Raw genomic sequence first — 564,088 nt, forward strand, 5'->3', positions numbered from 1 at the left:
GCCAACATCAGCTTTCTGAGAAGGAGAGCAATAACCCTGAAAAGATTTTGCTTGCAAAGGAGAGAAGCACCTTCAGGTGTAATGATTTTTCAAATGAAGAAACCCCAGCCCAATCTAGAAGAGCTGAGGCAGCCCTCTCCCTGAACAGCCAAAATGCCCCTTTCTAGGAAATCCAGCAGATTTGGGCATGATTTCCTGGAGGATTCAGCCTCCCAGGAGAGCTGAAACTTCACCCAGACCTGCAGAGCTGTACCAGACAGAAATAAGAACACCTCCTGCATCAGACATTTGCCCTCTGTGTCCCTATGTGAGGCTCAGCAGCTCCAGGCAAGGGCACCACGCAGGACCCGACCCAGCACACGGCAGCAGGGCACAAATCCTGCTCAGCCCCCGAAGTGCTCATCGAAACGAGAATATCTTTTAAGAGCTGCTTTTCAAGCATCCACCGGCCGACCAGCTCCCTCTGCTGCTGCTTCTTCCGACCTGACCCAAAGCACCATTTCCAGAGATGCGAGGCCACCACGAGCAGCTGAGGAGTTCAGCCCAGCAGTTTTACAGCAGAGCACTGCCTTTGGGACTTAGGGGTCAGCTGCCTGCCCGCAGGATGCCTGCTGATATGCTAACATGCTATAGGATATTTTAAACATCTTAAAAATCTGTACATATCCCACATACCTGTGGGAGACCCACCACTGGTGGGGGCCAGGCAGGTCCTAGGGCATCACCAACAGCCTTTGGCTGCTGGCCTGGTCTGAGCCCCACTGTCCTTGTCAATAAGCTTTCCACTGACTTGGGAGGCTCTTGCTTCACTAGCCAGATTTCTTTTCTGACCTTTGCTTTCAAAGAATAAAAATAAAGTAAAGGGATGCCAAGACCAAGCAATTTTTTTTAATACATCCCCAAGCACAAGAAGAGCATTTGGCATCTCCCTCGCTGATGCATCCCTGCTCTCCCCTAGGCTCACATCCCTGGGCTCAAGCACAGTGAGAAGTCACCCCAGGTGACAACGTAACCTGTGCCCGTTGCAGGAGAAGCTATCACCTGCCATAGCAATGATAATCCTACAGCCACCACTATTCCCCACAAGACCCAAGACCCATGGCATGTTTATCAGGGTATGTGACACAGCAGGGAGGGGTGAAACAACCTCCACCTACAATTCACACCTGGGGAAACTGAGGTATGCATTAGCTTGGAGAAGCCTGTGGTTGCACAGAAAATCAGTATACAGAAGTGTGTGCCCCATACTTGAGGATGGAGCTGCCGTGGCAGAGTGCAAGGTGTGTTTAGAAGTGAGCAAGGGCAGGCCAGGAGGCCCCAGCTGGGGCAGACAGCCAGGAGTGGGGGCAGGGGATCATGCAAGGGCTTGAACTCAGCCCTTAATTTGTCTGCAGGGACCATCAGTGATGTTTCCAACCACCCGGCAGTCCTGCTGGTGAGGGAGAGCTGCAGGGTTTCCCACCCTCCAGCAACACAAGGGGCCACCAACTCGCTTCACCCACCTGACGTGGCCACATTCAGCTCCTCTCCTGCCTGTGTCTGGGCTGGACCCGATAAGTTGGGGCTGTTTGAAGCGGTGACCGGCAGCACAGCTTATCTCAGGAGTTTTCTTTTGATAGGGTGTCCGCCCTGAAAGGAAAATAGCCGGCATCCTGTTTTAGAGCCGCGCCGTGCCACTGCAGCTGGGCAGAGGGGTGAGAGCGGGACAGCAAAGCCCTGGCTCCGGGGCAGTGGAGAAATGTTGTACCCAACACGACCAGAAACCATCTCCCCGAGCCTCTGCAGCTGCCACCAGGTCCTGCATGTCCTGTGTTGTGTCTACCAGCTTCACACAGGTGTCTCAGAGCAGTGGGATAACACCTGTGCATAGGCCCCAATGTTTTTAGGGCCCTGAGGAGGTCCAACAGAGGTCCTGAGGACATCAGCACCACCCACAGCCACCTCCAGGGCCCATTTAATTCCTAACTGGTGGCCAAAGGCTATATTTTGGGCCACATTTGAAGCCACATCAGTTTGGGTGAGAGGAAAGCAGGAGAAGACGGGTAAGGAGACAACAGACCTGTCTGCACGCACACCATGAGGGTCCCTGGGGACTCTTCAGCTCGAGGAAATTTCTGCCAGGATGTTGGTTTCATCCCCAAGCAGCTAGAAGCCAGAATTACTTGCTGAGCTGATGAAACACCAGCAGGAGATGTGCGGTTGTGCTGAACAAGGAGTGCAGCCCCATGAGGGTAGGAGAGTGCACCCCCTCTGCAGGGCCACCTTCTCCTGCTCGCTGTCCTTCTGGCCAGCCCAGCAAACGGGCTGTGAAGATAGATCCCAAATTCCTCTGCTGGCACCCCATACAGGCGAACATCTGCTCTGCAGCTCAAAGAGCCCCTGCCTGTCCAGGTCTGCCAAACCTGGCCCCATCCATTAATAACAAGAAGGATTCACATGGCAAAGGCAGGTGGCTCCAGTAGCTGCATGCTGCAGGCACCACACACATTTCACCCTGCGTGGAATGAGATACAATGACTGGATGGATATTTCCATCCCTGATCCCTCCCTGCAGCCCCCACCTCCTCCTCTCTGTCCCCAGCTGGAGCACCACTCAGGTCAGTGACAGAAGACTTGCTTCAGAGGGTATTCAAGCTCCATTGGGGAAGATTCCTGCAGAGGACACTGAATGGGAAAGGAAGAATGCCTGCAGCACGGGCAAAACCACCAGGGACCTGCCTACAGGAAAGGTTCCTGGTCATGGGTAGGGCAAAAGACCCAGAGGAGCAGAGTCAGGGAGGTGAAGGAAAAGCAATGCCACCTCTTTGGTATTCCACAGCTGCAGCCAGGAGATGTAAGGAGGAGCCAATTTTAAGATGCTCCCTCATAGCCTGCCTGAGGCCTGTCAGCTGCTGGGTGCGACTGATCTCACCTGCAGCATGCAGCTACTGGCTTCTTTATCTTTTTCTTCCTCTGGAAACTGCTATGGCAGAGATTAATGCCGTGAAACACAAGTTCCTGCTCCACACCAGCGCTTGGAGAGCCACTGCGGGAAGAGAAAGGCATTGGTGAGCACACCCAGCCCCTGCTTGTTCCTGGATCTCGTCCTAGCTGCACTTCACCCCATTGATGTTTCAGCAAAGCCTGCCCGAAACGGCAGCAACAAGTCAGCATGGCTTATCTGCTGGCTCTGGAGGGGAACCATCTGGTGATGTCAGCCCAACAACCCTGGCAGTAGCTTGAGAGGTGCCATAAATCACCAACAATAAGTTAATCACTTGAGCTACTAGCTAAGGAGACAAGGAATACATTGCTCTAAAATGAAGCGAGTTTTGACAGTGACAAAATACGGTATTCCCCCTCGTTGCTTTCTGCTGTCGACAGGAGAGCAACCCTAAAAGGGGTTTGCTGTGAGATTGCTGCTCCCCTCCTGGCGATCTCCCCCATCACCAGCGGGGAGACTAAAGCAGCTCTTAATGTAACTCCAAAACAAAGATCTTGCGTCAGCAGGGTGTTTGGGAGGAAGACTTCGTAAAAAGAAAAAACCCACCTCCTCCTTGATAAGGTCGGCTGGCAGCCTCATGTCAACTTTCACCCAGGGATGTGGAAATGCCATAAACACAGCAGGATGCTGAGTCTCCCACTGCCCCGGCGCTCCTGTAGGCACGTGGAGCTCTCCCTCTTCCGAGGTAATACAATGGGAGGCTTCTTTTCCAAGTACATACTTGTATACACACCAAAATAAAAAAAATCCATTGAATTAGCCGTGCTTTCCTCCTCCTGCCTCACTGAGCTGACAAAGGGTTTGCCGCCTGGAAAGGTTTTTGAGAGTATTTTTGGAAACCACCAGATTTCACGCTGGAGAACTAAAGGGTTGCTTTGCTGTCACGCCAACACATGTAATGCTCTCCATCCACATAAAATGGATGGTATTTAAAAGACGTGTGGACGTGGTGCTTAGGGACATGGTTTAGTGGTAGATCTGGCAGTGCTAGGTTGGACTTGACAATCTTAGAGGTCTGTTGCAGCCTAAACGTTTCTATAATTCTAAAATGCACAGCAGTCCTTCTGCCCCCACCCCAAAACCTCAGCTATAAACTCCAAGAAACCATTGTCAATGAGCAGTGAGCCTTCCCCTCCCACCTCCCCACATCACACTGGATTTGAGGGACCTGCTCCATTTCCCCCCAGTCTCTTCTTTCAGAAGCTAAGGAGCCCTGATCTCTTAACCACTCCTCTCAGAAGGTTTTTGATATCTTCACGGGGATCTGAGATGGCTGTGAACCTGTAGAAGATCCACGTCCTCCTGGGCCAGCAAGCAGAGGACAGGCAGGACATCCCATATCACATCGAATAGCACTCATCCCTTAGGCAGCTGAAATGAGTCAAAAGAAAGCTTATCCAAGGCACCACGAGGGAGCTGCAGCCAACAGAGCCTAATTCCCCCCAAAAAAGCCAGAGATTCAGCAAGGCAGGGCAGGACACACATCTCATTCCCGGTGGTGGTGCTCTTACCAAGAAGGGTTTGGGTGGGATGGGTATCATCAGGTGAAACCAGAGGAAGGTGGGGGGGGGACATTGGGCACCAGATCATCTTGCAGGCAATGTGATTTTCCTCCACAGGCACACACAGCACTGAATTACTTCCCTATAGCTGCATGAGGAAACCTAGATGAATCCCTCATCACAAATCTCATCCTCTCCTAGAGATCGTGCTTTGAAAGCAAGCTAAAATCAAGGACCCCCTGGCTTGGTGTAGGAGGGCTGCTGCACCTCTCTGCAGGCAGCAAGCTCGCAAAAAGGGCAGCAGCAGACAGACAGATGGACAGGAGGACCTTGTCACTCCCACCTCCAAGCACCAGCCTGCAGAAAGCCAAAGAAAACCCATCACTGGGAGGACATTTATCCTCATTCTGAACTGTTTGTGAGTTTTTCCCATGTTTATCCCTGATTAGCAGCAGATGCGCAGAACGTGCCTGAAGTCAGAGCAGGAGGGGACCGGTGTTCCCTGTTCCCAGCTCTTGGCCGGAATCACGGTCAAGGGGGGTGAGTCTGAAATAAAAAGCTTTCATCGTGTGAACTTTCCAGAGGAAGCCAGTTTTCTCCTGGAAAGAACAGAAAGCGTGTGTGGCAGGAGCGAGAGGCTCCTCGGGGGCTGCCTGTGCAGGAAGGAAGATGGTTTGATTTATTCTAGGTGTGAAGCTGGGCCAGGGACGCTTGCCAGGTGTTTGTACAGGTTGTGCTTCATCACTGGGCTGCGTTGCTGGTGAAAACTTTGCTCTGGTTCCCAAACCCAGCCTCTTCACACCCACAGCCAGGAGGAGCGGGGACAGCCAGCAGCAAGTGCACAACCAAGCAGCCAAAACCCAGCGCCCAGCTCATCACGATGAGTTTCCCATGCAAGGAAGACCAAAAGCAGCACCTGCAGCGAGGCTGGGAGAACCCAGAGCTGCAGCAGCTCAAGGCATGGGGGTGACCAGCCTTTGTCACGGCCACAATGCAACAACTTCCCGCAGACGTGGCCAGTTCCCATCGGCTTTTGTGCCTCTGGGCAGCAGCGAATCGGGCCGGGGAGCAGCCTTCCCCCTCCGCAGGAACTGCAAGGTGCTGAGATAGCCTGGCAGCAGGCTTAAAACAAACAAAGGGAAATGCTTTTTCACACCACTCACGAATAGACGGGGGAAACTCGCTGCCAACAAGCCTGGCCACATTATGGCCACTGGAAGCAGTGGGAAACCAGGCGTTTTGTTCTGGCACCCAGCTGGCTCAATACTTGTGCTTCCCTGAATGCAAAGGGCTTTCCTTCCCCTCCCAGGGTGCAAAGACACAGCTTTTGCTGCTTTTTACTCTTCCCCTTCCCTTTCCAGCATCTTTTCGCACAGGTCTCAGAGGCAGGGACCCACTAGCATCGCCCCCTCCCTCCACTTGAGTTGCTTTCTCACCTCATCCTCTCTCTCCTGTGTGCTGTAAAGGAGAGGATGGAGAGTGTCATTCCCCACCTGCTTTCCTCAAACCCCTCTAAGTCTTCTTTGCACCCTATTTCTGATCTTCTGCCTCCCTCTCCCTTTAAGTTTCTTCCCCCCTTCCCAGCACCCACATCTATTCTGCGGAAGGCAATTCACCCAAGACCCAGCTCACATCTTCCCTGCTAGACCACCTTGTGCACATCCCCACCACGTCACCCAGGGCTGGTTCTCCTCTGCTCCTCCTGTGGCTTTCCTAGGGCCAGGAGACAGCACCATTTCTTATGTTTCAGATCCATTTGGGGTGCCTGAATTGATGTTCATTAAGAGTTTGGACAGAGCTAAGGTGCTGCAAAGCAGCATGTGCTGGTGCGGGGACTCTGAGCATGAGACCTTGGATTTGGAGGGCTGGAGGACACCACCAAGGGCAAACCAATTGCATCCCTGTGACCTGAAATCAGGGAGAGGAGCCTCTGGAGAAAACTATCCCCAGAACCACGCTCCTGTAGAGGACATACTGATTTATTCCAAAAGCAATACAGGTTTCTGCATGCCTCCTGCTGCTTGTTCTGTCACTCCAGCATTGCCTTCACCATCAATTCTGTTCACCATCACTGTTAAGAGGGAGGACCAAGGACAACACCCCGACCCCACTCATTGAAGGCATTCAAGCTCTACTTTGCCACTTTAGGCTGCACACCACTGCAGCCTTCAGCTCTTTGGCACCACATCCTCCCTTTTAGCCTCTTACCAGACCTTGTGCTTTCCCTGCTTTTTCCTCCCGACATCACCAAGAGGCAGCCACACACTCTACTCAAACAAAGTTTGAGTTGTACACCAGGATCTCGGCCTCAACAAAAAGAATCTTGCTCAAGCCAGGGGTAACATCACCTTAAAGGACATCCCAAGAGGTCAGAAGTGCAGAGCCAGGCTTCGAGAGGCGATGCAGACAGAGCAGGAGCCTCTTGACTTTGTTCCAGACCAAGCACGCCCCTTTCCTTGGGACGGGACCGACTTGCCAGGCATACACACAACATCCTGTATTTCCCTGACACCTGCACCCAGCAGGGCCCTCGGGGCAATTTGTGGGCAGTCTTCAGTTCTGAGTGTTCCTGGTTTCACAGCCCCAAATCCGACCTTTATTGTCATGAGAAGGATGTTGTGGTGAGCACTGTCACTTCCACTCACTGCTGGGAAACGGGCCTTGAACCAGCACTCGCATTCCCTGAAATATTAAGCCATCTATTGCTTTTTAGGACTTTTATCAACAATCCTTCCTTGGAAGGCCAGGGAGAGACCTGCCTTAACAGAAACATGGGCAACCAGACCCACCTGCTTGGATCCTAATGTCTCTTTCCAAGGCTTTTGTTCCAGGAGGACACGACCCTGAGTTTCACCCTGTTGAACAAGCAGGCTGCTTCGCCTTTCTGGAGGGCTTTTCTTACCCTTTTATCCTGAACTAGAAAACCAAGCTCATTGTGCTGCATTTCCTCTCAGCACCTCCAAACACATCACAAGAAGGAAACTTCTCACCTGGTGGGGTTACATCAGGTCCAACAAAAAGGTAACCCCACCAGGTGAGAAGTTTCATCAGGTCCAGCTCCATCACCTCATTCTGCACTACCCACCTTTCCAGAAGGATTACTGTTCGCACCTGAAGCCAGGTCCTAGAGGCACTGCAGTACCTGGTGGCTTCAGGACACTCGACTGGGACCTCCAGCCTATGCATTGGATGCTGCCTTATGTCACGGGACTGCTGGCAGTGCAGGCAAACCACACAGGAGAAGAGCTGCTGAAGAACCCATCCCAAAGGCCTCGTCATCGGGACAGGCAGCAACGAAGCTCCAGCTCCACGGGAAAGCACCTGGCAGCCCTCTCCTGCTCTGGAGGCCTCTCCCCAGAGAAGGGGGGAGATGAAAGCAGCCAGGTGCAAGGCAGGCAGCTGCAAAGGGCACCTGAGCCCGTCCTTGCATGCGCAGGGTGCCATGTTCCTGGAGTGGAGTCAGGGTGGTGCGACCTGCTCCAAAAGCACCCAGGTAACCACATACCTGCCTGGCTCATCAGTTGGGTCATCTTGGGTGACCTTCGGATGCCTACCGTGCTCCCAGGAGTCCTCACCACCCAGCGTGGGCTCTGATCCGTATAAGTGGGCACCTACACCAAGAAAAGGAGAGGCAGGAGGAGCTGGCTTTGGAAGTCAGTCAAGGAGCACCTCCCTTCTAATCGCAAGGCTGTGTTTTCCCAAGGAGATCTCATCATTATGAGAGATGACCTCTGTGAAGCCTCACGGGGGTCCCACACCCCACCTCACCCCCAAACCCGAGCTCCGCTTCCGACAGGATCTGCCTGAGCACGCAGCAATACGTGGCTTGGGGTGGCGGCTGGTGTTTTGTAGGAATTAACCTCAAACACAGGCACAAAGTCTGAAAGGAAAGAAAATGAAAGATTAAATATCAAAGCTAAACCCACTAGAAACAGAACCCCGAAGGGACAAAATCCCCAGCCTCAAAGTAGCTTACACATCTCAAGTTCCCGGTGGTTTGTTTTGTGGTGGTTTTTTTTTTTGTGTCTTTTTTTTTTTTTGACTAGCCTTAGCTAAATCCTGCCCAGCTTCTCTCCCAGACACAGCATTTCCAAAGCACATCGCTTCCTTCCTGCAAAAGCCTTGCCCCCACACTACTGATCCTTCACCACATCTACGAAGTGTGCTTTCCTCCAGGACCACCTTCCCCAGCAGCCCCCGACTACATCCCCATGGTGCATCTCCACTTTCTTCCCAGCATTGGTCTCAAATGGCTGGAGCCCCTGGGATCTCCCCCATCTGAAACACTCCCTTCTTCAACTTCCCAAACCCCTTGGATTGTCACTGGCTCACCCAAGCTCCGCCAGGAATGCCATCACCAAAGGGGTTTCCAAAAAACCATCACTCTACCCAGCACAAGTAGAGATAAGACTGAGACACCTCTGTACATTTCTCCAGCTCACCACTCTTGAGTTTCTTGTGGGTTTAGGGCCGAGCTTCCCCCCAGGTCTCCAGGAGACCTACACACAGCTCCTCCATCCTGACATATGTAGGGGTGAGCCTTGCTCTCCCCTCAACCCCATGCATCTGGGTTTGCCATCCTACAATCCCTTACCAGAGGCAGGATTCAGGTGGCACATTAAGACACCTAAATGTGCACATCTCGATGCTGGGCTGTGGCAGGAGAGGTGTCTCAAATGCCACCAGACATCTGTTTTCAGGCCACCAAAGACAATCTGGGTGTCAGCTCTCCCATGGCAGCCAGCAGGTTCTCCCTCAGATTTGCCGCTCAGGCACGGATCCTGTGCCAGCGCTGGGAACGAGCCACATCTCGTTTACCCAAACTGTCTGGATTACCGCTCATCCAACATCAACACTCCCCGCGCCAGGTGTGGGAACATCTCCCATCGCACCCAGGGGACTTCCCAGGTTCACTTCACAGGGAAAGCAGACACCCCAGGTTTAAGACGGGTTTTGCAGACTGGTGGGGGTAGGCAACGAAACCCCAGCGCGAGACGGATCTCATGCCATACACAGACCCCCCAGATCACACCAAGGCTCAGACACTCTGAGGACAGGACTCCCCCACAGAAACCCTTCACATCCCTAATCCCTTTAGGCTTCGCTGTGCCATGGCAAACCAAAGACAGAGCAACAGGTCTCCAAGAGCTCAGGGACCACTTGAATTGGTGTTTCTGAGGATCTTCCTCCTCATGGGAAGTTTCCAGTACCCTTTTTCAGGGCCTGAAAGGAACCAGAGAGAGGAGCGAGGAGTCCAAGTCTGTCTCCTGCCTTGGATCCCTGATTCAGGACTTACAAGGCAGATCCAGACCCAGCACCAAGACCTATTGTGGGCTTTGTGATGACTTTATAGCTCCTCTCCATCACAGATAAGAAACCCACAGACAGGAGAGAAAAAATGAAAGCCACCTGTCAAAATGCCTAAAAATGCTCCATCCGCCTAAAAAAAGGCGGCAGTCAGGTGACAATTAAGGAAGAAAATTTGGAGTAGCATCCCATGGCTTTCTCCCCCACTTCCAGAGCAGGCAGGGAGCCATCCAGAAGGGCAGCAGTTAAATGCCAGCCTGTATCCCTGAGAACATTGGGATTGTGACAGCTGCTCAGGCCAGGAGGATGTTACAGATGTGCTCTGGAATTAACACCCCACGTGCAGGTGTGGGCATCACTCGGCAGAGCCTTGCTCCATACCCAATGCAAAATCCACGTGCCCTGCCAGCACAGCTCATCCGAAGCAGATCATTTGGGGATTAAGTGGGCGTGCGTGCAGCAGGAAGACATGAGCAAGCAAGCAGGGGATAAAGGCACTGCCAGCGAGGAGAGCCCTGCAGCCTCCTCCCGCCTGGCGGGGAGATGCAAAGCTCACGCAAAAGGAATTGATAAGGAAAAAAGACCAATTGCATTTTAAAAACTCTAAAAAGAAATAAAAGAAATCCAACAAGACAGTTTGAGTTTGAAACTTGTGTCCCAACACCAAACATTGCTTGTAGCAGTGAGCCGGCTTTGTGCAAGGGGAAGCAGCACAGCTCTGCAGACAGCAGGAGACATGGCAGCCCCTGACTTCCACCTCATACCTTTCTTTTTACAACACAGGGAATTTCCAGAGATGAAGAGATCTCTGCGTTTTGTTTGGTAATTATCCCCTGCTAGCTGCTTCCCTTCATCTTTGGTTTTATTTTGACATATTCACTGTGCTCTTTTGATCTCCTACTTTGCAGTGACACCCCGGGTAATGATTTCCAGCGAAGGATTAAATATTTTGACATCTCCACAAGCAGCATCTGCTCTCACTCCTTCAGCCTCATATGATCCAGAACACTTTCCATGCTGGGACACCTGTGTCAGGTTTGTGTTTCACCTTCATTATGTTATTCATACCCAGTAACATCAGCATTAAGAGAAAATGAAGGTGCTGATGTCAAACTTTAACGTGATGGCAGCTGCCTCGATCAGGAGAGCTCCCCATCCTCACCCTGGGTCCCGGTGCGCAGAAGAGCTCATGCTCATCCCCACCAGACCTTGTTTTGCTCAATGCAAGGACAAAGCAGCTCTGGAACCAAATCTGAACCCTATAATAAGAAATTGGAGTCTGCAGCTCTCCTGGGGGTCAGGGGGCAGTGCCCTGCACGAGGCAGGGAAGGCTGCTTTCCTCGTTAGAGCCACTGCATGTGGTCAGCAAATAGTGCAGCCATCTCTGCTGCCAGGCTACTAAATCACCTCAACTAGGAGGAGGAGGAGGAAGGGATTGCTTGCTCACACGCTCTTTATTTCCTAGATGCCCACGCTGGCAGGGAAACCTGCGTCATGAGATCACACAGCGCCGCCAGCAACAGCAGGACTTCAAGCTCTGCCTGAAGAGGACAGCCAGCAGTCACCCAGGGCAGCAAGGAGTAAACAGAAATAAATCTAAATAACCTCTTTGGTGCACACAAAAATACAGAAAAGCACACATATGATGGGGAAAAATGAAGGAATGTGCTCTTCCAGATTGTGCCATCACACACCCAAAGAACAACACGAACGTTAGCATGGGCAACCTGACATCCCCCAGCTTTTGAGGTCTTGGCTGAACAACCCTTACTGCCTCAGGGCAATTTAGTGATATATAAAAAATATCCACAGTGATACTTGGCAGGGGAGAGGGGGGGAAGGTTTCTACAGGATTGGACTGTGGGACATGAGCTGATGCCAGCTAGTGACAGAGGTGGAGAGAAAACTCCCATGGATGAGGTATGTCAAAGCTTTCAGCAAGCGGGACAGCGCGATCAAGTGAAGCCATCCTTACTCATAGCTCCAAAAAGCATTTTGCATTGTAGACAAAAGTAGAGAGACCACCACACCCATCCTAAGAGCCAGTTACCAAACGGCCCTCAATCCCCAGGGTTTGCTGTCAACCCCATTACAGAAGTTTAACCCCCCCAGTGCTCATAACCAACAACCACAGCGTGAACAGCGTGCTGCTTTCAGGAGCTCAACCCCAAAATTCATTACAGGGCGGGCTTCCATGACAAGCCCTGAGCTGCAACCGGCGTCCTGGAAAACCCCAGGGCACCTGCAAGCTGTGCCAAGGCCGGCTGATGACAGGAACATGGCCCTGGTTCAGTTTCGGGTGGCAACCTGCCAAGGCACCGTGCTTCTGATCCCACCCCACAGGACAAGGAGCTCATCCTCTGGCCAGCCTCCCTCGGCTGCTCTCCCATTTCAGAACTCCGTGGGCCACACAGCTGTCGGCTGGTCATAGAGCAGGGCAAGCAGATGGACATTACCATTTGGGATGCAGAAGATAAAAAGCCTTAATAGGGTCTTGGGAAAGTGCAAGATCCAGACATGGCCAGGTCGGAGGGGTCTCAGCCCTAGAAAACAAGACACAGGGAGTCTGTCCCTTCCACTGCATCCCCAATTTCCCACACAACCAGCCCAAGCCAACCTTCAGCAGCCAGAGCATTGGGTCCCAGGGGAGGTAAGAAGACAACGTGCCACCACACAGATCCCTAGCACTGCTGGAAACATCCCCCCATAGTGAGAGGAGCAAGGCAACGACAGCATAACAAATGGCAGCAGTTGTGATGTGAGACGGGAAGAGAAAAGGTGTTGGAAGTGGACAGGTCTAGAGACCACACACATCTCACTGGGGGACCAGCTTGGAGTTCCAGCTGGAGACAGCCTTAGCAGGTTGGAATATCTCCATCCAGGTGCTCAGGCTTTTAGAGATGCCTTAGGTCTGCCTTCCCCCTTCACCAGTAAAGGTCTACTTTGTCCTAGCCAGCACCCCGTGGAAATCTAGGGTGCTCTCAGACATCTCAAACAGCAGCATGCCTACCTTGGGACATCCAGACTTGAACTGTTGATCCTTCCAACCATAAGCATCTCAGTCCAGGAGTTGAATCCCACACTTTGTTCCTGCACGCATGCTCAGAGATGCTAGCGTAAACAAGGACCGGGAGATGCTGCAGGAATCACTCTGTTGGTCACTCCGGCTTGGGGCATACATTCAGGAGACACAAACCAAACCTCAAAGCAGAAAGCAAGGAGCTGATGGACTAACTGAAGACCAGTACTCTTCTAAAAACACTTCAAACATGGTCTGAAGGCCCCAGGCTGAGTTTAAGTAGTGCTCCTGGGTCCATAGGTGGGGTGGAGGCCCCAGGTGGAGCTGCTCAGGGCCGTTAAGGCTTATTAGTGCCCTCGGAGCCCTGACACCAAGGATGTTTCAGATGACACAGATGCTTATCCGGGGACAGTTTAAGGGAGCAGGATTAAAACTATTTATGCAGCCACATGAGCTGAAAGTTTCAGTGAAAGCAATTCAGCTGTGAAGGCGATGCAAATCCCAAAAGGGCCAGCAGAATCAATTCATATTACAAATGCTTAAATATCTTGTCTTCAGATGTTGAAAACACACTCCTTCCTTTCTCTTGCTGTCCTCCCTTATTCTAGGGGTGGCTTTGTTTCAGGGTTGCCCCCTTCTAGCCCCAAGGCTGGCACAGCATCCGCTCAGTGAAGCATTTGAGACCCTCGGGCAAGCGGTGCCGTGGTGCTCCGGGAGATGCACGCAGACTGCAAGCCTGCGTCATCTTTCTATCACTCTTTGAAGTGTGGAAATCATCTGATTAGTGGGTAATGCAACTGGAAGTTAAGGAGCTTAGCAATCCTGACATTTATGTTCAAAAGGGCCTGGTTTTACTGCAGCCCAGCAGGGAAACTATTCCGCTGTGACGCCAACCGATTGCTTTGGGGACATTATCTCTCCTGAACATGAATACCCATGAGCAAACAAAAGCATGTGTCTGAAGGGGAAAGAGTCCCACCCAAGGAAGGAAGGCAGTCTTCTTTTTATGCCTTTACACTAAAAACCGATTCTAAATTCAGCTTTAGGAAAGGTCAGTTCCCATGCCAGCATCAGCGTGTCCACACAAAGGTTCACAGGTTGTGACCTTACCACCAAGGGACTGGTCAGTCCTTCAGAAGACCTTGGCCATACAAGACGGCAATGAAGACCTTATAATGAGCAGAAATCTCTTTACGGATTCACAAAGCGAATGCTGTGCCAGTGTGAGCTGCCCCAGAAGTCTGAGTTGTGTCTCCAAGGACACAAGCACTGGGAAGAGACAGAACCAACCCCAGCTCCTCCTCACCTAACCCTGTTTGGACCTGTAAGCTGGCAAACAATTATCTTAGGGACTTGGAAAGCCAATGAAAGACTGTGCAAGGAATGAAGCAGCATGTTCCCAGCTCACCTCTGGCCAGTCTGACTTCTGCCACCATCCACTGCTAAGAAGAGGTTATTTGAGGAGCAACATGACAGGTTTCTCCTAGGTTTCATGGCTAGGTTTCTCCCCTGGCATGGGTTAATGTTTTGCTCAGTCTTGCAGACTCCCATGGAGTAATTGGTAGATGTGTAGACCTGACCTGAAGCCCACTGGGGCACATGGGGTCTCTGGTTCCCATGGTCAGTGGATGGGATATAGAGGGAAGGAGGAAGCAGCTCCCTTTGGATGCTGGAGATGGTCCTCCAGGTCTTCTCTGCCAAAATGTGGAAAAGGTGGGAGCAGGACCCACCCCACAGAGACACAGCCAGCCCGTCTGAGCCACACCGCAGGCATATTCCCACTGTGTGCCTGCTGCCTGGCAGCGATACACACGACCCCCCCTGCAGCCCCGGCTCCAGCTAACGGTAATGTGAGCGGGGAATCCCTCTGCTTTCAGATCTCCTGCCCGCTGTTGCAAGCCCTGGGCGAAGCTGGCTCACTGCAGGCTGTGGAGCGCCTGCCAGCAGCCCAAGCAAACAGAAACAGCATCAGCCAGGGTTGCCCTTGGCAAACCCAGGCCCTGCAGTTCAGGATGTTTCTGTAAGCCCTGGCTCATGCGGGACCTGTGAAGAAGGAGCAACAGAAGGACCTGCGGTGCTTCTGCTAGAAGGGCTTTGTTTATGGAGGGGACTTTGGACCGACCTGGCTGACAGCCCACCAGGACCACAGATTGCTCCCTTGCCCCAGACAGAAATCAGGAAGGTAGCAAGAAGGTGGTCACTTTGGAGGGTGGGAGGGAGAGGAAGCCCTAACACAGAGAAGATAACCAAGAAGACGGCAAAACTTCCCTTCTTGTGAAGCCTCACCACCCCGCCTCTCTGATAACGTCTACAACCTGGACTGGAAATTGAGGGAAGGAAGGCTGCCCACCTCAAATTATCATGGTGCCCAGGCCCTGCCCTGCCCACGTGCTGGGGGGAAAACAAATTCAGCTCTCAGGTGCTAGAGGATCTAGCTAAGCAAGAACTTTGTGTGAAAGAAGACAATCAAAGAACAAGTAAATCAGGTGGTGCTGAGTACTTTGCAGCATGAGCTGATCCTAGCCTCTCTAATGACTGCATCTTGGCCAGTGGCTCTGTCCCACCAACTTTTTAGTGAAGGCTTCTACAGCACACAGTCACTGCAATCTGTCTGCTGACAGGAGGCTCCGTAGACTCCCCTGCTCTTCTTGCCTGAGATACAAACCCACGGTGAAAGCCATCATCGCAGATCAGGGTCACCACCCCACTGACACCCAGTTACTTGGCCCAGACTTTTGCATTTATCACAGCCACAAGCTTCCTTCCACTTTCTTCCCCTCTTTTCACAGACATCATTCTGAATTCAGGCTGTTCACCTCATCTCCAGCTGCAGCCACTGGTGGTGTGGACCTTAGCACATCTCACCTGCATATGTGGACACTTCAGGATGCTTGGCCAGCAAATATGGAATGACTTTGGCCATCAGGAGACGACTACCTACCCAATCCGGACTGCAGCCGGTAACATCCTTCTTGTTTTCAGAAGGCAATGCTGATGATCATGAGTAGCCAGACTCTACCTGAAGCAGCTCAGGGCATGGCTGAAGCTAGTATTTCACTGTGAGGGATGGGAAAATCCACTGGGACAGTAACTTCTGCAGGCAATACAGGACCAGGAAGATCATGCCCACAGCTTCATGGAGCTGGTTTTTTTGGTGCAATCTTTCAAAGCCTCTCTGCATCCCCTCCTTCGGAGCCTTCCTGGTCAACCCAGCCTAAATCTCCACGGATTTGGCTGCTGCCTCACAGATACTGAGCTGTGGGTGGCTGTGGGGTCCTGGATGCTTTTTTAGTGCCAGTGGCTCCAGCTGGTCTGCCTCTGCTCCAGAGAGCCGGTCAGGGTGGGAGTAGGAAAATAGCATAGGAAAAAGATGTGACTGCGGCTCTGTTTTGTAATCCGTGGGTGCTCTGTTTTTAATCTAGCTTGGGAAAGCCCCGAGGGATGTCTGTGCAAGGAAAATAAAGAGCGAGATCACTGAGTTGTCAAGGTCAACCAGCTCCGCGTGTTTCAAGAAAGGGCAGGACTCGCGGAGGGCCGGGCCACAGGCAAAGCTTTGTCCAGGCTGCAAGGAAAAAAGCAAGCCCAGGGCGGGCTCCCACGGACTGACAGCACAAACCACATTATTTCCATCGTGCTGTGGGTGAACCAAGGCCAGGCCAGCCCCTGCGAGCAGTCTGTGTCTGCCTCTGCCCACCAGATCAGGCCAGCAGGACTTTGGAGCCCAGCAAGGTGTGGAGCACCCAGAGGCACGTTTAAACATCAGCAAGGGGAAGATGGCAGAGCGTGGCCTTAAGCAAGACCCTGTTAACTACCAGCACAAGCGGGCTGAGAGTTGTATTGGTTTAGGGCTATGGTTCCCCTCGTGAAGAAATGTGCTCACACGGCCCTACCAGGCCAGACGTCAGCGTGCTCGTAGCAGGGTGGTGCTCCTGGTGGAGAAGTCATGTGGGCAACACATCCTTTGAAATACAATCGCTGTACAGACACTGCGGGGCTTTATTGATGTCTGGGGGATCTTACTGATGTGAATAAATACATGAAAGGAGGGTGCGGAGAGGCTGGAGCCAGTCTCTTGTCAGTGGTGCCCAGGGCAAGGCCCAGAGGCCTCAGCCTGGAGCCCTGGCAGCTCCCCCTGCCCCTCAGGGGGCACCACCAGCACCCAGGGACCCTGCCTGCCCTCACATTTTGGGATCCTGTGACCTCAGAGCCCACCCAAGGCCACAGCCTCCCCACTCCATATCCCAGCCATACCCTGACTTGCATCAGCCCCTTCTCCACCACACTATGCAAGTAAAGCCCCAAAGCACCCCAAACAGCCTCCACTCGGTCTCACATCAAGGGCTGGGACATTTCCCCCTGGCCCAGAGGGAGTTCTGGGGCCACCCTGGAGCTCTCTCAACCAAAACCCATTTCGTTTTACCCCTGCCCCAGCCCAGCCCCAAGCCAAGGACACAGCTGGGAAGCCGTGCACACACACCCACACCTCTGCAACCCTCCCCAGCCCACAGCCTCCAGGCTTCAGCACATCAGCAAGGCAGGGATACTCTGTTATCAAAAATTACAGAACATGTGGATGTGTGTCTCCACAGGACAAACTCGTTTACATTGCTTTTCCCAGCTCAGAGCAGTTGGGGAAGGTTTAGTGTTGTGCAAATATCTTGCTTTGCATCCTCCTAAAATGCAAGGTTATGAGGGGGTTGATGGGTTTTGGTTTCGTTTTGCTGTTTTATTCCGGATTTAAATGAGTCTTGTTGTGCTTGCAATAGCCACCACACCAATACTTAGGGGAGTTTTGCATGCCTGGGAGAAGGACTCAAAGCTCAGTCCTTCCTTTAGGACATGCAGACTGTTTCTTTCTCATATCAGGGTATTTACAGGGCTCCTTGTCCCCAGAATCCCTAAATCCCCACATAAACCCTTGGCAATGAGCGGGCCGGTCTCCTCCCCTGTTCCACAGGCATTTTTTTAACTTGTGCCAAGCTCCAAACACCTTTTCTCCTGGGTTCAAATGGAGATGGTGAGGAAGGCAAAGTGTTAAGAGAAGCAGGAGACCTCTGGGACCTCCCACCTACAGCTTGGAAGAAGAGGGAATGAGGGGGCTGAAATCAGACACTGGATCTTTCCATAATGAAATGCCCCAACGCTGCCAAGAGGGTTTTTTCCACTGTACCGCTACTATAGGGTTGATGACAGGAAAGCTAATTATATCAACATCCTGTTTACCCGGCAGCATGGAACCAGAGCCCAGATATACTTGGGCTGTGAGGGCATGCTCTGATGCAGTTGCATAAAAGAAAAATTCCAGCCATGCATCTGGGTCTTCTTCTTTTGCAGGTGACTGCTTCCACTGTCCCAAACTTTTGTTGGTTTGCCCAAAGAGAGACACTGGAAAGCAAATCCTGCAAAGTCTACCATATTCAGTTCCTGCTGAGAATGGCTCGCAGAGCTCTCTGCTCTTGTCAGTGCTCATGGGGTTTATTTAAATCCCTGCTGGTTCCTGCTAACCCCTGCACCAGGCCCCAGCCCCAAGCCTGCAGGGAGCTTCCCTGGGTACACCCCAACCAAGCAACACCCCTTTGGCACAAGAAGCAAAGAAAAGAGCAAAATCCACCCAGCAGGTCAAGGCACCTTGCCTCAGTTTCCCTCTTTGTCAGAGCTATATCCAGCACAGCGGTGTCTTTTTCCCATCACCTCCTTACTACACACTTTATGTTTCTGGCCAGCAGGCAGCTGGCTGTGCTGGCAGGCAACTTTCCAGATACGGTTCTCATTTCAGCCACGCCACCAGCCCCTCTGCTCACCTGCTGCCATCCTACTGGTTTTCATCATTTCTCATCTCATTTCTTCCGCCAAGCCTGAAACATCACGGGATAGCCAGAGGACAGCAGGGCTGGGGAAAAGAGGTGGCCACCAGAAAGAAGCCTTCTCCTCCTCCCTCCACTCCCCAGCATATTGCTACCATAATCTGCACCCAAACACCTTGAGTTCATGGGTTATGGATTTTTATGGTTAGGGATTATTTGTTATGGGTTATGGGATATAAGTTATAGGTTATGATGGGCATTCACCAGCATCAGAGCGAGTGATATTCTGTTGGCTCTTCTTTCCAGTATTAACATATCAGAGTACTTTTTAAATGTAAGCGATTCAAATAATTTGTATAGCCCTGGAGAAACCATCCAGGATCAGAAAGTGTCACCTTGTTCAACCTCTTATGCTGGCTCAGGAAACAGGTGGAGAAAGCAACTTCGCTTATCCTCTCCTGGCCAACAAGTCAGTGATGTGGCAGTGGTGGAGAGAAGCAGCTGAAAGGCACAGCTTCCTGAGCTAGAGCTAGAGCTGCCAGCAGGCAGGGGATTTGTCACCTGGATGCAGGCCAAGGAAAGTGCTCAGACCTGCCTCCAGATGTCGTGAGTTGACAGCACATTTCTACCTGAGCATTGTGCTGATGGAGCCCAGAGTGAGACAGACAAACAGACAGACAAACAGACAGACTCCAGCTTCTGGATCTGGACTTCCTCAGAGCTCCAGAGGGCCCACCAGAGTTTGGGGTTGGGTCCATCCTGTTGAAATTCAGTGGGAGAGAGGAGAGTCTCTGGCTGAGCCATGGTCTTTGTGGCTACCCTTCAACACCTTCAGCCTCTCCTTACAGATGTGGTCTAGACCCCCGACCTTCTTGGGGTAGCAAACTGAAGTTCCTGGACTGCTGGAGGTCCTGCTTTCCATGGCAAATCAAGCCAAGGTCCTGTCACTTCTTCATTATTAGCAGCTCTCCAGCATTTTTGGTGAGGGCTATGTCATTAACGCTGCGCCCCTAGTACTTTTCCAAAGTACAGTTATCTCCTGCCTCCTTCAGATCCTGCTGGAATTCCCAAGGGTTGTGCAGCAGCCAAAATATGGCACGTGGATGTGGGGCACAGCTACACGGTCAGGTGTCACCCATCAGATGGGCTGCCTCTCAGCAGCTAGGGTGGAATAATCACCTTTGCATTAACATGTAGGTATTATGAAGCTTAATGACTTGGCTTGCACAAGGTGCTCTGAAAAGAGCAGTTGAAGGAGCGCAGGTGGGCAAAGAGAAGTTCACGAGGGAACTTGGTGAACCCTCATGACCATTCATTCCCCAAAATGCAAGACCCAAGATCCACATCTCAGCCAAGTCTGAGTCAAGTAAGCCTGTTTTAGAGATTTTGTTTCTCTTGTCAAATGGAAAGCCAATCCTAATTAACCACTCTTGTTGCCAAACGTTCTTCCTTCATTCGCATCAGCTGCAAAATTGAAATGATGACGGGTTTTTCCAGGCCTCATTATGAATTAACAAGTCTACCCAGGTGTATTTATTATTTTGCAACACAGAAATAACTTTGTAAAAGAGCATGGCACGCTGTTTCAGCCTTCTCCCAAGCCCTTTTTCATCAAGGCCTTGTGAAGAGAAGGGAGAGGTCCCTGCTCAGGCCTTGAGATATGTGCCACCTCATGGGGTACCAAGGTACAATGAAGCAAGAACATGGATCACAAAGCTTGGCAGCTGCCCCACCAGGGACCCATGGACCACAGAGAAGCTCCAGGCACCATCTGCAAGGGGCTGGGTGATCTGACAGAGGACCAAAGAGCACCATCCAGAGACCCCGAGCTGAGACAGAGCTGTGGGTCAGTGCTTGCACGAGTGTCCTACATGAGTCACGGCACCCTGCAGTAACGAGCCACGGCTCAGATGGCCTTTTCCACTGAAAAATGTGTATTTAAGTGGTCAGAAGAATTTCTGAATTTGGCAAATCATTCTGGCCAGACGAAAAAAAAAAATACACAAAAGCGCGGGGTTTGTTTCAGAACAGTCAACATCTGCCACAGCTTTTTCACACCAGCAGTACTGAATCAAAACAGAGTTAAGGCTAGAAACAAAACCAAAATAACTCTTTTGTTTTGAGTCAGATTTCCTTTTTTTTTTTTTTTCAGACTCTGTTTTCGGGGGGGGGAGGGGGGGGTCTTCTGTTTATTTACCTCATTTGACTCAGCCCCGAATTCCCTTTGATTTTTCGGTGCAAGCTGCTGAAAGCAACACTCACTTATTTACACAGCTGCCTGCGTGCCCCATGGCTGTCCCTCTTGTTGGAGGACGTCGGGGCAGCCATTTAGGGTCAGGCCATAAGTGCTACAAGACACGTCCTTTGACAGAGGAGCAGGAGGTCCTCCAGTGTCCCCATCCAACCCTCAGCACCATACAAATAAAGGAGCATGGTGACCTCTCAGCACGCTCTCCTGCAGGTCCCTACGTGCCACAAAAGCCACCAGAAACAACGGCTATTCAACTAAAAGGAACAGCAAGGTTCACATCTGCAGAAGAAATAATAGGAGCAAATTAATGAAGAGTTTTGAGGGCAGTTGTAGCAGCAGGAACCTGGTTCCCTCTGACTGTGGTCTGATGGCTGCAGGTCTGGGACAGCACAAGCCCCATCTAGGATGTTGGTGGAAATGGAGGATGGGCAGCCCCAGGCCCCACACCCAAGAACAAAGAGGCTGGAACGAGTCCAGATTTCCCTCTTCCTTCCCCACTGCTCGATACGAGCGTGGTCCCATCCCACGGGACACAGCGTGATGAGGAAGAGCCCTCATCCTACAGTGAAGCGATGCCAACGTCAAGGTTAAAGCAGACCCTGCCTAAGGGAGCCCCCTGCCTCTTGGTTCGGGACCAAGGAAGCAAAAGGGCTGGAGGGTTTCTTGATGACAGCTCTGATTTGCAGCATCCGCCCCATCTCCACAAAGGTAATGGCAGGGGATTTTGAGGGTCGATGTTTTGGGGGTCAGTTCCAGAAAAAGAAACTTATGCCTCATTAAATTGTTAAAAGGTGCTGGATGAGTTGAGGCATCTCTTGGAAAAACGAGCTGGGCAATGGCATTGAGACTTCCCTCGTGTACCAGAGGTGCAAGCACATAGCTGAGCAGTCCCAGCATGAGATGCAATTTATTTTCGTGGATAAAGAGGAGATAACATGAAGAACCAGATGCTCTAGTTCGGGTCGCAGGCTGTGTACTCATCGCAGAGTCACAGAATATCCCAGGTTGGAAGGGACCCACAAGGTTCATCGAGTCCAACTCCTGCGTTCACACAGGACCACTCAAAAATCCGAGAGCTGAAGACAAAAAGTATTTTACAAACTTCTCTGGAACTGAAACGGATTTTCAGGAAGACGTAGAGTTTCAGGGCAGCTGCATACGGCCCTTCCTCCTTTTTTCCTGATCAAGCACTGCAGGAAGGAGCAGCCCTGCCGTGCCAGGAGGTTGCAACAGGCACACGGCCAATGGAGCTTGCTATCATCTGAGGACGAGATCTGCCCAGGGATAGAGCCCCATCCTTGGCAAACCCTGCTGTACGGTGATTGTAAGGACCATTCCTCCAGTCCCCTGGCTCTCAGGGCCCTCTCCAGTGCACAAGACACGAAACAGCTGCAGAAAACAGCTGGAAGCTTCCCTCTCCACCCAACAGGGGCAAAACATTTCTTCTCTCCTAATCTCATTCTTGCAAAACGCTGAAATATTTTAGCTGAAACTTTCCAAAAACATTTCAGCCTGGAGGCAGCCAGCCAGCCCGGATAAAAACGAGAGTCTGGCTGAGTTATCAGTAATTAAAGGCAAAGTCTTTTAATTGGAAACAAGGAGCAAACTGACAGTAGACACCCGCACTCCTTTCACACAGGCAGCGCCTCACTGGCCACTGAAATAAAGATGCCCTGGGGCAGTGAACAGGAGAGAGTTATGGGTGGGTGGAGGGATAGATGGGTGGGTGGGTGGGTGGGTGGAGAGATGGATGGGTGGATGGGTGGATGGGTGGATGGATGGATGGGTGGATGGGTGGATGGGTGGGTGGATGGATGGAGCATAGTGGTAAGAAGCTGGGAAACCCATTCCCTGCTCAGGATAAAGAGTAGGTTGTCCTTCACAACATCCAGATGAAGCCCTATGAGCACAACCACGGTCAGAGGAGGTCCTCCCAGCCTGCTCTCCAAGGACATCAGCCACACACCAGGCTGCCCTTCACAGCCGCCCCGCAGCCCACGATACAGCAGTTATCATCTCACTGGGAGAAGGGGTGGGGGTGCAAACTCAGTTCTCCACTGATGTCTGCAGGAGCTCTTGGTCTTCTCCAGACCATGAGCGGCTCCTCAGGCAGCACTGCTGGGCCGGGCGGGTGCCGGAGCCCTGGCACAGGCTGCCCAGAGCTTGGGGGGCTCCTCCTGGGGGAGCTTCAGCAGCCACCGGGACATGGGGCTGGGCACCCTGCTGGGGGGGCCCTGCTGGGGCCATGGGACACGGGGGGCCCTGCCTGCCGCAGCCACGCTGGGGTTCTGTGAAATTAATTCAACACCACACAAAGAAAGCTCTGCATGGATAGCTTTCTCCAAAGGCATAAAGCAGTCCTTTTTGCCCTGGGAAATGACCCACAAGCCCCCAGTTTGTGTTGAGACCACCAAAAGCATTGTGGGGACGTAGTCCCAAATTGCACAGACTGATTTGGGGTTCCCAGGCAGCTCGGGCATCGGACACACGTGGAAACCTCACTGCAGAGCTCTGGGCTTGCTCACACCAGAGCCAGTGCTCCAGAAAGAAATGCAGCCAGAGACTGTAATCCAGTGAAAGACAGCTGGAGGGTAGCAAATTCCCATCGTAACCACAAAGCGTCAGAATTGCAGATACAGCAAAAGCTGCGAACAATCTGAGAATCTGCTTTGGCCAAGAATATTTACATCCCACTTGGGATCAGCAGGACAGACCGACCAAAACACTCAGACCTCGGGGGCACCGACTGAGGAATTTTTGGATTGTTAGAGTGTCCCTTTGGGGCTTTTTTTTTTTTCTTTCTTTTGTCTGTCTTCTTGCTTTTAAACTATTAGGTCCTATCTTGTCGTCTGCCTCCTGCGGACCACTGATCAGACCAGACACTTGCCTTGCATAAAGATGCATCTGTGCCATAGTCTTGTGAACGCACACGCAAACACAAATCAGTGCAGTAAGGAAAAACAGTAGAGATCCCATTCAACAGCCAACATCATCTGTATCCCTGCTGTATTGTTCTTAATTAGTTTCTTTCAATAATTTTTCTATTAATTGATTTTATTGTTTTGGTTCCTAAGCTACCATTTTATGGAGCAGGATCACCTTGTGCAAGACACCATGCAATGAAAAGCAGTTTGTGGTGCAAAGAGGTAGGAATTCCACAGCTTTTTCAAGCTATATTCCAAATCTGCACCAAACATCAAAAACTGGGTGCGATTTCCAGCCTTTGCACTGTTGGGCAGGAGACTGGTAGAGAAATAGGGCCGGCATCCCAAAACCATATCTGACCACATGCATCTCCCACCAAGGAGCCAGCAGATGCAGTGACAGCCCGAGGCAGGAGCCAGCAGGGAGGCATGCTGAGTTTCCGTCCTTTTTTTGCCCAATTCCCATTTTTCTGGCCATCAGCACCCAACGGAAGCAGGGGGGTCTCTCTGCAGGGTGCATGCGGTGATGGGGAAACACCGCAGGTCATGCAGCAGCCCCGTTTGTCCGATCCACATGGACCTGAGCAAAGTATCACCAGTGGTTTCAAATACAGGCTTCCAAAGTTTTAACTACAGGTTTCCAAAGCTTTAAATACAGGTTTCCAAAGCCCCGGGGTAGTGCTGTGGGCGCCGAGCTGTTTGCAGGGAAGGGAAGCTGCTCCTGACCCCTGCTGCTGGTGGAGGAAGGGGGAATGGGAGCTCCCGTGGAGCTCCTACCAACCTCCATGTCCACCAGCCCTGCTGGGAACCGAGGGCCCCGCACAGCGCTTGTGGCTCCGGAGACATCCCCGCTGCTGTGCTTCTGGATGTAGCCACTAGAGGATGGCAATGTCCTAGGTCACCCGCCGCACGCTGGAAATCACCGAGATCCAGCTTTGGAAACACGAGATGGCCAAAAATGCTCCACCGGGATGCGCCGGAGCCATAGGGGGCATTTTGTGGTGCATGGGGCTGTGTGTGCAAAATCCCGAGGGTGACCCTGCCCCGTAGCTGAGCTCTGTCTCCCCAGGCAGGTAAGCTGAGGTACAGCTATGGACACCGATAATACGCCACCAGTTTTGTTCTGACCGCGGGAATTGGTCAAAGTGGAAGCCCGCCTGTGCCGAAAACGTGCTGTCTGAGGGACAGCGAGAGGAAATGTTCCTCCTGGTGAGGAAGCATAAAAATGAGTCAGTCTGAATGAGACGATCTCTATCACCTTTGAACAAGAACTGATCAGGACTAAAACAGCATCAGTTGCTTCAAAGTAAGATCACGGCTAAGGGTGCAATGAAGCTTGAAGCTAAATGTAGGGCATTCAGGGGCACGTGGCTGCATCGCCCTGCAGTGGCAGCAGAGAGGGTGACCCTAAATAAGTCACAGGCAACCCACCTCTCCTCTTACCTGGGGATTAATTCTGCCCAGAACTGCAAATATTTCACTCGGAGCAGAGTAGAAAATGGTCATTTCCTGGTGGGTTTGAGCAAAGCAACCAGCAACCCTCCTAAGACATTGGGAAGGACTGATTATCTCAATATTCGAATAGATCTCAGTGCAAACAGGCAACATTTGCTCACACGTGCCTTAGGGTGAAGAAGGGCAACCGCAGCCATGCCAACCTCTTCTCCCAGCGGGAGAGGCTTTGGCTTGCCTCTTTCCTCCCATCAAGAAGACAGAGCTGGGTACGCTGAGCCCCGTCCCAGCCTGGTGGACCTGCTGGGCTGGTCCCCGTGCACCCATGTCCCTCTTGGACTGGGGAGCCCCAAATGGGGCATGGTTTCCACATGTGGTCTTGTGGTGGTCCCAAGTCTTGCTCTGCAGAGCTGACCCCAGCTGGGTGCTGAGCCATCCTGTCCTGGACGTCTGCTGAACCTCAGGTGGGTCCTGTTGGCCCCTGTCTCCATCCCGCTGTTGGCCACGGGACCTAAGTCCAGCCCAGGAGAGCTTCCAGCTGCAACCAGCTGCCCACATCAGGGGATTACGAGAAAAAAGAAAAGGAATAAAGGCCCCCACGTCCCCCAGGACACCCCGCAGAACACACGGGGATGTGGCCCTTTGGCCATCTGCTCCGGCCGTTGGGTGCTGGAGGGGCACAGCAATACCTCGTCCTTCCCCAGCCCCGGGGGAGGGAGACCCGGCTGCACAGCACCTGCCAGCAGCGTCCCCGAAACGCTTTCCCTCTGCTAATTAAAGCCTCTGATGTACGTGTTTTAATGCCACGAGGTTGCATAACACCCAGGGGTGGCCAGGGCTTGCCGCTGCGCCAAGGGCAGCGGTGGAAACAGATCCCCCAAACCTTGGCTCCCCGCTCGCTACCTGGCACGGGCACTGGAGGGATGGAGAAGGAGCTGCTGGCTCTGGGGAAGAGGTCATCCTGCTCCAAAAAAAAAAGGTGCGGGGACAGCAGAAGCAGGACGGACCGGCACTGCTGATCCCACACCCTGCAGTGCCTTCAGTGGGGAACCTCAGCCTGGTCCCCGCTGGAGACAGGACACCGTCAGCCCCATATGGAGGGTGTCGCCGAGCATCCAGACCCTATACGAGGCCCTTTTCTCTCCGGTGGGGATTTCCGCGCGGTGGCTCAGCTTTCTGCACCCAAACAGAGCTATAAAAAGGCACAGCGAGACCTGCGGCTCATCCAGCACATTCCTCCCAGCGAGGAGAGTAGGTTTTCACGGGGGGACCGGGCTGAGGTTTCAGAGCCAGAGCCAAGCCCTGCTGAGTCAAAGCTCCCTCGCGCCTTGCCAGCTGGACGCGGTGCGCCCCGGGTTCGCGGGAAAGGCGCCCGGCCAAGAGGAGCACGAAGCATCGCCCAGGTCAAGTGCTCCTTGCCCGTGCACAAAACGGGGCATCGGCTACGTGAATGGAGGCAGGGGCCTCCTCCAGCCTTCTCTGGTGATCCTAAATAGCCCCAAAGACCTGCTATAGCCTGCTGACCCACGGGGAAGCCGCGGCTCTCCGTGGGGCTGGTGGGACAGCCGGTGAAGGGCAGCTCTTGGAGGACCCCAAGGAGGGTGGCCCTGCTGCAGCAGATGGATTTTGGGCAGCTGCTGAGCAAAGTTGCACAGCACAGCTGCCCAGCGCCAGCCTTGAAGTCTGAGGACACATCCCAGGGTTTCTGGGTCAACCCAGCCAGAAAGCCTCTCCCAGGGCCTCGGGACAGCTCTGTGTTGGGCTGCAGCTCCCCCAGCCCTGCTCCACAGAGGTATTACTCCTCTCCAAAGCTCAGCCCTTGAATATCCCAATCTTTTGGGAGCTGCAGTATGTTCTCCGGGGCCTCCTGCTCCCTCCTCTCCATGCAAAGGTCCCCTACACATTTCCTACGGGTCTAGAAGGAGCTGCTGCTCTTTTCCCCCTCTGTTCCCAAGGGCAACAAGGGACACAACTTCCCTCGGTGCCCAAACAAAATTACGAAGCCAGATGCCTCTGGGGAGAACAGGTCACCCCGGTGCGCTGTGCCTCAGTTTCTCCATCTATCACAAGAGGATTAGCGTGCTTCCAGGATGCCGTGAGGTCCATAAATAAACATGGCCAGGGCAGGACCCGAGCATCACGTAGGTGGGAACCCAGCACCGCCCAGGAAGAGAAAACACGGCCTTGCCTCCACAATTAGCAGGGTGACGGGCAGGGACGTCGACGGGGGTGGATGCGCTGGGTTCCCCTCCGCCCAGAAATGACTGCAGTCGCTGTGCCCGGCTCTTCCAGTCTTCCTGTTTATCCCGAGGGTGAACGCAGAGAGGTTTACGCAGTCCTGGTGCCACTCCTCCCCTACCAGACCTGCACGCTGGGGTGGGAGGAGAGGAGAAACCCCATCCTGGTACGACTCCCACTTTGCAAAGTGCTTCTGGGCTGGGATTTCTCCTGCTGGGGAGGGGTTTGCAGGAGGATTTCACGGTGGAGAGGAGAAAACCACCTTGTGCATCCCCTGCTTATGAAGCCCCACACTCACCCAAGAGGATTTTGGGGTACAGTCGGGCTCTTGATTTTCGTCTCACTTCCCCGTGCCCTGGAAGTCCCGTGTCACCTTGCTTGTGTGCAAGGGGGTGATGATGGTGCTGGGAGCTGCAAACTCCCATTGGGACATAATGGACATGAGGGAACGGCCTCAAGTTGCACCAGGGGAGGTTTAGATTGGACGTCCGGAAGACTTTCTTCATGGAAAGGGTGGTTTGGCATTGGAACGGGCTGCCTTGGGTTGTCCATGGCAGTGAAGCCCATCCCTGGAGAGCTGTGTGGAGACAGTGCTTAGGGACATGGTTTAGTGGTGGACTTGTAGTGCTAGGTGATGGTTGGACTTGGTGTCCTTAAGGGTCTTCTCCAGCCTAAAAGGTTCTGTGATTCTAGGGCAGACCCAGAAGCTCGGCTCAGATGGTGTGGTGACCACCCCATAATGCTGTTGCAGGTGCAATGCCATGTTTGCAGGATGTGTTGGCACCTAGATCCACAGAGGAGGCTCAGCAAGAGATGTCCCACGGGCAGGAGCCCCTCAGCCGGCTTGTCCCCAGCTCCCTCCTGGCACACCAGCAGCCAGAGCTGGACGATGCTCAGGGCAGGGAGCACATCTCCCTATGAACACAACCAAAATCCCCTAAAACCACAAGGAAACCAGCTCTGAGAAAGGCCCAGACACACCGCCCAGGGGAAGCGGAGCTGATCTGCAAACTCCTTGGAGGAGCAAGCGTTGGAGGAAGGCTTGGGGAAGCTTTTGGGTCATCCCTGCTGCAGATGGATCTGCCGGTGCCATCTGCTGCATTTCTTTATCTCCGCTCTCCCCACCAGGCTCAACCTGCTCGATGGGAAGCTCCCGGCGGAGCGCTCAGAGGTGTTTTCTTGTGTTCTGGTCTGTAAGAGCAGTGATGCTATCGGGAGTCTCCGCCCTGCCCGTACTTGCAGGAGGCAATGTGCACTCGCTAGGAAGGGTGGGGACTTTCCTCGCTCCCGACTTAAAGGCAGCTTCACAGGAGCAGCGTCTGTCTCCAATCAGCGCACAACGAGAGCAGACGTTTGATGACCGCTGCGCCAGATTTTTCAGGCGTGCAAGAGGGAAGTGAATTGGCCCCTCCGGCTGCGGGCCACTGGTAGCCATGAGAAGGGAGCTGGAGATGTCATTTCTTGCAGAGGCTCTGGGGGATTTATTTTCCCCTCTCTTTCTTTCTTTCTTTCTTTCTTTCTTTCTTTCTTTCTTTCTTTCTTTCTTTCTTTCTTTTTTTCTTTCTTTCTTTTTCTTTCTTTCTTTTTCTTTCTTTCTTTCTTTCTTTCTTTCTCTCTTCCTTCCTTCCTTCCTTCCTTTCTCTTTCTTTCTCTTTCTTTTTTTTTCTTTTTTCTTTTGTTCTTTCTCTTTCATTCTTTCTCTTTCTCTTTCTCTCTTTCTTTCTTTTCTCTCTTTCTTTCTTTCTTTCTTTCTTTCTTTCTTTCTTTCCTTCTTTCCTTCTTTCCTTCTTTCCTTCTTTCCTTCTTTCCTTCTTTCCTTCTTTCTTTCTTTCTTTCTTTCTTTCTTTCTTTCTTTTTCCTTCCTTCCTTCCTTCCTTCCTTCCTTCCTGCAGGTTAGCAATGCTGTGATCTGCTCCCCAAAGGAAGGTTGCCAAAGCAGCATTCCTGGTCCCAAAGCTGGTGTCCTCAGCTCCAAAAGCTGATGCAAGGGATCAAAACCACCCTGCTCACCCCAATGTTGCTGGATGTTTCTGATTCCTCCCAAACGCTGCCATCCCTTGCACATGGCAGCATCCCCATCTCCTATTGACCTGCCACGAGACAGGGGACATCCCGCACGCCTGCCTGCCTGCCTCCTGACTTATGTCCCCTGCCGCGAGCCAGGTGTCACCCCAACATCTCCACACACAAGTGCAGCTCCTCCGATTTTCACCCTCTGGGAAATCTTCCCCCATGCAAAGGTGTCCCCAGATTTACCCAGGAGACCCTCTCCCTGTGAATGCTGCTGCTAGGTTTTTCCCAGCCTAATTTTAAGACAATCCTCGCTGATTAAGAGTGGTTCCAAATTGAAATATCACAGCCAGGATCAGAGGGACAGCATTTAACACAGATGTTCTGAGCTCTCCATTCCAATCCCCCTGATCTGGTTACAAGATCCCTATTTCCACTCAATTTTTGTTCCAAAAAGAAAACTGTCCTCCAAACCCACGTGCGGTGATGAATTTTGGCCTCCACTCCACCTTATAGCTACATCGATGTTGGGGGATGCTGCAACTCCCAGTAAGGTTGGGATCACCTCCTGTTTCACACGTAGCAGCTGAAAATCCCTGAAATTGCTGAGTCTCGAGGGGATGCTGGTGAGATGGATGGGGTGGCAGAGCCTTCATGCTCCTGGACGCGATGTAGCTATTGCTAAAACCCAGCTGAAGCCCCGGCAGAGATTTTGGGAGAGGCAGTGCATGCATGTGGGACCGTCTGGGGCTGCGAAGGGCCGTTTGGACCCGTTCCTGCTTTGGAGCATTCCTGTCTCTTTACGGCTGATGTTCTCCAGATGTTTTGTATCGCGGCCTCATGTGGAAACCCGCTGGCCCGGGGCCAAATCCTGCTCAGCCCTCCACTCTACAGCCGGCAGAGAGGCGGAGGGTGATGTTAGCTCGCTGCGTGCATGGCATTTAGGATATTTAAAGCACATTTAATGCAACCCTGTGGCTGAACCACAGCTGCACAGAGCCGCGTACTCCGAGCTCTCACTTTTGCACATTTTTGCCTGGGGAAATGCGGTGCCTGTGATCACCCCCCTGTCTCCACGAGTCCATCAAGCGCTGTTAAACAGAAAGATACGGATACAACCTCTGGCTCAGGAAGTCCCGAAGCAGCAAATTGCCGGAAGCTGGGAAAATATAATGTGGAAAGCATTACCCTCGCTTGGCCCTCGCCTCGCATTCCTCCCGAGCAGCTCCTCGGGGTCCCAGCCAGCGGCCAGATGCTGGAGGAGACCAGCGGTGGCTCTGGGCCAGGAGGATCTCTTACCACCTTGCGTGCCTCTGTGTCCACTGCCCTTATTGCCGGGTTTTGGTGGATTTTGTTGAACGAGTGGAAATTGCAACCAAAGAGCAAGGCTGGGGTGGCCCCAGCAGCATCGATGCGGTGAGGCTGCATCAATCACCAGCTGCCTGCATATAATGCATATAATGTCTTGAATAAGCTGGTTTGACCTCCCTTTAGGGAACTTTCTCATGTAATATCTCTATATTTTCCACCCACGCTGCACCCACTATTCTGTCTGTCCCCTGCATCCATCCCTGTGCCAGATCCTGCACAGGGCACCGAGAGCTGCCTGGGTCTCACCACCCCAGCTGGTTCCTGTGCTGGGACCAGAGGGAAAAGATTTGGGTCTTTTTTGCAGGAAAGGAGGGGAGACAGAGCCCAAAGGCGTTAATGGGGTACGGGAAGATCTGACTGCATCACGGGAATTCCCAAGAACATCTCAGGCAATCTCCTGCATCACAGGAGTGAGCGGTCCCTGCTCCGGAAGAAGACACTTGAAACATTTTCCTGACGTCAGTGGGAGTAAAACACCCTTGGCAATTGCCTCTCCATCCTGCCCGACCCCACGGATTTCCCAGCATGGATGCAAGCACTGATTACCCAAATTCCCCCTTCCTATTTGAACTGGCTTCTTCCTGCAGCGGAGCGGAGCCCCACAGCTTGCTGAAGGAGAGGAAGAGCCTCAGGGCTGGGGTTACCACCCAGGAGGAATACCTGCTCCACTCGTTCAGCTGGACCTGACGTTCAGCATGAGGTGCCTGGGTGGGTGCGAGGAGGTGGGTCACCCGTGGGCAAGCCCCGTGGAAGCGGCGCTGTCCCCTGACTCACAAAGCCATGCATGAGTCAAAGCCCCGGGTAATCGCGCCCGGCTGCAAGGAGGAGAAGGAGTCTGCCCTGCTCCACCCCGCTCCACATCGGTCTGGCACGGAGCAGAATCAAAGTCCTGCTGATGCCACCAAGGGAGTGGAGAAGAGGTCAGAGGAAGCAGTCCCAATAATGCTTCCTCCTAGAAAAGCCTTCCCAGTATCCTTCCCAATATCCTTCCCAAGATCTTCCCAAGAAGACCCTGCTGGAGGTCTTCTGCATCCCACCTCAGAGGCAGAGATGGAGTGGGAACTCTCTAAACGTCTCATTTTTGCCAGTTTGTTGGCTGCGCTGCCTTCTGGATCAGACAGCAAAGCCACCTCACAGATCTTGAGTGAAAGGAGGGAGAAGGGGAGCCAAGGAGTAGAGGGGTAAATGGCTGTGCTGGAAGAAGGCATTACAAAGGGGCAAATGAGGGTGATTATTTCCAGCGAAGGAGCTGGAGGAGGACTCAGGGTGAAGGTGTCCAGGAGCTGGCAGCAATATGCCGTGTGTGCTGGGATCACAGAAGGCCTGCAGGAGCCCATCTCTTCCTCTGCCCACCAGGTCTCCTCTCTGCGGTACTTCTACAATCAGCCCGGAAAGGTTGGTGAGGATGAAAAAGTCCTCTTGACCAGGCAAAGACAAGATATGGGGACAGACGGTCCAGACAGGCTGTTTTTATGTCCTCTCTACCGCTGACACCCAGCAAGGTGACAAAAGCCCATTTCTGCTGGCAGACCCAAGCCCACACCACAACGTCTGCCACCAGCAGAGGGGCCGAGGGCTGAGATTTTGGCAGCATGGACCTCACCCGGCAACATGTTTTGGGAAGAAGCCTGAGGGAAACAGCCTCCTCCTCCACACCAGAGGCGGAATCTCAACCACAAGGTCAAACAGGAATCCTCCCATGAGAGCCGCTGGTGCTTTTCTTCTGCCCGATTTCATCTGGACCTCAGCCAAGCAGCTCGAGGAGCCCTGCAAAACCCCCCATGGGCTGTGTGGCACCGGGCATGGGCCAGCCTCCTGTGATGGCAAACACAGGGGGTCTGTCCCCACAGCCACCTCATGAATTTTTGTCCAAACAGGGGAAATTACACGTGTGGCACCCAAGAGCTGCTTAGGTTGGTGTTCACTGACAAATTCTGGGTTTTCCGCTCCGATGAGGGCCCGTGAGGCAGACCATGGCTTCCCTTGGGCTGTGCGGGTGGAGGTAGGCCTCACCCAGAGTGGGGAACCCAAAACTGCCACCGCCTGCAGGCAGGGCTGAAATTCAGCAGCAAAGAGCCTGTCCCTGTCCCTCGGCCCAGTCATGGTCCACCTGCGGCTACCCCAGAGGAGCAGGAGAACCTCGGGGGCTGCCACCACTCCGGCCTCCACCCGCTTCCTGGGGACACGCAGGTCCCATGGCTGCCCTGTCACCCCGTTTCTCTTGGGAAGACAACAAAACTGTGGTGGCACTCGTGGTCCAGCACCACCTGAACTCGTGCTGGGCCGGGAGGAGGGTTTTGCAGCTGGCTTGGTTCACTTGAGAAGAGCTTCCCAAGGAAACATGGGCTCCTTCTGCACTTGTGCAGCGAGCAAGAACGGAGGAGAGGAGGTGGTGGTGTCCACACCACAACCTGGCAGCCCTCCTGAGACCCCGGGTCTCACAAAGCAAAAACATCCTGGATAGGAAGCGAGAAGAAAGGAGAGCTTTCCACCTTCCCGAGGAGACAGACCCACCCTCCCTTATCACCCCATCTCTCTGCTGTAAGGTCCGGGCATGTAAGCCTGCTGGATTTCTTCTTCCTGCACTCAACGAGTAGGAAAAACTGGATCTTCTCATAAATAAAGTGCTGTGTTATTAGCGGGAGTGTAGGCAGCCCAAGGGTGTGCAAGGAGAAAGTGAACGCTGCAGCTTTCTCTGTAATTAGGGTGATGAATCGGAGCTCAGAAATGTGTCCTCGCTCCCCCAGATGTGCTGTTTCGGGTTTGCCATCTCACGAGCTTTGCACCGCCAGCCAAAGGGGAAACTGAGGCAGGGAGGAAGGTGTACGAAGGGGAGCTGCTTGCCATAGCCGGCAGCAGAGCCTGGCTGTAGGGCAGTCCCAAAGGCCACCCTGCAGCGAGCTGATGTCCAGAGGTCGAAGAAGGCCCTGAAGCTCCAGGCTTTGCCGAGGGAGGATCAGCAGAATCTGATCTACGGCTGCATTTGCTTTCCAAATTCACCCCATCCCTGCAGGGCCAGAGCTCCGCGGGCTCCTCGCCTGTAGCAGGAGCCCCAGCTGCAGGTACCTCCAGTGTGTTTGGGCACATCGCTCCGGTGCCAGGTGGGGATTCCCACAGCGGGAACGGGACTTCATGAGCTTCAAACATCCCAAAAATTGGCTCCTCATGTAATAGCTTAGGCACCAGCAGGTCAGGGCTGGGATTGTCCTCAAGGATGCTGCAGGTCGTAGAATCATAGACTCATTTAGGCTGGAAAAGAGCTTCAAGACCCCCAGAACAACCATCAGCCTGACCTGTGGAGTCCCATCACTAATCCATGTCCCTGAGCACCACGTCCACGTGTCTCCAGGGACAGAGACCCCACCACTTCCCTGGGCAGCCCGTTCCGGTGCTTTGACAGCCTCTCCATGAAGAAATCCCTCCTGATACCCAACCCAAACCACCCTGGCACAACTTGAGGCCATTGAGACCAACGGCTGAAGGACCTCCGTCCTCTAACTGCCCCTTGTTGGACACCCTCGCTGCCTTCCTCCGCTGGCAGGGGACAAGGAGGTGGTGTAGGACAGCAGAGCGGGTCCCATCCCAGGACTTTCCTCCCATCATCGTGTCATTGGAAAAGGACATCCAAAATCTGTGGCCGGGACCAGTTTCACCCCAACTCTTCCAAGGGGACAGGGAGGACATCGCTCGGAGCGTGCGTGCAAGATGAGGGATTAAGGAAAGCCAACGAGGGCCATTTTTGGTCTCCTCGCGAGGTGGAGATGAGGTTGGCCAGATAGGGCGCGGGAGGAGCCCCGAGCCAGGCAGCAGGGCCGGAGTTTCGGGTTGTGCAACGCCTCCACGGCTCGCCCGGGTGAGGTCACGGAGCAGGAGGCACCTCGGCCTCCTCCACGCTCCAGAGACAGCGCCCAGAGCGATGGCATTAAACCTGGTGCCACCTCCCTGCGGTCACGCAACGTGCCACCGGTGTCCCCGCTGCGGGCAGGCCAGCAGGTGGTGGGACAGCCCTGGGAGGGGTGGCATGTCCCCATTGTCCCCATTGTGCCCATTGTCCCCCCATCCCTCCCATCCCCATTATTCCCCCGTCCCCCTTGTCCCCGCTGTCCCCCTTGTCCCAATTAGCTCCCATGTCCCTATTGTCCATGTCCCCATTGTCCACCATGTTCCCATTGTCCCTCATCCCCATTGTCACCTGTCCCCATTGTCCCAAAAGTCTCCTCCATGTCCCCATTGTCCTCCATATCCCCCATGTCTCTATTGTCACCCTACATCCCCATTGTCCTCCATGTCCCCCATGTCCCCATTATGTCCCCATTGTTCCCATGTCCCTATTGTCCCCCATGTTCCCATTATGTCCCCAGTGTTCCCCATGTCCCTATTGAACCCCTAAGTCCCCATTATGTCCCCATTGTCCCCCATGTCCCCATTGTCCCCTTAAGTCCCCATTATGTCCCCATTGTCCCCCATGTCCTTATTGTCACCCTGTGTCCCAATTATGTCCCTATTGTCCTCCATGTCCCCCACGTCCCTATTGCACCCCATGTTCCCATTGTCCCCCATGTCCCCATTATGTCCCCATTGTCCCCCATGTCCTTATTGTCACCCTGTGTCCCAATTATGTCCCTATTGTCCTCCATGTCCCCCACGTCCCTATTGCACCCCATGTTCCCATTGTCCCCCATGTCCCCATTATGTCCCCATTGTCCCCCATGTCCTTATTGTCACCCTGTGTCCCAATTATGTCCCTATTGTCCTCCATGTCCCCCACGTCCCTATTGCACCCCATGTTCCCATTGTCCCCCATGTCCCCATTATGTCCCCATTGTCCCCCATGTCCTTATTGTCACCCTGTGTCCCAATTATGTCCCTATTGTCCTCCATGTCCCCCATGTCCCTATTGTCCCCCACGTTCCCATTGTCCCCCATGTCCCCATTATGTCCCCATTGTCCCCATGTCCCCACTGTCCCCAATATCCCCATAATGTCCCCATTGTCCCCCATGTCCCCATTGTCCCCATTGTCCCCATTACGTCCCCACTGCCCCCCTTCCCCTCTCCCCTCTCTCCCCCCCCTCCCTCTCCCCTCCCCGTGACGTCACACCGCCCCTCCCCACCCCGGGGAGCGGCGCGCAGGCGCAGTGCGGCGCAGCGAAGCTCGGCGGCCGTGCCCGGCGCCGGGCGGGGCGGGGCGGGGCGGGGCGGGGCGGGGCGGAGGGGGCGGGGCCGGCTCCATCCGGGTCCCTCCCCGCCGGCGGCAGAGCGGCCTCGGCGGGACGGCGGTGAGTGCGGGACGGGCCGGGCGGGGCGGGCTGAGGGGGGTGGGGGTGGGGTGGTCTCGGCCCTCACACGGGGCCGGCACCGGGACACGCACCGGGATGCCTCCCCCTGAGCGGCTGCACCGGGCAGGGATTCCCTGCTGCGCCGCTGTGGGGCAGGGGTCGCCCCACGGCAGCGTTATGGGGGGCTGAGCCCTCCCCGGTGCTGCTCTGTGGGGCAGGGGCACCCCTTCGGTACCGCTGTGGGGTGCTGAGCCCTTCCCATTCACTGCCCTGAGGGGCTGGGACCCCTTCTTCCACAACCTCTACGGGGCGGGGGGACCCCCCCCGTCCAGTACCCCTATGGGGCAAGAGCCCCCCTCCGTTATCCTTATGGGGCAGGGGGACCCCCCCTCCAGCATCCTTATGGGGTGCTGAGCCCTTCCCATTCACTGCACTGTGGGGCTGGGACCCCCTCCTCCAGCACCCCTATGGGGCACGGGGACCCCCCGTCCAGCACCCCTATGGGGCAAGGACACCACCCCCCCAGCATCCTTATGGGGCAGGGAGACCCCCCTCCAGCACCTTTGTGGGGTGCTGAACCCTTCCCATTCATTGCCCTGAGGGGCTGGGACCCCTTCTTCCACAACCTCTATGGGGCAGGGGGACCCCCCCCGTCCAGTACCCCTATGGGGCAAGGAGCCCCCCTCCATTATCCTTATGGGGCAGGGGGACCCCCCCCCTCCAGCACCGTTATGGGGTGCTGAGCCCTTCCTATTCACTGTCTTGAGGGGTTGGGACACCCCCCTCCAGCACCCCTATGGGGCAAGGACCCCCCTCCAGCACCCCTGTGGGGCACTGACCCCTTCCCATTCGCCACCCTGTGGGGCAGGGACCCCTTCTTATGGGACATGGACCCCCCTTCCGGCACCCGAATGGGGAAGGGACCCCCCTTCCGTCACCCCTATGGGGCAAGGACCCCCCTCCAGCACCCCTATGGGGCGCTGACCCCTTCCCATTCAGTGCCCTATGGGGCTGGGATCCCTCCCCTTGCACCGCTCCGTGGGGCAGGGACCCCCTCCAGCACCCCTATGGGGCAGGGCCCCCTCCCCGTGCACAACCCTATAGATCGGTGGGGCTTCCCCTCTTCGTATGCCCCCCTCCCGTTCCCTGCAGGGCGCTGCCTGTCCCTGCCACCCCCTACGCTGTCCCTTTTTGGGGTGACACGCTTGGCACCCCCGAGAAGGTCCCGACGTGGCCGGGGGGGGGGGGGGGGGGGAACGCGGCATCTCCGCCAGCCAGGCCTTGGCTAAAAAAAGCCCAAAAATGAAAAAAAAAAAAAAATGGGCTCGGGATGGAAGCGGGGCGGCGGGGCGGGCTGTTCCTGCCATGCAGGCACGTCCCGAGCCTGCAGCTTTTGGCAGGGGCCGCGTGCGGGTCCCACGGGGCTGCAAACTGTGTTTGGGGGGGGGGGGGAAATGCACCTCTTGGGTGGTTTTTTTGGTTTGTTTTGGTTTGTTTTGGTTTTGTGCGTGTTTGGGTTGGTTTTTTTTTTTGTCATTTTCTGGGGTTTGCGTTTTCTCGGAACTTCCTCGGGCTTGGTTTCAGCGCGGCCGTGCGCTGGACGAGAGCATCTCCCGGTCCCCCAAAAAAATCCCCTCGGTCACGGCGGGGGGTGGGGGGGGTGGGGGCTCTGCGGGACCGGCGGTGTCCCCGGGGATGCCATCGAGGGGGGGGGGGGGGCGGGTCCCGCCGCCACCCCACGTGCACCGAACAAAGCGCCGCGCGAGCGCGTGGATCGTTCCGTCGTGCTGCTTTTCTTTGTAATTCTGTATTCATTTTTTCTCCTTTTCTTCCCCCCCCCCCCCCCCCAGCCCCCCCTACCTTTGGCAGCAGGTTTGGGTTACGTATTGCTCTGGCACGCCGCTCCCCGCCTTTGATCTCCGGCTTCCTGCCGCCCGCGACGTGTTCGGCCGCACGCGAGCCCCGCTGGGCGCGCGGGGACGCCGGGCAGGGCGATGCGGGCACCCCGCTTCTCCCCGCTCGCCTCCCTTTTGTCCCCCCCCCCGGCGAACCTTTGGTGCCGCTCGTGCCGGGTGGGCGCCCGGGCGGACGAACCCGATTCGCACCCATCCGGGCCGTGGGAGCTCGAGCTGAGCTCAAAATATTAATTTTGGGGGGTTGGTGGTTTGTTTGTTTGTTTTTTTTTTCCCGTGGTTCGAGCCGCGGCCCCGCCGCGGTTGTCCCTCCCGGCGCCCCGCGAGCCAGGTAGCTGCTTTATCGACCAGAAACCCGTGGGAAGAAAAGGCTCCAAAAACCCGTCCCGATCTCAGGCGGCGCGGCGTCTCGCGCCTGCTCTGCTCTCCTCTCGCCTCCATTCCCTCGGACGCGTTTGGTCTCACGGCGAGGCCGTGGCCCGAGTTCATCTCAGTGTCGGTGGTTCCTTTCTTATGTATTTATTTATTTATTTGTTTGTTTTTCTTTACGCTGGGTGTAAACAGAGCTGCCTCGAGCACGTTAAGCAGCGGCGAGCAAATCGGGTTGTTTGCTCTGCTGCTTTATTCCTGCAGGCCGGGCTGCTCCAGCTGCTGCGCCTGGGGTGCTGGGCCATCTGCAGCGAAAAAGTCCACGCCAGTTTGGCCCGGAGCCCCGGGGGAAAAAAAAAATAACAAGCCTTTGCCTCGGATAACTCGGGGGGAGGAAGAGCGTAGCCCCTGACGGAAGAAACGCTCGGGGGCAACGTGGAAGGAACCCGAAACGCGCTAACGGGTGTATTTAAACATTAAAATAAAGAAAGAAAGGAAAGAAAAAGGGAACGCGCCGGGAGCGGCGGGCAGAGGTGCCTCGGTGCTGTCAGCGCGCTGCTGAGGGTGGCGAGGGGACCCGGCCCTGCTGCCCGGCCTCCGTCCCGGTCCCAGCAAGGATCCGCCCTCTGTGCCCTCCCTGAGCCCCTGAAGGCCCCCCTATTTTATTCCCCGCTCGGCGCTGCGAAGCTTTTCCCCGCTGTTCCCGGCCGACACCAGGCTTTGGGTGCCTTCGGTGCCGCCTGGCGCGGGGGCTGCGCCGGGCTGGGGGCGAGCCGAAGCTCTCCGTCAGCCGGGGATGGAGCAGGGGACGCGGGGGGAGCATCCCACGGGCGTTCGGCGACAACCGCGGGCGGGGGAAGGAGCTGGGGAGGCGCGGAGGCGCCGCGGGACCGCGAGGCGCTGATCCGAACGGCGGCCGGGGCGCTGGGCCGGGCAGCGCCGCAGCACCCAGCCCTCCTGCGGCGCGCCGGGGGCTCTCGTGCCGCCGCGTCCCCTCCCCGCTCGCCCCCCGGAAGAGAAGCTGGGCTGCGAGAGGCCTCCTGCCCCCCATCCCTCTGCTGCGGGGTGGAAGGAAGGGATCGGCGCGAGGTCCTCTCCTCGGCCACGCTCCCGCTGGCTGCCCCCCGGCTCTCCGCGGACCCTTCGGCCCGGCGCGGCGCGGATTTTCCCGGCGGCCGCTCAGCCTGCGCTGGCGGCGAGCCGCTGGCTGGGCTGCTGGACCCGAGAGGACCAAGGTTTTGCGCTCGGCTGCTTTGCGGCGTCCGAGGCCAGCGGGCGTTTCGGTTTCCTGCGGAGGCCGCTTCCCCCCCGGCCTTCGCCCCGGCTGGCGTGCGCGGCGCCTGCGAGCGGGGCAGCGCTTCTGCTGCTTCTTGTTTCCTGCAAGCCGTGCCTCGCGCCTGACGGCTCTGCCCCGTCGGACTTTGCCTCGGGAGCGGCCGCCCCGTGGCGTCGCGGCGGGGCCGGCTCGGCCCTCGCCCGGCTCGGGAGTTTCGGGGTGAGAAATCCAAGGCCGGAGATGACCCGCTTGGAAAAGCGCGCCTCTGTCGCTCGAGGAAAGGAAAGCAAACCCCCGGTGCGTGGCCGTCGCCTGCCGCGCCGCCAGCCGAGCAGGAATTAATTGGGTTGTTAATTGGAGGTGCGGGGAGCCTGGGCGTCACCTCCGCGGGGATGTGGCGGTACCTGAGTGCTCTCCGGGCCAGGAGCTGCGTGGGTGGGATGCTCAAAGCTGCTTTCTCCTCCCTTTTCACAGCGGTGATGCGGTGGTGTGGCGTGCGCCGAGTGCCCGCTGCCCCGTCTCGTGCGTCCGCAAGCTCGTATTAATTAACCAGCGTCTCGCAAACGGGACGTTGGCGGCGGGGAATGGCGGCCGTGGGAAGCAGCTGGCGAGAGCCGGCGAGGCGAGGCCAGCTCCGGAGGTTGGAGGTGCCCCCGCGGGCGCGCTGCCGCCTTTCTCCCGGCGAGGGGAGGGTCTCACGCCGGGAGGCTCGGCTGAAAACCTGAGCTGACCCAAAAAGGCGTCGGTTTAACCGAGGCGCTTACAGAGGGCGGGCAAGCCGCCGCGGTGGCGGTGCCGGCGTCCCCATCCACGCCTCGCCGTGCCCCAAACCCCGCGCCGGCACCCAGCGAGAGGCCGCCGCGGGCTTAAATTAGCTGGGAGCAGCTGGGGCGGCGCGGGCAGGGGCTGCGAGGGCTCGGGTTGCTCCTGCGCCGCCGCCGCGGCTAAAACTGGATCGAGGCCTCGGGAGAGGAGCGGGACGGGGGCTGCGCCCCGCAGGAGATGCGCCGAGGGAGCGAGGGGCGGCCTGGGGTGTTTCAGCATTACGGACGATTCCTCCCTCGGGCGGCTTAAAGGTCGCTGTTGGGGCTTTTTGGAGCCTTTTCGGTTTATTTTGCAGCTGTCGCTTATAAAATACCCGCAGCGAGCTCGCTGCGTCGAGGCCGGAGACCGGAGCTGGAAGGGCTCGTTCCTCTGCTCGCTTCAACTCGGGGCTGGGGGGGGGGGGCTGCAAGGAGAGGAGCACAACTTTTTTTTTTTTTCTTTTTTTTTTCTTCTTTTTTTTTTTTTTCTGCCTGGTTTTCATTCCCGCGGAGGATTTACGCCGCGCGGAGCCCCGGAGGGAACGGCGCCAGGTTCCCAAGCGGAGAGGGAAACCGAAAGCGCCGCGCCGACCTTGCCGCCTTATCGCTCCGGCCTCTCGGACCTAGCGGCTCGCTTCCCAGCTGGGGAGGGCCTTTGGGGAGAAAAAGAAAATAAAGAAGCGGGGCCGGGAGGCAGAGCCCGGCTCGTCCATCGACCCCTCTCCATCCCGGGGGGAATCCCAGCAGGTAAGAGGGCTGGGGAGCCCAGCAGCCCGTCCCAATTGATTTTGGGGAGCCCGGGCTCAGCCTGGCTGCTGCCAAGTGGGATGAATCCACCCGAGCATCCTCCCTTCCTCCCCCCCGGCCCCGAGCAGGCCCTTCCTGCCCGCAGCCTGCACGGAATTAAAGCGCTGGCGGAGCGTAAGGATCGAATTAAGCTCGCAGAGCTCTTTCGCAAACCAGCAAATATTTCTGCCTGCCTTTAAAAGGCTCATTTTTTCCATTGTTCCGCCTGAAACCCTCGCCGGGGCCCGGCTTCCCCCGGGGTGATTTCCTGGCGGATCGGTTAGTAACGCAGCTGCGTTTTGGGGCTTATTTATTTATTTATCCCTTTTGTGAGCTCCTCAGCTGAGCGGGGACGCGCGGCGCCAGAGCCGAACAAAAGCGAAGCCCCGCGAGCAGCTCGCTCTGCGCCGGCGCCCGGTGCCTGAAATAAAAGAAGGGGGGGTCCCGGTTGAAACTGTGGGTGAAACGCTTCGGCTTTCTTTGGGGTTTTTGGTTGTTTTGGTGGTTTTCTTTTGTTTTTTGGTTGTTGTTTTTTTTTTTTTCTTGGTTTTGGTGGGAGTTAAAAGTGGGAAGTTTGCTTTCTGTTCGCCAAAGGATCACTGAGTCCTTCTCCCTGCTCGCGAAGCCTCCCCCACGCTCTGATTTATTTCACCTCGTGATGCTTCTCTTGGATTTATTTCATTATGGTTCTCTTCCGTGCGAGCAGGTACGACCTGAGAGCGAACCTTCCCGAAGCAGGCGGCTGGTTTTTGTCACAAAAAAAAAGGCTGAGCCTTGCTTCGTTCCCCAGATCAAATCGGCTCTCCTCCCGGTGACCTGTGCTCGCTGCGGACCCACTCGCCCCTTCTCCTCGCCGCGCCCCGCTTTGGGGTGCATCTGCCTGAAAACTTCTTAGACCCACTCCCTCGCCGGTAACTCTAATCCCTTGCAATGAGATCAACGGATTAACGTCTTATAAAATTGGAGGATTAGCTTGAGCCATTTTTCCCCCCCGCCCCCCCCTTCCTTTCTGTGCAGCGTCACGTCACCGCCGCGCCGGAGTTTTAAAAGGGACCCGCTCGGAGATGGGGTGTAAGGAGCTGAATCAATTTGTGGGATTTTTGGCCAGGCAAGGAGTTTAAAGCAATATCTTAACCCTCCCCCTTGTTCTCCGCGGAGTTTTGTGCAGTGTCAGGGTTTTTTTTTCGGCGCGCCTGGCCTCGTCGGTCAGCGCTTAGGTTGGAGGTGCGTGGCTCGGATGATTCGCGGCTCCCGTTCAGGTAAGCGCGGAGCTGGCCTGAAAGGTTTCCTTGCAGGGGATCCGCAAAATCGCGTGTTGAGGTACCTCCACGAGCAGTTCCTGGAGGCAGCATGATCCCTGGAAATAGCGTTATTTCCAAAAATACCATTACTTAATAAGGTTGCTCCTCTGGAGTGATGGCGGGGGGGGCTTGGGCTGCGCGGGGTCTTCGTCGGGACGTGGCTTCCAACCCGATTGTCCCCAGCCCACGAGGAGAAACCCGTGCCCACCCCGGGGGGTTTTGTGACATCCCCGCTCGCGGCGCTGCCACCCGGCTCGGCCAGGAATGCCTGGCCGCAGCCCAGCGCGCCCTGAGACGCGCACAAAAAGGCCAGCTCGTAATTTCCACCGTGCTAACGAGGCCGCGGCGCTCTCGTCGAAACGCGCCGGCAGCCGCCGCGCCGTTCGCCCCGTGAGTTCAGGCGGGGTTTAAAAGCGAAGGCTGAGATGCTGAGGGGTGCCGAGGGGAGGATTCAGGGTCTCCCCTCTCGTTTTAAAGGACGTGGTGGGCTGCGATTCGACCTCCAGGCTCTCTCCAAGTGCCTTTAACTCGTAGTAAGAGCTTACGCAAGGGCTCCCGGGCGTCGTGCGCTCCCCTGACCTTTGGAGAGACACTCGATGCAGCCTGCGCGCTCGTTGCTAAGCCGGGTCGTTAGCGCCAGCAATATATTTTGCCTTCTAGTAGACGATTCAGCAGCCAGGAATCGGTAGAGATCTGACGGCGGGCTGCTGCGGGCCTGACGGTCTCGGGGCTGTTTTCGGCTCGGCTGCCCGAGGAGGCCCCGGTAGCCTTGAAGCAGGTTTGGTTTTGGTTTGTTTTCAACGAGTTCTGCATCAACGTCGCGGCCTTAGCCTGTGTTTTTGCTTATTCAGGGTGAAATTTCTGAGAAACTTAAGCCCTTAAAGCCCACAAGCGAGTGGGGAGTTGGGGTAGGCGATGCTCGAGATTGGCGCGTTGCCCGCCCGTCACCTCCCAGGTCCCAACAGCCCTCCCCTGAATTTTGCGGTCCCTTGACTTTCTCCGTCCCGCTAAGGTCAGGCCGTGACACGGGGAGAGCTTTCCGGCTGCAGAAAATGTCATTTTTTAAACCGTTTCTGTGCCAAACAGCTTGCCTGGCGTGAGCACCGCCGTGTCAGGAGGGGTCTCCTCTGCCAGCTCAAGTCTTCCCGGCAGCCCGAGGACTTTCTGGAGGAGGGAAGGAAGGAAGGAAGGAAAGCGCGCTCCTGAAAGTGTCCGCTCCTCACGTAAGTCAGGAAAATACGGATAACTGACCTCGTTAACACCTCCAGCTCTTTGAGATCAAGCCTCCTTTCTCCTCTTGGACGCAAAGCAGGAGAGGGACAGCAGCGCTCAGCATCCTTGGAGATGGAGAGAGAAGGGCCCACGTGTGTTGTTCCTACACGTTTCTCCATCGGGCACCCAGCTTGGCCAGGCACTCCGGGAGCAGAGAAGTGATTCTCCTGTCTCCTGCTGACCTCCGAGGCTTTTGCCCACCTTGCAAGGCCGTGGGAGTGAAGCAGTTTGTGCCCCCGGCTCTTTTTTTGCTGGGTTTCAAAGCGCTGCAAAGCCCCCGGTCGCTGTGAGCAGAGCAAAACGAGTGGGGGAAGAAATATTCCCCCAAACCCAGTGCTTTTGTTAAAAGCAGAGGAAGGGCAGGCCAACCACGGAGCTCCTTTTTTTCTGTAAGCGTTAGGAAAAATATCAGATGTCAGCGACGTGGTGGTGGGGTGAATTCCCAGCAGGCTGAGGTTTGGCTTTGGGGTTGCCTGGGTTTTCCTGAAGGGTTTTTAATGCTGTCAGCACCTTAAAACGCAGCCCTCGCAGAAACAGAGGGGCTTTTGGGGCGGCTCTTCCACGGGATTCGTTGCTGATTTCGGTTTTGGCGTCCAGCTTTTCGTTCTCCTGCATCAAGCTACCTGTTCGTCTTACGCTCCTTGTATATTTGGTAAAACCGAAGAGAAAGGATCCGCAGAGGGCACTCCCAAGGACCAAAATCCGGGGTCTGGGCTCGGAGAGAGCAGAAGGCGGCAGCATAAAGAGGAATTCTTCCCTCCCAGGCCTCACGCTGCTTTTCCACCGCGAGGCTTTGCGGCCATCTGGATCCCCTTGCAGATTATGCCCCCAAAAAAATCCATAACCTAGCAACCTCGTGCAGTTTAAACGAGAGCATTCTTCCCTCCCGCATCCCAAATTGCCCTTGGCTCGGCTCGCCGCCTTCCTCGGGCTGCCGCCAGCAGCTGCGCTCCCCATCCCCGGAGCGGGGTGCCTGCCTCCAGGAGCACTTTGCAGGGATTATTGATCCCTGCACTGTTTTTTTTTTCCATTCAAGGAGCTTAGGAAGCGGGGGCGAAGGGATTTCGGGAGGTCGTATCGCCCATCTGCTTGGCGATATAAGAGCGGAGAAGGCCGGTTGCTTTTTTTTTTGCTTTTGTTCAGCCTGCTGAGGGTGACTTGATCAAAGCATGATTTTTTTTCCCCCAAGAAGTGATATCTTGGGATGTCTTAGCATCCCCCAGCTCTGCTTGTCCGGATTGCAATTCCCTGGGTTATCCAGGCGTTTAGCACCGGGTTTGGCCTGGCAGGGCTTGCAAGGAGCCCGTTAATTGGGGGAAAACTCCGCAAATCGGGACTTTAGCACCTGATGGGATGCGGTAGGGGCTGGTGCTGTGGGGGCAGCGGCGTTGGGTCCCATGGGGGTCCCACGGGGACGCCGCATTTCGCAGCCAGGAGGATGGACGGGGTCGGGGCGGGAGGAGGCAGCGGCGCATCCTTTCCCTTCCCTCCGCGCTGTCGGGAGGAGAAGTGAGCTCAGCGGGTCGTGACATCGCAGCTGGGACGGAGCCACGTGCCAGGAAAAGGGGGAAAAACAAAAAAAAAAAACAACGCAGGGCCAAAGGGAAAAAATTCCCCCAGCATTATCTCATCGCCAAGAAGCCCGGCTAACCGCTAACCTCACTCGGGCAGCTTGCGGCCGCGGTTCGAAGCGAGCAGCGCCCGGCTCCGCTTCAGCCTCCTGAAGATGCTCTGGCAGCCACGGGTCCTGCGGCTGCTCCGCCAACTTCCTGCGGCTTTCCCGAAACTTGCTGCCTTGCCTGCAGTTCCCAGAAAAACTGCGCTGGGTGGGATGACCCCGTAGCTGCTTTCCAGCCCTCGTTCCTGCTGCTGCGATACACGGGGAGCCCGAGCGGCACGAACTCCAAGCTCCGCTCCCCGGCTGGCTTAAGCTGAATAAAAAAGCACCGGGGATTTTTTTTTTTTTTTCTTTTATTTATTTTACCTCTTTTTTTTTTTCGCCTGGATCTTGCAAAATCGGCCCTGAGCGAGCCTCTTGTTTGCCTTGCTGACGGCACTCGGCTCTAACCTCGCGCTGGGAACCGCGGCTGACCTAATTTCTGCGTCTCTCCGACAGCAGCGAGAACGTTTTTCCTTTTCGAGATGCACCTCGGGATGGCAGTGGCGGGGCTGCTTCTCCGCTAAACTGACCCTCGAGGATCCAGAATACTGCAGCGGTGCTGGTGGCACTGCCAGGTTGTTCCGTTGGTTCTTTTATTTTAAGACTTTTCGGCCTTTTTTGGCTGCTGATTGCTTCGCCGGGAGCCGCGCTTCCAGCTCGCTCTTTCCCCGCTGCGCCGCCAGCGGCCGAGGGGGTTAAATTTCTGTCTTTGGTGTCGTCCAGCCAGGGAGCGAAGCCAGGGAATTTTGGTTCCCGTTCAAAAAGCATCCGACTCCCTCTTGGAGGGAGGGGAAAGGGCTCAAAGGTCTGAACCGGGCAGCATCCTCCTGGGCAGGCTTTGCTGGAGACGCGCGGCGCGATGGACCGGTGGCCCAGAAGGTGCTGGGTTCGGCTGTGCTGGCACAGGCACATTCGGAGTGAGATAAATTACGCCAGGAGAGGTTTTAGGGCCTCTGCATGGGGGTTTGCAAACCCCGTCCCATGCACGTAGCTGCCCCTGGTCCCTGCACGGAGCATCCCACTGCCGTGGGGAGGAATTTTTAACTTCGCCTGTTCCCCGGGGAGAAGTCGGGTCCTTCTGCTCTCCAGACTCCTGCCGTTCCCCGTTCTGCTTTCCGTGGGCTCCGCCGGGTCTGGGGGGCCGGCACCGGCTTTTGTCACCCCCTTGGCAATGGCTCTGCTCGCTCCCATGTGCGGTGACCCCTTGGGTGCCCCGGTGGTGACTGCTCCGTGTTGGGGTTCACCAGAATTCGCCCATGTGTTGCTTCCCCCGCCGGGCTGCTCGTCCGAGTTGCTGCATCTCATTACTGGTTCCAAAGTGCTCGGAAAACCCTTATTTTCTTTTGGAAATTATCCCACTAGGCAGACACGTCGAGTAGCCTTTACGTCGGGGATTTATTGCAGGGAAGCAAACCCCGCTTCGCAGCCGACCCCGACGTCGGGAATTTCAGCGTTTCGCGTTCGAAGCCGCTCTCGGTTTAACTTCCAGCCGAGTTAATAACCAGGCTTTTGGTTCAACCCGTCCAAAACGCGTCGTGGGCTTGCGTAAAAGCCTTTGAAACTCGAGAGGCGGCTCGAAACCCTTCCCGCAGATAAAACATCTCGGCTTGGAGATCGGCCAAGGTCGCCGTTTGCTCTTGCCGAGATCGCTGCTTCCAGCGAGCCGGGGGAACCTGTGCAGCCCTCAGGTTTTTGGGGGGGGGGGGTGTTTCCAAACCCTATAGGTCCTGGAGGCGAGGCAGCAGGTTTGATTTGCCCGGCCCGTGGGGTGCTGCACCAGCTCCCAGCACCCCTTCATCCAGGGCAGCTCTGTCCCAGCGCCCCCGGTTTAGGGGCTCGGGGCCAGTTGCAGTTTGGGACGGGTTTGGGTTGGATTCGGATCCCCGGGAGGAAGTTGTTAGTCTCAAACCCGTCAAGTAAATCCCTCAGGAAAAAAAGTTTCATGGTTATGGCTTGTGGAAATTCCCAGGGGGAAGGCGATGGGGCACGTTCCTCAATTTCCCCTACGAACGAAGGGGTTTGGGGAAGCTTTTCCTTGCGCCTGCTGCCGGGAGCCAGCAGACGCGCCGCCGCCAGCCCCAAAACCAGCCCTTGGCTTGGGCTGAACAGAGCTGTGATGCTCAGCGCTTTTCTACAGCGGCGTAAATAAAATAACAACAACAAAAACACACTCGGGCAGCCCCTCGGAATGAGCGAAAACCGGAGGACCGTCGGGAAGCAGCACGGGCGAGGTCCCCGCGGCGCTCCCGGTGCCACCCCGTGCCCCGGTTTCTCGCCGCGCAGCAGGACAGTCGCCTCCTGGGGTCCTCCCTTGGAGGTCCCCCGATGAAAGCTGCGTGGAAGAGGTCGGCCGAGCTTGTTCAGCTCGTTAAGCGCTTGCCGTTGTTCTAATAAGGATTAATTTGGCTGCGCGGCTTCTTTGGGTTTGCCTTTAACCGCCCGACTTGTAATCAGCAGGGCGCAGTGAGCAGGGGGAGGGCTGCGGGACCTGCAGCGCTTCCTTTCCTGCCTCCCCCGCTCTTTAACCTCGCGGTAACCATAGCGTGGGTTTAATTAAAGCTGTTAATTAAATCCCCCGGGGACGGGGGGCGGACGCGGAGGCTGGGTCCTCCCCATCCCCGCAGCCGCGTGCGGACCCGCACCTCCTGCAGGGAGTTTCGGGGTTTCCTATGGGATCCCTCCCTGGGGAGAAGCCACGTCCCTGCGTACAGCCCTATCATAAGGACACCACGATGCCTTTTAATTTCCGCGAGCCGTCAGGGCGTTCGGCACACGTCCTCCGTGCCGCAGCCCGGGAAAATCCGACTTTTCACTCCTTCGCTTTCATCTAGGCGGCCGGGTTTGCGCTGAGGTGGCTTTTATCTGCTTCCCTCCCGCTGGCCCACGGGACTCTCAGCGGGACTCACCGGGGGACTTCCCCACTTTGGGGTCGCTTTGCTTTTTCCCCAGGTTTATCTTCCTCCGGCAGACTCATTTCTGCCGCGGCGGGCAGTCAGGCACCTTTTTATAACCCGGCCTCGAGGTCCTGCTGGGTGCAGGTCACGATTTCAGACCTTCAGCCAGCAGGGGGGTCTCCAACGCGGGGTCTGGGGACCCGCGGACACAGCAAAAAGGGTTTTCTTCTGCCTCGGAAAGCTCCTGGCCTTCCTTACAGCTCCTTTTTATTTCTCTTGGCTGCGCTCTCGTAAATCTGAAGCGAATTAAAACACAGTTCCTCCCCTACCACGCTCCCCAACCCCTCCCCCCAGAAAAATAAAATAAAATAAAACACAAACCAAAAGCTTGGCTCCTTAAAGTCATCCGATTTCAGTCTTCTGCAGGTTAACAGTTTCCTGGATCCTGGGCAGGCTAACTCTTTTTGCCTCGAACCGCTGGATTTTTCGCCGTAACGTTTCTCAGCTGTTGCAGAGGGACCACACGGTGGTTGGATGATCCTGGCACGGGTTCTCCTGCGCGTGCACCTCTGGGATCGTCCCGAGGACAATGAGCCCCTGCCGTAGGGTCGCGGCCGCCTCGGGCACGTCGTTTTGGGGCAAAATACCAGCCAGGAGGATGCGGCGGGCGGCACGGAGCTCGGGACCGCTCGTTTCCCTCGGGCTCTCAGGCAGCCGCGGTGGTTCGTAGCTGCGGTCTGGTGGAGCAGCTGGATGTGGCCGTCGGGAATTCGTGGCTGGAGGAGATTTCGAGGCCCGAAATCCGAGGCCCGAAATCCGAGGACCTGAGGACCAGCGCATCTCGGTGCACCGCAGCGTCGGCCGCTCCGGGAGCTGAAGCGAAGCCCCCAGACCTGGCTCAGTTAGGAGAGCATTGCGACTTGAAGGAGCTACGAAGGAAGAGGATCGGTCCTGTGCTGGTTGCTTTTGTTGTTTCTTCTCCGAGCTTGGTCCTGGATTGTCTTGGGTGCTCGCTCGGCTGACCGGAGGGATGCTTTGTGGGGCCGTTCAGCTCCTCTCCATGCCCTGGTAGCGAGATCCAGCACGCTGGGGTCTTCAGCTGCTCGTGTTTCTTCAGGCCTTGGCGGTTCCTCCTGCTTGCTCCTCAAACCTGCGTTCCCGTAGAGGATTTACCATCCTCAGAACCCCAAAAACACGCTGCTGGACCACGGTGGTCTCCGAGATGGGGACCTCGGCCGCTGTCATTCGTGATGGGAGGCCACGGGCGCTGCTCCCGGCTCGCAGAACCGCTCCCTCCCCGCATGGGGCAGCCAGCAAACCTGGAGAAATGCGGGACAGCCGAGGCAGCAGCCAGCACAAGGAGCCCCTGGATCAAAAAAAAAAAAGCAGAAGGAGGCTCACGGAGCGATACGGCGCGAGCACGACCGACGGGAGAGGCCCTGCACCGCCTGAAATCCCTTTGACCCAGCAAACGGTGCAGGGATTAAAACCCGAACCCAACCCCACGCAGCCACGCTAAGCTGCGCATTAACTGTGCCTGAGTCGGGAACAAAGGTTTGGGGGTGGTGTCGCCTTGGTTTTTTAATTATTTATTCGCAAAGCAAAAAACAAACAAAAAAAAAAAACCCACCTCGGTGGAGTTGAGCAAGCCTCTGTGCGTGCGGGCTCCCGGCTCCTGCAGCCTTCCCACTTGGGCTGGGCGCGTTGCTGAACACGTGCTCGGCTCTCCGGAGGCTTTAATCAAGCCCAGGCTTTACCAGAAATTGCCTCGAAAACTTGCAGCGGGCCGGGGGAGCCGAAAGCAGCGGCGGAGGGGAGCTTTGGGCAGCGGGGCTGCTGCCCTCGGCGAGGGGCAGGAGGTAACGCCGGGCTGGGAGGTGAGCCTCGCGTGCTGCAGAGGGGAAGAAATTCGCGCCAGAAACGCGTGAGGATGCGAGGTGGGTGCTGGAAGCTGCGGGCGAGGGGCTGGCTCTGCGCTTCGGGCTGTGTTTTCGTTTCGCTGGGGCTGCCGAGCTTGCTGCCGTCTCGTCGTTCTCGCTGCCTGCCCCGAACAGCGGGGCCTGATCCTGCGAGCGGGCGGTGTGTGGGATGGGAGAAGTGCTCCTGCACCAAGAAAACACCCGGTGGAGGTGGCAGGCTTAGAAAAAAGGGTCCGAAGGGGGAAAAGATGCGCAGGAGCATTTGCTGTTGGGTAGGGTTTCTTTGCTGAAGCTTCCCGGGCTTAAACCCGCTTTCTTTAGGTGCCGCAGCGCTGTGTCCCTGCGCTGATGGGGCCGTGACAGCAGCAGCCAGCAGCACGGATAATTTCAGGGATTATTTTCTTTCGGACACCGAATCCGTCCTTGCTGGGAGCCCAAACTCAGATTTGGGGCTTTTGGGGCTTTTTTTTGGGGGGGGGGGGGGGGGGGGGGGGGGGTTGTTTTCCCCGGCTATCCGCGGCCACCTCCCACGCTTTCACCCCGTCCTGCACAAAACCTGGAGCCGTGCGGCTCCTGCGCCGAAGAAAAAACCCCTGCTCCGGGGGGATTTTGTCATCCCTCCGTAATTTAATTCGCCAAAAGTGTGGGGGGGGGAGACTGCAGGTAGTTTCCCTGTTTGTTGTGAAACTTGCTTGCACGCCGCCTCCCGTGGGCAGTAACTGATGAAAGGAAAACAAGATTTTTTTTATTTTATTTTTTTTAAACTTCCTTCTCGGAGCTGGGGGCGGGGGAACTTTGTGCCGGGCCAGAGCTGCGTTCGCGCAAGGGTGAGCGGCTCGGGAGCTGTGAAGCAGAAAGGAATGATGGGGAGCAACAACAAATCGGTGCTTTTCGGCGATTGTCGTGATGTTTTGGGTGCGAGGAGGTTTATATGGCAAGGCCAGGACAGCGGGCTGCTCTTCCACCTGATTCCATAATGCGTCTGCTTAAAAAGTGCTCGTTTCGGGTTATTGTACAGCATCGGCGTCCCGCGTGCTGAATCATCACGCTAAACTCACGGGAGAGCTCGCACGCTGAAATCCTCGCCCCAGGGATCCGCACGTGAGGTTTTATCGGTCTCTGTCTGCGGGCTTTGTGCTGGTCCCGCGTTTGGGACGTGGACATCAGCACCCAGGGGCGCTGCGCCCTCCTCTTCCTCGCCTCCACCTTCCCCTCACCCAGCGTGTTGGGGGTAAAGCTGCGCAGACGGCGCTGGGAAACTCAAACAAGGCTCTTTTATGGCACCTGTAATTCCCGGCGGCTCTGCCATCTGCCGTGGCTGTGTCCTTGCCCTCCCCTCGGCTCCGATGCCAGCGTGGAAAGCTGTGCCTCGGATCCGGGGAGATCACCCTGAAGGAGCGGGGACTGGTGCTGGTGCTGGAGGGCAGAATTTCTGCTGAGTGAGGAAACCACGGGAGGGGAGAGGAGGAAGAACTTCCCCTTCCAGCATGCCTTCTGGCCGCTTTGGGGCATTTCAGTCTGATTAATTGGGGTTTCGGGTGCAGGGGGACGTTGGGATTGGGGTGGCTTGGATGCAAATCCCCACCTGGAGTTTAACTTAAAGGACTGCCTGCGTCGGCAGGAGGGGAAATAGCTGGGCGAGGAGCACGTGGAGGGAGAAGGGGAATCCCAGGCACGGTTTAGCCTGCCCTGCTTTGTTTTCGAGGCGTCCCTCCTCTCCTCCGTAGGGCATCCCGTGCCGACGGCCCTCGGATGGAGCCTCACGTCCTCCTTTTTTCTCCCTTTCTTCGCAGCCTACCCATGAGCTCGGATTTCCAGCATTACAGTTTCAGGATGCCGAACATCGGGTTCCAGAACCTGCCTCTCAACATATACATCGTGGTTTTCGGCACGGCCATCTTCGTCTTCATCCTCAGTTTACTCTTCTGCTGCTACCTGATCAGGTAAGAGCTGCCCCGGCTGTTTGCAGGAGGTGCCCCCGCACGACACCTCGCACCTTGCCTCTCCGCGAGGAGCTCCCCGCACCTCTGTCTGACAGCTGGATGCGACCCGCGGACTAGTTTATTAGGAAAAGAATTAGAAAAAAGAATTAAAACCAGAGAAGGGATTTGCTCAGCTGTTAGCATCGGACACAACATTCATCCCTCGCAGAGGAAACGGATGCAGAGCTCGCACGGTGCGGACCCAACACGTCTGGGAGCGAGCAGCTCCGAAGGGAATTGTGTTATCGGCTCCAAACCCAGCAGATATTTGTTTATGGGGGCACTTACACGGGCACAGAACACGGTTGCTCAGGCGGCCGTCTCAAACAGGACTTGAAAGCGGTGTTTTATGGTTCCTGCCCTCCGCTTAGCTTTTCACCACGTCTCGCTCTTTAATGACTAACTCGGGCGCCGCGTGCTTAGGAAATGTTTAATGCCTGCCCCCTTCGTTACCGGACCCAAATTGCTCGTTCAACAGCGCAGTCCGGGGATTAATGGTGCAGAGCTGATCTGTTAAGCTGGGCGGTGGGGACGAGGTTATTCCGCTTTGGGGCTTGCTTTAATTACTTCGTGGGCCAGAGGGGAGAGACTTGGGCCAAGAGCTGCGAGGCGAAGCTCCCAGTCTGCTTTTAACTGGGATGCCAACAGGAGGGGAGGCAAAGAAAAGGGCAGATGGCATTCAGAAGGGTGAGGGACGCGTTTTCCCCAGGTTGAGCTGAATCTATACGGCTTGCTTGCAAAATGAAGAGGTGTTTGGGCTTTCCGAGTATTTTCCGGGGCGTTGGGTCTCGCTGGGTGTGTTCTGCCCCAAAGAAGAAATAACAAGCAGTAACGTCTGGAGGATCAAGCCAGAAAACCTTTAAATTTAGAAGTTGGAGGCGTGTTGAGTAACTGCTGAAAGAAGCCAGCGAGGGAAGTGGCAAGCTCTCTGTCTCTTGCTGTCTTTAAATGAAGACAGAGTGCCTTTCGGGGAGAGACGTTTTGGCTGCCGCCCCCAGGAGTAACGCCGTGCTGGTTCCCGACCTCTGATAGACGGGAGCTTGGATTAGATCGTCTGATGATCCCTTCGGAGCGCCAGCCTCAGCTGAGACTCGATGAATCAAACCACCACCACCAGCACCAGCTCCGGGATTTGCAAAGGTGGATCCCCCGCACCCGGAGCAGCCCCAGATTTGGGGATTTAGCCGTGCCCTGGGCACCCCCCTCCTAGGAATTCGCCGCAGAGCTGCGCTCCCAGGCCTCACTTTGGGTTTAAAAGCTTGAGGTTCAGCGTGTAGATGGACGGGGGCGGCGAGGACCACGCACGGAGCATCCCAGCTGATTGCTCTGGGGCAGGATCTCCTCGCTGCTCCCCGCTTTGCTGGTTGATCAGGAGCACCGCTGGCACCTGCCAAGCAAAAACCCACCGGCCTGCGGCAGGAGGATCCGATACACAAAGCAAGATCCTGAGTTTATGCTGAGTTCCTCCCCCTCCTCAGCCGGCTGCTAAAGCCCTCCTGGATTACCCCACGCATTCCTGGCCCCTCCTGCGCTGAGATGTGTGCCTTTTAACAGAGGATCACATCTGGAGGCTGTGGAGGAGCGAGGAGTTCATTTAACAGTCGGGGAGATGCGGCGCGGGAGCATCCTCTGCAGCCCTCTTCGTGCGAGGCAGCCCGGCCGGGAGGCATCCCGAGCGTGGGAGAGCCAATATCTGGTGTATTTACCCCAATCTCAAAGCCGACAGCATGGAAGAAGGGATTGCTTGTGGGATCTGCCACCACCGTCCCCCCCGTAGCCTCTCATCTGGTGAGTCTCAAGTCGCTCACCAAATCCACGAGGCGCGGTGATCAGGTCGGGAGCTGGGTCTCCTTCCCCTTCTGACTTGCGCGGCGCTGCGTGGTCCCTCCTCCGGACGTGCCATCTGCCAGGAATTCCTCCGGAGTCGCGGCGCTTGACACGGGACGGATGAACCCCTGGCTCCAACGGGGAACCTCGCTTGCCAGATCCCGGGGTCACGTTACGGCAGCTGCTCTGGATCGGAGCGGGATCCATCCCGGCTGGGATCCTCTCCCTGCCCGCGGCCGAAGCCACACACCTAGGGGACGTGTGGCTTTCTTCTTTCCGCGAGGCAGAGGCTTCCCCCCGGGCTGGGAGAGCTTTTTTCCCCCCTCGTAGGTGGTCCCCGGCAGCCAGGCTTTGCTTTCCCCCATCTGCGTTTCATAAGCACTTTCCCAGCCTCGGGGCTGGGCCGGTTTCACCCCTCTTGCTCCATACCCGCGCCTCCGCTGCTGCCTGCTCCGCGCGCCCGCAGACCCCGGCCCCTCCTGGTTTCCCCCCCAGCTTTTGGGGCACGTTGAGCACCAGACAGCGATGGCTCCCCTCCAAACTGGGGGCTCCAGAGCTCCCTTACTGGAGCCCTGAACAACACTTGCTGAATCGAGGTGTGCTTTTTAATGCCAGCAGTGTTTTGGGGCTGTTTTCAAGCGAAAAAAGGCATAGGGATGTATTTTTGCACTGCTTTTACACCTTGCTGACGTGGTTCTGTGCTTTTTTCCCCGCTGCAGCCTGTAGGGAGCAGAGCTCGGTGTGAAGCGGCCAGGCTCTGGGAGAGCAAATATTGTTGGGGCAGAGAAGTGAAACTGCAGGCACGGGGGGGTTCCCCCCCCCGCCAAACCACACTCGAGGCTGGAGCCCGGCTGGGGAAAGCACTTCTGCGACCGCCCAAGCCCTGCGGGCGCGCTGACGTCCCTGCTGCAAACCCTCCGGCAGCTCTTCGGCCTCGGTGACTTCCCCCTCGAGTTTTTGGAGCACTTCTCTAAACGCCGTGCAGCGAGGGGCAGCGTTAGATGTGTGGCTTTCTTCTCGTGGGTTTATTTCGGAAGCACAGCCGGCTTCTTCGCCTGCACGATGGGCTGCTTAAAACGGGCTGCTGCTCCTTCTGCCGGGGAAAGATGTTTTATTAAGAAAAGTCTGAAAGGGAAACCTGCCACCACAACCTGGGCTCGTCGTGGGAAACCCTTTAACGGGGAGATCTTGCCCCGTCCTCGCTCAAGCAGGAGCAGAGCTTCCCCTGGCTTTTCGGCGCTCGTTGCTTGCAGAAGGATGCTGTGTCCGGCCTGGAGGTGCTGGCAGCAGGGGGGTTGGGCAGCGGGCCTATTTCTGCCGGCTGCTAATTCCCGTGGCAGCTTTCGTCGGCCTTAACGCCGCCGGTGATGCTTGCGCTGAAAATTAGGGAGTTCAGAAAAGGAAAGTTGTGGGAGTTTTGTGTGCTTCTGGACGGAAACGTCGTGGTTCCAGCTCCACAAAAAGTCCCAGCCCGGACTCGGCGGGCTGCGTTGTTTCACGTGGCTGTTCTCCTCTCTGAAATAAGAAAACTAAAACCGAAGCGATCAGATCGGGAGGGGAGGGAAATGAGGTGTGTTTGGGGTGTTAGGGTGATCCTGCTGTTTTGGCCTGCCCTCACTTCTCTCCCTCTCTTCGTTCCAGGCTCAGACATCAAGCACACAAAGAGCTTTACGCCTACAAGCAGGTGAGGTGACGAACAGGCTGCGGCTCCCCTCGTACCGAGAGCCAAACGCGCGTAAAGGCTGCGGGTTTGTTGGGATAATCACTCTTTCAGGTTGCCATTGAGCTTTTCTTTTCAGTGGGGTCTCTAGGTCTTTGAAGAGAGGTTGCTGACGCTCTGCCAAAGCCCTATCCCTGCTGATTTAGGGTTTTTTTTGCCGGCCGGGCCCCCCGAGAGCATCTCTCGCCTGCACACGGTGCTCTGCAGGTCTCAGCATTTTGGGGTCTGCTGCTGTCCGGCCTGGATGCTGCCCTGCAGGTGCTTGGGTGCTTCCCTCTAGGCGAGCCCAGAGGCAACAAGAGCAATCAGCAGGACAAAAAGAATAGAAATACTATTTATTTAAAGATAAAACACCCTGAAAGCAAGAGTTTAAGCTGGACGGTGAGAACCAGAGAGGCTTCCCCCAGCTGAAACCAAACACAGGTGCCAAGTCCCCGGAGCGTGGTCCCCGGGCGCTGGGGACGTCTCCACCCTCGGAGCACCTCCACTGGCGCGTCCCAAACCCTCGGCGACGTCGTGGTGGGAGCATCCAGCGCTCCTCCAGCAGCTGCAACGTGGGCTGGAGCCGGCTGTGGGGTCAGCGCAGCCCCATCCATCCCGGGGAAGGCGTCCAAGTCCCCGCGGCCAAGCCAGCTGCTTTCTGCAGCCACCCACGCGCAGGGGTTAAAATAAATGCTGGTTACCGCCGAAACATCCCATTTTCCCGTTTTCCCCAGGGTTTTGTAGCTTTTTCCACCTCTGACCTAGCATTCAGGCAGGAAACCTAAGGAGGTGGAGCCGGGCTGGATGGATGTTCCAGCACGTGGCTGTTCCTGGAGTGCAGCCCCCTCCGGGCGCTCAGCTCGGAGACCTCCTGGGGTTTGTCCTCGGATCTTTTTTTGTGCAAACGCTGCTTTCGCCCTGTCCACCCACAGGGGTGACACTGGATGCGTGCAGGCTGCAGGTGGGATACTGGAGGTTTCTGGCTCCCGGGGAGCGCCACGCGTACAGGCAGCTGTCACAGCACGGGCACGTTCGTGGTTCTGTATTTACTTATCATCATTGCTAGTAGTGTGCAGGACTGGCCCATTTTTTAGCACATTTCTAGAATTCAGGTTTAACTTTAAGCGGGCTCTTTCCGCTCGCGCTGTGCCCTGCAAAACCTCACCCCATCTCTGTGCTGGCGTCTGCTGCTTTGGCGCGGCACGCGGCCCCGGGCTGGTTCCCGAAAGCAGAGGATTTTCACTGCACTGGGAGGGTAAATGCAACAGAAAGGGGTTGTGCGTGGAAATTTGGATTTATGGGGAACTGAGTGGCTGTAGACACAGCAGAAGCCGTGTCCTGACCCTGTCTCTGTGCTGCAGGTTATTCTCAAGGAGAAGGTGAAGGAGCTGAACCTCCACGAGGTGAGTGTGTGCGGGGCTCTGCTTCCTGGGGCGCTGTCAGGAGAAGGGGAGCGCGCTGGGTTTGCATCCCTGCCCCTCGCAGGGTGGGTGACAGAGGCAGGCGAGCGGCGGCGCCGGCAGCTCCCCTCCGTCCCTTGTCACCTCCTGGCTGCGAGGACACGCGGTGCCAAAGGCTTGCGTGTGCCTGGCCGCGCAGCCACCAGCCTGCAGCCTCGCTGCACCTCCTTGTGCTCGCTCCCCGATGCTGCTCCTCGTCCGCGGCGAGTCCGGCCGCTCGCTAACGCAGCTGCCACGGGCACAGCTGCAGAGGGGCTGGGTCGAGCCAGCCCCAGCCTCCTCCCCGGGGGCCGTTGGCTTTTTATGCACCATTATTTTCATGCGTCATTAATTGTCGTACATCATCATTTTTAGGTACTATGGGTGGCATGCAGTTGTCCTTGTGCGTTTTCATGCATTGTTTTTATGCGTTTTCGTGTACTTTTATGCATTTTCATGCATTGTTCTTATGCATTTTCATGCACTTTTGTCTGTGTGCGTTTCCACGCATCATCATCTTTACGCAATTTTCCATGAGTTGTTGTTCCTCATGCAATTTTTTCCACGCGTGATTCTTTTTGTGCATTTTTTCGTGCATTGCTGTGTTTTTTATGCACCGTCATCCCTGCAGCAAGGAGCTGTGGCTGCAGGAGGCCAGCTGCGGGTTGCTTGGATGCGTTAGGAATTAAAAGCCCTGTTTGCATCCCAAAAAATGAGGGGTTCTTTGCAGATTGCAGCAGCCGGGGGGGTCCGAAATCACAAGAAGTGCTGGCTGCAGCAGTGCCCCCTGCCTGCATCGCTGCGTTTAATGAGCTAAGAGGATCCCCGGGTGGCTCTGCCCAGGGGAAACACCTCTCGAAGTAACGAGGTTTCCCTAATCCACCTTTTCCGACCTCACCCACCCGGTTTCAACCCGAAGCTTTAAAACACATTAGGCATTCACTCTCCCCGGCTTCCCGGGCTGCTCGACGGATTAATGTTCTTATTTACAGCCCGTATCGTGCGCCGAAGCTGAGCCGGGCTGGGCTCAGCTTTATTTATGACTCCAGCGCTGCCCACCACGCCTGTGCCATACAGCCTCTTCATGAGCTGCTGCCTTCCCTCCTCTGGCAGCAGGAGGGGGAGCGGGGTGCCCGTGCTCCTGCTCAGCAGCTCCCCGCTGCTCTTATTTCCCAGGCCAGCTGGAAATCCTGCTGGGGAGGATGCGGGAGAGCGGAGCAGCTCGAAGCACCGCGCTCTGCCCGGGGGTTTGGGGAAGGCTGGGAGGGTTTTGCTCAGGCTCCTTCCGAAATATCCCATTTTGGGCAAAAAAATGGGATATTGGGGGTTTGCAGCAGCAGCTGCCAGGGCTCGCCGGGAGGTAAAATCCCCGCTGGGCTCCTCAGCGCCTGCCCAGCTCCGTTTTTTTTTTCCCTTTTTCCCATGACGCCGCCTCTCCGAGGGCTTCGCAGGCTCCAAAAGGTGCTTGGTCCTCGCTGCAAACCCACCAGGCTCTGCAAAGAAAGCTGGGGGGGGGTCGGAGGTTTCCACGGGCAGCGCCTCCCCGCAGCCTCCTGCGATGTTTGTGGATAAAGCAGGCGGGGAGGCGCTGCCCGGCCCAGAGGCTGCCAAGCCCAGCAATTAGAGCCCGGATTAAAGGCAGATTGGGCTTTAAACTTATTTTGATTGCTGTTTAAATGAACGTATCAGATTAATGACCGCAGGAGCTGGAGGATTTACCTCCGGGAGGGCTGCAGCCCTGGGGCTGTGCAAAGCTGCGCTAAGCCAGGCTCTGTCCCGCGGCCAAGCCAAGCCCTGCCCAGCACCGCTGCTCGTGGCGGAGCTCAGACAGGAGCCAAATTCCCCTTTTTTTTCCCCAACCGAAGGCAGTGGTGAGGTGAGCGCTGGGGAGAGGACAAAAACCTGCACCAGGAGCCAGGAAACGCTTACAGGGAGTTTTTTGGGGGGAGCATTTCCCCCGGTTTAGAGACACGCGTGTATTTTTTGCGTTCGAAAGCGCTGACCGTGTCGGCGACCTGCTCGTCTTTCAGATCTGCGCCGTCTGCTTGGAGGAGTTCAAGCCCAAGGACGAGCTGGGGATCTGTCCGTGCAAACATGCCTTCCACAGAAAGTAAGTGTGGGACGATGTAAAAGAAATTAAGAGCCAGGGACTGGGGCCGGGTTCTTTGCACGCCTCTGGTCCGAGGCACGAAGTGATGGATGGCCCCTGAATTACGCAGGCGGTGCTGCATAGCCTGTCCCGGGCTTTAGAGAATAAACAACTGACACCTCCCCTTTAATCAGCTTTTATTTACGGCATTGAGCGGTGCTGGTTACCAAACCAACAGCTCCTTGGCTCCAGGACCGGTGCCAGGCCGTTCTCCCAAGCCGCCTGGGAGCCTGGAAAGCCGAGCGCGGCCCCAAATCCACCTGCGTCTGCAGCTCCTGGGTGGCTGCCGGGCTCCCCCTGCGCTGAGCAGGGAGGCGCGGGATGGAAAAGCCCCTGCCTGGGGCGCTGCGATTTTCGAAGGCGTTGCAAGAGGCAGCGAAGCGGAGGCGCCGGCGCGGCAGAGCCTGAGCCAAGCCTCGGCGGCTGGGGAGGGAGAGGAGTCGCTCGCAGCCTCCGCGGCACGGCACCAGGGGTGCCAAAGCCAAAAATGCTCATTCGGGTGGATTCACGGTTCTCTTAAATTCCTACACAAAGCCTTGGGGATGGCCGCAGACGAGCCGAGCTCGCTGTGGTGCTCCTTTCCGCCTTGCTGCGGTGAGGGAGGACGGAGGAGAACCGAAAAGCCTCCCGTTTTGCCTGCTCCCCGCAGCGTTGCATCTTCAGCACGCTGCTGTAGGGTTTTCTCCCCCCTCCAGCAAGGGGGAAGGAAGGCAGCGTCAGGAAAAGCCCCTTAGCAGATGTCTCCGAGCGATTGGAGCCGCAAGGGTCCAGCGTAACGCTTCGGTTACGTTCGTTTGTATTTTGTAAGGACATTTTTGTCTGTACAAAGGCACCGAGACGGTGAATGGATTGCGCTGGTGATGCTGCGGGGAGGTGGAGACGGCTCAGCCCCATCACAGCACGGGTGGCACTAACTGCGGGGGCTTTTCCCTTGTTTTTTTTTTCCCCCCTCTCCCCCCCCCCAGGTGCCTCATCAAATGGCTGGAGGTGCGGAAAGTGTGCCCGCTCTGCAACATGCCGGTGCTGCAGCTGGCCCAGCTGCACAGCAAGCAGGACCCCGGCCCCCCCCAGGGCCCCCTCCCGGGCGCGGAGAACCTCGTATAGCTCCGCGCCCGCACGGACTTGCCCCGGCGCTGGGGTGGGGGGGTGGGGGGGTGGGGGGGGGGAACCCCGAGCACCCGGAGACGACAACCAAAGCACTACGGCACCAGCACGGAGCCAGGGCCGGGGACGGACGGACGGACGGACGGACGGGGAGCTGAGAGCACTTTAGGAGGGAGCGCGTCCCCCCCCCTCATCCCGCGCTGGTCCTCAGAATGAGGTTTTTTTTGTTTGTTTGTTTTTCACCCCCCCTCCCCGGGGTCCCGGGGCTGGGGCAGAGGGGGAGCGCCTCGCCTCGATGCCCGTCCCGCACGCGTGTTCCCCCCCCCCCCGGAGCATCGCAGCCCACATCCACCGCGGGTTCGGTGGCATCCGAGGGGGGGGGGGATTTATTTCTTTTTCCCCTCGGGGGGGGGGGGGGGGAGGGTTACGTGGGTGCAGCCCCGCCTCGGTGCCGCGTTTCGCGCTCTCTCTGCCCCCCCCCCCCCCGGGGGCTTCGCGCCGGGATCCCCAAAGGGCTGAGCGGGGCAGGGAGCCGTGTCCCCCCCCCCCGGGTCGGGGCCCCGCTGCGCTCCGGTTCCCGCAGCGGCGCGCGATGGGCTACCTCAGGGCTTCCTAAAACCCCTGCCAGGGCCGAGCCCCCGGTGTCACCGCCTCCAGCCCTCCGCACGGGCTTGGTGGAGCCGGGGCTGGGGGGGGGGGGGCGGGGGGGGCACAAAAATCCTGCCCTCTCCGCCCGCTCTCAGCCCCAGGGGGGGCTCGGGGTCTCCGGGTGCAGCCGGACGCGGTGCCAAAATCCCCCAACCCAAGCGGCCCGCGGGGCGCAAGCTGCTTGGGGGCGGGGGGGGGGGGGGGGCACAACGCCCCCCCCCCCCCCCCCTTTGCCTTTCGGGGCGAACCCGGGCACCCCCTGGGCACCCGTCCCCCTTCTCCTTGCAGCTCTCGGTCCCTTTTGGGGGTGTTGGGGGGGGGGGGGGGCTCTCAGTATTACCCGGTGCCACAGCAGCGGCGCGGGGCTGGGCGCGCGTTTTCCTCCCCCCCCCCGTGTAAATACCGCGCGCCTCCCCCAGCCTGTTTATGGAGCGTGGAGCCTCATAGACGTGTTTGTACACTACGAATTCTGCAGCAGAATATTTTTTAAAACGTTCGCTGTTTTTTGTTGTTGTTGTTGTTGTTGTTGTTGGGTTTTTTTTGTTTGTTTTTGTTTTTGTAAGCTCTATTTTTGTATATTTAATTGCTATTTTAAAATTCTAACGCGTCCTTTTTGCTAATCACACTATTCTTAAGGAAAACGAGAAAAACAACAAAAAAAAAAAAAACAAACGGTTTTTGCATGTGATTTGACTTGAAATGTAAATAAAAGCAGGTTTTGGAAGCGGGGCTGTGGTTGTGGGGGGGTTGGGAAGTGGCACCTGGGGGGGGGGGGGCTGGAGCTGAGCCCAGCCCCAGCCTCGCACCCAGAGGGATTTTAGCTGCGTTTCGTGGGATTTGGTTTGTTTTGGGGCCATCGGTCCCCAGTGTGACTTCAGGGACGGAGCAAAGGGCCGGGTCCCCGCGCCCCCAGCCCCGGGGGAGCCCCCCCCTGCTTTCCGCAGCCCCCCCCCCCCCCCCGGGGGCAGCCAGGGGTCCCCAGCACTGCAGGAGGTGGTGCAGGGGCCTCGGGTCCTGCCGCCCCATCCCGTCCCCGGCCAGCGCAAAAGGCTGCTGCCCCCTGGTGCTGGCAGCCCCGCCTGGGCGCTGGGCGGAGGGAGGAGTAATTAAGGATTGCCGGCAGTTAATTTTAATAAGCTTCTGCCATCGGCTCAACGCCGAGGGCCTCGCTGCGCTCGTTTCCCCTGCGCGTTCCCGGCGCCTGCTCTGCAGCTGGGAAGAGGAGCGCGAGCCGCCAAGGGGAGTTTCGCGTATACAGGAACAACTGAAACGTTTTATTCCAGGAAACAAACGAGCGGTTTCACAAACGAACGCCCGCAGCACACGCAGCGGGGCGTTTGGCGCGAGCCGTCAGAGCGCGCGGCTGCAGGATCCGCCACAAAGCCACGGGCGGCCTCAGGGGCCGGGGTTTGGCACCTCGACGCGTGCCAGGGCAGGATCTCGTGTCACAGAGGGCTGTGGGGGCACCGCAGAGGTTCCTCCCCTCTCCGCAGCTTCCACCCGCGTCCCCGAATCATTTCCAGGTGGCTTCTGCCTTCCCTCGGCTCCCCAGGGCTGCTACTGGAGCCATCAGCCCCCTTCCACGTCTTGCAGGGATTCCCCTCCGCAGCCGGAGGTGCCCTGCCCGCACCCAAGGGGGCTCTGGAAAAGCCCCGGGGCCGATTCTGCCTGCCGAGCCCCCCCCAGGCCTTACTTCCCGGGGCTAAAAGCAGGCTCTGGGCACGGGCACGCTTCAGGAAGCCCATTTTTCTTCCTTTCCTCCCCACCCCTTTTTTTCTTTAATTCTGGGACGTGCTCTGGAAGGTCCGGGCCCCTCGGGCTTCGAAGACACCTTGCTTCACGCCTCGTGCTGCCCGGCGCGCTGCTCCCAGCGCAGCTGACACGACGGCCTTTAGAGGAGCCTCACACAGGATCTAATCTAGGAAAGAACACAGCTGAAAGGACCATTTCTTCCCTTCTCAGCCCCAAACGAGAGGCAGGTGCCGCGCAATGAGCCCAGCCAGCTGCAGAGTGCTGGGGCTGCAGCGAGAGCTCAAGGGACGGACGCGATTTCGCGGTGCAGCCCCGGTGCCTCCGCTGCACGTTCCTCCGGCCCCCGGTCACCCGACCGCACGGCTGCCCGGTGCTGTGCCTCCCCCTCGAGATGTCCATCGGGACCAGAGAGCTGAAAATCAACGTCTCTGAGAAGAAACCGCGCCTTCAGGAGATGTGGTCGGTGAGGATGTCGGGCATTCGGGGCAACAGGAGCCCTCACCCGGCTCCCGGACGGAGGCTGTGCGCTTTTAGCGGTTACGGAGCTGGGGAGCCAAAGCAGGAGGCAGCAGAGAACAGGCCGAAGCTGCGCCTCCGTTTTTAACTGCCACCAGCGAGGCAAGGTGCTGAGGGCCCTCCAGAAAAGCAGCTTGTTCACGCTGCCCGCCTCGGGTTGTACCGAGACAAGTAAAGCTAGCAGCGCGGAAAGGAGAACGCTACCAACGCCCTTCTCACTAGAGATCCTGCTCCTTTTAGAGCCGAACATCCAAGACTGGGAAGGATTTCTAAAAAAAAAAAAAAAAAAGGCAAGACAAAGCAGAGGCACGAGGAAGGAGGCTCAACGTACAGGCCGTGTGCATGCAGCTGGTCTGTTTTAAACTGTTGGCCACTACCAGCGCCTCTGTTCTTTGGAGAGATCGTTTATTCGGTACGCAGCAAGCTACCTCCAAATTCCCAGCCTGGAAGTGCCGAACCTTTAGAGGCTCCAAGCTGCAGCGAGCCACTTCACAGGCTGCGCGAGCCACTTCACAGGCTGCAGCGAGCCACTTCACAGGCTGCACGAGCCACTTCACAGGCTGCACGCAAGACTGCATGGACGGAGAACACGGGGAGAAGAACAACTTGTGTGAGGGAAGAACAGCTTTCCCCCCAGACTACAGCAGTTCAGCAATTAATGAGCATAAAACGGAGCGTTACAGAGAAGACCCCAAGTGTATGACTGAAAGAAAAGTAATCTTTGGTATAGTTATATGCAGCCAAGTCTTACAACGGAGGCAGGAAAGGAAAAAGAAACCTACTTCACCTTCACGTTTGCTTTTAGCACACCTCAAGGTCACAGGCTGACAGACGCTCCTGACGCGATGCCAACGCTACGACGTGTCCCCAGGGGGGCTGCGGTCTGCACAAAGTGTCACAGGCTGCAAGCGGAACCGACCTCAGCACATTCAGGTACCCAGGGCACGGGACTTTCGCCTTCCCTTCCGGCTCTAATAATCCCTACACAAAGGTAAGAAGCTGCGCTAGCAGAAAGAAGCCCTACTGACAGACAGGCCGCTGCGTGGTCCGGAGGGGACAGGAGTGGTCCTCACGGGTTTTACACGCCAGCGCTGTGCTGATGGGCCTGCCCCTGTACGCAGGATTGATAGCGTAACGAGAACTGTTTGCAAAGAGGCAGGCAGCAGTCCTTTCCCCCTCTGACAGGATCACGCAGCCAGCTTAACGAGTCACCGAACGCCCGCTTTGAAGCTGAACGTGGGCATCGAGACCCAGGGAGCGCCCCGACTTCGTAGGGCCAACGTCCGGAGGCTGCACGGCGTCAGGCTGAATCCAGGAGTTCCAGAAGAGCACCGACGGCACCAAAATAACCCTGCAAGCAAAAAAGGAGCATCCATTAGCAACTCAGACCTGGGCGTGCACCTGATACGAGAGGAAGAGTAACAGGAATAAATATTGAACGTACAGCGCAATTTTAAAAACTTGTAAGGGGTGCTGGAAGAAATAACTAGACGTAGGTACATTAGGAAGTAGATCCTGATTCTGTTTGCTACGTAGGACAGCGGAGCTGCAGGGAACCACGTGTAGCGTCAGTGATGGAAATGGTCTTAGAAGCACTAACGTTCACGAGCAAGCACGAGCCTGGCAGTAAACCATTCTTATCGTAGTTACCAGAGCAACCTGCGTGTTTGCTGGGACCCCGCAGCAGGGGTGGCCAGAGGAACAAGGCGGCTGGAACCTGCCGCACAACGCTCAGCACCGCCGCTACAAACCCCACAGGACTGCCCCCAGAGCGCTCAAGGACCTGAGTTTTGGTAAGAGAAAATAAAGCTGAAGTGTCGTCTCACCTCGTGTTCCAAGAAGAGAGCTTTTAGCTGTCCCTTCGACCAGTAGTCCAAGGCGTACGCCAGAAGCCTCATGGAGATCGTATTGATCCGCAGGAAGTTGCCAACAAAAACCACTCGATTGATGTTCTGCAAGTACGAAGGAAAAAGATGGGAACGCTAAGCCTGAATTTTTCATTTTCTGAAAGCCCCACCTTAGAGTTAGAAGAAAAAAAAGTTAAGAGTGCCTTTTAACAAGGCCACGTGTAGCTTTTCAAATCCATTTTCCAGTGGGACTTGATGCAAACCAACCAGCTGGAAGCAGACCAAAAGTCACTGGCTCACACTGAATTCCCCATTAAATCCAGAGAAACTTCACATCGCCCCAAAAGCCTGCTCCTGGCAGCTAAGGAGCAGAACTGCCTTGGCGGGTAGGGACAGGAGCCACAGACAGCAGAGTTAGGGTGCATGTGCAGCTCTCTGAATTTAGAATTTTAAACCTGGACCCAGGAGAGGCTGTCCGCAGGCCAGAAATGACACCAGGTCAGCCTGGGCTCTTGCAGCAGGCAAGAGACAGCCCGAAAGAGCAACGCAAGATCAAAAAGGGCGCGTTGGAAGGGTCAAACTGCACGGGGAAGGGCCAGGGAAGAGAGAAAAAACAAAGTGACCGTGCTGAAAGGGCTGAGCCGGATCCGCGGAGCGTTACCAACAGGAACGTTTCCAGTAAAGAGCGGTGCCAGCCGAGGCATTCTACGACGGGCTCTTTTTCAGACTCTTCTGCACCACCCAGAAAACCACAGGTGTAACTCCAGCTTCTCTAGCTTAGGGATTTCACCAGAATCGTTGGGGTTTTGTTATCAGATCCCTTAACTGCTTAGCAGCACTGTTCGGCGCGTGCCACCTCTTCTCTTCCCCCACCTCTGGCCTTTGACTCCTCACGGGGAAAGCTGAAGAGCTTTCAACCTGAAAAGAGTATCTAGAACCTCATAACCAGCACAATTCTGAATGAAAGGACAAGACTGACCCAGTTCAGATTCAAAGCAGATTTTCAGCCAGCCTTTTCACTCACAGAATGGTTCTCCGGAGCCAAGTGATGAGGGGGAACATTCCTGTCCTCCAACAGAGAGGTAACCTTCAGCTCCCCCGCTTACTGAGGAATCAGGAACACCTCCTGCCTGCTCCTTCACTCACGTCCTTCTTTGGATCTCCCTTCCATCCCCACATTCATCAACGCTTTGCCCTACCTAACCATTCGGCATCTTCTCCTCGTTACCCTACGGGCTGGCAAAGCGAGGAACCTGTTGGTGTTTTGTGGGCACGACTATTTGTGAGAGACCCTGCACCGTTTCAGCGGTAAGCGAGGATTAATAGGGTTTGCCGACAGCGAGTGAGGAGTATGCTCCCAGCCAAGTGAAGAGCCTGTCTCTGTTCTTTCATAGCCCTGTACAATGCTGCTTGACATGAATGCAACAAGGCAGCACTGTAAAGAAGCTGAAAGCACAAAGATACGGTGACGGCCGCGGAAGTGGTGGTGCTTGAGCGAGGAAACGGGGTAAAAATAACCCAGGGAACCCAAAGTACGCAGGCGGGCAAGCACAAAATTCACTTAAGAATCCAAAGGGAGCGGATTACATCTTCCTGAACATCCAGAAACACAGGAACGAACGCACCTACTGAAGTGTACGCAGGGAAAGAGGCACGGCACAGCAGCAGCACGGAAGCGATGCTTCAGAGGGGAAGCAATGAGATGGGTTTTCCCAAAATACCTCATTGAGGGCGCACATCCGTGCGATGGAGCCGATGTTGTTAGTGATGGTTATCAGGGTGGCCTTCGCGAGGTCCTCCTTGCTGACAGATTCCCGCTTCTCCTTGCTCATCATGTTCCCAAAACTGCAAAGGAAGGCTCAGGGTTAAAGGCCCGGCTGCATCAGAACTCCAGAAGAGAAGGGGAATCGCTAAGGTAACTAACACGGTTCATTTGGAAGCATTTCTGACTTTAAAAAGCAGCACAGTCAGTCATTTAGGTCTGGCGTAACACGAGCAGGAGGAGCGGTGGCTCACCTAAGACACGCAAGTCCAGTTTTTCATCATTGCAGAACTTTCTGCATTAGAAAAAAAAAAAAACAAACCCACCACCAAGCCATTACCTGGACGCCACGGCCCAGCCCGGCAATCCAAAGCGCTCGTAGTCTCCGCCGTAGATGTCCCGCACCAGTTTGTCCACTTTGGTGCTGTCCCCGTGGGATGCCATCTCCAGGGCTTCTTCGAAGGTGGAGCAACCGGTGAGAAGGCAGCAGAGACCGAAAAAGGTTCCCCCTCCGAGACTGCGACGTAAAGCAGAACGAAAGTCACCCACCTGGCTTCTGAAGGGGCACGGGAGGAGAGGGCTCGTGCAATCTGCCCCGTCCCTCCTGCTGCCGCTCTCTTTGGCGGGAGTAATCCCAAAAGAGGAGCTCTTCTCTTTAAACCCGCTCCTTTTCAGCAACCCGCAGCCTGTAAGGAGTCCCATGCCCTCGCAGCCTTCTGCAGAGGGCACGTTACTAAACAAGAAGTTCGTTTTCCCGTTATACAAATAGCCACCTTCTTCCCAGCGCTCTGAGAAGTTGATCCCAAAATAAATACTGGTCCTGAGGGGTTCGTGGAGGAGTATTAAGGGACAGCCATGCAAAACTCTGGAAAAAACTGCGTCCTGCGCACGTTACTGTGCGAACATGCCATTAAACATGTCTGAGAGGAGTAAGATCTGTGCTGCGGGGTTTTTCTTATTATTATTATTGCTCATTTTCAAGAGATTTGGGAAAGCTTAAAGCCACGGAGCTCTCCGGCTTCGCTGGCACCACGAGTCACATCTCCAAGAACAGCAGCTGCAGCAGTCCAGCAATGGCTGGGGAATTACGGTCGTTCCAGCATCCCTTCGCCAAAATAAGGTACCTTGCATGAAAATCTCTGCTGCTGTGACCAGAGCTAACCGTGGTCACGAGCAGGTTTGGGTCAGTACCAAAACGTGGGATCTCTGCTAAATAAAAGGGGTTAATTCCTGCAGCAGGGCAGCTGAAGAAACAGCTTCCAAGGACACAAGTTGCAGCAGGGAGACTAAAACACGAAATTCGGATTCCCTCTTCCAGGAGGGATCTTTATCGGCAGAGACACGGGGCTGCAGGAGAAGCTGGAGGCTGACATTCAACTCACCACCCTCTACGCAGCTCGGCCCTGAAAACGCCACCTGCAACGCAGAAAAACGCTGCAGAGCCTGAAATAAGGCTCCCTTCCCCCTTCCCAGCGCTCACCTGGTGCCCGTTACCCGTTTGTAGTTCTCTTTTGAGTAGACGGCCAAAATGCTGACCCCTGAGCCGATGTTCACCAGGAGGAGAGGATAGGGGTTCTCCAGGTTGAACGGGAGCTTCTGGCACCGCTCAGCGTCGGTCGGGTTTTCGAAGTAGTAGCACTCCGAGCGGCCGTTGAACCCGACCGAGTCGATGTACAGAACTCCTTTAATAAGGCAGTCGAGTTCATCGAGCTTGCGGAGCTGAAGGTCACCCATCTGGCGGAGGGGAAAGAAAAAAGAAATAGAATATTCAAGAAGTAGCGAGGGGCGTGAAATGTTTATGCTCAGGGCTAGAAAAACGCGTTCACTGCCGAATTCAGTTATCCCCACAACTCCTCGTGGTGGCAGAGAAAGAAGCACGCAGGACAGGAGGGCTGCGTGCCCCCCACCACGGGCTGCTCACTACCCTGGTGTGAAGCACGTGTACGTGAAGGAGGGGGGAAACAAGTAATTTGAGCCAGATTTGGAAGCCAAGAGAACCCCATCGACTTCCCAGGGGCTCAGGACTCTGAGGGACCGGCAGGAAAAGGAAAAAAAAAAATGAAAAGGGGCTTAACTGCTCAAAAAATAAATGAAAAAGAGAGTTCTGAGGTTGCTTTCCCCTTATGTCACTGCCTGGAGTGCACAAAACCCCTCTTTGGTACGTTTTTCAAGGCTTGGTTGAACGAAGCATTTAGCACACGCGTGCTTCACCCCTAACTAAGACTCCACCTTACAAGGAAGCCACACGATGATGTCAACCCCCCCCTCCTGACCTCCTTTCGGTTAATTCCCCACCTAACTGGGCTGAACCTCGACCAGCCGAGTACCGCGTGTTAGACGCGAAAGCACACGAGCTAGGGAACGATACGAAAAAAAATGAAGCATGTGAACAGCCAGCAGCGAGGAAACACCACTGAGACGGGCACAATCACAGCCTAATAACACAGAGCAAGTCTTGTAAGAGCACACGGCGCGGCGGTCAGCGAGTCGTTTCGGAGCCGCGGGAGGGCTGCATGCACTTTCAGGGAAGAACGGGTCCTGATTTAGGGACGTGAACGTGACTGCGCGCGCTGTCTCCCGAGCTACGTTTGATCTGAGTTAGGTGCGCCCTTCCGAAGCTGCTTTAGAGGAGTTGAGAGTCTGCGGGGAAAGGCTGGGAGCATTCCTAGCTCGAAGCTTAAACAGAGTTTCACTAGCAGATCCTAAGTGTGTATAGAAGCCAAAAATGCCTACTGTGCGAAAGTCCTGCTCAAATTTGTACGCTCCACCTCCCGTGGCACATAAGGTAGTATGGAGGCTCGAGAAGTGCTTTTCGCTTCCCATTTGAATAAAAGCAGGCATGTCATGAGTAGGAAAGCGTATAAAGTGCAGATTGCCTTTACGTCCACACAGGGTAAGGTCCTTTAGCTCTAGGTGCACATCCCGAATGCCTGTGGATCCGTAGGCGACGTTGGAGGTCAGGTACTTTCGGATGCTTTTGAGATTTTCCACTTCTTCCTTCTCCTCCTCGGCGGTGATGTCCTTCGGTTCAAAATACACCAGTTTGACCAAGGTGCCTCCGATGTCCAGGCCAAACCAAGGAAAGACTGGAGAGGGGAGAAAAAAAAAAAAAGAAACGGGATATGTAATGCCAAACTGTCAGCAAAATACTCACAGACCGAACCGATCCGTGCCACCCTCTGAGCACTCCAAAACACAGCCCCATTCGAGCTATCCAGATCAGTGGAAAATAAAAATAGCGTGCTCTTTCTTTGACGGAACGTGGCTGTGGGCGCTCAGACCCCTCAGCTACCTCCTCCTTCGAGGCACCTGGTGCTCAGGAGCCCCCCAAAACCTCCCGTGCAATCCTCCGAATACCCGCAGCACCGCCACAAAGCGCCCCGAAGACACGGCCCCGGTCGGGCAGCAGCCGCGCACCGGCCGGGTGCCGCTCCGATTTTAATCCCCAGCCATTTCTTCATCCATAAAGCCCTGAGCCAGAGCCCGGGATAACACCAGCGCTGCTACATCAAAGCGACGCACGGACGGTAACTAATTACAGCACGTAACGCCGAGGTAGACAAGGCATCTAAGACGCCCCAGGGAGACAAAAACAAATGTCTAATTGGATTATTTTATTAGTCAAATTCCGCCCCCCCCCACCCCGCGGTGCAAAATATGCACTGGTGGCAGGCCCAGCGCCGTTTACAGCTGCATTAGATAATGAGCTTCTTGGAGAAGATCAAGAGAAAGCCCCGATCAGATGGAATCTGCGATTAGAGCGGGGAACTGGAAGGGATTAATGCTGCTATTAATGAGCTGAAGGCTAGGCGGGAGCTACCGAGACCCGAGGGATCCTGAGCGAAGAGAAAAGCGCAGCCGCGTGCTTGTGGCAGCAGGACGAAACCCTCACTGCTCTGTAAAAGAAAACAAAACCCTCGCTGTTCTGTAAAAAGAGGTGAAAGGAGACGCAAGGCCTATTTTGGGAAGCGCGGCCAACTCCCGGTCACCCTCGCTTTCTGCTGCGTTTACTTCAAACAAGAGCAGGCACAGAAATAACCGCTCGTGAAGGAGGGAGGAACCCGGACCGCCGTCCGACGGGGAGAGACGGCGGGAGCGGCCCGAGGGCTCCCTGCACAGCGCTTTCCAGTCGTGCTCTCCTTGGATGACCTGCAGCACGCACAGCTCCGGCAGTTTCGGGACGAGGAGCCCAGCGAGTTTTCTTAACGCTCACCAAAGGACTTCCAGAAAGCTGCTGGTGGACCTCCTTCTTCATCCTGCACCACAGCTGTGCCTTCGGGGCGTGAGATTTCTATCCCCCTGCGTTAAGAAGCCCGCAACAGGCTCACAAAGCTCTGAACCGGTGGGACACCAAGTGTGGAGCGGAGCCTCTCCGTGGTGGGCTCCCTGAAGGTGTGACGTCCCTGCCAGCCCCGAGCAGACGGCCCGAGCCAGCCACGGGGACAGCCCTGAAGGCAGCCCAGGGGGTAATTAACTCAAACCCAACGATTCCTCGTCGCAGATCTCTCCTTACAGGCCTCCCACCGCAGGTCAGGATCCATTTTCACGCCTCCTTCCCTCACCTGTGCAGCGAAGCCAGGCGAGAGCGCCCCAATGGCCACGGGCGGCCGCACCCAGACTGTGTTTTTCGGAAGGGCGCAGGCAAGAGCAGGAATTTGGGAATTCGTCCCCGCGGCACAGAGAGCCGCGCTTTTTCTTACAAGTCAGCCACGCGACCGTGCCCGGCAGCAGCCGTCCTTCCCCATACCAGAAAAAAAAAAACAAGGGGAGAACCAGAAAAACCCAAGGGGAGGACGCTCTCCTGGCCGGACACCACCACCAGCTGCTGTTTCTCCTCAAATACCCATTTCTCCAGCATCTACCGCAGTCAGAGCCGGCTTTCCAGGCCCAATTTCGGATCTGCAGGCTCTGCTCTCGCGCGGCACCTTCCGGGAAGCAGTTTGCCTCTCCGTGGTATGTAAAAGGCAGGAAATCCGCTTCCCAAAGCAGGAGCTGCTCTCCTAAGGGCCTGCGAGCCCGTTCCTTGGAGCAGCTCTGCTGCATTTTCAGCACCGACAGCCGCCAGCACCGCTGCCAGACCCGGGGGAAAGCTTCAAAATAAAAATAAAACAAAAACGCCGCGGAACTGTGCGTGAAAAGGAGCGGGGGCGCGAACAAGGCGCAGCACAGCGGGCACACGACCTGGCCTCCCCGGCACGACAGCCTGCTAAAGCAGGTGCGGAGCGTCTTCACGGCGATTTCCTTCCAAAAAACCCAAATCCTTCACCTTTTGGCCCGATGAAGGTTCTCCTCCCTTAGCACAGGCGCTGCACGAAGCAGCCTGTAGGGACGTTTGCAGACGCACGGTTCACGGGCGGCTTTCTGTCCCCAAAGCAAACATTTTTTCCAGCGGGCAGACCTCTGGATCCGGTCCGTGAGCCAAGTGGGGAGCTCCCAGCCCCCCAGCCACAGCTGGAGGACGCTGTGCGGCCCCGCGGCAGGAGCTGAAACCCTCCCTTCTCTGCCCCCCGTCCTCAAACCCCTGCTGGAGTCGGGCTGTGAGCCGCCGGGGGCAGGGAAAGGGAAGGCCTTTGTCTGGTGTGTAAATCACCTTAAAAATCCGGTGCTGTGTAAATAAAAACCCTCCTCAGACCGACTTCCTTCTACCAGGTTCGGGTTGTGAGAGCTGCGGAGTGTCGGGATGAAAGAGGCGATAAATCAAGGTCTCCGTGGTGGGTTTCTTCACGTGACAAGCGGGATTGCAGAGTGATCCTTCGTTAGGGGGCAATTAGATGAAAAGCTAAAAGGATTTGCCTGTGGAGCACCGAAGACCGACGATTTAGCCGAGCGCACAACAACAAAAAAACCAGTCAACGTTGTATTTTAATAGCGTTGTGCTGCTATGGAAATGGTAGAGCTGGGGGAAAAGGGGGAAAAAAACCCCAGCATTCAACGTGAAGCGCCGCTAATCTCACAGCTCCGAAAAGGGGAGTTCACATTTCATACGCCATTCCAAGACAGGAAAAGGCATTTAAAAAAAAAAAAAAAATCAAAGCTTACATTTTGTGTTGCAAAGGAGCTGCCAAGGCCGAGCTTTATGGCTTCTTATTTGGAAGAAGACGCTAAAACTTCCAAAGCCAACGTTCTGCTGCTCCTCGCTGCCCGGGCATCGCCGGTTTCGTGCCCAGCACAGGGAGCCACAGGGCCCAGCTCTCCTTCCCTGTGCACGCCCGGCCGTGCCTCTTGCCCTTCCTCTTCCTCCCAGCCCAGCCTGCAGGCGCAGACCTCACGGAAGACTCCAACAACTCCAGAAGGGAACTCCTCCTTTGGCAGGAACCGCCCAAGAGCAAAGCAGAGGGGTTTAATCCCTTAATGCACGGCTCCACCTACGCCCACCCTCATTTTCGAGCTCTCCTTCGCAGCCGACGGCTCCGTACGGAGCAATCGCACGGCTCCCAGCGGGATCTCTGCGGCGATCTCGTTAGCTGCAGCCACACCAGACTCACCCCCCAAGCTGGTTTTCCCGCATCTCAATGGCAAAGCCGATCCCCGCTGCTCACTGCATCCCGCTGCTGCGCTCCGCTGCCAGCCCGTCAGTTCCTCGGCAAGCAGAAAACCCCACAGTAACCTCAGTGACTTCACGTGGGCTTTACAGCCCTCGCCAGCTACAGGACGGCTCCTGCAACCTCCCCCGATCTGGAGCGGAGGAAAGGGAGAGGAAAAGCCTTCTGGAGGAAGGCTCTGCACCGGGCGAGCGCTCTGGAACTGCTTTTTGGGCGTTGTTTTTTTTTTTTTTTTTTTTGGCTAGAACGGTGTGGTTGGCAAATGACAAAGTCCCTTTTTTCCAGCAGCCAAAAAAGCCTTTAGCACTGAGGAGAAAGACCACTGAGAGCACCGCACGACGCGGGCACTGCAGCGGCTCGGCGACGCCACGCACGGTAGTTCTGCTTCCTGCTTTCAGGCCGGGCAGCCCCGGCCTCGGGCTCTGTCGGTGGCGTCCTTCAGGCAGCCGCGTCCTTCAGGCAGCCGCGTCACGGTGCTGCTGCCTCCTCCTGCGGGCACCCCCGGGCACCTGCAGGCACCCAGCCCCGCGCCACGCGTGGCTGAAAGCGGCCACGGCTGCTGCCAAAACCGGGGCTGCCGCCTGCTCCGTGCCCAGCCCGGGTACTGGGGCTCGGGGGCCGGCTTGCGGCCGGCTTGTCACAATGTCCCTGCCAAGCCGTGGGGCTTCTCCCCTCCCCTGCTCCCCAGGGGAACCAGGCACCGCTTCAGCCCTCGCTGCCTGGCTCTGGGCTGCTGTCCCCTGCGTCCCCTTGTCCCGTATCCCCCCCACTCCTTCTGTCCTCCCGTCCCCTGCCCTCTATGTCCCCTCCCGTCCCCTGTGTCTCCCCCTGTCCTTCTGTCCCCCCATCCTTCTGTCCCCCGCCTGTGTCCCCCTGTCCTTCTGTCCCCCTGCCCCGTGTCCCCCTGTCCTTCTGTCCCCCTGCCCCGTGTCCCCCTGTCCCCTGCCTGTGTCCCCCTGTCCTTCTGTCCCCCTGCCCCCTTATCCCCCGTCCTTCTGTCCCCCTGTGCCCCCCCCCGCCCAGCCCCGCAGCCCCACCACCCCCATTACGCCCCCCATACAGCGCCTCCCCCCAGCCCCCTTCCCTTAGCCACGCCCCCAACCCCGCCCCCTCCACCCCAGCCCCACCCACCACCACTAACCCCGCCCACTCCCCCAAGCCCCGCCCACTCCCCCCACAGCCTCCCACCCGCTCCGGCGGCCCCGCCCCTCCCCTTAAGCCACGCCCCTCCCTTTAACCCCGCCCCTTCCTCTAGGCCACTCCCCTCCCTTTAGGCCCCGCCTCCTCCTCTAGGCCCCGCCCCCGTCCCCCTGAGGCGCACTCACGCGGCCGGTTCTTGCGGACCGAGTCCCGCCGCTGCCTCCCGCTAGGCCCGGCCGCCGCCGCCGCCGCGGAGCTGTCAGCGCCCGCCGCGCCTCCGCCACCGCCGCCGCCGCCGCTCCAGCGCCTCGGGGGCCCGGCGTCCGCCCCCCGCCTCCGGGCCTTGTCCTCCGCGCCGCCGCCGTTGCGCAGCGGCTCCATCCGCAGCGCGGCCCGGCCCCATGGGCCGCCCGTCCCGCCGCGCCCCGCCGCTCCCCTCAGCCGCCGCCGCAGCCGCCGCCCGCAGCGCGCCTGCGCCGAGCGGCCCCGGCCCTTCCTCCCCCCCCCGTCTGCGGGCCCGGCCGCGCTCGCTCCTGCCCCGAGGGAAGGGGGCGGGAGGAGCCGTGAGGCGACGGCCAATCGGCTGCCGCCGCAGAGCGGAGCGACGGGAGGGTTGGCCAATGAGAGGAGAGGGTTGGGAGGCGGCGGGGTGGCGGGCCCGCCCGCCGCGCTCTGACAAGATCGGGGAGCCAATAGGAGGAGAGAGCGCGGGGAGGGGAGGGGCGGGGGATGGGAGACGGCGTTGGCCTATGGAGTCCCTTCGGCAGGAGAATGACACGGCCGCTGTCCAATGGCGTGAGGCGGCTGCCCGGTGGGGGCGGGAGAAAACGGATGATTGACAGCCGGGTGTAACCATGGCAACGCAGACGGGGGCGGAGGGGAAGACTGCAGTAGGCCCGGCTGGGCTGGGCCGCGCGAGGGGGGGGGGGGCTGTTTTGCATACGATTTGCATATGCAAATAGCGAGGCCTCTGCCCCCCGGCTGCCTTCTAAGTCACGATATAACCGCAATATGTCACGACATGCATCCTTACCCATCCCTAGGGCCGTCCCGGGAGGGGGGCAGCAGGAAATGGGGGCGCTCCCACAGGGGTGCGGGTCTGGACTGAAGGGTAAGTGGTAATTAGTAAGCGCTAATGAGGGGGCAACGGGTGCCTGGCGCACCTAGGGCACGGCCTGGCGTCACTGCAGCCCTGCGGCGTGCCCTGCCCCGAGCTGCGCCCCGCTGGCCTCACCTCAGCGCCCTTAATTCGATACCGAAGAGATTAAGTGACCGAGAGTCCAGAAAATAAATCAAAGGTATTTGGACCACAGCTGCGGCGGGAATTTGCCCAGTTCTGCAATTCCCGAACTCCCCAGGCGAAGGGAGCGGGGTCGGTTGGGGGTCGGGTCTCCTCCCGGGTAAAGGCAGGAAGCGCGCCGTGGGGCTGGTGCCAGTAGGGCAGAGCACGACGTCCCTAAGGAGAAATAAGCCTTTTATTTAAACGTTGCCTCCGCCTGGTTAAAAGCCTGCCTGTTTTCATCGCCGAGCTCCGGCCGTGTGTGACGCGCCCGGGACGGCAGTCGGGTGCTCCGGCTGGGGACGGAGGAAGCGAGGAGAGGTGAGTGGGCAGAGCTCAGCCCCAAAAGGGCTGTTTCCAGCCACGCTGCCTGAAAGCTTCCCAATTCTCCCCAAAAGACGTCCGCGCCCACCCCCAGGACCCCCCTGCCAGCGCAGCTTGGGCCGGAGCCGCGCGCAGCGGCGCTTTCGATGACGTTGGTGCGATTTCGATGACCGTCCTCTGCAGGCCGGGCCCGGGCTGCTCAGCCCGTGGGGAGCCACCGCCGCTGGTCCCGGCACAGAGCTGAACCCAGGGTGCCCGGCGGGGCTCGGTTTGCTGATCCTGCGACCCGATACGAGCAGAAAGCCCGGGTCGCGGAGGCGGAAGCGCAAGCGGAGCCCCGTGCCCGGTGCGTACGGCCCGCCGAGCGCGCATCTGCTCACGGCGTCCACCTCAGACAAAAGTCCAAAGGCGGCCAACTCCCGGCAACAGAGACACTCGAAGCTGCTTGTGGCAAAAGTTGTAGGTAATTAACGTTCAACTCTCTTAATTAAAAGCACCTCTCTTCTCAAGCGGGCTGAGAAAGCCGAATGAACTGGAGCAACCCCCCCCCCCCCCCGGCCCCGACCCCAAAAAAAGCAGCAGGCCGGGTGTTTGGATCCTTCTTCGTGGCCTCGGTGGTTCTGCGGGCCGGTAAACCCGATTTAATTCTCTGTTCAACCCCTCCGTGAAAACCACTTGGTGTCCTTCCTTGCTCTCCAGAAGCTGGGATTCTCCCCGCCGTTACAAACACACGACACCTCAAAAGCTTGGCGAAGTGGCAACCGGTTTTATTACGTACTTCCAAATACGCCTTGTTCTCTTTTAGAGGATTTGCAGGACGCGATCCCCTCCCGCAGGTTCACCCGCTGAGGGCGCCCCTGAAGTGCTGCGTTACAAGGGTGAGAGCAAGGGCGCACCAACCGCCGAGAAAACCGCGTGCTTTTCTCGGGTCTGAGGCGGTGAAATAACCCAGCCGCTCCCCAGGAGCGATTCGACGTGGCAATACCAAGTGAACGAGCCGTCGCTCCGAAGTACCGGGGGAACGGGGGAAGGATTCTGCAGCCGGGGAAAGCGTCCGCAGAGGAGAGAGCCTTGGTCCGGGTGCTGCTGCCTCGGGATCTCCCAAAGGCCGCAGAAGGCTGTGGAGAAGGCGCGTGCCCCCTCGCTCCCGCAGGCCGAGCTTTCAGCTGGAGTCCGCAGCGCAGCGCTCCCGCGCGCTGCTTCACAGCACGTTACGGATGCGTTTCCTGACGCCTCCTGCTCTAGTTCTGAGCAACACGTTCAGGAGGAAGCAGGAGGCTTTAGCGAAGTGAAGGGATTTGGGAAGATTTCCCCGTCCGCTGTGAATTAAAAGTACGCCTGAGCGCTAAAAGCTGGAGCTTTCGGGGGGAGGCCGCGGGTCCGTGCGAAGTGCTCGCGGCCAAAATTACTTCAGGCTGAGCGAAATGTCTTACTGGGCGCTGCGGGCGGGGAATCCCGGGTTCTTCCCCCTGCTCGTGGGGAGCTTTGGGAACTCACCACCTTCTCTTCAGCCGGCGAGAACAGCCCCGGCATCCCCCGGCCCAGCAGGGACGTAAAGTGCGTTCAAAAAGCCCTCTCCCCTCCGCCGAGAGAGAAAACACCGGGCGCTGAGCGGGGAACGGCTCGCGTCCACCCTCCAAATGGGCCCCGCCGGACCGAAATCGACACCTCGCTGTTCCGTTTATTTATCGCCCGTCGTTTTAGGAAGGCACTTTGTGCATTTCGGGGCAAAGGGCGAGCGCTAGCAGCTGTCGGCCCTGCGAGCCCGGGCAGAAATCCCCCAGCCCCCCGGTGCTGGGGCAGGCCCAGCTGCGAGTCGCAGAGGGGGCGTCCAGCGATGCTCCGCGTTGTGCCTCCCTCCCACGGGCTGAGGCAATAAACCACCCGTAAGGCAATAAACCACACGGAGGGCGGCGCTCGGGGGAAGGGGCTCAAAATTTGGGGACACGGGACGAGGCAGAGGCAGACAAGTGCCTCCCGAAGCCGCTGGTATCTGAAAGCGCAACTCGTGAGCACCGTGCTCAGGGCAGCTCCCACCGAGCACCCCAGTGGCTCTCGCAACCCCCCGGGGATCCCGTTTTGGGACATCGCCGCGGTTCCTCAGAGGGAGAGGGGTCCTCTGAGGAGCCGCTGGAGAAAGCAGGCGCTGCTTCCCCCCCCCCAGGAGCAGCCCTTCGTCCCGCCGCGGGGCTCACCCACCCTCCCCGCGACGGCCGGGCCCCATTTCGGGAACCCGAGCTCAGGAGCAGGGGCCCCAAGGGGAAAGTTACCCGGAAACGTACCGCGGAATTTAGTTGGGTTTGGGGTTTCGGCTCATTCGGAAGCCTTGCAGCCCGACCCCCGCGCGCTCCAAGCTGCTCCGTGGGGGCAGTAAGGAAATTAGGGACCCGAATTTGGAATTGGACCTTTGGGAGAACCCCGGGCATCCTGACCACCAGCTAGCACAGGGGTCGGTCCCGGTTGCGTCCCAGCCCTGGTGCAAGCTTCCTGCCCACTGCGCCAGGAACGTGGGAACGACGCCCGCCCTGCCAGGCCCAAAAATACAGCCTGAAGATGAAAAAACGTGCCCGAAGCCTCTCTGCCCCTGGATGGGGAAAGAAGAAACAAGGCCGGGCCTTGGGAAAGCAGCAGGGGGGTAGGGAGGTCTCCTTGGGCGTCAGCGCTGCGTGAAGCGACCCCAAATCCCGTGCCATCCCGACCCGCAGGACCAGGGGAGGACGTTTCGAAGCGCTGAGGCAGGACGACAGCCCCCGGGAGAGGGGGCAGCTCGCACTGCTCTCTCGGCAGGGCGGGGACCTTTCTGGGACCGAACGTGGAGAAGATGTGGAGAATTTCCAGCAATTCCCCCCCCCGACTTCGGGCTCGAGGGATCGCCCCCGAGCGACACCCTCCCCGCGGGCGCGGGAGGAGAAGGCGGCGGGCGGGAAGGTCGTTGGGGGACGGGGGAGCAGAGCAAAACCCAACGGCGTCACGCGACCGAGGCCTCTTCCAGCGAAACCTTCCGGGAGGAGATTTAACAGCGGTCCCTCCTACCGTCCCTCGGGGTTCAAACGTGCCAGACGGATTCCTGCCAGGGAAGAGGAACCTCCCGCGCGGCGGCCGCGGCACCCCCTTTTCTCTCCGCTCCGCTATTTCTGCAGCCGGGCGTACACCAGGAACGCCACGGCGGAGATGAGCGCGATGCCCACAGCCGGGACGAGGTAGGGCAGGGACGGCCCGGGGCTGTCCCCGGGGCTGGGGACGCTGCCGGGCGCAGCGCCGCGGCCTCCGCTCGAGGCAGAAGCCGGGGGGCTGCCCAAGGGAGCGCCTCCGTCCTGGCCGTCGTTGCTTGCCTGCGGCAGGGCGCTGGGGCCGTGAGCCACGCGGATCTCGGCGGTTCTCCAGCTCGGGGGGGACGAGGAGCGCGCCCCCCCCGCTTCTTCTCCGCGGGACGCTGCGGGAGCTGAGGGGCGGCGTCCCGGGGCGGATCCCTCGTGTGCTCCTCCGGGAGCTGAGCTGTCGGTGCTCAGCAGGAGCGGGTCGCTGCTCAAGCCGAGGTGATCGGTGGCCTCGGAAGCGGCGCCGCCCGGGGGCCTGGCAGCTGCCTGCGGGCTATCCCCCGCCACGGAGAGGAGGACGCCCGGCTTGCTGAGCTCCACGTCCTCCTCCGGGACGGTGGGAGAGGCCCAGATGCTTGTGGCAGGACTCCCCCGGGAGGACGTCGTCCTCCCAGCTGCGCCCACGGAGCTTCCCCCGACTGCTGGGCCCTGGAGAGGGGCCGCCGAGGCCGGGAGCACCTTTGGGAGACAACGAGAGGGGGAAGAGAGCGGGGCAGGGAGGTGCCGAGGCTCGGGGGAGCCTTTGGGGTTTGGGGGCGATGCAGGAAGGAAGAGGAGACGAGCAGGGGCTGGGATGAGAGGGGTGGAGATGGCCCCTGGACCGGCCTGGAAGCCCGCGGCCTGGCTGCCAAGTCACAGTGGGGAATCAGGAGTCAGAGACCAACAAATCTCGGCTCCCTTCCTCCTCCCGGCGTTTGGGAAGCCAGCGCAAACTCCAAAGCTGACAAAGCGTGAGACAGCCAGGGCTCCGAGAGCCAAGGGTCCAGCCAGTCCTTGTCCCCCACGTCCCCGGGGGACCCGCTCGAGCCCTCAGCCCCACAAAGTCAGCGGGGGACATCCCAGGCAGGTTGGGGTCAGGCTGGGACCGCCGTCGGGGCTACGTGTGTATCGCAACACCCAGCGGGCGAGGCAGCTCCTGCACACATGCCCTAAAATACAGCTCCGGGACAGGAAGAGGAATACAGCAGGGAAAAAGCCCCGAGTAAACTCGCCCCCGGCTCAAAAAGTCTTTATGCTGCAGCAAAAAAAAGGGTCCCAGCCGGGGGAGATGGCAAGGACCTGAGGGAAACGCAGGAGGCAGTGAAAGGTCACCTACTTTCTCCTCTGCTGGCACGGAGGGGGTGCTGCTGGCTGCCTTCCCCGCAGGCAGCGCTTCCTCTGGCACGGGAAGCTTCCAGGAGACGTCGCGGGACGGGGAAGCGTCTCTGGGGGCGGCGAGCGGGGGGGTTGTTTCCACCCGAGTGGCTGATGGGGAGAGAACGAAACGCCGCGTTAACCCGGAGACCTCAGCGAGTCTCTGGGAGAGGCTCGCCGCCAGCTGCGGAAGGAAACTCACCTCCCTCTTCGCGCTCTCGCAGCATCCCCACCCGCTTCTGCTCCGCATCAAACTGCTGCTGTACCAGGAGGGGGCTGCGCGCATCCACGAAGCCGCTCGGAGGCCCTCGGCGCTCGGGGAGCTCAGCCTGCTTCTCCTGCCTCCCCTGCGAGCCGCGGGGCTGCGGCACCCCCCAGCCTGGGGGCTCTGCCAACCCCGCGGGCAACTCGGTGGAGACGTAGACGTCTTCCTGGGGCTCGTTCCTGGGCTGCCCCGCGCCACGAGCGGTGACCGGGTCCCTCAGCGGGACGGCCGTGCCCAGCCCCGAGCCCGGCGCGGCGCGGCGCAGGTGCTTGGCGTTCCCGAAGCACCCGTTGTCCACGCACACCGGGTAGCGCTGGCTCAGCCACTCCCGGCCCTGCTCGGGGGGAGCAGCCGATGGCAAAACCACGCCGGCAGCCCCCGGGGGCCCCGCTGCCGCCTGCTGAGCCTCCGCGGGGCACGGGAGCGGCCCCTGCGCGCTGTGCCCATCGCTCGCTCCGGCGCAGGCCGTGCTCACCGGCCGCAGCGGTGGCTGGGGACTCTTTTGTTCCAGGGGCTGGAAGAAAAGGAGCTGTTAAATCGCCGTGCGGCCCCATTTCAGCCTGGCAGAGGACGCACGGGGCCACCGGGGCGCCTCACGGTCACACGGGGCCCAGGGCAGCAGGAGGGAGCACGGACCAAGAGCGAACCCTGCCCTCGCACGGCTACAGGGCTGTGTGCAGGCCAAAAGGGGGCAGCTTGCTGCTTCTCACCAGCAGAAGCTGCATTCTACCCCAAATTGTGCGTGGAAATGGCACAGAAGGTGCCTGACCCCCTGCTTCTCCGTGGGCGAAGCTGCCAGGCGCAGCGAGCACACAGCAGACCGGCAACGAGAGCGTGCTTGGGGCACCCAAACCACTGAAACCCCGCTCCAAAAGGGATCTTCGCAGCCCTGTCCCGCTCACCTTCTCCTGCACAGGGGCCCTGGCGTCCAGGTCGGTGCTGGGAACGTCCGTGCTTGCAGCTGAGCTCCCGGCTGGGCTCGCAGTGGTGGCAGCAGCGCGCTGGAGAGGCGGATGGCCACCGGTGGGCGAGGTGCAGCGGGGCGGATCGGCCAGCGGGGCGTCCGCAGCGGGCTTTGGGCCCGAAAATGGCAGCTGGGCACTGATGGGCTGGGCATCAGGAGGGAAGGAGGCCACACGAGGATTTGGAGCAGCTGGTGGAGCTGAGGCTCTTGGAGGAGCTGGGGAGGTGCAGGTAAAAGCTGAGGCAGCGCAGGAAAGCCGAGGAGGCAGAGGATGGGTGTGGGGCTGAGGCGGCCCTTCTCGCGCCCATGCTCCGTCCCCACATCGGCCAAACCTGCAGCACCCCTTAATTCCTCTTTCCACCTCCCCTTACGACAAGGGTAACAAGACACCCAGCCCACTGCCAACCCGAGCAGCTTCGAATAAGGGACCCTGGGGACCTCCTCCCGTCCCCAGGCATGCCACCGGGGCAAGGCCCCCTGGTGAGGCCACTTACAGGTTTGGTAGAGGTCATAGACCTGCTGCAGCTCTTCGGCCAGGTGCCCCGCGTTGTTCTGGTGCAGCGCGTTGATCAGGTCGCTCACCCAGCCCCGGCGGCACTTCACGTGCTGATAAAATTTGTAGGCGGTTGCACTGCTGCCCCGCACCTCCCCTCGGGTATGAAGTTCATCCTGAACAAAGCACACCAAGAGGCACGGCGTGCCTTAGAAGGCGAATCGCAGAACCACAGAACGGTTTGGGTTGGAAGAGGAACCTCAGAGCCCCCCCTGCCCCCAGCCCAGGCTGCCCCCAGCCCCACCCAGCCTGGCCTTGGGCACTGCCAGGGACGGGGCAGCCACAGCTCCTCGGGGCAGCCGGGGGCCAGGGCCTCACCACCCTCATAGTGAAGAATTTCTGCCTTAAAGCTGACCTAAATCTGCTCTCTTTTGGTTTAAAGCTGTTACCCCTTGTCCTATCACTGCCCCCCGACACAGAGTCCCTCCCCAGCTCTCCTGCAGCCCCCTTTAGGTACGGGCAGGCCGCTGTGAGGTCTCCCCGGGGGCTTCTCTTCCCCAGACCCAACACTGCCATCTCTCAGCCTGGCCCCACAACAGAGCTGCTCCAGCCCCTGAGCACCCCCGCGGCCTCCTCAGGCCCTGCTCCAGCAGCTCCACTTCCCTGTGCTGGGCCCAGAGCCGAGCACAGCACTGAAGGGGAGGCCCCAAAACAGCAGAGCAGAAGGGGTCAACCCCCTCCCTCGCCCTGCTGGACAAAAATAAACAGAAATAAAGCTGCTGTACAGCGCCCGTGCTATAAAACCAGGCGAGGGGCCCCGTGGGGCCGTGTCGCGGCCTGGCAGGGCTGAGGAAAACAGAAAGTTACCCTGTCCGCTTCGGTGAGGCAGCTGAGGGAATCGACCAGCGACGCCACGTGGATGTTCTTGAACTTGTCCATGTTCCTCAGGATGTGGCCGTACACCTTGTCCTCCGCAAAGCCCATCCTGGCTCGGCACCTGAGGAGAGAGGGAGGCCGAGGGGAGCAGGGCCGCTGGTGACGCCCGCTGGGGCTGTAGGGCCGGGCTGTAAGGGGCACCAAGAGGCAGCTCCTGGGCACGGAAGCAGCAGGGGGAGGAGCCCTGTGAGGGAAGCCCAGCTCAGCCTGGCCTCCAGGACCCGCTGCGGGGGGATTTGGGGCCGGGAAAACGCGTTTGTTACCTCAAAACCCCCCTGCCCCGCTCCCCGGCCCGCCACCGCCGCCGCGTCCCCAGCCGGCCGCTAAGCCCGCCCACTTTCCCCCTCTCGCGCCGCTCATTGGTCGCATCGCCCGTCCGTCGAGGGAAGGGCGGGCGCTGATAGGCGGAGCGCTGTGAGGGGGCCGGGGGCCGCCCCACGGGCTCAAGCCGCGGGGCCGGGCCCGATCGTGGGCCTGGGGGGAGCTGGGGTTGGGGGGGCGGGGGCAGCCGGGCCTTGTCCCCTCGTCCTGTGCCCGCAGCCCCGGGGGGATGTGGCGGCAGCTTCCCGGCCTCGGCTCGGGCTGGGCAAAACACTTCATGTTCTACATTTTGTCCACATTTGGACTGTAGTTTACCTCACAATGGAGGGAAAACGCTTCATTTTCCACATTTTGGGTTCAATTTGGGCTGTAGTTTACCTCACGGGGGAGGGAAAACGCTTCATTTTCCACATTTCGTCCACATTTGGACTGTAGTTTACCTCACAATGGAGGGAAAACACTTCATTTTCCACATTTTGGTTTCAATTTGGGCTGTAGTTTGCCTCACGGTGGAGGGAAAACACTTCATGTTCCACATTTTGTCCACATCTGGGCTGTAGTTTGCCTCACGGTGGAGGGAAAACACTTCATTTTCCACATTTTGGGTTCACATCAGGGCTGAAGTTTGGCTCATGGTGACAGCAAAACGTTTCATTTTCCCCCTTTTGGGTCCAAATTTGGGCTGAAGTTTGGCTCACAGTGGAGGGAAAACACTTCATTTTTCACGTTTTGGGTCCACATCTGGACTGAAGTTTGGCTCACAGAGGAAGCAAAACGTTTCATTTTCCCCAGTTTGGGTCCAAATTTGGGCTGTAGTTTGCCTCACGGTGGAGGGAAAACACTTCGTTTTCTACGTTTTGGGCTCACATCAGGGCTGAAGTTTGGCTCACAGAGAAAGTAAAACATTTCGTTTTCCCCATTTGGGGTCCAAATTTGGGCTGAAGTTTGGCTCACGGTGGAGGGAGAACGCTTCATTTTCCACCTTTGGGTCCACATCTGGATTGTAGTTTGGCTCACAGTGGGGGCAAAATGCTTAATTTTCCACATTTTGGTTCCACATTTGGGCTGAAGTTTGGCTCAAGGTACATGCAAAACACTTCATTTTCCACATTTGGGGCCCACGTTTGGGCTGAAGCTTGGCTCACGGTGGAGGCAACCACCCCGGTGCCTGCCAGGCTCAGGCTTAGCCCGGTTTCAACACCCACAGCGTGCGCGTGGTCAGCGCTAAGTAGCTAAAACCCCAAAATCTCACCACCGTACCATCGCCCAGGCAAACCCTGCCTCCTTCAGCCGGCTGCGTTCTGCGTGATAACGCCAGAAATAACAACAGAGACGGCACCCGGGCCAAAACCACAGCACCCCACGTCACTTGGTGGGGCAGGGGCCGGGGGCAGAAACCCGCGGGGAGGAGGCTGAACGTCTCCCCCGGCACAGGGCACGCTGCAGCCCACGGGCACGGGTGGAAAAGCTCTGGTCCTGCCAGCAATAAGGGTTTGCCTACGGTAGGGTTAAGGTGTCTACAAACCGGTGATCCCTAAGGGCTTTTTTTTGTAGGGTCTCCGTGGGTTTATATCAATAAGATAAGGAAGAAGGGTTTGGCTTTGAGGTGGTGTTTTCATGGCAGCGACCCCGAGTCCAGGCCGGCGTTTTTTCCACAAAGCCCATCTCCAAACAGTGCCTTGAACTGGTGGAGGCTAGGAGGGGTTTCTTCAGTCAGCAGCACGGCATCTCCAGGTAAGATTCAGGCTTTAACTTCACACGTTTCTCTTCCTTACCGCTAGCTTCCTTTCTCATTTAATATCCTTAGCATAATAAATTTCATAGTGTCATCAGGTATACATTTCTGGCGTTCTTCTTGCCCTGAACGGTTCTTCTCCACAATAAATAAGTCTCCCTCTATGTCTGTTCTCCTGAGAGGCTTTGCGAGCCTGAAGCCTTTATTCTGGGGACCAAAAGTCGGATGTATTTGCACAAGGAGGTGGGAGGCTCGTTCCCGAGCAGCCCTGCATGCACATTTCGTCCCAGCGCTGCAGCGATCGCTGCCAGCAGTTTTTGGGGAAGAGCTGAAGCTGCATTTCTTCATGCAGGGCTGCATCTGCTGTGTTGCCTGGTTCCCTCATGAAGCAGCTGCTCCTGCTGCCTTTTTTCCCCTCAGTTTCAGTCTTTCCCAGAGGGGGGACCATCCCGAGGAAAAACGAAGCCGCTCTTTTTGCCCCCAAAGCGGCGATGCTGAGCGAGGAGGTAGGTGATAGCTGGCATCACCCCGGCCCCACCAGGAGGCCGGTGCCAGCAGATGGCAGCAGCATTTTGGGAATCTCCCCGCGCTGTGGCACACATCCCAGGGGCAGGGGAGGGGAGCGGAGGCAGCAGCAGGGGCGCATCCAGCCACCCCAACGAGCAGGTGGTCCTGGAGGAGGGTGCTCAGCCCCGCTTGGGGCCCAGACTCAAATCCAGGTTTAAAACGGATTGAAAAACATTGCGGATGGAGAGGGCAGAGCATGGCACACCCTGCTTCGGTCAGGTTTGCCTCTTTTTGCATCTAAATAAAGGCAAACGCTTAGCAACAATCATTTATTTGTACCGCAAGCAGCTCACGGGGTTAGCACTGAGCTCGGGTGGCGGCGGTGGTTTGTGTCACAGCCTGGTGGCTGCAGGCACCCTGTGGTTTCTTGCCCACCCAGCGATACCCGTGGTGCTGCCGTAGGGGTGCAGCCGCATCCTCAGAGGGGCGGTGGTCTCAGCGTGCCTCCAGGTGCCCTGCAACGACCCAGAATTTGGGATTTTTATCGTCAGAAATGCGATTTTTCTTGCAGTTTCAGTGGTAGCGAGCGGTGACCGAACAACTTGGGAGCGCCCCAAGGATTCCCAAACCGTAAGGCAAGAGGAAGCCGCAGGTTTTATTTCGCTCGAAGCTTGTTCTGGTTTGGTTGGGCGCCCATTGTGGCGAAGCTGCACTCGGGGCTGGGCTGAGGCAGCGAAACAACCAGGCTGCGTACCGCAGACCGTACGGTTTGGTCTCACCAGAATGCAGCAGCTGGAAGGGTCGGAGCTTTTTAAATGACGTGCTGGGCTGGAATTATCGTGTTTTTATCGTGCATTTGACGTGCCGGTGGGAAGGGAGGCGATCCGAGTTGGGGCAACCCAAGGGATGCGATGAGAGCTGGGGCAACCCCAAGCACAAATACAGGCTTTTGGGGGGGGAGAGTGGGTTGGGAGCAGCCCTGAGGGCTTGGGGTTGTGGGTTGGTGAGAAACCCCAAGTGAGGCAGCAGCGTGCGGTCGCAGCCCGGCAGCCGGCCGTGTCCTGGGCTGCGTCAAAGGCGGCGTGGTGGCAGGGCGAGGGAGGGGATCGTCCCCCTCTGCTGCTCTCAGGGGGCTGAGCGCCTCAGCTGGGGAGGGTGCCCGTTGTCGGGGGGGCAGTGATAGGGCAAGGGGAATGGGTTTAAGCTGAAAAAGGGCGGATTTGGGTTAAACGTCAGGAAGAAATGCTTCAGGTTGAGGGCGGTGAGGCCCTGCCCAGGCCGCCCCGAGGAGCTGTGGCTGCCCCATCCCTGGCAGTGCCCACGGCCGGGCCGGCCGGGGCCGGGGGACACGGGGCCGCAATTAGGCGGAATTAACCCCCACTGATCCCCAGCGGAGTGGGGCGGGGGGGGGGGGGGAGGCGCCCCGCAGCCAGCGCGCCACTTCCGTCTTAGCCCCGCCCCCAACCCCGCCCCCTTTCCCCTAGCCCCGCCCACAACCCCGCCCACAACCCCTTAGCCCCGCCCACCGCCGCCGGCCCCGCCCCTCGCGCAGCGCGCCCCGCCTGCGGCCGCACCATGGCGGCGGCGGCACCGGCAGCGGGCGGGCGGCGGCGGGGGCGCCGCTGAGGGCCGGAGCCCTCCCCCCCCCCCCCACGAGGAGGCGGCGGCGGCTCCAGCTCCGTCCCCGGCCTCGGCCCTTCCCCCCCCCCGTCCGAGCCCCGGAGTCCCCCGGAGCCGCCCTCCGCCCCCCCCCCCAGCGGCGTGTCAATGGTCGCGGCCGCCGCGGCCTCGCACCGGAGCCGTTGGGCGGCGGCGGGAGGCAGCGGGGGCGGCGGAGAGCGGGAGGAGCCCGGGGGAGCCCCGCGGGGAACCGGGGGGGAGCCCGGGGGGAGCCCGCCCGGCTCCGCCGCCCGCAGCTGAGAGGTAAGGGGGGGGGCGAGGGGGGGGCGTTCGGCGCCGGGGGGGTGGAGGCCGGAGGCCTCCTGCAAATCTTCCTCCTCCTCCTCTTCCTTCTTCCTAATCCTCTTCCTCCTCCTCCTCCTCCTCTTCTTTCTCCTCTTCCTCCTCTTCCTCCTTCCTAACCCTCCCCCTCTTCTTCCTCCTCTTCCTCGTCTTCCCCCTCCTCCTCTTTCTCCTCCTCTCCCCCCAGGTCTTCCCTCTTCTTCCGAGTCTTCCTCGTCTTCACCCCCCTCCTCTTCCTAGTCTTCCTCCTTTTCCTCCCCTTCTTCCTAGTTTTCCTTCTTTTCCTCCCCCTCTTCCTAGTTTTCCTTCTTTTCCTCCCCCTCTTCCTAGTTTTCCTTCTTTTCCTCCCCCTCTTCCTAATTTTCCTTCTTTTCCTCCCCCTCTTCCTAATTTTCCTTCTTTTCCTCCCCCTCTTCCTAATTTTCCTCCTTTTCCTCCCCCTCTTCCTAATCTTCCTCCTTTTCCTCCCCTTCCTTCTTCTCTTCTCCCTCCTCTCCCTCCTCTTCCTGCTTTTCTTACTCCTCTCTCCCCCTCTTCTTCCTAACCTTCCTTCTCCACCTCCTCCTCTTCCCAGTATTCCTCCCCATCACCATCTCCCTCCTCGTAGTCTTCCTCATCTTCGTCATCTTCCTCCTCCGCTTCTTCCTTCCTCCTCCTCTTCCTCCTCCTCCTCTTCCCGATATTCCTCCTCCTCATCTCCCTCCTTCTGTTCTTCCTAGTCTTCCTCACCGCCTTCCTCCTCCTCTCCTTCCTTCCTCATCTTCCTTCGCCTCCTCTCCTTCCTCATCTTCCTCCTCCTCTTCCTCTTCACCTTCCTTCTCTTCCCCCTCCTCCTTTCCCTCCGCCCCCCATACCTGCACGGGGTTTTTCCGCGTCGACCAGCCCCGAACCCCCCCCCAACGGGCGTTTCCCCACGGACGGGGGAGCCCCGGGACGGGATTTGGGCTGGGGTCACCCCTACGGGCGCCCCGCACGTGGGCACCGTGGTGTGGGGCTGGGGCCCCTTCCCTCCTCCATCCCCCGTCAGATGCTGCAGGACGGGTGCCCAAACGCTGCACCCCCGCGCCGTGACGGCTCCCCCCCCGATATCGGGGGCGTAAAACTTGACGGGGCCGGCGTGCGCGGGTCCCGCGGCAGCCGAGGGCCGCACCGCGGGCGCTGCCCCGCTCTCGTCCTCGGCCCCGTTCGCTCGTTTCTCAGCGAGGATGGAAAACGCGACAGGAAGGAAGGGAGGCTTTTTTTTTTTTTTTCTCTTTTTTCTTTTTTTTTTTTTTTTCCTTCTTCTTTCCTCCTGCTAAATATGGAGTGACGTTAAAACCCCAAAGAGCGTCGCGGAAAGGCATCCCAGCCCGCGCCCGGCGGCGGAGGGAGGAGGGAAGATGATGTTTGCTGGCTTCTTTGGCTGCGAGGTTCCAGCTGGGGAGTTTCGCAAGGAGCAACGGGGTCCGTGCCGAGAGCCTCAGGAATTTCGCTTCGGTCGCTCGCGGAACGCTCTCCCAGATTCGTCATCCCTTCTCTCTGCGCCGGCGGAGAGCTCGCAGGACGCGGCGGGGATACGGGGGGCTCTGGTTTCCCTTCCGCGCGGGGGCTTCGAGAAAAGACGGGGAGTTTTGTTGGGGAGAGCCTCGGCGAGAGAAACCCGGCCTCGCCGCCTTCCCCCTCCGCGGGGCTTCGCGGGGAGGCTTCGCGGGGCGGTTCTGCCCGATTTCTGTAAAAATGGTTTATAAAAATCGCCGGGCGGCGCGGAAATCCGATGTCTCCGGCTTCTGGGGGCGTTGCCGCCCTGGCGTTGCTCCGGCCGTGCTGTTTTCGGGCTAAGGGGACGCACGGCTCCGCTCCTCCGAAGCGTCACCCCCAAATAGCCGGTGCCGCTTTGCGCTGGGCCGGGGCCAACGCCGACACCCTCAGGGTAGAGCCTTCCCAAGCGCCTCCCTCCCCGCCCCCTGGAGCCGGCGGCCAACGTCTGCTCCCAAGCTCTTTGTGCTCGGGGTGTCGGAGCTCGGCGGCGGGACCGAGGGGGCGGCAAATGGCCCGCGGCGCTCGGCTCGGGTCTGCCAGAACCGTGCCGGCTGCTACCCGCGCGCCGCGGGGTGGCTGCATCTCGCTCGCCCGCGTGCACCTTGCGCCTGGCCGAACGGTGCGGTTTCTGCTCTCGTTCCCGCCCCGAGTTTCTTCCCCTTAAACTACGCCCAGCGCCCCGTCGTTCCTGCCGCGGCGGAAGCCGTTTAGATGGGACCAGGTAGGCGAAGCAGCTCGGAAGCCTGCGGCCAGGAAGGCGCGCGGGAGGTAGGAAACGTCCGTGTCCGCGGGGCTGATTCATCCCGCTGCTCTTAACTCCTTCCCTGCTGATGCCGGGCTGCTTTTAGGGCCGTCGGGCGTTTCGCTGCCAGCCCCTCCGGGTACCAGGATTTCCTCCCGATTCGCTCGCAGAACGCTGCCGCTTTTGTGCCGGGGGGCTGTGCCTCGTGCTTAGGGGCGGGAAGGGGGTCGGGTGGTTGGGGCGGTCGGTGCCCGAGTCGGGTACCTGCAGCATCCTCAGCTGCGTGAGGAGGGGTTAATATTTAATATTAATATTTCATACACGGGGCGTGCGCCGTGGTGCTTCATCGGTGCATGCAGGGATTAGGGGGAGATTTCCCGATAAGTGAGCGCTTCCCTGAGTGTCCAGGGCGATTTCTTGCGCCTTCCCCGGGAACAGCTGGTCCTCGGCGTGGCTAAAGGACCTTCCTCTTTCTCCAGCAGCTGTAAGTGCGTCGATCAGCTTCGTTCCTGACCAGTTTCCTTTCGTTAAACCCATGAAGACGCTGGAAGCCCTCTTCTCGGACACAGCAAGCACCGTGCTGCGTGCATCCGCGCAGCCGTCAGGCCCGAGGCGGCTCAGCCTCAACTTTCTCTGGCCGACTCCTTTAGGAGACCTTGAATTTCACCCACGCATCCACCCTGGTCCGGGAAGCTGCGGCGAATGTCTCTGTAGCTCTATCCCATATTCTCTAGTGGGATTTTTTGAGGCAGGGGAGGCGAGATGAGAGGCGGAGGTCTCCTCGCGACTTCGGTCAGGCCGCCGGGGCCGGAGGGTGAGCTGTCCGGGGGGCAGAAGTAGGTATTTGGGGGCAGAAGTAGGTATTTGGGGGCAGAAGTAGGTATTTGGGGGCAGAAGTAGGTATTTGGGGGCAGAAGTAGGTATTTGGGGGCAGAAGTAGGTATTTGGGGACAGAGCGTGGCTGGTAGTGGGTCTCAGCGAGCGTCGCGCTGCTGGGAGCGTGGAGGCGGCGGTGCTAAACCCAACGGCGGGCGACACGACTCCAAATCCCCGAGCCTGGCCGCGCGCCTGCTCGCTGGGGCGCGCGGCGTTTATGTTGTGAGAGCTGGCGGGGAACGAAGGAGCCGCGGCGTCGAGCGGGAGGCGACTCGGGAAAAGCCTCGTGCCTGCTCGCCCCTCTCTCTCCCCGCCCCGAATCGCCGCTCGCCCGGCTGAGAGCGTCGGCGGCGGTCGCACGTCGGCGAGCGAAAGTTTGAAGCGGCTTGAGTGCGGGCCGCGTTTTGACGTCGTGGTCGCGTAGGAAGTGCCGGCGGCTACTGCGACAAGCGTCGAGGTCAGCGGGCTGTTAGGGAGGGAGCAGGGGCCGCTCTCGTACAGAGCGCGGGGGGAACGCCCCCCCCCCCCCCCCCCTTGAATCCACGCGCGGGCAGATCGCTTCCTCAGGCGGCGAGCCCTCTTTGTTCCAGAATAATTTGTTGGCCTAATTTCTTCCTGTCGAAGCAGCTCCGCTTGGCGCGCGGGGTAATTAATGGTAATTTGGGCCTGGGATGGGAAACCAGAGGTCCGCAGCTTGAGAAGCGCGGACGAGAGCGTAACCTCCGCCTCTCCTGCGTGAGTCAGGTCCCGCCGCGCCGCCTCTCCTAAAGCGAAATGAGAACCCGTGCGCGAGACCAGGGGCAGGCGTTACGGGTAGGAGGGGGCAGGAGCTCTGGGGGGGGGCGGGGGGGGGTCACCGATTTGGCAAGCCCTCTGCTGCTGCAGGGAGCCAAGGACACGCGTGGAGAGGGGGAACGAACCACCGAGGTGATGTGAAAAGCTTTTTCCGAGCCGGTGCGGCGTGTCGGTGCGTTCCCGGCGCCCCAGCCAAGTGCTCGAGGCGTTTTGAGCGCTGTAACGAGGCTTTCTGCCTCCTGCCCTGCAGCCTCGCTCAGGCCGTGGCTCTTCTGGGAAGACATCCCCCTTGTCCCCTTTCCCTCGGTGAAGGGAAGCCAGGCTCCTTCCCCCCACCCTCCCGAATCCGTGCGTGTTTGAAGGAGGGGCGCAGCCGTCCTGCCTGGCGTCCGCCACGCTGCGCGTGGAGCACGAGGTGAGTTACGCCACGGAGGCGCTGCAGGCACCCGGGCTCACCCCCGTCACCTCGCAGCCGTCCTCCTCCTCCTTCATCCCCTCGTTTTGGTCTCTTTTGGAGAGGCTGGAACTGGGGAAGCTGGCCTGGAAAGCCCGGCAGGCGTGAGGCATGCTGCAGCCGAGCCGTTTCTGAGTGTCCGCGCGCCCCGCTGCTGGGAGCCTCGGTGATGGGTGCCGAGGATATGGGCAGGTGAGGAGCTTGGAGGCCCGTGTTCGTAACTTGGGGGCTCTGAAACGCTTTGACGCTGGAATATAAATCAATAAAAGCCTGTCGGAGGCCCGGTCGGAGAGGTCCCGGGGAGCTGTAGCCGCATACCAGTGTTAAAAACAGAGTTTGACGTGTTCGAGCTTGTCGGCTCTGCGTGTCCGCGTTAAGTAAGAGGTGACAGGAAGCCTCGGCTCAGGTACGAGCAGCGAGTCAATCAGCGCCCGAGCGCGCCGCGGCTCGGCGTGCCTCCCCTTTGGATGACTGCCTGCCCCTATCGCGCCTGGTGTTTCGAAACGAGCTCTGCGAGCTGGGTCTGTTCGGATGATTTAAAGCCCAGGGGTTTAGCTCAGCCCGGGCTCCACCCCGGCGGCGGTGACCTTGCCCGGGGCTGCGGAGAGCGGCTGAGGTTCCCTGGGGTGCGCGGCTCGGCTGCCGGAGGTAGGAGGTCGGCGGGGGCCGTGCTCAGGTGCTCGCCTTCACCGGGCTCTTGTGCGAGGAGCTGGGGGGGTTCTGACCACAGGGCACCCCCGCACTGGTCCCAGCCACCCTCTTTTCTCCTTTCTTTGCTTTTTCACAGCACGCAGCGTGCCGAGCGCACGCGGTCTCGTCCTTACCTTTGGCAGAGCAGCGGGTGACGTGAATGGGATGGACGGGGAGCCACGGAGGTGGCTCTGGGGCTTTTTGGAGTGCCGCTGCCTTTGGGAACGCTGATATTGGCTGCGGTTAAGTGATTTAGGCAGTGGCGAGCTGCGGGACGTGCAAACTGACGGAGGGATCCTCCTTTATCTCTGGGCTTGCATGGGGTCCGTCCCTTGCTCGAGACCCTGCCTGTCCAGAGTCAGCGCCTTGATTGTTACCCTGGGACTTCCAAACGCTTCATTCACAAATCGCAGCTGGCCGAGGGGTGCTGCGACATAATTTACTAACACAAACCAGCAATAGTCCGTGTCGGAGGGCTTTCTGCAGCCAGGAAACCTGTTCCTGGCCCCGACGCGCGTTACGCCAGCTCAAGGTCCCGCTATTAATCGCAGCGATGGCTTGCGCCCAGTTGGGCACCTCTTGCTTCACCCTCTGAAGCAGCAATCTCGTCCTCGGGGGCTTTCGGATAAGCACTAACGCGGTAACTGATGATGTGACCCAAAGAGAGGTCTCGGCACATCTGCGGAAGGTTTTCTGTTTACTCGTCCTTCTAAATAAAAAAAAAAAAGGAAGGGAAAGGGGGCACCTGCAGAAGCGCGCCGCGGGGTGGTCAGCGCGAGCTGGGAAGATCCGAGAGTCGCCGTGCCGCTTCCTGGCGGGGAGGAAGAAAACGTGGGGGTGAGAGCGGCAGCTCGGGCTGGAGGAGCGCTGCCGGAGCGGGAAGGGGGCTGGAGGAAGGAGCAACGTGCCTCGGCGGCGAAGGAGGTTAGGGGAGGAAAAGCCAGGAGTGAAACTCAGGTGGGGCGGCTGGCGGCGAGGCAGGAGGGACGGGCAGCACGGCGGCCTTCGGAGCTTCTGAGCGGCGGATCTCAGCCCCCAAGGAAGGAAATCTGCTGAGTAAGAGCAGAGCTATGAAGAACGGGATCTGCTTCTGAAAAAATAAAAATTAAAAAAAAAAAAAGGAAAAGCATTTTAGTGGTTTCGAGGGATTCCAGCGGCGCTCTGGGAAAGGGGCAGCCTTTTGTTCCAGGCACCGCGCGCAGCGTGGGGATGTTCTGGCATCAAACCTGCGGCTCCTGAGGGTCCAGCCTGTTTCCCGTGGCGGCGGAGGGAGGCAGGACAGCGGGCAAAATTCCCCTTGCCGCTTTACCATTTGCATAATATTCTTACCGTGCCAGCAGATAATCATCTCCGTTTTGTTCCAAAAGCGAAGCACTGATGGATGTGCTGGGGAAGCTGGAAAATAAACGGATCCGCTCGGATTTTCAGGCGTTGCTTAACGCTCGGTGAAGTGGGTGAGTGGATCCATCGGAACCTCTCCGTTTCACTGTTTTGCAAACCGGCTGCTCCGCGGCACAAAGCCTCAGCCTCCCAGCCCGCTGTCAGCTGCGTGTGCACGTGTTTTGGTAGTCTCTAAGCAGAAATACAGACCGAGGTCTCCCCCCGTCCCTCTGCGTTGCTGGGTCAGCAGGGCACTGCTTTCCGGTCTGCCCGCAGCGGCACAAAAGCTGCAGCTCCGCGTCTCCTAGAAGACGCTAGTGCCACATATGCCGGGCCTGAATGATGAGTGAGGGATGAATAGAAATGAGTTGGAAATGAATAATAAATTGGAGAGCACGGATAATCCTCAAGATTTTCTCTTGAGGAGACTTTAAACCTATTTAGTTACAGACAGAGAGATGTTTTTAATCCCGGCCGCCGTGTAGAATTTGCATTTTCATTCAGATGGCAGGTCGGGAACGAGGCAGGGTCTTTGACCCCATGGCAGGGGCTTGTTTTCAGATACCCTGGTAGCTGGAAAACTGGGGCTGAGCTTTAGATTAGAGGTTGCGTTATTTTCTAAGGTTATATAGGAATACATGGAAGAGAAATGGGAAGGCCGTTTTCAGGATCAGCAGGGTTTTACTTTGCAGTTTTCTGGACGGTTTTCCTGCTCTTTGGTCCTGCTTCGTTCAGCCCTTCAAAATCTTTCTACAGGGCAGTGGATTTGTGTATTCCTGCTTCTTTTTCTCCACATCGTTCTGACCTTTGGAGGTATCGTCTGTAGATTGCTGCGTGATGTCTGAATTTGCATTTTAGCTCTCTGCTGGACTCCGGCAGTCTGCACAGGTTGGCAAAGTCTTCTCGGGCAGGCTGTACATGTTTACTGTGGGGATATGGAAGAGCCTCTTACGTAGCACTACCTTTTTTATAACAATCTTTAACCAACTCATCTAGCATCGTTTTCATTCCTGGCCTCATCTACAGTGCTTAGGTAATATATTTTTTTTTTTCTTTGACTGCAGCAGGGAGCTGGGGGGTGAGAGCTCCGACCCAGCCCCTCGTGGGCACTTTGGGGCAGTTTGAGGTGAAATCTCTGCTCTCTGTGGAGATCAGTGAGAAAGGATGAGCTTGAGTTCGATGTACATCTTACGGCATGCTTAAAGGAGGTGTGGGATGGGCGGCCTGCAGCCTCGTTTGTCTACACAACGTAGTCTTTAAGAGCATCCCCCCCTCTCTGTCTCCTTTCTGGTGCGTCGAGGAAGCCTTTCTGGTGGTTCTCCATCACCTCCCCGCTGAGACCCCGGGGAGGCTGAGGGCTTGGTGGCTGCTCGAGCATTTTCCACCTTGGTTCCAGGAGCGTATTAAGGTGGGAAGGTGACAGAAACGGGTGGTGATCCCGCAGGGGCTCCTTGCCAGCGTTAGCAGCCGGCCAGGTCTCAGCAAAGTGTTGTTGACAGCAGGCCCGATGGTGCTTCGTGTGGTCGTGGCTTACCTGTGTGACAGAGGGTTCGCTCTTTGCCTTCCTTCAGGCTTGCTAAGCCGACTTCAGAGCTGGCACAGAGGTAGCTGTCGTTTTGCTGAATATCCTGGGGGGTGTTTGGGTTTACGTAACTTCCATATGGAGCCCTCCGCACGTGGGAAGTCAGGGAGAAACTACGAAAAACTGGGGGCCGCTCCGAAAGGATACGCCTCAGCCCGACCGTGCCTGTTTGTGGCAAGGCAAAAAGGAACCTGGGGAGCCTTCTGCTCCCGTGTTCTCCCTCCTAGCTCGACGGGCAGGGTGGGACGAGTGGCCTGGACTCAGCTGCTCCGTCACCCGGTGCTGCCATGGGGAGAGGGCAGGCCTGGGAGCAGCGCGCGGGCCGTGGCTCCTCCACGCAGGCCTTGCGGCTCCCTGCCGTCGTTCCCTCCGAGCCCCCCCTTTCCAAAAGCCCTTTATTCCCTCGTGTGTGACCACAGCAGCTCTGCCCAGCGGGGGCTGGCGTTGCAGGCTGGTCTTTTAAGCTCGTCCGGAGCTGCTTGGCCTGCCTTGATCTCGTTGAGGCCTTGGTCAGTTCCCAGCTAGTCAGACATCCCCGTGAGGGGCTCGGCTGAGTACGTACAAGCAGTCGTAGGCCTGATATTACCGGGTTGCCACTGCCTTTACTAATTACACAGCATCAGTTGCCCCCTCGGCGGGGCGTCTGGAAACATCCCTTTTCATTTTCCTCTCCAGACCAAGTGGAGCGAAGCCCAGAAGCCCAGCCCTCCCCCCACCACAACACCCTTTTGAACTGTAGGGCTGAGAAACTTAATTTTTTTTTTTTCCCCCTCTGAAAGCTGCTTAGACTGGTGGATGGAGAACAAACGAGTGTACGCACACAGGCATGGCAGAAGTGGAAACTTGTGACAGGGGAAAATGCTTCGGGGATGAGGCAGAGAGGGCTGGTGAGGGCCGACTGAGTGCAGGGCTGGGCTGGAAACTCCAGCCGGGCTTCCTGGGCCACGAAGCTCCTCAGCATCCCAGCCCAGGGATTGCCCTGTTCCATGTTTTTTTTTTTTTTTAAGAGTTCCTGCAAGATCACACAGCTCTGGCTGGTTTTAGGAAGCAAGAGGCTTTGCAGTTGCTCAGTCCTTGCTTCGTTTCTTCCTTACGGTGGGAAGAGGTGGCACAGCGAGCGGGGCAAGGGCTTTTCCATTGCCCCGTGGCAGGCCGAAAGACCGAAGCTGTGCTTTAATCGGTTCAAACTGGCACTGCTGGGCCCCAAAAGAATTCCTCCCCGTGCTGCCTGCGGTCTGGGTTGCTTGGGTGTGAGCCGGGTGTGGAGGGCAAGTTCAAACCTATTGATGGTTCGGCTCGCTTTGGGAGAGAATCCTTAAAATCACGTTTTAAGGACTCCTCACTGTGCTTCTCAGTGCAGCTTCTTAAACGGTTACTGACACAGGGAGGGTGCTGTGCGTACCGGGAGTTTCATTTTTCAGTGCCTCAGAGGTTAAGAAACGTGATGCAGAACAGAGATTTAAGGGGACTGGTGCCTGGAGCCCTGCCTGCCCAAAATGCCACCCACTTGCATCGGGGATGCATTGCTGGCCAGCCGAGCTGGCCTCTTTATGCTCGGTATTGAATTTTTCTTGCTCTGCTGCTTTGTGAAGGCGATGCAGTTTCAGAAATGCAAGTAATTAATGAAGAGCATGGGCGTTAGCCCAGTACCCAGCTTTCAGAGCGATGTGGAGATTTGTTGGTGAGGCACGGGGAAAGGACCGGGCTTTCCGAGGCAGCCCCGGCTCCGTGCTCCAGCTGGCTTTGCAAACTGCGTTCTGGAAAGCTCCTTGTGGGAAGGAGCGCTTCTATTCTGCCTGTTCCAGTAAAACTGTTGATCGAGCTTTGTCTTTAACAGGACCGGCCTGCTGGCGCAGGGCTTTCGCAGGGAGATTAGCCTGCCCCTGTGACGAATTGCAGCTCGTCTCCTTTGGGATGCGTTGCCTCTGCCTGCAGCGAGCAGCCTCCCAAGTGAGAGCCCAGCGCTCAGGGTTCAATCCTTCCTCTCCCTGCAGCTCGAGGCTGAGGTAGGGCGGAATAAAAGACAAAAACCTCTTCTCGGGTCTGATCCCCTGCAGCCTGGAGTGTTCCAGCTTCTTTATCTCCCTGCTCCAGCACGGATCCGCAGCGTGGCAAAGCCTCCCAGCCAGGCAAGATGTGTTTTGAGCTGTGGCAGCACTCAGGGGTTTTGCTCGTGTCCTCTGATCCCAAGGACCGGCTGCCTTTTGCCGCTGGGTTCCGGGTTATGCTGGCAGCCTGCCGGACCCGGCGTGTCTCCAGAATGAGAAACAGGCTGGGGGATTGTTTTGTGAGAGGGGCAGGCTGTTTCCCCCGAGATCTTGTGAGGGTGCGGCAGTCGGCAGCCCCCTCCAAACCCCACAGGTTCTGTCCTGGTCCCCTTGGGAAAAGGGTGGCAAGAGGAGCGAGGAGCAGATGCTGCGCTGTGCTGTGTCATTTTGCTGCCCGGCTTTCAGCTGTGATTCAGCTGTGATGATGCGTTTCTGTGCACCAGGATTAGGAATTAAGGGGTAATGTGTTGTTTTTATTAAGGTGGAAGTACCGAAGTGGCTATAGGGTTGAAGCCTTGTTTAGGGGGTTGAATAAGAGCACTGCAGGCATCAGGGATAAACTGCCTTTCTGCCGCCCTCCGCGGTTACAGCCTCTGCTCTGGGAGGAATCAGAGTTCTCCTACTGGTTTCGCTCTATTTTTATTTATTTTTTATTTATTTTATTAAGTCTATTTCACAAGAGAGCGAGGCTGCATCAAGCCTTGGGAGGCCACGTGGCCTCGGACAGCTGCTGTGACACAAAGCGGTCGTTCGGACTTGGGCTGCCGACTTGCACCTCTGTTCCCCGAGAGCTGTCCCATCAATGCCTTCCGTCAGAGGTATGCCAGTATTTCACATCCCCCTCAAATGAGTCTTTCTGGGACCTTTTGTAGCTCTTCAGTGTTCTTCAGCCGGTTCTCGTGTGTATCCGACGGCCCCAATTTATCTGTGGTCGTCTGATGTGCCCCCAAGCGACCCCGTCAGCCTGTAGCGTTGGGTGTTACGTTAGAGTCAATTTTCTCGTTGCTGGTAGCTTTGCTTCCTCTGTTTTTGGAAGCTGGGAGCTAATTTTGATTCCAAGTGGTCAGAACATTGAATAAAATGCTCCAAAGCTTAGGAAGAATTCAAACTACGTTCTCAAAGTCACTCCTGTGGTGGATCTGACCCCAAATCCTGGCTCTGGGCTCTGTCCCAGTTGCAGAGGCGTTGGGCACAAGTCAGAGGCCTGGGGAAAATCGGGATGGAGCGGCATGGAGGAGAGGAACTGGATGTTTGCAGTACCTAAACCCATTCTTACTAATGAAAGAGCAGCTTTAAATACATTCCTGAGCACAGGTTTGGGCTGTCCTGTTGTGGACCTAGCTCAGAAATTCATGTTTTTTGGATTATCTCCTTGCCACTTTGCCCCAGCTGCCAAACCATCCCTAAGCCACTCCGTCACAGGTTACGGATCCACTCGCTCTGTCTTGAAGTCCAAGACTGCAAATGGGACTGCTGAAGGTATTGAGCTTGTGCAGGTATACGTCGTGGAGACAGCAAAAATAACCATTTCAGAAGCGCTATTTCAGAAAAATCTGCTTGTTTCTGATACACGATTTTTTTTCTGAAGAGCACGATGGTGCTGAACTTCTCAGAAGTTGGGCTTATTTCGGACCCTGGCTCTGTGTAGTACAGCTCCGAGGCTTTGGTGCAGTTTTTCTTTCAGATATCCTTGCGAGCTCGCCCCTCCGATCGGTGCAGGCTGGAGCAGAGGGGATGCTGCGGCCGCAGACCCCGGCACAGATGCTGTCAGGAGGTCTGTCTGTCTGTCTGTCCGTCCCGTGGGAAGCCTTGAGCCAGGAAGGGCAGCCCAGCCAGGTCGCTCCACGGTCTCGTGGCAGATCTGTCCTGCAGTTCGGGGCCGAGAAGCCGTTTTCATCCATTTTCCCCTCTGTTGGGTTCTCCAGCGCCTGCCCTCAGCCAAGAGCCCAGAGGTGGCCTTGGCAGAAGGTGCTTACAGGCAGGGTTTGGCAGTACCCCCACGGCCCTTTTTTACCCATCCTCCTCGGCTTTTGAGAGCCTATTCCATAAATCGTCCCTGTTCACAGATAGCACGCTCGTGTCAAGCACTTGCCCACTTAATTCTTCCGTTTGCGGCTTTTCTTTCCTCTGGGCAGGGTTGTTTCTTAGCAGCTTAAGCGCACGGATGGCTGCTGGTTAAGTCTTTCCTGGCTTCAGACAGACAAATTGAAACTCCTTCGTATTCCCTTCTTCTCTGAGCTCTCCTCCCTGAGCTTCCCTGCCCTTTACCATCCTGCTCTTTATCGACGCCTGCCTTGGGTGCAGGCTCCTTGAGCCCAGGTTGGGGCTGAAGTGAGCCTGGGAGGCCAGAGCGGCCTGCTCCCCATCTAGGAGGGGAGAGATGCAAAATGAAAAATGAGTTTGGGCTTCCCTGCTCGTTCAAGTGCTGGCTATTGAAATCCTCTAAGCCTGAAGGCTCTCACTTGGAGAACGTGCGTAATGTCTGACGATGCCGGCTGCTTCCCACTCGAGCCGCCTAATGCTTGGGATGAAAGGGAGATGCTTATTCTGAAGTGGGGCTCGTTCAGTTCCATTTATGTAATGGGCAGCTGAAAAAGCAACACTTCTGCTTTTTTTCCTAGCAGAAAACATCCTGCGGAGGATTCAGTGTTAATAAGAAGACGCTAAGCCGTGTCATCTCTGAAAGTCGGGCGTAGCTGATTTCGGTGGTTTGCTCCTGTCCTGTGAGCTCCCTTTTTTCTTGCTGCCAGCTGTGCAGCGAGACTTTTGTACTTCCTATTTGTATTTTCTGTTAGTAACTGAGGGTAAAGCCCTGTCTCATACGCGTTAGGTGTTTTTCTCTTTTAAAAATGGAAAAGGCACTTGGTGGGGTTCATTGGTGCTTGGAGGAGGAGGCCGTGCTATCGCCCCAGCATCAAAAGGGAATTAAGGTGTGAAGAGCTGGTTAGTTGTCACGTAGCAGGGGTGAGCCGATGTAAGGGTTCGGCGTTCTTGGTGGTTTGGTTTTTTTTTTTTTGAAAGCTTATTTCTCAGTTCCCTCTTTCCTGCGCATGTCGGACCACATCTGACATGGGCTGAGCCGTTCCAGGCAGGGGTGGCTGGGGGACTGCCTGGGCATGGGGCGGTGGAGAAGGGAACTTGCTCCTGGTTTCATCCATTTGTCTTTAACGTCTGATGCGGGGGACCCCGAGTAACCCACAGCAGAGCTTGTGACTCCGACGGGTGCCCTGACCGCCTGACTTTCCGTCCTTTTGGTAGGACGAGATGAAAATGTGGAAACCAGCTGTGACCCGGCGATGCTATCTTGTTTAACTATCTGTATCCAGATGTTTCCAGCTTGTAGCGCTAATTCCCACTTACGGTTATCCAAGAACTAAATCTTGCGAGATGCTTACTGCCTTCGTGTCTGGGAAGGGGAGTTGAAGCTCCCTTAATTTTAGCCCCGTGTGCCGTTACTTTACCCAAGCAAACATCTCTCACGTTCACTCGGGCAAGGCTTTCCGCATCCACAAGGACGCATGAGCTGACATCTAAAAATGTCCTTCCTGTCACAAAGGCTTTTCATCGCTAACTGGACGAGAAGACTGAAAAGCAAGAGGAATAAGACTATTCTAAAAGCCATGAGTAATTCGGGGTAAGTACTTCGCGAGGGCCTTGCATCATGTCCTTTTTTGAAGGCAGCTTTCTCGAAGGGATGCTCTTCCCTAGCGGTTGCCCATGCCTTCCTGCAAATTTTATTGGCATGTGAACACCGAGCTCTGAAGGACGTGTATTAATTTCTCTAACTCCATTTGAAAAGCAAGCTGTTCTTGCAGCCTCTCACAGATTCTGTATGACTGGGAGATGCTGTAATCAGGCTGCGCCGATAATTGCATTTTTAATGGGAAAGACAGAACAGTCTAAAGTTCCCCTCCTTGACTCTGTGGGGACTGAAGGTAGTTAAAAAAAAAAAAAAAAACAACAACAACAACAAAACAAGACAAAACACCCAGCATTGCTTTTGACATTTGAAATCGGTCTGGGCAAAGCATTAGGAAACAACGTACTCTAGGGGACGAGATGATCTAATACATCTGACTTTAAAGAAACAAGCTCCTGTGGAAACTTTTTTTCCGTGCCTATTCCAAAGCGCTGGCTGCTGCCCGGATTCCCCCCGTACCGTCCTGGTGTAGCCAGAGAGCCTGGTTAAATTTCTGTGCCTCTTACTTTGTTCTTGTATCTGCGTTAGCTCCGTTCCTAAATAACCCGGAAGAAAGGAAGAAAGAAGAAAAGCTGCTGGTAGCATTCTGCAAGTCTGCTGCCTGTGTCCAGTCTACTGCTCCGGCCACGATTTCCCACAGGAAATTTCCCCGGTGGCTCAGGGAGGGATTTTTCCGCGCTTGCAGGATCCTCCCCGCTCCTCTCTCCTCTCTGTGGCCAGGCCCCGGGTGGGATTGAGCCCAAGGGGGCTTGGCATTGCAGGTGGCTCGTTTGCGTCCCAATTGCATCGAATTCCTGGAGGTTTCCCTTTATTAAAGGTTTGGCTTTCCCCGTTCGGCTCATTTCTTTCTTGTATGTAATCCTAGGTGTGGCTCGGACTTTCCCAAGAGGATGTTTCTCACTCGGTCCCATTCTTTATCCCTCGCGCTACGTAAAGAGGGTAATAGACTGTATTTTCAAGGGCTGATTCCTGCTGGTTTGTTCGTGAGCAGGTGCCAGCAGCAGTTAGGGGCATGCATTAAGTAATAGAGGAGACGCTTGCGTGGAATTGACTGCATCCTCTCTGCCTCTTGAGGCTTTAACCTCGTTGAAAAATTGCAATTTTCGTGAAATCCACCCGGAGCAATGAAACCCTGCATCCTCCTGACCTGGAAAAAAAAAAATAAAAATGAACGGCCATCTCTAGCAGATGGAGTTGTGTTGGTATTTGTGTTTTGTTTTTTTTTCTTAGCTGGGGTAAGTGAGTCAGCCTGTCTTGCTGTAGGGCGGTGAGCACACCAGGACTATCAGCAGCGTGCGATCAATGGCTTCCTGTTGTTCTGGAGGCTTGTAAACGACCAGAGAAATTGCCCTTGCCTCTGTCCTAGTGCCAGTTAAGTGGGTCTCTCCAGCATCCTACACTATGGAGAAAGAGGGAGAAGTGCTCTGCTAGGCTGTGTCGGTTTGAGAGGGGCAAATTTTCTGTTCCCTGTAGTCTTTGCAGGCCGTCCCCAGTTGCCGAGTCTCAAGACTTCTCCCAGCTCTGAGACTTTGGGAGAAATCCTTTTCAGAAGCCGAAATGGGATGCAACCATCTTCCAGCTCTTCCCATTTCCCGGAAGGATTATGAGTGGCACTTCTCTTGTAAAACCCTGCCGTTTTAACGAACTCGCTTGTGTTTTTCGTGGCACGCTTAGATCTCAGCACGCTTGCTGTAGTCACGACACGAGGCTGACTGCACCTCCTGCTGACCCCTTCCCTTTTCCCTTTCCTTTCAAGCTGCAGAAGCAGCTTGCCCGGCTCGCTGCGGACTCTCCGCGTGCTCCTCCATCTCCCCCGTCCCGTCCGTGGCTCTGCCATGGTCCTGCACAGCAATGGAGAGGTCCCACAACCTCGGTTTTAGTCCTCACCTTTTATTCATTTTTTTATTTTTTTCGACGCTTTTAGAGACAGTGTGTGTGTTTGTGAGAGTGTCTGGATGCTTCATGTCGTAGGGACGCTGCGGTACGGGTCTTCCCTGCCTTTCATTTCCAAGAGGAGGACCAGAAACACGCGGAGATGATAGATGCCCGGCTCTAAACCTGAACTTCGGGTATCCTGACTCCAGCCGCTGGCCTCAGGGAGCTCCGGCTGGTCACTCCGCGGATAAATCTTCATAAATCATCGTTCAGCACTTCATTTGGGTTGATTGCCACGTCGCTTAAAGCGCGACAGGGTAAATAACGTTAGCATTTATGGGGCTGTGGCTTTACAGGAAGATCAGCGCCCATCTAAAGCCAGGGCGAGTGGCCGATAGTGAAGAATTAGGGCAAATTCATACCGAACTCCTACGTTTGTAGGGTTTTTTGTAAGGCCTCAGTGTCCTGGGCCCATCCTTTGCATCCTGGACGTTCCTGTCTTTTGTTGTTCGTCCCTTCTGCCTCCGAGGAGAACATAAGGAGGTGTGGTGATGCTATAGGGGAGCATATGTGCCCGGGTGCTGAAGGCACGCCTTCGGCTTGTCAGCACGCAGCGAGATCCGTATGGAAAAAGGTGCTCGTGGATATGGGAACCATCCGGGCTGAAGGCAAAGCAGATGGGACGCACAGACTGAACGAGCCTGTTGAGTTTGTGCTTTATTAATGAGACGTGTTATCGGGAGTCATCTGTATTTTTCTTTCTTTTTTTTTTTTTTTTCTCTTTCCAAACCAGTTCTGCTGCTTCTCTGCCCGCGGAGCGCTAACGAGGAGCGCGGTTTGAACCTGGGAGGTTTGCAGGGCACTGCTTGTTGGTGTCGGTGCGTGTTAACGCCGGGAAACCCGCGCTGAGAGCCCCGACCGTCACCTTCTGGGGCTGCTGGCACCGTCTCGGTAGCGTGCCGTCAGCGATGCGAACGCCTCCGTGCGATGGGGCGAGCTGTGCAGGCTGCCCTAGGGTGTTGTGTTCGTGTGGGTGGTGGCTGGATAAACTCGTGGAAGGGTCCCGTGGCCAAAAGGAGTCTGTGCTGGAGACTGGGAGGTATTTGGGGGTGAAGATGGTGCGTGACGGGGGTGCTCTGCCCCTGCTTCCTAGGCCTGCTGCTGCTGGCTGCTGATCCCAGCGTGGCTGAGGCGGGCAGGGCCCCCCGTGTCCCCCCCAGCCCCACGTCCCGGCGGCTGCTGAAGCTCCCCCAGGAGGAGCCCCCCAAGCTCTGGGCAGCCTGTGCCAGGGCTCCGGCACCCGCCCGGCCCAGCAGTGCTGCCTGAGGGGCAGGGGGAGCCACCGGGGCTCCGGGCTGGGCCCGCGGCCTCTGGGCCTGGCCCTGGGCACCGCCGAGCAGAGCCTGGCTCCGGCCTCTCCGCACCTCCCTGCGGGGCTTGGCGGACACGGACGGGATCCCCCTGCCCTCCTCGTCCCCAGGCCGAGCAGCCCCGGCTCTCTCGGCCTCTCCTCGCGGGTGACAAGGAAGAGATGCTCGGGTGAGGGACGCCAACACCGAAGGGCTGCGCTGGATCAGCTGCTTGCGGTGCTGAGCCCCTGCGGGCAGGGGAGCCCAGCGGAGGCAGGACGGCGATCCCTGTGCTTGCCCAGGTTAGCCCTCGACTAAGCGGGGGGAAATGGCTGTTGGCGATTAGTGTCAGCACGCTGACGCTGCCCAGATCCCCTCCGACAGCAGGACAAGACGATGCCTGCGTCCGGGCTCTTCCCTCGCGCGCGCACACAGCCTGTGTTATCCCTGAAGTCCTTTTCCCAGGCGCGCCTCTGTGCGTGCACAGCGTCTGCCCCGTTAATGGGGGTGCTGGTGGCTTATGGCAGCGAGTTAACGGAGGCCCTGGGTGCGGGGATGCTTCCTGCTGCCGCGTCCTTTTTTTCTAGAGCCACGCGTACACCTCAGGTACCTCGCTGCTGCCGAAGGGACGTGGGGCTCAGTTACCTGCCCTGCCCGGAGCCTGCGAGGGTTAAATCCCAAATAATCCTTCGGGATTGCTTTCAGGCACGGGCTCCGCTTTCCTTAACCCCCCTGCCTCTTTACAAGCTTCATCCTCAGCCAGAAAAAAGTCGGGGTCCTGTGCTTCCTCCTCGGCTCGTGTCAAATTTTACCAGTTTTGCCTCCAACACCAGTTTGCAGGCGGGTTCCTCCACCTGAAAGCAAGCAGCCCCGCTGCTAGGGGGAGGGAAAAAAAAAAACAAACCTCCGGAACACTTATCTGCAGCGGTCCGAAGCTGCAGATAACATTGAGTCACCGCCGAAAGCCTCAGAGCAAAACAGATGTGGAGTTCCTAGTGGCTAAGTATTAAAGGTACGAGATGAGCAACGTGTGCCTAGTTTTAACCAAAGCGTTTAATTTGTGGTTGGCAACTTGGACAAAGCGGAAGCAAGCAAGGTGCCAGGCAAAAATGGGCCTCTGTTCGGGCTTACAATTACCCACGTGTTTTCATTACAACTTTCCCATTTTTTTCCCCTTTTTATTTAAAGTAGGTCTTTCCGGCTTGACTCATTCTCGCTGTAATTGGAACCTTTACTCCTGGGTGGGAAGACAATTATTTTGCAGGGCCTTAGACTGGCAGTAGGGGAGCGGGGTTTTGTCGCTGCCTCTCATGCCGCTGTTTGACAAGTCGCTTCTCTAGGAGTGTCTTGGGGCTGGGGGTTGTGGTCCTGGTCCTCAAAGGTAAGGGAGCCGGACTAATGGCTCCATAAATGTATGGGTTTTATAAATTAGGAGAAGGATGGTGAATCTGGGTGCGGCTGTCATGCAGCAGAGCAGCTGTTAGCCTCTGGTTGCAGGGCAGTTTTTGAAGACCCGTATTCTTTACCATAAATGAATTAAGCTAAGATCAAGCTGGGATCCCAAGAACCTTTGCTCTTTGAGCGGCCAACGCTGGCACCTCCTTGAGATGCTCCTGGTCGAGGTGTTGGGTTCCTGCTCCTCTGGACATCGGCCGAAACCTGCGGCTCTCTCCGGCTGTTTGAGCACAGGCTCTGCATCCTGCCCTGCTGCCCAAATCACACCGCACACCTCGTATTGCTTGCACGTGACCGGGAGGGCAGGAATTGTGTCCCCATCCCTTTTTTCACCCTTTTTTTCAGACATCGATGGGGACCCAAGGAGAGCACCGGCCGAGCCCCTGAGCCAGGCTCTTAGTCTCGCATCCCACTTCGGGGAAGAGGAGGAGACGCCGAAGCTTGTTTGGCGCCTTCTCTCACTTAATTCCTGCATTTAATTGTTCTTGATTGGGCTCTTAAGAATCTCTCTGTCAAAATCGGGAAGCTAAAAATTAAAATAATGGTTGTGGTGATGGGAGCAGAGGAGAGGCCGTCGGGCTCCGAGCCTGCATGCAGCACGCCAGGGGAACGAGCTGGGTCTGATCCGATCCCCTGGGACGCGCTGGCCTCCGAGGGCTGCTTTTGCTCCCTGCTTCTGTCCGTGAGTAATCCTGTGCTGGAAGCCACCGGCGACTTGGGACGGTGAGGGTAGGCTCTGGAGAAAATGATAGGTATTTGTCATCCCTGTAGCCGTGCCTTTTTTTTGCGTGGTGTTCATCTACAGCAGGCTCCTTGGTGATGAGCTTGCCTGTGCGATACCACGTTTCGTGGGGACCTACAAGGATTTTTCTGTCCTGCGTGCCCTCGCCCCGCGATTTCAATCACTGCCATAATCAAGCAGAAGACCAGGTAGGCAGATGTGAGGTTTTCCAGCTTTTTGGAGCCAAGAAGCTGAGTACAGGTAGGGTTTGGGAAGGTTTCGGGGGTCTCAGAGATCTGGGGGTGGGTTCAGCCTTCTGTAGGGGGATGTGTGCGTATAAACGGAGCGAGATTTCACAACCTATAGCGCCTGTGTGTTGGATGCAGCGCTGTATAAACACGAAATGCCTGGGTAGCTGTTCTCTCGCTGTTTTGGATTGACTTGTGTCTTTATGCTGTGTGTTTTCCCCCGCTTGCTTCCTTCTTTCACCTTCCCAGATGTCTCCTCGGAGCAAACTTCCGTCACTTTTATTGTTCTGCTCCTTTTCTTTCTGGGGTTAATGTATTTTTTTTTTTCGAAGCGTGGTTTCCTAGAGCTCTGCAAAATGCTGTCTCCCTGCTGGGTTTTGAAATATTTGTCGTAAAAGGCAGGGGAGGGAGTCCTAATTCAGGTGCATCTCGTTATCTTTTCATTCTTTAATTACCTTTTCTTTAAGAACCGACTGAAGCTACAACTGAAGGACGCCAATTTCTAGCTGCCGTTGTGAGTGCAGGGTTAGTTTTTAAACAAAGCTGCTTCAGAACGGCGTTTTTATGCTTTTTTTTTGTTTAATCTTCAGGGGGAGGGAAGGTGCAGAGCGGCTCGCATTAGCAGCAGCGAGCCGTCGCCCACAACCCGCAGCCTGCGCTCCCATCTACCACCCAAACCCAAACAAAACGCAGCCTGGCGCAGAGGCAGGAAGCCTTTGGGCTGTAATTGCCGGTGGATCTCTGCTTTCCTGACTTTGGTTTCCCCCAGCAGAGCGGGTGGGTTTGTTACGAGGTCTCGCCCTGCTCTAACTTGACGTTTTGTGGCGGCCCTGGGAGTTTCTAAAACCTCCTCTGCGAGAGGCTCCCGAGCGCGGACGGAGCTGCCTCCGGGCTCCCTTTGCTTGGCCTCGAGCCTCCGCTTCCAGATCCCTGCCCCGATCCCTCGCCCGCTGGCTGGGCTGGGGTTAGAGCGTCCTGCTGCTTCCCCAGACCAGTTTGACCTGGTCGGACCGGGACGCCGGTCTCTCCCATCACCTGCACGAGGCGGCCAGCTGCATCCGAAACCCTCGCTCGTATCAGAGCCTGGCTTTGGGCAGCTTCTTGGCTTTGGAGGCTGGAGAAATCAAACCTCGAATATTACCCAAGAAAACAGGGGAAAACTTGAGGCTCTCGAAGCCAGCCCCGCACCGTGGCTGAGCTCTCCCCGTGAAGTCGTCGTGGCTCTGCCCGCTGCCGTTCTCTCTCCTTTCTCGTTCGTTTACCCAGCCCTAATTGGGCTGTGATTTACCGTCGGCTCTTCGGGGAGATGTGTCTGCGGCGCTGTAAGGGGGTGATAAAACTGCAGCTGCCGAGCTGCCGTGTGGCAGCATTGCCCGTTGGAAATGGAGCCTCGGGGCTGGGAGGTACCTGAAGGTTGCGTGGGGAGGGAGCGTTGATGGATGGACCCCCAGCTGTAACCGGGGAGAAAAAAACTGCCTGTCGTAGAGGCGAGGAGCTGGTTTATCTGCTGAAGGTGCTGAGCCGGTCAGCCAGCACGTGCCTGCGTGGACACACGTGAAGAATTTGGGCACTGGTGATCCCGGGCAGGGTGCACGCTGTACGGTACATAAATTCCTTAAGTGCCGATCCGTTCTCCGTAATTGCTTTAAATGAATCTCGCACAGAGGTGCAAAGGATGATCGTGTTTGATCGGGAACAAGCTGCAGATAAAGCCCTCGGGGCGTACGGGGCCGATAAGCATTTATCAGCCCCCGTCCCAGCGCCGCCATCGCAGCACCGAGGGGGGGCTGGCGGTGCCTTTTGCACCCACGTGTTTAATTCAGGAGCAGCCCCGTGATCGGTGCCTGCCGTCCTGGGGCCCCGGCACCAGCCTCCTTTCTCCTCCGGCTTTGGTGTGGACAGCAGGGGAGCCGCTGCGGGGCTGGCACTTGGTGTGGGGGCCGAGCCCCAGCAGCCGTCGGGGTGACGGGATTTGGGAGCGGCGAGATGGGAAGGGATTGCTCTGTGCGGGGTGCTGCGAGCGGGTGATTTACGCTGCAGGCAGTCCCTCTGAAGTCGATGAGATTCGGAAAGCGTGTAAATCAGCACAGGATTGGGCATTTTCCTAGAAAAACGGGGAGTATTTCATTTTGCTTGCATATAAATTGCTTGTAATAAGTCTGCGTAGACACAATTGGTCCTTCTAATCGCACGGCCGCCCCTCGCGCTCCCAAAGTTTCTTCCCCCATATTTTAAATCCCCAGAAAAAGAAATTGCACGGGGAATGTCCGCGGATGCTGCCGGGCTGGGGAGCGTGGCCCCAGCCCGCGGGAGCCGCGGTGTCGCCGCGGCAAGGAGCTGGTCTCATTTTCACCCTCTCTCATTTGGAGGCTCCGAGGTAATTAGAGGGAGCCTGCCGTGCTGCACGGCCAGGCCGGGAGCTGCCGCTGCCGTCAGCAAGCCGGGGCGCCTTGGAGGGGAATGCAAAGCAGCGGGGTGGGCGGCCGGGGACGAGGGAGCAGATGCTCTGCTGCTTCCTGCCTGCGTCTGCAGAACGTGTCCCTTGCAACTTAAAAAAAAAATAAATGCAAAGAATTGATCTATCGAATGCAGATGGAGAAGCTGCTGTTGCAATACGTCGGATTGGAGCGGGGATATCGAGCGTCCAGCTCCGTGCTGCTGGAAGGGACGGCTGTGGGCACGTCCCGTCCTGGGCATGCTCGGGGTTTTGCTGTCTGTAGGTGCTGGACGTGGAGCCCCCTGCACGAAGAGCCGTGTTTGGGGCTCGCCTGGGCTGCTACGGCTGGGGTTGGGGGTTAAATTTTACCGGGATGTTCTCGCAGCGAGGGCGGTTTTGGCTTTTTTGGGCTAGACTGACTTGATCAAAATGCCTCTTGCGTTGGGGAGTGGGGAAGGCGTGGCGAGCTGTGGTTGAAAATGAAATCTGAAACTGGGAAGAGCACTAGAGAGAAGCTGGCTCTGTGTGCGTATACATACGTATACGTACCTTTCAATATATGTATGTACATGCTTATAAAACTGCTTAACTGAGAAGATCGCCGGGTCCCATTGACCTCGTTGCCAAGGGAATAATTCGCCCGTCCCTCCAGCAGCTTGACGCAATAGCTGTTGTTTTCCTTGCCTCCTCACTACCATACCCACAGCTCCAGAAGAGCCACCTCAGCTCCCTCAGATGGCCCAGGCGATACATACCTGATTCGCCCTCGGAGCGATTTCCGCGAGCCGAGCGGAGCTTTGAAGGCACCTTGTTGCTCATCAGGCCTGCAGACGGAAGGAAAAAGGTCCGCCTCCTTTCTCCCCCGATGCTGGCCGACCAGAGGGTACCACTCCTGCCCGCAAACCTTGTCTGGAAGAGAGAGAATAAGGTCGTGTTTCAGGTAGCACTCCGGATTCGGATGCGAAATCCGGCGTGGCTGGAGATCTTCCCAGCTGTAGGACAGGCGATGCGTGGTCCTCGTTGTCCTGTCTGTAAAGCAACAGCACAAAGCTGTGTTTAGTTAGGCGAGCAGGCAGCCTTAGGCTTGTCCGAGCTGTGGTCTTCAGCTCTCCTCTACCCTCTGTGGCTTCGGCAGGCTGATGTGCCTCTGGATGAGCTTGTGGAGCTCCGTGCGTTCGATTCACGCGTAGGTGGGCAGTCAGCTTCGTGGGACGGTCCCCATCGTTCCCAACCCAGCTCCGGCAGTCGGGGCAATAAAATAAAATAAAATGAAGAATAAAACGGCCGATCCGTGGGAGCTGCCTTCCTCGGCTGGGCACGAGCCGGTAACGGGGTGTTTCTCTCTTGCAGGGCGCCTCGGGAATAATCATCGGCCTTCCTGAGGATCGGCCCCGTGCCGGTGCGATACCCAGCGGGAGAGCTTTGGCCGTCTGCTGGGGAGGCGAGCAGCTGGAGGAGCGTCCCTTTTAAGGTACGGCAGCCACGTTAACGGGGTGCTTTTGGGGTCCCCAGCCTTCGGAGACACATCAGCCTTCGGAGGTTTACGAGCTGACGGGTTCACAGCTCTGAGCCGTAGAGCATCCGCACGGCTCCGTCTCCCCCGTGTTTGAGCTGAAGGAGCGGGGTTGTCCTTTACTGAATGAAGCTGTCGGTTGTGAAGCTCGTAGCTCGCGCTGCAAGATGGGCGGAGTTTGGCGTCGACGTTTGCGCTGTTTTGGAAAGGGTTTTTCTTAAGGCTTTGCTTCTTTGATCATACAAAGTAGCGTCAAGTGGAAATACGCCGGTCTCTGCTATTACCCGGGCACAGATGGGTGCGTAATTCTAGCATCAGGGGGTTAGTTAAGGAGGAGGAAAGAGGGGGAAAAAAAAATCCTTTTGATGCAGAGGAGGTCGTGGAGTATGAAGGAAGGTTACGGAGTACGGAGCAACGTTACGCAGCGTGGTGGCGAGTTAAAAACCGACAGCCGGCAGGGAGGTGGTGGGCAGTTGTTCTGAATGGAGCTCTTCCCATGGTCTGACTCGAGGAGAAGTTTGAGAAATGGTATTTAAAAAAAAAAAATCTGCCTGCAAGGTTGCTTGTTGGGTATTTGACCCCAGCCGTAATGGGTTTGGTGCTAGGATTGTGCTTCTGGAGTAGCAAATTGAGACGTGTGTGTGAAACCTGGTGATTTTTACTAACAGGGTCCTTTCTTAAAGCATTTTTTGTTGCCGTGGCTTTCACGTATGTAGGCTCACGCTGTCTGGAGATGAAGTTTGTATATGTGGTTTGGTATTTCCTTAAAACTTTCACATAGGTTCCTGTTGACGCTGCAAGCTTCACAAACTTGACCAATTTATGGTTTCGTGCAGAAATTCTTTGAATTCTTTTGCAAGCCTTGTGTGATAACCTCTGTTCCAAACTGAAGTGACTTGCAGCTTTCATGGGTGACTAAATGCTTCCCTTTGAATCTGCGTGGTACTCAGCAACGCGTTCCAGGTCTGTTAGAGTGTGTGTGTTTGTACTCAGCGGAATTTCGTGCTGTGTCTTGCTACGTGTATTTTTTAGTCTGCTTGGCTCCCTTTCTGATTTGGGGAAAAAGCTTATTGAGGTTAACAGCTGAAATAATCCTGCTGGCTTACTGAGAAGTGGCCAGCTCTCCTAGAAGAATGGCTTTGCTTCGTGGTGCATGTTTTCCCCAAAAGTGAACCCAGGAAAGGATTAAGTTCAATGAGACTAAAGTGAGAGGTAAGGAAGAAAATTGCCTGCAATACTCACCCTTAACAGCCTCAGATGTGTTTTGATACTTGTTTTTTTGAATGTATAAAATCTATAAAACCCTTTTTAGAGAAGCGAGAGCCTGAGGATGGTCAAGTGTCTATCAAAGCACTACGGGTTGTATCATAACCCAGTGACCGTGCGCTCTACTACCTGCTCTCAGGCAGCAGCTTTCTCAGAAGACGTGCTCTGGATGTGCGTATCGAGGCCTCTTGGTGGTTTGGGGGTGGAAATTGGAAAGGCAGCTGGGCTCACACAGGGAGGAGACGTTTTGGGAAGGGCTGCGTGGTTAGGCTGGCCAGCACAAAGTCTCAGAGAAATAACTGGTGTGGGAGGTTTGTGGCGAAGCCAGGCACGGATGTGATGTTGGCTGGAGCTGAGCAGCGTGGAGCCGTCAGTTGTCCGACGGTGCTTTCCGTCCTTGGTGAGAACCTTCTGAAGGAGACACAAGGCAAGTTGCTGGCTCTTTTTGTCAGCCCTTCCAGCACTGCCACGTTTATTCCAGCTCAGATTTACCGTGGGCTGTGAAGCTGGCAGCCCAGGCAGTGTGCGTTTGCAGAGTGCAGGTAAGATTTCAGAGTTTGGATGTGAAACCGAAGAGGTTCTGTGTTGGAAACCTTGGGGTCCCGGATATCTTCGTGCTCCCTTCCTCTGGAAGCTCCTCGTTAGAGACCTTGGTGCTCTCGTGGTTCCTGAAGCAGCAGTGCCCTTCTGCCCTCACAGCATCAGGAGCAGTGCCCCTCACCTCCTGTCCCCGGCCGTGGCTCCCATGGCAGGTGTTGCTGGAGCTGCTGTCTCCATCAGAGCTGCATTTCCCTGGTGGGCGAGCTACTGGAGAGGAGAAGAACAGGGTTAAAAAGTATTGCATGAAGAGTGCAATAATAAATATGATCCTTTGATCAAAGTCAGGGTGGTGGTAGTAGGGCACAGGTGGGATCCCTCGTCTCCTGCCTGGGGTGGTAGCATTCACTCCGTGCCTCTGAGGCTTGCTTGCTTTTCTAAAATAATTGCTTTCCCGATCCCAACGGCTTTGTAAGAAGGGTAGGAGGGAAATGCTGGCGCATAAGCGAGCATTGTTCGGGGCTTTGCTCCGTGCCGTGGTGCCGCTCTCCTGCTCCGGGACGGGCTCTTCGCCTCCCCGAGCCTGGGGCCACCAGGCTTACATAAACAGTTGTGTTTAGAGAAATCTAGCGCATTGTTCAAAAACACTGTGGTATTTCAGTGTTGTGCTAGCGTAAAGGATGTGGCAGGGAGGCAGCTTCGTAGGAAATTGAGCTTTCAGAATCGGCGGAGAAGGCGAGCTGCGGGTCGGAAGCTGCGTTTTAGGAGTGGTGCCAGCAGACGTTTCTTGGAAACCCTTCCGCGTGTAGCAGGGCTGGAGGTCTTGATTTGAACTCTAGATGATAAACCACTGAGGTTTTGGCAGGGCAGCGTGTTTGGATGCCTTGTTCTTGGCCTTTCTTGTTCGGTATATAGGTGAAAGCCCTGCCTGGGCTGGCTCAGAAACTTCCGTCCGAGTTCGCAGCAAACAATTTTCCACTGAATAAGGAAGTTTTTTTGTGAGTGAAACGTCTCTGGTTTTTTGGATGGAATTCTCCAGCCCTTTGGCAACACCCGGTCTATTTTTCTGAATCAGACCTACCCTCTAGGGGCATAGTTTTTCTTACAGCTGTTGTTCTTCTGTGTCTGTGCTCTCTGACGAGTAGTCTGGCTGCACACTTTCTTGGCGCATACGAGAGAACAGTCGTGTGGGTCACCTGCCTGTCTGTATCTCTTGTGACCTTCATTTGAATAGAATTTTTTTTAATTTTATATTTCTGGTAAATCTCTTATTTTGGGTAGAGAGCAGGGAATGGATATGTAATATCTCGACTACATCTAGCATTGACTTTTTTTTCCCTTCAGCAGGAATCCTTCAGCACTGTTGAAATGAAAGTAACACTGATCATTACTATTTGTCTTTAAATTCCCCCCAAAATATCCTCAATTCCCAGTCATGTAGAGGTTTAGAAGCTTGCAACGTGACAAGATGCGGAGGTAGCAGGGGGAACTCGCTTGTGGCTGCACCTGGAGGCGAGTTACTTGCTTGCACCTTGGGGCACACGATCATGTAGACATCAGCGATGTCCAGAGGCCTGGTTTTGGCTGCCCCAAAAGCTGGGGGAATATTAGAAGAATTAATGGAAAAGGGACAAATGGCAAGTAGCTTTCAGCCTGGGTAAGACTTTTCTTGGTCCCTTTTTTTTTTTTTTTTAAAGATCCCCCACGACTTCTCAGAATCCCGTCCTTCAGTTTATCAGGAAACCTTAAAATTTACGTGGAGAAGGGAATAAAAAAAATTTATTTCCTTACTGCAAGGGCTGTTTTAGCATCTTTGTTTGAAACCCCCGTGGGAGCAGTTTGTCAAAACACCTTGGGGAATGCGGAGAGCTGAGCCTAGCTGAGCTTGGTTTGAGCTCACCTGTATCAGCAAGAAGCAATGGGAGCAGAAATCTTTTTTTTTCAGTGACTGCACGGGCTAAGGAGGGAAATTTCCCGAAGGTTAGGCGTCCTCACTAACTTCTGCTCTCCAAGGAGGCCCTGAGAAAAGCAGTTGTGCTGGGAAGCTGGTAAGTGCAGACAAGTACGTGCACGCACTGGCACGCATACCCACGTAGACATGCACAGTGCTTTCCCAAATAGCCTACAACCTGAGAAAACGGAGATAAAATCAGAAGACAACCGACGTTAATTATGCTTTCAAGGCAATTGGAAATTGGTGGAAAAATGCTGGGTTTGAAATCCTGTGGGTTTTGTGTCCTCCCACCGAGGTTTCTCCCTGCAGCCCTGGCAGTGCAATTTGGTGCTGAGCGTGGGGAGGAAGGCTTGGTGGCTGCGGCCGCTGGTGTCTCTGTGGGGTCTGTCACCTCGTGTTGGGTCAGATGATGACAGCTTTTGGGTTATGGATTACACAGATGCTGCCACCAAAACACAGTTATCATCTTCTTGTGTCAAATTCCTCCTTACACCACTAGGCTGCTCGCTGGATGTGTGCTTTCGGGGTGGAGGAAGCCTCCCCTTGCTCTTTAAACTTCACGACGCAAATTTGGATTCAATATAGGTTTGGCTTTAGATTAAAAAGCAACAAGAAATTGTTTTGAAATATGACCGAACTTCTTCCACCCACACGCTTTTCCCTTTCTTTCCATTCACACAAAATCTGCCCTGCATTTTGTGTTTTGGACAATGGGGAGACGGCTAGCCTAACTTTGCACTCTGAACGAGCTTCTCAAAAGAGCCGTCAGAAGACTCGTAGAATCATTAAGGTTGGAAAAGACCTTCAAGATCATCTGATCCAACCAAGACGGTGCGTCCTGAGAAGTCTTGGATGTCCCTGTGCTTCACGGAGGAATAGGGATGTGACTGAACTCTTCCAAATGCCAGATATTGGACACCCAGGGTTTACAGGTGAGCTGGTGTGGAGTAGCTGAATTAGAAATCCATCGTGATGGGTCAATGCCTTGCTTGCTGCGGTGTGAACTTGAGAAACAAAAGGAACAGCCATGTGTAAAGAACCCAAGTCTTCGGGGAGATCACAAAATACGGACGTAAGAAGCTCTACGGGACAGTTGTTCTTGCCATGCCCTTCTGTGCTAGTGTGATCTGAGGCCAGGAGCTGGCTTCATAATTTTTCCTGCAGACACGTTGTAATGAAGTACCCCGCTTTGGTTGAACGCGTTGTTACGTGAAATTGTACCGCGCATTTTCTGTTACTTGATGTCAGCATTCATTCAGGATTGTACTTACCAGTAGAAGCACGTGGTACTGTTCAGAAGGTAACACATGCTTGGTTTTTTATCCCTTAAGCTGGAAGATCATCCTTCAAAGAATCATGAATAAAACAAGACAGTGCCTCATAACAGATATTAAGGGAAAAATTTTTTAAAAAGTCTGCTTTGGTATAGTTTTTCCCTCTGGCATCTTCGCTCGGGTTCTGCAATCAGTAATGCTGAGGAGGTTTTGTGGAAAGATGCAGGAGTTGATACGACTTCCCCAAGGGTGAGAACTTCAAGAGCTGGGACACGAACGCTAATCTCGTTAATTCCGGCTCAACACTTCACCATGAGATAATTATTCTGTTTGATTAATCCACTCCATGCCTCAAAAGCCATAATGCTCCGTATGCATTGAGGAATCCTACTGCAAGTCCACATTTGAGCATCTAGGAGCCGTCTGCTACCTGTTACCTTTCTGCTTGAACTAAACTTGAGTACACGTGTGTGTGCCGTAGCCTTGGCTGGCCTTATTCTCATCTGATCATCGGGGCTGAAAAGTTCTGTGCGTTGGTCATTCTTCATCATTTTCACATAGAGAGTAAATGGGGAATATAAAAATGGTGAGTAAAATGTTGTGTTCTTGCAGCTTACTCCCCTGAGGATACAAGAGTGGGAAGAGCGCGTAGCCAGCGTTTATCAGCCCGCTGTCCCAAGTAGCCTTCAGAACAATTGGGCAATTGCAGCCACACTTGAGAAACCTCAAAATCTTCAAATCTTGCAAGTGCCATGAGAACTGAGCAGCACAGAGGTTGGGTGGAGAGCTCATCATGCTTCCCAGGCTCGATGGAAGGTCTGCAGTGTAAGCTTACTGCTTACCTGCCACCAGGGAAGCACAGAATCACTCAGGCTGGAAAAGACCTAATCCAGCCTTAACGTAACCTTAACAAATCCACGTTTGGATTGTGTAGGATGAAACCAACTTCCCATCTGAGGTCATGGTGCTACCCGAGCTGTGTGTGTGATACTGGACAGTCGTTTTGCCCCTCTTACCCTATTGTACCTATCATGGCTTCATCTCTGCTCGCACGTGCTGCCCCTTTTCCAGGCAGTAGCAGATTTACTGACAGTCGCTCACAAATCCAAAACGGTGAGTAAATGCTGTCAGCGCCCCGCGGCTGGAGACCCCGGAGTATCTAATGCATCACATTGCAAGCTGTGAAATTGAAAATTCAGCGCAACTTTAATGCTTTCGCATCGTAAGCGGCAGAACTAATGCAGCTCAGCATACTAATGAGGGAGGTATTTATCGGAAAGTGCAGAGCCGGTAGGGAATAGCCAGTGCTCAGCGTTGCCCTTGGAACCTTTCTGGGAGGCTCATCTCGCCCTCGGACTGCGTGTTGCAAGCAGTGGAAGGAGCATTGCCAGCGGCACAGCCTCCAGAGGGAATCCCGCTTCAGGAGAAAAAACACAACTTGATGACTTTCAGGGAAATGGCCCAGAAAATAAAATCCCGTGTATAATTTATAAAAGATCTTAAGTACAGAAAGAGGAGCGGCTGATGTAGGACTGATTGTTCTTCCTGGGCAGAAAGTGGAGATGAAATTGAGAAGAGACCCAAGCTAGTGGTTTACCTCTGGGATAAGAGAGATGCTACCAGCTTACGTTAGCACTTAAGGGGATGCAAAAACATTGCTAGTTCTGTTTTGGAGAACCCCTTCCTTCTTCAGTCCTGCTTATTAGAGTCACTGTCATCCATTAGCTTTAATTGGAAAATGTCAATCTCAATGAACGTGTCATTTTTAACTTTCTCTACAATTGGTAGAAAAGCGTTTAGAGCTAAGAAAGCGTTTAGGGCTAAAAGCTGGTATTAGAGTTTACCTGGAAATACTGACTGGAGAAGGCTTCGTTGAGATGCAAGATGTTTTTTTTTCAATCCTGCCTTTAAAAAACATGGGATTTTTCAGTTTTTGCATCACTAGGCAGGCACCTTCTGGGAGGGAGGTGTCATTTACACTTCTTGTTTGTCATCCGGGTGGTTTAAATTCTCTACCTAGAAAGAAAGGGGGTTATTTGGGAGAATGTTGCTTATGAGGCCAGCTGTCACGGGTGCTTTGTCCATGGCATTTTCCCCTCCCATCTGAGAGGGTGTGGTGGTTTCTGGGGCTGGAATAATTCAGCACCGGCTCCAGGAGGCCGTCCAGGTTGGGAATGGCAAACACAGAATCACAGAATTGTAGGGGTTGGAAGGGACCTCAAGAGACCATCAGGTCCAACCCCCCTGCCAAAGCAGTTCCCTAGAGCAGGTTGCCCAGGTAGGCGTCCAGACGGGCCTTGAATATCTCCAGAGAAGGAGACCCCACAACCCCCCTGGGCAGCCTGTCCCAGTGCTCCTTCACCCTCACTGTGAAGAAGTTCTTTCTCATGTTGGTGTGGAACTTCCTGGGCTCCATTTTGTGGCCATTGCCCCTTGTCCTGTCCCTACAAACCACTGGAAAGAGGTTGGCCAAATCCCTCTGTCTCCCACACCTCAGGTATTTATACACATTGATAAGATCCTCTCTGTCTTTTCTTCTCAAGGCTGAACAGACCCAGGTCTCTCAGCCTTTCCTCATAGGGAAGATGCTCCAGGCCCCGTATCAGCTTTGTGGCCCTCTGCTGGACTCTTTCCAGGAGTTCCCTGTCTTTTCTGTACCGGGGAGCCCAGAACTGGACACAGTACTCCAGGTGAGGCCTGACCAGGGCAGAGTAGAGGGGGAGGATCACCTCCCTTGACCTGCTGGCCATGCTCCTTTTAATGCACGCCAGGATCCCGTAGGCCTTCTTGGCCACCAGGGCACACTGCTGGCTCATGGCCAACCTGTTGTCCACCAGGACCCCCAGGTCCTTAAACCTCTGGCTTGCGCGTGATAGAACAGCCAAATTCCTTGTATCTGAAATGGGCTTTTCTGTCTGAACAGAGGCTTGGATGGAGGGCCTCCAACAGGGAGGAAGGCTTTAGTTTAGATACTCGTAGTTGAGCAATGTGCCTCTAAAAGCCAGCACACACACATTCTGCTGTAATTGCTTCACGTCTCCCCATCTAGCTTAATTTGTTTCCACCGAGAACGTGAAATTCCTGCCGGACGGCATCGTGCTGGATCCGGAGCAGAGCGTTGACACGACGTTGATGGGGAACATGAAGGATTGGAAGAGCCCGATGGGGAAATTACAGCAAACGAGGCCTGTTGGCAAGCAGCTCCCAGATCCGAATCCTCCGTGGCACAATGCTCTACAATTATAGCAGCTTTCCCGGGTCAGGAAATAAATGCTGTGACTGCTGTATTCCTGTGTGAGATATTTATGACACACAATGTTATCTTTGTAATTGTTACGTATGCTTTTATGTAGTGCAATTAGGGTGGGACTGAGGTTAATGCTAATGTTAATCGTTTTCATGTTCCTAATTTAGCCTCTGAATGCCTTCGTTCGGTAGGGAGTGAGTAACAAAAATTATTCATGCTATTGTACTGCTGTCACATCTGTGGTGCAGGGAGATGGCTACTGCACAGCCCGAATCACCCAAGTCTTGGATTTGTTTGCTGAAAATCTCTTTCACTTGAGCTTTGGGGCTCGTGCCATGCTGGGAAGTCCTCTGGGGCTTAACAGATGGACGTGCTCTGAAACCAAACCCCAGGGTTTGGGGAATGTCTGTCTGGATGGACTTCAACCCAGCTGAGACATAGAAAACTATTTATGATGTACTTGTTTGGAGAAACTCACCTCTGATGTGATCGTGACTTTGCTTCACCTGAAAGTGCTCTTTTCTGAAATGTAAATTATCCTGGAGTTTCTTGGAAGTGTCTGGAAATGAGTGCAAAGTCCATGGGTATATGGCTATAGGGCTCTTTTTTTTTTCCCCCATGAACTTCTATAAGTTGGAATGTGTCTGAGTACGTTGCTTTTTTTTTTTTTTTTTTTTAGAAAATACCGAACTCAAAAAATCCTCAAATACCAGAAAATACTCAAAAATATCAAGATTTTTAAATATCTAGATATACTTTTGTTTCATGACTACTCCTAAGATAGTTTTGCTCACCAAAGTTAGGGAGAGAGGAATGCCATGCTTCCTAAGCACTGGTTAGGATACGCAGCTCAATGGGAAATGAAGAAGGTGGGAGACTGGGTTATTTTATTTATTCTGCTGTGGCTGAAGGTGAGGAATTGCTGCGGTCTCAGGGACTGGGTCCATGCTGCTGCTGCTCATGGATCTCGTGGGGCTGTTCTGCTGCAGCTTTTTTGGGAGGTAGGAGTTAGGTTACTGGAGTCTTCGACCTCCTAACGTCTTGAAATGCATCTTCTTGCACCAATTTAAAGTTAAAATTACATCCAGGACCAGTTGTTTTTCTATAAACTGAAATTTTACAACCATCTTCTTGAGTGTTAGCAGTAGAAAGGCACGCAGCCATTTTGCAGAGGATCAAACTTTGCTGTTTTTTTAATGATGTGCTCCGTTCACAAATAAACAGCTTGTTTGCTGAAGACCTTTTGCTTTTCCTACAGCCCGACCCAAAAGGCTGCGCTCAGGAAGCACCAGAGGGTTGGCTCAATTGTGAAAGAAAAAGCTTCTGAGCTCGCTCTTCGTTGTGTACTTGCTCACTTCTGGCCTCCAAGTCTTTCACAAAGCTGAGAAGCATCCCATGGGGCTGGAGCTGTCCCGGGGTGGTGGATTGAATGACTTAAGTATCTTTTTTTGGTCCGATTTGTGACTGTAGCTTTAATTTATTGCCTCCTCTGTAAGCCACAGATATGTTAGTCATTTGCAATTACATGGTAGGAAAAAAAAAAAAAAGAGCTGTATTTGGATTTTTAATTCATTCTTTCTCTTCGCCTTGGCGTTTGTTGCAGTGAAAGCTTTTCATGAGGCTTGTGGAGAGAGCCGGGCTGCAATAGCTGCTCACGCAGATGCAACGTTGCAAGCCCAAGGAAGGATAAGAAGGGGTTTTGTGCCTTTATAGAGACTAATTAATGCAACTTTCACCCAAGTCAATTTTATAGGTTGAATATTTTGAAGTTGTAGCTTCTTTAATCCTAGCTACCCTCCTCCTAGTTTATTTTTTAAACCTGAAGGGTAGCCTACAGGAGCTGAGCTTCCGCTTCTCTTTCAAAGAGGCAGGGGTCATCATCCGAAGCTGAGGGCATCGTCTGGAGCCAGGGGCATCCCCCTGCCGTCCCTAGCCCCGGAGGTGATGCTGGCAGCTGGGCTTGGTGTGCATACGGGGATCACCACGTACCTCAGCGCAGCAAAAAGCTTGCTTGCTTAGCATTTAACACAACCTTAAAGCGCTGACACTGGGATTTCCATCCACGTGCAGCAGTTTCTCTCTTTTACTTAACCGGATCTAGTAAATTAAATGCTCGTTTTCAGAGGGGGGAGAAAACTGTGGTACAAATCCGGTTCGGGATTTCGATGACAAAATACTTTCACCAAATTCAGTGGGGTTTTGTGTTGGGATGGAACCCGTCAGTCTCTCCGAAGGGCAGTAAGCTGAGCGTTGCCTGGGTTGTTTCTGTATCAAACGTGTGAAGGTTATTTGGTGTTCACAGGAAGTGCAATCTTCTGTTTACCCAAAAGCTTTATTTTTGTAGAGCTCTGTTGTTCCATAGGTTGGTGCTGCCAACAGCAGTTTGACTCGGTGATGGTTTCGGGCAGATGCGATGCCAGCCTCTGCTGGAGAAGGTGGCTCATCTGCGGTGCGGTGGAGGCGTAGGCTCGCTGTGTGTAGTGGCTCGGCTACGAAATAGTGGAAAAAATGAGGTTGTTCGTGAATTTTTTATTATTTTTTAAAAAAAAACATAGTCCTCTGATTGCTTCTATAGTTACTTTCCATCTGTGTGAAAATAACGCATGCCAACATCAACCGCGGCGGAAACGGGAAAGGTACAATGGGAGAAAGTGAAGGTTTCTCTTGGTCAGTACTCCATCAGCTTAATAATATTTTGATTAGGGAAAGCACTGCACTGTGCCCCAGGGAGGCATGGATTTCCTTTCTGCCCCCTCGAGTTGTTGGGGGAAGACTGACCACGGTGTGGCTTCAACACCCTCCCGTTTGCCCTGTGCAAACTCATCCTGCTCCGATTGCACAGAGCACGGGGGCAGCACAAGAAATGCGTTTTTCTGCCCCCCAGGGACGTGGGAATCATTTTATTTTGTTTTTAAAGACAAATCACATCTTCCAACATCTCGTCAGACTTCAGGACCGAAACGCGCCGGTCTCTTGGCAGCGCCGGGTTTCCAGTAGGTACATAGTTAATCACCACGGTGCAGCTAAAGGGAAAGCCTTTGCTCATAAAATGAGAGTGGGAAATAAATCAAGTTTTGCATAAATCTCTTGATTTATGCCACAGCATGGTGGTGGCGCTGGAAAAATCCATGCGGACCTCAAAGGTAATGGGAACAGGAGCACACAGCAGTACTGGGTTATAGTTAAATAAAGTTTGCCTATTTTTTTCCCAGTTAGGGAAAAATTGAGTGTGAAGTAGTAATGGTAGAGTCTACGCACCTATATGGAGCAAGCCTTTAATGTGTTTCACCAAATATTTTCGTGGTGGATTGAGATTGCAGAGATGAATGATGGAGCTTGACAAACGCCCCCGGGTTCCCGTGCGAGGGGTGGCAAACTGGATTTCTGGGCTGCAGCCGTGGGGGAGTGATGGGGAGGATGGAGCGATAAATCCAGGCTTGCTGCTCGGACGTTTGCTCGTGGTAAACAGCCCGGCGAGATGCGCGGCAGCGGCTGGGAACGCCGCTGAGAGCGGCGTAAATCTCCCCGAGTCGGTTCAAGTCAAACCCCCCGTGCTTAAAAGCCATCCTGTGGGCAGAAGGGAGGTGGAGATGCCAAAATTTGGGAGGAGCTTTGGTGCACGGCGCTGGAAAGCTGCTTTCCTGCGCGGGAGCCCGAATGGATGGGTTCTGTAGGCACTTGAGGTTCGGGTCATGCGGGAGCGCCGTCCTTCCTATTGCTAATTGTGTTCCCTCCTCGCCGGGCCATATTTATTATTTCACTCGGGTTATAACTTCCTCGTCGGCGCACGGGGGTGTGGGAGGGGGGGGGGGGAAGGAAATGACACTTGCTTTCTTTGCAGGATGGTTGGAAGATCCCCAGATTAAAGGCCGGGTGTTAGCGGAGGCGATAGGAATAAGCGCGTTTCGGCTGAAATTCCTGCAGGTACGGCGGGGTAACCTGAAACCTGGCATTCGGGGTGCGGCGCAGGAGCGCTCCGGAAGATTGCAACCCGGCCAGTTTTGCTTTGTAACGTAACGCACCGTGGAAAAGAGCCCGGCGGTTTATTTATTTATTTTTTTTTAAAACCTTTTTTATTTATTTATCTTTTTTTTTTTTTTTTTTTTTAGCTGCAGCAGGGCGGCACCGGGCGCTCCCCAGCCCTTGTTCCTGCAGGGGAACGCGCGCTGGGAGCTGGAGGTAAAGGCGCTTTGTTTGCTCAGTCGCAGAGCCCCGGTTCCCTTCACCCGGTCGCAATCGAGCAGGAAACGGGCTGCCTGTTCCCTGGGCCAGCCCGCTTTTCTCGACAGCGCTCTGGCACCAGCTCCCTCCTCGCCGGGTCCCGCTGGGAAGGGCTCCAGCTCCGCCGCCCCTGCGCCTCTCCCCGCATTTCTCCTACACGACACCGAGCCGGAGCCGTCGGTCGCCCACCTGGCTCTGCCTGTTGCCCCTTCACCTTTTTCTCCGTTCTCCCCAAATTAAAAACAAGCAACCAACCGACCCTTGCCTGCTTGTTTGTGTTTTTTTTTTTCAATATTCTTATATAAAAGGTGGCCGGCACACCCACCAGCTTCCGTTTCGGTTTTGCCCGGCTCGGCGCTGCTGTGCTCGGGGTGCCTCGAATCAAGCGTTCTGTGCCGGGACGTGGCAGCGGCAGGCTTTCCCTGCCGACATGACCAGACTCTCAATGTGACATTCAGAGCTTTAAAACGCTGCAAACAGCTTTCCGACAATAGCTGGTGTTGTTCAAAGAGCGGCATAAATAATCAAGAGGGTTTTGTTGTGTTTTTTTTTTTTTTCTCCTTGCGAGGAGAAGAAAATCTCCCCGGCCTTGCCTGCGAGGCAGCAGTCTGTTTGCATTTACAGGGCTGTGAAAGTGTTGTTTCGAGGGGAATCTGAGGCAAAGGGTGAAATCAGAAGGAAGGGACTGTCGTTATCTGGAAGGTTTTCAGCATCTGGGTGCGGGGATGTCTCGTAGAGGACGGAACCTCTGTTCTCTTGTATGCGCTTTTTTTTTTTTTTTTGCAGTGAGTTGCTCAGAATAAAATAGTTCATCGTCCAAATTTTTGTGCAGTTCCGGCATCACAGGCTGGCTTTAGGGCATAAGCTGTAACTGACGATCAGACACCTGGGAAGGCAGGGTCACTGGGTAGCTCAGGAGGTTAGCTGAAACCTCTGGAGGTCTCTGCTCCAGCCTCCTGCCCAAAGCAGGGCCGTGTTGCTCAGGGCTTTGTCCGTGTGGCTCTTGAAAACCTCCAAGGCTGGAGATTTCACAGCCTCGCTGGGCAACGCGATGCCCTGCTTGACTGACCTCATGGTGGTAAAGTTTCTCTCCGTAGTTTGAACATCTCTCGCTTCATCTCACATCCGTTCTCTCGTGTCCTCCTACCACACAGTCTGATGCAGAGCCTGGCTTCTCCTTGACCTCCTTGGAGGTGCAGGAAAGCTGCTCAGTTCCCAGCCTGGTGCTGGGGAAGAAGGGACAAACGTATCTTGGTGCAGCCAGCAGGCACCAGATGTTTCTCCTCGTCATCTTTCCATGCATCTGTGGTCCTTCCTGCCTCCGATATGTTCATAGATCAAAAGTAGGTGAAATGGTTTTCTGTCTTCGTTTTGTCTTTGCCTTTCTCTCCTGGTTTCGGCTGGGACAAGCCACAATGCTTTTTCAGCTCAGAACCGACTAAATTAGTACTCTGTTCGAGCTCTAAGAAATAAAAACAAGCCACCCTGTAGTTGTTGAAGAAGCTACCAAAAATCTGGATGGATTTGGTAGGACCCGACGATCTCTCGAGGTCCCTTCCAACCCCTACAGCTCTGTGATTCTGGGGATTAGCAATCGGGTTGCAGCCAGTCTCAGTCATTAGCCTACGTGTTTGGTGATTAGCAAATTCTAAAAAAATCAGTAACAAATGTGTTCTTCTAAGATTTTTTGGCTTCCAATCTTGACCTGCGTTGCTGCTGATGCACCTAGGAGGTGAGCAGATGCCGCTGCATCCTTTGGCACAGAGGCATCTTTTTGGGGCCGTGTCCTTAATATCGGGCAGAGAACTGCTGAGCTCATTATCTTCAACGTGATGTCGAGTATTTATCTGTTCTTTCCTGTAATACTTTAAAAAAAAAAGTCAAGAACAAGAGCATTAGAGCAGCTTATTTCTTGGCTATTTCTCCAGCACTGTGGAAATAACAGACCAGAATACATTTATTTTGTGCACTGAGTACGTATGCTGAGGAAAAAGCTTTTGTGCTTCCTTTATGCTCAAACCAGCTCCAGCCTCATCTCGTTTGTCAAAAAAAAAAAGGACTGAAATCATTAATAAAAAGAGAAACCCTTCTGAAAGTAAGCCGAAACTGAACGGAGAAGGCTGCGGCTGCGGCCGTGCCCACGCTCGGCCCGACACGTGCCGCGGGTAAGAATGAGGCCGGCGGTTTTGTCCCCGCGCTGGATTAGGCACAGTTGCCACTGGTTACCTACGCGGCTCCCTTCTGCCAGCTCTGCCTTTCAGCCTGCCTCCCTTTTTCTCTCCGAAAGCAGCGCCGAGCCCGGGGAAGGCAGCGGGAGCCCAGCGGGGCGGCGGGGACGTGCATGGGGCCGGCATCCCCGCGGGGACGTGCGGCGAGGTCCCCAGCACCTTCCGGAGGAGGCTTTTCCCTCCGGGCTCAGCTTTAGGGTGAAGTTTTCATCCCTTTATATACGTGACTTATAAATAATAACAATAACAGCCTTTTCGGGCCGTGCACGAAGCAGATCAGTTTGGTTTTAGCCCTACCACGTGCACAGGCACTTGTTGGTCCCGGAGCAGCTGAATGCGGATTTTGATGGGACCCAAAAGCAGCTGGGGGTCGGTTCCTGCTCCGGACCTCCCTGGGGTGCCCATCGATGTGGCTCCTGTCGATCACAGCACTTTTATGCCAAGTGCATGGGATAAGGCTGCAGAATTGCTCCTGTACCATAGCTCCTGGGTGGTGACTGCGGGGCGCAGCCTGTCCCCGCGTGGCTCCGTCCACGTGCAAGTCCCCGGCCGCCTCTGCTCAAAAAGCAGCAGTGTCAGGGAGAATAATTCGGATGGGGATCAGAAAGGGCAGGATAACACCCAGCACCCCATGTCGCGGTGCTCTGCAGCAGATCTTGGGTTATTTCCCTCCTGAAAACAACCCGAGAGTGGAAGCTCTGGGACCCCAAAGACCAAGCTCTCTGATAAAAACAGTTTTAAGGGGTGATGGGGCGTGCGGGGGGCACGAACGGCTCCGGTCGTATCCCGAGCTCCTGCGTGCGGTGATTTGGGCAGGGATTTGGTCCCACAGCGAGATGCCATCGTCTCTTCTTTCATCCCGGCAGCGTTTCAAAAGGAGAAGCCGATAAGTGCCCAGGTAGCGTGGTTGCGGGCAGGGTTTGAACAGCACGGGGGCAGTTCCCGGATACAGAAGCACCAAGCGGCAGCAGTTCCCGAGTGGGAATCATTTCCCAAGCCGTCTCCTGCAACGCGCGGCGTGATCCCGCGTGCGGGCCCTAAAAGCAGAAGAAGATTTTTTGTGCGCGTCGCGGTGGAAAAAATCAAAGCCGTGGCTGGGGGAACTTGTGGTCTGACTATCCAGTTGGGCAAGCTCGGCTCTCCCTGCGATTTAAATACACTCGCCCAGAATTTTAATCGCGCCCGTCTCCATAACTACGTTTTAACTCTTCAGGGGCACGCGGGGTTTCCGAGCCACCGCCGCTGCTGTTCAAATGACCCAGCCTTAGGGGCTGGGTTAAATGTATTTAAACGGCCCAACACATTTAGATGTAACACATTTAAATGCATTAATTCTGTGTTTTTTGGGTTTGCTGGCACTTGCCTGCTCAGAAGCATGGCAGTGTCCGAAGTTTAATCGGAATAAACAACGTACGGAGCGAATTTGTTGTGGATATCGGCAGTGCTGGAGAACGAGCTGCTCAGAGCAGGGAAAACGGCGCTGAAAATAGCTGCGGGAGGAAAACAGACGAAATTATCTCAAGTTTCGAGTATCTGTAAAAGAGAAGGGGTTGTCTCGGATGTTTTTGTTGTGGTGTTGTGGGAACACGAGCGCACTTGGCCGCAGCTGGGGCTGCTGCAAAACCTGCGCCCAGCTCGTGCTGGGGGCTTTGCTGCTCGCGTACGTGCGTGCTTGCTCTCCGATTGTCTTACCAGCAGTGAAAGTTTCTGTGGTAGAACCTTCCCTTGAATATACAGGATTTAGGATGGTAAGGAAAGAGGGATAGAGCAGGGTAAAAAAACGTGGTGGTGGAGCCAGAAAAAGGAACTCAACCTCCTTTTTGCTGGGAGCCTGTCCTGCTCGCAGCACGTACCCACCCTAAATGGATTTCTTCTTCTTTCCTTAGGGCTGCGGAGATTTTGGGGGAAGAACAGTTACGTGAGAGGTAGATTTAGCTGCCTTGTTGTTCTCTTAAAGCCCGTTGCAGGTGCTGGTAGGCTGGAGACATCCCACTGCCGAGCCTCGACCAGCATCCCGGGCACCGAGGGCCTGACCAGCATATGATCTGCAGGAAGAAGTTTCGGTTCCTCGGTGCCTGGTAAATACAGCAAAAAAAAAGGGATGATACAGGGGAAAATAAACCCTGCCCGAGCGCTGTGCCGGCGCAGCCTGCTCCATGCAAAGCAGCCGCGTGCTCCTTCACCCTCGTGCCTCCCGCCTGCCTCCCTCCGCATGGTCGGCCGGAGGAGCCCCCAGGTGGGCTGGCAATTTGGCTGTGCAACTTTACGTTTAAATTAAGACAAACTTCTCTCGAGGGCGTCGTTGGCCACGGAGAGGAAGGAAAGGGGGAGGCGGTCGTACGCAGGGCGTGCTGGTAACCCGGGCTTTGCGCTGGTGGCACGTGTTTAACTCAAAAGCGCTCTGGTCCGGGGTTTTGTAGCTCAGAGCCTTTCAAATTTTGCCTGCGGTGGGCTTTCAGGGTTTAAAACACCAACACCGAGGGTGCTGGTGGGTGTCTGACGCTTGGCACCTTCGCTGCGGATTATTTTTTAAGAAGCTGAGATCACAGATCGTACTGAACATAGCCGCTAAGGCAGGGATGGGGTATCCAGGGGGACAGGCAGTGGTTTAAGCAGTCCTGGCTGGAGGTTTGCCTTCTCTCGGGGGAAGGACATGAGCAGATTCGAACTGAAGATGTGTGGCTTGCAATAAAAGCCAAACCCAGCCCTTTAAAGCAGCATTTTGTGTCTTTAAGCAAGTACAGCGGTACCGAGAGAATGGCTGGAGAGCCAGGCTGCTGGCTGCAGGGTCTGTGCTGGTGAAACAAAGCAGAAACCCCAAAACAAAGCAGAAACCCCAAAACAAAAGGGAGCCCTCTTGCATTCTTGCATCTTCAGTCCGAGGGGGATTATCACGACGGATCCGAGTGAAGCCCCACAGCTGCACGCAACATCTGGGCCCAGAGCTCGGCCGTAGGCTTTCCGTCCATGTCCTGGTCCTGTCCCTGAGGTCCTGTCCCTGGATTTTGGCTCTGGTTTCCATCCCCAGGCTTAACAGCGTGCATCCAGGGGTTACAGAATTCCCAGGGTGGGAATTGTGCAGCGTCCTTGTGCAGCATTGCGGGGACCTTGCTGCCGGCACCATGAGTCCCACGGGTTTTTTCCTGCCATCCCCAGCACCCCGCCGACAAAATTCTCTGGCAGAACTCTTGTGGCTTGCACAGGGAGCATGGTTTGGGGTCTCTGGCTGCCTGGAGGGGATTTGGGTGGTTTGGACCGCAACGTGGCTATGCTGGAAGCCCCCAAGCTGCGTCCCCAGAAAGTTGCCCCATAACCCCTTTGTAATGTTTTGGGATCGAGGGGGCTGGTGCTTTCAGACCTGCAGGTGAAGGTTCCCTGCCATAATTCTCGTTTCGCGCCCTAATTCCCCAGATCCTCAGGTCCTCTGAGATCCCCTGGGTATCTGTGCTGTTAGGTGGGTGCGTCCCCAACCTCTCCAATTTCCTCCACCCTACAAGCCGCAGCAGAGCTAACGTTGGGACTGGGGAAAGGGTCGGTTCCTTGTGCTCGTGGAGCTACTCAGAGGGCAGCCCCTATCACACGGGGGGTGTTTCAAGCCAGTTATAAATAAATGCAAGCAAAACCAATTGGTGATGGTTCCTTGTCCTATAAAAAGCTGGTGGATGTAGTCAAAAACCGCAGTTTGTTTTGACACTGGCTCTAAAATCGGAGCCTGATGGTCAAGCCTGGAGGTGGAAATCTTCCCTTAACGCCCCGAAATTGTAGAGTGTGAGTGCCAGGAGCGAAAACCCTTCTTCCTTTGGCCTCAGCTGCTGTGGCTTAATTTTTTTTCACTGTTTCAGCTTGCCTTTCTCTCGAACCCTTATCCTGCACCGCCACAGCCTGCTGAGGGATCTGTCCGTCGTTAAATCGGAGCAGGATGTGCCGCGGAGGCGCTAACGGGGGGTCCAAATCAGCACCGATAACGGGGATAAAAGACGCGATGTGAAACCCTTCGCCCAGCAAAAAAGGTGCTGGGGAACTCAGGCGTTTATGACGGCCCTAAAGGAGCCCTTGCTTTCGGAGCAGCTCCGCCACAAGCTCTGAACTTGTGACCCGGAGGAGCACAGCACAATGTCCCGGCCGCGACAATGCCGTATTTATAGCCGGGGCTCAGAAACCCATCTGCGCGGAGGGACGAAGCACATCCTATCGCCGTCCGAAGCTCATAACCATTTTTAGAAGTCTGGCTGGAGTTTCTTTTCTCGAGGCAGCTTCCTGGAGGGCTGCTCGGCTTCCCTGCCCCGCTCCTGCGTGCGAGAGGCTGCAGGAAATCACGGGAAGGGCTGAAAGCGCCGCCGGGCGAGCTGCTGCGCCGCAGGGTCCTGCCTAAAACGCGCGCTCCAGCGGCTGTGGCTCCGCTTGGCAGTCCGTGGGGTGGGCTTTGACAAAAGGATGGGGATGTTTTGGGACGGGAACCTTTAGAAATGCTCGAATTTGCTGGCCCCCGGACCCCGTAAAGCCAAAAACTTTTTGCGGAGCAGGTTTCCGTCGCGGCGCCGGGGATTTGGGAGCGGAGCAGGCGGCGGCCGCGCGGCACGCTGCAGCCTTGGCCGTGTCAGCCCTGTGCGTGTGTGGCAGGAGCAGCCCACGTTCTCGCTTCGTCGGGAATAGAAATCCCTGAATTCGAGAGCTGGCAGGGAAACAGCCAGCTGGGGCCGTGGGATTTTCCTCCAAAACATTTGGGGAATTGAGGGGTGAGAGGCATAGCTGTCGGTTTGGCGCGTTCGTGCGCTCCAAAACCTTCCTGGAAAGGGAACCAGCACCGAGCCGCGGGCAGGAGCCGTGCACAGGGAGGCTGACCGAGTCATGTGCATTTTTATTTTTCCTTCCTAAGTATTTATATGTGTTCAGGGAGTCTCAAGAGGAAGAGGAATTAAAAGGTTGCAAATGTTTGACTGTGCTGGAAGCGAGAGCTCGGCTGCTGCGCTGCGCGTTGCCCTTCGCGCGACGCTCTCATCAGCCCTAACGTCCGTGGCACAGAGCTCAGGGGTACCGTGCCACCCCAAAATGTGTTCAGGTAGGGTCACAGCCTGTCTGAATATCTGCTAATACCCAAACTGGGTGTTAGCACCTCTCATTTACGGCTCTGCCATCTCCCAGCAAGCACCCGCTGGGTTCCTGGGACCTGGCCCTCAGGGTCCGTGGCCACCCCTGCGGTGCCTTTGGTTTTCCCACCCCTCCCGGCCAATTTGTAGACGATGCCTCTTTTCCTTAAGCTTTGCTGGGTCTCCTGGAGGGGTCTTCTGGCGTTTACCAACATTCCTGCGAAAGAGCGAGGTCCGAATTTGGCCAGCAGCCGGAGAGGACCGCCGTGTGCTGCTGCGTTGGGCATCGGTGCTGGGCATCGTCCGTAGGAGCGGCGCCGGGAGGCAACGACACGGGGCTAAGCAAACACAAGGGCACCATTTCGGCGTGCACACGCAGATCTGGCAAGGAAAGGGAAGCAGAAATATTTGCCGAGGGAAACGGTCTCGTTACGCACAGAGCCTTTTTCTTTAGGTGTTTGTTTCCCCCCCCTCGCTCAGCGTGCGTAATGGAGTTTTGAAGGTTCGAACCCTCGGGGTTTATCTCGGGGCGTGTCGGTGCTGCAGCCTCTTATCAGGTGTGTGGCGGCGAGCTGAGCCGCTCAAACAAAACCCTCGCACAGGAGGTCGGGTGCCCCTTCCACATAATTTTGGGTTCCCCATAATGCTGGGTTAACGTGTTTGGCCAGGGCTCGGTGTCTGCCCCGTGTTAATTCAGGGCGGGATGCATCCACAGCGAGCGTGGGTACAGGAAAAGCACCCAAAAAAGTGGTTTTTGGAGAGGTTTAATAAAGGGTTGCTGGGGGAGGGAAGTCCTAGGGCGGGTGAGGACAGCTGGGTGGAGATGAAATACCAGGGGGGACGTACGGCGGTGCTGGCACCCAAGCGAAGGCGGCTGCGCGTCGGCTGCTGTGCCGAGAAGCGTGGTAAAGATTTAAAGATTTACCTTCTGCAAGCTGCCAGCTCGTTCGGGCGTCGGGGAGGCAGCCAGGCGCCTTCTTCCCCCCCCCCGCCCCGATCGCTCGTTTAGCTCTGCCATGCTTTGTGCTCGGCTGAGAGGAGCAACATCACCAGGCAGAGCCGCGAGGAGTCCCGGCGCTCGCCGCGGTCGTGCCTGCGCGGTGGCAGCTCCTGCACGGGAAACATGCAGGTATTAGGGGGGGTTTGTCTGTTGGTTTTTTTATTCTTACAAGAAAGGAGATAACGATTGGATGCTGTCCCGTTTCAGGGCAGCAATTGTTTGCCAGACTTGAATTGCAGGAATTGCCGTGGCGGGTCGGGGCGGCGGCGGGTGCCGGGAGCTCAGCCCTGGCAGGGGCTGGCCCAGGTCTCCAGGTTGGGCTCCATTAGAAGCAATTAAAGAAATTGTTCATGATGGAAACAAAACCCCATTGCCTTTATGCTTTAAGGGGAACTGAGGAATCATTTTTTTGGACCTGTCTTTTGAAATCTTACTGTATTCTGTTCCTAGCAGCTTCCAGCTGATGGTTGCAGGCAGCGCCTGTTTTGTGTTTGCCTTTTTTGAACCGATTTATTTTGGAAAGTCTCCAGGCAAACCCTTTAGCATATATCTTTGGCTCAGCTGCCACCCCAAGCTAAGGTGCTGGGGGCAGACACAAGCTAATTGTCACTCAGGGGTGGGGAGAAGAGCTGTCCGAGTGCCTGACGCTGCTGCTGAGCCAAGGGGTTCTGCATCTGGGGCGCTTGGGAAGCTCCGGCAGTCAGGGTGCTGCTGCTGGACCGCGTCAGGAGCCGTAGCACTTCTTGGAGAGGCAGAGATGAGTTTGCTTTTGCTGCTGAACTACTGGTAAAGACGGAAAAAAAAATTAAAAAAAAGGCCCCGACTCATCAGCTCGTGCTCAAGGGCGTGCGTCGAGCTGGGGAGCTGGAGAGGGGCCCCGGCCGGTTTGTTGGCTGAGCACTCACAGCGCTGCCTCTTGGTTATCTTCGTTAGTGCCTCGCTAATTGCTTTGGCAGTGCGCTTCTGCTCGTGGAGTCCCCCAGTTTCAGCCTGCCACCCCGCTGTCCTTTTAGGATTTCCCCCCTCCGAGGCAGCCCTCGCTTTCGCATCCCCGTGATATCTCGTTTCTGTTCCTGCTCCCTTTGCCGCGGGTCGATTGGCGTTTGCTCGCCGTGCCTGGATGCAAGCAGCGTTTGTGGCTCTGATCATCGCTCCTCCGGGTGCTTCCACGGGGTTTTTGTCGGGGTCTCGGGGCTGTGCCCTGCCTCCGTTCCGGGGACGTGCAGCTTCTGGGTGCTCCAAAACCATCCTCTGATATTTATCCCATCAAAGCGGCGAAAGGATGCGGGAGTGCAGGAACGCTGAGGCTGAAAGCCTTTAAAAACCTTTTACTCAGGCTTCCCTTCCTGGGCTGCTTTGGTATTTAGGCCCCGTTACTCTCTGAAAATTCAGCATTTGATGTTTTTAAGCACTTTTAGCAGTGGGTCAGTGCTCGGGGCTCTTCTGCAGCGCGTTTTTTAGCCAGGCAAAGTGCCAGCACGACTGTCAGAGGAAACACTCCTGGCTGCATCCCGGAGAACAGACCGAGCTCGGGTTCCCTCTGAAGTGAGAGAGAGCCCGAGTCCCCCAGGTAGGATTTTTCATCGTAACGATCCTGTTTGGCAGCTAAATTGGCGAGAGGTTCTGGTAGGGAAATGGAAAGAGCTGAGGAGCTGGCCAGGCAGGAGCAGAGCCACCCTCGGCAGCTCCCGTCCTGCTGGGGATGCCTTGCTTCTTTGGGGCAGGGCAGATAATTAAAGCACAGGGGATTTGAGTCTCCTACCCTTCATTATTTTCCTTGTGCGTATCAGTGTTTGCGCCCTGGTGGTTTATTTTCCGGGCAGCCTCTCCCTGTCTCCGTAAATCAGCCGGTGGGAGCTCGGGGGAGATGTGTAGGAAGGGGAATTAGAGCATCAGGCAGTGCCAGCGGTCCCTGCAGGTCTCCTGCCCCTTTTTGGTGAAATGGCAGGTCGCAGACATGCTCGGCCCATCCAAACCAGCGCAACCACACCTGATTTACGCTCAGATTGTCCTGATTTGTGTGCGTTGATACGTGCGATTAAACCAAGCGCGGAGGGAAGCGGGTCTGCTTTCAACCCAAGTGTAACGCTGCCCACGCCACGCTGCGTCTGAAGCATCCAAAATTTGCGCTTTGTTACCAAAACGTTAATTTCCTTGTCGGTTTGCCCCCGAAGCTCTGGCAGCACGAAGGGGCGTGCGGCAGGAATAACTCGCGGCAGGAGGCAGGAGAATAAAAGCTCCCTGTACCGAGATTTGTAGGGATTAGAGGCAGCTTCGATTTCCCTGGAAACACTTGGCTTCCAGGTGGATTACGCGGGCGGTGGGATTTGCTCTGTCTAGCCAACTAATACCTGGCTTACTGCTCCCTTAATTATTTTAATAAGAGACGGAGCAGCCCGATAACCGTAAGCCACCGTTGTCAACCCCGGCTGAGCGGCGAGCGGATCTTGAGCATTTCAGCGTTTTGTAGCCTTAATGTCCTGCAATAACAAACCCGTTGGAGTTGTCTCGAGCCCCAGCATGTGCTGCAAACCCCAAAGCACTTCGTAAACGGGGTTCTTTGATAGCTGCCCTCCTAGTTCCTGAACCTGTATCTCACATGGATGGAGCCGCAGCGAGCTTGCAAACCCCCAGCTCTTCCTCTCCTACTTGCTCCCCTCTCCTACTTGCGCATTTCAAGAAACACGCGGCCAATTCGCCTGGCTTCTTAGCAAGAAAACGTTCTTCCAGTGAATCTAAAATAGGAGAGCACGCAGTAAACTTTTCCTTCACCTGTCCTTGTCGCTTGCAAGGTGTGCAGAGGGATCTCGAAGCTTGCAGCGTTGGCTGGGAGATGTTTGGCTGCTGAGTCCCCGGGTCTCTGTCATAGCTGAAGCCCCTCCTCGAGCAGCTTTGTGTTGCTGTGTTCTCCAGAAATGCTTGGATTGCATCAGTGTTGGGTTTCCTGATGCTCTGGGAACTGGAGAACTGAATTTTGGCCGTAGAAAATGGAAGCTCCTTCCTAAAGCCATAGTATCTTCCTTACTGTTAATGTGCCCTAACAGAGAACGGGTTTACCTGGTTGAATTGTCTCCACCCGAACGTACACATAAATAACATACACGCTAACACTGACACCTACAAATAACCACTACAGATGGTAACGGTGCCATTCTCAAGGTGGGCTGTCATGCGTTTGCCCTTTGGCCATCGATATTCTCGTGTTTGTACCACGAGGAGGTGTTTGTGCAGGTGGCCCCCTGAGCTCCCAGCCCGTCGGAAGGAGCCAGGTGCCCATCAGGAATCCCCTTCTGCTGCTCCAGTTTTACAGCCACCTCACTCCAGCTTTCGTTCTGGCTTCACATTTGATTTTTTATTATTATTACCCCCCAGCATAGGTTTTTCCTGCGGCACCACGTCAGCTTCCTCCTGGAAGGCGATGGGAGCGCCCGCTGCGTGCGTCGCGCTCCAGACTTCGCAAAAAGTTTGTGTTTCTTTTTTTGCAAAACAGCTTCGTCGATTCTCGTTCAGCTCCCAGATGACATTAATAACCGGGGAAGGGCAGCCTTTGTCCTGCCACCACTTCCTAAAGCTGGAAATGCCACGGCCTCAGATTTTTCACGAGCTCATCGGTGCCGTCCAAGGCTGTGACTGAACCTGGCAGCTTTGTGCACGGATGGATAAATTGCCCGTGAAAATACTGACAGTGGAGCTGCTTATGGAAACTTTGTGGTTTGGGCCAAACCTGGCTTCGAAGAGCTGGTGTAGGTCCGCAATGTGTAGGGAGGGAGAACTGCAGTAGGCTGCACTTGACCCTACAGCCAAAGTCTGCATCCAGAGGGGCTTGGATCTGGGGAACCCCGGTGGCGTGTGGCCATCACAAGCCGTGGGGATGGATTTGGGGTTTGCTGGCCTCCGTGCTTGGGTGGGAAAAATGAACAAATACAGAACTGCTGCGACGCGTATCCCTGCTGCCCTGGGTGAATGCACACTCGTACGGAGCCACGAACATGATCTCTCTCCTTTTTCTAGCTTTGGTTTTCAAAATCATCACTTTTTATTCCTTCTGCCTCCAAGCATGTCTCAGTAACAAAAATGAGCGTTTTGCGTGTAGGTAAAACGGCGTGGAATTGCCTTGCAGTGGAAATTCTGTTGTGCAAAGACGTCGCCGAATTGTAACTGCTTGGTTTTAAAAGCTGGTTTTTTGGTTTGTTTGCAGGGGGCACCACTGGAAGAACCTTTATGGGCTCGTAATGACATGCAGGTGGACGATTTACTGACGATAATTAAGGTAGGAAGAAGCGTTGTGAATTTTGGCCTCTCGGAATTTGCCCTCTCCTTGAAATAAATCCCAGCTCGCCGGCGGTGGACCGCTCGTCGCTATTTTAGGGTTCAGTACACAGCCACGGCAATACGGAGGGGCGTTAAGGCATTACATCCTTGTCTCGGAGCAGAGCGTCCCTTTAAACACAGGGGAAGGGAAATCTTATTTAAGAGTTACCTGGGAACGTAGCTAAGTGGAAAAAATCCGACTTCCTCCCCCAAAGGATAATGCGGGCTCTGTTGGTGTAGGGTTGGAAGGGGCACGACTCCCGTTTGAGAGCGCTCAGCACAGGGATTTTTTTGTTCTGCAGAAGCCTCGTGGTTGAGTTGGAATTCAGGTTCTAGCTTACCATTTCCCCCCCCCCCCAAAAAAAAAAAAAAAACTAAAAATATATTTTATTCGTTTATTTTCGCCAGCTTGAGCTTCTGTGGAAAGCTGGTCCATCTCCAGGTGCGGTAAGGGAGTACTCGGTTCTTGGTGAATGAAACGGAGGAAAATCCCTGCTGTTAAAAGCACCGAGCTGTTGCACAACACTGGGAAAGAAAACCCAAGTGTGCACGGAGCTAAAAAGAAGCAGTTTTGGCGATCTCTGCTCGAGAACCTGGGGTCTGGCCTTGCTGAGGCTGGCTGCGGAGTGCGTCGGGGCGCTGGAGGGCACTGTTTTGGCACCTAAATGTGAGCCGACCTTTGCAGTGGATAAAAAAGTCCCGAGAGGGTCTTCAGGAGCTGGAGGAAGGGATTTCTGGTGCTTCAGAGGTTACGGGTGGGTGCCCGCGGCATCTCCCTTGGCTCCTGCTCTGGGTTTCCTGCCCTGGGGCTCACGTGGGCACCCACGGCTCCTTCTCTCCCTCTGCATTTTGGTGTGTCTTTACCAAGGGGAAACCCCTTTAGCTGGCTCTACACAAGCCTCCTGACAGTACATAACACTTCAGGACCCTCCATGTACACCTGAGCTCTTAAAACATTTGGGTTGAGCAGCTTGGAAAGGTTCCAGGCTCTGAGTTCCCACCACGGTGGCAAACACCCCAAACCCAGCAACGTTTCGGGGGATGCTTGGGAGCCCAGGTGGGACCAACGCCACGAGCAGGATTTTGTTCTTACATTTTTGGGGCTGTAAATGTTTAAGAAAGTCTTCTGAGTGAGTGCAGGGTGTGTTATATCTCTATATATCTCTGGCCCTCTAACACAGGCGTTACTTCATGTCGCGGTTGGGGTTTACGCTTCCTTTTAGCACCACTGGAATTAGTGGTTTGCTCAGGGTTTGGCGGTGCTGGATAGCTTACCCGGCAGAGGAATTGCAGGGAGAGGGGGAAATTCAAGCCGTAACAAGAGCAAATTCTTTTAATGCAGGCTTATGGATCTCAAATGTATCTGTACTTTCTGTTTGGCTTGCGATAAGATGCACTACTGTGGAATTTGCTCGGAGCAGGGATTTGCATGAATTATCATTTCTTACAAAACGAACATCTGTGCGAGCCTTCTCCCTGCGCTCCACGAGCACCCATGGGTGTTTTGCAAGGTTTGTGCGCCTGGGGGACAGCACACAGCAGCTGAAGTTTGGGGAAAACTCCTTCCATCCGGGGCGGATGGGGCCGTGTGACAGCATCCCGATGCCCGTGTTCATTTTCTCTGCTGGCCTCTTTCCTTCTCATCCGATTTTCCATCTTGGCACGATTTTGAAAAAGCCACGCTCCCGGTTATAGGGAGAACCTGGAACAGTTGTGTTTGACCTTTGTGAGGTTCAGCTCCGTGGCTGGGAGGAGTAAGTCCATCAACAGCAGGAACTACAGCCCAAAATGTGTAGAAGATGGGCGTAAACACCCATTATGGATGGTCTCTTGATTTTGCACTTAGAGCGTTTCATTTGAAGGGTTTTACGTTCTCTTAGAGAGATCTTCCTGTAAATTACTAATTAAGCAAATTAGCTACAGTGCCATCAGTCTGTCTTCAAAAAGCAAGAAGCTGACGTTTCAAAGAAACCTTCAAGCTTGCAGCCTCGAATTATCCAATATTTAAAATTACGATGTCTCGTAGGAATAGGAAGAGCTATGAAAGGATCACTTGAAGCTTGGGTGGCTTAAAACCGGGCTTCGCGTAAAGAGGTTGGCTTAGTATTTTAGCTCAGAATTCTGAATGGATGCTAAATCCATCATCGTCACTTAAAATTTGACTAAACTTGCTGGTATTAAATAATTAGCTGATAATCCTTCATTTTCCTAGACAGTAGGAAAGTAGACCGTAGAAAGGATGAACACGTTGGGCTGTTCATCTAAAAGGCTTTGTCTAGAGTGTACCTATTTACTCAAAAACTGCTTTTGATAGGGGAAAAAGGAGAATTTCTTCCTTTAGGAGATCAATTCAGCATGTCATGCAGAGGTGTGGGAGATGAGGCTGGTGGTGCACACGTGGTCCCACCGCTCGCATCTGCGGCGTTGGGTTGGGAAGAGCGCCGCGGCACGCCCAAAGCAAGAGGCTGGACGCGCAGACCTCGAAGGTCTTTTCCCACCGAGATGGTTCTGTGATGAATAATGGTTCGCTACCGCAGACACAGCTGGGCTGTGTGCGTTTGTGGGGTTTTTGAGTGGGTTAGAAGTTCAGGTTGAGCGGTGAGCTGCTCAAAAGGGGGTTGGCGACAGTCAGATCGACACCAGTGCTGCGCGGAGCGCCTGCTGCGACGTTTTGTTGAGCGTGGGGGTACTGAAACCACATTTCTTCTTCCAAGAAAGTCCACCAGAAGCTGCGCACCTCCTCCAGATCATCCCTGTCCTTCCCTGAGCCTTTCCCAGCCGCGTTGCCAGCATCCTTCGGGAGGTGGGGAGCAAGGCGCCGTGCCCCGGGGCGTTGTGCGATACTCAACGCGTGTGGTTTTCTTCTCGCCGTCTCCAGCGGCGCTGATCACCAAGACGATGTTTTCAGCGCTACCCACAATAACTGAAAGATCTTTCCTGGCAGATAATAGTCGGTAATTGTGGTTGGCTCGCTCTGCTGGTATGCGTTCCCTTATTAACTTGAAATTTAATTTGTTGTTGGAGCGCTGCTGCTGCTGCAAGGGAGGCTGCGCGGAGGCACCGGCTGCCCTCGGAGGGGACCGAGGAGATTTCCAGGAGCCACTCTGAAAGGTAAACTCCTCAGGAAGACCATTTTGTGCCATCACTTTGTCCTCTCACTGATCACACGGCAGCTGGGAGCAAACTGCGGAAGAAGCAAGGAGGAGATGACCCAGCCCTGTCACCATGTCCCTTCGCCATGCGTCCGGTGGCCGGGAAGACCTTGGTTCTTCTGCAGAGGTCTTCACCCTGGTGGCTTCTGTTTCGGATGGTGGCCAAGCTGAGAAAGGCTTTTCACCCCACTTAGAAGATTGATTTTGATCTTAGAAGATACAGTTTTGATCAAAGCTGCTGGTGGCTGTACTCCTTGTCAAAGTTTTAAAGGCCGCTCTCAGATTTTGGCTTTTGCTGATGTGCGGGTTGAGCCCTGGGGGACATTTCAGACCCACAGAGGTTACCCTGAGACCAGAAATCGCAGATCTCTGGTGCTTGTGCTCCTGAGTCCTGCAGGCACTTCGACTAGGCTTCTTCTCCATGAAGCTTCAACCTTCCTCCTCGAACCTGACCTCACTGATGCGAGCTGACCTCTTGGCCTGTTAGTGCCAAAACCGCCCCGAGGTTTGGAGGACCCATTTCACAAACGATCGGCGCTGAGCACACATGGCTAGCGCTCGGGCTGAGGACTTGGATGAGACAACTGTCTACAGAAACCCCGCTGGGAAGCGTGCAGGGACCTGCTGGCCCTACCTGGAGCTGCTGTGTAGGAGCAAACACCTCCACCCTCCGTCTCACTGCTGGCAGCCGCCTCCCTCACCAGTAGGTTTTTTTCTGGTGCCTCGTTCTGCAGACAGGTTTCCCCTCGCAGGTCTTTAGGAAGACCTCATTTTTATGCCGCCTGCAGCCCGTATGCTAATTCGGCATAACGGTCAGTGCAGAGAAATCTTGAAACGGGTGATTTTTTTTTTTTTTTTTTGCAATATGGTCTTGAAAAACCGCTGGCAGCAACCGATGTACCTGGCACCTGAGCGGGACGGGAAGCTGCACCAGCCCGGTGGTTGCAGGGGGTAGCAACCACAGCCCAAACTTTCAGGAGGCTTGCAGCTGCCATCTGCGTCCTGTGCTCAGCTTCTCGGTGGCGTTTACTTGCTGAGTTTTGAGGGTTTCCTCAACATTGTGTCTGCGCTGAGATCAAGCAAGGCTAATCACAGTCACATTTACGCCTAATGCTGGTGGAGCTGAATCTATAGGAATCTTTTTTGTCACGTCGGGGACTTCAGACACATCTCTGCTCTGGTTGCCTTTGGTCCCGTGAAAGGCTGAGCTGATCTGTGTCTCCTTGAAAAGAAAATCTCCTTCAAATCATCACATAACATGCGAGGTGATTCAAATGTTTGCTTTCCCAGCTCAAACCAGATCTTTTTCTTACTGAGCCTCAGCGAAACCCGCGTTCCTCTGCGTGCGCGGCGTTGGGCAACAGGGGTGAGCGCCCGCTCCTTGCCAGCAGAGAGTTTATCTAATCCTGGTGAGAACAATGGGAGGAGATGACAAGTCGAGGAAGTGAAAACACAGAAGGGAAGACGTTCGGACTTCTTAGTCATCGTGGGAGGCCGGGATGTGCCTCTGAAGGATGGAGCGGTGCGTGTTTCCTTTGATTTAAGTCACCTCTGTCCGCTCCTGCTCTTCCAGGGCGTCCTCGGTGCTGATGCTGGCTTTCCTTTCCCCCATCTCACCGTCACAGGGGGGTGTTAACAGGTCAGGTCCCTGCTATCTGATGATAAAAACCCAACAAAGAAGCAGAGCAGATGAAAGGTCTGCGGCAGGAAACCCCGAGCGTGCGTGGCTGTGGCCTCCCCGGGGCAAAGGAGGCTGCCAAACGTCAGCGCCTTTGCAGGGGGATTTGGAAACCCCGGGGGTGAACTAGGTGGCAGAAGTGCCTGCTAAATAATGCACGGAAAGGAAATTTAACCAGCCCTGCTTTGGGTTTGTTGGTAAAGAGATGAGTGCGTTTATTTTATAGGCTGTTTAGTGACAGATTCGGGGCACCCTTCTGACAAACGTGGTCACAGCACCGCGCGGAGAGGGCACCGAAGGCGGAGGGACCGATGAGAACATCCAGGTCCGCCTTATGCAAGCTGAAGGCCGTGAAATTACGGAGTCGCACCCACAGGTTTCCTGCCCCAGGACCTTGCGGCGTGACGTAAAGCCCGCGGGGTGCTGAGCGATCCGTCCGACGGCTGAATGCGGGTCAGCAATGCGGCTCAACAGGTCCGCGCCTACCGACACGGCTAGCTTCGCCTCTCTCGTCGAGAGTGCATTTCTCGTGATGTCATTTAAATGTTTTGTAGTCCAAATACTCCAAGTTCACTGCTGAAAGTTAAATATATCAACCTACCGGGTCTTTCCAGCAGCGATACGCTGGAAACCCCCTGTCCTCAGGCTCACTTTCCTCTTTCACGAGGCGTCATCCCCCTTGACCGCTGCTCTTTCCTTTACCATCGCTGTCTAAATCTTCTGTGGCTTCTGCCGTGATTAAAAAGAAAACAAAACTGACATATGCTACAGGAATTTGGCAAGCAGCACGTGGAGCTCTGGCAGTTCCAGGCTGCGGTCGGGCAGCTTTGTCACACTTGTACGGCGCGCACGCATGAGCTGCTTGCGGGGAGGAACCGCCGAGGTCCGCGCTGCTCGCTCGGGGACCTGTTCCCTTTTCACACCGAGTCGTTTTTAGGGCAAATAGATAATTGTGGGGGTTTATATGAGGATGGAGACGGGGGGTGAGGCAGGCTGGAGGCAGTACCCCCTGGAGGAGCGGTGTATTCGCGGTGCCGCGATGTTCCACCCGTGATGGTCGGCGGTAGACGCGGTTTTCGGGAAGCAGGAGCTGGTAGCAGGTAAGCTGCTGCAGGTGGGGAGAGGCAGACGAGCTTTTGATGCGTAAATCCTCCGGTTCTGAGACAAAAACCTTCATCAGTCTTACAAGTAGAGCCAGTTGCTCTGAGCCTGGTCCAAGCGTCACCGCACCTAGACCGAGGACAGGCGGCTGGTACCTGCGGCGCCGAGGGATGCGCTCGCTGTGGAAAGAGGTAAATTATTCCTGATGGATCGAGCGAGGATTATCTGGAGGCCACAGGGGAGGAAAGTGCTAAAGTGCTGCTCGGTTTTGGGTGACTGTTGCTTGATGGCTCGTGAATTTGACTCCCAGACTTGCTTTTTGAATGCAGCGTGTAGATACCTGTCAAGGCTGGTGCTTTTGCAAGATGTACACCCGCTCTCCTGCCCCTTCTCTGCTATCCAGGTGCTTCTGTCCTGGGTCGGAGTTGGCTCTGGTGTCCTGGGGGAGCGGGTGGGATGCTGGCTGAAGCCTACTGGATGTGGGGAAAAAAATATTTCAACCCATGGGGTTTTGCTGCTGCAGCGAGCATTTGCTTTGATGCGCAATTCAGCAAGGTCAGGGGGCTCCTTGGGGAGCTGGTGAGAGGGAAGGAGCTCTGCAAAGTAAAACGCTTCATTAGGGATGGAGTTTGTACTCCAAAACCATGCTTTATTTCTCCGTGGCTCTTCCCTTTCTCCACTGCAAAGTCCCCTGCGGGTGCAGCGTGCCGGTGTGCCCGCACCTCCCCTAGGAGATGCTGTGGGCAACCTCGGCTCTCACCTCATGCCAAGCTCCGAGGAAGCACGAGGCCAAAGTGGTGGAGGTCTGCCAGCAGAAATGGACCTCGTCCTTAAAAAAAAATGAAGAAAAACCACCAAAAGCAAAAAAAGCCACCCCAAAATGTTAACGTGGACGGCTTTCAGTCCTGTAGAGGGGGTTGGAGAAGTGACCAAACTGAGCGAACAAAACCGTGCCGCTAGGGAGCTGAGGGGCACCCAAGCGCCGTAGTTATTGCAAAAGACTTTGTATCTGGGACAAACCAGTTCTGTGGATTAACTGCTGCTGCTCCTCCCCAGACGAGTGGATATTACAGCACCTAAACCGCTGGCTGAGCGGCTGAGGTGCAGGGGGGCAGGAGCAGGAAGGGCTCTGCAGCCACAAACCGTTCGGGTTTCGTTACCGCCCGCTGCTGCGCGCCGCTCCTCCCTGCGGAGCAGCACGGGGAGGGGATGCGGGCTCTGCCTAGGGAAAAGGAAGCAGCTGGGGATGGGACGGCAAGAAGGATGACCCGAGGAAGGGCTGAAGCTTAGGAATCGGGTTGGGTTGGCCAGGAGAGGCCGGCCGGACCCCCTGGTGCTGGCGGGCAGGGGAGGCATTGCTGGGATGCTTTCGGTCGGTTTCGGATGGGCGCACGGCTGGAGCTGCTGGGGTTCAGGGCTGGAGCTCTTCAGGGGTTCGGCCCCAGAGCAGGTGTCCCCGGGAAGGCACAGCTGAGCCTTGCCCGAAATTACAGTTAAAAAACCGTTCTGAGCCCGCCGTTGCAAGGGCTCACTGCCTTCAGCTGCGCGGGCGCCAACCGCGCGCTCGGGGCCGGCTCACCGACCCGTCGCCGCTTCTGCTAAAACTGGGAGCAGGGCAGCGGGCTCGGGTGCCAGAAGAGCCCGTGGCACGTCGCTGGTGCTGCTCTGCCTCCTGCAGAGCTGTGAGGAGCCCGAGATCTGCTGGACGAGAGCTCACAGATGCCTTACAAAGGTTTCTTTCCCCAGAGGACTGAGCACAGGAAAGGGATCTGCTGCTCAGCCGCCAGCCCAGCCCGCGGGGTCGCAGCGATGCCCCCAGCTCCCCGACACAAGCCCTGGCTCGGGCAGGCACACAGCTGGGTGCCCACGGGCACAGAAGCTCCCCGAGCACCCCAAAAGTCCCCATCCATCAGCCAGGTGCTCAGCAGAAGATGTTGGGTGGGCAACCCGCGTTCTCTTCTGCATTAACTGCTTCCAAACGTCTCCCCGGTTCAATTTTATTTGCGCTTTAATAAAAGAAGACACTATCTGCTAGCCACTACTTTGCTCACCCCTCAGGCAGGTGTTTAAGAGTTTTCTATTGTTATTAAAGTGCCTGTTTCAGTGCGTTTCGAACGCTGTCAGCTGGCTGGAGACGATGATTCATCTTCATCAACTGCTTAACCGAAAATGCTGTGAGGGTGATGTGATGCAGGTCGTCACCGGCACACTCAGGATCGCTTTTGGTCCCCATACCGTGGTTGGTTTGAGCATCGCTGCTCGGCACCACCATGAAAGCAGCTGGACTGTGCCCAGCACGCTCCTGGTGCACCCCTTCACGCTTTTTTTCCCCTGGGATCCATGCTGGGCAGGATGTAAACCCCAGCCTTGGCCATGAAACTGAGAGCGGAATGGCTTTATTTTCTGATGCTGGTGAGCTGCTGCTGCTTGCTGGGAGCCAGATTTTTTCTGAAGTGCTTTGGTGCTTCACCAGAAAAGGCACGATGGTGGTCTGCATCTGCAGGACCTGTTGAAATCTGCGCCCACGGCGGGGCTGGCTCCATCTGGCCCCGATAGACGTCTGCACAACCCGGTGTCAGAAGGGAATTCCCCCTTGCTTTTACATCGAATCAAAAATACAGATCTGTTAAATTACAAAGGCCTCGTTGAATAGTTTTGCTGGATTTTGCCTCAGTGCTGGTCTTCTGGTTTCTTCTTTAAATCGGGTTCTGAGCATGCTTTTCCCAAAGCTGTCGGGTATTGCCCAAGGCACGACTGTGCAATCAAATACAAGGCAAAATGTAGGCAGTCCTACATTTAACTCCTGTCCTAGACCCTCCCCTTGATGAGAGCTGGTCAGATCCTTCAGGTAATGGAGCATTAACACTGCTCTCATGTGAGGGTGATGGGGTTGTGGTCACAGACCCCAAGAAATGTCCCTGGTGCTGTGCCCTGTCCAGGTAGGAGCCCAAAACCCATTTATTTTTCTTTTTTGTGCCCCAAACCGATTTCATCCGAATTGTCTGGCTTTTGCTTTCGGGAAGGAGCGAGGTTATTTCTTCTCAGCAGCCTACTTTCCTGATCCAACTGGAGCGTGTGGCTGCTGCTGTACGGAAAACAGCACCCCATCTTCCAGAGATGCTCTCCGAGGTCCTTCCCGTAGGTGGAGCTGGCCGAAGAGGGAGGCTCGCATCCCCTCTCCAAAGCCTCCCGTGCCGTAAGCCAGAATTTTACGTGTTTAAAGATTCCGTTTTGGTTTCAGTACTCAAGGGTGCACCACCCAAAAGCTTTTCTCCTCGTGAGTGCACGTTTGTCCTGGCGCGTGTACAGTTTGCAGCAGGACAACCAGGAGCAGTCGGGTGACCCGTTCTGAAAGCCACCACCCCACCAGCCGATGGTCCTATCACCTCCACGCCAGATGCGTCCCGTGCGAGTTTTGAGGGGGGTCTGCAAAGACACTGAAGTGCTCAGAAGTCTCTGAATATCCCAGCAAGCGCCTGTCTGCAGTTCAGGTCTTGTAAAAACACCGTGAAAACCAATCCATCGCTTCCTTTTCCATCAGATTGGCAAATATTGGGCTCTGATGGTCTCCTGTCCCCGTGGGTTGGAGCCACCTCCCCTTGGTTCGCGCGGGGGCCCCACGAGAGCACCAGGACCGTGCGGGTCGCAGCGGCAGCGAGGCACATCCCTCCACTTCTCAGGCTCTCCAGTGCCTTCTGCGAGCTGGCACCAGCTGTAGGGCTTCCGAGGAAGGTGTCAGAGATGCAGAAAGGAGCAATTAGGCATTGCTGGGCTTGTGGGGGTGGGAGCTGCCCCCCCGGCCCGGCAGCGCTGTAAATTAGCGGTTGGCTCGAGCCCCGTGGTGCAGCTATTTGTACCTCTGAGGCTTGAATTATAGCTGCGCAGATTATATCATCCATTTGTTTAATCCTTTTTTCTTGTTTTCTGCCATGCTTTTGACCTCGGTGATTTTCCAAGCAGTGAGCTGCATTCAGAGTGGTTTACTCGTGGTGGAACAGCCCGGTGGTTTTTACATGCAGAAGGGGAAGAATTAGGCAGCTTTGCCTAAATCACTTCAATTTCTCTAATGCTTTCCCTCTCCCAACAGCCAGGCCATTTTCAGAATACCTTTTCAGAGGTACTCGCATCGCTGACAGCAGTCGTGGCCTTTCTAGGGCTTTTTATTTTCCCTCGGAGGCTTTGAAACAGCACGCACAGGGCTAGGGGCCAGCCCTTCCCATCCTGCGCCTCCCCTAATAACGCTTCTGGTCCTGATTCTGATTTCGGGCATCGACGATTCCAAAAAGCCAAGGAAGGAGAGGGGCACCTGCCCGCCCATCAGATATTCCCAGCACAGAGGAACAATCGACACGAGGGAGGGCATTGCTGCTGCTGGAGTTCCTGGCTGCAGTTTTGCAAATAAACGCCCTACAACCACTTCCTTCGCCGCCAAGAGGTGCAGCAAAAGAAGGGCAGGCTGCCTGGTCGTGCTCCGCGTTTCCCTGCTGATTTGCCTTTCCCATTTCCCAAACCCACTTTATTTCGGTCTGTTAATAAGCGTTGGGGCTCTCGGAATAAATATTTGCTCCTACAGCCCTCCGTAATTCACGTTTTCAAGGCAAAAAGCCCAGCCTGGCGCCAGGCCAGCGACTGCAGCGGTTCCTGGCTCCTGCCGTGCTCGCTGCAGCTCGGCCGCCCGCCTCCTTCCCGTCCAGGAGAAGCAGTCGGAAAAGTAAAGGGCACGGAGGAGACGTGGACACGCTGAGGTCAGCTGCATATTTTGAAATATTCGACCGCGCTGCACAAGGGTGGGACGTGAGCTTTGGTGCTAACGCGAGCACAGAGCCCTTCTGCAGCGCCCGCCTCCCAGCCGTCCTCCTTGAGGGGGATTCCTACCCGGAACACCTCTCCCACCAAAAACGTCCCCGTAACTTCCAGACCCTTGGACGGGAAGACGTTTTCCTTTGGCAAAACACTAAAAGGTGAAATGTTTGGAGCGAGAAGGCGTTAAGGTGGCTGGCCAGACAAATGTTAGCACGTCAAACCAAGTCCAGCGGTGTAGGTGAACTCTTCGTGGCAATTCCGCCCCGTTGCCTTCATCTTTCCCCCAAAGCCCCCTTTTTTACACTTCCCAGCCTCCACGGGAAATGGAGATCTTGCATTTAAGTTAATGTTCGTAATGAGTTGAAACCCTAAAGTGGGGGCTGAGAAAGTCCCCAGCATGAATTGCCATTTATTTTCCTTCTTGTGTCAGCTGAACGGCCCAGACCGGGACCCTGAATAGCAGGAGGGCTCTTAGGTCAACGGGGGAATTATTTGTTAAATATGAGAATTTCCATTCTGATTAATCCCAAAAATATCTTAAGTAACTCGGAGCAGCTCATACCACCAATGGGCAACCCAGCGGGCGGATCTGGGTGTAAAATTGTGTAATTTTGTATTTAAAATCGACCAGGAAAGGCGCTGGCACATTGCGGTGGACTTTTGTGATTGAGGCTTTCCTTAGGATGTTTTCAGTCGAAACTTGTGTACACGTGAGGCCCAATTTGTATGAAAACGTGATTTTTTTTTTAGAGCAGCGTTTCAGACCTTGGTTCTTCGTGTTCAAAGCCGGTGCCTGCAGTTTGCCCAGAAGCCAGGCTCCCTCTTCCTTCCGAGTGGGAGCCAAGGGGCTGTTCCCTGCTGCGGAAAAGCCAAATTATTTGATAAACCCAGATCCCACCGAGCCAGGAATATTCATCAGAGCCTCAATTTTCCTATATGCTGGGACTGTTGTAACCACTTAGACTGCTCTAATGGGCCGGGTCCCTCTTCTTTCTCCCCTGATCCCACTCTTTCCCCTCTTTTCTCTGCCTTCCTCCCTTCTCCCCTAAAAAGGAGGGGGGAAGGAAAGCAAATGAACTTGTCTGGGTAGAGGGGAGGTGTAATTATGAGCAGTGGGACCAATTTAGAAATGGAAGATGTCAGAGAGACTCAAGACTTAGTTTGACACGTTGGTCCTTTGCACAGAGGATAAAAGGAAAACACACTAATTTATTCCTAAACTGCAATTCCTTTTTGGTATTAATCTGTTTAATTAGTGTAGCTCATAAATGCACGTAGGCAGGGGAGAGATGGGGACTGCAAATTGAAAATGAAGAAATTTTCAAAAGGAAAATCTAATGGGGACGGCTGCCTGGCGGGGAGATGTTGTAGGCTGCGGGGAGGAGTAACATCCCACGAGGAAAGGTGGAAAAGCCGCTGCTTTGGGCTTTTTAAGTAAGACTGGCTGGAGTATTTGGGAAGTTTCTTGTAGGAAAACGTCTTTTGCTGTGTGGTGGGTAGGACGAGATGATCTAATGGGTCCCGTCTCTGTCCAGGCCATGTGGTTTTCATTTCCTTCTGGAAAGAGGTCTGGAAGGGAGGAGGACTTGCTGGGGGCTGGTGGTGGTAGGGATTCAAATCAAGCATAGGTCACAGTGCTCTGTCACAAGGTTAATGTGTTTTTCTTTTAATATTTTAAAATATTTTAAATTATTTTGTTTTCTATTTTTTAGCCTTTGTTCTGAGTGTTTCTAGATGTCGCCGGGTGTAACCCGCTGGGGAATTATTGCTCTTGAGCTGTCCTGAAACCGCAGTTGAGGCATCTCCCAGGACTGCAGGGTGTCAGCTCTGGGGCTTAGTAACCAAATACTCTTCTGCTGAGAATTGAATGGTTTTGTATTTGCTTTCACCCACAAAAAAATTAAAAAAAAATAATAATTAAAAACAAAAACAGACCGTATCCTATTAGCTTGGCTGCCCAGAGCTATGAATGAATGGGTGACCCGTTGGGGCAGAGCATTGCTGGCTACGAATATTTCATTTCCCTTCTCTTTTGGCCTTGATAATCTGTGCAGGTTGATGCTGAGAAAACCTTCTGAAGCCTGTTAGGATCTGACCAGTTGGTGATGCTGAACTTAAAGCTCCCAACGAGAGCTGAATCAGGCTCCGGCACCACCACCAGCCTCGTTTACCTGCCCGGGTGGCCGCTCTTGCTGTTGGTGGCAAGGAAAGCGAGGATCCGTGGCCCTGCAGGGATTTCCAAGGAGGGACGGAGAGATCCGAGAGTAATTTCTTACCTGGGAAGGGTGGAGTGGGGCCAAGCTGGGAATTTCAGGAGGGAGCAAGTGGTCGTAGGGCCTGGGAGGAGGGAAAACACAGGAGAGTGTTTAGTTAGAGGACCCCAGCGGGGGTCATATGGAAACCCCGTACAAGGAAACCTTTTATTTTAGCCTCAGCGGAAGAAAGATTATTCATCACATTTCTGAAGAGTGCCAGCAGCCCCGCAGTTGCTGACTGCACGGTTATATTTGTCCTTGAAACACGGATGCGTGTACACGGTGTGTTACCCGAGTGCCCGTGTGGCTATTTCTGAGGCCACACGAGCCGTAATGCCCACCTTTATTTGGTCCTGAGCGACAGGGCTCGTATTTCCTTCTTTAAGTGTGAGAAATGGAAGCAGACCGGGGGCATTTCCAGCTCCGGTGTCCTCCTACACGAGAATCCCCAGGGGCTTCCCTTGGATCCGCGCTCAGGGCACGTCCGTCCCCTTACAGATCCGATGGATCCGCTTGTTCTCCCTGGGAAGGGAGCTGCTGCTTTTCCAGGAGGAAAGGTCCTTTCTCCTTCACAGCCATTTCATCCCCCCCCCTGGGCTTTAATTCCTTTAATTCCACCGATGGTGGGGGCAGCAGGAGCTGGATGCTGCGTGATTCCCAGTCCTGCATGGTTTCTGCATGCCTTCCGTCCGTCATGATGGCTAAATACTGTTTTAAAGGACACCTTCATCTTCTCAGGCGACGGGAGGAGTATTTCTTCTGGGACTGCCCTTGTGTGAAACGTGGTTCCCTGTTTAGGATTTCGATTAAAAATAACAATAATACCAACAGAAGGGCTGCTGGGGCGTTTTCCTCCGAAATTACCCATTGACTCGCAGTCCCGGCTTCGGTGCTACACGAGGTCTGAAACGTGAATATAACCAAGGATCACGGGGAAACCAGCCCGTCCATTTTCTGCTCCTCCTGCGTGAGAAGCCAAAGCGTGCAAAGGGGAAGAGCACTGCCAAAAGTAGGGGAACCTAAAGCCCGGCAGAAAATAACTGTGGGCAGCTCTCGCATCGATTGCTGGGGCAAGGCAGCGTGCTTTTGGTGCCTTGCCTCAATTTAGCTAGTTCTTAGCAGCACCATGGTGGCTTCGAGGCAGTTATTTCAGTTGGTATCAGAACCGAAACACAATGCAGATAGATTTCTTCGCCCGATAACGGTTTTGAGCGAGGTTCCCTTTTATCCCGCGGCTTTAAAATAGCCGTCCCCTGCGCTCTCTGCCCTCATTGTGCTCGGGGTATTATAAACTCGGATTGTTTCGTAAACTGCTAATTTTAGACACGTTGTGACGCTTTATTGTTCCCTTTATTGCTTTTTTAATACCGCGGCAGAGCAGCGGAAGTCATCTGCGTCCTGGGACTTTTAAGTCTAGACTGGATGAAGGACGAGAAAATACAGCTGGAGCGCTCATCCACCGGCCTTTTGTGCTCCAAATTCCAACCCCACGGCTAATTCCCTTCGCCGTGACGGAAGCTAGTGGTAATTGGACAGAAATCATAAATACACCTATATCTGAGGGTGAAATGCTGCTGCCTTTCCAAACCAGTAGCTAGATACAATAGTCAGCGCGGGCGGCGCGGGTACAATGGAGTTGCCAAGGCAGGGCTTTGCAGGAGTGCCTTGCATAGCCCTGTGTCGTCCCATTATTCCGCTTCAGCATCGGTTAACAATGAGGGGGAGATAAAAGCTTGGCAACCGGCTGGCTTAGAGGGGTCAATTCATCCCAGCTCTTTGTAGGGCGGTGTAATTTTAGGCTTTTACACGGCGGGTAACGCGGTCCCCCCCTGCGGGAACGCGCGCCTAAATGGGTCAGGAGGGGACGGTGAGTTGTACATACCGAAAACGTATCTTGGTTCGTGTGAATTACTGCTTTTTTTTCAACAAAAACGAGATGGTTTTGTTCAGTTTGTGAGAACTGGGTCAGTTGGACAAGTTCTGGGCTCGGCTTGTGCCAGCAACGTGTCGGTGCGCTGCGCTTGGAGGGCAGGGCTGAGGGTTTCTTCAGTAGCAAGGAGCAATTTTTTTTCCCCTAATAGTTTTTTTTTTTTTTTCTGGAATAATACGTAGCAGGTGTGTCAGCTCTCTGAACACCAGTCTGATGCATTGCGTTCATTTGGCACGGATTCTAAAATGGCCGTGGGGCTCTTTCTTGGCTCCAGTACCGCTGGGTGACCTTGGAGCTCGTCTTTGGAAGTAGCTTAATCCTCACCCAGAAAAGAAGGATCTCAGTCTTCTGTAACAACTCCAGTATTTTCTGATACCGAACAAACTCCAGCTGTTGGGCATGGCCGAGGCTTGGGGTACAGGTGGCAAAAGAGCCAGGAGTCACGGGGTGAGGTTCCTCGTCCCTCCCCTCTCCGCGGGCAGGATGCTCATTACTCGGGGAGGAACTAGAGGACTCCGCAAGGCTGAGCCAAGGTAAATAGAGCTTGGGCCCTGCCTTTAACTGACTCAGGGTCATCGGGATTACACGAGGAGTCCTGCTTCCAAACAGCTGGGGCGGTGTGGCCCGAGGAGCACAGATGGCTTTGAACATCGGCCGCGAAATCCCGGGAGCATTCCTTCTCTCCTCGGCGTGCGAGCAAGCAGCAGGCTGGGACCTGTCCTCCCGGGGCTGCTAGGGAGTGTTCGGGATCGGAGCACTACAAAAGATCAATTAAAAAATAAAATAAAATGCATTACTGTCTGCCTCAACCTGGGTTTTGCTCCAAAAACCACAGGGAGGATAGACGTGTGGGGAGGGTGAAAAGTTGTGTCGGAAACCCTGAGTTCTTCCACCCAAACCACGGGTGTTGCTGGTGGGCACGGGACACCTACGTGCCAGAGATGCTTTTCATTTCGCAGTCTCGCTGTGGAAAAGGAGGGGAAAAAAGGCCACTTGTGTTGGCCTGTTCCACGGGAGCACTGGGGCTCGGGGCAGCAGGGATTTAGCTCCTCGTCGGGGTTGCTTCGCTTCCTGAGCAGAGCTGCCTTCATCTCCTGCAACCGAAGGCCTCCCGGGGTTAGAATTTAAATCCGATTTTCCTTTTCCAGTAAAACACAAAGGGCTGTTTGGGGATGGCCCAGCACAGTGACGCTAAGCAGAAGCGGAAGGAGGAGCTCATCCTTTTATTTTGTCGCTCGGTGCTTTCGTTAAGCCCAATTTACATCTTTTTTTTCCCTCCTTCCTCTGCTTCTTGGGCTCTTCTGAGCTGATGAAGCTCAGGTTACACGGCCAGAGGCTCTGGCACAAAGCATTTGGAAACTCTGCTTGAGCCAGGAGGGAATTTGGAGCTGATCCCTCGACCCTCTAAAACCCCATACCTACAAATTCAGCCCCCTCCCCGCTCCCACCCGGAGCCGCCTCTGATCCTCGCGCTGGTTTCCTCCATGAAATGGGTGGCAAGAGGCTGAAGGGCCACCGCCCAGGGGCTGGCAGAGGGAAGGTGGGCACACAGCAAGTGAAAAAAGGGAAGAAAAAGAGTGGTGCCATGATTCGTGTGTGCTCGAAGCAATAGCTGGCTCCCCGAAGCAACAGCTTGTGCGCAGTGAGGGTGTGTGCGCGAGAAAAATCACGAGATAAAATCCATTTGCCAAGCCATCGAAAGCCCAGGTTTCGTGCTCCGCATCAAGCCTCCTTTACCATTTCGGGCCTTTTGAAATGGAAGGCAAGCAAGAAAAGGCTTTACACGAAGGTGCCGGGAGGACTTCGTGGGACCCAGAGGCAAGGCGGGCACGGTGCTGGGCCGTGGGGACGTGATGTGCTGCAGGCAGGGCTGGTCCTGAGCAGTGGGGATCGCTCTGGGGGGATGCTCCTGCCGGGTGGGGACAGCCATGGGGACCTCTTGCCAAGTCGGTCGGTGTTTCCGTACCTGAGGGTGATATTTATGGAGTGAGATGGATTTGACTCGTCTCTGCTGGGGATCCAAGCACCAACCTTCAGTGGGAAGACCCAAAGTAGCTGGAAGTGGTGCCGGAGCCCACCACCGGCCCTACAGCCAACTTCTGCTTCATGGAGCCGCTCAGAGTCGTCTTGGAGATGTGAGAAGAGCAACACGAAGGTTTGGTGGTGCAAATCCACAGACTCACGCATTGGCTGAGGACCTTTGGGTCCGTCTGGTCCAACCCCTGCTGAAGCAAGTCGCCCACAGCCGTGTCGGGACACCTTGTGAAGACCTCCAGGGATGGAGGCTCGTCCCACGGCTTCTGTTCACGTCACAGCACCGCCAGCACCATGCTGGGACCTACGGGGTGAAACTGCACGAGAAGAGACAAGAAGATGGAGGACAAAGATGCTGAGACCCACAAGATCTCCCTGGGGATGTTCGGCTCCCCTTTTTGGGGATCAGGCCTGAAATGCACACCCGGATCTCTGCGGTGGGTAGTCTAGAGCTGGCTTCCACGAAAGAAATGGTTTATTTTCAGAGTGAAGGTGGGGACGAGTGTCAGCGGGGGGGAAAGCCTGCCAGGCAGCAGGCCGGGAGGGCGCTGAATAATCCTGTACAGACGTACGGTGCGGGAGAGGAAGGGCTCAGCGCATGGATGTGTTGGCCGGCCTCCTCTTGTTTTCGTGTTACAGCCGCTGCATACGGAGGTCTGGGGGGGAGGAGCACGGCTGCCGCGTGCCGAAGGCGTCGCGGGGTGTCCTGGCCACGGCGTCGGGGTTGGGATCTCCCCGTGATCCTCTCCTCCTCCCCCTTCGTGGCCCAGCTGCTTTCAGCCTCGTGCCCGCAAGGAGCCGGGGGAACAGCAACCCTCTAATCTGGCGGAGTCAATCACATGCAGAAATGTTGTCCTGGTCGGCCCCGGTCCTCCCGGGATACCTTATGTAAAGTTATGCCGGTTCTATTACAGGGCTTCAGCTTCTGCTCCCTGTCGCACAGGCACAGCATCTTCAATTACAGCGGCAGGATCTGCCAAGCCGGGGCTGGGGTTTTCCCATCAAAGCACAGGAACTGCTTGGTGAGCTCGCACCGAGCTTCACCGCCCTCCCTGTGAAGGTTCCCAGCACTGCCCTGCTATTTGCTTGACGCGTTCCTTTTCCTTTTCCTTTTCCTTTTCCTTTTCCTTTTCCTTTTCCTTTTCCTTTTCCTTTTCCTTTTCCTTTTCCTTTTCCTTTTCCTTTTCCTTTTCCTTTTCCTTTCTTTCTCTTTCTCTTTCTCTTTCTCTTTCTCTTTCTCTTTCTCTTTCTCTTTCTCTTTCTCTTTCTCTTTCTCTTTCTCTTTCTTTCTCTTTCTCTTTCTCTCTCTTTCTCTTTCTCTCTCTCTCTCTATCTATCTCTCTTTCTCTCTCTTTCTCTCTTCCTTTTTCTTTCTCTTTTTCTCTTTTTTCTTTTTTTCTTTTTCTTTTTTCTTTTTTTCTTTTTTTCTTTCATCTTCATCTTCTTCTTCATCTTCTTCTTCTTCGTCTTCTTTGTCTTCTTGTTCGTCTTCTTCTTCTCCTTCGTCTTCTTCTTCGTCTTCTTCTTCTTCTTTGTCTTCTTTTTTTCTCTGCTTTTCCAGAAGTCTGTTGAACCGCTTTGCCTGTAGAAAGAGAAGAGGCGAGGTTATAGGTAATACAGGGCATTGGGAGGAAGAAATAACGGTGTCTGTGTTTGGTGAAGCTCTGCCTCACAAGCAGTTCGTGATTTTTTTCCCCTCCAAACACGTAGACCTGATGTGAAAACCCCGGGCTTAAAAGCAGAGATGTTTGGTCCGACATGGAGAGGGAACTCCCTAGCAAGGAGAGGGCCTTGCTCCTGGGGGCTAAGCTGGGATGAGGGGGTTAAAGCCACTCGGTAATAGCCGCATCCTCAAACCAGGTCACCCCAAACTTTCCTCTTTCTGGGCGTTGCCGCTGCCTGTGGCCATCGCCGCCCGTCCCCCGGTGTCCCGAGGGGCAGCAGCGGGGATGCCACCCTCGGGGCTGGCTGTTGGGGTCCTACCTCGGCCCAAACAGGTCGGGGGGGAGATGGCAGCGGGTTAATTCCGTCTGCGTCCAAATCCCACAGTCAGGAGCTTGTGAGGATGCAAGGCGGGATGGCTCACAGCATTCTTCTTTTATTTTTGAACTCATTGATTGCTGGGGTTGTTTTGAACTCATTAATTGTTGGAGTTGGACGCGTGAGCACGCCGGCAGCTTGTGCAGAGCGGTGGCTGAGCTCCGGGGCTCTGCCTTCGGCTCGGCAGCCCTCGGGCACTGCGGAGCTGGACCCTTTTGGGATAAAGCGCTCGGGGGGAAGGAAGGTGGCACCACCTCTTCCAGAGCCTGCCTCCGCTGCAGCTCGTGCTCGAGAGGACGGGGAGCAGGGAACGGGTCAGCACCCTGTGGACATCCCCCCGTGGGATTCTGGTGGAGCCCCCCAGCCAGGAAACCAAACCCGAGCTCTCAGCATCCTTGATCTGCCCAGCTTTGGTTCAGACTAAGAGGAAGAGGAGGGCAATTTGAGCCGGGTTTGCCCCCGGTCGTCGGCAGGGTGGATTTCACGCGAGCAAAACGAGATGAATTTGTTCGGCTTGGCCACCGCAGAGAAAAATACGAGGTCGGGCTGCGGCAACAGGGTTTGCCTTGTGTTGGCGCAGCAACAAGCGGCGACAGAGGCCGGCTGTGCTGCCCTGCCCGCCAGCTCCTGTGCCATCTCTCGCCTGGCTAGGGGAGTCTCGTATTTAGGGGCGAGACTGAAGAGCCTTCTGTGCATTGTGCTGCCAGCCGGGGGGTGCTGGGGACGGGCGCTTTTGTGGGATGGCTGCTTTTCAGAGCCTTTTCACAAGGCTGAGACAGCGGGGACTTGCAGAGATGGGGACGTCTCTGTTGCTGTCCAAAATGTTGCTGTTGTACTGAATTAAAAATAACCTGGGCGCTGTTCTCCATCGTCCCGGATTGGTCTGAAATGAGGCAAAGTTGGCATTGGTGGGATGGCCTCCCCCAAAATCTGTGCCATCGGTGAGCGAGCTTGGCCTGCTCACGGTTTCTCTTTGATAATTTAGTGAGCTGCAGCCCTCGCAGAGCACGTATGTCCTGAAATCCCACTGAATTCATGTGTTTACAAAGGGAATATTTCAGATTTTTGTATAAACATGGGGTCCTACGGCTTTGTCCTCGGTGCCTGGTGCGGGGAGCGTGAGCTGCCGTAGCCTCCTCGCGTTTATTTGGGTACCACTGAAACAGGAGCGACACCAGGTGATATTTAATGCCTGCCCAGGGAGCTCCTGTTCATTACCAAAGGGGAAGGGGCCCTAAAGGCTGCGTTACCTTGACCCCGTTCTCCCTTTCACGCGCATCCAGGCTGCTGTCATCGAGGGAGCTCGCAACTCCCTCTTGGTGCTTTTTCTTGCCCAACGCCCAAGGCACGCCGCTTACCCGCTGCCGAACGTGCAGGCGGAAATATTCACGGCCCCGCTGCGACTTAAACCTCCAAAAATTTCAGAGAGATCATTTCCTACAGTCGGTCCCGACTGCAGCGGCTGCTCCGCGTGTCGGAGCATCGTTTGGGGCTGGCCAAACCTCTTCCTTGCCCAGCGAAGAGGGGGAAAGGATTTGTCCTCGAGGGCAAGTGTGGCAGGAGGGGATGATGGGTCTGACTCTTTGCTGCCTTTCACCCCTTCCAGTTCTTTTAGCACCGAGCTGTCGGCGGGGAGCTCTTTGGGGACGACAGGGTGCGTCCGCCTTGGCTTTGGGAAGGGACCTCAGGCTTCTCCTGGAGCTCCATCTAGAGGGGAGGAAGCTGGGCTGGTCCCGGTGGCCTCCCCGGGGTGTCCTCGGGATGAACCCCACAGCTCCGGCTCGCCCAGGCTGCTTTTCTTCTCTTTTGGGGTGTTCCTCTTAGGCTGTGCCTGTTCTCTGCGGGTCACCGTCCTCCCCCGTGCCCCGAGCGTGTTGAAGGCTGATGGTGAACGCCCTCGCTGCCGGTACCGCCGTCACCTCCGGCCTTCTGCTGGCGAGATTAAAATGCAGAATGAGTTGTGAACAACGTGGCAGGGCTCAAAGGGAATCATCCCAGCCACTCCAAGGACAGAAAAGTGCATTTTTCTTCCGGGACTAGCGAGCGTGAAGTTTTGCTTCGCTGCTGGTGCACCGCCGAGCCGTCGTGCCCCGTTCTGCATCCGATGGGGTGGCTGAAAACTTAAAAATCCCCTTTTCTTCTCATTCTCCGGTCTGAGCTGAGCTTCTTTCAGGCTGGCGGGCGAAATAAAGCTGCTGTTACTGCCGAGCGTCTTCGGCGAGAGGAGGACTCGCCCTGCACGCCCCCTGCTCGCGGGGCTGCGTGGCGATAACCACGGCAATGCGCCGGGGCTTTCTCCTAGCGGTGCCTCTCACATCGGCCCCACTCGTTCCTCTCTCGGCTGCCTTGTCGAAGGGCACGGCTCTGGGAGAGCGATTTGAGACGCCCAGCGTCTCGGTGGGGCCCCGGGCATCGCTTTATCCTCTTCGAGGATGCCCAGCTGGGGTGTGAAGGATGGGAAGGAAAAATAACAGCATGGAAATAGAGCCATGGGGGAAAAACGAGGGTTTGGTGGGTTTTTAGGAGCATGGGCTGATGCGAGGAAATATTTAGGAGACGGATTTGGTTTTACAGATGTAGCTTCTATATATATATATTTTTATGAACCTGTTTCCAGCCTTTTCAGACCTTATTTTAGCAAGACAAAAATCTCTCCACAACCCCCTGCTTTGATGTGCCCGAGTCGCCGTGGGTCCATCCCGTCCCACTCCCACCCATCCCATTCCCAGCCTGGTCTGTGTGCCTGACTCCTCCTCTGCGGTGCTTGCAGTTTCCTAATTTGTGGGATTTGTTTTTTTTTTTTAAGCGTTGCCTGCACACAGATTATTCGGGTTTACTCTAGGCTGCGAGCATAAAGCTCTCCTCGGATATCTGCCCATGCTGATGTGCTCGTCCGGGCGCTGGAATTGCACTGGGACACTTCCAAAGGCCGTACAAAAATGTTTATTTCAGGAGAAAGGTGTCAGAGTGAGCATCGGGACCTCTCTCCTCCTGGGACAGCCTTCCTGCCCCGCTGCCTGCGCTGCTCCTACCTGCCGTGCCCCTAATTGGCAGTAAGTTGGTTAATTGCTCACCACAGCAGATGTTCGCTCCGTGGTTGCACCAGAACAGCTTATCATGCTACATACACGGGCACGCAGCATTAAAAGACTAATTCCCGTAAAGAAAGTCTATTAAAGGGTCAGAAACAAGGCCTCCAATAAGACCAAAATGTTCAGCTCAAATCCCCCGTGTCAGTGCAGGAGGGCACAGAGCTCCAGCCCGGAGCCGCTGCGGCACTGCTGGGACGGTGCAGGGGGCTCGGCGAGCTCGGGGCGCGGCAAATTTCAGCTCAGCAGCATCAAAACCCCAGCGTTTGGTTGGGCTGACACGGTAAAGCGGCATCTCTCTGGTTTTGCAGCTCTGGAAATAGCCATCGAGGCATTTTTCATGGGTTTTGCGGTGCGCTCTGGTACCCTGCTTGCTTGGAGGGTGAGCTGGGTGCGCGTGCACGTAAGGGCTGCTCCGCTGAGTCTCGTTCATCCGGTTTAATGGCAAACAAAACGAGCTGAATGTGCAGGGGGTGATGCGGAAAGGTGTAAAACTGCCCCAAAAGCTCTTTCACGGGCAGGCTGCCACGCTGTGCCGCGCTCGGTGGCGTCGCGGCGCTCGCGCGGAGCCAGCTCGGCGCTGGGGCACACCCTTAATTAGCAGCCTCTGATTTTTCTAGTTTCATAATCAGCGATCTCGGCTGCACCAGGAGGGTTACTGTGGCAACAGGGCCGAACCGCTCCGCGGTGCCGCATCCCCGCAGGTAAAATTCCTCTTTTTTTTTTTTTTTTTTACCTTTCCTCTGCACTTTTCTTAGCCGGGGGCTGCTCCCCGCTCCCTGCACCGCGCCGCTGTCCCGGGACAGGGTAAGCACCATCGGCCGGCGGCGCTGCGTGACCGAGCGCGTGCCTTTTAAGCAGGGCTCAGCCTCCCTAACGGGATTTTAAGGGAACGATCCCCTCCCACACCTTTGTTTCAAGGGGGCTGCTCCGTGGCTGGCTCACCGGGAGCATCCCGCAGCTGGGAGGTTCTCTCGGCCCCGCAGAACGGGCTGCGCCCGAAGCGTGGCTTGGTTTATTTTATTTTGGCTCGGTTTATTTTATCTTGGCTTCCTCTTTTCGCCCGTGTTTTCCCTGCCCGCGGGCCGTTTGCTCGCTCTCCAGGACGCATCGTGTTGGGTAGGGATGCCGGTGGGCTAAATAGTGGCTGGGCTTCATCCTAAAGCAACTGGTCCTTTCTGAAAAGGAGCTGCCGGGCTGAGCGCTTCCTCTCTGGGTGCCACAAGCGGTGCCTGGAACAAAGAAGGGGAAACCCGAAAAGATGCTCTTGAAAAAAATAGATGTGTTCCTGTACCACCTGACTTCTTTTTTTTTTTAATCTTGATTTTCTGGGGGGTAATTAAGCTGGGATTGCCCAGCCCCACTCCCGCCCCCGAGGTGCTGGCTCTCTGCTTTTTGGGGACGCCCGTCCTGCCCCGCGGGGCGATGTGCGGCCAGGAACAAAGGGGGAAGCGGGCAGCTCGCGGGGCACGGGCTCCCACAAAGCCAGCAGGAGTTACTCCAGCAGATCCGTGCTCCTTACTCCAGGACAAGGTCTCACCTCCCTGCCAGCCCCAGAGGAACCCCACACCAAGTCCCCAGGTCGAAGCTCAGCACCAGTACCTTCCCTGCGCCCCCTGGCCGGGCAGCTCCCTCCTGCTTAGCTCACCATTCCCATTTTTCTTCGCATTTCACCTTTTTTTTCTGGCTTCGCGCCTCGTACCGCTCTGATCACCGCTGGGTCCTTTTGGGAACCCCTCCGGCTGCTCAGTTCTCCGGTGCTCCAGCTCCAAAAAGCCCTTCATCCCCTGTCATCCCCCTCCACACTTCAACCACCAGCTAACCCACACCTTGCATCCCCGGCAGGGCTCTCCCTGCTGCGTTTTACCAACCCCACACTGTCCGGGAGGAAAGTGGAGGTGCTGCAGACCCGCTGGGCACGGACCCGTCCCGGTTTGTCGTGGTGCAGCGGTGCGCAAGCCCCCCCGCACGCGGTCCGTCCTCAGCCAGCAGCGGGCAAATTAAGCCCAGCCTCGTTAGGAGGATTATTAGGAAAATTATTAATAGGAAAGTAATCGGTTGTCTTTGTAGCTCCGTCCCTCCGAGGGGCTCGGGCAGCTCCCAGCGGTGCCTCCGCTCGGAGGGTGGCGGAGCGCCGCGGTGCTGGTCAGCCCTGGGATGCTCCGGGCTCCTTTGGAGGCATCCCTCAGGGCTTCCTTTCCCCTGAGGAGCTTCGTGTCTATTCATTCGTGGCTCCTAGGAGGTGATGCTTGCCTCTTACATACCACAAGGGCTCTTGCAGTGCTCACTGGGGCTTTTTCCCCGAGCTGGCGGCACGCTGCTCGCCGTGAGCACGCGGCGCTGGTGGCACCCGTGGCGCTGCTCGGTGCTGGGGTCTCCTTCCCAGCCCTGAGGGTGTCCTGGCTCTAAAGTCCCTGCAGATTTCCCTCGCGAAACGTTCACAGGTTATTCTTAACTAGGGTCTCAAAGGTCCTTGTGGGTATTTGTGAATGAATTAAACGTGTATCGTTCGTCCGGGGAGTAAAAAAGCCAATTTGCGAGGCTGTGTGATAGGAGATGGGGCTGAGCCTCGGGGGTTTCCACTTGGCAGCAGCAGAGGTAGGAGGGGACCTCGGGGAACAACCTTCCTCCCAGCTCGGGCTGGGGAACACCCGATCCTCTTCTCTTAACCCACCCGTGATGGTTTGACATTGCTGTCCCTAATTCCCTGCGCACCTACCTCGATATTGCCCCGTCTGCGTTACCAGCTCTTCAAAAGAGGGCTCTGCATTCCCTTGTGCCGAATGAATAGTGAGAATTTGGGGGATGCAGCTTGGGGACAGGTTGGGCAGGTGCTCGGGGGTGGAGAAAGCAAAGCCCCGAGCTCGTCCTCCCTCCTGGTGTGGCGTTTGTCACTGTCGCTGGAGTGGAAGCCGCCTGTTTGTTTAAAAGGGGAAAAAAAGAAAAAAAAAAGAGAGAGATGTGCATTTCAAGGAAGGGCGAACGGTCGCTGTGATTCATCTTTTCTGTTGAGGAGTGGAAAAGCAGAGGGCGGGGTGGGGGAATGATGCTCAGTGACACATCAAAGCCCTCGGTTCAGCTTGGGAGACACACGCGGGGGATTAGTCACTCCGGGTTAGCGCAACAAAACGCCTTTCCCCCCTGAGAGCGGCGTCTCCTCCTCTCCGCGATGGCAGTGAAACGCCTGGGCCCTTGTGATCCCGGTCCTCTGCCCCAAAAGGAGCTGCTGGAATTGCCTCGTCTGGGTCAAAACCCCAAGCAGAGGGGGTTGTCTTGGCCTTTTGGGGTCCCTCTTGTGTCTCATCCAGAGCAGGAGTTTCGGACGAGCCCCGTTCCCCGCGGGACCCGCTCTCCTCTCACCTCGCCGCAGCTCCCCTCCTCTCCACGGCCTCTCTGCAACAGGGTCAGGATCGATGCCAGGCACTGCGAAACCACGCTGCCCCGGCACCTTAAAAACCCCGGGCACACACGGATGGAGGGGATGGGGAACGAGGGAACAGCGGGTTTGTTTCCCAGGACGGCTGCACCGTGCTCGTAGCCTGCTGCCACCAAACAAAGCCGGCTTTCCCCTCTCTTTTTCCTTGCGTTCGCTCTCGTCGAGCCCTGCTGTGAGCTGCCTCAAAGGGCTCGGCAGCCAAAACCTTGCTCCCGGTTGTGCCCTCTCCCCTGCCCAAAAAAAAAAAAAAAAGGGGAGAAGGGAATAAGTTTTTATTTTTCGCTGCGGGTGGAGCCGGCACAAGGCAGTCGGGTGCTCGCCGCTGAGCCACGGCGTTTCAGCGTCCTCCAAGCAGCAGTAAAATGGTTTCGGGGGTCCCGGCGAGCCGGGCAGCATCGGGGTCACGTCTCCTGCTTAACACAGAATGGGATCGCCACATTTCACAGGAATTAGGAGGGTGGCGGAGGCGGGGATAAGGGGATAAATCCCAGCAGTGCTCGGTGAGTGCCCTGCTCCGGCTGCCTCTGCTTTCTGGGAGCACAGGGAGGTGCTGCTGTGGCCAGATCCCCCCCCGGCAGCACTCCGATACCATTTTTAAGCCACTTGTTACTGCCTCAAGCAGTTATTTCCTCCCACCCCACACCACTGCCAATCCTCCCGACGAGATCTGCAGCTTTCTACAACCCCAACCCCGAAGCCCGGAGCGCGGCGGAGGGGCAGCGGCTCCGGGGGCACCCTCCCCGGCGCGGTCCTGGGAGCGCGGCCAGGGGAAAGCTTCGGCTTTGGGATCGTTCCCGAGATCCCCCCGGCTGAACCCGAGGGCTGCAGCCGGCTCCTTGCCCCTTGGCAGAGCCGGAGACGTGACGTCAGGGTGTTTTTGTGCGGCGCGCACAGGATGCTGCAGGCAGCCAAGGGCTGTGCTGAGGGCGATAACATGACAAGTATTTCCTCCCCGGCTTCCGAACCAGCGGGGAGGGAGACCAGGGGGAAGGGAGCCTCGGGTCGCTCCGGCTTTTTGGGGTAAAACCCAGAAGGTTTTTTACGTTAGGGGCCGGGCACGGCTCACCTTTGTTCGTGCTGCCTTTGGGGATAAGGAGGATTTTTAAAGAGCAGGGGCTGGGAGCGAGCCCCCCCCCCTCCCCGGGATGGAGCCTCGCGTGACGCAGCGTTTTGGCACTTGCTGGCTCCTCCAGATCCGTTTTGGGGGATGAAGCCGGTGGCCGGGAACAGAAGCAGCTCCCAGGTTTTTTTTTATCCGTGTTCTGGTGATGCTTGTGGGGCTGCCCAGGGTCCTTTCGCTCTCAATGCTCACAGCTTTTTCCCAAAGCCCTAAAAAGCGCCGGAGCTCACCCAGGATGTGCGTGGACCGCGTGCATCCCTCTTTCTTCCTAAAAACGGGGCAAAGCTCAGGAAAACGCAGCGACGTGCCGTCACTTCCCACTGCAGACCCTTCCCTCCTAATGCAATCGGCTGGAATCTTTCGCTCGTGGCCCACGTCTCCTCTCGGTACCAATCCTGCCACGGGGGTGGAAATCCCAAATCCTGCCTTGGAGCGGGACGAGCGGAGCCGGCCCCGCGTGGGAATCCTGCACGGTGCCGGTGCCACGTGCGTGCTGTGTCCTGGGGATTTCACTTTAACAGCCAGGAAACATCCAGCTCTCGGCAGCCTGCTGCACTCCCCTCGTCTTCGTTTTGCCGTGGCGCAGGATGCTCAAAGCTGCCTCTTGCAGCCAGTTGCTGCGGTTCTCACCAACGTTGCCCCTTCCTGGTTGTGGTGTCGCTGGAATTTAGCACGGGGAAGGCACCAGCTCCTTTTCCAGCGCTGGAAAACCCGCGTGGCTTAGGGAAGCTCAGCTCCGGGGTGCGATTGCTTGGTACCGGGAGCAAGAGCTGGCGTCCCCGAGGCTTGCAGGGAGCGCGGCAGAGCTCTTCCCAGCGCTCCAGCTGCACGTTGTCTGTCCTTCAGCCTCAAAAACCTTTCTTTCCACAGTCAAAACGGTCCCATTAACAAGTCGCACCGAACATATCGAGCACCGGGTGCCGTGTGCCAGCCAAACCCTGCAGCTGCAGCTTCCCCAAGTAGCCGTGCCCATCCTTAGCGCATCCCATGCTGGAGCAGGACCTCGGGGAGGCCTTGCGAGGCCACCCCTGCTCTGGCCAGCACCTGGAGGCCCAAATGGGTTCAAGGTGACCCAGGCAGGCACTGTAACCCGCGGCTAAACCTGCCGCAGGGGTGGCTGCTCCCATCGTTGGGACCCCTCGGAGCCAGCCCTGGCATACGCGGGGCCGGCTGCGCAGCGGGCTGAAGGCAACCTCTTACCTCTGGGGCTTGGCTTCCTTCTGCTTCCCTTCCCTGTGGGCAGAAGGGGTCTGTCCGACCTCCTGAGCCCTGAGCTCAGGGCAATCTTCGGCCAGTTGGTCGTTAGGGGGGAGGAAGAAAATGTAGGAGGGTGGTGGCGGTGGTGGGAGGACGCCGCGGGGCCGGCTGGGGCTGGGAGGAGCGCGCGTTTCTGCAGCTTCCGCTGTTCGTGACCTCAGCCTTGTCCTTTTGCCCAGGTTTTGGGATGGGTCTCGACCGAAGCATCTTCAAATAAACACGACGAGAACAAACAAGGCGGGATGAGTTGAAGGGGAGGGGGATTTAGGCTGAATCGCAGGGGTGAAACCGCGCTGGTGGCACGAAGCACGGAGGAAGGTGCCAGTGGGTGCCAGGTGGAGCCCACGCTGAGCTCCTGGTCTTGGGACACTTGGGGCAGGGTTTGGGCAGGGTGGTGGCATCTCACCTCCTGCTTCCCTTTGTCCGAGCCTCTGATGCTTATCTGGCTGGGAGGAGGCAACCGTACCTGCGCTTTCGGGGCTTTTTTTGGGGGAAAAACCCCATAAAAACTTGGAGCTTGTGTTTAAAGGGCTGGGGTAGAAAGCCTGGGGGTTGTTCTGGGAAAAATGACGTTACCGATGGCATCGCCCTGTGATGTTGCAGGACGCTTCCTGGGAAGAAACGCAGCGCACGGCTCCATCGTGAGCTCCTCCGTGCGGGTTTTCATCACCTCCCAGGGTTTGCTCATTCCCTGCTTCATCCCTTCCCACCTTTCCTGGTCCACCAGGGTGGGATTTCTCCTCCGGCTGGGGACGTATGAACGTCCAGATAAATCCTGCCCACGTACAGGGACCCCAGCTCTACACGTACAGGGCGCCCAGCAGCATCCCCAACTTGAACTAATTTGGGAGACAGCTGATAACGGTTTCAATAACTCTTCTTTGTGCTCTTTTTTTTTTTTCAGGTCAACATGGATTTGTGGTTCTTCGTCCTTTTGCTGGGAAGTGGCCTGATCAGCGTAGGTGCTCACAATGTTACAACAGGTAAGCCGTGCTCCTTGTCGCCTCTCTGTTCCCCTAGACCATTTTTAGGGTGAAAGGAGTGCTCGTGTGCCCGGTGTCTCACCTCTCCTGCCTTTTGTTAGCTGAGATACAGTAAAAGCATCTGAGGAAAGAGTGGTACTCAGATGGGACCTGCAGATTTTTCTCCTAGCAAATACTGAACCTCTCTTAAGGGGGATAGGGGCTCTAGCCTTTGAGCCTTCCCCATTTCATATTAGGTACTCAAGTGAGCTGCTTTGATAGGATTCACGTCTCCATGACGTGCAAAGCGCTCTCTGCCCTGGACGTGGGATTTTTTGCTAGTTTTTCCCCTCGTGTTTTACACCCCTGTAGTCACAGCAGCACAAACCAGCCCCTACGTCCCGCAGCGGCCCGAAAGGGTACCTCAGGGTGCTCCTTTCTCCTTCTTCCCCTGCTTTCAGAGCCCCCCACCGCAGCGCCCACCTCCTCCAGGAGCCCCAGCAGAGCTCCTACGGCAGCTCCCGAGGACGGCAGGACGACGAGCGCCCACGGCCTCAACGCCAGCTCTCCGGCGGCTGCTTCCACCCTGCCGTCGGAGCTGGCTACGACCACAGCCCCCAGCATCTCCCCCAACGCCACCACCGTCGTCCCCAACGCCTCCACCCCGGGGATGCCGGTGCCCACCCCAGTGCCTCCGGCCACCCCGCTGCTGCCCAGCGCCACGCCGCCTGCCCCCAGCACCGCGGCCCCCAGCACCGAAGCGGAGGTGACCGAGGGGAACGTCAGCGCCACGGTGCCGAGCCAGGAGACCTCTTCTGCTTCCCACAACAGTAAGGCACCTTCCTCACCTCTCCTTCTCCCATCTGCCCTGTTCCTGGCTTTGCTTCTCTCCTCTTCTCTTGTTTTGATGAGAAGTAGGAGCGAGAAGGCACTTTGGGGCAAATTCCGTAGGGATACGAAATACACAGCTCGCTGAAGTCACCAGGTCCAAACGGATTTATCCTGCTCTGGTCTCTGCGGTTCAGACAGGGAACAACAAAACAGAAAGCAGCAGCAGCTTCTTGCCGAGACTCTGGGCGTACCAGGAGTCCCAGGATCTCATGCCGCTTCTGTCACAGATGAAATCCGTCCCTTTTTGTGGTTTCCTCAGGGTGAAATGGGGCGCAGCTCCTAGGTGCTGGATGACAAGTTGGTCCTCAGCGAGTCTGTGTAAGCCACAGCAATGAATGACACCAGAATGGTGCTGAGCTGCAGAGCTTGCATCACCCAGAGCGTTGCTACACAGCCGTTTAGCTGCGTTTTGGTGCCAGCCGTGGGCTTAGCCCGCACCTTTTAACACTGTACAAGCACGTGCACAAGGAGGTCCCAAAGGATTTAAGGCTTTGATTAGCGGTGGCCAAGCAGGGGTGAGACCTAGCTCCTAGGAAAAGCTGCCAGGTGGGCTCATTATCCAAAATCGGCCGAGCTGGGGATGTAGGATGATGCAGACCCATCTGGTAGGGTTTATCTGGGGAGGTGAGCTGATATTCTGCCATCAGGCGTGGTGCAGGTCCGGAAGGAACAAGGCTGGGTGCAGCGTGAAGCCCAAACCCGAGTGCCCCGAGGTGGTTTCCAGCACCGTGCCTCCCAGGACGTGCCACCCAGCCTTGTCCCTGGGACAGAAAATGCCAGTGCCACGCTCCACGAGATGCCATCCTGCTCCCGTTCCCCTCTTGGCGCTCATTTTTCTCATTTGAGAAAAAATGGTGAGAGTAATGAAGGCAAAAGCCTTGAGCACAGCCGAAACTGGGACTTTATAACACGATGTCTGCTCGCAGCGGGCTGGGTTTATAATTTTTTTTGTCTTTGCTGTGTTTTTGTGACTTGTGTTACTGCTTGTGGGGAGCTCCTCGCGCTGTGCTGTCACGCGGTGGCCGTGGCAAGGCTGGAGGTGGCTTCCCACTTGGGGCCAGTCCCCCGAGCAAACGGGCGAGCCAATTCTCCCTTTATTTCCAGAGATTTGGCAAGGAGCAGAATTAGTTTTAGGGCTGCCTTCTCCATTCATCTGCACGGATTGGGGTGGAAGAGCTGTACACACCGCACAGGCAGCTCCTGCTTCTCTCAACCTATATATATATAAATCCTTTATAACCAGCAAAGCTTTTTGTTCCTTTTTCCTTACTACTAAGTGAAAACTGAAGTTTATTTCCTCGTGTCTTTAGTAGTCTTTAGTAGCTGGCGTTTTAAAAGCAAGACGTGCAGGAAGATGATGACAGTTGCTAAATCTGTTGCTATTTCAGGCTTTGATCTTATTAGAACGTCTATTTCTTTGTTGCTAAGAGACTTGTGTTTTATTTTTCTGCAGGTAACTCCGACAGAAGAGGTAAGAAATGTATCTCTCATTGCTCTTTATTCAAGCCCCGTGTAAAGACATTTCCAGAAGTATTCTGCTAGTAGAGGGCTCTCCTTATCACACGCTTTCAAAATTGCTTTTACAAAGCAGATCTCAAGCTCTTTCCAAGAGTTGCTAACGTATTGATGTCTTAGCAAGTGTTGGGCTCTTGTTTTTTAAAAATAAACAATTCGGGAGCGGTTTGTGCACACCGTGAGTTACGAGGAGCTCCTGCTGCACACGCCGAGTCCGTCAGCATCGCCTTGTGCACAGCTCAATGAACAAGTCCTGAGCAGCTGCTCGAGAAATTCCCTCCTCTTTTCCTTCTGAATTACCTTCATTGACTGCGACCTACCCTATTTGACCAGGATCCGTTCTGCAAATGATGTGAACAATTATTACTCCCATTCATTTTGCTGGCAAGGAGTAGCAGGAGTGCATTTCTGGTAAGGTGACAGCGCTTACACCCATTTCTCCGTCTCCAATTCAATGACTTCGTCCTGAGAACCAGCTGTTTCTGCTGGTTAAAGCAGAATATTTCCAATTTCTCATGCCTTTAGCAGCACGGGAGCCAACGGACCAGAGGTAGGACCAGTCCGTTCGCAGGCTGTAGAAACAAGCTTTCTCTGTGTGTTTGCATCATTTTCAGATGCTGTTTCAGCTCTGTACACCCCGTGGCAATCAAACTGATTTTCTCTGCTCGGTGCTGTTAGTATTTGGGAAATCCCGTGTCTTGGAGGATTATTCTGGGCGATCACAGCTCCTGCTTCCCTGGCACGGCGCTGCCACTGAACCCTAAACCCTTTTAAAGTCAGACCCGGGAAAGTTGCAGCTTCCATGGAGGTTTGACTGTAGGACTGACCTCAGGATAAGCTCTGCCGTGAGATGAACGCCTGTGAGCTTGTGCTGGAGTTTTCCTTCAAATCCAAGGGGTATTTGGAGCAAACGCTAGCGACGACTCGCAGGGAGGCGAGCCGTGGGAATGAATATCTCGTCTCGTTTCGAGTGCGTGTCCCCTGGGAATCGCTCCGATGTTGGGGAGAGGAGAAATAGGAAGTTTTCTCATCAGGAATGTTATAGGAATGTTATTCCGAAACTAAAAGCTTTCCTAACAATGTGTTGATCGAGGGTTATTTTGAAGATGAGGAGCAGAAAAGTGGTTTTAATTAATGCTTTCTGGGGTGTTTCCTTGTTTTCCTTTACAACCTGTCGTACCCAGACATGAGGACGTGCCTGTGCCTCACCCCGAGGGCACGAAGGCTCGGTGAGAGCAGCCGGGTGGGCATCGAGGCTGCAGCTTCGGTGCAGAGCACAGCGGCGTGGAAGCACCTCGTGGGGCTTTGGCTGGCTCTGCTCGTCCCAGGCTTCTGATCTGGGGTCACAGTGGGGTTTTTCCTGAAGTCAGATGGAAATTGGTGTTTTGCCGTTGTCTTTCCCAGCAGCACCGAACTCTGCATTGTCTGCAAGTCCTTCCCCATCTCCTTTTAGCAATCCTGGCCTTGCACCGGCCACTGGTGGATGAAATTACGGAGATAAAGGTAGATTTTGCCTCTCAGAAGCACCAGCCGTGGCTCTTTGTCCCAAAGGGTCATCTCTGCCAGCTGCTGGTAACGCAGGGGCTTCGCCAAAGAATGAAACTCGTGTCTTCAGTGCGACGCGATGGGGGTGTGATACGGAGTGCGTATAACAGGATGCAAACTGATGGGGGGGTTTGCCCTCGGGTTAGTCTCACCTCCGATTTTCTCCTGTCTTGGTTAGATTTTAGAGAAAAAAGGTAGATTGGGATATCCCCTGGTTGGATCCTCTGTGTAATGCGTTCCTCTCCTTGGAATTTCAGATGGGGCTGAGGTTTTGGTGCAAATGCTTCGATCCAAATGAACCACTCTGTGCTGGCCGCGGCGGGGACAGGACCAGCTCAGCGGGAATTTCTTGAGGCTTTGCTGCAGTTATTGCAAAGCCTTTATCCCAAACTTTATCCCAAACCGCGCTGTCTGTCGTGGCTTCTTCTTACTCCACTTCCCAAACACTACTGGGAAGGAAATACGCCAAGAAAATAAGTGAGGTTGCATCACGAATCTGCCCCTATGGGCTCTTTACGGTGTTTGCAGAGGACGTAGCTGGCCTGGGGCTTAACGCTGCTCGGGACCTGGGGGTAGGGCCAGGCGCTTCCTTCTGCTCCCCCTCGTGACCGTGGGCCAGCCTTGTGGGGTTTTCTTCCCCAGCCTCTCACGTGCTGTTCCTTTTCAGAAATACTGACCCTGCGTCTTCGCTTCCGTTTCTTAACCCCATGATTCTGCTTGTGGTCCCGGTTTCCTGGCCACTCACCAAAGTGTTTGCCTCCAGTTTTGTGGGCAGCCGGTGGCAGCGATGAGCACGACGGGCTGCTCAGCACTATCAGCGCGGCGTGATAAGGAGATGACAGCCTGCAGACACGAGCCTGGTGCGTTGCACAGTGCCTCGAATCGCAGACGTGGTCCTGCCAGGATGAGATTTAGGCACCTCGATGCCTTTCACGCTGGACCTACACGTTTGCTCCAGCACTGCAAGTCCATGAAAGCAAAGGCTCGAAGCCCTTGTTATCATGCCGGTGATGCCACCCCAGCTGTAACTCCCCAGGGCCAAGCTGTGAGCAAGGAGCGAGCGGAGCAGGAGCTGCAGGAGCGTTGGCACCGCTCACCACATCTCCCAGGGGGAAGGAACCTGCCGGGGCCTTCGGGCTCGTTTCCTGCCGGGGCCGGGCAGCGAGGCGCTGGTTAGCGGCTGCGGTGGAGAAGCTCTAACTCCTCGAGCCAGATGTGGCGAAAGAAAACGCTGCAACCCCCCCCCGGCATCCTGCTGCCAGATGCCGAAACCCCTGCCCGTAAATCACACCGGCTGCCAACAGCCTGCCAGCAGGCGCCGCGGCGGCTGGAGCGATGCCGGGGACGGCACCGGGAGCTACGCCTGCACGCCTCGTGTCCTGGAGGGCAACGGTGCTCCCAACATGTACCTGCCCCCGTCCAGGCAATGGTTTGTCTGGGAAGCTTGGCAGGCACTGAGAAGGGTTTTAAAGCAAGCGGGCTCGATAAATTCCCCCCTCTGGTCCCAGCTTAGAAACTGGCTTCTGCTTCAGCAGAGTTTCCAGGCGGGTAGGGAAGGGGTTCAGATCTCGTGGGGCTCTTCTGCAGGACCTTCCCCACCAGTGAGGATGGCAATCTGTGTTCAAAGGTATCATGGAAGCATCAGAGAATCATTTAGGTTGGAAAAAACCTCCCAGATCATCAAGTCCAACCGCTAAGGGCTGAACGCGGGCCATGGTAGGGGAGAGGTGAAGGCTGGAACAGTACGGAATATGCAGGAGACAGAAATGTGTCCCGATAAATTCCATGTTTGCTGCTGGGCTGGGGGAGATGCGGACACAGGGACTGAGGGCTGGAAGAACAAAGAATTACAAGACTGGGGGAGTTTCATTTTTAAATTCTATTTGCAACGCTAGGTCATCGCCTACAAATCATTACCCCAAAATCACATATCTGTTGTTCAGAATAACATTTCGAGGCCTCGTGGCTGTAGAAGGGAAAAATGCAGAAACATAAACAGAGTGTGCCTTGGTAGCTCCGTAGTCAGAGGATTAAATCCTGCTGGGAAAATGTGCTGGCTGAAATCACGGAGAGGCAGAACAGGAGCGCTGGCCCAGCAGCCCAAAGGATGCTCAGAAGGTGGAGACAGGAGCCCCGGGGGCCAAGGCATGGAGACACAGCCCGGTGGCCCGTGCAGATTGACCGAGCTGCTGGAAAATGAAAATCCTCCCTGCTGGCCTCGCTGCGATTTATCTGGAATATGCCCGCTGGGGCCATTTTCCTCTCTGGTTAGCGTTGCTTGTCTTCCAGCTGCATCTGGGTAATTTGCTTGCTCCGACCGGTGTTTCTCTGACCTCCGGGGCAGGTAACAAACAGCTTGTTGTAACCGATCCCTGGTGGGTCCGGGAGGATGGGAACATCTCATCCGTGCCAGCCCAAGTGTGTTTGCAAGGGAACTGTGCAGTGCGTGCCCTTGAAAATGTCTGTGAGGAGCGAACAATGAAGCAAGCTAAATTAGTTCATACTCGCCAGCCTCGAGGTGCGAAGGGCGAGAGCACACACGATGGGTTGTCTGCAGTCACCTGCTGTCTGCACTTGGTGCCTGCAGGAGGAGAGAAGTCCGAGCAGGGGCTGAAGGCCACGTCTCTGCCGCAGCTCAGACACCGTTTCGTGATGAAGCAGGCAGACATCCAGCCAATATCCCCCAGCCTCTCTAACAAACCTCAGTCCCGGGCTGAACACAGTCGGAGTCAAGACTTAGTGTGGAAGCATTGCCTCTTACTGGACGAGAAACTGGAAGCAAAATCATGACTATTTTAAATAATACACAGCATCTGTGTGGTTTTACGAAGGTCACAGTTTTCACCTATTTTTATTATAAGGATCCTTACCATTTTTCCAGAGCTCATGGGCATATTTAGAAACTTCACACACCGATCTTTACGACATAGGCAGAAGATGCTACGGGTCTGCAGGCAGCAGAGCAAAAACTTCTGCCCTGCAGCAGGTGGATCACTACGGGCACTTTGAATTGTGCAGAAGGACCCCCTAGTGTGGCCCACTTCTCCCCTCTTGCAGCTTTCTCAACAGCAGTTTTCATCTCTGAGATCACAGTTTCCAGCTCTTAGAGAAAATTCAGGTGCTGCAAGTGGTGTTGGTAGGTTTTAATCTAACCCCGGTGTATCAGTACTCCTTGAGTATCAGGTCATGGACCTGTCTTCACTGCCAGACTTGACAAAGGCAACCCTATCGAGTAACTGTGTTGTTTGAAAGCAGAATTTGTAGGGCTCCGCCCTGTTAAATTGTGGCTCTGGGTGTTTTTAGATAGCTGTTGGTAACTGCACCTTTCTTTTCCTGTTGCAGATGAGACTCCAATTATTGCTGTGATGGTGGCCCTGTCTTCCCTCCTAGTCATAGTATTTATTATTATTGTGCTGTACATGTTAAGGTAAGAAATGCTTTAATGCTGACTTCTCTTACTTGACAGAAATGAATTACTGAATGAACAGGAATAAGCAAACGACTGGCTGCTTCCTATCGTGAGCCTTTTGTTCTGTTTCCTAAGCTGTGCAAAACCGACACAGCCAGCGTTAGAAAAAGAAGTCAGTAAGGATAATGAAAATTATGTTTGGGGTTATTTAATAAATGCTGCTTATTCCTTTCACTATAAAGCTATTCCTTATGTGGGGTAATGCCTGTTCAGTTAGTGAAAATGTGATATTTAGTAGGACAGGCTAAACTGAAGTCCTGTTTGTGCAGTTACAGAGCAGGTAAGGTTTCCTTGCAAGGCTTGGGGTGATGGTTTGAGTAACCTGGGGAAGCTGAACTCTGGCTGGCTCTTGAGCCAGAAAGTCCTTTGTGTGTGAAGGCGCATTATTCCTTCATTCCCGTCTTGATATCGAACATGATCCAACGTCCGTGGAAGCCAAGCTGTGCCATGTGTACCGCACCTGTACATCATGGAAGCAGCTCTCCCACTGCATGGTGGTGGGTGCTGGAGCTTGTCAGGAGCACCGGGTGATGCTGCAGCTGGAGCTGGAGCCTAACAAAGCCTTTTTGGATCCATTTATAAAAAATCCAAGCATTGGGGCTGCTCAAAAACATACCCTTAATGAACCCAGCTCCTGAGTGCACGTCTGTTCAGCTAGAAGAGAGTGTTTATTCACCTGCAGTAAACATTTTAATTTACTCGACATTCTGGTGATTAAAAAATTAAAAAAAAAAAAAAAAGGCAATTTCCTTAGTGGTAGAAAAATTCCCTTTGTCTCTTGGCTCAGGGCCTGCTCTCGCAGCAGTGAACCTGAGGAAAGTTTTGCCTTGGGAGTTCGGCAGCAGCAAAATTTTGAGTCCTCCCCACCTGGCACCGGAGCCGGCTCCAGGCCTGGAAGAAAAGGTTTCTGTTCACCTCGCTCCCCCTGCGCCTGGCCGGTGATTCAGCAAAACACTTAACTTGAGGCAAATGGAATGTGAGCATATGCTTCAAGTTAAAAGCAGATGGAGAAGCGCTTTGCTGAATGAGGATGGATTAACTTATGTTTTACGGGCTTTGCTGAATCAGCCTGCGGCGCAGGAACTCCTTGGGGTGCCCTCTGTAAAAACCATCCTTAAAGGCCATCCTCCTGGCCTGCATCTTGTGCCTGCAGCCTTTCTGATCGCATTTGGCTAGAAGCTGTGTCCGTGGGCAGGATTTTACAGGTCCTCTTAGCGCTGTTTGCTTGTTCACCTCTTGGATCCAACGACGACTTCATAAAGACGTGAGGAAGGGAAGTGCAGCGTCACTGCGAGACAGCTGGCCTTGGCCTCCACAGTGACAGAGCCACAGAACAGTTTGGGTTGGAAGAGACCCTAAAACCCATCTATTTCCAGCCCCTGCCAAGGGCAGGGCCCCCTGCCCCCAGCCCAGGCTGCCCCCAGCCCCATCCAGCCTGGACTTGGGCACTGCCAGGGATGGGGCAGCCACAGCTCCTCGGGGCGGCCTGGGCAGGGCCTCACCGCCCTCACAGTGAAGAGTTTCTTCTTGTTTCTAACCTAAATCTGCCCTCTTTTGGTTTAAAACCATTCCCCTTGTCCTATCACTGCACCCCCTGACAAAATGTCCCTCCCCAGCTTCCCTGCAGCCCCCTTTAGGTACTGGAAGGCCGCTGTGAGGTCTCGCAGGCCCATTTTAGCAGAGGCAGGTTTCCAGGCACAAACCCTGGAAATTTCCCAAAGTATCCCAGTTCTCCCCAAATCTGATACAGGTGGGGTGGTCCAAATAGGGAGCCGGGACCGCTCGCAGGTCGTGGTCTGTGTGGTTTGGGAAAAAGGTTTGGAAAAAAGGGAAAACAAGGGCCTGGGGCAGGCAAAAGGCTCAGCTGCGAAGGCACACCACGAGGCTTAGAGCTGTGGGTGGGCACCACTCATCCAGACTGTAACCCGGCATCTTGGTGGTTGACTCCTGATTTTCTCAACTCCCTTTTCTCCCTTAGGTTCAAGAAATACAAGCAAGCAGGGAGTCACTCCAACTCCTTCCGCTTGCCCAACGGCCGGACGGACGATGCAGGTGAGGCTCGTGTTGCCATGACTTGGGGGCAGAGGCTTACAAAGCAGGTCAATTCCTCCTTCAAAATACAAATGGATTGTTTTAGTTGCTTTTTAAAATTTATTTATTTGTAAAACAGAGCCCTGTAGAAGTCCAGGAAGCCCGTGTGTTTGGCACTGTAGCAGTCTGAGCCCAGTGCAACTTCAGCAGGCAGGGCCCGCTGCAGCCAGAGGGCTGGGTGCCCTGGCTTTGTTTCCCCTAATGTTTTTGCAGGAAGATGTTTTTTTAATCTGTGTTTTCCTTTCTTTCTTGTTCTGAACTTTCTGTTTTCCATGATTCTGACACACTTTTATAAAATGAGAATTCTCTTCCCTACTTTAATTCCAGTGACAAATGTTTTCCCTCAAGTGTTCAGTAATGTGATCGCTTCCAAAACCAAACTGCTTGCAATTCCTCTTGAATATCCACAATATCCATTCGACTCAAATAAGCACATTTTTTGAAAAAACACACCTTTGTGAAATAATTCAACATCCTTCTCCACTTTTAAATTAGGGTGACAGCTGATTCAAACTCTTGTGGAGGTCTTCACATTGACTGTAGGCACCAAGTTAACATTTCAGAGAGAAAGCAGGGGATGCATTGGGTTTTCTTTATAAAAACCTTTTCGAACTTCTGAAAGATGCACAAAAATTACAAATGCAATTAAAAAGTCTTGTGGCAACCTGCTGTAATGTGAGTGATGTCAGTAAGAGCTGAAGAGGATCCTCCACCTCTCAGACTCAGTGCGGATCTGTTTTTTGAGCTCCCCCCATATAAACCAGACACCTTACAAGTGAGCGCTAACTGAAAATCAGCACCTTTTTTTCATGTTGGCAGCTAAGGCCTTCCCAGCCCGAGTTTTATATTGCTATAAGCTAAGGTGTGAACTTCATAAACCGTCAGTCGTGTTGATATAACCCTCACGTGGCCTTTCTTGGCTTCGCTTGCCTTGCGCGGTAAAACCACACGTGAGAGCGGCCCTCACTGTGCTCACCTGGGAGTTACGTCACAGTCATCCTGCCAAACTTTCTGTGTTAATGAGGATAAGGGATGAATTCAAATGAGGTAGTCTTCAAAAAAGCATAGGATGGTTGGGGTTGGGAGGGACCTCGGAGTCCCCTAGAGCGAAATCCAGGAGCAGGGACAGCGAGGTGGCCCCAAATGCAGACAGCCCAGGGTAGGGGAGCCCCCTCTGCCCACCCGGGCAAGGATGGGTGCCGGGCACGGAGGAGTGGCTGGGGGACACCTCTGATGCCCGGGTGTCGTTGCAGAGCCTCAGAGCATGCCGCTGCTCGCCAGGTCCCCCAGCACCAACAGGAAATACCCACCTCTGCCCGTCGACAAGCTGGAAGAGGAGATCAACCGCCGGATGGCAGATGACAACAAGCTCTTCCGAGAAGAGTTCAACGTGAGTGCCTTTGCCTCTCCCTCTCTCCCGCAGCGCGAGGGATGGATGGGAGCAGGACAGATGAATAAAGGGGTTTCTTTACTCCATCGCAGTGTTTTTTTCCAGTGGACACAACCAAGCCAGTACGGGGTGGTGGTCATCTTTCAGACCAGTCCAAAAGGCTTCTCTGTTCCTCTGCAAAGCAATGAGTGTTTATTGCAAGGGGGGCAGTGATTATCTGCAGCCCTGGAGCAATTTCACAGCTGATGAGATGAAGGGTGTGATGGAGAGAGAATTCAAATCTCTGTCTTCTTTCCCTTAAATCCCGCAGCTCGGGCAGGCTGCTAACAGTGTAGGGTGTATGACACACAGCAGAAAAATCCCGGTCTCATTTTGCAGAACAGCGGAGACAAAACAGCTGGTACATCAAAGTGAAAGCTACTCGGAGACTTTTACATATTTATTGCAAAACACACAAAGAGATTTTTACTCTTGTAACTGGTTTTTAGGATCTCTCTATCTCTTTGCCTGAGTGTGCCTGTCTGCCCACCCACCTGCTCTCATTTCGTAGCCTTCTCTTGGCATCTTCCATCCCATTGTCTAGGTTCATCTTGTGTTTAAAGTAGGTTACTGAGGAGTGGTGGGGATTTGCAGGTATGCTGAAGAAGCCCCCCTCCTTGCCCACACCTGTGAGGCTCTTTTCCCACCTGCAGCCCTGTGCAGGGATGCCAGCTTGGGGGTGTCACATGAGCAAAGGGGATAATTGAGTTGATAAATAATGAGCGGGGCTACTCTTGCTTTCACTGCAAAATGCAGAGAGCTTTGCTAGCAGGCTGCCCTTTGGGTTACAGTTTTCTGGGTCCAGGACGTATGATGAATGCCTTGAGGTGGAGGAGCTCTGGAAGAGCATCCCGGCCCGCTGGTTTCCTCCCTGGTGCTGCCTTCCCTCCTCCCGATCCTCATGGCTGTGACAGAAACACCGCCAACATGAACTGCTTCTAAAGCTGTGCTGTGGTGTTGTCTCAAATCCACAAACAGACAAAACAAGAGCTCTGACAGAGGAATGGAAATGACCCAGTCTGTTCGAGTAAGCTGTTAACCTAAGGGTTAAGACTGAACGATGACGATTTACAGAACAACACCTGGCCTTCAGCACTGATTGATTTTGGCAATAAGTCAAGTATCGTGCTCTGATCAGCTCCTCTGAGATGTCTAGAGCCTCTCCCTGGTATTGCTGAGCTCTACAGCCTCTTGTGATGATGAACCTCATACGGTTTCCTCTCGGCCACACAGTAACAGGCAATGCTGAGAGAGGTGATGAGGTAGGGGACAAACTTAATAACTGTCTGGAGCATTACGCCAGGGCTGCTGAACTAGCTGGATTCCCCACTGGCCTAATTAATGAAAGAAAATCCACTGCTGGCCTGATTGTGCTGCGGGTGTGGTCTGCAAATTCATAAAACCTTAGGCCCAAGGCGTGTTATGTTGATATTAGGACTGTGACAAGATAAAAACCACGCTCGACTTTCCCCAGCTGTCACACAGCTCAGTACCCCTCGTGACAGAGGGAGCTGCGATAAGCTGGAACTAAATTCTTGCTGAATAACCGGGGAGGGGGATCGCCCGGGTTGTAAGCACTGGATTGCACAGAAGGCTTCCTGGTCGGGACAGGATGGTGCAGGGCAGCTCCCTCCTAGCCCTGTGGGTACTTGGGCCATGGGGTTTTGAAGCAGGGGCTTCAGTCGGGGCGCGTTTGGCCTCGCTGTTAATGGAGGAAATCTCAGCAGGAGCCTCCCTGCGCAGAAACGAGCTCCCGAAACCCTGTGCTGGTGGGCTTGGTGTTGGAGGCTTTACTGCCACCTCGTGTCTGTGGGTCTTGAGACTGCAGATAGCGCCTCTGGGAAGGGATTTGCTCAGCCCAGGCTGTCTGAGTGATCACCTCGAGCTGGGTGGGGGCAAGGAGCGCTGCAGGGGTGAAGGTGAGGGACGTGGGTTGGGGGGACTCATCCGGAGGGGCAGGCGTACGGGGAAATCACGTGCCTTAGCAGGCTTAGCAGAGCCGTGACAGGCTGTTGGTGTGGCTTACCCATGGATTTTGGAGAGCTGAGCGCCCAGGAGTGATGGTGCTGCCCAGAGAGCTGTACGTCCCGCAGGGAGCCCGTCTGTCAGCATGTGTAAGCAAGGGGGAGCCACTTCGTGCTCTGATTTTCTTTCCATGAATAGGAGCTGCTACTCACCTACCTCCTGGGGGCCAGCGAAGGGCAAAAGTTAATATTTGCCCTTCCTTTTTGCCCCTCAGATGGGATGCTCAGACGTGGCATGCCTCACCAGTGCCAGAGCACTGCTCGCTTCGCGTTTAGAGCAGTGCCACGAGTCCCCTGGTGCGGGACAGTATCACCCAAAACCCCGTTTTGTGCCGTTGCAGGCTCTCCCAGCGTGTCCCATTCAGGCCACGTGTGAAGCTGCTTCCAAGGAGGAGAACAAGGAGAAGAACCGATACGTGAATATTTTGCCCTGTAGGTATCAGAGTGGCCGGTGGGGCTGGGGGTGTGGATGAGGGAGGACACCGCCGGGGTGGTCTCGCCTCCCGGAGGGGCTGCTGCAGCTGCCGTAGCTTTAGACACACACCATACATCCTTGGGTAAGGTCCAGCACCTCCCCAGGCTTGTTCACAGAAGAATTTGGGGGCACAAAGTCATTTATGTGTGCAGCAAAGCCGGGCTGGGGACCCACAGAGCCCGGGCTGCGCTCCAAAAAATGTCTTTTTCAGCCCCGTGGGGTTTTTGTTTTTAATGCCCAGTTGTCATTTTTCCCCAGATGATCATTCCAGGGTTCACCTGACTCCCGTCGAAGGGGTTCCTGACTCTGACTACATTAATGCCTCCTTCATTAATGTAAGTGCTTGTCCTGCTTGAGCGGCTGCTTTCCCCCAGAGCATGGCCCAGCCACGTGTGTGGCTTTTATGGGGTGCGACTTTTGTCTGGAAGAGGACCCTTACGGACGCGGATGAACGTGTTCCAGCGATGGGAGCACGAGGCAGGGAGCTGGGACTCGTAAATTCCGCCTGTAGCTCTGCCATTGCTCGGTCCCATCTCTTCACACCTCGCTTCTCTCCCACTTCTGAAATAATGAAAAGCTCCTTGGGGCGCTGCAAAGCCCAAGCCAGCCGCTTTGGGAGGGATTTGGGAGCCGTTCCCAATGAGGAGAGGATTTCTGATTAACAGCTGACGACTCTTGGGGCTGATTAATCACAGGTACTTCCCAGCTTGCAGGGCTGGACATGAAAAAGACATCAAGTAGTTGGCTAAAATATATTTAGAGATAACTTTGCCCTACTCGGCTCCTAGGGGGCAGCAGGGTTTGTGCCTTTTGGTAGTGAATTGATGATTTCGGAGAGGGGGAGAGCATAAACTTCACTTTATAGTGCTCATATGAATACAAAATCTTGCTTTTTCTTACTTCGATGTCCTGTTTCTTGCCTTGGACAAATGCTGGTCTTTCACCTTTCCTTTTTCTCCTTTTTTCCGTAGGGGTACCAAGAGAAAAACAAGTTCATTGCTGCACAAGGTAAACAGCTGGTTATTCTGCTAGCCTCGAGGGATTTGGGCTGGGTCCTTCTGCCCTGTGAAGCTGTGCGGGTAACTGCAGGGCAGGGCCGCGTGGTGGACCCTGCTCAGCGTGAAAGGAGGCTGGGCTGGCCCACAGTTTGTCCCCAAAAGGATTAAATTTCTGCGGGTGTTAGGGAAGGAAGAGAAGCCCTGCCTGTGAAATACCAGGTGCAGGAGGGTGTCGATAGATTTCTTCCTCATGCTCCCAGCCCCAGAGCCTTGTCCTCCCACCCCGAGCCAGAGCTGCAAGTGGCTGAGATCTCCCAAAACATTGCTAGTTAACCACTCAATTAAAGGCCCCTTAATAAAGCTGGGAAACCATTTATGCTGGAGAGAGCGCCGAGAGGTCTCTCTTCATTTCTGCTCCTTTATAAACCTTAGCAGAGAAGAACGCGGGCTCGTGTCCTTGGAGAGAAATGGCTGTGTTCTTCACAGGGAGGCAGGACCTTGGGCTACAAGTGCCACAACTCCTCCCAGGCTCAGGTGCCTCCCGGCAGAGCCTCCCAGCAGCTCTCCTGTGGGTCTGGTCGGCAGCACCCAGCTGGGGCAAAGCTTCGGCTCTCTTTTTTTCTCCTGGCTCGCCCTGAGCCTCGGGCTTGACAGGGGATGTGGAGGTTGAGTCAGCTCCTTGTCTGGCAGGCAGCGGACAGCTATTCCCGTGCCATATTGAAATAGGATCCTGTGGTTGAAGCACAAGGCTCGGGGGCAGGACTCGTGCGTGCTATTTGTGACGGCCACGGTTTCCCCGTGTGACCTTGGGCAAGTTGTTTCCACGCTCCGTTTGTCTGATTTCCCCTTCTCGGGCTAAAAATGGAGTTCCTGATCATAAAAACTATCCAGTCCCTTAAAAAAAAAAAAAAAAGCCCTGCTATTGTGTGTGATAGGGTTGTTGTTTGGGTTAGCCAGCCTACCCGGGGACGCATCCTGTGCTGACATCTACCGGCAAAAACCATCTCGCATCAGCCACGGCTTCACGCCGCGGCGGGTTTCGGTCCCAGCAGCGCTCGTGTGGCTGATTCCTTTCCCTAACCACGACACATCTGTTCACCTCGCCCTTAGGACCAAAGGAAGAAACGGTGAATGACTTCTGGAGGATGATCTGGGAGCAAAACACGGCAACGATCGTGATGGTGACCAACCTGAAGGAGAGGAAGGAGGTGGGTGCCGGCGTTTCGCCTCTCGCCTCGCTCTGCTCCCAGGCTGTGCTCCCGAGCTCAGCCGCCCGCCTCTCGTCTCTCCCCACAGTGTAAATGTGCTCAGTACTGGCCGGATCAGGGCTGCTGGACCTACGGGAACATCCGGGTGTCCGTGGAGGACGTGACGGTGCTGGTGGACTACACCGTGCGCAAGTTCTGCATCCAGCAGGTGCCGCGCCTCGCCTCGCCTGCCCCGGCCCTCCCCGCATCCCTCCTCAGAGCTCTGGTGCCCTCTGCAGTTTCACCCAACTAGCCACAGCATCCCCACCTCCCTTTTTAACCAGAGTTAGTAAAAACGTACTCACCTCAAATACCTGGGACCCTGTTCTCCGTACGTCAGCATCGCTGCACTGAAAGCAGGCAGCGGGCAGCAGCCAGGTCTGACATTCAGCCCTGTAATCCTCCAGCAGCCGCTGTCACCAGCGTCTCGCCCACAGCCCCTTTCAGTGCCTCCAAAGAAGTCAGATCTGTCTCAAGAGCCGAGACAGAACCCAGCGCCGCGTGCGTTGGTTTTCATTGCTTTCCCATCTGTCGCTGCCTCGTCACACCCTCCGAGGCTCCGGCTGCGTTACTCACTGTTTGTTTTCCCCGTGCTCCCAGGGGTAGGCAACAAAGCTGACGCGGGGGAGACCAAATGCCTCGATGGAAACCCGTCCAGAGCCTGAGCTGGGCTCTCTGAACCTCACCCTTTGCTCTGACAGCCCGGAGCGCCGAGCTTGTTTCCTCCCCTACTTTTAACACAAGGATTCCGTCGGCAGAGGCGTGGGGAATGAGAGAGTCACGTTAGGAATGAAATTCAGCAGCTTTCTGCTCGGCTAGAGCATGCAGGTGGCATCACCTGGGTGATGGTAGGAGCTGGCTCTGCAGGAGAGCAGGGGGGCTCAGGACACACTCAGTACAAGTCAGGCACTGCTCGGGTGTTTTACAGCTTCAAGGCCACCCGGAGGATGCAGGATATGAGACAGAGCAATTAAAATTAGATGCTTTTTTAGAGCCTAATACAGCCCTGGAGCCTGGGTCCAGTGCTTCCTAAGCCTGCCAGTTCAGCCTGGGGGCCGTAGCTCCCTCTCTGCCCTTGCTTTTGGGAAAAGAAAGTAAATCTAAGTATTTGTGATGAATCTGAGCCGGCCTTTCCCCTGCAGGTAGGCGACGTCACGAACAAGAAGCCTCAGCGCCTCGTGACGCAGTTCCACTTCACCAGCTGGCCCGACTTCGGGGTGCCCTTCACTCCCATCGGGATGCTGAAGTTCTTGAAGAAGGTGAAGACGTGCAACCCCCAGTACGCAGGAGCCATCGTGGTGCACTGCAGGTGAGCCCGGTGACAGCTAACCTCTGCCTCTCCTCACGTGCCTGGAAAGCGTCTTCTGGTTAATACCAAAAGGGCGTTTTTTTCCATCAGGCCTTCTTTTTTTTTTTTTTTCGCTTGTTATTTAACACTGCAAGCTTCAGCCTGTCCACATGGGAACACTCAAAAAAATTTTAATCTGAGTGAGATTCTTGGAACCAGCGACATGCTGGTGCTCGCACTGAGATGAAACCATCACTTGATGCAGCTCGATTCAGTCGGAGCGAGCCGAGCTAAAATCCCCTCCTGTGCTTCGGCAGCACCTCCCTCGGCAGGAGAGGGCAGCATCCTGAGCTGCAGGGAGCTGGTGCTCAGCCCGCGAGAGGGAACCACATTGTTCGAGCCCACCCGAAGCGAGTTTCAGGCTCAGCACCACCCCTGGGGTTTGCAGGAGGCTGCCTGCCTTTCAGAAAGGGAAAGCCCCACGGTTAAAGGCAGAGCTGCCGTTTGCCACCTCCCAAGTCCACGTTTCCAGCTTCCTTCTCAGGAGGCAGCAGGCGAAAGGGCTCGGGCTTTCCGTAGCATCACCCAGGCCTCATCTTCCATCTCTCCTTAACGGCTGGCACAGAAACAAAGCCTTCCCCAGGGGCTCACCCTCACGGGATGGAGGGTGGAAGGGCAGCGGGTAGAAACCTCTCCCTTCTCCCAAACCCACTTTGCTGTTCGCTGGGCAGCTCTGGGCTCCAGCACGGGGCCCTCGGTGCTGCTGCACTGACTTATTCCTTGTCCCCTCTGCCGTTTCAGCGCCGGGGTGGGACGCACGGGCACTTTCATCGTCATCGACGCCATGCTGGACATGATGCACGCTGAGAGGAAGGTGGACGTTTACGGCTTCGTCAGCCGAATCCGGGCTCAGCGCTGCCAGATGGTACAGACAGATGTAAGCGCGCCGCTGTGCTTTCTTCGGGCTTCGCTCCCCGGGGTTTTCCTTCGTACACTCAGTCCCAGAGCCACCTGCAGCGGCTCTGCGTGCAGGTCGAGGCCGTCCCCAGGTTTGGGAGGAGCACCGAGACAGAGCTGTGTCAAGGGAGCCTTTCGTTAGGTCCTGCGGGATGCAATCACCAGCTTCCCCTTCAGCTTCGTGTCAGATTCCTGCAGGAATAGCAAATAAGGCCTCGGACCCCCTCCAGGGTGCCCGCTGAGGTTCCCCCGAGCGCAGCGGGGAGCTGACGGCCTCTCCCTGCACCCCTTCCAGATGCAGTATGTGTTCATATACCAAGCGCTCCTGGAGCACTATCTCTACGGCGACACGGAGCTGGAGGTGACTTCGTTAGAAATCCACCTCCAGAAGATCTACAACAAAGTGCCAGGGACCAGCAGCAACGGCCTGGAAGAGGAGTTCAAGGTGAGGCTGGTTCCTGCTCTGCTGGGTTTGCTCAGCCCGTGCTGGAGGGAGCCCCACGCGCTCGGCTGGCCTTCGGTGGCCCCAAAAAGCTCTCCCTGCTCTCCTTTCTTCCTCTGCAGAAGCTGACTTCGATCAAAATTCAGAACGACAAGATGAGGACGGGCAATTTGCCGGCAAACATGAAGAAGAACAGGGTGCTTCAGATAATTCCATGTAAGGCTGGCTTGTCTGGGTGAGCGAGGAGGGGGACAGAGGCGTTTGTGGGGTCACAGGATGGCTGAGGTGGGAAGGGGCCTCGGGAGGACGTCTGGCAGGGACAGCACGAAGGGGCAGGGTCAAGGTGAGGTGGGTTTTCAGGACCTTGTCACCCCTTCTCCCTGCCCCAGTCCCCCCAAACCAGGGCATGGCAGAAGGCAGAACCAAGTCTTCTCGTCCTAAATGAGCAGAGGGCTCCCTTCCCTTACCTTACTGTGTCTCATCGAGGGCTTGGTGACTTCCCGGCCAAAGGCCATGCGTAACTCTCAGTAAAGGTCCCCAAAACTCAGATCGTTTTGCTTCTGTTTTAGATGAATTCAACCGAGTAATCATTCCAGTGAAGAGAGGTGAAGAAAACACAGACTACGTAAATGCGTCCTTCATTGACGTGAGTCTTCCTCAATCTTCTCCCACCTCACACTCCTTCCTATGGGAAGGATTTGTCCAGAAACGCTTCTCCTACGGGTTTCATAAGCTTCCTTCCACTTCCCTTTGCTTTTAGCACTGAATGGTGCTGGTTTGTCTCAAAGAAACCGTGCGGGCAGGGGTTTCTCCAAGAAACCGGTCTGTACCCACAGTTGCTCTGTGGCTTGAGTGGGAGAGGAGGTTTGGAGCCTAAGGAGAGCCTCCAAATCCTGCTCTCACTTCTGCAGCTCCGGGGTTTGACGATGGCTTTGGAGAAGCGGATGCACAAAGCCATGAAAGTAATTGCTTCGTGGCACCGCTCGTTTGGTCAGAAAACATGCGCTAGATTAGTTAATGGAGCGGTGCACGGGTCCCAAAACCCTTGAGAAAACCAGGTCAATCCCATTACACCTGTCCTGGTGGCTGGAGGAAATGAGGCAGGGAGGTTAAGTGCTTTCCTCACTCCGAGGAGGACGTCAGTGATTGCACAGCCTTTTCCTCGTGAGTAATCCTGTTGACTTCAGGGGTCCATCTCCTCGCAGTGTTTGTCTTTGTGCAGTGATGCCAGCGCTGGGTAAGCGACAAAGAATTTTGCTCTTCCCTAGCCCAATCTCTAATACCATTTTTGTTCTAATATCATTTCTCCTCGCCCAGTTTCTAATATCATTTCCTAACGGCAGCGGGGCTTTTTTCCCCGCAAAGGGTAATTACTGCCATGGGCTGAACTAGTAAAATCAATGTATTCCCAGATAAAACGTCCCAAATGATCTCTTCCCTCAAAATCCCTCCTGTCGGGTCCCTGCATTTCGCTCTGGCTGTGCTCTGGCTGCGTCAGCTTCTGCCAAAATGCAGATGCGAGCAGCCGCCTTGTTCTTGATCAGAAGGCTGAAATGTCAGGCAGGCAATTTTGTTGAGGGTTCAATTTCCTGCCTCCGCTGAGTTTTGGTTAAGTGACGAGCTCCGAATGACGAAACATCTGCATTCAGTCTGCTGTGAGGTCACGGGGGAATGTTGGAGGTTTTCTGTCTTGAAGCACTTCTTGTTGTGGAGCAGAGTCACCCTGACTTATGACAAAGCCTGGTTTTGCTCCCTGCTTCCCAAAATCCCCAGTAAGAAGCAGAACTGTAGCACTTAGCCGTGACTGCTACGAAGTTCGGACTTTTCAACGTGCCTTAGGAGTTCTGGAAACCCAGACCTTTCTTCTCCAGACACGTGGGGCCACGCACGCGTGGGGAATTTGATCCTGCCTCAGCTGCACTTTGTACCAACGAAGGTCTCACCGTGGCAGAGCTCTGGCTGGTGGTGGCTCAGCTGCCAAGTTTTTGGGGCTGATCAAGCCAAGGCAGATGGCTCTGCCCAGCCTACGATTATTTGCACAAACAGTCACAGTGCTCCACAATTTAATGCAGCTCGGCAGCGTGTCCAGCAGCACATGGATGTATCCTCTGCTGCTGCACGCAGTCCCCACTCGGAATGAGCCAGAAAGCCCCAAATCCACCGGATTCACCACTTTTCGGTTGTTTTGGGGGGGGGAGGGCTCACATTTGGAGGGGACAGCTCCCACGCAGACCTCAGCCGGTCGAGCTGGGCGTGCGGAGAGCCTGGCACGGCGCGGGGAGCCGCGACGAGCAGCCTGGGCACCGCAGCCTCTTTGCCTGGCGTGGAGGAATAGGGCAGGGGGCCCAGGGAGAGCGGGTCTGGCGTGCCCTTTCGCTTGGCACTTGCAGGCAGGATTAAGAGTGCCTGCACTGTGCTCTTTGCTGAATTAAATCGCACAGAGAGCTCCACAGGGGTGCACCTCCAGCCCTTTACCTTGCCGAGAGCTGGTGCTGTTTCCCCAGGGAGCTCTCTCACCAGGGCAATGACACCTCTGCCAAACCCCCTCCGGGTACCACGAACAAGGCTCGAGGGTGTTTCTCCCCAAAAAACCACTTTTTTCCTCTGTTTCCGTGCAGGGTTATCGCCAGAAGGATTCCTACATCGCCAGCCAAGGGCCGCTGCAGCACACGATAGAGGACTTCTGGAGGATGATCTGGGAGTGGAAATCCTGCTCCATCGTGATGCTGACGGAGCTGGAGGAGAGAGGCCAGGTAAAGGCATGGCCTGGCTGCGCCCAGGCGAGCGCTGAAAGAAACCAGAGCACACCCTTACCCCTCCCGCAATGCTTTCCCAGGAGAAGTGCGCCCAGTACTGGCCCTCCGACGGCTCCGTGTCCTACGGAGACATCACCGTGGAGCTGAAAAAAGAGGAGGAGTGCGAGAGCTACACGGTGCGGGACCTGCTGGTGACCAACACCAGGGTAAGAGCCCGGCCTTGGCCCTTCGGGGGCCTCAGGTTTTCCTCCTCCTCCTGCCGTGCTGAGCTCCGGTTGTGCTCTTCCGCCAGGAAAACAAGAGCCGACAGATCCGGCAGTTTCATTTCCACGGCTGGCCCGAGGTTGGGATCCCCAGCGACGGGAAGGGGATGATCAACATCATCGCGGCTGTGCAGAAGCAGCAGCAGCAGTCGGGCAACCACCCCATCACTGTGCACTGCAGGTAAAGCCCCGAAATTCGGGGTTCGCTTCGCCTTCATCTCAAAATGCCATCAGTCTGAGCCCGTGCAGCTTGGGTTGTGCGTGGAGGTGAGAAAAACGCCGGCAGAGCCGGGCTGCTCGGCGCAGCTCGGGCACAGCAGAGGGTTTCCTTGACCTCTGGGTTTCTCTTTGGCAGTGCCGGAGCAGGAAGAACGGGAACCTTCTGTGCGCTGAGCACCGTCCTGGAAAGGGTGAAGGCAGAAGGGATTCTCGACGTCTTTCAGACGGTGAAGAGCTTAAGACTACAGAGGCCGCATATGGTGCAGACACTGGTAAGGGCGGCTGAGCACCCCGCACACACCCCGCGCTCCTCAGGCCCTGTGGACCTCAGCGAGGACGTGCTGGGGACTCAATTCCGTGAAATTTTGGAGAAAAACTTCCTCAGCTGAAGGTTTCCTCTCCCCGCGAAAGCTTTGGGGTGGAGGTGGGTCAAGAGGTTCCCTCCCCATCCTCCTGCTCGGACATCGGGGGAGCGGAGCTGGACTGGCTGAACGCATCAACCCCCTCTGAGCGCTGGCACGAGCTGGAGGAGCCTTTCTGGGGGCATCCTCACCCCTTACCCCGTGTCATTCCGGGCTCCAGGAGCCTGGAAACTCGTCCTGGGGCGGCTTCGGCAGTCGGTGCGGCAGGGAGAAGAGCAGACGGGGCTGGAGGAGGTCTGACAAGAGGGGGCTGCGAGGATGCTCAGCTTAAATTAAATAATTTAAGGCTGTTTGGGCTCAGAATAGGAGCTCAGAGAGGAGGAGGAAAGCTGCTGCCTCCATCCGGAGACATCCCCCGTGGGTTTCACCCCTTTCCCAGCCCCACAAGAGCCGTAAAGTGCTTTAGGGTGCAGCAGGGGGCAGCTGGTAACGGTAACAGCTGGGCGCAGCCCCCAGGGCACCTCGTTATTTCTCAGACGTGGATTTTCCCTGCCTAACCCCGTGCTCTTCGGCTCCCCGCAGGAACAGTACGAATTCTGCTACAAGGTGGTGCAGGAATACATCGACGCCTTCTCAGACTACGCCAACTTCAAGTGAAAAAAATACAAAAAAAAAAGAAAAAAAAAGACAAAAAATGACAGAAGAGTTGCCTTCTTTAATATTTTGTAATATTCTGTTTGTTAATATACCCCCCCAGAATATGTGTATATATCTTAACTGTTTTAGAGGTTGGTACCACGAGCTTCATCTTAGCTGGAGATTTTATATGTAGCAAAGTGTTAGTGCAGATACTGTCGGCTCCTTTTTTTTTCCAATGTTTTATTGGGGAATTAAATAGCGTGATGTTTGGATTAATATTGTCATACCATCTCTCTTCTGGAGAGCTGCTACAGGCTGTTATTTTGTTTGTAAATCTTTTTTTTTTTTTTTTTTTTTTGTTGGGGGAGTAAAGCCTTTTTAAAAAAAAAAAAAACAAAAAACAAAAACAAAACCGCAACAAAACCAAACGACCGAGCTAGTCTGGATGTCCTCTGAAAAAAAATCACCCACAAAGCACAAGCTTTTCCGAACTCGCAGGGAAATGGTTTCACATTTTTCTGCTGGTCAGCTCTTAAAAAAAAAAAAAAAGGAGAAAAAACAACAAAAAAAGCTTACTCTGTGTGTGTGTATCTATATAAATATCCTCGGTTTTGTATAAGAAGCAGCAGAAGTTGCCTCCTTCGGGGTCAGGCCCCCACCTGCTGTGGGGTTGGGACCCGAAGCTCGCAGCGCCGGGTGGGATTTCGACTAAAAAAAGGGGGGAAAAGGGAAAAAAAAAAAAAAAAAAAAAAAAAAAAAGGATTTTTGCTCCCTGAAGGAAATGCCCTTGTGGTTTGTGCCTGCAGCTGCGGGGCCGGAGCAGGAGCCCTCCGTCCCTGCTCACCCCATCCCCTGTGGGTGTCCGGGTGTCCCCAGCCCTCCCCCAAATTTGTGGGACCGACGGGGAGCTGCGGCCCCACCGCGAAGCGGCGTCGGGCTTGCTGGGGCCGTGTTCGTGTTCCCCCAAATCCGGTGCGTCCTCGTGCGTCCCCCTTTTCTTTCCCAGCCATAAAATGAAGCCGGCACCGGCTCCAGCCGACCCTCGGCGTAAAGGCTGGCAATTTCTGCTCTTAGGGGACGGGGCCGTGTTGTTTTTGCCTTCTCTTCGCCCCCATTTTTTGTGGGCGGAGATTTGGGTCCCCCCCCAGATTATTTCTCCCAGCACCCCAGCGGCCACACGGAGGGTCAGGACTCGGCTGCTCCCTCCCAGGTGATAAATCCAGGGAAACCCTAAACGCGACGGGACAGGGCACGGGAAGAGCCCTAGAGAAAAATCCTAAAGGCACGGTGCTGCAGCGCTTTTCTGTTAAAAAAAAAAAAAAAACAAAAACCAACACAGAAAACAGGTGAATATGGTTAATTTTAATAGTTTTCTTGCTCTGAGGAGGCGCTGGATGAGGATTTTTTCCCTTCCTTGACGCTCAGAGCTGGTTCGCGGCGTTTTGGGGCCGGGGGAGCATCGCAGACCTTTGGCCGTGGGCAGAGCGGTGGCGGCGAGCTGCCGCCGCCTCCTCTGCAAATAGCAGGGGCTCGAGAGCTGCTGGAGCTAATCCGGGGCCGGATCCCCCTTAATCCGGGGCCGGATCCCCCTTAATCCCCTTCCCCGGCCCTGCCGCGTCCCCGGAGCCGGGGGCTTTCGGCCAAGCGGGCGGAGGGATCCCGACCAGGATTTGGGGCGGCAAAGGGAAAATCGGCAGGGAAAAGGGAAAATCGGAGCCCTGCTGCGATGGGGGAAACTGAGGCAGGGGGGATTTGCTCAGCGCCCTGCCCGCCAAGAGCGTCTTCCAGACCCCCCCCCCCCGGCACCCCGGGGCTGGGCGGGCGCTGGCTGCGAGGTCCCCGGGGAGCGGGGCCGACGTCAGCGCCGCCGAGCTCGGCCCTACAAAGAGCGGTGCTGAGCCCCCCGCACAGCGCACAGCGCCCGACGCAGCGCCCCGAGCAGGTGAGAGCCTGGGGGGCGGGGGGGGGGGGGAGCGGGGGCACCCCGGGGTGGGGGGACCCGAATCTGCCCTAGGGGGAACCCGTGGGTGCTTGTCCTCTACAGCATCTCCATCCTAATCCCAGCCCAGCAGCGCCCACGGGTGCTCATCCCCTCCGGCATCTCCATCCCCAAATAGGACCCTGGGGTGCCCGTCCTTGCTGGGCACCAAGCAGCACCCATGGGTGCCTGTCCCCTCCAGCACCTCCATCCCAAACCCAGCCCAGCAGCACCCGTGGGTGCTCATCCCCTCCGGCATCTCCATCCTAATCCCAGCCCAGCAGCGCCCACGGGTGCTCACACCCCCGGCATCTCCATCCCAAATCCAGCCTAGGAAGCACCCATGGGTGCTCATCCCCCCTGGGATCCCCACCCCAAACCCATCCCGAGCAGCACCCGTGGGGGCTCATCCCCTCCGGCATCTCCATCCTAATCCCAGCCCAGCAGCGCCCACGGGTGCTCGCACCCCCTGGGATCCCCACCCCAAACCCACCCCGAGCAGCACCCGTGGGTGCCGCACCCAACCAGGGTGCCCTCCCCCGCCGGCAGCGGGTACGAGGCCGGGTGCTGGGGGGGGACGCCCCGACCCCACGCCCCCCCCCTCGGCCCCGCAGCCCCCGGCCATGGCTCCCCGCGGCGCCCCGCTGCTGCTGCTGGCCCTGCTGCTGCTGGCGGGAGCCGCCCGGGGCCAGCACTGGTCCCACGGCTGGTACCCGGGGGGCAAGAGGGACCTCGGCGCCCCCCCGGCCCTGCAGGTAGGGAGAAACTCCCGGATTACCCCCCTTTAGGTTATTTTGCCCCCCAGATTATAACCCCCCCCCCCGGTTATTCCCCTCCCCAATTTATTCCCCCCCCCCCCCCCCCCCCAAGAATTACCCCCACACACTCTGCCTGGTTATTCCCCAGACCCCAGATTATCCCCCCCCCCCCCCCCCATGGGATTATTCCCACCTGGGTTATCCGCCCCCTCCCAGGATTGTCCTCCCTTCCACGGGATTATCCCCCTTCCCATGGGATTATTCCCCCCCGCCGGGATTACCCCACTCCCACAGGATGACCCCCTCCCCACCTGAGACTGCCCCCCAACACCCGGGATTACCCCCCTCCCATGGGATTACCCCCCACATACCCTGAATTACCTCCCTCCCATGGGATTACCTCCTTCCCACGGGATTACCCCCCCTTCGGGATTACCCCCCAACACCCGGCATTACCCCCCTCCCGCAGAATTACTCCCTCCCCACCCAGCATTAACCTGCCCCATTTGGGATTATGCCCCACACACACCCGAGATTACCCCCCTCTATGGGATTACCCACGGGAATTACCCCCATATAACCCCCCTACGACGGGATTACCCCCAGATTCCCCCCTCCCCACCCGATATTACCCTCCTCCTCGGAATTAACCCCTCGGATTACCCCTCCCCCAGGATTAACCCTCGGATTACCCCCTTCCCCCGAGATAAAACCCCGGATTACCCCCCTCCCCGGGATTAACCCCTCGGATTACCCCCTTCCCCCGGGATTAAAGCCCGGATTACCCCCCCCTTCCCGGGGTTAACCCCCCGGATTACCTCGGATTACTGCGGATTATCGTGGATTACCCCGGATTACCGCCCTTTCTCTCCCCCCCGCAGGTCCCAGCCCCTCCCGGGCCCTGCCGCCCCCCCCGGGCCGCCCCCTCCCTCCGCACCCCGCCCGCCCCGGCCCCCCTCCTGCCCTCTAGCCCCTCCCCTCCCCGAACTACATTTCCCGTCAAGCCCCGCTCCCCACCCCCCTCCCACCCCTCCTCCCTCCTCATTGGCCGCCGCTTCCCGCCCTCCTACGTCACATCCGTCCCCCCCCGCCGGCCGCCATGCTGCGGGCGCTGAGGCGCTGCCGGCCGGGGGCGATCGTGGCGGCCGCGCTCGGCCCCGGCGTCGGCTCCGGGCCCGGCCTCGGCCTCGGCCTCGCGTGGGGCCCGCGGCTGGTGCCGGCCCGGGGCCGCAAGACGCGGCACGACCCCCCCGCCAAGGCCAAGGCGGCCCGCCTCAAGCTGCCGCCGCCCGTCGACCCCGCCGAGCTCGCCGTGGTCACCGAGCGGTACCGGCAGCACCGCGCCGTGCTCGGGGCCCTCCGGTACCGCGGGGGGGGGAGGGCTGGGAGGGGGTTTGGGGCGGCTGGGAGGGGGTTTGGGGCGGCTGGGGGGCTGCTGGGGGGTTACGGTTTGGGTATGGGGCCGCTGTGGGGCAGGGGGCTGGGTATGGGGCCGCTGTGGGGTAATGGAGGGGTTGGGGGGCGATGCAGGGGGGCTGCGGGGCAGGGGGCTGCTTGTGGGGCCGCTGTGGGATGGGGTTGGGATGGGACGGGCTGCTGTGGGGTAACGGTTTGGGCGTGGGGCTGTTGCGGGGCGGGGGGGGCGGCTGTGGGGCTGCTCCTGGGCACGTGGCTGGGTACGAGGCTGTTTGGGGGTATTGGGGGGGGGGGGGGGGGGATTGGGGGGTTGGTGGCTGTGGGGTATGGGGCTGTCTGTTGGGGCTGCTGGGGGGTGGGAGTAGGAGAGTGAAGTTTCTGTGGGATAGGGGGTTTGGTTCGGGGGCTGCTCCTGGGCACCTGGCGGGGTGTGGGGCCTGTTCAGGGGTAATGGAGGAGTTGGGGGGCAACGCAAGGGGGTTGTGGGGTGGGGGGCTGTTTGTGGGGCTGCTGGGGAGCGGGATTGGGACAGTCGGGCCGCTGGGGGGTGGGGGTTCAGCACTGGGGCTGCTCCAGGGCATGTGGCTGGGTGCGGGGCTGTCTTGGGGTAATGGAGGGGTTAGAGGCTGGTACGGGGGGGCTGTGGGGCTGCGGGGGGGTGGGAGCGGGACAGTCAAGCTTCTGTGGGGACACGTGGCTGGGTATGGGGCCGTTTTGGGGTAACGGGGGGGGTTGGGGGGTGATGCGAGGTGGCTGCGGGGCAGGGGGCTGTTTGTGGGGCTGCCGCGTTGTGGGCTCAGGATGGTCCGGGCTTCCGTGGGGCGTTGGTTTGGCTCTGGGGCTGCCGTTGGGTACGGGGCCGTTTGGGGGGTAACGGAGGGCTTGGGGGCGACGCAGGGGGGGCTGCGGGGTGCTGAGCGCCCGGTGCTGAGCCCCCCGCCCGGCGGCAGCTGCGTCTTCAGGGCCGAGGTGCTGCAGCGGAAGCGCGAGGAGCGGCTGCAGCTGGAGGGCTCGGCGGCGCTGCGGGAGGAGCACCGGCTGCTGATGGCCTGGAACGAGGCCGAGAACGCGCGGCAGCGGGCGCGCAGGTGGGGCTGCAGCGGGGCTGGGGGCGGGCGCGGGGCTGCTCGGGCTTCGCGCCCTAAAACCTGCACCGGGCTGGAACCGGGGCCAGCGAGGGCTCCCTTCCCCGGAGCCGCCGCGTTTGTTCTGGCTGCCTGCGACCTCGCGGAGCTTGGAGCCGGGGTTACTGGCTCTCGCTTAGGCACGCGGTTTGGTTTTTTTTTTTTTCCTCCCTTCCCGCGCGGCAGAGAGGAAAGAATTAGGAAGGCAGCGGAGGAGCAGCGGAGGCAGAGGCTGCAGGCTGCGGAGAACAAGGCCAGGCAGGCGGCGGCCTCCCTGCAGGAGAAGGAGAGCGCCGTGCTCCGCCTGCAGGTACGGGCGCTGCTCCCGCTCCCCGCTTGGCAGCCCGTGGGGGAAACGGGCTTATTTCCCGGGGGTTCGTGTCGTGGGAACGCAAACGTCAGCTCCCGATGGCGTGAGGAAGGGACGGAGGCGACGCGGGAGCTCTGGGAGCGGAGGGCGGAAGAATCCCCAGCGGGAGGACCCCGAGTCCTCTTCCCGAGGCTGGCTCCTGTCTCGGGGTCCTCCTCCTGGAGCACGCGGAGGTGAAATCCTGCCCGGCCGGCGTCAAGCCGCTCCTCCCCTTCCCTTCAGGAGGAAGCCAAATCGTTCCTCACCCCCGAGAACCTGGAGGCGCGCATCGAGGAGTGCCTGGACAACCCGCGCAGCTACAACTTCGCCGTCGACAAGGAGGGCCGCGTCGTCAGGCGCACCGTGCTGCCCTAGCGGGGCAGGGCCCGGCGGCTTCTCCCCTGTGGTGCCCGAGGCAGGCACGGGATTGTTGGACGGGCGGGTTCTGGGGAAGGGGGGGAGGGGAAACGCTCGGGTACGGCGGTGGGAACCGCGTCGTTTCGAGGTGTCGAAGCGCCGGGGGTCGGGCCCGGCCCCATCGGAGGGGAAGCTGCGGGTTTCCCTGCTCCCGTTGCCCTGAGGCTGCTCCGCAGCTTCGCCTCCCGCTGGCTTGGACCCTCCTCTTCTCGGAGCTCCTGGGGCCGAAGGGGAGCGAGGCAGATCCCAAAGCCCCGAGCTCCCCGAGGGCTGCGATCCCGCCGGCTGCTTCCCGCAGCTGACCCCGGCCCGGTCCCCGGTCGCCTCTCCCGGGTCTGGCTCCCGCCTTTCCCCTTCCCCTCTGGTTTCCTGCGCTCGGTTGGTCTCGATTTACCCGTGGCGAAAGCCGCGCGCCTCCTGCGGGCGGGGTTGTGCCCGGGCCTTGCGCCGAGCTCGTTACCCCACCCGCCCGGCTGGGCGCTTCCGCCTCCGCGGCACAAACCCCGGGTGCCAGCGGCCTCGCGCGGCGCTTGGGCCCCTCCGGATGCTTCTCAAAGTAAACTTGGTCCCAGTGGTTTTGTCCGAAACACGGATCCCGTGCGTTTTGTCGCGCGAAATCGTTCGCCCTGCGTTTTCTGCCCCGGTGGGAGGCCCGCTGGTCATCCTTGAGCCCTCTTGTTGCTTTTTTTTTCCCACGTCAGATGGGGCTGAACACGGAATCTGTGCGGAGGGCGTCTCCACCCCGGCGTCTCCTTCCCTTTTGCCCCGCGGCTGCTGCCTTGGGGCTGCCCGGCCCCAGTTCCCACACCCTGCTCCCTGGGGGCAAACCCCCCCCCCCGCTGCAGGAAGCCCCCTTCCGGCCTTGCTTGGACCCACACCCCCCGAAAACCTCCCCCTTTCCCTCCAGCCTGCCCCTGCTGAACCAGGAGCCTGCGGCCAAAGCAGGCGGCACACGAGAAGCGCGCACGCGTTCATCTTTCGTTCTCCGTAGAAGCTTTATTTCTGTTTAAGAACGTCGCGGGTCCGGGCTCGTCTGCGCCCCCCCAGGCCTGGGCGGCTTTCCCCCGGCGCTCTACGCGAGCAGCGCCTCTCGCTCGCAGCCTGGGTCGGCCACGCAGCCCTCTGGCAGGGAGAGAAGGGAGAGAGCTTGGTGTGAGCGAGGCAGCGTGCGGCAGCGCCCCTTTTTCTTCTTCTTTTTTTTTTTTTTTTTGTTGGTTTTCGAGCAGCGAGGCCGCGCGGCAGCTCCGCGTCGTGCCTCGGAGCTCCCGTCCCGAAAAGCTGGGGCTGGCAACCCAAAAACAGAGGCAGCGAGTGCTGCGGGAGTCCGGCAGCTCGCTCTTGCCCTGCTTTGTTTTTTTGGCTCGGAGGTTTCCCCTCTCCCAGCTCTACCCCCAGTCCCTCGGGGTTGTGAATCCCCCCCCCCGGGGCTCACCGCTGCTGCAGCAGATGCCGGGGGCGGCGCAGCTCGCCCCGTCGCCGCCGCACGGTTTCCTCCCGGACTCGCAGGGCGTGGGCAAGAAGTTCTCCTCCTGGCACCGCAGCGTCTCCGGGGTGCCCAGGTAGCAGCCCAGCTCCTCGCCGCAGCAGATGCGGGGCCCGAAGCAGCGCCCCTGGTTCCTGGGGCCGCAGGGCAGGCACTGCGCGGGGCGGAAAGGCGGTGGGAGAGGGGCTGCGCCTCCCGCCCGCTCCCCCTCCTCTTCTTTTTCAGCCTTCCCCTCCCTCCTCGCCCCCGCAATTCGCTCCTCGCCTCTGCGTCGGGAGGGATGCGCCTGGGGAGCAGCACAGCCGCCCTGGCACTCACTTAACGGGGTGCTCAGGGCACCCGTTTCACCCCTAAAACGGCCCTCCTATAAAACCCGCGCCCCCTTTGCCCCTCTGCAAGCGTTTTGGGGGGTGGCGGGGGGGGGGAAGCAGTGGCTTTACATCGCCGTCCTGCTCCTTCCTTCCGCCTCTTTCCCCAAGCTGCTGCGGGGCCAGCCCTAGGCCGCGGGAGCTGCCCGACCCCCGCAAAAACCCCGTTCCTAAACCGCTCCCCGCGCCTCATCTCGGGGATTTGGGAGGATTTGGAGCAGGGAAGGAGCCGCAGGAGGAAAGCAGCCGGCGGGGCCCTACCTTCCTGACGTCCCCGTCCAGCACGGCGCGCTTGCCCCCGATGGGGCAGTTCTGGATGTAACACGCCGAGGAGAGCGCCAGGAGGCCCAGCAGGCAGAGGGCGAGCGCCTTGGTGTGCATGGCTGCGGGTCCTGCGGGGTCGGGGCGCTTCTGCGGCCCCGTGGCGGCGAGCGGGGGTATTTATAGGGCCCGCCGCTACTTAGGCATGCCGCCGGTGTCGTCACCCGTTTCCCCTAAAAGCCCCGAGGCATTGCTCTCCACGCCGCGGGTCGAGGACGTGAGGGCAGCGCCGTGGCGCTCATTTGCTCCTCGGCGCCCGCTGCGGCTGCGGCAGGGGGGACGCCTGGGGGCTGGTTTTTGGGGTGAACCCTCGTGGTTTCGCTCCCCCAGCCCCCTCGGCGGCCGGGCTGTGGGTTCCTTGCTTCGTGCCCCGTTGGCTGGGCGGCGTTGGAGGAGGGCGTCCCCAAGGCTGTGGGGTGAGGAGGGTGAGCTGTAGGGAGGCTGCGCGCTTGGCCCTGTGCAAATCCCGTCTGCCGGGGGGGGAAAACGGCCCCACAGAGCATGGGGGCCATGGGTTGGGGTGTGAAATGCGGTGTCCGGTCCTTCCTGCCCCCCTCTGCCCGCCCCTCGGCAGCACGGCGGCTCCGGGCCACCCCAAACCCACCCCAGCTACCCAAAACCTCATCATCAAACACTCAGAAACCCCCAAATCCCCCGTAACTCCCACCCTGGAGCCGCACACCTGGCTTGACCGTCCTCCCAAGCCCGAAGCTCCCCGCCTTCGTTACCGCAATTAAGAGCTTCCCGACTTGAATTAATTCCCCGGCAGCTCTGACGTCTGCGGGGAGCGCGACCCCGAGCCCTGCCGGCGCCCGCTTAATCGGGGAGCACGACCCCGTGGCCTCCGCTTAGCGGGGCCGCGGGTAACGGGATCACTGGGGTCATCCCACACGGCCCCCAGCGCCCTCGGAGGTGCGTGGGGCTGACGTGGGCAGCGCAGGATGCGTCCCCCCGGCCGGAGGAGCTCCACCTCCCCGCCGGTGCCACCTCCCCCGGGGACCCTATAAAGGCCGCCCGGCCCCGCGCGCGGCCAGATGCCAGCCCAGGGGGACCGCGGGAGGGACGCGGCTCCTGTTTGGGGACACGGACCCCAAAAACCCGCCCGGAGCGAGGACCCCGTAAGGGTAAGAGGCTTGGGGGCAGCACGTGCCCAAAACGCCCCAAATCTGTGGGGGAAATGTGCCGGGGGGGGGCTGGTCGGTGAGCGGTGGGATCGCCGCGAGGGGAAGGTGAGACAGGTGTGGGGGTTGCGGTCCACTGGGAACCCGAAGCTTGCAGATCTTTGGTGGTTCTGGGGGGGTTTCCTGCCTTTTCTCCCGCTCAGGAGGTGAGATGGAGCCGGCGTCGCCGTCCGAGGGGCGCGATGGATTTGCACGGCGTCGGCCCCGGGAGCTGAACCCCCCAAATCTCTGCTTCCCAAAGGCACCAGAACCCCAAAGTGCCCCGCGGCGGGGCTTGGCAAAGAGGTGAGGTGACGGCGACATCCTGGGGCACGTCCCCGTCCCGCGTCCGTGTGCGCAGGGCGGGTCAGCACCCGTGGGTGCCGGTGGGGACCCCGGGGTGGGAATTGGGGTGGCGAACCCCGCAGGCTGGCTCCGCTGGGTGGGCTCCTTCCCTTTTAGTGCTGGAAAAAACGTGGCAAACCCCACACCCAGCAGCATCCCTACAGCTGGGAGCCGGCCCTCCGAGGTGGACAATCCCGGTGGGAACGGGACGAGGGGGATTTGGGGACTGGGGATTTGGGGAGGGGGCTGCAGGCGCCGCAGCCACCCGCCTTGGACCCCACCCTGGCCATCCCCGAGCCCCGTCCGTGTCCCCAAGCTGCTGACGTCCCCTCCCCGTCCCCTCCCCGTCCCCTCCCCGTCCCCTCCCCGTCCCCGTGCCCCACACGAGGCCAGCACAGTGCGAGAGGACGTTTATTGGGGCTCGTATGTACACGGCGGGGACGGACGCGCGCGGCGGCGCGGCTCAGAGGCCGGGCTGCTTGCCCTGCTGCCGGCCGGCCAGCTGCATCAGCCGCAGCAGCAGGTCCCCGGCCGAGCCGTCCAGCACCGTCAGGTTCTTCTCCGCCGCCTCCTCGGCCCGCTCGCTGCCTTCCTCCAGGCAGGAGGCGTCCGCGGCGCAGGTGTCTTCGGCGGAAAGCATAGGGACAGGTTTAGGAGCTGCGGGTTTTTAGCCCCGGGCACCCACGTGGCTCGAGCTCCAGCTTCGGTGCTCGCGTTAACCAGGGAGCGGGGCTTTTTCTTGGGGGGTCAGGGCATTTTTGTGCCTGGTTTGGCAACGTCTTGAGGCTTGGGAAGGCGCGGGGACAGGGTTTGGGTTCAGCTCCAAGCCCGTTCTCCGTGTCCCGAGCTGGGGACATCGGTGCCATCGCCCCGTGCCCGCCTTCCCTTCGGGAGGCGACGGCGAACCGCAGGGACGCCAGCTCTTTGCACCCCCCCCCCCCCAACCCCTCCCACACCTTCCCCACACCCCTCAACCCCCCAAAACCCCCCTCAACCCCACCTGGGCGCCCGCCCCAGCCCCGTCACCTCCCCGCCTCCCCCAGACCCTTTTGGGGGCCCCGCTCCCCGTTACCAGCGCTGCAGCAGACGCCGTTGGCGGCGCAGCGGCCGCCGGAGCCGCAGGGCTGCCCGCCGGGCTGGCAGGGCGAGGGCAGGTAGTCCTCCTCGGCGCAGCGCCGCGTCTCCGCCGTGCCCAGGTAGCAGCCGCCCAGCTCCGCGCCGCAGCAGATGCCGGGGCCGAAGCAGCGACCTCTGTTCCCCGGGCCGCAGGGCAGGCACTGCGGGGGGACCCGGCAGCTCGAGCACCCGGCCCCAGAATAAAGGGGAAGGGGCTCTGGGCGGGCTTGGGGTCACGAAAAGCATCCCCCCCCCCCCCTCCCCTTCCAGCACCGTTCAGGTGATGCCCAGGTCCGCACCTCCAGCACGTACGTACCAAGGTGGCCCGTCCCGGTGGCCCCTTGGGTCCCCACGGCCGCCCCCGGCATGGTTTCAGCCGTATCCCCCCGACCCCACGAGCGCCCAAGGGTGCCGCAGGTCTTGGGGGGGACCCTCTGCGCCCCGCAAACCCACCCCCGGCACCCCCAAGTCCCCTGGTGGCCCCGTACCTGCCGCAGGGCTGTGTCGGCCAAGGCGCGCTTGCCGCCGCGGGGGCAGTTCTGGATGTAGCAGGCGGAGGAGAGGGCGAGGAGGCAGAGGAAGGAGAGGGGCAGCGAAGGCTCGGCCATGGCCGGGGGTGCCCGGAGCGGTGCCACGCGTGCGAGGAAGGCGGCCGCCCTGCCGCTGGCTGCGCTCCGCATCTGGCCCCGTGCTGTGCCGCCCGCTATTTATGCCACCGTGTGTCCCCCCCCCCGCCCGGGGTGGGGAGGAGGAGGAGGAGGAGGAGGAGGGCGGGCTGGTTATTTTTTTGTGTGTGTTTTGTTGTGTTTTTTTTTTTTTTTTTTTCCTGTTTTCTTTCCCAAATCTCATCCAAGCGAATCTGTAATTGAGGTGATTCAGTGCAGAAGCGCAAGCGGCAGCGCTCAGGGCTGGCAAATCCCCCGAGCCGGAGCTGCTCGGGGGGCACGGGCCCCCCACCCCCCCCTCCCCTCAAGGGTGGCCACGGGGAGGGGTGCTCGGGTTGGGGAAGGGCTGTTGGTTAGTTTGGGGGGGGGGCTGCCTGGGGAGAGGTGGGCGGGGGGGTGCAGGTTTTAGAGGGGTGGTGGTTTGGGGAGCCAAAACCCCGAAGAGGTGCAGAGGATGCGGGTTTGGAGGTGCTGTTTGCGGAGGGGTGCTGGACTGGAGGAGGCGGGTTTGGAGGATGTTAGTTCAGCAGGGATGCTGGCTTGGGGGATGAGGATTTGGGGAGGGATGCTGGCTTGGAAGACGGTTTGGGGCGGGATACTGGTTTGGGAGAAGAGGATTTAGGGAGGGATGCTAGTTTGGAGGATGCTGCTGTGGGAGGGCTGCCGGAGGCGAGCACTGGGGTGCACGCAGGCACCCCTAAACCAAGGGGCTCGGCCGCACTGTGCCGAGGTGCGCAGCCAGACCCCTGCCGCGGCTCAGCCCCGAGGGGCGGCCAGCCCCAGCGCTGAATATTCCTGCCGCTCCCACGTTCCCTTCCCAGCGATGCCGAGGGCGACCTCGGCGATGGGAAATTAAAACGCGGCGGGGAAGCAGCCGCCCGACGAGCATCCGCTGCCCCGCGGGCGTCCCGGCCCCGGAGGCGCTGAGGAGGGGCTGGTTTTGGGGTGCCGGAGGGATGGGGACGGCAATTTGGGGGGGAGCCTCCGGGCAGGGCCAAACCTCTGGGATGCTTTCTTATCACAGAGGGGAAACTGAGGCACGGAGGGGTTGGGGCGGGCGCACAACGGGGGTGATGCTTGCCGGGGGGGGGGTGCCCCGGCCTCATCCTGCCCCGTGGATTCGGAGGGATGCATCACCCCGGGGGTGACGGTGCTGGTTCGGGAGATGGGGGCAGTGACTCATTGAGGTGCAGCCTTAATGACCAACATCGTTAGCACCGACCACGTCCCCCCGGCTCACAGCAGGTGCCAGGCCCGCTTGCGTTGCAAGGCCGAGGAGGATGCAAAAAAATAAAACAAAAAATGAAAAAAGCACTCGGCTGGGGGAAACTTTTCTTTAAAGCGCCCCAAATGTCAGCGCTAAATTGGGCAGCGGCGTTACACGCTCATGCTCCGGCTCTTCATTACTGTATCGTAAAAAATTACATTAGCCGGAGCGATCTGCATTCAAATGACTCTGTGTCTGGAATGATAACGCGGGAATATGAGATTAAAATGTAATTACGCTCTTTAAAGGCGAGGAAGGTTAATAAAATGTTTTCCAAGTTGCAGAGGCTGCGCAGCCGCGACGCAGAATCACTTACGGGAATCAAGGGGAGGACGGGGTGGGAGGGAGGGATGGGGCGCCGAGGCAAGAAAAATGGATGGAGAGCACGAAAAGGGGGCTTTGGGATGGCGGCACCGTGGGGGACGTGCTCGGGGGATGTCCCCAGCCCCTGTGGGGGCTCAGCCGGTGGGGTCCCCGCGGGGCCGTGGTGCTGAGCCCAGCAGGACACCCACCCGCGTGCTCTGGGGCTCCCGAATCCCCTCCTGGCACCCACCCGGGGCCACCTTCTCCACGTCCCCAGCCCCGGATTTGCTCTGCCACGTCCCTGCTCGTCCCCAGGCTCCCGCGGGCCCCAGCGGAGCCCCCTTCGTTAGCGCTGAGCTCCTAACGACATGCGAGGCGGCGCGGCGTTAATCGGCGCGGGTGGCTGCGGCCGGGGGAAGGAGGAACTCGTAAAAGCCTTCGCGCCGTGCCCAGGGCACCGCTGCGCCACGTCGGCAGAGGCTCGTGCCCGTCGCCTGCCCGGGCGAAGGGGCGCTCCCCAAATTGGCCTGTTTTTTTTTTGTTGTTTTTTAACCGCTTTTAGCAGCGCCCGGGGCTCCTCCAGCCCGTCACAAGCGCGTCACTCGGTCACCGTGCCCTGGTGGCCGGCAGGGCGACGGGGAGGGGACACCGGGTGGCCACCGAGCTGGCCACCACCAAAGGTTCTTCCCCTGCTCCCGAGGAGGAGGAGACAGCCTCGGTGCTGGAAAACCGAGCTGCTCACACCTCCTGCCCGCTCTGCGCGGGAGCCGAAGGGCGGCTGGGAGGGAAGGACCCCCACGGTCACCACGGGAGCGAGGAGGAGGAGGAGGAGGAGGAAGCACGTCCAGCCGGGGCGCCAGGCTCGGTTCCTGAGCAGTGCAGAGCGAGCGGTGTGCACGGGGAAATTCGTCCCTTCTCCATCCCTTCCCCTCTCCATCCCTTCTCCATCCTCTACCAGCAAGAAGGGATGAAACCTGCTGCCCAAGGGTCCTGTAGTGCCAACAGAGGGGAAAATAGGGTGGATGAGAGCTCGGAGCAACCGTACAGGCACGGAACAAGCTACGGAACCACCCCACAGCCAGGTTCCCTGAGCAGGGGTCGGGCCGGGCACCCTCCTGCCGCCCCTTCCACCCCCCCCGCTCCACCAGGCTGAGCGCTCGATTTCCCTGCGTGGAGAACCACGGGGAGATGACGCGTGCTCAGCCCGAGCGAAATGGTGCCCAGCCTGATCCGCTGCCCGCTGGCAGGGCTTCCCCAGAAACTTCTGGGCTGCCGCGGCTTCGCCGGAGGCGAGGGGGCTTCGCCTGCGCCAGAGGAGGAGGGCGCGGCGCGGCCGGGAGCGCTCGGAGCGAGCTGGAGGCCTGGGGCGGAGGAGGTGCGAGCGCTGAATCACGCCTGGGTGGCTCACGGCACGCACAGCAGCACTGAGGCTGAGGGATTTTGGCTGCCTTAAAAAAAAAAAACAAAAAACAAAAAACAAAACAAACCAAAACGCGTGAGGTTTTTAGGAATCGTTTTTTTTTTGCCCGTTTGCCGGTGGTTGTTTGAAGACGGGGGCTTCACATCTTTGCTACAAAGGGAGGCTATGAGCGCCGTAAGACCGGTACAAAGCGGCCTTGCGGCTGCTTGATGAGGCTGCTGCTTGCTCAGACTAGAAAGCCACGAAATTCATGAGCTGCTCAGCGAGGGGGGTGCCTTTTAAGAGAGAATCGAGGCGTTACATGTAAGGTGATTCAGCTGCAAGCTCGTTACCCCAGAGAAACCGGCGCAGAACATCGGCAAGAAATGCCTGCTCGGTGGAGAGAAATCATCAATTAAGTGGCAGCAGCGGGGGGGGGGAGGGGGGGCTTCCAGGTGACAAAACCCCCCGCTGTCACCTCACCCTCGGCGCAGCCAGGAGACAGAACGTATCTGAGTAATTTTCCCCTGGCTTTTTCCCGAGCGGCTCTCCGAAGAGCAGAGCTCCTCGGAATTGGACAGCCGAGTGGCGGGCCTGAAGGCCCGCTGACAGCCCCCCGAGGCTGCTGCGAGGCCCCGCGGCTCGCCTGCCCGCGTGTTGACTTTTAGCTTTTCGCAGCCCCCGTTTGGTCGGTACCCTGCAGAGCGATTCCCCACACGGCATCGTTAACACGCGCAGCGAGGCCAGTTACGAGTCGGGGCGAGGAGCTGGCTGGAACCGCGGTTTTTATTAAGGCGTAAATGTCTGTCGGCCGGACGGGAGCTGGGCCGGCCACGCGACGGAGACCGAGAGGCGGGGTGGGGGGGGTGGGGGGGTGGAATGCGATGGCTTTTCTACAAGGGTCCCTGCGAGCAGAGGGAGGTCGCTGCCAGTCCCTCGTGCCTTAACCACGGCTTCTCTTCATCACTTGCTGGACTCCGGCAGGACGAGCGACGTCGGGGGGGGGGGGGCGAGGCGGGGATAGGGGAGAGGTCGGGTAGCTTGGGTGTTGTGTTACCCACCACGAGGGCTCGGTGAACGGCTGCTCACCGAACATGTAAATGGTTTTTAACTCACGGGGAAGCGAAACTCCCTGCCCGAAAGGCACCTACGCTAACCACTGAGCCACGGGGACGGCGGTGAGAGGGCGGGCGTGACGGTTCTGTATAAATACAAGTTCCTCGTTAAAGAAGCTATGGCTTTTGTTACCCTCGGGCCGCTTTGCTCCGGCGCGACGCTCTAACCCCCCCCGCTACTCTGTAAGCACGAGGAGACCCAAATCCTCTCCACGATTACGGGTGCTCAGCCGGCAGGCTCTCCAAAGGCCGCCGTCCTCGCGCGAATCCACGCAGGCGGCAGCGGCAGCTCCTGTTTTCTCGTCCTCCCGGCAGGTTAGAAGTGAACCCTCCTGACGTCGTGCGTGGCGACCGACCGCTTGCAGCTCCCGCACGCCACGGCCAGGGACTTCTGCTTCTCGGCCAAGCAGGGGCGGCACAGGAGGTGGCCGCAGGGGAGCTGGTAAACGGGCTCCGTTTTGAAGTAGGGCGAGAAGGTTTTGCCGCAGGACGCGCACCCCTGGGTCTGGCCGCTCCTGCCGTGCTCTGCAAATGTGACAGGAGAAGAGAAGCTGCTTGGTCGGGGGCTGGAGAACCCGCACCACGCCGTGCCACCCCGGGGCCGAGCGGCCCGTGTGCTGTAGGTGCTCATATCTCAGGGCCACAGCCCGGTTTTTCTCTCTCTACCGTGATAAAGGGAAGGGTCTGGCTGCTGGGGGGGGGATTTGTGCTCAGGAGGGGGTGGCTCAAACCAGCATTTGCACCGTCGGGCTTTTAATTAAGGAGAGGGGATCGCAGAGCTTTTCGTTTTTTACCAAGACAATTTTATTGGCCTCCCTTCCTCTGTTCTGGCACTCGATTTAAAATGTGTTCCCGTGCGGAACACTGCAGGGGTCATCTCGCATTCCTGTCACCCGCTACCTGTGAAGGGCCGCTCACTCAGCTCTCAAATAGCAGCAATTTGAAAGGGGACAGTAAAAAGCTTAATGGCTTCGCGTCACTGCGAGGCATCAAGAGCTATTCAGGGAGAGTCACTGGGAGCCGCACACCCCCAGCCCCGCCTCGGGGACACTCGGTCCCTGTGCGCCCACTCGTGCCACCAGCAGGCAGATCCTCGCTCAGGGGAAGGAGAGGAAGCCAGCAGAGCGGGCATCGGCTTGTGGAGGGACGTAAAAAGGTCCAGGGCTTCCAGCAGAGCTTCCCTGCAGCCCAGAGAAATCATCTGGGGCATGCGCACACAGCCAGGGCTGTGATTAGGGCGTCTAGCTCAACAGCCGGGCAGATATACGAGGGGGAATGGGCTAAAGTTGCGCCAGGGGAGGTTTAGGTTGGATGTTAGGAAGAACTTCTTTACTGAAAGAGTTGTTAGGCATTGGAATGGGCTGCCCAGGGAAGTGGTTGAGTCACCATCCCTGGAGGTCTTTAAGAGACGTTTAGATGTAGAGCTTAGCGATATGGTTTAGTGGAGGACTTGTTAGTGTTAGGTCAGAGGTTGGGCCGGGTGATCTTGGAGGTCTCTTCCAACCTAGACGATTCTGCGATGCTGTGATATGTACGTAGATATTCATACCTGTTGGGATTCTAGGCACAAATTTGGCTTGCTGGCCCCGAAAGACGCCGAGCAGCAGCGCAGCCTTCCCCGCAAACCCGGTCCCTGCCCTCGTGCCCCGCTCCCGGAGGCGAACCGGAGGCGCTCGCCGCTTACCGAGGCCGGAGGCGGCGTTCCACGAGGTGCTGCAGCCTCCCGCGCCCTGCGCCTGCTGCTGCCCTTTCATCAGCTTGGCCGTGAAGGACGGCATGGAGCTGAGCGCCGAGGTCAAGGCCGTGTCCAAACTCTCCGAGAGCTTTTGCTCGTGAGGGATCGCATCTGCGAAGAGAAGCAGAGGTTTGAGGAGCGGGGCGCTTCTCGGCGGGGGTATGCCAGCGTTTTGCCCCGTGCAGCACCGAAGACCTCAATTAAGTTAATTAAGACCTCACATTAAGCAAACGGTGTCTGCGTCGCTAATTTGCTAAATGCATCCCCCGGGGGGGGGGGGGAAGAGCTCAGCCTTACTGCTGCACATCTGCCACGGCAATCAGGGCTGACGAGGGCTGTAAACAGCCTGCCCGGGCTGCACGCTGGAGTAGCGCTGGGGATGTCTCTCCCCCTCCTCCCAGCTCCTTCCCTGAGGGATTATTACCCAAAGCAGTAACTCTGTCTAACACCAGCAGGGAGAAGACGCGAGCGTCGCTGTACGCAGTAGTTACAGCCACGTAACAGCCGCGCAGACAGCACCTCCAACACCTTGCAGATAGTCCTGGGCACCCGAGGGAGAAAGCAAGCGTGCAAAAGAGGAGTGGATTCTAGCCAAAGACCTGGCATGGAGTAAAGAGAGGCAACTGCCCATGAGCTGGGCTCTTTAATCGGGGACTGGAAGCTGAAGGTAACCATTATTAGAGGATACACCACAGGAGGGAAGAGATCTCCGGGGGAGAGGTGCGAGTTCCCCGGTACCTCTGCCTGTCGCCTCCTGAGACGTCAGGCACCCCCTGCCCGAGCTGCAGGGAGCACCCCGGGCTGTGCACACCGCCACGTGCCGTGGCTGCCGGGCAGGAGCTGTGAAAGCACTCGGCTTTTCAAGGGATTTATCTCGGGGCCGCACCTCTGGGCTCTTCTTCTGCCTCCCGGAGCTCACATCCAGCGGTGCTGCCAGGTCTGACACACGCTGGGGAAGGCGAGGAGGAAAGGAGAGCAGTGCCCACCTCCTCCTCCTCCAGGCACATCACGTCTCGTGGGTAACGTCTCCTCCGCGGAGCCCGGAGAAGGTTTGGTATCTGGTTGAGCAGGGAAACGCTCCCAAAGCTCAGCCTCCAGCCCAGGCACAGCCCCGAGTGTTTCTCTTCCTGTTACCGCACGTTCTCTTGCTGTTGCAAGAACACACGGGATGCCTGGGCTAACTGGTGAGCTACGATAAAAAGCCACCTTCGCATCGAGCCGTGTGTCCTGAAAAAAAGGTGGCCTCCACCCGGCCGGTGGCTTGAGAGCAAGAAGGAGAAGGGAAATGAAACCTGACAGGGGAACGCAGCGACCTGAGCTACCGAGAGGGCTGGGAGGCAGGCTGCACGGGCAGCACGGCGATAGCGACGAGCCTAGAGGGGAGAAAAAGTGAGAGAGAACGGGAGCAAACAGCACCCGGGGATGGCGCGGGTTGTGCTGGGGGGAGAGGGGGGTGTAAATGAGACGGTGAACCCAGTGCCAGGACGTCTATCAGCAGCAAAACGCAACAGCCTCGGAGCTCTCTGGAGGCAGCGGGGGAATCTTAAGCCTCCTGACTTAAAAACCCGGCCCCGGGCTGTCAGGACACCGAAGAAACAGAAGCGAGTTAGGGAGCCAGGTACCTGTAGAACAGTCCATTTGGATCAAATGCGAGTCACTGTCCGTTTTCATTTTTTTAGCACTGTTCTCTGAGGTAGCCGTGACAAGCAAGTCTGTAGAAGAAAAATAAAGCGGCTGCGCGGAGCTCGGATCCCCGCAGTCCATCTTCCTCTTCAGAGAAGACACGGTTACGGAAGAAGGAACGAGCATCTCGGAGGCGTGAGCCCTGCCGAGCAGGTTGGTGCCGGGGATGCTGTGCTGCAGGAGGAAATGATCTATCCTGGCCTTGAGAGTGGGGTGAGGCAGGGGCTGCGAGTGCTGGCTGAAGGCCACCCCGGTGAAAGGGTCGCTGGGCACCCTGCCCCAAGACGCCTCGCTCCGGTTGCACTTCTCCAAGGTGCTCTGGTCGATCACCTTCCCGGAGGGCAGGAGCATGGGGAAGGTCATGATCTCCAGGGTGATGGGGTCCAGGAATTCTTCGGGGACGTCTTGGACCGCGTCCACCAGCTTGCGGAGGGCCTGCCGCTCGCCGTCGTTGGTGCCCAAGGGCACGCAGTCGCTCTCCATCGGCGTCCAGAGCTCCGGCTTGAGGCTGCCGCCGTCCTGGGCGAGGCACTGGGAGGCCACCCGGAAAACCCCCTCGATCACCTCCTGCGGGCACGACTTGGCGGGCTGCCCCCACACCTCCAGCCTCTTGATGCAAGGCAGGCCGCCCCCGGCCACGTGGGTGATGCAGAGCTTCAGGTGCGAGACGTTGCTGAGCGAGGCGGGCCCTTTGTTCCACAGGTCTTGAGACACGGAGCCCGGGTAGGAGAAAACGTTCTCCATCTGATGGAAGGGAGGCCTCGGCTTGAAGCCTCGGTGGCCGAACGTCGCTTTGCTTTGATTTTTTAAGACAGCTTTGCCCACCAGCGTGAAAGTGTCTTTGTCCGACACGGGCTGGCCGGCCAGACCTGAGAAGTGCCCCTCGGGGCTCTGCCAGGAGGTTTTAGCGCATGAGGTAGAGGTGTAAACTTCGAGCCCGGAGAAGGTTTGGTAGCCTCCGGAGGAGACGTCGATGTTGATCCTGCAGATCTCGATGTTGAAGGGGAAGGAGACGGTGACGTGGACGGGGGGTTTGATGAAGTACTCGCTGCGGAAACCACGATTTCTCCTGGCGAGGTCCTCCGAGATCAGGTTCTCCACTTCGTAACCGTCGGCGGAGATCTGCGTTTCAAGAGAAAACTGGATTTCAGTTGAAGCAAGAAAATAAAGAGGAAACTAGTTTCCCAGGGACTTCGTCTTAAGTCAACAGACTAGGAACCCTGGCTGTGGTTTCACGTGTAGCTGAGACGAGAGAGGAGATGCCTCCTCCCAGGCACACCGTCCCATCTCTGCACCCTCTGCTACCCGGCCAGCGGCCTGCAGAGCCGATTCAACTTGCTGCAAGAGTGAAAAGTCGTGTGCGGGTTGTGGTTTCGGCTGGGTCGGTGAATTAACTCGAGGCCTGGAGGGGTTTGGAGAGCAGCACGGCTGGGAGCAGAGCACTGGGGAAACGGGAAGCTTCCCCCTGTCGACAGCGGTGAAACGTCATGTCGGCCCCTCCTGCCGCGTGAGGACGTTCTCTGAATCTTCCCTACCACTTACTTACTCAAAAGAGGGACTTACTACGGGAGACTTACTACTCGCAAGTGGCTTTCGACTAAAAACGAGGTGGCAGCTAAGAGATTCTGACGGTGCCGAGCAAAAGCTTCCGGATCCTGATTAGAGCACCTTCAACAAACACTGCCAAGAGCTGCATATTCTACTGGACGAGGGGAAAGCTGCAATCTTGCGGGGAAAAACATATCTAGAGTCAAAGCACGCGCACCTGTAAGCACATAACATCGTCTTGTTATGAGCTCCTGCAAAATGAGGGCACTTCCCCTCCGGTAATTAGCGTGTGCCACGTTGGAGCACTCACGGAAGGCCACACGGTGTTCTAACTCCAACTCGCAGCGCTCGCGTTAATTAAATCCGAGCACGGAAAGGGCAAACCAAGTTTGGAAGAGCGGCGTCGGCCCACTGGGAAATCTCCCCGGACTGATTTCTCAAAGCGCCGAGCCTTCGGCTCCGCCTCGCCTTGGCGTGAGACGCGGATCCCGAGCAGGCAGTGGCTCCCGTGTTCAAATCCCTCCCCGAGCTGCCCAGGCCGTGCAAAAAGACGGGAGTTCGTACGAGCTGCCCTCGCTGCGCCTTCTCGGGACGGCCCGGCACAGCCGGCCACGCCGTGATAATTAGCCAGCCTGCCAATTATCACGGATGAGCGGCAAACAAGCCTCCCCAGCCATGGCAAGCCACTTCCACCTCGCCCCTCCGCCCCCCTAAACCAGCACCTTTTTACATTTTACCTTGTTGCAGTGAATTCTCGGCTTGAACTGGGGGAGACAGACGTTTATTACCATCTTTGCAGCTGGAGGGGGCTCACTTTCTGAGCATCAGATTCAGCTTTAAAGAAAAAAAAAAAAAAAAAAAAGAAGGCAAAATAAGCGAACGTCAGCGGAAGGCTCTCGCGTTACAGCACGTGGGACCTGCACGGCGCGGCCTTGGACCAAAATCTTCGCCTCTGTGCCCGTTTTCTCCCCGTCTGCTGCGTCCTTCTGCTGCCTGCAGAGGTTTGAGGCAGGACCCGCGTGGATGAGGCGCAGTGCCGGGGCCCCTCGGGACGCGGATGGCCCCGCGGAGCTGCTGGGGGGAGAAACGGTTCCCAAGGGCTCCGGCAGCCCCGGGGGGGCAGCTGAGATTGAAAACAAATATAAATAATCGCCAGTTAACAGCTCCACGGGAGCGGCGGGTGTTAAACAGCTCCAAGGGAGGGTGTCCGTGCCCCCAGCGCTCTGCTGAAGCTTCCGACGGCGTTCACTAACCAGAGGAAAGTGAGCGTGCCTCTCCGCAGCGACAGCGGGACCTGCCCCAGGGCAGGAGGAAGGGGTCTGCACGGTCTGAAACGAGCAACGCGGCACCCGAGGCACCAACGCACGTGGCAGAAGCGTTACGGGGCGGGCAGGAGCCGCACGGCAGGCGCAGAGCAGCGTCCCTGCGCTCCGACCTCCTGGCTTGCTGGCCCCCAGAGGCTCGCCGCAGGAACAGGGCTGCCTGCGGGGAGTTTTTCACTCAGCTTCCGAACCGCCGCGACCTCTGGCACCTGCAGCTGGTGGGAGCGAGAGCTGAGGTTTTGTTCCAGGCGCTGGGACAACACCGCCGCTTTCGGGTGCGTTCTGAACCCGCTGCCCCGCGGGTTCCTTTAGTCCTTTAGCTCTGACGTAACGAAACATCAGCCCTCGTTGTTCCCTTTCCTGGAGCAACTCAAGATCCCCCTCAACCCCATTTCTGATCACGTCACCTTCTTGGGCTGCAGATCCTCCCCCGCTCAGCCTCTCCAGGGAACCCCCGTGGATCCCACCTCTTGGCAGCGCTGCCCTGCGGGCTGCAAGCCTTCGTGGCCGCCCAGGAAAGCTCCTTCCAAGCCCGAGGCCGTTACCGAGGTTATGGCCTCCGTCGTTATCCCTTTACCAAGCCTTCGATCCGCTCTGGCAATCAGCTCTTCGAGGCAATTAGCGATTAGAGGGCGAGACCAGCAGCCTCCAGAGCTGGGGCACACCAGGACGTGCCACCCCGCGGCGACACCGCCCCGAGCAGAGGGACTCGAGTCCCCTCCGCACAAAACTCACGCTTTGGGGTCACAGCACCCCGATCCTCAGCGCCAGCCTTCGTCCCGCCGCTCAGCTTCCACCCTCTGCCCCGTTTACTCGCAGCTCCTTAGAGGAGAAGCTCAGCTTGCCCACCAGCCCCAGCTGAGCAGAGCTGGAAAGGCTGAGGAGACGCGCGTCTTCCTGACCCCCGCGCCAGCACCGCGCCTAAAAGCCACCCCAATTCTTCCCCAGATATCACGACAGCATCGACACCGCCCTGGTCCCAAGCAACCAAAGCCACCCGCATTCGTTCAGGGCAGAGAAAACAAAGCAATCACAGGGGAAAAACGAGTATGAGAGCGGGTTTTATTCGGCACGGAAGCATTTGAGGCTCGACGTACCGCAGCAGAGCACGGGACAGATGCCCGTCGGCAGAGCGGGACGGGCGGACACGCCGAGGCAGCCTCGGCTCGCAAAGCACCTGCCGAAAACGGTGACCGAAGCCCCAGAGAGCGTTTAAAGCAGCGGAGATGCAGCGGGCGGTGCTAGGTGGCCCTGCTGAGCAGCGCCGGGTCGAACACTTTGTAGTGCAGGTAGCTCAGCTTCTCCGAGCGCGTGCGCTTGAGCAGGGGGAACCACTCCCAGAAGGGAAGCTCGACCACCACGTAGCCCAGGCGCCGCAGCTGCCGCCTCTTCAAGCGGTGCAGCCCCAGGAGCCGCTTGGACAGGTAGCAGTAGTGGTTTCGGTTGGACACCTGGATCGCCAGCTTCACCCCCCGAGGCTGCTGGTGCGGCACAGGGGAAGCGGGGGCTTCGAGGCAGCCCCCCAGTTTGGGTACCACTTGCAACGAGGTGCCTGCGCTAAGAGATCTGCCCGCAAACGACGTGCGTGGAGCTTGTTCTTCCCCCGTCTGCTCCCAACCAGGAGCCGCGGCTTCGTTTTCCGCTTCCAAGCGAGCCTGGCTGCTCGATTTCCCTCCGATGAGCTGAGCCATCAGGTCGTCCGTCAGACTAACTCCGACGTCTTTCAGCTTCTTACCCGCGGCGGCCTTTGAATTGAAAGGGACGGGGCGCCCGTCCACGGCCAGGTGCACCTCCAGGTCGCTCGAGCGGGTGTGAGGCAGAATCATGTGGCTCCTCACGTACTCGGGGCCGCCCAGCACGCTCTGGAGAAGGGACTCGGCTTCCACAATCTCGGGCCTGACGTAGATCTCCTGCTCTGCGAAAGCCAAAACCATCTCGGTCATCTCCTGGTAAAGCTGAGGGGGGAGGCGGCTGCCCCGGTAGCCCGGGCACTCGATTTCCACGCTCTTGGCGAGGGTGAACAGGTCCTTCCGGAGCTCGTATTTACTCGCTCTCGTTTTCTGGACGAAGTCATCCCTCAAAGCGTGATCTATCAGCTCCTCCGGGAAGCGTCTGACGAAGGCCAGGCCGAGCAAGCCGGTGAGGAGGTGCTCTGGGAACTTCTCAAACTCGTGCAGCTTCCTGCGCATGTGCTCGATCAGGCTGGAGTAGAACTCCTCCTCGTTTGGGGGCTCGTAGTCCAGGCACCCGAAGGACCACAGGAACTTGGCGGCGTCCTTGCTGCGGCAGTAGGCCACCTTGGAGGGCAGGGCCGCGGCCACGGCGGCCAGCACGCCCTCGTCGTAGTAGTGCAGGGAGGAGCAGGTCAGGGTGATGTGCATGACGCCCTGGATGTTCGTGGCCGGGATTCGGGGGGGAATAACCCTCCCCAGCTCCCTGAGGAGGGGCAGGTGGTCCAGGCGCGCGTAGCGCAGCATTTTGAGCACGTTGACCAAAGCGTAGGTGCTCATCTCCTCCATCCGCAGCGAGACCCTGTCCGCGATCCTCCTCATGAGGCGGTCGGAGACGGCGCTGAGGGACTTGAAGAGCCCCAGGCAAATGGCTCCCACCTCCTCCAGGGTGCACGAGTCCAGGTGCTTCCAAATGACGCCCTCCAGCTTCTGCACCAGGTCCGGGGGGGATTTCCGCCCTTCGCCGATGATGTAAAGGAGCTGGACGAGCTGGGGCAGGGCGAGCTCCCTGCAGCTCCTGCTGGCGTAGCTGAAGAGGATGCCGAGGTAGGAGGGCACGGCGCGCTCCAGGCAGCGCCAGCAGTCGGCCACCAGCAGCAGCTGCTCCAGGCTCATGGCCCAGGCGCGGCGGCAGAAGTCGCGCTCGCAGGCGTCCAGCACGGGGTGGGCGGGCGGGACGCCCAGACGGACGCAAGCCTTCAAAACCTCGACGAGCTCCGCGGTGCTGAACGACTGGATCTGGTCGACGACGCGGCAGCACAGGGCGTCGAACCTGGGCTCGGACACCAGCGCCGCGTGGTGCTCCTCAGGCAGGCGGCTCAGCTTGCGGAAACCCTCCGCGATGGCTCCCGGGCTCCGGCTGCCCCCCTGGGCGGCCGCACCGCGCAGAACCGCCTCGCCTTCCTCCCAGGGGATGGCCTCCAGCGGCTCGAACCTATCGTAGCTGAGGGATTTGTACTCGGGCCGCCCCTGCTGGAACACGCGCGGGTCCTCCTTGGAGTCGTGCAGCTCCCTTCGCTCCCGCTCTGCCTCCCGCTTGGCCCGCGCCGGGGGGTTCCGCCCGCGGGGGGGCTTGGCCAGGGCGTTCCTGGCGGCTGGAAGAACTTGGAAGGACGCAGCAGGGAGCCCCCGGTGCTCCGGAGCAGCGCCAGGGCCGGCGGGAGGGTCACCGAGAGCCCGGCCGCAGCTCCCAGCCCTGCTCCTGGCGTAGGCAGCGGGGTTGCGCAGCACCCTGTAGCCCGGCGGGGTCAGCAGCCGGATGGTGGCAGCGGGTTTGCTCCCGGCGCTGGTGATTTTCGGGTTCTCCTCCTCCTTCCGTGGGCTCTCGCCGCCTCCGCCCTCGGCCTTGCACGGGGCTGAAGTCAGAACCGCGGCGGTCGCCCTGCTCAGCCTCGGGAACCGTCGGCGTACGAGCACCGTAGCCATGGCTCGCGGCTTTACCGGGCTCTGAACTGCTCCCAGGTACTAAAAAAAAAAAAAAAAAAAAAAAAATAGGGCAGACGGAGAATGAGCGGCTTCCACCGGGCGGGCAGCGCTCGCTATCTGCTCCTTTACGCCACCCGGAGTCGGGTGACTCCAGCGCTTCCCCCAGAGAGCAGCCGTTCCCCCCGTGAGGCCGTGGGGCAGCCGCTACCGGGCACACACCACGCGGGGCAGCGCCAGCACCCAGGCGACCCGAAACGCCCGGAGAGGCCAAACCAGCAGGCGGGCACCGCCGGCTACGAGGAACCTGGCGGAGACCGCGGGAATTCAGGGAGAAGCGCCCTCTTCGTCGCTTCTGTAAGAGAGCCCGACCGCTCTTCTTTCATTTTAAGCGGTGGGAACGTCCTCCTGCGATGCAGAGACAGCTTCAAAAGGCTTTCACGTACTCAAACGGAGCACTCTGCTACTTCGGTCAGCGCCGTGAAGCACCGGCCAGCACCCGCAGGGCTGTGGGAACGCCCGCGGCGCTGCTCTGCTCTTCGCACGGGGGCACCCGGAGGCTGTGAGGCTCCAAAACTTGCCCACGGCGGGGCAGCTGGTGCTCAGCCGGCGGGCGGAGGCAGCAGGAGGGAGAAAGGCGGAGCGAAGCGGGGGAGAAGCAGCGGGCAGGGGCGCCGCAAATCGTTACAGGGCGCCGCAGCCCGGGGCAAGAACTAGGAGAAAAGCTTCGCCCTCCAGGCACGGGAGCGTTTCCCAGACCCGGGGAACAGAAAGAGACCTCTGTGGAAAGAGGCCTGTTACGGAGACCTCTCCGCAGGCTGCTCCCTCGCCGGGTGGCTTTACCTCTGCCCCGACGCGGCCGCGTTTCTGTCCGAGGGCAGCATCTCGGCGCGGAATCGGGGAAAAAAAGAGCGTAGGAGGGGCTGGAAGCGTGCGAAGAGCAGCAGCGAGGAGAGGCACCGGGCACGCGCTCCCGGTGAGGGCTTCTTGGCTTCTTCCCTCCTCGCCCTCCTCCCTCCCTCAGCCAAACGGGGCACGGAGGAGGACAGGGGGGCCGCTGTGTTTTTAGGGTGGCTGGTAAATAACCAGCAGGCCTCGTGAGACACCCGCTGGGCACTAATCGTGCCGGGCACCTCAAGGCGAGGCAGCTGCTGGGTGCGGGGCGGGCTCTGCCGAGCCCCGTGGCCGTGCCCCCATCCCCCCAGCAGCCTGCCTTACGGCTGCAAAAGAGCTCTGGATTTCAAAGCTCTCCCCGTTCAGCGCATATAAATGTCTGATTATATTTAATTTCCATCCCCCCTGCTGGCTGCGACGGCCAGCTGGAGCCGCCTGGAGGCAGCGCGACGCCCGGAGCCCAGCAGCCCTGCGCAGGCTGCGATCCCCTGGCTGGGGAAGGAGACCCCGACCCCTCCAGCACCACCGGCTCCCCCAGCCCCTCGTGGGGGGGGCTGCGGAGCTCATCTTGGACGAGAGGGGGGTTTATCTGGCCGAGGCTTTCCGCTCTGCCTCAGCGCTGCACGCCCTCTGTTCGTTTTGCCGTCCCCGAGGGGCAGGCAAGCAGCACCGAGAGACAGGCCGCTTCTTTAGGACACGTCCCGTTCGCTGCTGGGAGGTGACCTGAGCCTCCCCGCGGCGCTCAGCGCTCCGCTGCTACCCAAAACACTCTTCCCAGGACCGACAGCCCTGCTTCCGCGGCAGGGAATCAACGTCCTGGCGTCTGCACGCCGCGGGCGAGCATCGCCTGCTGCCCGGGCTGCGCCCACGCGGCTCTGCGTTAAGCTCCGTGACACCTCCGGGGAGATATTCTGGAAGGAGAATATTTCTCTCCCCTCCTGCCCTGCGCCCAGCAGCACGAGCACGCAGGGGGCACGGCGGGATGGGGCTGGCGGGGTCACCGTACTTCCAGCACCTTAGAAAAAAACACGTCAGGGGCTCTTGCCCGTGGCTTTCACCCATCTCCACACCTAAACCTTGATCTTTCGAGCTCCTGCAGCACTCCTCCTCCAGCCCAGCCCAGCCTACCTCTCTGATCTGCTTCCCTGCCACCTGCAGCGAGCAGCAGTTTGGTTTTGTTTTTTTTTTTTCTCCTAATCCTCACAGCACTCTCCTAACGCTGCGCTCTTCTTGGTTAGGCGTGGCTGGGCTCCTTCCCATCTCTCCGCGCGTAGCCTTGCTAAAAAAAAAAAAAAAAAAAAAAAAAAAAAAAAGAAAAAAAAGCCTTATCCCTTATCGCGGAGTAATTGAGGGTGGGAGGGACCTCAGAGAGCGCAACCGCCCCCCTTCCGCCGCTGTCACCCGCCGAGCCACGTCCCCAGGCACTACGTCCAGCCCCTCCTTGGACACCCCCAGGGACGGTGACGCCACCACCTCCCTGTCACCCCGTCCCCGCACCTGACCGCTCTTTCTGAGCAGAAATGTCTCCTCATTGCCCACCTCAACCTCCCCCGCCGCAGCTCGAGGCCATTCCCTCCGGTCCCGTCGCTAATTACCTGTGAGAAAGAGGCCGCCCCCCAGCTCCCCGCACCTCCCTGTCAGCAGCGAGGCCTCCCCCGGGCCTCCCCTCCCCCCCCCCCCACTCACCGGGCCCGGCGCTGCCGCCGCCGCCGCCGGCTCCGGCCCTGCCGCCCGCCGCCGCCGCCGCCGCTTCCGGGTGCCCGCTGGTGACGCACTTCCGGCCTACGGGAGCCGAGCGGGGAAGGGGGGAAGGGGGGGGGAAGCGAGGCCGGTAGGGGGCGTGCGGGCAGCGTCACGTGGGGTGAGGGTGGGGGGGGGTCACGTGACAAGGTCCTCGGCGGCTCGGCGGGGCGCCTTGTGGTGCCTCGGGGGGGCGCCGCCATCTTGGGGCGTCCTGAGGTGGTGGTCGCAAAAGCGCAGAATCACGGAGTCGCAGAAGCGCCGAACACCCCCGAGTTCAAAGAATCACAAAATCCAAGCCCTCCGAGCTCATCTGGTCCAACCCTGCCACCGCTGTCACCCACCGAACCGCGTCCCCAAGCACCACGTCCAACCTCTCCTTGAACACCCCCAGGGATGGTGACGCCACCACCTCCCTGTCACCCCATCCCTGCACCTGACCGCTCTTTCTGAGCAGAAATGTCTCCTCATTTCCCACCTGAACCTCCCCTGGCACAACTTGAGGCCATTCCCTCTGGTCCTATCACTGGTTATCTGTGGGATGGGGCCGACCCGCACATTTAGCCTCAGAATCACGGAATCATCTAGGTTGGAAGAGACCTCCAAGATCACCGGGTCCAACCTCTGACCTAACACTAACAAGTCCTCCACTAAACCATATCACTAAGCTCTACATCTAAACATCCCTTCTTTATGGTAACCGTAGAGTGAACGCTTGCACAGCCCTTGTTGTACCCTGGGGAATAAGGGCTGGGGACGGCTGTGCCCAGCAGCATCACCTCCGTCAGCTTGAAGAGATGGACGTGGAGGTGTGCGCTGCTCCTCTCTGCTCCCTGAAGCCTCCGCCTTTCCCTCCTGCTCCACAATGCCAGGCTGCTCTCCATCCTCAGAGCCAGGAGCTACAAGTGCTTTCACCCCACTCTAATGGACTGCGAGGAAGCTGTAGACCAGCACGTGTATGGCTGTGCTGCTGTGTCTGAGATGTGGGTTTCCCTCGTGGAGCCATCTCCAGCAGCCCCCCCAGGCACCATTCCTCGGGTCCCTCCCGAAATCCCCTGTAGTTTTTCTGCTTCTCCCACCCGCACGCAACACAACCAGGCAAGCACGCAGTCAGGTTTTTAAAAGGGGCCTTTCTCCATTTTATTTTGCCCAATAAAAATCCTTCACAGTCAGATAGAGATAGGAGAGTGAGAGATACGTATACATATAGATCTTCATATATATTTATATATATACATACCTCTGTACAGATATATATATATATTCACCGTAGAAAATCGCGAAGGCAGTAGCTCTTCACATCTTTATAACCCCATGGAAACATACAACAGACTAGCAGTAGATTGTGAAACGTGGTATAGTTTTAACAAGAATTTCCTAAATGGATATACCTTTGCTGTACAAAAATCCCAGAATGCTGCATTTTATCTCTTTATTTTTCAACCTCTTTTTGTTAAATGCACTGACCAGAGGCAAGGTCTAGACAACAGTGTTTGAAAGTGACTGGTGGACAGGAGACACACCCAACCTTATGGAGTTCTTTTTTAAATATTTTATTTTTATTTTTTTTAAGTATATTTATATAGATATATATTTTTTTCTTTTTTTTTTTTTTTTCAAAGTCTCATTAAACGCAGTTCAGAGAACCAGCAACAGTCAACGCAGAACGAACAGTAACAGAGTCGAGTTCAGAACACTTCTGGTTTGAATTCACAGTAAGAGCAGAGAGGGAGAGACCGAGGCTTCAAGAAACAAACAGAGGAGAGAAAGCACAAGGCTGGGATTGAATTTACAGTTGGGCAGGTCCAAAACGTTGGACGAAGGGTCTGATGCAGAGATCCTACATACACACAGAGCCTGGAAAGCTCTGGCCGCTCCCCTGCGGGGCTTTTATTGCTGGTGAGATCAGACAACAGACTTGCTCGGGGCGCCAGCCGGCCCAACCTGACGTCCCTCCGTCGGGGAGCTGGGTTTTGGGGGCCTATTGATCTGCTGGAGAAGAGACGCGGAGACGGGTGACTAAGCAACGTGCATTTATTTTGGATGAGGAAACCCTCACAACCATACTGCCCAGTGCAAGGCGAAGGCCAAGAGAGAGTCCGGACGGGCCGCCTCTCAGCTCACAGCATTTACCAGGTCCGAATGAGTGCAAACAAAGACACCTTGGAGGAGACCTAGCCCTGTGCCGGGCTCTGCAGGGACTCCACTGCGTGGAAGGAGACTGCATAGACGCGTCTGGGGTTGTGCAGCATTTTGGCACCAGTGGTGGAGCTCTGCCTGGGCACATTTGTTCCCTTCGGCCACTGGAAGGGAACCCACGCGCCACCATGGGCACCTTCTCCTCCAGGAGGGCTCCTTGGTCTCCCGTTGGTGTCTGGCTGTCACCAAATGCGACTTTGTGAGCTCAGACGCCCCTGGGGACCCGGTGGCTCCCATGGCAGTGAGCTGATGGAGAAGACCCGCTGCAGGCAACCAGTTACAGTCACGGGGTGGGCACCAAAGGAGGATGGACCACACGTCCCAGGGACCCAGACTGCCTGCCTGCTGCACGGGGGCATCTCCAGGCTCCCTGGACACATGGGCACCACCAAGCTCAAATCATTGGTGGTTATTTGGAGCCAGACCTGGCCTCACATCCCTTTCTGAAAGAGGAGAGCCCAGAGCTAGAGTTACGAAGGTATTCAAAGGAACATTGGCTTGCCTGCAGGTATCAGAGTTGGGAAGTCCCTTTTATATCTCTCTAGAAAAACCTATTGCTTCGTGACAGAAAGCAGAGACTTTCTGCCTGAGAAAACAGATCTGGAAAAGAGCCCTGAACACACAACCCTGCATGCCAGAGGTTGCCCCGGGCTCCAGATCCAACACGATCCCCTTCATTGGGTGAACCAGGCAGGAAGCTTATCCCGAAAGTGCAGAGGCTCATTTCTGGTTTTGCTGACACTTGCACTAATAGAACATCCTATTGGGAAGCCTGAAAACAGCTGGATGTGATCCTAACGCCTCGGTGACACCCGGGGAACAGGAGGCATGGGAGCTGTGTGAGCAGGGATGCTCCTGCCCCTTGCACCCCTGTCTTTGCAGGGGTAGAGGGGCTGGGAACGCCCCGCAGCTGGCTGGGCGTAGTTATGATGGTGTGAAGCCCCACACAGTGATCTCAAGGGATTGCAGGCCATGGGGATGTCCTCCAACAAGGTCGCTCCCGGAGGTAAAGCAGGGCTGATCTAGCTGACATGGGAATGACAGAGAGGAGAGGTGAGGATCAGGAGCCTAGTAGCAAGTTACCCTGAGGGCAGGGTCCGGACAAGCCACGTCTGGGGGGGCTCCTGCTTGTTAATAAAGTATCTGGGAGAGCACTGGGACAGTGGGGACTGAAAAGAGGCAGAGGAGGCTCGAGAGCTGACGCAGAGGAGCAGAAGGATGCGGGCAACATGGGGAGCAGATCTCCAGCAAAGGATCTTCGTGAAAAGTAACTCCATAAATTGCCCTTTGAGGCTTAGGCTGAGGGATTGGGTTAGAAGAACGGCAAGTTGGACCTGCTCTCGTTCAGGACAGAAGTGAGTTTCTCTCGCTGGCCCCTACTTCGGCTGCCCGAGGCTGGGAGTGGGTCCTGCCTAGCGCTCTCCCTTCCCAGCCTCTTCCCTCCCCGGGGAGGCAGGGAGGCAGCTCCAGGCACGCAGTCCGGCGCCTTCCAGAGATCTTTGGTCGTGTTGCTCATGAGCTCCCTGCTGGAGCGAGCTGTAAAGTGCCACAGCGAAGGGCAGGAGTGGGGTGGGCTGGTCCTTCCCGTGGGCAGGGCTCGCGGGTGGCAGGGCTCAGGGGGACGCCGCTGGGAGCCTCTCTGTCCTCAGGGGGCTTTGTGGGGGCATGAGGATGGCAGGGGGGGGACTTCAGCCTTAGGGGATGATTACAAGTCCAGGCAAGCACTGAGGCAGGACAAAGTGACACCGGGCTGCTCTGCGGGCACCAATCCCAAGCGGATTGCTTTCCTGGGAGCCCTCTCCATTTCCACTGCAGCCAGCAAAAGGTGCTGAGCACCCTCCACGTAGCGCTCGGTGCTCAAACACAGCATCTGCTGCTACTGCCGACCCAGGCGGCAGTAGAGAAGCCACAGAGCTTTCTTGTCTCCTCGTTTAATCGCTGTACGTACAGAGCCGGGCTCTTATTTCCATCCAAGCGCACTCGTCTCCGGATAACCTGCTTAGCCCAAATGCTTGTGGATAGAAGTTGCTGGAGTTAATCAGTGTGCTGTGTTTGCTCACGTAACGGCTGTGCGCACGCTCCTGGAGCGTGACTCAGGCGGCTGTATGTGGGTGCTGTGCTGCTAGAGGTGCTCCGGGTCTTCCCACCGCGGTCTCTTCCACAGGTCTCGGGTCGTATTGGCCCAAGCCCCATGGATCCCAGCACATCTGGCCCTAACCACGTGCAAGACTTTGAGGGCAGCAGCAGAACTTGCAGAATTACGTCTGAGCCAGGACGCCACGCAGAGTCCCATCAGCTCCAGGGCTGGATGAGGACAGCTGGGATGTGGCCAAGCCCAAGGTGAGTTTCACGGGACAGAAACGTTTTGTTAACCTCACAGAAGGACAAGACGTGACCCTCCTTGGCCGTTCTCTGAATATGTCGTTAAAATGCCAGTCTGGCACCTGGGCAGTTCAGCACCCTTCCAGCAGTCAGACAAACCCGATGCCTGCAGGTATCACTGGGTCTATCAAGACACACTCATTCCTGGCACCGCTGAAAAAAAAAAAAAAAAAAGAAAAAAAAAAGATCTGGGAAAAAGATGTCAGAGCAAACCTGACGCAGCGGAGGGCTTGGCTGACTGCTGCTGCTGGGATCCGGGTGTGTGGGGAGGGCAGGCAGGCCCCTGCTTCTCCTGCCTGTGGATTTTCAAGGAGCTCTGGTGAGACGGTGTCCCACGGCGTGGTGCTGGTGCCCCTTCCCACTTGTTAACGCAGCAGGGAACCGCAGCCTACACCCCCTCAGCAGCAGGTCCTCAATTTTCAATCGCTGTAGGTGTTCTCGAGCCACTGATTGAAACCCTTTCTCTCGTGGTGGTTAATGGGAAACCAACCTCACGGTCAGCAGGGCTAGGAGGGGCAGAGGTGGAAAAGACCAACGGATCACTGGGCCCATCTCATAGCCTGGGCACTTGCTGTTGATGGACTGTTTGCTTTTTGTGTGGTGGCCTCAAAATCATCATGCAACAGGCATCCAAAACAACATCTCACAATTTCCCAAGGACTGCAAAGCCCTTCACAAGCACAGGTCCCCCTCAGCTGCTCTGGGCTGGAAGACAGTGCAGGTTCCTCCAAAGAGAGGCACAGAAAGCAACACGAGACGCCACATCTCCAACCCCGACCCTGGGGGGTGTTCAGCCCCATCTAGAAGCCCGCTGTGTGAAACGGAGGAAGCCCTGGGATCTGCCTGCCAAGAGTTGTGCCTCTGAGACCCCTTGACTCAGGCTGCAGGCTCTGAAACACTGAAGCAAAGAGCGGGACTGGGCTGGGGACTGAGGACCTGCCCCGTTTGACTCCAGCAGGATATAACAGCACTGTGCCAACGACCTTCTGCCAGATCCTTGCTTGCCCATCCCATTCCAACCCTCCCTTCCCATCCCTGCCCTTGGCATGGCAATGTCTGGCACTGTCTGCTGCTGGGTGGCACCAATTTTTCTCCTTCAGCTCCAAAGGCACAGGCAGAAGCCGTGGGGGAACCCAGGTGCCCTCAACCAGGGTCTCAGAATGCCCTGATCTCCTTCCACATCGCTATTTGCTGCTGCTCCAGCGATCCCTGCCAGCTACCAGCAGTTCCTCCCAGTAACACTGTTGACCTTGGCTGGAGGTTGGTGGGACTAACTGGAGTCTTCTTTCTCCTGCTTGGCCTCTTTGCCCAGCCTGGAGCTCCCCACAACGCTTTCTGATCCCACCAGGTCAGACCTGGCGATGGAGAGGGGAATGGAGAGAGAAGGGAACTTGGAAGGTGAATAGCTTCAGGGCTTCTGCCTCTCAACACCCTGAAGTTCTTCCTCGGTGTGCAGGTGCAATGTGAGCTGGCCAAACTCTCCCTGAAGTCACCTCACACAGGCATCCCGAGATGCTAATTCTGGCTTTGTTCTAGCTGCTCTCTAGGGCAAAGTGCCCGAATTCCCGCTTGCACCGATCCTCTGGCTGCTGCCCAGTCGGCACAAATCCCCCTGCACAGCATTTTTCTCTCTTTGCTGTGGATCATGGTTAAAAAAGCATCTGTGCAAGGGAGAACCAGGCCCACTGTGCCCCCCTTTTAAAGCTGAATGCTGGTGTTTGATGCCCGCATCATTTTCAGTGAGTGTGCACGTAGGATTTGGTTATTTTTCTGCCGGGGCATAAGCACTTGCACGATCTTAAGCATTTCTTGTGTCTGCTTTCATGCTCAGAGTCAGTAGCCGAGTATTTTTTAAGCTGGCCCTGCGTTATCTCCATCCCTGGAGTTTGTGATACCACGTGGGATCGCGATGGGCACTATTCCACGTGGCTGCACTGAAGGCTGATGCTCGCCTCCCCCATTGCAACCCAGTGGTAACGCTGATATGTGCTCACTGCGACTCCTGAGCGAGGCTCGGGTGCCTTCTGTAAGTACACCCTGGGCAGAGAGAATGCACCGAAGCGCCTCTCGTTTGGGGATGGGTTAGCACAATTGCCCACTACTGGGCAAACTGCTGAAGCTTCTGTTTGCATAAACATCCCACAGGTTCGGAGGCTTCCCCAGACCTCGTTCCATTGACTGTGGGAAGTAAGAGGGCTCTTGAGAAGGAGAACTGCCTTGGATCTCAAGGTTTTTTTTTTTCTTGCTGTAGCCAGCTTGGATATATGTAAGGACAGGGGGATCAAGGCAGAGGTGGGAGGATATTTCTGCTCCCAGGACTGGTCACAACCCAGGAGGCGAGTGGAAATGCAGAAGGAAAACACAACGAAATGAAAACGCAGCATGTGTCAACAGAAGCTCCTGCTGGGCGACCGTTCCTTGGTGGCTTCTGTTACCAGGACAGGCTCATCCTGGTGCTCAAGGACGTCCTAACCTCCTACAGCCATGGTAGCCACGGGCTGCAGGAGGGAGTCATCTGGTAGAGATATGTCTGGTTTCACTGAAATCAGTGGCCAATCTCCTCCTGACTTCACTAAGACCATTGTCTAGACGAGATACTTGACGCAGAACAGTGAGTTTGCTCACGATCCCAAGAGCTGTGCTCCATTAGCCAATGTGGCTAAAAATGCCCTGAAAAAAAACAACCTGCCACTTTGAACTGTTTTGCTGCATATAAATGCTTTGAAAACCAAAGGAACCAAACACAGCCCTCCAAAACAACCAACCGAAGAGGGGTGAATTGTAGGAGAGGGGATGGCAGCCTCCAGCGAAGTAACAGTCACGGCAGATTACAAAAGAGCCAATTGACCCTCACCAGCTGTACTAGGAAAAAAAAACAAAACAAAACCAAACGAAAGATGTCGCATTATCGATAGAAAAACAACGCACATCCACAGTTATTTTACCTACAGAGCACAGAAGAATAGAGTAAGGGTGACGGAGCTCGGCGTGGGCGAACTCACACCGCTCCTACGGTATCGTAATATCCTTCGGAAGATCACTGGCTTGAGTAGGTAGTACATGCACAGCAATAAAAAAAAAAAACAACAAAAACATGGGCATCGTCTTGGTCCCACCTCAGATCTCGGTGGACTCTATTCGCTCAAGTCTGGAGGGAGTCCACGGTTTTTTCTCCTCGGTGTGCGGGGGGCTGGTGGCCTTTGTGTTCATCTCGTTCACCTTGTGCTCCAGGAGCTGGTTCTTCTGGTACATCTCCACGTAGTTGAGCTGCAGCTGCTTCTGGTACTTGATGACTTTCTCCTTCTCTTCCTGCCACGTGCGCCGCTCCTCCTCGAAGTCCATCACCTGCTGCTCCCGCTGCTGCCGCTCCAGCTTCAGCTCCGTCTGCAGCCGCTCCACCTCCTTCCGCAGCGTGCTGACGCTGTCCTCGCTCTGCCGCTGCATCTTGGCTTCGTCGCTTTCGCAGGCCAGGGGGTCCCGCAGCTTCTCCGCCAGGTCCCCGCCAAAAGGCCCCGGAGGTCCCATGCTGGCAAGCGTCCGCTTCAGTCCGGAGACCTCCATCTCACAGTGGTTCAGTTTTTCCCTCAGCACCTGCACCTCGCTCATCTTCCGCTGCAGCTCGCTCTCGCAGATCTCCAGGTTGACGCTCTTGGAGCTGTAGGAGTCCTTCAGGGTGAGGATTTGCTCCTCCTTCTCCCGCAGGAAGTTCTTACCTTCCTTGAGCTGCGTCCGCAGCCCCACGATCTCGTTCAGCTTCTGGGAGACGTCTGCTTGGGAATCCTTCAGCTGCTGCTTGAGCAGGGAGATCTCCCCCGCCTTCTGGCACACCTGCGGGGAGAGAATCCGTGAGGCAGGAGGAAGGCAGCGAGGAGCCACCACCCCTGCTCGTCCCCTGCATGGCCTCGTGTTGGCAAGAGGCTCAGGTAGCAGAGAGGACGGCCAGCTACCCTGCTCAAATACCAAGCTCCAGCCTTCACCGGGACCCAAACCATGTCAAAGACCCAGAGGCTGTCCCTGTGTTTGTGGGGAAGATTTGGACCTTGAGCAAGGCAGAGATGGGAACATCTCAGACCTAGAGACCAGCTGGGCTCTCCTCAAGCACTGGGAGTGTAGGACAGGATGCAGCGACAGTGGATATTACTTGTCATGTGATGCTTTCCTTCCCAAAGACTCCTACAGAACACACATTTGTCTAAATTTTAGGGTTAGTTCACTGAGGGCAGTCTGGGGACGGGTAGCTACTTAACTCTTTTGGGGTGGGACATGAAGAGTGACAACCCCTCTGCTAAAGATCAAGGTGAGAGATGCACTCTTGCTGAATTGGGACTACCATGCACTGTCCTTGGGTACTGGTGGGCACTGGAGCTTCAGGTTTCATCCCAACTGGCTCGAGACTCACCCATGTGGTTGGGTACAGAAGTCCTGGGCAAATGCCCTGTGGAAATACCCTTGCTGCAGTGTGTATATGCCTTATGGAGGTGGCACAATTCAATATGACACTCCGGTTCTGCTTAGTTGAGCAAACGTGGATTGAGATGTTGGAACTATAATAACGCATAATAGTGCATAATGTTGAGCAAAGCCTTGAAGCTCGGCAATCAGGATGGCCCAGCGCCCACCACGAGCAGCTGAAGAGCCAGGAGACATACCTACAAGCACCAGCACCATATCTCCTGGAGCTCCCAGAGCTAACTGAGCACCCACACCAATGCCAGCACTTGTCTGCAGCAGATGCAGAACGACGTCGCGCTGGTTGGGCTGTAGTTACAGCGACACAGTTAATGCCTAGCTGAAAAGCTGCACAATCCCAACCGTGGATTTACTGAAAGTGCTCTCCACGGGCTGGCTTCTCCCAAAAGGCAGAGAAATACATGACGAAGAACAGCTTGGAAAAGAATCGATTGTCAGATTTAAACACTTAAATTTAGGTCTTTACGTGTGTGTTGTGCAGATTTAGGCAACACAGTCTGCAGAGCATGGAGAGCAGCTCAGCCAAGTATAGCTGTCTACAGATTTTAGGTGTCTTGATCCACCAGCCGAATCCTGCCTCTTTATAATAAATAATCAAAAGCCCATTTGTGGTTTTATCAGTGCAAAATCAGAGAATTTTCCAGACTGAACTTGTGGGAAGGCACAAAGAGACCTGGGCAGAGCAGCTGGCCAACAGACGGGCAATGCACCCCGCTTTCTCTGGGATGTAACTCGCAGAGATTTTACAGCAAGCCTCTAATAAGCCCTGCTGAACATCTGCAAACAGCACATTTCAGAGCCTAATTAATCCCAGTTTCATCGATTTTCCATCAGGATTAGCAGAATAGGGTCTTCTTGATTCTAGAGCTACTTTCGCCTGTGCAGTCTTAATAAATGTGAAGTTTCTAGCCAGTCTGTGGAAGGATTAAAATTCTTCACATGATCAAGCTGAAAAAAAACACGTTAGCACTGGCTATACAAACAGAGTTTGATAAAAACATTCTAAAAATAGAAACAGAAGAAAAAAAATATGTGAGACCTAGAAAGAGGAATTTGCCTTTCAGCCTTTTGAGGGAGATAAACTTATTAGCAACTGAAAACAGAGCATTACAATGGAAAGCATGAGGTAAACTTGGCTATCGGTATCATTCTTAGCTCACTTGCTTTATATCTTAAGTAAAAAAAAAAAAAAAAAGTCAAATATTTGAAAAGCGGTTTCAAGGTTTGCCCAAATGCAGACGTTAGAAGAATTTAATTAAAATAGACTTAGACCCAATTTGGAGAGGCACAAAGACCTGTACGGAGAGACCTGTATTCACTGAAATTGTGTTGAAATGTCCCACGTGGAAGTGACCTGGCTGTGAAGCCTAATTATTAACCAGCACAGGATGTGCACACACATAAAGTTGTACTCAGTTTAATTGAAAACCACAGGTTTGGAGCTTAGACAGAACACAGAGGTGACCGAAGTGTCGTCTGTTACCTGTAGGCCACCGACCCACAGCCTTTGTGGGGTGCACTTTGGGCAAATGGAGGTGTTTTGGGTTTTCAGAACCCTCCAAGAAAACCTCGCCCAGGACCACTTACCTCCCACTTGGTCTCCTCAATCTTTGGGAGGAACTCAGCCTGCTCCTTCTTGAAAGCCACAAATTTCTTCTCCAGCTCCTCTCGCTGTTGGAGGAGTTGTCCCATGTCATCCTGGAGTTTTTTTTTCTCCTGCTGTAACTTGAAGATCTGGAGCTGCAAGGCCTGCTGAGCCCGCTGCGCCTTTTTGGAGACCTGCTGCAGTTTGTTGGCGTAGTTTTGCCTCAGGTCCTCCATTTCCCTCTCCCAGATCTTCTGCTTCTCCTCAAACACTTGGAAGATGGCTGCCTCGCTTTTGTCCAAGTTCCTTCGCATCTGGAGGACCTCCTGCTCCTTCTCCCAGAGCCGGTCTTCCAGGTCTTGGATGATGTCGTCCGTCGAAGGCGAGTGGAAAGGCATCGTTTCGTTGAGATGGTTCAGTCTGTTGAACGAAGAGGTGCTCTTGCTCGAAGACCGCCCGCTGTCTGAGGTAGATATCCCGTTGTATCCCACGATGTTCTTGTCCACGTAGGTGGTGCCGATGCGGTTGATGTGGCTCGTCGAGGCGCTCATCGGGCCCACGTGCTGGCTGTAGCCTGTCCCGTACGTGGGCAGGCTCGTTAACGAGTTACGGCCCGAATCCGAAAGGCCTCCCACTTGGTTTGTAGTCCTGTTAAGGCTGGTCTTGTCGAGTCCACTTTTGGGGGCGGACGGGCTATTGCTGTTGGCATGGTTCAAGCTCTTTCTGTTCTCTGTCACCCCGTTGCTCTGCGGCGGGCAGAGGTTCTGCATGGAATGGAAGTTTTTAGGAACTACTGGTTTAAAGGCTGAGGGTCTAACTAAGGGCTCATTGCTCTGCAAAAGGAAAGAGGACCACGCATCAAAGACAGCAGGAAGTTTGGTAACGACACACAAAAGAGACACATCAGCACAGGCTGGGCTGGCGGAGCTGAGCCATCTCTAGCTAGCTCCGTATTCCTCAGCCTTAATACACCCGGGGCTATTTGGGATTTAACACAGGGGACCCGTGAGTTAACTCGTAGGTTAACACTTTATCTTCCCTTGCCCCAGTTGGAAAAAAATGAATAAATCTTGATGTGCCCCAAATCTGCATGATTTTTCTTAGAATACTTTGTGGACAGGGATAGGTGGGAGCCATGGCCACAGCCATGGATTTAGAAAGGATTTTAAAACCTCTGAAGTCTTGCACATTCCTCTCCCCATGAATGCACCTACAGAAACAAATTTTACCTCAAAATAGGACTGAGTCTCCCCGATTGTGGATTGGGCTTCGAGTGAAAATGAACCCAGAGGAACCAGCCTTGTATTAGCAAAGATCTTTTGAAAACGCCTTCCAGGAGAAACAGCGGGAATGAATGCTGGTGAACGCGCAAGGTTGGAGACCAAAAATCTGGCATGTGGCACGCGGGATCGAGATGGACTACAGGGGCCACCAGGTTAATGGCCCAGGAGACAAGGCCACCAAACACTGCAGAAATAATGCTGCTGCTGGCAGCCTCCCCGGGGCACGAATTATGGGGTTTGCTGGAGCAGAGCAGCAGGCTGCATAAACCATCTTGGGCTCCTCCAGGCCTGGGAGGTGTTTGCTCCCCCGGGACGATACGAGCTGTGAGGACTGTGCTTGGGTGGGTGACAACATTTACAGGGGTAGTTTACAACCTTGTCATATTGTCCCTCACCAGGGGGCACTGGGATTTTGAAACTTCTTTCAAGTGACACGTTTTTGTGGCGGCGGGCTGTAGGAGATTGTCCGTAAATGGCCCAAAACGTAACAGTGAGACTCAGATGCTGGGCCTACCGAAAACAGAGCCAACTCCAGCCCTCTTCCTGTCAAGAGTGGAGGTAGGCACAGCATTTTGGGGAGGTTGGATGACTTTAATGCAGCCTTAGATGAACTGGAAGCGTAGCTTTGAAAGACTTAGATGAGCTGGAAGCATGAAAGACTTGTTACCATGCTCTTGGCTTCCTCAAGAGCTAACGTTCCCCTGTGCTCAGCCCCATGAAAGCAATAAGAATTATGTTATCTGCATAGTAAGACTTAGGCTGTTTGTCAGGATGACACCATTGCCCAAGGTTTCCTCAAAATGCTTTTAGAGACGTGCCAGATCCATCCCCCTGCTCCAGGGAGCGGGGGTTCTCACCTGGTCTAGTTTGCCGGAGATTGGCAATATCTTTGGTGGGTTACCAGGCTCTCGGTACTGGGGAGGAGGCGGCATGTTCTTCTCGTTGTTGGTGGTCACGTTCCCACAGATGTCCACCTTCACCTTCTCGCTCTTGCGCAGGTCGCCGTTGATGTAGAGGGAATTGGAGACCTTCTCCGACTTGTACGTCTTCTCCTCGCCGGAGTAGCGGTTGGAGATCTCCCGCGTGGAGTACCCGTTGCGGGACCCCTCCGTCTGCCGGCCGCTGCTCTGCGTGCGGGTCCCCACGCTCTTCATGGCGAACTCCTGGTCGTTGGCGACTCCGCTGCCCACGCTCCCCATGGCGCTCTGCGAGGTGGGGTGGGACGGCCGGGGAGAGAAACCGTGCAAGTTCTCCGGGCTGGGGTACGTTGGGTCACTGAGAAGGGGCAGCGCCTCTAGCGTGGCCATGGCAGCGCAGCGGCGAGGTGGAGGCACAGGTCAGTGGCACTGCGAGAAGGAGGAGAAGTAAAGGGCTGTTAAAGATGTTAAAGATGCCTTTTATCCACCACAGCCCTTTGCAGCAAATCTCTGGGCAAGGGCAGGAGCAGATGTTGGGTTGTCCTCCTCTCCGTGACCCACAACCCTATTTGGAGGAGCAGCGTGCCGTGGTCCCCCAAATCCCACTCGTGGCTGTGCAAAAGAGCTGCTCTTACGCCTCTTACCCAAGGGTTGGTGCTTCCAGGGGAGGGGTTGTGGGGTTTTTAGTGAGCACAGCTCTGGAGCACTGGCTGCACCTGACCGTTTGCAACTTATTTCTGACACTTTTCCAAGATTTGAACGACTTGGTAAGGCCAGGGGATGGCAGGTGTCCAGCCAGGGTCCATCCGTAGGCCCATACACCATTGCTCCCTCCACTGCTTCCCTTAGGGATGGTTCAGCAGGGCTTAACCAACACACTTTCCATTTCTCCCTGTCCCGTGGACCTGTACAGCTCACTTTTAAACTAATGTTTTTGTCCAGGTGTCATTCTAATATTTCTTTTAAACATTTATTGCCCTACTGCATTTTATTCTTAACTAGTCTGTGCCTTGCACTGGCCAAAACTAGAACATGGGAAGTGGGTAACATGCAGATAATGGTTATAATGGTTGTCTTTGACCTGATCCCAGCCACATGACACGTATTTCCTTTCCTCTTCCACTGGGACCAGTCCTCACTTGACTGGATGCTCTCCCCAGCTCCATCACCATCTCAAACTCCAGTCCTGTGACTTCAGTCCTGGCTTTATAGGGAACCAAGCCCTGTGAACCTCTGAAACATCTGTGTTTTGGGGAAATTCCCCAAATACCGGTGGTTGCACTGGGGCTGAACCCATTAACAACGGACGTGGTCAAGGTCCAGAGCTACTGGTGCTGAGGCAAGTCTCACAGGGGTACAGTTCATCACTTCCTACAAAAATCAGGCCTCTTCTTGAAAGTCCATTCTGAAAGTTACAGAAAAGCAACAGAAACCGATAGGTTTTCCCAAACAGCACAGGTGGGATGATCCCATAAGATAAAAAGTTGTGGGGAAGCTGCTCTGCGTTGAGCTGAGCCGGAGCAGAGCGTGGAGATCATACAGAAGGTGAAGGTGTCCCTGGGATTTCCCTTCCCTTTAACTGCTAACTTGGCCCTATTTAATGCAATCAGCACCACCAAGCTGTGAAACCAATCCTATTTAAAGGAACAAACCCGCAACAAGAATTTTGTTTTGTTGCCTCATTGAATAATGGAGAATTTGATGCTGCTAAGGATCCCATTACGTGAGATATTGCAAGAGAAGGGAGAAAGTGCATTGCTAAATCTGGATGAATGTAATGAATCCCAGACTCTCCCTGTCTGGGGAAAGCCAACACGCTTTCCATTTCTTCGTTGCCATTGTGGGGTCTTTGTGCTTTGCCAGGGCTGCTCCAGAAGGTCTTAGGTCTCCGTGGAGGCCCATTTTATTTCCTCCAGCCTGTGCAGATGTCTCTGATGCCTCCGGGTGTTTCAGTTCACGCTGGACACAGCTGAACCAAGGCTGGAGGAGCAGAATCAGTGGTACCTGGGCAGCTGTGGACACTCAGCTATTTAGGGGTGGTGTGAGGTGCAGGTTTCCCCCGGATAAAAGAGGGATCACAAAAGTGGTGAGAGGTTTGGGGCTGGGGAGGGCGTTTCATTGGGGGTTTCCTTCTTCTTGGGGTTCGGATGTTAATTCAGACCTCCCCTAATTAAAGCTGGAGAGTTTGCTTAGGTCTAGAGCTCGGCTGTGATGTGTTAGCTCATGAGGTTTTGCTATTTGTACTCGGAAAAAAAAAAAAAGGTTAAAACAGGGTTTGTTCGGCTCATCTTCAGTTTATTAAAACACATTTCTAGAGACTTCTTCCAGGCATACTGCCCGCAGCCACCTCCCTTTTTCCGGTGCCCTGATCTTGCAGAGCTCTGCCCTGTCCCAAATCTGGCCCGAGCATCCTGGGGCTGGTCTCACGGTGCGGGATCAAAGCTGCGCCACGGGGGCAAACTCTGAAAACGGACCTTTTTTTTTGGCATGTTTTTTTTTTTTTTTTTCTTTCCCCTTTTAGCTGGAAATCATCCAAGAAAATATTCTGAAAACGTTGGTTATTAGCTTATGTTTACTGTAAACCCAGGATCTGATAAGCTGAGCATACGGGCAAGCATTTCAAATATGTTTTCAAGGAGATTCCAGAAGTGCCAACAGAACCCTGGCAGTTCAGCTTTGTTCGCCAAAAAGGGATGTGGTTTTGTTTTTTTTTTTGGGGGGGGGGCGGGGGAACAGCAACTCTCACTTTTGTTTCTTTTGGCCAGCCCCAGTTCTTAGCCAGGTTTTACCCCCCTCGTCCCTTAGGTGAGCTGTGAAATCAGGTTTTGAGCGAGGCTGAGGTGAGAAATAATGCTTCCAGGTGCCAGCGCAGGGCTTGGGGGCAGTTTCTTCTCCTTCCGTGTCTGGAGGAACTTGTGATTAAAAAACCTCCTGAGGACCTTTTCTCCTCCTTAAATCTCCCAACCGCGTCCCTCCCGTGGGAGCACTAACAAAAATGGGGTTTACGTGCGGCTCCCAGAGAGAAACAAGGATGCTGGGTGGGGAACCTGAGCCCCATCCATGTCTCCTGGTGCCTCCAAGCCCAATTTCTCCTTCCTTGGGCACTCAGGGGCGTTCTTATGTTTGAGGACCTCGGCGCACCGTGCAACAACAGCCGCGAGATTTATGAGTCGCCGCAACGCACCCGCCCCCCAGATTTCATTAGCTTTACGGTGCCGTGCTCCCCGGGAAGCCTCATTAAACCCAACCAGCCTAATTAAAGCACGGGGCGGCCGAAGATGAGGCAGTAAACAACGCAGACATCTGTCCTGCTGCTCAAACCACGCATCGGGACCTCGGGGCTGGAAAACCCCCGCGCTGCCCTCCTGCACCTGTAACGCCGCCGCCGCGCAATTCGGGCCGGGGACGCAGCTCTTCTGAGGCTGCATTAGCAAATTAAAGACGGAGCATCGGGGTCTGCTTTTTGGCAGGGCCGGAGCCCGTCTCCTGTGGCCTCCTGAGCTATTTTTTTTTTCCTTTGCAAAGAGGTTTGACTTTCACCTGCCCCCCGGGGAGCAACAGAAACCGGAGTTGCCTTAACCCGGTTAGCTCCGCACGCCCCAGATCTCCTTGGCACGGAGCAAGCAGGAAGGCAAAGTGGCTTGGCTTTACCGGCATTTCACTCCCGAGCCCCTTCTTTAGATGAAGAAGGAAAGAGAAATCACCTCTGAGCGTGGTTGGGCATGGAAGAGACCCCCGAGGCGAGAAGTGGAGAGGTGGGGAGAGGCCCCAGATGGACAGAAAGCCAAAGGGAGCTCTGGATTTCGAAGCGCTCTGCCATCCACTGCCCTTTGCAGACGTTTTATCCTTCCAGGCGTCACATCCCGTCTGCAGCAGCCGTTGGAGGCACCAGGGCCACCTTGCTCTTCGGCCTCACCGGGCCCAGGAGAAGACTCGTGTCCATCCCACCCCCCGAGGAGGACCAGCTCTACCCGAGTCGCTCCCAAGCGGCGCCCCTCGCAGCAGCAGCCGCCTCGCAGGGGCAGCACTCAGCCCTCGCCCAGCTCTGCCCTTCCCCTTGCTCCCCAAAGCCTCTCGGTTGCAGCAGAACCGAAGAAAGGGACTTTCTGCAGGCGCAAAGGAGGTGAAGGGAACCTTTCCAGAACAAACGCTGATCTAATTTCCCATTTCCGAGCATTTGTGTGCGCACAAAAGCTGAAAAGGTTGTGTTTTTTTTTTGTGTCTGCCTGGCTCGAGGCAGAGCAGCCTTCCTGGTAGGCATCTTCGTGAAAAGCACGTGCCCCGTGGGGGCAACCAGCCTCCTCGCTGCTGGGGACACAGCTCCCCAAACCTTCTCCACCTTGCACCACCTGCTCGTGCCACCTAAAGCATGATGCTACGATCACCTTTCCTCCCACAGCCCTGCTTTGGACCCTGCGATATTTTTGCCTCTAACGCAGAAAATCTGGGGGGAGATCTCCCTTTCCCTGGCTGCGGTGGGTGAGCCCTCCGCGGCTGCCTCTTACCAAGTTTTTTGTGGCTTTCTGAGGACTTTTTCTGTAAATACAGCAATCCACGAAACGGCTCCCGCCTCGTCACGCTTTGCTTTATCCAAAGGAGTTAGCGAACGCCTTCCAGTTAGCCAGAAGAAAAATTGCCTTCCGATAAGCAGCTGAATAGTTAACCAAGCCTCGATTATGAAGGCCTGGCTCCGTTTCTGCCCGAGCGGGTTAATTGTTAACGCTCTGGTAACAAAGGCCTTTGGGAGACATACCTAGGCACCGTGCCACGCGGGAGGGAAATCAATCACCGGGCGCAGGCAGGGCGAGCTCTTGCAGGCAGCCCCGAAGCGCGGCGCTGTGCTGGCATGCGGTCCCCAGGAGCACGCAAAGGCACCCAGAGGGCAAAAATCTGCCCCCCCAGCCGCTCGCTGTAACAGGTGCGGCCGTGACCTTCACCGTCCCGGCGGTTTGCTCGGGTTTTAATGAGCGTGCAATTACTGGCAGGATGAAAACACGTGTTTGGTTTTTTTTTTTGGTAGGACCTACACCTGCGCGGTGCTCGGGGCTCTGTCGGCTCTCCCGGTGGTTGGCACCAGTGCCAGGGAGGTGGTGTGGCTGGAGAAGGGAACCACAGGATCCCAAGGTGCTTTGGGTTGGAAGGGACCTTAAAACCCACCTAATTCCCCCCCATGCCACGGGCAGGGCCCCTCCCAGACCCCAAACTGGCCGAGGGCACCTCCGGAAGCGTGGATGCAAGAGGCAGGGACACCTCTGCTCCCCTCCGACCTCGGCATCTCCTTTTCTCCCTCGCCCTTCTCACGTTGCCTCTCGTTGGAGAAGGGGACGGGATGAACTTTCCCAGCCGCTCACTCCCAGGCATTTTTTCCAGTAATTCTCGTGGCTCGTTGCTGCGCCTCCTCCGGCTCCTTTCCCCTCGCCGGCATCCCGGCTTGGTGGCTGCCAGCTTTTCTTCCAGCGCCGCAGGAGAGCACGGCCCTGCTGGACACGGACCTGCCTGCGGAAGCCCGCAGAGCGCTGGCTTTTCAGCCACGAGCTTTCTCCCTGCCCAGAGGCCAGAGAACACCAGGCGAACAGCTTCCCAAGCACGCCGAGCTCCCTTTCCCCCCGCTCGAGGCGTGGCTCTGTCTCCCCGCCCCGTTTTCTCCCCTTCCTTCCATCCCCCCCTGGGATGTGGGACATGGGGTGGGACGTTTTGGTACCCAAAGTGTCCCTTGGGCAGCTGGGAGCACCAGGGGTCTGCGCAGGGACCCGCAGCATCCCCTGAGCTCCTGGCCCCAATTTAAAGCCCTCAGCCCCCCCCAGGACTGGCAATTCAGGAGCTGTGAGGACCTGGTTTGCCTTCCCACCCTGCGCAGACGCGGGGTCGGGGTGGCAGGAGACGGGGCAGGCAGGTCACCGTGTTCGGGGGCTGCACTTTCTTGGGCCTCTGTGGAAATAAAAGCAAGCGGCTTAGAAGCATTTCCTTTTCCTTTCCGCCTGCTAATGAGATAATTACAGCCTTTTGTATTCTGGGAAACTACTTTCTCATTACGGGGGGCCTCATCAGCTATTTACATAATAAGCCTGATAACAAAGGAGCCGAGATGAAAAGACCCAGGCGGGGAGTCGGGAGGGCTGCGGGGCGGCGGCTTCCTCCGTCCCCATCTGGACCCGAGGGACAGAGCGGGTGGCAGCGCTCCTCCGCGATGTCCCCGGCACGGGGTGCTCCTCGCTCTGCTGGAAGGGGCCCTGGGTCCCTCACAGGTCCCACCAGCGAGGACACGTTGGGTACCAAACGTCCTGTCCCCTGTCCCACCCCATGTCCCTGTTCTCTTGTCCCCCAGCTGCCCAAGGGACACGTTGGGTGCCAAAATGTCCCACCCCATGTCCCACTTCCCAGTTCCCTGTTCCCCCATCTGCCCAAGGAACACTTTGGGTACCAAAATGTCCCACCCCATGTCCCACATCCCAGTTCCCTGTCCCCCAGCTGCCCAAGAGACACGTTGGGTGCCAAAATGTCCCACCCCACGTCCCTGTTCCCTGCCCAAGGGACACGTTGGGTACCAAAATGTCCCACCCCATGTCCCACATCCCAGTTCCCTGTTCCCCCATCTGCCCAAGGAACACTTTGGGTACCAAAATGTCCCACCCCATGTCCCACATCCCAGTTCCCTGTCCCCCAGCTGCCCAAGAGACACGTTGGGTGCCAAAATGTCCCACCCCACGTCCCTGTCCCCCGGCTGCCCAAGAGACACGTTGGGTGCCAAAATGTCCCACCCCACGTCCCTGTCCCCCGGCTGCCCAAGAGACACGTTGGGTGCCAAAATGTCCCACCCCATGTCCCACATCCCAGTTCCCTGTCCCCCAGCTGCCCAAGGGACACGTTGGGTGCCAAAATGTCCCACCCCATGTCCCACATCCCAGCTCCCTCTCCCCCAGCTGCCCGAGGCACACCGTATACCAGCCGGTCGCCACCGCATGCCAACCCCACCGCATGCCAACCCCACCTTCCTCAATAAAGGCCCCATTGTCCTGCCCCGGCAAAGCCTGAGCAGCGCAGCCTGCTCCACCTTCCCCGGCTAATCCTCCCGCCTCGCTATCAGTTTTCCTCCCCGCTCGCGGCCGCGCTGAAGCTACACGCTGCATGGCCACGGGGAAGCAGCAGGAGGAGGAACCACGGCGCTGCGAGCCGAAACCGGCCCCGTGGCACCCAGTCCTGGCCCGGTGCCCTCCTCCTGCCCGTCCTCCTTCCTCCCCGGCTCCTCGGGGTGCTCTGGGGCTGGGTTTGGGGCTGCGCCCGCGTTTTCCCCATTTCCCCAAGCTGCCCTGACTGATAGCAGAGCTGGCTTGGGGCTGCTCGAGCGGGATTCTGGCCCCATTTGCACCCAGGGGCTTTGCTCTGCCCCTAGGGCACAGCCAAATCTACGGGGAAAGAGATCTGACAGCGGGGACGGGGCCGCCGCTTGGTGGATGGAGGTTTGGGATGCTCCACACCACAGGCTGGGCAGCTTGAAGCCACCCCAGCCCTCCATGCCTCAGTTTCCCCGTGTTAAAAGATCCATTTCCTATGCAGCGTGGCTGGAGATGAGCCGCTCCTGCGTGACACACACCGCTGCCCCACATGGCGTATTGCACTGGGGGGACACAAGGAGCCCCCACCCCATTACGGCGTGTCCCTGCGGCGCTGCTGTCCCCTGGAAGTCCCCAACAGGGACCCACGTGCCGCCGGGACACCCTCCTCCACCCGCTGCATCTCCCCGAGCATCCCCGTGCCATCACCACTCCTCGGCCCTCGCGGTGGCACAGGGAGGGATCCCCTCGGCACCGGGCCCCCCGAGCACGATTTTGGGGGCGGGGGAAAGGACCACGGGGAAAGGCTGCGAACCAGCCCCGTGCCGGCCGGATCCCGCTGCCCACGCCGTGGGCCCGTCCGTGATTTATAATTAACTCACCCGCAGGAATTTCAAGGGCGTGGAGCAATTCCCCTGCGCTGCCCGCAGGACGTGCCCGCGTGGAGAGCCAGGAGCTGGCCCCTGTGTCTCCCCACCGTGCTTCTCACTGGTACCCCAAATCCTTGGGATTTGGGGCCGCTGGTATCCCCTAAATTATGGGGAGCGAGGTGCCGGTGCTGGTGGATGCCGGCTGGATCCGGGAGGAGTTTATAGGGGGAGAAAATAGCATTTTCCCCCGCAAGCAGCCCAGCTCCATGCACGGCGGGTACTTCCCACCCCACCCCAGCACAACCTGGGGGCAAAGCACCCGCAGCCAGTCCCGGTGGGAACTGGGGCCCCGAGCAACAACAAAGACACCCGAGCTGCTGCGAGAGGGGGACGGAGAGGGAAGGAAGCCCCCCCCCCCAAAAAAAAAACCCCAAACCTCGGGGGGGGGTTACCTGGACAGCTTGGGGCTCCGTCCTCCCGCGCTCCCCGTCCTGCTGCGGGCTCTCTGCCCATCGTCCACCTGCTCGGGGCCCCGGGCAAAGCTCCCAAATCCTACCTGGTGTAAACAACCTGCCGCACTTTGCTCTGCCTGATTGGCCTCCGGCAGCCCGTGCCGTGCCTTAACTCTTTCTTCGCGTCTTTGCAACGAGGCGATGGCGCCGAGAGGCCGGCACAGAGGGAGGGACCCGCAGCCCTTCCAGCATCTCAGCATCTCCCACGGAAAGGTGCCTGGGGTGCAAGCAGGGACGAGCTGCACCATTTAGGGCGCTGGTCCCAGTGCTGCTGGCTGCTGGGGGCTCTGGAGGGGTACCCGACGGCTCTGCCGACTGATTTCGGAGGTTTCTCGTCCTGGGGCAGATGCTTCCCCCTGCTGCGTGGATGAAATGAGACCACTGCAGGGACAGGTTCCAGCCTGGCAGCTTTGAAACAGCCTCAGCTTTTCGCGATTTGGGTTAGTTCATATTTTAAATCTCACCGAAACGCGTGAGGGAGGCAGAGTCTGGCACGCAGGGAGGCTGCGTTTTCTCCGTGCCACCCCAAACTCTCTGATAAAATCACGCACAAATTAAAAATGATAATAAAAGCTTTGTGGTGGGATGTGATCCCTGCAGATCGGCACATCTCACATCTCAGCGCAGAGGCAATGGAAGGGGCAGCCGCTCTCTCCCGTGGCAGGGAGCATTAAGCGCTCCTGCTGCCCACCCGTCCCTGACTTTGGCGGATTCTGCCTGCTTTCAGCCCATTTTGGGCACGCGGGTCCGAGGGGTTTCCACAAGCTCCCTGCAGGCCGATGGGGGAGCGGGATGCTGCAAGCATCTCTGCGGGGGTGGGAGCTGCTGGAGAAGCCCTGCCCTTAGGAGACAGCAGGGAAAACGTGCTCGGAGCAAGCCCAGCTCCTTGGTTTCGCTGCCTCGAAGTGGCCTCGAGCCCAGGCACAAAAAGCTCTCAGGCTGCAGCCGGAGAGCAATCAGGCTTCACAGGGAGGGAAATAAAGCCCCACGAAGCTGCCGCTAATTTGGGCTTTTTGAGTGAAATGTTCTACCGGCGGGATGGCCGCGTGTCGGAGGAGCCGCCGGGCGCACGCACGGCACCGTCCGCCAGCAGCAAGAGCAGGAAAATAACAACAACGCTAACAAAAACCAAGTACGGGTCATGCATACTTCCGAACTACGGCAGTGTGCATGGAGAAGGTGCAAATTACACTGAAACAGATCCCCGCAGAGACTCGAGCTCTTGATTTTGCCCTTTGACTCCAGGAGCAAGGATTCCCAAGAAACGTAGGCTACTTCGGGCAGCGCTAGAAGAGATTCCCAGCGGCAGGATGCACGGCGTGCACCTCGGAAAGAGAAATAGGGACAAAGTACAGACATCCTTGGGGATCCCTAGTCATTTTTTTCTCTTCTGCGGAAAAATTCTCCTGTTTGAGAATTATTTCTGTGGAAATTCTGTCCTTTTCTTTTCTTTTCTTTTCTTTTCTTTTCTTTTCTTTTCTTTTCTTTTCTTTTCTTTTCTTTTCTTTTCTTTTCTTTTTTCTTTTCTCTTCTCTTCTCTTCTCTTCTCTTCTCTTCTCTATTCTCTTCCCTTCTGTTCTCTTCTCTTCCCTTCACTTCCTTTTTCTTATTCTTTTTTCTTTTCTTTTTTCTTTATAATTCTCTTTTTCAATGCCCTCTCCTTCCCTTGAATAAAATAAAAATCACTTTCCAGAAAGAAAAATACTGCTCACCCCCTTTCTTTTCAATGCCTTCTTCCTCTTGAGGCAAAGAAAAATAAACTCTACTACAACCCCAAGGCTTTGTTCCCCGGATCCTTTGTTTTCTCTTTCCTTTTTCTCGCACAAGTGGCGCGCTCGGAGCAGCTCCCCCGGCGGGGTGATCTCACTCCCGCTGGAGCCGTTTCGTTTCAAGATCTCCAAGCACTTTGAGGTCCTTGGATTGCAGCTGTAGGAGTGGTTAAGGGTTTTCTGCACTGATCGGAGTGGGAGCAAAACATCATCATCAGCGAGGTCTGGAGGAACGTCCCTGACTCAGGATTTTCCCTTGGGCTCAGCAGAGAGCATCGATGTGCTCGGGCACGTGGCAAGGCAGAAATGGGAAAATGAATCTCCTCCCTCAGACTCATTCCCAAATTTTCAAAGCCCTGAGGAGCAGGAGAAAACCACACCTCCTAAATGAAGGTCTCCAGGCTCTGGCACATGCTTTCAACTCGTGTCTTCAAGCCTTGGTGGGCAACGCCAAGGTCAAGTGGGTATCGTGATGACAATAGCCCTGCTGCGACTGCGGAGCGGGGCTGGAGACCTCCCGAGCTTTCCAACCAGCATCACTGCAGCTTAAATCCAGCTTCCCACCTCAGCTGGCAACCGACTGCACTTGTAAGAGGCTGATGTCCGACAGGTTGCACTCTGAAAGAAGATCTCGTGCAGTAACTCCAGTCCTTAGGGTGAGTTACAGCAGAGCTGCAGCTTGTGTAGGGGTTTTCTCAGGGGTCTGCAGCTTCCTTGAGGTGGACACCTCGATGTGCCTTGGTGAAAGCCTTCCTTGAATTTGTGGCCTTTGTTTGCAGCTCTTCCCCTATTCATTTCGTGGGTGTTGAGCATCCAGGGACATCCCTTCGTTTCTGGAGAGATGCTGCTTCATCTGATTTTTGTGGGTGTCTTGCAGGGACCATAGGAATTGCAGCCAAGCAGGCAGTGTGTTACTGGCATGGGAACATGGCTGTGCCATGCCAGAAAGTGCAGCCTTAATGGTAGAAAAATGATACAATCACCACTACTGCAATCTGCTCAACCTGGGGCAAGCCCTTGGGCTGAATTCCCAGGAAAACAAAGTCCTGTGAACGCCCAGTATTTATTTGCACTCAAAGAGACCGTAGGCTGTTTAAATGATGTAAAAGCCTCATCTGCACCTGCAAATTCACCTGCCCCGGTACGTACACAATGAGATGCCACCACTGCGCTGCTCGGAAAGCTGAAACGCTGCGAGAGCTTGTTCCTGCTCATTCAGGTGAATAAATTGAGGCCGTGTGAGGCTCCCCCATACCCACACAGAGGTGTGGATAGGAGAGGGCCTTCTCCAAGCCACTGCCGAGGACGGATGGGGGGTCACTGCAAAGCTGCGTGGATGCTATTTGTTACAAGGGGGACGCTTTCTATCTCCAACCCACGACAACATCTGCCCGCTCAGCTTGAGGCAACGTGAACAAGCCAAAAGACTCTGGTTCCTGTCATCCAGAGAGACGGTTTGCTATCCTGCCCAAAGCAGCCCTGCTGGTATAAGCTGCCTCTTCCTGAGAGGGCTGTGCTGGATCAAGACAGAGCAGAAAAACCGTCTGCAGTGCTGGCAAGCCCCAGCTTGGTGCATAGCTCAGGTTTTCCCGTAAATCAGGGGAGGCTCCTGCATCTCCAGCTGTGGGAGATGAAAGCCATGATGCTCCGGCATGGTGGCTTGGCCACGCTATGTAGGTCAGGCCTGAGCCACATGGGGGAACATGTGATGCTCCACAAAAGCTTGTCCTGGCCATATGGCACCCCCATCCCATGCCTGCTCATCGTAACTGCTCACAGGCAAGAAGAAACACACATCAAATGGCCACCTTCCTTCCTGCAGCTCATGGCAGGAAAGACTGGAGGGGGTTTTGTTCACCAGCCCTTCAAAACACACATCCTCTGGCAGGGAAGAGAGAGCCTGATCCTCTCACAGGAGCTCGAACCACATAAAAGCTGGCCAAGATCCTCACCCATCTTAAACTTAGGAGCTGAAAAGAAATGTGTAGGTAAGCAATGCTGTCCTTTCTCCCTGCTCTGCCTTCACGCTTCATCTGAGCAACCACGACACCCCAGTGGCAATGGTGGCAAGGTCTCCGCCAGACAGTAGCCAATATGCCTTGAGAAAATGGGGGTTTGTCAGGTTTCCCAGCTAATTTGGGGACCTCAGAAGCTTATCTAAGCACCCAGCCTCGAGCGGTTATCCAGCACAAAGGAAGCAAACCTCCAAGAGACTGCCCAGGCCCATTCTCAGTCCCAAAGCAGCAGGTCAGGCCTGGTAAAAATTAATGGGAGCAAAATAAATTGCCACCAGCAGGAGTAGATCTCCACTAACGTCACTAATGTGCCATTTCTGTCCACACTGGGATTCGGGGATTAGGTTCAGCCTGCCTGGCTCAGGGTGGAAGGCTTTTATTTGCCTCACTAAGGAGGAGATTAGGGCAAAACCATCATCAGGTACAAATTGTGTGTATGCACGGTGCCTGGCTCACCCACTCCGTCCCCATCCTGGTCAACCTCTCTGGACACAAGCTGGGGGCTGATCGGCTTCAGCAGAAACAGAAGCAAGAGGTCCTGGTGCCCTGGTGAAAGGAGCTCCTGTCAGGGCCATGGGGCCGGGCCTGGACGCCATGTCACCGCACCGAGCCTCTCTGTGTACACCCCGAGGCCTGCGCTCCCTCCCAGCCCCTGGGGACCCAGCCAGGGCCCACAGAGAGGAATTTGGCTGAGGGAGGACGAGTGGGAGCTGCAGTGCCATCTAAACCCATGACTGATGGCCCTGGGCTCCGGCAGGAGTCGGTTTGTGGTTAATGAATGACAAAAAAACACCCCCCCCGCTATTGGCTTCCCCGTGGCTGGCTTCTTTGTCCTCAGAGCAATGTGGGTATTCCCTGCCCTACAGAAAAATTCCCCTGCAGTGGCTGGCACTGGACCGTGACTGGAAAAAAGTTTCCCCAGTGGGGACCCAGTGGTTTTGTCTCCCCTCCCTGCTCCAGCTGCCAGCTCTCACTTCTTTTCCTTATGCCCATGCGTGGCTTGTTCCCCACTCTGGGCTCCCTGTTCCCTGCCCTGGCTCGATTTCTTGGCCCCAAAGGGGCCGGGGTGCCTGGTGTCCTGCCTTCAGGATGTTTAGCAACCTTTCCTGCAGAATATTTGCAGTCGAGGTGGGGTTTGCTGGTGGTTCAGGAGACTGCTTCCCCTTTGAGGTGCATTGGCGGTGGAGGAAGGCTGTGTCCTGGAGGCACCCGTGTCCCTGCTGCCTGTCCGGCCATAGGAGGAAGGCGGTGGGACGGGGGCATTTTGAAGAAATAAAGCATGAAAAAAAGCACGAAAGCACAGGCAAAAATCACTCTGGTCTGAAGGCATTATTGGTTGGAGACCTGTGGTCATGCAGCGCTTTTACCCTGTCCGAAGTGGCTTTGTGGGCCACCTGGGAGACCTTCAAGCAACCTTCGATCGCAACCTTGGCATCCCCGTCCCCTCCTGGGGCTCCTGAGGCTGGTGCCATCCTGGGGAGGCTCTGGCAGGCTCCCTACACTGGTGCTCCTCCACGGCATGCTGGCGGAGCAGATGGCAGCCCTCTGTCTGCTGACGTCCAAGCCACGGGAGATGCCAGGGCCGGGGGAGACCTGGCTTTGACGTGAGCCCTTCCAGGCGGGCAGGTGGTCGGGGAGCTTTTCCCGCCCCAGTGAAGCCAGCACGGCCGGCACAGAGCCATCAGCTCCTTCTGCTCCTCCACTGACGAGGCGCATGGGGACACCACGAGCCGGCTTTCTACCCAACTGCCCTGCTGCTCGCTTACTGCTTGCCCTATTGACCTCACCCCTTGCCTTCTGAGTAATCCATAGGGACTTTAAGGTGAAAAAAAAACAGGAAGAAGGTGTTGAGGAGAAAGCAGGGGATGGGACAGAGAGGGAAGATTTCCATAACTGCACAATAACAGCAGATTACATAAGGGCATCTTGCGTCATCTGTGGTTGGCATCTCCGGAGAAGTAATTACATCTGCACCACACGTCTAAAGAAAATATTATCACATTAGCTTCCAAATCCTATAATTAGCTCGCACAAGATATGTGCCAGGGGTTTTATCACTTCATATACATTGGGTATAGAGCTAGACACAGCTATATGGGTTCTTTTTTATTTTAACCATCTGGGAAAGAATTTGGAGTTTAGTCTGGCACCTGACCCGAGTCCCCATGAAACGGGAGGCTCTGAGGCTTTGAAGCGCTGCGTGGAGAGTGTCATCCTTGTGAACGGGACGGTGAAATGTTTTAGCCACCTCCCTCGGTGCCTGCCAGGCTGGTGGGGACCTGGTGGGATGGGAGGCAAAGCCAGGGCCTGGTTTTCAATCCTTCAAATGCTCTTTGATTTCCACCTCTGTGCTGCAGACCTCGGGAAGCCATTTTTCGCTCACTAAGTAAATGACCTGATTTGCAGGGAGGTGTTGCTCTCGTGGGTTTCTGAGCTCTCTGTCTCATTAAACAAACCCTTTTGCTTGCCCAGCTTTGGACTTCAGAACCGGCTTTGGGCTTTTGAACACTTCTCCCTTCCCTCCACATCCTCTGCAAAAGGAAAATGGGCCTTTGAAATAGCTACAGAGGTTGCAAATGACTTGGTTTGATGGAGGCCTTTTGATTTGCTTTCTCTTGCTCGTGCAACAATTGGGTGCGAAGCAGCCAGAGACGGCACAGGACAGGGCTACCCTTTGCTGGGTCCGGCAGCATGAAGGACACGGCAGCAAGTTTTGGGGCAGAGAAGGAGGAGCAAGTGAGGCACAGACCAGCTGCGACTCTAGTTTCCTCCCCATTTTTCATTTGCTCAGAAATGGACTGAGAGTACCGGAAAGTACCAGCAGGTCGGCTGCAAACGCAACAGATTTACCCAAATCACCCCGGAGAGGCTCCTCCAGCATCACGGTACATTCCTCTAACCCAGGGTTGTTCCCGACACCATCGTCAGATGGAGAAAAATCCACCCTGGGCTCCTAGGCTGGGGCTGCTCCCTGTTTCCATTTCTGCAATTTTTTCCACCTGGAAGACGCAGAGACCTGGGCGACAGAGGATGAGGAGGGCTACAAGGCTCAACAGAGCTGTAATTTCAGCCAGATCTAACGGGGACATGAAGCCCTGCAAGCTGCCCTGTGATCCCTAAACAAACAACCCGGTGTGCAAGGAGACGTGCCCAGAAGGCAGAGCATTTTGCTCCTGTTCGCAGTCACTCCCCTGTCAATAGGAAGATGACCATCACCTGTCAAAGACTGATGGAAAATGGCCCTACTGTTCCTGGATTTTTTTCCTCCTTCCCCTTAAAGATTTTCCCCTCTTTTATTGTCCTCACCCGAGCTTTGCGATCCAGCTTGGTGGTGTTTGGGGCACCTCACGCAGTGCTGCTGTATGGAGCTTTTGTTCCTGCACCCAGAGGGAGAAAAGCCAGCCCGCCTCGCCCTCGTGCCCTATCCCTGCTCACGTTTGTTTTTCGCTTTGCTCGCTGCCAGCGCAGCATTTAGTTACAGCCGTGAGAAAATGCTTCGGATGGCTTTACGAGAGCGGGGGTAAATTAACCGGGCAGATAACCCTTTAAACAAACAGTCCTTGGGACGCTCCGCCACGGGCTGCTGGCACTGCTGGGGCTACCGAAGGCAACGTGGCACTGGGCTGCTGGGGCGCTGCCTCCAACCCCTGCCCCCGGGGGATCATCAAACAAGGGAGAAAGTGGGGAATGATGCCCCAGGCCCCAAGCAATGGTCACATATTGCCCTCCTCCCACGGCATTTATGCCTCAGATTTTATTACGATGCCTCGGACGTGAATATAAGATGGGAAGCTCCTCCGAAACATGCTTCAGAGGAGTCTGGCACGTGTCGCGAGCTCACACATCCTATATCCGGGGCGGAATTCATCTCGGCGCAACATCCCTATTAATTTGTCTGGGCTGCGAGCAGACGACAGCAATCCCACGCCGCTCGTCTCACCTGTGCTGCTGACAGCGGCTGCCGCGGGAGCTGCCGGCACAAACACCAGCTGTACTTTCAGCAGCTTTCCTCTGTAGGTTTTTAACTGAATCCGCGCTGACAAATCACTCAGGGAGGCTTTACAAGAGCGCTGGTGGCTTTGGGGCAGTGCTTCATGCGGCTCGCAGTTGGGAGGAGGACAGACAGAAGTCAATCCCTGACTCGTTTTTGGGGTGGGAGGGAGAAGCACGCAGCCAAAAATCATCAGGAGCCAGGTAAAGGAAGAAATCGGGGGGAAAAAAAAGGAAGAAAACCCTTCTCATGCTGTGGTAGCTGGCCTGGGGAACTCCCCTGCCGTGGGATGCAGCTGATGCTCAGCGGGTACCAGGGTCGAGGGGATGCTTGACAAGTTCATGGGACAGAAATCCGTCGAGAGCTGGTGCAAAATGCATAGAGGTCACATTTGGGAGAGTATTCGGGGAATATCTCACAGGCTGTCCAACAGGCCCTGTTCTTTTATCCTCCCCACTTATTCTTTGTACTGATTTTCCGTGCTGTTCACCCCTAAAACAGTAAGTGCCCGTGACATGTCTCAGGAAGGTAAAAAGGGTGGAGGAGGATCTGGGAAAACCCAAACGATCATGATCCAGAGGTTCACCTGTGCATAATATAACAACAACAACAACAATAATAATAATAATAACCTCTAATATTTTGCTAAAGTAAAATTAACCACCAAATTTTCCAGACAGAGGCCAGGCTATATGGCAAGAGGGCAGAGAGCTACCCTTGCTTACAAACTGAAAACCCAGCGTGGGTTTTTTCAGTAGGCCCACCCCACACAAGGCCTCCCCGAAAACACATCTCTCTGTTGGGAAAATCTTGGTTTTCGGTTTCAGTCCAGGGCAACCAGAAGCTTGTCCCTAGCAGGACGGCGGGGTGGTGGGGAAGGGAGGACGGTAGCTGCCCTTTGGGGCACGGTGCGGGAAGGAAGAGCACCCCTGGGGAAAGGTAAGGACCCAAATCACCTGGTAAGGAGATGCCATGCAGTCACCATCCTCCGGAGAACTTGGTGGCTCCTGGGGGCGTCTCCAGGGAAGATTTTGGCCGGGACAAAGCTTTGGGGTGTCCTGGTTCAGGGTGACTTGGCTGGACACGTGCCGCGGTGCCACGCCAGCAGGTAGGTATGCCGAGGTGGCAGCAGGATGTGTTGATTCCTGGGGAGGGACTGCCAAGAAGTGCAGGACCTGGCGGCTCACCAGCACAAAAACCTGGCGCTGACACCCTGCACAGCACCACGGTGCCACTGACCCCTCGTCCTAGGGGACTGAAAGCCCTGGAGGAGCTCTCCACGACTTGCTGAGTCGGAAGGGCTGGCCCAAACAGCCTCTGTCCCACTGGCCAGAGGTGGTGGCCTTGGGAGAAGAGGTAGAGGAAGGGCCCCACGTCGTGTTTCACCACATTTAAGAGGCAAACAGCCCCGTGGGCATCGGTGCCGCCTCTCACTGCCGGAGCTGATCCCGTCCGGTCCAGCTCCCATTTTGGGAGCCACTTCCTTCCCCTCCCCTCCTCCAGAACAGCCTTCTGTCTCTGCCTTTATTCCCCTTCTTGCATTAGAAAGGCTTAATAGGGTTTGAATGGATTCAAACGGTGCCATTGAATGTCTCTTGGGATGAGGTTCTTGTGGAGAAAGGAGGGAAATTCATTCTGCCCTACCCTGCAAGCCTTCGGAGAGGAATTGTGTTACAATTATGGCCAACAATCTGGTTTTTTGGCAGCATGGGCAGGGTCAAAGGGTCTCAGAGACCCCACATTCACTCAGGATGTCTTTTCCCCACCCAAAACCCAACATCGGCTGCCGGGACAAGGACGTGGTGGCATGCTGGACGAAGTAAGTTAGGGCATTTACCCCGCAACGTTTTGGGGCGCAGCAAATTCAGTTTACAGCAAATCCCCTTCCCAAAGGCCGCCCGTATCAGATCTCGCTCCGAGGTTCACAGACAACGGGGAGGAAGCCTCCTTCGCTTTTATTTCCCCAAAATGAAGAGCAGCAAACCAAGTGACCTGCAGCAGCGTTCCCAGGACTTGGCCGGAGATCAGAAAATCGCTGGTGACAGGGGAGCAAAGGCAGAAACGCTCAGGGGTTTCTCTCCTGGCTTTGCAAAAAAGCAGGCTGATGTTTCATTCTGCGCAGGGGCGGCAAAGTGCTTTCCAGTCCATTAGTAACCCAGGAAAACACTAAATGCCACGGCCTGGGGACAAACATTTTTAAACAGCGGCCTCTCGTAATTTGCTCCCGAGGGTCCCGTAGAAGCAGGGCAAGGAGCGCTGCGGCCTGCTGCTAATCCTGTATCTGAGAAGTCCTGGGATTTCCTTCTGGTCCCAGAAGGTTGGAAGGATGCTAATTGCAGGGCAATATTTGAGAAAAGGAGAAAGAAGAGATGGAGGGATGCGGCTTAGCCCAGCAAAGCTGATGCAGGACTGGAGGGATGAAGAAAGTTACCCTCAGACCCCCCAAAATATCCAAGACCATCAGAGGGCACTCAACCCGTGGCACCTCCTGGATCCTCCCCGCTCGACCTACCGAGGTTTTGGTCTCCGTGACGGCCCCTGGCAGTAAATTTTGCAAGGGAATCGTGCCGGGGCTGCCCCTTCCTAACTCCTGCACCCCTGCAGGGTCCCTGCCCGGGGTGGCCCCGAAGCAGAAGCCCAAGGCCAGCGGCCACCGCGCGGCCCTCCCGGGAGGGGCAACCACCTGGGGAATTTATGCCAATTGCTGCGATCAGTTAATTAGCCCCGCGAGATCGATTGGAATGAAGTTAGGTGTCAAGAGGTGTTAGGAAAGCTTGCCGTGGCGGAAGAAAGCTGTGAAAGCTGGGGAAAAGGCGTCCTGGAAGTGAAAGGGGAAGAGTCAGAGGGTGGTGGAAGCAGAGACACGGTACCAGGGGATGCGCGGGGTGCTGGGGTTGTCTTTCGTCTGCTCCCGCTTTGAGCAGCAGGATGCTGGCCCAAACCCCTGCCTGTCCCCATGAGGCCGAGCCGTGCGAGCCCTGCAGGGCTGCAAAAATCCTTTCACCCCCATGCCACGGGGGGAAAATTGCAGCGAAAGGATTTTCCCCCGTCCTGCCTGGTGTTGGGGCCGTGCCCTCCACGGCCTCCGCTTCAGCTCCTGCCTCCTCGAGGGCTGAAGCGGGGAGGAAAAGCCATCAACGGACGGACGGAAGAGTTCATTAAAGAAGGAGCAATTAAGTCCCAGCTCGGAGGGATCACCTCCGGCTGGAGGATGCGATGCTGGAGGGTAGGCAGGGCGTGGGGATGCTGCTCGGGGCTGCTCGTGTGAGCTGCAGGACTCGTTTTTAAAGCAAACACCGTGCCTGGTGCTCCTCCGGGAGTGTTTGCCTTCCCGCCGGGTGCCTGGGCTCCCTTGTTTGCGTTTTATTTTTTTTTAATTTTTATTTAAATGGTTATTTAAGAGCTACTTCAGGCTCCTGAGAGCGTGGAGGGGGAGACAAAGCCCCGGCTGTCCCTGGGGAGCGTCAGCAGGCGTTGGCCACGGGTGAGATGAGTTTGCCCTGGCTCTGCTGGAAGACAGAAGAGGTCCTTGGCCGCGGGACATTGCCGGCCCCAAACACGTGCAGCTCACAAATTCACAGCCTTATCCACGAGATAAGGCGTTAAGATATCTCATCCTATCTTGTGAGGTGGTATTTATGTCCTGGCTGACACGGGGTGGGGCTGTGGCTGCTCCTAGAGGCATTTTGAGAAATGTGTTTGCCTAAGGAGGGAGGGATTGGAGCCAGGAGCAGGTCCTGGTTCCTTCCCAGCCCTCCTGGGCAGGGGAAGCAGGACCACGGTGCAGGGAGGGCAGGGCGCTGATCTCCGTCAGCATCCCTGGTGGTTTTAGGGATGGTTTTGTCCTCTCCCTTCCATCCTGTCCCCTCTGAGCCACCCCAAGGAGCCAGGAGCCATCCCAGCTGCTGGAACTGGGGGCAGAGGCTGCCTCTGTGCCTACTTTTGGGGCCGTTCCCATCCCACGGCGCCCTGCACCCTCACCTTTTCGGGGTATTCCTGCTCCTCCAGGCCCTGCCGATGGCAAATCTCATCAGGATGCAGCTCGATCCCCGTTCAGCTGCTGGCAGACAGGAGGAGCTGGGCCCCGCCACTTCCCTGGGCAGCCCCAGACACGTCCCTGTCCCCGTCCCCTTGCGATTCCTTGCACCACGAGGAGCAAATGTCCCCGGTGCCCCGAGCAGGAGGGACAGGGAAGCATCTGGTGGGACGGCCGGTCCCCAAACCTCGGGTGGGATGGCTGGGTTATTCCTCCAAGCACTTGTGAAGGGCAGGGCTGGGGATATAATTACGGCACGGGCCCACGGGGAGCAGAAGGAGCTTGTACTAGATCACCAGATATAATTAGAAAGCAGGGACAAGGGGACGAGCTCCCGTGCCCACAGCTGCAGCATCGGGGCTAATAAAAGCTCCGAGCTCCCCGTGCACGTCGGCTCCTTTATGGGGTGCTGTGAGCCCGGAGAGGAGGGCGCAGGCACACAGGACGAAGCTGTTCCCAAGCTGGGCGAGCACAGGGTGTCCCCGGCAGCTGGGGACAACCCCATCCCACCCATTCAGCCTTGCCCTGGGCACACCAAGGACAGGCAGCGTTGGTTCTCCCTGAAAAGACACATCTGGGGATGCTCACCCCGCTGGCTCTGCCCAGTTTCTTGCCCAGGGACCCCTCTTCGTGCTTCACTTCAGGCAAGGACCCCAAAGTGACCCCCAAAGTGACAGCCTTAAGGCCACACAAGTGCCTCCAGCTCTCCGGGGACGGCGGGGAGGAGCTGATGGACTTGAGCATCTCCACCGAATCGCCACCCCACAAGACAGGGCTTCTCCCTGGAAGGAGGAGAGACTTGCAAACTGGCTGCACAGCAAGGATTTAGCAGGATTTAGCGACAGGAGACGAGGGACAGAGCCCTGGAAAACCCTGGTTAGGTGGGGAATACAACCCAAGCGTGGGGCAGGCTGGGGTAAGCGCAGCTGCTGCTGGATTTATTTGGACAGAGGAGCCCTGGGCTGCTTTGTGGATGCTCAGGGGCAAAGGGAACGGAGAACCAGTGAGCAATACAGCATCCACGACGGGGTATACTGAGAATTTGAGCCTATCCTATATAGGGAGCAGCCCTTGGGGCCTGCAGGAGGAGATCCAGCCCACGGCACCGGGCTTGCCTCTCCCTCCCTGCAGACACGGGCACGGCCCCGACTCCCCCCACGTTTCCCTCGCTGGTGGACACACGCACAAAGTGCTTATCGCACATTTTTCCTGGCTCAGCTCGTCCTTACTGCTGCCGGTGCCGTGCTTCCAGGGGAAAACACGTCTTTGGGCCACATACCAGCGGATTTGGTTAATTCGTCACCCGCAGACGCACGTATATTTATTTAAAAGCGCCTCTTGTTATGTTACTTGGCAACTCCCGAGCCCGTGTATTTCTCCAGCTGATAAATATTTGTGAGGCTGTGTGCGTGCGCGAAGAGCAGCGCGTGGTAATAATACGATCGGCTTGCTTCCGAGCTGCCTGCGAAGCGAACGGGCTCCCTTACACCCGCGTGGGCCTGGAGAGGTGCAAGGACCGGCCGGGACGCTAAAGGGCATCGGAAAACACAGATCAGAAAGCTATCAGGGAGATTCGTGGAGAGGAAAAGTCCAGCTCGGCTCATTAAATAAATCCCCCGGCTACCAAATGATGGAGAATGGGAGAGGTTCTCTCTCAGCCCAGGTTGGAGGTGTGATTTCCACGCAAGCCTTCCCGGATCCTTGGGCACAAAGTGCCCCAGCGAGGCTCCAGCTGCTGTCCCGTAATGCCAAAAAAACCCTTTCTTCCAAAGGAGACCCCAAAACCTTTCCAGCCCTCATGGCTGCTGCGAAGCTCGGCGCATGAGTGTGAGAAGGACGGAAAGAGCGGCGGCTAAAAAGATGCATTTTGCAATAAAAGCAGCGAGGTTTGGGGCCCACGTTTGTGACTTGGAGCTGGAATCGCCACGGTCCCACCTCGTTTCTGCGTCCTTCTGCCTCAGGAGCCAGACCCGGGCAGCAAAACTAAAATCCACAGGATCGGTGTAGTCATTGCAAAGACACTTTTGGGAGGGAGAAACTCGGGTAGCAGAGGGCCTGGTGGCGAGCCTTGCAGCAGCTTGGTGGCTTCTGCAGCTCCTGCACGAGACCTGGGGGGAATTTCCACTCTCTCAGCCAGGACTGTGCCTGGATTCAGCCAGCCCTCGGTCATAAGGCACAGGACAGCGCCTGGGTGATGGAGAAATGAGCCTGGGGGGCGCTTTGCCCCCTTTATTTAGAAGGGCAGGGGCTGGGGCAGGGTCTCCAAGCGCTGGGACCACCACCTTCATGGCAGAGCACCACGGCTGGGTGCTTTTCCTGCACGCACCTGGCTCCAAAACCGAGCTCTCGGTCCGTGCCCAGACCCTCTCCCACCTCCCCAGCCCCGGGGGGGGGGGGACCCGGAGGGACCGGAGCAGCCCCCGGGGCCGGGACACCTCGGTTCCTGGGCGCGTGCCTCCATTTCACTTTCAGATCCCTCAAATAATAACCGTGTTTGCCAGCTCCTGTGACAAGAATGACTAATGGGGAAAGATCTGCCGAGAAGGGAAAAAAAAGAAATCTCCTCTTTCCACCCTTTGTTTGCTGGATCTCTCCGAGAGCCCTGGGCACGGCTGGGATTTCCCTGGTGCGATCCCACAGGTTTCGAGCCTTACGGCAGCTCCAGCGACACCCCCTTCACACCGAAGCTTCCCCGTCGGGACAGGGCTCCCTACAGAAACTTTTTGCAACCCAGTTTATCCGGATTCCTGCATGCATTTTTGGAAACCACCCACCCCGCCTGCCCTTTGGCAAGGCAGGAGGCCGGCAGGAGATGCCCGCACCGTGCTCCATGCCCTTGCCACTGCGGTGACGCTGCAGCCCCCGTGGAGGTCGGGGACATCGGGGACATCGGGCTCTCCAACACTTTTCTACCTCCCCTTTTTGGATCTGGGGTCATGGGGTCGCTCCTTAAGACATCAGCCCGGTGACCCAGCAAATATTAGCTCGAGGACGGGCGATCCCGGCACACAGAGCACGTGTGGCCCTGCGTGCCCTTGTGCCACTTTTTAAACACCCACCCAAGCCCCGTGGAGCCAGCGGGGGAATTTCGATCCCCTCCACGAATTCCCCCTCGGCCCCTCCGTCCCCGCGGAGCCAGCACGTGGGGCACGGTGGGGGGATGGCAGCACGGCGTCCCCACGCCTGCTCCCAGCCCGGTCGCCTCCCAAGCTCGGCGAGGAAATAAATTCCCCAGCCGGGCTGAACTCGGATGACAGCATGGCGTGCTATATATAGCGGCGGCACATCGCCGCTCCAGCCTGCACATAAACAAACCACGCGGGGCGATCGCCTCCCCGGGGAGGGCACGGGCGAGCTGGTGACAGAGGGGCCCCCAAACCCTGCCGGGGGGGTCCTGCGCCCTATTTTAATGCCGGTGTCAGCCCGGAGGACCCCTCTGCTGGCACGATCCGGGTTTTGTCCACGAAGGATGCTGAAAGCAGAGGCTGGAGGAGCTAAGGGAGGCACCAGAGGTTATCTCACGGGGGCAGCGGCACCCCCAGGCTGGGCGCGCTCGCTCCCAGCGTGGATTCAAGAGGCTGTCGCCAGCATCTCTCCCACGTACCTGCGTGTGGGGCAGAAAGTGGCAGCTCCAGCACCGCCCCGCAGCACCCTGCTCCTTTCCCTGCCCGTCCTCAGCCTCACGGGGGGGCAGCGGGGAGGCAGGAGGGGGCTGCCGGCCTTGCCCTCCCTCCCCTTGCAGGCAAGGGATGCTCAGCGGGCTCCCGAGCATCCCAGGATGCTCCCTCTGGACCAGCCATCCTGGGGGGGCCGCAGGCAGCCACAGGTCCCCATATTTGCACCCAGCAGCGGAGGGAGTGACGGGGGGGTGGCAGAGGGGGTCTCTGCCCCCCCATTTCCACACGCACACCTAGACGGGGGTCGGCGCTGCAGTGCAGCAGAGCCCCCGGCTTCACGGCGATGCCCATGGGGCCGCAGCGGGGCTGTGGGGCAGGGATGCAGCCCACGGTGGCTGGGGGGGGGGGGGGGGGGGACAGCAACCACCCCCAGCCCTGCCAGCGGGAGAACCGGAGCGATGCTCCCATCCTCACGTCGCCCTCGGTGCCTCCCCGGGTGAGGTCCCACGCGGGTGCCCCCCGCTTCGTTCCCCCCCCCCCCCCCCCCCCCTCGCCGCTGCTGGGCGAGGGCCACCCAGCTCCGAGGCCGATGACATAATTCCCAGCAACTGCACGCTGAGCGCCCGCTCGGCCGCCAGCACCGCTGCTGCTGGCTCCATCAGAGCCCCCCCCCCCCACTCCCGCCCCCCCCACGACATCAAGCCCCCCCTCCCCAGCCACCGTTCCCCTCCATCACCCCAAAACGAAGCCCTAAATAAAGGATCCGGGGGGTCTCGGAGCAAGGGGAGGGGGGGGGGTGGGGGGGCACACACCCACCCAACACACGCCCGACCCGATGCTGCCGGCCACTGGCAAGCGGGTTCGTGCCCAAATCCTCCACCCCCCCCACCCCCAAAAAAAAAAAACAAAAAAAACATTTCCCCATCTCATGCTCTATTTTTGGGTGCTGTCATCCCCAAGCGGGCCCCGCGGGGGCCGGATCCAGGCAGCTGTGACTTCAGGCACAAACAAGCAGCCATTCCCCCCCCCCCCGTCCCCGTCCCCCCTCCCAGCCTCTTTCACCCCCCCAGCAACCCCTCTCACAGCCCCCCCCCCCCTCACCCCCAAAACCCCAAACCCCATCCCATCCCCAAATCACACCCGGGCGGCCATTTGGGGCGACCCCCCCCCCCCCCCCTTCCCTCCCCCCTCCCCCCCACCCCCCACCCCCCATTTTTACCCCCAAAGAACCACTTGGGGGTGGGGGGGTGGGGAAGAATAGGGTGCCCCCCTCCCTTCCCCATCCTCCACCCCAGTATCTCCCAGTTCCCCCCCCCCCAGAACCTTACTGGTGGCGGGGATGCTCGCTGGGAAGCGGCGGGGTGCGAGGCAGCGGCGGGCATGGAGCCGGGCGGCGCCGGGAGGGCTGCCTGGTGGCCCCCAGCCTGGCCGTCGGGGGGGCTCTCACCTCATTTTGTCGCCCGTCGCCCACCCCCAAGCACGCCTGCCACGTTTCCCCCCCCTTCTTGCGGCAAAAACGGCGGCCGGCCCCGACCCCACCCCCTGTCAAAGCGGCAGCCTAACAGCGAGGGGGGGGGAAGGCAGCGAGGGAGGGAGGCCGGAGCCGCTCGCCTTCCCTTTAACTCTTCCCTCGCCGCCCCCAGATCGGCCCCTGGTAGCGTGGCGCCCCCCCAAGGCACCAGCATCCCCCCCAAGGCACCGGCATCCCCCCCAAGGCACCTTCACTCCCCCCTCAGGGCACCTTCATCCCCCCCTCAGGGCACCTTCATCCCCCCCAAGGCACCAGCACCCCCCCCAAAGCACCTTCATCCCCCCCCAATGTACCTGCATCCCCCCCCTCAAGGCACCAGCATCCCCCCCAAGGCACCTTCATCCCCCCCACAAGGCACCTGCATCCCCCCCAGCCACCAGGACCCCCCTAAGGCACCTTCATCCCCCCCCAAGGCATCTGCATCCCCCCCAAGGGACCTTCATCCCCCCCAAGGCACCTTCATTCCCCCCCCAAGGTACCTGCATCCCCCCCAAGGCACCAGCACCCCCCTAAGGCACTTTCATCCCCCCCCCAAGGCACCTGCATCCCCCCCAAGGCATCTTCAACACCCCCCCAGGCACCTGCATCCCCCCCCAAGGCACCCCAGTACTGTGGGGGGTGATCCCCCCCCAAGCCTCCCTTGGTAGAGAAGGGAGGGTGGTGAGGCTGTGTATGGGGTGCTGGGCCCAGCGTCAGTCCCCCCCTCCCAGTGCCAGAGAGCACTGGGAACAGTGGGGTGAGTCCAAAATCACCCCTCTGAGGTGCTGCAGGGCCTGGGGGGGTTGTTTGGGGAAAGGAGGCTCAGGGGAGACCTCATTGCTCTCTGAAAGGGAGGTGCGGGGAGCTGGGGGTCGGCCACATCCCACAGATAACCAGTGATAGGACCAGAGGGAATGGCCTCAAGTTGTGCCAGGGGAGGTTCAGGTGGGAAATGAGGAGACATTTCTGCTCAGAAAGAGCGGTCAGGTGCAGGGATGGGGTGACAGGGAGGTGGTGGCGTCACCGTCCCTGGCGGTGCTCAAGGAGAGGTTGGACGTGGTGCCTGGGGACGTGGTTCGGTGGGTGACAGCGGTGGTAGGGTTGGACCAGATGATCTCAAAGGGCTCTTCCAACCCCAATGATTCTGTGATCCTGTCCCGCGAGGAGAGGCCGAGAGAGCCGGGGCTGCTCGGCCTGGGGACGAGGAGGGCAGGGGGATCCCGTCCGTGTCCGCCAAGCCCCGCAGGGAGGTGCGGAGAGGCCGGAGCCAGGCTCTGCTCAGCGGTGCCCAGGGCCAGGCCCAGAGGCCGCGGGCCCAGCCCGGAGCCCCGGCGGCTCCCCCTGCCCCTCAGGCAGCACTGCTGGGCCGGGCGGGTGCCGGAGCCCTGGCACAGGCTGCCCAGAGCTTGGGGGGCTCCTCCTGGGGGAGCTTCAGCAGCCGCCGGGACGTGGGGCTGGGGGGGACACGGGGGGCCCTGCCCGCCTCAGCCACGCTGGGATCCTGGGATTTGCCCAAGGACCCAGACTGCTGATGGTGGTGTGGCGTGGAGTTGCCTTCTCCATGGTGAAAGCCGAGGTGCCAGAAGGAAAACAGCCACACCGTGGTCCACGGAGCTGCTGTCCATGATGTCCCTGCTCCCACACACGCAGGGGTTGGTGGCACACGGTCCTCCTCGAGCTGGGACCGGGTCCTACAGCACCTGCCTTCGGGCTCTGCTTCTCCCCTCGTCCCCTTCCATGGGCGTCACACCACTCCTGACAGAGGCCTTGGGATGGGGAGGAGAAGCCGGAGCTGCTGCCACTCATTTTATGCTGCTTTCTAGCGAGACAGCAGGGCAAGTAATTAATTATTCCCGCTAATGAGGCCGGACAGGCACTCAGCTGCCCCCACAGAATTACAGGCTGTACCTCAGACCGGCTGAGGTTGGAAGGACCTCTGGAGGTCCTTTGGTCCTACCCCTGAGCTGCATAGGTCATCACCGTCTGAGCAGGATGGTGCTGCCTCTTCCAGGGGCCATGAGGGGGTGTGGGGTGTCTCACACTGAGCTTCCCATGCTTCTGCCAGCCTTCGGTGAACCCCTCTCTGATAGTCACCCCCTTCTCTGGTAGAAGGGATGAGGGGGAGCCCACACGTGTCCCCCCACCCAGCCACGAGACACCCTCAGGCTGGGGCAGAGCCCCTTGTGTGGCTCAGGGGATGCTCTGATGAAGGTGCAACTCCACCAGCCCAGCCCAGCACCCTATCTCCAGCAGCGGCTCTACGTGGACACCCAAGGACAAGCAAAACCAGGACAATATTTCCCCCTTTTTCCAGTCATTTTCAGTTCAGGAGACACCCTGGGGGCGAGCACTCTACCAAGGCACCCCAGCAGAGCAAAGGCCCGATGTAGCCTTGGCAGCTGGAGCAGCAGCAGCTCCCAACTCCTCTTCCTCACTGCTACAAAGGATGGGTTTTGCAGGGCGCAGACCTCAGCGGGGGCTGAGAGCCCTTCACGAGCCCGTGCATCCCCTCTGAGCCTCAGCAGACCGCAAGGCATCGCCTCCTTCAGCCTGGTGCAAAGCACAGAGCCTGGAGGATGCCGCGTGGTCCGGGTGCAGGTGGTGCTGCCCTCCTCTCCCCTTCCAACTGCTGAGCCTTTGTGGAAGGATTATCCCGGGCTAGCACCGGGACAGCAGGTTTTCTGCTCGGCTTTTCGGCGCTGCTCTTGAACCCTTTCCAAAAGTGCTTGCTAATACATCTGGCTCACACGGCAGGCCAGGATGAGGGCTCCGTCCAGGGGACGTTGCTCTTCCTCTGCTGCTTGTCACCGTCACGGCCCTGCTAGCATCTCGAGTGGACTTTGTTTTCCCTTATTTGCCGAATGTTTTGTGCATCGCGATGTGGTTATCATGCTCCAGCCGTCAGCTTGTAGCGAGTCCCGGGGAGAAGGTGCCAACTTTAACATATGCCTGAACAGTTCTTTTCAGACATATACAAACTGGAACAATGCCTCGCTGAGAATATGCTTGTTGATGCAATTTGCCAACTGTGGTTTCAGATCTGCTCTTTTCAGCAAGTACCAACTATTTGTAGACGGTGCAAAATCTTGGGTGGCTGGGGTCTGATGGGCTCTCTGGAAGTCTCTGCAGGCATGGAGAAACTGAGGACAACGTAGGGCTGAGTGAAGACCCCCATGCATTTACAAATAGTGTTCAGGTAATGAAATTTGCCTCCAGGAACCTTGATCCCTTCTCTTTGCCCCTCTGTGCCGTAGGAAGTGGCCAGCACTGGACAGTCACTCCGGTTTCTCCACCAGATGAACCAGGAACCCATCCTCTCCTCGTGTAAGCAGGACTTTGCCCAGCTCCTCACACCTCCTAGGGTCAAACATCCTCACCAGCAGATCCCACCGTCCAAGTACGACGCTGCACAGACGTGACCCTCATGCACCCAGACCTGCTGAGAGCCAGCTGGGTGCCTGTGCTCCTGCGTGTCCTTGGAAAAGGCACTGACGAACCTCAGCTGGTGGCTGGAGACACCTCACTCCTTCCCACGGCTTTGCAGAAACCATGGAAATATCTACAGAAGGGCTGGGACCAAGGTGGGGTAGCACAGGAGAGAGAACCTGAGCGTGCTCCTCTCCGAGCTTGCCAAGCGGGCAACGAAGAGGTGTTCTCTCATTGCCATCCTTTAGGACGGCAAATAATCAAGAGACCATTGTTCACAGCAACCTCACTGGAAATATTTGTGTGTGCGTGTGTGTGCGCGCGCGCTGGCATCCAATTTGGCAATGGTTACTCAGCACACGTGGGCGGCCTGTCCCTTTCTCTCAGCTGGAGTCTCCTCCTCCTCACAGGGACCCAGGAGAAGGATAAAACTGGAGCAGATGGTTTGGGGGTGCTCAGAAATACCAATGCCAAGGGCTGTCTCATCACCAGCTAGAGCTTCGTGGCGTGCTGAACATGCTCAAGACCAAAGAGGTCTCTCCGAGGAAGGGGCGACCCAGGGGGCTGCGAGCTCGTGGCCGTACTGCTGGTTTCAGCTCTTGGTTGGAGTTTGGGAAGGAGCAGAAGTGGAGATCTTTGGAGGATCATGGAAAGCATGGGGTTCTGTGTCAAATCCTCCCTCCTCGAGTCCAAGGGGGTTCAAGACCCACTGATGCCGAGCAGTTCTGCTAGGAAAAAGTCCGAAGGCTTTCTCCAAGCGAGAACCCAAGGGCACAACCCAGACACCCAACCACGGCAGGCGCGCTCCGTGCACCTGGACATCTTCGGGTACAAGATCTGCCACAACCCTTTGGCTTCCCTGGTGGAGAAAGTCCCAGACTCCCCCAAAAGCATCCTTGCTGCCCTCATCCCCACAGAAACCAGATTTCCCCTGCCCTCCATCCCCCTTCACGGCTCCCAGCATTTCGTTTTTCTCCGAAGCGACACACGGGCACGAAGCGAGGCTGGCTCCTACACACCTTGGGAGCTCAGGCAGGGCTGCTTCCCACACAGCGTCTTTCACCCAAATGAAGCAGCTCTCGGCTGAGCCCTGCCATCCATCACGCCAACCCGCAGGCAGAGCTGGTTTTTTTTGGCAGCTTTCTCCACCTTTTGGTTCACATCCAGCGGGGAAGGAGCGGGGACCTTTTTTGTGAATGCGTGCAAGGGGTGCACAGTCTGGGAGTCCAGTGCATCCTGGAAATGGCTCCTGCTGAAATCGGTGGGAGGCTTCCCTCGTTAAACATAACGAAGACCTGGGTAACGAGGGCTGTTTTCAGGCTGCCTACTACAGTTTTCAGTATTCAAGGGGGCAAGGATGGATGCAGAGTGGCTGCTCCTCGGGGCTGGGTCACTCCCCGAGGAGGTGTCACTGAGATAGTGGGTTTCTGCAGCCAAAGTAGCCTGTAGACCTCGATATACATCAAAGTAAATAACAGCAGGCTTCTCTGGCACGGGATTCAGCTGCATGGAGACACCCAGCTTCAGAGGACTGATGGTACTCCTCATCGGTGGTGTCTGGGCGTCATTCTGCTGGCCATGTCCTGGTGTCTGCACCGTGAGCATCTCTCTAAGCTGCGCTGGCTGCGTGGATCAGAGCCCCGCCTCAGTTGCCCATAATGGCACTAAAAGTGGCCCAGGATGATTCAGGCACCTCCACAGAGCAGGTAGGTACCACACAGGGTCTCTGTTGGCATCACTGTGGGATAGCTTGGTGGAGATCCTTGGTGGCGAGCAGACACTCTCTGTTTTCTCCTGCAATTACAGCATCAGCCCACGTGAGCTGGACACGGACAAGCTGGAAAAAGGGCAGCTCTGCACTGGCTTAACCTCACCCCAGACTCACCAGAGCAAGGTCTTGGGAACCCCAAGCAAGGTGGGAACCTCTGGCTCTTTGCCACAGAAAGGTTTTTGGGGGAAATCACCACTTTTTTTTAGCTATGCCCCCTTTGAAACAAGCGGGCCCTCCAGCCCCTCGCTGCCTGCTTGCCCGGGGGGGGTGACCTTAGACACAAATTGCATTAAGAAAGGACCTCGTCAGCAGGGCTTTTCTCAGGGCCAGAGTTTACAGGCAGCCCAGGCAACCGCCTTGGGCTCCTTCCAGTCCTCCAGGGACTGGAAACACTTTTTTTTCAGTGGAAACACTACCCCAAGGCTTGGCTGAAGCAGGGAGCGTCCATCCCTGGTTTTGGGCCAGGTTTAGTTTAATCCCCGCTTGAATTCTGCTGCGACCAGGTGACGCTCCCAGGTTATTGGCAAATTTTAATGTATCTGGGGCAAAGCAGCACACAGCACAGGCAGGTCATGCGTATGTAGTGGCAAGCAGCTCCTCCGACATGTGTCTGCACAAAATTCATTGTAATTTGCTTTGTGGTGGAAGGTAGTGGGGAAGGTGAGGGATAAATCAGCAAAATAGCCCCAATCCCACCAAGGGTCAATCCCGCATCCTGCCCGGGTGCCCACGGTTTGAAGGAAGCGGAGAAAAATGCGAGGAAGTTCAGGAAAATGCCTGAGAAACCTGGTTCGTGGCCAGAGATGGATGGAGCTGGGTCTGGTGTGTGCGAGAGGAGGGTGAGAGGGGAGCGGGTCACAGGCCGACTGTGCCGTGAAGATTTTTCTGGGGGTTCAGAGCCGGTCAGCACAGCTGGGAAAAGGCACGGGGAAAGGCTCTGATGGGAAGATGTCGCTGCCTGAATTCCCAAGTTCCCCCAGTTTTCAGCAGCGAGGGTGTTTCACCAGCTGGACAACTTGCGATTGGATTCTCTCCCAGTCTTTAAACCGAGCCCATCTGTGTTTTCAAGCACTAGCCTTAACCCCAGAAGTTGTGATCTGGGCAGAAAAACAACAAAAAAGTAATCTGTGAGCCCCATTCCGACAAGGCTCAGCCCAGACGCACGTAACGAGCCCCCCGAAAAAATAACGAACCCGGGCACCTTTCAGCAACAAACCCCAGGATGTTTTAGGATCTGTTTGTGCTGCGCCGAGCGCGATGTAGCAACAGCTGAAGGTCAGAGGCGCTGTATAAATAGAAAGGAGGTTTTCTTGTGACATGTCCATCCGGAGCCATTGCTCTCGGTTGTGCCATCTGGGGCAGGGGCAGGGGGTCCTCTGCGCTCCCTCTGCGAGAAGGAAAAAGAAATCCTGGACACTGCAGGGAGCGTAAGGCCATGCTGTGTGTGCAAGGGAGTGGAGCGCTCCCAGTTGGTTCCCAATTTCACCAGTTCTCGAGAAGGATCGGATGGGATGGCCACCTTTGGTATGCAAAATGGTGTCCGACGGGGATTAAATCACCCAAAATGGAAGGGTTTCACCCATAAAAAGCGTCTCATCTCGGGGAGATGAGACCTTCCCTTTCACCGCTCGGTGAAAGGAGCAGCACCCTGCCCATGCACGCAACCCGTTTGCTGCTCCAGCTTGCCTGCCCCTCTTCGGGGAGAAAAAGGTGGGTATTTCCCCAAGTGACTGCTGTCTGGTCTGGAAGGAATTTGGTGATTTTTGGGGAAGAGCTGGAGGTGAGAGATGCCCTAGCCCCAAGGCCGGGCAATCAGGAGCTTCAGCAGCACGGGCAGCGCTAGATGTGCTCCAGGTGGATCTTGCTTCTCCCACTTCATTCCAGGCTTCCTTATTTTTAGCAGGTGATCTGGACGGGGTCATTAAATCCCATGAAACACTAAAGCACGGAGAGGTGGCCTGGCGGAAACCCACGACAGGGAGGAGGCAGCACAGAGGCAGCGACTGCTTCTTCCCCTCCCTGAAGGACAGCGTTATAGCCGCGGGGAGGAAAATCTTTACCCTCCTGCCATGCCTGCTGATAGGGTATTGGATTGTGCGAGGGGTCACACCTATTGATCACAGCAGGCTAAAAAAGAAACAGCCCATAAATAACTGCTGACATCCCCAGCTGCGCCAGAAACCCTGGGTGAACAAAGGGCTCTCAGGAAATCTGTCGGGATTTCTCCGTCCCTCTCCTTTGGAAAATGCTTGGGACAGCTTTGGCTCAAGCCGGGTGACGGGGGCTCACGGAAAGCTCTTGCAGATGTTTTCTTGCAGGGTCGGGTTCTCTCTCAGTCCTCGATCCCTCCTGTCCTGGCAGAGCACCTCCAGCTGCACGGGCTCGGGGCAGTGCTGCTGATGTTGCCGGCGCTGGTCCTGTGCCTGCTCTCGCTAATGCCGCAGCGGGTCTGAGTCTGACCCTTGAATTCATGAAACTACGTGATTTTGGCAAAAAGAACTGTAATAAAGGCATTCCAAGAAGGCGAAGGGGATGGTTTTGGGGTTGGGTTTTCTTGAGGAAGCTTAGCCCTGGATGGGGCCACAGTGGAGAAGCAAAGCATGGTCTGTGTACAGCACCCGAACTACATCCAGATCTCCGCCGGGACGCAGCAATGGGAAGGGGCTGCAGGAGATGCTGTGGGGCTCAGCAGCGCGTTCAGAGCGTGCAGACAACAGGCAAGGGACAGACAGATGGACATCAGGATCCCGTGGGCCAGCCTCCCACCCAGCCCGGCTGCTGCTGGCCACGGCCAGGGCAGGATGGGCGGCCAGCAGCCCCCTCCTCAGAGCATTTTCTGGTGCTCCAGTAGCAGAAAACACGTGAGAGGAGGAGACGGCCAGGCACCGTGCCTCCCCCTGCCTCGTGCTCCCTCCCTCCCTCCCCCTCGTTCTTGTTTTTACACGGCGGACAGAAAAAAAGCGTTCCCCGCATAATGATGATTCGGCCAGCAGGTCAAGTCAAGCATGATAGATTTCATTTTCGAGCTGGGGTCAGGCGGTAAATTGCTTTAATGCTGCTGGCACAGAGATCGCCGTGCGGAGAGCTTCTTGCAAAAGAGGTCCCCCGGCATTGCCCGGCTGCTCAGACCTGCAGGGGCAATGCCTCGGGTTTTGGGGAGGCTGGGGGGGCCGGCCACAAGCTTTGGGAGCAGCGCCATGCCTGGAAGTCATGGTCTGGGGGCATTTCCATGGATCCTGTGGGTCCCAAAAGCACCGGAGTGCAGAAATGCCAGGGTGAGGGATGCTCTGCGGTGGGTGATCCCATGTTATAAGGGGCTGGGGCAATATGCGTGCTGGAAATATGAATTATTTCTGCTGCCAAAGGCTCTGCGATGTGCTACAGGTCACGCTGGTGCCGAGCAAGCTCCAGGAGACACCCAGGCCCTGACATGAACTCGAGAAAGAAATCCATCCCGCTGCAGAGGGAGATGGAGAGTCAGCCAGGGAGGGGAAGGTTATTTAGAGAAACAACCGTGGGCTGCTGCCCACACCAGGCTTTTAGCTGATGAGCTGCACGTGCCACGGTTGGGGGCGGCTGGGGGAAGGGGTCCACTGTTAGCAGCCATGCAGCATCTCCTCCGGGGCTCCAGGGGAGGGGGCTCTGATCCAGCAGGTCCCCGCTCGTAGCATCACCTCGGCCGACCTTGGCCAAAGGAGACAACGCACCCTGGAAAATGTATTCCCTGACTTGCTACGGGCTCTTCTGCGGTGGGATTAACCAGCTGGGATGGAGGGAGGGACACCAGGGGGACACACCGGGGCCAGAGGGGTTCCCCACGTTGTTACCGTGGTGGAAATGGGTTTTCCGTCCTCCCCCCGCGCCCGCCAGCCTGTTCCTTGTCAAGGGCACGCCGCTAACTGCCCTCCTGGCCCTGCGCCGTGCGCTCTGCAACCCCCCCGAACCACTCACATCCCTTTAATTAAATGTCAGGAGGTTTAAGAGCCCTGCGATCAGAAGGATCAGGGAGAGCTCCGTTACGGTGCGAGGTGGGGAGAGGGGAAGCTATGGCAGGGAAATTCGCTGTGCCCAGCCCCGTGCAGCGCTTCCCACCTCGTCAGGGCACGAAAACCAACAAATGCCGGGATGTTTCCTGAAAGCAGGCGAAAAATCCATGTCTGGGATCTTTCGTGGGATGAACCCCTGAGGTCCTCACCTGAGCGTGACGAGCAGCACAATTAAAAGTGATAAATGCTTACGGCCAGCCTGCTTCGGGTGGTATCACAAATCTTGCAGGGATGACACTGGGACGGTGGAGGTGCCCTGACACATTTTTGCCAGCTACTGGGGAGCCCGAAACACGAGCCAAGTTGGACGATGGAGAAATTTAATGTTCCAAACCATCATTTCTCCTGGAAAACACTTAGCGGGGCTTCTCAGGTGGCACTTGAGCCCTACGAAGAGGCAATTTTCTGCAGCCCCTCCGCTCCTGAGGCTGCAACTGGAGGTGACACGCTCTGTATGTAGACCAACACCAAGGTGAGGTTGCTCTCCGTGAGATCACAGCCATCTTCCCCATCCACCTCAGCGCTCGAATCGTGTCTCAGTGATCCCAATATCAACCCGAGGATGGGGGAACCGAGACCCTATTTCTCATGGGCAGCAGTGGGGACGTTCCCCGTGGCACCACAGCTGCTGGAGCTTTCCTTTCTCCCTCCCGTAGCTCTGCATTCACGTTACCCTCCTGGTTTTGATGCTGGTGACACGAGTGATGCCCATCCAAGAAGGATGGACTGCTCAGATTTTAGCAGCTGCTCGGGTAGGTGCCACAAGGACCTGGGCAGCTCACGGGGAGCCTGACCCCAGCGTGTCGATGCCAGCCCTGGGGAAAGCCACGAGCTCGCCCAGCTCACCCCGACGTGGTGCTCATCTTCACCCCCCCGGTGCTCAGCCTCTCAGGGCCTCGAGGAAGGCGCTCAGCACGTTTTGGCTGTCCGGGAGGCATCATGATGTGGTTCTTCTGGTGGGATCTCATTACGTGATGAGCTGAACGTCTGGATTAAAATAGATCAAATAGGCACTAAATCCTAAATAAGCCCCGGAGCTCAGTGGCAGCCATATGCTTCCTAGTGACAAGCTCAAAAAACTCTCTCCTTGCCACTAGCTGACGCCGCACGCGGTGTTTTATCCTCCTCCAAACCTTCCTGCTCTTCCTCCCAGCCTGGCCTGGGGCTCCTGGGCAGGGATGGTGAGGGGACACATCACATCTGGGCTCTGCTAACAAGAAAACGGGTGGGCACTTACACCGATACGCAACAGATTCGGTGCCAATAGTTAAAGGAATGCCACTAGTAATAATTAAAGGGAGCTGAGAAGGAGGAAGGAAGAAGCCACCATGTGGTTTCACCCTAAAAACGTTCCTCCAGATGGCAAAGGTCTAGCAGAAATGAGCAGTCGCTGTATAACCCAATACACCGGCCCAAAAGAAGTGTTGGCACGGCGAGGAGTGACAATGACACCCCAGGTCCCAGCACCAGACAGGGTGACGGTGCCACCCCTAGAAATACGGGGTGCTGGGGGCTTGCCGTGGCTGCCGAGGGGAAAGGAGAGCGGTGGAGGAAGGGGTAGGTGGTCGGAAGTCTGCTTGTAACGATCCTAATTGCATTATTAATGGGAATTTGCCGTAATTGGATAATTTGAATGCTACACGCTAGCCTCGTTGTGACGAGGCTAGCAAAAATTACTTGTTTTATCTCGATGTGACTGCTAATGAGGCTAACACCGAGCTCCGTGCGTGGGATCTGCCCTCTGCCTGCTGCCCCCTCCTGCTCTGCCCCTGCCCTCTCCAGGACCTGGGTTTGCCCCATAACAAGATGGGCAGGGGGTGTCCTGCTGCTGTCCCCTTCCCCAGTGCTGCCCATGGGCACGGTGGCCCTGGGACAAAACGAAGATGAGGGACACTTGTGAGGTGCTTTACAGGGGCCACATCCTGTGGGAGGTCGGGGGGGCTCCATTCGAGCTCGCTGAAGCCTCTTGGCAGAGGGGAAGATGCAGTGCCCACCTCGGAGTGGCACAGCCTGGAGCTGGGCACCCAAACCTCTCCGTTTGCAGACACCTCCCCAAAATGACCCAGCTCCTCTTTTTTTTAGCAGGAGGGGCTGGTCGTGCACGGGATGGGTGCACCCCTTTTCCCTTTTGGGCGAGATCCCATGACTTCACGGCTGATCTCCCGATCCTTTTAGAGGGGAAACGAGGAAATGACATCCCCCAGGACGGGACCTGCTAACCCCAGGCTTCGTTTCGGCTGCCGAAATCTTTCCTTCCACCCACCCCCCTCCACGCCTTTCCCTTTGCTCGCTGGGAAAGGTCTGGATTTCGGGGGCGGGGGGGAAGGGATGCTCTCCGCGCCGCCTCTCCTGCCTCCGGTCCTGTCTGCTTGTGGCCGATCCCTTCGCCGAGCAGGGATGATGCTGATGTGGAGAGAGACTTGACCGTGCTGCGCGGGGAGAGGGCAGCGCCCCGCCAACGCTCCCACTCCTGCGGCCGGCATCCCCCGGGGGCTGCTCCCACAGTGGGACCGTGGTGGGCACCCGGTGTCCGTACCAGCCCTCCGGCGTGGGGTTAGGCTGCCCCGGAGGGGTCCCCGAGGTGTGGGGAAATGGAGGAGGTGGGTGGCGGGGTGAGGAAGGTGGCCCCGGGTGCCTGCTGGTGAAGATCGACCCTTGGATGGGGCTTGCAGGTTTGGGTGGTGGGCTGGGAGAGACGTAGCCAGCAGCTGAGGGGGAAAGGTGACCCAGCTGGCATCCCCAGCCCCTTCTTCTCCGTCCTCAGCCTCCATTTCTCCATTCCCAGCCTCCTTTTCTCCATCCTCAGCCTCCCCTTCTCCATCCCCATCCTCCCTTCTCCATCCCCAGCCTCCCTTTCTCCACCCCCAGCCCCCATTTCTCCATCCCCAGCCCCCATTTCTCCATCCCCAGCCTCTCTGCTGCCATCCCCAGCCTCCAATTCTCTACCCTAGCCTCTCCTTCTCCATCCCCAACCTTCCCTTCACAATCCTGGCCTCCCCTTCTCCACCCCCAGCCTCCAATTCTCCATCCCCAGCCACTATTTCTCCAACCTCAGCCACCCCTTCTCCATTCCCAGCCTCCCCTTTGTCACCCCAGCCTCCAATTCTCCACCCCCAGCCTCTCTTTCTCCATTACAAGCCTCCATTTCTCCATCTCCAGCCCTCCTCCATCCTCAGCCTCCCTTTCTCCATCCTCAGCCTCTCTTTCTCCATCCCCATCCTCCATCTCTCCATTCCCATCCTCCATTTCTTCATCCCCATCCTCAATTTCTCCATCCCCAGCCTCCAGCTCCTCCTGCTCACCCGGTGCCTGGGAAAGGCTCACCGCTACCCATCCCATTCGGCTCAGCTGCCAGGGGCTCGATGGCCCTACAACCCGGCCCTACAGGACCCCAAGCTCTGTGCTGTGGGGCTCTGAACCCTCCGCTTCAAAACCTGGAGCCAGGAGGAGAAAGAGGGCAGCCTCCATATTTCCCCTCTACACCCAAATTCGGGGCATGGTCTGAAAGCACCGGCTGCAGAAAACAGACCTGATTTCTCACCCCTTTATCGAGAAGACACAGGGCAAGGGACATGACCTAGTTTCCAACGGCAGCACATCACATTTACCCAGCAAGGCGAGCCAGCCCCGCTTCCTCTCCCTCCGCTCCTCAGCCAAGCAGCCGAGGCTGGCCCGCTGCCTTCCCGGGGCTCGTGGGCATGGGATGGAGGGGAAAATGTTATGGGACAGAAGGGAAAATGTTATGGGATGGAGGGGAAAATGTTACGGCCAGCCCTGTCAGTGCCCAGATGTGCTGCTGATTCATCCGGGGAAGCATCTGTTTCCTACTCGCTGTCCCAGTTGGCTGCAGTGGGATGGAGGGATGCTATTTGGGATAAATGTGGGGAAGGAGCACCCCGTCCCCTGTCCTGAAAGTCCTGGGGCTCCTCGTCGCAAGGTGCTGCTGACTGCAAGTGCCAAAGGTGTCAGGGGATCGTCCAGGCCAGGGCTGGATGGAAAAAGAGGCATGAGCAGGGTTAGAGAGGGTGTAAATAGGGTTAGGGAGGATGTAGATAGGGTTAGAGGGGATGTAAATAGGGTTAGAGAGGGTGTAAATAGGGTTAGAGAGGACGTAAATGTGTGCTCTAGGGTAGGGGAGATGCGGGGGTCAGCTCGGCTGGGTTGAGGCTGGCTGCAGCAATTTGTGGCACCTACATGAGCCTCTCCTTGGGGCTTCTGAGGGCTCCGTCTGGGTTTTCCGCCAGGGCATTTGGGTGGTCACATCGCCGACAAACCCATGGGGTCACCTCGAGACCATGCTGGGGTCCCCTGCATCCCCCGTGCTCTGGGGGAACCCCGAACAGGAGCGCTCCTGCACAGGAGACGTGCCATGCTGGGGTCCCCCTGCATCCCCCGTGCTCTGGGGGAACCCCGAACAGGAGCGCTCCTGCACAGGAGACGTGAGCATGGAGGGGCCGAACCTGCCCCTGCATCTCCCCCAGCCCCTTCCCCGTGGTATTTCCCCAGTGGTGCAGCTCCCCAAGCCCCCAGCTCGCCAAATGGGACCGCAGAGGGGCGCAGTAAGGGGAAAATCCTCGCATCGCTGTGTTTGAGGCCCAGAGAGGAGATCTGCCAGCCCGAGTGATCCGTCAGCCCCCACAAAGTAACAGGGGACAGCTCTCTATGGGATGCTTCATGTCCTTGTTGGCGTAATCGTGTGGATATAATTTGATTATCCCTTCCTAGGGTTTAGCATCACAAAGGGAAAAGCTGCCTCCGAGCTGAGCCACCGCTGTGAGACCGGTCTGGGGGAAAAAGGGTCGGAAACTGGGCTGGGGAGGCTGCAGCGTGGTTTGCAGCACCAAAATATCCCGTGTCAGCACATCGCTGGGTCCCCAGCTCCTGGCTGTGCTGTATGAGGAGTGAAACAGACTGCTGGCCTTTGGGGTTTTGCGTGCTGGTGTCTGTGAGGATGAGCAAGACCTTAGCCAGCCCTCTGAAGAAGGCACCTGGCCAGCTGATGTGCAGCAGATCCCAAATCAGAACTGCTGCATGGGGGGGAAGCCATAAAAACGTTGAACCTGGGACTAGCAAGAGGGAAAAAAAAAATCCTTTGTGCGTTGGAACTGGTGGGAGGGCTTGTGGGGTGGGATGGTGGGCGTGGGATGGGGTGATGGGTGTGGGGATGGGTGATGGGAGCGGGGATGGGGTTATGGGCATGGAGATGGGATGCTCGGTCTGGAAATGGGGTTTATGGGCATGGGGATGGGGTTATGGGCATGGAGGTGGGGTGCTGGGTGTGGAAATGGGGTGCCGGACCATCCATGTCCTCCCAGGCTGCCGTGGGGAGGAGGAGGCTTCTTGCGAGGGAGCGAAGGAGACGGCTCGGCGAGGCACTCAGGACTGCTGGGCTAAGCTGGGGGTTTAGCGCAGGGATAAGCGGCTTTAGGAGCAGCGAACGGGGGAATCACACTCACAAAGTCAGCAAGGGAAACCAAACAGTGTCACCGGTTACGTACGGGATCAGCAAGTCGGTGGCGTTTCAGGCGGCCGCCGCGTGCGCTGCCCCGGGGTAATGCACGGGCGGCTTTTGGCTCGCCCTCATCAGGTCTCGTTAAGGAGCTGGAGGAAGATGAAGGGAGGGTAAGGAAGGTTCAAAGATATGTGACGGGTCCTGATGGAGGAGGACGGAGCGGGGTCTGAATGGGGCTGCAAAATTAGGAGTGAGTAAGGGAGAGCTCTTCGGTGGCCCCTCCATCCATATACCCAGAGCCACTGAGCAGGGCAGGGGCAGGGAGAAAAGGAAGCTGCTCCTCATCACATCCACAGTTAAACCAGGGAATCGTTGCTGCAGGGCATTGCAAATAGTTTACATGGATCCCAGAACTTCAGGAGGACACAGCTGCTCTCAGAGGTGCTGTGCTGGAAGGACCGTTAGCTGGTGGTTCCTAGGATGGGTGGTCTTGTAGGATGAACAGGCCACCAGACTGCCCTAATTTGTCCATCTGGTGCTGTAGGACACACCGCCTCACCTATCTAGCTGCTGTATTTTGATGTGAAGCCTTTTTGGATAAAGTTCCCCCAGGATATTCCCCACTCTGGTGCCCAGAAGTTAGGACCCCTGGTGGCTCCCCACCTGCTCCTTCCAGGCGAGAGCCCCTGGATCTGCAGCAGGAAGGGGCATTCAGTCCTGTCCAGGACAGGACAGGCTCAGGAACATCCCAGAGACCATCCACAGGGCTCGGGGCAGCACCAGCACCGGTTTCTGCAGGGCTGGAGCCTGGAGCCAGGCAGCAGGACAGCCTGAGCAAGCCGTCAGCAAAGTTCACCGGCAGCAGCCAGAACAGCGTGTGCTGCCGCCCGTCTCGCCGAGATCCACTCCAAGACACCCCGGGCCTGCCCTCTGTGCTTACTGCTTTTTTTTTTTTGCTTTTTTTTTTTTTTTTTTCCTGTTTCTATTGAAAAGATTAATTTCCCCATCTGGAAAGTTTGTGCAAGCGTCAGCCGTGGCTGTTGCATCACAGCGCTGTTTGGTTTGGCCAGCAAGCCCAGGAGCAACAAGCATCCGGATTTAATCGGGATCGCTTCCCTGGCGGCGACACCCATAAACAGGAGAGGGGTGGGGAGATCGGCGTGGAAATCCAGGGCAGCTGGAGCCCGAAGCACCTCTGACCCCCTCATGCTGGGCATACCCCTGGGCTGCGAGCCCTCCCTTTCGTTAAAGCGGTTAATAAAGAGAGGCGATGAATAAGGGTTGAGAGACGGGGGTTTTATTGCCTTCTAGGTCTGGGGGTCTTGCTTCCTACAAGGGAGCCGCAGATCCCACGTCTGCAGGAGGGCTGGCACATAGTAGGGGGGGGGATTCATGGCCACGCCTGGTCACTGCAGAGCCCTGGGGGTAGAAAACCAGTGCGGTGCGTTGGTTGAACCCCTGATATGACAATTTATCCCTTAATTCCCCTTTTGGTGTGTGCTGGAAAATCTGCAAGAACGGCTTTGGTGGCAAGCGGGGGGGTTCTCCACAAAAAAAAATAACTCTTCGTGAGGAAGTGCTTGCTTGTTGCCTAAAGTTTCTGCTTTTCATTAAAGCAGAACCAAAAAAAAAATATATATATAGATGAGGTTATGAAGAAAGCTTTCCACTTCCCCAGCTTCTCCTCCTGCTGCTGCTGCAGGTGAGGACACATCTCGCCCCCCAGTACCTGCTGTGGGGGCTCAGCTGGCACCCTCGGCCATGTCCAGGGGGCCAGGAAGAGGCCCTTGAGGCCATCCCTCAAGGGAAAAAGCAGGTCCTCATCAGATCCTATAAAAGCTGAGGAAAAGCCCCCAAAATGACAGCGCTGGGTGCAGCCATCAGCAGGGGGCTGAGCAGGGCTGGGTGTTGTCTCCTGGGGGCATTGGGCCTGGGGAAGAGAAGGCCCGGGGAGGCCTCACAGTGGCCTGACAGGGTCTGAAGGGGGCTGCAGGAGAGCTGGGGAGGGACTCTGTGTAGTGATAGGACAAGGGGAATGCTTTTAAACTGAAAAAGAGCAGATTTAGGCTAGACATTAGGGAGAAATTTGTCACTGTGAGGGCGGTGAGGCCCTGCCCAGGCCGCTCCGAGGAGCTGTGGCTGCCCCATTCCTGGCAGTGCCCAAGGCCAGGCTGGATGGGGCTGGGGGCAGCCTGGGCTAGGGGCAGGGGGTGGAATTAGGTGGGTTTTAGGGTCCTTTCCATCCCAAACCCCTCTGTGATTTTGTGATTTCAGCACGGGGAAGTCAGCAGGCCCAGGGCCAGGGTGGCACCGTGGGACATGAGCCCTCTGCAGCACCACATCCCGGCATGGCCACACCACGGGGGTCTCATGGGGGTGGCCCCTCGCTCTCCTCCAGCAGGCCTCTCGGCCTCGCTCCCCTGCTGTGGGCATTTCAGAACGAGCTTTCCCAGAAAAGCAATTTAGATTGAAAGCCACAGTTGTTGTCCTAAAAGAAACGTGAGGCTATGAGGCTTTGCCCGATAGCATCACCCAGTTCAAGACCTGAAGTTCAAAATGAAGCTTTGAAGTTTAAATGAAGTTTTAAAGTTTTTAAACCTAAAGTTTAAAATGAAAAAAAAAAAAACCACCAAAAAAGATACTTTGGGGGCAAAAGGATGGATAATCTTTTTATTATCCATCCGTTTTTTTATTTTGTTATTATCTATTATCTGAAGGCACAGCCTTTGCTCCAAAAGGGCCTGCTTTCTTCTAACTCTCTCCCTCCAACCCATTCGGCCTCCCTCATGATCTCTTCTTTCTGCCGTGTCTGAGATCGGTGCCTGGGTTTGGGAAGAAGGTTTGAGGAGCACAGGGAGGTGGTGAAGCCCTCTTCAGGGTGTGCCAGGGATGGAGCCCATGGTCCTTGCTGGAAGATGATCCCTGGCTCTGGGCTTTCAGGAACAGGCCCTTGTTGTGGGAAGCAGCTGGGCTGACCGGCAGCTTGCTCACGCAGTTCATGGTAGTTTACAAACTAAGCTCAGCCCCCAAGTCATTCCTTACGCTGCTTTGGACAGCAGCGTGGAATATTACTTTTCCTTGCATAAGCAACCTTCTAGCCCAGGACATCAAATATTGCTGGTGCTTTCTGTTCACTTTGCATCCCAGCTTTGTACTTACCCCAAATGTCTTGGTTTGCTGGAGAGTAGCGGTTCCCTGGGGTGGCTCCATGTGTGAATGAGCTCAGTGTGAGTCCTTTCTGCCAGTCACACAAATAATAAAATTGGGGAAAATGAGGGAGGGGAAAAAACAAAGCCATGCAGCACCTCTGGGGAAGGGATGAACGGGCCAGGAGATTTGGGGGGAGGCCAAGTGCCTGCTGCGCCACGAGGACTCGGAGATGAGACATTCCCCAGGGGCAGTACAGAGCCGTGAAGACTTCAGGCTTCAGATCCTGGCTCCTCCATCCCGAAGGCAGAGGCTGGCTTGGTGTTTTGCACAGGGGCAGTGGGGCCATGGTCCCCATGGGTCTTGGTTGAATGTGGCTTCATCCATGGTTCTTCCCTGCTCGCCTCGCCTGGGTCCTGTGGAGCTGGGCCCCAGCTGGTGACGTCCCTGTCCCATCAGGTCCCTGCCCCACCAGCTGTGCCATCACACTCAGCTCCTGGCTCTCCATCCCTTAGGGACACGTCCCACCACCCTGGCTGCTGCTAAAACCTGCAGCCCCTCAGGTTATAATTACTGAGTGAAATAAGGGGGGGATCTGCCCCATGCTTGAGCAGGAGGCTTCCAAAAAAAAAAAAAAGGCAGTTGTAATCCCTCCAATGAAGGAACCTGAAGTTGTCACAGGAGCCATCTGACAGACGTCTGAAGGTCCTCATGGCCCACGGTGTGGTTTTCTTTTTCTGCAGAGCCGTGCCTGCTGTGTCAGTCCCTAGCTGGGACTGGAAACCACAGAAATTCGTCGGCCAGGGCCAGGGCTAGCTCAGCACGAGAGAAACGCCTGCCTGTGCTGCATCGGGCCCTGGGAGGTGACGCCAGCATGCTCAGCACCTCCTGGAGCTGCGGTCCCAAAGGGAAAGATCCAGCAGCTGGAGAGACCTGGGGCATGCCCAGCTTTGCCCCCGCTCTCCACCAGGAGAAGGATGCACCAGCTGCAAACACCACCAAGGAGAGCAGTTTATAGATGTGGGCTTACCAGCCAGATGAGTTTTTTTTTTTTTTTTGAAAAAAACATATTTTTTGAAAAAAAAAAAAATGAAAAGGACTTTTGAGCACAGACAGGGGCTCTTACAGGGCCACAGACTGTGTCTTCTCTGCAGGCCGCTATTTGCTCTCACGTTTGGGGGGAAGATGAGGTGAGCCACGAGCCCCCCCAGTGCCCGTCCCGACCCCTTTGGGGACACACGGGGCTGCCAACGGCCAAGGTCAGGGCAGCATTAAACGGCTTTAAGCAAGGGGACGTGATGCACCTGGCTGTGCTGGGTCACCACCACCGCCAAAAAAGGTCCCCTGGGGTGGGGTGTCCCCTCGGGGTGTCCTCTGCCCCCTTTCTGGGCTGATTTTGCACCTAAGCAGATGAGAAAGGCTTGGATCATCCTCGCTGCCGGCTCGGCGTCAGCAAAGGCAGCAGCTCCTCCTGCAGTCACTTCTGCAGCGCTCACCCATGCCCGCAGCCTTCCTCCCACCTCCACCCCAGGCTGAGGGAAATCCACGGGGAATTGCCGGGCTGCACCCCGGGTCTGCAGATTTTTAGGGAGAAAGCAGCTCAGCCGGGCAGGTTGCTACGCTGCAGGTGCCCCAAGGTTGGGTTGTGGCTGTCTGAGTCCTGCTGTGTCCGTCCTCTGCTCCCACAGGCGGTGGCCATGCCTCTGGCTGCCACCACCGCATCGCCCCCTTGTCCCAGAATGTCCCTAAATTCACCCAGTCCCGCATGAGCCCTGGCACCAGCATCACGGACGGGTTGTCCCCCGAATATCCCCCAAATGCCAGCTGTCTGGGAGCACAATGTGTGGGGTGTCTGCAGCCCAGGAGAAGGGGATGAGCTCCACCATCCTAGACTGTCCATCTCTGAACCCTGAAATGGCTGATTTCGGGATTTTTTGAATCCTGAAACCCTGATTTCAGCCGTCTCTGAAGGCTGAAATCCTTCGAATCCAAGGGAAGGACTTGCACTGGCAGAGGAGAAAAGAAAGAGAAACAGGCAGTGGAACAACCAGCAGGCACTGCAAACCAGGACGGCACCAAAAGGTCCCAGGAGAGCTGCTGTTCGCTCCTGGGGCCTCTGTCCCACCCCAAATGCTGCCCAGAGCTTCGCAAGGAGCTGCCCCGGTTCGGGATTCGCAGGTGCTGTGGCACTGTCCTGCCTCCAGCGCCCTCAGCGAGCACCACGCTCCAAATGTCTCGGAGTTTTGAGCCCCAGGTGCCCCATGATGAGCCCCGATCCATGTCTTTCTTTAGGGACAGGCTCAGCTTGTGCCCCACAGAGAATCTCAGCCCTCCTGAGATCTTTCTCCTGCTGTGTCAGTGCTCTGGCCGCTCACGGGACCAATGCGCGCATCACAATTTGACTCTCAGACCTCGCCAGCTGGCTTCCCAGCACTGATCCGACCCCAAAACACTCCTCTGTGGAGCTCCTCTTCCCAGGGGCTGCTTTCCTCGCAGCCTCCCCTCTTGCTGGCAGTGGATTTGGGTGGATTTGGAGCCGTCAGCAGAAGCGTGCTGTTCCTGGTGGCGTGTGCAAGATCGGCACCGAGAACATCAAACGACGGCAAGGCGCTTTGGAAGGAGATAAGCTGCAGGGGGAGGCTTATCTAGCATCAGACAGGGGAAGAGCAGATCTCTGACTCGAAAGGGGAATTAACTGGGTTACCGGCGGACAAATAAATCTGGAGCTGCTCCTCTGTCTCACCACCAAACCTGCCTGGGAGCAAGGAGCCTTCTGAAGGATGGAGGAGGCAAAAACGCGTCTGAATCTGGGCTGGGCACGGGCTGTGTTGCACCCGTGGAGATCAGTAAATGCTCCTTTCTATTTAGGGCAGGAAAAGGATTTCCCCCCCCCCCCCCCATTTTAATCAGAGAAGATGAAAAGAATGAAGTCGCAAACCTTACAGTGCTTCAGGCACCAAACTTCCCTGGGTATCAGCTCTTTGGTTTGCCTGGGGGGATCCCTGTAATCAAGCCCCCGGGTGGCACTGATGCTCCGAACTCGCTTCTGGGGTTAGAAAACATAAATCTGAGTGCCCAGAACGTGGCTGTTTCTGTGCAGAAGGGAAAATTGCAGCTCTGTGATTCATTACCGTCTTGCGATATTTAGCGCTTTCCTAAAAGGATCAACACAAAACAGCAATTTAGGGAAATACACAAAAAGCCTCCCAGAACCTGTCCCCGGTATCCGTAGTCACAGGGAACAGCTGGGAGCCACGAGGCTGACGGGCTCTCAAACTCGTCCCATGAATAAATAACCTGGAAGTTGTGGCATTTGGTGCTTTTAAATGTTTATGATAGGAAAATGCTTCACGTTTTGCTGCGTTCTGGGCAGCCGCTCTGTTATTTCACCGAGATGCACGAAAAAGAAGCCGGAGTTTTCCTCGGTTAGAGCTCGCCTCGTGTGAAACGAAGACAAGAATTTAATTTTTTTGGCCTTTGCCTGCAGGTGGAACGGCAAAATTAGGACAAGCTCGCTCAAACGAGCCACTAATCATTATTATTCTTTCCATGTACAAGCAGAGTACCTTGGAGCCCTTGCGCTAGTTCAGGGAGGAAGAACACGGAGATGAATGCTGCATAATGCATGGGCAAAAATTAGGAGAAAATAGGGATCTGAGACCCTTCAGTACCTGCTCCCATTTTTCAAAGGGTGGACACTTCGAGAGGGCAGAAACCAGAGCGTTTGAAGTTTTACAAACAGAAGACCCCAAATCTAAAGGAGTCGGTAGCACACGTTTTATTTTTGCTGTGATTGCCCTCAATTACAGTATTTTGCTGCTGTGCCAGACACGACAGAAGGGATCATGCTGATACAGATGAGTTTGGTGGCTGGCTTCCGTGCTTGACCCCGTAAAATTTTCCACGAGCACGTGGGCAGGATCAGCGTCCTGCCAGGATCAGGCAGCGGTCAGGATGAGTCCCTCTTGGGTTCTCCTGCAGCGGCAGCTCCCTGCAAGAGGGGGTCGGGGCTGGTTCTGAGCACCAAGGCCACCTCCTGCCATGGCCACGACCCTGGGGTCTCCTCCAAGCTGGTGCCTGCAGGGATAAGCGCCTTCCCTTTCAGGTGGCACTTCTCATCATGGGAGATACGAAAGGCCAGTTATCATACGGCTTATTAGTTGTGTGCCAATTAAATAATTTCCGGCACGGAGGGCCCCAAGTAATTCTGTTCAAGGTTTTCAACTGTTTCCTTGGACTCTATAGGTGGATTCCCAGAAAACAATACAACTCCCTTTAATAGGAAAAAAAAAAAAACAAAACCAAAACCAGTTACAATTGAAGGATAGTGGCTCTGCTTCCCAAGGCAGACCATGACCACTGGGTCAGAGCAGAAACCCCTCTACCTGCCCACACCTCCCGCAGACCCAGGCTCTGCAGCACTCCAGAAAGCCTGTGCAGGAAGATGTACAAAATGCGTCCAGTGATGCATAACCAAAAGAACGGGCTTGGTTTTGCTACCTTGCTTGCCTCAAATGCTTCACTTAGTATGGAAGCAATCCTTCAGAGCTCCAAACAGCTTAGGCAGTGGGCACTTCTGAGGTGCCTGCTATCAGACCACGAGCTTGGCTCACAGCACTTTGCTATCACGTTGTTCATTTACCTGCTTTTAATCAGTCCTTCAGACCCGTCAATGAATCACAAGCGACCCTTTGGGCTGTGGCAGAGCTCTGTAAAACCCCAGTACTGAAACAGTTTGGATTATTTTTGCGTTAGAAGCTGCAGCTCTTGTCCCAGCTAAGACACAGAGGTGTGTAAACGGAGCCTGCGCGCTGCTCTTGGCAGGCAGCTGTCCTAGCACAGCAGAACAAGTTTGCAGTGCCCGGTGAACATGGTGTTACTTGTTACACTCGCACAGACTGAGTGCCCTCTGGAAATCCCAGGGATTTAATGGAATACCTCTAGCCCTCCGCCGGCACACACAAGTCTGTTGGCTGGCTCCTTTATCACATTAAAAACAAGACAACTTCTCACCTCTGCAACTCTTTCAATAGCATTTATTTTACTACAAGAAAAGTTTAGGACAGAACAAAAAATCATGGCAAAATCAAATTTTTGGTTAATTAAGAGGCTTTACAAGCCTGCAATCAAGTAATCTCTCTGCTGGTGACTGTTGCACAACACGGTAATGACACCGATCTCTCGCATCAACGCGTGGTGCTGCGCCGTGACCGAGCTCTCCTGCACAGCATCACATCGAGCAGCAGCGCAGAGATTAAACAGGAAATGTGCTTCCTTCCATTGTTTTATTGCTATCTCATCTCACTGATAACAGCTTTTAGTCTACTTAATTCACCTCTAAGTTTGGCAGTGACAAAGCCAACTCCCTGTCCTCCCCAATTACCGCATATCCACACAGATTCTGTTGAATACAGAAAAGAGAATTAGCAAAGCATCAATTAGGCTATTAAAAAATAAATATTCTTATGCAGGAAATATACTGACATCTACAATTAAGATATTAATAATCGTTTACTTGTAACATTAATTGCGTGACTCATCCTGCCTGAATTTTTATACATCCAAAACACAACGGCCACGGAGCGGGGGTGTCTGAGGCCTTCAGACACACTGAGCTGGCTCTTACTTTGAAGGATGAATCATCAGAACCTGGTTGATATCAGTAGAATTGCTGCACAATAAATGAGGCGAGTTAGCCTTTCCCTGGAGGTGTCTCTGTCTCTTGGCTACGGAAAAATAACACAGCTTGGCTGCAAGTAAACTTTTGACATCATGTAAACCAAACAAAACATTTACATAGCAAAGGCTTTCTGAAATAACCTCCAGAAGTTTTAAAAACAAAGCACTGCAGAAGGTTTTCGTATTTCAGTAAGAACAGAGACACGTGTGGTATTTTCTTTTTACTATATCCTTCCAACGTTGATGCAGAAGACAAAATCCACAAGACAAAATCCACAAGCCTCATCCCACAGACCTACCGTTCCAGGCTGCGTTTGTCATCGCTGCAGTTATACAGCTCTGTGAGAGCAAAGCAAGCCTGCAGAATCCAGAATGCAATCGGAGCCAAATATATCATCGAATATATTTAAAATATATCTGAGACGTCAGAATTTGGAAACAACAAGAAGTATGGGTACAGTCACATCACAGTGACTGCCAATATAAAGAAGGCAGGTACCAATTACTGATATCCCTGAGGTACACGAGTGTTTAAGCCCCAAGTTCTTTGCTAGCTTCTGCTGTACAAATTTTATATGAGATCTAAAGAATCAAAAGCAAAATTTCCAATCAAGTCTTGCAGCTAATCTTTAAACAAAGCGTCCTGCCTCCAAACACTGCAGATGGACTAGAGGGGTTCTTGCTTGCTTTATTATGTGGCTTATTCTAAAGGTTTAAACTCCCTCTGTATTTTCTCATGTCACGATTTCATGCCACAGTTGGAGCAACAGCTTGGCTGTCAGGCTGGAGATTGATCAGGGAATTGCTTGCTGGACCAGCTCAGCGATGGAGACTCGTCCCCTCTGTTTGATATACTGAGCCACAGCAGCCATCTCCTCTGGCGTGATGTAGATGAACTTTCCTCTGTCATCAATCACACCTACAGGGGAAAGAAAGGACCTTGAAGTCAGCACTTTGGCTCCTCTCACTTCCCGACAGACATCAGTTACTTCTTTTTGGAAGGGACGTTTGAAGTGCTGAGGCTGCATTTCATATCTAGGGCAGGCAGAACAGCATGCTAGCAGTCAGGCTTTTATTTCCTTCTCTATTGTTGGGCTTCTGAATGGGGCTTTGACAACACCTGAGTGCCTGGGTAAGAGTAATTCGGTTCAGCAAGTGATGCATTTTTTTTTCCACTGTGCATAGCTAGCTGGGAGTATCGCAGCAGCTACTTCAGGTACGTTGCACTGGTGCTGACATTCCAGGCACAGGCAGCTTAAGGAAAAAAGCAAAGCAGGAGAGCCCAGGAGGAGATTCAGAGCCCATCCAGAGCCCAGCTCGGCCATTCCACCGTACCCTCTGAAAGCTCAGTTTCTGTATTTTGGTTGCTCCATCAGGAGTGAGAAGAGACCTCTCTGTTCTTAACGCATTATGGGGTCAAATGTAAGGCAGGGAGACTTATTGGCATGCCTTTTAGGCCACAGTCATACCCAGCACAGTATACATCCTTATGTTTTGATTCACATCACTTTTAGGTCATTCAATGGGTTTCCACAAGCACCCACCAAAATATTGTGGTCAAGGCTGGGAAACAACTATCAGGTCAGTAAATGTCTGCATTGGCACCTCCACTACTTTATCCTTAGAAAGAAAAAGACCGACCAGCAATAAAAGTCTTCTTCAGACGGGGAGCTACCCACGTGCTCAGTCCCTGCTTACATTCCAACTTTGACTGCGTAGGTCCGTGGCTAGGAACAAGCACTTCACTTCCTACAGCTCTCAGCTTTGGAGAGCTCTGCGGTGTTTGCTTATCCCACAGCATGCCGTACCCCAGCACTGGCTTTGGCCACTGCATCTTTAAAACAGACTTGCAAATTAAGTCCAAAACATCCAAATGATCCTTTCAAATTCAGACTTTGGAGGACAAAATTTGCAGCTGGCTGCTCAGTAACCCCCTAAGGCCTTCAGCAGGGCTTAAACAGTATGTGGAAGCCTTGTGCTGGCCCCAGAGCTGTTGGGAGCATTCACCCCCAACCTCTGTGAATCGCATCACAGAAGCGATTACATCTCATTTTAAACAGAGTTTCACATCTGCTGGAACAGGAATAATAACTATAGCTATTGATCAAGTCCTACAAGTATCCTGCAAAGTTTAAAACAGAAATTACACAGCGAGCCACAGTTAAGGCATTTTCTGCACCACCTATTCCCCAGCTAAAATACACTCCCACTTGTGTTTTGGCTGTCACCTGTTAGAGTGCCATCTGCCATCAGGTCCTGGATTCTGTTAATTGCTTCCTGTTCAGGAGAGAAAAAGGAATAAACTGGTCAAGAGGAAGGCAGAAAACATTTCACACGTTCAGACAGACTAGAGAAGGCTGCTTACACTTAATTCCTCAGCATTAAACGCTCCAGTGAAGGATACACATCAGCGTTTCCACACAGATGGATATAGTAAGCCCTTTGTCAGAAATGGTTTGCTCTTAGAAGGATGACGTGAACCTCTGCTACTTGGGCTGTTCAAGTAACTTCTTTACCCTCAAAAGAGGCTTTTACCTCTAAATTACCTGGCTGTATCATAGAACGGGGCTATGCACATCTTCCCAGGGAAAGGCTGTATATGCCAATGCAACGTGCCAGTTCCACGGAATACTGTGATGTCTTCCCAGAACCTGGCTACACTCATTACATTCCAGAGCTTTTTATTTTTTTTATTTTTTTTTTTCCTGCTCCATTTCAGAGGAAAACTCTTCTACCAAGCCAAAGAGCAGTTTGTTTAATTTATCGCTGGGTTAACTCTCTGGTTACTCCAAGCCCGCAGTACCACTACACGTTAAACTGCTATCTAAGTTTGGATAAACTCGGTTTCTGCAGTTCTGCTTCTCCACCCACTTGCATTTATGGGACTGCAAAGCAAGTTATAATCCGGATTTCAACTTCAGCTGGCTCACTACATCTTAGAATGGCTCAGGTTGGGAGGGACCTCAAAGATCACCCAGTTCCAAACCCACTGCCGTAGGCAGGGATGCCACCTGCTAGATCAGGTGGCTCAGGGCCTCATCTAACCTGGCCTCGAACACCTCTAGGGATGGGGCATCCACAGCCTGTTCCAGTGCCTCACCACCCTCTGAGTGAAGAATTTCCTTCTAACCTTTAATCTAAGTCTCCCCTCTTTTAGTTTAAAACCATTCTCCCTTGCCCTGTCACTGTCTGACTGAGCAAATGAAGTTCTGGTATAGAAGAGAGGCAGGGTGTGCTTCAGCCTGGGCTTACAGCAGTGCCAGGGGCTGTGAAGGTGCACCCCAAGACCACATTTGGTACAGAACAATAAAAAACACACTTAGAAATATGTTAAATGAGCTCAAATCAAATTAGACTAAGCCACAACTATTCTTCAGAGTCAAAACACAACGTGGGGAGAAAACAGAAAGGAACCAGAGGGAAAGGAAAAAAAAAAAAAAAGGAAACAGATCTCACACCATGAGCTCACTTGGACAGGTTCTACATGGTGGCAGAGGAGGGTCAACGTTCTTAAGTAATGCACCAGAAGTTACAAATTCTTAAGTGTTCCAAGAATACACAAGCAAGTGGAGCAAAACAGCTCCTACCTATGATTGCATGCAAACATAACACGTCCAGTTACGCAGGCAGAATCTCAGTTTGCTTTACCTCTGCTCTTGATTCCCAATACCCTGAATTAATCTTTTTCTAGATTTGCAAAAATCTGTAAGCTCCATTAGCCAACAAGCAGCTGTGCCAGAGGCAGACTGAGCACTTTTCACTAACATCCCGGTACGCCAGCAATCTCTTACTGGCTTGATGGTTCTCTGACAAAATGGCACATTTCCTGGGCTGGCTTTGCTGACCTGCACAAAATCCAAGCATTTTCAGCAATGCCAGAACATTGCAGAGATGTTATCCTTAATTACCCACTTTCTCTCTTGTGCTTTTAAAGTCATTGCTTATAATTGCACCCCAAAAGGCAGTACCTACCTGTGTCCTTAAACCCAGATGCGAAGCTAAGTCCTCCAGCTGAATTACCTTTGTTTTCTAGGGAAACAAACAAGAGTTACATGCAGCTGATGAATTAGAGGGTTAGCATACCTTTTTCCTTTCAAATAAAAAAAATGCATTTAATGGACAAAGTTAGACGTGCTGTTCTAACTTTTCCTAGTGAGCACTTTTCTGTGGCAAAAACCTTTAAGGATATATCACCGGAAACCAGTCTGCTCCGTGGCAAGACTGGATGCTCTGACCCACTTCAGTGAAGGCTCAAATACATTTGCCAGGGCTCGTCCTGAACCTTTTCTTCCGTTACAGGACACGGAAGCACAGGCGCATTAAGCAGCCGTGGCTCTGTTCTCCCTGCCCCTAAATTTCTCAACTGCTACCTCTAACCCCAGTGTGCTTTGGCAAGATCCCTTTTTGCTTGAGAGATGTTTCAAAACCCCTTTTAAAACGATCACTGGTTTGTACCAGAGCACACACAGAACTTCAGAGAGGACTGGCAATGTTAAATGCTTTAGTCTGTTTTACTAATGCCATGTGTATTAATGCCATAATCACCTTCCTAAGCTGGTGAAGATATGTTAAACTAGTCGGTGCTGGGAGAGTGCTTCCAGCCCACATGAGCAGCGTGATGGTGTCTGAGAACGAAGGCAGATGCAGAAACTGCAAATACTCATTTTGCTTTTGAAAGGGGCTTCCTGCAGCCTTTCTCAGGCAGGAGCCAGTCACCAGGGCTCACATCTGGTTTTACGCTCTCTGTTAGCTCCAGAGAATTACAGAGAAAAACACCTGGTGCACTCATCTGGAGCTACTTGGTTCCTGTTTTTCTGGTCTGCAAAAAGGTTTAGAAACTCATCTGTTTTGTGCAGCACCGCTGTTTGTACGGACAAAGGATGCACTGTTGTCTGTAAGGAATTTGGGAAATAAAAACTTCTGAAAACCGTTCAGTTAGCATTCTGGAGTGCATTCCTAAGAGCTGTACACATAAAGCCACTTTACATTATTGGATGTAATGCTACAATGACAAACGTGTTTATTTCTGATCTTGAGAGTACACTGGGAGGACACTGAAGGACTAAAGAGCCTGAAATAGATTAACCTTTTTTGTTAATGAAACCAGACAAAAAGAAAAAAGCCACACACAGACTTAGCAGTTGTGAAGTTTGATGCAGCCAAGCTAGAGAACTGAATACCATGGACTGAACACATGGACTTGGAACCAGTCCATGGAATTCAGTTCTCAGAGCTGGGAACTGCCAAGGTTCGTCACATCTTCTTTTAAAAGGGCAGGGGGTGCAAAGCCACATCAAAACGAGAAAAACAGGATTTAAACCTTTGCTTCAAGATATTCACCCTCAGTGACCAAGTTCACTGGAAGCTTTCTACTACAGATCCTGCTGTGAATAAGAGACCAGAGGATGGATGGAATCAGGATCCACTCCCCAGCCACTCTGAAATATAATGACATTATCAGGTCCCAAGCCAGCAAAACACTTCACCACACACTCCACGTTTCAGAGACAGGCTTAACTTTCAGAGAGCAATATATAAAATGTCCATGCTTCACCAAATTCTTTTAACTGTAGGTGTGCTTCCACTGCTGTTTCCAACAAGGTTGGAAACAAAACAAGAGTTCCCAGCATTGAGATAAAGAGAACTTTTTCCCTTATTTTGTAAGCATAGTTTTTGTCGGAGGAAAAAAAAGAAAAGGAAGGAGTAAAGCCTCCGAGTCCTTCTCTATCCTTTCAAACACAGCAAAAACAGAGCTTGGTGTTTTAATCTGCTGTCTATAATTCAGAAGCATTCAATGATACCCTGTCATGTCTTTAACCTCTGCCCACTTATTTTTCTTTTTTGGGATGCTGAGAGAGCTCACAGGTGTGTCATGTGCACCGCTGACTAAGACGGCCCCAATGGAAGGGAGATGTTCAGCTTTCAGAAGGGCAGAACGGGGGGCTTCAATCCTTTCAGTGCCTCTGAGAAAAATCCCTTTTAAAGCAATCCCACAAGGCAGAGCTGGAGAAAAGAGACTGCATCTCCCTCCGAACACCCTTAAGAATGAAGCATGAGGTGAGCTACCTCCAGCCGGTAATATCAGTGAAACAGATTATTCTACAGAAAGGGCTAAATCCAATTTTATTTTTTAAAATGCCAATTGCTCTTTCAATTCTCTAAGTTTCACAGACTGCTACTAGCAGCTTAGCTCTGCTTCTTGATAACAGGTCAGTCAATAGTTTCTGGGAATAGAACAGAAGATGGGGGCAATGCAGAGCCTATGCATTAAGCATACTTTCAAGATTAAAAAAAGTAATAAAACTTGTAAAAGAAAGTGATGCGCCAGTTCTACAACTGATTTCTACATAGGAAGCCAGGTGTTGAAGCGCTTCTGAATTTGGTTCTTCGGCACAGGCTTAATTTCTCTGACGTCAAGTAAAAGTGACTAATATAAAACTATACATGTGCTTAAACGCTGAACTGAGACTTTGTGACTAATCTGTTCCAGCCATTATAGCCACTGGGGCAACGTGCAGAACGAGAGCCTATTGTGTGATCCCTTGGAAGCCCTTCCAGTTTTAGTGGGAGATCCCAAGGGACACCGAAATAACCTATTGTTCCACCTGCTGTTATCTCAGGGCAGCTTGTTTGTGAGTCAAGGAGCAGCACGATTTCGTTAACCCAGGGTTTGGTAGTGTCTCAAAAGCCATAGAAGGGAACGTGCGACTGGGATCACCCCATACCATGTAGGCCATTTCCACAGTAAGGGACTGAAACAGAGGATGTCTTAGCAAACACGGCCACTTCCAGGTTCCCCTCTCTTTCAAGAAATCTCTCTGGAGTACTGGAACCACTGCATGGCTCCAAAATGAAGTGTACTGATGGCTCACTTTCACTTTATGGTTTTAATTAGGCTCTTTAAAGAGCTTTTTCAGGCTATTCTCAGCCATCTCACTTGCACTTCGTGGTGTTTCTGGTCTGAGTTGACTGGCTTCTGCTGGGGATGCAGTTAGTTATCAGGGGCTATTTTTGTTGGGCTGCAGCAATGAAGTGAAGATGTTTCCTAACTCTGAGTGCTACTAGCTTATACATTTCCAAATTTCCACCAGAGATCACATATGATCAGAAAGAATTTGACAGAAATCATTTTGACACCTACCTGGTCTGGTGCGAGGTGTCCCTGCCTGTGGCAGGGGGGTTGGAATCAGATAATCTTTAAGGTCCCTTCCAACCCAAACCATTCTATAGATTCTGTGAAATGAACACAGCCTCCCACTGTGGCCCTGTGGTGATGGGATATACCAAAAGTCCCAATGACAGACAAGGCAGAGAGCAGCACAGCAAAAGATGCTAGCAGTATAGCTTTGTGGTAACCCTGGAACCATCAAGGCATTTTCCAGACTTGGAGAGCAATCACTCAAAATGACTCCTGGTGTAAAACTAACAGGAGAGACAAGTATGTCTGCAACTCCGAGTCCTTGCTGGGGTAGTGGAGATGCAAAACCAGCCCAGAACGTGGGATTCTGGGTTAACGGAATGATTAGGAGGTCGCTGAGTATGTGGGAGATTTGCTTACTCTGAAACTTTTCACACACTTGCAATATGTTCTCAGACAAGAGTCCAGTTTCCAATAAAGGCCAAAAGGGACTAACTAGGACGAAAGATTTGCATGACTTTTTGTTAGACTAAGAGTAGAAATGCACATTTGAATTTTGATATACCAATAGTGGAGAAGAAAGAATTTGTTACAGATCAAAAGTGGAAAACCTCATGAACACATCACAGGTTTTAAATAACCAACCATGTAATATCAGGAGAGGCAGACTAAAGCACACCCTGTTAAAAACAAGTGATCTTTTCCTTAAATACCCCTAAAAAACCATCAAGACAGTGTTGTAATTTGCACAAATAAAAGCAAGAAAAGAAACCATGCAGAAGGTTTGAGTGACCTTTACAATGCCAGTGTTTCAAACAAACACATCCTGCCTGGCAGGCCACATGCTGGCACAGCAATTCTCATTCATGCCGAGCAGAGACGTGGAGATTGCTTTCTAAATCAGTAGCTGATATTCACAAACAAGAAGCTCAAACGTCCCAAATCCCACTCAACAGCAAACGTTTCTGTTCATACACTCTGAGGGTGACCCGCCAGGTGCAGAGTTCATGCACACCTACCTTATGAATTAGGGTAAGAGCTACAATCTTGCCCCCAAAAGCCAAGACAAAGCTATAATTGTATGTCATGTTAACAATGATGGACACATTCATGCATGATTAAGTAAATAATGAAGGTTTTATATAAGGCATCACTTTTGTTACTTGTTGAATATTTAAGTATATCGAAGAGGAAGTAAAGATTTCCCTTCTTTCTGCAAGTCAGCTCTTTGACACAGCTATTTCACATATGGAAGGTGGAGAAAGACCAACTTACCTTAACATACTCGAGAAATTCCATTAGAAAGCTGCGAGACTGCATACAGCAAGGAAAACAATTGTTATTTTAAATTCATAAACGTTAAATGCATCACAAACTTGCTTAGCACAAATATTATAAAAGTGTTTAGCATGCATACTTCTAAAGTTTTTACAAAAACACACAGAGAAGGAGATTCTGAAATGGGGAAAAAACAGACTTAATCCTAACTAGGAATATGTGATAGGTATTTTCTAAGCCAGAACATGGCTCAAGCACAATTTGTGTTTAAGGCTTTTCTGAAAGGAAGGAAATCCTGGAATCTTTTATTCTTTACATCATACATACCCTGAAATAACCACATCTGGGTGAGTCTGCGCATCGTGTATTAAGTTACATATATACACCGAGGACATTTTGTACAGTTTTGTAAAGTACAGAGTGATTCAGGAGATGGCTCAGGCAGATGGTCAAGTGTAGCACACAGCTGCACAGCACATGTGGAAGCTCGAGCCCTTTTCAAAGCTATGCACCTGAAATCCGGTATTTTAATAGAAGTGGCTCAATTTTCAAAGGCAGTGCAAACAATGTGCATTTCAGCTAACAGGAGATCAGGTTACTCTGCAACCCTGGAAATCAATCAGCCTTAATTAACTGCCTAACTCCAGGCTCAGGCCTTTAACTTCAAGCAGGGGTTTCGGCAGGCTGCCCTCAACCCCACATGGCAGGGTTTGTAACAGGACACCAAATGCCTCCGTGCATCATCAGCCACAAGACAGAAGGACGGCTCGGCATCTTTCAAAGGCGGATGTCTCCAAATAACTATGTACCTGTGATTGTTTCTGAAGATGACTTTCAAATTGCCTGCTATTAAAGTTCTACCTCCCCACCCTTACCAAAGATATCTTATGTTGAGATCCGTGCATCAACTGCCTCCCAGGCTCTTCTGAGCCAGGAACACCCTTCTCTGCTCCCATATATAGAAAAATTAATTTCTCCTTGTCTGTGCTCACACAGTTGCCTGTCAATAAACACTTTCTAGCTTCCTAGCCTGGTTTCGAAGGGATTTTCAATAGCAAGATACAACTTCTCGGTGTTAATCCCAGCACGATGGAGGAATTTCTGCTAAAAGGAAGGGTTCCTCAGGGAGAACACACATCTAAGGTCAAGGTGTTCTGATGAATTACAAGCACCTCGGCCCAAGGCCACTCCCAGTCATGCTAAGTGCAAATCAATTCAAAAGGGTCACTTGAGCAGAGGAGCAAGGGGAACAAACCCACAAGACCCTGGAAAAAAAAAATTACCCATCATGAAATCTATAGAATGGTTCCAATCTGACAGCTGCCACCCAAGAGCCATTTCAGCATTTGACAGCAATTAAAATTAGTCTAACGTGTTTTTTTCTCAGCAGACTAAGAACGCTGCCTCCCACAACAGAACCTTTTCAAGTTTGCAGTGCTATTATGTCAAGTATCACATTTCAACCACCATCCCCAGCAGCTCGCCTGCAGGCAGCCACAGAAGAAGCAGGCTAGAACATTATGCAGACTTCGAAACACTATCAAAAACAACAATCACTTGCAACACCAAACGTACGGCTTTCCAGTGGAAAACCCACAGGCACTTAGTCTGTGTCCTGCAATTTCTCTTACCAGGAGTGTTACAAGACAAATTTTGTCTCAGTTTGATTTTTTTCATTTGACTGTACAGCAGCTCTGCTCCTCCAGAACATAACACCAAAACCCTAACAATTTCCCTGAAGATATGTGGACAAATTTAGCCCTGCTTTCACCTGGCTCACCAACACATGGTACATGGGTAGGGCAGAGCTGACGACAGCGTAAGGATGTCTGACTCCTGGGATAAGTTTTATTTCAGTCCTTACACAAATGGAGGAGAGGACTCATTTCCAGCGACATGCACTTGCCTTAGCACTCTAACTGGCAGTCTGGAATGAGAAACTGTAGCATTCCCCAGGAAATACTCCAGGTTAACATGTACCATCTACACGGCTTAACTTTTAAAAGCAAAAACATTTGGTTTGATCCCATTTTACGAGAGGCAGAATGTAGTAAGGACAATCCAAGTCTAAGAAAGACAAAGGAAACTGCAGTAACGGACTAACGTACATACCTCTTCCTCTGTCATTTTTTCTTCCACCCCTTCCTCTTCAACTACAAAACTCTCCTTCAGCTTCAGGTACTCTTCATACTCTCTCTTCTCCTCTTCTTCTTTCGCCTTCCTTTTCTCCTCTTCCTGGACAGAAAAGATGACAAGTGGTCAGTTTGCTCCTCCCCAAAGGGGGTTTAGCTCTAAGTACAGGAGCATCTCCTTTATCTGCAGCCTGGTTGCACTATGACAGGCAGAAAAAAAGCTTCTAGAATGCATCCAAGTTCTCCCTCGATGGCATCATTAAATTCACAAGGTGCTCTGCCACTCTTAAGACAGAAACCATCTGACATGGTGGTGTAAGCTTGCACAGAATACACCTAGGCTGGCTCTTAACAGGTTTAACATGGGGAAAAAACCACTCTTATATAGCAAACTGTTGTCTTAATTTGCATGAACACGTTTCTTTGCAGCTCCCGTGACAGGAAGTTCCTGCCCCTAAATGTACTTTGATGCAACATCCACGTTTTCAGTAACTAGCCCCAATTCTGCTCTGAGATGACTGGTGTCCCACGGGAGGGATCACAAAGAGCAGCGGAGTTACACTGGTGCCCACTTGCGTGTGTGAAGTAAGAGTTTTAGGGTAATCCCTAAAGACATACAAGCAAGGTATGTCTGCATGGGATGTAAAGAACTGTAGCGATTGTTTTGCACCTAGGGAGAAAGATATGATTGCATTAAAAATAAAGAGGTTATTTTACAAGTTTGACTGTTAATCAAAGCCTACAGGCTCCACTTTTAGTTATGTGCAATAAAAATACTTTTGGTTACCTAAACTGAGAAAAATGTCAAAGTCTTCATAATCATGTGCAAAAAAAAGAGAAAAAAAAAAAAGAAATTGCTGACCCAGAAAACTCTAAGCCCCAAACCAGTGAAATGGTGATGCATACTAGGCAACGTAGAAGAGTCACCCATCCACAGCCAAACTGCAATGTAAAGTTTTTAATGTGATAGGTTACTTAAAAAGTATGTCAGATAAGAACAGGATTTGATTTGGGGCTCATCAGTTTGCAGCGTTCTATGATTTTCTTTCAAAATTTCTTTTGCTAGTCTCAAAAACTTACACATTTATCTTCACCCAGAAGGAAAAGGTTTCCTTACATGAGTTTCTTCTGCAGAGCAATTTATGTTTGTGCAGCACACAGGACAATGAGATCCCAGCTCCACCAGCCTCTGCTTGCTATCACATCGCAAAGGATTGATTAATACCTAGAAACGTGAATTCTTCGAGTTTCAGCGACAGCCTCTGTGCTTTCCTTTACTATCAGCACAGGAATCAATCTGCTAAAGAACAACCGTATTGATTCCTAAACACTTGTCACGCTGCATCTTTGACACTAATATGGTAATTGCTTCCCTAAATGGCTCGAAAGCAAACACTTGTTCCATTAAAACAGGAAGAGACAGGAACAGGTCATGAAGTATACTGAAAAATGTCTGTATTCAGAAAGAGACTGTGTAAAGCCAAAACGCAGCAGGATATCAGAAATAGGCACGGGAGTGTGGCTCTTCAATTAAAACTGCAGAGAAAGTATATTAAGTCCCAATCACATTTAACCAAACTCCTAAGAAGTTACAAAAAGGAATGTCAACAACTTTCAAGGATAAGAAAAGCAGGACTAAGAGGATCTTACTGTATCTGAAAAGTCAAAGCCATTTTTAACCTCCATCTCATCGGAAAAAAAAATAAATTACAGATCTGAGGAAGCTCTTGAGACAAAACGAGACCATTTTCTGGGTCATTCATCACCATAATGATTATTAGCAAAAGCCCAGCAGTAATTTTTTCCTTGCATTACAGGTGCCAAGAACAACATAACTGCATTTCATTTGGAAGCGACAGCAATTGTTCTTTCTTGTAAGTACATCAAATTGAATCTTGATCCTGGAAATACGAGAATAAGGTTCTTCCCCCGGTCTAGTTGTGATTTAACGTGATTTGAAATGAGAAAAAAATGGCAAAAATTGAAAAGTGCTCGGCCAAATAACTTCTAGATAGGTCTATGAAAAAAAATTTAAAAAGACAATGTCTGATTTACAACAGAGCAACAACTGAGCACTATTTTCCTGTTTGGAAGGTCTAACAACAAACAAACAAGACCCATTCCCACCTTCCTTACCTGCTTGAAGAACAGAACCTTAATTTTTTTTCAAAGCATACCTGCACACTCATATCAGTAATCCCATTTTCAACACACACTTGTAGGTGTGCCTGCTGTGAGACCGGCAAAGCACTCAGCTACCAGTCCTGCATTTGTGGTTTCCTTAAAAGCCCAAATCAGTCTGTTTTCCAGATCCTAAATTTTCATACTATGATCAGCAGTGTGTCTCCAGGTGGTCTGCAACACTGCTTCGATAGCTACAGCATGTCAGCCCTCCGAGCCTCGTGTTTCCTGCTGGTGGTAGAGGCCTCCATAACGCTAAGTATTTCCAGAAACTTTTTCATCAACCAACTCAAAACCCGGCCACTCCCTGCAGTGCCTCACATACCTTACTGCCTAAACTGAACCACGATTCGAGCTACGGAAAGAAAAGGCTTTAGCCAATCTGTAAACTGGTTCAAAGCAAAAGGAGAGATGACTTTGTACAACTGCACTGGGAAAAGCAACCAGCAGCAGCAGTGGGAGCTGGGCAGGGGGAACCCTGCTGAAACCCCACTGTCTGTTAGAAGGACATTCAGCTAGTTTTTCACCATCACACTTGGGCATGTGAAAGACTGCTAGGCGTACAGCAGCTACATGGAAGGTGTAGGGTCAAATTCATACAGGTTGCATTCCCATGAAAAACAACCTGTGGGTTATGCATAAACCCCGAGAAACACTCTGAGCCTACTGATTGAACAGATCCCATGTATGGCTTCATGCAAGTCATACAGGGGGCTCTCAGCTCCGATATGAATTTAAAAAACCCCACAGCTTTCCTTGTCAGGTTTCTTTGCCCCTCCCCACTCTAATTTCATATTAACTGTGGTGGAGTTAAGTGGTAATGCATGTGTGCTTAGGGGAGAGAGAATAGCTGGGCCACCTCCCTTCGGTGATGGGTGGGGTGCTGGGGAAATCCCAGCAGCACGGAAATTTGGTAACTGCTGATGCTCACCTTCAGCTGCCCGCTTTTTTTTTTTTTTTTTTTTGAAGCACGTTCGTTTCTGTCCTCACCCACCTAAACCTTACCCAAACTGTGGGCCTGCCACAGTGCGGATTTGTTTTCGATCGGTTTTACTGTAACGCACCTGAAGGACAAACTCTTCCACTCCGATCACGTCTTTATTAGAAGGAGGGGAAAAAAAAAAAAGAAAAGGAAATCACTCAAATATTTTCTCCTCCTCTGCTTTCTCTGACCCAACAGCCACATTATCAATCACTACTGGACCAACTCTGCCTGCTTGCTGTGAGTCTCACCTGACACCTCGCATGGCACAGACCCAGCTTCCCAAGTCCCACACAGCCTGTGGATCTCAGGCACTTTGGGAGACACTTTTCAACATCCTTCTTACACCAGATGTGGTCAGCTCTGACTTCCCACTGCACCCTGTCCTTCCACTGCTCTGCAGGCTCCCTCTGTTCCACCTGCCCACGGAGGACCTAGGTTTGCTGTGAGGCTCCTTTCAGATCGTTGCCTTCTTTCCACCTCTTACCTTGAGCTCAGCGATCATCTCAGTGACATCGAAAACATCACTTGTGCCAACTGCACGAGATCCCAGCCTTCTATCAGCTGAAACCCAGAGGAACTTGAAAACTTTTTCAGACTTTTAGCTGGAAGCACCTGGCTCTTGGGACCACAAAGCCTGCTGGATCCTGGGAATGCTTCCTGAGCAACTGTCCTGTTTGGGCTGGCTGAGGGATTACAGCCTTTGAAGGTTTTTCACGCATTACTGTTTTTAACAAAGGGTGAGGACCCTTACAGTACTGTCCAGCAGGAAGATATTGAACCAGCTTCTAGCTTTCAAGGCAGAAACCCATTTAAGGTGACACCGACACTAAGCAATATCGGCCTGTATGGTAAGTAGCTTTTCTGAGAGCTTCGCCTAAACAGCTTTCCCTGAGAGCAAACTGCTGGTTGTGTGCTGCACCACGGCTCCTCCAAATCAGATAAAGGACCAAGCTGCTGACAAACACATCGTTTATAGGCAGCTTATTCTACTGCTAGGTGGAGGAGATCTCACTGCGAGTTAGGAAGGTAGAGCAGACACTGGACTCTCCTCAGTCACCAACTGCTATCAATTGTTCCTTCTCTGTAGCTGTTTTCTTACAGGCAGAATGAGGGAAAGCACATCGGTTCCTATGCCAAATGCTCTGAGGTTCATGGACCAAAGAAACCCTCCTCATTTAACATCCAGTTCTTGTGCTGTTAGTGCAGGTCCTGCAGGAAGCAAACAGGGACTTTACAAGTAAACGATATGACACAGCAGATTGATTTCTGAGATTCCTCCCCCTTGCCACTTTTCAGACAGAAAATAAAACCTTTAGAAAGGCAGAATAAGCGTTTCCTACCAGTCCTCATCCCACCAAAATCAGAGCAGAGAGAGTCTGCTGCAAGCTTTTCATTTTGTACTAATAAAGAAGTTAATTTTCGGGAAAGCGTGTAAACTGATGCTTCAACTGAAACTCAGTCGTCTCCACCAGCCTCCAGAACCTCACTGGTTGTGGATGAGGAGGGGACCGAAACACCAACCAGTTAGTGAAAGCCTCTGCTGAGAAGCACACACACCTTGATGTTCACATAATACTACACAGAATAAAAAAATCCAACATTTTGAAACTTGGTACCCATTCTTACATGATTAAATGTCACATCAAAGAGTTGAAACTTCGGGGTCTTAGTCTCCAAAAGCTCCAGCAGCACCCTTGGGATCATTAGGCGATCCTCTATTCCTGCAGCTTTGAAGATCCAGCCCATTTTTATTTAGGTACTTAAATGCAAAGCAGAAAGCCTAAATGAGGTTTCCTGACTCTGGAAACTTTGGGCACAGCTGTGCTTGAGCAACACAGACCTTGTTTTAATAAAACAGTGAGCAAACACCAGACCCCACTCCCACTGCGGCCTTTTATTTCACAACCACGGATAGCTTGCTCAGTGGAAGATTGGCAGTTTCTCTACTGAATCAAGCTGTGTTTCAAGAGCAGTTCACACTGCAACGGATTTGCAGACAGCACACCCTGTGCAATGCTGCATTTTAATACAGAAGAGAGCACCACGAGCCCTGCATCTGCATAAGCAGTTTCCTTAGCAGAGCAAAGGTAGGCTGAGGGAGTAAAATCTACAAAAATCCCTGTGCACAGGAAGAAAAAAAAAGCTCTTAGGCGAGCAATATGCGAGCCTTTGTATAGAGACACTGTTTTGCAACATCAGAGGAAGTTCGCTCTCATTGATAAGGTGTCGGTTGGTAAACCATCTCACCACTAAAAAACTCCAAGAGTGAAAGGGAAATCCCCAGGGTAAAGCAGAGCTGAAGCAAATGCCAATTATAAAGGAGCTTCCTCGCATGCATAGCCAATCAGGTCAGCAGAACACTGGAAAGGAAACTTGAATTTAAAAATATATTATCTGGTCCGCAACACTGGAGCCAAGGGGCAACCACATTTTATTTATATGTGCATACAGCTATATTTGAATAGAACCAGGGAGTTATTTTTCACAAGAATATGTAAGATTTTAGCCCCCGTAGCCCCCCCGAAGCTACAGTTCCCACTTGCACATCATTGCGTGGAACTGCCCCTAAATAATTGGAGGGAGGTGTCTGTTTGCATATAGAGGAAAGTGGGTTTTCATCTGATCTGAGAATTCATTGTTTCCACTAGACTCCATGTCTCAAACCATTGCGTGGGATGCATGTGAAAGGGTTAACAGCCCCAGTGACTTTATCAAAGATCAACACTGGGGGATTTCTACAAGATCTACACCATGATTTTGTATCCTCCTCTGTTTGGCTTCCCTCATTATCTGACAAACTTTTAGGCAGCGTTTACCGGGGCAGGAATAATCCAGTGCTGCTGGATAGGTTTCAGCTGTTCGTTTAAGGGTGCAGCTGAAAGGAAGCTCTCCTTGACACAAAGCCAATCTCAGCGTTCACAGAAGTTAGCAAAATTTGGGTAACAGCTCCTGGGAGAGAGGTTGGGAAAAAAAAAAAACACAACATTTAACTGAAGTTTAGCTAACGAAGCTGTTTGGAGACTAGATGCTCATGACTTAAATTCTCTTGTAAATACAGTAACTAAATTTATTTGTATTTAAATTAAATAAAGCCTAGCCACCAAATTTATGTGAAAGCTTGAATTCAAACCTTCGAATGTGCAGCAGAAGAATATGGCCAATTCATACAGTTAAGACATTTATTCTGGAAGTCTTAAGCCTTCATCCTTGGTCCTAGTACATTTCCTGAAGTGCAGGAGAATAAAGAAATAAAAACTAAGAACAGATTTCCTGCTGTCACTATACCTGCAGAAATAACCTGATGTACTGGAAAAGGAAGGGGAAAAATAATGAAGCCATCTGACAACCGTAACATTTCTCAGACAAACTTCAGTAATAAACTCTAAATTTCTGGTGCTCTGTGGGATTACGTGAACTACAGAAATGTCAGGAACCAAGCTGCCTCCAAGATCGTAGTCAGCTACCGTCTGTTTTGTAATTTCATGACTATCAATCACCACTCGAGCTACCTTTCATCACTTTGCCTTTCCATCTTAAAACTTATCTAGAGGAATAGTTGCATCACAAGCACAGTCCACAAGAGATTACTGGGGACAAAATGTTAGCTGTGGAAATGACGAATCTTTTCTCTAGCGGAATGTACGAATGACAGTTCATTCTACATATTCCACAAAAACAAACAAAAACCCCAATGATCCCTCGTCCTCTTATATGGGCCTGGAATAGAAAGGCAGCATCTTTTACACCATACAATCAGTTTGCAACAAGATTTTAAAGATAAAATGTTACGATTATAAAGACAGGCTGTGCTTACGCATGCAGAAATCAAGTATCTATTAGTTCATTTTCCCTCCTATCACTAAGTGAAGTCTCTGGCACTGAAGTCTTGTTATTACCACGCACCCTGTAAGATTGTTTTCTGGGCTGACTGAAGCAGGAACTCAAGCAACACAGCCTCAACACGTACACGTCTTGAATTGTTCTGCTTCCTGTTAAAGACTCAGACGAAGACAGACTTAAAAATAATAGAAAACAGTTGAGGAAGAGTATTAAATATTGTCAGAGACATTTACTTTGATCCACGCTGGAAATGGATTATCAACCTTAGACCCAGGCAAAAAATAATTACAATTGCATACACTTTTACAGAGTAGCAGAACAACATTTGTGATGTAGCCTGGTGGGTTGGCTTGCTGCTCTGATAAAAATTACTGGGGAGAAAGACACCCCCTAGAAAAAAAAAAAAAAAGTTAAAATTACAGAATTTAAGTAGCCAAGGAAGCTATCACCTAAAGCGTTTTAGTACAGTTTTTATCAGGAATATTGAAAATCAAAATCAAAACAAATGACATTTTTCTCATTCAACCAAAATAAATTACTCAGCCCTAAACTGAACAGAAGGCAACTAAAAAAAAAAGTTAGATATGTTAATAAGCACTTTCTGTGTGAAAAGATCTCTACCTAGTTAGAATCGCGCCCTTATTTGCAACTCAACTCCTCAATCATGGCTGACTGATCCTGCTCAGCCAGCTGCATTGCTAAACCCTAGGCCAAACTTGGAGGGAATCACCAGGACAGCATCTTTGTCCTGGGCTACAGCCCACTTGGAACAGGTTGTCCAAGCTCAACTGCTATTTGATTAGTAATTCCCCTGCCTCGCTGGCTGCCACTGAAAGGGACTGACCTCTTGTTGGCCTCCTCTAAATGAAGTGACACTGAAGCAATGCTAGCACCCAGCCAGGGTGCCCTCCTGATTCCCTCTGGAGCATTGGGCTCTTCTAGTTTATTTCAACCAACTCTTCAGGGTTTCAGCGATAGTAAATTCCTAAAATCTTACGAAAAATAATTTAAAAAGTCAGGGAGCTGGGTGGGGACAAAGCACTTAAGGATACACTGCTAGAGGAAGACTTGCCATCTGAGTTCTCTCATGCTTTGGCCTGCAGGATGGACAAGTCCCACAGCAAGCAGGATGTGCAACGGATGGGTGCTTTATAGGCAGCCAGAGCTCGTCTTGTCTCTTTCTGTGCTGGAAGTATAAGGGGGGAAAATGGGAAGGTTTAAGAGAAAAGGAGAGTAGTCACATGGACCACAAGGCAGAAGCTGGTGCTATTAAACTGCATGAGCAGGGGAAAAGCAGGAGACAGAGATCCACAGGAAGCCAGGTCTGATGGTTCTGTGTCACAAAACAGCTCAGCTACGCACAGCAGTGGCTCAGACTAGCCAAGATGAGTTATCCAACCTCAGGGTTACGCCTTGGCCACTGCCAGATACTTCTGAACTGGAACATCTTTCCTCAGAACTGCAGTTTTGGAATATTTGGTCCTCTGGAATTTTCTTTAAGTTTTTTAACCCAAAGTCTTGGACCCTGTTACGTACCCTGGTGTTGTAGAACTGACATTCTCCTCATACAAATCAATTTCTGAAATTTGGGAGCCTTCTATTGATGAAAAGGGAACAAGACAGAGTTCAAGAAATAAAAGATTTTTTGGAGAATAACCAGAGTAAAATGTCCCTTGAAAAAATATATCGTATCTATGAGATCTTTCATATGTGCATAACGTATGGAAAAAAGATCGTTAAAAAATGTCTTTATCCCTCAACAGAAGGGAAAAATGTCTTTTCTTCTTTTAAAATGTTATCAACAACCCACCCCACTTATACAATTCCTGCTTAGAACAAATTAAAATAAATCTGCTCACAACAAAGCACAGACAGATCTCCATTCACATGTAAGTATCATGGAGAATTCACACTGAAAGCTGGCGGCCCCACTCCCCTGGGACAGCAATTATTCAGCACAGAACACCTTGGTCCTCGCCTCCAGAAGCACTCTGCAGAGCTACCACACAACTTGCTCAAGCAGCGAGGAGCACAAAGCTCCTTCCTAGTTCTCAGCCAGTAGCACTGATGCCTAGAATACACAAAGCAGCTTTGAAATAAGTTTGCCACCCCCACTGATGAAGATATTTAACAAAGGCATTTCAGTCGCACAGGATCTGTTTTTCTGGGTCACTCCTGCTAACACACACCTTCATATACGCACAGCTTAGAAATCTTTAATTGTGAAGTGCATGCAAATGTGTTTAATTAGAATAAAATTGTATAATTTTACATGACAGTTGCAAAATCGGTTGCTAGCCTCTTTCGCTTTCTGCCCTGCTGGTTACAGCTGTCAGGCAGGCAGAGCTAATGAGCATCAGCAACCGGCACAAGTTGCAACATGAGAAATTTTATCACGGGTGTAATCAAATACTGCAAGCGGGGCCCTGCATGGTTGAGAAACCTCCATCCGTGGAGGCATTCAAAGCTTGGCTGGACAAGGTTCTGAGCGACCTGCTGTGACCAGACATCACTGGAGCAGGAGGACAGACCACAGCACCTCCGGAGGTCCCCTCCTACCTGTGCTGTTCTGTGATTCTGATACCCACGCTTCTATCAGTCACCAAGCTGGCACCCCCAGAACTTCTCCTGCAGTTTGATGTAACTCCTTTCTTCATATATTCGCCTGAGACAGATCCCAGACAGACCAACAGCCAATTTTAACAGCTCTGTTTGTCAACATAACAAGTTGACCACCAAATCTGTCACTATGGCATACAGCTGCAGCAGGCAGGCTGCTGGATCCACTGCCAGGAGAATGGGTTTTGTTTCGCCCTAGCCTCGACTGAGGGTGAGTCCTCGCTGCTACGCATGTGTACTGGTGTTTGGAGCAGGGGCTTTCACTTCTGCCAAGCACCTGGCGGAGCAACGCTAGGACTCAACAGCTGAAATTACCGAGCATTACTGCAATTCATATAAAATGGAGCAATAAAAAAAAAACTAATAAAAGATGTGTGCAACAGTATTGAAAACCAAAGGGAATTCTGATCAGAGAATTTACAGAGAAGCAATCTCAAAGACCAACTTGGTTAGAATTTCCATCTATAAATACAACCAATCCCACCTGTCGCTCTTCCTCGAGACGTATTCTCTCCTCTTCTTTCCGCCTTTCCTCCTCTCTCTTTGACTCAAGTTTTTTCCGTTCCTCTCGCTCTGCTTCTTCAGCCTTAGAAAAAAAAAAAAAAAGTAGCGTTATGCAAGAGAAGCTTTAATCCTCCTGAATATAGATTTTGTAATTTCATATTGTGAGACCATGGGGAGTTTTCTCACTATCTTCCTGTATGCCTGTTCAGAATTAAAAAAACTAATAAAACAAGTAATTATGATTTAACTTCTTTTCCCCCTAGAGCTTCAAAATACTTAATATTGTATAAGTTTTAAAATTACTCTTACATTATCTGCTTCTCAATAAGCATTTTCAAGCTGGGTACATGCATATGAAATTATTTGTATAGAGATATGATGGAATGACATGACTTTTCCCTTAAAATTTAGTTAGAATGGACTCTAAGGTGAAGAAAAAAAGGAGAGGGGGATAATCTGTAAAACCAAATACATTCAAACTTTTATCATTAACCTGGGAGAATCCCTGAAAGAAAATGTCTTGTAATCATTTTACTATTATTTTAAACCAAACCTAGCAAAGACAGTTTTTTTTTTTGTTTGTTTGTTTTTTAAAGTGCTTAGGGTCTTTTTTCAGAGATTTATTTTTTTAAGTTGTTTTTAGCCTATTCAGTATACTTAAATTTGAAAATACGTTAAGAGAACAAGCAGAAGACATTGAAATGGAGGATTTGTGGCTTTGAATGTTTCAGCAAAAAAGACCTAACCAAGGAATTTATTTGTCTACATGGGAAAATAAAAATCAGCACATTCTAAAACGAAAAAAAAAATTCCTCACTCTACCAACTGATGCTTAACTAGCTTCATTCAACTTTGCTCAAATTTTCCACAAAAAAAGAGGGTAATTAAATAGAATGAATACGGAAAGTAATGACAAAATGGTTAGCACAGAATGAGTGAGAAAAGGATCGTAATGGAAGCTTATATAACAATCTAGTTTGTTTATTACCAACCACCCTATCTATAGAACACACCGGTGTAAAGGAGAAATGGCATTTAAACTTCAGGTTACTCTAGAATTCTCAGCGTGGATCTCACTGGCTTTGTTTGGACCCTCTACATATTAGAAATGTAGTCATAATGCATCTTTTTTTTTTAAAAAAAGTGTTTAAGTCCATTGTGCACTTCATCTTCTGTTATGCAAAGGGGGTTTCAGGGCTGTTCCCCCTTCTTGCAACCCCACGTTCCACCTTACAGAACAATACCGAGTTTGTTAAAGAACAAGTAGAAAAACTGGAAGAAATTAATGCGAACTTGCAGCCATCCACAAGCACACTGCAGAAAGTAAGTTTCAGAAAACCTGTTGCCTCCCTGGAATTAACAGCAACGTGGTGGGCAAAATTGAAAAAAGAAATGCAAAAGTATTTAAATGAGTAGTTTTACACACTTTACATTTAAGAACAAGCAACTGAAAAGTTTGTGTGCTTGCTACGTACACTTTGCCTCTGTTTAACGGCCAAATTTCAAGCGAAAACTGACAGCATCATAGATTTCAGCAGATTACAGGGTCTGCTTTTCATCTCCCCACCCTCCAACAGAACAGCAAATGTGGATAAACTTGTAGGGAGTCCTCCCACTAACACAGCACATGAACCACTACTCACAACTGCCCACGGCTTTGATCACAGACCCAGTCTTACAACAATGCTATCCAGGCTTGAGAGCTGTTTTTTTTTTCCCCTTAAGGGCAGACAGCACTGACATTAAGCTGCAAGCCAGTGCAAACAGCCTGTAAAGAGCATCCAGGAGTAACTCCTAACTCCTTTCTCCTTCCCATGAGAATTCCAGAGAACCTAGTGGCAAGCCAGCGAGTGACAGCCTTGAGATGTGACATAAAAAGCTCCATTTATGTTTTTAAAACAAAACCGTAACAGTTGTAGTGATCATGCTGCCTTTGTCTCTCCTGGGTGTCTGTTAGTACCAGTTCTTAACCAAGCATCACGATTCAGGCTCTGCTCTGGGCTTTATACGTGGCAGGAAATGCTTACCTCTCTCTGTGCTTTCCTGGCTTGTTTCTCTTCTAATTTCCTCTGCTTTTTGGCTCCAATTTTCCCAGATACCTGAAGTTCTGGCACCTCCTCAGCATCGTCTTCCTCTGCAAGATAGTGTTAAAGAGCAAACAACAACATTTAGATCGTCTGTGAAAAGTCCGTTCAAGAAACTTCACTGCTTCCTAGGAAAGCAGCAGCAGATGGAAAGGAGACACACATGTATTTCAGACAAGACCTATTAGATGGAAAAAGGCAAAAGAAATTCACAAAGAACTGCCAAAGCCACAAAGTCAGAAATAACAAGGCTACACATACTCAAGCCAGAGGTAAAAACGTACTTGATATTTTGAAGGAAGACTTCTACAAACGTTTCCTGCTTTCCACAATTAAAAGATAAACTTTCCCTTACATACCGACAACTGTTAGCGCATCTTTACTGCTCCTCACCCAGCTGCAGAGATCTTCCCTCAGCTCAGCACAACAGACATCCATCCAAAAAGGGGATTTCAGGACATGCCACTCATCCACTGGTTGTAGCTTGGCATAACTAACATTTATAGGAAGAGGGAAAACAAGCCTGCAGCGCAAATTTTGGGCTTGACTGCAACAAAATTATACGTAAGTAGCTCACCGTTGTATGACGAGTGGTTGTTCATAAAGAGGATTTCTGCAGCTGTGGGATATGAAAGTGTCGTGCTCAAACGGTGAGCAAATGCGTTATGTTCCTGCTCACCTAGGGGCTAACCGAGGCTAAAGAGCTTTTAAAAAGTCATTTCCTTCCCTCACCGCCCCCCCACCTCAAATATTTAGCGAGCATTTGGCCACATTATTCACTAGTGTAAATGAGTCCTTGATTCTTCCACAGGAGCACTGCAGACTGATCGCAGCATTCAAAGAGAGATCACCCACTCTTTATCAAACCCCACACGACTGAGATTCTCTCTCCACAGACCACAGTTCCTTTTTTTCCTCCCTCCTTTTTAAGGAACCAAGAGAAATTGCTATTAAAGAAGCACACGAACAATACTCACCCTTCGTTTTATATGTAGAATTAGGTTTGAAACACTTTTGTTTTACTAATTCCAATACACAGCATGGCGCTATGGTTAAGCCACTGAGACACATCAACAGAAACAAGTGTAACTGAGAGCTGTGTAGGTGGCTCTCAAGTAATTTAGCTGTTTTCAGGATATGGAAGTTAATACGAGGCAGGCTCTCTAGCTTGGGCTTCGGAGGAACACTGGTATCTGATTTCTGAGATGATCAAAAGGGTTCCCCCTTCCTCCACCACAACCGAGTGCAACAGGGACACTCAGAGTCGACACAGTTGCTTCTATGATTTTGCTGAACCTTAAAATAACTTCATTTTTTTTTAAATACTAGGCCAAGGGGAGTTCCAAACACAACGAGAGCACAACCCAGCATTAGCAGGCAGTAATCCTAATTCACAGTTTAATGCAGGTATTCTTCTTTACAGCATTACTTCTGGAAAACATCACAAATATAAAATGCTATCTGTGATACTATTCAACCCAAAGCTCTGAGTGCTTCTCAGATTTCATCTACATTAAAAATACCTGAGCCAGAGGTCAGGCAGAAGCGTAGCGAGGCACTTTTCCAGTCCTGGATCAAGTATGCCTTTGTTCAGTAACATTTGCCTTCCTCTTCCTCCTAATTTTTTTTCTAGTGGATGGGATCGCGTCGACCCAATGCCAAGACGCAGCGATGCGGACGATGCAGACGCAGCCCATGATTCAGTCCAGCATGAAAGGTCAACAACGTGCTAAACCTGGGTGCAATTAACACGTGCTAAATAAACCCAAACACGCTGACGAGGATATAAGCTCTTGGCAAAAGGGTTTGCTGAATCAATTAGTTATTACGGCAGAATGGCTGCACCAAAAAAAAGCAGGGTGGCTGCTGCACAAAGCATCCAAAACCAGAAAGAAGTTATCGATTCGGCTACAGTCACTTTTTACACTCTTAGCTGCTAACAACAGCAGACCTGAGAGGGGTCAGTCCGCGGTACTTCGTGTGCTTCAGCTGTGATGCGAGGCCTGTTGCATTAATTGTCCTCACTTGTTATGAGAGCAGTTTGTCACCCACAGCAGTGGGGCTGACCAGCCTGCCGCTGTACTCGCTCAGGAAGCGTAACATCAGACATCTCTGTACTGTTCAAGTTAAAAATCATTTTGTTTGAAGGGTGACTTTCTGTGGTGCTCTGTGCAGCTCATCTCATTGCTTAAGATGTGGCAGCTCTGGGATGTACGTAGGGCTGTGGCAGGAAAGGGACAGAAGTTTAGCGCTCCACATTTGACACAAGCAGTTTTTCAGCAGGGACCTGTTCCCAATTCTTTATCAGCCAGGTAAAGAACACCAGACCTCAAGGCACACAGAACCCTCTTCACCTGAACTGCTCGGGTGTGACACGAGGAGACACCTGCAATCAGGGTCACAAGATGCTCTGGACCATCTCTGGAGAGTTCAGCGCAACTATTTCTACATTTCCAGAGCTTGCGGAGCATTCCCAGCAGCTCCCAGCTCTGAGACAAAGCAGCAAAGGTCTGACTTACGGTGCCGCTTTCACACCACCACCGCATCCTGATTTACACAAACTGGTGGCTAGCTGAGCAAAACCCACGAGTTTTTCCTTAGTTTCTCCTGAATGCTTTGGACATAAGAGGCAGGACAACAAGAAACAGAGTTAATAGTCATAACAGATGTCTGAAACTCTTGAAATTTAGAGTCCTTTTTAAAAATACTTCCAAATACCATTAGAAAAGAAAGTGTACTGGAGTGCTGATGTTCTCTATCAGGACAGGAATTTACCAGCTACCGTGTACAGGATATGCAAAAACTCCAAATGAAATAACCCCCATCATATATTTTGGTTGCCCATCGATGTCAAAGAGCTCATCTTGCCTCCTCTTTAGTTTTGGAAGTTTTCCACCAGAAAGGATGTTGCTACTCACACAAAGCATTTTGTGCACAGCTAGCTGCTTGATTTACTATTTACACAACACCTAAAAAAAACAGAATAGGAAAAAGGGGGGGGGAGATGCCAGGCAAAACAAATGGTTCATCCTGAGGACAGAAGACATATGCGTGCTGTAAAGATCGAATAGATGTACAACACCAGCTACTAGAAGGGAATCAGGCAACCACATGGAAAGGTGTGGGCATTCACGAGCAATGCAGCGCTGCAGTGGGACAACGATAACTTCATTTTTTAATTCTAGTGGCTATCCAGCTCAGGAACCAAACGAAACATCCGCTTATTAATCTGGAGCCACAAAAATCAGCCTGTGCTTAGGCCAGAAAAAGGAGAGTAAACAAAGGACGTTAGCCCCTCCGAGCAGAACAAGTGACTTCAAGTTCTTTCTTAAATCAAGCCATATGGCATAACTGAGAAACCACACACCTACAGCTTCTACACGCCATCTGCACTCGAGATGTCTCAAGGGCAGAAACACGCTGTGGATACTTTGATAGCACCGAGTCTTTCTATATGAGTAGGAGCAAGTCAAAATTAACTTCTGATTTACCAGTGAGGGTATTAGTAGTCAAAGTTTAACTGTACTAGAAAGGTTTTTCTACTGATTAAGCACTAAAATTATTTCAGTTATGTCTATTAGTTCTAGTACCAGCTGTTTCACAGGAACACCATGGGACCACAGCAACGTTTACAATTTTATAAAACTTCCCGATCTTTTAGCACGCCAGAATATGGGGAGATGCAATATGACATGAAATTAGACGGTCTGCTCAGAAAAAAAAACGCTGCTTATTCTGGCAGATTCCAGCACAGACACATTCTTATGTACACCATCCACTACTAAGTGGATATAAAGATAATAATTTAGTTTTAATATTATTTTCCCCCCCCAAACCAGCACAAAACATTCATGTAAGATCTTTTCAGACATAAGATTTGAATGCTGGATTTAGATGCTAAGAAAAGCAGTAATAGGCATTGTAACAGGACCAATTACTATGTATTTTAAGCTTCTAAAGACTTTTTCTTTCCAATTTTGTGATTTATTTCTCAATAGCAATTAATACTTTGAAAGTAAAACACGTGATACTGATGCCCAACTTTTGCCAAGCAGAAGACAAGAGGACCTTACAATTTAATTTATGTTGGAACAAACGGCTTTTCCTTATTTATTTTTTCTTATTTTACAAGCTAGAGGCTATGATGGGGCTATCGAAAGCTGTTGCCTTTAACATTATCAGTTCTGTGCAAGTAAGGTCATTTAAATTTAACCCAACATTCACTGTGCTGGGTGTTCCTATACCTGTGCTCTGATGTACAGGGCTGAAAAGGCATGCAGATGTAGGGAAATTTAACATTTACAAGTCACAGGGCTGCCAAAAGCAGACAGTCTGTAGTTTATTTCAGTTAGGAATAAAAGTTGTTGATTAAACCAGATTATTCCTTTGGTGCAGTCCCTACTTTGTTTTAAGATACATATTTGAAACATAATAATGCACACAAAATCCCATTTATTTTATTTTAATTTTGCAACACAGGAAAGAACTGACCAAATCAGCTAAAATCAGCCAAATCAGCTAAGTTTGTGGGATGCGAAGGTGAGCGCCTTTCAAACACCAAACCCTTGCCCTTGGAATCGTGGCAGACAGCTCGGGCACATCCTTCTCTTTTTGTTTCTTTCTTCTCGTTTCTCTCTCCACCAAGCTCAGCCTCGCTGCTGCCAGCCACCGAAGCCTTCCACCCAGAGGATGCCCAGTGGTCTTTGCTCCACTTGGTGGTTTGGAGATGGCTATCACTTCTTAAAGCAGCCTTTCTTTATAACTGCCCTAAATCATGGAGCAGTGACACTTTCCAGCCCACGTTCCTCTCCTCCCACCCCAACCGGCCCCTCCACGGGCGTCAGCAGCCGGTTTTCACCCACGACACCACTCCAAGTGACAGAAAACCAGGACTGGAAAACCCGTGCCCCCCTCGCTGGCTGACTAACAGCCCTTGGAAGAAGCAATTTGCCCGGGCACGCCTCTGTCTCTCCACAAACTCTTTGTACCATGCGCTGAGACAAGCAGGTTTTCTCACTACGTGTCTGTACAAAGTCGCTCTCAGAAATAATGTTTAACAGCCCCTCAAGCAAAGGCATTTGCCTCGGATCATCCTCCTCGTTATTTTTACCACGGAAGGATCAAGGCGATCCAACCACAGCTGCTGTTAGAAGTTCATCCCTGCAAGTTTCTTACGGCCTGATAGGAAACTGCAGCCCTAAAGCCTTTACTCTGGCGAACTTTCTGCTCCAAGAAGTGAAAAAGCAGCGTCAAGGCCGGTATCTACGTTACCACCGAGCTCCTTGCAGCCTTCAAGGCACTACGAGCAGCTTTGGAAGTGCCAGCTCAGCTCCAGAACCAGACGACTGCTTTTGCTGCACATAAACAGCAACCAAATAAAAGCTGTTGACAAAGCGCCCCTGCGTGCACCAAGGGCGATTAGAGTCCGAGGGGATGCACGCAGAACATCAGCCATGCAAAACCAAGAGCCAGAGACAAGGGTCAGGCAACAAATAAATGGGATAAATGGCTCCTGCTATTTATTTTCACTGCTGCGTGCCACAAACAATCCCCAACCTGACTCCAATTTATCCCCTTTCCCTCCCTAGCTCGGCCTCTCCTGCCCTAAATGATTAACGCCTGAAATCCACCCCCTTTTATGCCTCGCAGTAAGTTTATTTTTGTCTTTGCTGTAGTTAGCCCCACAAAGCCACTTCTGTCTGGGTTCAATTTAAATTAAGCCGCACCAGAGCTAACCAAGCCTGCTAACTGGGATATCGGAGGCGAGCTAACCACAGGGACACGCAACTCCAGCACCAACTGCTCTCCTTCCAGACTCAGGCTGCAAAGGGAAAGGCAGAGAGGCACGTTGTAGCAGGGCAGACGTCCTCTGAGGCACGCAGAGCTGTACGGCAGTCTCCAAGACTGCCCCAGGGTGCAGGAAAGACAGCAGCGTGACGACTAGAACGAAGCTGGGCGCCACAAACCAGCCAAAATCATCTTTCTAAGCCAGCCAAACCCACCTTTCTAAGCCAGCCTGGAAGTCGCGTCGGCGGAACCCAGCTCAGGGGGTCTCAAGTCATTCTGAGAATTACTTTGTCACCAGTTACAAACATCTCCCCGCCAATCTGTGGTCATCGGCCGGTATTAATAGACGCTGGTATTCTCACAAGAGGTGACCTTATCGAGTCCTCTGCTAACCACTGAAAAACATTACTCAGCCAAACCGAGCCAGCGTGGGCACCCGGCGAGCGGGCTGCCCCCACGGTGCAGCGCAGCCCACGTGGAAGCCGTGAATAAGGAGCCCACACGAGGCGTGGGCTGCGGGTCTGGTAGGAAAGTCAAGGCTTTTAGTGCTTCCCCCTCTGCTTTTTCTGTCTCTACCAACCTGCAAGTCATTTAGGTGCCTTACCCCACCCAAGCTACAGGAAGAAATTACAACCTGATTTAGCTCCGCTCGCAATGGGTAGAGATTTGAATATTCAAAACCATCATTTACTATCCTTGTTCGTTTTAAATGGCTCCTTCTTACCCAGACTTGCAAGTAAATAAGATTTCGACTACAGAAGGGACAATTAAAAGTTTCTGAAGTTCTGCTCCCAGCGCCAGTTTTTGTTCCCCCTGCCTCATTACTCCAGGAGAGATTCCAGTTCTGCCACAACTTAGCAGAGGCAGCAGAAACTGCTAGTTTTTGTACCCCCAAAGCTTACGCTTGTTCTGGAATTGAAATCTGATTGTTAGCTGGAAAATAGAGAACCCTCACCCTAACCACAACTCCAAAGGCTGCAAGAGCTGCTTTGAGATGTTTCCTAGAGTCAGCAGAATGGGCTCCTGGCCAGGAGAGTGCTCTGGTGGTAGCAGCAGTTCCCACCTGACAGCGCTTTATGGCTGTGGCAGCAACAAGGATATGGCCTGGGGATCCTCACGCCCTTCCCGAAGTCTGTGCCAGGAATCTTGCAGGCAAGCGGCGGCGTTACGCCTGCGCTGACCTCGGGCACGCATCAGGATGCCACAGAGCAGGATCATGCAGCTTTGCTCAACGCTAAACACAGGCTCAGGTTGGAAATCCCACACAGGGATCAGAAATGTATTAATAAATTGTTTTAACAAATTAAGAAACAATTTGACAGTGAAAAAAAAAAAAATCCTCTCCAGCTGCAGATGTCTGGAAGCCTTCTGAAGCACATTTAGAAGGCAGGGCTGATGAAACCAGGCGGGCTCATTCTCAGCTCTGCCAAATAACTTCGAGTGCCCCAGCTGGGCCCATGCTGTCTGTGACTGAAAACCACTGCAGGCACTCCGAGCTCTCTTCTCATGTGAGCCACCTAATTTTTGTTACACACAGAACACTCTGCAAGTTGTTGGGACAACTCGCTGTTTCAACAGGGTAAGCGGAGGCAGTAGACAAAACTGCTCCACGTGGCAGTGACACAGTGAAAACGCACGTGGCCCCTGCCTGGAGGAAACAAATCTAGAAGTTATTCCAGGCCCCTGCCACACACCCCCAGAGTGGGCTTCAAAACATGTAATTCATCCTTCCTTAGGTGAAAAAAAAACAAACAAAAACTCTACACTAATACAGGCAGCTCATGCCCACGCTAATGGCTGTGTAGCAGACCCAGTCGATCTGTATCGGAGGGAGATAATCCCAAATAATGCTGCTACGAGCCACTCTGCACCTCAGGGCAGGATGAGGGACAGGAGCTTCTCTCCACAGCTCTCCCGCTGATGTCTGTGCTCATTCCCCAAAGGCTTTGGTGTTACTGTGCACCGGTGCTATGGCACTGGGAGAAACCATCCCAGCATATGAATGGAAAAAAAAAAAGCAGCACAAAAACCATGCAGAAGTTAGAACAGAAGAACAAGAAGTTGTTTTAATATAAAGAAATAAAAATAAACAGAAATGTCATCTCAAAACTTCACGCAAGAGCTGTAGCACTTGCATCTGATGTACAGTAAAGCTGCGAAAGAATTATTTATAAAGCCCAATGACACAGACTCTTTTACAGCTAAAGTGACAAAGTAAGATAAGCCTTTTCCTTTCACAGCTTCGCTGTCGGCCTTTGGCATTGAAACTTTTGATGCCTGGAGTTTAAGGGGAAAGCTTTTTTTGATTTCATTTTCCTCACAGGACGTTATCACATGAAAAGAGAGAAGCAAAGTTGAAAAGTTCAGGCCTGTCAATTTTCCATTTGTGCAACCGTTGGACACGACCGGCTCAGAGAGCACGTTTACCTGCCAACGTGAGCGGAAAATGCAGTTGAGAGAAGCTCAAGACAAGAAAAGTGGGGGGGGGGGGGGGGGGAGCGCAATTATCTCCTAATCATGGCCTCACACGAATGTGTGCTCAGCATTTCCCACCTAGCACGGGCCAAAACCATCACCCTGATCTCCACTGCAAGCGCAAGGTCCACTTTTATCTACACCTGAGTGGAAACCCTGAACGCTTCACCCACGACCTGAGAGCGAGAGGAATCATGGTGATAACGTCTCCGAAGGGTAACAGAGATAATGGGTGAATTTTCACGGGAAGAGTGAGTGGGACTTGTGGGGTACAGAAAGGTGTTATTTATTACCATTTTCTTCTCTACGACCACGCTAAAAATACAGCTATTAACTGTAGATCCTGCACAGGAACGGAGGACTCGCTGTCAACAATCTGCTGGCAGCAAGACAAAACGCTGCAGTCTGGGGTGATCCCAGCTAAGCAGGCTCGATTCTTGTCACCAACTGGATGGCTTCTCAGAAAGCAAACTCCAGATTTTGCAGAGATCAGTGGGGAATTAATGCTCCCCACCAATTTGCAAGATAGCAATACTTTGCTACTGCTTTATATTTTAGTGCAAGGTGATGACTTTAGTTACCCAAATTTAACCTGCATGGCTCTGAGAAGATACGAATGCAGTTTCTAGTAAGCAAGTAACGAAATTAGAAAGCCAAACGGATCACAGTCAAGCTGCAAATGATTCCCAAGCTGCTAAAACGAAGATTTTTCTTCAGGAGCCAACTGCAGCCCAACATCTGCTGCTCAGGTCCGTGTCGATGGCTGGAAGACGAACTGAACCAAACTTTACCTTCCGCCCACTCTTCTGCCTGCTGTGCTCTCCTCTGGGCCAGCAGCCGGTTCCCCATGTTCCTCCGGCGCCTCGGCATCCCGTCTCCCCGCTCCTCGACGTGGGGCCGAGGTCTGGCCACTGCCGTCGCCGCCGCATTTTGCTGGGGTTCCTCATCAGCTGCAAGAGGGAAACCAAACCGGTGAGAGCGCTGTCACCTCGGCTTGCTACAGCTGCCCTTTCGCCAGTCAACTCTGGCAATCAGAAGTACTATTTTCTAATTGTACTATTAGGTACTATTTTTATTTATTTTTTTAATACTATTTACTAAGTGCTGTTTTCTAAATGACAGGAAGCCTCCCCACTCCCGTCGTTTTGTTCCTGAGAGGCAGGAGATACCTGCAAGTTGCTTTCCTGTGACTAAAAAGAATCATGCACCGATACCAGTCAGTTTTGCACCACTGTACTGACCACAAAAGAAAATGCTATAGCTATGTGCTGCTAATGTTTGCCAGACTACATCCTCAAAAAAAAAATCCTTACCCCAAATTGTTCAATAAATTCCTATATTTGATCTGTTTTTCCCTTCTACCTGAAAATATTTCCCTTTACATGGTGAGCCTGGCAGTCATTTCTGACTTACAAAAGGCAGGACCCAGAAGTACTTCTCTTCCCTTCTACAGTATTCAGATTTTTATTTTTTATTTTGCATTTGTGCCACTTAGCAGTAGATTCATCTGAATTCAAGCCTGGCTGCATACATGTTTCACTATGGATATGTAAATGGAATATGTAAATACATATGGAATATGTAAATCAGCATACCCGAAACTAAACCTGGACAGCAAGCAAGAACCACAAATTAGAGGCACACATAGCCGAAGACGCGGGGAATCTTCATCCTACCACACCGATTTAATAACATCTCCAACAAATCCACGTGTGGAAAGTGAGCGCGAGCAGAAGTCGGTTCAGAGCTCCAAAGGTCACTGCAGCTCCTGCTGCCACCCCCTCTGCATATTCTTGTTGTTAATTGAGATCTGACAAGCGAGGAACAGCTGGGGGACAGCAAGAGAGCAAGTGACTGACCCGTGGGCTCACTGCAGAACCCCACAGGTTCTTTTTGAGACCTCCACGATCCCACTGCTATCCACTATGGTATTGATGCCAAAACGATCTGATGATGATAAAACATCACCATCCTCGATACCCACTTCGCATATCCCGTTGGTAAGAGTAACTGATATCTGTGTATGCTGTTATTTGCTTGGTCCTGCAAAGAATTAACCACTAGGGCCTTCATTCAGCTCGGCATTCAAACAGTCTCAGAAAGCTGCAGAACTTTTACTTAAACCCGGGACACATTTTTGTGCTTGGCTGGATTCTGTCATGTCCCAGCAGGAGCACAAAATGCTCTCCACGCTCAGCCAAGTCTCCAGCATCCGCTGATCCAAACAATGCCTTCCTAAAAAAAAAAAACCTGCTATTAGCATATCTGCGATCAGAAAATAAGATTCATTATGACTGCATCTGCATGACGATCAAAGGTGTGCTTGCAGCTCGTCTCAGGGTATCTCAACCAGCTTCAAAGCAGCAGACGGCGGTGCTGATAACAACACAGCTGCAGCAGCACTGAGCTCAGCACAGGCTGCAAAGCAGAGCACTCGGGGGAAGCGCTTGGCCAGCAAAGCCATCAGCAGAGTTCAGGATTGCTGCAACCATGCTGCGAGCAGTCCCCCAGCGAACGCTCAGCACTAACTGCAGCACCGTGACATTTGGAATTGAGTCACTGCACTGTCACACTGCTGTCACCCTCCCGTTCCCATCCCCTCCTTCTGTCTGTGGACCAAACCGGGTCTGTAATAAGTTACAGCGCGTAGGCTCCAGGGATCAGATCGTTTTGCTTCAAGACTTGCCCAGGCTTATTTGTGGCATGCTAATGATTATTCTGAACGCTGTTCAGCAGGGAGGGAAGCATTACGCTGCAGAACAGCAGCCTGCTTACTTGGGACACTACTAAAGTGCCAGAAATGCTCTTAGTCTGCAAAAAGACCTCTTACACACATGCAATATTTCTCTTAATGCATCCTTGAGATGCCCTGCCATTCAAACCTCAGCATCCTTTCACCTGAAAGCTTCAGTCTCTATCCTAATAACTGCCAAAGGTGGTCCTGCACAGCGCACCAGCTGCGAAGGTTTAACGCTCACTCATTCTGGGGCTTGGTTTGCATTCCCGGGCTTGGTTTGCATTCCCATCATCCTGTGAAACAGAGACCATTGAGCATTTTGTAAGAGAGGAACCTATTTATAAGCCACGTAGTCATTTCAAGCTGAGGTGTTTACCCCTCACAGAGAAGAGCATGTGAACAAAGCTACCTGTTTCCTCCATTTAATTCTCTTCAGGTGACCTGGCAATTTCTCAAAGCTGACCAGTGTTAACAGGGCTCAGAAGATAGTTAAAAACCAAACCAAAAACCAACCACCAAAGCTGACCCATAGAGTGGAGAAATCTACAAGGCAGTTGTTGGACAAGACTTATCTTTTTAGCCCTCCAGAGCACTCAGACAAACAGCAGAAGACACCTACACGCTACAAACTGTCATTTAGTAGAAAAAGGTGTGCTTTACTACATCTTCTTTTTACCCCCTGCCTACAGCTTCTGTTTGCAAAGCATTCACCCGCACAATCACCTGAAAAACACGAAGGTTAGTCCTGGCATTTCTTCCCGCCCTTCACGAGGAGGAAGAAAAAAGCATCATCTACGTGTAACATGCACGTACCCGTCTGGTTCTCCAGGGGCCAACGTGTCCACGTGGCTCCGGTCCTCCCAGTACCTAGAAGGCTGGACGTGCTCTCCCCCCCCCTGCCTCTGCTCTGGAAGCATCATAGATGACTAGGGCTGCACACAGAGGGTGTGCCTGGTGGTTTCAAACAGCACAGAGAATACTCTCAAAAACCCTGCTGTTCATATTCTCAGAACCGGACTGACTGTCACATTCGAGGTCGAGAATAACCTCCTGGCGGGTCAGACCCTGATGTTTTTCCCCCTACTCCCGCAGCGCAGGGAGCGGTTGGGCCGCTGCGATTATCTGGAGACACCTCACTCTTCGTTTTCCTGTAGCTGCAGAGGTCGCAGACCGAGCGGCACCCCAGGCTAGCCGGTTCACGCATCCATTAGTCACCCAAGAGCTGAGCAGACTTGATACAGAGCCACCCCAGTGAAACTCAATGACCGGCCCTATATAGGTCAGGCAAGCCGATCCAGGAGCTGCTTGACGGTTTGCAGAATGGCAGGCCAGTAGAAATTAATTAGATAAAGCCCTCAATTAACGGGCGTTACAAACAAACAAGAAAATTCAACAGACGTCTGGAAAAATGGACGTGGCTTCAAAGCCCGGTTCAGCTTTTGTTCTAAGCTTTAGGTTCTCCACTCTGTGGCTCAGCCTTTCCAAAAGCAGGGAACACCTCCTTCCAGGGGACAGAGGTTTGCTGCCATGCTGAGAGGAGCTCTGCCTTTTGAGAAACATCAGCACAGAGCAGAGGCTGTAGCTGATTATTTCATGCCGCTTGTCAGCCAGTGCACAGCAGCAGCTGTGAGACCGTGGTCACGCTATCGGAGCTCTTTCTCAAAGAGAAACAGAGCAGAACCCTGCTCTGAAAGCAGCACTCTTTCCTAAACTGGATGTGAAGCACGTTCATTACAAAGAATACCGAGAAACCTTTCAGAGCCCAGACTTCTTCAGACCTCACTTTACATCCCCCCAGCTAGAAACCTGCTCCTTTCCGAAGCTTTGCAAATTTCCACTTCCTCAGAGCAAATACATTTTCCCTCGATAAGCTTGCAGCACGTTATCTTTAGGTATATCAGATAAGCAGGTCCACCAGCGTTAACACCTGGGCTGGCAAGTTTCGAGGCAGTCCATCAAGACACAGCTCCTGGCTGGTGATCTCCCTCGTCCCGCAGCACCGAGCAGGGAGAGCTCCACCTGCCGCACCCTCACCCGCCGGCCGGACTTCCCGCCGCCGCGTCGGTGCCTTTTACCTCCGTGCTAAACCTGACCTGTGAAATTTGATGAGAAAGTGCTTCAACACGCAACAGGTGGAAGGAAGCCTGCTCGGTGTCCCTGAAGAGGTATTTTCGCCTGGCGCTGCTTATCGTACCAGGGCATGGTCACAACAAGATATGCCACCCATGTGTTAAGGGCAGCAAGGCTGCGTTTTTTCTGTTCTCAGCAGACAAGCCCAGGCGTGACAGCGCTGGAACCACTGTGCTACTTGAAAGGACCTCTCGCAGGACATACAAAGTTACAGGATATACCTCTTGCCATCATTAGCCTCCCGCTTTAGCTAAAGCAGTCTGTTCTACAACACTTTGTAAGAGCAAATCTGTAAGGGAGAGCATAAAGGGTCATCGTCGCCGTGCAGCCCCAGACTTTACAAGGAAAGAGTGAGCTGCCACCTGATCTCTAGCTCAAACTTCCCTGGTTTCACGTCCTTTCCATGCAATACGACAGGTTTACCAGCAGAACTGTAGCAGCTTCCATTTTCTACATACGAGATGGGAAAAGGAAAACAAATTCTTGTTCAAGACTGATTTTTGCAAAAATTTAAATACCCCACGGCTCCAGTGGTTTTGAGAAATAATTTCTGTTGCGCGAGGAGAATAAAGTCACCCCCCACAAACTGAAATTCTGTGGAGAACTTCAAAAAGATAGAAATCAACACATTCAGGTAGCAAATTTTTGTAAACCATACAATAAAAAGAGGCAAGACCGATTTGAAAGTACCAAAAAGATGCCATTGAAAAAGCAACTTCAAAACAATTATTCTGAATCTAAGCTAATTTTAACCAGGCTGCTCAAAAATAGCATTGAGGCTTCTTGAGAATTCAGATAATTGAAAATGACTGTTTGGCCTTCACTTCAGTTAGAATTTTATACACTTGAAAAGAAGAGAAGAAGAAATCCTCCCCAACTTCAAAGCTTCTGATTTGCTTAAGGCACGATACGAGCGAAGCTGAGGAAATAAAACATCGCCAGCAGTCTCATTTCTCTGGGACATTCATCACTTGCTTTTACCAGAAGCTCAGCTCCAAGTAACTAGAAACCAGACGAAATTTCATCAGTTTCCATGCTGCTGAGAACGAAAGATTTAGAGCAGGTCTGTACAAGAAACAGCGTGAAAGAAATATGCTGGAAACTTTAGTTTTTAATCCGTAAGAACTGGTTTTAACACAAAGTCCTTACCAGCACACAGTCTTGCAGTAGTATGACTATGTTTATACTGCTGGTTTCTTTTTTACCTTTAAAAAAAAGAAAAAAGAAAAACAACTATCCATGCTACCTCAACCCCCAAGACAGAACCCAAACACCAAAACCAACACCAAAACAACACCTGAAACAAACAGAAATCACCCCAAATTCTGGAACTAGCTTTAGTATATAACCAAAGGCTTCAGTGGCTGTCCTGGCTAAACATCTGAGCATGAGTCCTCACAGCCAAACAGTTTCCCTTCGTTCCCTCTGGAAATACAGCTGTGCCGGTGAGCTTACTGAAGAAATATCTGACTTCTTCCCTAGCCCTCAAAGCACAGAGGCTGCTTCCACCACAGCCCCAGACTGCCCAGCAATAAATCAGCGGTGTTTGGGAGCCTGGAAGTGCTGCATCATCCCGTCCCCACAGCGCGGGGCTGGCTGGGGAATGGGGCAAATTCTGCAAAATTTGGGTAACGCTGGCTGGGTGTGAGGCAGGACGGGAGGCCCTGCGGGTGTGTGAGAGGAATATTGACTCCACGCTTGGCTGGACGCTTGGCAGGGTGCTCCAGGAGATACCAGGGGATAAAACAACCCACACGACGAGCTGGGGTGGGATCCTATTGAATCCTTTTCCCCTCAGAGGTCTCAGAAGGAGCTCACCAGGCTCTGAGAGGGAAACCCCAACACACTTCAACGCCGCCCCCAATGGTCCTACAGGGAGCAGCGGGGCCGAGCCGCCAGCAGAGGCTCCCTACAGGGGGGCTCCATGCGGGGGTAGAGCCTCGGGGGGCTGCGGGATCCCAGGGGATCCCCAGGGATCCCCAATAGATCCCCCCCCCACCCCCTTCCCTCAGGGGAAGGCCTGAGGTGAGGCGCTTCCCCCCCCTCACGGTCGCCATGGAGACGCCCCCCTCCCCTCCCCTCCCCGCGGTCGCCATGGAGACGCCCCCTCCCCTCCCGGCGGGAGCAGGGCCCGAACGGGACCGGGCCCCCCGCAAAGGGGCGGGGAAGGCGGCGGGGGGGGGGGGGGGGGGGAACCGGAGAGGCCCCGGGGCGGGGAGCGGGGGAAGCCCCGGAGCCGAGACCCACCTGCCCCGGGCCGGCGGCGGAAGCGGGCGGCGAGGAAGAGGAGGGCGGCGAGGAGAGCGGCGGCCGCCGCCAGCAGCAAGGCGTCCATGCCCAGCGCCGGCCCGGCCCGCCCCGCCCCGACCATTGCGCCCGTGGGGCGGGGGGGGACGAGGGGGGGGGGGGGACGGGACTTGGTACGGGCCGGAGCTAGCGTGGGGCGGGGCGGGGGGAGGCGGTGCCTCGTCAGGGAGGGCCTGAGGTAGAGTTACGGAATCACGGCATAATAAATAAATTAAATAATAATAAAGGCTGAAGGCTAAAGCCCTCCAAGATCGTCTGGTCCAGCCATCCTCCTACCGCCACTGTCACCCACTGAACCACGTCCCCAGGCACCACGTCCAAGCTCTCCTTGAACACCCCCAGGGACGGTGACGCCACCACCTCCCTGGGCACCCCATCCCTGCACCTGACCGCTCTTTCTGAGCAGAAATGTCTCCTCATTTCCCACCTGAACCTCCCCTGGCACAACTTGAGGCCATTCCCTCCTGTCCTATCACTGGTTACCTGTGAGAAGAGGCCGACCCCCAGCTCCCCGCACCTTCCTTTCAGGCAGTCACAGAGAGTCTGCCCTGAGCCTCCTCCAGACCAAACACCCCCAGTTCCCTCAGCCGCTCCTCCCAGGACTTGTGTCCCAGGCCCTTCACCACCTTCGTAGCCCTTCTCTGGACACCCTCCAGCACCTCGATGTCCTTCTTGTACCTAGGGGCCCAAAACTGAACAGCTCATGTTCAGGCGAGCATTGACCAACATCCCCAGATCCTTTTCCTCTGTACAGCTTTCCAGCCACTCTGCCCCAAGCCTGTAGTGCTGCATGGGGTTGCTGTGGTCAAAGTGCAGGACCCGGCACTTAGCTATGTTGAACCTCATCCTGTTGGCCTCTGCCCGTCGATACAACCTGGTGGTGTCTGCCCTCAGGGTGGGAGGTTTGTGAAAGGAGGTTGTTGGTCCAACCACCCTATTTAACACAAAACTGGCACGTTGCGAGCTGTGTCCAGGCTGCTGCTGGTCACAGAGAGGAAGATGAGGGGAAAAAACTCAAAGTTATGAGGGAAAATCACTTATAAATGGAGGCCTGGCTGTGGGGTACGACTCCCTGCCAACACTGGGGTCACTACTGAGGTGTCTCCCTTGTTGTTACACCGGGGTGTAAACTTGCCTTGTACCCCTGAGGAGCTTCTGTCCTCCTTTCGGTGTGGGGGATGTAAGGGAGATGAAATGTGCTCAGGCTGGAGCTGCCTGGCTCTGCAGCACTGAGGTAGCTGGAGAGATGCCATGGTGATATGGCCTGAACTGAGTCAAGTTTGCAAAAAGAGATGCTGACCCTGAACCTGCCCATAGCTACTTGTCTCACATAGTAAACTGGCTTAATTCAGTAAAACTGCAGAAAACTGGGCTGCCCAGAGGAAACTTTTTTTTTTTTTTTTTTTTTTTTTTTTTTTTTTTTTTTTAAGGTCAGGTTTGCATTGATCCCTGCAGAGCTAGTGCTAGCTGGGCGGCCTTTGGCTGTAGCCCAATAACTGCTCTAAGCTCATCCAACGCCGATGTGCAGCCAAATGGAGGATCTGCCTCCTGTCAGTTCCCTTTGCTCTGTGACTATGCAATGCTCCAGAGCACGGAATATATTATTTATTTATTTCTTATCTTATTGTTTTTTTGTTTTGTTTTGTTATTTTTTTTTTCCCGCATTTGTTTTTTAGCCAGGTCAGAACGAGCATCGACATGAAAGATACTGCATGAACTTGGAGCTGGGGAGTGGAGAGCAAACTTCCCCCCCTGCTTTAGGAAGTCAGCCACTCTTAGACCTGAAACTTTGTTGGGCTCAGCCCCAGTCCTTGCGTGAGCGAGGAGAAAAGTATTTTAGGTTTTACTGGTTTTGACTTGCATTGTGGTTATAGCATTCTGACTGATCCAGCCCCTTCTTGCCTTAGATCACTTTAGTGTAGCCTATTAAAATTATTTGTTGTTGGAGGGATTATGTTTTTTTTGGGGAAATGTTATAATGAATTGAAAACGGATATTAAAAACTATTGGATGTCTGGACATAATCAAAAGATCTGTTTGCTAATTAGTCATTACTGTGGTCTACAGCACTGACTGCACTTCCCATCATGTGCTTGAGATAAATGCAGATCTGTCTGCCACAGAACAACCAGATATTACTAAGAAATTTGGTAACAATATAGAACCAGTGACAGAGCAGGAAGGTCTCCAAAAGAAACTGAACTATAGGCTGAATGTTTTATTGCAAAGCTTTATTTTAATAATAGTCTTTCAAATCTCATTTTGAAAAACAATGACAGTACTCCTTTGTTAATGCTCTGCTCAAACTGAATTCTCTGTGGTCTGTTTCTTTCTTACCAGGTTATTCTGCAACTCACTGTTTGGTCAGAGAGGATGCTTCTTCTGGTAACTTTTGAAGCACTGGGAAAATTGCACCTATACATGATCAGATAAATTATGAGCTACAGCTTTCCTGGTGGTTATCTTCAGTGTATGCTTCAGTGGACGGTTATTTTATATCTTGTATAAGGGTCAGGATTGGTTTTAAAAATAAAAACTGAATGAATGAATGAAAAATGTCTATTTTTCTTTCACACTTTGCCTGCAAAATTGAAAAGTGGAGACTATTTAATGGAAGTTAAAAACACTGGTATTAGTTATTTTATCTGCAGAATATTTCACTTTTCAGTAGCCAAATGCTGAATAATGTGTAAATCCTGACACAGATGAAGCAAAATGTGATGAGGGGAGTGACCCTGCTTTCTAAGACGAGTCATTTGCCTCAAGCTCCTAACATCAGATAATTTTTGAATTTGAGATAATCCAAGAATATATGAAAGTAATACTTGGGGCTAAAATAGGGTTTGATTATTTCCTCCTCTCTCAAGTGTTAAATAACTTTTTGACAGAACTAAAGCTACAACTGAATCACTTAATCAAAATTAATTTTGATTAGAGATCATCCTAAACGTCCTAAGAAATATGGCCGAGTCTTAAATTAGACATCTGGGTAATCTTTGCTGTCCTGCAGTCCTGTATCAAGTACAGTGACACTGCTGGGAAAACAGCAAGCGGGCAGTGGCGTGTGCTTTGCACCAAGATCATCGCTGGAGGGTGGGAAGCGATGGGGAGCTGTGTTCTCACAACCTGCCCGAGTTCAGATATACGCACAGGGTAGCTCAGCCCCAAGTGGTCTGGGTGTGCAAGAAGCCTTGTCCTGGAGCCACACACTGTCAGACACCAAGGAAAGCTTAAATAACATGTCCAGAAAGAAGTGTTATTACAGTCATTTTACTTTTATTCTTGTCTGCTTGCTTAACAGGCTCTCATTTCTGCTTTGCTTGTTAGCAGTGGCTGTGGCACATGTGGAGGGAGCTGGTGGCTGCCAGATATTGTCATCATCCAGCTAATGACCTTGGTCTGCAGCCAGCCATAGTTTGTGCGAGTGGTACGTGTTTTATTTGCTTACATGGTCCCTACAGCCTTCAATAATGCGGTGATATTAAAGATGTGATGTCATCTGATCCTCTTTGGGCTGCAGAGCTAGAAGATGAGTTTTTTCCTGTAGGTGTCACCATTATGCCGTGTAGAAACAGTTTAAATTCTACGGGAAATGAAAGAGAATCGCTTGGTTGCTCAGCTCAGTTTGTGCTGCCTGGGTTTGTTCAGAAACATTTTACATCCCCGGGGCTGTATTTCTCAGATGCCTTTTTATATTTTCCCTAGTTTAGATCTGGAAAACTCCCTCCGGTTCTTTTTATAACCGTGGACTTCTTGAAGGATTTGGGGGCTGGCTCCCTACCGAGACACCAGGGAAATATATGTGAGGTGCCAGGGCCGCATGAGGGCTGCGATGGGCCGTGGGTGTTAGCGAGTTAAAGGACCACCAGTTGGAGTACGACTCGTCCCACTCACTCTTGCAAATGCTGCACTACGGTGGGACTGTAGTAATCCCAAACCTGCAAACCCAAGCGATTTCCTCGATCAACTTGTGGGTGGTGCTTGATCCCGAAACAGGCAGTTTTGTGGGTAAATCTGGGACTTCTCAAGTTATTCCTTATTTTGACAAAAGGTCAAGCAGCACATTCCCTCCCCCTCCAAAAAATGTCTCATTTTATACAAGCATTATATACACTTTTGTGAGTGATCAACGCTTTGCAATATCACCATCCATTAACCCAGCGGGCAGCGCAGTCCCCGAGGGTTGGATTCAGTAAGTTTATGGTGGCATCGTGCATTGATGTCCGGTAATGAGACTCTAAGCAGAGGTAATTCAGCTTCGTCTGTGCTAATAAACGAAGTGCAGCCAGGAACGAAATGTATCCTGAGCCCCGTGGCCAACTGGCACAAAATGCCCTCCTCCTCGCTAGTAAACCTTCTTGCCTTCCAGAAGAGGGCGGCTGGATGCAAATGGAGCGCCGGGAGTGGTTCCTGGACTGTTCCGTGCGTTGAACCATGCCTGGGAATTATCCAGGAAAAAGCAAATTAACACCCAAATTTATGCCGGGGAACTTTCTAACAATTTTCCCACATGGATGATTGCTTTCCAGGGCTTGGGCATGCCCGGATTTACAGTATGCCTGTAACCTTTGTGTAAAATATATTTACGGAGCAAAAATAAGGCTTTTCTGCCCGCCTGCTCCCTGCCACTTGGATGGGTATGTCTGGTGTTCTTCCAAGTACTCGCCCATAAGTGTGTTAGCGAACGGAAACGTTTCTGGATCCGCTGCTTTGTGCCAGTGGGCACAGAAGGTCTCCAGCACCTTCCAGGAAGCACTCAGCAGACTGCAGGATCGGGTTCTGGGAGGTCTGTGAGTCGGCGTGCCAGAGTTGCTGTGTACATGGGAAGATCTCTGGACATATTTCACAGCTGTGGGGCAATGAACGGATAACTGTACACATGGGGTTGAACACTCAGGACCAGGGTGCAGCACCTGATAGCTCAGCACCTCCCCAAAGCCTTTGAAGAGCCACAGCTCCACTGCGAGCCGAACCCGCTCCCACCCTCTGGGCTTGTGGGACCAGTCTTGGTCTGCTGGTGCTTTGTTCTCCCTGCTCCACTTGGATTTCTTGTTTAAAGAGAAATAAAATGGCTTGGAGTTGCTCGAGATAACTTTTACATTTACCTTAAAAAGAGAAATTTAAATAAAAGTAAGAAGCCACCCTGGGGTTTGTCCTGCTGTGTTGTGTTTCACAGCAGCTCGTTTCTGCTCTGCAGGTCTGAGTGCCTGGCCTGGTCCAGCCACAGCTTCTGGGGCAGGTATTACTGGCTGAGAGATGCAAGAAGTGAGATTTGGAGACCAGAAAAAGGCCTCTTTTGCCTTGAAAAGTTGGGTGAAGATTTGAGACAAATAACGCCAATAAAAATATAAATGTAAAAGCCATCCGGTGAGGCTAAGGATTTCCTCGAGCGGGTCCTCAGAAGTACTTGGGGATGGAGACTGCTGTGTTAATAGAGGATTAGAGGAAAAAACACTGGAGAAGCAAAATCCCTGAGGCTGAAATTCGGAGGCTTTCCTCCCACATAGGCACCGAGCTGGGGATTTACCTCTCCGCCGTGACTCAGCCCTGTGCGGTGGAGCCCAGCAGGCAGGGCGCTGGGTCAAGCTGCAAGGGCAGCGTGGGTGAGAAATGATTCTCCAAAATTTCCTGGTGAGCGCTGAAGCAAAACCAAGGGCTTTCAAATGTTCCTTGGTGCACAGCGAAGCCACACAGGGTGTGTGGGTTTGTGTGTCCTCCTCCGTAGCCCTGCCTGATTCCACACTGGGGCTGTCCCTGCTTAATGCACCAAAGCTGGTGGTTCAGAGCACATGGTTGTGCGTGAGCATCCTTCTAACAATTCATCCATGTTGTTTTCTTCATCTCTTTTGGCTGTAAATTATATAGGATGGCTCCTAACTGAAGTTTAACGGGAGTAGAGGTGTTCCCAGAAAAGAGGTTGTACTTCTGGAAAGCTTTCTGCCGGAAATCACCCTTACGTGACTCTGTGTAGCTGAGCTCGGTCCCAGCACCAAGCCGGTTCCTTTCCTGTGCCTGGCCTTTTGAGGCTGGAAATCAGAGAGAAAATTATTGACCTTCTTCATGAAGCCAGTCCTGGGGAGGACAAGCAGTGTTATTAACCTTCAGTGGTTGCTATCACTCTGGGCATCTTTTCCTTACAGCGTGGCTCCGCTTGCACAGCCCTCTTCTCGGCAGCCCGGCCTGCCAGGCTGTTTGCCTAGAGCCTTAATGAGCTCCCTGTATCTTTTCAGAATGTAAATCGTAGCCACTTTAGAAGGCATTAGTTCAGAAGGCTGTCACTGCAGCCCCGGTTTAATTTCTTCGGTCGGTTCACTTGTTTCCATTAAAACCCATTTAATTAAAAAAGCTATCTTGTTCTCGGGGCAGCCACCTCCGTTTGGAAGGAGCGAGCGACGAAGCCACGCGAGTGGCCGCCCAGACAGTGACCAGCACGAGGGGATGGAAATTGTGGAAAGCTCTTCTCCTCCCTCAGCGCATCCGCAAAGGAAAAGAAAAGCAGAGATGTCAAAATGCAGCTCAGTTCCTTTGCTGAGCGTGGGCAGGCGGAGAAATCCGCCACAACCTGCCCTGCCCTGAAGGAGGGCGGCTGCTGTCACGCAGCGGTGTCTCTTGGGGTGTCCCCAGGGACGGATGGGAATTTGCAAATCTAATGTGATTGCTGCTCGAGGTAAGGCTCTCGCTGCAAAAATATGTTCTCCTAGCCAAGGTACTCACATCGAGTGCGCTTAGCTGGATTGCAGACTCCACTGAATGTGAGTGTTGCTCGCCGTTTAGCATCTCGGTTTCAGCATTAGCAGCTTGAGTCACAGCCTGCATTTCTCTTCTGGATGCAACGCACAAGAAGACATTTTTACATTGCCTTGGCTCGAGGCTAAATTGTGCCTCTCCCAAATGTCACCTCCAGGGCAAAGCCTCCCTCCAAGACTTCTTGCCTTTCTCACCGTGCCCATGCCTTCCCTCTGCACACAGGACCAAGTGATGACACAGGCCAAGGAACTGATCCAGGCTTCTGACAACTTTTTTTATCACCAAAAGAATTAAACAGAGGTGCACAGCCCAAGGCCAAGAGGCAAAGGGCACGAGCTGCAGCGAGGGAAATTCCACTGAGATAGAAGGAAAAATGCTTTCAGCGTGAGGTTGGTGAAATGCTGGAGCACTGGCCCACAGGGGAGGGGGCATTGCTTCCCCTGGAGGTATCCAGAACTCAGCTGGACGAGGCTCTGAGTTAGTTTTCCCTGGGCTAACTTTGAAGTCGACCCTTTCTTGAGGGAGGGGTTGGGCTGCAAACTTCGGCAGGTGCCTTCTGTCCTAAATGCTTGGGCATTTTTATTTTCTGCAAACGACCCTGAAATAAAACAGAAGGAATTGCACTTACAAGGAGAGACGAATGCAGGATGTGCTTTGAAATGCCACTGTTCCACCTCGGCAGCTCCTTGCTAAGCACGCTGCATCACCAGGGTGGAAAATTTGCTTTTTCTACCTGAGCTGCGTGGAGTCCACATAGCTCGGAGAGCCGGCAGGCTGCCTTCCTCTCCCTGGAGCTAATCCGAACAGATTACAGGAGGGAGCTGGGGGAGGCAGAGTGGCTTTATTTAGGAAAACAATCCTTAAAATCAAAGCACCCAGCAGGACTGGGAGCTACAGGAGCTGGCTGGTACTGTGTTCATCCCGTGTCGCGCGTCTCGGTGGAGCTGCCTTCTCCCTCCAACAAGCGGTGCTCCTGGCTATCATTAATTTGGCAGTGTGGCCAAATGAGCAGAGCAGCTGTCTGTGCTGTGCCCGATCCGTGGATAAACGGGGGGATGTGGGACTGTAAGGACTGTCGGGCCGGATTAGGCTCAGGGCACGTGTTAGCTGGTGCCTGGCTTTGTTTGATGGCCAGCATGGCAGGTTTCCAGCGGTCATTTCAGGAGCTGTGTGGAAGGATTTGGAGGAAGACTCGATTATTTCATCCCCTTTCCCTGAAATATTGCCTGTCTGCCTTCCTTGCAGTGATCGGGGATCAAAGGGTCTCTAGCACTTAGGTGGGAAGATGTCAGGACTGATCCGTGGCCTCTTTGCCAGGGGCTACCAGGAGCCTTTTGCTGCCTCTGTGCGTGTTTTGCGTGTGCGGTGTGCATTGAATCATGAAAGCCTGGAGCCTCTAAAACAAACAAACAAACACAAGAAGAAGGACAGAGAATCCCTGGCACCATTTGTCCCCCAAAGCAGTCACAACAGTGCTTCTGCCAGGATCTGTTTCTGCAGAGACCTATCTTCAGCAGGGCTCAAGCTGCTCAGAAATGATCCTTGCTCCAGGCAGCAGAGCCTAAAGGAGAAGAAGTTGAACCAGATCCCCTGGAGAGAGACAGAAAACCAGTAACCCCACAAGAGAGATGCACTGGGTTTCATCTGCCAGTTGGAATCGAATAATTAGGGAAAAAACAGTGAATGAAGCTGGATTTCTGCATAGCCCTTCCCTTGCTGAGCATCTGTTCAAGTGCCCCAGGCACTGAGCATCCTCCCTGGGCTGCAGGCAGGTTGTTACCCCCAAGAAATATACTCCAAGGTGGAAAAAGATACCAATATATTAATATTTGGTAGGCTTATATGGGCAAGACAGGCAAGAAGAGACCCCAAAGCCCCGGTAGCTGTTGTTGGCTTAGAAGGGAAGCACAGTAGCAGGAGATTTTGGGGCACCACTAGAAAGGAAGGGAAATGCCTCTTTTCAGCATGTCAGCTGAAGTTTAACCATGCACAATTACATCACTCAAATCAAAATGATAATGGAAACGATTTATTTTTTTTTAAGGAATGGCACATGGGAAGTTTTATTTCTTTTATTTCTGGGATCTGTGCTCGGGGTTAGGAATGAAAATTACATGAGGGTTTGAAGTTATGTTTTTCCCTTATTTTCTCATCTTTCTTACACACGGAATGATCTGAAACAAGAAAACGCACCCTGGCATTGTGAATGCACAATTTGTGTTTGTTGAGAAATAAATGCTTGGTGCTGGAAGCCATGAAGTTCTCCAGCATAGCACCTGCCCCTAGTCTCACCTTCATAAAACCATGAATTTTGAAAACATAATCTTGCAGGGTTTCTTCCCAGATGGGGTGACAGCTCTGCTGCCCATATTCCTGTGATGTTTGGGCTTTCCGAGGGCTTTTGTTGCTTGTTTTCTTTCTCGGTGAACTGCTGTGGAAATGGGAACACTCGCCTGCCAGCGACAATGCTGAAAAATACCCACTTTCCCTGTTATAATTTTCAAAGGTAACAAGTCCTTGGGGGCAAATATGTACTTGATCTGTTGTTTATTATGGCCTGTCACCGACTGGTGGTGATGGGAATATTTCTGCTTGCTCTCATCTGACTGAAGATAAATGTTTACCTGCAGCTTTGCCTTTTGAAATAAGCTTTCCGAGGGATATTTTCCGTGACATATCTCTGGGGCAAATCCATAGCTCGATGTCTGCTGGATCTGTTTCCTGATTAGTTAATTCGTCTGGCTGATGACGGCTCACAATTAGCACAAGGTGCAAGACGAAGACGGATGGGAACCTCCTGAATTTTAAGCACGATCCGAGCGACGTTTCCAGAAAGCTGGCAGGAAATTATTTGACATGCCTGAAGAAATCCATCACGGCAGGCGTGCTTTCTGCCTGCAGCTCTGGAGAACCCACAAAGGGGCTGGGAGGTTACAGCTCCACTCTCTGGACAAGGGTAGGTTTCTCACATCTCAGGCACCAGCAGGCTTCAGCGAGGTACTGTCGGACTTTCTTGTAGCCAAACACGACGGCGTAGGAACTGGCTGAATAACAGATGCAGGACAGCACCCCAGAGAGCCCTCTGAGGATGCTGCTCTCAAAGTTGTGCTTGAGGAGCCCTGAAATGAGAGCGATCCAGGCGATGTCATTGCAGAGCCAGCAGACAACATAAATGGAGAGCAGCGAGAGCAAGATCTTTGTTGCCCGAGCCGTGTGCTTGTTACAGGTGCTCCCCGTGGCGGAGCAGCCCTTATCTTTCTCTTTTGCCTCCAGAGGAGGTCAGTGATGAATCCATTCAGGATTATTATGAGGGTGATGAAGAGGAGATCCAAGCCAACAGACACGTAGGTGGTGAGCTTCATGATTACACTCCCCGGAGAGCTTGAGCAAGTGCTGGTGGTTAGGCACACGGCGGTTTTGTTAGCGCTCCTCTTTGCTGGTGCGTTGTGCCGAAGGTAGGGGGAGTTGGAAAACGATGCTGAAGATCCAGCAGCCGGCCAGGATGCTGCTCACGTAGTGCCCCAGGTGCCTGTAGATGAACTCGGACCAGTAATGGTCCGTCCTGTGGATCTTTACCAGGTGGAGGACGCTGAGGTTCTCCACTGACCAGATGCTGATCAGCCACAGCATGTGGTATGTGTAGAGGAGGACGCGGCACCCCCTCTCACCAAAAATGCTGGTGTTGACCAAGGAGAGGAAAGCTGGGGCCTCTTTGTAGCAGCAGAGTAAGAGGTTCACCAGGGCCGTGTTGACAACGATCCTGTCCAGGGGCTGAAGGGCTTTGTGCCGGATGGCGTTACTGGTAAAGGCAAAGAGCGTGGTGAGGTTGGCTATCGTGCCAGTAAGCACCAGGAGATAAATGAAGATGGAAAAAGGCTTACACACCATCACAGGCACCTGCAGAGGGATCCCCGAGCCTTTCCCAGCTGCTTTCCTAACTTCTTCCTCCTTGGGAGCCCTGGCTGCTCGAACCTGGCGCTCTGCCTCTTGCTGTGTGCCTCGTCTCGGCGTGTCCTGCTCCCCACCACGGCTTGCAGGCTCCAGCTCTGCCAGCTCTGATTGCTTTGCTGCTGTGCAGCTGCTCTTATCTCACTCGGAAGGGCCAGGGAGGGTGGAGATTAGGCAGGGAAGTGTGCTGAGGCTGCAGACGTCGCCTGCGGAATTGGAGAGGTCGGCAGGTGGAAAGCCCTGCAAGAAGCGGTGGGGCTGGGGGAGTGCAGGTGAAGTGATGCTTCCTCCAGCCCTCCCTCGTGCTGAACCTCATCAGACCCCTCAGACCTGATTTTCTCCTCCCTTGGGGCTGTCAGATGGGCATGCACAGAAATGCCCTGCTCAGAGACGCCGGACCCCTTTGTCCTTCAGGATCCAGCAGCTGAGCAGTTTGGGTTTAGGGCCCCTGCTCTGAGCAGTGCTGTCAGGGCACGTCGGACACTGTCGGTGTGGCTGCTATCAGCATCATCAGACCCTCAGCAAGAGACAGGTGTAAAAATTAAGGGTCTCTGCTAAAAATCAATCAATCAAACAAACAATACAAAAAACAAACAAACAAACAAACAAACCAAAAAACACCACACCACAATTAAAACATTAAAAACAAGAGGAAAAGTCTGGGTTCACACCAGTCACATGAAGAAGCTCCCTGGCTCACCACCACCCAAGTCCTCTTCGGGAGGAGCTGTTGGCCCAGGGTGGCAGAGGGCTCCTGGCTCCCACAGAAGAGATCGCAGCTTCGGAGTTTCCTGCTTTCCTCTAAAATAAAAGCTCTCATCTAAAATAAAACCCTGCTTGGGAAAGATGTGGTGTAGCGCGTGTAGGCATGCTGCAGGGCGTGCTGGTGTCTACAAGAAGCTCTCTGAGAACAACCACCAGAGCCTGGGGCTCAGTTATGCTTTCAGACTCTTGCAGTATTTATTCATTTGAAGGTAATACTTCAACCTCCGTGGCAGGATTATTATTATTTGTTTTCCCATGCAAAATATCAGCCCTGGGAATCGGTTCCATTTTGCCAGACTTTTCAAAACCCAGCCACCATTTATTTCACTGATATGAAGAGGAACCATGCTAAACTCTTTTTTTTTTCTTTTTCCTAGTGGAAACACAAGAAAAAAATAATCTGATTTTCTCCCATCCCAGCTTTGTTCCCAAAGGGTGCTGACTCTCGGGGGCTGGATCAGACGGGGAGGGCAGCCTCCCATGTTGGAGGCCAGCCCCCTGTTGCGTGGCTGAGGCTCTGCTGTGTCCCCGTGGAGGCCAGCTGCTTTTGCAGCTTTTTTGTGGGCTGCTGTCGGCCGTGCGAGGGTCAGCATGGGGACGAGGCAATAACCCTGGTGCAGGAATGAGGGCTCCCCTTGTTGAGCTCAGACCCACGGATATCCAGCCTGTGCTCTCTTGCTTGCACCTCCATGCTCTAACGGTGGCCAGAAGCAGATTTTTTCCCCTGCTTTTAGGAATTGGGAGAAGACCTGAGGTTTTCCATGATTGCCTTCGATGGACCTTTCCTCCCTGTGTTTGCATCTTCACTTTTGAACCCATTTACAGGAAAACCTGCTGTAAGAGGAGGCAGGAGAGCGGTCAGCACAGCCAGAGGGTGAAGGGCTCCCAAAATCCCCTCCTGCAAATCCACCCCTGAGGTCCCAGCCTGGTCCTCGGGCACATCCGATCCCATCTCTGGATGTTATTCTGGATACAGCCCAGCAAAGTGCCTTGCACGGAGATGAACGAGGACACCAAGGTGATGGAGATGGGGAGAGGTGGTGTCCTCGGGCCATTCATGTGGGACTGGAGGAGCGGATCGATGGCTGCTGGTGACAGCCCAGCTTACGCGGTCTTCGCTTTGATTTAATTACTGGATGATCATTACAGAGCTTGAGAACGAGGCTGTTAAACATTGTGCTGTTCCTTTTATTGGATTGCCAGTGGGGGAAGCTACTGGAGGATTTCCAACGCTCTGTGTTCAAGGGAAGTGTGGACGGGGCTGCCAGGAGCCTGCCCAGTCCCACCCCAAACCCTTGCAGCCCATCACAGTCCCTGTCGCAGTAAGGATCTCCTTAATAACTGATCTAAATCTTCCTAGGGGACAATGTGAGCTCAATAAGATAGCTGTTCGGTAATGAATATTCATTATAATTCTGTAACGAAGGTCAGTGTTCCTTAATAGGATAGAAGAAAGGCACACAGGAGGTCTGTTCGGTTACGGAGGTGGCTGGTGTATGAGGCGGTGAGCTGTTATAATTAATATCACAGGAGTCGCAATGTGCTAAGGAAGCTCTGGCATCGAGATGAAGGGAAGCCGTGAAGTTTTAGCTTCAGAAAGTTGAAAAACCATTGAGCGAAGTTAATGGAAATTCTGCCTGCGTGAGAAACGCAGGTGGAAAGGAAAATCGGCTTACTTTAATCAAAGCAAGAGGAAAAAAAAAACCTAATTTAAATCAGTCCAAGTGATTGCAGGCTTAATTCTTTCCCCTTATTAGACTCTTCAATCCTAACCCTACAGTCCTAAGAGATCTCTCAGCACCGGAGGCGCGGGCGTTTGATTTGTATGCGCGCTGACCCCGCAAGGCGATGCGGCGAAGCCATCCCCTCGCAGCAGGGCTGCTCTCGGGCTGCACCTTCTGGTAAAGGAGATTTCACTGAAACCAAAACCGTCCCTTTCTGGAAATTGCAAAGGGCAGGGAGAAAGTGCCCTGTCCCTGAGCAGAGCTCAGGATGAGGTGCGAAGTAATTGTTTGGACGGCAGGAGAAGGAGGGAGTTTTGCTCCAGTTCTGAGCTGGATCTGTCGGGCTTTGGGCTGGGGGCAGCCTTTAAGACCCCACTGGTGGTTACCAACCTCCCCTATAATAGCTTTCCTTTCACCCCACGGTGAAGATATGTGTAAAAAACATAAAATAAATAAACAGCCATGAGGCTGAAGTGTCACCTACTGCAGAGCCCGGTGTCAGAAAATGGCAAATTGACAATTGACCAGAGGTGGCCGAACAGCTCCTGCTGGGGAAGGCGGTTTTGTTGGACCCAAGGATGTTTTGGTGCAAGGGGAATTTCAAACAGCTTTCTCCTTCCCTCCTTTCCTCCTAAAACACAGTGCAGCTTTGATGCCCTTCCATTCCAAATCTTGGGTGGAGAACATCTACGCTGGTGCTTGTGGCTTGCTCTGCTTTTGCCCCAAATCAAGCTGGGTCTCATGGGGTGCATGCAAAGGCTTCTTGCCTCTCTGCACGGTTTATTCCCTGCAGGGTTTATTCCCTGCATCTGCCTCCTTTTCACCCCCATTGCCCTTTTGGACACCCACATCCCCACCATGGTCACCGCGAGCGGATTGGGCTCCCTGCCTTGCCTCGGCTTGGAGAGATGCCCTGGGTCAAAGGAAGAGCTCAGCACCTGCAGCTCTATGGATTCAAGAGGTTTAGGGTGGATAAAAGGGAAGGGTAGTCTAGCAGGAAACAGCAGGAAATGTTTATTTTGTGCATTTAAAAATGTATATATTTCATCCCCAAAACGTCCTGTTTAAAAAGGAAAAAGAAAAAGGCATCTCTAATTTTCTTTTTCTTCCTCCTTCTCTGTTTGATCTGCTCTATAAAAAAGTGAAGCAAGAGGAAGAATGACAGGTAGATATTGGTTTAGAAAGCCCTGATAAAAAGCCCTGATAAAAAGCCTGATTTACCTTGGTTTTAATGGCGTTCAGGCAAAATTCCTGCCAAGAGAAAAATGGAAGTGCATTCCTTTTCTTCCCATTTCTTTTTTCTTTTTCTTTTTCACCACAGAGATGGCACAGATGGAGAGGTTTTAACCAGCCAATTCGGATGAATAAGTGGAGGAGAGACCCCGTTTCATCCTGGCAGCCCTCCTGGAAAGGAGGCCAGCTCGTTAGCCCCGCAGCTCTCCGCATCCCCATCAGAACAGCCCGTTCTCCCTGCCCCGCATGTGCCGAGGTCCTCCCCTGCCCTCCCAGCACCGTAGCAGGCAGTGCTTACAGTTTGGTCTCACGCCTTGCCTCATTTATATAGATTAATGTTTGGGGAAAAAAAAAAAAAAAAAAGAAAAAAGAAAGGAAAAGCCTGCTTTTGCAAACACTTTTATTTTTCAGCCTTCCCAACCATCTTCCCCGTCCTCAGGAAACATCCGAGCTGGGGGGATTCAGCCAAAAAAGAAATGGAAATATCCTGGTGTGTTTTTTCAGTTATATTGTAGTGTTGTTTTTGTTTGTTTGTTTGTTTGTTTGTTTTTTAGGATTTGCATTTCAACAGAAGAGCAAAAATAACCCTGAGAAGTGGAGCTGAAAGCAGACTCCTGTTCCCAGGCAGGAAAATCCCCAAATGCCTTTTTTTTTTTTTTAACCTCCCTTCGGCCCTGTCCCTTTGCAGCCGTCGCAGGTTTCAGCACCCACATGTAGTGTCTCCTGGTGCCATCAGCAATGCCCAACTGAGAATTGGGAAAATCGGTTTTGGAGACATCCCGGTGATGGATTTTGCTGCCATCCTGTGGTCATTGCCTTTTGAAGCCACCGAGGCAAAGGGAAAGGGCTAGGGGCTGCTCCTCTGCAGCACGGGGATGTACTGGGCTGGGTGCTGAGGGGCTGCTTACAAAAATCCCCACAGAACCCCGTTTTCATGTGTAGGCACCTAAAAATCTTTAAAAATCTTCCCCCAGGAGATTGAAAGGATGCAAGCAGGGATGCAGAAGAAAAGCTGCTCGTCTCATTCTGATGCGTGCCTGAAATCATTCTCTGCTCTCCATGCCTCTGTTTCCCCAGGTGCAAAATGGGGATGATAAAATCTGCCTGGAAGGATGCTGCAAGAGCTCCTGCGCTCCCAGCTGGTTCCAGCTGGGGCCAAACTGGCCAGGGCAGCATTTGCTCAGATCCAGGGGCTTCAGGTGCCTGCTGAGCTCCCTGGGCATCCACACCCTCAGCCACCTTCCCAGCCTCGATGTCCCCTTGGGCTGCGGGAGCCCCTGGGTGCAGCCACTCTCTGGCCATGTCAGTGTCATTCTCAGCAGCCTCCTGGCTTCTGCCCATGGAGGAGACAAGGTTAGGGGGGACCCAGCCCCTCTCTGCCTTGACCACTGCAGGGACCCCGCACCCGTTTTCCTCCAAAGTCCCCCAAGGAGCCTGCCGACACCTATCCAAATTTTTACCCTCTCTGATCGTGGCCTCCACCTTCCTCTTGCTCCCTCGGGCAGCTGGGTGGCCCTACCCATGTCACCACTGCCCCTGCTTTCTGTCCTCCCCCTGGGGTTTTGCCCTGAGCTTGTCCTCCCAATGCACCTCGGTGAGCCCCAGGACATGCTAGGAGCTCCTACACCACCGTGGATATAATGCGTGGGATCTGAAGCCCCACTAAAAGCAACGCCCTCTGGATGAAGCACCGTGTGTCAGCACTGAGGATAATTCTGTATTCCCAGCTGCTCTATTTTAAGCAGCTCCAGGGATCGAAGGAGCCACCTTAAGAGAATACAGCCAGCACCATCCTGCTCCATCCGCCCACGGGCCGACAGATTAAATCTCCTTCACTTGTGCCAGAAGTCTTGCTCACTTGTTTGTCATTATCTGGAGCTTTGTTAGGCCATGTTAAAAAAATAAACAGCCAAAACAAAACTTCTTTTTTCACCCTTTGGGAAGGGGAAAATGCAGACAAAGCCTTGGAGAGCAGCCGAGCAGCCCTGGCACAAGTGTGCAGGAGGCACGGGGATGCTTCTCCCCATGCCACACATCTCACCTCCCTTCTCCCCCATCTCCAGGGCAAATCCACCTCCGTTTCTAATCGCAGCTTGCAAACTCTTTCCAAAATTTGCTCTTAGCTTCAGAGCTCTCTAATCTCGCACATCTTCTCCCACCCACGCCGGACACCAAAACCAGAATCCTACAGCGAGTGATATCCTTCCCCGTTCAAACTCAAAAGGAAGATGAAGTCCAGATAAGAGCTGAGCCAACACATTTGTCACAACCTGTTAAAACTTTCCCTGCTGATATTCCCATCTCCCTTGCTTTGCTTTTTTTCCCCTTCTTTTTTTTTTTCTTCCCTCTGCTTGCTTTGCATCCAGAGAATAAATCAGGTGGACTGGACTTCGTTACTTGGAAGGCCACCAATACCCAGACACACGCCAAATACCAGCTCTTCATAACCTCACCGTATGTTGCAGAGCTAATTGTGAAGGTTGCCAAGAAAGCTTAAACCCAGAAGAGCCAAAAGAGATGCCCTGCATTCGTGTGGCTCATAAAATTGGTAGAGAAAAAGTCAGGATCTGGATCTCCTTGGGGCTTCAAGCACCTAGAGGAAGGTAATAGGATGGAGCCAGGCTCTTCTCGGAGGTGCACTGGAAAGGATGGGAGGCAGCAAACAACCCCAATGAGATGCAAGGAACAAAATTCATCATCATGAGAGCTCTCAAACATAGACAAGGAGCTCAGAGGCTGTGGGCTCCCTGTCCTTGGAGATACTCCAAAGGGCTGGACAAGCCCGTGGGCAATCTGCTAAGTCAGAAGATGGCCCGGGTTTGATCAGGAGGTTATCTGGTTTCTCAGTTGGGTCAGTCCTATTTGTCACCCTCACAAAGCAAGACATTGGTCAATTGAGAGTTTACCCAACCAAATCCAAGTCTGGTGACCTTCTCAGGGGCATTGGAAGAGTCGCTGGCAGGGCTGGGAACAGAACGCAGGTTGTCCTGGTTTCCAGAGGGCTGAAATGCCAGCCTTCAGTTCAGTAGGATGTGCAATTTATCTAGATCAAAAGCAAGGCCAGTTCTAAGTCTGTATTAACATCCCTGACTGCATGTGGTACGTAATCCTCACCAGCACAGTCTCTAAATCATCCTTTTTCAATAAAGGGAATTAAAAACACCCCAAAAATCAACTTCTCCCTTTCTCTTCCCTCCACGAAATCCGCACCAAAACAATAAAGATCAGCCCCCACAAAATTTGAGAGGTGGAGCTGCACTTATCTCCAGTGTGACTGGTAATATAATAGAACAAACAGCTTGAAAGACCTGTGAGAGTTACACTTTTATCACCAGGGATGGAAAAAAATAGAAGGACGCAGGCAGCCTCCGGATAGATTTAAGCGTGGAGCATCTTGTTTTGTCTTCACGGCCCATTTAAATGTTATTACATCAAGTCAAATAAATTGCCCAACAATCAGGCCGTTCCTTCTATTGACCTCTAGGGACTGAAGACAATAAAAGCTCGAGTGCTTCAGTCAGGCCGTAATGAGAAGATTAATGTCTTTGGGAAGACTTGCTGACTGCAGCTTGGACCACTCTGTGCCACGAGCTCTGTCTAGCAGCCTGGCTTTGCAGGGGCTGCTCATCTCCATCTGCCTTTCCCTCCTTCTCCTTCTCCTTCTCCTTCTCCTTCTCCTTCTCCTTCTCCTTCTCCTTCTCCTTCTCCTTCTCCTTCTCCTTCTCCTTCTCCTTCTCCTTCTCCTTCTCCTTCTCCTTCTCCTTCTCCTTCTCCTTCTCCTTCTCCTTCTCCTTCTCCTTCTCCTTCTCCTTCTCCTTCTCCTTCTCCTTCTCCTTCTCCTTCTTCTCCAGCAGCCCGTTGGAAGTGACCTCCCTTGGCCGTGCTGGATGGCGAAGGTTTTTTTCATGTGAAAGAATGGTGCAAGAAGCTCCCAGGATGTGGCTTTGGTTGACCTTTTTCTTTGGTTGATTTTGAGAGTAAAGATGGGGAAATCACAAGAAAGACAAGCGATGCTTGCTGGGTGCTTGGAGGCTTCAAGAAGAGAGCAGTTCTGCTCCTGGCATCGCTCTGGCACCAAACGACCAAGCTCATCACACAGCTGGCAGGGGAAGGATGGGGTCCTGATGTTGAGCCAAGGAGTAGGAACCACCAATTTTACCATCGCTGGGCTGCCCAGGTCTGGGCATGACCCCAGGAATGCCGTGGGTACGAGTGCATTGGCATGTTGGTGGATCTTCATAGGACCATCATGGAGAAAATTCATTACATGGCTATTTCTGAGTCTCAGTCCCTACATCTCTTCCTACATCAGCTCCACAGTGGTGTCGGTGCTTCAGAGGAAAGCCCCAAACTACATTTTAGGACAAAATCAGCACCTTATGGTTCAAACTGTAGTGTTGATTATGGAGGAATAAACCTTTGAAGGAAGGGAAATATAACCCCAAGCCCGTTTCTAGGAGGATGGCTTGGATAAGGTTCACTGCAAGGTTCACCTTGCCGAAATCTGGCTTCTCCGTCCCACACCTATTGATCCCTGCTCAAAAGCACTTTGTGGACACTTTGTGCAAACCCCCATAAGAAACACATTGCTCCAAGCTCCCAGGTGTGCAGGTTTGGGATCCCCTAGCAGGGTTCAGCCCCTCCTGTCCCATGAGTGAGGTGTGTGCTGGCTCCCTGATGTGTGAGTGAGGCAGAACACACCAAAACCTGAGAGGTGGGAGATCTGCCTCACCCTCAGCCAAGGCACCCAGTGTTTGCTCCAGTAGCCTTGGAGTTATTCCAACCCAAGACCTAGTTTGCCATGGCAAAGCAGTGGGTCTTGGCTCAGATTGCTGGAGACATTTTTAAGGTGTGAAAAATATGCATGAGCTAAAGCCCCGCAAGAGAAGAAGAGTAAAACCAGGCACGATCACTGAGTTGGTGAGAGCAGCTTGAGGAGTCAAGGGTGAAAATTGTGCAAAATATATAAATGCTAAGGAAAAAAAGCAGAGAATTGGAAGACAATGGCTCAGGAACATCGAGGACAAATTTCCAGGGCCACCAGCACTCCCTGGGGTGTCTCATTGACACCTTAGCCCTGACAGCAATTTCTTGAATTAAACATGTGTGTGAAGCACCTGAGAAGTGGAGGTACGGGCTATGGGAGGGCAAGCAGGGGATGGTAACAGATGAGGCACTGAAGATCCCGAGGCTATAGACAAACCTGTGGTCAGTAAATGGGTGTAGAAAAAGTGGTCAAAAAAATAAAATAAAATGGCCAAAAGTGGTTTTAGTGGTAACAAAAAGAACAAATATATGTAATCTATAAATATATAGAGAATGACATATATAATTAAACATATAATACAAGGCCAGGTTGGATGAGGCTTTTGAGCAACGTAATTTAGTGGGATGGGTCCGTGCCCATGGCAGAGGAGTTGGAAATAGCTGAGCTTTAAGGTCCCTTCCAAGCCAAACCATTCTGTGATTCTAGGATAATCCAACTTGCGTAAAAGACATCATATGTTGTAAACTCAGGTGTAACACGGACTTGCAGACCAATGAAGAAGGTGCACAGGTATAAAAGTGTGTTAGCAAACGTGCACAAGTGACCCCAAGTGGATCCCAGCCCAGGGAAGAAGAAACCAATGACACGAACATCATGTTCCTCCCGGCAAAGGGCTCCAAGAAGGCTGAACCATGATCCCACCACCAGCACCAGCGAGACCATCAACCATGGGACCCAGGAGGGCAGAGAAGGATGAGGAAAAGGAGCAGGAACTCAGTGTGTGCACTTGTATGGTAAGAATTAAATATGGATTAACGGTGCTGGGGCTGTTCTGGTGTCAGCTATATCAACAAGAGACTTCATGCACACACCTAACGAGTAGTTCCTCTTTGCCCATAAGACAATCCTTTGAGTGCAATACCTGTAAATCTGCATCCCTAATGATTTTACCTGATTTACACCTTTCTGCAGTGTCAGAGACACATTACTGACACATTATTCCCTCCCTGCCCCAAACCGTCTTGGTGTCTGCCAGGTGGCCATGCCCACCCCAATCACCGAGCCAAGGCTACTAAGGGAAACAAACACACAGACCTGCATTTAAATCCCTTTGAATTTCTCTGAGATGAGCCAGAATATCTGATTTGATTTTTTTTTTTTCTCACTTTGCAGCCTTGCCTTGCTTCTGCAAGCTGAAAACCCGGGGAAATGCTAATTGCAAGCTAAGTGTCAACAGCGGCTCAGCACAGAAAGAGTTTCAATTAAAAGCAATCTCTTCTTGCCATCTGAAATAATATTTTCCCTCCCGGCTAAATTTGAAGTGAAGCACAAAGTGGTTGCTTGTCATTGCTCTTAATGGGCTCTGAACTATTGTGTGGGAAAACTTCCTTTCACTCCGAGGTCGAGGAGCTTTTAATTTATCAACGCTGAACGTAGAGGATTGCTTTTCAGCATGATCTGGCCAGTTTGCTTTTATCTTCTGGGCTGTGTGGGCGAGGTGTGCTGAAGGCCACGCCAAGGAGACTCTTTAAAAGTCAGAGCTGGATGGGGAAGGCTTCGGTGTTTTCAGTCTCGGCCCTTCTTGGGCCTCCGTCCGCTAAGGACAATTTCTGTGTCTGGCACAGAGAAGTGATGGAGCGGGGATGTGTCCTCAGAGGCAGGGAGAAGAGCAGAGCCTGTAATTCAGCCATCTCCATGGCTCCCAAAGACCTGGCCTCGTGTCCTGCTCCCTCCAGAGCCAGCCTGGATGACCCCATACCCATCACTTCTCCTCTTGGTCCCCAGGTGCAGAGCGAGGATGTGGCACGGTGTCACCTTCCCAGCTCCGCCTAATAACCACTAATCAAGCATGCAGGTTATTAAGAGCATTCCCAGATTTATTTTCCTGAAAAAGGTGTCTAAAACCTGCTAAAAGGAAGTGATAAAAAGTGACAGCTGAAGAATAAACTGCTCTTCATCATTGCGAAACAGAGAAAATGATCTGCCCACTGTTTTAGGGCTCGTACAATAAAAGTGTTCGGAGAAGGTTACAGGAGTTGTGTCTTTGCGAGTTGTTCAAACCCAGCAGTTCATTTTAGGAATAAAAGCACTAAATGCTTTGTTGTGCTCCTGCTCTGCTCTCCCCTGAGAGCACCAACAGGAGCTGGTATTGCCCAAAGAGCTGTTTGTCCTGGTGGGAGGCTTCCTGGTGTGCACAGAGAAGCCAGTGCTGGATAAAGTGAGAGAGAGCAGCCAGTGTTGTTTTGCTCTACAATGTGCGACCTGATGTACAAAGGAGATGGTCCAGGTGGGCTTGGAAAGATGTGGGAGGTAGCAATGAAACTTGGGCCCAGAGTACAGTTCATTGCTTTTTGTTTTACGCAATGAAGGGATCCCCAAAACTGTGAAAATCTGAGGTACTTCCATGCTTTTTTAAAAAGTTAAAGAATGCAAACGGGAGCAGCATTTCACCTCTCCTTCCTTGTGTTTTCTCACCTGTGAAATGGGGAGGTGACAGTAATTGAACAGGTCCTGGGATCCTGCAGAGGATGAGCTACCCAAAGAAACCCTCTTATTTTGTGATGTTATCTCTTCCAGTTTTGTGTTTGGATTTTTCCTCCTCTATTTAAAAGGCGTGCAGGAGATGAGCCTTTTACATCTGTGAGCGACGCGTGCATCCAGCAACACCCATAAATCACTCTTGAAGCAGGTGGAGTGTTAAGAAGAGGAGCGTTTTCATTTTCTTTTGCTACAAAGCCTCCTGGAAGAGTCGTGGCGGGATGCCTTTGTGTTAAAAGACACAACGAAGTTGATAAAGAATGGCCACGCAAGGTTGATGTCAAGAGAAAATCTCCACGAGACAGATGGGGCTCGGAGTGTTGAGCCTAGATAAATGATACCAGCAATGTTCAGAAGCAGTCTGAACAGTCGCTGCTTGTCCTTGTGAGTCGTAAAGAGGATGATGATAACTCTGGATGGTTCCCTCGAGCTGTGTTTTTCACGGCAGAGCTAACGGTGGTGTTTGGCACATCGATCTGAGCAGAAAATGATGGGGAATTGGACATCAAAAATCAATGGCACCACGAGGTGCCACCCCTGGTCCTTGGTGGTGACCAAACCCGAGCCCCTCTGTGGTTCTCTGCCTGTAAATCACAGGAGATGTTTCAGCCTGTTGTTTGGGGCAGGATTCAGCTGTGCTTTATGTCCATCTGTCCAGCGTAATCCTTCCAGCACCATCCATCCGGTGCGCCCAGATATCAATCTATGAGCAGCGGGGCTCAGCAGGGAAACAGGACTGGCGCAAAAAATTTGGGAAGAGACGTGGGCTTTTTAAGCCTTTGCATTTTCACAGAGCAAAGGGCTTTCTGCTAGACCTGGCAGGCAATTTCTCCCGTTGCCAATAACTTCCCATCTGAGTGGCAGCACCGTCTATGAGTTGGTCTACAAAGAGGTGCTTGTGATAAAATATCCAATGACCGAAGGAGCTGGGAGACCTTCTCCCATGAAGCCCTCACTAAAAAGTCTGTATATAGAAGTGAGGTTAAATAATAAGACAATTGTTCAGAAAAAACAAAAACAAAAGCAAACAAAAAGAACCACAACAGCCCCACGTACCTCCTGGCTGTGAGCACGCACCCAAGGGTGTCACCAAAGGGCACTGGCACCTCCAGGAAGCTCCCCGCACGACCTCCTGGGGAACTTTTAGCCCTGCTTTATTTTGAGCATTCATGAGCCTTTCGGTGACAGCGCTATGCCATCAAATTTTGATGTCTAACGAAGGAACAATCGTCTCTTCGCTTCGCTTTTATAGCAGCCGAGGCTTTCTGTAACATTATCCTGCCATGTTTTGACATCTGGCTTGTCAGTGAGAACATTATCTACCACAATATGTTTTTTCCACGAGCAAAACTTCGACATAAATTCACTGGCAGGCTGGCTGGGTGCTGCTGGATGCAACACCTACCGCTTCCAAACAGCAAACACGTTCTCAGGCGCAGGGCTTGGAGATTCTGTTTTATTCCTGGGAAAACTGAGACGTGAAGCATTGCAATAGGTGACCACCAAAAAACCCCAGGAATTTTATTTTCCTGTGTTATGTGTATTATCTCAGGACAGGGGGGATTTATCCTGGTGCCACGACCACCTGTGGAAGCGTGGGGTTCTGGCTGACACGGGGACACCCACACCACGGTGTTCCTACTGATTTGGTTGCCTGACCGTGGTGCTAGGAGCTATCCAAGATGCCTTCATCCATCTGGGAGGTGGGATGCAGGTGGTCAGGGGAGGCTTCCCAGCTAGGATTGCACCTCTAGGACCTGCTGCCACCTACGAGCCTTTCTGTGGCTGTTGCTTTCATCAGCTTTCAACCTGTGCCCTGTCGATGATGAGGTGTCCATGGGGTATTTCCCAGCCTGGGGTGGACCAGCAGAAGACCTGGTGGCTGACCATTAACTTCCCCATCATCCAGCCTTGGTTTACCAACTTGTTCAAGGATTGTGTGCACCTCCTAGCCACATTCCCATCACCAGGTTCCTCCATCACCTTGGAGCCGCCCTCTGGCAACAGCACCACTGCCAGGAAGGATTCGAGATCTCTGGCGACGTCCATGGGCTCTCAGAGCATTTCTGGCCCCAGTCCACCGCTTCTGGGCCAAGTGCAGCTGAGTCGGTATGCTTGATCTGCTGCCACTTTATCCTGGAAGGCCTCAGCCGTGCTGGGACTTGCCAAGAACACGGATCTCAGGAGCATCTCTGCCAAGCCCAGATGGAGCTTCTGCTTCCTTTCCCCTTCAAGCTCCTACTCGTGCCCTGGCCAGGACAGAGGGTGAGGCTCTACAAATCCCTTCTGGAAGACTACAGTAAATGCAGACTAACCTCCCTGGTATCTCAAAGTAAATATCAAAATTCCCCTCTGAAAAGAAACACCTGGGCCACCCAGATCTCTCACACTGCTTGGGCTGGAGAGCACTGATCCAGGTTAGTCGCAATGGGAGACCTGCCTCCCCTGGCTTTAAACATCTAAACTGGAGATACCAATGTTTTAGCTGGTCATCCAGGTCTGGGAACAGCCAGCTCTGGGAGGTGTCTCACCAGACTGGGACATCGACTTTAGAGGGAGATAATTTGCACCCCAGAAACATTTGCTCTTCTTTATTAAGTATAACAGACCTACTCTGTAGATCACTATTGACTCATGACCGAGGACATCCTAAAGACTTGTACATCATGCTTTCGTAGCTTTCACAGCTTGCCATCACACCCTTTCTGCACAAAGACCAGCAGGGTGTTGGCACCATGCTCAGTTGACCTCCACCACCAACCTTCCCATTGAACTGGACTCTCTCTTATCATCCTGGTGGCTTGCGAAGGAGTCTGGTAGATGCACATCCCTACAGTCTGACGGCTGCGAACGTCCCTTGGAAAAGGGACCCTGTCCCATGTGGAGGTCTAGACATGTAGGGGAGGATTTCAGGGTCATCGTTTGCTGCTCCCCAGCTAATTAATCCGAGCACCAGGCTCCCGTCCTACATCCCAGCTGCTGAACAACACCGCATTTGGAGAGAATATTACATTTTGAAAGGAGACGTCATTGAAGGAACACAGATTTTCAGACCATGCAGGAAAGGATCATCCCTTCACTTGCTGCTGTAGGGAAAATGCCAAGAGGTGGCAGGAAGCAGGATACGGCTGTGGTGCAATCGCAGCCTGGTGCAGTTTGCAGCTACCTTGAGCCTCACTTTGCTTCCCCTGATCATAAAGTCTCCTTGGTATTTGTATATGCCGTGCCAGAGGATCAGCATGGCTCTGACTCAAGGAAGGTCACTGGCTCCTGCTCCTATGACATTTCTTGTCGCACGGAGCTACGCGCACACTATATGGGCTGATGCCAGCCATAAATCACTTTGCAGAATCTCCCTACTCCCAGCCTGACACCTGCGAGTGCTGTAACCAGTTGGAATTTTAATGGTGAAATCACAAAGCTATTTGAACCCAAATCTGCTCGGGGCACTGTGCTTAAAACAGCCACTGGTCCCATCTTTACTGCTTAATAATGGAGGGTAGATTTGTGTTTCATTTTAAAAACATGACCACAAACTGGCTATCAGCTCTGCAGAGAGATGCTGGGTCAACGGGGCAAGGAGAAAATGGAAAAAAAAAAAAAAAAGTTATCAACTATTAAATGCTAGCCTCTCCCAGCACACCTATCTTCCTGGATGCTTCTTATTCAAATCATCAATCAATGTAACTCCTCAAGGCCCAAGAGAGATTAGGTGTATGCTGCAGGAAATATATGCTGTTTATGCCATGGTCTAAGAGCCTTTATTGGATGGTCTGCAAGGGTCAGGCGGGGATGGCTGGGTGAAGATATTGCTCAAATACACCTCTTCCGAGCTGCTCCCTCAGTCCTAGGTTCTCAGTTTTCATATAAAAATCACTAAATGTCATGGATGCAAGGAAAGACTTGAGAAGTATCTACTAGGACTCAGCAGCACCACCATGGCCTTCTGTGCAAGGCCCCAAGATCTGGGTTGAAAGCCAAAAGAAACCCCTTTCTCCTCCTGCTCCTCTTCAATGGGACTGGAGCTGGAAGGGGCCCATATCAGGTGCAGCACCCCCAGGGGGCCATCCCCTCCTGCACCGACAGCGGAGGAGAAGCTGGGGAGCAGGATGAGGGCCATGTAATTAAAGCCTAGGGTAGTTTGGGGACAGCCCGTGGGAGCTGGAGGAGCACGGGGACACTTGGGGTTGTTTTTTTTTTTTTGGTGGGGGGACAAATTCCTTAAGCTAACACAGAGAGATCTCCATCCTACAGCTCCTGGGACCATGCACACCCTGAGTGGCATGGTTCCGATCCACCCTTTTGGGCTCAGCCATCCCCCGGGGTACAGCACTCCGCTCCGAGCCCAGATGTCCCTCCTGTGTCCCCAGAGTGGGGGGGGGACACGAGATTTGGGCACAGAATTTTCACCAGCAGAAAGGCGTAGGGCTGGACGGAGGTTCCACCCTTGTGCCACGTTGCCCTCCAGCGTTAGCAGACAGGGATATTTTGTCATCGGCAGCCCTGGGAGCTTTCTCTCCTAACGCGATGTGAAGGCAGACAGGTCCCGCGCTGGCTATTTCTGGCTGCGGGAGGGCTGTGGCTCCTTTCTAATTGCATGAGCATTTGTATAATTCATTGGCACTGGGTTTCATCACCGCGAGCCTGGGCGCACGGAAGAGAAAAGGACTTGTGCATTTCCTCTCCATCCTTTCTCTTCTCTCCAGCAACTGCTCTGCGGGCAGCGGGTTTCGTGCCAGGTCAAATACACCTCGCCTGCTCTCCTCCGCCGGCAGGAAATGCTCTGCTTTATCCCTTCCCCGGCTCCACGAAGAGTCCAGGACAGACCCGGGAGGACTCGAGAAAGCATTTCCTCCCGCAGATTGCAAGGCACATGCCTGGGAGCCTTGTTTTGGTAGCTGAAAGCCAAGCAGCCGGAAAGACACACGAGGAAGGGCTTATAAAACGACACGGGCTGGCCGCACACTAGGAGAGGCACATCCGAAGCTTTGGGATCTCCAAACCCTTTGGAAATAGCACCAGAAAACCAAGCTGCCACCCACCTCCCCTCCTCGGTGCCACGTGGACTGGGCTGTGTGGTTCCAGTTAATGCAGGGGAAGGGTGAGGGTGATGCTCGGGAGGCTTGTGAAGGGGAAAAAATTAAATCACAGGAGAAATGTGAGCGCCCTTTCCGAGCCAGCAGCTGTCTCGTGATGGCCATCTCCTGTGAGGCTTCTGGAAGGGCTCTGATGTCCAAGAGAGCATAATAAAACAGAACAGAACACAAAATAAAATAAATAAAATAAAATAATAAAATAAATAAAATAAAATAAAATAAAGGATTTGTGATCACATCTGTGCTCCCAGCCCTGCTGCTAGCACCCCTCAGAAGAGAGCCCGACCACAGGCCAAAGATACTTCTGACAGCATCTGTAGGAATGGGGACTCATGGAGAAAATGCTTTAAAAAATAAGTTTTCCACATCCCATGGCATTTTATTTGGAGGCACCTGAGGAAAACAGCTCCTGTGGGAGAGGACACTTCTCAGCTTCACAAAGGGGAACAAAACCTACCTGCTTCTTTCTCCTGCTGCCTCCTAGCAGTCCTGCCTTATGCTGGGCATAAAGCAAGTTTTAACTTTTTCAAATCATAGACTTTAAAACCTTAATATTATTTTATTTTATTTTATTTTATTTTATTTTATTTTATTTTATTTTATTTTATTTTATTTTATTTTATGTATTTCATTTTATTTTAACGCCCCTGCTTCGGGGCATTATAACTTGCTGTCAAGCACCAGAGCTCCTATTTTAAGGACTTTCCAACACCCTGGCTGGTTTGGGTCATGCACAAGCTCTTCTCTCCCTTCCCATGTCCGGTGGAGAAGGAGGGCATCTCTGTGAGCTTCTCTTTTTTTGATATTTCTACCAAAAACTCAGCCCTGCCTCCATCCATCTCATGTCTTGCAGCTCATCCCAAGCTCAGTTTCAGAAGAAAACCTTCAGAAGGTTTCAGAAACCTCCCATCTCTTGTTAGACCTCCCTGGAGGGGGTCTTCAGGAAGCTCCCCTCCCATCTCAGGCTGGTCCTCACACCAGTACGGGAGGAAGGAAGAGCTGGTGCTCGGCTGGAGCAAAAGCCAAGAGCAGGGACTTGCAGAAGATGATTCCCCTGGGTGAATTAAGCATCGTGCTTGCAGGACGTTCATCATGGGAGGACAGCAAAAGTCTGGCAAAACGTGGGCTTTGCCTGTTTGGTGGTGGTGGAAGGGAGTTCAGCTTGGCTTAGCTGGGGGGCTAAAACCAGAGCTGGGTGACCCAAAGGGGAGTGTATATAAACAGTCTGTACTGCAATCTGAAGAAGGCATAAATAAACCTATAGGTTTGTGCAGGAAATTCCTGCATACAGGAAAATACAGGAAATCCCAGAGCGAAGACAATAAAATCATGAAGGAGCAAGGAAGAGAAGCGAGCAGCCACCGTCTCCCCAGGCAGCAGGTTTACGCTCAAATTTTTTCATTTGCAGCCTTGTGAGAGCAACGTAATATTTCCTGGTGAGACAAGGTCACCCAGGGCGATTTGTGAGGAAGGTTAAAAAAAAAAAAAAATAAATCCTGGAAAGTGCAGGAAAAGTTCTGTGTTTCTTCTTTGCTGATCCAGCAAGTCCCACGACAGTCGTGCTGGGAGGTGTGGCAGGAGCCTTAAGACGAGTGGAAGGCGATGCAAAATGAATCAACACACGTCGTGCCCACGGAGCTCTTCTGGAACCAGTGTGAGGAAAGAAAATGAAGGCCAGGTTGCAGCCGTCTGTGCAGACGAGGTCGGTGAAGATGTCACTTCAACCTGCAGGGTGATGGGGGTGCTGGGTGGCACCAGAGAGGGCCTGGATGGAGAGCTCAGTGTCCTCTACCCTCCGAGGGACACCTTCGCATTGAGTGGTGCCTCTGCCCACGAAAATGGGTTTTGCAGGGTCTACAGAGAGAAAGGCTTGCTCCTGGGTGGGAGATCTGGTAAGAAAGGGGTGCTGGAGACGGGGTATGACATACACTGCTCCAGATTTTCAGGTAGGACTGATGGTAAGGCTTGGTTCCTGCAAGGGACACCTCACAGCAGCACCCCGGTGTGTGCGTTCATACCGAGCCTTGTGTGTTTTTTTTAAGGACAAAGAGCTCTCCCAGTGTCTTTTGGAAATCAATTGAATGAGGATGAGGCAAAGAGCTTTGCTGGTTCACGTCCCCGGGCAGTTCTGCAAGACGTGGTGGCCTCTGCTAAAACATCTCCTCTCACTGCTGGACCTGCTGGGCTTTAGGATGCTTTCCACGTCCTGACCACAAGCATGGGGAAACATGGACCTCTTCAGCATCCAAGCGGTGTGGGCTCTGCAATCACAGGCAAGGTGTCAACAGGAGGCAGTGATGGTTCAGGAGAATGAGTAAATGTGTGGAAAATCCACCAAGAAGGAGAGCAGAGTAAGGAAAAGAAAAAAAAGAAAACACAAAACAAAAACAAAAGCAAAAAAACAAGATGTCCAAAGACTCTAATAAGCTCCCCAGGTCTGGTGTCGGGGACAGTCAGCAGTAATCTATCCAGGCAGTTCTGATCTCGTTGTCTTAATAACACCTTTTCTGATTAACTGCAGCTCATTTTCCTTGTCTGTGGCCAGATCTCATGGTGTGTTAGAAAACTCATTGACTTAACTCACCTCCTCCCTTTTTAACAAGAGGGAAGCGACCAAATCTTGGCTGTCTCCAGGGCAAACGTGGTCAGAGCACCCCTGGAGAGGACGGGAGGGAAATCCCCCCATGGAAACTCCCCCTTTCCACATGGGGTAAAGGTAACAGGTAGGGTGGCTGCTTCCGTAAGACCAGAGCATAATTTATGTCCAAACAGAGGCTTTTTGATTATTTCACACAGGGCAAGGTTGCATAGATTCAGGAGCTTTGTTTGGGAGCAGAGAGGCAGCAGAGCGTTCCCCTGCGTCCCTCTCCCTCCTCCCATCCCCGCTTTCCCTCCCGGCACTCTGCGGATCTCCGTCTGCAGCCCAGGACAGCCTGGCCTCAGATGAACGCCAGGGAAAGACTCTTACATAAACCCCTTCATCCATAATGGATGAACATCATCAAAATTCAACGGCAGCCTCCGGAGCCTTTCCGGTGCCTCGCCTACAAATTTCTCCAAGAGGCTCGAAAGCCCTGATTTAGCACCGCGCATTGATCAGAGAGAAACTCGGTAGTTTTGGCTCCCCTGTGCCTAGGGAGTCTCCATCCTCAAAGGGCTTTTAATGCAATCAAGTCCTTTTTGAAGCGTGAAAATGATTCCCTGGCCTGGGCAAACACAAGTCTGGCTCTGGGCTCGTTCAGCCCTGGATGGGTGCGAGACTGCAGCTGGGGAAGATGGTGCAAATAAAGGCACCAGGAACAGAAGCTCCTGGCACTTTCTCTGATGTGCCCAGCTGCTGTCTGGTCACATGGAGGCAGTTTTGGGCCCAAAATGTCCCTTTTATGCTTTAGGATGCCATTTGGGGGTGGAGGAGGATGGGGATTTCAGTGCTCCAGCTTGAATTGCTCGGCTCGGAGAGCGCAGGCGGGGAATTGCACATTTCTCCCATCATCAAATCTCCGGTCAAGGTTTGTAAGTAGGAGCATTATCTTTTGTTAAATCAACTGTGGAATAAATTAGACAGGCTTATAGGTCCGTGTTCAGGTTCGAAATAAAAACAACAGACTGAAATGAGATTATTTGTTTGGAGGTTGGTGTGGGGTTTGGCAGCACCTCTGTGGGAACAGGTAGCTGGTACTAAAGGCAGAGGGCAGGGAGAAAAAGGGAAATGAAAAAGTGTTGTAGGCTGGGGAGATCGAGGGCTAATAGATGGGAGGGAGATAATAATGAAGGATGAGCCTGGGGCTTGTAGTATCCAGAAGTTACGAATGTGAGCTCTTAAGCTCCTGAGCTTTGGAGGTCTTTTGGCTCTTTGGTCCAAGCAGTGGCAGGGACAAATGTTTCCTTTAAAATCTCATGGGGAAGACACGTCCCTGCTGGTTTGCAGGGGTGGAGCAGGGGGCCAAGTTCATGTTCCTCCCCGTGTGTCCAGCTGAGGGATGGGACACCATAGGACATAGCAGGGGTTGATGCCGGGCTGTACACACAGTGATTTGTTTGTGCGTCTCTCTGAAGGCTGGGTGCGTGGCTGGGGTCTGGCAGGGTGAAAAACCCACTGGAGATGCTGCAGGGAGCACAGTTCATCTCCTGCAGGTGGATGGACACAGCCTGCCCAGACGTGAGCGGCGAATTCAGATTCTAGTAATGGAGACAGAGCCTCCTGGGCTGCTGTTCCTCCAGGGTTTTTCATCCGAGGATCCCACCAGCCTTCTCACATCAAAACCCGCTGGCTAAGCCATTCAGTGCTGTATCAGCCATTTCCACTCCCTCCTGTAAGTACAGCAGCCTTTCTGTGGGTCTTTCACCCTTCTCCATTTTAATTGTTGGCTGCCTGGTCTGAGAACGCTTATTTTTCTGTTCATCTCATGGGCCGTGGGTGGGCAGCACTGTGCACAACAGCACTCTTAGTTCAGCTGATTTTACAGATCTGCCGATGATCCCAAGGTGCTTTAAGGCAGTTCAGTGCCTGCTTTGAAATGCACGATAACGATAACTGCTGTGGATTGTCTCAGTTTAACATCTGCCACGACTTTGTTGACATTACGTGTCAATGGGGAGGAGAGCATCATTTCTAACACACATTGGTATGAAGGCATATGTGCATCCAGCCTCCCAGGGAAAACAGCTTTGTTTCCAGCGATGCTGAACTTAAATGGCCGAAATGAGCCTAGGGGGGCACAGCATCCCCTACACCAGATTAGGGCTGTCCATCTGGTGGTGGGTCTGGGCCACGAAGGTCTCTTATTAATTCATGTGCCTAATCGTAGTGCTGGGGCCAGCACCAGAGCCGGTAAATTCTTGCAATGGGACACATCTCCTGTAATTTTAGCCATCCCAAAGTTAGATGCATCATCTCGGCCAGCTTTCCATGCTCCCTCTGTGAGTGGTGGAGAGAGCTCAGCACCTCCAAGCACTTGCATTTCACCTGCCTACCATAGGATGGAGTGAACTGCCTCCATCAAAGCCACCTCTCCCTATAGACTGCAAGGGAAATCCAGGCAATGCAGTGAAACTCAGCCCTCGTCCTAAATGCTGGAGTTACGGGGTGTCACCATCAGCATGGCCAGCCAGAGCTCAGGCTCCACTTGCTTTCAGCATCCTCTGTGCTCTTTTTGATATTTCCAGCATTTTCTTCTGATACGTGCACAAACCCAGCCCCTTCAGGATGCGATGTTATTCATACAGAGCTTTCTTGCTTGCAGGCTTGCTCTCCAGTGTGGCTGGCAAACGGGCAAGAGGGCAGAAGTCAGACCCAGGCATGAAGTGAGTCAGGTCTCGGCTCAACTCACCCAAAAGTTGGGCTGCAGCTGGCAGAGCAGCAGCTGAGACGTGTGGTGGTGCAGGATCCAACCCCTTCCCTCAATAGGAGATACTATCAAGAAAAGCTGATCTGGGTTGTCAGAAACATTTCATGAGTTCCTGCTAATTCACCCATTACCTCAGTTGGAAGGAGCCCTGTGAACGCTGAAACATTTTGACAGCTGAAACATTTTAGTGCTCTTGCATGAAAATGCTTCAATTTTCTCATTTAACAGCTACATTTAATTTTTCAAACTTGCTTCAATTTTATTTTAAAAAATCCCAAAAATACACTTTTGAGGAGAAACAAAACGAAACACGTTCCTTTAGTTCCCAGGTACCTTTTAAGAGCCTGTTTTTCATATCGCAAATAAACACCGTTTCCCAGGTGTGGTTACAGGTACAGCCTTGATAAAAAATTCCAGCAGAAAGCAGCACCACATCCTGAAGCAGAGCGTTGCCCACCTTGCTCCGGTGGTTCACAGTGTCTGTAAGTCATTAGGAGGGTGTCCATGACATGATTCGGGACATGATCCCTGCCCCTTTTTCCCCATGTGCTCCCATACCGGCAGCTGGTTGTTACGCATTCATACTCTTGCCAGACAGGGCTGGAAAAAGGTGTCAGTGTCCAGTTAAAAGCTAAATTATAGCAGTGAAACTACAGTCCTCGTATTTTCCACTTATCCAGCCTGCTGACAAGTGAAATCCAAGAAACTGTTGCTCTTTTTCCCCCAAAATAAGACAACGCACCACTCTGTCTTGGGGGCATGGAAAGCACATGTGGCTGGGAAGATATTTGCTGCTGCTCCACTAAAAAAACCACACAGCGAACACAGACGTGGGCAGCCCGGAGACTGGTGCACGCTGGATATTAAAAATTCAGCATGCTGTGCAGAGCTTGCGGCTCTTAGAGCCACTTAGATCTCCCTGTGACCCTTTGTCTTAATTTTCTGGGAGTGTGCTGGCCGCCTGGGACCGACGGCAGCATGGTGTGTGGCGGTGAAGCTGAGCACCGAGGAGTTTGATGGCTGCAGAGACAAGCTCTGACTGCCTTGCCTGGGAGGATGGGTGTCTCATGGGACCCCAGCTGAGTTCTGCCTCCTGTGACAGCAGAAATCCCCACCAAGGACAAATCATTTCTGCAGCTTCAACTTTCTGCTTTTATTCTTTTCTAATAGCCATTTCTGAGACCAGTTTGGAGGGAGACAAAGCTTGAAAAGTGCACTTGAAGGTGGGGATTCACAAAAAGGAGATTAAATAAGGCAGGGACTCTAAGATGCTGGTAGAGGGCAAGGAAAAAGGGCTCAGAGGCTGAAGTCAGGATGAAGGACTGGGAGAAGGCTGCATTTGGCCAGGCTGGAGCTCAAAGGCAGAAGCTGATATGATGCAAATGCAGAGATAGCAAGGCTCATAAGGTGGCGTTGGAAGCCCAGAGACCTGACAACGAGGTTCATGGTTAAGGTGGTGGAGATGTGGGTCCCATCCTCTGAGCCCCCACACAGCATGTCACCAAGTCCAGACAGGGGCTTGGGCAGTCAAAAAGCAACAGCAGATCTGGGCCAGGGTTTCTGCATGTCAGGTCTCCATCCGTACAGGATTAAACCCCTGTGCCATTGACACTTCTTAGGAAGAGCCCAGGAGAGGTGTCCTAGCCTCAGCACAAGCTGAAATGGAAGCAAAGTTTTGGGCTGCTAAAACAAGCAAGCAGCAAAACCCATTATGCCAAAAACCCAGCAGAAAATGACAGCTTGTTAGATGAAATCCACCGAGGTGCTAGGAAAGAAAAATAAAGCAAAAACAGTGCTCCAGGGCCTTAAGATGCGTTTTGCACAATGACTGCTTTTTGAAATGTAAAAAGGAATAACCAGATTCTCACCGGGAGTGTGTGTTATATTCACATGAAAAGCTGAAGGGTTCTCCCTTACCAGTTGTCCTGAGATGAAAGCAGAAACACGCACAATCTTTTATTCAGGAAGGCAGTGGTAGTTAAGATGATTAATGCTCGTTATGAAATACCGTCCCTAGGACTGTGCTGTTTTATGTCCAGCTCAGAAACGAGCCGGTAAGTTGCTCTCACAGACCTGGTGTGATAAGTATGTACAAGCCAAGGGGGAACCCGGAAGATACGCTTTGATATTATGACAAGAATTTTCATGAATTACGAAGACCCGAAGGGAACAGGGTTTACATTGTAAATTATGCATCGTTCGTAATGAAGATGTTATATAGTGCAATGGATCATTGATCTGTGCAAATAAAGCTTCCATCATGCCCAGGAATGAGCTGCTGAGTGCTTTTCATTGTTATGTTTGGTCTTGTTTCACCTTCTCTCTGGCTTTCTGGCTAGATTCACGGTTTAAAATTGCACAAAATAGGGCAATCTCAAGTCTGTGTCCCTGTAGTTCTGTGGCATTGGTTTTTAAGATTGTATAGTGGGAGTCATTGAGGTAGACTCCTCTAGTACTTGGTTTCTGAAAATGTTAGGACAAAGAGGGCAATTCAGATCCTTGAAGGAAATGGTGGTAATTGAGAATTTGATCCAAATTTTGTCTTGAGTCTGTCATAAGTGTAAAAAAGATCAGGAGTAAAACATTAAGGTAATTTAGCCACAAAATAGCACTCAGCCACATGCATTAATATTAGCCCCGTGTCTGAATGAGGTTCCTATGGGCACGTTGCGTGTCTGTGTGTGCATAGGACTCACCTCACTTAGCACTGAGCACCTAGCAGGTAGATGCACCTGCTTGGGCTTCAGATCCTGAGCTCCCACTCCTGGTGGAGTGAAAATGTCACTGAAAGGACAATTTATCTGACCTGTTCTAGTGGTGTGTTTTACTGTGCCTGGGAAATGCTGCTTTGTCTTTGTTGGCAATGATTCTTTTTTTGGCCATAAAGTGAAACAGAATCAGCCAGATGGAATGGAGAGGCCCGTACAAAAGATGCTTGCAATGGGCTGAGGGATCCTGCCCTGCAGCAGCAGATCCTGTGTTCCCAAACAGCTCTTGAGCCCCAGATTTGATGGAAGGGAAGTTATCTCAAACATATTTGTTTTGTATGTGCTTCATGAAAAAAATGACCAGAAAAAGAAAAAAAAATGGTAAAACTTAGTTGTGCTTCTGCTGAGGAAAGAATGCACATTTAGCTCAGCCATCCCAGATGCCCAGAAATTCCCAGTGGGAACCAGGAAACACTTCACCCAGATTGCTCATCTATTTCAATAAGCAAACCCAATCATCCACGAACAGAAATCTAGAGAAAAACAGTTTTTGTTGCATGATGCTCACAGACGAATCTATTTTCAACCTAAGACCCAGCAATGCATATGCTATTTTAGTTGCATTATGGCTAAAGATCCCAGCTGATGTGGTCTTGTGCAAGAGAACAAAAGGCTGAAGAAGTGGGAACCCTGGCTCCAGACTGAGTAAGTACTGTGGTTTTGGCCCATCTCTGTTAAACAGAAAACCAACAATAAAACAGTAGAGGAGTGAAAACATTGACACAGTGGTATTTAGTTTTCCAAATATTGGTACTGTAATGCCATCTGAGATGATCTGAGGCACCTGAGACAACCGTATGGGGCTGGCAGCTACAACAGAGGAGTTGTGGGATGCTCTCACCCTTAGTGAGATGTCACTGGAGGTCAGTTGAGGTAACTCAGAGCATTCCCCATGGCTCTGTGTTTAGAGAGCTGAACTCAGCCTTGGTGACTACTTATCTTGTTTCTGGAGTTATCTTTCATGCTTATTTTTGTGATTAGGGTGTGTAAGGCTTTGTAGGAACTTGAGATAGCATGATGTGATTGGCAGGGCGTGGGAGACGTGAATCCATAAATCTGTGCCAAGGCATAATTGCTCGAGAGAGTTTTTTTTCTTAGCTCCAGCCCAAGGAACATATATCACAGCATTTCTGGGTGGGCCCCTTGAGGACTTGAGAAAATCATTTGCTCCGTGCTGTGGGAAAACAACACACGGAGGCCAAGACTCGTGCTGGAAATAGAACTTCCTAGCTGGGGGACAGAAACAAGGCTCTGCAGCAGAAGGAGCCACACTGGGCTGTGTCTTTTAAAGGAAGTCAAAATGTAGGTGTTTGGGGTGAAGCACTCCCCAGATCAAAGGAGACAAGCGCCTCTGGAGGGTGACTCTTCCCTTTTCTTCTCAGGGTTTATCTTCAGATGCTGGGGACATCCCCTGGAGGTGCCTGCTCCCACTGTGCTGGAGACGACGGGCTTCTCCCTCCCAAATCCACCCTTGCAGCCTGCCCCGGTCCCTTGGACCAGCTCGTGGCCTCAGCCATGACATGCCAATATCTGCTTGGGTCAAAGTCCTCTTAACGTGGCACCTCACTCTCCAGGTCTTTCCTCAAGTACTTTGTGCGCTTTTGGGTGCCACAATATAAGAAGGACATAAAACTGTCAGTGTCCAAAGGAGGCCTACACAGATAAGGAATAGTCTAGAGGGGAAGATGTGTGAGGAGCGGCTGAGGGCCCTTGGTTTGTTCAGCCCAGAGCAGAGCAGGCCGAGGGGAGGCCTCATGGCGGCCTGCAGCTCCCTCACGAGGGGAGCGGAGGGGCAGGCGCTGAGCTCTGCTCTCTGGGGACAGCGACAGGACCCGAGGGAACGGCATGGAGCTGGGACAGGGGAGGGTCAGGCTGGGTGTTAGGGAAAGGTTCTGCACCCAGAGGTGGTCGGGCACTAGGACAGGCTGCCCAGGGCAGTGGTCACAGCACTGAGCCTGACAGAGTTCAAGAAGCATTTGGACAGTGCTCTCAGACACATGGTCTGATTTTTGGGTAGTCCTGTGTGGAGCCAGGAGCTGGACTCAGTGATCCTGGTGGGTCCCTTCCAACTTGGGCTATTCTACAATTCTATGACTTGATGATTATTAAATTGCTCCTTGTCAGGGAGCTCCACCTCTGCACCACATACCTGGGGAAGAGCAGGCATGCCTGGGCTCCATCCCTCTTTGGGAAACACTACAGAACCTGCAGGTTTATGAAACCTCACAATCTCATGTGACAGATGCTCTGAAGATGTATGAAACTGCAAGGTAAAAACATGCTAATGCCAAACTGGGCCATGCTGATGGCCAGAACTGCCCAGAATCTGGCAGTGACCAAGAGCAGATGACTGAGGAGGAACTTAATCATGTGGTGTGAATAGCAAGGTCCCTCCTTAGAAATACTTCAGTCTTTGGCTGATTAAGTTAACGGTGTCCTAAAGATGAACAAGGAAAATAGGAGCAAAGGTTGGGGAAGGAAAAACATGTTTGTCTGTGTATTATTCCCACCTGCCCCTCTCCATCCTCATCCTATCCCTGGCATGTGGAAGACCAATACCAGACAAATAGAACTACCAAAATGCAGCAACAGGGGGCTCTCAAGAGATTTGTTCCATAAGTTGTGAAAACATCCCTCCTTGTCAGGCTGGAGGCTGGTTTCCAGTGTCCCAGGATGTTTTTAATCATAGGGATGTGTACCCGAGCTGTGGAAAAAGCCACCGTTCATGAGCCCTCGGGTAGAGACTTTGTGTATCTGGAAGCTGGTGTGTTTACCAGAGTCCCAAAACATGAAGAGACAACTTCCTAGCTGATTTCAGCTTCCTCACCTGGGCTGCAGACACAGCCCTGTCCTTGCACACCCATGGCTGAGCCATAAATAAATCAATCTGGACAGGCAAAGTAAGGTTTCCTCCCTTATTTTTGTCTCCCTCCCTCTAGCATTAGTTGTCTGAGACATGGGCTGCTGTGCTGTTATTGTTGCTTTTGTTTTATTTTTGTTTGCAGACCCAAGCCCTCAGAGGCCAGCTTTGCACTGTAACAAGCAAAATCCAGCTGACAGGTAAAGACAGGCCAGGAGAGGCGAGCTGGGTCATACAGGCTCATATGACTCACATTTTGAGAGGCAAAAGCTTCCTCCCCCACTCCTTTGCCATCTCATCCTTGCAACAAAACACACTCCACGACATCAAAATAGTCCCAAGAAGTCTCTTGTCAGAGCCACTCACGGTAATAACGGATGCATTTCCCATTGGGGGTCCAAGCCTGTCTCGGCAGAGATGCTCTAAAAGGACACAGCTCCACAGGCAGCGCCGCAAAGTGCCAGGAGACATTTGAAGTAGCGGGAAATGTCTACCTTCAGAGATTTGTCTGGGTTATTATAGCTGAGCAGGGAGGAGAGCTGAGGTCTCCACAATAAAACGATGTGGCTCTAAATTCAGAGAGGCGCCAGGCTGTGGCATGGCCAAAGAGTGCCCATGGTTATCAGGATGGCCATTTGTGTCCACATTTCAAGTGGGTGCAGAGATTCCTGTATGTCTGGGTCTGAGAGCTCAGGGACCCCAATTTCCAAAGGTTTTCCCAGCTAAACTTTAAACTGGGTACCTGTTTTCATTCACCAGTTCTTGTCTCGCTCCAGGTCACCAGACAATTTCAAACATTTTTGCCCCTAGGTGCAAGCTGTGGCTGAAATATGAATGTCCAGGTCAGACGATGGGCAAAGGAACAGTCATTTAGGTATGGCCCCTGATGAAGGTTGCTAGCCACTAAATAAATGCAATCACCCAAGCACCAGAGAATCATTTCATACAACATCACAACACTTTTTCCTAGCCCAGACTTCATCTACTTTCACAAACCCTCCAAGTTCACAGAATTTCATCCAGTAGCTTTAATGCATGCAGTTATTTTAATGCAAAGCATGCATCTCATGTCTTTGATAGCTGCAAGCAACCTATTGCCCATGGGAATGTTTCTTGGGCATAGGTCAAATTGGATGAGCAATTGTAAGCATCATCCGTGCAAAGAAAAACAGGTCTGGGGCAGAAATAAGGCTGTGATGGATGTGCTGTGAAAGCTCATCTTCCACCAGGCAAAGGAGGTGCTGCTTGGGGTAGGACAGCTGGAAGAAAAATCACCACCAAGTGGAGAGAGGCAACGGGAAAGGGCAGAGTACATTCAGGGTGGTTCCAGGCTGGGAACAGGAGAAGAGTCAGATTCAGATGGCCCTGAGGAGAGACAGGATCTGTACATGGCATAGGCAAAGGGGAAAAAAGGAGGCTTTGGACCATTCATAGAAAGACTTTGTCCCAGCTCTGATCACAACCAGGGAAACGCTCTCACCCCTATTCATCTTGTGTGCAACTTTTTGAAAGTTCTGTTCTAATAACATTTTTTCCGACTCCAGAAGAGACAAGATCCTGAATATTGGCTAACTGGTTAAGAAGGGTTACCAGCCATGGTCCAGATTGCCAGGGAGCTTGCAAGACTTCTTTGCAATATGCTTGGGGATCCCTCGATGGAAAAGGCTGGGGTGAGAGAGATGCTGGGAGTGACTCCTGACATAAAGTGTGAACTCACCTCTTGCTTCTGATGAGATTCCAACCCCCAGTCCAATGAAAAGTTCACCTTCATCCACAACTTGCAGCCACCCTTTGTTAAACAGCAGAAATTTAAAATAAAACTTTGGGCTTAACGATTTCATAAATAGCTGCTTGCAGACACAGATAAGCAGCTGAAATCTTGCTCAAGAAGCTCCAAAAATACATGGCTTCTTGCTCCTTCAGCTCAAGAGAAAATCAACAACTTGTATGCATGAGCAAATTAAATTTTTACCATTTGCAAAGCCCCTGTGATGGATGATTATGCATATGAAAGTGGTATCACTAGCAGGATAAAGGGGGGGGATGTCTCCCCAGGCTTTTGGCCAGGCTTCCCGTACTGTCGATGCTGTCCTTGGTGTTTCTGCTGGAGTTTAGCTGCTCCAGGGAAAGGATTTGCTGGCAACTTTCCCAAACCAATCCCACTGTGACAGCTTCATGCTGTTGCCCATCACTGCCACGTGCGATGCCCTGCTCTTGGGTTTGGGGAGGCAGCGGTTGGGTGATCCTCAGGTCACCTTCTTCTAGGTGCTGATCCATCGCTGGGCCCTGGAGTCACCACGACTTCTTATCTCAGTAACAGAAAGGATCAAAGACACCTATGGCCGTGGATGAAGGCTTTCACAGATCCTTATGCTGGCTCTGTGTCTGCTGCTCTTTGAAAGCTCGTGAAGCCCAAGGCATTGTTATCCCAGACAGATCCTACAGATCTCTCTGAGCCTCATCTCTTCACCCTTGGCAGCACTCCCCTCTTTACAAAGGGGGAAAGTAAGGAAATGCAGAAGGCTAGCAGCTCCGGGAGCACCGAGCCAGCTGGATCTGGGTTCCCAGGGCTCTGCACCATGCTCAGAGCATTGAGGAGCCTCCATTCTGCATCCCCGAGGAGCTGGACCCTTACTCCTGCTGGATCAACGCTCCTACATACACTGCTTTCCATCTGCCAAAGCATAGACATCAGTCCTGCTCTTCAGCTGCCCAACCTGGCAGTGCCTGGGGGGTGTCTCTTGTGGGATATCTTGTCTGGATGTTCATGTCCAGCATGATGGAGGTGCCCATGGCAGCCTTGTCCCACCACGCAGAGGACCATCCCTCCCCAGCCTTGTTGCAGGGCCTTTATCCCAGCTGAATTATGCAGTGGCAGATCCCGTGCCACCTCTATCTCAGAAGGAGGCAATCATTTTCCCTTTCCACCCAGCATCACACCTCAGGGACCGGGTTACCAAAGTGCTGAGCATCTGCCGAGCCTGTTAGCGTCAGTGGGGGCTGCTGGCACTTAGCCCTGCCGAAAATTGGGCCCGTTTAACGTGACTCAGCTGAAATACCAAATTAGCCAGGAAGGTAGGGCTGAGTTGGAAGATTCGAGCTGTTCTGCCTTGATGTTAATTCTGGCCACGCATATCCTTGCAACGTTACAAATGCTACTTTACAGATTGCGGCAGGCAGAGACACACACGCATCTTATTTTCACAGTAGTACAACAGACAAAGGGAAAAGCTGGGTCATAGCATCCCCCAAAAGGAAAGGTTGGCTTCCAGATGACTCAGGAATGTCCCTGAGATCAGCTTTGTCTATTTATATATTTATTCCGGCTGGCGTCCGTGAATCACTACTAATAGCAAAAGGTTGCATAATTGTAATGAGGATGTTTTTGTGATGGCTCTGACCAAAGAAAATACATCTATTTTGGCTTGTGTCTATGAATAGGCACCCTGCTCTGACTGCCTGCATTTGCAAACCTCAGATACTACTGAAAATAAGGCATGATTGGCAGGTACAACCTGATTAGCATGTACAAATTGCCGTGGCCTTTCTCCAAGCAATCATTCATACAAATTGTTTCCTCTGTCTCATATCTGAACAGACACAGAGCTATTAGGTAAGTTGAGACTTCAAAAGAGTGAGCACAAGGCTAATGCTCATGCCATCTCATTTCACACCCTTTTGAGCGTTTGGCTTTTTCTGAACTGTGCCTTTTTCCACTTCTTAAGAAAAAGGCCAAAATACATGGGCTCTGGGTGCAGAAGTGTTTTTTCCCCTGAAGATAATCCTTGCTTTTTTCTTTCTTTTTTTTTTTTCACAGCTTTTTTTTTTTTTTTTCTTACAGCAACTGTTCCTAAAATATTTGCTCATTGTGGTTTTCAAACAGATGAAAAATTTCTATAACAGTTTTGAGTACATATATATATATTTTTTAATCACATCAAAACAAAAAAAGAGGCTTGAGAGAGAAAGATAACCTCTCCTGATGAAAAATGCTTTGGAGTGGGCTGGGATTATATCTTTCCCTCCATTTCCAAGTCATGAATAGGTTTTGTGGCTTTTGTGGAGTCAGATTGTTCCTGCATACTCCTCTTGAGATGTTTGCTGGTGCCAGTTGTGAAGGTGCAAGCTGCGAGTTGAGTACGCCAACATTTGAGAGTGGCTCCAAAGATATGCAGTCCTTCCCAGACACAATATTAATTTATTATTATTATTATTATTATTATAATTATTATTATTACTTGTCTTTATGCAACCTGGAGACAGTGTTTCACCATTCCTGGCAATCAAGAGCATTCAGACATTGGTATTTTCATGGTGGTGGAGGTGCCAAGGCTCCAGGAACAAGAGACAAGACCTTCAAGACCTTCCTGGTCTCTGTTGGCAACACAAAAGCCAGCTGGAGAGCGAGTCAATGGGACCCCTATCACTGACTCCTTCTGAGTGAGGATGTCACTTCAGGAATTTTATTATAGCCCAATTTAATTACAATAACTGCAGCACTTTGTAGAACAGCCCATCCAAATTTCATAGGCTTTTTGAATCGATAATTAGGCATCTTAACGCCGGTTGTGAATACCGGGCTGAATTCTGGCTGCAACCTTAATTAAAAACATCTCACAGCAGGATAAATAAATAATTCCCTTTCAAGTCTGAGGCCATTTTGTGCTTCAGACTCTGCCGGGCTGCAGGAGGGCTGGTGTGTGGGAGAGGCGCGATAACTCTGCCTCGATGAGATAAGCGGCAGAGAGGCAGCGTGCGTGGTAGGAACCACAGGCCTTCCGAGCTCTGCAGACTTTCTGGCCCCAATTGCTTTGCTTTTTCTACGCTAGATAATTTATTTTTTATTTTTCTCCCTAGTTCTGTTCTCTGGGGGCTTCAATAAATAGAGTGTGAGTGGGTGGGTGGGCGAGAGGAAGAGGCAACGCTGGGAAGCCAAGCCAAGTGTGTCACTTTGACGCAATAAATCGCCTCCTGTTGGTACAGGGACCTTGTGTGGTGCTGCCCATCCAAAAACCACAGGTCATCCTCTGACCCCAACACGATGTGGGATGAGCTGGGCCGTGGAATTGTTCCTTGGCTTTCTGGTGGCAGCAGAAATCGCTGCAGAGAAGATGCCAAAATGCCACATGGACGTTGTACATCCTCCTGGAGGGCTCTTCCTGGCCATAGCATTTTTGCAAGTAACCCAGATGACGATATAAAACGAAAGTGATGTTTTCTGCTGTGAAAAAGATTACCGGTGTAACGCGTAATGAAGCAGGACACATAATGTCGCAATGAGTCACGGAGGTGGAGGTATTTCAGCCTTTGTTTTGGAAAGGAATTAAGATGTTTTAGGGACCACAATCAAATGAGCTTGGAAGAAGTCAAAAGAGCTTGGAAGAAATCTGTGTCAGTTCAGATCAAGGTAGATGATGAAGGCAAAGCAGGACCCCAAAATGAGGCTCCTTAAGAAGCAGCACTGATAAATTCAAGTCAGCGAGACCATAAACACATTTTCAAATTTTCAAATTTTCATATTTTCAATTTTTCAATTCACATTTTCAAATGCATTACTGCATGTTGGAAAATCTCTGTAAATTGGTATCTGGGTGACAACTTCAGACTTCACTGGACAAATCTGAGCTTTGGAAAGATAATTGGTAATATAAAGGAATATGGGAATAGGGAAAATAAGTGGTAGAGCTTGAGCAGGGGTGTAAAATGGGTGTATGACCCCAATAGACACTCAGTATTGTTTCTTTTATTGAAATGAAAATGTGAGTAATGAAATGGGAATAGCTGATCTGAGGTAAAAGCCAGCTCTGCTTGGGATGGCTGACCCTGTCCTAGAGTACTGAAAACAGGAGCATCCAAAGTGGCACATGGAATTTAATTAAACACAGGGATGGAGTGTGACTGGAGGATAGCAAGTGGCCTCTTTGTCTAAAAGGATGGAGAAAGTGATCCATGCATCTAGTCTGACCTTGGTTGCTCTGGGAGGAGCAGTGTTCAGGCTCAAGAGGTGCTGGAGTTGGGAAGAGGAGGTGGAGGAGAGACCTCAAGAGAAGAAGTCTGTCATCTGCAGCCTTGGTCTGGCACAAGCTGGGTTGAAAGTGAACAGGAAGGTTTCCATCCCACATTGCTGGCAGTGCTGTCACCAATGTGGTTTGAAGCAAGCAGCGACTGGGTGCATAATCCGCAGAACTGTCAATCTGTGGTTCCAGAAACCTGGTGCTGCAAACGGTCCTCGGAAAAAAAACATTGTTCTGCATGCAAGAGGAAAAGCCACCACGGCACACGGTGTGCTGCAGGAAAAGAGAAGAAATCAGTGCCATTGCCAAAGGCCAAGAGACTCCCTTTAGAGCCAACATCCATGAAATGCATCACTCCTGGGCTGCACCTGGAACCACAAAGGGCTCTCCTGATCCCTATGCAAAGCTCATTCCCGATCATAAAGTGGTGGTTGATTAACCTGGAGCTCTTGAGCTAGAAACAAAACAGGAGGTTTTATATATATTTTATATAGATATATAATATTTACATATATTCGTATATATTTATATAATTCTAATATATTTGCATATATTTTATATTTTTATATATTAATATTATATATATTATACATATATATTTATATTTTTAATATTTTAAAATGTATTTTAATATATTTTTAATATTTTTATATTCAAAGCATAAAGGAGGTTTTCCACAACTGCTAGGCGTGCTCTTCCCCGCACCTCCTCTTCATCACAGCCAAATTAGCAGCCAACAGTTCACCTGTCCCTGCAGCCAAGTCCCATCGCAAAGATTTAATACAGAGCCAACGCAACAAACACAACCCACATAGAACAGTCAGGTTCCCTTCAAAACTTGCCTGGTGGGAGCTGAGCATCAAAGCCAGCCATGGGATGGGTGGGAGCAGGACTGGCAAAGGCTGGGTGTGTGCACATCGAGCGTTGTGCCAGGACCTAAAGGGACCAGTAACGCATAGAATCATAGAATATCCCGAGTTGGTTTCGTGGATTGAAAGTGCGCACTCCTTCCCCTGCAATATTTAATACCTTGCTATGGATCCTGAGACATATCTGCCCGCTTGATTGCGATAATTAATAATAACACCATGCTGCAGGGGAAGAGACTTGTCTAAATGCTTTCAATTGTTAATGACTCAGACCTTAAGGCTTAATTCATCCTGTTCCCTCCTTGTTAATTAAAGGCACTCGGTCTCTTGTGGTGTCAGCCAGATTAAGAGGAGGACTTGCAAGGCAGCTGCTATTGCCGTGGCAGGGAAATTGCATAAAATTCCCAGCCCGAGACACCCCAGGAATGGGGACTAAGCGGTCTAAGTAGTTGCAAACTAAGTAGTTTGCTTCATCTGACTGGCTGCAAAGATGGAAAATGTGCAACGTGGTGATAAACTCCCCTTTCCCGAGCTTCTTAAATCCTTTTCTTTACAACCCAGAGATTATGGCTGCAGCTTGATTTCTGCTCCGATTCCTTGATAGCCAGGAATTATTTATTTTGCAGCTGTCACATTGTATTTGCCACATGCGGCGCTTTTCTATTTTGTCTGTCTCAGATATCCCGGGGTTTTATACCTGAGTTTATGTTGTCTGCGGCTCCCTTAAAAAATACAATAAAGCCCAAAATAATTGTGTTTATTAAAACTCATATTGAAGTTTTTCTGCCAAGAGGTAGCAGAGTTCAGGACCTGGTGGGATGCTTTCCCGGCAGAAAAGGGCTCAAGTGACAAAATCAAAACATGTTTAAGGATAGGTCATTTATTTGCAAGGGTGCTGTATCAGATGGGTCAGATCATAACTTCCAAGATCTAGCCAAGATCCTGCCCAAGATATGGGATTTCACTAATCTGTTTAGCAAGATTAGGGTAGAAACCACAGACACTTCCAGTTGACAGCACCTTCTCTGCCCCGACTCAGTAGAACCTCACATATTTCTAGTCCTCCCAACTTTGTAGTGGTTTTATGCCAGAGCCAAGATGCTGTTGAGTAATGGAAGGCTTAGTCAACCCCCTCCGGGGAATACATGTAAATAAGAGAGGTTTGGCACAGGGACAAAATGACAGCACATTCCTTGGGCAGCGCATAGAAAAGGAAAAAAAAATCTCAACCAAATAATTTTTCTCTGCTTGAAAAAAATGGTGCTTTCATGTTAGGCTGCAAATATCCTCCTGGTATTTTCGTATCTCCAAAGTAGCTTGGAAATGAAAGCAGCTTTGCAGAAAGGGCTTCAGAGGAGAATTTGTAGCGGTCTGAATTATCTCTCTCGGTCCTGCCTGGACTCAGGCGAAATTCAGAATTTTTGCTGAAGAAGTTAAATTCTGCTCAGGGATTTGAACCCGCTCCCTCTTCCAAGGCCCCTGTTGCTGTGGGAGAATCACACGCTCCTTACCCTTTAAAAGCAAAAATCACACACACACACACACACGCAAACTGATTCATCCTTTGCCACTTGGAGGGTAAAGAGAAATGTAAAGCCCCCGCACATCTCACAAGATGCCACCTCTCCAGGGTTACTTAGCTCCCTGCAGCAACTGCTGCTTAGAACCAACTCAGAGCAGCAAGAACCAAATATTGTCAGTGGTTGATCCTGTTAGAGCAGACAGGAGCTGGGGGATAAAGTGGGTTTCTCACCTCCATCAGCCGGCCAAATCCCAGGCCAGTTCTCTCTCAGACCTCTTCCTTGTCCGTGACATCTGGTTGAGCATTTTTTTCTGGCCAGCAGGTTCAAAAGTTATTAGCAGAGGGACAGGACAGACAGAGGGATGGAGATCTCATCCAAACTTCATTTCTTCATTTCATTTTAAAGGACAAAACAAGAAAGGATCCATGTTTGTGCTAGTTTGAGCTGGCCTGTGTGCACACATCTGGAGCGTTGCCTGTGCCTACAGCACAGTTGGCCTTGCTTTGGGTTCATTATTCCCCAGAAATAGTTTTGGCTTAGAGAGGCTCTCTCTCACCAAGAGCTCAACTGTGATTTGACGCTCTATACCACACTTGGAGTTCATGCCAGCTCTTAAAAAATGTGTGTTTTGAGTGAAATCTCATGAATGCAACAGTCATATTCGAGATCTCTTGCAGTCCAGCTTTTTGCACACCCTGTGCAGGGCAAATACAGAGACCCTGGGATCAAACCACTGGTGAACGTGATCCTGGGGGAGATCTGGAGAAAGCAGGGAGTTAGCAGGGCTGCTGTGGGGACCAAGAGCAAAATGGGAAAGCCAGGATCCTGTTTAAGAGCTTTTATGTTCATCACAAATCGCAAAGCCCTTTTTTTCTGGAGGCACAGAAACACGGGGAGAAAGTGAGGAAGACTTGATTGTTTTTTTAAGCTGCCTTTCCAGGATGATGACCTACTTGACATAAGCCTACCAAAATAGAGGAAAGGAGCTGGGAAAGCATCCCCAGGCCAAACCTCGTCCAGATTTAAGGGCTGGTGGCACCCATCAGGAGCTGCCTGGCAATTTGTGCCCCATGATTCATTGCCGGCACTCCTGTGTTTTAGTGTGCTGTGAAAAGCAGATGTTACAATCAAACAGCTCCACTAAACCCGCCAAGACTAGAGTATCTGCAGTCATTACAGCACCGGGAATGCGTCGTGCACAGCTGTTTTAGTGCGTTGTAGGATGGAAAAGAAAAAAAAGGGGAAAAAAGAAAAAAAGAGGGGAAAGCAGGATTTTTTTAAGGGTTTTTGAGTGCAAGAGAAAGGGGTGCGGGGTTTCAGAGATGAGCAAGGTGTATGCATGTGCAAAAGGGCTTCAGGAGGGAGCTACAGCCACCAGTGGGCATTGTAGTGTGATGGGGGATGTGATGCATCAGCTTCCATGATGGGAAGAAGCCCCCACGCCTGCCCTCGAGCACTGCAGCCTCTTTCTCCACTGCTCTGGGAATGCTCGTGCAGGGCAGGGGTCACCTTGCAAAATGGCCAGAGCTGTCTGGAGTGGACATCCTGGAGGGGGAGGAGGTTGTGAAGCCTCTGTGAGAGCTTCCAGGAACCTGGATGTGACAATCTGGTGCTGAGCTGGTCTGCTGGCCTTGGACCAATGATAAGTGAGCAGGAGTGCAGCCTTGGAGGAGATTTGGGTCCATGCGGGGATGGTAAGGGCACAGTGCAGGACAGTTCAGGTCCTACCCAGTTCAGGGTAGAGAAGAGAGGTGGCTAGTGATAACCGTGGAAATAAACCCTGCCAGCAGCTCAGCCACTGCAGCAGGAGAAGGTTGTCTCAAGCCATCAAAAGAGGCAAGCAAAGGCAAAATCCTCCTCTCCAGGTCAAATGGCAGAGAGATTCGAGCAGGTGTGTGCCAGCTGATCCTGCTAGCAGTCCTGGAGGGCTTCACACTCAGCTGGGCTTGGATGGAGTTTGGTGTCCAGGCTTGGGTCCCTCCCGTCAAAAGGGACCTGTAGAAATGGGACGGTGTGTCCAAACGGGTGGAAGACTAATACATCTAGAGAGCACAAACACGAGGATGGTTACAATGAACTGGGCTGACTTATTTAGAAGGGACAGGACTAGGAGGTCAGGGAAAGATCAGCTTCCTGGGAGCTAAATGTAGGTCTGACTGAGCGCTCTTGACATCCACTAAGGAAGGGCAGGACAGAACATTAAAAAAATAAAAAATAAGAAGGAAGGAAGGAAGGAAGGAAGGAAGAAGGAAAGAAAGAAAGAAAGAAAGAAAGAAAGAAAGAAAGAAAGAAAGAAAGAAAGAAAGAAAGAAAGAAAGAAAGAAAGAAAGAAAGAAAGAAAGAAAGAAAGAAAGAAAGAAAGAAAGAAAGAAAGAAAGAAAGAAAGAAAGAAAGAAAAAGATTTAGTCTAGTAGTTTGGAAGCACTAAGGGCTTAGAAAGTGCTTGGAACTGGCTGTGAATATTTAAGGCCCTTTCTGGGGTCTAAGGATTGGTCCTGCTTCTGAGCAGACCTTTCATGCAGCTCTACATATCTCTTGTGGTGAACACTGCTATGTTATGAATTTCTCTTACCTGCCTTTAGTAAAGTTGGTGTTTTTGCCCCTCCTGCCCCATCTCAATCCCAGCCAGACGCAGGACAGCACTGCTCTCCCCTGTCCTCCACCTGCTGGCAGGGCACTTGCTGATATCTCTGCCCCATCCCACGTTCTTACGTTTGGAGGATATTTCGAACGTTTCCAGGGCACTTTGACCAGATGCATCCTATTAGTGACCAGGCCTTCCACTCAATGCTAGTTTCGAGTGAGCATGCCTTGGAGCCAAAATTACAGGACAAACTCCTCTGTCTGTCAGCTCACAGAGGAACATCTCCATCCCAGCAAGAAACCAGGGTGGACAGATGCCTCTTTTGGGCCGTCCAGATGGCTGGGTAGCTGCAAAAGGCATAAAGAAGGATCGCAGCCTACGGCAGCTTTCAAGTGACCAAACCAATCTAAAGTGAGCAACGACCTTCATAAACCCACTTAATGAAAAATACCTCCTTGCAGCAGGGTGAGGAGGAGGGGGAATCTCTTTCTCTGTCTCTCTTATGCCACAGATACTTCAGCCATGCAAACGTTTTAAAATGAAATCCAATGTGCTGTTAGCTCTTCCCACTGGAAAATCCACTTTTCCACACCATATTTTTTTTGCTTTCTAGGCAGGTTGCCAACGGGTACCTGGCAGCCAGCTTGTAGGGCACTGCTCCTAATCACATTAGAGGAAATGCACTTCCTTGGGATGGAGGCAGCCTTTGCAAATAAAGGAGAACGTGGGCTGTTCTTGCTAAGGGAAATGAACAAAATTACCACCCGAAGTGTGGTGTGAAACTTATCACCGCAGGAATGGCATTGTTGTCTCCAAATGCTTATCAGATCCAGTAAAAAGAGGTCCTGGAGATGTTGATAAAAACAATGGATAAATGGGACCTCTGGAGGTCCTGAACCCAACCTCCTGCTGGAAGCAGGACTGTCCCCAACGCTGGGTCAGGCTGATAGGGATTTGTCTGCCCCAGTCTTAAAAAAAAAAAAAAAGGATGGAGATCCCACTGTCTTTTTGGTGACCTGAAGTATGGGACATGCTGGTGTCATGTCCACAATGGTCGTAGGATTTTTATTTTGCTTTTGACTGTCTTTCCTTGGGGCTTTTTTATATCGTCGAGAAAAGGAGTCACTCCAACACCAGAATTTAAAAGCAGGTGTTAAATCCTCAAGGGTACCTTGACCCCTGCCACCTGAGACCTTGGGCCTGTTTGTTAAACAGATGTAACAAGGCAGCTATAATTAAGCAGGTTTCCAACTACCTGGTTGCTAATGCTTTTCTGGTCCAGGCTGCGAGTTCTGCTACAAAGACTGTGTGGTGCTTTCCCTTGTGTTATGGACCCAAACATCTGGACTTGAGGAGCTACAGACGTGATGGCCACATCTGCAGCACTTCCAGCATGTGAAAGGCAGAAATGGCAAAATGGCAAGGGGAAACTTGCTGAGGTGCTCTGGTCTTGGCTGGCTGGTTTGGGGTCTGGTGCTCACACACAGCACAGCACAGTTTGGACATTATCAGTGGGCTCGGAGGTTTTGGTTCAGTGGCGTGTTGGGTCACGGTATAATATGAAAAGCATTTAGAAAAAGCACATAAACAGAGCTTTGGGATCTCCTAAGTTGTGGGTTTAAATGTCTTCCACATAATAAAATATTCCTTATTAAAAAAATCATTTCAAGTTACTTTCTCTGGAAGCTTTTGAATGTGAACTCTCTTTGATGTAAACCAGCATTTTCTATGGGAGAAAGATAAAAAAATATTCAGTGAAAGATATCCAGCCAGCTCCCGTGTCAAATCTCATCTGAACGTTTCACGTGCAATAAAGTGCGTGCTCATCTGCAGGGAAATGCATGTAACTGAATTAGCTTTTGCAGAGGAGAAAGGGCTGGTTAACTGCACTGAAATTAAGTTAGCTTCTGTGAAGGACTCTTGCCTATCGGAGTGCAGGCACAGGGTAAAGTCGCTCCCTGGGAAACATCAAATGCTTCTGTGCTGGCAGGGCTCCTAATCCAAGCGAGGACCAGGCTCCTGATGGCGAGCTGGGGCTCTTGCTTCCGAATCTGGCAGTGCACCATGAATGAAGAGGTGCATGAAATGGAAAAGACAAGATCGTCCTTTTTTTTTTTTTTTTTTTTTCAGAGAAGAGGGAAGAGCTTCTGAGGATCTGGGCTTTCACGGCTTGCCAGTTGGAAGCGGAGCCACCGGATGAGTTTTAGTTGATGCGAGCAGATTCCTCCTACTGCTGCACTTGAAAGGCAGATGGAAAAACCTTAGTCTGGTCACTCCCGTTTTAAATTATGCATCCTCCATCTGCTGACTAGAGCACAGACATGCTTACAGCACTGCTGCGCTTCTTAAAATAGCTGTCCTGCTGCAATGGCTACTTATGGAGAGGATTTGCATGTCCCCAGCTCAGCCGGTCCAAGAGCTCTCCACGTCCCTCTCTTGCTGATGTCCCTGCTGGTGAAGATTTGCTGTCTCCTGCTCATTTTGGAGGAGAGGTGTATGGACTTGGCAGCCTCAGGCATAGACCAGGCAGGCCAGGAGGCCATCACAACAGTGAAAACTATCCCCGCTTTCAGCCAATTATTAGCAATTTTGCATCCTTTGCTTTGAGTGCTCCAAGAAACCTTCTTGCCTATGTGGGCAGTGTCTGCAGACAACACCTGAAAGCCTCCTTTGGCGGTCAGAACCCAACCTTGAACCCTGCCTTGCCTTTAATTTTGGAAACCTCTAGCCTCTGGTCCACAGTACTCCTTGCAATGGACCTTGAGAGCCTCAGGAGACCCGAGCAGCCCAGCCTGGTTTCCCAGCAGCTCAGAGCATCGCTGGATGCAGATTTCGGTGTGCTGGGCCAGTGGGTCCATGGAGCAGAGCCAGGGCTTGGCGATGGATGGGGACCGATGTGGGTGTGCTCAGGTCACTTCCAGACAGCTCACGTCCCGGCCAGACGTGCGCCACCACACCGAACACACCGAGTGCTTTGCCTCTTGCCTCGGACTCTAAATCAATTCTGTCAGCTCCTTAATTATTTTAATTTTTTTCTTCTTTCTCCAAATCCCTCAAATATATTTTATACATAGGGTACAGGCTTAAAAAAGAAAGCTACCGCTGTGCCCTTGCCTCTGAAATATTACCAGAGAAATGTATGTATTTCATCTCTGCCTTTCATTTTTCCAGACAGTTTTTGCTCTGAAGAAGCTTGAAACAGTAATAGGCTGATGGCTACACTCCAGCTCTATTGATTAACAGTGAGTGGTCGGGATCTTCAGCGCCTGAGAACATATCCCGAAACGGGGGCAGGTGAATTACTGCATTTCCCCACAGAGGGAAGGAGAGGGGGAGGATCAGACCTACAGCAGGGGGTTCAGAAGAACATTTACCCCATGTGCAAATCCCCACTGAAGTCCCAATTTGGGGAAGAACCACTGGTTATTTTGGTGTCTCAGCACCAAATAGGGCTAAATCATTTACAAGTCCTGTGGCTCCAAAATGTTCCTATGGGTTCTTCCAGATGTGAGGCAAGGAAGAGGAGCAAAGCTTGGAGACCACATGCTTAGTTTCCACCACCATGTCCCTCACCATCCCCCCATTCCACGTATTATCTGGGAGAGGGGCACCAAACTTCAGAAATCTATTTTGCCTTCAAAAATGGGGAGTATTTTTGAAATCATAGCTTCTCCTGGGATGGGAGAGCATTTTCTTCTCCCTTGATACCACGACCTGTCCCAACACAAGTGCGGGCAGATGCCAGGGGTGACGATGAGCAGTTGATCACCCCACCTTGCACAAAGGGTCTGTGAGAAGTTGGGAAAGTTTGCAGCTTCTCTGTAAGTTGTTGATGCTGGGGAATGTTTCTGAACTATCTTTCAACGGGACATCCAAGCAAAGTTTTCATTTGTACGTTAGCTGCTGCACCATCAGCCTCCAAGGCCATCCGGAGCGCTACAAAACTGCCATTTCCAATCCCCGTGCAGTTAATAGTGAGTGATGCTTGCTTTTGTGATATATATCATGAAACCCAGATCCTGACAGGATTAATGCACTGTAAAATAACTTGGGACCTTCAGTGTGGCAGGATGCTATTTTAACACATCGACTTTATTGAGCCCATGTGTGGCCAGTTTCGGAAGAATCAGGAATCCTTAAAAGAAAAGATGTTTAGTGAAGAAAAACAGGAAAAGTAGCATAATGAATAAGCAACAGTACAAAGTAAGCTATGCAGAAAATTTTTCATCTGTAAAAATGCTTAAGTCAATATCTTTCTGAGAGGTACTAATATTAACCTGCTTTGGAAAGCTGTGAAGTCCAAAGAAAAACAAGTCTTTGGGTGCAATAAACAGAAGTGATATATATGATATATACAACTAGACAACTAAGACACTGCAAGAAAGCATTGAAGTGAAGGCACGCTCATCTTCTTTCTACTCATCCTTTGTATAGAATGAGATTTAACTTATATTATCACCATTAAATTCAAGAGAATTTGCCCAGGGGTTTTCATCTGTTCTGCAGAGATCTGAACTACCATTTCAAGGTACGATGTTTCCCAAAGCATTTGTGCAGGAGGAACAATGCACCTTCTTGGGGAGCAGGGATCTAAGCATCATTGTGACAGACATTCATTCTTGCAAATCGTTTTGATCCCTATCTTACTTTTTTCCCCCTCAAATCTGTATTTGCACATTTTCCTTCCTCATTTTGTTTTTGTTTTTGTTTTCCTGTGTGTTTGATTCAGCGTGAATTTAATAACTGTTCTTTCAAGAATCGTGAAAGGACTATTGAGTCATGAGAAATCTGCAGTCTAAGCAGCTTTCCCACTAACAAAGCAGTTTATTTTTGTTAATAGCGATAGCTATTGAAATCAATATCTGCCATATGCTGTCTGTTTTGACTGCACACTCCTTCGAGGGTGCCTGCTTGTTATCCACATGCACCAATACCACAGTGGGATCAGGAATTTACACACTCACCCAGGTTTGGGCTCACTCTGCTCTCTTCATTTTGGTCCATTGATTTCAACAAGAGTTGAAAAACCCCACGAACCCCCATGGAAGCCCTTCGGAATTTCTCACGATCGATCTAGGACTCAGATCATATTAAAACAGATTTAGGGTAAGCAATAAGTAGCAATAAACCATATCCATACAGCTTTGACATCAGAAGTTGAGAAGCGTCCCAGAATACTATTTCATTGATTTCAGTGGAATTATGTCATGCATTAATTTGAGCCAAAACCACAATACATATTGCAGTGCTCCTGAAAACCCTCTTGGAATTTATTCTCCGGTGGAGGTTCCACTAAAAGAAAAATACACCAGTTTTAAACATTGATCAGAATACATCTGAGAAGAGAGATTACAGAAGACCTCATGGAAGATTGACCTTTTGATATGTGGCAGAAGCATTGCTGGAAACAAGGAAACAACTCAAGAGTTATTAGCTGAGATCACCCAGGGGCATTAAAATCACTGCATTATGGCAGGCTTGGACTGTCGCCCTGCCCTTTATATACAGCGAAGAGAGACTTGCAAAAGAAGCTCCTCTCGAGAAATAGATACAATATTTTTGCAGCCGGTGACAAGACAGTTTTGACAAATTTTAGATCAGCTCACTTGGAGGGAACAAAGGCTGCAGAAGTGAGTCAAGTTCACTCTTCAGTAGTCATGACAACACTTTCAAGAACTCGCAATTTAGGGAAGAAGAAAAGGAAATAAATACTGATTGGAGACACAAAGCTATCCATTATTGCTTGTACATTATCTCTCACCATCTGGACAGCTCTGGAGTTACGAGTGCAGTGCCTGGTGGCGTCCCAGAGGCCGTACAGTAGGTGGGATATCAGACCCTAGGTCAAAGCTCAGCAGCTGCCCTGCAGGGGTAGCACCTCTGTGTTGTAGGCACAAGTCCTACGGGCAGAGACTGGGATGCTACGGCTCACCTTGAACATCCTTGGAAAATGATGGAAGAGGTTAGCACCAGCTGGTCCACTCTAGGAGATGTCACACCTCTCAGGACTGCTTCAGAGGAACAAACCGGCCATCCTGAGATGGGCAAAGTCCCAGAGTTAGGTTTGAACTGCTGCAGGAGGCAGCTAAAGCTGAGCAGTCAGACTTCATGCTGAGGATGATGAGGAGTGGCCAGCATGATCTGCCCTGTCGGATCCTGGTCCGGCCATGCCGTGGTTACAGAGAGCTGAAGGACAGGAACATCATAATGACTCCAACTTGCTAGATGGAAGTGTATCTTCGCAAGTGCTTGCCTTGCAAGTCACATCTGCTCTTTGAAAGTCTATTTCCCTTCTTTCCATTCCCCCAGGAAGTTTGCTACAGCTTTATCAGCTTTTTTTTTTCTCTCTCTCTTTTTTTTTTTTTTTCTTCTCTTCATCTTTTTAGATGTAATAGCTGCCCTCCAGCTAAATCTCTTCTCTGCTTCTCATCCAGACAGCTTCTGCCACTGCTAATGCCCATCTGGACTAAGGGAAACCAAACAGTGATGGGCCAGTGGAAGCTGCAGAGTCTCCATGGCAGGGAAAGAAGGGATTGGGATTGATGCTCACAGTGCCCAGGCTCCCCTTGGGGCCCCCAGGTGGGCTCATCAGGGCAGGAAACAGGCTAAAGTCCCCTGTGCTCTGCCAGAAATGTGTCAGATCCCAGCCAGAGGGCAGGGACAGTAAAGCTATGCAGCCTTTACCCTCTTCTGAACAGTTTATTAAAAAATAAGCAAAGAAAATCCCACCTCCAACAAACCAAACCAACCAACCAAAGCCAGAGTGCTACGTATGGGACTGCCGGAGAGGGAAGAGACCGCAGTGCAGCAATGTGATTTTACCCAAGGTAGCCCAGCTGCCCTCTTGTTCATCACCAGCATCCCTGGGAAGGATTCTAGTCCTGTCTGTCAAACAAGAAAGGGAAAAAAGAAGTGCGTTACTTTTTCCTATCAGCACCATTGCCATTTGGCTGTGTGTTCGGAGCTTTGCAGCACATGGAGACGGAGACGGACTTTGGGTCAGCTCGTGGGACTGCTCATGTGCTAGGCGCCATCTAATGAAGAAAAGCCTTGATTTCTCCAAAACCTGCTTTCTGGGGGCAGCAAGCCATTTCATTTCCCTCTTTAGACCTTTTCACACCTCTCCTTGCCTTCCCCTGTGCTTAGTACACCGACAAAATTAAGTGAGATGAACCCTCACCCATACACTGGTTTGGAAGAGGGGGCTCTGACCTTTCTGATGCTTTTATTTAGGGTGCTGGGTAAAACATTTAGAAGTGGATCTAATGGCCTAAAAACTGCTGAACATCTCTGAAAATCTAAATAGAGTAAGGAAAGAACTGATTTTGTCTGGCTTGGAGAAAGACAGCAATAATAAAGACCAGACCTAAGTAACTGTTAATCCTGTACCCAATATACCCAATGTAGCTGTTTCCCAACATACCTAATGACACCAGTGAAAATGTCAAGTACTGCAGCAGCTCCTTCCTCCCTTTCCTGTTTTACAGTCCAGTGTAAAACACAGATAAAAGAATGAATCTGGTTTCCATCCAGAGATACCTATCCTTGTGTTTTTCTACCAAAATGCTCTGTCTTTTGAGCCCTTGCTGCAAGGCGATGAGGTGCTGAGCCCACAGATTTGCTTTGCAGCATGTCAAAACCCTGCAGAAAGGAGTGCCAGAAAGCCAAGACCATAGATGTAATTCACACCGGTGGGTCTCACTTGGTGTGCTTGCCAAATATGTGAAAATTTTCCATGCACAGCAAGTGGTACAGGGGAAGACTCAATATTTTTAGGCACAGCTGCTAATTATTTGACCTGTCTTCATCGGTCCTCCTGCCCTGCAGCTGTGGCTTCCAGCCTCTTTGGACCAGCACATTTCTCCCGTGCTTTTGGACACTTTTTTTTTTTTTTTTTTTTCCTACAGAAATAAACAGCAGTGAGGCTCTGGCGACTAGCTGAGGAACATCCCTTATTTTTCCAAATCCATGACCCATCCACAGAGCGTGGATCGGAAAACAGCTCTTTAAAAGAAAACACTCCCAATCCTTGAAATCCCTCCTCGCGCCCAGGGCTTTGCAAACCTCCGCTTCCTTTTGGCACCCGTCTCCGGATTGTGTCACTCGCCGGCTTAGTTAAGAAGCTGATTTGAATATTGTTTTATCACACTGTGCTTCTCAGACAGCATTGAGTCAGCTTAAAACCAGCGCAGTGTGTACTGGCTCCCAGTTAATTATAGTCATAAAACATAATTTACTTCAGCGAAAGGAAATACTTGAATCCGGAGGGCTCTTTGCTGCAGAAGCCGGTTCCTGCATCGGGTTTTGTTTTCCCCCTTTGTCACACAGGGCATGATGCTAGAGAGTGAATTTTCTGGCTGTGGGATTACAAATCACTGAGCACCGTGTCCAGGCTACTCCCGCTGCATGGGTGATCCAGTGAGGAGGTTTTGCAGATGCTTTTTCCCCAAATAGCATTAATGCAGCCCTGGGGGAAGAAAAGTGCACCCATAGTAAATAACAGCCTGTATTGCTTGGGTTTTTTTTTGGGGAAGCACCAAGCTCTCTCCTGTGGGACCTGGCTCAGTCCCTGGTGGAGACCCTTCACAGGACTGGCGTTTCCTCCAAATTTGGCTCTCTAAGGAGCTGAATAATCCCAATGCTAGTATTCTAATGGAGAATTTATTCTCCCAAAGGCCACACGCTTGCAGCGTGACCCCTTCTCAAGCTCCCAATACAAGGAGCTGCATCTTGTTCGTTTCCTGCCTCAACATTGCAGGAAATATTATCTGCATTGTAGGGACAAGATCACCTCATTGAACCCATCTATTAAGTCCATCTCGTTAAATAAATCCATCTCATTAAAACACCTGATGGCCTGAGAGCTGAAGGTGGAGACAATGAGAGTTAACGGCCCTCCTCACTGTAGATGTAGCTCTTGGAAGTGTCCCAAGAACAGGACTCAGAATTATTCTAGGAACATTTGCATGTGTGAAAGTCTCTCTGCCATTGTCCAGGAGGGGGTTTCTGGCCAGAAACCAGGTCTGAGGTTTACACAAGAGGCTCAGGCTTGCACGGATCAGCAGTTTCTTACCAGGAGGTTGCCTTGGACGAGGGCCCAGATATGGAGAGGCAGCTGGGGAAGGAGCGTGGCGGAGGACATACAGTGGAGCTGCAGCAACAGCAACCCACCTTCTTCTTCAAGCTGTCACGAGTGTTTGAAATAGGTGGGAGAAGCGTGGGCACGAGCTGGAATAGCTGTGGAAGGTCCACCGTGAGCAGCTATTGCTGATGAGCACGTTGGAGGGGGCAGCTTTGTTCCTAAAAGCGTTTGAGATATCTGGGAAGGGTAAGAGCAAGGTGGACGTGTTTTGATGATAGAGTAGTGCACAACCAAACCACCTATCCTCGCCTCTTTCCTTGTGCCTCACTACAGAATGAAAAAATCGTCTAATCTGTCTGTTTTCTAGACAATCTTGCAGGAAATGTAGGTGCACTCAGCTTTCTTCCCACCACATTTCCCCAGGTCCCCTCCCCGGTTTTGCTCTGGCACTGATGCAGGGGGGGTGGGTGGGAAAGCAGCCGTCCTGGGGCTGTCTGGTAGAGGGATACTGGGCAGAAATGAAAAGCCAAACTGAACTGCCAGCCTCCTGGTCACCTCCTTTCAAAGCACTGGCTGTGCTGCAGGATGGAGGTGGCAGGTTTTGGATGATGGCCAGGAGAGCCCCAAAGGAGGGCATGCGGGGTGCTGGGTGAGCCTGGTGGCCTGGTGCAGCTGGGCTTGCCTTGCTCCCGCCTCCAGATCCCCTTCTTGCCTCCACTCCTCACCATTAGATTATCCATGATATAGACAGGAAATGCTCAGGTGTAAGTACCTGCAGAAGGTGTGCAATATAACTGCACAAATCCGACATGTCACAAAAACCAGACTCCCAAGGGAAACTGAGGCAATGGGTGGCCCCAAATCCCAGTAAACCTTTAGGAGGTCCCAAACAGAAACCAGCCATTGTGGCTCCAGCGAGCACAGCCAGCCAGGCACCCTCCTTTAGGTTTTAGTTAAGTCCTAACCAACCAGAGATACGGTTCTCTTCTTCCTCCCTGGCATACGCCTGAGTCCCACAGCATCTCTTAGAGGAGCCCTCCTGCACTAGTGTTACCAGCAGTCCCCTGGGCTTCTCCGGTCAGCCCCGCTGGGGATGAAAGGAGGGGCAGGACCAGCAGGGAAATAAAAGCAGTTGGAAGAGAAATGTACATTACATTCAGTATTTTATCAGGTTTCCACTAATATTTCTTTAATCCAGTACTGGGAGATGAGAAACACGGTTCCAGGATTGGGCAGAAAGGACCCTATGGATGTGAATGCCAAGGACAAGTCACCCACAAACCTTGGAGGCACAGGCAGATATGTGCAGAAGCAAAGCAAGGGAAAATAGAAAAAAACACCCTTAACATGTTGGTTAGATCTCTTGCAGTTCCTTGTTTCACTGCAGAGGGTTTTGAAGTTCTCCATTTCCTGGGTGTGCTACAGGAGCAGCAGAGTTGAGACATAAGCTTTTAATGAAGTTTATGTAAATTTGGGTATGTTTATATTTAGCAAAACAGATTTAGGAGCACTAATAAAGCAGCAGATGAGGCGGAGAAAAAGAGATGGTGCAGCTTTCCACCACTGTTATTTTTTAGCTTCCTCCCACCATTCCCAACAAAAAGAGTCTGTTTCTGTTGCCAGTTTCGCTTGAAAACAAGTGATTTAAAAAACCTTTTTATCACGAAATGCTGCCGAAGCACCTCACCAAGTTGCAATGCTGTTGTGCCACCTCCCAATATTTTTCCTTTGAGCAGCCAGGGGCAATTCAGCCCATGTTTGCTTACCCTTGAAGTAGACACTTCCACCTGCTTGGCTGAAATCTTCCAATGCCACCAACTGATTGTTGTTTACTAACGGGAGCCTCAGGACAGGTGAAGGCAAAGGTCAGGATTTTCAGTATTTGTAGCAGGCTGAAGCTGAAACAGCCTTTTCCTTTGGAAGAAAGGTGAGGGTTGGTGCAGACACCCAGACGTGCCAGCAGTGGCTGCTCAGGATCCTGCTGGATCTGAGCTGTGGAGCCACCAAGCCCCCCTTGGCATGTCCCAACCCCGGGATGGGGCTTCCAAGGAACAATGAGTGGTCCTAGGTCCAGTTTAGAGCAAACCTATCCTTATCAGAAAAGAGCAGAACTCCTCTGTACACACAGGGGAATTCATGTTGAATATAGCTGCCAGCCACAGACATAAACTAAAGGAGATTTACAGGCTTGTGCCCGTATCGGCTGGGTGACCAATGCTCTCTGGGCTGCAGCCAGCCTATCTGAACCATTTATCCGGCCCCGCCAGTTCCCTCTCTGTCACAGGGGCCCCTCACTGTGACCATGAAATTGGTCCATATGGAGCTCAGTCTCCTCTGGCTCAGTCTTTATCCTGGTGATTTCTATATTTGCCAGAGGCTGACGTGAAACTGAAGGTTATAAAAATTGTTGCAAGATACTAGGCAAAAGACACTACATAAATACCAAGATTTTTTCCTATTTATTCCATGTCCAGCTTCTTGTTTTATTAACAAAAGGGACAAGGACTAAATACTGGCATGGTCAAAGATCAGGTTTGAGCTGCAGCTTCCCCACACCCCCAGGACCTGCTCCCAAAAGAAACAAAGCAATGCGGTCCAGCTGGTGATAACAAAACAGCAAAACCGGAGTGCTTTCTGCCTGCCTCCTACACCACTGCAAGGCCAAATTCCTGCCAGACAAACAAATAGCCAACAGATGGGGGTCTTGCTTTTTGTCGGGGTGATTTAATGGGCAGCAGACATACTGCCTGAGAAAACCAGAGCCCCTTTCCTTGAACCCAGTCTAAGCTAGCCAATGGGTCTCGAGTTTTCCTCAGGGAGCCCATTCCTATAACACAAAGAAAGTCCTGAAGAACATGAAATATATATATATATATGTATATATTGGCAAGCACTCATGATATATGTATATTATTTTACAGGAACCAACCATCTGTTTTACCAACATCCACTGGTGCTCCAACACACACTGGGGAGAAAGCTTGCTGAAGGCTTATGTTAGCAAATCAACACCATCGAGCTGAGCACTGCAGCCAGATTTTGGCTGCAAGGCTCTGACAAAAGGAGCAAGAAAATGTGATCCAGCAAGATCCACTAATTAGGCAAGCATGTTGATTGGGGAGTTTTGTGTCTGGCAGGGCTTTTGGTCATGCCACGGCTGTTGGGTGAATGTGAGGCTGTCTCCTCCCAGGAAGGACTTCAAAGACCCAGGTTAGCAGTGCAGAATTGGCCCATTAATGGATTTTACCTAGTCACCTCCTCTACATTCCTCCAGATCATCTGGGAGCAAACAGGAGTCCAGCTGGATCAGTCACTCTGGTGGGACTATCCCCAGATAAACACCCATGAGCATCTTCAATGCGTCTGCCATGTTCTGGACACATTGAACTCATGGTATTTGCAGGCATCCCAATTTCTGAGCAGTGTTTCCCTGGAGGGGAAGGGACAACCCAAAGGAGTCAGGTGGGCATCTGGAAGGCAGGTCTTGGAAATTAAGGTTTCTTTCTTAATCATAGATATTTTTGGAGGAAATGGGCTCTTCTAAGCCACCAGCACTCCAACACACTCTCAGATGCCAGAGTGATCCCATTGCATGGGGTGATGTGGGGATAGGAAACCAAAAACCTCTCAGGACTGACAGATTCACAGCATATTGAGTCAATGCTGAACCTCGCTTGAATTGTCAGCTGCAGCTTTCTTTTCTCTGCAACCTGAAATGAATGTAAATATCCCTAACTTTGGGTGCTGGAGGAGGAGGACATTTCTGGAAAAGAATTGCTTGGTCCAGGAACCAGCTGTGATACTAAATTAGAAGACTTAAGACACATAGGGAAAAAAAGAAAAAAAAAAAGAAAGAAAAAAGAAAAAAAGAAAAAAAAAGAAAGAAGAAAAAAGAAAAAAGAAGAAAAGAGGCTGACTGAAAAACTAAAAATACAGTTCCAAACACAGGGTCTGCCCAAGAGCTGTATTTGAGCTTCATTACTGTGGGCCCACCTTACCCATGGAAGAAGGACACTGTGACCACAGACCAGATCTACAATGTTAATACCTACCCAAAAGATACAAGAAAGAAGCAAGGAAGCCAGAGCAAAGTTCTCCCCGTAGGTATCGCACCCAAGCTTTTGCAACAATTACAATCATGAGCATATCATATCTTGGATAATGGGTAGATGTAAGAGGGTCTGCACAAAGCCACTAGCTCCTGCTGTCTCACAGGACCAGCCCTTGCACCTACCAAATTAAAGTGGATTTCTTGAGGCACCCCAAAAAATGTTATCCTTGCTGGAGGGCATGTACCAAAGTCACACATAATGCTGCTTGGAAAGGAAATGTTTTCCTGCTCTTCTGTCAGTCATGAGCCTCTGCACAAGTTGATTATCCCACTAATTTCTGGCCAGGTGTCAGTGTGATGCTGAGCTACTAAGATGCAGGAGGACATCTCTAGCTGAGGGCCAGAGACATCCGAGCTGGGGGAACTGATGAGCGCATTGGCCAGGGGATGTTGCAGGTTACTGCATCCAGCTCCTGACATGTCAGTGAGTCTCCTTAATCCAAGTTTACGTTTTAAACGGAGAATAGGAACTTCCAGGCAAGAGGATTTATACGCAAGGACTTAACTGTTACATTTATTCATGGCTAAACTGAGGAGCCCAGAGTTATTAAGGCATGAAATTGTGCCAGACAATTAAAGCATCAATCATAGCCAGCCTTGTTTAGGAGAGCGGCTTTAATCCCCAAAAAGGAACATTTTTTTGGCCTACGGAGTGAGCACATTGACTTGAAGTTGGGTTTAGTTCCTCAGTTACTGTTCAAAGATTGATTGATTTATTTATTTATTTATTTTAAATTTTTCTGCTGTGCTTCTTCCCAAGTGACATGTGCCATGCTCATGTAGAGAAACAAATGCAATTTGAGCTGGAGATGGGGTAGCTCTAGTGGGCTACACAGCAAACAAACAGTCAAACAGACAAGAAAACTGACCAAAGAGACACTTAAACTGGCTAATATCAGATCTGAGGGATGTCTTTTTTTTTTTAAGCATGTAACAGATTTTTCTTTTGTTTTTAAAACTCAGCAATTAGATTATTCTTCCTGTCATTTCATGCAACATGTTTATTTGCTCTTAAGGATTTTTTATTTTTATTTTTTTATTTTCTTTCCTTTTTTACAGCCGCTCTGGGCTGTAATCCCAGAATGCTGACTGCGTTTGTGATATATTTTTGACAAATTATGACTGTCCTTTGGCCCTAGGTGAAACACAGCTACAGAGAGCGAGTCATTGCTCGAGCTGTGTTGTGAATGATGGGGACCATCTCACATGCCTGATCGTAACAAATTTATGGTCAGAAGAAATGTCTCGTGGGGTGATTTACCTGCAGATGAATGTGAGCCCAGGTGCTGAATATGATCTTCTATTCCTTGTTCTTACACCAATGTGGATGAAACAGAGACTAAACAGGCTTAGAGTTGGAGAGTCAACAGCTCAGGGAGTCTAATGACTTGGCCAAGCTGGAAGTTGTACCTGGAGCTTGACAGAGAACCCATCTGTCCTTCCAACACATTTGTACGCCTCATTCCCATCAGTAACCAGCAGCAGGTATTTAACTTGAGCTGGAGGTCTGTTGGAAGGGAGAGCAGCTTTTCAGAGCTCTGCACCACTTGGCCAGGTGGCTCAAGATGTCTTCCAGGAGCAAGTTTTGACCATATAGATGTAGCCTGAGGTTTCCCAGTCCCCTTGGCTTGCCCAGCCACAGCGAACCGTCAGGGGGAACCTGGACTATGAGGGTTTGTGCGTGAGTTGGCTGGAAACTCACATGGAAGCATAGGTGCAAGACCACACTACTCTCTTCCCTCCTGGTACCTTGCTCAGGATCTTGAGAAGGCCACAAATGCTGGTTTCCATGCTCATCTTGTCACCTATGTCCAGCAAATGGTCCAAACTGGAACTGGGAGAGGAACAAAGGGTTTACATTAACCTCATGAGGTTTAACAAGCACAAGGTCCTGCACCTGGGCTGGGGCAACCCTAAGCACAAATACAGGCTGGAAGGAGAATGGTTGAGAGCAACCCTGAGGAGAAGGACCTGGGGGTGTTGGTTGAGAAGCTTGACATGAGCCAGCACGGTGCATTTGCAGCCCAAAAAAGCAACCATACCCAGGGCTACATCAAAAGAAGTGTAGCTAGGGGGTTGAAGGAAGTGATTCTCCCCCTCTGCTCTGCTCTCATGGGACCCTGTGCTAAGCTCTGGGCGCCCCAGCACGAGGAGGACATGGATGTATTGGAACAAGTCCAGAGGAGGCTGCGAGGGTGCTCAGAGGCTGGACAGCTCTGATGTGGAGCCAGGCTGAGACCTGGGGGTGTTCGGCCTGGGGAAGAGAAGGCCCTGGGAAGAGCTGGCAGAGGCCTGCCAGGGCCTGCAGGGGTCTGCAGGAAAGCTGGAGAGAGACTCTTTGTAAGGGCATGTAGTGATAGGATAAGGGGAATGGTTTTAAACTAAAAAAGGGCGGATTTAGGTTAGATATAAGGCAGAAATTCTTTGCTATGAGGGCAGTGAGGCCCTGCCCAGGCAGCCCTAAGGAGCTGTGGCTGCCCCATCCCTGGCAGTGCCCAAGGCCAGGTTGGATGGGGCTGGGGGCAGCCTGGGTTGGGGGCAGGGGGCCCTGCCCATGGCAGGGGGCTGAGGGGGCTCTGAGGTCCCTTCCAACCCAAACCATTCCATGATTCTATGATTATAAAAAGAAACAAAAAGCCCTTGGCTCATCCCACCCAGACAGCAAAAGCTGACGTCATAAGATGGCTCTGTATAAATATCCTGAGCAGGAAGTATGATAGGTAAGCGCTGGAAACAAAGAGCCATTCCAAAAAAGGTCTCACTGTCAAGCTGGAAACTGCCCAGACCTCAGCTGTGAAGACATCAAGGCTGGGAAGGAGAGTGGAGACCTTGGCATTGCAGATGTGAGTATCTGAAAAGCTCTTGAAATGGCAAAACAGTGGGGGAAAGCTTGGGGGATCTTGTTCTTCAGATCAGTCTGGATAAACCCCGGAAAAAGTTCGTACAGCAAGGTGTCTGAGAGGACCCAGGAGGTCCCTCCAGTCCTCCACCCCTGCCTCCATAATGAAGCTAATAGCACTTCAAGCCTTGCAGGGGGATGAGAAACTGAGCACATTACAGACGGAAGAGTACCGAGGTGTGACAGTGATTGGAGCATTATATATACCTGAGACAGTTGCATCTAGCTGTAATTTGCAGTATTAAAAACAAGCCTATTTAATTACTAGGCTGCAGACTGTTTTTTTCTTGTTCCCACCTGCCGTGAGATATTGTGAGGAAAAAAATAGCACATGTGCAAAGAGAGCCTTAATAAAAACTTGGGAGAAATTTAAGTGGGTCTCATCTCCATGGGTATCAAGGTAACAGTTTTTTTTGTACTAAGACGATTTCTTCCAAGGCTGGCTGTTTGATTTATTGTCCAGGTCCTAAACTAGAACATTTCTGTCTTTGCTTTGGCAGTAAGAACAAAAGTACTAAGCATAAGATGTCCACATTGTTTTTCATTTTTTTGATGGATGGTTTGACAGTTGAGAGACTTGTCACTATCTTCTCTTTTTTTCTATCACTTATTTTTATAGGACATTGGTGGGGGGAGAGAATTGAACTTTCCATCAGCTGGTGTCATTTTGTCAGTCAGATTTATATTTTTTTTGTTAAATCCCAAATAATGTCTTGTCAGCTTTCTAAAAGCTGTGATATTTTTAAAGTGTCACAGCGTTATATTCTTTGTGGCATGCAAAATGTGTGCATGTATTTTTAATCACTGACTTAAGGTAAGATTCGTCCCCGAGTTAGGATGACCTTGTTTGAATCTGGTTGGACCCTCCTGGGCCAGCTTTGACCTTGATTTGTCAGGTTAGCAAGGCTGAGTAAGCTGAATTTGCAAGCAATGAGACTTAAAAATCCAGCAGCCACATCTTTTGGGTCAATGCATCATTGAAGGGAAGGCTGGCATCCCACAGCCCCTCTGGGTACATTTACATGGCCAGCTAAGCATTTGCACATCAGTCACATTCAACTTGAACCACGAGACTGCTTTAAAGGGCCACTTCAGCCCAAAATCTTGAGCTGGGCAAAGAGGAAGGGGAAAGCCCTCGTGCTGGGCCAGGACCCCCCATGTACGTCTCACATTTAGGTGGAGATGCACCCACAGGAGACCCAGCTGTTGCAGGATGGACACTATAATCTGGTGCATTGGCTTCATCCCAGGTCTGACTGAGAGTTTCCAGCTAGCACTGATGTACTCGCAATTTTCCCATTAAGTTAAAGACCCATCTTAGTTATTTCTCTATGCTTTTCTGTGTTATTTACTAGCTGGAAGTTTTCTAACCCATTTTGCTGTCCGATTTTAATGATATCACTGACACAGACTGTAGTTGTCCTTGGATATGTGGGATTTCTGAATCATCACCAGCCACTTATGCCAAGTGTTTTGACCCAGCTTTCCAAGACACAGCTACAGCACTAGCTGTGGCAGAGAGATACGCAGGCAGGACAGGATTTATCCATTCAAATTCAGATACCTCCGGTAGAGACACCTGCTCTGAACAAATCCCTGTGGGAGCTCTTTACAGCACCTGGAAACAAACACTCAGTGTAGGACAGAATTCATCTCATTCGCAGCAGACAGCCTAAATTTGGTCAAAAGAATCAGTTCCTTTAAAGTGTTTATTTCTTCGCATGAATGGCAATGGGAGCATTGTGTCACTACCTTAAACATGGGCAAGTGACATGTGTCCACGTTTCCCTGGGCTGCGGAAAGTTCTAAATTAAACCTAGATGAAGAGAAGTGTTTTGGTGATTCTGGGTACCAGAGAGGCCAGTGTGTCTTGACACTGCAAGGCTTTGGGAATCCATCATTGGTGCAGCCTGTGAAAGGTAAAAGAAATGTGTTTTCTAGCCAGTCTTGTTCATATCCTTTTGAAGTATTTCCTGAAAGAAATTCAAGGAAACATCTAGCCTTTTAAGTCTAGAGACAGTCCCCTATAAAGATTAGATCCTAAAATGCTCTCCTGGGAATAGGCTGTGGGAAGAGATGGCTGTGCCATGACCCAGAGGAAGAAAAAGAGTACACCCTCTTCAAAGAACTGCAGCTCATGCCCTTTAGCTCCATTTTACTCTGCTGAATTATTACTGCTATGCTAACAAAGCCCATTTGGATCGCCTGAACTGAGTACATAAATTCTGCAATGTGGGAGCGGACTCAGCCACAGGAGCTGTGAGCTGAAGAGCAATTGTGGCTGCTCTCCGGGCAAGTCATGGTATGAGAGTAACCTACTTGGATGGACAACACGTGTGTGCCAATTCTCATGTGGAGAGGTTGCCAGAGGAGTATTTCCCCAGGCTAGAGGTGCCCTCAATATTGTCTTACAAAATTATCCTTTAGAGCCCAGGCTGTTTTGGATAGTAACCAGTGTATGGAAGTGGCCATGCCCAAGAGTCACTAGCCTTTAGATTTGAGCTGAGCCCTTTTTGGTCACTTGTTGCCAAGTCTCTCTGGAGTAGGGGAAGGCACGGTCCCCCTCTCCATCCCTTTTTCTGCCTCCTCTTGCAACTCTGTTTGGTGATTTAGGAGACCGGGTGATAGAATTCAAACCTAATAATGGGATTGAGTTGATGTATTGATTTACTCTACATCTGGTGGTTGCGCTGCTTTATTCCTCTCTGATCTCAGTAGTATTACTTGTAGTTCATCTTCAATGATATGTCTCTCCTTGAAGCTTTTCTAAAAAATGTATTAGTGAGCTTCATAAAATGTACATGCTACAAAAAAAATACAGAGGTGGAAAGGTGCTACATCATGATGATTTCCAAAAGCAACACATCCTGGATTGCTATTTATTTCATTTTCTTTCCCTGATCTTTGGTTCTTGCAGCATTTTCTCACAACAATGTTTTTGCTTTCTCTGTAATGTTTCTGTTACTCCTGCTAACATTTTTCCAACCACAGATGCAACCTTAGATTCGTTCTAAAAGGGGTATTATAGGCAATTGCCTATTAGAAAACAACCTTACATTATAAAATGGTGAGGCAGAAAAAGTCTGAATTCATTCTTGGAGGGTCTTTGGGCTAAAATGTGATTATTATTATAGTTAGCGCCAGTTTTCAAAACTTTATTGGGTGCCCCAGAGAGAGCTTCTTATTTCCATCACTCTTTAATGTTTTTTAATGTTTCTGTTGTTAAACAAAGGACTCATCATCATTAGACATTTCTCATCAGTTTTCATTTAATTGCTAGTGGAAAAACATAAAGAAGTAAATGAGGAAAAACAGTGAGCTGAACTTTCGGAGATCTGCTTCCCAATGGGATTTGTAAGTAAATTGTTATTTTGGCATCAAGGCACATATATGGGTGGTGGGCAATGAAGTCTGTAGCTACTGGAGACAGATGCCTCTTTGGTGACTATGCCAGAAACACCCTTCTTTCTCCCAGTGTGCCGTGAGCAGCTCCTTACAGAGAAAGGCATTGCCTGAAACCATCTGCTGCCCAGCTATTTGGAAGGCAATTTCATCCCCTGGTTTGATCTTGCAGTCCCGAGCCCCATGCTAATTACTCTTAATTTGGATGGTGTAGTTATTTATTTATACTGCTGTTGTGCAGACCCTACAGCCCTGGGTTTGTGTTGCCAAGGTTTGGCAACCTTGAAGACTCAGAGATTCTCTGCACCCTTCTTCTCCCAGCAGTCTTCCACAATACCCAGAGGAGATTATGGCTCTGAGAGCTGGGACAGCCCCACACCTGATCTGGTTGAGCTATTTTCCCACGGACTGTTGTGTTGGCAGGTCCATGGACACCATGCCCAGGTGGGGCAGGAGCGCTGGGTGAGCCATCAGGGATCTCCATGGTGCTGGGTATTTGGATTGCACCCCAGGGACAAGGTGTCTGCAGGCACCATTACACATATCAGCCTGTTTGCATGTTGGATTTGTTCTTGCTAAAGGCTGTTGGCATTCTGATGTCTTTTGAAGATATAACAGAGAAGAGAATCCTGAGAAATGACAGCACTAAGCTCTGAGTAATGCCTCCAAGGACCTAGATAGTCAACCAGAACCATTTTCTTTAAACTGCATCGATTTCCATATGTAGCTCAGATTTTCTGACAATGCTGTAGAAATGTGGTGTTTGGAAAGAGCGCGGCTTGTTATGAAGACTCTCCTTCAGCCTTTAAGAAAAGATGAAAAAACTCCAAAGCCCTTTTTAAAAATCCCAGAATATCCTTTCCAAAGTAATTAAGAGGTAATTGTCCCATCCAATCACACCTGAGAACTACCAAAATCCTCAGCTTGGAGAGCTGCACTCAGTCACGAAATGGAAGAGAAGGAACATGGCAATATGATGTTAAAGACTGGTGGAAACCACAGGTAACCCACACGTGGCCTTCCTAGGGCATTGCAGGACCATGCCCACAACCTTTTATTGCTTCTCATTTCAGGAGAGCATCTGCTAGGCACGTGGCCACAGTTCATCTGGGTCGGTTCGTAGCAGGCACATGACGCAAACTGCTGCCCAAAGCTTTGGTCTGCGAGTCAAATGGCCGAGGCATTTCAGAATCTAAAAATGTCCATTTGGCATTCAGATTGTCTGCATTCAAATAGAAAAATCACGGGCTTAGAGCAGAGTCCCTGTGAGCTGTGCTAATCATTCACAAGCACATGGCTGTGTTGTCACGTAATGTCACCAAACGTCTGGCTCTTGGCCACCCTCTTCCTCCCTCTTCTCCTAATTGCTGTGTTAACGGACCATTGACTGTGTTCAAAGGTTCAGAGATATGAAGCTAGAAATTGCAGAGAGGCTGCAGAAGTGGATAATAATGCAGTTTTTAGGCAACCTTTCTTATCACCTGGAAAGAGTTAATTTTCCTTGTCTTTTGCATGGGCTGGAGTACTGCAAGTTTCCAGCTAGCTGCCAACATGACACACACACATCACACACACACACTGCAGCCTATAAAGATTTTCCTTTTTTTTTTTTTTTCACTGCTAGAGCAGCTCTTTGGCAAGTGGTACAGCAGCAGATGAGTCCTGCTGCTGTCCAAGGTCCGTGAGCTTGGCAGCGGGAGCAGGAAAAGGAACAGCGCATGCAGGCTGCCCGGATCTGAGCCTGGGTGTTTCTGAAATAGCTGGGATGTGGCTGCCTTGGAGAGGGGCAGGTTCAGTGCTTGAACTCATGGATTTGGTGGGGGAGACATGGCAGAGTTAGCACGTAAATCCCAGGGGCTGAGCTAGGTGTAATGGCATGAATACAGAATCATAGGACAACCTCAGCTGGAAGGGACCCACAGGAGTCCAATGTCTGGCTCCTCACAGAACCACCAAAAAACCAGACCATGTGTCTGAGAGCATTATCCAAATGCTTCTTGATCTCCAGCAGTTGAAGGACATGGAGCCCAACCAGTTTATGAGCATTGTCCTCCTTCAGGTTGGATGTCAGACCTTTTTCTAGTTTGGCGTGCAGGGAGAGCCACCTGGACTGGGACACCATGCTGTGCTGCACCTCCACCTTCCCTGGGCCACGTTTTCACAGGAGATGCTGCCTTTTCCTCGTTTTTAGGAGAGCTGTGATGCTCTTATCATGGAGAAGCAGATATCTCAGATAGGAAACACATGGAAACAACCCAAACAAGAGTTTTCCTATGGTGCAAACAGGTGCCCACCTGGGTGACCAAGGGGCCAAGCCCAAGGTTCACCCAGGGAGAAGTGGTGATGCTACCAAAGAGAGCTGAAGACAACTGTCTGGAAGATATATTCTGCTCCTCCCAGAATAAGGCATTTGTGTAACATCATCTTTCAATCTGAGCTTTGTTCTTGATTTCTCGCAGAATTGTATGTTCTGTGTGAAAGATGCTGTGGTCATTGAAAGAAAGCGGGACCACATAACACAGTCTGTTTCCTTTGCTGCATGCCAGCGTGGAGAAGGGCTGGAAATAGCCACCCATTGCCTGGGGTGTTGTTCAAGCTCTATCTCAGAATAATGCACAAGATGGAGAGGAGGAACAGAGTCAGGGAACTGAAGATCTTATGTGCTGAATATGAAATGTTTGCAGATAAAAATGGCAAACAAACAAAAGAAAAACCATTTCTTATGTAAGAAGACAAGTGAAAAGTGTCACATAGCTGATGGTTATATTGGACATGCAACTTGAATATAACATTCAAAACAGAAGGAGCTGTTGCACATGGTAGGTAGGAGATCTGTAAATTGTCTTGCCAAAGAACGTGGTACTAAATATTTACACGAGCTTGAGTGGGAGACTAGAGAAATCATCCAATCTGTAGAATAACTAGGTCAGAAGGGAAAGTTTGATATCTCTGGTCCTGCTCAAAGGAAAGACAGCTTCAAAGGTAGATCAGGCTGCTCAAGGCCTGGTCCAGATGAGGCTTCAATGCCTCTGAAGAATGACATTTCCCACATCTTTCCTCTAATCCCACTCAAGGCAGTGGCTGGCCACAATCCGTCCTCCCCTTCACCTCCTGGCCATGCCCCGAGCTGCTGGGTGCCCCAGCCTGGGCTGCTACATGGGGTTCTCCTAGTCCAGAGGCAAGAGCTCACATATATCTTTGGAAAAAGAGGCCTTGGTGGTTACAGGGAAGCTTGCCCAGAAACCATGTCAAAGCAGGAAATTTTCTGAACTAAAATAGATGGATACTTTGACAGCAGTGGAGAGTGGGAGGGCATATGATCCACACTCACCTCGTTTCAGTGTTCTTCCCCAGGCTTCTCCTTATGTCACCTGCTGGAGAAGTGCTCCTGGCTACGTTTTTTATTTACCCCACTGCAACCATTCTTTATGCTAACCCCTGGATACACAGAACTACTGCACAGCCCCACTTTTCAAAGCTGCAAGGTGTCTGAGAGACACAGAAACCCTGATAGTCCTGGTGCCTGGGGGATTTATGTGCTTTGATCTGATCCAAAGCCATTCAAAAAAATCCAACCTTCAGTCCTTGATGAACTTGGGGTGAGAAGCAGCTCCAGCAGGTCTGGAGGAACTTCACAAGCAATTTTTGTTTTCATTCAGGAGCAAAGAAAGCTGCAAACAAAAGGAGTTGGGGGCTTTTATAGCACATTTATGATGTGTAACATCTCCCTGATAGTGGTACTGGCCCTACCTTTACACTGTGCATCCCATGGGAGAGGTGGGTTGTCCTATCCCTCTCCTGTGGGCACTACTACAGCTGGGAACCCCAGCTGCTGGGGAAGGAATAAGGCAGAGGTCTACAATCCATAACTTGCCTGGGGAGGGTGAATGGGGAGAATGATCACTCATTCTCCTTTCTAATGCAAAGGTTAGCCAGCCTAATGAGCTCAGCAGACAGCAGGTTCAAAATGAGGGAAAGGAGATAGTTCTTCACCTGCAAAAATAATTAGATTGTGGAACTCATTGTCTCAGGATGTCAGAGTAGGAAAAACATAAATAGGTTAGAAGAGAAGCATCCATGGGAGGTTATTAAACAAGAGCGCTTCTGGCTCAGGAAGTTACTGAACCTTTGATTGCTGGGGCAGAGGAGGATGCACTAGAGGTACCACAGCAGCTTTACTGGGCTTCAGTCTCTCTCTGTAAGCATCCACCACTTAGAGGGGTGGGGTCCAGGGATAGATTAGCTCCAGTCTGACATGGAGAAGCTCTCCTAATAATGTGTGACCATCAGGAGATGGTAGCAGCGGCAGGACTCGAGCGGAGTTGAGAAACGTGGGGATTTTGCTGAGCTGTCCTCGCGGCTCTCCAGCACACGTTTCCCATCCACAGAAGTGCTGACTTCAGAGGATCTGGGAGGTCTGGTGCTCTTTGGGCAGAGACACGCAGGCTTTCACCACCTTGGGCTTGTCGTTACATCTCGAGCTGATCTCCGCTGCCTTTGCTCAATGTCGTTATCAACATTTTCTGAACCCCAGCTGGGGCAGCCGTAGTGGTTTGTCAGAATTGTCTTTGCTCTCCAGATCACTTTTGCGTATATTTCTGTACATATTTCCTCTGCACACAGAGTGGAATAAAGAGCTGACTTGAGACCTACTCGTTTTATGCCTGAATTACTCCAATTTTCTCTGCCCAAGGCTCCTCATTCTTTCTGACTGCATTGCGACTAGTCTGCTGGGAATCTCTCATGGCCTGTGAAAGTTTCTGTTGCCCTCCTAAATTGATACTTTTCTCAAGGAACTCCGATTTTTGCCTCTTAAATCTTACACGGTTTGGTTGGACACTTGCATGCACGCTTACCTGGGTTTCAAAATGGCTCTGTTTTTTTTTTAAGCTTTTTTTTTTTTTTTTTTTTTTTTTTTACAGATGTTAAATGCATTGATTCCTGTCTGATTAAAATAATACACAACAAAACATGGAGTATTTTCAGCATGATTTAACAGCGCATCTACAAGGATTTTGACTGGCTTATCTAAATGTTTGGTGCTCACTCGTGCACAGAAAAGGCCTTGCTGTCTTTGGATGCACCCTATTTTGTTTAATCTAAGCACAATCTCATCTTGGAGAGTTAAGAGTTTAAGCTGAAGTCAATACAGTTTGGGACAGTAAGTGCTGGAAAGATCATGCAAGTCACTTCATTATTTTTTGAGCAAAATGTTTTGTTTCGATGGATCTATCTTGTCACATTTAAATGGTTTTGGATGTAAGCTTTTCGAATAGTTTCTGGGAACAAAGCTATTAATTCAAGCGGAACTATAGCTAAAAATGAAGTAATAGTAGTAGTAGTAGTAGTAGTAGTAGTAATAATAATAATAATAATAATAATAATAATAATAATAATAATAATATGATCAGACAGATAACTGTAGACCAAAATAAAACGTTCAATTCCAGAATAAGTCTTGATTTTTAAGATTAAAAAAAACATTTTTCTTGATCCCTAACTTACAAGAAGTTTTGCTTTGGACCATCCAGAATCATATTCTTTCCTCTTCTCTTTTTCCTCCAGAAGAACCATCAAACAAAAAACCTCCACTATCCATATGACTTCATTTAAAAGAATCAAACACTTTTTCAAGGCTCTTCTACAGTCTATTTTTAAGCAGCGCTAGACATGCCACCAGAACAAGGATGTTCAGTGGAATTAAATAAGATTATGAATTTTGAAGGCAGTTTAAGAACCCATAATGCAGAAAATGAGTAAAACCATGTCACTATGACCTTATGCATATGTATATATACACAACAGCAGAACAACCAGACTCTTGCTATGTGCTGAATGTGAAGTGGGCTGTCTTGGGACCTTCACATCCAGATGAGACATTCTGAATTAGCAGCTGGTTAGTTTTAAGCCAGACAGAGCAGTCAAAAGGGCACTGCCAGCTCTGTGGCAGGGAAGGAGGTGGGGAGTCCAGGGAGGAAACCAGACCCTGAAGCAAATTCATGTCCCTGTGGCTGGCCAGATCCAGTGACCAGCTGCTGCTAAAATATTGTGATAGAGCTGATGCTGCCCACGGTGTTTTCTGGAAGGAGAGGGTTTGTCTTTGATAAGCTGGTTCTGAGATGGGCAAAGTGTGCCCTAGAGACATGGTATGGGGGGGACCTGTTGTAGGGACCTGGAAGCAGAGACATCTGGAGAAATTGCAGTCAAGCTGGGGACAGGTGGTGAGTAGCAAAGTGCACCAAGGTGGCCAGGCACTGACATGGGAAAGAGGTTTAGTGCACATTCATGTGGGAGCAATGTGGAAGAAGGACAGTGAGGGTATGCACACGCCTTGTCCTGCCTTGTTGTGTCCCTGAGATCTCTGTTTTGCAGGATGTAAGGCCACAGGTCATCACAGGGACACCACTCAGGTTTTCCTGGGCAATGACATCCCTCCTTGGCAGAACATTGCAGGACACATCCTAAATACTGGCATATAACTAGGCAGTTCAGTGAGGCTGGGTTTCGTGCTGGTTCTGGACAGGACTATGTGACAGTGGAGTTGCACAGCAGCCTCTGAGCAGAAGGGGCTAGGCTCTGAATGTGAAGCAGGAGAACAACTGGACACCTTGCTGTGCCCAACCTCTTGGCCCCTTGGGACACTCCCAGTGGGCTTGAGCCAGTTGCCCTGCTCATTTGGAAACTTGTGAATCACCAGTCTAAACTGGACACCCTGTTGAAGAAAAACAAGGTCAAAAGCAAAGGGGGCTGCAGGAAGACAAGCCCTATCATCACATGAACATAAACGCAAATGCCCAAAGAAAATACACAGAAATAAAGAAACCAGTCTGTATTTTTTTAAAAAAGATACATCACTTTTAGTGTATTTTTTCAAGCTTGCTGGACATCATACTGAAGCACTATAAAGCTGTCAGAGAAATTATATACTTTTTTTCTGTTGTCAACCAAAGCGTGCTTTTATAGCATCAATTAGCCACAAATTATGAACACACATCACTTGTCTGAGAATGAATTAGAGTACACCCCAATGAACACATCCATCCTTTGCTCACTGGCCATCTCCCCGATGAGGACGCCATCAGATTGTCCTATCCAACCACAGAGGGAACTTGGTGTTCAGTCGTGTTGCATCCCGCGAGCGCGCCTCTTTCAAGTGCTGCAGTGCTACAGTGTGAGGGGAAGGAGGGTCATTGGTATAACGGCTCTGACGTGCAAACCTGGACATGAGCTCAGTGTGTAGAATGCAATTACATCGGTGGGAAGAGTTCCTATAAGCTGGGATGTCATGAGTGCCTGGATCTACGATGGAGCCTGTAGCTGCTGTTGTAGCTGATAAGAGAAGTGCAGCCAGCATCATCTTTACATAGTACATCCTGTGCTCTCCACTGACCTTAAAGCCCTTTTTGAAGGTGGAGAGCCATAGTTTATCAAGGTTTTTTGTTGTTGTTTTGTTTGTTTTGTTTTGTTTTGGTTGGTTGGGGGAGGGGAGGAGTTGCTTTTCCTTTTTTTTTAATTTTTTATTTTATTTTTTTTTTAACAGATGGGAAAACTGAGGCACAGAGAGGTGGTGTGACTTGCCCACAGTTGGTGGTAGACCTTGGATCCCTCCCGGTCTCAGCTCCCACCTTGGGCATGGTGAGAAGGGAAGGCTGCCTGCTCGTTCCCCCACAGGGCAAGGAGAGCGGCATCTCCTCCTGGGGTGAGGGAAGGGTGCCGCTCTCAGCAGCAACATCTGACGGGGGCAATGGCACGCGTGGTTTCTTCCGGCCCCGAGGGGCAGGGGAAGCAAGGAACCTGAAATGGAGGGGCAGGAGTTCGTCGGTCAGGCACTGAGCTAGAGGACACGGCTCTACAGGATGCATTCGTGCCTCTCTGTGGCTTTCAGGGCCTCGTGCATGCTGGCGGCGGAGAGTCTCCTGTTGATGTTCCTGTACCTACACCTCAGGAGGTTCCAGAAAGTAGTCCTCAAGTCTCGGTTAAAGAAAGCGTAAATCAAGGGGTTGATGAGGGAGTTGGTGTACCCCAGCCAGAGCAGAGTCCTCTCCAACCGCAGCGGCATGCAGCTGCAGTGGATGCCGCAGATAAAAGGCCGAGCCGTCGACATCAGGAAGAACGGGAGCCAGCAAAACGTGAAGGCCCCAACGATGATACCGAGGGTCCTGGCCGCTTTCTGCTCCCGTTTGAAGATGGAAATGTTCTTTCGGTCTTGCCGGAGCAGTTTGGAGAGGGTGGCGCATTCCTCCACCGCCTTGGTGCGCTTCGAGCTGTGGTGGCCCCGGCTGGAGGCCTCCAGGCAGTAGACGCCCTCCTCTTCATAGTGCTTGGGGAAGTTCATGAAGCGGTGCTTCTCGGCGCTCACCTTGGCGGCCTTGTAGATCCGGCTGTACATGACGAGCATGACCGCCATGGGGATGTAGAAGGCAACCCCCGTGGAGTAGACCGTGTACCCGAAGTCCTGGCTGATGAGACAGACCCTCTCCACCGTGACGTTCTTGGCCCAGCCGAAGAGAGGAGGAAGCGTGATGGAGGCAGACAGGAGCCAAACGATGAAGACCATCTTGGCCATCAGCTTCCCATTTTGTCTCACAGGGTATGTCAGCGGCCGGGTGATCCCCAGATACCTGGAAAAAGAAGAGTTGCAAAGCTTAGGAGAAGAGTTGCAGAGCTTTGGAGGGTTGCAAGATATGAGTGCATTTGGTTGGCGTTGGGTGATTTTCATTCCTCATCAGCTTTTCATGCTCCATCACAGGAGAATTTCAGCCTTGGAGTGGGAAAAAGAAGTGAACTCCCCACATGAAATTCACATGAAGTGAATTCCCCAACTTCACACACTTCAGCTCTCTAGCCTAAAATCTCATTTCAGTTTTTCTCCTCTGCTTTCTTGCAGCCACCCCATGCATGACACAAGATGCCATTGAATTGCTGAGGTCAGTCTGGGCTCCACGTGTCTTCCTTGGGATTAAAAAATCTTAAGAAAAACTTAGTTTTCTACCAGAACTAGTTTGTACAGAGAACTCACAACAAATTCCAGTGATGGCACGTAGCTCACTCCAGCCTATTGCCCACCCAGGAAAACCCCCAGGAAGGAGAGGGGTGGTCCGCAGACTAATGCTTGCACACCACATTCAGTACAACACATCATCCCCCTCTCTATGCAGCCTGCAATATTAGGGCAAACCCAAATGTTCCTACAACATCTACTGGAAATGATCTTTGGAAACCAAGACCAGATCAAGTGCCTATTGCAAACATCTGGAGCAGGCTGCTCCCATGGATGGCTGTTTGCTCCTGAAGAGGTGGTGTCCCTGGGGAGTTAAATGGATGGAGGTCCGAGTGGGAGATGCCAAAAGCATGTGGTGACCCATGGATTCATAAATTTTGATGCCTGGAGTTATTAATCTTGTTAGTCTGATTGAAAGGGGATGGAGACTACATCAACCATCAGCTCCTGGTTAGACTACAGGACGTGATTTTGAAACATCCCCAGCCTTGGGAGGATTTGTATGACTTAGACATTGTGTCAACTGTTAGTTGATAAGTTGCAATTGTACACTAATAAATCAGCAGGGATTTGGCCACTGCCAGCCCGAGTTCCCACTGGAAAACCTCCTATTCCATCTCAACGAGTGCAACAAAACCCTCCAGCTGTTGCGTGTTTTTAGGTTACAGCCTCTTTGCCTCAAACCCTGGCCGCTGTCAGGAATTTGTAGGCATTTTTAGGCAGGATCAAGTCACCTCTGAATTGCCTGGCATAAACTGGGTCAGGCCGGAGGGGAAGTGAGAACAGCAGCTGTATGGACAGTTTCTTTGCTAAAAGCATTTCTGGGGAAGAACGGACTTTTCTGCCAAAAGGAAAATCTCTGCGGAGAATTGTACCCCTGATGTATCATTATTATTTTTTTTTTCCAACACTCAAACCATCTCACTGTAGGTGTTAGCAGATTTTTCTTCCCTGATTTTTTTTCCCTTCTCCAAATCCTCCCCCAACAGTGGAAAAAGACAGAAATAAAAAAAATTATCCAAGTCTCTGTTCCCTCCCCAGTGCCAAATAAATTCAAAGCCCAAACTATTCACACCTGAATCCCAAATAAAATGAATTTTACTTCATTCGATTAATTATTCTTTTTCTAATTTTGTCTGTATTTTCTTCAGCTGGTTTAAGTCAAAAAACAAACAAACAAACAAACAAAAAATACAAACCAAGCACAACTCTACACACCCACTGATGTTGTTTGAACACCCAGAGGTGGCACAGGCTGCAGGAGGATGTTCGTGGGTGTGAAGGCAATGCAATCTCTCAAGAAAAGGCTTTTAACCCCATAACCCCTTGGAAAACCTGTCTGCATTGGGAAGGATGAGACCTGGTGGGATGGAGATGGGCAACAGGGATGGTTTTAGTGCTGTACTTCCAAAAAATACCACCTCCTCCTTCTTGCTTGGTCTGAGCTTGGTGAGAATGGGGCTGAAGGACTGGGGTGGAGAGATGCTGCCCCAAATCCCTCCTGCTGCAGGCTCAGTGGCCTTTGAGCTGGGAGGGAGCCATGCCCTGCTGGTGCATCTCCAAATCCAGCACCAAAAATCACAGCTCCAGGCCAAGAACATTGCACACTAATATCTGCTGCGCCGTGTGATGCCCTTTGTTATGCCATCACCGAGGTTTCTTTAGAAGCCGATCCACTTGGGATTTGCTGAAACTTCAAGGAATTTACAGGCTAGCCCAGCAAAATGCACAGTGACGAGATTTAAAAGGCAGGCAAAGCTGACACAATTCATCTGCGGGTGCCCTGTGCCATCACTGCTGGAGGACACGGGGCCATTTTGGGGTCTCTGACTATAGTTGTGATGAGAGACCAGCATCCACAGCAGCGCGGGAGGTGCGCTTGCATGGGCAGGCACTGGGATGCAAATCGAATTCCCCCGCTCTGATTCATTTGTGTGTGTGTGGTGTTGTTAATCAAGTTTAGCAGTAATCAGGTAACAAAAGCCAGTTCCTGGAACAGTGATTTGCTGGAGATTTATGCAACTTTGCGGGACCGTGCCATGCCGAGCTGATGGTGACCAATTTTTGCAGTTCCATCAAAAAAAAAAAAAAAAAAAGGATATTCCACATCCCTGCTCCACTGGTGCAGCCCGAGCCCTGCCCCAGCCCCCTGGACCAACAGATTCAGGACATTTATTCCAAGCTGAACAGCAACCACTGAATCCTTACATCAGGGATTAAATAATAAAGGGAAGCAAAACCTCTCCAAGGTGCTCCCATCTCCGTGCTGCAGCTGGTGAGCTGGGAGAGGACCAACTCGCACCCATGCAGGTCAGCTGAGACCAAATGAACCCAGAGCTGAGGTTTCCTGAACCCCACTCTTTTGCTACACCCCATTTGGCCTTTTTTTGGCCAAGTTTAAGCTCTGTATCTGCTTCCAGGCTTCATCCTGCTGAAGGAGAAGAGACCTCCAGGTGGAGGATGGTGGGCAGCTGGGGGTCAAGTGCCCATGCCCAAAGCCAGGGGTGGTGGGAACACCCATGGGAGCTACTCAGCCAGCTGGAGATACAGCACAGGAACCCACCTGGCCCGGGACACGCTCAGATGAAGGCCACAGGGAGGCTATCCAGCAAAGTGATGTGCACTTTTCATCCCCCTGATTCTTTTAGGAACCATCCCTTCTACTGGGGACAACATGAGTTTGGAGCCTGCTGTCTGATTTTAGGTAGGAAACACCCATCAGGGAGAAGGGAGAGCTCCAGTCCCTTCCTGGGAAGGGGATGGAGACTTTTTCTTCCACCAAGACAATTTTAAACACTTTGAGGGGCTTCTTTTTGATCAGAGCCTTGGCGTTTTCACAGAGCTTCATAAAAGCTGAACATTTGAACATTTTTTTTTTTTTCCTTTTTTTTTCGGCAATAAAGAATCTATAACTTTGGCAGGCTTTTATATAAGAAAAATGTAAGAGAAAGACAGACGTTTCCAGCATATATTTTTTTCTGATTTAAAAGAAAATCAATCAAACTCCCCTTCAGACAAGACTCGTTCTACCAGCTTCAATCAAGAGGCTTTTAGAAAGCGCTCTGCATTAATAATCAATAGTAGCAGCCTACGTTTTAATAGTACCTGTCATCTTGGGCAAACTGCGCATCTTTTATACCTAAGCTAACCAAAGTGTGAGGACACTTCGGCCATCGATAAAAATTACGACCTCCTCTCTGGCAGGAGCAGGCAGCTACCTGTCAGTGCGGACCACATCACCATGGACAGGACTAGAGGAAGCATTGATGCTATCAGATGATCTTTAAGGTCATTAAATGATCTTTAAGATCCCTTCCAACCCAAACCATCTGCGGTTCGATGATTCTGTGCATCCCAGGATACGACAAGGGAAGGAAGTACCGGTGCTGTCCCTCTTCTTTCTTGCAGGGCAGGAGAAATTGGAAACTGGTGGAAATTTCAGTAAGCCCCCCCCTGAACAGCCTTTTCATCCCTTTTGGAGCAAGAATTGCAGGTTCTGTGCAAGCTCAGCAACCCTTTTGTTTTAGCTCTGCTTTGTCTCAGCACAGAAGCTGATGTGTCTGATTTTGGAGATGTTTCTAGCAGGGGTTAAGCCCCAGATCCTGCCCATCCCAAGGCCAGCAGGAGGTGACAACACAGGCATGGTCCTGGATCCCTCCACCCACCTCCATCAACTGCCTGGGGGAGTGAGGCTGACGGGTTGACGAGGAGCAATGATGACTTTGGGGTGCTCAGGGCAATCCCTGCAGCCCGCAGCCTGTTCCTGGGGACCCTTGGGACAGAAAGCAGCGGGATGGTGCCCCAGCCACCTGCTCCTCCTGAAGGGCATCAGAGGACATCCCACATATTCTCCTTCTCTCCTTGAGCATGGGATAGACTGAGCCCATCCAGCTGTCCAAGCCTGAGGTGGGTGCAGCCATGGGGACATCCACCCCGTGCCGTAGCCCCGCTGGCCCTCCCTTGGCTGAAATTACAGCCTTTTACTCTTTTTCTCTTGTCCCCTGCATCTCTGAAAATTCCTCTCACACTGCTCAACTTCAACATTTTTTTGGGGGGGGGATGAAGGTCTGGGAGCAAATGCCTCGCGTCATGGAACAGTCCCTGCATGGATGCACACAGGGAGCGAGCCTGTGCTAGGAGAGCCGGGCTCTGCAGCAGCCTCCTGCTCTCCCAGCTCCTTCCTCCATCACCCCGTTGAGGTCTGAAGCCCAGAAGGGTCAAGATTTGTCTAAAAACACCAAAACCTGTGCTGGTTCCTTTGCTGCAGCTCACTTCTCCTCACCCAAAAAGGACAGTGGGTCTTGCACAGCCAGCACCGGCAATGCTGCAGCAGGGATCAGAGATGGGTGCAGGGGTGCTGGAAGCATTTTTGGGATGCTGTAGGATGCTGCCCTTCTTCGGGGCTCCTCGGAGCCCTCCAAAGCTTGTCTGGATGTGCTGGGAAGCGATGTGCCTCCAAAAAGTCAGATGCCCACAAGCACCTCCATCATTTTCCTGTGGAAGGAGTTTGTGCCACGGTCTGCACGAACGGGTTGCAATGGTTGTCCTGAAGGGTCTGTCCTGGGTGGTGTGTTTGGGATGGGGGTCTCCGAAGGAGGAAGGGAAGGGAAGGGAAGGGAAGGGAAGGGAAGGGAAGGGAAGGGAAGGGAAGGGAAGGGAAGGGAAGGGAAATTTGGAAAGGAAAATTTGGAAAGGAAAATTTGGAAAGCAAAGCCAATCTGATTCATACATAGCTGCTGCTTTGCTCCTCACTCATCCAGAGGAGATGTTCACATATCCCATTGCTGCATTTGCTCTCTTCCCTCTCACCAAGGCAGACTTTTCTCCTGACAGCTCTGGCTACACCTGCTTTTTAGGAACAGGCTGTTTATGGAAACACCGCAAGTTCAGCAGCAGAGCAGGACCTCTCCGAGCGGTCGGCCGGGGATTTTGCTCTCCGACCAGCAGCACCTGGTCAGAAAACCTGCTGTGGGAGCAGCGGCTGGCAGGGGAGAGGGCTTGGGAGCGTGAGATGCTGCTCGCTGCTGCAGCAGCCGGGTTTTCTCTGGCCTTTCTGCTTTGTCAGCCGGTGCCACACTGGAATGGCAAGCTACCAGGGTGGTGACATGGTCACCGTGGCCAGGACACGGGCACGGGTGGCTACAAACACCAGCTCACGGCTGGAGGCACGCAGGCTCTGTCCCTCCCCGAGCTGCTTATCACCACCCAGCCTGGCTCGCGGTGCCAGCATAAACCAAACCAACCCCCCCCAGAAAGCCAGCGTGCACGTCAGATCTGGATCCGTCCCACTGGCTCATCAGCACAATGTCCCTAATGACGCAGCTGCTATAATTAGTCCCACGGGGGTGCTGGCTTGCCCGAGTCTCGCCAGTTTGCCAGACGGGCTCGGCCTTTCCCTCTCCACTCCAGCTGTGGGAGCTGAAGCCAGCAACACCCCACAAATGCACACATTGGGCTACACCAGGGGTTTCTGGATTTGGGGTACCAGGGGTTTCTGGATTTAGGGTGGGCTGGGGGAGCTGCCGGCACCCTTGGCCAAGGCACGAGCCCGGGGAGCAGCAGAGCATCTCACAGGACTGGGCTCCTGATGCTCCATACCTGGATTTTCACAGCATACGCACTTTTTTTTTTGTTTTGTTGAACGCTTTTATGGCCCAGCCTCCTTCCACGGAGCTGTGAATGGGCAAAGTCTATCCCCTAGGCTCTGTTCCACCAGCCAGGGAAGAACACGAAGCAGCTGCACAGAGCGGGGAGGACTAAGCGAGGACTTAGAGAAGTTACCCAAGAAAGCACCTTAAGCTCAGCTCCTCCAAAGGGCACCTAATCCATACAGAAAGCCCTCACCCACCTTGCACACCCAGAAAACACATGCAGCAGCACCGACCCAAGACGAACACGATTCTGGTGGACGAACAAAATCCTGGTGGCCCCCAACCAAATATTAAAGCCTGCGTGGCATCCGCCTCCCCCCTTACCTGTCCACGCTGATGATGCACAAGGTCATGATGGAGGCGGTGCAGCACATCACGTCCATGGCGATAAAGACGTTGCAAAACACCTTCCCGAAGAGCCACTCTCCCCCCAGCAGGTCCGTGATGGTCACGAAAGGCATGACAGCGAAGGCCACCGACAGGTCGGCGGCCGCCAGGGACACCACCAGGTAGTTGGAGGGCTGCCGGAGCTTCTTGACGATGCAGACGGAGATGATGACCAGCCCGTTGCCCGCGATGGTGGTGAGGATGATGATGGAGAGCACGGCTCCGATGACGATCTTCTCGGTGTCCCCATAGAGCAGGATCTCCTCGCCGCAGTCTGTGGCGTTGGTGAGGTTGGAGGAGGGCAGCTCTGGCTCGGCTGAGGAGGGTTCCTCAGGCATGAAGGGATTCGGGAGAGCTTTCCGAGCCGGGTGCTGCTGCTCTGCGTTCCCCACGAAGAGAAGGTGCTGCTCCAGAAACCTCCTGGGGCCAGCCCTCAGCAGCATGCTCTGAGCTCACCGCGGCGGGCAGCGGCTTTCTCCCAGCAGTGACACCTCCAGCGACAAACCAGAACATTTTATCGCAAACAGGCAACGAAAATAAAACACCCTCCCCTCTTCCTCCCCTCCCCAGCCCTCTCTCTTTTCCCCCAGAGCTGCGGCTGGGTCTCACGTGCTCAGCGAGGAGCCGCTTCCCAAGTCTGCGTGAAGGCGCGCGGTTTGTGGGAGGATGCTCGGGGAGAGCTCGCCCCCACTTTTCAAGCGGCACAGGCTGCCCGCTCCGTCTGCAATGGCTGCCTAATTGCCTGCTTTTCCAGAAGGACAGACACCAGCAGATAGTTGTGATTGCTCGTGTTGCCTTGCCTTGCTGCCAAGCCGTGCTGCTGCTCCTCTTTAAGGCGTAAATCCCGGCAAACGCCCTGCACCTACAGGCGTGTTCCCCCGTGTGAACACAGGAGAGGGGGTGACAGCACAGCCACAGCTGCAAAACCTGTGCCCACACATCTCCTGCGGGTGTCAGCACACAAACTTCAGCCCCAAGGCTGCAAACCCATGCACAGGGGTATCACAGCAGCACACGATGCCGTACACAGGGCACGCGTAGCATCACTGCCCTGGGTACCACGCAGGTCAGGGCTTCCCAGAGCCCTGGGCATCCCCCCAAGCATACGAGAGCCCCCACGAGCACAGCCACACTCCCACTCTTTTACTCACCCCCTATGAGTATTTCCCAGCCATCGGTGGGGAAACTTTGGGGTAGGGCTCGCCCGGTGCAGGGCTCACCCTGTGCAGGGCTCCGAGCATCACGCACAACCCGCATCTTGCTTCTTCAGAGCCCCTTTTCCCCTCGAAGGGAGCTTTAATAAACCTAAACCATATCGCAGCCCCCCTCCTCCCCTTCACGTTCTCCCCTCCCAGGGCGATGGGGATCCCGTTACCTGTGCCGAGGGGGTGAGACATCCTCCAAGCGAGCCCCTGCGAGCTCCGGGCAGGAGAGAAAGCGAAGAGCCACCCCCGGAGCATCCTCCTTCCCTCCCCGTTCCCTCCCCCCGCCCCTCCCAGGCAGGGACCCCGATGCTCCAGGCTCTGCCCTAGCCCCAGGGGAGAGCAAGGACCGCAGAGGGGTGGGGGGGGGCCGAGAGCAAAAGCCGGGTCCTTGCACCCTGCAGGAGCCTGGGGACCCGGAGGGGAGGGCTGGAATTTGGGCAGCTGCCCCTGGATGCGATCCTGTGGCGAGGAGAAGCCTGTGCGAGTGAAATCAGGCTCTGGGGGCGTGCAGGACCGGGAGCAGCCTTCCCTGCTTTTTTTTCCAGGATTGCCAAGGGGATTATTTTGCAGGAGGGGGGGTTCTTTCCCCGCTCCATGGCTTTTTTCCCCCACCCTGCTGGTAGGAGGTCCTGTGTTCACTTGGCTGGGGGATGAGCCTTTTCCTTACCCCAGTGAAATGGAAGCAGAGAGGAAAACCAAACCAGGCAGGAGCAGGCAGATTACTCCACCAGCTCCCCTCGCTAAATGCTTCGTGGGTGCTTTGGTGCTGGGATTGCTCCGGTTTTTAAACCAGGGGCAAAAGCAGGGGAAAGGAGTCTCCTCTGGGGGGGACGACAGCGCGGGTCCCATCCTGCACCCCTCCGGAGAGGAGCACACGAGCTGCTTGCACACTTGGGACGTGTTTCCCGGAGCCCTGCCGTGTGCTGAGCACTTGGGGAACACGACGAGCGTCGCCTGAAGCAGCTGCCTCCAGGGCAGGCTGCGCTGAAGCTGCGCCTTCCTCTTCCTCGCTCTCCCAGTTGGGGATGGTTTTGCGTTAGGGGTGGATTTCCCTCTTGCTGTTTGGGTAGGGGATAGGACGGGCGGGATGTGTCTGATGCCCAAACAACCTGCCGTCCCCATCCTGACACCTGGTGGAAAAACTCGCCCTGCGTTTCCAGAGAGAAAGGCAGGGCCGCAGAGCTCCCTGCCGCGGGACGGAAAGGTTTTGCTGCCTTGAAAAACACAAAAATTCACCCCCAAAATAAGCTCATCCGGCTGGGAGGGGTTTTTCCAGCTTCCCTGGAAGTGCTTTTAAAGCAGATGAACATCGTGGCCCCTCTGCTCTGGCTCACCCCCCCTATATGCTGCCTATGGTAGGGAGCCTGCAACAGCTTCAGGGAGCAGGATTAACATCCCCCTCTCCCCTCCCAGTCCCATTTTTGTAGGATCCAGCCTACGTTTTATCCCTTCCAACATTCGTGCAGCTCGGGGGAACTCCAAAAGAAGGGGTTTTACCCCTTTTCCAGGGGGAACGAGCTGCTCTGACAATTCAGTAAGTGGCAAAAGCCCTGGAAAAGGACACACAGCGAGCATCTGGGGGCATCTTCCCTGCATAGGGACTGACAGCTGATTTTGGGGAAAACAGGGGGGAAAAAGCCAATCGTTGTGTGAGGGAAGGATTAAAAATAATAATAGTAATAATTAAACTTTCTCCTCGCTGAAAGCCTTAGCGCAACATTTCTCTAACTGCAGGCCGTGATGACCTTGCTAAGACACTTGCTTCTGGGGCACTCTGGGAAGCACTAATTGCATTTAATGGCAATTAGGGGAGGAAGTGGGCAGGGCACCTTAGCTTCTAACTGCAGCTTTGGCTGGGCAGGGAGCAGAGGGCTGGGGGAGCTGGGCTGCTGCTAGAGAGCAATGGATGAACCCAGCAGAAAATAAAGCTGAAGATGCCAAGTAGCCAGGGTCCAAAACCCTTCTTGGAGAGCAAGGCAAGGGTTTGGAGAAGCAAGTCCGGGTTCAGCTTCTTCGTGTCACACGAAGGCAGTGCCCAAATCTTTGCCCAGATATCTTCCTCCATCTTCACGTACGAGCAGCAATTTTAACTATTAATTGTTCACATTAATTCCTATTAACTCTAATGACAAGGTGATAGGCACGGTTATTAATAGGCAAATGTTGAGAAATCTCATTAACTCCCAGGTCCTCGAGCTCTCAAAGTCTGTGGGATTGGCATCCCAAGGCAGGCATCGCAGGTGTTGACATTTCTCCCTCCGAGCACGCAGAGACTGCCCAGATGGATGAAATTAATCACTTGATGCCTTCAAGGAGCACCAGTACAGCCAGCTCTTGCCTCCAGAGACCCCAGGGAGCATCCAAACCCTCTCAGATTTGGAACCGGAGGGGCTGAACCCACTGTCACAGTGGGGTGGCCAGCAACCTGACCATTTTATGCAGACCATTTTATGCTTTCTGCATAAAATCCTTTTTCCATCAAAGGAAAAGACAAAGTAGATTGGGGAAGCTAATGACCTAATAGTGACTTAAAACACTCGGAGTTGGGTCTCTGATTTATTTTATTTTTTTCCCACTGGACCTTCCCCAAAATAGTCAGAAAAAAAAAAAGAAAAAAAAAAGAAAAGCTTTTGGAAAAAAAGTGCTTTTGGCTATGCTAAAGGCACCCCATGCATGGTGCTGTCTGAGCAGCTGGGGTGCAGTTGGGAAACTCGCAGGAAAACACCGTCCAGAGGAGATGTGCACATAACTCATCTCAGAAAAGCACATTTTTTTGCTGAGCAGGAGAGGGGCTCGCATCGGACGTGGCCACGCTCCCTCTGCTGGAGCCTGCACAGCCTGAAGCTGTCTGCACCCTTGGAAGAGCCCCCAGGGCTCTGAAAGCCACTCTGGGGAGGTTTGGGGGGCAGAAGGTGCCTGTGGGGGGGCTAAATCCTGGTGGGGCTGATGAAGCAAGCAGAGAGAAAGCGAAAAGAAGATTAAATTAAATTAAATTTAAATTTAATTAAATTAAAAAAAATCTAAAATTAAAAATCTAAATCTAAAATTTAAAAAATCTAAAAATCTAAATCTAAAATTAAAGAGGAAAGGGTGAGAAATGAGCATTTAGATGGGGTTTCCAGCACAAACCCTTCAGCCCCACAGCTCTGGCTCGCAGCCCCAGGCACCCATTTGCCAACTTCTCATTAGCAGGCTGCTATCGTTAGAGCTCATTTCTTACTCCAAGTGATGGCCAGGTGGGGGACAAGCTCTGTCTCCACCTGCTGCTCTCTCATCTCCAAGGGCTTGGGTAGAGCCTGATTTCAGGTATCCGCAGCGAGGTGGGTGCTGATTTCATTTTTTGGGGCCGAGATAAAGACAACATACAGCCCTCCTCAGTGAGAGTGCTGACATTATGCCTCCATCCTACCTAAATTTGAGCTGGAGAGCAGCAGGTGGTGCAGAAAAAGCGCTCCTGGGCCAGCCTCTTCCAAGCATCAGCAGGATGAGGCCCGGGGGGGAGCAGCAGGAAGGCTCCCGGGGATGCTCCCCCCCTTGAGCTTGGTGCCCATGTGCCCAGGAGAGCCCCCCGGGGGTGGGCTGGAGGCGTTGTGAGCCTCGGGTGCTGGAGCAAACCTGGCAGCTTTGACAGCAAAAGCACTCCTTGTCTTCTTCTGTCTGTCCCCTAGATGGCACCTGCTCGCAGCAGATTAAATCCCTGATGAAAAACAGGGGGTTTGGGTGCCTGGGAGGGAAAAAAATGCAAAAAACAAAAAAACAGGAAAAAACAAACAAACAAGAAACACCCCAAACACACAATAATAATAATAAAAATCTAGAATTGGAAGCTCTTTTGTCTCTTACAGCTGGAACTTGAGCTACCTGACCCCTGCATTATTTTCATCTGCTTTTCCCTCTGGGTGCATCTCTGGGTGCTCAAATGCCACCGACAGAAGATGAGCCCTTTCTCGGCAGCTTTGCTCCATCTGGGGGCAGCAATGGACCCCCCTGCAGACCTGGCTCACCCCAGGGAAATATTTTTATCCTTTATAGGGATGGGAAGCACAGAAAGGGAGGAATGTGCCAACTATGTTTTCATTTAAAATCAAATCAGGACATCAGGAGGGGAATCGTGCTGACACGCTCCTTGGGTCAGTGAGGAAAGCCCAGATGCAGCCACCCTAAAAGCTCCCTGTCTCTGAGCCCCCCATGCCAAGACCTGCTATAGGGAAAAACCAGTGCTGAGGGTCCCAAAGATTGCATCCGTAGGACCTGGCGCCTCTCTGAGCCCTTTATCCGTGGCATTTTTGGCCAAAGGGTGTTTAATCCCCTCCTGAAAAGCTGCTGGCAGCACAGTGTATGTGTGTCCTGGTGGTGAAAGATAGATGAGGTGGGAGGGGGGAACACGTCCCCATCTCACCCCTTCCTTCCTGAGCTGGGACCTGCACCAACCGGTGCTGACATGCCAGCAGACTATTATTAGGCTTTGCTTTACCAGGACACCTTGCACCTCACAGGGTATGGCCCTGCCAGGCTGCCTGAGGTCGCAAGCAGGTGCCCAGCAGCTGAAGGTCCCCGCAGTGACAGCCAGAGGTGACAGAGGCATCCTGCCCACCCTGTGTCCCCTCCCCGGCTTCTGCAGGCTGCTCCTGTGCCCCCCGCAGGGACCTGGGGCTGTCCTGGGCACCACCACTGTAGGAAGACAGCTGGGAGAGCAAAAGGACATTGCGGCTTTCCCTTGGGGGCTGCTGAATTAGCAAAGTGCCCCAAAACTCTGCGAGGCTGGGTGGCAGCTGGCTTTGCCTTCCCCATGGAACCCAACTGTTCAGAGTTTGTAGGGCCTGACCTCCCTCCCAGCCTCCACCAAAGCCTCACACGTGGCAAAGCCTCCTCCTCATCATGCCAGACCATTGGAGCACCCGGGGGCTTTTGGCTTTGGCAGCCCAGGAGAAGCTTCCTGCAGCATCACACTGCCTTTGCTCACACAGGACCCAGCTCCCCCCACCTCTCCAGGGTGTTCCTTCCCCACACCTCAAAGGGCTCCAGGCAGCCCCCCACTGATCCCAAAACACATCAAGGCCCCCAGACTTCAGGCTGCTCTCACACTCAACAGCCCTCAGCCAGTAAGAGGCATGAGAAGTGGTTCTAGGACCCAGGCAGCAGGGCACCCGCACCTCAAGCTTCCTCCAAAGATATTTAGTCCTGAGTTCTCAGCTGAAAGGGTCATAGAAAGCCAGAGTCCTTGGGAAGAGCTTTCAGCTACATGCAAGGCAGGGGCTGAGTGGCTCCTGCGTATGCCATGTGCTGCTCTCAGAAGTAAGGGCTCCCACAGGTAAAGCCTGAGCCTCTTACTGAGTACAGTTCATTTGAAGTCACTTCTTACAGCCCCTTTCCCCACACATCCCTCCCCAATAGCTTGTCTACATGTATACATCAATATATTTGAAAATGGTCAGCCACCTGGCTTGTAGGGCCATTCATACCAAAGGTGGCCAGCCCTAGTCCTCTGCCTGGAGGAGGAATCCTGAAACCTGCAGAGAGGCAGTGGCTGGAAGTAAGGAGCATTTGCAGATTTGGCTTATCTTCCAAGGAAGCCAGAGACATGGGGCAGTGCTAGCCCAGCCTAGACCCACTCAGTGCACTGTTAAGGTACAGTTATTTCTCATTCTTCCCCATTAAAGCATGAAGCAATCCCATTTTTGGCTATCCAGGCTCCCACCTGTAAGAATCACAGAATACCCCAAGGTGGAAGGGACCCACAAGGGTCATCGAGTCCAGCTCCTAAGCTAGCACATCTCCTTGCACACACAGTTGAGATGCTCACATGCCACCAGTGCTGGGGATTACAGAAATATCTCAGCTACAGGGAGCCCCCAAGCCACCAAAGAAACTCATACACCTGCACTGGGACAAGTCCAAGCTGTGTAGGAAGCTAAAGGTGAAATAAAGGACACCGATTAGGCACAAAGTAGAAATATATAAACAGTACATTTCTTTTTTATTTTCTTTTTAAATACAGAGCTTCCTTATACAATAAAGGAATTCCCTCTCCCTCCTCCCCCTGAGCAACTCTTATCAAAAGAAATCACCCACTGCAAAACCAACACTAGGTAGGGGCATGCGCTTTGGGAGCGTATTTAGCAAGTGCAATATCTATAGGCCATCTCCATAAATAGGAACACGTGCTTTCCCTTCGCTTTAAATAGTTCCTGAGCAGCCTGTGACCGAAAGCTCCTGGTCACCAAATGCAGAAATGTTTAACCAGTTCCACACCATGCGACATGCAGCAGGATAAACCCAGCACACCACAGGCTGCCCGAGCCAAGTGGCTCCGCCAGCATTTGCCTGTGCAGAAGCAGGATTTGAGCCAAGCCAGATCCATCCCGTGAAGGTTTTTCCTCTTGATCACCCCCCCTCGGAGCCCATTCTGCATTTTTGCTCCCTCTACAGAAAGCCTAAGGGGAAAATGAGAGTATTTGAGTTGCAGCCTGTTTCTTAGGTTGGACCAAGGGGAAGGGGTTTGATTTACACTGATACAGGAGCACATATTTCAGGAGAAGGGAGGGTTTTCAAGGGCTAAACTCTGATAATTCCCATTTTTTTTTGGGGGGGGGGGGGGGGTAATACCTGGAAACAAGGTAGAGCTTCACATCAGCGAAGAGGATTGGGGAGAAGCAGAAGAGAACCACTTCTGAAAATAGCAGAGCACCGAGCCCCCCTCACTGCATCAGAGCAGCTCTGCCAAATAAATGCAAGAGGCTGAAACCCTCAAAGGGTCAACAGCACAACAGGCTTCTCACTTCCCAGAGGCTGCCATGCTTGACAGCTGAATCACGCTTTCTCCCATGTGAAGTGATCCACTTAAACCCACCAGGCCCCTCAGAGATCACAGCCAGGCACCTGCTGAGGATGGCCATATCCTGCACACATCCCCACAGCCACAGCTTCCAGATGGGGGCACTTAAACCTGAGCTGCTAATCACACTTTGGCATCACAAGCATTAGAGAAGGGCAGGCAAAGGAAGTTCAACAGTGATGTGAGTCTCTTCAAAGCCTATTTGTGCAGGCTGGGGCTCTGTGCCTTGGAAATTGATGGTGCTGGTCCCAAATTTGAGAAACTCAGACCTACTTGATGCTATGGATATATGCTTTGAAAAACAAGTGGCTAACACTGCTCCTAAGGTAAGCAGTTCATGGAGAGAAGGATACACAGCCTGAGCTCAGCTGTGTCACCCAGATATCCATCAATCCTTCCCATGTCCTTCTGAAATTGGATCCATTGATTACCTGCCAAACAGGTCCCCACACACCTGCACCACGGGCTACATCCTCTGCTCCAGCCCCACATGGCAGGACAAGCCCCGTTGTGCTGCTATTGCTAATACAGACCCTTGCAGAAACCGTCCAAGTCATCCAGTCACATGAAACTTATCTTAATGTGATGCCTGGAAAAAGCACGCTGAGACACTGACTGCTGCTGATAGACCCAGCGACAGAGCTCAGCCCTTTGGCAAGCCTCCCGGGTGCTGCAACTGATGCTCCAGCTGCTGAATTTGATATGCGGATTTTCTGCAAAACCCTGATCACATAAATACATTACTGCCAGAGTTTTTTTTTTTTTAAATGCAGCATAGCTCAAGTAAAAAGGGAGAAAACAGTAAACTTTTTTCCCCCAAACTCTGCCATTTTGTTCACATTTGGGTCTCCCACCTGCAGCCAAGCAAGGGACACTGATGGCCTTTGGAGCAGCAGCAAGAATTGGCCACATGAATGACTGAGATGCCACACGCGTCCCCCTCTTCCACTCAGGGGACTTCAGCTCTCCAAGCAAGCAGATCTTCGCAGCAGAGATGCAGATGGGGAGCAGAAGGCAGCACATCCCCCAGGACACGCTCTTAATATTTCATGTGGCATCAGGATCATGCCAAGTGATCCAAGCTCATGCAGAGTTTTCTACAAGAAAAGGAGACACAGCCAAGGATTGTCTTAGTTTGAAAGGAAAACACACACAAGCTGAAGAGGAAAGTGCTAATTTGTATTTCTGAAGTATGTACTCGGGCAACTCCCTTGTCTGTCTGCTCTTTACAAAATATTGATGGCTCCCTCTTTGCGACCAGATCTGGAGCCACCAGTGTAATGGACAGGGTTTGGTCCTTAAATGCCTTAATTAGATATGAAAACAATTAGAGAAGACTATTCTCTTCTAACATCCACAGGCCTCAGCACAGATAGAAAATGGGGCAAGCCCATCCCATAATGTCTATTTAAGTTGTTTTGGAAGCCTGACAGATGAAAAGAGGACAGCCCAACTGGAACACTGTGCCATAAAGTAATCATCTAACAAGATGCAGAAGACAGTGCAACTGTAGGACAATTATGAATCCTTCATAATTGCTTATTATGGCAAAGCGAGCCCCAAGAGAGCGGCTGCTGCCACGCTGCTGCTCAGACACAGGCTCGAGCTCTCCAGATAAAAACACCCACTCAGCATTTTGGCAGCATTTTCACAGTGGGGACACCAGAGACAACCTTCAGAGAAGGGCTGGGGAGGATGAGAGTTAAGTCAAGAAATTACAGAGGAAGGGGCTTGCACTGAAGTTTTGGGGGAATGGACGCAAGCGATGAGTTTCAGCTAATCCCAGTTTTGCCTGTTAACCTTCAAGGCAGGTAGAAGCACAAAGGACAGATACAGAACAGTGAACAAGAAAAAAGCTTGATCAAGGAATAACATGAACGTGTGCCAATGGATAAAGATGCATGTTTAGTGGGACACAGGCTGGAAAACAGGAGCATTTTGTGACACGGTACATTTCAGGTCCCCTTCATGTTTTTTTTTTTTTGTTTCTGAGAACCCCACAACCCCCCCAAGTGTTCTCCAGGTATATCCAACTTCAACCAACCTCATGTTTCCTTTTGTTTTTCCTCCAAAAAGCGCCCAGAGAACACAGTCCAGCAGCATCTTCTAAAGCAGAGAAATACAATATGCAAAATTTTTACAAAGTTTCTTTTGGTACAGCTGGGAACAGGGGGACCTTTCAGGATGAATTGTTTGATCTACAGCATACAGGTACATGACCATCTACCAATTATTTTTCAGAGCATACCGCTTCATGCAGGTCATCAGGAAGCATATGCCACGTCCCACAGTCGTTGGATTCCTCTTGAAACATTTCACCGGACAGCAGCTCTGAAGCAAACCAGTTGAATTTTGCCCCATCCCTATATCCTTTGGCAGTGATGCACTGACACACATCATCCAACTCGAGTTTGACATTTATTAATAGCTTCAAATGTTGATGCCAGAGAATCTGGGAGGCCGTTGCTAGTGAATTTGTCAGATCTGCTTTCTAAGCAATCCAGAAAGCACTATATCGCCTGTTCAGCAGTCCAGGTTTCACCAACTTCCCTTAATTTACATGAAGAAACATCTATTTCCATACATTAGCGTGTCAACATCTTTGAAGGCAACAAAATAAGTCTCAGACCAACAAAACTATTCAGGTATAAATCCAATTTTAATTGTCAAGCTAATTTCTAGCTCCTACATTCAGTGCAAGGATCAAAACCTACAGGTTTGAGAGCAGAAATTTATTCTATTCCCCGTTTCTGATCGTTTTGGCGACTGTCAAAAGGTAGCTTCCCAAACCCACCCATTTCAGAAGTGCTCCACCACCTCGTGGCTCCAGGTGAACATCGTGGACTGTCAAAAAGCTATCGACATCCTTCAAGCCCATTTCTTTGGCAACAGTTATACATAGCATTGTGCGTATATAAAGAGCTTATAATAAAACTTTGTACATTCTAATTGTCTTAACCTTCACAGAAGTATTAAAGTGCTCGATCAACTCTGAACCACCTCTCCTTCCCTAGTTAGCCTACCTCCTGGAAGCGCCTGCACTTTTGTCAGCAAAACCAGAAGCAAACAAGAGAAAAGGTACGAAAAAATCCTCCGTGGGATCATCACGACCCCTTAACAGCCAAGAGGCCTTGAATCTCACAACCCCTCCTACCCATACATCTAGACACGGGTCCAAAATATGCAAGCAGTTTAAGCCAGCACAGCTTCACTTCGGGAGTCGTGCCGCTCTCCCATCATTTGGTTCTTTGGCCCATGACTTCAGTAGAAAGAAAACTCTGCAAAACAGATTCTATTGACACTAAGAAAAATAAACACCGAAGTCATACTGGTAAATCAACAGCAATGAACAAGAACACCCACCCCAAGAATTGTGATTGCTATCTAAACACCCCCCAGTTAGCTAGGTTTTGAATGATCTCATTTAACAACATTTGACACTATCTGAAACTGACATTTTCAAGTGGTTTTTGATGTTTTCAAGTGGTTTTAAATAGGGGACATTTTTTGGTCCTCGTGAGCTGGGGAGACGGAGGGCACATCTGAGAACTATTTCTGACAACTATTTCTTTTTCTGACAAGACCCACGTGCAGTTCATCTCAACATGCTCTGTTCTGGAGGGAATTTCACCCAGGGCCTCCACTCTTCCTCAAAGAGGACCAGAGCTACTCTCCATCAGGCACATCCTCTGTCCTCCAGCTACAGCATCCACAACGTGGTTCAAGCCACCCCAAAGGGTGACTTCTCCCAGCCAAGAGCTGAGGCACCACAAATGCACCCTCTGGACACCTGCATTTAATAGCTTAACCATAAGATGACACTTCTCATTGTAGTTTTGGTCAATCTGACATCCATGGGAAAAGCACATTATTTAAGCACCATGAGGCCTGTACAATCGCTGTCTTACAACATGCACTGAGCTGTTTGCTGTCACCTGCTCTTTTTCTGTTGACTAGAGATCAGACATGCTTTTACCACCTCCGCCTTCACGCTGCCCTGAAATCCTGTTTGCTGCCTGCTCGTCCTGTTTCTACATGCAGACCTTGGTAAGAGCCATTTGTGATCTCACCACAGAATGACTCAAAGCTAGAAAATATTGACCAAGGCAGTCAGAAACCAGCACAGATTTGCACCTGCTGTCATACCATGGCCAGACACAGCATGAATTACCTCTGCTGCCTTCAAGACCAACTGAAAACCAGAAGTGTTTACCTGCTTTGGTGTACCAGGGCGGTCACCCCGACTCAGAGCCTTCTCAGCATTCCCACAACAATTGGCTGGTGTGACCTGAAGGTCATTCGTGCTGCTGCTTTGCTTGCTAAGAAAGCTGGGGGCTTTCCCCTGGGATAGCTGTAGAACTTACTGGCCATGCCCACAAGGACACATTCTCAGGAACGCTTTCTGCTCTCTTCCATTAAGTATTAATACAAGGATGAAGAGTTTCCGTAAGAAAGTGAAAACGTTTTCAAACATGTTTTAAAACTGTAGGCAACTACATTATGATGCAATACCATCTGATGTTTAGTGCAAATACACCAAATCTTCAGAGGCTTGAGTCTGACTGTTTCAGCATACAAGCATTTTCCCCAAAGCCTTTCTCCCCTCATCACAAAGCTGGCCTTCCCTCATTTTTGCTGTTTTGAAAGTTCATTATCTTCAGAGCTCCACATTTTCCTTAACGCTTTACCTGTGATCTGTAACGTGCAGCAATGGGCGAGCACTGAACTAAAGGGCAGCTGGTTTCACAGTACTTCAAATAAGAAAACTGACCATAGTACAAGCAAAATTAAATAAACTGAACTGTAAAAGACAGAAGTTAAATTCATCCAGAAATATAATGACTAGGAGTGGGGGAAAAATGGAGATTAGCTACAGAACAGAAATAATGAAATGACCAACAAATATTGATTAGGCAAAAGAGGAAAATTTTCATTGCATGCTGTACATTAAAATTAAATGCAAAATTCACACATCAGAGCATCAAGACAGAATGAAGGTCTCAAGCCATGGGAAAAAGAAAGCAAAGGAACACCTTGAACAAAGCAACACATGAACAAAAACAGTAAATGAGCAGCTTTAGAAGGAAAAAAATAAGTGACCATATCTCCAACAAGAAAAAGCAGCACTGAAGCAGAGAACAAGTATATGGTCAAGACATCACAGGTAACACTGATTGCACAAAACACTTGATATTTTGAAAGAATCAGGCCTATTTGTATATCTATGCAAAATATATACACAAATCCATACGTATATATGTACACATAGGCACTACTGTACATATGTATATGCAATCATTAACACAACTGCCCTTTGACAAGTTTCAGCATTTGACTCCAGGTGCAAGCAAGAACATTGCAGTTGTGCAAAACTACACATCTGTATTTGATTACCGAGTGGCAATGGCAGAAAGAACCAAAATAATTCCCAAATAGCTTAGACCCAGATGCAGTTTCACCAATATCACCGTGCGAGCGCAACCTCTGAACATTTCCAGCTCATCTGTAGGAATGAAATATTCATCCAAAGCTGTGGACTGTATCAGTACAAATTAAATCTGCTTCTAACCCTTCTGCTAGTCAGTCTGAAGAGACAGCCAGACATCTCTCCTGACAGTGGTTTACCATGAGGCCATCCTACCTGGAATACTAATTCGGTAATACTGGATTCATGGGAAATAGAATTCAAAGGCCAGAACAGGACTGTCATTCTGTAAGAGAAAGGTCAGTTGCTGTCCTTAGAGTGTTTTGGAAAAAAGGGACGTGGTGCATAAAAAAGGGATTTCTTCCCCCACCCCTCAGACAAGGGAACACATGACAGCTCTGAATGCATACTCCAACTGTATGGGCATGCTGATCTTTGGGGATTCCAGTTTTGGGATGTGGAAAGTAGCATTTCCATAGAGCTTGCTTGCCTCACAGCTCCAAAGAGCATTAGCCTCTCAAGTCCAAGGCTGTTTTGGTCTGACACTTCAATGCTCAATTGGTCTTTGATATGTGCATTACCAATACCATATTAGAGCAGAAAGAAAGTGGTGAAAGAAAGAACTGCAGATAGATTGTTCTACGCCTCGGCAAAGCCGCCCCATCCTTCCAACTCTGAAGGAGCCATCCTCACTGCTCCGTGTGTGGCAGACCCCGTTTAATGCTCTGCATCCATAGCATCCAAGTACTTGGCTTCGATGATTCTAGGGAGCAGGTTATACCTAAGATCGAACAATAGAGAGGAATTAGTTTTTTTTTTAACCACCGCGTAACATTTTGTCTGTCCCAAGTCTGTTTGATTTTCCCATGGCTGTGCTCTTGGTTTGTGCTGGGGTGGCAGGCAGTAGCTTCCTGCTTCCCCAGTTTGCTAGTGGATGCTTACTTGCCAAGAATCACCATTTATATTTGATTTACACTTTCTTCAGCACTCTTCCTACAGTTTCCCAACATAAAACCCCACCTGATACAGCCTTAAATCCATTACAACAGTGCAAACGCCATTCATTGAGAGCTCACAGGAGAAACCCCTGAAAATTTATAGGGCTGGCTCAAAGACCAGGGTACAAAGCTTATTTGTCTTGCACTTCCCCAGTCCTCCAAGTACCCCAGGTCACTCTTTCCAGCTCTTCTCACAATGCAGCTTTCCTGGCAACTCAGAAGTCTTTTGAAAAGCACTAAATATATCAGCAAGACTTGAGACCGAGGTGAGAGACTGAGCAGGGCCGTGACATTCACTCCTCCAGCTCCATCCCTACCTGGTATCTGTTTTCCACTGGGTCATGGAGGTACTGGTTCCTTTGTTTTTGTAGTGGTTTGCTTGCATGAACATCCTCATGAATTAATGTATTTGGGTGAGAAAGGAAAGCCACTGTAACAATATATTATGAAGTTGCTCTTGTTAAATCCTACTGCACAGTTGTAGTTTGACACCTCTTACTTAAGGAAGCTATTCTTCAGCTGTTAAAATAGGGCACAAAGTGCTAGAAAGCCCATTTAAGAGCTGGGAGGGCATTTTCAATAGCTAGACAGAGATCCCAAAGAGCACTTACTACTGAGAAATACCAGTATCTGCTTAGATCATCCTGCCATGAAATGAAATGCTTGAGAGCTGTGGAAGCACAGATAAACCTCACAGAGAACTTGGAAAAAAAAAGATTCCTGAGAAACCTTAAGTACGCCCCAGAGCAGGGATTAGAGTGTAGCCAAAAACTAGTCAACCCCAAAGCTTTGAATCAAACCCAGAAATTTGGGATACCAAACAAAAATCATTTTCTCCCAACTGGCTGTTCCACTGCAGTAAGTCAGTATGAAAGGTAACAGATATTAGTGACTATCCCAGTGGAAAAAGATTGGTCCCCTAGCTGATGATGATGCAAATCATGTATTTAATGCAGTAGGATATAGAAATGTGTCCTTGAGGCAGACAAATATGGCTGGTTTTCTGGATGGGACACTGAGCCATAACTCATTCATCTGGGTTTGTTTCTTTACTTTGACCCCTGGCTATTCTCCCATCACCTCCTCCTACCTCTACTTTAAAAAAGATTTCACTTTTCCTACTCTGCCTCATCTATTTAGAGTGCCAAATCTTCATGAAAAAGTCATCATTAGCTACAGAGCTATGCATCATGGTGCTGCCTTCTCAGCTGGAGCCCAGACTCCAGCTTCATGCTGCCCATGAAGGCAGCAGAATTCAGAAAAGGGAAGCAGAGGACAAATTTCTGTATTGTACCAGGTAGCAGTACCATGTTCCCCTTAGCAGCAAGGCTAATTAAAAAGGCTATTAGGAAAAGCTGCTCTGGAAAGAGAAACAAGTCAGCAACAGAGATAGGATAGGATGACAGTATCTTATTTACTGAAAAAAGATACATTTGCATGACTAAATTATCTGTCATCACAAAATCCAGTTCTCTGACACAGCGCTCTCCACAGTAACGTTACAATAAATCTGTTACCCGAACATTTGGCAAAAAGCATCTCAGGTTTTATTTGCTATACTGAGCTGCTCCATGCAGACTTGTAATTCCCACAAGGCTCAAATCATCCAGCATCATAAAGTATCTGCCCGCCATTTAACTAGGCATCTAAAGTACCACCTATGTGAAGGGTGGGTGAGACACTCCTACCATAAGAACAATCATTTCAGTGTTCTCTACACTTTTGTCCATTTATAAAACCATGCCCAAATAGCTCCAGCAGGAGCCTGTCAAAAGCCAGGGGAGTTCTGACATTTGCTTTTGTTTTAGAAAAACTGGATCCATCTTCACCACCCAAGGAAAATGCCACAGCAGCTGCCTTTGCAGATTATCACATTGGTAGCCCTGAACTTTCAGATCAAATGGAAAACCTCCAACACTGCAAGCTCAAAGACAATCAGATAGCACTGGATGCCACAGGTCTAAAAATAATCAAGTGGACTGGAAACACATCTGTTCTCTCCAAGATCTTATTAGGGCTTCTAATTACATCCAAATAATGGAGAAGACAGCATGAATGATTTGACTGAAGAATGATGGGCAGTCACTGTTTAATGAACATTAGGGAACAAGTTCAACTCCTCAGTAATTCTCTCTCAAAATTGCAAGATAGTGTGCTGTCCTCCCAGCTTTACATTAGACACATTAAGATTATACCTGGTCTATTTGACCTGATTATTTACAATGGCATTCAGCAGTGATCTTATAGATGACCTGCACAGCATCACAGCACTAAACAAATGATATTTGCATTCATATAGTGCAAGGGAAAGTTCCCAGCTCTGCCCTCTCTGAGCACAGGTCTTAGGAAATCAGACTACAAAGAAAGAAGGAACATTACCAATACCAATAGATGAAAGGCTCAGACCACAGCTTCTCACAAAGACATCTCACAGACACTACAAAAGGAGAGCCATTTGCCTCTTCACCAGCTAGATATGTACCTGTCAGCCCACCTCCCCTCTGCACAACAGCCAGGTAAAATCACAGGCTTTGTGCTATTCCTCCTCAAGTCGTTCTGGACTATTCCTCCTCTTGCAGGTGGAAGAGAGGTCACCATTATCAACTTCCAAGGTCTGGCTGCTCAGGAGAATACTGGATGTCCTTCTAGACCATTCAGATTTCCAGCAGTCCAAGGCAGAAAGCAAAGTGCATGGGAGACAAAAATACAGCCAAATTTTGCTTGGAAAAGTTTCATACCTGATTGGGATCATTCCTATCATGATGAGTGGGAAGATCATCTTCATGTAGGGCAATGGCGACATGCCAAAACCACAGAGAATAAGGAGCTGCAGGACCTGCAAGCCTGTGAAATAGTGAATCTTCCTCTGGGGCACTCTGCGGATGTAATGTGTCGGAGGATAAGCAGTCTGCAAATAGAAGAATAGCATCTTAGACACAAAGCAACCTGGACTCAAGAATATAGCACACAGCACAAGCTTTTAAGGAGGTCAGTTTACATACACTGCACCAACAGTCCTTAATACGTTCAACAGCTGAACACAGGGTTTGTAGGGTTAAAGCACAAACTACAGCATTGGCAACAACATGCAGATGACTGGGCACTAGAAACCTGGAGGAGAAAACATGCCACACAACTAAGATTGCCTTGGGGAGCATCTGGAGTGCAAGAAAAATATCTCGATAAGTATAGTAATGAGATTCCCCCGAGTAGGATTATCAGGGCTTTGCAGCAACATGTGAAGTGCCTGTGGGGGTGTGCAGAGGGTGATGGTAAACAGATACGTTCAAGTGTTGGTACTGCTGGATGGTTTCTCCACCTGAAATCCAGCTCCTCATCATTTTAAAACCTCTCTCTTGACCAGACTACGCTTGTCCTGGTGGTCCCATTTTCCAGCTGAACCCTGGTAGGGGAACAGCAGGAGATGAGATTGTGGAGGTGCTGGAAGAGGCTGTACTCAGACTGTAATGATTTTCTCAACTGATGTCAACTATTCATTTTTGAGAAAGAGGAAAAGTGACATTAATAAGCTAAATATCACTCGTGGTTTCCTCTGACAGTTACTTGCTCATGTCTGAGCACAAGCTTTGACTCACTGTCTATACATCAATGAAGAATATGAGCGACTGTCTGCTGGCACTGATACAGGCTCAATGGATTTCAGATTATGCCATGACTCATTAAAAGGTTTCCAGAAGAGGGGGGAGATCCATATTTGAGAATATTTTTTAATTTTCCAAACTGAAGCTTGGAAAATTCCACGCATAATTTGTATTAAAACCAGAAGTAGTAATCCACATACATCAGTAACTATTCAATCTCCACTCAAATCAACATGACAATCGTAATCTTTACCCAGATTTCACAGTTTTAACCTGAGATGTAATATCAGATCAAGAAAGATTAGCAGAAGTACAGAGCCAAATGTTGGGCTTATTAAGCCCTTGACCCTTGTTACATAAGAAGGTGAGCTGGAAACTCATTATTGCTCCAGGTACCGCCTACGCTGCGAACGGGTGCCTTCTTTGCACTTGTAATACAGATGGCTTGAAAGCAGATCTCCCAGATTTGTTTTCATCCCACATCAGAAGCATTTCAATAATGCAAGTCATTCCATTTCGAGTCTAAAATCCTACCTCGTGGCGCTTCACACAGGTCAAAACAAAAGTGTAAAATGAGGCAAAAATGACCTTTCCTGAAGCTTTGTTGTAGAAATCAAGAGTCATCATTATGCATCTTTATTTTTTTTTAAGCTGCACATACTCTGTAGCTGACAGACACCACAGGAGGTTTTTAAGACTTAAACACCATGCATGCAGTGGGCAATAATTCATGCAGCTTTATTTTGAAGGTAACATTTGAATGTAATTTTGTTTGTGCTCTATATAGAGAGTTTAGGGGGTGTCTTCCCAGGTAGCAGCTCTCCCAGCTGCATCCATGCACTCATTTTTGCCTCCTGAAGAAAGGTGCTCCAGTGCAATTCTGGAGCAGGCTAAGAAGAGCAGGATTACCTGGGACAGTGCTCTGAACAGGAAAGCTTAAATGCCTTTACAGCAGGGAAAATGCAGAAAAAAATTATGCAGAATTTGAGAGACACATGAGATGCAGTACAATTCTATGAACAATTAAGCTACCACCTTTTTCTACCCAACAAAAACCTTGCCGCTTTTGTTGTTTGACACTGTTATTCTCCTGCTTGTTTATCTGCTTCAATGCAAAAGATTCCTTTTGCTCACATCTCAGTGGCAGCCAGACCCATCAATTTTCACTCCCTTTTTGCAGAGAAAGATGAAATGAATATGCAAGGTGCAGGCTGAAGATAGAAGCCAGCCTCCTGAGCTTTGGAGGTAACCCCATTCCCAACACCATCAGCTTCCCATGCCATGTTAGCTCCTGACACTGCTTGGTCCCAGGATTGTAAACATGATTTCTCTACCCCATAGGGCTGGTGCACCACTTTGTGTACCTGTTCTTTGAGCAGGAGGGCCACCCTCTCAAAGAGCTGGTTCCCATCAATGGAAGTCAATGCGATGTAGAGGAAGAGGCCGTAGAGGACTGGTTTCGGGATCCATTGGAGAGGAAAAGGGAGGAGCAGGAGCGAAAGGCCAACCAAGAAGTTGGCCACTAGACTTGTCAGCCGGGTCTCCTTCACACTCACAATCCTAGAAGCATGAAAACAGGAATTAGGGGAGAAGGATAATACCCTGATACCCACATAAGCTTATTACTTGGGCTCACAGCTCAGCGTAAGCACGGGACACATACCACTCGGGAAAGGGAAACTCATCTCCAGCGCACTGAGATCAGCGCTTCTGGCCCCGTGCTGACACCGAGAAGGCAGAGCTCTGCTGGATCCGGGCCAGGCACTTAATCCATAACTCAAACAGAGCACCTGGAAAAACGCCAAATTCCCCTTCTCCAAAGCTCCAACAGATCCTATCCTGAACTAAATTGCCCTCTAAGCTAATTCCGTTTAGCACATTGTGAGAAAACAGGCAAGAATCCTCTTTCTGGGCACTAATCCTTCCCTTGATTTACCCAATGGATATGCAATTGGCTTCCATCCAAAAAGAAAACTCATTGACTTCTACAGGAACTAACGAACCTCCTGTAAGAAAGAAAAAGTGGGTCTGCACTCTGCCTGAGAGTCAGCACTTTTGATGTACATGAGGATCTCCTTGTTTATATGGAGGGGAATATTGAGAGCACTATGCAGGGAGCTAGAAGTTTAATTCTGCTGTGAATTATAGCAGTTGTGCTGCAAATTGCCTATTACCATGCAAAACGTGTAATTAATTAATGCAAATTTTCTGGAGTTGACAGACCACAGATTGATTTTTTTCTATGGGAATAAAAGACTGACAGGAAAGCATGCAGCAACTTTCAGAGCCTACTTAGGAGTGAGGGAAGGTTGTTTTGTTTGCACTCCCACTAAACCTATGAGCATTTCAGTTTAGTTTGAAAAAAATTATTAGAAACAATAGGAGGAAATAAAGTTCTCATCTCTCAAGAGTGCTTAAATAGAGAAAAGGGAGATTCTTAAAGTAATTTTTTTTGAGAAGATAAATCCACCAATTCAGTGGATAAGCTAGTGAGTAAATCCCCTATTATCAGGTGAAATTCTTGTCACAGGCTGTTTTGGTGTCATCTACTGGCCTCATTCCCTGCATGCAAGACCTCCTCCTGAATTAACCCCCTACACAAAGTACTCTGAGGATTAACATAAGAGCCAGCCTCAAGATCTATGAAAACACATTTCCCTTTTTAAATATGTACTGCTGGCGCTTCATAATCCCTTCTGTCCTAAAGAAGATTGCTTCACAGTGAATTCTTTCAATATTAAGTTTGAGTCTTCCGTTTAAGTAAGGTCAGGTCAAACTGTTTATATATTTAAGAATGCAATGAAGTTGTGAGGGGATGGAAGGAGGAGTCTTCCACACCTGCATTTAGAGACAGAGGGAAATAACAGCCTAAGGTTTGCTCTTAGCATTTGGATAACAGGAGAATTAACATGAGACCTAAGGAATAACAGATATTGTTAACAGAGCAAAGTCACGAGGACAACGCTTGAATTCCTTAGTGAGTAATGGGGCAGATTGTACACAGTATCCAGGATTGTCAAAAGATGCACAAAAGATACACAGAAGGTATTAACCTCTAAGTAACCCCTCTTCCTCCTCCCCAGCTATATTTATACAGCAGAAACCACAGGTTTCCTCCTTCCAAACACACTTGTTCAGATGCTCTTACAAGTCTCTTATGTCTAGACATCCTTGCCCATGCCTAGAGAAGCCAGAGGACTGCAGAGCACTTCTTTCCTCTGTTATCTGCAAACTGCTCTTGCCAGCTCTGGAAGAACTGGGACATCAGCTCGGTGGATATAATTTGGCATCATTTTCACAGCCTCCAGGCCTGTATCACCACAGAACAGAAGTCTTGAGATGAGAGAGAAAAGCAAGCTTTAAGTGCAACTGCAGGGGCTAATTCAGACTAATCTGATAACACAATAAGGAGCAGGCAGACCACTTTAGCACTATCAAAACCACTATGAGCCTCTCAAGTGCCACCGTAAAGCAGAATGGAAGGGATACACTAACTGATTTAGCCGTCCAGGTACAGCAAGAGTTCCCCTGACTTTGTCTTCAGGCAAACTACAGAGGAATTATTCATTTCAGAAAAGAATTAACCCCACTTCTGGGGATGCTTGTGACCTGAAAACAGAGCACTCATACATCTGCTGGGTTCCTTGTGAGTGAAGCAATGGAAACTGAAGTGCTTGGGATCAACGTTAAATGCAAAACCATAACATTGCAATCAGATGCAAGCCTGAAAGGACAGGAACAGAACAGCCCAGAGTAGCAGCCCTTTGGTAATGGATTTTTGAAGGCCATGAACCTCTGTCTTCTCTTGGGGATGGAGCAATCAGCACTGGAGTGTTTGATCACATACAAGTTCTGCAACTACTTCTGTCACCTCTTACTAAAGTAATCTGGAACTCCTTATCAGAAGATTAAGTTGCTCATAATTTATCAAATTTGAAATCTTTAAAGCTCAACTTCAGAGCCTCAAGCTGGTCTTATGCTAACTTTGGCACCTTTCTTATTTCCAGCATAAGGACATCTACACAATCATGTTAAAGTAACAGAAGCAACCCTGCAGCTCCTGTGTGTTCAGAATCTGGTTTAGCTCTTGAGGAAAGAGTTCCAGAAAGCCTGCACTGCAATGGAAATGAAGCCATTAATGGAGATTAAAGAGCATAATCCAAGCTCATTTCCCTAGAATCCTTTAATAAGGCTAGCATGGGATTAACCATTCCCAGTCTCCTCCATGTGCCGGATGAGAGCCTATTTGCAGATTGCCAGATCAGCTCACAGGCTCAAGTGGTTACTCCACAGGGGACAAAAGTTTGCTTTCATTTTGATAAATCTTTATTCTTGTTTATATCATCGTCCTCACTGAGAGCTTTGATTCCAGTGAGGAGAGGAACCTGCTAGGGGAGCCAACACAAAGAACTCCTGATTTCTAATTGAGCTTCAGTACATTTGCTTTTCCAGCAGAGCTGACTACGAAAAATACGACAACGTTGCACAGATCCTCCTGTTCATAGCTCACTGCTTTTCAGAGAAACAGCAACTTTGGTCTCAAAGGCAGTTCAGATGATTAGGAAACTCTTGTTCCTGTCTTCACTCCCTATATCCAGTTCATTGCACTCATTTATGTACCAATTTGCCTCCAGCAGAGCAAGAGCACTCTGAGACTAGTTCATCCCTCAGCCCTTTTTAGGGTAATCGCTGGAGCCACATTCACATTAACATGGCCAGAGAGGGTTCTCGCATGGTCTTTTGGGGAAACTGGGTGACAAAGCATGGGACAAGCGCAGAAGGTAGTCCTTAATTCAGACAGGTAACTGGGCTTCGTCAGGAAGAAGCCGAGTGCAGAATAAAGACAGTGGGTGGCAAAAGAAAAAACCACCAGGTATTAAAAATCAACAATAGAAGACAAAAGGGAAGCTTGGCTCATAGGTTTCCAAGGATAATTTCTGCATCTCAGAAACGTAGAGCAGAGGTATTACAGAACAGAACATGAACACCACGAGCACCAGCATGGATTAAAACCCTACAGAGCTGTTTTAAGCAACTCAAATTTTATATTTTTTCCCCCTGAGGTAGGGCTTAGCATTGATTCAAGACAAAGATATAGTTGTGAGAGCAACTAATACTAATGGAAATAGGATCCCAGGAACTAATATACCATGAAAGGACTGCAAAAGCACTGCAAGGAGCAGCTGGACTCAGCAGTTTCCGGATGTGGCATGTGAAATCAGCAATCTGAAAGGCAGCCATGCCAGGTGGGGCTGGGCCAGAAGACACCAAGAACAGCATAAAGGCAAAATGGAAATTAAAAGGCAGACCCACTCCACCTCTTGAAATAAATGACCACTTAGCCTCACTTTTGGTAAGCAGTAACTCCAAAAATGGAAACCAAGATGAGATAATTAAAACTAATGGCATGTGAGTAGAAATTACCACTTCTGAGGTAAAAGCACTCAAGTGTAATGTACTGAGATCAAGCAGACCAGATAATCTCTGTTTTGGAGGAGGTTTCATAAGAAGTTGGATTTTTTTTAAATAGGTGTCTGATAAGAAAGCATTTGACAACTTCAGACAAAAAAACTTGCCTTAAAGAAAAAGACATGACCCAGGCATGGTTTCATTGCTGTTTTTGCTTAAAACACAATAGAATTTAATAAGCCTTTCCAAAAGATGGTGGAAGACTCTATGGGAGCTCTCAAATAACACTGCATTTTTCCCACCCCTTGTAATAACCACCAGACAGGTCTAATGCAATGAATCAGACTGGATTTTTTCTGGTGAAGACATCTGGAAAAGTCTGGCCAGAGCATCTCCTCAGCTTTCTACAGGGATAAAACCAAAAGAGGCCTTGGCTGACTCTTTCACAGGACAATCTACACCAGAGTAGGCTGAATCCTTTCAGGCTACTTCCAGCCACTGATAGGAGCACATATTTGCGGCTCTCCTAAAACAAGTGCTTTGGTGAAGGGGAATAAAACAGTAAAAAGCCATGGTGCAAGAAGTGGCTTCATTTGGTTTGCTTTTCTTTCCACCCTCATCTTGGAAGACACTCAAGACAAGAGCTAGCTCCCCAACCATGCATCTTGCTGTACCCAAAGGATAAGGAAACCACAGATCAAAGTGAAGTGATCCAAGATAATTCTGTGGTTCCTACTTACGTCTCATAGATGTGTCCATTTTCAACCCTCTCCTCTACATAGGCCAGAGCACGGACATGCATCGGGGAGTGAGGGAAGGCGGCGTGGATCCATGGGAGGCCAAAGACAGACAGCCCCGTGTTGATCAGTGCAACAAGCAGGAGGTCCCAGTGGTAGGCTGTTCCCTTCACCAACCTGAAATGGGTTTGTGTTGACATGTTACACCTGGTGCTAACGGTAACAGGGCTGCTCTGGCTGAATCTGAGCTGGAACACTGAACATCGAAGTGCACTTCCATGCACAGAGTGATTTCACACGCCTCCTGCTTTACAGAAGGCATTACTTGAACACGAATGGTAATGAAACTTGCTAGCTTTCTCTCAAAGCGATCATCTTCTGGAAAAACAATGAGCAGAAAGGCAACCCACAAAAGTAACAGCCCACAAAAATTACATCAGCATTTTGCCATTACATTTATTACTGAGTCCACTCAAGATATAAAGTATACCTGCTAGCAGAGTCCTCAGGGGCAGTGGTTTGAAACCTGGGCACAGGCTGCCAAACTAGCAATGCTGAAGTTTCCCACCTGCCTTGCTTCTAACCCTGATCTCCTTCCTTCCCCACAAGCAGACCCAGGAGCTGAACACATGCTTGGTACACTACAGTAATCCCCCACAATTATCACTACTGCATAAGAAAATAGGAGAAATGTATTAAACATCAACTCTTCCTCAGTAGTCAGCCAAGTAGACACGCTCCTAACTTGGGGATGCTACCTTGTGTTCACCAATTTTGTTAGGTGAGGGTGAAATTTGCAGCCTCCACCAAGGAGTCAGCCACATCATTCACTTTGCAAGGACTTCAAAGAGAGCAGCTGCTAACAGCGAATGTGCACCTCATTTAACCTCACAATTTTTGCAAGGTTTGTCCCCTTCATGAACACGCTCATCTGGTACAAATTTCTCAGATGCTTTTAGTAATTTTAGATGAAGGCTGGGGAAAGGTCTCGAACTTTGACACCCAAGTTAAAGGTCCATAGCCATGTTTCTGTCCCTGGGCTGAACCAGGACACAGACAGCAATTGAGCTCACCCTTACACAACACAAAGGATCAGCTGAATCAATCTCCAGACACCAGAAACTGGAAGAATGAGCTCAAACACTTTTTAAAGTGTCTTAATGCAGCCCAGTAAGGCTCAGTTCAGTACCTTACAGACTTGGAACCACCTGAGATGCTCTAGGAGAGTAGGTGCCTGGAGCCAGCAAACCACCCAGCACATCAAGAAGATTCATGCCTTGTTGGGTCATGCCTTGTCTCAAAACAGCAGCAGATGCCAACGTTTGAGCAGCAGAAATCTTGGGTGGGGATCAGTTTTGGAACAAAGACTTGTCTCAGTGAAAGTGCTCCCCTCCACAGACTAAGGCCACGGGGTGACTAGGTCAGATGGATGTCTACACTGCCTCTGAAGCTGGAAGGTGCTGGCAGGAAGGGTGGGATTCAGTAGGGTTGTACACGCTTCCTGCTTCAGCTTACACTTGGAAAGCATGGCCCCTGCCCATGTGCAAATTTCTCAGAGAAAAGGCATCTCCCAGCTTCCCCAGGGCTATCATTTGATTGTCCTGGCTGCTGTTTTCAGAGGTTTTTCTATGTACAAAGGCCAAATGTCTAATACCAGCATCATTTTAGTCCCCTTGGAATACTTGTCTCAGTCTTGCAGCACTACAAGGTATATGTACGCTTTGAACAATGGGTGGGCTCCACTGAGCATCTGTCTAGGTCAAGATGCACACAACAGCTCTAGGTGCCTTATCCTGGGTTATCTTCACACTGCTCAAACAGCCCATTATTCCTTAGACTGTCCCATACGCTTGCTTTGATTATTCTTTGGCAAAGCACATCAGTGTACTTTCAGGCAAGAATATTTTCCCTGTTTATTCTACAGGGAAAAATCACTACATTTGGTAAGACACCAAAAACATGTTCTCTGTTTGGCTGGGATAGGCGATGGAATTTTTATTCTGTGATGGCACCACAAACACAAGCTGTCAAGTTCTATTTTTTCTCCCTCTACAAACCCATGCCCTGATACCTGATCAGCATAAGCTCTGCCTTATATACAATGCTATGAAAAACACTCCAGAACTACAAAGAATGTTTTACACTCCTTAAAAACACTGTAGAGGAAAACACCAAAGTTTGAGAAAACCCCATTCTAGGAAAAAGATGACCCACTTACATTACAGATGTACGCAACACTAACTAAAAGGGGATATCTAACTAAAAGGGGATATAATCAAGATGAGGAAAAAGAAATGGTCAAACAAAATCAGATTAGCATAACTGAATTTGAGCTTGTCTTTTCTGCCTGCCACAATTCAGTGCCACTCCAGCTGTAACATGGAGAATGCTAATGTGCCATGCAAGGAGAAAACCCTCCCACACACTACATTAGCGGAAAAATCCATGGTAGTTTCCCTGAAAAAGAAGTCATACACATTCACTCTTGAGATCATCTGATTGCAGTTCGCAGAAAAAACAAAGGGAATATTCTAATAATGTAACATCTCTACTCAAGTTTATGCATAAATCAGACCTACCAGATAAAAATGAAACTACAATAGATATGTTTTACCTCACTTCTACATTCTCTAATAGAGTTTAATAGCTTCAAACTCTTCTTCTCTTAATTTCAACTGCAGCGTATGGTACTATGACATTTGTCCAGGTCACTCTTCCTTTTCAAGGAGTTCCCTCTACTGCAAGAGCAGTGTACATTTCCCCGAGGGTCAGACGCTCCCTAAACATCTGTTGGTACATCCATAAATCTCAAAACATACCAAATATCTATATAATGTTCACAGAGCAAAGAAGAAATGGGCTGAGGTGGTAAGGTCACTGATGCTTTGAATTTTTGATTCACCACTCCAATATTGGGTTTTGGGGATGGTGATGACAAGTTCTGTCAGAACATTCCCTGAATGTTTTCCAATATTCTGGTAGCTTTCCCAAAGATAGCCTGAACGGAGAGGAGTTTAATTGAACAGCAAGGTGGAGAACATAGTGCTACAACAACAAATAACAGCTCGTTAGCTGAGATCCCATTGACCTACAGCAGTGCTAGGAAGAGGCTTGAGAACGCACCTCCATAACAGGAGAGGCACGCCGAAAGCATTACCTGTTCTCCGGGGCATTTGTGAGCGATGCCACGATGTTCTGCTCTATGAAGAAGAGCATTGAGAGGAGGAACCCCAGCCCCATTGCACTCATCACCGACCCAATGGAGAGGGACTGGACTGGGGCCAGCACAAACAAGCTCTCAGATGGGTTGTAGTTAAATTTAGACACTGGAAAGAGGAGGGGAGTGATGTTAGGATGCACTTTCTTGACCAACCATCTACAAGGACTCAAGTTTTATTATTTTTTTTTTTACCCACACTACAGGGAACCAACAAAGAACTGGTTGTGACACACCGGCATGTTGGAGCCAGAAGGCCCATCTAGCTACTTTAGTTCAGTTTTTCTTCCCTCCTCAAAGCTTGGCCACCATCCTACTTGATAGGTTATGGCTAGTTCTAGGGAGACATTATGTTTGAAACAAAAAAGGGAGGCTTATTTTCCAAAGATGCGAAGCATTCTTAGATCAGAAATCCTCATTTCTAACTGTAGATTCCTCCTGCTCAGTTAATCAACTGAGCAAGCATTTTAAAAAACTTTCCCACATGCAACAATCTGTGCCTCTACTTTCTGCCAGTAGAAGTAATCCATCAGTAGGGATAAATTACACATGGCCACAACTGGATGGAATGGTCATCACAGAAGAGTCATTTCTTATTTGTTTCCATACATTTCCTCACATCACCCATTCACGTCACCACAGGACAATGCAATTCCTGTCCCCATTATCACTTCCTGATATGGAAAAGCTGATCTCTTTGGCCAATGAATGGTGTATCATTTTTAGATTTCCTCATGTAACTTAAAACTGCCCAGATGCTCTGCACCATTTCACCTAAATTAGGAAAACGTAAAGTGGAGACAAAGAGGACAGACTGGGATCATCAACTCTACGTCTGCACAACTGGCAACAACAGTTCCTGCCTGCTAATTACTGTCCTTTGTTCTTTGCCAGAAATTGTTGATTCCCTTTATTGTAAGAGATACACACTTTAAATTACATTGAGATGAAAAGACAGGCTGAAGTGATTTATCTAGAGAAAAAACTTTACTCAGCCCTGTTTTGAATGAATTAAATTGATATTGATGAAATCAGAGCTGCTGGGTTAGCAGCACACAGGATTCGTAATATTACATGGGAAAACTGCCTTTTTTAAATAGCAAAGCCTTCCCGGGATTTAATTCCTCTTACACACCCTAAAAAGCTTCCCCCAGTATTTCAGAGAATAAAAATATAACTTACTTTCAATTTCCTTGAAGATATAGGAACCCACAACAGAAAAAGTCAGAACTGAAATTGGTAAGGCACAGTCGGACAGAATTTCACGGACTCTTGCATGCAGATATGGGCTGCAATTTAAAGACAAAAAGACTTCTATCAACACCACACTGAAGGGACAATTGCTCAATCCAGACAGCATTAACACTAACAAATGGAAATTCAGTCCAATCTTGCCATTCTACAGAGATGATTGGAGCAAAGAATTAGTCTTCAATTCAGCCTAAATCCTCTGGAATCTATCGCCTTTGATGGTTGATGAATATACGAGCAAAACCCAGAAGGAAACAAGAAACTAAGATACAAGGCAGTCCTGCAGCACCAATTGGCATCTAATTTCCACATCAGTTTAACTGCTTACTCAAGCATTTCCAAGAGTCTTTAAAGGCAACGGGATTAAAACCCATGTTAGAGGTAGCCATTTGACTTCCAAGACTACACTGAAGGTACCTTCCCAGTAGGCTGTCCTACACCATCAGGGATTTTACCCCCCCCCCCAAAATGGTTCAATGCTTATTTGATGAGTTACAAGAGTTCCAAACACAAAATACAAAATACATGATTCACCCAAAGCTTTCCAAAAAATCACTTGCGACGCCAAACCAAATACGGAAGGGCATCATCCAGTGACCGAACATTTTGTTCTGCTCTAACATTTTCCAGGTGGCCAGCCAAGCTCATCTCTGGCTTTGGCTTCCACAGCTGCTAATGGAAGAGTTCCGCCTGATTTCCCTGGGTCACAAAATCATTAGCAATTCCTCATAGATAATATGAAATAATCAATAGTCTGAGCTCTAAGACTAAAGTAACTCACCTTTTCTTAAACTGATAGAGCGTATGACCAAGCCAAAGGGTACCCAACATCAACATGAGACTAAGGACGGCAGTTTCACGTCCATAATGCACATCATGCGTGCCTGTTTGATTCTCTAGGGACATGGATCTGCTCACTGATGAATTCATCAAGAAGGTGGTATTGATGCCGAGGCTTGGAATAGCATCAGTTCGTGCTTTTTCCAAGTAACTGTCTCCTGTGCGCCCATGGTAGTAATATTTCTTAAAAACTGTACAAACAACCAACAGGCAAGCATTAGGATAGGTTTGTGACAATCAAAGCAAGTAAAATAATGTGGTTCGTTCTTGCTTGATCATGCAGCATTAACATTACGCTTCACCAGGTTTATAGCTCTACCCCTCAAACCAGTGAAAAGAAATCAGGAGAGCTGCTTCTCTCATGAAGCCAGCACTTCACAAAATTTTCACTTCTTTTGCCAGATAAAAATTACACTGATCTAAATCAACAGGTATGGAAGTATGTAAGTGCTTACAGTGCTAATTATATTTTATTCCTAGCATTGGAATTACTGCTCTTAAGCATAAAACAGACACCTACTTTCAGCAGACTGCTAGAAAATTACATCAGGATCTCTGAAAAAATTAAGAGCAGACAGACTGCCTGGATCCTTAAAAGGACTGCACAATGCACAGTAATTACTTTTCCTCCAGGGCTGGTCCAGATTTAAAGATAAGTGTTGACAATATGCAAAATCTGGCAGAACATTTAAATTCACACTGCAAATTGAAATAGAGTTATAGAGCATCTGAAGTAAACCTGTACAAGTGAAACGGTAATGCCTCTGGAATTGTCCATAAATGTATTAGATTAGCTCAGTTAAGAGTCATTTATACAAGTAATTAACCGTTGTAAATGCACTCTTGCTTTTGAGCATTTAGACAAGTCATGTTGCCATTCCTATGGCACTGGCTGGCTCCAAGCACATAAACGTGGTGGTGGGGTGGTTTCACCTCTTTTTGGAGCAAGAACCTGAGGTGTCACAAGGAACGTGTAAAACCATGAAGTAGGAGTTACTAGAAGTTAGGTTTTGCAGCCTTGCTACTCCCATGTTGTGTGACTGCAAGTCAACACCCACTCTTCCCCACACCAACAGGGAGATACAGGAGGATGGAAACCACCATGTCAGAAATTTACACCCTCTGCCTTTCTTTACTTTAAACAAAAATATTCCTTCAGGCTTTGCAGAAGGAAACTCAAAAGATTCAGGCAAGACCATCCCCTTTAAACAGAAATACATCAATGAAACTCAGGCTATAATGTTCTTCATAACATTCTCCACCCCGCACCCCCTCAAATAATAAAAATCCAATTTCTGAAAACCCCAAGCAGCTCAGCTTTTCCATCTGCAGCAGCTACAGGGAAAACAGGCAAAACAAATTCTAAGCATTTGAAAGGAGACCAAAACAACCCTTAAGCATTCTTGCAAAGCACAACTGGTATTTGTAACCACCTTGGATTTGGCTGAAGCAGTTTGGGTTACTGCTGGTTTAGAGCTCATCTCAATCTAAGATGCCTCATGTTAAGCCCTGCTGCCATTTGAACAGCAGTTACAGCCTTCTTTGTACCACTTTTATTTTTAAAAAAGAACTGAGGCAGGCATTCAACAGCACGGTCCAACAGGACACGAAGGCCACAGGAGAAAAGACCGGTTACTTCACATTCAAAACATTTGTAAGCGTAAACATCACAGAAAAAAGCTTGCAGTTCAAGCTTTAACCTTTCAAACTGCTCCCAGCAGCAGCCAGAAATGAGGAGATCATTACACTTTTAAGCATGAGAAAGCTTCCCCCAAGGAGTGATCCCGTTACGACCTCCATCAGCACCCTGTACTTGTGCATCGCATGCTGCGGAAGAGGCTCTGCTGTCATTTCCTCTCTCCATCCTCGCAGCTGTGTCCAGCCCAGGCAGGACACCCACACCTGCTTTACAAATAGGTAAACTGAGGCACAGGACACTGTCACGACCCACACGCCAGCATCAAACAGGTTGCTGGAGGACTCGCTGTTTCCGGCTCTGAACATTAAAGGACACTCTTGACATAAAAACAATTATGGGGGTATTTCCCGGGGATCAGCAGCTGGCCAGGGCTACAAGCCTGTTGTCTGTCTCAGCTGATCCTAACCATTACTAAGTCCCAGAAACATGCACAATTACTAAGCATAAAAAGCACATACAGCTCTGCAAATACACAGGATGCATTTGAACACCTCTAATCAGGTTTGGAGTCAAGATCCAAGTTATTTTGTGTTGGGTCTTGGGGATTTTCTCAGTTTACCACATATAGCTACAACCACAGTAATATTTTAAGGGCTGACGACATCTCAACCCTGATACATAGGAAAAGCTTGACTTATTTTGTTTACTACGCTCAGAATGTGTTAATACAGTAGTGGGAGGCCTTTGTCCTGTACCATGATTTGCTATAAAATACTAAACTGCTGCAGATTTTGGCATTGGTTTGTTTAGATAACAAAAAGCTAAGTGAATCTTGCTGCCCCTGCTCAGAGCAAAGCAGGTGGTGCTCTTACTGAAACAGAGCCATCCTGAAGCCTAGCACACGCTCAAGTTCCTTCCAACAACATTAACTTGTGTTATTTGCTTCAGCCAGTTTGTCGCTGTTTCCTGCAGAGTGCAGATGTCAAGATCAAACAAATACAGCTTCGGTGGCTGGGCCACACGCCGAAAACAAAGTGTCACCGGGATGGCTCTGACACGCAGCCCAATTTCTCTCTGTACAGTATCACATCCCTCCCCCCTTCTTTCCTGCATATGTATGGGTACCTTGCAAAAAATGAGGCTATGAACAGATCGAGGAAAACATATGTGAGCAAAAGAAACATATCCTTCAACTCTAAGCATGCCCAAAAGCCCCTGTCAGCTAACTAGCCATTACCAGGACCAGCTTCTTCCTCCTACTTAACTGTTCAACCCAAGTTTTGAGTGTGAAGGGTGGATGGCAGCAGCATCACTGCCTGCTACAAAATGGGAGCAGAAGAGGAAAAGACAAGCCCGTGGCTGAGCTGTGCTGGTGTCATCTGTTTAAATATGAGTACTGAGAGGGTTAAAGATAAAGTCTGACTGCCAGCATCACTGCCCCTCTACACCTGGGAACCTGGCTGGACATGAGATCTCTTTTGTTGGTGCACTAAACACCCTCAGATGCAGCTCAAGCCAATAGGAGCTGACAAATGAGCAGAGCACTGGCTTGATTTTATTGCCATTTTCCTATAAACTCAGCCCTTCCCAAGTTCAAGGGAGAATTACTCTAGCTTACCAATTACACTGATTAGCTTCCAGCCTCCTCTGCTGTCCCCACTGAAGTACTACTTACATATTCCTGAAAGTTTGGCAGCAAAGATGAAAGGATGCTTTCTGCACCTTTAACTTGCATCCCATGCCCTTGTTACAGGGAATCAGCGCTCTGCTACAGAAACACTGCAAACATTTGCTAGTTATTCAACAGTATTCAACTGCTCAGTGCCACAGGGAGGCTGTTCCATGTCTCTAAAACAGGGCACTAACAAGACACTTCAAGTAAAACACAGCTGCATGTTGAGCAAGGAGAAAGCAAAGCACCCCAGAGCAGCTTCTCTTTCACCAGGCTTTGCTTGTGCAAGATATTTGAAAGAGGCAGGTGTTCTGCAGAGAAGACACTGATTGCACAATCAAAGCATGTGCCCATGGAGCCAAGTTAAGGATTCCCAATAAAGCCAGGAAATGTCTTGCTCCAAATTCCTTTGCAGTATCAAGACTCTTCTTTGAAGGTGTTCTCCTCACACACAAGATACTATGAGGAGCCAAGCATAAGGACCTTGAAATCACGTCATGTGCATAGTGTGGTTAGGTTCATCTTGAAGGATTTCAAGGGGATAGGCCCAAATTTGGGGCCACTGGACAATCAATCAAAACATTGAATGTAGACTTGTCCAGTTCCTTGTTGGGATGAACAGAAAGACTGTCATCCATGTGTAATTTCTGTTAATGACTTTTACCTTCACAAAAACCTCCTGCCAATCCTGATCACAAAGAAAGGTGCTAGAGAAATGTGTTAAACCTGAAGGCTACTCATTGGTCCACATCCAGGAGTTAACCCAGAAACGGGGAGCACATGTGTGGAAAAGGCAGAATAGCTTTAGCAGCACTTTAGAATGCACTGCAGTTTTTAAGTTGCCATTAAGGGAGAAGGGTGTCAGCTCATAAGAATGGACACTAACTACTTCCATCCATGTAGTTTAATAATGTGGACAGGAAAGGTCTAGATGCACTGCATGTAAATCACGCTTTTTGCTAGGATCATTCAAAAAGAGTGATATCAGAGGAAGACTGACAGCAACATTAATAATGGTTTCTCCTTTTGGTAAGTTAAAAACCTAATCCTATCTCAGCTAACTGAAATTAGAGACAATAGAAATTCTGCATATCCATGTAAACTGCTGACACAGAGCTGCTTATGTCTCAAACACTTGGATCTTTTCCCGAAGACCCTGAAAGAACATGGAACAAGCGTCATGCATATTTGCAGCCTCATATTTCCCTTTGACAATGAAGCAAAGCAGAAATCTGGACTGAAGAGTATCATTGCAAGACTTACCTTTAATAATGCCTTTGAAGGCATCAAGCACAAACGTGATTGATATAAAAAGTGCAATTATTTCTTCTGTTGACCTGTGGAAAAAATTCCATGAATTAATATAGACATTACCAGAGTCTGCATTCAACTTCATTCAAAAGAAATAAGCATATTCATGCATTTACATGAAAATATACCAATTTTAGTTAGACTCCAACTCAGGAAAAAAACAGTGAATCTTTAAAAGCTTCTTTCAAGCTGGAACAATAAGCCAAAATGATACTAGCCTCATCTCACAAAATACATTTTGCAGCAAGTTTGTAATTAAGGAGCTTGTACAATGTATAATTTTTCCATTTGCTGAATAATCTGATCAAAACATGACTTCTTGAAAACAGCTACCTTTTAAAGAGCTTCATCAGAAGACTGAAATTAAAGAGGGAGTACATCACGAGGAAAAAGCTGTTCCACAGTCCAATCCAGGCATAGAAAGCACTGAAATCCAAGTTGTAGTCATCACAGATTCCTCGGATGACTGCAGAATTGAAGCATTTACATGTCAGATTAAGCTCCTGTCATCACCACCCCAAGATTCTCATCTGCTTGATGAGAAAGAGAACCCCTTTCAAGACAGCCTAACCACACCTATAGTGGACACCATTAAAACCCTGTTCTTACACTCCCCATACAAACTTTGGGCAAACTAAATTTCTTCCCATCTCCCCCTCCATTGTAAACAGGGAGAAGCACATGAAAAACATTCTCCCACACTCCTCAAAGCATCTTTCCCCTAAGAATCAAGGCCACAGAATCAGCCCTTGGAATTTGCTCTCACTGACATTTCAGGTACTGTTGAGCAAGGGAACTCATGTTTTTGTGCCATGCTTAATCAGTCACCTCAATGAACTAAAACCTCAAACCTTTAAATGTCTTAAACCTTTCAAGCTAGTTGGAGCTAGCCCATCTGATCACTTCTAAAGACGCAGATTGAGTTTGCTCCTTTACACTTCTAGCTCAGTATCTCACAGCTGTAACTGGAAAGCTACTTATCACTCTTTCAGACCAAAGAACCCTTGCTACTGGCCTCTTAGCTTCAACACGATTAAATGTAGCTCCCTGAGAAAACCATCTGACAAAAAGATTTCCTCCTTGGAGCAGAAATGCTTATTCTCAAAATGTTTTCTGTGCAAGATGATTCCATTAGAAACCAAGTTCCTTTAACTAAACATGAATCAAATTCCTTTTCTCTCAGCACCAACAGCATCCCTTTAAAATTGGTTTAAGAAAAACACAACAAGAGCACTAACAGGGTTTGCAAGGTTCTCATACAAAGTCCCTTTCCACCAACTGCAATCACATCAGGCCCCAACATACACATTTAACAGGCTTACCATTAATGTAGAGTGCTAAAGGAGCCGTAGTTAGGAGTACAACTAGAGGTTGCCCCGAAAAGAGCGCATAAAGCAGCCCTCCGATACACTGGCCAACGATTGTCTTCTGCACATCTATGAAAAATTGGGAAGGATGGAAAAACATTTTTCTAACCAATGAACACTGAATTCACAGAGAATATTTAGAACATATAGAGGTAAGACTTTGTGAAAATATGAAAAGACCCTTTGCTGGCAAACTTGTATTAATAAAATAGTTCAAGAAGGGGCCTACAAAGATTGAGTCCAACTGCACAATAATTTAGGATGCCATCAAGTTTCATTCAGGAGACCTTCAGGACAAGATTTCAGCTACGAATTTAATGAACTGCAATAGCAGCAGGAACTGCTTCATGGCCCCAGCTGGAACAAAGCAAATCATCATCCACTATACCAGTGGTTTGGATACTGGCAATCAAATTCAGATCAAAAGCATGGGAGCTTGTCCTAGGGGAAGGATGTGCAGGTAATGGCATAGTTATAAAGCAAGCATTATTTAAAAATATGGTAGAATATATCTCTATCCATCAGAGTCTGAAGATGCTGCCCAAAGCGTTCAACTGCTTGTCTTGTGAGAAAAACTCCTGAGCCTAAGTTAGAAAAAAAACCTCCAGTGGTGTTTTAGCCTGCAAAGAAAAGCAATCAAAACTTTGAGTGACCGGAACCACCCAGCTGGAATACACGGGATCCTAAAAAGAGATGCACAAAAAGGATAAACTTACCAATAGCTCCTCGGGTGTTTTCATCATTGAGGGACCCAAATGCAATAGATGGAAGGAGGCAGGCAAAATACAGAAAGATCATAGTTGTGATGTATTTTCCTATAGCCTTGTTGTTTCCAATAATACCTGGTGTAAATCCAAAAAGTCATGTTAGTGGTGTCCACTTGGAAAGCATTCAAACCCTCTTCACAACAGCCACATGTACCATTAACCCTTTTAATATTGAAAGGCAGAAGTAGAAATTTTCCACAGTTTGCTCTTAAACATATAGGTGGTCTTTGACACTTGCTTTTGCACAACCGTAGTTTTATTCATCTGAGACCTGAACTAGAAGCACCAACATGTCACCAGACCGACTGCTTCAACAGGCACTTCTGGCATCATCAAAAACAGGGAACGCCAGAAGCAGTTTGTTCGGTTTTGCCAGTCCAAGAAGTTCTGAAGAGGATCAAAGCAGAAGCCAGAAATGTAGGACTCAAATCCCTATCCCCTGCCTTTTTAATACCAACTTTTTTTTTGTAGGCATTCTCTGCTATGGCCCTAACAAGTTTCACGATGATCTTCCCAACTCACAATGCTTTGGGCAAGAAAACATGAAGCACTTCATTTTCCCCTAGGTAGAAATCTGAGTTACAGGCTTGAATCAATAGTGTGCTATGCTGAGCCAATTAGTGCTAGCAGACTTACAAAAACAAATAGCACAAGAGGTCAGGAATGCGTACGTTAAGAGAGTTTTGCTTTAAAAAAAGCCTTCTGAAAGAGTGGCTTTTCTTTTCTTTCCACCCACTCACCCCCTCTCATCTCCATCAGAAAACATACACCAGGCCACAACAAAAGCAGCCAGAAAAAGAATTCAAGTGTCATATTATGAATTTAAGGACCTCTAAAGCAGTTTATCTTCCCTTTCCAGTTTTCAGGCTGATGTCCATCCTCAGTGTGCTCATATCACCCCATAAGAGAAAGGACACAAGATGACAACATCTGATATTGTTCAAGGAGAACATTTTTTTCCATTGAGCAGCCTCAGAGAGCCTCTTCCAAAGAAAACCCACTCTTGCAACAACCTTCGACCTGCCTGTGCCACCATCCTTGATGATGCCCCTACAGACACCTGTACAGGCTTGGAGTCACCCAAATCACCTTTTGTGGAAGCCACCCAAACAGTGAACTCCCACACAAGCATCTGCCCCTAAGCTCCCAAAATCCCACACTAGCATCAGTCTCTTGCTGAGGGAGCTACAAGCCAATGAGTTGAATCAGAAGGGAGGACTTGAGGACTTTGCATCTTAGGCTGCTGGTGCCAAACAGAGAAAATTTGAGCATTGCCACAACAGACTAACTATCACTGGAGTGAAAAGCAATCACTCAATGACTTTGAGATCTTATCAAACATCTTTTCTGCACTGCTTGCAGTGCAGAGATAAGGACAGAAGGAGGATGCAAGAGCCAAAAAACAGATGGTGTGTAATGATCAGGCAGACACCTGAGTAAAGGACACCTTGTGATGGCTCCTGCTTGCAGACAAGACAGACACAAACAGGACTTCTGATGCTCCGCATCCTTGAAAAAAGCAGAGAAAACAGGCAGTGCTGAAACTTAACGGGAGACATCTCAAACGTGCAAACATAAGCCTGACCTTCCAGGAGTCATGGGACCAGCCACTTTGAGGCAGATTCTTTTCAGCTTATTGTGAAGATTCAGAAACCACAAACCACATTCCTGACCACTCTTGGCAACCACAGGGCCTAAAATGTCTTTTTCGCAGATGAAGTCTTCTCATGTGATCAAGCCAAACAGCTACAGGCTCGTACCTCACGGTCGCAAGTGCCTGAGACCTTTAGAGAAAATGAAAGGCTCGGCAGGGCAAGTAGTGACCAAGTGGTAGTTTTACAAGTAGAGATTGTCACTCCTTGTTCTGGGGACTCTGCATGGCTTCAGCAAGCAGTTTTGGACAAAGGAGTCTCTTCAACATGAAAGGAGAGAAGCAGCACCATTTGAAGGCATTCATAAGGGAACAGACAACCAGGAGAAGAGAAATAAATCAAAAAGTGCTCATTTTCTGAGCAGAGAAAGCTTTGTAAGAGGCGAGGCTCCTTTTAAGAAGCTTTCAGTTAAATAAACTACAGCATAAAGCATGGGGAAGGAAAGGAGAAGCCTTGAAGGGCATCATAAAAGCTTATGTGTGGCTTTTGGCTTCAGCTTCAATGCTTGCAAAGCAGGAGTTAAAGCAGGAGTCCATGCTGACCACGGAGGACCTTATGCCACACCATGGTTGGGTTCAAGATTTCCAGTAGAAGGGAAGTCTGTTTTCAGCCACAAGAGATCTAAAGAGCAAAGAATCCTTTCTGGTGGGCACCAAAGCTCACTTCATAATGGAGACAATAACAACAAATTTAACATACCCTTTCACATGAATAACAACTCTTCAATTGCAGTTAAAATCATGATCAAGTACTGTCTCCTTGTACAGATTCAGATGAGACAAGCACCAAATTCCAGCATTAATCACAACTTACCTTTTAAAATCAACATCTGGCTAAATATTTTCAGGGTTTATTTGCAACCCAGGGACTGACATTACTTCATTTAAAAGAAGGTGGGCTGCATTATGGTGCCATTTCATCTGCGACAGGCTCATAAAGCCATCAAGCAGTGTGTCACTCCAACTGCACCATGTAAATTTATAGCTGAAAAATCAGCTCAGTCCAGCTGTGCGATTTGAGTAGCTGACTATTACAGAAGCAATCCCTTGAAATTAAGGTACATCTACACACTGAAAGAGGAAGCAATTATGTTCATCAACGTGACAGTTCTATTTTACTTGCTTGAATTTCTGAAATGTCTTTTTAAATTACAAGGTTAGAGTTTCAGGGAGTTCTGCAACATTACTGGCCTCACTTTGCCTGGTATTATGCACCAATAAATGAAGAGCAACAGACCCAGAGGCTGGGACTTGAGCTCCTGAAGTCTACTAATTGTAGATTGACTGAACCGAGCCTGAGACAGTAGTCAAACACTTCACAATGTCCATCTAACGTTCCTTCCCAATTCTCTGAAATCTCTAATGCAAAGCAGGTTTAATTATACAGATTTGCATCAGCAATGATGTGCCTATTAAACCTGGATTAAAAAAAGTCACCTTTCAATGGTAAAAACATTGAAGATATCTGTAGGTTTTTGTAAGTTTAGTCATAAAATGCAAAACAAACTTCTGCTAAAGCCCTCAAGCTGGATTTTCACTTATGTTAGTAAGTGCTGGACTCTGCTCAGTTTTCTAAAGATGGACAGAAGACAAATCTTCCCTAAAGTCCTAGGAAGAGTAAATCACATTACAAGTGAGACCAAGAACTTTGCTGGAAAAGGAAATCCAGCTGATCTTGTGGCAGAGAAGCCAAGCATATGCTCAGACTAGGGAAGCTCAAAGAAACAAATCAAAGATTCAAAGCTTAAACTTCTAATTTCTTCCAGCCTATTGGAGAAACATTCACACAGAAAACAAGATGCTTTTATAGATCCCCATCCAACCACTGGAAAAGACCTGCAACAAATCAGAGCTGCGAACCCAGGTCACGATGCCAGAAAGCCAGACCTCAACTGGGCTTTGAACTCTTGCATCCAGCCCTGAATGAAGGGCTGCAGAGTGATGCAGGAGCTACCCCAACATCTAACCTAGGGTAGGAGAAGCACTAAGGGAAAAGGCCTATCTGCAATTGCTATTTTTCCTCCTCTGTAAAGAACACAATCCTGCCAAGCAGGCTGGCCACAGCAGCCAGGTGGGATAGTCAGTGAAGGTTTGGCACATGCCACAGTCAAGATTTTACTAGGTTTGAGCTCTGTGCTATCTTAGACAGCCAGCAACACAACTTCCCTCTCAAATCACATTTAGCCAGGGCCTTCAAGCCTTCCTTCTAAGCATATTCACATTACAGGGAGCTTTGGGAACTCTCCCTCCTGCAAAGTGTCACCACCAGGTCCTGAGGACACTGCTGGCAGATGAGCTCGTGTTCCTTGTGGGAGCTGGTTGGGGACCCCCCTGCAGGACCAAGGACAGGGAGAAATCCACATCTCCAAACTATTCCCCCACCCATGGCTGTAGGCTGAGGATACAGGTCAGGGAGAACAAAGTTCAGAATAATATCGCTTCCATTCGCCTTCCTTCCATGAGAAGTGAAGGGATACAGCAGAAAACAGCAAAGCTCACTATAAAAGCCTCAGACACCTCAAATTCCCCCACGAGCACACCACACACTGCAAGTCTTTTTTCCTCTATTGTACCAGAAAATACACACCAAAGAATAAGGGTTGCAACTTTAAGGGGTTGCAGGAAACTTATAGCTGAGCCCAGGGACAATTCCCTCTTTCATTCAAACCTGTCTTAATGAAAAAAATCAAGCTCCTATGGTTCTACTGAATTTGAGTGTAATATTGATAGCACAAGTGCTTTGAACCTATTGACAAGGTCAGATCTGTACAAGCTTCTTTTAAAGGAAAGCAGAATCCCATAAACAAGGGTTGTAGTCACAAGGAGGGGACTGCACACCAAATCATCTTAATCCTAACTTTAAAGAAAAATTACAGGTGTTCCTAGACTCAGTATAATCCAATTGCTCATCTCCAGATGCTCCTGCTAACAGATGACCTATTAGAAGTCCCCCGTACCACCAATTCTGGAGGAAGAGTTGAGAAAACTCTTCCCTCTTCATTGATCCTTGAGTGTTCAGTTGCTGAAGTCAAGCTGCACTAAACAGGCAAGACTTCTACAATCCAAAACAGACTTAAATTTAACAAATTCCTAATCTGGAGAAAAAGAGAAGAGAGGAAGATGACTCCTTTCCGCCCTCTTTCAAATCACAATGGTTAAGGATAATTTAAAGGCCAGCTTTTCACAGCATGTGAATGAGATCAATCGCACAAAAAGTCTAACTGACACAACACTTGATGGCCCTACAAAAGCCTTATTATTTATCACCCTGCTCTTAATCGGTTTATCTGTCTAAACCAAAATCCCAGGATGCTTCTCAGATTAAGGATTTAGATACTCCAACCATCCAAAAAGAGAAGCATCCTTGCAATTCAAAGCTTTTTGATGATGTACACGTGATTGTCTGGAGCACAGATATTTGGATAGCTCAAATCCCTAAAGTTTTGGTACACTGCCGCTTTGAGATGGTCCAGGAATTTCGCATTCCTGATCACCTTCGGTCTTGGTGGTTTATGGCAGATGCTTTAAGCTCCATCTGGTTTTCATTCCATGCAGATCCTTAAAGAATTTATCTTAATTTCTGGTTTCTGGGAAGAAGTGGCACATACTAATATATATAGGTTTTTGAAAATCCTCCTCTCCCCCATCTCATACATGAAAGCACAACAGCTCTTAAGGTGAACTTCACATTTGAGCTGCAATAGTTTAAGTTTCACTCTGCTATAGCTGACAGACCCAGGGCCAAGAAGCAGCACATATGGATTATTCTGTATGCATGCAAAGCCAGAACACGGACCCTGAAAAGAACTCCAAGATCTGCTGAGAGCCAATGTTGGCTGCAGAACCATGAAATAGTGCACTTTGTGAACTGTTTGCTGCACTCAGGACGCAGACAGCCACAGGTAGGAGCAAGCAACCAGCCATGTTTCAGTGCTCCCCACAGGATGCTTCTCCTTGAACAGCAGTCTTGCAGCAAAATCCCTTCTGAAGTGCTTTGTTTCCCCTTTACAATGAACTGCTAGACTTTGACAGCCCTAGAAAGCAACAGCCATGGAGATGAAGTATCCTGAAACTACTCCAGAGGTGTCCAAATCAGGAGCTTATGTCCTCTGACAGACCTGGTACTAGTGATACACTTGCCAAGAAACTATTTTGTTTTGCATCAGGCTCCTTGCTGTTACCCTGAAAATAATTTGTCCCTCTTCCTCCTCAACATGCCCTTGACCCCCAGAAAAACGTAGTGTTAGCTAGACTTTAGTGACTTTGCACTAAAATACTTCTCTGTAAAATGGGGCTTGGGTGGGCATCTTGCCTTCTTATACCAGCTCCGAGGGTGACAGCCTTCGGCAGAGGTGCGTGTTCAGACAGTTGGGCCTTGAGACACAGTTTAACAGCAGAAAGGTGTTTGATAGAGCCCCTGGATTCTCTTTGTCTACGCTCTGAATCTGTATTTCATGCAAACCTTTTGGGTTTGATTCCAGATATTTGAAGATATTAAATAAATCTCCCAAAAAGCTGTAAGAAACTGAACGTGCTTCCATATCAGGCTGAAGCTGTGTAACCCCGTTGTAAAGATTTTTCATGGCCTTTAAGAACCTCTGAAAGCCCCAAGTAGAAAGGGAGAAAGTGACTCTGAAAACCAACAAAGCCATCACAGGAGCTGTATAAAGCCCAAAACATGAGGCTCAGTATAAACATTGTATTGCTGTTCCAGTGATCTGACTACAGCAGACAAGCTATATCCTGTTTTTAAGGAGTACAGAGCCGAAGTTAGTACTGCTTGGGTTTTCTTTAAGCATTCTCAACTCCAACAGCATCATCATAATTGCTACTGATTTTGGCTTACCAGGACAGCAGAAAGGATCTATTAGGCCACCACTGACTAATTAGGGCTCTATGAGTTGATCTATGCTTGCACACACCCATAATCAATCTATTTAACTGCCTCATTGTTTAATAAGAAAAAATCTACATAAAGCTAGCACCTTCATTAAGGGAACACCGCAAGCTTCTCATCTACGATGTGCCACACCACCTATTCACCGGCTTTTATCAACGTATTCTTTTGAATAAGAAATAAGAGAGCCATTACGCATATCAAAGAACATTCGGTGCACACTGTAAACAGGACATTGTATCACAAATTTAAAATCAGGCCAATGCTTCCATAAACATTGGCCAACATACCGTCAGTGAAGTCCAAAGCGTACACTGGAAATCTTCGTGCAATGTCATCAGAAATCCCCTTGCCAACATTGAGAAACTCGTGCAACTAAAGAAAGGAAGGAAATGCTGTGTCAGTTTAAAGGCTCATGTATTGTTAAAGAGATTAACCTCCTTATTCAATACTGATAGGAGCAAAACTGGTCATTTTGAATAGGGCATTCAAATTGGATTTTGTAATGATAATAAAAATAAACCCTTCACACTTCAAATTGTATCCTCAAAAGCATTGTAAAAGAGAAAAATCCCCCAGACCACCCTGTTTTCTTCGCTTCCTTCCCTCTTTCCCCTCCCATTCATATCCGCATCCCTGATTTGCAGGTGGGGGAGCTGATGTACAGCATCAAAGTGACCTGCTGAAGACACCCTGGCTGACAGCAGGATTGGACCTTAGGGCACTGGGTAACACCTGGGTACCCACTGGATTAACATGAGGTCAGGGATGCCCTCCCACTGCTTCAGCCAACTCATGTATTGTATCAGAACTCTTCCGCAAATTCATGTGAAGCCTCCAAAAGGGGATCCCTGGAAAGTGCTCTTTTCCTTGGCATCACTACAGAAGATACCTCAAATTGGTATAGTAAGGGAACTAAGGCCATCTACACCCCAGACTCTACGCCAAGGGAACAAGTTGGAGTAGCTTCACAGCCAAACTAACTTCTGCCCATGAAAAGTCAATAAGATCATTGTGAAAGGGTTCCAAAACTCTGATGTGTTCCTTTTACTTCTGGTCTGGGGGCCTGCAACATACAATATGTTTGCTTATGTGAGCTGACACAGCACAGGCAATGAGGAGCTTTTTAGAAACACACGACAGCTGCTGTTGACTTACAGCCTCCTAGTTCTCAACTACATCCTTACAGAAAGCACATGGAAAACATCAAAGCAGGCAACACTTGCAAATGAGGCACCTGTCAGATTTTTTTTTCCTGTTATCCTCAACTCAGAGGTACAGGATCTGGCTGGGCTGGAGTTAACTTTCCCTACAGCAGCCCATACAGTGCTGTGCTCTGCACTTGGAGCTAGAACAGCATTGGTATCACACCAGTGTTGTGTCTATTGCTGAGCAGTGCTGGCACAGCACCAAGACTCCCTCCAAGCCCCCACAAAAGCCAACAGGCAAGGAGGGGACATCACCAGGGCAGCTGACCTAAAGCAACCAAAGGGATATTCCTTACCATATGGGGTCACATTCAGCAATAAAAGGTGGGAAAGGAGAAGGGGGGGCCCTGTTATGAAGACATCATGAAGTCCTCCCAAAAAACTGCCAGGCATATTGAGGCCCTGATTCCCAGGATGTGGCCAAACATTGCTCATTGATCACAGAACCACCAAATCATCTAGGTTGGAAGAGACCTCCAAGATCACCCAGTCCAACCTCTGACCTAACACTAACAAGTCCTCCACTAAACCATATCTCTAAACTCTACAAGAGTTTTTTTTTCCTTCCCTGTGCGCTTCTGCATGGCCTTTGCTTGTACCCTCCTCTTCTCTTGCCCCCTTTTTCCCTTTAATTATCCTTATTTCAACCCATAACCCCCCCCCTTTTTTTTTCCAGCATACTTTCTTCTCCCCCTCTTCTTCTGAGGAGGGTGGAAGTGAGAGCAGTTGTAGTGGACCTCAGCTGCCCAGGAGGGTAAAACCACCACATACTACTCCAAACATCACCTTTATACAGTGCTAATTACCCCAGCTGCCTCACAATAAGCACTGCAGATGTTCCCTGAAGGACAAGGCACACAAGATGCACGACCTCTGCTGTGGGGTATAAGGGGAAAAGAAAATCACAGATCAAATCTACCCAAACAGGCCATCTCAAACAGCATGGAGGACATCTTCCTAGTTCTTTGGCTGCCTTTTCTTTTGTAGAAACTGATAGAAACTACTGCTTTAGAAGGGACTAAGCCCTACAGTGCTCATTTAACAGATTATATGCAGCTTTGCTTTTTCTCATGGGGCTTATCTGCCTTGCACTGTCTGGAATTTCAGGGTTACATCACAAGATATAACAAAATAAAAACACCGCCTGTAAAGAGAATACTCCACAGCACACACCCAAAACCCCCAAGTGTAAGAGATCACTCAAAGGACCAACTCCTTTATCAGTCATTATCACATCTTATATTTCAGCTATTTAACTGTTGCATTTTGCCAATACACCTGTATTATTTCAGGACAGTTTCAAGTCTCTACCCTGAAAAAATAAGGAGGAAAGGAAAACAGACAACAGCATATCTGCATTTTAAGCACTTCTGAGAACTATGAACTTTACCCAACAGGCATATTTGGACATCAAAGCCATGCGCACTTGAAAAGCAATTTAATTTTGCCCCCCAGAAAGACATTCCTGAAGGCACGAGTCAGCCAGAGAATCACAATAGCTTTAATGACTAATATGTTTACTTGTCTCACTGCAGCGAATATGGGAAAGGGATCCTCAGTGCAGCTCACCTTCAGGGGAAGAATCCACACACCTGCTGCTTGCCTGGGGCTGAACACAGGGTGGGGATGGAAGGGGCACTCATGCACACTGCCTGATTGTAGGCAGCAGTGGACAAGCAGAAAAAGCACCAAACTTCTTGCCCCATAACACTCATTGAAACGGATTTGAGAAAAGGGGAGGCAATGGGTTACTTTCGAGACTCCTCATCCTTTTGTGCATTTTATTTCTTGCCAGTGGGCAAGTTTAGCTTGGGGTGGGGCCATCAAGATCAGTGGTGTTTCTATAGGGACCACTGATATTAAATCTGTGCCTAAATATGGGGAAAGCTGTTTCTCCTGTATGGCTAATCCTCCTCTTACCTTCCTCTTTGCTCTAACCTCGTACTCAGCTTGGGTTACATTGAGGAGAGACACGGTCAAGTTTACTGATCTCTCAAGTTAAAGCCATTTTTGGGCAGTACTTTTGTCCACTGTGCATCATCACCATGTTGCTCTACTCCAAACAGCTTTCAATCTGGCTTTTGCTTCCTGCCATCTTCTGACTTTGCACCACCCAAGCTTTTAAAAAAGTCTTGGGAAGGACAATGCTGGCACTCAATCCTCACCCCCTTTTTGTGCTTCCACACACCTTCAGGAGCCAGCAATCTCTTGGACTGCCATTCCTTGCTTCTTTCCCCTTCAGTAGGGGATGTTTGGCTGGTTCTTCTCTCTACTCCCATTTGTGGTGGTACTTCTCTTGGCTCTGCTATATTTTTGATTTGACATACTGATACCAGGTAGCCTTACTCAGAAGGCCTTTCTTTCCCAGAGCTATTCAAATTAAGTTCATGTGTCAGAGATCATCCTCCATCCTGCCACTGCTGAGCAGGCACAGCCCAGGCCTTTTGGAAAACAAACCTCTCCATCACACACACTAGTATGAAACAGACATGGTCACAGCTAGAAGACATCAAAACCATTAGGGCCTCCTCCATGAACAAAATCACAATTAGATGCCTCAGTAAACAAAAGGATTTCAGGCTGACTTGATTATAGCTGTGAGGATGCTGTTTTGTCTAAATAATCCTGAGATGAGGCAAAGCAAACCGACTGTGCTGTGGGCACAGCATGGTACACAATTGCCATGCCCCCTTCAGTATTTTAGCACAGATAGAAATGAGCAATTGCTAAAATCCCACTCACACAGCATTTGAGGTCCATTTTTCTCCTGTTACTGCAGGATCAAGGGAAAAAAGGGAAGTGGGAGGCAGATACAACCAAGAGATTTGACCCTCCTGCAGGCTTGCTTGTAATAATACAGCAGCTCCGGATTAGGGTATTTATTTCACTCAGGGGTGGCTCACAGGTTGAAATTACACCTCTGATCTCATATCAGTTTCTCCTCATATTAAATGGTTTCATTCTAAATGGTTTCATTCCAGAGGATCCAGAGGACTGTCACACAGCAGGCAGAGGAGAAGGGCTTCTGGAGATGGCTTTCATTAGAACTGACGAATGCAGGCTACGACCTCAAATCAACCCTTCTCCAGGCAAAGTTTTGCTTGCCAGGAACATGGGAAGAAGTCTCCAGCCCAGCTCCTAAAAATCAATCCTGGCAAGTCCCACTTTGGGCAAGGCATGGGCAGCTTCTTTCAAGAGACATAAAGCAGATTTACTACTGCACAGCCTGCATCCCTTGAGAGCTGAAGGATAAAACACCTTCAAAACCCATGATTTACTAAATCCAGACCAAGAACAACCAATGTCAAGATGAAGCATTTAAACCACAAATTGTGACTATGTACTGCATTGGCTCAGAGCTGTTGAAGCTCTGGCTGGCCAAGGCTGCTGTCCCAGCGATGCAGGTAGAAACCACCACATAAGAGCAGGTACGGGGTCTACCAAAGTTCAAAGCACTACCTATAAACAAGGTGAGAACACTGGAAAAACATGAGCATTACTTGTTTCCAGATGTGCAGATCAAAATTCCTCAAGTCTACTCCAGTAAGAAAAAAATTGGTGAATTTGCCAGCTTCTGCACTATAGACAACCCAAAGGTTGTCCTTTACGGTTAGTTGTCCTTTAAGGTTATTTGCAATTCAGGGGCAGGTGCAGATGACTAGGAATGGTACAAACAGTTTGTTTTTCAGGTATGCTGCTTGGTTAAAGAATGAATTTCTGAACGGAAAGGCAAAGCAGTGACCAATACACAGGAAATTCCAGAAAAGAAAGCAGAGTTACAGCATTTCCCTCAAACTTGAGTACAAAGTAAGTAACATTTTTACAGAGCTACAGATCAAACAGGGATAAGTCAGGCCAAGTACTGACAGGCAACCTTTAAGCAAAGTTACTGAGCAGGGACAGCCAAGAAGTGTCTCAGCTGTAGGAAAGACAAGCAGCAGCTTCTTCAGAGACTTCTCCTGATTGTAAGGATTAAGTACCTTAGACTGACACAGTGATCCATTAGTCCCACACTCAACTATGCATCTGGATTCAAAGTCCTGCAACCAGTTCAATCCCCTACCGTTCTGTGTCCCTTCAGCACCTGCACCTTTGAAGTGTTTTCTTTAGATTTACAGCAGGAGCTGAGGAAAGTGGACATACATATGGGAGCTGTTTATAGAAACCTCAGTTCTGAGAGCTAGCTAGACAAGCCTAATGGATGCAAGCACCACAAGCTCTTCAAATCCTTACCCCAAAACCTTTGCATTTACTCATTTGGACACCAAACCATTGGGAGAGGCTGGCCAGCCTTACCTTGAGGGGCTTAGGACCATGTGACTTGTGCCCATCATTCATTGCCGAGGGTCTCTGATTCACCACCGTCAACAAGTGGCGCTGGTGGACTAAGGCTTCCTTGAACTCCTCTTCGGTTTTGGTTTCTAGGAGTTTCTGGCGAAAGGTTATGTCTGAAAACATTGTGGCAAAGGTCCGGCCCACTTCCGTGGCAGTTTTGGTGCTTTTCTGAGTGGAGAAAAAGAGAAAGATGAAAAACAAACTACTTCCTTTCACCGCCAGAATATAAAATGAAAGATTTGCCCCATTAGGCATCATCTTCCAGGACCCCAGGACTTGAGCCAAGTCTGAATCAAGCTGAGCGTGCATTTTATCCCCTCGTCCCTCTTCAGGGCTGCTAAAACTAAATAAGTCTTCGCTAGCCCTGCAACATCTCAGCACTACTGCTACTGGGCTGAAGAGACACTGTAGTAACGGCTCCTGCAGTACAGATATCTTTTCTGAGAGATCAATTGTGCATATCTGCTTCAGCTTCCTGTTTTCTGGGCATTAAAATAAAAATCAATCCTGTTGGCTTCTCTGGGGCAGTTCTGGCAGCACAAGTGGAGATTTAAAGCTCTCAGCTAAAGCAACTACTGGCACAGAAAAAAGCAGAGGGGAAAAAAAGCAGCAAGCACACACAAGCAGCACTGGCCATCTTCACCAAACACCTGCAAGGGACAGAAGACCCACAGCCATGGGAAAAGAACAGGTGCCTATTCAATCTAACATTTCTGTGAGCCACAGCCAGTTTTTCAGGGTCCACCTTCAACAGTATCCAAAGCCTGCCCTCCTGTTGCTCCGAGCACCTTGGAAATTAGGTACAAATGGGACAAATAAAGGAGACTGAGCTCTCCAAATCTACACAAACCTACCAAACCCAGACCTGCTCATCTGCTTGCATACATGGGTCAAGGCAGGAAAGATGCTTACCAAGGCAGTTTCCAAGTTTTACAGAATCAGAGCTCCTTAAAAGGCCCCTTTTGATGAAATGTTTTAACTCCCCTTCTCTTAGCTATACTCAACAGCCATCATGTAGCCACTGCTACAGATACCCAAACACCACCCTCTTTTGGGCAGCCTCCAAAATCCTTGCATTACTGTACAAGGTAGTAGTGAGCATATGTGACTGATCTAAGTTCTTATGATTCATAACAAAGCAGATGAACAATTTCTTCATGAACACAGCTGAGTAATTCAGTGCTGCTTAACACAGAGGCATGGACACGCAGGTAGAACTGTTATCACTAGCACTCTGCTTGCTCTATTACTCACATTGTCCTGCCTCCCCCTTTCCTCCGTTCTCCTCCATCCATCACAGGGAAGTTCCCTTCAGACACGCTTGCTAGGACACGCTCATTTTAAGTTTCTAGAGAAGAGTCTGGATTTAAGAGAAGATAGTCTGCTCCGGGGTTTGCTTTTAGAGTTTGTAGTCTTGGTCCATTCAGACCAAGCCAGCCTAGATTTGCCATTGCAGGAAAGGCTTCTCCTTACCTAAGAGCAGTCTCCTTGGGCTTGGTGTTAGAGTGGGTTACTTCGGGCTACCCAACACTGCTCTTTTCATTTTCCTCACTCTAACCTGTCTTTCCCAGAGACAGAGGAACAGTTTGGAGAAAGATTTGCAAGAGTACTCTAGTTTTTCCATTTTCCATGTTAGAGAAGGATAAGGAACTAGATTCCTCAGTGCAACAGATGCCTACTTTCTGGACTTTTTTTTCCCTCCCCCCAACCAAGACTCATTTAATCTGTTAATGTCAGCAGGTTAATTATTTTAACTGCTGTACCAGAAATGCGTACTTAGAACTGGCTAGATAAACTCATTTAAAATAAAGCATATTGGCAACTCCAGCTCTGCTTGGCCTCCACTCCCTTTCCTTAATTTGATGCTGTCCATTGGAATTGCAAGCTTTCAGGATATAAGCGGATGCAGAGCTGTTTGTTGGGCGCTTTGCACGTAGCTGGCTGGAGATAAGTGAGCTGCCACACAATGAGAGATCAATGCAATTGTGAGCAGGTTCAGTTGTTTGCCTGCTGCTTCTCACAGGGAACATCAATTTGTTTTCAGCCTGCTGGGTTTGAGACCTATGCCAAAAGTGTTGAACTGCTCAGCTGGGAAAAATCTGACAGAAATAAGGAAACACCAGTATTTCCATTTAAACAACAGTGAAGGTGGAAAGGGGAGGAGACAGACCAGCCTAGAAGGTCCCAGGGTCACACAGATAGCAATGAAGGGCAGGAAATTCAATCTGGATCTGTCTTGCTCCAGACAAGGTCCCCAACCTCTCCAGGACCTCCCAGGAGCACAGACCTAGTAACCCCAAGGTGTTAACAGCCAACTTAAGTGTGAAAAGGTCTTTCACTTGAACCTTTCAACCATTAGTTAGCAGGACACACCAAGTTGATTAAACCACTGCTTTCTAGGAAGGGAAGATTTTGATCCCTAATTGACCTTGATGCCTCCCCTGATATTGCAATGAATGAGCCTGTTACAAGGTCATTTTTTGGCCTTGTCTACACTGGAGAAACAGTAAGTACACCCAAGCAAGCTGTAACCTTACTGTTTCAAATTTCAAAAGCTATAAAAACACTTTGGCACAGTCTGACTTTACACAGCACTCCAGGCTCTGAATAGTCTCACCTATACTGCAGGAGAACTCACGGACTGATGTAACTGAGATGTAGTTCCGTCTACCACTGCTGCAGCATAACTCTGTCCCATCAAGAGTTTGCTGGGAAGCAGCCCAGACCTTTGCAGACTCACAAGAGCCCCTCACAAGCATGGTTTTAACTAGGAATGGCCTTTCCCTCCAAAACCAGGTAGCTAAACTGGTAAAGCTGAACCTGTGGAGCATTACACACATCATGGCTATACCTCTAGCAAAAATTAAGTGTATGGGGACTGCAGACACTTGACCTGCAGCATTCTCCCATGTCAGGTGAGAGGCCATTCCCAGAATAAGGGGAGGACACAGACAATTGTAATCTATCCTTCACACAGTTAGAATAAGCCATCTTGACAAGGGCTGGGAAAATCTCAGGCCTTTTCATGTCCCATTATGTCTCAAAATGAATGTGTTGTCATTAACTCTAGGAAGAGAACAAGAAAAGTATCTCTGGAGAATCCCCTGAAGTAACAAAGGAAACAAGAGAGCAGCACTCACCATTTTAGGAGGAGCCAAGACTAATATCACAAATCTCACTTCACAGGAGTTTTCACCCCAATTCTGAGGCCTCTCGAGGCGGCTGATGCAAACATGACGTCGCTGAAGGGACTTTATAGTGCAACTGTGGAGAAAGATGGCATGGTTATACACGGCACTACGAAACATGCTGTGCAAGTTTGAAACATGCTGTGCTCTCTTGGTGTGGGAGTTTATAAAACACATTTTGGCTCTAAAAACGAAGTGCTGCTGGTTATGAAAGGTTAATTTCTGAAGTCTTTAACAGTGACTTTAAGCTACATTCAGCCCGATTCTGCTAGTTTTATAGATTTTATACACATTTTCTTAAAAGGAAATCACTTTCAAAATTACAAGGCTTATTCTCCCTTTCCTCCCCCCCACCTGCTTTTTAGCTTTTTAAAACCAATACAAATCAAAAGATAAAAACATACTTTGTATTTGCAGAAGCTCCCGCAAAATAGACCTCTTAAAAATATCACCTACATTAAGGGAAAGCAGTTTACACTTCACTTCATCTGATCTTCTAAAATGCTTTTGGAAACATTAAGGCAAGATGCCAAACCAACATATTTCCACTTCTTTTGCCTTGGGCAGGTCTGTTTGAATAGATTTCCCAATTTGCTCTCAGCTGTTGTTTTCCCCTTTCTGGTACAGGTGTGTTACAGAAACCAAGCTGAACTCCATGCTCAGGATCTGCAGAGGCTGTAGCAGGCAGGATTACCGCTTGGGGCCAGCCCCACTGACTGTTTGATCACTACAGCCTAGACTAGCAACAAGTTGTTTGAAATAAACACAGAGCATCTTTGGAGGCCATGAAAGACCACGTCCATCTCCACACTGGGATATTTAAACAGAGCTATGAGCTAGGTTACCATCACTTTTCCTGCTGGAAAACTCTGAAAAAGCAACAAACTGGCACGGAATAGTTGCAGTAGGTTATCACCAGCCTTGACTGCAGCTCTCCTGTTTCTAATAGTCTCCTAGAAAGTACAGGGAGACACATGGTTTTTGCATATCAACACTGAAAGAGTCTGCTTTCCCAATTCAAAGTGTTTTGTTTTTTTTTTTTGCTGGTTCAAAGTCATTTAGACTGCTTGCTGCCTTTTATTCATCCTATCACAGTCCTTAGATCATCTCTTCCATTATTCTAACCCATCTTTCTTTTGAAGATCTATTCTCACACTCACATAACCTGAAGGTCACTTCCAGTAATGGCTGCTGAAGATCCTTGGCTGGAGACATACTAGCTAGGAGCACGACATTTTTCATGAAGTTTCCAGAAACTTGCATACCAAGTCACCCCACCAAATATTTTCTTAGTGAGTTTGCTTCCCATCTGTCATCAGGAAGTCAAGCTACTTACACAAATTAGTCTGACAAAGGCACTTGTCTGAAAGCAACCAAACAGCTTCACTGTAATGAAGTGAAGCTGTAAAATAGGTTATGAGTAACAAGACAGCATTTCATATTTCCTACCTCCCCTCCACCATGGGGTCTCAGCTTCTTTCTGCTCAGGTCATTTGAATTAGCATTGAAGTGAGAAAAACCAAGGCAGGTCCTAAGGTTAGGAATAAGTCTTCTCTAAAGTAACTGAAATAGAGTGCAAGCTTTGCCTGAGGTTCATACCTCAGCTGTCAAGCTCACTAAAAGTTTGCTTTGAAAATGAAGGATATCTGGTCATTCTGAACATAATTCTACTCTGGAGATGGCCAGAAACAGATATTAGATACCTGTTGCTCACAGTGCTGTACCAACGCTTTCCAGACATCATTCCTTTCCTACCGCGTCTATCAGCCAGTTCCTGACATAGAAAGAAGCGACTGAAGCACAAAGCATGGCCTTATTACAGGTCAGGCAATGATCACACCAGCACGTGCCCCAGTGCCAGAGGTGGGGCAGGATACCAAAGCATTCATGTGAATACAACTCGTACCTATGCACCATGTACAAACTCAGCCACCTCTCAGTAGCACTGCTCAGCAGTACCCGCTTGCCTGATCCCACCATGTTGGAGTGAATCCAAGAACCTCAAAGAAACCCCAGATAATTTCAGCTCCTACCTGAGGCAGGAAAGCCAAGGTGCAGGAGCCCTGCTCCCCTAATATAGCAAGTTACTTGAAGAAAAAATTATATAGGGATATAATTAAGCAAGCTACCTCTTCTTCAGGTTAAATGCTGCAGCTAGCTTTCTTCCTGAAGTGACAGGGACATGCTTGAGCTCCGGTAACTCGTCTCTAATGCTGTACTTTTTTGAGATGACAGTCCTACTAACAGTGACAGTCCACAAGACTACAATATCATGTCAATGTGAGAGCTTCTTCAGCATGGAGAGATAAGCTGAATTCTGCAAAGGCAGCTCACTTTCACATACAAGGCACAAAGCCTGATCCTCTCTAGAGGTGTCCTGAGTTTTTCTAACAGCCACCCCAAACCTTTGCATTTCTCTAAGTCAGGAGTCTAATTTTTTCTTACCTTGAAGGACTGGGAAAGCATGCACTAAGAGGAACTTACAGTGCTTAGGCAGTACTAAAGATTTAACAACACTGAACATGTTCACAAGACACTGACAAACCTGTTGTCATCGTTACACATCTTTATCTGGAACAGTTTTATATACAGATTTGGAGTTTGAGGCTTTCACACCTGAGACAGTTTCTTTCAACTCTTATGTAAAGAGGTCAACTGACACTGATGCACTGACACATGCAGCTAAATCCCAAAACTACTTACACCTGTAAAACTGGGGGTAGACCACTAAACTTATGGTCAAATATTGGACAGGTATTATTGCCTGTGTCCATATCAGGCTGAGTTGGTTTAGTGAGGGTAAAAGAGCAAAATCAGATTTAAACTGTTGCCACAGAGGTGGTCAGATGTGCCCAAGCACTACTACATGGAGTGGAGGTGCAGTGCCTGTCCATTGAGTGCAGCCTCGTCCACACCAAGCCTGGTTTTACTGCTATATCCATTTATTTGGACAAAAACCTGTTCTCAGTGCTTTCAATGCAAGGCCAAGTCCCTTCTGCCCATGTGTCAGTCAGCAACTCAATCTCAGATGTTACCTAACTGACCTATGTCCAGCTATTTCCTGGTCTAGCACTTACTGCTCCATTTTTTTTTAATTCCAGAAGCTGGATACAAATATAAAAAGAACTCATACTGAAGCCCTTACTAGACTTGTGCAAATATTTGTAGAGTAAACAACAACAACAAATCTGTTTGGTTCACATGGAGAAACCCAAAGCCATGCAGATCTGTAAGTAAAACTGCACAGTTCTGACCAAAACAGAGGCACTTTCAAAACAAAACAACTTCAAGCAGCACTTAAACTCCCACTTGAAAACATCCAAAGGGTAAATAGCCAAAACCCCTCCAGAAACCTGAGGACTAGCAAGACACTTTCAGCTGACTAAACTCAGTCTGGTTTGGCCAAAGGCTCCAAGCTCCCTTTTGGTCTGGGCTGAGCTAAATTTGCTGCCCAAACCAGACAAGAATCAAACTGAAAAATCTATTTTCACCCAGTATTACTCACATAAGGAAATACTAGGTTATTATTTAACGAGACGCAAGGTTGCGTTCTCAGCAATTTTATCATTATTCTCCAATAATGGACCTCATAAAAATAGGCTGTTTGAATTATAGCACACATTCCTGCTTCGCTGTCCTCCTCCTTCCAGGCTGCTTATCCTGCAAGCATCCAGCATGGCACTTGGATGGTGAGAACTGGCAACATTCCCCCAAAATCACCAGTACCCCAAGTCACACATGCTGCTGGTCTGCCCCACACCCAAGATGTTATCAGATCAACAACACATTTCTCATACAAATCCTAAAAAGGGTCAAACTGCAGAGACCAAGAAAAACTGAAGCCACCTTGAAGCAGGGCAAGAAAGGAAGTCAATTCAGAAACAAATTATCCCCTGCAGTAAGAAAAAATGCCCAGTAGAGGTAATCAGCTAGCCAGCCTTTTCCTGTCCCAGTACAGAACAACAATGACACTGCTTGTTCGCATCCACTGCAAATAAATCTTCCGTGAACCAGCTCCAGGCACAGGCTTTCAGAAACCAGAATTTACAAGCAAGGAATGAAGCTGTAACCAGCAGGCCAGATCACCAGCAGCTTGGCACAGGGTTGTTTCAGCAGTACAGAGAAAAATTGCTCCAGGATGAGTATCGTCTTGGAGCAGTAAACGCACTTGGAGCTCTAGGAAGACAAATCCTCTCTAGGGAAGTTAGGGAGAAAGTATTTCCAATGGGCCAGTGCACAAGGGGACAGCCCTGCACACATTGTGGGCACTGGAGTGACTCATCCTTCTTGCCAACAGCTCTCTTTTGGGACTCAAACTTCCAATGAAGGATTTGGATTTTAAACTCCCTTCCGTAACACAGCATCTGCAAGAGCTTTGACTGACATTACCTGGGACAGTCCACTGAGGGTGCCTTTATGTACTTGAAGTTCTTTGAACCCAAATAACACTTGAAAGATGACTGCTGTAAAGTGTGGAGAATAGGCTTGTTTTGCAAACTTCAAGTCTTGGAATCATTCCTTTAATGTTTTTTGTCGTTTTGTTTTGAAGAGTTGAACCGTTCAATTCCCCACAGCATCCCATTTAGACATTTGAAAGAAGGGCACTGTTCTGAAGGATACACAGTAACTAAGAATTCTTTGAAATCTAAGTATTCTTTGAAGCCTTTTCAACACCTTAACCAGCAGCAGTGTGGCTCTTCTGTAGACCTACATGCCTCTGGGACTGGACAAATTTTTAAATGCGCAATAGGCTTTCCTTTTGTTCAGAGATGCCTAAGTAACACAGATTCACGCAACCATTGGTTTTACACTAGAAACAAGAAGTTAATATTCTTAAATGCTACTAATGTTCCTAAATGCTACTCTTTTTGGATATCAAGCCAGACTGCTGCTTAGAGTCACCTCACACCACTAACTTTTGAAAAGCTACTGGCATTTTTGAATTACCCTCCTCCATGTGAATTTTTACAGTGACATACTATGAAAATAAGCAGTTTTACAGCAACATGGATGACACAAGCCTCTGAACCACCCTCTTTACCTGCAGAGGTTTTTTCCTCTGCTTTACTTCTTAGAACAGCTTTCGCAAACTAGTTGAATGCGCTGAAAGTAAGTCCTTCACCAATTTCTGTGCCTTATCAATTCAACCAAAGGAAACAGCTCTTCAATTACTGAATGCAGACTATGAAACAGCTTGCTTCCGTGTTCTTTTAAGGGCTCAACTCTGGAAAACAAATCATACCCATCTCCTGGCAAGGAGAATATAGCCTGGAGGTGGTACTGCCTGAGGACTTCCACTCAGCACAGGCAACATTTGTTCAATAACCCACACAGCTGGTGTTTCTCCTAGAGGACATCAAGTAAAGAAATATACCAGCAGTCAACTGACAGTAACTTTAGCACCCTTAGAATTAGGGATTCTTCACCACATCCCAGGAACAAAAATGTCTGGCATTTGCATCTCCATTTGTCACATGGTGAAAGAAACAATTGGATTTGATAGGACTTAGCTGTAATGAAACCCATTCCTCCTCATGCTCTCCACTGGAGAAGGGGGGCTATCCTTGGGCTTTTTGAGCCACAGAGCTGGGCAAGACCAAAACCAATAACTCTTATATCAGCTTCTTCCCCTGCTTTCTGAATCCAGATACCCGAAGTACTCAATTTACCCCCTCCAGGCTCTGGATCATGGTGGATCTGGCTGATTCCTTGGCGAACTCAGAGCACCTTCCCAGCAGTACGTGTACCTGCTGCAGTCATTACATGCTGGAGGGGTACCACAGTACATCTATAAACTCCTACTAAAATCTGAGCTTTCTCACACTAAGTGACCAATTAAACCTGCGGATGACAGTTCAGCACTGCTGGCACTCCCTACTCTCAAACAAGTCTTGGCTACCCCTTGTCCCAAGTTCTCTAACAAATCAGCTTCATACTGAAGAGACAAGAGGTGTCCATACCATTTTGTCTCTTGCTCTTCTGGCAAATGCTATGAACAGGGGAAAGAAAAAAAAGCTGTGCCCATGGTTTCTAAGCTATGTGATCGCACCCTTAACTGATGAAGCTAAGCTGTAACTCTGAAGATCTGCTTTCTGGTTAGAAAAGCAATCTTCACACCTCTGCAGCTGAAGGGTAGCAAGTGCCCACTACTCACTTGGTAGTGGGACATCAGCACTGCACTGCTCTCAGCTAAGCAGCATTTTAATGAAAGAATCTCAAGGCTTTCTTATGGTTACGTACCCTCGTAGTGGCTTCAGAAAAATCATTTTTGTCAGGAATTAGCAAAACCTAACCCTAAAGTCTATCGTGAGTCAGAAACCAGCTTTCCTGGACTTCAGCAGAACATGCAAATCTTGAGATCTTCTATTTCCCCAGGAAACTTATTCTGTCCTGTGGATGTAGCCCAGATGCACATGGTATCTCTGACCTTGCTAGTAGTTCAACAGACCTGAAACTGTCAGAGTGCAAATTCCAGCAGAAGTAGAATAGCTGCTTCACCTTAGGTTTTACCCTCTGCTCTTCTCACTGGGGTTGAGTGATAAACAGTCCCTCCTTCCAGCACAGAAGAGGGATGGAAACAAGTTTGTGTGTCCTTCAGGAACACTCCTCCTCAGATAGGCTCTGTAAAACTCAGCGAAGACCCTACACACAAGTATGTTTTTCTTTCTAAGCTAATTTAGGCTTTAATATTTCTCCTCAAAATCAATGCAGAAGCAGAACCACCAAAAGCCATCCCTGAGCTGCTATTCCTCATTAATATAATATGATACTTGAGCCTATCTCATTTGCTAGGAATAACAAGTTAGTTAAGGTGCACAGAAAACAGCAGTGCTGATTTAGAATTTAACAAAGTATAGATTAAGTGTAAGGAGAAAGAACAGTAAAAAGATATCTTAAAGGTTCTTCCCACTCATACAGGAAAAAATCATCAACATTCCTTCTACTTCAGAGTTTTGGAAGTTGTTTTGCAATCTTCAAGAAAAACGTTAAGGTCTAAAAATATGGTTCTCAATCTGTTGCACAATAGCTGCAGCAGAAATACAGTGCAATAATTATATAATTATAGTTAATAACTCATCACTGCTTTCCCACCACTTTCTTCTCCCTCTTCAGAGTAACAAAAGGGAGGAAACAATAAAAGTTTTGCACAAGACACCTTTAGGCTGTAAGCTTATTCTTCAAATCGTGTCTTGTCATGGAAGCTAGTATTACTCACATGGACACATTCAAAGTTTTGGCTCACTTTCTGTAGAAAGGCTGAACCTACCCCTTTCAGCTTCATGTATATAACCACAGCATTTGTATCATGACCTCTAGAAGTGCTTTGTTAGTCAGTGCTCTCTAAAGCCCTCTATAGAGCCATGTCATATACCATCGTGGAAGCTCCCACCCTCTGTACTTCTTAGAGTAGGACACGCATTCCCTTACTGCCACTATCATACCCGTGGCATGCAAAGGGGAGAAAACCACTCAGAAGCCCTTCTCATGATTAGCACAGAAAGACCATTTTGCTGTAGGAACTCATTTTCTCATTCATACAAGCTGCTCTGTACATCCAGGCATAAGAGTAGAGGCTGACAGTAGCACTTAAACATTATTGCATGTCAGGTTCCTGTTCTATGAAAGAAGTGAACTAGATAGTTACCATTTCACATAGAAAGCACACCCTTCTCTTTCATAAGAGATTAGAAATAAGTTTATTCTGCCTTGGAAATAGATTGTTTTAATCTTTTTTTTCCAGCCATAAGCAGAGGATAGGAAAAGCACAGCTACGAGAAGGAAAGCTATTATGACAGTTGTAGCAAACCAGTTGTGAATTTTGCTACAATATGTGCATTTACTCAGAGCCTTTAGGCACCTATCCAACAGAGATTAATTCCCAGAGAAATTACTGGGATATTTCTTGACAACTTGACTTAGAGATTACATCTGCATCCAGTGACAGAAGGAAGTCAAATTGCATTGTTTTGGTTGGTTCAGTGACTCAGGCTTTGGCTTTCTTCTGTGAAGGGACAGTTTGGCTCACCCAGCACGCTTGACTCCGGGACAGCGATTTCAAAACCCAGCAATCCGGTTTTAGTCAAGTGGAAGCTGGGGCGAAGCCACCATGCCTCATAAATCCCAGGTGACAGAGTCCTTACTGATCCAACATTTAACAGTGTTGACAGGGTCTGAATTAATTGCCAGACAACAATCACTGTCTGAATAGCGTGAATTTCTGACTTCAATTTCAGTTGCAAAGTTTGGATGTTTTCAAAGGGTCTAAGAAGTCTTTCAGTATAAGGTTTCAGGCTTTGCCAAAGTAGTCCATGATCAAGTTCACTTGTCCTTTCCAGGAGTTCCTGATTAACATTCAGTAATTAGCATTTCTTGGCTCAGATTTTTTCAGCATTCTTAGTTTGTTAACCCCAGATTTAGACAGTATCCAGCAACTTAATGCCTTGTAGAGACTGTGGCCCTCTCCACCCAGGCTGCTGCTTGCCCTTCTGCAGGGAGGAACAGCACAACGCTCAGAGAACCCACAGGCCAGGACAGAGGGTCAAAGAAGGCATCACCACCCAAATTTACAAGGGTATGTTCTGATCTGCTGTTCCTTCCTGCAGCAGAAAGGGCTGCAAGTTTCAAGAAGCTCGTGTATTCTTATAGTTTATAACCCAGGTACTTACATGATACAGAGCCAGGATTGCTGATACTGCACCCCTGTGACTGTTGCTGTGACCCCTTGAATTGTATCTGATAAGAGGTGAACTAGAAGAAAAATAGGAACATTACAGGTTTGTTTTGCCACTGCAAATTACATTTCCTTTCAAATTGAAGCTAAATGCTAATACCAAGCATACTTATTTAACCGCATACTGGAGTGATGCAGGGGTTGGGGATGACAAGAGGAGAAAGTGGAAGCATTTGACCTGATGCTTTTGAATTCTGTCCCTAAACTATTCAGTTTGAGAAGGCAGCTGTTTTCTCCCCCCTAACAGCAGCCTACTGCAATATTAGGTCATTAGATTAGCATTATTCAACACACAGGACTAGAAGAGACTTCATCTTCCAACTCCCCTGCCCTCTCTCCCCTCTTTGTAATTACTGTTCTCTCAGATCATTTTATGGCACTGCTTAATTTTTCTTTATTGGCAGAAAGCCTAAATTAAAGAGATTATAAATGCAAAGCTCTAAGACAGGCAGCAAGAAGTAACCAAAGCATGAACATGCTTACTACATGCTCAGGACTTGACATATCTGTTAAACAAATTCACTCAGGCTGTGACAGTTACATTTGAGATGCGATGTACATGTTTGTATATTCATTCCTGTTGGCTCTGAAACGTCATGGGTGCCTACAGAGAAACAACGCTTAGTTAAGCTTCTTCACATCTTGGGCTAAAAGGCAGTGTTTTAGACTATGCTATGACATTCAGTGGTAGCTTATAGTGACACGTAAGCTAAAGTTGGCTGGGGATACCCCAGTTTTGAATTTATGAAGTAAAACAAGGAGCTTATCGCCCCTTCCAGTAGGCTGGGAGCAACACGAAGGCTTTAGCCCTCCCCAGCCAACTACTCATTCAAAGCAGTCAAACTCTCCCAGCCTGTGTGAATTCAGATGGAGAATCACAAGGCAAAGGAGCCACTTCAGAAGGGACACCAGCAAGCATCTCTTTGCAAAACCAGATCTGACACTTTATGGACAATCACACCTGATGGGTCCAGACAAGATACCCCAGTGCTGGAGACTCCTCCCCCCAAAAAACACCAGTACATCTCATCTTAATGAAATAGGGACAAGACTCCACCAACGCAAAACCTTGGAGACACGAGTCCCTTCAGTCTAGGTCACAAAAAAAATAAAACCCTAGTGTCACATGCAACATGCAAACCTGGGGATCATGCAGTAGTGAGTATTCAACACGCCCCCCAATAGAAAGGATGACATAACAGTAGTTACAAACAAAGAATTAATTACCATTCCCTTCTCGTGGGGTCCCTGAATCTGTGAATAAAGTGCTCATGATTTTTTCAAAGTTGCAGCTTGGCTCTGTGTTCTCTGGATCCTCAGCAAAATGTTTCAGCATCTCTCTAAGAACATCGTCCAAGGAGGTGGCTGTTTCATCAAGGATGATGCTGGCTCTGGCCAAGAACCCATCGAGGTCTCTGTGGGCTCTGACTTCCTCCTCAAAATTCTTTAACTTCAGGTACTGTGTTAAGAAGAGGTCAGAGTGTTAGACAGTTGTACGTAATACCTAACAAAGGACTAGGAACTGTGTAGTTCACAAGACACTTTTATGTTACTGCCATGAAACCAGTGATTTTGGAATCTCTTTCCAAATCTCACTATAGAAGAGGAGTTGTTTTATGTTATTAATGCATTGAAGGCCTGCAATTTCAAGGCTTATGCTAATTTAGTAACCATGGGTGAATGCCTAGGCACAGTTTTACACCCTGATGTTGAAAGCAGTACTGAAAAAATAAATCAATTTCATTGCCAAGGATAAAGCACAGAAGTAAGTCTAAAAGCATAAACGCCTAAGGAGCATTTAAAAGCCTCTTTTGGTCTAAACAATTCAAGATGTTTGTAACAACATGGGCAAAGTTACTAGGAAGAAATGAACTCTCAGCTCAGAAGCATGAAGAATTGTCAGCATGCATCTCAGTGCATCTAAACCAGCTCTTCTCCAAGAGCCATCTCTGTCCTCCTAGTTCAGGAGCTTGAAGGGGAGATGGAATCCCATCCAGCCCATCACCTTTTTACACTTAAATTCCTATTGTTCCTACTCCCAAGGAAGTTTTCTTCCTCTCTGCATAACATTTAGCTTTGAATCAATGTGTGACAGGAGGAAAAACAGATGGCAGACAAAGGCTGGTACTGTCTCAACTCTCTGCTGCCGCAGTCAGACTCACGGGCCTTGAGATGGAAGGAACAGCCACGCTGTATTGCAGAACCTCAAACCTTTTCTGCGTTTGTCAGCTATGACATTTGTTAATTGAATTATCAAACTACAGATGCGTCGTTCCCATTTCACAGTTCTTAGAAATCCGTGCACGCAGTTAACACTCACAGTAGTGAGTCAAGAGCAGCTGACAGTCCTGTCCTTCAACAGCTTGAGACCAAGCAAGGAAGTGGGAATCCAGGAATCACACTGTTACACAGATCTCCCATCCCACAGGAGGCCAGCCAAGCTTGAATTCACGAGGTCAAGGACAAGATTTTAGAGATGCATTTAAGCTTTCGGCTCCTATTAAGCTCAGCGAGAAGCACGCTCTGGATTGCTTTTACAAATCTGCCACCAAGTTGCCTCCACAAGCAGAACCTTGTCACGTTTCCCCATGGTATGGTGCCACCCCACAGCCTGAGTCACAGATCCCCTCCTCTCACACGTACCCTTTCTACCTTTTCCATTTATAGCCTAGACACAGGGAAAAATGCTAACATCTCACTAATTACTGTAATTATCACAGCAACGATCAAGTTGTCAGTACACATCCATTGCAATTAACACTGTTTTACTTTGCATCAATCACTTCTTACAGAGCCTTGGAGGATTGGGACTGAGGATTCTCTAAAGGCTTTTACCACCATCCCAAGGCTTTATTGCCATCTGCTTTTAGGAGAGAAGAGGGTGACACAGCTATATTATCACCCCACCTAAAAGAGGTGTATAACTGTAAATGGCCAATCAACCTTAGATCATCCCTGTATGAGAGCAGGTTGAAATACTTATCACCACCTGTTAATGTTCATGGGATCACCTGGTGACCAGCAACTGTTTCTCAGAGGTAACTTCTTTCAGCTCATCTGGCATGCAGAGTCCCATGTAGGGTATAGGTTCAAACAGCAAAGGGACTAAACCACCTAGAGAGGACTTAAGGTGGATGGCAGAGGAGGTAGCAAAAGGAAGTACTGGGAAGATCAAGAGCAACTGGAGTACCACAGCATCCAGGAGCTTTCAAGCAAGCAAAAGGGGCTTCATGTCATCATGCTCCCAATGCTTGAGAGAAGCCACCAGAAGGAGAACTGTGGAAGCAAAAAGTCGACTGATAGAGAGAGGAAAAATGAATCAGAGGCATTCAGAGGGCTGTTATCTGCCCACATCATCTCAATCAACACATTCTCCAGCGATCTGCATGAGACAGCACCATTTGCTTGCTGCGGCAGGACAGCTCTGTCAGCTGCTTAATACAAGTCATAAGGGCTCAGCTCCAGCTCTGCCACAAGCTCCTGGCAATGCCTTCTGTAAATCATACTCTTTATCCTCCTTCTCCTGGTCCTTTAGAGGAATAGGGGCAATAACTGTCCTTATTATCGCTCCCATAACATCGGGTAAGACACACATGTAAAACATCGTGAGAGGAAATATATCACTGCCTAGCTGAGACAAACCAAGAGCAAATTAGTTGGATTGCTGGTACAGCAACACCTCAGAGATAGCTCAAACAGAACCTACTCCAGTCAGGACACCCACTGCTTTGAGCAGAAATTAATGACTACTCCTTCAGAAATATTTTTAGCTAGATTGTCAAGTCACACCGGGATACTGGATGCTGGAAACTGCTGAGGAAGAAATGAGACAGATACCCAATACTCATTTTAATAGCTTCAGGTATCCTCAAAAGCAAAGCCATACAGTGCATCGTGGTATGAATAGAAGCTGTTGTGTAACAATCATGTTGAAGCAGCCTCTCCTAACATCAGGCAGGCAGGACTCTTGGTCAACCACTTTAAGACACAGCTGCACATTCAATTAATGCAAAACAAAGCCCTCAACACTCATCAGGAAGGTCCATAATGGAAGTTATCAACCTGGCTGTTGCTCTGGAGACCAACCCCACTTAGATACACTGCAAGAACCTTAGGAGAAGGTGCTCCCAAAATACATGTTGCCCTGAGCACAGCCCTGTCTGTGCTGCTGCCACAGCAGAGGTAGCACTTTGCTCAGAAACACACTGGGATGGTGATTGAGTAGTTGGAACTGTCAGCAGCTCCTCCTTATGCCTACCAAGGACCATGCCAGACAAACTTGCCCAACACATGGATTGCCCTTCAGAAACTCCAGAAGGGGCACAGGAACCATGGACTACCACCAGAGGTGGGGACAACCCATGGGAAGCACCTATAGATAAAGCTTGTGACCCAACCACTTTTATTCTAGCAGTTCTCTCTTCCCAGGCACTTGGAGCCACTTCTCCTGTGACCCAGGACCCAATTTCCTTAATATTTGAAGCACAACAATTTTACTTGTCCTCCACAGACACAAAAACTGGCAATTAGTATATTTTCCTCAAGCCTTGTGAAAGCATGTTATCCCTCTGGTATTTGTTGCTCAACAACACACTAAAATGCTCAAGCATGAACTATAGGCCAGAAAAGCAGGACTCCTACAGCTCTGAAGAAGAAAAGAGCAGAAGACAAGCCACTTACATGTTAGCAGCTTCCAGCTATTTCTTATCAGAAGCAGATCCTGCATTCAGGCTTAGAATTTGCACTTTAAGTGACCAAGTTCTTAGGTTACTTTCAGTCAAGTGTCAAGAACTCAAAGCAGCTTGGGCAGTAGTATTAGGCAAGACAAATTATTAACAAACATTTCCGTTCTTGAGCACGGAATAGCTGATTTTAACTTCCATACCTTGTTATCAAGCAATATTTAGTCTTTTTTGATGTTGTACTTTTAAACTTGGGGAGTAGAGGAAAATTTTTTCTGCTACAAGTATTTACACATTTTCCTCCCCATAATAATTCAGCCTGCTGAAATACCTTTCAGGATTTGAGCTTAGAGCCCTAAAAAGTCAAAGAAGTTTTGGGATTCTCTAAAAGGCCCCTAGGGCTTCAGTGCAGAAATTTAAATGCCCACATTACAGCCTTCAAATATTGCAGGCTTCATTGATTTGCTAGCTTCAGCGATGCTAAAAGTTTACACATCAGCAGTCCCTCCAACCTGCAGGTAGGATGAGAGTTGAAACAACTCCAAGCACCGTGAGTCATGCCTCACAGCCCCAAAGACTGAAGGCGATATTAAATATCAGCTCATTTCCTCCCTGCAAAATTTGTACTTGCATAGATGGAGGTCTGCGCTACTCCAGCCTATACAAGGTTTTGTGTGTTTCCACCTTATCCTTATCGAGTTACCGTCTCAAATGCAAGCGTAAACTAAACATTTCCCAATCGTCCTCCTAGACCGCATGTTTCCAGGGAATTCACTCCTGCTGAACCTCGTGAAGGCAGATCTGATTAGCTGGAATAAACAGGAAACCAAATCACAGCAATGTCTATTGGGTGTTTCTGCTTTCGGCTAGAGAGCAGCTAAGCAGCCTGAATCTCTATGGTGTACACTTGGATCCCTTTGCAGGCAGCTGCAGAAAGAAAATGATGAATTAACATGTCAAGGAATTGTCTGGGACAAAAAACAGTGAAACAATCAGAATTACATAGAAATTGTTTGGAGAACAAGCAGCACATGGCTCTTTAGGTTTAAATGAAGACAGAGGAATTTGGGGAAAGAGGCATTAATAAGGCTTGTTTAGGCCAGTAAAAGCCTCCTTCTCATCCCCACAGAGTGCAAGATCCTTTTCTCTGTTTCTAGATTATGAAAAATAAGTTTATCACAATTCCTGCTTACCTTTCTTGATGTGTGTAGTAACACGCAGCCAGCACTTTCATTTTCAGCTGGAAAACAAGAAGAAAAGTTATGTAGACAGCATTACTGCAACAGGTCATTACTATTACCTATTACAAATACATGACAGGCAACAGGAGACTCAGAACAAGGTGAAGTATCACTCTTGGCAGAGAACCCTCTCTAGAGAAAAGCAGAGATTCAATTTTTACAACATTTCCCATTTAGGAAATATAAACCAAGTACAGAAGCATCCTTTATCATTATCTGATCAGCTTGGGTTTGCCTTGCAGCTTTTTTGTTTTTCAGATTCCCTATGTATTTTTATCCTTCACTCCCCCCCCTTCCATAAAATCTAATTCCAAATACTTTAGGTAATCATTTAATCCCATGCATCGTTGTTTGATAGATTGAGGCTAAGATTGCATGAGTCACGCTCGCTTGGAAACCGTTCTTGTCCTCGTTAAAAAGTCAACAATAACACCCAGGCACTTCCAAAGGAGCGGGCTGTGACAGATCACACACAGTGACTTGAAGATGAGCACATTAATGTCCTGTCAACTCACCACTCTGCCTCCATAAATCTAAGCATAAAGCAACAGAGCTCTTGAGAAAGAAAACCGCTGTTTAGAGGCTATTAAGTGTCACTATGCGGTTGAGTTACAGGGACAGGGGTACCCCAGAAGTTCCCAGTGCAGACTTCCAAGCAGCAACATTAACATTTTCTTAGAGCATCTACAAAGCAGGTTTTTTTTTTGGTATGAGCTGAAAAGCCATAAATAAAATCTAGCTGTTTTTGCTACAGCCCCCTCTGTACTGCTTGCATCCAAGGTAGTTTCTCTGCAACATCCCTAATACTGCAGGTACTGTTTGTTTGTTCTTCTCTCCCATCTTCACACTTGGGGGAAAAAAAAGCCCACCAAGATTGTGCTGCTACCAATATTACACAGGAAACATAGGAACAGTTTTCATTCAAATGAGCATAGTGACAGCATGGAAAAACCCCACTGAAAACCAAAAACCTTTCCAGAGGCCAAGCTGTGGAAAAGTACAGAGATGCAACACGGTGTTAGAGATATTCAGAGGAGATTGTTTCCTCCACATAACTGGATTTCCAAGTCCCAACCAACATGAACTGCTCCGATCCCATTTCACTGGCTGACCCCAGCATGAAAGCACCTACAAGCTCAGCCTTGCTGCCCTCCAAAAAGAGATGACTGAGAACACAATTAAGTTGCATGCAGAGTGAAGACACCAGAACTCCAAGAAGTGACTGATTTATTACACACAAAGCTGCTTTATCCTAAACCATCCCCGATCAACCAGGAATTCGAGTCATGTTCTCACTTAAAAGGTTAAAATGCTGGGACTCAAACTGGGAACAGAGTTGACTACAGTAGAGGAAGAGAGGGAGAGGGTTGCCTTTATCTCTAAACAAAATAAGACCGTTCAGAGGCTTTGGTTACATCACCCAACTTCTTCCAAAGTTCACTTGGATGCTGTGCATGTGATTAAAAGCATCACTTAAGACAAGTCTGCTGGCGCAACAGTCCCAATTATTACTGCTTTTGACACATCGTTTGGAAAGCACAAGCTGTTTTTATCTTGAAAATGCTATTTATTATTAAAAAGCAAGCACCCAACTAAACCAGAAACATCAAGCATTTTCCCCAGGCTTTTACATTTGTAGTTCTCCAATGCTCACTTACCCAATTTACAGCCTAATTACACATGCAAAAGTATGCTGGAAGATTTGGAGGCCATAAATATTCATTGTGAGAAAACATGTTTTGGTTTTTGCAGCTTTCGCATGAAATAGCTCCAGATAGACAAAAACACCCACAGCCCCGAACAATAGCGGACATGCGTTGAGGCCAATATCTGCAAATCTGCGATCTGTCCTTCACGCCACCCTTTGGGATGCACGAAGGCAGCAGAAATTCGTGTTGTCCTTTTATCACGCAGCATCTCTCGGCTCCTCGTACCGGTTTTAAGCGCGTATCAATCCTCTCCACTGACAGCTCTCGGGTTCTCATCTCAGGTGAGCACCGAGCACTGCTTTATCAAAGCGAGCAAAATCATCTCATTACGTCCCTTGAACAGGGGTCTTGAAAGAAGAGAAGTCTGAAGACTTCTCAGAAAAGCCGTTCTGGGTACAGAGGTGATGGCTTTGGAAGGCTCAGAGCCTCATTCATCATTTCAGCCAAGCGACACACTGCTTAGGCTCAACCCAGGGAAAGAAGACTGATGGATATCACCAGTTCTGGGCTGTCACCTTTAGGGCCCATTGGAGCACGACAGCATCACAAAAGGAGAGTAGCAAGTTAACTGGAACATGAAAATGGAAATACACACCTCAAGTGTGTTTTTGCCTGGCTTATGAGCCAGGCATTTACCTACTGCAGGGGAACCTGCTAAGCAAACCCAGGATAAAGCCATGTAGGAGGTTGCCTATGGAACCGCTATTAGAGGCTGGCTGGGACAAAGCTAAAACCTACAAGAGATGTGCCTGCCACTTCTCCTCTTCCTCCTGGCACTGTCATTGCTTCCCTCCCATTTTGGAGGAGCTGGAAAGACGCAATACATTTGATCCTTGCAATCTCATGGAGCAGCCCTTCACTGGAAGGGAAAAGAATATAGAAAGCCATAGGTTCAGCCTCTAACAGCAAGAAAGATCCTACCAACCACCACCAATTATGCCTTACTACCAGGAATAATAGCCAGATTTCACACCTGAGTGTCAGGATGAAGTACACTTAACTAGAAAGAGATCAGGGTCACATAACATTCCCATTTCTATTTTTGTGATTCTGCTTCACTGGACAAAGGCTGCAGAAGTTTATTTTAAGCACGTAGGCTAGTTATGGGTATTTCGTTGTCTTCATCCCCACACACAGTTAAAGGAGAGCTGCCAGGGCTGGCCAGCCTTATCTGTTAGGCTGCGCTCCAGGTCCTGCCCAAGGGACAACCAAAAAGTCAGCAACGCATCTCTGACATCCCCTGGAAACCACACCAAGGAACGCACACATCCCAGATTTCTAGGGCACACGCACGCGAGCGCACAGCATTACCAAATATGCTGCAAGCAGCTCCCTGGGAGTTAACATCTATGTTAGCAACAGTGATGAATTGCCAACATTAGACTTGCTCTCATGGCCTTGTGTCAGCACACTCAGAGCCCTGGAGGGACACCGTGGCATGCCTCCATTTTTTCTTTCCCATCACTTGGGGAAGAACGGGACCCGACCAGCTTCTAGGTTTGAACAAGGCAACTTAATGCTTGGAGGCAAGAAATGCATTTGCTGTACCTAAAAGGGATTCCACCCTAGCTTCCCTTTACGTAACTTCATTTCTCTGCATTGCTAGCAGTGAAGCTTCCTACTTGCCTCCCTGCCCCCCCTTTCCCTCTTCGGATTATATTTCCTACAAAAAAGCAGCCCTGAAAACACAAAAACAAACCCACGGAAGTCACACTGCAAGATTCAAGGCTTTAAGGCTTTTCACCTTCTACCTTAAATCCTCTTTCACTTCAGATCACCTTTCCACTGTCTCTTCCTTGTACAGGTCTCCAGTGCTGCCCTTAACACCCAAGAAGGCCAAAAAGCCTTTGGACCAAAGCAGCTCCGGATATTGACAGCGTCTCTCCTATAAATAGAGAGTGCAAATTGGAGAGCAGGATTTTTTTGGCTGTGCAGGTGTCAGCGCACATTGCTTTAGATCTATATGCACTCCCCAGAACGCCTGCACGGTAAATAGACTAATAAATCAGAGCAGAATGCGACATTAGCATTTTCATGTTTTTCCTCAACAAACAAGGATCTGACATAAGTGGAAGTATTTATTCTAAAACAGCTATTTTGCCTAGGCAGGGGTGATTTCTCCAGGGCCCTGAGCAAATCTAAGCCTCAATCACTTGGCACTGAAGAACATCGCAAGCAACAAGAACTGTTTTGGTCTTTGAATTTCTCGCCTAAGAAAATTAAAGCCCATCAACACATAGTACAAGAGCAGCTCACAAAGAAGCTACAGAGGTACTACCAGCTCTTTTCTGGCACCAAGCTATTGCACAAGCAGGACCTCAAAGCCTTTGCTTTGCTGTCCTGCCATGGCTGTGCTGAGTCTGGAGTCACTCCCAACAGGCTTGAGTAATTTTGGTTAGATATAATTGTTAGCTAAGTAATTATACCCCTACTATCCCACATTCCCACAACAGGGCAGTGGGCTGAGGTGCAGCAGAGAGCCTAAAACCAGCTGGGTTCATCCTTAAACTGACACCTGGGTTAAAAGCAGGGGGACTAGGCAATAGCTGCTGGTGTTTGGAGCAGGCTGGAAAGGGGCCAGCAGGGCACAGAGGAAAACCTCACCTGAATAATGCTCAGCACAGGCATTGTAAGCTAGGCAGGTGAAGGTCTGTTCCCTCGCACTGCTTTCCTGCAGAGGGATTGGAAAGACAGACCGACCGACCAGAGCTTTTGCACAGAGCCAAGGACAGGAGCTGAGCAGCATCACTCACCACACCCGTTAACTCAGACACGCACTGGCCACAAAAGTGAATTTTTCAAAAAAGCCGCAACAGGTTTTGTTATTAGATTAGAAGCAGGGGAAGGAATTGGGGAAAGGTGTTTTCTTTTCTCGTGCCAACTGAAGGGAGAAGGCATCCAAAAATCCTGGGGGAGCTGCCCTGAAGCAAGCACAAGGTGAAGCACCTAGAAAGACGAATGCCGCCTTCGTGCACTACAACCCCCCCGCCTCCCTCGGCTCCATAAGCACCGCTTTGAAACCACCCCGGGTCAGGAAATTCAGAGGGAGACCGGCCGGCCCCCCCCCCCCCCAGCACAATCTGTGCATCCACTTTCCATTAGGGTATAGGAAGCTTCAGGAGTCCGACATCCCAGGCTGACATCAAACTGCTAAAACAGGAGTTATCAGATGGAACGCGTGGGTCAGCATTGTGCCGTGAGACATAAAAAGGACCTTGGTATTAATGTGAGGAAATGTGACTATTGTGTGCAGAATGATACCCATTCAGGCCCAGACCACTTGTCTCTGGACACTACTCTCTCTGGAATATCCTTGGCGCCAGCATCCAGCTTTTCTCCTCGTCCCCTTAAAAAAAAAAGCCATCTCGGCAGGGGCCGGGAGCTGAAGCACCGTGTTTTGCTGCAGCAGTGGCAGGCGTGCACGTGCGTGCCGCTGGAGCCGATTACAGGAAACTGTTGATTCTCCATATCTAGGAAGGATCAATTGTCCGGAGGGGTGGAACAGGCTTTAATTCCTCGTGAAGCGTAAACCGTGTTCCGCTACTTCCCCCCTCCCTCTCCAACAAAGCCCCAGCCTGGCCGCGGATTGGCTTTGCGCTGCCAGCGGGATTTTGTCTTCTCTCCACCCCAAAAGTCTTGCTCCAGGCACCCCCCCTGCAGCTGAAGCCACCAGGACAAGCATCAGCTGCAAGTAGCAACGCATACTGCAAAAAGTTCAGCAATAACAGCTCTGCAAATCTGTGGTAAACCACACCCTGGAAAAACCGTGCAAGCCACTACTGAAACCTGGGGAAGGAAGGGAAGGTGAACTCCAAGCTGTTTGAAGACCCTAAGCTGCCAGAATAAGGTCTGAAGTATGAAAATATTCACTTGGCTGACTTCAGGGAGCTGCCAAGCAGATCAGGGTGTACCACGGCTGCCTGCAAAGCAGCCTCCCTGTGCCTGTTGCAAACCCACTGCAGCACATCAGGCTCGCACTGCTTGTCCACCAGCTTTCAGGCTACACCTAAACCAAATTTCTGTATTTGTTTGCAGGGATTTATTTCCAAGGGTGCTGCGGATGAGGCTACCCCCTGGTCTGATGTTTCTGCAACAGGCTGAAACAGCTGCAGCCCAAGCTCCAGAAAAAAATGAAATTCACATCCAGATAGCACTAATACAGAAGGCTTAACACGCCTCTGGGTAGGTGAGAATAGGAAAGCAGTTTTAAAGCCAGGTGAGGGAGCCTGCAAGACAGTACACGGCTAGCCTGGTAGTTATGAAATATGCAGGGCTTGTAGCACAGGTCTGGAGAGGAAAGAGGTTCCCCCAGCCTGCACACTAACTTGCTGATGCCCCCATCCTCTGGTAGGAATTCCCAGGGACTCAAGCACCAAGCTTGATTGATTTTCCACCTGCAGCACTAGAAATATCCCTCTGCTCCTGCAGTGGGGGATTCCCTCTGGCCTAGGGCAGGGATGTCAGGGAAGAGGTACTTCGGTCAGGACAAGACTGCAGCACCGACTCCTGAAAGATTACACACAACAGGGTACAGACCTAACGTTTTATTTGTACGTGTTTATTGCTACCTCAGCACACATCTTAATCTCTTTAAAAAACATCTTGACCTTCCCAAAAAAACACCAATCCCAAATCCAAGACCAACCAGCTTCAGATGAGACCCACCTTCATGGTGGAGCTACCAGCATTTGCTGGAAACAGACATCCCCTTATCACCAAACCCTAAGCTGGAAGACTCAGAGGCAGGAGAGAATAAAGCTTTTCATCAGCTTCCCCAAGGAAGCAATAAAACACCTGGGAGAAAGGACCCAAGTGTCAAGAAACAGAAGAATTTTAGTACCTGTGAATCTGCACCGGTCTGGGCTTAATATTCAATGCAACAGCAGCCAGTATTATTAAAAAATGAGACAGCCCATACCTTACCCCCTAAATTTCTTCAGGCTTTCCTGGTTTATACACATCTGTGCACACCGCCCAGCATTTTATGGCAATGGTTAATTGTCAGAGTTTTATGGGCCGTGCTATGTTTTGTTGGCTCAATGTTTAATCCCACGCAGAGCTCTTTTTAAAAACAGTATTACAGTAAAGTGCATCCAATTATGCTTGTAGCAAGCTGTACATCCATCATGCAGAGATTAACAGCTCGACAGGATGATGGCAGAGCTGTCACCATGTCTGTGATTCAACTTACGTAGCCTGCCAGCACCCAGCCCCTGGGGTACCAACTCATCCCCTCCCCAAGGGAGATTTTTGGATTTTGTTAGCCCTGTGCTAAGGTAGGCAGGAACCTTGCAGCAGCTTGCCAGAAGAGCTGCCAACAAGAGAGGATCTGGACACCACACTTAGCCAAGAGACCAAACTGATGACCAGAAGAAGCATCCAGAGGCTTACAGATATTACAGAGCTGTATTTCTTTTCAAGTCACCTTAGGTTTTTCCTGTAGGAGACTGAAAAAGTGTATTTTCAGCAGTGAGTGCATCAAATGCTAGGGACCAAGTCAATACAGACAGTGCTAGAGAACTTTCTTCAAAAAATGGCCCATGGTTGGGGTCCCTCAATAGGATTCATAACACAAGAGCAATACTGAACCCTTTGGCACAAAGAGGTTTTGGGGCTCAAAGGCTTCACCCAGCTTCAAGAAAGCATGGAAATGAGATAAGGATGGCAGGACATCATTGCCACATTCACTTTTCCACTGTGTTTAAAGAGCACTGGCATAGTTAAACATTTCTGGAAAGAACTTAGATTGTGAAGAGAGCATCTCTCCTCCCCCAGGTTCAGGCTACTTCCATCAGCAGAAGAGCTTACAGGGCTCATCTTGGCTACTTTCAACCACCTGAGAAGTCAGTTATGCTTCTTCTACAGCCAGGGACCAATGTGGTATGTGTAAAATCAACTCTGGAAAACACTTCAAAGCCACCTCTGAGAAAGAGCTGGCAGCCTAGATAATGAACACCCGGGGTCTGATGAATCCTATTGCTGATACTCAAAGGACCTGGATTTTTGCTGCTTGTCCCACTTACTCTTTTTTTCCCTTGACAGCATGAACATCTCACTTCACACCTATCTTTCTTGAAATTCTCAATTCCGGTTCTGCCTGAAGCCTGGTTTTAAAACCTCCATCCTTGCGTTTGGGAAGGAGACTCTAGCACATCAGAAGTCCATTTTTCCTTAAGCATTCCAAACATCTCAGCTGAAGAAAAGGGACACAACTAATACCACTGTCACAAACATCACTGCTTGAGGCAGATAAGGAAGTCTTTTTTGTCCTTTTTTCAAATGGAAGGGAAAATACAGAAAAGCCCAGGAGGACACACAGGGAAAGTCAAGCTTCCTCAGATACAGAGGAATCCACAGCACTCACATTCCTCATCCCCGAACAATGCACCCCACGGCATTAAGCCCAGACTTGTCATAGCAGAGTACAGTCCCCCTTAAGTCTTGCAATTTTACAAATGCCATCTCAATTGAATGATTGAAAATTGCTAGATATTGTTCTTAAAGTCACCACTCAGATTCAGAAAGCAGACTTTTATATAGTCAAGCAGAGTGTTGTGCTATGTCTATTCTGCATCACCATTTCCAGTAACCACACGCTATAGATCAATCAGGACTTGCTTGTAATCCAAAAATAACTTCGAGCAAACTTACAAACTGAAACTGTGATGCCAAGCATAATCCAGAGCCCTTGCATTTAACCTCCAGAACAGTCAGCACTCAACACAGGCAGGCTCCAGACTTCCTCCAGCTGCCAGGATGAAAGCCAGGTCACTGCCATGTTCCAGAGCCCACCTTTTCCTAAGCACGTAGCACAAAAGCCAGGTTTGCTAGCCCTTCTCCTTTACATTTAGCATATGCATTGCAGAGTGTTTTGAAATTGTGTACTAGGGCAAAAGTAACCTGTAGAAAAAAATAAAAACCTAAGGATTTTAATAGCAAGCATTTTAGATACCTTCACTGTTCAGTGCTAGCTAGGCTGGTTGGAAGCCCCCTCTACATTGCTCTCCATGTCAGGCAAAATTTCTAAAGGATGTCAGCTTGGCAGGGGGTACAAAGAGCATAGATTCAGGCAGGCATGTCCCCCTGCAACACAGCTGCCCAACCACCTCTTTATTGTCAGCCTTCTCCCCCTGAGGAGCAGCACAGCACTGGTGCCAGCAGAATCAAGTTGAGTTGAAATCCCTGCACTCAACTCCAGAGCTCTCTGTGCACTTCCTTTTTGAGCAGCTGTCCTCTCCCCCTCTCAAAACACTTGTCCTATACAAGTCAAGCCACCACAGCTCAATAAGGGTAGAAGCCCCATGGGTGCATTTCACTGCTCACTCTGCACCAATGCAGCTGTCCTACAGGCCCTCCTCCCCTTCGTGAAGCTGCCTCATAGCAGGTATGAATATTGCTGAAGCAGGCTTAGGGGAGTTTATAAATATAGAGCTACCTACTCCGGTGCCTAAGTGTCAGAGCTTGGCACACAACAGTATTCCCCTATGTTGTGGGTAGATCAGGAACAATTTAAATACAACACTGGATGCCCACGCACAACTGATGCTTTGTTTGCACTTCCCCATCAATCAGTGGGCCAGTTTTTCAACAAGCATACTCCTGGCTAGGACCAAAAAACAACCAGGTTTCACCAACACCATGTTGTCCTGTGGCTTGCTGCTCGTCCAGGAGCCAGGAACAGGGACTAACCTACCTCAACAAGCTTATCAGGCAAAAAACAACACAGGGCTGTAGTCCTGCATGCACATGCTTACCCTGCCCAGCACAGCTAGGGGAACAAGAACATTGATTTCATTTGCTGATGCAAAGCTACACTTGCTCCAGGTGAATCACTGGTTTTACCCTGCAGGACCCTGACCTCTGTAAGAGGACTAACAGGCTGGTTTTTCCCCTTCATTTCCAGTCTACCTCAGTGCAATGGGTGTGGGGATTGATTCCAGACAGCACAGTTAAACCTGAAAGGCACATACGTGACACCAAAAGTCCCTCCGCACACTTTTTACCACCAGCAACTGCTGTAGAACAGCAACTGACCTGTACAAACCATGGCTCTGACTCACCTCCAGCATTTTGAATCAACATAAAACATCAAAAAAGCTTCAAAACCCCTGCATCTTAGGAAAACCCAGAGTCTCACTAAAGTTACTTGGAGACAGTACATGCACCAAAAAAAAACCCAACTGATTTCTCAAAATAAAGATTTCTCATCAGGAGATCTCTCCTCCAGCGATCAGCCTACGGCACCAAAAGCAATTGCAAGTCCTCGGGCCCTAAATGCAGAACAGAGTTCCACTGGACCTGTCCTAGGCTCGCAGACATTGTTTTGTTTTTAAAAAAAATCTTATTTCTGCAAGGGTGGGCGCAAAGTCACCCAGCACAACACTTTACAACCTTGTGCTATACAGCCCAGGTGACTTCATCAGATGGGTAAGCATTCACTGTGGGGTACTTTTTTTTGTTTGGGGGGAAAAAAGGGGAAAAAGGAATCAGGACACTTCATACAGACGGCTGAAAACTAGCACCCAGAGGCCAATTTTTACTGGGTTTTCCACATATTTCTCAAAAAAAATCCCTAAGCTGAAATCCAACATGCTCATGGTGCAGCCTGGAAGGAGGGCAGAGCAGGGTCAGCCATTTCATCTCTGCTTTTGTCCTCCCAAGCTCCAGCAGCAGGGTGACACTCACCAGTGGCATTAGGCGGCACCTCCAGGTTGACGTTGACGAAGAACCTGATGCTGTCCCCTGAAACGATGGAGGAGTTTACAGCGTCAAAGAGCTCCTCTCCCCCTGCCTCCTCCTTAGCCTCACAGCCATCGTCCGTGTCGCACTTGAGGTACCCTGCCAACAAGAAGGACATACAGTTAGCCATGCTGTGCACTGTGCCAGAGCCATGGGGGCATGCATACGCACTGATCATTGCCACTAAGGGCCAGAGCCAGGCAGCTGTGGAGGCACCAGGGCCTCACAAGGGCCTTCTTTGAGCCTTCAACTGGCAACTGCCACAGGGAAGCAAGAATCAGTTCCCACAAGGGTCTGTCTGTGATGCTGAGGCCTGTGTTCAAAATGGCCGCTCCACAATCCAGCTTGGCATGTAAACATGGGCCTGCTTTGGGTGTGGGGTCAGGGCAAGTGGCAGCCCTGTCACCAGGCGGCATCACCAGGGGCTGAATGCCACCAACCAAACCTCCGCAGCACCCTGCACCTGAAGCAAGCAGTTTCAGATGGGTTCTGTAAGACCCTGCTGGTGGGGCTGGCACACAAGTCTCCAGGTGCACCACTGAGCAGTTATTTTTATTGCTTGTGGAAATTAAGGCCCCACATGCAGTAAATCAGCTCTAAATCCATTAAGCACCACCTCACTCAGATCAAAAACCAGTGTGAAAACAGACTGGGGTGCAAAACATTTGTAATTTTCAGTGACCCTGAAGCAAAGGCAGTGTCACAGCCCTCCCCAGCCAAACCCTGTGTTCGCCCCACTGGCAGGGTGGTTGCTGTGCTTGCATTTTAGCAATTTAAAATAGAGGGGAAAAAATGGTTTCCAAGGAGACACCCAATGCAGATGGACAGACAGACTTGTCACTCCCCACAGAGCCAAGCAGTAGGTCACAGGAGGTGGCAGCACCAAGAGACAAGTTTCTTAATTACAGCAGACAACTCCTTACCCTTTCGCAAGGTTTCTAATTAGAGTTTAACCTAGTCACATTCAACAGCAAGCTGGTTCACTGCAACATTTTATTATGAAGCAGCTGGAAAACCCTTGTGGTGAGCTCATGTATCATGGTATAATTAGAAGAATTAGGGACATTATAGAACATCAATTTTTTACATTACCAGGATTATTCAGCAGCTCCTACCCATCTTCTGAGAAGTCTTTTATACCTAATTTGAAGCAGGAGGGATATATTTCATTAGCTTGCTTTAGGCATTATAGCAGAATGAAAAGGGTGAGCTTCAAGGCAGGAGCCTGAATAGAAACTCTAAAATACTGATGGCTTTTTTAAAGCTTCACGTGAGCAAATGTAGATGCAGCAGCACCAAGAGAAGCAGCTAAAAGCAGTGCACACAGTCTGAGGGATCTCGAGCCAACAGCTCACCACTGCAAAAAACAAGCTGTGAGCAGGGAAGCCACAAACAGGAACTGTGAGGCAGGACAGGGGCTGCAGCGCTTCCTGCCGCGAGCACTGCACCGACACAGGCTTGTCCCGACTGCTCTGCATCTCCCAAGGAGGGCTCGAGGAGCAAAAGGGGCTCAAACTTTCACATGACTTCTAAGCCACTTCTGAGGTGTTAGAAACCTATCAAAAAAATCAAATTAATTATCCCTCTCCACCTCTGCCTCCATCTGCCTGCTCAGCAGTAGAAAGCATGAACCAGTCCCATCTGAACAGCTCTCAAGGCTTCGAAAAAGCATTCAAGCTCCTGCTGTCCCCATCCAGCCTGTCAACCAGCCAGCAATACGCACCAAGGGTGCTGTCCTCTGCTGCTGCTGGAGCTCAGGCAGCTATTTCCATCCCTGCACAATGGAAATTTGCACAAAACAGCCAGAAAGAAGAGGGACAAGGAGAGTATAGGAAACACTTAAAACACTCCAGGTATGAAATAGGGTTGGCAGACATACCAGGACTGAGGGGCAGTCTGTACCCTGGAGGGACAGACAGGCTGCCTGCCAGCACTGCAAGCTCCTGTGCAAGCATCTCAGCCCCAAGCAACGTGCAAAACCAGGGGTTTAGCTCCTCCAGAACAGTTGGACACCATAACCTCTCCTCACCCATGCTGAGCACCCACTAGTGTTGACACACCCCTGATGCCAAGAAACCTTAGGCAGCCCTGCAAAGCAAAAAAAACAGCCACAGGTGGGCCAAAATCCATGATTCTGGCTTTTCCATCTCAGCTATATCCAGAATGGCAACCCCAGAGAAGATGTCACAACAGGTCTGCACCTTATCTTTCCTGGGGAGTGGGTCAGATTACAGGCACACAGGGTCGTTTGAACACACTGTACAGAGCATGAGATAGGGTGGTGGGAAAACTCAATCTCAACGCAAATTAAGACAGATAGGTAAGAGCCAAGCATACAAATTTCTACATTTGTTTCCCAATCCCAGTGCAACTGGCTCGATAGGAGAGCAGTAGCGGTAAGTCCTGAAAGCAGAGAGGGCTGGAGATGGGAGAGAAACTGTGCAGAAGCTGGAAGAAGGGCAAGGGTGGAGTAAGATCACAGGGCTGGGCAGAGGTCAGTGAGGACTCTGGCAAGGGAAGCATCCTCAGTTCCTCCCTCCTTAGGGGAGGAAAGAGCAAAACAAAAGGCAACCGAGTCTCACGTCCCTTGGGCAAGGGACGGACAAAACACACTGCTTGCAAATAATCCCGAACCTGGGCTGTACAGGAACTGCACTCCCAGGCAGGTGTCTGCTTTATCACTAAGCCACCTCAAGGCTTCAACCCAGGCTGATTTGAATCCATCTGCTTAAGCCTGCCAGGTATTTTAAAATGCAAGCAACTGATACCTGTCAAGCACAGCATCACCTTGAGGTAAGGAGATGAGCAGTGTACATGGCAGGTGCACCTTCCCCATGGACACAGCTTGAGAGCCGCCTCCAGCCCTGGCAGCTGCTTTCCCATCACCCTGAGGACTGCCAAGTGCCACCCCTGCTTCTTGAGGGGCTGCAGATTCCATGAGCAATAACAGAAGCTGTTCTGTTTCTCTCAAATCTTTCTTCAGCAGTGTTTTGCAGAAGTTTGGAGCAGGATCTGATGCGTCCATTGCATAATTTGTGAAAATATTGATCGTGTTTCCATATGGAAGAATTCCAGTGCTTTACAGCTTGTGCTAGGAGTAGTTGCTTGGGGGATGTGGTTAAACACCTTTTGTGCCTCGAATTGGCTGGGGAAGAGTTAAAGACCTCCAAAGCAGCACCTCAACACCCTATCTCTATCCCTGCAGATTGCTATCTTTATAGGAAGGCAGCACTTGCTGAAGTGCCAGGAGTTACATGACAGGGTGAGTCAGACCCCCGAGCACAGGAAAGGCCACTCCAGCCTGAAATAGGGTCTAAAAGCACTACAGAAAAGAAATTTTGCTGAGCCTGAGGCTAGAGTTAGGAACCAAGTTAAAGCTGGCTGAGAAGATCAGCACAGCCCTCCTGTACCTTGAAGAGCACCTTATGGTCACAGGATGATTTCCCTCAGCCCTACAGGACCCATCTCACAGGGAACAGAAATGGGAAGTCACAACAAGTACACATGGCCAAGCACAGCGGGCACCATCCTAACGAAACAAAATCTGCTCCTCACAGGGGGCAGCCAGAAGCAGCTTTGACCTTAAGTCCTTCTGCATCCGAGCCCATCACTTGGGATAGGAAAATAAGCCACACCCCACATTTTATGGGGTAGCTAGGAAGAAATGCATTTTTTCTAGACATTCTCCTCTAAAGCATCAGTCTCCCTGAAATCATGCCTGGCCCAGGACCATCTCAATACCAATCCCCAGCCTCCCCTTCACTCCCATCACCACCCCAGTTCTGCTTCTATCAACCCTCTCACAACACAAAGCGCTTACCCTGCAGATATTTTGATTTTGATCCGGCCTTTAAGAGCCCTGGGCTCTGAACTGGAAGAGCCATGAATTAAGCTGCAGCAAGCAGAGGTGGCATTACCTCTCCCACCACTGTCTTAGCAGCACCTGGCAGCTGCAGCAATAAAAAACAGTGGAAGAATAGTTATCAGGAAGTACAACTCCAATCCCATACACATTCCCTAGAAAAGCTTAATTGCTCCGTGGGAGCAGCGCTCACAGCCCAGGGGCTGCAGACTTCTCCAAGGAAGTCGAAAGTCTTAATCAAAAAATTCTCCTGGGAAGAAACCAGCTATGTTCCTAATGACATCATCCCACATGCCAGGCTACAAGACTCATGCCAGACACAGCCCCAGCATAACCTTTTGGTATGCCTCAAAGGAGACACAAAGCCAATCATGTTATTTTAAATCAACATCTGCAAGCATGCACACTAACCAGGAGGTTAGTACAAATGCATCTGTTCACACTTCACTGCAGACTCCGTTTAGATGCTTTACCTGCCTTCCTGCGCTAAGGAAGAGTTTTCTAGGGGGAGATCAGGAATTTTTGCTTTACTGTTACCCAAACACTGCACAGTCTAGGCGTGTGTGTACTACACAGGAGGAATTTTTTTCAGTATAGATTGCTGCTACTGTTTAGACAGCAGTTGCATAGATGAGATTAAGATGCACATCCACAGTTTTTGTTTTACTCTACGAATCTAGCTAAGATCAAAGCTTATCAAGAGTTGCTAACTTCTGCCAAATCTCTGCAAAAATTGCAGGTTTTATTTCTGAATACGCCATATGTGATCCTTAAGACTAAAAAACTCTCAAAGCAGCTTTCCTGGAAAAACTGATTTTTATCCTCAACTTCCAAGGTAGTTAGTCTACACTACAAGCCTGGAAAAGCAGACAAGCACCTGTTTGCACAGCAATGTCAATTCCTTCACCCAAATCAAACCCCAACTTCCAGAAAACTGGGATGGCATCTCTCGTTCTGAAGTGGTAGTTGTTCCTACCCATGAAATCTCTTCAAAAGGCCAGAAAGTTGCATTAAAAGGGTTCTTTTAGGTTCACACAATTGGCAGTTCAACAAGATGAGGCAGTCACATTAAATCATCTCAGCTTTCTTAAATGAATTTAATTTCTAGGCACAGAAGGTATCAAGTCACAGGACAGTCCTTTCTGCAAAGCAGCACTGGTCACCCCACCAGAGTGGGGGAGTAGCAGCACGCGCTGTGCTCCTGTCAGATCCAGCCTCGCTCATTTTACCCAGGAAAAACAAAAACTTGCCTTCTAACTCCACTGCTTTAGATGTTTTTGTCACTGATCCTAATCCATTAGGAACTGAAACCCAACAGTTGGCCTCACCCTTAGTGTTTCAAACCATAAGCTTCACATAAGCCAAATGGCCAGCTCTGCTGCAGTTGGATTCGATCAAGCACAGGAGTTCGCAAGTTCTTGTTTCAAAGAAGCCCAAGTGCTATATGGACCCAATTTCTCCAAAGAAATACAGATTAATTATAGGATGTTAATTATAGAAGGATGATCGGGAGCAGTAATATATATTACACAGCTTTTAAAAATAAGGGGACATCAACTTCAATACAGACATTACCCTAAAATCAGGTCTTGTTCTTCAAGCATCCCAGTGCTCAGCTGTAATGCAGCGTTAAGGGTCTCAGACTGAATTTAAGTGACCTTCATCTGATTTTTCCAATCCTTTGGATTTTCAACTTGTTTAACAATAGACACTAGTTTTCAAGAATAATTTTCAAGAAAAGCATGAGGTTTTAATTAGCCTAAAATGATCAGCCTGAGCTGAAAGTTAGAGGGCTTGCTTTGTTCCCTGAGCACTGCAGGCTTGTGGATTCATTACACCTCTCAGAAAACACCTAAATTCTCTGTGTTGAGTGCAAAAGTAAACTCAATAACAGAGCCTTAAACTCCATGTTGACCTTTACACAATGCACTAAAGTGTGGACTCGTATTGCCTCCAAAGGGTAGACCACCTTACAGTTGGTTAATATTGGCAGGGACAAAGCTATCAAGGGATGCAAGGGAAGTTAGAAGCACTTTGCACAAGCATTACCAGTTCTCCAGTCCGCACAGTACCCCAGAAACAAGAATTTATATAGCATCCTGTACATACACACTAACCAATGGAAGCTTCTGGTCACACATCACAGGCTGATTTCAGCATAATTACTTATCAAAAAGTCATTTGAGACAAGAACTACAGAGGTAGGAGAGCAGCTTTTAGGTAAACATTTGCCTAGATTTTACATCTTCACGCTGAGGTTAAACTTCAAAGTTTGTTTTCAGATTTTTTGGTAACTCATAAGAGTCTGAAAAGCAAATCATGAAAGATATCCTCCTTCCTAACAAATTACTCCATGCCATCGACAAGACAAATTAGCACTGCAGCCACAGAGCAACATTCTCCAAAAGCTGCTATCACATCACTTTTTGCGAGGCTGTCTCCAAAATTAAAAATTTAAGCCACATTGATTAAATAAAGCAGTTCTGTATATAGCTGGATGCTTGCTAGAATATTAAGCATTTTCCTTTGGTTCACGGTCGAGATATTCCATGACAAGGCGCACTATTTTCAGCCTAGGGAGATTTACCTACCCCATGGCAGGCAGCCACACAGATGGTTTATGCCAGCTCAGAATAAGGCTACTGGGGGTTAGGGGTTGTCCACAGGCTGTGTTGTTGGACTGCTCAGGGCTTGCTGACAACAAATTGGCAAGATGCATCCAAATGTTACCTCCCATGCTTGTGTTAGACAACCTCCTTTATTAAGCTGAATGCTATTCATTGGCATGGGTATACAAATGGCTTTCTGGATCATTTAGGTGAGATTTAGAAAGCATCTTCCAAGTCCAGCCCCTCCACAGGTAGCTTGTGAGAAGCAGAATAGCTGGGGATGCATTGGTGATGCTTCTTGGCTCTAGAGAAGTTATTGGGAGCCCATCAGATATAGCTTTGTGCAGTAATGGCCACCTGCTGTGAAAGTGTCAACCCATTCCCTAAGCTTTCAGAATGCTTCAAGGCCACAAATTAAACCACAATTTCATGTGGTTAAAGAAGGTAGAAAGTATCTAGCAGGTGAGTCACCAGGACAAGATCCACATCTTTGAGGTAACAGATCCCTCCACTACCAGTCAGCCATAACTTCAGTTGCATGTTTCCAACCCTATTTTGAGTCCGTCTTTCGTCATGAAGAGCCAGATGGAAATATAAACTTTCCCCTGCCACTTCAGTAATAATTCATAACAGAACTGAAAGAACTGATCTGCTACAAAAAAAAGCACCCAGGCACTTTTGAATTAATTCCAGTATTGTATTTTGCAGCCAGATTTCTAGGAAATGTTGTGAATAATCCAAGTAATTCAGTGGGGCTTTGTTTTGTTTTGTTTTTAAAAAACACAGCAGCACGTGGAATTTCAGTTCTGTACCAGAACCCACAGAAATCAGGAGCGTTCATTTTATTATAGGCCTCCCGGTAGACAGTTCTCAGAAATACATCTGCCAGAGACCCTCTCATTCTCCGCGTCCATAGGTAGCAGTAGCATATCATCTGCTGTTAAACTGGGCATCTCATCAGGGAAACCCACTGCGAAAGAATTTGTTCCACAAAGACGTTTAGATTAATCTCCTGGTTGGGCAAACAATTCCAAGACAGATAGAGACAAGTTTAAAAAAATACACAAAAACACCACACATGAGAAACAAAAAACAAGTAGATAAAATTTTGTTTGAAAAACAAAAACAAGTAGATAAAATATATCCAGACATCCCAAGCCAGACTGGGGCCTTGGGGCCCTTCAGCACAACTGCAATTTATTGTGCCAGCAAAACCAATTAATAAGTCAGGGGAGACCAAGCAGTAAGGGATTTGCTCTGGAAGACAAAATTTACGCTGCAATATCTGTTGAGCCAGCTTTAAAAACAATGCAACAATTCAGATATCCCCAACGCTACACTGCGACTCCTTCCGTGGGATTTTGCAAGAGGAACTAGAAAGCCTCCGGTTTTGTGCCTTAGAGAAAGTTCTTGCACCAATTAAGCAGCTCATCACACACTGGCAGAATTTAATCATTTGCAGCTAATCGCAATGCCCTTAGAGCTAATAGACTTGTAGTGAGCACTGGCTGCTCACCCTCCCCATTCCCTCATAATGAAGGTGCAGGAGGTTGACAGGCCAGTTCAGGGTTTGGTGAGTTATTCTCAATGTGGATTGTGGAGCCGCATTTCATCTGGACTCCCAGTATTCTTCACCTTTGGATTGGGTCTACAAAAATCTCATTAGTCACCTAAACTTGCGAAGAACAAACCTCATTTGAGAAAACCTTGCTGATGATTCAAGTGACTTAAATGCACAGTCCACACCAACATGTACTACTGCACAATGCCAGATTTTGTTCATTTGTTTGTGGAAAAAGGCTCAGTCCAGACATAAAAGAATGGGTAGAAAACACAGATTTCCAGTGAGATATCGTTGTCAGAAGACAACTATTAAGTCTGATGAAATACATGAATCAAAACCAAATGTGGCCAACAACTGCCACACATACCTGCTGTCACCACGCTTCACATCAGAAACTTCTAACTGGACAGACATGAATTATTTTCCTCATTTTTCATCCTAATATTGCCTCTACAGAAAGATGTTAGGCAGGTTTTTTTCCTGCCAGCCGTATCACACGCATTTGCCTTCTGCAATGCACTGAAGAACACAGCCATGGCTTTCAGCTTAGTTCTTACAGCAATAGCAAAGAACTGGAGTACACCAGAAACTTTTAACTTGTGACTAAATACATTGGGCTCCTTTGATCAACTTTCCAGATTTTTAGCCATTTAAGAAGTTATCAGACAGGAGACTATGAAAACCCCTCTGAGCTTTCAGAATAGTCACATATTAGCATCTGTTTGCTAGAAAATCCTTCCTGGGCTTTTCCCAGCTCCTCGGTGACTAATAAACAGAGCTACAAGTTATTAAATAACACAATAAGTTTTTGTGAACAACAAATATCCAGGCGAGTCTTACAAAGCATTGTGTTGGTGCAGCAATCACGCCGATATAATGATTTAAGCTCAAAATTGAAATCTCAACTTTTAAGGTCTGACATTGCTGCAGCTGTTACTGAGAACACAACAAGAATAAGAAAAAAAAGTTAGCTGGCAAGACACAGTCTTCAAACAGAGCCTCAGATATGGCCTGGAACAAAAACATCCTAATTACTAAGGATACTGAAAACCATATGTATGAGAGATCTCAGGAGGAGATAAGGAAAGAGCCCAGCTGTGCAAAGAGCAATAGTATCAGGAGAGATTTCTCAGCTGAGAGGTGAGGGAAAAAAGTGCTAAGGAAACCAAAGGAAGGGTTACTTTAAGCAAACGGATTAGGATTTTCTTCAAATTTAAAGCATGTACTGGTCTCAGTACTGAACTGGTTGATCCAAACAAGCAGTGCAAATAAACAGCTCAATGATTACGCAGCCCCATTTCAAAACAAGCTGTTTTGAAACTACATGAAAAGGTAACTTCTTCCTCTGCGGTTTCCTCTAGGCCTGATTAAGTTTCTGGGCAACTCCTTGAGAATCCACATTAAATTTCTGAAGAGAGCCAAGGTGCTGCCTTGCAGAGGGATGTGAGTATTTGCATTAGCGACTCCTGAGATGCACTGCCCACATATTCTGTGCAGAAACAAACCCTCAGCTCAACCAGGCAGTGTGACTCCTCACCCAACACCAAGTGAACTTTCAAAAAAGGTCAGTTTGTAATGACTAGAAGGCTCTGAGGACAGATTTGAGAGTGAGAAAAATACACCATATTTTCAATCACAGTATGGTTCGATACCACACAGGCTGAAAATGAACTTGCAAGCAACATTTCCTTTTTTCCCCCGATCCATGCAGAAGCATAACATGAAAAAAGCAGGCACAGTTTTATCAAGCCCTTACTGGTAGCTCTAAGGTGCCATCTCTAAGACCAAGCAGAAGCTGGATAATACAACTGGGACAAAAATAAATTCTCACTGCCATAGCACCAAGTTGAAAAAAACAGCAGAGCTCAAAGAAGAGCTTTGCACAGAATATGCCAAAAGCATGTGCTCTAAGAACATACAGAAATCTGCTGGGGCTTGAGGGGTTTGATATTTTTCTTTAATAAGAGGAAGAGAAGATAGTGAGCTCATCTGCTAGAGGCAGCTACATCCCGAAAATGGACACTCAGCAGCTTCCCAGCATAAGATGCTAGGACAGATAGCTGCCCTGGTGTTCTGTGGCAGAAAGGCTTGGGATGAAATAGGTGGATCTAGGAGATTGTTGCATAATCAGGAAGGACAAATGCAGCTGTATTTTTCCCTTAGCCCTCAGCAAGCCCTTACACAGCTCAGCCAGAAACTGGAGGCTTTGTCATCTCCCCAGGCTCCAGCCCAGATCACCCTCTCTTACATTCCCCTTCACAAGAAAGCACCAGCCACATCCCAAGGGGACACAAGCAATCCAAGGAGGGTAGGAGCAGAGCTACCCAAACCTCATACGCCTTCAGGAAACCCACAAATACCAAGGAAATAAAGCCTTCTGGAGTTCAAGCACTAGTTTCTGCCCTTCTGTTACTTCACCCAGCCTTTTCAAAAGACCTCTTGCTAGAGCTGATGGGGCTTACTCCCAGTTTCATCTTTTTCTCCTAGAAATTGGCTTATATTGTGCCTTCAGAGAAGATGAGTGAGCCAGTGCCAGAGGAAGGACTGTCAATAGTAACACTGGATCCACTGCAGCTGCACCTGGCAGATATTCAGCCTCCCCTTCCCAGATGTTCACCTAAAGGCTTGGCCCTCTGGAACAAGAGAGATGAGTGTTATGACAGCTACGAGCATCTGCAGACCTAAATAACTGGAGCGTTTCAGTCCTGTGCTCTCACTATTTGGAAATCCTGAACAGTCCAAGCACTACACCTCATGGGCAAGAAACCCCACGCCTTCAGATAACACATCCCACAGGGACTGGTCTTGGGTTTACATCTCAGTGATCTCTCCCTAACAACCTCACGCACATATTTCTCCAAAACCAGAAAAGTTGGAACTTCCCTGCACTTCAAGTTTGGCTGTATGCTATTTCTGCCCTTATCAGTACCACATCTCTAAGAGCTCAGCCACCTTTGCTAAGGCAGATACAAGCTTCCAAATGCCTCACCTTTAACCATAGTTCAAAAGAAATCCTTGAGAGCATTCTGCATTAAAAGATACATTTACTGGAACCATGCAGTGTTTGCCTGATGCTCTTAGCAGGCTGTCTCCAAAGGGATCTGACACCTACATTTGATCTCCATTCCAAAAAGTGGGAAACAACTGCACTTGCCAGGTTGCATTACAGGAAAACATCCTGAAAGAACTGGAAAAGCAAGGAGCCACCCAGAATAGTCAGCGTTGACAACACGAGGTGATTATTTACTCCTTTGTATATCTAGACCATCTACAGGATATAAAAATGCAGAGTCTGCTTCCAGTACTAGATTACACAACTATGATGCAAGCCTGCGTTCGCATGCTGCTTAAGCTACATGAATTTTGTATCACCCGTTTCGAGTTCTCAGCTAACCCCATAGCACAGCTCTCGCCCCAATAAGGTGACAACGCATAAGTCAAATAATACTTGCCACTCTCTTCAAAGAAGTATCCATTTCTTGACATCGCTGCTGGTGGAGACTCTAGAAAGAGAAAAAGGAAACGTAAGAATCATTACAACACTGAACATCTTCACCTCGCTGCTAAGTTCACTTTAAGCCTGGATTACAGCCCCAAAATACCACAGGCAGAAAATTTTCCTCGATGTGGCAACTTTAACCTTTTGTTTATTGACTTTAGCATTTACCAGAATATCCCATACAGTTGCAATTACTGCATGAAAACAGTTAGGCTGTCTCAGGCATCCTGGGCTGGGACCACAAACAAGCAAGACTAAAGATCAGGAGAAGCCTGATTGTATCAGTGACCTATTGAACCTAAACAAATGCATGCAGAAATAATAGATGTTAAGCATCCAAGAGAATCCTTTTAAAATATAAGCAATAATGAAGTCCAGGTTCTATCTTACATTTGGATAAAAAGAACTAGTTTTGTGTAGGAAAAACTACTCAATTCAGGTCAGAACAGGTTTTTACATCCTATCCTACTGCTCTTAATCATTAGGACATCCCCCAAACAGCTCTTGGCACTTGAAGATAAGCACCAAAACCCTGCAGCAGCCTTCGTTTGCCTGCTTTCTGAGCTGGGGTCCTGCAGGAAGCACCACTTGCACCAAGAGAGTCTTGCAAGGAAACCACAAGTGGGAGAGGACTGACCAAGAGCGAATCCACAAACACAGCAGCACCAGAACCAAGTCCATGTAATTCATTGTGGAACATTTTATTTGTTAGCAAGTCAGTTCTGCAATTACTGCTGGGAAGTTTGGTTATCTACCAAGATGTTCATACAGCACAGGAGCACCTGCTTTCAGGCGTGATCAAAGTCTGGTAGCCAAACCCAGCCTGATTGTTTATAACACTAGCAGTATTTGACATCTCAGACTGCGTGGGCTGGGAACACCAACTCCTCTCTACAGGTGCATGCCCTGTTTTAACAGCCAGTTGATAGAGGTCTATTTCAAGCCTTACAGGTCACCTGAGCAGTCAGTCCCTCGCAAAGGCAGTTCCTGCATGCTGCCTCTCTATACACAGCTTCCCAGCCAAAACGCAATCAGAAAGAGGAATAGGTTTGCTCTGTCTTTCCCCACTTCATTAGGCTAATCAAACATTACCGACGCAAGCCTGGGATGAATTTGGGCCAACAAGGAAAGAGGTCTCGCCTGCTTTATTGTTTTACAGATTAGGTTTCCTGCTTTTCGTTTGAGGTATGAGATTATTTCCCAAAGACCCTTTCTCTATCCCATAACTTTTGGCTTACAGGTTATACGCACTTGTTTTCCCCTCTCCCTTTAGGGTGTCACATTTTCAAGCATTACAATTCATCCTGGTCCACTGGGAGCCTTTGTGCACCAGACAGATACGAGTCACACCCCTGACAACACCATCTTCCAGCCCTAACACTCTTCACAGCTCAGCATGGCTCAGACATTTCAGAGCAGACAGCATTAGCTGCACAGGTTCCTGGAGGGACACCCTGATGACCATTTAAAAAAAACACAAATCCAAGGACAATTCAAGTGTCTGGTCCAAGAGAGAAACACCATGTTCCAAGTTCATCCCAGAACAATGGGCCAGAGGAACAAACGCACCGTGGCCAAGGGGCACCCATTACACAAGTCAATTGTTTCCCTCCACCTGGAAGGGAAGGAGAAGATCCATCCAGGCTGATTAGCATGCTAATGATCAAAGGAAGGTTTTTAAAGAGGCTCTTATTGTGTAATGATTGCATTTACGTATTTCAGAGAAACAAACAAAAGTCCGCCTAGGCAGACGGATTACCCAAGGAACAGAGGCCAGCGCTCCCCCGGGATGGTATATCAATTCCTCACATCTACTATGGCTTCTGAGGGAGCCTGAAGCAACATGCTCATCCTCCACTAGGCAGAACGAAGCCATTTAGTTCTCCTTTAGCTGAACACACTTATTTCTACAGGTCACATAGTGCCCAGTGCTTTCTTCATCAGAAACACCTAAGTGCAGCATTGCCTGGGTTGACCTGGTGCCTTCACAGGAGACTGGCCAGGTCACTGCTTGGACTAGGCATGAAAAGAGCAAGGTTTGAGTGTTACAGCATCAGTGCCATTTCATTAGGTGGCACTCGCTCCTCTGAGTCACAAACAAGCAGTAGTCCCCTAGACAACATGCTCAGGCAATTATTTTGAGGTGCTGTTTTTTTTTTTTCAGATGAGTCAGAAAATAAAGGTCTTAACCTTATAATTAAAGATGCAATGGCACATTTGGGAAAAAAGTCGGGCGTTCACCCTACTATGTCCTGGCTAAAGTTCAGCCCTGGTAATTTGCCTTCTCCCTACGTAATATCATCCCAGAGTGCCAACAGGATTTGGGCTTCAAAACAGTGGTGGTGGAGCCTTTTCACAAGTTGCTGCAACCCCCACGGAAGGGGCTACGCACATTGACATCAAGAATGGTAGGGGGTGTGCCCAGGAGGTAAAAGGCAATGGGGTGTTTACACAAGTGTAAACAGACACACATGGAGCTATGGGACTAGCTTAAAGGTCAATGTGCTCACAGAAGTGGAGGTAGGAAGGGGTAAATTGGGGGCTACACCATCTGCATCCCAGAAGATCTATAGAAAGCCAGATCCATCCCCAAATCCATCCAATTTAACCACACAGAATAAAGGAGACATTTCAGGGAGAGGAGGACGACTCTCCTCATACATCACCTTTCCCTTTCAACCCCATATTTCTCCAAGCTGTTTGGCACAAGCAAGCCTAGCTTATATTTACAGCATACTAAGAGCAACACCAGCTAGACTGTACTCCAGTAGATGCTCAGCAGCAGTCAGCAAGGCAAACACACCAGCAAGCTCCGGTGCTTCTCCTTCCACAAGGCTTATAGGATATTAATGAGGTTTTGGCTCCTTAGTCATGTTTTCCTAAAGACTGGAGTAATGGGTTTGAGTTGCACAGAACAGACAACACAGCAGAGTTATCTTTTCTCTAGCAATAAGGTACGTACCCAAAGCCTGAGACAAAACAGCATTTCTCCTCATCTCACCTCCAGTCCTTCAAATTCAAAAGCCCATCCAAGAGATAGTTATGAAACACTGCAGTAATTAATTCATTTGCTTAGCTTAGCTGGCCTAGGACAAGTCTTCAGGTACATTAGAGATCAATTTTAAAATGCTCCAGGGTGTGCCTGGAGTTGCAGACTTGTTTCCATGAAGTATAATCAGCCCCTGCACCTTTGCAGGCTAGAGGAACAGACCTACATGCTGGTGAGCACTTTGTTATTGCGGGGCAGGATTTTTCTCCCCATGTTACTTCCATCAGATCCAAAACCATACTGATAGTTTTTTTCCCCCCAAGTTTAATTGCTGAAATCTAAACAAAAAAAATCCAAACCAAGCAATTTCAGCAAGACATAAGGACAGGCTTCTATAGACAAAGACGGAACAGATCACCCTGAGGAGCTAAGATATACACCACAGCAAATTGTCTCTCATGCCTTCAATACCTGATGGAGAGGGCTACGTCTTCACTCTCCAGGCTCTGCTTTCTCATCCAGCACCTGCAAGGACCACCACACTCTTCAATTGCTTTCCTTATCCAAAGGTAGAACAAAGATGCCACCTCCTATCTGCCCATAAGCTCAGGGTATAGCTCTTCTGATAAGTATTTTTAAGAGTTAATGTACTCTGATAAATTTCTACTGCCACCCCACCTTACTCCCTGCAAAGACGTCCATTAAATAAATTGGACAGGCATTAAGAGTGTCACCACATAGTTTCTCCTTCACATAAAAAGCTTGTTTCCTCATCTCTTTGTGAGCACTGCATTTAAAGGCAAAATTCACTGAAGTGCTGCAAAGCAGAAAGCAAAGCTTATTTTTCTAGACTCTGGGATACAGCTTAGATTTCAAAAGGAAGCCACTGCCCTTTGACTCGAAGCCACTGTAATCACATGGAAAGAGCCACTGGGGGGAGGTATATGAAGCTCAGAGTACTTTTAACTGGTAGGACATTTGAGTTTGCTGTAGCTTAAGGTGCTCAGTCTTAGGACTCAAGGGATCCACAGGGGGAAGCATCAGACAAAGAGTGGATGCGCTTCCTGATTTCTTACATTCTTACCATTTTTACATTTACATTTAACAACAAAAGGAACAGACAAAACCCTGCCATGCCATCCTCCATTATTAAATTCCTGCAGGGGATGCATCTCAGATCTCCTAATAACCCGTTTTAACTCTCTTGTTTTAAGGTTAGTAATAAGCTCTCTTGAGCCTTGCAATACTAGCAGATTATAAATAAAAACACATTCTCTGGATACTTCCATAACTCGATTAAAATGTTCTGCTGCTGGTATCTTCCAAGTAAACAGCTCTGCAGCTCAAGCCTTCTATTGAAGCAAAATGTAGCTTTCTAACAAGTTGGTAGCAAGGGAATTTTGACTACAGACTTCAGCATTTATTATTTCCCTCCAGTAAAGCTCTCCACATCCTGGTGTCTTGGTATTTAACCGGAACTTATTTTGAAGCAACACAATTTTTAAACAGTAACCAAAAAAATCACTTTTGATCCTTTTAATGAAGGCACCTCTTAGGTCTGTTAACGCAAGTAGCATGCACAACTCATCTGAAGTGTTTAGTTACTCAGTAAGTACTGATGAGAAAGTCCTAGGTCCCTTCATCACCCTTCAACCCAGGGTGTGCTCCCATACCCCAGTTCCCATCACTTTCAAGCCTTCTTCCAACACGGTTTTGCTGCTGCTCTTGGGACATTTCTGAAACTCATTAGTACGTGCATCTCTTGCCTTGAGAATTTCAAAGAAAAGCAAATCAGTTTTTGTTTTAACTTCTTGCTTAAAGGGTCAGTTGAAAAACCTTCAAACTTTCCCAGTTTTCTCCCAGGAGGAATTACCAATTCTCAGCATGACACTACCCTAAACATCACATTTACCTGCAAATAAATGCTCTTTCCAGAAGACATGCAGGACTTTAGCTTTGAGAAGGTCATTGGCCACTTCAGGCTTCCTTCCATGAAGGTATTTGGCTAAAAGCATCCATTACCACTACTAAATAGTTGAGCCAGCCCCCCTGCATGATGAGGAAGTTTGCAGTTGGTTCCCTACCTCAAACTGAGATCTGAGGACAAGTCTAAGCTTCAATTAAGACATGTATGGTGTTACCTAATTCTGACAATACAAAGCTACCCCGACCAGGGCTCCGGCAAACCAAACCTCGTATTTTAATATCAACTGTGAGCTCAAACATTATTCTTTGATTCTCTACACCTCACCATGTTTTAACACCACAAGACAGGTGCAGCTTCACAGGTGACCAGGGAGCTGCATGAAGGTTCATGGGATTTATGGGATTTGGGGCAGAGGGAGAGCATTTGCTTCACCTGCCTACTAACCAAGTTACACTGCTTCCCTCCTCCACCCAACATCAGCAGAAAACTAGACAGATGTCAGAAAAAAAGGAATATCTGAAGAGAAACCTTCAGCAGGGGACTTCTTTTAATTATGGGGAGCATCGAGTGAAGGGAACCTGCAACTGAGAGTCAGTCTGAAGGTCTCTGCATGCAGCTAGAGCTCAACAACAGCTGGAGGAAGAGGAAGCTTCAAACTCCTTTTGTAACCCAACTGCATCACTTCAGAGGAATAGAAAACCAGCTCAACAGGCTGCGACTCTGATCACAGACTCACTGATCACACTCCAAGGTATCAACATTGCAGGATTCCCCTGCATAGCATCACTCATGCTTACAGAACAAGATCTTCGCAGTTTTTGTGGAAGAACCAAGCAGCGAGGTCTCCCGGTGGAGACACCTGCTGCAAGTTATTTAAAGCCATTCAAGTCAGCAAGAACGGATGGACAGCAGCATGTGAAAAGCTGTTTTGCCTGAAGTTACCACTTCTCATTTCTATCTACACGTTAAGTAGCTGATCCCTTCGCACAGTCCTTAATACTTCAGCTGGGAAAGGCTGGTGAGAACTCATCTCATTGGCAGAGAGAGAGACGAGAAACATGCCAATATGCTGCTTTTCCAAGAATAATGATCAACATACAGGACAAAAGCTTGAAATTTTACCTGTTTTCTCTATACCTGAGAGGTGTGACAAAGGCCAGAAAAAACAAAACACAGGTCTGGGTTTCAGAGCTAATCACCATAATTCAAGGAACTGTAAGATGAATAAGGCATGCTTGTTAATACTTGGGCAGGAAAGCAGCTGGTAAGTACAGCATAGGAGCACCGCTGCCTGTGACAAGCCCAAACACAGACCTCTCTGCAGAAAGCACTGGTTTGCAACAATAAAAACACAGGACAACATAATAGAAAACACTTAATAGGGGTAAAAAGACATTTTGTGATTCAAAGGGGCAGTATCAATACTTGACTACCTTCTAGGGTGTTTTACCTTGAAGGGATGGAAGCCAAAAATCAGCTAAAGACCTCTTTACAGCCTCCCTTCCACTGCAAGCACCATGCATGCTTCTTCACTGCAGATGCACCCATCAGCATCTCATCCCAAGCAGAGACTGACAGGGATAAACCCTTCTAGAAGGCAACATACAGGTGCCCTATCCCACCTCTCCTTGTCCTCTACTTGTCTTGGTGGCATCAGCAGGGAGAAGGGCAAAGCAGAGCCCCAAAGCACAACTGGGTGCTGCAGGGTGGCCACAACACACCAAGCACGCCCACTCTGGGGGATTTCACCCCCACACAGGACACCCAGAGGTTTAAAGCAGGTGCTGGTATGGTATGGCAGGAGTTGGCATGGCTTGGCAACAGAGCAGGGATTTTCTTTGGAGACTTTTACCTAAGCAGGTTGTTCAGCACAGCATCTGCATGCAAACACCTACAAGAAGTCAACTTGAACTCTTGAACACAGTCTAGAAGACAACCATTACCCAGAGCTATTTAAATCTACTCCAAACCCCTCCACCTTGGTAAGCTTCTAAAAGACAACGTTGGTCAGAGCAGGCACCAAGGAGGATGCTGTTCTTAAGCAGCCTGATCTACTGGCCAATTGCTTCTCGAGCCAAGAAATTTGGACCTGCAAGGACAGCCACTTTGGTTTCCCTATGCATAGAAATAGCCAGTCAGGGGCACTTTAAAAAAGCATAGATGTTTAATATACTCCTCTTGTCACAAAAGTATGTAGATGCACCACTCATCCCAAAAAGAAGCATCCCTAAAGGATTTGCATCCTCCTCTTTGCTTCTCTACATGAGTCCTATACCCTCAAACTCCATGCAGTCCATGAGGTCTATATTACCTGAGCTAATAGCCCTAAATCCCCTTAGAAAACAATTTCATTAGGTTTTGGAGGACACCACCAGCCCTCTGACATCCAGGCTAACCCACGGTGCAGGAATATTTTGGGTCTAGCTACAGCGCCAGCACAGGACAGCCACCCCAGGATGCTGGTCCTGATCCAGACAGGAAAGGACTTTATGGCTTCACAGCTCAGGGAGCACTAAAGCACTTAATCACGGGTTATATGCAAGGAGCTGGACATTCTTCTGATACAGAAAGTGGTGTGAGGTCTTAAATCATGCCGCGATTGCTCCAGTAAACAAAACCTCAGGATTCATTTTCACAGTTGCTGGCTGTGGAAATAGAAAACATGATATTGAAAGGATAGAGCAGGAAGCATCCCTCCTGCCTGCTCACTCCCAGGCAAACACACCCACACACAAGCTTGGGGATCAGACATGTCTGCTTTCAAAGCAAAGCATTTTCCTCACTGCACTGAAAAATTCTCCCCTCTTCATCCCCTCCCCAGCTTCCTCCAGAGCACCCATGGCAATAAAACAACCTAATAAAAAAACTGCCAGCTGCAGCAGTGACAGCTATGAGACCTCCTCCCCCCAAAAAACACAAGGTTGGTGTCAGTGGTGCTTGGATTTACCAGCAGCACCAGGCTGTCCAGGTTGGCTCATCACAATTTAACCCGCCCCAAGCAATCAATATCCAAGGGTGCCTCCCAGAGGTGAGCTGCAAGAGGAAACGACCCCGTAAACTGAGAGCTCTGCAGCTGCTTCGCTGATGGGATCTCTTCCCCCTCCTCAGCCAGGTTTCTTGGCCAGCATTTAGCAGGTGAGCAGGACAAGTCGAGGAGCCAGGGAACAAGGACACTTTGGGGTTTGGCTGCCAGATGAAGAATTTGGGCTATTATCATTTTTTCCCCCTCCAAGGTTTTGTTTTGCTGGGCCCTCTAGAACAATGATTTAAGACTCACAAGGATTTCTTGCAAGAGCACTACACAGAAAGGAGTGAAAACAAATACCTCCGGAGATCCCACAAGTTGGCAAAGACCCAAGGACAGACCAGTGGAGGCTTCAGTACACTTTTCCTGAAGCATTTAAATAATTTAGAAAGCTTTAACTCTTACTGACAGCTTTCCAGACAGCTCTTTCGCTTACAGGGCCCTATCAGAAGAATCTCATTACTCTTAATCGGAGGAGATACAGCAACAGCCCCAAGTCTTGTTCAGGGCTGGATACAGGTTGAAAAAGGTGTTTTTGATGTTTTTGTTGAAATGCTTTCCCTGGACAGGCAGGTCCTTCCAGAGGCCACCACCTGCCACGTACCCACAGCTGTACCACATAAAACACAAACTTGGTTAAGAGTCCATAAAATTTCACCCACTCAGAGCTATTCAGAGGAACAGAGACATTCCCTGCAATATTTCGTCTGCATTAAATACTGCAACAATTCAGCAGCTACAAGGTATAAACAAGTAACTACAGACACCTCCGGTTCCACCTTCCTCAGGTGGAAGTGCTGCTCCAGGAGCAGGTGCAGTATCCCCCCAGGGGACCAGGATCATGTTTTGGAACACAACGTGCATTACCACAAAGTTTTTATCTTCCATCTCACTGCCACCAAGACAGAAAATAGTGCTTTGTACCAAAGTTAATCCTGCACCTCTTCCCACATCCAGCACCCAAAGGATACCTGGACAGGACAGGAGACCCTCTCCACCTCAAAGCCACAGGATCAAAACCAAGGTCTGTGCTTGTACATGGAAAGACACAGAAGCAGAGCAGTGATGGGCCACCTGGTCACCAAAAACTTCAGTATTTGTGATGCCAGACGACGCTGAAAGTAAAAACCTCCAAGATTAAAAGCAGAAACAGCCTAAGGGATATAGAAAAGGTAGTAGAGCTGCCCTCTGCAGCCTCAGTCCTCTCCACAGAGACAGGGATTTCAAATCACAACAGACTTGGTAGGATGGCACAAATCACCCCGTACAGTTTCTATATCAAAGAGCCACAAAACAGCAAACATGAGCAGGGGGAATCCAGCAGCACCAGCTTGGTTTTTGCCCTATATCATCAACCCGAAATAAAAACACTCTGGTCCAGAGATGAAATCATTGCTGACTGACAATGCACGTAGGGTGTTATTCAGTAGGACACTGTTTACGGTTCGTCTACATGGCTTCCATGGCTACAACAACAGGGATGATGCTTGCTAGCATTTCAGACAGATTACATACATGCACGTTGTTTTCACTCAGCGCTGTGCTTTCCCCACATGAACCATCAGTATGTAAAGCCCTTCTGACAGGCTGTTAGGATGTTTTAGCATTAATTTCAGAGGAAAAAAAAGAACAGGTAAGATATCTTCACTCATCTCCCCATGCATATCTTGAAACTGAACTCAAACCCTGGAAGGCAGCGCTCTGGTTAATGTAAACTGAATTCAAAAGGTATTCTCCATCCTTAAGCACAGCAATACAGAGATATCCAGCACTGGCAACAGATAGCATCACCAAGCAGCAAAGCCCACTGAAAATACTGCCTTACTTTAGCGAGTTAAATAATTAAAGAGCTGGCAGGGCTGCTTTTCTGGATTTCCTGTCCAAACGCATCACCCAGCAGCAGCAGGGCTTCAGCATTCGTTCAGACCACAACTTACCTGCACTACTTCTGTAGCAGAGATGCTGTTCACACTCAAACAGCCCCCGCTCCTCTCCTCGCTGCTCCCCCCCAAGCCAGCACGCTCGATCCCAAATCTCGATCCCACACCCCACTTGCTCAGGTGGCCGAGGCGGCAATGGCTCGTGCTTGTTCAACGGCTCCAATATTAATCCATCCGGAGCATCTTTCTCCCTCACTTCCAATTGGCGAGCAGCGGATGGGTGGAGTGAGAGGGCAACCCATTAGCTCCCAGCCGGGCACCTCCAAGTCCTGCTCCCGGAGCAGGGCGGAGATGCCAGCAAGCCGCTAACTTCACGCCTTCACTTCATGCCACCGCAGCCACGCTGGGCTTCGGTTTTCCTCCTCCAGCCACCCCGATCCGCCGCCTCTCCGAGCTATTCGCCTCTGGGAGCAAGGAGGAAAGCCAAGGATTAAAGCCAGCCTGCGCTCCGGAGCCAGTGCTTTTTGCTGGATGCTGTGCGCAGAAAGCCCGTGCGCCTCCTTAAATGAGGCTTTGTGGCAACCAGGCTAAAGTGAAGGGAGAAGACAGAAGATACTGCACCTTACAGACAGCAGTGCAGGGGAAACAAGAGGATGCGAAGATGCAGGATGAAGGGGGGGGGAGAAACTGCTGCCGAGAGGTAGATATAGCAAGTCTCTTAAAGACATAGCTGCTGTGCTCTGACCACACTGCATGCCCGACTGCACAGCTGGGCTGCAATGGGTTTTTTACCCCCCCTCCCCCCCCAAGCTATCCAGCTTGACAGCTCACCAGCACAGGCAAGGGTTAATGCAGGCATACAGAAGCAGATGAGGAGCCTTCATTAGGGAATGAGAACCAGGGCAGTAAGTCTGGAACAGCAAGTTGCTGAAGATAGAGCTGGAGAGACCTCACCTCATCCGAGGAGGTTTATACCCGAGCCTGTCAGCCCAGCATTCAGCCAAGCAGTGCCTAAAAAGCTTTAGAGGGAAGATGCCACAACCTCTCCCCCCCTCTCCAGTCTATTCTACTGCTTCACTTTCCTCACAATTCAACATTTTCATAACAATAAGCCAAGTCTCCCCCGGCTGGATACTTAAAGCCCACAGGGGAATGGTCTATTCTGGCCAAAAAAAGGAAAAAGAGGGGGGGGAATACATCAACTCCTTAAAGCAACATCAAGCCAACCTTAGAAAAGGCAGAGCCCTAAAAAAAATAAACAACAAGTTCTCCAAACACTGGCACGCCTGGGTCACTTCCATCTCCGAATCCCTTACAGCAACTCTGATTAGCATGATTTAAATAAAAATTCCCAGTGATCATATATTTACCAGGAGGCAGCAAACACTTCCCAGTGCGAAGCAAGGCGAGACAGGGCACAGCTGGGGAAGAGGCATCGCTTTCCGCGGCGGGATTCAGAGCCACATCGCCCGTCCTCAGTCCCTGCTACAGACTTGTTTCCGCTGCACGAAACCACAGGCAGTACATGTTTTTAAACACCTCCCACGCATTCTCTCTGCTGAGACTGCTCATCCCATCTCCTCCATTTTTTATTTTTTTTTTCCTTGCCACCTGACAAGGTTCTCCAGGTAAGGAGCATCACGGTCAGCTCATTATTAAGATGTAAGGGAAGTTGGCTTTGAGGGTGGAAGAGACCCAAGAGGTCCCCAGCCCAGCTGCTAGCTCCAGGCAATGCTGCCTTCAAAGCTGCACCAGGCTGCTCAGGACCTCATCTCAGAGTGATCTGGGTGATATCTGAGTGATGCCTTCCCCAGAAAAATTTTTGCAGAACATAAACCGTCAGGATCAACTGTTAAAGTGGTCTCAGCTCCTAACAGCAGGATTTTCTGAGTTTCCCCATACAGATTCGCAATAATGCAACATGTACAGTCCTGAATCAGGCTGATATACCTAATGCACTTTCTTGTAAGAAGAAAAATTTGCAATAAAGGAGCTTAATCACCTATCCCCACACTTGATACCTTCACTTTAAGTTTAAGAAGCCAGAGCTGAAAGCATCACAGTCCTAAAGGTGAGACGAGCCCGCCTAGCCTCCAGCAGGTATTTCAGGTTTCAAACGCTGCCCGATTCATTTCGGCGAGCAAACAAGCTTATGAAACAAAAGGCTGGCTATGATTGCTTTCTATTTTTAATTTTTTTCTGCGCTGAGGTTGTTTATCAGCACCCCTGGCCAGCCTGCCGGGGGGACAAGGGTGCAGCAGGGACCGGAGCTGCTCCCTGGTGGAGGTGACAGCAGCCAAGCGAGCACCACCCGGAGAAGCCCAGCAAACAGAGCGCACCAACACAACCACATCAACACATCCTCCAAATCCTACATGTGCTGCCTCCCTCCTCACCACCCTCACTTTTAGAGCCCCCCCTAAATCGTGGTGGGCTTCTCAGCTTCCCCAAACCACCACCCTCTGGTCTCCAAGCCCTTCACGCACCGTCCACTGCCCCGGTCCATCTCTGTGTCACCAGGCGCTGCGGCCACGGGGCCAAATCCTGCGAAGAGTCAGCGCTCGCCCCAAACTGGCCATAGGGCGAGCGGAGGAAGGTGAGCCGGGGGTAGCAGAAAGAAGCTGGCTCCATGAGGACGGAGAAGAGAGGAGAGCCAGGTACAAAGCAAACCGCGTCTCCCTTCACCTCCTGCAGCTGGTACTGTTGGGACATGCAGTCTCAGAGCCTTCTCCCCAAGAAGTTCCTTTTTGGAGAGGAATTAATGCGAAAAGAAAGAGAGGAGAGCCTCTCAAGAAGCTCCGTTCCTGCTGTCACAGCCTAGCAGAGCACACTGGAAAGGCTGCGTCTCCAGCCCTTATTTAAACGCGTCTCTCAGAAAGCAGAGATGCAGCACAGGAAGAGACAAATTCCAGCCCTGCGTCGGGCTGATAAGCCAGGTTTATAATATTCAAGAAGTATTGGCATTACTACAATTCCTTCCCTCCACCCCCAATGAATATCTTGGGCTGTAGCTTGTTGTGCACAATAAGCAAAAAAACTCCCAATCCCTAAAAAAAATCTGCCTGTTCCGGTGGGAACAGCCAGCGCGTTGAATAAAACAAACACACGCGTGCTAAACCCTGGGGACGCAATTAGGCTCGGAGCAGGGAGAGGAGGCATTTAACTCCTGGAGAAGGAGATGGCAGCGGGTGAGATGAAGAATAAGCTTGACACAGCACCCCACAGGGTGGGTTTGGTGATACCCCCCCCCCAGAGGTGAGCCCAAGCAGCAGCCCCCGCTGCTGTGGGGTGCCAGCACCTGCCCTGACACCAAGAAGTCCAGAGAGGAGAGCACACCAACACACATCCAACCAAATCCTATGTGCACTGCCTCCCTCCTCACCACCACCCCGTCTTTAGAGCCCCCCCAAATCTTGGTGGGCTTCTCAGCTTCAGCCCCTCCTTTCCACTCCTCTGCCCTCACCAGCGGGTAGCACCCCCAATAACTCACCCCATCACCTTTGCTGTTCACAGCATCTCAAAACAAAAGCTGCCCAGCTGAGATCTTCCCTCCACCAGCTTCAAATTTATTTTCCCCTCTGCTCCTACCATCACCTGTCCCCATCCATCCCCCCACAGAACAGCCACAGAGGTGCACAGCTCCAGCCCTGGGAGCCCTTCTGCTGCAGTTTGCATCAGGTCCCCCAAACCTGAGCAGCCAAAAAAAACACCCACAGGGAAGAAAGCTCCTGCCCCAGTATAAAGAGCATCAGTGTTACCCCATCCAGTGGCTTATATCATGTTTTTATGCTTTTATCCCCCCCACCCTTCTTGCAGTTTCTCTGCACAGCATCCATAATAAATCAAAGTGGCCTCCGTTCCCTTGGTGTCCTACCCAAGGCACAGCTCCCACCGGTCCGTCCAGCAGACCCTTCTTCGGTAACAGGCAGGCAGAATTAGATTGAAGCCCTTTATGCAGCCTTTATTTAATTGCAAGTCAGAGCCAAGGATGAATTTAGAAAGGGGGAACAGAAAAACCCATGAAGTTACAAGTGACAGCTAAGCGCTTTGATATCAAAGCCAGCACCGACAGATGCCGAAGCCTGCAGCGCTCTGCTCCCGGGCCAGCATGGCACCGTGCTCAGTGACAAGGCTTTACAGGGAGCTTATGCTAGATCATATTTAGAAAGTTCTATCACGCTAAGAGAAGTAAATTAAAAAATTCCATTTTGCCAGGTCCCAGCGCTAACTCCTGAAGGAGCTGCTTTGCGGACCTCAGGGTCACAAAACACCGCTCAGATTCAGATGAACTTGGAGGAACAGGCTCAGCACTCCTAATTTTCACCCTTAGTGTGGTTCATCCTTCACAGCACACTCCCTAACCCCAGCAGCAACGGCATCACACCGCACCCCAGCTGCTTCTAGCAGCAGCCACAAAGGTAGCTTAGATTTAACACATGCTGGATATCTGCTGGAGCACTTGGCAGCAGTTTGTGCATTTAGAGGGTGGATGACAACTTCACGATGACAAGTCATTAAGGCGTCCCGGAGCTGTTTACTTCCAGAGAAGCCCTACAGACAGAAATGGGACTTTTCTAAGAGGTGTGTGTTTTTTTTTTTTAAGAGGTGGTTTTGCACGAGGAGAATTCTTGGTAGCTGAAGTGTCACCCAAGGTGCAGAAATAGAAAGCTTTTGGATTGCAACCACTGGGGCTTCCTAGAGACACCTAAATCACATTGGAATAACCAGAGAAAAACAGCTTTCCCCTTCATTTTGATTTCACACCTGTCTTGAGGCATGAAGCGCACACACAAAGCATCACCACACTTCTGCAAGGACAAGGTTTGAGGTTTGTGTTACATAGGGTCAACCAGGCAAGTGACAGGGCACCCATCAAAAAAATCTGATGACTCAGGACTAAAATCAAACTTCACAGCTAAGCTCAAGCTCCCGTTAGCAAAAATATCAAACTTCTCCACCAAAGCCTACTTTGGAAACAACACAATGCTTCTGGTTTGGATTCCTTTATTTTAAAGCCCTCTTGTTTCCCGTTGACTCAACAGAAAAATGAAGCTTGCTTTAAGGACTATTTACAGCCTCGACTGATTCCCTGCAGCTTTACTAGAAGTCCAGCTTTACCGTAAGTCCAGGCTCTGCGTTTCCATATAGATCTTATACCACTGTGGGAGTCAAGCAAGCACAGCATCTAAAATCCCGACTCCTATTTCCAGCTACGCTCATTTAAACAAGCTGAAATGTTCAAACTGCCAAGGAACGACGTGAGAGCTGGCGAGGAACTTCCTCTGTGGTACGTAACTCTTACGGAGTGGCAACTGCATCAAAGCCACAGATATTTCAGAACTAGAGGGCTCTGCCTGAGTTGGGTTAGCCAACATGCCTCTGTTATGGCAGGGAGGCAGCGGCATGCAGCGCACAGGGTGGTGGCAATGACTGAGGTCGCAGCGTAGACAGGACTAAAAGCCTTGCATCACCATTTCCTTCTAGTTTTCACGAAAATGGCCATAAAACCAACTCCAGCAGCAGCCCAGGTGAGATACCTCAGGATTTCCCCACTCAAATAATTTATCCCATGCTCCAGCTGCAGTCTGGCAGGCCATAACTGTACAGGAAGGACAAGGCTGCGCTTACACCTAGAGAAAGCTTACAGGTTTAGAGAGAAATCCTGCACATATCAGACCTCGCAGCAGCTTGGAAAGGAATCTGTATGCTCCTAACGGGCACTGTTCACGTGCGCACTGCTGATGGTCAGGCAGCCTGCACCATCAGGTCTTCTGAATGATAGTCTGGGACATGAAAAAGAGCACTAGAGAAGAGTTTTGAGGAAGAATATAAGGAAAAGGAAAGTTTGCTTCAGTTCAAGCCGGGGTGGGTGACATACAATCCTCCCCAAGACAAGATCCCAGCACGAATCCCGAGAACCGTTTTCCCACCAGCTGCTTTGCAGGCAAAGCTGGTGTGCCACCTACAGTTGCTTTTACTCCCGAACAAACTTCCCCACACACAAACTCAAGTCCCTGTCCCTTAATTCAGTGCAAAGCCAGCACGACCGCAGCCATGCTGATGAAGGAAGTGCTTCCTTTGGTAGGGCAGCGGGGGGAGGCACTTTACAAGATAACCTAAAAGTTCAGCCAGAGCCAAGAAGCGAGCGCGTTTTGAAGTTCACGTAAATCCCCCCTCTCCCAGCCTTCCAAAGCTGCATTTCCAAGACAGATGGCTGGGGTCCTGCCAACACACACGGCTGCCCGAGCCCTTTTTGCTGGTTCAGCTGTGTGATTTCACCTTTTTGTTGCAGTCTTTGCCCCCATTACCAGCACAAAGTCAAGCAACCGCATCCGCAAGCGACATACCCAAGCAGAGCCAACACTGCACTGTGCCCTCCTTCCCCAAACCAGCCACTGACCCGATACCAAAAGTGGTCAGAAGAACTCCCCAGAGCAAAAACAGCCCCAAACTGGGATGGCTCCTTTCTCCTCCTTTAGTCCCTTTTGCTCCCTTCTCCTCTTCTAGTCCCTTTGCCCCGTACTCATGCCCACTGGGCTGAAGCTGCCCAACGAGCCCCAACCCACAGCATCTCATCCCACCTCACAGCTAACAGGCAACCCCATACAAGCCCCCCATGCAGCAATGGGACCACCAACCCTCCCTGTCCTGTCCCCCAGCCCTCAGGAAAAAGGGACAGCAAGCCCCCAGGACAGCAACACACGCATCCCCCAGCCCACCCTCCCCATCGCATCCCATTGCAAATGCAACCACCGCTGTGGGGAGGGGAAAAAAGTCAAAAGCAAAGCAGGGACACAAGCAGGGACCCCCCCGCAGCCCCCAGCTGTAGGAACTCATCCACCCCCTGGTGCCTGCCCCGCTCCTGCCACCTTGGCTGCTCACCGCAGGGCTGGAGGTGAAAAACCCTTCTCGCTGCCATGGCTGCCTCGCTTTTTCCTCTCATCCCGTCTTCACCATCTTGACACACTTGGGGGGAAACTTTTCTCGCGGTTTCGGCCTTGTTTTGTTGTTTTTTTTTTTATTTGCTCGCCCCCCCCCAAAAAAAAAGAGGCAGCGCAGCCAAAACTGAAAGTCCCCGGGCGGCTGCAAGGGGAAGGGACGGAGCGGGCACACCCCGCCGGGTCCTAGCGCCCTCCCAGCCGCTTTCAAAACACCACCATCTCATGCCATTTCCTTTTTTCCCCCCCCTTCCCCACACTTAACTCCAAGGCTGAGATTTGTTACAAAATGGGTTTGTTTTTTTCCAGGGGCGCGATGCTGCCGGAGCATCGCCAGGTGCGATGCTGTTAGTAACCCCAAAGCAGGGCAGAACACCAAGAAAAGACCCCAGATCAGGGGATGATGCACATCAAGCCCCTTCCCTTGGAACAGTTATTTCTGGCCCCACACCCCGAGATAGCCTGACACAGGTGAGTGTGAGTCCAAATCAGCTAGCCAGGTTTCCAAGCAAATCCCTGGAGCACTGCAGTGATTTACAAGTTTCTCCACAAAACCCAAGCAGCTACACACCATATAGCACTGCTCCCCAGCCTACAAGCCTCTGCTTTAAGGAAAAAAAAACAGGAAAATTGAGTTTTTTCCCAGTTGCTGATCTTGTTTGCTCACAACCTGGTGGTTTTGGCTTCCCTGCTCAAACCCCTCTTCGAGGAGCACAGGGGTGCCAACACCAGGAGCTGAAAAAGGAGCTGGAGAACAGGGGCTCAGCTAGGAGCCCATTGCATGTTCACGGTGTAACTTCTCACAGAGAAAGGCAGCAACTGAAACTTAACACTTGTGCTGAAATAAAAGTGAGGTGGCAATTAGAAACTGGCAAGAGGACACTTGCATTGTCACCAGGAGGTATGCCATGACATGGTTAGGATGAATAGCTATACTGCCATGAAGGCTGACTCAGGATGTTTTGGTTTTGTTTCCCCCATCTTTCCTTCCTCTAGAAGGGTCTCCCAGGTGGATGGTAAAGAAATCTTCAAACATATTAGCTTTTGATTGCTACAGATCTTGGTCTCAAGGCAGTGGTATCCAGACTAAGCCTTCCCCATCCTCTAAATACCAAACTACACCCAGACAAAAAAAATACCTCGAATTCCCACCTGACCCCCCTTTAAAGGCTTATGAGACTGTACAGATCAAGGTAGCAAATACTAGAGTAAGAAGTTCATGCTTATTTAGTACCTAGATTAATTTGTAGAAAGCAGCTCACCTTCTTTCCTGTTTCAAATGCTAAGTGCAACCTTAAGCCCACAAGAAATGCCCACTCCCACCCATAAATCCTGGGAAGAAGAGTGGGGGTAGATCTACTTCTCATTCAATTATTTTGTTTTGGAGGAAGGGCATATTTTGAAGTTTAAGTGATTTGTGATTCTGCTGAAGTTCTGATAGTGCTGCAGAATTCATCTGGCATTTTAAATGTTATGTTAAAGGTTGCCAGTTTAAACCATTAACCCCTCACACAAGGTGAGTGCATTGCTTTCAGTTATATAAGGTGATCAGGAGCCCAGTCTCCCAAGCTGTCGCCTTGCCAGGAGGGCAAAATGCTCAAGTCAAATTCCTGCCTTTTGATCCCAATCTGGAGATGATTAGTTTTTCCCCAGCAAGTGGGATGCATTTCTAGAAGTGGGAGCCTAGCGTTTTATATAGGGCAAACAGCTCTTCCTCCAGCTCCTTGGCAGCTGAGCAGGCAATAGCCTGTGCTACACACAACTGAAATTCAAGGTATGGAGGAAAATGGCTAGAATAAGCAGTACATACAGAGGCACTTACAGTTTTTGAAGATCAACACTAACAGACAGTGGTGCTGCGTAACACCCATCCTATGGCTCCACCACCAAGACCCATCTCTGGACATGAGTTAACCAGAGTGGTAGGGCGATACAAAGCACACAGACAACTTCACAGGGTTGTATTTCACAGAAGTCTCCTGCAGAGGTTTGTACAATTCCTTCAAGACCTCTATCCTAAAGGCACAAAGCTACTGATGGAGAACAGGGTCCCATATTCATTTCCTTTCAAACCTCAAGCCAAACCATACTCCCCCATGAAGAATTATTCAGCAGCAGGTATCCTTTGCTGGAAATTAGCTCCACCACCAGTATAGCTCTCTAGAAGATGAGCACAGATATCGGCTTATCTGATTTGATGTGAGGCACCAGAGAAGATACCAGATATCTTCTGTCTGGCGCTATCTGGTCTACCCCAGTGGCTCCAGACCTGCTCTCTGCAGTCCCCACAAGCCCAGCTGAGCACAGTCACCCAGAGGGAGCTGCCTCCAAGGAGCACACATTACACCCTACCCCAAGCCCATCAGCCTCTGAGGAGCCTCATCTGAGAATCGCCTCCAGCAGGAAAATAACTTGATGAACAAAGACAGCCTCCCCGAAGGAGGGTGTTTGTGATCCTCTCAGCAAGTTATTTCTTCAGTGTCTGATTGGCACGAAGCAGCTCTTTGTACCTAGGCTGGCTTGGGGCTGAATCCAGCTGGAAGGGGGATTTTTCCTTGTCTTTATGACCAAATCATATAGGACCCAACTCCCTGATGCAGCAGGATCAGCCACATAGCTGAGCAGAAGATTCCTGGGTTTCGTCCAAGTCAGGGACAGATACCAGGCATATTTGCTTTTTAGTTGGACACTTTTGCCAAGACCATGATTTTTCTGGTGGGCTAGTACTGGAGACAGAGCTCGGAGCCCAGAAAGAAACACTAGGTGGACCCTAGCATTGCAGACAAACTCCTATCCAATACTCATGCAGAAAATAGTGCTGGGATTCCCATGCACCCGACCCAGCCAAGACTAAACAGAGTTGCTCATGGGATCAAAAAAATTAAGCACTACCATAACCTGCAGCTCGAATTGTTTTATCCTTTTTAAATCATGCCCTGAACTCCTTAAGTCCCTCCCGCAGCTTTGACTGTGACTCAAGGGAAATGAGTTTGCTCCACAAGTGGGCTGTGCAGGCAGCTGCAGGGGAGCAGCTCTGCTTGCAGGGCAGTTGCAATAAATGCTGCAGCACAGCAGAGGGAGCACAGGGTCCTGCTGGAATCCCCCTCTGGGGGAGCAGCAGCCAGGTGGGAACTTCAGCTCTTGTCCTTAGGAAAGGTGTTTAAGGGTTTGTCCCACCACCATTTGCTTCAAACACCCTTAAGTCTCACCCCTGGAGTGCCACAAGCCTCAGCCACAGCACTAAAAGATCCATTTCACTGCGTGCGTTTGTAGTTGCTCTAGCATGCCGGTGTGAGCAACCCAGGGTGGTTTTGGGGCACCAGATTTGTTTTTAGAACAAGGAAATTCAGTATTGGAGGCCAAGTGGCCTTGCAGTTTCAAGCAGCTGCAGGTTGAGGCACTGGGGAAAGCTGCCCAGCTGTCACCACTGCTTGGTGCCTATCCTCCAGCCCACAGCAAAGGCAAACAAGCCTTAGGCAGAACTGAATCAGTCCCTCCAAGTTTGAAAAAGTAGCTTGATGTATACCTTAAGAGTCAAATCTTTTACTCCTAGGGTTGTTCTGCACCTCTCCCCCTAAGGGAGGCTCACCCAAACAGGAGACAAGACCACAGGAGCAGTCACAAAACAAGCCCAAGGAAAGGCACAGCAGTCCCTTTAGCAGTAGGGGTCCAGGGGAATTCCCAAAGCAGCAGCACAAGGAGCTGACCCAGAAAACTGACGCAACTGATGCTGTAAAGACAAGAAAGACAGCACTCTGCTCCTTACAGGTGGCACCTCTCCAGGCTCATGTTCACAGCTAAGAAGGGGAGAGCTGGCAGAGCCCAACAAGAGGAGAAACTAGTTATCTTTGATGAAGAGGCACATAAATGCTCATTCCTTTGTCTCCCTGCTGCAGATCTGTTTTCTTACAGCTCCCCACAGCTCCTTGAGCACTGCTAGCTCTCTCCTGCAGGCACTCAGAGCTACACAGGGCCAGCAACGACCGGGGCTGGCGCTGAGGCCAGCAGCTGCTGGGAAGGTCAGGCTCCTGTGATGCAGATTGCACCCAGATGGTGATTTCCTCCTGGCACCGGTAGGAGCCAGGGAAAGCAGCCAGCCTCCCCAGCAGGCTCTGCCAGAGCCAGATGCAGAGACTCCCTGGCAAAAGTCACGCCAGCATGCAGGTTTTATTAGGCCAGCGCCATGCAGCCAACTTGTGTTACCACCAAGCAGAGCAGAGAGATGAAAGCAGGACAGAGCCCTCAAACAGCTATTTGCTGCACAGCCCTTACCCTGAACTCAAGTTAAATGCAGTTCCTTAGTTTAAGAGAAAGATGCTCTCACTTCCAGGAGAAAGTTTAGGGTTCTCTTGCAAGCACGTAATGGGAACAAGTCACCCAGCCATTGCCTTCTTGGCAGGGGGCTGAATGTCACAGGAGGGGACTGCAGGATGGAGAGGAGCTGGCTGCAAAGCCATTGCCCCAACCCTTCTAAGGAGGGCAGATTTAGGGCAGGGGAAAAAACACAAAACTTGTCCTCTGTGGACGAATTTTCCAGTTATGTCTCACCTCTGCAGGAATAGCAGGAATAAGGACTGGAAGGTCCTGTAAGCATGGAGATCCCATTTGTTCGCAGAGTATAGGGCCAGTGGGTCTGGAAACCTGCAACACTAAGGTTTGGTTCATGTGGTGGACACCAACACTGCCAGGATCCTGCCTCCCCATTGCACCAGTCAGCAGGGACTGAACAAACCCTGTTCTCCTTGCCTGGGGCTTAAGGGCCAAAACATTAGCTAGGAACTACTTGGCAATACCTGGAAGCTGCCTAGAGCACAGCGCAAGAATAACATCTCTTCCCATGAACTGGGGACACTCAGGTCTTCCCCATAGCCAGGACATCAAAGATTGGCTCCTCACCCAGCCACCTATTTCCCCAAGACATTTCACAAGCAACACTTGCTCAAGCAGTCTGAGACTGGCCAAGCTCCCTCCTTACTGGAAGGATGGGGTCCCAGCACTAAGAAAAGACTTGGTCAGATTCACATCCGCATTAGTCAGGCTTCACAGGGAATTCACAGGGAAACGAAAGGAGCCAGAGGGACATTTGGTGGTCCCCTCTAGGAAGCAAACAATTTATCTGGATCTCTCCCCAGGGAGCCACCTGTAAAATGCAAGTTTGCCGTGGACTTTTGGCCACTGAAAGCTTCTGCTGGACAATTTAGCCTCAAGCACTCTCCTTTTGGCTATCTGATCGAAACATCTCTGGTTAAAGTATCCTCCAAAACAGACCTCAACACTAGGACTCCCAATCTCCCTGCAAAATACGCATGAAAAGATGGAAAGCAGGAGAGGCTTCCCCATGGAAATGCCAAGAAAACACCTAACCTGAAAGCCTAACACCATCTCAAGGCTTTCCACCTCTTGCAGGAACCCTTATGCAGGAGCACAACCCTTTAGTCAGTAGGGAGGCTCAAGAGGGCAAAGGAAGATGTGAAAAGAGCAACTCAGGAGAGGAGCAACAGCACATGCACTTGCAAAACTCATTGCTCCTACAGCTATAGGCTATCCTCCAGCACCTGAGCAAAGGACTGGAGCCAGCATTTGAAGGAATGGTGCTGACTGCTATTCAAAACCAGCACTGCACCCTAAGGAAGTCTGCACCCTAAGGAAGCATGATGCTGTAAGCTACTGGTGGGGAGGGTGGGGAGTTAAATCGAACTCCAGCCTGCCACTAGCACCTGAGAGTCACTTTACCTTTCTATGACAATTAAAGGGCATCTCCACGGAGCTTGTTGAAGCACATCTGTTTCATGGCTCATTAACAACAGGACACCACATCTCTGCCTGGACCACTGCTCCCCAGACCCCAAAGCAGGCAGCAAGCAGGGACCAGAGAGCAAGTTACCAGCAGGGGCCAGCCTGGGCTCCATCTCCCTCCAGCCAGCACAGGCAGGAGAAGAGACACATCCCATCCTTACAGGGCATGGCATACACCAGCACAGCAGGACTGCTGAGATCCAGCCTCTCAAGTCACATAAGAGGTGACAAAGATTTTTTTTCGTTCTTTGCTTTCTACCTGGGGAAGACTGTGGGAAAGTGATACCCTCTTAAACATTACAGCTATGCGATGAGTCCTGCTAGCCTAAGTAGGTCTCAGGCAGAGATAAACACACAATAGCTTCATACAGAGCCACAGCTGAATAGCTGAGTTCAGCCTTAGTTTAGCCTCAGAGCATTAGGAGATTGTTGATTCCAGTAGAGAAGACACTTGCCAGCCTTTTTTTTTGTGCAAGAGCACAAATTAAAGAAGAAACCCTCAGTAACTAGTCCAGCCACTGGCAACCCAACCTCCCTCTTGCACTGAGCAGCAACTCAAACAATGTGAATATTTTCACTACTGCTGGAGGCAACGTGCTGGCGATAAGGAGTTTAGCGTGGCATTTATTTAGTTATTTTCAGAACACTAATGGATTTAGAAATAAATGATGGTCCTTACCCAAGACTCAACTGAACATGTTATGAAGCTCACAGAACAGACTAGAGCAGCAGATCCAGATGATGTCATGTAATAGAGCAATAAAGAATTACACAACTGAGGGCAACAGATAAAAAACAGGAACACTCAGCAACATCTAAAGGCTTAACGAAGAATAGCCTTAAATCTTAGCTATGCACACTTGCAAAGCCCCTTGCCTAACATCCACTTAGATCACACTACATCTACGGACGTAAATATTTACCTGACACCTTCAAGGCCAGGAAGAGGAGGGTACCAGGCACTGGTGCAGTTTCATACCAAGCAAAAGCACACAGGAAGCAGTAGAGAAGAAAACAAGACAGATCAAGCCCAACATTTCCCAGGCAAAGTCACTTTAACAGACTCAGCAGCAGGTTCACGAGGGCTCGCAGCACAAAGCAACTGGTAGTCAAGAGCAACTGGGACCATTTTTAAACAGGCTAAAACCCCCACTTCTGACATGGAAAAAGGATCATATGCTGGGATGCAGTTCTGAAGATTCTTCACACTTTGGGATGAAGACTTTCATCTTCCTGAGCAGATACAATTGCTGGCAGCAAACACACAAGGACAGAAAAAAACTCAAGTTCCACAACAGGCTTCGAAGCCCCATAGTGTTTTACTCACTGCTAAAACAGATTTGCAGTCTGCTATGCTTGTTTAATTAAATTTGAGTTGCATGAAAAGCCTCTCGCTTCTCCTTGAGGTGCCACCCTCCCCCAGCGGTGTGACAGTAGGGCACAAGTAGCAGGCATGCACTGCTTTTCTGACTTAAGCAACTGCAATTTGGCACCTCCAGCTTTGACACTGCACAGATTGGATTCAGAATTGGATATTGGGTAAAGCAATGCAGTAGTAGAGGCATTTTAAGAAACACATCAAGTACAAGAAGCCAGGGAGTTTGAGCCAAGCATGTGAAACACAGCATCCCTGCTGCAGTCCTTCCTGCAAAGGGGCATCACTGTCTTCCATGGGGGGATTCCCAGGGATTAAGAGCAGAGGCTTTCCACATATCCATCAGCTATTGCATCTGCTCACATTTGTGAGCCCTCCACTTCAACAGGACAATCTTAAACAAGACACACGCCTTCAGAAGCCAGTAAATGAAAGTAAAAGTTGACACACCACCACAATCCAAGTAGTGACAATCCAGGACTCAGCTCAATTATTAGGAAGGGAACACAGACACTAATTCCCGGCCCCTGCAAAGACTGGAGAGCCTCTTGGCCAGCCATACGCAGGAGTTTAAGGTGAGCAGATATAAAGCACTGTTAAAACACAGTTTATGCATAAGCGCCAGATGAAGCCAAGCTAACTGGGGAGCTCAGTCTCAGCCCTGGACAGACCATTTTGGGGCTCTGCCTCCCCACCATTAGCACCAACATGACCTACAGGCTGCAATAAGGAAACACAGGGATCTGTTTTCCCCACTGTTAAGCAAAGTCCACAGGGGTTACTAAGGCACCTCAATGGCACAGATAGCTGCTAAAAGGGTTTAGTCCTACTTAATTTGGTTGGGACACAAAGGAAAAGTCTACAGCTGTTTAGTTTGCAGCCCTCTACTCCCACTAGGAAATGGAGGCATGCTTTTGTCACCTACAAGGCAGGTCTAAGGACATCTTAGCCACCTTCACCACCTTCCTCAGGAAGGAACACTAGCACAGAGCAGTCAGGTAGCATTCATCTCCTTAAGAGCTGCTTGTGCTTAATTAAAAATCCACCCCGTTCCAGCCCTATGGATGTGGGGTAGGAATTCTCCCACTTACAAGTGAGCCTTTCAGAGCTAATTAGAGCATGAAAGCAGTAGCTGGGTATGCACACACTGAAGCACAGGCCATTAAAATAGTACTCATTAATCAAAGACTTAGTCAGCTGCTGGAAGATCAGTGGCATAATAGACTGCAGAAGCCACTGCCTGAAGACACAGTCACAGCTTTGCCTCATTTCCATGCCCAGGCAGGAGATATGGTTGCAGACCATCACCAACTGTGGTTTACAACACTTAGCCCTCACCATCACTCTGGCATAAACACTAGTAGAACCTCTCAACAGCAAACCCAAGATTTTGGAACCTAGCTCCCAAAGTTACCCTCCCTACTGCCAGATTAAACAAAATCAAGCTCTTCTGATGTTAAAAGCCCAGCTGACCCAAATATGCAAGCTATTAGATAGCACTTGTTCTTCAAAACTTGTTTAGACCAGTAGCAGTCTCACTGCCTGGAGAACTGGATAAATAAAGCCCTTAATACCATTAGGAAGCACCTCAATACCAGTATAATTATATTTTTGCAGTAAAAGCCATTAGTTATTGATACCACCAAGGGTTTATCTACTCCCTCTATGAGTAGCAACAAAGCTCAGGGGTGAGCAGGAAAAGTGGCTATTTGCAACACTTTTAGACTTCATTTGAATGTACACTTTCATTAAGTACCAGAAGAAAAACGCAAATAATCATGCTGCAAAACTGTCTTAAAGGTAGGTGGGAGTCAACTCAAAGCTTGGCCTGGTTTTCAGTCCATGGTTTGTTCTACAGAAAGTTACCCATGGCTCACATTGACCCAACCAATTTTCAGCCAGGGCTTTCCTAAGCTTTGAGCAAGACTTCTTGCCAGCAAGGACAAACTAACTTTCGTAAAAGCCCTTCTTGTAGGAGCTCAGAGGCTTGGCAGGCAACAGGTCACTGATCTACCTGACTGAGGCTGGATCCTACCTACCTGCACCTTCCCCACCACCACACTAGCTGCTTTTTTTCCCTTCTAACACCAGCCATGCAGCTCTGTTTTCCATGGGAGGGCTGTTCTCAAGGAGGACACACGCAGTCAGACAAGCCATTCTTGAGATGATTAAGCCTGCTTTTTCCTTTCATAAAAGGAAGAAGCTGTTTCAGAGCTATCTAGGGTTTCTAGCTTTCTTTTAAGTCTTTGTAAGGCAGAAGGGGAAACTTCTAAGCATTTAGTACCCAAATAACAAGCTTGAAGTCACCAGCCAGTCTACAAAGGGCTCAAGGAAAAGCAGTTCCACGAAAACTTGCAGACAGACCACCAGACTTTTACAGCTACTTCGTGGCTTACATTTGTCCCATTCGTATTCATAATCAAGCAGCTGAGTATTAATAGTCACCATCTTAAATAATTGAGAAATTGAGATCCGTGGTTTGGCATTAAGCATTGGGCAGGTAGGTTTAAGGACTGCAGTTGGAAGTGCTCGCTCCAATGTTGTTGGCAGAGCTTAACGAAATCCTGAGAGCAAACAATAAAATGATTACAGTTTCTCGGAAAACTGACCTGTGAGGAAAGCAATTGTGGATAGGCTTCAAGACTGAGGAACTGGAAAAGAACAGAACAAAAACCAAGCAAGGTAATTTTGGCTGACTAGCAGGAAAGTTTTCAACTGTTAATCCAGTTAGACTGCAATCTAGCCATCCTCTCCCAGGAGACTATTATTCCTGCACAAACTGGAAAAACCCAAAGGTTGCCATACAGCAAACAAGAGCTTTTTTTTTGTTAAAAAACAGAGCTGGAAGGAAAACAAGTGGTTCTTATCTCTGGATTCAGCGTCTTACCTCTAGTTCTGTGCCAGAGGAATATAAAGTTACTTCCTCATGGCAGAAAAAAGGCGTTATATGTAAAAGGATGCAAGATATTCAGTGTAGGATTCATCTCCAAAACCTTGTGTCTGTACAGTGCTATATAATCACATTTAAGTGCACAAACACTTCAAGGCAATTACAAGCTCTACTGGTAAGAGCTTTTCTTACCTAGTCAAGAGTTTGTAACCCACCTGGATCGTTTCACATCTTACATGTTGAATGGGCCACATTCATCCTCAGTGCACAAGGCTTAACCCACAGGACATCTAGGTTGCGATTTTCAAACTTGACTAATGCCAACTCTGCCACTTAGTTTTCATTTATTTTGAGATGCCCAGCCATACTCCACGATTCTCCCTGCCCTTGCCTCATTCTTCACTCAAGGTCGCAGAAATACATGAAGTGCCTTTAAATGCCTTACTATAACAATATTCACCCCAACAGTGAGCAGAAATGAGTTTTACCCAGACTGAAAGACACCAGCCCTTACTTGCCTATTTGAGAAGTGCATTCAGAGATGTTCAACACGACAGACCTGTGTATGCCAAGCTGCAGAGCCTGTTCTACAGACAGCTACGATTACAACACCTATCCCCTGTCCTTTGCTTCCAGGTTTTTGGGTGTCCTGGCTGAAGATAGCAAGAAGACTTCAAAAGCCACCTCCAGAAATGCTGGCACGCTGTCACCCATTCAGATGGTTTCCTGTTGCAGACAGGCTGGCTCCTGGCTAAGAGCACTGAGGAAGTAGATAGAAAAGACTGAAATTAAAGCAGAGAGCAACTTGACAGTAATTTCCTTCTCTGGGGAGCTCCCACATGCCCTGCCCTTTTACCAGCCTTCCAGCGAGAAGGTCCTGAAGACCTAGCACAGGACAAGAAATTACACCAAGAGCCTGAGTAAAGTGTCTGGAGCAGACACTTATGCAACAAGTTCACAAGAGTTCAAGCAGTTCAAACTACCACAAAGATGGGTCTGTAGAAGGCTCAGTGACTTTCTGATCTCAACACCAAGACAGCCAAGTCTAGGGGTCTGCTCACAGACGGAGTTTTCCTTTGTACTATCTTCGCTAGAGATGCAGAACCAGCATTTGGCCTCACTGCATCACCCAATACTGTCAGTAGTCTAAAGGTTTTTGCGTGCTCCCTTAATAAAAAATACTTATGAGAGAAATCACACACCTTAAACCTCCTGAACAACTCCAGTACCACCTGAGAAAATCCAACAGATATGAAGGCAGGTAGCTGGATTCAGCTTAGACCATCCCAGAATTGCTATTCCCACAAGAGCGTATTTTTACACCCTCATAAGCCAGACAGCAGTTTCATTTTGGAAGCATTTTAGTTCAGAGCTAGAAACAGCTCCTCTGTTCACAGCATTTCATTCCTCCTGAAAACCTGCTAATCGCTTCCCATCTTTCTCTGAGACAGTGCCAGCCTTGGATCATTTTGTCTCTGAACATTGAGATCTTGAACTCGAGACCTGCTGGGAACCAAATAAGTAACTAGAATCAGGGTCACGGAGCTGATATCATTAAACCAACTAATGCACATGCTGCTGAGCAGAGGAAGTCCTTAAGTGATGAAGTTTACCGTAACACCATCTTGCTCAAGGCTTTAGGGAAGGGGAGGTCCAGTAATGCCTTTTCCAGAGCATCCCTCCTGCAGAGCAACAAGAGTGACATCCCACCTCCTTCCAGGTACCCAATATGCTAATCTGCAAAACACCTTGTCAAAAACACTACAGTAATTCTAAAACTATATTTACCTTTATACACAACATGCCAAGCACTTGTGTTATATGTTAGATAACTAGCTCTGCCCTTCCCTAAAAGAAAGGGAAACACATTTAGGTGAGACATTGCAAATATACCACCTCCTTGGCCACACAATTATTTCAAGGTGGTTGTTGGTTGTCCAACACTCCCCCAGCTGGGGGGCAGTCAACAATAGCTTTATTCCTTCAGATATTTCTCCCACTTTGTCCAAGCTACAGGCTCTGTGCTGCTGTCAGCTGGCAAAAACAGGGGAGCAAATCAAAACAGCATTTAGAGTGAAAGATCTGGGGAGACTGCTGCTTTTGCAGCTCTGTTTACAGCCTGGAAGTAAAAAGCAGATACCTGGAGTGCATTTGAATAGAGGGCTTGCCTGCCATTACAAGGTTTTTGTTGGTTTTCAGCTATATACCAGAAAACAAAACATCAGGTAACTGCAAGCCATCTTCTGTCAAGGTGTGCTACAGCTTGGTTAGGCTAGTTTCAGTAACAATCAAGAAAGTATCAGTCAAAACACTTTACTGTACTCTGAAGCAATGCTACATAGATTACTGAGCACTGATAGCCCTGTCGTGGTCATATTCGGTTGAACAATGCCATCTTCCCAGGCCTTTTGCCGCCTCCTCAGGATATAGGACTCAATGCCCAACAGGTTAGGAATAAGATATCCCTCTTGGTCCACACTTCTAAATTAAAAGCTCCTGTTAGTTTTAGCAAGGTATCTTCACTGAAGGGCTGACCTGAGCTTGCTACCCAGCTTCAAATATCTTCACTGTGAGCAATCCTCCACCAGACAGCCTGCCTACACACCACACGTCTGGTTTCTGTCTCTCAGCAGAAGATTGGAGAGGCAGTTTGTGTCCAGACAAATTTGTGCCTGTCCACACCTCAAACAGTTTGGTTCTGTCTCAACAGCAAAAACAATTTAGATTTCAAACTACCTCAAGCCAGATAAGTGATATCTGACAGCCCTTGAGAAGTTCAAAACCTGTTGTCTTATCCCTATTGCCCAAGGTATACGTTCCAGCTCAGAACTGTTTAACAATTTGCTGTTGATTTCAGTCTATATCAGACTTATCACTGCCTAGATCTGGTGTGGGTTGAGTCACCAGATTGCTTTCAACCTTGCTCATGGAAAGGTTGAAGTCACTAACCAGTGTCCCAATTCCAAAGAGCACATTGAAGCGCTGAGAACACCATCCTAGCCAGATTCAAGGCTATTATCTGACTTTGTAAGGTAAAGGAAGTCACCTGGTACACTTCCACCCTAAGAAAGGTTAAGATCACTGACAAGCAATAGAGATGAGGAAACAGTTTAGCAAGTCTTGTGAAAAACATAAGGAACAGATTAGTAAGAACTTGGGAAGAGAGCAGCTTGCAGACAGTTAAAGTCACAGCCCACCTCCTTACCACTCCAGAGGGTTTCTGGCCACACTTCCCCCACAAACACAGCATCAAGGTTTTGGTCCTGCAGAGAAAGCTAGGTGAAGCCTAGGGCTCTATTGCTGCTCATACACTAGCTTTGAACGTAATGGGAATTGCCGGTGATTGGTATGGTACAGAACACAAAGGCATCTTGAGAGATTAAGAACAGCTCCTTCCATTGACCAACAAAATCCATACCCAGATGAGGGCACTTGCCTGGATAACTGCTACCAACAAATACCTAAAGAGAGCTTTAGCACCAGCAACCCATACTACAGAGAGGCCCCACAGGGTATCCTAGGCCTCCAGCAGGTCTGAAGACCAAGTACTTCCAGTGTTAGAGGTGGGCCTCCATGCTCCATAGCCTGTAGCAGACATCCCTTCCACAGGAGTCATTCTGATGTCACCTGCATTTCAGCACCTCCAAAATCCCACAGCATGGGAACAGCTTGCAGAACTGTTCTTGTGACTGTGTCTTCTGATAGATTTTGAATCAATGACCTGCATCACGCCCTTTAATTTCCCACCATTCACTGCACTCTTTAATCTCTTCCCGTGACCTTTTCTACCTTGGAAAAAAAAGCTAAGTTCTTATTATTCCTAGCTGGTTGTGATCCTCTTTGTTGCCTTTCTGACCCCCCCCAAAGGTGCCTAGGGCTGCTGGAGGAGCAGCACAGACATCTCCATTTTGGAGCACTGCATGTTACAGGCAGACAAACCAGGTTCACGAAATAGGGGGAGCAAAGAGATGAGGACACCTCTCCTTGGCTCCCAGAGGTAAGTGCTTTCTCCCTCCCCTATCATCTGGGTAAGCCACAAATTTTTCACTCCAATTCCAGTAACCAAGAGGCCCTAAGTCACATAAAGATCATATCACGTGAAGTCATTCAGATCTTCAGCAGCTTTGAAACAGAATTAACCATGGCCTGGAGGAACACACATTTGATAGGTTATTTTAGGTAGGTTAAGCAAACTGGACTCAGTAACATGTTTACATTCCACTTCCCTTTGTGAATTATGCTCTAGTAATGACACTGGAGCACCGATTTAATGAAGACTGATTTGATTAACAGTGTGAATGGGAACAACAGAACCAAAAGTTCAAGGGGTAAAGTAATTGTCCACTGATTATCCTAACAGAACAGTTGTTGCTAACACAAAAGATTTCTGAAAGTCTGGTTCTTAAAGCATAACACCTGTGCTCCCAAGCAAGATTCACTCACACAGTGACTGCAGTCATTCAGTAGCATGGTTCGGAAGGCAGAAAGCACGACAGCCAAAAAGAATAGTACTGGGAGCTCTGGGGGAAGCACCTGAGACACTTTGAAGTGGCCTCCTGCAGCTAAATGCTTCCCTAAAGGGAGATGCACAGACACTTCCACACAGTCCTTCCTGAGAACAGACTGGACAGGTGGGTAGACCCAGACCAGGAGAAGCAATGATTGTTTTCTCAGAATATGGTTTGTTAACACAATCACAGGAAACTTTTTAATAAGCAACTTTCTTATACCTGTGTCTTTTGGAGCCAGCTCCTCAGAGCTGGAAGCTCTTGATAAATTTGAGACCAGAAGCTTTTGAGTGTGTTCCAGGAACTCTCCACAAGCAGCTCCTAAGAGGAGATGAGGGCTGGGAGTCCCAGGCATTGCTGACACAGGCTGCTTCACATGCAGCTGTGCTACAAGCATGAAGTTATGACTCCCTTGGAGCCACTACAGGACCAACAAGTGCAGGAGCTCTCCAGGGTATCCCCAAAGTCCTCCTCCCTTCCCTTCTACTTCTCCATAGTGCAGACACCAGAGGATCCCTGACCACATGCACTATCACTTGCACCTTATACCCAACCCACTCACTGCACAGATAAATCTTGTTTTTTAATCTTCAATAGCATGGCACACTAATATCAAGTTGCAAAGCAGGTGCAAAACTTGCACTAGGACAAGCTTTCACCATCTGCCTCATAGTCCTCTCAGAGCCTCTCACCCCAAGGGGAATGCAGAAAGACACGAACCAAGCGGACTCCCCATGGCTGGCCTTGCCTCCAGCCTCACCACTTGAGGTCAGGGTGATTTATCAGCCCTGCTTGGGAGGAGACAGACCAAAACCACATGCCAACTCCACCACCTTGCAACTACCTCACCCCCAGCAGACCCGTTGGTTCATCCCAACCCAGAGGTGGGTTTCCCCCCCCACCCCCCAAGCATGGACCCACGCTGCAGGAATCACACAGTGCTGGGCTGCACAACTCCTCCAGCTATAGCTGGAAAAGGGCCAGTGTCCCTGTGCAGGAAGACCCCCTGCCTCCGGAAGCATCTCTGAGGGGAAGCGCTCCCACAGCGGCTTCCTGGCCAGCCGGGGAAGCTGTTTGTGCTGGCAGCCCCGGCCAGGAGGGATGCCACAGCATTTCGGCTCAGCTTGCAACAATTACCCATTGCAGGGATGGCCCCAGGGGCTATGCTCACACAGCACAGCAAAGCCACGAGAGCGGGTAACAATGCTCGAAAGAGCCGCTTGGCCTTTCAGCATCTCCCAGGGAGGTGCCCCAGCTCCTGCATTAAGTTCCCCCCCCCCCTTCTCCCAGCCTGAAAGGCAAAAGGGTTGGGGATGGAGGGAGAGAGCTGCTAGTCCAAGTTCAAGAGGTGAATAGAGCAATGAGAGCACAGTTCAGTCTCCTCTGTCCCAGCCATGTGTCTGGGTGATCCTTCCTCCCTCAGACAAGCCTGACACCCCCATCCCTGGTCCTTTGTCACCCACAGAGGGGCTGCTGCTGGGACAAAAAAGCCCGTCCCTGCCAGCAGCAGCAGGGAGCAAAGCCACAGCTGAGAACAGCACATTCGCTTGAAGCTTCCTGGCCTGGGGTGGGGGTGAAAAAATCAGGAATTGTGTGCAAGAAACACCGTATTTTATTATTGAAAAAGTCTGTCCATAAGGCAGAACCCAATTAAGGGCGTCGCTTCTGAGTGTCACAATATTCCCAGTGCAGACACAGCCTGGTCACAATACTCAGTTCTTAGAAACATCGAGGCAGGCCTGGGAGCAGGCCTTAGACCTTTGAAGCCTGCTCTCTAGGTTTTCAGCTCTCCAGAGGAAGGCAGAGGCATACAAAGCACAAGCATTTGCCACTTTTAAGCATCTACATCTGTAACAGACTTTCTCTAGGTGCCCAAAAAGTTGCCTGGGCAGACTCTAGACATTTTTGAGCTAAAAGAAACCTGACCTGTCATAGACAGCCTGTCTGCGGAGAGGCCTCTTCCACCAATTCCTCTTTAGAGTTGTTCTCCAGATCTCCCCCAGCTTCTGAGGCTTTAAAAAGCAGCTCAGCATCACTACAGCAGCTGGCTGTGGAGAAGCCACATGGGTTTCTCTTCTCCTGCACAGCCAGGGCCAAACACCTTTCTGGGGTCCTGGTTTTAGCCTTGCCTCTAGGGTACTCATCAGCCTCCACTGCTGCTACAGCTTTGCTCCAGATCCAGTTATTCTAGTTATTTTCCTCTTGGCGAGATCTCTAAGGAAAGCCATCAGGCCTAGACAGCCCACGAATGCTTTTTCCCTAGATTTTGGAGGAAAGTGTGCAGCCTGTTTTGCTCACTTTGTTAGTGAGCAGTTTTACACCCAGCTCCCCCCTGCCCACACCATCCTCACACAACCTAAGGCAGCTGAAGCCAAACTGGTGTCTAAGTCCATTTCAGTAGGTAGCTGCAGTGTAATGCAGGCTATAGCAAGGCCACACATTATAAGCATCTTGCATTTGTCAAAACGGACTCTGCTACATCAAAAAAGCCATAGTAGTGTAAGAGTTTCTTCTTTAGAGAGGCACTCTGCAAAACCCTCAAGAAAGCCACCATTTAGTAAATGGATTTGTGTTGCACTCAGTGCGGTCACTCTGCTGCGCTGGATTGTTTTTGTGCAGCAGAGTTAACTCTTCCAGACAAAAGAGGGAATATTTGGGTTATGACTTCCTTCTGTTAAGTCATTTAATAAGAAAGGAAACCCCAGCAGAATATACAGCACAGCATGTCCTGCTTTGTCCCACACTGTAGGATTCCTGTTCTGCACATCTTGAATTTGACTGAATTCAATTGCAGGGTTCTGCTTTTTTTCCCCTAGAAGAATATTTTAGAGAGCTGACATCTCCCAGCACGAGCGCCTTTGAGTGTCAGAGGCCTTTCTGGGGACATCAGATTTGCACAGCCAGCAAAGCCAAGGACAGCACAAGGAAGAACCCCGACCACCATGCAACAACTATGCTTTTATATAAGCCAACCAAATGAAGTCCAGAATAGGTATGCACAGTCTACTCTGTGCAGTTCTGGCCAGCATTCCTCTTGGCCTTGCTATGACATCTGTTGTTTCATAGAGAAATCTCCTGCAACATTACACACAATTTAGCCATAGCAACCTTGCCAACCTCACACGTCATTATCATAGCCACTTCTCATGCTGCCTCTACACCACCATCTTAGCCTACAGGCTTGCAGTATGAATTGACCATCAAACCCACGAGCAGGATGGCTTGACAGAAAGCCCTCTGAAGCAGGCCTGAACTCTTACCCTCTTGGATTGCAGATGGGCAAGTACTGAATTTATTTTCACATACTCCAAGTTGAAAGGCCATCAGATGTGAATCTGGATGTTTAGCCAAAAAGTATTGCCAGAGCCTGGATGTTTAGCCAAAAAGTATTGCCAGAGCCCAAGTTCAAACAAATCTCAGATCTGCTATAAATTGCCAAGTTGTGTTTTGAGGGAGAGGATATTCAGGGATTAAACACCTGGTAACACCTGGTACCTCTGAAAAAGAACACATTCGCTTTCCAGTTCATGGGATGTTTATACCAAGGGTTAATTTTACTTTTTTTTTTTAAATCAACAGGAATTACTTGCATGGAAGGCATCAGTTCTGTGCTTGCTGAACCCCCTATCTTACAATCCAGTATGAATTTTGCAGTGCTTTAAGCCTAAAAAGATTTTATTTCAAAGACTTATTTTGCATTCCATCTCAAAGTGCATTTTGATTGAAAGAAATGCCATTGCCAGCGAAGACAGAAGAAATGCTTTAGGCTACCAAGTATAGGTGCATTAGTTAGCTGAGGGATCCTGCAAGTTATACAACCACAGCTCATCCCTCTTCTCTGCAAAAGGGATGCCCTGTAACAGAAAGTCTTCATTAATGCAGTCAGCCCCTCTCATTTTGCAGGTGAGGAAGGTTCTGAGGAAGGTTCACAGGCAGAACAGAGCATCCCAAAGGCACATCAGCACCGCTAGAGGAGAGGAGAACAGGGAACAACTCTGATCTACAGCAGTAGAACACCTACAGTGCACAAGCCACAACACTGGTCCCTTCTCCCTCAGCCTCCCCAGAAGAGGGAGGGCCAGAAGGAAGCATCTGCTCAAGATATCCCCAGAGGCCAGATTGCTGATGATACTGAGAGAAAAGCTGGTTAAGGTGGATCAGCACCAGTTTTGGTTGGCAAGTTCTTACTGCCATTACTCCATGGGTTGAACCAAAGGTTCATCTACCCACAGGGAATTTCACATACCTAAGTTACTTTAAGTGCTCAGTAATAGATACATGGCCTTCCCCTGTGGGGACCCTGAGGTAAAATTTATTTTTAAGTGCTCAGATAATACCAACATTTTTATATTAAGATAATGCCTGGTAATATAAGCAGGCATTAGTGTTATTGTTTTAAATGCTAACTGCCTCAAACTTTTCCACTGGCAATTTCAACCATACTTATTAAGATCATCACTATCTGTCATTTAATACAAACTTCACTGACATCCGGTATCACAGTAACCAACCTCTCCTAATTTTGGAAGTGCTGTTACCTCAGATACAAGTGACCACAGCAACCAGAATATTTTTGCTTTCAGTCTAAATCTACCCTTACGGACTGACCTACAAGCCATGAGAGTTGGTTTTAGGCAGAGGGACTACTGGTGGGCATTGGCCTTTCATCTTGAGGGCCCTGATGGATCCACAGCTGAGGTCTCTACCCTGTCCACAGTTTTTGCAGAAGTCAAATAAAGGCTAAAGATGTTCCTTCCTATCCACTCTTCTCCATAGTGGAAATAGATTTGCAGATAGTTCAGGCTGTCACCCAGTACCATTTATTTTGGTAAGAGGTTTTTGGACAAAATACAGTGGGAGACAGCTTTGTTCTTTTAATCTTCTACTCTGCTTTTTCTAGTACTTGGATAGGGAAAACAAGTTGTATTTGTTCACAATAAGATAGCACAGAAAAATCCATCAGATTTTTAAGCTGTCATTGCCAGACTGGCTCTTAGCTGGACTCTAAAGGCAGGTAAAACTGCATGTACACAGTATATTCCACCTGAGACTGTACTACAGATCTATTTCAAGGTGAACTTCCACAAGGTCCTCCAGCCCAGTGTCAAGTAGAGCAGATCCTATCACCCCATCTCAGAAACATCTGAGTGAAGGACTGCTGGATGGCTGTCCCCCTGAGGAAAAGGTTGTTTTATCTCACCCCAAGGAGGTAAAAGCAATACTCCTTGCTTCCATTCAAGCAACAGCTAAGGCTTAAAAGCCTCCAAAGCTGATGAGAAGTGAGAAGTAGGGCCAGACTGACAGTACTGCTCCCCAGGACCTCCCAGCACAGTTTAAGGTTCCCCTCAATTCCTTCACACAAACCTTCTCAGTATAAAGTCACAATTAAGGATCCAACAGTCAAAGGTCTCATAAGGGTTACAGAGGATACACATGCAGAGCTGTGTTTCTATATCCAGTCTTTAAAACAGAGCTTGTTAAATACACATTGAAGACCGCACACCCCACCCCACATCTGCCTGCAGTCTCTGGAGCCGTTCTATTAGTTGCTCTCCAAATTCATATTTCACGCTACAAGTGGTGGGTTGAACAATCGTCCAAGCAAGCAAGCTTGCATTCCTCTCCAACACACACAACTACCCGCCTCCCTGGATACATATTTAAATATCAAAGCAGTCTATCCTTTAAGACTCCTCCAAAAACATGTCATTCTCACATTCGCTCATCTGTAAAGCTGGAGAGACCAAGTGATCGTGGCACATTCATGATATTTTAATATTCTCCAGTTAATCTTTATCTGCATAAGAATTTTAAGACAGGGTCAGAGTTAAACACAACCCTTTGTTCCACCAAGGGTCCTTGAAATGCTGCCCACAGAACCTACATCATGCCTTCCACTCTTTTTGGTCCCACATCAACACATTAAGACCCACCTAGCCATTTGTGTGGTGTAGGAAGAACAGCTATTTTCTGACTGAGCCTTCGCAGCTTGCCAGCAGGCAACACTCAGCTGGAATTTGACCAAGGACTAAGTCAGTTGTCTTCCCGAGCAAGCCACAGGACCTCTAGTAGAGGTCTTGCAAACCCTTTTTACTAAGGGACTCCACTTCTACCTCAAAGGGGAAAAGTCATGTTGCACAAACCCCAGTCCTCTAAAGAGATTCTGCTGAACTTCAACTGCACAGCATCAGCATGGCAATAGAAAGAGCACTGAGTTTAGAGCATCTCACCAGGACATTGCAGCATTGTGGTCTTCAGTTTCCTGATGCTCTACACGATTTCCAGCAAAGCTGTCACCTATTGCCTTTCAAAGGTGAAAGCAAAGCTACTTTTATTTCTAAGCACTTGGGCTTTAAGAGGCTCAGCTTCCAACTGCTTTGTTTTCTGAGCCATGCGCCCATGGGTTCTCATTCCCAAGGGACACCATCAGATTTTAAAGGAACTGGCTTACTTCATAATTAACCAGCCTCCAAGGCGAGGTGCACATATAGCAAGGGAGAAACATCATAGGGCATCTGCATGTTAAATAACACATCTAGATAAGTAAACAATCCATTTTCTAGGAGGAAATGGGAGCAGACAAAGGCCACATCTTGAGACCACAAACAAGGTACAGGAGATCTTACAGCACACAGAAAACTCTGGAAGAGTTGAACAGCAGGGCACCCAGTCGAGTATAGGTATTCAGTGATAAAGAGTGCCACAGAAAGACTGAGCTCTGCTGAACTTAGGTTGCTGGTTAGCATTGCACAGGTTTTTAGTTCTGCGGTAAAGTGACAACTTACTGATGTGTCAGCGTGATGAGAGTGAATTCATATTTTCAACTAATAGTAGCTCAAAAAATGGAAAGGGGCTTGTAGCACTGTAGTACCTCCAAAGAAATCAGCAATGAAAATCAATCCCCCTTGGGATGTGGGAATCAGTAAGCATCAACAAAAAAATACACAAGTTAATGCTGAATCTTTCAAGTCTGCTAGAGCAGCTGAAAAATAGTGTTTTCAAAAAGATAAAGCAAGCTAACAAGACATGACTATCAGCTGTCAAAAGAGGTTAAAATCACAGGAATGAAGAAAAAACAAACATGTTTGTAACCACTACCCACACTATCCTTCCTTTAGGAGAAGGGCACTATCACCCACAGATACAGCACTGATGAACTGTAAGGATGCCAATTAAACTAAAACCTTCACATTTAAAGAAATACATCCCTCCCCTCTGCCAAAGGAAGAGGTCTTTTGTTTAAAAGCAACTTGAACAAGACAGGTAGCATCCTCACACAGCTAGTCTCCAGCTGCATTTTGGCAGTTGGGTTATAAACCCTTGTCTGCTGGGGGAAGAACACACAGCTCAGTGTGGTTATGGCCAGTCCCCTAGTACATTTCTCTATCTCTGGTACACTATGTGCTATTTAATATATCCATGTAAAAGATTCTCAGACAAGAGCTACAGCTGAAAATTACTCAAGAAATAGTCATGTTAATAGAAACCTGCCTCAGATAATTACTGCTCATCATTTCAAGTTGCCTGTGCCTATACTGGTCTCCTTAGTAGATAAGTGTGTCACACTTAGGCTACATAATTGCCTGCCAGACCCCTATCTTTTACTATTTTAGATGCAATGACTCAAATACAGAAACATTGCATTCATTTTCTCCTGATCACCAGAACTTATTTCCTAAGAGTTACAGTAGAATTTAGTGCATACTCAGTACTTCTGAGATGAAATGTTATTTAAGTGCCATCATGAAGCACACAAAAAAGCCATTTTAAGAAAAGTTCAGATAATTCAGCAGAGAAAGCCATCTAAGTTTCCCATAAAGAAAGGTTCCCTCTTCAAGTGCCTTTCCAGAAGGGCCATCTTATCTGTACAATTTTCATCCCTAACATCAAGATGGTAGTCATATGTACATTTAAACAAAATACAGTGGGGAGCACTGTTATTGCACATTGTAGCTCCTCAGTCAGCCTTATTACTAGAAAAAACATCTCTTGCTTGCCAGAAGCAAAGATTTAATATTTTGTCAGTTACCACTGTTCAGGTTAGCTGTTTCTCTACTCTGCACAACAAATTAGTGACTAGCTACTGAATTCTATCTTTCTGATAGGAATTCAATGTGCAGAATAATTCCCCCTCCTCATGTTGTGGAAGCTTCAATAGTTCTTTCCTTGCCCACACTCAGTCCTGACTGAAATTTAAGCTAGTGTTTCTCAGTAACTGCAGAGTTACAGGAGCTGCCTCTTTCAGGGGACTGCAGATTCCCAAATTTAACACCTAACAGTGATGGAAACCACAATGCCCAGACTCCTCTTGAGCTATGTTGCTTACCCTGAACCCAGGACAAATCCACTCTCAGATTTCAGCACTTAAACCTGCTACCTGATGTATTCTGCGACCCTACTTGTTTCCACACTATTCATTAACCCCTGTATACAATGTAAGGGATGACATCCCTTTCGTTTGGGGAAAGGAAAGGCATCTTCAGTAGACAATGCGGTCTGTCCATGTGTAAAGGAAATCTTTAACTCTTCCCATACAGAAATTAAGCATTTCTAGGAGGAAAACCCAAGAGCACTAAGAAACATGAACTTGGACTACTGTGAAAGCAACTAGCTTCCAAGTGCAAGATACACTGTTGAAAGTGGAGGAGAAACTGTCCAGCATTTGTCAGGAATTGCCACCCCATAATGAGGGATGGGTGGGAATACAATGGTTTTGAGAAAACGTGGTTTCCTTACACTTGTTTCTGCTTGCTCCCCATCCCACACTAGTAGTGAGCCCCTCAAGATGGTCATGCTGAAAAGGAGATCAGCAAAAGCACCAACAGGTGTCAGCAATGCCTGGAGCAGACATGAAATAGATACCCATCACTGTTCTCAGGATGCCCATCATTGTTCTCACACACATGCTCTTTCTTGGCCCCTCCCTGACCTGCTGAGCTTACTCTGGCTGTACAGCAGCCTTGCAAAACAGAGAGCATCCCTCACCCAGCCCAGGCTGAGAGGATGTTTGAAGAACAAGACTTAGTTGTAGGTCCACAATGAACTGATGGCAGTAACAGCTTCAATTTGAACCCAGTTGACACCTGGTCCAGGCATGTGCTCATCCAGCTGCAAGGCTATTTTATAAGAGCTAGCAAGCAGGAGAACTGGCTATTTTGCTTGTTAATCTCATTGCTTGTTACCATGGAGCTCTGTCATGAGTTCAGTGCTGCTCGCCCACGCCATGCACTGAGGAACATTATTACAAGCAAGACCCTTCAAGGGCCTATCAGGGAGATACTCAGCCCACCCAAGATGCCAAGAGCAACTGAAATTTCCATTGGTAAATGTGGCTTCAACTCGAAGAGACCAGGTAGCAAGGAGCAGAGAGGGGAAAGTAAATTTTGTTCATCTCAATATTTGACACCCACATTCAGCCTACATTGCATAATAAACACTCAACAGCCCTTAAGGCTCAGGGCACCTGTGAGTGAAAGAGCTTAAGGCAGAGTATGACATGGTGCACTTGCAAGATATAGGACTTCACTCAAAGATAGCGGTTGCCTGTAACAATAGCCTGATCACTATATGCAAACTACCAAAATTTCAGGGAGCATTGATGGACACTTCTGATGGGGAGAGAAGTGACAAAACGGAGACCATTTTAGTAGACACAGCACTGCAGTGGGCAACAATCTTCCCTCTTGCAAAACCCAAAGCCCAGCTCCGTTGGCAGCACTATGCCTTGCTTTCCAGCATCAGCCAGCTGCGTGCTCCTGGGAAAAGGAGTCTATAGTTGCTGCTTAGAAAATTACTCATGTCAGCACCTCCTAGAAGGGAAACAGGAGGGTAGAAAGCTCTAGTGTAGGAGAGAATCTGTGCAGGAGGCCCTCTTGCTCCAGCACTAGAGATATGGCACTAAAAAGCAGCAAGGGCAGAACCCCTTGTATGGGGGGACACCACATGAGCATCACAACAGCCACTTATTTCTTCATCCTTCCCCCTTTTCTTTCCCAGGGAAGGGATAACAAGGATCCTCCAATGTCTGTGTGGAGTTTGGACTACTGAAGTTATTAACATGCTACATCCCTTACACAAGCGATGACCAAGGGGACAAAAAAAATACACTTCATAAGCGTTCTCTTGGAAAACACATCGTGAAGCTCCTGGCGATGCACCATACCCCTACCTGGGGTGGGCAGGCAGCAGAAGCCGCAGAGCACTCCACCTCTCCTCCCTCACCCCCCCCAGTTTAAGGTAAGGGCCAACAGCCCCCTTGGGCTAGCCCAAAAACATGCACTCGTGCTGACAACCGCAGAGCTCGCACACAGTTGTCAGACCAGACAAATGTCACTAACCTCTCACAGGAAACATCTCCATTACAAGGCGCTTGCTTTAATAGGTCAGACGAACACACTGCAAAAGTGCCGGTAATAGAGAGGCCAAGGAGCAAGTCTTGAGAACCCAGACACTGGTATAACACTGATAAAAATACTTTCAAAACAGTGAAGTCAGCCAACTGTGGCCTTCCATTTAAGGAACCACTAGATCAACACCAGGCTTATTCCTTAAGATACAGACAGTAGGAGATGAAGTTTTTAAGAAGTTGTTGAATCACACCCATTCTTAAAAATAAATCAGCTATTAAAAGACACACTGCTTTAGAGATACGTACTCCTCATTGTCCTAATTACAAAGTTGGCTGAATGCAGCTCTTTGAAAAATGAAACACGGCTGTTGTCATGCTGTTTCAGCAGGGTGGTGTGTCAGAGGAAGTTCTCCAGCAGACAATGTTCTTTCAGGGTCTGATTGTATATCTAAGGGAGGGCCACATGGCCCATGACCCCTGAAATGCATCCATTAAAGAAAATAGACTCGCAAGCACACAATCACTTCCATTTGTCTTTTGTGCTATTGTGGTAGATTCAAGAATACTGGGCTATTTAAACAGGAATGATGTGGGGTCTGTGGAGGTCTGCGCAAGAGTGTGGCAAGTCTGAATTAAATCCATCGTGTTCTTAGGGGAATTCAGCAGGGCTTGATTTTTTGGGAGACTTTAAAGAGATAATATTCCTTCCAAGACTGCATCTTTGGACAATATTATTAAGGCTGCCTAACCCTTCCCAGTACTGTTTTCAGTTGCTTATAAATTCACCAAGTCCTGGCTGTTCAAGATAGGAGTTTGCATGCTAGCCGGTTCTGCCTCAGGCAGAGTTGTTTTGGAACATGTGAGTTGAACTGCTTCTCAGAAAGCAGCATGGGAATAAACACATTGTTTTGTTCAATTTCTGGTGACTTTTTTTTGAACAGCCTCGGACCCATGATTTAGAACTGGGACTTTAATGAGCAGGGGATAGCTTTTTGTGTCAAATTTAATTTTTGTCATCGCCAAAAATCTAGGCAAATTATAAGCCTTTTGAGGGGAGGAGAAAAAGCAACTAAATTGCATATGCTCAACAACCCTTCGACTTTAGAATTTAAGACTCAAGGGTTTTGGCTTTACTAAGCAAAATTAGAAGCAGGTACAGGGCAGGCAGGAGGTAACAAGAAACAGGATCCAACAAACAACTGGCAGCAGCAGGAGAGAGCTACCAAGAGGACTGGTAAATGAAGAAGATTCAAAACCCACATTTGAGCCAGTAGGCTTAGCAGTTTAGGAAGACCCAGGAGTTGTAACAAGATGTCAAGACAGACCATGAAAAGTCTTGTTCTGCGGTGGAACCAGTAGAAGACTCGTTTCACCCACTCTCATTGTCAGGAAAGCTCTGCTGGCCAAAGCATATTTTGAATCTCTACAGCTGCTCAAGTGGAGAAGTCACTTTCTCTTGGAGGTCATCATTTTAAGGTGCAGAGCCTGCCCAGCAGCTCTGGAAATGCAAACCTGCTGATGGACAACACAGGCACCAGAGGCACATGGGGAAACACTTTCACAGTAGCAGGCAGGAATTAGCTTCTGCAAGTTTTTCCTATTTCATGAGTGAAAGAGTATAAGTCAGTCTTTAATTATTTGACCATAAAACAGTCAGCATTAGGTCCATTATTCTGTGTTTTAGAGTGCTGCTCTTTGTGGCCTGTGCATTTTAACAGCTTAGTATGAAGTTGTGTCTTGGGCATTATGCTCAAGGGAAACCTATCTGAAACACCAGTGCTTGCTGAGTCAGATTTAACTTCTGTATAACCTTATCTGATTGTTATTCAGTTCTTCCCTGTATTTTAGAAAAATGAGTTATAGCTGCATCTTCCTGAATTAGGTCAGCCACAGCAGATTCTACCACCAGTTAGACTGTGCCAGAGATTTCCAGCTTTAGTGAGTAATGTACATAGTATCAAGAAATTGAAATTGGTTGTACACATACTATGCAGGATGCAAAGGTTATTAGTACAGCTACACAGTTAAGTGTCTGTCCATTAAATGCCTGTCCAGCTGAGGTCTACAGCATTCAGATAAAGGATGCATCTCCAGTCCTAAGGAGATATCAAAAATACATGCACATTTCAAGTAATCTGCTGTCACTTGTACAACCAAGGCTGTATGAGAAGTCAGTATGTGATCTCATCCTCTTCCTTCAAAGAAGCTTCAAATAAGAAAGCGTTAACATGTGCAATACCCCATGCTTAAAATGGAGCTCTGCTAACATGACTGCAAAGGTTTATTTACTATATTTGATGGCTTCACAATTTGTTGGTGAGAGATGAGCATACCCACCTCTAATCAGTGGCCATCAGATCTTTAAAGCAGAAAGTCTACCCTTGACCAGGAGTAACATATGACCTTCTGTAGAGGCTGGGTTTCCTCAGTTTAGCTCCAAAATGAGATTGAATAAACAAGAATTTTACCAAGTTTTTTTTAAAAGTTCAGTGTAACTGGAGATGCACATATTATGCAAATTTAAACTTCAGTTCTGACCCCAGTAGCTTTCTTCCCCCTCCATCAGCCCACACTCTTAAGGCCAAATTTGTGCTTTTATCTTGCTTTCTCTAGCCCTTGCCAGCTTTCCATTCACAGTTTTCCATACCTTATTCAGGGGGCAATAAAAGCATGTGATACCATCTGAAAATGAGGCAGAAATGGATCGGTTACAGTGCTTTATTGAATTAACAGCCTGCAGAAAGGTAACAAAGCCTCTGCAGAATAGGAGTCTACCCCTAAATTTTACCCCTTGCAGTTCAGTTTCACCATTTTCAAGTTAAGAAAGCTTAGTGACTGTTTACTGACACTTAAAAGCTTGTTTCCAATGGGATTACTTTCCTAAATGAGGCTTTCGGATCCCCAAACTAGGCAGCCCTCAGTAGCAGTTCTATAATCCTGTGTTTTAGACAGCTGTACTTTTAGTGCAGGGTAGGTTAGAACAATCATCCTCCCAGTCTACTTGCTAGGAGGTCTCAGCTCAGACCCAAAGTCAAACAACTTAGATTGGTTCTGTAAGATCCTCAGCAAAACGTTTTTAAAACCAGCTTCGTAAGTTTGAAATTAGTAAGCCTAGCAGAAAGTTTAGAACCACCCCTTCTGATGCTGAGAGTACATTGCATCCGGTTAAGATGATCTCTTTGCCTTCCAGCCACTGACAGTAGCTGGGGTATCAATTTCAGTCCATAGGCATTTTCCACAAGTATTTTTGCTCAGCAGATCCCCAAACCCTACATCAGCTTCTGTTTCTTAAAAATCCCAATCCATCCTCAAGGAAAATATCAGTTCTTCAGAATCAGCCTTCTAAGCAAGCTTCAAGGAGCCTAGCATAGGTTCCCTGCATTTGTCACATTTCTCTTCCCCCACCTCAAGTACGGATCAAGTTTACATACACAGAGCACTCATAGCTTCATATTCAACATGAAGAACAAGCCTACCTCCATCCCCTCAGCACCATGAGGATCACTGCAGCTCACTACTGCATTTCTTGTTTTACAATAAGGGAGTGAGAAGCAGGCATCAGGTCCTTTCCCTCCAGCTGCATTTTGTTTAGCATCACCTCATTAACTGAGTGTGAGCTGCAGAGGTTTATGAATAGACTCACTAAACCAGCTATGACTTCCTCTGTGCTTGTGCAAGCTCCTAACTGCACATTGTCTTGCAGGGTAGACAGCTGCAGAGCTCTTCCTTTGCCTTCCTGTTTCTTAGAAGTGCAATGTCACCCGTCTCAGTGTCCTAATCATAGGAAGTTGTCTCAGTGTTGAGAACAACCTCACCCACATCCACTTCCAGCTTTTCTTACACAAAGTTGAGCAAACAGTCGGCACCAGTCTTGGGGGGAAGGTTCAGTTCTCAGCCCAGCCACACATTACTTTGGTTTTACATGTACTTGTGTGCACACAAAGGCTTTGCTTCAGGAAGCTTCAGCCAGCCCTCTCAAACCTGGAAAGTCTCTTGGGGTTATCCACCCACCCTCAGAGCTCAGAAAGCCTGGATGTACCCTGTTTTCATGAAACCAGATCATGGTGCCCACCAAAATACCCTTCTTCCAAACAGCTCACTTTCCTGCCAGCCAGCCCCCCTTAACATGTCTCCACAACTGCTTTGTAAATGCATTCCAGAAACAGGGTCCCAAAAACAGGAAATACACCAACCAAGGAGGAAAGGTCCAACCATAAAAGATTAAGCAGTTCAGCAAAAAGTTCTATCTAGCCAACATCTCTCCAACATTTACCTATATGTAACAAGACTGCAACATGTTGAACACTCAGAGGGAGGCCTCCAACCTTCCCCTGCACCAAGGACTAGTAAGAGGTAGACTAGCTAAAAGCAGCTTTGAGTTGGAGAGGACTCTAGCATTTGCAGCTAATGACAGGTGGGAAAAAATGCATCCCCTTGAGAGCAGAATAAAGTCAAATGACTTAGTTATCCCTGGATTTAAAAAATAAATTTCTCAATATAGTTCAAGGAAACTCCTTTAGCATGGATGCTAGTTGGGTATTTCTCTCCCCACACCCTGTTCATTAGTCTTGTAAAAGGCTTAAGATATTTGAGAATACCTGTCAAGCTTGGCTGTAGCTGGCTGCTGGAAGTAAGACACGTGGTACCATTACATAAAGCCTAGCTTACTCCGGGTGCGAAGAAAAGCTAGGAGCACCACCTACATCATTATTAGCCTCCTGCAAATACCCAGCACAGAAACTACGATAGATCTTGGAGTGACAAGATTTGGATGCAGAGAAGGCTGGGGGCTCAATCAAGTTTAATTCTTCAAGGACTGTGACAGCTCTCAGCACGTAAGTCCAGGAGAACATTGCTAAGGACAAAGTACCTCATTCAGTCACAACAACAGTTTGTGAAGAGATTGACATTTGTTTTTTATTTCGGTTCAAAAAAATAAAAGGCATCCCCAGGCTGAGCAAGCTGTCAGCTACAAGCCTCCAGCACACAAAGCAGCCATTTCATCTCTGCTGCACAGGGCATCGCTGTGCTGTTGGGTTATTACAAACCCACTCCTTAATTCCCCCATCCCAGGGAAGGGGGGGAAATACCAGCGAGCTGATGGGGCCTGAATGGCCCTCCTAAGAGGCATGTTATTTACCAGCCCTGTGTTCTCCTCACATGGCAGAAGGCACAAAGCTACCCACGTGCAGTTGTACTGGCAGGAGACCAGTCCCAGGACAGCCATCTCTGAAGGATGGCCAACATGACACACCAGTTGCATGGATCAGGACTTGTTTCTCAAATGAAGTTGAGGGGGTATAGACCCAACTCTCCTACAGAGAAATCTTTCTGCTTTTCAAGAGGACGATGGCTGTCTGAATGGAGCCATAACCTTGAGAACACAAGGACCCAGAGAATAATTAACCAACAGGCCCTAGCATTAGTCCAAGGATCATTTTGCACAAGTGGGCATTCAAGGATATTGGTGTACAAGTACATTTGGGTAGGTACATGGAGGCTGTGGTTATTTGGATGTCAAGCTCCAGTGCAAGACCTTATTGCAAAGGGATATCATTAACAGCGGACTCAGATGTGTTGGAAGGTGGACTGGAATCTCCCATCACTTCTGCCCCAGGAACCAGCTCTAAGTTCCCAGGAACAGAAGGGAACTGTGGCTAAACCTATGGATGAGGGACAGGAAAAGTCTGAGCCTGCAGCAGTGTTAGGTAAACATCAGGAGAAACCAGAAGCAGCTTTGTGCATCAGGGTCCTTTGTGATCTGCAAGGATAAGACCACCTCAACTCCATAAGCTAGATGAAAGGACAATCCTAGTGCTATCTTACATTTAGCTGCCTAGGGTAATTTAGCAAGACAACATAGACCTGCTTTTTGTTTTCTTTAAAAAAAGAAATGCCTGAACCACTGCTATCAAAGCTGAGCTGGACCTGGAGCAAGAAATCTGCCTTCCTGACAAAAATAAGCACAAGCAAGCTTAAAAAAAAAGAGACCTTGTTCATGGGTTCAGACATCATGCTAGGACAATAACAAGCATTTGCATAACATTGCTGCAATCCTGATGAGATCTCAGATACAGACACTGCTGCTTGAAAGAAGTGTCTGTCATGCCAGTGTCACCACCAAATCAGGAAGTGAAGCAGGGCCAAGTGAAGCAGTTGCCACATTAAGGAGCCCAGCCACACACAAAGGAATCCAGGAAATCACCTGAGGAATCCTTGGGTCTCAGTGTCTGCACAGGTGAAAGCCTTCAACTCAAGAGTCAACAGGCTAATTGTCTGCAGAAGCCCATTGTTTTAGTGCTAAAGCAGCAGCTGGTACATAAAATTTTATGCCTTTACAATTATGACTAAGCTGAGAGCTGATACCAAGCTGCAGCCTGCTTGCTGTAGGCTTAAACCTTTTGTTTATCACCTTAATGCAAGACAAGAACAAGCCTGAGCATCAGGTCACCTCCCTCACAAGCAAATGCATCATCTCTCCTAAAGGAACACGGGAGGAAGTTATTTGGGGAAATGCCAATATTTGAAACTATTGAAAGAACATACTGATGCCAGAGATGTGGGGTTATTGGTTATTCTTGAAATCTAAGAGGATGCCATCACCTACTTTCTTCATCCTACGCGATCCAGGGAAGCAGCTAAAACTGTGGGCTTGCTCATCATGGATGAGAGCTCTCAGTGAACATCTCCATTTGACATGGATGTATGAACCAAGATGCAATAGACATTGTCCCTTGGACAACCAAGAGCCCAAGGTGCTTACCTCTGGGTCAAGGCAGTGTTGTCACTATCTTTCCTTTGTATATACACAGCAAGATTTAGGCTCTTTAGGTCACACAATACTCAAAAAATTCAGTAGAAACATTTGAACAGATAACCAACCTATAAAGCTACACTGCTCTTGCACAGTGCCAGAAGGCTTTTAACCCCCACCTTAAGAGAAGCAGCTCTGTCCTTAGAAGTCAACAGCAAGAACCAAATTCAGATTTGCTACTCAACATCTCAACCATCACCTGCTGGACAGGACATCCATCCTGACCTGGTGATATTGAAGGCAGACTTCACAGGTATGCAGCAAAAGGATGATGGACAACAACCATTAGCTGTAGAATTAGAAATTCCAACTCAGTGTTGAGTATTTTACTTCCTAGAGACAGTCTTTTAGCACTAGATCAGGTGGGATAGTCTTCCATCCTTGGAAGTACTCAAAGCTTGGCTGGACAGAGCTGCTATAAACCTGCATGAGCTCTAAGGGTTGCTGAGCTTGAAGTGAGGGGGTGGACTGAAGAAATTCCAATCTATTTTTTTAAACCAATCCGAGACTTCTGGTTTTGTGCTCAAGCAACTGAAGAAATTAAAAGCACTTTCTCTCCAGGACAGCAGCCACACAGGTAAAGTACAATTCCACTCCAGACTTCTCAATCCCAAACAAATCAAGAATGACGACATTGAAAGAAGCATTACCTATTTCTGCCATGCTTGCTGCTGAAAGCACCTGTGAGTCATGCCACAGAATGAGACCAAACTGTTCCTTTTCCTGAGGGAAGCTTAAAAACAGCCCTGAAAGTTTACCTAGACTGACCTCAAGGCAGGTACTTCTATGCAGAACACGGCTACAGGGATGCCATCATTGGGTTTTTGTCTTTCAGTTGCAAGATAGCCAAGACAAAGATCTCACATACTTGCTCCCTTAGCATTGGCACTGTGAGAAAGCTGGCCTGGTTGGGTAACCCTTGAGATAAGACTGGAATGAGAAATTTGTGTGCATGCTTGCTCCATCTAAGGCCATTTGGGCACCTCAGCTGAGTCTCAGCACCAGAGGTCATCAGGTGAAACATTGCTAAAGCAGAGGTCTGCTTGGGTGCAAAGCCTCCTGCCAGCTTTTGGCACAGTGACACCACATTTTTGTGCACTCTTGCTGTCCTCTGGGCAGCCTTGGCTGTGGAGATACATGACCTAGCACAATTCAGAGGATTCAGAACCCAGCAGGGCCACTTCTCATTCACTCCTGTCTAACCCATGGCTCCAGCAGCATGTTTCTGGAGGTCAGCACACCCAGAAGAGACCCACAGCACTCTACCATGTTGGCTTTGTCAGGCTGGGTCAGCATGAGCTGGCCTCAGTAATTCAGAGGCTTCACCTTTATTCTCCCCCAACTTTAACATCCCTCCCCAGTCACATAGCAATAGCTTGTCCCACATAGACAAACATAGCTATGTTTGTCTGAAAAGGAATATCACTTCTATCCAAACCCTGCCAAACACCCTCTGTTTGGTCCCATTCCTGTCCTCCCAGCCTCTTTTAAGAGAGCTACAAACAGCCACAGCAGCCTGTGCATGCCTTCCCATGCCAGCTTCTGTGCTCTGGGCACTCGGAGCAGAGGCATTCCTGACAGCTGCAGGTCACAAGCATTCCTTGCAGAACTACAATTTCTAAATGCAGCCAAATCAAAGCAAACCCTGACTCACCAGCCAGGAGATAGCGATCAGAGACACAAAGCACAATCCTCCAAGAGCACATGAGGAAGAGACAGTCCACTTAGAGAACAAAGTTGTGGGTTCTTGGCTTTGTGGTTTTTTTTTTTGGTGGGTTATTTGATTTATTTTTTTCTTGCACTCCAGGCTGCAAATCCTCCACTCACAAGTTGCACGACAAGATGTAAGTCTCCAAGAAGCAATACTGACAGCAGGGAAGTGTATTCACTTTGTCTTGTCACCTTCCATAGCCTGAGACATTGTTTCTGCTTAGACTAAGAAATTTTGGGAAGAGATGAGCACTGCTAAGCAAGGAAACATGAATCAGGAGCAAATGCCTCTGCTCACTTGAGCAACTCAAGTCAAGGTAGACCATTGAAACAGACTGGCTGCACAACAGTGGCTTCCAAAGAAGAGCTCAGGAAGCATTTGAGCAGCTTCCCCTGCCATACTAGGCTTATTAACAAGAACCATTTACTTTCTTACTGCCACTGTGACCATGTGTTTGCACCAAGAGTTAAAAGCCTATAGGTGAGGCTGAGGACAAGTGAGAGAAATTTGTAATAGTCCCTAAACACAAATGAAATAGGTCTTTCAATGAAAGAGCTACCCACAAGTTAATATTTTTCCTTTGAGCTGCCCTTTTTATGACCTTTTTTTTTTTTTACCAAGTCCCTACCAACAGGAGATGCCATAGCCACCAAACGCAGTAGCACTGACAAGATAAACCCCCATCCCAGCCAAAAAAGAGAGTCAGTTGAGATTTCAGCAGCCCTCTGAAACAAGAGATGAACTGCCCTCTGAAAATGTGCACGGTCACACTGGGAGTGTCACAACTTCAGATCAAAGATCACAAGCAGCCACCCAATTGAGGGCTGCTATAAACACAGACATGAAACAGAAAAGTGTTAACCAAGGCTAGACTGTGGCTTGTTTTCTGTCCTGGAGCCACGCTTGACTGGTCTCTTGGGCATTAGTTTGGAGCACTGCAGTTTGCTAACCCAATGCCAGCAAGAGCAGCTAGCTAGGGCATGCTGTAGGGTTTCTGGAGCCTTCCTATCAGATCTTATCACCCAGAGGCATCAAGGGAGACTGGCTCCAGGTGGATGAAGTATTAAACACATCAACTTGGTCCCTCCTCCAGGTGGGAAAGGGACCAAGCCATTTCCCTACCATCACACAGCCATTTCAAGAAGCAACAGCAGATTGCATCTGCACAGAGATGCAGCAGCAAGGAGCAAGACTTCTCCAGGCTCCAGCTATCACACATCCTGGTGTGATCACCCAGCCTTCAGATGGGGAGCTGATGAGACAGGAGTTGTGAAACAGTCTCTGCTGTCAACAGATGCCTATTCTCATTTCAATGTGACCTCACCACATCCAAATGGGGATCAGATTTTATCTCCTCAGACCTGCCATGGCTGCACAGAGCTATCCTGGCAAGGGATGGGATGCTGTCAGCACCTCCTATCTCCAGCCTCCTTGTGCCCTTCAGAGATAGGAAGCTGTCTCCAATTGATCTGAGAAGCTATCGAACAGATATCCTCTGAACCAAGAGAGCCCAGCCCCATTCCAGTTCAGATCTGCATAAGCTAGCAGGCAGTCATGCATGCTCAGCCATACCCTGACAGCTCAATCTGAGTGCTTTGCTGCTGTCTGTTCACAAAACATCCCCTTCTTTAAAATGCATTTAAAGTGCATTCAGAGGGGAATGCATTATTTGAAGTCCATCCCTTAATTTTAGCTATAACACTACAAAGGACCCTCAGAGAAATAAAACACCATCTATGTTAGACATTACCTGGTAAATTCAGCTTGACTCCGTCTTTCCCCCACAGTGCAAAACACCCAGGTCCTTACCTGTAAGGTAAGATCAGAACAGCCGTCGTGGCTGAGAAGCAGGGGCTCCCCTGCAAGGGGCATCCCATGCAGTCATCCACTAGAGGAACAGGCAGAGTATCAAAAAGCATGGGAAGACCAGGATTTGGACTAGCAAAGCTTTTCAAGCAAAAAAATGCTTCATCAGCCCATGCTAGAATAGGAGCATAAGCTTGGAAATGACAACTGAATGTCTTGAGATATAGAAAGGATCATGATCATTGGGAGAATAAAATAGATTTTTAAAATCGCTATATTTGTCAGTAATATTTGGGCTAAAAAACTTGTAAAACTCAAGTCCACATCCCAGCTCACTTCCACTGGGCACCATTTAGCTCAGCGAGGGGCTTTTGCTTCAGACATTCAGCAAACGCACAGCTCAGCATGCCACCTACACTGTGGCTCCCAGAGCTGAGGGGATCAGCAAGAAATCTGATAACAAAAAGTAACTTCCCCATTACATTTTTTCTAAGTAGATTCCAGGTTTAGCACTTCCTCCTCAAAGCACACAACAGATCCTGCCATCCACAGTGGTGGCTGAGCTTCTTTTTAGAAAGGCTGAACAAAGGCAGAAGGTCTCTAGAAGCTTACTGATACTTCCTTTGACCCCATCAACAGTGGTCCTTGTGCTGGAGTACAGACAGATACATTGGCCTGTCCACCTCAAAGGCTGAGGAGGTGGCTCCCAGCAAGACAGCAGCTGCACTGCTATTGGCAGGAAGCTTCTTCCAGAGGACCAGAAAGCTTGGGGATTATTGCCATCTTAAGACGGGATGCAGACACATGTACTGTTCAACAACCATTAAGGAAGAAAATAATAAATCTGTTTTTCTTCACTAAGTCATCTTCCCTGCTTCATAACTTCTGCCTTAACTGGAGCCTTTAGGGGGCACATCAGACGACAGAGCAGAGCAAGGGTAGGTATAACATCTAACAGGGTCCATTACTCTCAACTAGTGAGAAAAGCATTGCTGAGGTCTGGAAACAAGAGAAATATATATTCTCCCTGCTAGCTAAGAAGCCAAGAGGAGCAAGCAGAGCAAACCCAGAGCCCACTGCCTGCTACACACTTGCCAACCACACGTTAAGGAAGAGCAGAAACGAGGTTAGGAGACTCATTCCACCTGTCTTTGCACCCATTTTTGGCCTACAGACTGCCTTGGCCAACAGAAAACAGGAGCTAGCAATACGAAGCTCTTGCTGATACCAGTCACAAGCCTCTCCCCAGTTTGACTTTAAGTGTAACTTCATAAAACCATGGAAAACTTAATTCTACATACCTTTTAATTTTGTAATAGAGATGCTTGCCGTATCCCACAGTATTAAAATTTCAGCCACGATTAAAGTGAATTGACAGCAGCAACAGAGCAAACAAAGCTGTAAAGCACATATTTTCTTCAGCCCTCTCAGATTCAACAACTGCTCTCAGTTTACATAGCAATTATTCAAATTTCATTTGTCATGCTGAAAAGCAGCAAGAAAAGAAACAAGCTGGGTGCTTGCTCTCCACACTAGGTGCAGACCAGCTTTCCCCATGAGCCTTCCCAGCAGGATTTGATGCACAGCTGGCTCCAAAATCCAATTTCAGAACAATTTCAATACACTGTGCTGCTGTATAATCTGTGCAGCATCATTAAGAGGAAGACATGAGTTTATTTTCTCTTGGAGCTGAGAATATATTTTCTTAAGAGATGAGTTTTGATATCATGCTTAGCAGGGAACCAGAGATAAGCCATGTGCCGGGTGAGAGATCTGATGTTTTTGTAAAGCATCTTTCACAAGGCAGCAGGGCAGACATTAAACAGGAAGCGTTTATTGACTCTGTGCTCACTTCATAAAACATTTACACGGGGAAGAGCAGAAACAGGAGCTCCAACAACTCAGCCTGGATCTCAGCACAAACAACAGTGAGTTCATGCATTGTTCTAGCATGCAACTGATCTCAAACACTGGGCAGCCTCAGCTTTCAGGCTGAAAGAATAAAACAAGACAGAGCTGCTCCCAGTCAGTTCTTCTTACTACTCAGCCACTAGAGTACAAATTTGAAGCTTTCCTTTTGATAGCTTAAATCAGCATGGAAAAGCCTCTGCCATCACCATGGTATTGAAGTGGTATGCAGACAGTACAAAACGCATGGAAGACAGCACAGACATTACAAAACACATGGAAGATAAAGACCTGCTGGTGCAGGTGGACCAAGAAGCAGCAAGTCAGCTCCACACAGCCCTGGTGGCTCCTTCACAGCCTCCCAAGCCCCAGTCACACCAGCCTCTGGTCCTTGCACCATTTTAAGCCATGCTGCCACAATGCCCCAAGACATTGGTCTGTGTGCCAGGCAGCTGAGAGCTACACTTTTTTCAGGCATCCATCTGCCCTGTCATCTTCAGATAACCACCAGCATCCTCCAGCCCCACACCAGGAGCCACGAAGCACATGAGGAAAGCAACACTTGAACCAACTTGATGAAGAATCCCACATCCAGTTAAACACTGGCATGTGTCATTGCACCAGCTTCAGTTCAAAGCAGGTTCATGCAAGTTCAATTTCAGCTGGTATTTAATGACTCAGGGAAGCCAGCGCACATCACAGCTCACACGAGTTCAAGCCCGTGGGACAGACACACCACAGCCACTAACACATTTGCCCATGCTGCAAGAGCTGCAGGTTGCTCGGCTCTCAAGTCTCTCATCCATCTGTCCAAGAACAGGAGGTTACATAGACACAGAAGCAGCATTCCTCTTGCTGTGAAATAGATAATTAGGGGCTTTTGAAAGACTGGGGGAAGACAAAGCCAGCAAAACCAGGAAGGCAATCTGAGCTGGTTGCCAACAGTTCAATGCAAGAGTCAGCTCCACACTCAGCTGGCAGAGGTTGGATCCAGAGAGACATCAACTGGGATACCGAGGTTCCACAGCCTTCAGCCTCCTTATTTCACTGCTTCCCATTTTGGCCAACACTCTGTATGGGAAGGAAAATCACCCCTCATCCTCTCCTACTCAAAAATCCCCCTTATATGGATGCAGCAGCCCTCTGCTACAAGCTACGGGAACTTTTTTTCATTACCAGTTATGAATGTGTTGTGCTTTAAAGAAGATACCATGAAACCAACTGTGAATACAGAAGGCCTGGCCAGGTAGCTTTTCTTAACTCGGAAAAGAAGATATTCCTTACTGGCATCGAGCTGAGCTACCCGCTCCCAGTCTGGCAAGGAAGTGTGGAAATATCCAAATCTAATTGAAGGCATTTCCCATGAAATATGGGATTCTAGGAAATGCTTTAGATGCTCTTGCCTACCACACGAATTGCATCCCTACCTCCTTCTGAGGTTGCTGACAGATGCCACATATCAGATCCCCTCTTTGTTTCAATTAAATTAAGCAACAAGCCTGATTCGATTAGCACAAGGAAGTCAGCAATCAAGATGTTCTCACAGCAGGAGCAGTGGGTCCTGAGCAGCCCTTCAGCTAAGGGGCTCCGGCACACACCGCATTGCCACTGCAGGAACAAGAGCAAGGCAGCACAAGTACTGCACAAAGGAGGAGGGTCACCGTATGCTGGACATGCTGAGAAGAGATGTTTAAGCCTGGATACCTATAGGCTGTTTTAGATTGGTCTTGCAGGCACCACTTGTAGCCACCATGTGTTATTAATATACCCCTTGCCTAGATGGATACAGCCACAAGCCTTAACACACCCATGTCAACATGCATTACGTTTTTAAAAACACATTCATTTCTCTGTAACCCAGTGCAGATTTCTGTTTTTGGTGCTATTCATTAGCTGCAAATTGTTAAGGAAGCACTCCTATAGTCAAAGGGAGATAAAAACAATGCGTGACATCTGGAGGCTTTGGCCTTAATTCCATTTATGGGAACAGCTGATGTCATTTTTTTTGTTCTGGGAACATACATCCCATTTGTTCCAACTACACAGAACTTTTAGAGAGCCACACAAAGATCAGAAAGCCCCAGACATGAGAATGATTCAGCCCCTTGCCAGGGCTTAGGGGGAGAAGTGCAGAGGGCTCTCTCCAAGCTACAGCAGACCTTTCAAGCTGCTCTGCCATAGTATTTACACAGCAGACTCAATTCCCAACAGCACTACATCATCTTGTCTACACACCAGGCATGTGGCTGGAGGCTCCCACACCCATATTTCTTCCTCACTGAGGAAGAACCCACACACTGGAGCTGCTCAGCCACAGTGCTGAGTCCTTCTAGCTACTCAGTAGGTTGGCAGAGCTCAGCAGGTGCCAGATGCAGCAACCTACAACACAGCAACCTTCCTTCCAAAAAAAAGAAATACCTCCCTCCTTTAGAATACTCCACTTTAAAGAAAAAAAGTGGAGTATAATTGAGCTCCTCTTAGTGTTGAGGAGTAGCGCATGGCTTGTTTTTCCCCCCAAAACCATCTATTCGGGCTCTCATGAGAGCAACATCCTCCACCTTTACCCAGAGAGGCCACTGAGGTCCCAGACCATAGGCAGGTGCCTCCCATCCTGTTCCAGTTCTTCCCAAGCTGATGCCAAACTACCACACATCAGCTCAAGGGATAACTGCAGATGTCAAGCAGACATCAGGTCAGCTTGGCTGAAAGGAGACATGAGGAAGACATAAATGAGTAGTCCTAGGCACAGTTTCCATACAGTGGGAGTCCTGCCTGTCTTCTGTATGAGAAGAGTTCTGTCCCCTGCCCACTAGGCTTGCTGAAGTTGATCTCATCTCCCCATCCTGTCCCCTTGTGGACTCCTATATTCACATACTTTCCCTGCTGGACTCCTATATTAACATATTTTATGGCTGAGGATATCAGCATGTCCCTTACCTCTATTCTTGCCATGAACACAGCTGGAATAATTGTTATGCACTACTTCACCTATTTTTGACCCTGTTCTCTGCTGGGAGAGCAAAGCCTGAGCAGTTGGTTCCACACCAATACCAGCAAGTTATGGGACTGCAGAAGGGCTTGGCAAAGCAGCCTGCTCCAGCTCTCTGGGCAAGGCTTTAGCCAAGTCATACATGCATGGATGTGCATGAAGTAGAAGCTTTTGGCAGGTGACTGCAGCTGCTGAATTCTCTAAGGCACTAACTAGGGAGCAGTATTTTGGATTCAGTGCTGGGATGAAGTGTTGAAGGCCTGATTGCAGGGCAGGGCAGATTAGAGGATTCACAGCACCCACCCCCAGTTCTGCCAGGGAAATCCTTTCCCAGGTTTGCAATCCAGAAGAAGTCAAGAAGCCAGCTCCAATTTCCCCTCTTCACTGAGAAGTTCCACAGAAAACCTCAGTCTCAGGGATTAAAAATTTCTTATTCCAAACACTTCTGTAATTATTATTTCTACTAAGTCATCACTGGATAAGATGGAACCTGAATGCCTTCGAGACACGTACTCTTGCCAAATAGAGTTTTAAGATTGGTCAATGAGTAGAAAACAAAGGATTTAGAGTGCATTTTGGTGGGAGAAGGGGACAGAGGGCAACCAGGAAACAGGACTGGAACACTCAGATGATGCACAGGTTTTATCCCTTTGAAAAGGCAAGGATTATTTTAAGGTCTGAGTTTCAATTCCACCCCCCCCCTTTTTTTTTTTTTATAAGAAAGACCACTTGGGGAAAAAAAAAAACAGAACAAAACCACTTTTTAACACCCTTCCTGCCTCTGCACGAAGAGAAGCCCAGCTGGGCACACTTAATGAGAAGATTCCTTCCCCAAGGGGGGCTCTCCTGTAACAACCAACTGACTGATGAAAGCAAAAAATCTCTCCTTTGCTCCCCAAATTCTCTTGTGGGCTCCCCTGCAGTTCCCACCCACCACTTGCCAGCTGCTGTCCCCACAAATCATCACAGGAGGCATTTATCAGGAGGGAGCTTCCTTCCCAGGGGATGGCAGGGGCCACTGGCTTTTGAACCATAGCTCCCATTCACTGGGAGGCCATTTAATATTCTGGGTCAGTTCCATATCTCCCAGCTGCTCAGCAAATTAGGTTATTGCTTTGAAGATTAAACTGTAGGGAAGTTCCTTTCCACTTTTTCCTCCCAGGGCCATGCAGAGAGAAGATTTACAGAGGACAGACTGATAGCTGTTCTGGAGCCTCTCCCCAGCAGGAGCAGGGGACCCAAGGACAGATCCAGTGCCACTTTTCACAGCAGGTGTCCTTGATACACTTGATTTAAGTCCTAAGCAGCAGAAACAGGTAAGGGACAGCTAGTTTGCAGAATATATCCGATCAGAGCAAGAGTGACATACAGCAGCAAGCAGCAGACAACTGAATTACCTCCTGCCAATAACCACACTGAGGCTCTCCCAAACAGCAGCCTACCAGCCCCAAAGCATCCTTTTATACAGGAGCACACCCCACAGCTGAGTCACCCTCTCTCCCCACAAAAATCATGCCTCAACATAAGGGTTAAACACAGGGCAAAGCCCTTCCACCAATACAGGAGCACCTCACCCCTTGGTGGGAGGATAAAGGGAAGATGTTACTGTTCCACCTATTCCTGTCCAGCAGGACATCTCAGAAGAGAAATTTACCACCCAAAAGGCTGTTCCAATTTCCTCACAGCCTCAGAAACTGGAGGGGATTTTCCTAGACATCTAGTTTCATGCCCTGGAACATTTTCCAATGAGCTTATCTCTGCTACCTATATCTCATGCTTAATGTCTTGGTTGAAAAAGGGACCAAATATTCAACCCCCTTCATGCCTCTTACACACAAATTCCCACTTGCTACCCTCATTCCTTCCCTTTAGGATAAACCTGGTCCATCAAGGTCTGTCAAGGAGAAACAGCAAATACAGGAAGATAAATTATTTCTAGGACAACTGGAGAAGTCTCCCCACTGCTCCACCACCACCAGTCATTCAAAGCCAGAAGTAACATGTGTGACCCAAAGGCTGCTCTCACAACTAGATGAGAGAGCCACCACTGTATGGGGTCAGCCCTCCACAGACCCCATGCAGCATCACACAGCTCATGGCCTTTCCCCTGCTGGCAAAGGGCTCACAGCTCCTTCCACACACAATTTATTTCACCCTTTTCCAGCACAGGCTCATCTGGAATTCAATAAAGGCACCTAGACACCATCACTGCCTAATCTCCTACCCACACACAACTTCTCCTGGGGAGGAAGATCTCACTACATTAGCTTGAATAACTCATATATCACCCTGTCCACGAGCTTACACTACCACAGGAGGTACTAAGAGTTTTCTTAGCTCTTCCTGTAAGCAACAGGAAAAAAATTTCTTCCTAGCAGCTGTTGGCACTAGCTCCTCTTCCTCCTGAAGATGCCACTGCTCAAGGGAAAAGAGATGCCTCCTTTCATCGCTTTGGCTTCCCCGCTACCCAGTCTGTGATTCAGTCTCTCTGCTAATGCCTTCTAAGATCTAAGAGTAAAATTTGCAGCATGCATGAAAGTTGTTGTTGGTTGTGGTTTTTTTTTTTTGTTGTTGTTTCTTATAATAATAAACCAGCAGACAACTTGGTATTAGAAGACTTTTCAACCAGCGTCCACCATACAGAAGCCTTTATATTAAAGGGAAAGAAGGTTTATTTTTCACCTTTGTCCTTTCCAATGTTTCTCATAGCCCCACAGCTTTGCTTGTCTACCCTCTTTATAGTCATCACCACCAAGCATCATTTTCCCTCAAGAAAGAAAACAGAGGACCAGACCTCCTCAAGAACAGGTTAAAAAAAATCCAAAACCTTCAAAAAAATAGAGACCTTAAACCCAAGATCTTCATAAGCCAGATGCCTCTTGGCTGCTGAAGGTCTGAGCTTTCAGTTTCATTCAATTTACCTGCCCATACAGGCCCCTACCACCCTTTGCTTTTCGTACATTGATTACCTTCACTTCAAGCATTCATAACTAAAGACATAAATAAACAGAAAAAGCAGAAAACCACAGCTTACCTTCCTGGACAGAAAGCACATTCCCATTGTTCTCAGTCTTCTTTGGCTCATCTTTCATCTTCCCAGGATGCAGGGGATGGAGGGCATAGCTCTCTCCCTCTCCTCCCGTCCTGGTGGCTCTCACAGGGGTTAGCTCCATTCATTACCCCCACCGCAAGCCCTGGAGGAACAGCTTCTCTCCACCACCAGGACCAGAAGAGGGCATGCAGGGGGGAGACTAGGCCCTCTAATGAGGGTGGGGAGGAAGACGACCTCCCCGCCCACACTAGCCTTTGCTCCCAGCTGTTTCCTATAGGCTCATTTACACTTGGGGGCACCCCTCAGCTCCCTAGGTTAAAGCCCAGGGGTCCAACAACCCAGCTTGACCCACCTGGCAAACCAAGAACTATTTCCCCAGCCCACTAGGTGATATTTCTCCTCCAAAACTGGTCAAGAAGGTGTAAATGAAGATGCACAACTTGGTGGCCTGTTGATGGCAGGGAAAGCGGTGAAGTTTTAGCTACTGTTTCCTGGATTTTTCCTGATTTTAAAAACACAGCTGGGGATGGGGATGGGTTGCACAGGTGATGTTGGGCAGCCTGATGGGAACCTGGTTCACCTGTGGAGAGGGGCTGCCTCCCTGGCAGGAAAGGGCTCTTTCCCAACAGCTCCTCCCAAGAGCATCTCCCAGGGGTTGGTGAGGCTTAGAGAAGTCAGGGTGAGGGACAAGCAAGGAGAAAAGTCTCCAAAAAAAAATTGGAATTTGTGTCTGTGATTAGTTCTGGGGACTGCTTGATAGGGAGAGCTTGGAGCGTAAGGTCAAACCAAAGCATCTTGGTTTGGTTTTTATTTGCTCCCCTGCTTTTTCACCATTATCCCTAAGGTGTGTTTTTGTGGGAGGCAACCAGGGTTTCTGACACAATCCCGCACTTCTTCAAAATAATTGCTTGTCCTGGTGTCAGAGCACTTTGCTTTATACTTTGTCACATTACTGGGCTCCTGGTAACTAAGGTAGAAAATGGCAAGAAGACATCTGGGGAAAAAAATTGCTGGCTGGTTAGTGTTATTACGGACTCCATATCTCAGATAGATTTGAGGCTTTAATCCCAATTTCTGAGGCAAGAAAAAAAAATATATCCAAACACCTACTAACAATAAATGACACTTGATCTTGTTCTGTCGTGTTATATGACTTAAGGCTGTGTCACACAACCCTTGTGTTACCAGGTGCAAATGTTCATCACCTGTTCCTTATACTGGGTCTGGAAAAATAAGTGAAAAACATCCTTCAAGTTGGAAAAAACATCCTTAAAGCTGGAAAAAAATTCTTAAAGTTGGAAAGTTATGGGCTTTGCCACAACTGTATTTTATTCTGTCTTTTCATTTTGATCTGCTCAATTACAGCTCTCAGGGATTCCTCCTCCCACTGGGGTCTTTCACGAGACGGGAAGTAATTTTCTATTTCTTTTAATTCCTCCATGCCTACTGTGAGGTTGGTGGTCTTACTCAAAGCTCATCGTTCTCGTTTTGCTCTGAAGATGACGTGACTTTTTTGTAGAGCAAACTGTATGATGGCTTTTATACAGAAGTGCATCCAGACTTGCAAGAGGCTATGAAATGAGGGGCTAATTTTATTACCCCTTCATACAGCTGCTGCAGTGAGCCTGGGAGCTGAAAGGAGCCCCTGATTTCTGCAGGTGACTCCTCTTTGGGGTACGTTGCACCCCTGCCTTGACAGGCACCGTGCCCTGACCAGGTCCCTACCCAGCTACCTGGGAACGAAGAGGGGATATCCTCCAACCCATTTGCTTTGCAAAATAACGCCTAATTAATGAAATGCAAGCATTCTGCTGTGAAAATAGTTTCCACCCAGCATGGAAATTACCTCAGCTCTCAAACATGCTGCCCTGACAGCTAGGTTGTACTATACATCAAAACTGGTGCCAGTGTTTCACAGCGGTGTGATTGGACTCGGATCAGAGATCAGCTCACCCATCAAGAGGGATTTCCTCTGGCTGGCCTCATTTACAAGCACTGATTGGGGTCTGCCTTGCCATTCCTGGTGAAACATCAATAACTTCCCCGAGAGGTTATTAACACCAAGGAGGGAGCATCCTTCTTTCAAGAACCTCCTCAATGTGGTGTCTCAGGATGGCAGGATGGCACAGTCATGCATCCCGCTAGCTGAGCACCTGAGCTGCTCGTGCATGAGCAGCATCTGGCATCCTTCATCCCACCTGATTACATAAACCAGAAAAAAAATTAAAATTAAAATTAAAAATAACTGGACAGAGATGTCTGCTTTCCTATTTTTGCAGGGGGTCCTCTCCACCTGGACATGAGAACTGCTGTAGGAGTAAGGATGGATGGGAGAGGGAGAAGTCCCTCACCTCTTCTCAGCTCTCTGTTTCCATCAGACCAGCAGGGAATTAATTGTTTTGTGGCTCTGTCAGGTTGGAATTGGCTGAGGGTGTAAAAAGTTACACCAAGGGGAGGGGGAAGGAGTAACACGCACACACAGGATGCTCCTGTGTATCCCACCCCATTAGAAAAGCAGGCTAATAACGTTTCCTGTTTTCCATTTTCGAGGCCAGAAACAGCAATGTTTCCCACTGCCTGTGGGAAATATTGTTATTTGCTTCTGTAGCACGGAGGAGAAATACGCTGGCAGCCCAGAAATGGGTTAGGTGGAGACATGTTTGGTACCTTTGGCAGTCACCTTACAGACACAGCTCAGATCCTCCTCTCTGCAGGGACTTTGCCTTCATGCAGCATGTTCTGCTGAGGCTGGTACTGTCCTCACAGAGATTTAATCCAAAAGTAAGGCACAGTTTATGTTCATTATTCTTTTTTTTTTTTTTTTCAATGGATTTGGGCAGTTCAGTTCAAATCCATGATCAGGGAAACAATACATTTTTTCTTTATTACCAAGGAAGGGGAGAAACAAGTAGAGATTTTTTTTTTTTTATTACTATTATTTTCCTAAAAGCGATTTTCCTAAGGAAATGAGGCCTATTACATTAGCTGTGTGTGGAGGGGGAGGTCAGACAGTCACACTGCTAGGGAATGACCTCTGTGCAATATGCCACATGTTTGTAGTGAAGGCTGGGAGCATACAACCAAGATCTGAGGATGGGAGCAGACAGGGGTTCATTTTCTCCCCCTTGCAGTTGAAGACTTGGAGGATAAAGCCTGAGGATATAGAGCCCAAGTGGGCTTATATTATATAAACATATATATATATATAAATTTATAGCTTCAAACATGTAACATTCCTTACAGCCCCATGGGGGTGAATAAAATGCTGAGGACCTCAAACCTTTTATAGAGAATCCATACAGAGCAACCTCATTGTGAGTTATAGGAAAAGTTTCCGCTGGATCCCTTGAATCATTGGACATGAGAAGTCAGCCATGGGACACTAACCCATATGACGAGGTCAGGTGTTAATCTTTCTGCTGTTCCCTGAGCTCCTCGTTTTCATCTTCAGTTTCACCATCCAGCCCTGGAATGAGTAAATTCAGGTAGATAACTGAAGGATAAGCACTCGAGCACTTAAGAGCAATGCACATTTACAATAACTGAATCATATAATAGCTACCCATGCATCCAAGGCCATAATCTCAAATGGCAGCAGCAGAAGACAAGTTAATAATAGTCATTGTTACATGATTAAATTAGGTAGACAGGAATAATTTTTGCAGGATTCATAATGGTTTTAATGATATTATTTAGTTACCAAGAACAATATATCTTCTCTATTCATGAGTTCCTGGAAATCAAGGATGTTGAGCTGTAAAATATGTTTTTAAAGACAGAGTTGCAAGCTACAGCCTCTCTGGAAGTTAGTTACATGCTGAATTGCAGTCCTACAGCTATTGAATTGTGCTTGTGCGGTAAGCAGGATGTCTTGGCTGCCTGGAGCAAGACTTGAATGGGAACACAGGGCCTGTGCATGACATTTTGGGCAAGTTTTGGTTTTGAGCCAGGGTTTATGGAGGGATTTCAGACTGGGTCAAAGCTCAGAGATCACTTGCTTCATTGCTTTAGAGGAAGCAGTGCTGTTGTGGCATGGTTTGATATTGATGTCCTGCTCCATGGCTGCACCGTGTCCTCGACCCATTCACCTGCTGCCCAGCCCGCAGGTAGTTTGTGTCTCCCAGGACATTTTGTGGCTGTGTGCCTCTCAGGACACCCTGCATGACATATATACACCTTCCTGTTTGACGTGGTGGCAACGTGGGCTCAAGGCTGGAGGTGGGAGAGGAGCACAATGTACACAAGCAGGCTGGCTCGGGACCACCAGAAATGGGATGTGCTGAGTACACTGCATCATCTGAAACATTTCGTGTCAACAGAGGCATTTTCCTAGAGCATATTTTCAGATTTGTAGAGTGCATTCTCCGCGAACCGCATAAAATGCACAGAAAATCTCCAGCTGTAGGGATGCTGCACTGTGACAGTGCTGGCATCTGTCCACATCTTCGCCCTGCTGGGAGTTATCTCACGGGGAGGTTTGCTGTGCAGTGTGGAAATGTAAACCGAAATCAGGGAGGCATACAGCAATAACAAAGAATGGACAGTGAAGCATATTGAAACAGATCTGATAACTTTTCCCTCCTGCTGGTCCCAGTGAGAGCCTGAAATCTTGGTTGGCTGGAGCTGGACTGCACCAGCAGGTACATTGGGCATCTGTTGCTCCACCAGCATGAGCCCAGCAGGGTGAAAGATGAGAAAAAGCAACTGGGAAGCAGAACAGAAAGTCCAGAAGAGCAGCTCAACATGTCCCCCTGGCGTGGGATCAATTCATGGCCCTCGATAAGACAACCAGGTCAGTGCTGAGACTTAATTTCACCAATGTTATCAAGATGCCAAGCCGACACTTGTGCTGAAAGACCGGGGCCATGCAGGTGAATTTGCACTGCTGGTGGTAGATAGATACTTTTAGGCAGCTGACCACCCACACTTGAAGAAAACAGCTGAGGAAAACAAAAGCTACAAGGCTAACAACTGGCAAGGAGCACAGGAGACACGTGCCCTGACTTCAGAGTACAGAAACCATCTCTCCATGTGGTTTGGAGAAACAGTGAATGTCAGAAACATCTGCGGCTCCCGAACTCCTCCTTTCACCACCTTTTAGTACGACTATATTCCAACAACATTTGTCCCACTTAGCAGCCTGGTCCAGCCCGTGAGTGAAGACACCCGCCTTTCAGCTCTTCTTGTAAACTCGTACCTTCTCCCAAGAGTAAAATGAATTTGCTTTTGTTATGTTAACCGGAATAGACGTTTGCTCACACAGCGAGGCTGCTGACTGAATGCGTCAGTGCGGACGTCTCCCCATGCCAGCCTCCGCTGGCAGTGGGAGAGGAGGTCACACGAGGCTGTATGTAGATTTGTCATCAACTTTCAATTAGGATAACTGTTCTCTTAATTCCATGATTAGATTTAAGCATATAATCCCAAAGCTGCATACAATAGAAAAAAAAAAAAAATCAAAGGGAGGAAGTCACAGTGAAAACGTTCCTGACAACATTTGCAGATGTCTGCTACACAAGAGGGTGTAACCCTCTCCTGGTGTCACCTGCAGGGGTTCACGAAGTGAAGGATGAGCTGCTGTCTGTGGCAGTGTGCAAATTCAGGATGCCCTAGCATTGTTAGTTGATTGCGAATCAAGGTTAAAACACAAAGTGTGGGGTGTTTTTTTATCTGAATTCAGCCAAAAAGTCTTCGTATTCTCAGGGGCCAAGAGATTTGTCTCTGAAAAAAAAAATAAGAGAGAGATAGCTGACGTTATTAACTGCAAAGTCCTTGCAACATCATCCTAACTGAGCAATTTCAGCAGTGTTTCTTTTTGAATGAATAATGTTATTTAACTTGTACATCTTAAGAGTTTCCCTTTTCCCCATATATATTTTAGGGAAGACAAAATAATTTACAAGGAGACAACAGTCAGCAAGTGCTGTGAATAGCTCTGTGCTAATTCTGCCCCTGAATTCAATGGGGCTGTCTGAAATGTTCGTACTGGAGAAGGCACTGGAAAGGTGAAGGCTCTCATCTCAGAGGGTGTCACAGGGTAGCTGTTGGAGGCAAAAATGTAAATTTCATGGAAATTTGGCAAGTATCACATACATCTCGTCCCACCACACTTGCCCCATGCTGGAGTGAACTGGGGACAGGGCTGGAGCTGAACTTCCAACCTTAGCCCTGTGGCTGCGTGCTGTCTGTGCCTGCCCCCTCTCTCGTGCTGAATGAATGTTATCATGCACTGGGTTTATTCAGCATTATTAAAAGAAAACACATAGAAAAAAATGAAGCACAAGAAAGAAGAATTTGTCAAGCAAATTTGGACCTGCCATTACAGTCCTTACTTGAGAAACGCTCAAGGAGGCAGCTAAAAGCCCTTCAGGTGGCAACGACAAAAGCTCTTTTGTGATGTCCCAGAAAGCAGTGACCACAAAAAATGTTACATAAGGTTGAGAAATCTGACAGCATTTCTGTTTGATGGCTTATTAATCTTCTCGCAAACAATAATCACATTCCATTTCTCTCCACTGCTTTTCTGTCTCTATTAAGGCTCTTACGATGGCCTTATCTTTCAAATTTGTTTCTGAAATAACACATATCAATCTGATAAGCAAACAAAAGGAAGTGCTGTCCCAGGGGGATGGAGGACCGCAGAGAATATCTCCAGCACATGCTCCGGTGATCTCCTAGCAGATAGCACAACCAGGTCTGAAAGCTACCACACCCCACAAGGTCTTTCTATAGACTTTGGCATACTTTCAGGGAGGCCTCAGGAAAATGAAGAATAACTGCTCGGTGACACCTGATCGCCTGGTGAGTTAGAGGAGTGAAAACATTGTCTTAGGCCAAACGACCGAGTTTGTCTTTGCTTTGCATAATCAAGCAACCTGGCAACAAATCCCCCGTCTGAATGCCCATCTGAACTAATCCGCACCAACCAGCCCTCATGGCTGCAATCTGATCTTGGGTAAATCTTGAGGTTTTTCGGTGATTTTACTGGAGTTAAGTCATTTTCTGGAGTTCAATGCCCATTACCTGCTTGAAAGCATGGGACCGAACCTCATCCTGTAGTTATCTTGTAGTTTTGATGTGCTGTGCCACACCTTTTCAATAAACAGGGTTTTTGTAGATTTGTGCTGATGTGGGAGGATGCTTGGCTGAAATACCTAATTTTTGACTTCTCTTTTTCTTGCTCCATACTAGCTCTGGTAGGAAACACCTAGCAGCAAAGAGCTGTCTCCCTTATCCCAAAGTAACAGGACAAAAAATGACTAAAAACAATTTAAGCTGAAGGGAAAATACTTTACTTAGCAGCATATCCTGTCCCTTGAAAGTGGGGCTTCCCTGCTGTTTGCAGAACAGTTGCATTCCTCCTGCCTGGCATTCCAAAAGAGCAAAGCATAGGTTTTTGTTCATGGCCCTCGTGAGCTTGGCCTTGTTTTGTGCAGGGCAAAGCTCTCCTCTTGAGGAGGAGAGGGATTTCTGTCCTGACTCACATGTGGCTGGAGGTCACAGCGTGCGACGCAGGTCCCACCCCGCTGCCTCTGAAGCCCCGCAGGAACCACGCTGTGTCTAGGAAATGGTATCTCCACCCCCTAATTCTGAGGCCATCTCGGATGGAAAATCACAAATGCCATAATGAATAACCACAGGGCTGAGGAAAGCTCCCAGCGGAGGCAGGCTCCACTGCTGGTTAATTAGTCCAATCATTAGGGTGAATTTAATGCCATCTCTGAAATCCTGTTCCCTGTCACTCCTGCCTTTGTTTAACCCAGAGCTGAAGAAGACACGCTTCTCCAGACAAAGAAGCTGGGATCAGGCTTCCTTGCAGAGAAGTTTTCCATGCTAATGATGCTGTTTTGTGCTAATGGCCTGAGCAAGGGCTTGCTTGGAAGATGATTTTTTGGTTCTTCTCCAGGGAGGATGACAAGAGCCAGAACAGCAGGGCATGGCAGCACGGCACACCGTGCCTTGTGCATGGAGTTGAACGCAGGAAAGGGGATTTTTTCTGGGGCTCCACGGGTCACTTTGCTATTCTCCCAGCAGTAATTAAAGCCAGGCAAAGTGGAATGGGAAACGAAGCCTCAGTTTTTCACAGTGGATGTGAAATTCTCCGAGGGCAGTGGAGTCCTCTCTTGCTTCATGTCTTGAGATCAAAGCTAAATGTCTTTCTGCAAGAGGTGCCCCAGACAAACGCAAGCTATCAGCCTCCTTGCAGGGCTAACAGGGTGAAATGGAAAGGTCTGGGCTGTACAGGAGTTCAGGTCTTCCTAATTTAATAGTTTTGTCCAGCTTTAAGGTTATGATTTTATTGATTTAAGGAAAGTAGCAAAGAACATGTAAGCAGCTTGTTTCCTGACACTGTCCCACAAATTGGTCTGAAGGTTAATTTTCGTTCATGAAAAATACCCTCTTTAAAAAGAAATAAAACAAATCAACAAAAAAATCAGGAACAGGATAAAAACAGGGAAGACTACTCTTTTTTGTGCAGGCTTGCAATGGACTCTGGGGACCTGCTTCTTGCCTTTCAGATCTTGTTTGTACTCGCAGATTTGGACAAAGTTTTATGAAGACCACATAGCTCAGGGGCAAGCCCGCAGGTACGAGGCTTTGGAAGATGAGGTAAAGCACCAAAGTCCTGCCAAGATGGACTCGGCCTCTTCCAATCCCAAAGGATCTGTCTGCTAGGGTATTGGAGTTACAGCTCCTCCCAAGGTAAACATCAGATGAGAAAAGGGAAAGGATGCCAAACCTTGCCCTCAGACTCATAAAAGAGGGTTTGAAAAGGATTACCTCACAAGTTTGCTTCGGGTTTCCACCACCACAGCTACCTCAAAGGAAGGGTAACATGAAAAACCATTCAGCACTTCAGGCTTAGTAAAAAAGTAAAATAAAATAAAATAAAATAAAATAAAATAAAATAATATAAAATAAAATAAAATAAATAAAGAGGGTTGGAAGAACTTACCTTTGGTGGGGCTGGCCTCTAGGGGAAGGCTGGGAGTGTTGGAAAGGCAAGAAGCCCTCTGGGCTTCTCAGGAGAGGTGGTGTTTGGGCACAAGCAGAGTGGACAGGAGGTCCAGAGCAAGGAGGGAAGCAGACAGACAGATTATCAGATATCAAAGGGGTACATTTAGGAACCACATCATAGCTGCATCTGGAAAAAAAAAAAGGTTGCCAGTTTGGTTTTTTTTGTTGAAAATAGATGTGTAATGGTCAACTCCCAGAGGGCCTGGGCAGCATGTCAGCAGTTTTAGAAATTCATGGAATCAGATGAATTTCACAGCAAAAGCACTGAGATGTGAGCTCAGGTAAGGGAGAGCCCAGCCGAGAGAAAACACAACACTTCCCTCGTTCATCCATTACCTCTCTGAAGCAAAACAGCAACCTTCAGGAAAGCTTGTGCAGCCTTGGCAGCAGCAACCAGAGCCCTGATGAAGAAGAGGGTGACTAGTCCTCCCTTTTGCTGGCCCTTGCCGTGCAGCCCCTCAGCCCCGCAGAGCAGCAGAAGATGCCAGTGCTGCAGGCTCCTGATGGTCAACATCTCCCTGGCATCAATGGAAAAAAAAAAAATCCATGGCCAGCAGGAGCTGGTCAAGTGATCTGTATTGCCATCTTTCACCCAGGACTCAACAGCCTACTGCATGTCCCTGGCTTCTGGTCCGAGTCTGCCTGCCCTCCAGCCACTGCATTTTGCAATGGTTGTGTACCCAGGAGACTGCTGCTGTCAGGTCTCCCTTGGCTACCCCATGGGGCACTCAGAGATTAGGATGGAATTGCATCTTAACATGCATCTTGGAGTGAAGGGGGTGTTCCCATTTCCTAAATTTGGGAATGATGGGGATACCTACTCTAGGAGGCTCAGGCTCTGCAATCAGCAGAGAATGCAGGGTGCACAGGAGAGTCCACTTAGTGGCCCGTATTTGCTGACTGCTTCAAGTGCCAAAAACATGAAGCTGCCGTGTTTGTTCACTCGTAGATGGAGTCCTGCAGTCTCTGGCTGCCAGGCAAGCCTTCAGTTTGTGACAGCTCCTGACTCCCCCAGCCCTCTCCAGCCATCAATGGTTTTAACCAGCATTGAGTGACTCCCCAGTTGGTGACTCCCCAAACTGCCCGCCATCCTCCAGTGCTGCTTTCAGCTCAGTCTTCCCTTTCCTACTTTCCATTTCCCTCACCCCCATGATCACATCAGCGCTCTGGTCACCAAAAGGCAGCGGGAGCCCGGGTTCACATGTTTCCCACCGCCTCCCTCCATTCCCAAAGCCTTTCCCAGTGCCTCTCTCCGTGGGGGCAGCCCATGCCCATATGTCGCTGCTGTCTGCCTGCACGCTTGGCCCCTTCAGATGCATCCTCACTGCATGGCAATAAAAGAAGCAATAATTTTTCTCTATTGCAGAATTCCTTCCTTTGTCATTTATGACTTCCTTGCTCTTTGGGTCATCTGAAAGGTTTTATCGGTGGTGAATGTATGTTTTCTTCAGGTCGTTAATCCAAATGTTAAATAGCATGGAAATGCTTTCTGCCCAACCTCAGTGGAAACACAGCAACTGTATTTATTACTGCATTTATAATTACCTTCTGAATCCTATTAATTAGCTAGTTTGCAAACCATTTAACAAATTCTGCACACTTTATATTCTAACTCTTATTCAAATTAAAAACAGGACTAATTTGAAGCACAATTTTCTGAAAAATGTTGACAAAACCTATAAGATCAACTCTGTTACAGTTCTTTAAAAAACCAGCAATCTTATTTTTTAAAAAAGACACAAAATTCACTTGACGGTATTACTACTTGGCCTTAGTTTTGCTACCCTCCTTTAATTTCCTTCCTCTATTAATTATCCTCCTTTAATTTATTGCGTCCTGTGTGATATTCTGTATTATTTTGCCTGGGACCAGTGCCAGGCTAACGGACTTACTCTTTCCTAGGATATCCCATTTACGTTTTGAAAAACATAGTTACAACATTAGCCGGACTCTCATCTTTCAGAACCACCCAAAACAACTGAAAAAACACATCATTAATGTTCCAGAGACCTCCTCAGGCGGCCCTTATAAAACTCTTGGGTGCAGTTATCTAGATGCAGCCGTGTCAAGAATTAATAGCTGCTGCCCAAGCCCCCCTTAGGGGGTTACTGTTGGAATGGAAAGCATTTCACCATCTCGGCTGTGATTACATTATCTGGCTATTCCCAAGTACAGAGCAGAAATATTTATGGAACTTTTCTGCCTTCATTATTATTAACACTTTTTTTCCATTATAAATACAATTGCTAACTTGTTTTGGCTTTCAGTGTCATTTAAAGACTCCCTGTTGTCCTCAGCCCTCCTGGCTGTCGATCTCTCCACACATCCTTTCTCTCTGTGACCACGGGGCTTCCTCAATTTCCCCCACAAGACACTTAAGGTGCTCCATGGATCTGCAGCAGGGGGGATGCTGATATGCTCCCCCCGGGGACATCACTGCACCTTTCACCTCTGAGCTCTTGTGGGGTCGCTTTTATGCTCTCTGCCTCTGCACCAGTGGCCATACAAACACCATCCTGCACAAGGACCTACAGGGTGATGGGTGTAAGAAGCTTTACAGGCAGTCCCAGAGCCATCCAGCAGGTGGTCAGAAGAACCATCCTCACTGAGGAATTGAGAAGGCACATCTGGGAAGGGACTTCTTTGCCATAAATCATAAAAAGACTACCAGAGCTCCAGCAGCAATTGGGCAGCTTAATGGGAGAAGCTCCATTATGTGTTATTAAATACAAAGAAAAAAATTTACCCATTCTTTATGGGTAAAGAAATTTGTTGCAAGTTGCTGGAGGCAGGAGAGCGGTGTGTCCCCGTGGTGGCCCTGCTCTGATGGAGGCACCTCTCTGAACATCTCCTATGGACCGGTGCTACATGCTGGAGCCCTGACCTTCTGGCTGCTTGCTCGCAGTGTGGCTGCTTGCTCCCAGTGCGTCCCAGACCTGCAGTATATGCCCAGGGTAAATATCTTCCACTGATTTATTTTTCACGCTCCAATTTGGAAAATGATATATCCAAAAAAAATACAAATGCTGTGCTGGGAAAAAATGGAACTGATTCACGCTCAGTGTTCAACACTCACGTAGGCGTGTTATGAGTAAACAAGGTAAGACCTTGGATGTTAAAAGGAAGGGTTTATTTCTGTTCGAGGAATATTTGATCAAGCCAGCAACTAAATTAGCTTCAAAGGCCCTGGGAACATTTGAAGTAAAAATCTTTTTATATGTAGGCACTGTTCTCAAATAATGGCTGCTGTGAGTAAATGGTATCTGGGTTTTCTTACTCCACCTCTTTTATATATATGTCCATCTATTTATATAAAGTCCATCTCTTTTTATATATATTTATATATTGCATATATATATGTAATGAATTACTGTGGGTAATATGTGGAAAGCCCTATTCTTCATTTATATTAGAACTCCTTAAAACTCTCACAATATTATTGCAAGGGAAAAGGCACTGCAGGCTCCTGTTTGATTTTTTTTTACTTTTTCTGAGCCCTTTAAAGCCCAGGTGAAGTGTGTAGAGCTGCCTCACCTCTTGCACAACCCTTCAGACAGCTCGGCCCCTCTCTGGCTCCCATTAAGGCAGTCCAGAGCTTCCCCTTGCAGCATCCCTCAACCCTGGCTTTTGTGAACATGAAGGTAAGAGATGATAAATGAACAGAGAACAAAACAATGGCCTAAGACAAAGTCACACTAAGAGCTCTTCTACCGTTGCTTTGCTGAAGAAGCAGTTGGCTGCCAGAATATTCCCTACAACCCTTGAGTTGACCAGCACATCAGAATTTGGATGTGTATAACATATTTTAACTTTTTATGTGATTTTCTAAGTTTTGTTGCAGCTGCTGCTCTTGATGTTGTTAACGTGAAGTACATGAAATACAGGGCTCCTCACCCTTGGGTTTTGCTATAGTTTTTTACAATTAGGACATCTGCAAAAGTAGAACTAAAGCAAGAATGAAACTGCCATAAAAAGAATCAATTTTTATTCAGAGTATTTATAAATAATATATAATTGTTAATGATATATATATAATTGTTAATAATAATATTATAATATTTTATTATTTTTATATAATAGTAATAATATATAATTGTTAATAATGTTATAATATTTTATTATTTTTATATAATAGTAATAATATAATATATAATTGTTAATAATAATATAACTGTTTCAGCTAAATCTTCATTTATTCAGAAGTCCCCTTTAGCAGAAGGAAGCTTTTTTTTTTTTTTTTTTTTTTAATTAGCATAGCTCTCCTTTCACCTTAGGGACAAGAAAACTTTCCGTTCACATCAAAGCCAGATCGTGGCTAGAAATATCACTGCTTCTGTTTCTAATGCTAACAAAAAGCAGAGGGGAAGGTGCACGATACAAAACCAGAGGAGAACAAAAGAGAAAACAGCAGCTCAGAGACATCCTGAGCCAAAAGTGAGGTCTTGGGGTTTAAGTCTTCAAGGGCATTTTTATTATCTTAATTTTCCTAGTTGTTCACCCCGACCAAAAAATAAAAAATAAAGTTATAGGGCAGGTTGAGGAGATGGGGCACCCTGCCGGGACGTCTTGCTGATGGGGAGGAACAGACAGGAAAGATTCTCCCTGGGAGGAGGTAGATCCAGGAGAAGGTTCCTGTTTTCTGGCACAGCTTTCACTGCAAATCCCGGAGGGTGTTTGGTGGGGAGTCTGCTGAACGCGTCCGCACCAGGCAGCAGGGAGGAAAAGAGATGGAGGGGACATCTCCACTGAGCTCTGCGGAGGAATCCCCACCTGGTTTAACATCCTGACCTGGGGAAAGAGTGCCTTGTGGGTTCGGGAGGACCGTGGTGAGGGCGAGCAGTATCCTCCTGGGCTTGTATCCTGCAGCTCCTAAAGGAAAGGTCACCGGATTGTGGGGAGGAAGGGGGGCTCAGCTGGGCGGGGGAGGATTCAGCACTTGGCAGGCACAAGCTCCCTGCACAAAGCTTTTCTAACGAGGAAAAGTCAGAAACAAATACCAGGCAGGTAAGAAACCCAGTGTACAGAGCAAACATTTCCTCCTTTCGACTTCCCAGCAGAGAAGCTTGAAGAGTGAAATGAAACGGCGGCTGTGCAGGTGTTTGCTCCTCTGTTAGCATGCAATGATGGTGGTGAGGCTGGAAACATGCAGCTCCGTAATGAGCTGGTGGCTTAGAGCAATGTGCAAAACTGGGAGACCTTACACATGTGGCTACCAGCCCAAAGACTCCCGAACAAGACCTGCAGATAAAACCCAGCTTCTGGAAATGCAGAGCTGAGGTGCTGGGAGGTGTTCTCTGCTGCAATCACTCCGTGATAAGCCCCTTACCCACCGCAGTGTTTGACACAAATACGAAGAAAATAAATGTTCAAACCCCTTTGCAGTGTTTGACAGCCACTCTGTCTCCAAATCTCATCGTGGACAGGACTCTGAGACTCTTTGTCAAGCCAAGCAGCACTTAAACTGCACCAATTATATGTTTAAAGGCTGGTCAAGGCCAGAAGAAACTCAGGACTACATTTTCTCTGCCTCGTTGGTGGGGCTGGAGCTCATTCCACCTCAGTTCAGAGAGAGAAACGGCTGGCAGGGCAACTTCTTTCCCTCCATTGAGACACTAAATCTTGGTTTTCCTGAGCTGTCCTCCCTGGATCTGAACCCCCTGCATTTGTGGATGTTCTGGGAAAGTGGCAAAAGACATCTATTCACAATAGGATTGCTGGAGACAGCTGAGGGATGGTTTCCTGGAATGATGGAAAAGACTTCTTTGTGGATATCTGGCTGGAGTGCTTCTATTTGAGTGATGATTTGATTGCTCCTGGGGTTTTGCTGAAACACCAGTTATATGCTAAGTAAGACATGCTCATCCTCATATGAGCATACTTTAGTATTATTTGAATAGAAAGAAACTGGAGAATACTAGGGCTGAATAAATGCAACAATACATGGCTGAAGGCAAGTAGATTTGGGTTGGGAAGGGCTCGACTAGGAGGTATCTATTCCTTCTCATTTTAAAGGTTTAAAGTCACAACCCAGGGTGTTGTTACAGTGCTGTGTGTCTCTGAGGTGAGATGGAAAGTGCACCCTGGCCTTCCCTGCGGGGCACGAAAGCAGAGCCATACCCATAGGCAGGTGCTCTCAGTTTAGGTACTGCCTGTGGTTGGTGCATGGGGGTTTCTCTTGTCCTACAGAGAGTTTCAGGCAGGCTGCTCAAACCAGTGAATCTAAAGCCTTGCTGCATCTGAAATTGGGGAATTTTCCTGCTGACAGGGAAAAGAAGGGACTCGAGTGCTCAGTTATAGATGACCCCATGTCACCTGCTCCCCCTCTTTTATTTTCCTGCCTTCTCTGGTCCCGTCTCTTGCTCCTCTCAGCATCAAATACAAGTGAGCTATGTCCTCCCTCCTTTCCACAAGCAGATCTCACACCTCGCCGTCCTCTTCCTCACTGCTTGTTGAGCTGCTCAGCCTCCAGCACGGCCAAACCCAAGCTCATTGGAGTCAGGCACCTCTTTGCATCCCAAGCCCATCACCCCAGCATCACCCTAGAGCTGGTCCTCTCCTCCCAACCCCACACTCAGGCTGTGTCCAGATCTTACCACTTCTGCTACTTGCAACCTCAAGAATCAGCCTCCCCTTTCTGTTTGAGAAGGAAGTCAAAGACCTTCAAAGATGTTCAAAGTCAAAGGTTTGCCCCCTGTCTCCTCCTGTGCCTCAGAGGACAGGAACTGCCTCTTGTCTGGCCTCAACAGCAACATCTTGCCATCCTCCAGGAGGTGTTTCCAGGAACATCCTTTGGGCTCAGCCCTGCTACTCCCTCTTTATGGCCCCCCATGGACCTCCTAAGCTCCTGCTCCTTGCCTGGGACCACAAGAGGACTGCTCTCCCTTTAAGGTTGGCCGACCCTCAAGCTGTCCAGAAGTTTTTGGCCAAAGATGGCAGATTTGGGCACAATCCCCTCACCCAACCATCCCCATACTACCCCCACACATCCCCTTTTTCCCTCCCCCCCCACCGTGTCCACCAGGATCCATCAAGCAGACAAACAGCCCCTTTATGAAAGCAAAGAGGGAAAGCCAGCAGCAGCTGCTTTAAATCTGTTGTAATGCTGGCAGCAATTGCATAAGGCCGAGGTTTTGTTGATGTCCCCACCCCATTCCTGAGAAATATGTAATTTATTTTAGTGTCGCTGTGCCCGCTGCCCATGCCCTCAGCACATTCGCGGCTCGGGAACCACCCGTCCACATTTGCAGCGCGCTGCCAGCAAGTGGCAGCATCAAAGCCCGTCTCTGGATTCACTTCTCCCCCGACGCAATCCCACAAGAAAGAGGCGAGATTCAAAACAGCCTCCTCAG

The 564,088-nt window shown here is 51.2% G+C and overlaps 12 protein-coding genes and 1 long non-coding RNA gene across 39 annotated transcripts; 3 read left to right on the top strand and 10 right to left on the bottom strand.

Moving 5' to 3' along the window:
• The first annotated feature begins 36,072 nt into the window (after positions 1-36,072).
• On the top strand, positions 36,073-61,907 carry RNF24 (ring finger protein 24). Of its 4 annotated transcripts, XM_040556236.1 has the most exons (7): positions 36,083-36,139; positions 43,674-43,810; positions 52,126-52,275; positions 55,783-55,825; positions 57,205-57,246; positions 59,313-59,392; positions 60,397-61,907. In XM_040556236.1, exons 3-7 carry the CDS (start codon positions 52,133-52,135, stop codon positions 60,533-60,535), a joined length of 447 nt encoding a protein of 148 aa, XP_040412170.1. In that variant the 5' UTR covers positions 36,083-36,139; positions 43,674-43,810; positions 52,126-52,132; the 3' UTR covers positions 60,536-61,907. The 4 variants fall into 4 exon arrangements, with proteins under 4 accessions (XP_040412169.1, XP_040412170.1, XP_040412172.1 ...); XM_040556235.1 differs by lacking the exon at positions 43,674-43,810 and having other exon boundaries at positions 36,073-36,139; XM_040556238.1 differs by lacking the exons at positions 36,083-36,139; positions 43,674-43,810 and adding an exon at positions 40,985-41,245 and having other exon boundaries at positions 52,123-52,275.
• Positions 61,908-64,057: 2,150 nt separating this feature from the next.
• PANK2 (pantothenate kinase 2) lies at positions 64,058-75,153 on the bottom strand. Of its 2 annotated transcripts, XM_040556233.1 has the most exons (7): positions 74,928-75,153; positions 69,794-70,146; positions 68,541-68,794; positions 67,401-67,577; positions 67,020-67,143; positions 65,278-65,403; positions 64,058-64,802 (listed from the first exon to the last, which is right to left on the bottom strand). In XM_040556233.1, exons 1-7 carry the CDS (start codon positions 75,121-75,123, stop codon positions 64,752-64,754), a joined length of 1,281 nt encoding a protein of 426 aa, XP_040412167.1. In that variant the 5' UTR covers positions 75,124-75,153; the 3' UTR covers positions 64,058-64,751. The 2 variants fall into 2 exon arrangements, with proteins under 2 accessions (XP_040412167.1, XP_040412168.1); XM_040556234.1 differs by lacking the exon at positions 74,928-75,153 and having other exon boundaries at positions 69,937-70,092.
• Positions 75,154-77,096: 1,943 nt separating this feature from the next.
• On the bottom strand, positions 77,097-83,793 carry MAVS (mitochondrial antiviral signaling protein). The gene is made up of 7 exons (XM_040556232.1): positions 83,718-83,793; positions 83,386-83,515; positions 82,520-82,694; positions 81,964-82,241; positions 80,999-81,575; positions 80,759-80,907; positions 77,097-80,121 (listed from the first exon to the last, which is right to left on the bottom strand). The coding sequence occupies exons 2-7, from the start codon at positions 83,500-83,502 to the stop codon at positions 79,474-79,476; spliced, it is 1,944 nt and encodes a 647-aa protein (XP_040412166.1). The 5' UTR covers positions 83,503-83,515; positions 83,718-83,793; the 3' UTR covers positions 77,097-79,473.
• Positions 83,794-87,785: 3,992 nt separating this feature from the next.
• PTPRA (protein tyrosine phosphatase receptor type A) lies at positions 87,786-188,226 on the top strand. Of its 12 annotated transcripts, XM_040556222.1 has the most exons (24): positions 87,786-87,940; positions 111,200-111,320; positions 136,375-136,446; positions 165,287-165,365; positions 165,806-166,174; positions 167,689-167,706; positions 172,638-172,722; positions 174,743-174,816; positions 176,109-176,245; positions 178,650-178,740; positions 179,042-179,118; positions 179,755-179,791; positions 180,892-180,989; positions 181,078-181,197; positions 182,171-182,337; positions 183,118-183,253; positions 183,569-183,718; positions 183,838-183,931; positions 184,285-184,361; positions 186,334-186,468; positions 186,552-186,677; positions 186,764-186,915; positions 187,090-187,225; positions 187,898-188,226. In XM_040556222.1, exons 3-24 carry the CDS (start codon positions 136,414-136,416, stop codon positions 187,970-187,972), a joined length of 2,466 nt encoding a protein of 821 aa, XP_040412156.1. In that variant the 5' UTR covers positions 87,786-87,940; positions 111,200-111,320; positions 136,375-136,413; the 3' UTR covers positions 187,973-188,226. The 12 variants fall into 12 exon arrangements, with proteins under 12 accessions (XP_040412156.1, XP_040412160.1, XP_040412161.1 ...); XM_040556226.1 differs by lacking the exon at positions 111,200-111,320 and having other exon boundaries at positions 87,925-87,940; XM_040556227.1 differs by lacking the exons at positions 87,786-87,940; positions 111,200-111,320 and adding an exon at positions 112,559-112,574.
• On the bottom strand, positions 158,408-162,949 carry LOC121069775. Its single transcript, XR_005819611.1, has 2 exons — positions 161,289-162,949; positions 158,408-159,801 (listed from the first exon to the last, which is right to left on the bottom strand). It is a non-coding gene; the product is annotated as an uncharacterized LOC121069775 (long non-coding RNA).
• A 2,329-nt stretch (positions 188,227-190,555) lies between the features above and the next one.
• LOC121069061 (28S ribosomal protein S26, mitochondrial-like) lies at positions 190,556-194,578 on the top strand. The gene is made up of 5 exons (XM_040554761.1): positions 190,556-190,687; positions 191,886-192,052; positions 193,057-193,194; positions 193,417-193,540; positions 193,823-194,578. Exons 1-5 carry the CDS (start codon positions 190,556-190,558, stop codon positions 193,952-193,954), a joined length of 693 nt encoding a protein of 230 aa, XP_040410695.1. The 3' UTR covers positions 193,955-194,578.
• Positions 194,579-194,690: 112 nt separating this feature from the next.
• On the bottom strand, positions 194,691-196,231 carry LOC121069063 (neurophysin 1). Its single transcript, XM_040554763.1, has 3 exons — positions 196,109-196,231; positions 195,429-195,633; positions 194,691-195,118 (listed from the first exon to the last, which is right to left on the bottom strand). Exons 1-3 carry the CDS (start codon positions 196,226-196,228, stop codon positions 195,069-195,071), a joined length of 375 nt encoding a protein of 124 aa, XP_040410697.1. The 5' UTR covers positions 196,229-196,231; the 3' UTR covers positions 194,691-195,068.
• Positions 196,232-198,090: 1,859 nt separating this feature from the next.
• Positions 198,091-200,157, bottom strand: LOC121069062 (neurophysin 2). Its single transcript, XM_040554762.1, has 3 exons — positions 199,278-200,157; positions 198,746-198,950; positions 198,091-198,297 (listed from the first exon to the last, which is right to left on the bottom strand). The coding sequence occupies exons 1-3, from the start codon at positions 199,467-199,469 to the stop codon at positions 198,137-198,139; spliced, it is 558 nt and encodes a 185-aa protein (XP_040410696.1). The 5' UTR covers positions 199,470-200,157; the 3' UTR covers positions 198,091-198,136.
• Positions 200,158-203,131: 2,974 nt separating this feature from the next.
• Positions 203,132-216,146, bottom strand: UBOX5 (U-box domain containing 5). 4 transcript variants are annotated; one of them, XM_040554756.1, is made up of 5 exons: positions 216,060-216,146; positions 209,242-209,338; positions 206,896-208,078; positions 205,223-205,384; positions 203,132-204,063 (listed from the first exon to the last, which is right to left on the bottom strand). In XM_040554756.1, exons 2-5 carry the CDS (start codon positions 209,293-209,295, stop codon positions 203,855-203,857), a joined length of 1,608 nt encoding a protein of 535 aa, XP_040410690.1. In that variant the 5' UTR covers positions 209,296-209,338; positions 216,060-216,146; the 3' UTR covers positions 203,132-203,854. The 4 variants fall into 4 exon arrangements, with proteins under 4 accessions (XP_040410690.1, XP_040410694.1, XP_040410692.1 ...); XM_040554760.1 differs by lacking the exon at positions 216,060-216,146 and adding an exon at positions 215,502-215,652; XM_040554758.1 differs by lacking the exon at positions 216,060-216,146 and adding an exon at positions 215,432-215,628.
• On the bottom strand, positions 210,872-254,362 carry LOC121069058 (leucine zipper putative tumor suppressor 3-like). Of its 2 annotated transcripts, none has more exons than XM_040554754.1 (4): positions 254,139-254,339; positions 228,890-229,378; positions 227,073-227,582; positions 210,872-213,368 (listed from the first exon to the last, which is right to left on the bottom strand). In XM_040554754.1, exons 2-4 carry the CDS (start codon positions 229,337-229,339, stop codon positions 211,068-211,070), a joined length of 3,261 nt encoding a protein of 1,086 aa, XP_040410688.1. In that variant the 5' UTR covers positions 229,340-229,378; positions 254,139-254,339; the 3' UTR covers positions 210,872-211,067. The 2 variants fall into 2 exon arrangements, with proteins under 2 accessions (XP_040410688.1, XP_040410689.1); XM_040554755.1 differs by lacking the exon at positions 210,872-213,368 and adding an exon at positions 216,744-224,522 and having other exon boundaries at positions 226,752-227,582; positions 254,139-254,362.
• Positions 254,363-277,183: 22,821 nt separating this feature from the next.
• Positions 277,184-316,105, bottom strand: DDRGK1 (DDRGK domain containing 1). Its single transcript, XM_040555433.1, has 9 exons — positions 315,979-316,105; positions 309,656-309,814; positions 300,546-300,652; positions 298,499-298,600; positions 288,370-288,492; positions 286,255-286,293; positions 281,814-281,870; positions 280,070-280,118; positions 277,184-278,760 (listed from the first exon to the last, which is right to left on the bottom strand). The coding sequence occupies exons 1-9, from the start codon at positions 316,100-316,102 to the stop codon at positions 278,636-278,638; spliced, it is 885 nt and encodes a 294-aa protein (XP_040411367.1). The 5' UTR covers positions 316,103-316,105; the 3' UTR covers positions 277,184-278,635.
• A 75,289-nt stretch (positions 316,106-391,394) lies between these two features.
• Positions 391,395-401,117, bottom strand: LOC121070045 (5-hydroxytryptamine receptor 7-like). The gene is made up of 3 exons (XM_040556666.1): positions 400,951-401,117; positions 399,513-400,066; positions 391,395-393,157 (listed from the first exon to the last, which is right to left on the bottom strand). The coding sequence occupies exons 2-3, from the start codon at positions 400,016-400,018 to the stop codon at positions 392,386-392,388; spliced, it is 1,278 nt and encodes a 425-aa protein (XP_040412600.1). The 5' UTR covers positions 400,019-400,066; positions 400,951-401,117; the 3' UTR covers positions 391,395-392,385.
• Positions 401,118-407,374: 6,257 nt separating this feature from the next.
• On the bottom strand, positions 407,375-547,937 carry SLC4A11 (solute carrier family 4 member 11). 8 transcript variants are annotated; one of them, XM_040555156.1, is made up of 21 exons: positions 547,704-547,937; positions 487,719-487,769; positions 476,178-476,330; positions 465,736-465,782; positions 461,088-461,319; positions 460,402-460,464; positions 459,796-459,877; positions 451,082-451,205; positions 447,903-448,109; positions 442,689-442,773; positions 435,800-435,925; positions 435,039-435,152; positions 434,050-434,182; positions 433,669-433,742; positions 429,036-429,285; positions 428,186-428,292; positions 426,944-427,112; positions 423,790-423,963; positions 419,005-419,200; positions 416,777-416,946; positions 407,375-413,821 (listed from the first exon to the last, which is right to left on the bottom strand). In XM_040555156.1, the coding sequence occupies exons 1-21, from the start codon at positions 547,840-547,842 to the stop codon at positions 413,758-413,760; spliced, it is 2,760 nt and encodes a 919-aa protein (XP_040411090.1). In that variant the 5' UTR covers positions 547,843-547,937; the 3' UTR covers positions 407,375-413,757. The 8 variants fall into 8 exon arrangements, with proteins under 8 accessions (XP_040411090.1, XP_040411091.1, XP_040411088.1 ...); XM_040555157.1 differs by lacking the exon at positions 547,704-547,937 and adding an exon at positions 504,469-504,686; XM_040555154.1 differs by lacking the exon at positions 547,704-547,937 and adding an exon at positions 500,073-500,454.
• Positions 547,938-564,088: the final 16,151 nt, after the last annotated feature.

The sequence above is a fragment of the Cygnus olor genome, chromosome 4, assembly GCF_009769625.2.
Source record: "Cygnus olor isolate bCygOlo1 chromosome 4, bCygOlo1.pri.v2, whole genome shotgun sequence".
In the NCBI taxonomy this organism is placed as follows: domain Eukaryota; kingdom Metazoa; phylum Chordata; class Aves; order Anseriformes; family Anatidae; genus Cygnus; species Cygnus olor.

Coding starts and splice junctions, on each gene's coding strand:
- LOC121070045 (XM_040556666.1), bottom strand. CDS start 400,018: ATGCTGCTGAGGGCTGGCCCCAGGAGGTTTCTGGAGCAGCACCTTCTC. Junction 393,158..399,512: donor TGCATCATCAGCGTGGACAG/GTAAGGGGGGAG, acceptor TTCTTTTTCCAG/GTATCTGGGGATCACCCGGC.
- RNF24 (XM_040556235.1), top strand. CDS start 52,133: ATGAGCTCGGATTTCCAGCATTACAGTTTCAGGATGCCGAACATCGGG. Junction 57,247..59,312: donor AGGAGCTGAACCTCCACGAG/GTGAGTGTGTGC, acceptor CTCGTCTTTCAG/ATCTGCGCCGTCTGCTTGGA. Junction 59,393..60,396: donor AAACATGCCTTCCACAGAAA/GTAAGTGTGGGA, acceptor CCCCCCCCCCAG/GTGCCTCATCAAATGGCTGG.
- UBOX5 (XM_040554756.1), bottom strand. CDS start 209,295: ATGGTAATAAACGTCTGTCTCCCCCAGTTCAAGCCGAGAATTCACTGC. Junction 205,385..206,895: donor CCAAATGGACTGTTCTACAG/GTACCTGGCTCC, acceptor TTCTCTTCGCAG/ATGCGATCCCTCACGAGCAA. Junction 204,064..205,222: donor GAACGCCGCCTCCGGCCTCG/GTAAGCGGCGAG, acceptor TCACATTTGCAG/AGCACGGCAGGAGCGGCCAG.
- PTPRA (XM_040556221.1), top strand. Junction 186,469..186,551: donor AGCTGGAGGAGAGAGGCCAG/GTAAAGGCATGG, acceptor ATGCTTTCCCAG/GAGAAGTGCGCCCAGTACTG. Junction 186,678..186,763: donor TGCTGGTGACCAACACCAGG/GTAAGAGCCCGG, acceptor CTCTTCCGCCAG/GAAAACAAGAGCCGACAGAT.
- SLC4A11 (XM_040555154.1), bottom strand. CDS start 500,298: ATGTCCCAACAGTACCAGCTGCAGGAGGTGAAGGGAGACGCGGTTTGC. Junction 428,293..429,035: donor CTCTATCAGTTTAAGAAAAG/GTGAGTTACTTT, acceptor TTTAAATTGCAG/CCCATATCTGCATGCAAGAG. Junction 427,113..428,185: donor TATCTTCAAGGAAATTGAAA/GTAAGTTATATT, acceptor TCCTCTTTCCAG/TGTCTAAATTTAACTACAAC.
- LOC121069063 (XM_040554763.1), bottom strand. CDS start 196,228: ATGCACACCAAGGCGCTCGCCCTCTGCCTGCTGGGCCTCCTGGCGCTC. Junction 195,634..196,108: donor TGGACGGGGACGTCAGGAAG/GTAGGGCCCCGC, acceptor CGCCCCGCGCAG/TGCCTGCCCTGCGGCCCCAG. Junction 195,119..195,428: donor CGGCATCTGCTGCAGCAGCG/GTGAGCCCCGGG, acceptor TCTCCCTGCCAG/AGGGCTGCGTGGCCGACCCA.
- DDRGK1 (XM_040555433.1), bottom strand. CDS start 316,102: ATGGTCGGGGCGGGGCGGGCCGGGCCGGCGCTGGGCATGGACGCCTTG. Junction 300,653..309,655: donor GGCAGAAGAGTGGGCGGAAG/GTAAAGTTTGGT, acceptor ACTATCTTGCAG/AGGAAGACGATGCTGAGGAG. Junction 280,119..281,813: donor ATCTGGGTTTAAGGACACAG/GTAGGTACTGCC, acceptor TCTCCTGAACAG/GAAGCAATTAACAGAATCCA.
- MAVS (XM_040556232.1), bottom strand. CDS start 83,502: ATGGGCTTTGCGGAGGACAAGGTGTACGGCCACATCCTGAGGAACATG. Junction 80,908..80,998: donor GCGAGAGCGCGAAGAGGGAG/GTGAGTTTCCTT, acceptor TCTCCCCATCAG/CCACTCGGGTGGAAACAACC. Junction 80,122..80,758: donor CCGTGCCAGCAGAGGAGAAA/GTAGGTGACCTT, acceptor TGTCTCCCAAAG/GTGCTCCCGGCCTCGGCGGC.
- LOC121069062 (XM_040554762.1), bottom strand. CDS start 199,469: ATGCGGAGCGCAGCCAGCGGCAGGGCGGCCGCCTTCCTCGCACGCGTG. Junction 198,951..199,277: donor CCGACACAGCCCTGCGGCAG/GTACGGGGCCAC, acceptor GTCCCCCCGCAG/TGCCTGCCCTGCGGCCCGGG. Junction 198,298..198,745: donor CGGCGTCTGCTGCAGCGCTG/GTAACGGGGAGC, acceptor TTTCCGCCGAAG/ACACCTGCGCCGCGGACGCC.
- LOC121069058 (XM_040554754.1), bottom strand. CDS start 229,339: ATGGCCACGCTAGAGGCGCTGCCCCTTCTCAGTGACCCAACGTACCCC. Junction 227,583..228,889: donor TCTCCGGCAAACTAGACCAG/GTGAGAACCCCC, acceptor TTCCTTTTGCAG/AGCAATGAGCCCTTAGTTAG. Junction 213,369..227,072: donor TCTGGGAGAAGGAGCAGGAG/GTCCTCCAGATG, acceptor AGCCCACGGAAG/GAGGAGGAGAACCCGAAAAT.
- LOC121069061 (XM_040554761.1), top strand. CDS start 190,556: ATGGCTCCCCGCGGCGCCCCGCTGCTGCTGCTGGCCCTGCTGCTGCTG. Junction 190,688..191,885: donor GCGCCCCCCCGGCCCTGCAG/GTAGGGAGAAAC, acceptor GGCCTCGGCCTC/GCGTGGGGCCCGCGGCTGGT. Junction 193,541..193,822: donor GCGCCGTGCTCCGCCTGCAG/GTACGGGCGCTG, acceptor CCTTCCCTTCAG/GAGGAAGCCAAATCGTTCCT.
- PANK2 (XM_040556233.1), bottom strand. CDS start 75,123: ATGGAGCCGCTGCGCAACGGCGGCGGCGCGGAGGACAAGGCCCGGAGG. Junction 70,147..74,927: donor GGTCCGCAAGAACCGGCCGC/GTGAGTGCGCCT, acceptor TCCCCTCTCCAG/TCTTTCCTTGGTTTGGCCTG. Junction 64,803..65,277: donor CTCTCTTCTTGGAACACGAG/GTGAGACGACAC, acceptor TTTTGCTTGCAG/GGTTATTTTGGTGCCGTCGG.